We start from the raw sequence: 576,716 nt of genomic DNA, 5'->3' as shown, positions 1-576,716 counted from the left end.
TAAAGACACTGCACGTACTCGTCAGCCTGATTCACGCCTGGACTGCCGAAGCACATGATCAAACCTTTATGATCGCTCGGCGACTGCAACACAAAACAGCCGGAAGGTCAGTGGGTAGATGGTCTATTTGCGACTGCTATGCTGCAGATTTCCTCTCACAGTGCAGTAGTGAAACACAACTGCATCGATGAACGGCAAAACAACTCGTTTCGCGATGAGAACGGACTCTCTCTTACATCACTGATGGAATTTCAAAGTTACGCACCTGCCAAGAGAAGAGTGATTACTGAGGTGTGTTACGTAACCATACAGAGAACCAGCTGAAGGCATCATGGGCTAGGAATGACAGCTTAGAATGATCTTCCACATCTATTGTTTCCTGTAGAAACCCTGAATAGAGTAAGATACTCCAGTACTTCATTCAACCATACAGAGAAACAGCTGAAGGCATCATGGGCTTGGAATGACAGCTTAGAATGATCTTCCACATCTATTGTTTCCTGTAGAAACCCTGAATAGAGTAAGATACTCCAGTACTTAATTCAACCTAATTATATGCCATTAATACAATGAAAGTACTGAGTGGCACGGGAAACGATCGTGCACACATATCTCAAATTAATTATTACAGTTATCTAAGAATCCGAAAAATGTACTAAGCACTGCAATCGCGAAGGCTTGTCCTGCTTCAGATGTGTATGGATCTGTTAGTTTTGGATCTGGTCACGATCACCAGCGGTAATCCTTGACCAGTCTACATCTACATCTACATATATACTCCGCAAGCCACCCAACGGTGTGTGGCGGAGGGCACTTTACGTGCCACTGTCATTACCTCCCTTTCCTGTTCCAGTCGCGTATGGTTCGCGGGAAGAACGACTGTCTGAAAGCCTCCGTGCGCGCTCTAATCTCTCTAATTTTACATTCGTGATCTCCTCGGGAGGTATAAGTAGGGGGAAGCAATATATTCGATACCTCATCCAGAAACGCACCCTCTCGAAACCTGACGATAGGTGTGCGCAGCAGCTCTCAAGCAGATATTCCGACATGTTTACAACATTTGGTATTTAAAGACGATTGCAGGACTGCCTTGCAACTAGGATGGGCTGTAGGAGAGAGCGAAATATTTTCCCCGATTCTCTCTCCATACGTTCATGACCTTCCAATTACAATCACAAAGTCTCAACTTTTATCACATACTACTGACGGGCTGCCCTTGTTCATTAACCTCATTATTCACCGCATCTCGCCGTAAGCATTCGAGATTGGTGTGCATCTGAGTAGTTTTAGAATTCCAGAGCGGCACAAATTTTCAACTTGCCCAATATTATAAACCAATGACAACTGGCAGTTAATGTCTTTAGCTCCTTTGTGTCTTGATTGATAGTGGGTGCAGGATCGAAATGATATCTGTTCTTTTGGGCATGTTTATAATTAAGGTGAAGGCGGTCAAAGATCCCTTCAGTGCAGATGCACATCAAGCTCGAACTCTTACAGGAATGGGCGGGATGCCGCGCGAAATGAGGCTAATGAGCGGGGGAACTACATCAGTAGTGTGTGGCATAAGTCGAACATTTGGGTCTGGCGGGAGGCGTGCTAGGGTAGTCGTTGCGGCTCTGGTGGCCACTGTGTCCGAATGGTGCAGTAACCAACGCACCCGCCTAGTAAACACGAGACCTGTTTTCGAATTTCAGGCCGGCACAAATTTTCAACATGCTCCATTGATATATCATTATCCATTGACACTTAATGACTTTAATTCCTTTGCCTCTTAATAGAAAATATTTTGCCAAATAACGTAAAGTAGTTGACCCTGTAGGGCGGGATAGAAGCCAGAGAGAGAGAGAGAGAGAGAGGGGGGGGGGGGACCTGTATAATAGGCACATAAAGATTAACTCAAGTGGACCCTTGTCTCAGGTTGACCATTTTTCAAATTTCATTGCAGTAGTTTGGGGGCTCAGTGGATAAGTGACAAACTACACATCCTAAACTCCAGGGTTCAATACTCAATCAGTTGAAGGATTTTTCTCTGTTAGTTAAAGCGTCATAATCTTTGGGAATGATCTGTAGTATCTACCAAATGCCGAGAAGAAAATTGATTGAGCCCACACTACCCGCCAGGTTAGCGGAGAGCGCTAATGTGCTGCTTGCTACACTCGGGTAGGCGCGCCGGCCCCGGATCGAATTCACCCGGCGGATTACCGATGTAGGCTGGTGTGCTGGATAGCCTCTAAGTGGTTTTTAGGCGGTTTTCCACATACCCCTAGGTGAACACCTCCTCAGTTACACGACTCGGAGACATCTGAACACTTTCGCACTCTTCCATGGATTACACTAGACGCAGACAGCTAGGGTACACTAGTTCCATCCTGGGGGGTATGGGGTGGCGGCAGGAAAGGCATATGGCCACCCTTTAACATTAACCTTCCCATGTCCGTTCCTATCCATGACGACCCTGAGAAACAACGGGACAAGGCACAAGCGAAGGAAGAAGTTTTAGAGAACACATTGAAACGTAAGCCCGTGGTGTCGTGGCTATAAGCTTGTGTGGAATGCGGAAGATCGCGGGATCGAGTCTCCATCGGACCACAGATATTTTCAGGAGGAAGGAGGAAGATTGGTTTAACGTCCCGTCGACATCGAGGTCGTTAAGGACGAAGTACCAGCTCAGATTGTTGTAGGAATGGGGAAGGAAATCGGCCGTGCCCTTTCAACGGAATCATCCCGACATTTTCCTGGAGCGATTTAGGGAAATCACGGAAAACCTAAATCTCAGAAGACCGGATGCGGGTTAGAACCGTCGTCCTCCCGTAAGCGAGTCCAGTCTGATAACCACTGCGCCATCCCGTTCGGTAAATTTTCAGTCTGTCTTCAGTACAGCCGTCGCATCTCAATGATGAGAAAAGTCGCTAGGAGCGACACGCATTGTTCACATTCCTGTTTAAAGTATAGGTCCAATTTCCCTTGTTGGATACCTGTCTAGCGTCCGACTGAAAGACTTTCATCTGGCTATTGAGCCACAGAAAATCATCGTTATTAGCGCAAAGCTCAGAGAAAGGCATGGACATAGCTTCTCCAAGGCAGTAAATCATTGTCGTGTTAAAACCAACAGTCGGGAACAGCTTTACTTTATTCTTTTATTTTGTTAAGGGGTGAAATACCCTGGTGGGCAAAACGTATGGACACTGCGAAGAGACATAATACAAGGTAAGTGAGACGAACAAAAATAACATTGTTATTCAAATACAATAATTACATCAGTCCATTCGCCGAATATCGTTCCAGAAAGTCCTCCACCTGCGCTCTTCGAACCGGTCATATTGTCATTCATAAAAATGGAGTCAGGACCGAATGCACAACTCGAAATCCGCAAGGAGTACAGTGACAGAATAAGGATGAGTGTAGCGTGTTCAAAGATCTGGAGGTCAGTACTCCCATGAAAAATTTTGCCTCCCCACTCCATAAAATCTGTGTCACCAATACGACTACGTTAATCGATTATCCTGTGAGCGTTACATATTAATTTCCCGTCATATGTACGTTCATGTAGAACTAGCCCACCTCCTCTCCTGCGGGCAGTGCCTGTGGTTACGTTCACTCCTCACGCGCATGAAACAATATTGCGAGCAATACCAAACTCCTGGGCTACGCTTTTGACATTACGTCCTTCTTCCAGTTACACGACGATGCTTCTCCTTGTGGACTGGGCCATGTTGTAACGAAGACCACCATCACAGTGCCACGTAACTGCTCGCTGGTTGACAGACACTGCCTTCCGCACTTCTTCAGTTACCTCGTGTTGCAGCTGACCTCAAGTCACCTGACGTCCAGCTTTCTGCGTATGACAGGGAGATGTCTGTCATTACGCTCCCGCACTTTCATTCATTTACACAGAGTACCGAATATGTTATGTTCTTTACTCACCTTGTCCTCAAGTTTTACAAAGCAGTGTATATGTGAAACTCAGTTTATGGCAGCGCCTAGAAGTGTTGTGCAGTATCGTTACTAAATAAATTCCTCTCAGTTTTAAGATCAAGTAATCGGGATGCTTCCTCTCATTTTTCAACTATCCGACTGCGAGTACTTAAAACTAAAATGATTCGAAACACAACGTAATTCGCTAATACACTGACGGAAAAAAGTCGCAATATCAAAAAACAATTAACGTAGAGCAATCAAATTTCGGGAATACATTCCTCTAGGTAATATGTTTAAGTGTTTAACATTGTAAAAATGGCTGTGAGTACTTCTGACGTCATCAGTCCCCTAGAACTTAAAACTACTTAAACCTAACTAATCTAAGGACATCACACACATCCATGCCCGAGGCAGGATTCGAACCTGCAACGGTAGCGGTCGCGCGGTTCCAGACTCTAGCGCCTACAACCGCTCGACCACTTCGGCCGACGTTTAACATTGTAAGATCACACGTTAATGTAAACGTGAGGTAAGCCATTGGAAATGTAAAATGCTAGTACAGTAATGACCGATGTAACGGCCACAATGTTCAAAGCAAGCATGCAAATGTCAGTTTGTGGGGTGGAGTTCCATGCCTGTTACACTTGGTCGGTCAATACAGGGACGCTTAATGCTGGCTGTGGATGCCGTAAGAGTTGTCGTCCGATCATGTCCAATATGTGCTCGATGAGATACAGATCTGGTGATCGGGCAGGTCAAGGCAACATGTCGACACTCTGCAGACATGTTGGTTACAACAGTGGTATGTGGCAGAATGTTATCCTGTTGGAATGCATCCCCTAGAATTCTGTTTGTGAATGGCAGCACAACAGGCCGAATCACCACGTCAAGTACAATACTGCAGTCAGGGGGCGTGGGATAACCGCGAGAATGCTCCTGCTGTCACAGGAAGTCACACCTCAGACCATAACTCCTGGTGTAAGCCCAGGGTGTGTAGCACGTAGTTTGGTTCCACGCCTTCAATTGGCCTCCTCCTAACCAACATAAGGCGATCACTGGCACAAACAGTTTTCATCAGAAAACACAAAGGATCTACACCCTGATCTCCGACGAGGTCTCGCTTGACACCACTGAAGTCGCAAGTCGGGGTGGTTTCGGGTCAGTGGAGTGCACGGTAGAGGGCATTTGGTTCGGACCTGTCCTTAAAGTAACCGATTTGTAACACTGCGTTGTGTCGCTTTGGTGCCAACTGCTGCTCAGATTGTTGCTGCAGATGCCGTACGATACACCAGAGCCATACGTCGAACACGACGGTCTTCCCTTTAATTGTACCACGTGGCCGTCCGGAGCCCAGTCCTCCTACCATCGTGCAGTCTTGTGACCACTGCTGCCAGCAGTCATTTACAGTGGCTACATTCCTGCTAAGTCCATCCGCAATGTAGCAGAAAGAACATCCAGCTACTCGTAGCCCTAACACACGACATCGTTCAAACTCAGTGAGATGCTGATAATGGCGCCTTTGTCGCCCAAAAGGCTTTATTCACTAACATGAATTCAACCCGTCCAATCGCAGAGGTATGTCTTCCAGTCCACATGTGGCATAACAGGAAACTAGTGCTTAACAGTACTGGTTAACAGTCTGAAACGCCCCCTTTGAACAATTATACATGACTGTGCTTAAACTGACACACAATATTTTTAGCGCAACGCAATCTGACTTTCAAAAATCCCTACAAAAGAATGGCCCTGACTAACATTAACCTATACGTTTCACAAATCACTTACCTCACAAAAATCTTCGTTACTCGAACTACTACAATACAGCGAGCGCCACTACTGCCAGCTAAATAAAAGCTTCAAACTACTGAAGGCACTAACTACTGAGAGGCACAGTTAGCAAAAGAAAGATTTTGATAGAGAACAAACAATGTATTTACCTTAATATTGTTCAAAAGTCATAATATATATAGCAGTTCATGACATCCAGTGTTACAAGTTTACTGTCTCTGTCCAGATCATCCTCTCTCAAAACTCCGCCATCTCACTCCCCACATCCACCACTGCTGGCGGCTCACCTCCAACTGCGCAACGCTACGAGCTGTTAACAGCCAGCTGCCCAACACTACAATGGCAGACAACAATGCAAACTAGCCACAGACTGCACACAGCACAGCCAGTGATTTTCATACAGAGCGCTACGTGGCAGTGGCGATACCAATATAAGAACCTAAACAGCCTACTTACAAGTCTTGGTTGCAATTTTAGTTAAACTAAAATTGCAACCAAGACTGTTCTTAACCAATACTCAAAGGTAAGTAACGCTCGCGATCGTTCAGCGTATGTTTGAAGTAAACCCGATCAGCATCCTCATAGTGGAACTGATTTTTCAGATGTAGGACACGCCTACCAACTGTCGTTTATGTCGCACAACACCTTCTTACTGCTGCGGTGTTTTTTCGTCAGTGTATTTGTGTCTTCGCATAACCAGCAATATTAAAACACACTTCATGTAACACACACGGTTCATTATGGACCGATGTGATTACGACACAATCAGACTTCGTTCAATGTGCGATTAGAATATTTCACTTGAATAATTTCGTGGAGTCGTAGGTCACTCGGTCGTCATTACTTTCATTACTGAAGAGCGTCGCGGAGAGTCCGGGTAGGTTATTCCTCATGACGCGCTTTGAGATCAGATGAGGGTTTTTTCTAATCTTTTCATGGTCCACACGCTTATACGCTCTTGGCTTCGTCCGACCTGTGAAATGGATGCTTCCTGGGATCTCGAGGCACGTTTCCTGTTTGACAGAACGGAGACATCGTTTCCCGGTTGTGAAATCTAGCTCGACGTGTGAGCTAGCGAAACGCCGTCCTTGAACGTCCGGCCCCTGTCACGCTGAAAGCACAGGCCGTCCTTTCGCTGTCAACGGGGGCGGACAGAAAGTGAGGCGGGCCATTCGATATGAAAACATCAGCGGCGGACAGGGGGCCACTTTCTCGCCAGGAGGGCACAGAATGCCGCATCGCGTGCCGGCATGCGGCAGTAGCCGCCGCCTCAGGCGCCCACCTCACAGTCTCTCCCAATTACAGCGACCGGCTGACGTCAGCGGGGTTTGCGGGTCCGTCGTGTAGAGCACCTGTCAGCAAGGCCTCGAAGCGTGATTAAATGATGATGACGTGGGAGGTTCAAGGAAAGCTGCCGCTCTCAGTCTGCGAGATTAGGAAGTGTCCAGTACGCGTCTTGCAGCGGTAGAAACCTCGGGACATCGGTCACTTCAATTAGGGTCATCGACGTTGGAACTGATAATCCGTGAATGAACAGGTGCATTACCACTCCTTTCATTAAAGACTACCGAGCGAGGTGGCGCAGTGGTTAGCACACTGGACTCGCATTCGGGAGGACAACGGTTCAATCTCGTCTCCGCCCATCCTGATTTATGTTTTCCGTGATTTCCCTAAATCGTTTCAGGCAAATGCCGGGATGGTTCCTTTGAAAGGGCACGGCCGATTTCCTTCCCAATCCTTCCCTAACCCGAACTTGCGCTCTGTCTCTAATGACCTCGTTGTCGACGGGACGTTAAACACTAACCACCACCACCATTAAAGACTAATACATAATCCCTGAGCCGGCCGTTGTCACCGAGTGGTTCTAGGTGCTTCAGTCCGGAACCGCGTTGCTGCTACGGTCGCAGGTTCGAATCCTGCCTCGGGCATAGATGTGTGTGATGTCCTTAGGTTAGTTAGGATTAAGTAGTTCTAAGGCTAGGGGACTGATGACCTCAGATGATAAGTCTCATAGTGCTTAGAGCCATTTGAACCATAATTCCTGACAACACAACCAGCTAGAACCTATTTTGCTTTCACCATATAATAACGGGATGTCATATCTAACGGCCCGGGTTCGATTCCCGGCTGGGTCGGAGATTTTCTCCGCTCAGGGGTTGGGTGTTGTGTTGTCCTTATCATCATTATTTCATCCCCATCGACACGCAAGTCACCGAAGTGGCGTCAACTCGAAAGACTTGCACCCGGCAAACGGTCTACCCGACGGGAGGCCCTAGCTACACGGCATTTACATTTATTTACCATATAATAACACCGTAGTGATAAAATTTTTCCCTTTATGGATGTATCTTTTAGCCTTTTCGCTCACTCCCTTGCTCAAGCCACTCTAGTTGACGCTGACATTTGGTGTGTGAAGTGCATTGTACACGTTTTGTCATAAGTCCGTATGAAATGTATTATCATTTTTGAGGTCTTAAAGATACCGAAATAGAGAAAGCATAAGGTGGAATCCCCTATGAAAATCCAATTTACATTTCAATCTTCAGAAATATTTTATAGCACCGTATTTCCAAGGTTTCTGTTCTCTGGTTGCCTAAACTGTTTATCATAGAAGTTCCATTTCCGTACAAGGATACATCTCAAAAAATAAATAAATAAATCCTCTTTTTCAGAAAAGATTTTGTTTCTTTTAACGGACTGCTTTTTATATTCTTTCTACCCCAGCCATCGCCAATTATTTCTCCGTTTCTAGTGTCTCATTTCCTCATTTAAACCCCTCAGCATATTCCGATTCAATACGATCACAATGCACAACGCTTTTTTACTTTTGTCCATTTTTCTCTTATTACCTCTTTCAAGATACTATTTCTTTCGCGAAATTTCCTTCTGTTTCAACATTCAAATAATCTGTGGTAGTCGTCCCCTTAACAGTTTCAGAAAATTTTCATTCTCTTTGCAGCAGTGGTAGCTCCGGTTCCCATCAGGTCACCAACGTTGAGCGCCGTTGAGCTTCGTTATCACTTGAATCGATAACCGTTCGCGTCTGCCAAAAGCAGTTGGCAAGTGGGGTGCACCCTAGGAATAGCAAAAACCGTTCTGATAAAACCAATAACAATATTTTAGTTCTGAATACGCGGTATTTTTCAGTATTAGTTTCGATCCGACTATAGCAGGTGTTTTTTGTGCGTAAAAAACCGAAATATCAATTAGCCGTAGCAGCAGAGCTAAAATGTTTATCTTTCAAAAAAAAATTTTTTGACAATAAGCAGTAATTTTTATTGGTAACATTTCCACTCGTTTGAAATACTGCGTTTCTACAGAAAAAGAGGAGAGTGATCATTGCTATTTTGATGACAATGTCGACAGAAATGAGAAACACACATGGCATAAGAACTGGTACAGAACGGCTGAGACAATGATGTCCTTACTGCTGCATGTCGTTGCGTAAGGAACACGTGTACGAGCAGTGTGTAACACTTGCGCCCGCCTGGTCTATACGGGAGGTTCTCGCTGTCGTCGTCGGTCATCCATTGTATTGAAGAGTGCAACCAACCATAGTCTGGCAGTATTGTTATGTTGTGACGAAGCAATGAAGTACAATGCTTCATTTGCTTTAAAAAGACTAAAAATTTATTTAAAATAAAAAGAAGGAGGGAAACTTGTAACAGTAATAAACCAGAAACTTGACAATTCACTCACAGTATAAAAATAGAAAGTAGATGGTCTGCTGCCTTTTGTAATGCCACTTCCTCGGACGAGAAATAAAAATCAAAAATTAGCTACCAATAACCCAAAGATTTCCCCCCAAGTCCCAAATTCCCAGAAAAGTGAATAAGCGAACGAAGTTCCATTTATCACTATTATTAGGACAATAACAAGTAATTAAATCAGGGGTCTAAGACTTGACAATTTAGGAATCTACGGAAGAAAGATTAAATTTCAGTAAAATTAAAATCAAAATCATAATAAATCGCAAAATTAGCATAAATTAACATTCGCAAAGTAGAACCAACGATCCCAAAGAATACTCCGTGTGAGTACTCTTTGGGAATCGTGAGTAATGACTAAGTATAATTCACTGCATTGTCACTACGTTACCAGAGTTAGGCGAAGCAGGTCATATATTTGAATGCTCGTACATGTAGGCGCGCTTAGATTGTTTTTGAGATTGAATAATTGCGATCTATTATGACGCAGTAATACGATCTTCTGACTTCAAATAACACGGCATTAGAATTGGAACGGAGGACTTTTACCTACTAGAATAAAGTGAACTTTTAACTCGATAACTGAACTAAACATCACTTAAAAGACAGTGATTTAGGCAACGAACACTGATAGACAATTTTCATTCATAATAGCCAGTGGTTTATGGAACTTCAGTGATAGGTCCGAAGCTTATAATTTAAATCCCCGCAACACCTGGGAAAGTTTTCTTCTCAAGGCTCGGTTAGGAAGTGACTAATATTGTGCAATAAAACACCCTCTCATGCCAAGTCGTGCATTTGTGGTTTAAAATTCTATCAAATTATTGACATGAAACTCCCGAGTAATAATCACGCGCAGCGATAATATTTGACTGTAGCGCTCGGCGCTTGTGTAGAATCTTTGACTCAAATGACAAGCCCACAGTTACGATTTCTTAGATACTTGAAATTACGACCAGTTTGTAGGGAATTTGTTGTGGATGTGACTGTATTGGTTTTATCATTAATATTTCATCATTAATCAGTTAAACATCGATTACAAATGAATAATTACGATTCTTGGTGAAGTAAATATCTCAGGCACGTCGACATTTCGGTTCAGCACTGTTATTTTGTGTAACGTCGTCTTCGTAACTTGATAACGCTCTCAACACTCTACCGACTGTCGCCGAGTTTTAACCGAGGCCAAGTACAAATCAAACCAAATCATCAAGATGAAGAGGCGTTACACTTAATCTGCATGTAGGTCTTGAAAATGGACGAATTAACATGCAAAACAATGTTTTTCGACCTCAGGTTTCACCTTTTAGCACTAACTATTTGTAATGCCAAAACAGTGTTATGATCCACGATTACAACATGATTTTTGAGCAGAATTTCAAAACATTAAAATCAATAGGAGAATACTGGTGGTTTGTTGTAGTATTCAGCCACTTATCTCTTTTCTAGAAAAGCAGCGAGTGGTGGACTAACTTTTCTTTCATTCGCATATTTATTTAAATATTTTGATTCAGAGATAGCCAACATTTTTCAGTCTTTGTTCAGTTTTTATGTTTACTATAGAAAATAGTAGGAATAAAAAACTGAAAAACGGTTATTTCAGAAACCGATTATTTTAAGCGGTTTTAACAGTCAGGTTAAATTGGGGTGCAAGAAAACGATGTAACCGAAAACCGGTTGTTTCAGTAATAACCTCCATCCCTTGTGAGGCAAAATGAGGAGCTACTTCACTTAGAAGTACCGCCTCTGCCCTTGAAAATTGACAACGGCCGGTAATACATTGTGCTGATCACATGCTCCTCCATATTCGCATCCAGCGAACCCGTGGACTTAGGGTGACACAGTGGTCGGTCGGTTCCATCGGCCCTTCGATGCCTGTTCGGACGGAGATTTTAGTTTTAGTTCCTTATCTCCTTCCTTCAAAGGGCTATTAAAAGAAATCCATCCACCTGCATCCTTTGTTCTTCCTCTTCTCTACTAGTATTACTACTGCTCGTACTATCAGTACTATCATCCTTGATATCACTATTTTCGCTTTTCATTAGCAATCTATCGTTTCGCTCTCGCCGATCTCCTTTCTACTCTCCATATTTCTTGATGCCATCATTCATTTGAACAACATTTACATACAGGGCTGTAATGAAATGAAATGAGCGTATGGCATTGTTGGCCAGCAGGCCCCATGCGTGGAAGTGCGGCCGCCGTATTGCAAGTCCTTTTTAGTTGACGCCACTTCGGCGACTTGCTAGTCAATGATGATGAAATGATGATGATGAACACACAATACCCAGTTATCACGAGGCAGAGAAAATCCCTGACCCCCGGGAATCGAACCCGGGATCCCTTGCGCGGGAAGCGAGGACGCTACCGCAAGACCACGAGCCGCGGACAGGGCTGTAATGATTCACGTTACTATAACGAACTATAGGCATATTATCTCGAATCATTGAGTTCTGACTTCCACACGTTCCATCATCTCAGAGTTAGTGTTATTACTAACAATACAAACTACTGAGTTTTCTGTTTCATCAAGGCATTTTGTAACGCTGATGGGCCTGAAAATTTGATCTGTCCCAGCATAGGTCTTTATTGTGCAGAAGTTCGTTTATCACTTGGAACTCCCCATTTCTGTAATGATTTCTATTATTATCCATAAAACTCAATCGATAACTTCCTCTTCTAGGTCTCACATTTATTTGGTTAATTCGATTTTTCTGAACCCTATTCTCATGAAAACATACAGAATTTCTTTCATGAAGTGAGGTTTTTTTGGCAATTTCCTACATTTCTTACTCTAATTATGAAATCTTTAATACTATAATTGCGTTCTATTAACCCATATCTCTTACTTGGAGGCACCATTCCCATTATTATGTCTGTAGTATACACAATTTCTGTTTCCATGAAGTGAGTTTTTTTGTAATTGCCTACATTTCTTACTCTATTTAGCAAATCTTTAATACTACACTCACGCTCATAAATTAAGGATAATTGCAGAATGTGGTGCCACACAAAGTGGCGCTACATAAAACTGGCGCCAATAGCATAGGCACATAGGGAACACACACCACACAGATCTGAAAGTCCACGGTATTGGTGATAAGCTGAGAAAACCGTCCGGAAACACATGTGCTATAAAACGCCACTGTGTCCTGCGCATGTACCCCGACATCAATATGGGATATGATCACCATGCACACGTACACAGGCCGCACAACGGGTTGGCATACTCTGGATCAGGTGGTCGAGCAGCTAAAGGGATAATAGCCTCCCATTCTTACACCAGTGCCTGTCGGAGCTCCTGAAGTGTTGTAGAGGTTTGAAGACGTGCAGCGATACGTCGACCGAGAACATCCCAGATGTGCTCGATGGGTTTTAGGTGAAGAGAACAGGCACGCTATTCCATTCCCCTGATATCTTCTGTTTCAAGGTACTCCTCCACGAGGAGGAAGGTGGGAGCCACTGCACCCCTGAAAAGGCACACATACTGGTGCAAAATGACGTCCCGATACACTTGACCTGTTACAGTTCCTTTGTCAAAGACATACAGAGGTCTACATGCACCAATCATAATCCCACCCCACACCATCAGACCACAACCTCCATACAGGTCCCTTTCAAGGGGTTGGTATCTGGTTCCTGGTTCACTCCAGATGAAAACCCGACGAGAATCGCTGTTCAGACTATACCTGGACTCGTCCGTGAACATAACCTGAGACCACTGTTCCAGTGACCATGTACCGTGTTCTTGACACCAGGCTTTACGGGCTCTCCTGTGACGAGGGGTCAGTGGAATGCACCTTGCTGGTCTCTGTGCGAATAAACCATGTCTGTTCAGCCGTCTGTAGACTGTGTCTCTTTTGACAACTGTTCCAGTGGCTGCGGTAAGGTCCCGAGTAAGGCTACCTGCAGTACGCCGTGGCCGTCTGCAGGTACTGATGGTGAGATATCGGTCTTCTTGTGGTGTTTTACACTGTGGACGTCCCGTAGTGTAGCGCCTGGACACGTTTCCTGTCTGCTTGAATCGTTGCCATAATCTTGAGATCACACTTTGTGGCACACGGAGGCCCCTTGCTTCGACCTGCTTTGTTTGACCAGCCTCCAGTCGCCCTAGTATTCTATCCCTCATAACGTGATCAATATGTGTTCTTTGAGCCATTTTCAACACACAGTCAACATTAGCACGTCTGAAAACGTCAGCACGCGTATTCGCTGCACCGTACTCTGACATGCACCAACACACCTCTGCGTATGTGGACTGCTGCCAGCCCCACTGTGCGACGACTGCAGGTCAAATGCGCCGCATGGTCGTACCCCGAGGTGATTTAAGCCCGCAAACCGGCCACCAGAGCGATGTTTCACCATGTATCAGCATTATCCATAATTCATGAGCCTGAGTGTATAACTGCGTCCTATTAACCCACATTTTTTACTTGAAGGCACCATTCCCATTATTACCTCTGTAGTATACCTTTCATTCCGTGGGATATCCAAATGTTTTAATTTACAGTCAGTTTTTCATAGCACACCTGCATACTCTCCCCCGTGCCTCTAACATACCGTGATGCCTTCTTAAATGGTTCAGTTTCTTCACTTTGTTTTTCTTTTCACCGATAATGTTCATTAAATACTGCAGAAAATTCCTCGAATGACTCATCTCTATCTGGTGCATCTGTTCCCTCCAAGCAGCCACTTGCCCGTCTCAGTACATCTTTCTCTACCTTTTCTGCAATAAACGGACTCCATAACCTATTTGTAAAGGCACGTTGCGCACTACCACATTAGGATCAAAAACTATATTACGAGTATTAAAGCCATTTGCATCTCTTGCATGAATTACTGCAGATGCTCCTGAGGAACATTTGTTTGAACGGTCTTTTCTAAATTATCCCATTTATTCTCGATCTTAAAATTCCTCCCTTTCCGCGTCATTATTTCTACTATGTTTCTGGAAAATCTAATGACAATAACTTTATTTCAGCTTGCCTGCATGTACATTCAACAGCTTGGGCTTCAATGTGTTTAACAAACCACTCTCCCTTGCTATATATAACATTCCCAAATCTTCCTTATTGTATAGATACCTCACATTTAACTTCTTCGACTGTTTCCGAAGCTTCATTTTTGAACTACACAGAAGTTTTATTTACTTCCAAATGAACACCATAAATTTTATTTTCAAAGTCAGGTTCACATTCATGTTTAACTTCTTCCAAGTTTTGCTTGTTTATTCTTTTATCTAACTCTTCTATCTTTTCACTTACTTCGCTGAACATGATTTTAAATTTTGTCTGCGATTATTTTTGTGAATCATTAACAGCGTCTGTTTCTTTCTTCAGCCATCCCGCCACTTTCATTAACAGACATTCAAACATACGATCCACTTCCTGTTTTTCATTTCTTTCAGTTCCTGTTTCTGATTTAATAACTAACTTCTCTAGCATATTTTCCATAATAGGCTCTATTTCTTTCTTCCCTTCGTTTCCCCAGATCGGAAAACTAGTTACACGCTCTTACTACTCAGTCGTCATATTGCAGACCCAAAAGACACAAATAAACAAAAATGGAACTATCATGTTTTAAATTTTCAACCCAAATATTGCAATGTTTCAGTAAGACAACACTGCCAACAGTACTTTCTTTCACGACATGGCACCGTATGTAACGAAAGGAGAGACTCCCTAATATCAATTCTACGATAAATTACCGTGCTCATATAAAAGAAAAATTGTTAATGATGATAACTGACACTTATTTTAAGGCCGGCCGGTGTTGCCGAGAGGTTCTAAGCGCTACGGTCTGGAACCATATGACCGCTACGGTCGCAGGTTCGAAACCTGCCTCGGGCATGGATGTGTGTGATGTCCTTAGGTTAATTAGGTTTAAATAGTTCTGAGTTCTAGGGGACTGATGACCTCAGATGTTAAGTCCCATAGTGCTCAGAGCCATTTTTGAACTTATTTTAACAATGTCTGAAGATACAGACATCGCTGACGAGCTTGCAGCTGTAGTAAATTTACGCAATCTGTTTTCAGTTGCGAGGTCTTTCTGTATATCTGCATTAAGTATCAAACGAGTATCTGTTTGGGCCGGGCCGTAACTCGAACCCGGATTTCACTCCTTTCGCAAGCGGTCGCTGTGATAACTTCGGATATCCGAGTGAACTTCCACTGTCATGTGTCATACTGTTTGTGACCTCCATCCCTCGCGGATTTACTTGGATTCCTCTGCAAGTTTCCTAGGAGACTAACTTATTCAACGTTAGTATTGTGATAGACATATTGACTTTCGAGGCATCTAATACATATGGGGTTCGTTCACAATAAGACATGGCATTTTGAGTCGGTTCTGGAAGCATGCTCGTGCATTCGAACTGGTTAAGGTGACCGTTAGCGACAAGAAGGGAATTAAGGTTCGAGTACTAGTCTGGTCCAAAATTTCATGTGCCACCAATAGGTAATACCGTCATACCTAATACAGCTAATGTCAAAAAGACTCCGCAATGGCGAATAAAGTTCAATAATAACCACACTTTCGAACTGAAGCAGAATTTGGCCAACAAATTTTAAAAGTGGCGAAAACCTGACACATTTTCCTTAAATCTCTAATATTTAGTTTTGGGTTAATTAAAAACATAAAATTTTGACTGTTCACTGAATATTATCCTCACCTATACTGAAACAATTAATAATATTCATAAAAACCGGCAAACAAAGTTCCACAATGGCTCTGAAATACTGCAGTATAGCGAGTACTAAGATGTAATTAACTCTAGCCGCACATTTTTCAGATTTAAACTTTTTAAGTGGTCTAAATCTTTCGACAATGAAAATCCACCTACTGTTTCCTGACAGATCGTTGTCAACTGGTTTAATGGCGGACACAAAACATGCAAACGAAAAAAGTAACACTCACAAGCAACTAAATGCAACTTTACATGTAGTAAACGTTAAAGAAAACATAAAATGGAAAATTTTGTAATGCAGATGAATATATAGCGCATGTAAATGCTGCAAGAATGGAACCAATGTCAAAAGAGTACTGATGGCGATGAATTTCAGTTGCTCTGCAGTTTTTTGTCAACAAAAACATAATCACAGACCGGACCTCACAAGTGGCGGGATTTTGTATTGTAGCCCACGTCTTAACAGGTTACACAACGCAAAATACCAGAAACAAAGACCACACGCTACCAACGCCGGATGCATACTGAGCGCAGTTACGTTACGGCACAAAGATGGTGGCTTTAGCGCCCCCCCCCCCCCTCCCCACCATGATTGACCATAACGCTTGTTACGTTCTAGATAGCCCACGTACAGTGTGTCACTATGAACAAAAAATTAATAAAAAAAAATGGTTTAGCTTTTTAAATAACTGAAAAAATGAGTTGAAGTACTGGATAATTAAATTATTTGAGATGCGTAAAAACAATGAGAAGTCTTAAAAGTAACTTCAGCAAAATAATGTTGATTACTGGATGAGTCTCTCTCTCTCTCTCTCTCTCTCTCTCTCTCTCTCTCTCTCTGTCTCTCTCTCTCCTCCTCTATCTCTTTTATAACCAGCTTTCTGAACGTGATCGAACAGCCATCTCAATAGCGGTATCTCAATTACAACGACACGAACGAGAGGATAACACAATACCCAGTCCCTGAGCAGAGAAAATCCCCGACGCGACCGGGGATCATACCCAGGCCACATCCGTTAACAATCCGCCGCACTGACCGTGCAGCTACCAAGGCGGACAGATGAGTCATTCTGAAACAAATTTACTAGAGGAGAACATCCTAACAGTGATAACGTCCGATGAAGAAACACTTGTGTTAGCTGCGATAAATGACGTGTTGTCGTCACAAGTTAGCGAACCAAACCAGAAGTGTGATCCTTACTAAGAAATGGCACTGTAATTGTCCCCTTGAAAACGAACGCCTATATAGTGGTGCAGTAGTTAGAGTGTCATTTACAGCCTCCTCGTTGAATGAAGTATCTATGGTCGGCGATGTAGACCAAACGTGCAACACTCATAAAAACGCAATGTTTTACTACGTCACTGCGCGTATTAAACATTTCCCGTCACTGTTCAACAGCTATAGTTTTTATATTTCTTTCTTAGATATAAGTCGGTGGCGGATTTATGATTCACAGCATGTTCACAGTGTCGAAAATAGTGGACTTAGTAAACACTTAACGCCACTGTCCGGACATCGTAGCTCTCGAGTTACTTAGTGAATTATTAGTCCACGACAAGAAGCTGTTCGACAAATTTGTAATTCAACTTCGCAGTCCGTGGTACTCGTCTGAAACAGTCTGCGCCGTACACTAGCCGGCCTCTGTGGCAGAGCGGTTCTAGGCGCTTCAGTCCGGAACCGCGCGCCGCTGCAACGGTCACAGGTTCGAATCCTGCCTCGAGCATGGATGTGTATGATGTCCTTAGGTTAGTTAGGTTTAAGTAGTTCTAAGTCTAGGGGACTGATGACCTCAGATGTTAAGTCCCATAGTGCTTACAGCCATTTGAACCATTTTGTGCCGTACACCAAAATCACAATCTCTAAAACTGCTGCTTAACACGCATGAGCATAATCAGTCTACCCACTTCTCTGTAGACTTCTTCGTTACCATTTCATACAGTGGCCTGCAAAGCTTGTCTCTCTCTCGCAAAACATCATATTAACTTCAGTTTTACATTAATAGTCATTTTTACGCACTTAGAAATATTCTACAACATGTTAATAAATGTAAGCATATACAGAACAAAACGAAAAATAATAATTCTGTAGACTTCAGTTACAGAACTTACACAGAAAGACACACAAAACGTGCACTCTTCCAGTTCTCTTTGATGTGAAAAGAAAAGAAGAAAGAAAAATACATCAGACTACAGCAGTATCGTCAAGTCATCTCTGAGAAAATTATGGTCATCGGCTAACCTCAAAGATTTAATTTATTGTCGCTTAATCTTAGATCCCTTTATAAATTTGTCTTTGGTTTCCTCAGACCGCTTGTTCAATGTATGCACTGAGTAACATTGAGCATACCAATGGGCTACAAACTTATCTCACTCTTTCCTCAACTACTGCTTCTCTCATGATATACAGCAACTAGCCACTTTTTCACGTATTTTTATTTATGCGCATATAATATGCGTTTCGGGCTTTCACAGATACTGAGTTGCCTAAACACCTATTTGAATCTTCAGCAAGTACATCGTTAAAACAACGAAAGCAAATTGGATGCTGCAACTGCTTCTCTGCTTTGTATGTAGTAATTCCGATTTTCGTGTTTTTAGATGTGACACAAACCCTTCTAGACTTGTATCTTGCACAAAAACACACCAGTATTTGCCAAGTTGCCAACTGCTTCTCTTTCATGTTCTTCGACATTTACAACTGCTGTCGGGATTCTGTATATGTCACAGATAACTTTCGCTCCCCATATTTTACGAGCACAACCTTCAGAATACCAAAGAGTGTAGAGTGTACATTATGGGTTTCGTAATAGGAGTGAGAGAGGTGAGAAACAAATTGAGTTTTGCAACAAATTTCAGCTAGAAATAGCGAATACACTGTTAAAAAATCACAAGAAAAAGAGATATACTTGAAAATGTGTTGCGCATACGGGAAGATTCCAAATGAGTTACAGCATGCTCAATCGATCCGATATCAGATATTGGATTATAAGGCTTATCCAGAAGCAGATACGGATTCAGATCATAGTTTATTTATGATGAAGAGCAGGCTGAAGTGTAAAGAAGCGGGTTACTCACTTAATGAGCGATGATAGCATGCGTCCGAAGCTCTCCAAGTCTGTAGATGAGGCGATAATGAATACCACAGTAAGCGGAATTTTTAAACAGGACTGAACGTATCTAAAAGCGGTAATCACAGCAACTGCTCACTGAAATATAGGTGCAAAGAAGCCAACTGCGTAGAAATTTTTGGTAACGGAAGAAATACTTCAGTAGATCGACGAAAGAAGGAAGTGCAAAAATGTTCTGGGAAAGACAGAAATACGATAGTATAAGTGACTTAGGAACGAAAATAAAAGCTAAAGCGAAATGGCTTCCGGAAACATATGAAGATATCGAAAAAGGAATGCTAGTCAAAGGACAGATTCAGCATATAGAAAAGTCAAATCAATTTTCAATTAAATTAGAGTGCAACAAGGATCCCGTTGTTGTAGAGGAAAGAGCAGATAGGTGGAAACAGTAAATAGAAAGCCACTACGAGTGGAAGGAATTGTCTGATGAAGTCATAGAAGAAAAACTGTAAATCGATAAGAAAGACACAGGGAAAACAGTATTCGATACAGAGTTGAACAAAGATATAGAAGAATTGAGATTAAATATTGCGGAAGGCTTGATAAAAGTGGAAGTCTCTTCGGATTTGCTGCCAGATACTACAGTCAACATAACACGATATTTCGGCAGTCGATACGTCCGCTGTCTTCTGGAGAACGATGCTACTGTTGAGTCCAACTGAGAACTGATGCCAAAGCTGCAAAAGCGTCGTTCTACACAGACCTCCGTACGGTACGGCTACGTTTAAGAAGAAGCGTTGGGCTGTGGAATTTGGACCATCCTTCATGAAGAAGAGCGTAGATCTACGACCCTTATTCCCATGGTGGGGCATATCGTTTTGTATTAGAACAATTTTAAGGAGTTTTAACATACAGAATGTGTTCCGTCCACCTACCGATATTAGAACACTACTCGGCTCTGTCAAAGATGATTTGGGACTTAGGAAGCTTGATATATACAAAATTCCGTGTCAGTGTGGGTACACTGTTCGACTCGCACAGTTAAGGACAGGTGCGCGAAACATTGCCGTCACACGAGGCTGCAATAGCTTGAAAAATCTGCGAAAGGAGAATATTGTTTAAATGAAGGACACGGGATGAAATGTGATGAGTTTCTGATAGTTGCCAGTACTTCAGGCTTTAAAACGCTGTTTAGAAGAGGCATTTGCAATTAGGTTGGCAGATAATTTGATGAATAAAGATTAGGGAATTTCCTGTCAGCAGGACGTCCAACACCGTCTCGCATCAAAACACGTTCCTTGGTGCGTCCAGCCCAAAAGCTTGAAGACAGTCTCTGACGCCTTATATCGTTGGCTCCGGTGTTCTGGTAGGGGCTGCACTACCAGTTCAGTCTTGGGGGCGTAAGCTGTGGTGGGCGACGCATGCGCCGTGTACGGTGCAGAAGCCCATATAGAATGACGACCTGCAGCCTTCGCATCAGTTTTCTGCGCATCTGAGCAGCATCAGGGTTCCTCGTGAAGGTGGCGGACAGATCGACAGGCGAAATATCGAGTCATGTTATTTTCAGGATCCGGCAACAAACCCGAGGAAACGACCAAGATTTAATTCGCCGTGAAAGCCTATGAAGACATGTAGATAAGTTTACTTCGAATCTCCTAAATCACTGGGGAAGCGGCAATCAAATGGCTATCCTGTATTCTTCGTAGAGTCTGTGAGACTGGAATGTACCAACAGAGTATCCGAAAAATATCAATGCAATTCAAAAGAAAAGAATGACAGATAAGCAATAAAATTGTCGCACTATTAGATTAAGAGCTGATGCATTTAAATTGCTAATAATATACAGAAGAATAGAAAAGAAAATGGACAGTGTGTTAGATGACGGCGAGTTTCGCTTTAGGAACATTAGTCATCAAAGGGGCAGTTCTGACGTACACCTTCACAATAGGAGCAAGAATTGAGAAATATCTCTACACATTCATAGGATTTGTTACCTGGAAAATGCGTTGGACCATATGGAATCGTATAATACGTTCAAAATTCTCATAAATATATGTGTAAGCTTCAGGGAAAAAGTGGTAATGTACATCGCGTCGAAGAAAAATAAGAGTGGAATGCCAAAAGCGGCGTGCTATGACTAAAAACAATGTAAGAGAAAGATGCAGCCCTTATCTCCTAATGTTCAGTCTGTGCACGGAAAAAGCGATGACGGAAGTAAAAGATATGTTGAAGATTGAGAATAAAATGTAATATGAAAGGAAACGAGCTGTAAGATTCGTTGATGACATTGCTATCATCAGTAATAGTGAGGAGAAATTGCAGGACATATTGAATGGAACGGACATTCTACTGAGGGCAGAATATTATTTGAGAGTAAAACGAAGACAGGTGAATGTAGTTGAGGTAGCAGAAATGAGATCAGTAATACAATTAACATGGACATTGGAGCCTGTTGAGCGGACGAAGTCAAGGAATGCTGCTACCCGGAAATCAAAATAAACATGATGGCCGAAGCAAGGAAAAGTAATATCAGGCAGCATTCCTTCCCGAAAGATGGCTGCTAGTATCAAATACCGGCGTCAGTTTCAGGAGGAAATTTCTGAGAATGAACGGTTGGAGTAGGAACTATACGGTAGTGAATCACGGACTGTGTGGGAACTGGAGAAGAAGAGAATTGAATTGTTTAGCATGTAGTGCAATAAGCATACTGAATATTAGTCGGCTGAGTTGATAAGGTAAGGAATAAGAGGGCTGTACACAGAACTGGCGAAAATCGGAATACGTAAAGGACGTTGACAAAAAGCATGTGAAGGATGACAGGGTATGTTTTGAGACATCAGGGAATAACTTCCATGGTATTAGAGGGAGGTGTAGAGACTACAGCTGCAGAGGAAGATGGAGATTAGATGGAGACTGGAATACATCCTACAAATAAAGACTTCGGGGGGAGTGTTACTGCTAGACGAAGAAATTGTTACAGGAGGGGAGATCGTGGCGGGACATCAAACCAATCAGAAGACTGACGGCCCAATAAACTGCTTTCTCTGAATCCTTTAGTCTATCTTCTAAAATTATTCGCTTCTTCCCGCATTTCTGCGAAACCTACACTGGTATTCCAGAAAGTGTGAATCCGCACATACATCGTTCTGCTTGGTTCAACGCTGATCAGTAACTTTAATTTAGTATTATTTCTATATTTTCTTCTTCAAGAGACTGTTTCGAAACTCTTGGGCTCACTGTGAGACTTTACGTGAAAGAAGGCTCCCTAGCTTCCTTACGAAAAATCCTTCTATTGTAATTTCGCTATTTATTTACCAATAAATGGACGAACGTCATGAGCTCTTCCACTACAATGAATATTTGCAAAAAATTTCCTCTAAGTGTTCGTAGTGGTTTGTGTAAAGTTACTGCTTTTATCCGTCATAATTTGTTTGGGATTATGATGCACTTGACTCATTTGTGTTGTACTCCTTTTGTATTCTGAAGCCGATCATACACTATCTAATAAAAATTAACCGCATACCTATTAGGGGACTTACATTTGGAGCGTCTCTGTCCTTCCTCTTTCTCACGGCATGAAGTATGCTGTGGACACTTCAAATGAGATCTCTGAATGTTTATGGAACAATGGCACTTCATTCTCCCTCCAGAACCGAAAGCAGGGAAGTGGTGATATTGGATACTGGGGTCTGCAGCGATGTCGACGCTCTAACTCATCCCAAACGTGTTCCACTGGGTTTAGCGCAGAACTTAGGGCAACTCGCCCCACTTCAGGAATGTTATTGTCCACAAATCATTGCCTCACAGATGCTGCTTAATGACACGTGTCCGAACAGTTCCCTTACTGTACGAACCACACGGTACCGTAAAATCTATTTACATCCTTCCGCATCCTTTCTTAAACACAATAAGAAGACCACACCAAATCACGAAATACACTCCTGCACCTAAAAACCACCTGCTCCGTATTTCATTGTTGGTACTACACATGATGGCGGGTACGTTCTCCAGTCATTCGTCAGACCCAAGGCTTTCCATCGGATTGCAAAGGGGTACAGCCTGATCCATCACAGCAAATCACTGGTTTCCTGTCATCCAGTGTCCTTTGGAGGCACCGTTTAAAACACCTCAACCGTTGTTTAACACTACATGAATTTGTGATTTATGTGGACATGCTCGACCTTTGTAATCCATTATTCTTAACTTCTGACGCACATTCATTGCACTAGTTGGACTCCTGGTAGCACTTTCGGAATCACGATTGATTTCTTCCGTTGGTTTCATGCGTCTTTTTACAGGCACTCTCCGCAATACTCGACGGCTCCTGTCTACATCTGTTATCTATATGACTGCTCTGCAATCCACACACAAGCGTTGCAGAGAATTCATCGAAAAACATCACAACATTTCTCCACCGTTCCACTCTTGTACAGCGAGTGGGAAAAATGAACACTTAGATCTTTTTGTGTGAGCTCCTGCCAAATTTTGTAGGGCCATTGGACCTTATTACACTGATGAACAAAATCAGTTTCCTCGAGTATTTCATTGGGAAACTAAGATGTATTTGTTTCTTCATCATGGTCGGAAAAAAAATGGAAAATGTATTTATGATCTGTCAGTTTTACAATGGACAGAATTTCAGAACACTGTCATACAGTGTTTGGTACAAAGCCAAATAAAGGGGAATACAAATGTATGTGAATTTGGAGAATCCCAATTCGAAAGTGACTCAAGCAGTATGGAATTTAATAACCTGTACACAAAGTTATCTAGGCAGTTAAATCTAGACCAAATTAGAAAAGTACATGTTTTCAGAATTAGTTAATATCATGGAAAATCATGTTACTGTTCCAATTAAGAAGATACAAAATACATTATTTGGTGGAATAATATATCTTTATGTACTTTAAATGATAAGACTTTTTCAAATGCTATAAAACATAATAATATTATGTTAAGTGACTTTTCTGTATGGCAATTATAAAATTATCTTTTGAATGCAAAGGAAGAGTATTTTCACACATATGCATAACAATTCGATTCATGCTATTTCAGTGGAAAAGAATCTTTAGATATAATTAAACATTTATCATAAAATCAATTCAGAGGTGACTGAGATATCATTTATGATTTTGTATATATATTGTATAATTATTAAACAAAACAAATGAAAAACGAAATTGTATTCAGTTAATGTGTCCACCTAATAGTTTCAAACCTACATTTCCTCATTTGATAGTAAGTGCTATTATTAACAGTGGATGCTGTAACAAAAATAATAAACATTTTATTTTGAATTGACTGAATGTGCTAATAAACATTTAATATGTGTGGATGATAGTAATTTTGAACCAGGGTCATTTGAACCATTAAAATGTACTTTTAGTTGTGATCCTGCTAATATTCAAATAAAGTATGCAGGTGATTTTACTGTTGATAAAACTCCTGTATTTGTTTGTTCTAATATTCAATATTTCAAAGGAGATGTATGGGAACAAAGGATTTGTAAATATTATTGGACTAAATGGGACATAAAATTTGAAAAACTATTAAATCCATTTTCTTTGTTCAATTGGTTTACTGGATATAAACTTTTGCAAACACAATAAAAATTGTTTTATCTTATATCCTCAGTATCCAAGTACCTGTAATAAGTGATCTACTATAAACACGGTTTTTACGTTTTTTCTTTTATTTTTTGCATTAGGTACATTTAAATAATCAGAAATATGTGCAGAAGATCCAGGCATTATATCAGTACTATACATTGCATTAGAATCAAAACAAAAACCTCTAAAATTTTCTACAAACGGTTTAGTTGAAGATGTCATCCACATTTCGTCAGTATGTCTTAACATACATGTTTGAGAATTATATCTTTCATAATTAGTGCCTATTGTAATTCTATTCATCATTCTGAATTACCATTTTAGCATTCACAAACGAATTTACCTCGGTAATAATATTATTTATTATAGGGTTCATACCTAAACTAAAATTAGATACTTAAGGTGTCTGATGTATTTCATTCAATTTACTTACTTCCTGACCATTTTCAATACATTTATTATACACAAATAATGTTATATTAGTAGATACTGGTTTTCATTTTTCTCTTCTTGCATTGCAAAACCATTTTCACTTATATTTTTCATAACAGCGGAAAAATCAGGCCTATTCATTGAACCTAACATATATGTATCATCTGCCAAATTTACACCATGAGCATGACGTGCTGTTTTAATTATACCTATTTGTAGCTTACAATTCCGTGAACAATTTCTGAATTATCGACTGCATGACTTGCTATACCTTGTGAATATATTTTATTTAATAATATTGGTTCTCTTACTTCACTTTGAAAATGCCACTTTTTTGTGAACCATTATTATCAAATGGAATAATCCAGGAATTACAATTTGGCCAATTACAACTACTGTTGTACAGGATGGATAATCATTATATCTATCTTCCCTCATGATTTTAGCTAAATCTTTGTTCCCCCTTGATATCACTAATGAACATTGGCTTAGTAGAAGTCTTATTTATTTCATCTATACTGTGAGCAACAGCTAAATTTCTGCCTTTATTATAAATAATAAACGGTACATGTATTATAGATCCTGATCCTTTTAACATACTATTTGTGGAAAATGAAGCTTCTAATCGAACAGGTATTAAATCAGTAGAAATCGATTTAACATAACAATAATCTGGTAGAGTATGAAATTGAGCTTCAGATAAAAATTGACTTAATTGATTAAAATACCACTGGGCTGCATACTACTGTTGTACAGGATGGATAATCATTATATCTATCTTCCCTCATGATTTTAGCTAAATCTTTGTTCCCCCTTGATATCACTAATGAACATTGGCTTAGTAGAAGTCTTATTTATTTCATCTATACTGTGAGCAACAGCTAAATTTCTGCCTTTATTATAAATAATAAACGGTACATGTATTATAGATCCTGATCCTTTTAACATACTATTTGTGGAAAATGAAGCTTCTAATCGAACAGGTATTAAATCAGTAGAAATCGATTTAACATAACAATAATCTGGTAGAATATGAAATTGAGCTTCAGATAAAAATTGACTTAATTGATTAAAATACCACTGGGCTGCAGATGTAACATAACATTTATCATAAACATTATCTTGAGCATCTTTCACATCTTGCCAGTTATGTCCAAAAGCCCACACTTGAAATAGATGAGTATTAATAAAATCTATATCACCGTTTTTAATAGCATTTACAATTTTCGAGATAATAAAGTTTGATAATTAATCTACACTATTAGTGCCACTATCAGGACCACTATTATTATTTATAGTACAACGAAATTGTGCAGAACGTTCTTCAGCCATTTTCACTTCGTTACTTAAAGTATCTTCCCATGTTCGCTAATATTCTACCGCATCACGCCGAGGATCTTTCTCAGCTTTCCGTTTTATTCCAAAATGCTCATCTGTTTCCTCAATAGGCGGAGTATTTAATTCACCACTGTCTTATGGTTTTGAATAATATCTCGTGGTTCTTGTCGTTCGTCGTCTAAATTAGTAAACAGATCAACAACGGCGTCAAGTACTTCAACTGCAACAGTAGCGCGAGTAGCAGATGCAACAGGTCTTGCAGCATTAATTCTTCTTATTGCAGCTCAAGGTAAAGAACGAGGTGCACCTATCCTTTTATGTTTTTTCTTCAATTTAGGCATTATGTTGCCACTATTACTGCAACATCTGTCTCATAGTACCTTCCTCTTGCACCCATATTTGTTTGGGTAGTCTTGACTGATTACTTGCCAACAGCAATGATCTAGACACTTGCCTGAAAGTGCTAACCAAAACTGAGGAGTGGAGTCCACTCCCGCACCACGCACCATAGATATCTTAATCAGCGCCTAGTCCTGAATCGAAAATTTGCGCGTAATTTAGTACTACAGTATGTTGGTATGGTGAACTACATCCAAGTCTTCTCGTCTCATGGCAACGGTGACCGCAGGGAACGAAGAGGTAACCACTAAGGCCGCGGCGTGGTGAGTAATGCTGCGGTGGGAAGACATCCCGCACTGCTGAAACCATACGTGGCTCGCACTACGATTTGACCACTTGCTGTGACGTTAATGACGAACGGAAGTAATAAGGTTTCGTGAAAGAACGTTACAACGTCCTTAAAGAGAGCTATTTATTTACAGCAATATACATGAAATGAAATAAAACCCCTAGCTTAAGCCCAAGCAATAAGCGATTAATTCCATATTGACTAGTTCAGTACCACTCACTGTGAGCTCGTAAAGATTGACAGTTATGGTAACCGCAATGAAAACTTCTGAACAGTACCGGTGAGTTCCGAGCAATACTAGGGTATCAGGCCTCAAGGGAACTTAGAATGTAGCTAGGTCTTGCTCCGTGGGACATAGGTAGTGGAAGAGTCACTGTCACCCTTAGGCTAAAAGGTTTGGAGACACTTGCTCTAAAGTACTGCACAACACGTCCACTGTAATCAAAGACAAAACGGATCATTTTCTTGGAAACGATTCACGAGAAAACGACTTTCGTTGCCAGAATGAAATTTCCACTTTGCAGCGGAGTGTCCACTCTTATGAAACCTCCTGGGAGATTAAAATTGTGTACCGGACCGAGGCTCGAACTCGGGACCTTTGCCTTTCGCGGTCAAGTGCTCTACAAACTGAACTACCCAAGCACCACTCACGATTCGTCCTCACAGCTTCAATGCTGTCAGTACCTCGTCTCCTACCTTCGAAACTTCACAGAAGCTCTCCCGCGAACCTTGCAGAGCTAGCACTCCTGGAAGAAACGATATTGCGGAGACACGGCTTAGCCACAGCCTGGGGGATGTTTCCAGAATGAGCTTTTCTCTCTTCAGCGGAGTGTGCGCTGTCATGAAACCTCCTGGCAGATTAAAATTGTGTGCCGGACCGAAACTCGAACTCGGGACCTTTGCCTTTCGCGGGCAGGAGAGCTTCTGTGAAGTTTGGAAGGTAGGAGACAAGGTACTGACAGAATTGAAGCTGTGAGGACGAATCGTGAGTGGTGCTTGGGTAGTTCAGTTGGTAGAGCACCTGCCTGCGAAAGGCTAACGTCCCGAGCTCGAGGCTCAGTCCGGTACACAATTTTAATCTGCCCGGAAGTTTCACAACTTCCTTGGTTTCAGTTCATCTTGGAACTTTCAAGTAGTGGATTGCGCCTCGTCCGAATATCTCCTGTTACGATATTCTATACAGATCATACTGCTGAGCGCAGCGAGTTAGACATGAGGCTGCAACGGCAGAGGAGCTCCTCATGAGTGACACATTTTCGCTGCCAATGTTATGTGACGCTTAAGGCATATTTTCGTTATCAATGTTAAGCGACGCTTGAGGTGGATAACTCGAAACAAGTGATTTGGAGTAACGAATTACGCCATACGCTGTGACAATCCGATGAAGGGCTTAGGTTTAGTGAGTGTCTGAAGATCATTACCTAGGATGATTGAACTATAGAGGAAAACCTTTTCGTGATTGGAGCGTTATCCCGTTATAGCGCTTAAGAAGACAGTTCGGAGTCAATGATTGTTTTGTGTCAGCATAACAATACACCCTGCCATAAAGCAGCATCCTCCAGTAATGCCTTATCGACAAAAAAAAAATACTGGCTAGGACTGGTCTCCCTTGTCCCCCGATCTGCACCTAATGGAATGCATTTGGACTGTGTTAGAACGTCGACGTCGCTACATACCCCACGGTCCAAAATTACTACCTTCTTTGGGATGAGGAAGTCTGGGTCACAATTCCTCCAAAGATACTCAGGAACTTCAGTGCAAGTATCCCCAGCAGAGTTCAAGCCGCGATAGGAGAGAAGGATGGACACATTCCATAACAGCGTCCACTAAGAGATGTATGGATACTTCTGACCAGAGAGTGTACCGCTGAAACTATAGAAACAAGTGGAAAGAGGATGTGAGCAGGATGCCATAAACTACTGCTGAGATACAGACCGAGAGGAAGAAGAAATCCTGGTAGCTCCAAAACGAGATGGGCTCAACACCAACCTTTGAAGGCGGAATAAGTAGTTAGCCTAACAAAAGTTTTCAGTTGAGATTTCCTATTTTTAACAGTCCTGTTTCTTCATATGCTCACTGTAAAGCAACTATTCGGGCAACTGCTCGTCTGCTAATTTTACAATCATGAATTTTTAAATAATAGTAATGTCGTTTCCCACTTCTACCAGGCACTGACGGTTTATTAAACTGTAAAAGGCTGCCGGCCGGAGTGGTCGAGTGGTTCTAGGCGCTTCAGTTTGGACCGCGCGACCGCTACGGTCGGTGTGATGTCCTTAGGTTAGTTAGGTTTAAGTGGTTCTAAGTTCTACGGGACTGATGACCGCAGAAGTTAAGTCCCATAGTGCTCAGAGCCATTTGAACCATTTTTTTGTAAAAGGCGAGTGTCATATAGGCACAAACAGCTTGAGTGTGCAGACCTAAGTTCGGATTACCTTCGCTGCAATGAGTGGCCGAGAATCACGGCACGGCACTGTGCTACGAATCGTTCGCACTGAAGACTAAGCGGTACATTTACCTCTGTACTGTCGTGGTAACAATGGGTTCCTGATGCCCTCTACACCGGAAGCTGCGGAGATATGACTCACAGTAGACCGTCAGTCGACCGGAATGGCAACTGTGACATCGGTTTTTAATTGTCCTAAGGCAGAAAACAGCATAAAAAGCAACAATCCAATCGATTCTAGATCGTCCTGAGACCGTAAACCGCTTAATAAGCAACAACGGAATCGATTTTTAAATGTCGTGAGCCTGGTGCAAGACATGTTCATTATGTTGCCCACTGTTTTATGCCACAAACTGAAATCGAGAAACAGCATGTTCCGCAACGGAGTGTCTCAGGATTCGCGTTCAGAATGCTTTGTGCAATGCGCGCTTTCAGTTTAGCTACATCTGTAATCAAAGTACTGAAACAATATCTTTCAGATAAACTCACAGCGAGAAGTCAAACAGATTAAGAGCGGGTCATGTGGATGGCCAGGCTATATGGACGCCAGCTGATAATTCTAGCATTTCCAAAATGCCTCTGCAGCAGCTGCTTCACTGACTGTGCAATACGTAGGGGAGCGCCATCTTGCATAAAAATGGTCACACCAACATATACATGCTGTTGAACGGTTGTAATGTCTTCGGTGCGCAATACACCTTCGTAGCATTTATCAGTGTAATGGGACGGGCAGGACCCATCTAATCGAAAAAATATGGCCCTACGATAAATGATGACGTCAACCGGTACCGCACAGTCACCTTTGCAGGATGAAGCGGTACCGCTTGCTGTTCGAACAGATATCCCGATACATTCTGCAATCATGTACATTGACATGTCCTTAGAGATGGAAATGACCTTCCTCTCTCCCCATAATGTTCCGTCGCCACTCACCGCCCACTTTCATTCGAGCAAGAAATTCGAAAGCAAACGTTTGTCTCGTTTAGGTCAGCAACTCCTGAACATGGGTTATTTTGTACGGAGAGCAATGCAGAATGTGTCATAGAATGTTATGCACCGTGCTCGCATGCAAGTTCATAGTACTGGCAATTCCCTGTGCACTGAATGTTTCCATATCACAACTCCACCCCAGCTGAAATGCATTAGCCACATCATCTACTGACGTCGGATCAGTTGTTTACCTCCCTCTGCCATATTAAATTTCAAAAGAACCTGTCTTTTCGAATTTTGTGATCATATTGTCAAAACCCTCTGCAGACATTGGACCAACACATTTTTTCATGCAGATTCGTGGCCGGAACTTCTGCGGAGCTACTGGCCTCCGGTCACCATTCTTGAAAAAAGCTTAACGAGCAGCGTGCAATTCTGAATTGAGACACTCATGCTGAGCATTTCAGAAGCAAACCGAGAAGCAGCCGTGTTCCACACGTGTTATATTTTGCGTATTCTGCCGCTTCCAGCAAGATCTAATGGTGAAATTGTCGTTAATTTTGCCTTGCTTCCGTAACGTGTACCTCTTCTTAGCTAATATTCTATTCATATTTGACGTCATTCTGAGAATCGGTTCATTTTTTACAATGTTTTGAAACTGGAACTTTAATTATTAGGTGGTGCTGCAGTTCGTAGCGTTCTTGTTTTGCATGTTGGTCTTTCGGTCAGTATGGGTTTATTGGCCCGCCAGGTTAGCCGTGCGGTATAACGCACTGCTTTCCTGGTGGGAAGGCGTGCCGGTGCCCGGCACGAATCCGCCCAGCGGATTAGTGTTGTGGTCCGGTGTGCCGGCCAGTCTGTGGGTGATTTCTAAGGCGGTTTTCCATCTGCCTCGGCGAATGCGGGCTGGTTCCCCCTATTCCGCCACAGTTACACTATGTCGGCGATTGCTGCGCAAACAATGTCTCCACGTACGCGTACACCATACTTAATCTACCACGCAAACATTTCGGGTTACAGTCGTCAGGTACGGGACGTTCCCGACGGGGTCCACTGGGCGCCGAACCGCACAGTAAACCTGCTTCGGTGTGGGGCGGCGGCGGGGTGGATGGATTGCTGTGGCCTGTTGTGTGGTTGTGGACCACTGAGGCCTCTCCGTCGTTCGTTTCTAGGTCCCCGGTTCCATACCATACAATACGAAGGGTTTATTTATCTTTAAAAGGAACACACAGGCTGTACTTAAAAAATAAAACAATAAAATGGCGGCGTGTTCCTTAAATAAATATTGTACCACTGTTTCTCAGAAACATCGAAAACAGTTTATTTATCGACAGTCACTTTTTATTTATAGTTGCTACTTTAGTTTACATATTGTCATTTTTATCAATTGTAGATGGTGTGGGCAGCTGAGGACGCTAGAAAATGGAGTGCCAAGTGAGAAATCGGAACATTTCCGACATATTCTTCTGTGTGAGTTCAGTAGAGAGGTGGCAGTAGCGGAGCTACCATTAACATTTGCGTCGTATATGGGGTTAACGCTAATGGCCAGAGCACGTCAATAAAATGTATTCCTCGTTTTAAGGAGGACTGTTTTCACATTAGTGACTCTCCACGTTCAGGAAGAACTTCGGCGCTTGACGAAGATCGTTTAAACGCATGAGTCCACAAAGATCCACCTCATTGTACTCGGAAATAGTAAATATGATGAATTGCGACCATTCCGCCGTTGTGCGACACTTGTATGCAGTGGAGAAGGGTCATAAATAGGGCGTATGGGTGCCGGAAGCTCGAAGCCAAAATCACAAAAACGGCAGATGGCGACCGACCATTCTTATCCTGTGTCGTTACTGGTGACGGGAAATGGTGTCTCTACGCTAACGCCGGCCGCGGTGGTCTAGCGGTTCTAGGCGCTCAGTCCGGAACCGCGCGACTGCTACGGTCGCAGGTTCGACTCCTGCCTCGGGCATGGATGTGTGTGATGTCCTTAGGTTAGTTACGTTTAAGTAGTTCTAAGTTCTAGGGGACTGATGACCACAGATGTTAAGTCCCATAGTGCTCAGAGCCATTTGAACCATTTTTCTGCGCTAACGTAAGGAGAAGAAAGCAGTTGTTGAGGCCAAACAAAGCTGCAACTTCCCTTACAAAGACCTGCTCGCATCCATAGAAGACAGTATAATGTATCTGGTAGAACAGCGACGGTGTGGTGTACTACGAACTGCTTGCCCGAGGTGTAATCATCACTGCTGACATTTATTGCCAACAACTGAGACGTCTTGCAGACACGGTACAAGAAGAACGACCAGGAAGAGCCGATGAAACGATGCAACTCCACGATAACGCTCGCCCGCATATTGCTAGACTGACACAAAACACTACACAGGAGTCGTTCCGCACCACCCTTATTCACCCGATCTTGGGCCCACAGATTTTCACCTTTTCCGCTGTCTATCAAACAACCATCAAGGAACTTCTTTTTTAGGATGAAAATGCGCTCCGAGCGCTGCTAGATCAGTTCTTCGCTCCAATACCATGTGATTTCTACAGTCGGGGAATGAACAAGTTACTCCGACGGTGGAAGACTGTTGTAAATAGCGAAGGAGAATACAGGGTGATTCAAAAAGAATACCACAACTTTAAAAATGTGTATTTAATGAAAGAAACATAATATAACCTTCTGTTATACATCATTACAAAGAGTATTTAAAAAGGTTTTTTTTCACTCAAAAACAAGTTCAGAGATGTTCAATATGGCCCCCTCCAGACACTCGAGCAATATCAACCCGATACTCCAACTCGTTCCACACTCTCTGTAGCATATCAGGCGTAACAGTTTGGATAGCTGCTGTTATTTCTCGTTTCAAATCATCAATGGTGGCTGGGAGAGGTGGCCGAAACACCATATCCTTAACATACCCCCATAAGAAAAAATCGCAGGGGGTAAGATCAGGGCTTCTTGGAGGCCAGTGATGAAGTGCTCTGTCACGGGCTGCCTGGCGGCCAATCCATCGCCTCGGGTAGTTGACGTTCAGGTAGTTACGGACAGATAAGTGCCAATGTGGTGGCGCTCCATCCTGCTGAAATATGAATTGTTGTGCTTCTTGTTCGAGCTGAGGGAACAGCCAATTCTCTAACATCTCCAGATACTGTAGTCCAGTTACAGTAGCACCTTCGAAGAAAAAGGGACCAAAAACTTTATTGGCTGAAATGGCACAGAAAACGTTCACCTTAGGCGAGTCACGTTCATACTGAGTTGTTTCCCGCGGATTCTCAGTGCCCCATATACAGACATTGTGACGGTTGACTTTCCCGTTAGTGTGGAAAGTTGCTTCATCACTAAACACAATCTTTGAAACGAAAGATTCATCTGTTTCCATTTGAGCAAGGATAAAATCACAGAAATCGATTCTTTTAATCTTATCAGCTGCAGACAGTGCTTGAACCAATTTCAGACGATAAGGTTTCATAACTAACCTTTTTCGTAGGACTCTCCATACAGTTGATTGTGGAATTTGCAGCTCTCTGCTAGCTCTGCGAGTCGATTTTCCTGGGCTGCGAACAAATGCTTGCTGGATGCGTGCTACATTTTCATCACTCGTTCTCGGCCATCCAGAACTTTTCCCTTTGCACAAACACCCATTCTCTGTAAACTGTTTATACCTACGTTTAATACACCACCTATCAGGAGGTTTAACACCATACTTCGTTCGAAATGCACGCTGAACAACTGTCGTCGATTCACTTCTGCCGTACTCAATAACACAAAAAGCTTTCTGTTGAGCGGTCGCCATCTTAGCATCAACTGACGCTGACGCCTAGTCAACAGCGCCTCAAGCGAACAAATGTACAACTAAATGAAACTTTATAGCTCCTTTAATTCGCCGACAGATAGTGCTTAGCTCTGCCTTTTGTCGTTGCAGAGTTTTAAATTCCTAAAGTTGTGTTGGCAACTAATGTCTCTGCTATATGGATCTGTTGAGCACTATGGGACTTAACTTCTGAGGTCATCAGTCCCCTAGAACTTAGAACTACTTAAACCTAACTAACCTAAGGACACCACACACATCAGTGCCTGAGGCAGGATTCTAACCTGCGGCCGTAGCGGTTGCACGGTTCGAGACTGTAGCGCCCAGAACCGCTCAGGATCTGTTGAGTTTATTAAACTTATGAAAAACGCTACGAACTTACGCAGCAACCTAATACAATGACACTGTCGTTTTAGTGTAGGTCTTCCCAAACCTTGGAATACTCATGGATCTTCAACTTCTTCGCATTTTCCCATTCCTCTATGGGGTCTGCATTGGTATATGGTTTTTTCAGCAACAGCTGGCGGCCGGATGCCCTTCCCTGACGCCACCACTGCCCCGAGAGGCAATTTTGTACCTCATCAGTCAGCGTCTAGGGCAAAGTTCATGTCCAAGTTTGAGAACGTTCTGTAAATGTGTGCGTAGCGTGTAACTGAAGTGGATGTGCGTCTCAGTCCACTAATTACCTAGTTGGACGTGAGATAAAAACCGCATCCAGGCTGGTCGGCTCACCAGCTCTCGTAGCTAATCAGTGTCGGCCGTACATCCATCTCTCCCAAGAATTTACGAAATTATGTCTTTAATCGCCCCGAGGAGCGCGTGAATGGCATTAAGGAAAGAGACAAAATTTACATGGTACTCTCGATCACCGCAAATGTGGACAACTGAGAGATATAAACTAACGATTGGCTCCAGTAGGCACGAACTTTTGAGATGGAAAGCAGACAAGAGACTCATGAAACTCGTTAGCGAGTAGCAAATCGGTACTTTATGTCTCACTGAACACGCGTTACTCACTAACACATACAATTTGCAACCGTCTACTAACTTTCGTTTTTAGCACGCAAGCAGCAAATATAAGAAATGAAAGTTCCACCCCCCCCCCCCCCCCAACCGATATTTAAAATCTTAAGACATAGTAAACTAAGCCCTCTGTATTATTGGATAAAACTAAAAATATTCAAAAATTATTAGTATCAATGTTCTTCTCTAGATTCAGTACCTGGCATTACAGGCTTATGGTGATTTATAAGTGAAAGACGTAAGAGTAAAATGCCGACTGCAATATTTACGCCTATGCTCTTGGTAACAATAAATGTCCCGTGACACCAGACAAGCATTAAATCGACATGTAGGAATATTTCAATATTCCCCAAAGTTAATATCAGGGGGGGTCATATTACAAGCAGATAAGGCGTTAAACAGAATACCAAAGCAGTTTCCTGTAACAGCTTGAGCGTTCGTTGTTAACAGCAGGTGCCAGCCGCTGTGGCCGAGCGGTTCTAGGCGCTTCAGTCCGGAACCACGCTGCTGCTACGGTCACAGGTTCGAATCCTGCCTCGGTCACGGATGTGTGTGATGTTCGTAGGTTAGTTAGGTTTACGTAGTTCTAAGTCTAGGGGAATGATGACCTCAGCTGTTAAGTCCCATAGTGCTCAGAGTCATTTCAAGCGTTTTTTTTTCAAAAGCTAATCCGCGTTGCGGATTCGATCCGGAAGCGGTTCGTTAATGCACTCGTCTGTTTGGGCTGCTCTTGGAGATGCCTAGAAGCAACCGCGTAGTTTCAGAATTCCCAGTGTATTAGCAGCAGACAAATTAAAGATGAAGGTCGCTTAGCGACGCAGAGCGGCCTGTGAAGCACTTGACAGCGAGCTGCCGGGCGCGGACGCGGATGTAGGTCGCCGCTACCGCCACGGTAGGCCGTATTTTTCGAATATCTCCCCCGCCGGAGGGCTGCAGACGGCACAAAGCCGCTGTGAGCTGAAACGGCCGGGTCCCGAGCCCGCAGCAAATAAAGAGTCGCGCTGCGCCGCGCTCATCCGCCGACACGGAGCGGCTCCTTGCAGGGCGGGGGAATCCGCGGATGAATTGCGATCCCGGAATACAGATGCGCCTGCTGCGTCAGAGCTCTGCGCGGGATTACCGGCTCGCCGCGCCTGATAACAGCGGATTAAAGCGCGACCGGCCTGGCGCTGCCGCGATAAAGCGGTGTAGGCGGGGCTGGGGAATCCTGATCCAGCCGCGCTGCAGCTCTTACAAGTACCTGTCCGTGCCTGTTTCAGCGCTCCAAAACCTTCCGATTACCTAGCGGAATCAGGATTATTCCTGTACCCCGTAAAACACGGTTACTCTGGAAGCGCAGTCTGCTGCCTTGTTATCTTCACTGATATCTGCGTTGGTACCTCTACACAAGGAGAGAAATCAGGCTGAAAATACGAGAACTGCATCAATATTCACGTATTGTCGCCAAGAGTGTGAACGCTCCTCTGCAGGTGACAAAAGTCATGGGCTAGCGATGTGTACATATACAGACGGCGGTAGTATCGCATTCACAAAGGTATAGTGCAAGGGCGGAGTTGCCATTTGTACTCAGGTGGTCCACACGAAAAGGTTTCCGACTGATTGTGGTCGAGCGACGAGAATTACCAGAATTTGTACGCGGAATGGCATCGGAGCTAGACACATGGAACGTCCCGTTTCCGAAAACAGTGTGGGACGTACGAAGAACGTACCTGATAGAACAGTGCAGCGTTTGGCAGCAGGCGACCTTCGCGAATGTCTTTGCTAACAACACGACGCCGCCTGCAGCGTTTTTCCTGGGCTCGTGACCGTACAGCTTGAACCCTAGACGACTGGTTACATGAGTCCCGATTTCAACTGATAATACCTGTTGGCAAGGTTAAGAGTGTGATCCAAACCACACGGGGCCATAAACCCAAGTTGTCAAAAAGACACTGTGTAAGCTGGTGGTGGCTCCATAGTGGTGTGGGCTGTATTGACGTTGTATGGACTGGGTCCACAGGTCCAACTGAATCTATCATTGACTGGCAATAGATATGTGCGGCTACTTCACAGTAATGATTCTGAATGACATGAACTCGTCAAGTCCTTTGTCTACGACGCTCAAGTAATAATCACAAATTACGGTCCGGTGAGTGATAGCAGAGCTGGCCTCAAGTAACATCCCAGATGTGTTCCATAGACTTCAGATCAAAAAAATGTTCAAATGTGTGTGAAATCCTAAGGTCATCAGTCGCTAAGCTTACACACTACTTAACCTAAATTATTGTAAGGACAAGCACACAAACACCCATGCCCGAGGGAGGATTCGAACTTCCGCCGGGACCAGCCGCACAGTCCATGACCGCAGCGCCTTAAACCGCTCGGCTAATCCCGCGCGGCAAGCTTCAGATCAGGTGATTTGTTGTGAACAGGACATGAACTTAAGTTCGCTGTCAAACCACTGCAGCGCGATTTTTGCTGGCAAATGTCATCACCGCAGAGAAGATATCAAGTGTAAAGGGATACAGGTGATCCGCAACAATGTTCATGTAGTCCACAGTTGTGGAAGTCCCTTCGATTATTATCACATGTCCCACGGCAACCCTGGTGAGACCCCCAAATTTAGTATGTTTACAAAAAGGGTCACATATTGCTACTGGAGGTAGCATTAGCCAAAACTAAATGAAAAAAAGTTTTTGTACTGATACGCCCAAAAGCCATTACCTGTTGAGGTATGGGCCGATGACGATCCGCAGTCCAACGCCTGCATTTTGTGTAAAGACTAGCTGAGTACCTGGTGTTGGCAGAATGTGTATTCATGCCAACCATCTCCTCCTACCCCGGCCCTCCGCCCATCTCGTCCTCCCGCAATGCATCTCCAACTCCCCCTCTCAGTGTTCATATCCCCCTGCTCCTCTCTTTGCCCTCCTCCTTCCTTCCCTCTTTGTCAACCTCCTACTCCCACTAATCTCTCTCCATATACTTCTTTCCCCTCCCTGCGTCTCCATTTCCTCCTCCCCCACACTTCTCTGTCTCCCTATTCCAATGGGAGGTTGCCAGTTCTTACCTCCACAGTATTCCTCTTCAGATAGTAAATAGCATGTGTGCAAAGTTTGTTGAAATCTATCCATGTATTTCACACGAGTATGCACATATCACATATATTTCACATACATACAACATATTTCACGCACATTTGTATACATATTTCACCTCTATACGTAGAAAATCTCGTCCTGCAGTTTCGTTTTCAGAGAGCTCTGTGTTGATGACGTCTTATATACTGAACCATGTGTCGTACTATGCAGTAATTTTGCAGGCACATTCATTGATACATACGAATACCGTCCGTAAATATGTCGCGAGTAGAATTAGTAGTGAAAGAAGCAATAAATTTAAACGCCTTGGGTGATGCGGCAGTTTTACTGCATGAACAGCGAAAACGACTTCGGAGCCTTGCGAGACCTGCTCAAGAAAGTATTCGAAAGACGAGGTGAGGAATTTGATCTTGACGACATTTACCAACGATCAGTACTAGCACATGGACGAATTGCGTTCGACTGGAGCAAGACTTGGCCGAATGACCGAATACATACGTACTTTCCTTAATGATAAAAATAAATATTGGCCAACTTAAAATTCATAACAGTCGACTTGTGATGCAGGAGCTCCGAAGGGAGGTGGAGGAGAGGAGACTAGATGTGCTCTGTCTACAGCAGCCGCACTCCCAAGCTGGGAAAATTGCATTTGCTGCCGCTACCTGGCAAATAGTCAGCAGAGGGAATGACCCGAGAGCGGCAATCATAATTACTAACAAACTTTTGAGGGTCACTACACTTTCGCAGTTCACAACTAGCCACTGTAACATCGTGGAGCTGCAATTCCCTGTGGGAATTATCACTCTCATAAACATGTATTTACAATACGGAGACAATATAGAACAGCATACAGATCATTTAACGAGAGTAACCACGGCGTTACAGGGAAGAAAGATTGTGATAACAGCTGACATCAACGCTAAATCCCCCCTGTGGTACAGTGGCACAAGAGATGCAAACGGTGAAAAAGTAGAAGAGTTTATTGTGTCATCGCAACTTGTGGTGGCCAACAGGCCTGGCAATCCTCCCACCTACGCTGCAGGAGGAGGACAAGGAACAAATATAGACGTCACTCTCGTAACACCAAACACAGCTAATATCATTCAGCACTGGAGATTCATAGGAAACGCCACCACAAGCGACCACAATTTAATAACTTTCACCTTAGGCGAAAGAGAGTGCCGCTGGGCCATGGGGCGGGAGGTACAACTAAATTACAAAAGAACTAACTGGGAACGCCTAGTGAGGAAGTGCGACATTTCTCCGTTACCGGAAGGTGACGTCCATCAGGACATAGACGTGGACGAGAGAGCGGAGGAACTGGTGAGTGCAGTGACCAGAGCGGTGAGAGCTGCTGTACCAACTAGGAGGAAAGCCATGGCGGCCTCTCCGTCACCATGGTCTGCCGAACTAGGAGAACTGCGTCAGTCTGTCAGAAGGCTGAGGAGGCACTACCAGCGCAGTGTCGTCTGGCAGGAACGACAAAGGTGGCAGATGCTATATAGGGAGGAAAAGCGGAAGTTCCAAAAGGAACTGCGTGAGGTAAGGACGCGAAGTTGGGAAAACTACGTGCTACACCAGCTAGTTATGGTCCCCTATCAGCTGGTAAGAGAAAAACATCCGCTCTCCTATGGAGTTATCGACAGTCTGGCTCGGGGACAGGATGACGGAGTCTTGGCAGGAGACTGCGGAGGTCCTCCTCCGGTCCCTGCTGCCTGACGACAGTGCGGATGGGGAGACTGAAGGGCAGCAGCAACTGAGAAATGGACAAAGAAATACACAACAATGAGACGGCTGTGTGTAGAATATATGAGTCTGGCGATATACCATCTGACTTTCGGAAAAGCATCATCCACACAATTCCGAAGACGGCAAGAGCTGACAAGTGCGAGAATTATCGCACAATCAGCTTAACAGCTCATGCATCGAAGCTGCTTACAAGAATAATATACACAAGAATGGAAAAGAAAATTGAGAATGCGCTAGGTGACGATCAGTTTGGCTTTAGGAAATGTAAAGGGACGAGAGAGGCAATTCTGACGTTACGGCTAACAATGGAAGCAAGGCTAAAGAAAAATCAAGACACTTTCATAGGATTTGTCGACCTGGAAAAAGCGTTCGACAATATAAAATGGTGCAAGCTGTTCGAGATTCTGAAAAAAGTAGGGGTAAGCTATAGGGAGAGATGGATCATATACAATATGGACAACAACCAAGAGGGAATAATAAGAGTGGACGATCAAGAACGAAGTGCTCGTATTAAGAAGGGTGTAAGACAAGGGTGTAGCCTTTCGCCCCTACTCTTCAATCTGTACATCGAGGAAGCAATGATGGAAATAAAAGAAACCTTCAGGAGTGGAATTAAAATACAAGGTGACAGGATATCAATGATACGATTCGCTGATGACATTGCTATCCTGAGTGAAAGTTAAGAAGAATTAAATTATCTGCTGAACGGAATGAACAGTCTAATGAGTACACAGTATGGTTTGAGAGTAAATCGGAGAAAGACGAAGGTAATGAGAAGTAGTAGAAATGAGAATAGCGAGAAACTTAACATCAGGATTGATGGTCACGAAGTCAATGAAGTTAAGGAATTCTGCTACCTAGGCAGCAAAATAACCAATGACGGACGGAGCAAGGAGGACATCAAAAGCAGACTCGCTATGGCAAAAAAGGCATTTCTGGCCAAGAGAAGTCTACTAATATCAAATACCGGCCTTAATTTGAGGAAGAAATTTCTGAGGATGTACGTCTGGAGTACAGCATTGTATGGTAGTGAAACATGGACTGTGGGAAAACCGGAACAGAAGAGAATCGAAGCATTTGAGATGTGGTGCTATAGACGAATGTTGAAAATTAGGTGGACTGATAGGGTAAGGAATGAGGAGGTTCTACGCAGAATCGGAAAGGAATATGTGGAAAACACTGATAAGGAGAAGGGACAGGATGATAGGACATCTGCTAAGACATGAGGGAATGACTTCCATGGTACTAGAGGGAGCTGTAGAGGGCAAAAACTGTAGAGGAAGACAGAGATTGGAATACGTCAAGCAAATAATTGAGGACGTAGGTTGCAAGTGCTACTCTGAGATGAAGAGGTTAACACAGGAAAGGAATTCGTGGCGGGCCGCATCAAACCAGTGAGTAGACTGATGACCAAAAAAAGAGACGGCTGTCTACCCCTTCTCTGAGGAGGAGGTTGCAGCCCATATAAGATCATTACAAAGAGGATAAGCTCCTGGGCAAGACGGCATTGTGGCGGAGGTGGTGCAGTTCCTGGCGCCCCAGCTGACTGCGCCACTTACTCATCTTTACAACGAATGCCTCAGGCAAAGGAAGTTTTCGAGGAAATGGAAAACAGCAAATGTAGTTATAATAAAGAAAGGACCTGATAAGGACCCTGCAGAAGTGAAGCTATACAGGCCGATTTGCTTATTAGATCTGTTCGGAAAGATACTGGAGAAATTGCTAGCTGAAAGTTTGGCGGCACACCGAGTGTTGTGCAGGATGAGCAGCAGGCAGTTCGGCTTCAGGCCGGGATGGTCGGCATCTGATGCAATCGCCCTGGCGGCCGAGGTCTGTGGCTCGACCCCGCACAAATACGTGGTTGGCATCATGGTGGATATCAGTGGCGCCTTCGACAACCTGTGGTGGCCTTCGCTCTTCTCCTGCTTGCGGGAGAAAGAGTGTCCAGGGCCGCTATACGGTTGCCTGAGGAGCTATTCTAAGGATCGGGAGGTCTGGCTATCATCCCCTAGCGAGAGAGTTGGAAAACAACCACTAAAGGATGCCCCCAAGGATCCGTTTTAGGACCCCCCTTCTGGGACATCCACGTGGAGCCATTGCTAGGCAGTTTACAATAAAGAAGTTCTAGAGCTGATAGCCTACGTGGATGACCTCCTCCTGTTGCTCGGCGGCCGTAGCCGGGAAGACATAGAACCGAAAATTGAGAGAGCCATAGAAAAACTCCAACAATGGTGCCACATGACTAAAATGACAATCTGACCCGGCAAATCCACATACCTACTGTTAAAAGCACATCTAATCAGAAATCCAACTGTCAGAATTAACGGCTCACCAGTTCTCCGGCGACGTGAGACACGCTACCTAGGAGTCATCATTAATGAGAGGTGGAGCTTCGGGAAACACATTGACACCGTAACCCAGAGAGCTCTCTAGATATTAAACAACCTCATCTCAGTAGGTCACAAAAGATTCTATCTCCCACCACATCTTATTAAACTTTATCATAATAGCATCCTAACTTCAGTAGTGGGTTACGGCTCGGAAGTCTGGGCGCACAGGCTCACGAGGGTTGTGCCCGCCATGACACTGAGAATGGTCCAGAAACATGATATTGAGATCTGTGGGGACCTACAGAACATCTCCAGGGGGCGCCCTATTAGTCGTAATGGGGCTCTGCCCACTGGACATCAAAATAAGGGAACAAGCGGCTTGGTACTGGGCAAAAAGGGGAAATTATGAGAAGGTTGTAGACATCATGGGTGTAAGGGTGGGGGATAAAAGGTAAATAAGGAAAAGAGGAGAGGAACTTTGGCAGGTGTCTTGGGAGGTAGAAGAAGCTGGACGTAGAGATTTCCAGTTCATACCAGATGTGAGGGAGCGCTTGGATATGAAATATTTTGAGCCTACACGAGGACTGATCCATTTTCTCACTGACCATGGACCCTACCCGACATACTTATGTCGATTTGGGAAGAGGGTTACACCAGCGTGTGACTGTGGCGTGTCAGAGGGTACGCCCGACCATGTAGTTTATGAGTGCCCCCTCTTCAATGATGTTGCAACTACACTTCGAGACAGACTTCCAAACCACGACACATATCAATTACTCAGACGTGAGGACACTTTCCAAATGTTAAACACATTGGCCAACGAGGTATCACGGAAAGTTTTAACAGAATACTTGAGGGACATAAACTAAATAACAAAGACAACCAACACTGATTGCGTCAAGAGCCCTATTCCCATACCGCCTGTGCGTGGACTGGTCTACTTTCCATCATACACTCCTGGAAATTGAAATAAGAACACCGTGAATTCATTGTCCCAGGAAGGGGAAACTTTATTGACACATTCCTGGGGTCAGATACATCACATGATCACACTGACAGAACCACAGGCACATAGACACAGGCAACAGAGCATGCACAATGTCGGCACTAGTACAGTGTATATCCACCTTTCGCAGCAATGCAGGCTGCTATTCTCCCATGGAGACGATCGTAGAGATGCTGGATGTAGTCCTGTGGAACGACTTGCCATGCCATTTCCACCTGGCGCCTCAGTTGGACCAGCGTTCGTGCTGGACGTGCAGACCGCGTGAGACGACGCTTTATCCAGTCCCAATCATGCTCAATGGGGGACAGATCCGGAGATCTTGCTGGCTAGGGTAGTTGACTTACACCTTCTAGAGCACATTGGGTGGCACGGGATACATGCGGACGTGCATTGTCCTGTTGGAACAGCAAGTTCCCTTGCCGGTCTAGGAATGGTAGAACGATGGGTTCGATGACGGTTTGGATGTACCGTGCACTATTCAGTGTCCCCTCGACGATCACCAGTGGTGTACGGCCAGTGTAGGAGATCGCTCCCCACACCATGATGCCGGGTGTTGGCCCTGTGTTCCTCGGTCGTATGCAGTAATGATTGTGGTGCTCACCTGCACGGCGCCAAACACGCATACGACCATCATTGGCACCAAGGCAGAAGCGACTCTCATCGCTGAAGACGACACGTCTCCATTCGTCCCTCCATTCACGCCTGTCGCGACACCACTGGAGGCGGGCTGCACGATGTTGGGGCGTGAGCGGAAGACGGCCTAACGGTGTGCGGGACCGTAGCCCAGCTTCATGGAGACGGTTGCGAATGGTCCTCGCCGATACCCCAGGAGCAACAGTGTCCCTAATTTGCTGGGAAGTGGCGGTGCGGTCCCCTACGGCACTGCGTAGGATCCTACGGTCTTGGCGTGCATCCGTACGTCGCTGCGGTCCGGTCCCTGGTCGACGGGCACGTGCACCTTCCGCCGACCACTGGCGACAACATCGATGTACTGTGGAGACCTCACGCCCGACGTGTTGAGCAATTCGGCGGTACGTCCACCCGGCCTCCCGCATGCCCACTATATGCCCTCGCTCAAAGTCCGTCAACTGCACATACGGTTCACGTCCACGCTGTCGCGGCATGCTACCAGTGTTAAAGACTGCGATGGAGCTCCGTATGCGACGGCAAACTGGCTGACACTGACGGCGGCGGTGCACAAATGCTGCGCAGCTAGCGCCATTCGACGGCCAACACCGCGGTTCCTGGTGTGTCCGCTGTGCCGTGCGTGTGATCATTGCTTGTACAGCCCTCTCGCAGTGTCCGGAGCAAGTATGGTGGGTCTGACACACCGGTGTCAATGTGTTCTTTTTTCCATTTCCAGGAGTGTAGTTGGAAGCCGCCACGTGCAGGATTAGGGGGAGTGGGGGTCAATACTACCGACAAGGACATGCACCGGAAATGACGTAGGATAAGTTAGCTTGTAGGACATAGTTTTTAGGGAAGTTATGCTAGGGAACAGCAGCGATTCAACATTGTCGCCTGCCCAGTGCCAGGGGCACGCTCTTCGGGTTTAGCTCGATGAGCAAGGCTATCAAAAGTAGGTTTATATCTGGCACATATGTGACGCTGCAGGCGATGGGAATTAGTTATAAGAAATAGATATAAGCCGTAGATATTAGAAATTAAATGCCCATTGTATGAGACACTAACTGTAGCTCACTTGAAAATTGTAACCAGCTGCAAATTAAGTATTAGCTGTATAATTATTATGACCCACTAATGAGATAAATGGCTCTGAGCACTACGCGACTTAACTTACGAGGTCATCAGTCGCCTAGAACTTAGAACTAATTAAACCTAACTAACCTAAGGACATCACACACATACATGCCCGAGGCAGGATTCGAACCTGCGACCGTAGCGGTCGCTCGGTTCCAGACTGTAGCGCCTAGAACCGCACGGCCGCTCCGGCCGGCGAATGAGATAAGGAAGTGGGTTAATTTTGTATAATTATTATGTTTTTGCCAACAAAGATTTTTTTTAAAAAAAAGGACAAACTAATTTCCTTTCATCATTATGTGGAGCGTATTAACGGGAAGCAGTTTCGTCAAGGTTTTAAATTATATGTAAAGTTCGTTACAAGTGACTAAGTGCTCTCATTCTCAAATAATAGTTAGGTGATTCCTATTCCGACAACGCTTCTTTCCAGACAGTAAGTGTGTATCAAATTTGGCTGAAATCGATCCAGTAGTTTAGGAGAACATGTTGAACATACATAAATACATAAAGCCCTTTTCATAATATATGTGAAGGAGGTAGAATTCAAAGGAGCTGACACAGTAAATTATCACAGTACGTACATGTGAGCATATTCAAAACCTCGAGAGATAATGGAAGTTAGAGATCAGGATCGCTTTTATGTCAGCGTACGGGCGAGAATTGTCGATTAACAGATTTCATGTTCTTGACATAGTGTAGATCGGAGCAGCGACCGATACAGTTTATTAATGATGTATTTTAGTCTGTAGTCGCATATTTTTTATTTTGTCTCCTGGCTACTTGTTGCAGCACACAGAACCACCCTTTCAGAATCACCTAGCACGCAGTCGTTAGGCTTGTTTCCAAAATAGGAGTGTCAAATACACTCAGTTTTGAAATACCTGTCTGGGAAGCGAGTGTTATGCTTCCATGAAACTCTACTGAGAAAAGTTAGTGAACCTTCATTTGCGAGGCCGGCCGGTGTGGCCGAGCGGTTCTAGGCGCTTCAGTCTGGAACCACGCGACCGATACGGTCGCAAGTTCGAATCCTGCCTCGGGCATGGATGTGTGTGATGTCCTTAGGTTAGCTAGGTTTAAGTAGTTCTAAGTTCTAGGTGACTGATGACCTCAGATGTATAGTCCCATAGTGCTCAGAGCCATTTGAACCACTTTTTTCTCATTTGCGAATACAGAGAGATCGTAATGCCACCAACTAACATCACGCCTAAGGAATGCAAAGGCAAGATAAGAGAAATTGTGCTCGAATGGGGGAATGTAGATATTTGTTTTTCATTCGTTCTACATGTGAGTAGAACAGAAAGCCGGCCGAAGTGACCAAGCGGTTCTAGGCGCTACAGTCTGGAACCGCGCGACCGCTACGTTCGCACGTTCGAATCGTGCCTCGGGCATGGATGTGTCTGATGTCCTTAGGTTAGTTAGGTTTGGCTCTGAGCACTATGGGACTCGACATCTTAGGTCATAAGTCCCCCAGAACTTAGAACCACTTAAACCTAACTAACCTAAGGACATCACTCACACCCACGCCCGAGGCAGGATTCGAACCTGCGACCGTAGCAGCCTCGCGGTTCCGGACTGCAGCGCCAGAACCACACGGCCACTGCGGCCGGCTTAGTTAGGTTTAAGTAGTTCTAAGTTCTAGGGGACTGATGACCTCAGAAGTTAAGTCCCATAGTGCTCAGAGCCATTTGAACCAAGTAGAACAGAAAACAGAATGAATGGCAGTGGTACAAATATCCACCGATTTGCGCCGTATCGTGGGTGGTTGAGCATTTATGTAAATGTAAACGCAGTAGGCAAGTCTCCATCCAACTTCCTCATTCTATGATGAGGTGTGGTAGTTCAACAGCTTGTCCTCTACCTTCGGTGTCACCGCCCTTTTACCTTTTTCCGTAGATGATCACGGTAGCAACACGCCAACAGTCGATAAGTTTCCCCATTTCCGAGATGCTAACACCCAGTCGCGGGCTATAGCGATCTGCCCTTTGTCACAGTCGGTTCTGTCCGTGGATTTTCCAGTTTTCGGCCAGTATCATTGTTAGAATGATTCCTTATAGGCTTTTCTTTCGGCGTTACGTACCCGCAACTCCATCAAGTGGCTTTTAGTATTGAGCTAGGCAGCGGCCGTCATGCTTTGTCTCATCAGTGTATTTTGCATTATATTTGTCACATTCCACAATCATCTCCGCAGCATAAAGTGAATTCTATTGGCTGTAGAAAGGTGTCATACAGCAGAGGGAAAGACATTGCAGAAAGACTTGGTATGTATTTACAGTGCATTAAATGGAAATGTTATTCAGTGTGATAAATGCAAGCTAATATTCGTAAGTAGGATAAAAACACTATGATATTTGGAACAAGCGGTGAATGTCTGGAACATGTTACGTTGTATAAATATCTGGACGTGAAACTATGAAGCGATTAAAATAGACGCTAATTGGTTTCCAGGCTGACGGAAACCATTCGATTTGACGCCGCTTCGTCGCCGTTAATTTCGTTGCTTATTTTATCGAGTAGCTCCTCATTTGACAACACAAGGCAGAGAGGATGACATGTGTGGTATAAATATCCGGAGGTGAAACTACGAATATTCAAGCAATTACTACGATGAGGGAATCACTCGATTCTCAAGTATCCTTTGTAAGGTGCTTAAGGGGCTCCGGAAAGGCTCAAAATCATGAAAAGTTCAATTTTTACTTTTTTGCGTTTTCTGAATCTGCAGACTATTACCTTTTAATAGATATATAATTATTCAATTCCGAAGACTACAAATATTTTTAAATTTGTTTTGAAATGTGTCCTACATGGGCGTGACCCACTGTGGCGCTGTTAAACTGCTGTCAAATGGTGTTGTTATTAACGTCCGTGTTCATCAGGTACATTTTAGTGATGTGAGATAAAGTATTTGTTGTGGCTAAGCTGTGATGGTTCAATATATATCGCTGGTGTGATTGTCGATTGTTTCATGTTTATTTACTCTGTCGTTATCTCGAAAATATTCGTAATTAATTCTGTTTCTTGAGTCTCTGTTTTGTTGAAGTATAATAATGAGCAAAAGTAAAGTTATTAGAAATCCTCTGAAGGCTTTTAAGAAAAGGAGAAATGTTGGAAAGCCAAAGATATGTGTTATTACTGTAAACAATAAAGACGATAACCAAATGAGTGAACCTAACCTCTCAAGTACACCTGCCCATAGCAGTCAAAGTGGGAAAGAAAATACTTCACAGAAGAAGCTTGGTTCAATGAGTGAAAACTATGAATGTTTTATGGGCGAATCGGATGTGAATGAAATATTTGATATGTCGGTTCTCAAAGGAATTTTTTCAAACTGTGTAAAATGTATTCATTGTAGTGAAGTTGGTCTGGAACTCTCCATAATAAAGCACGTAGGACTTGCTAGTGAAATACAACTAAAATGTGATAAGTGTTCATACATGACCACCTTTTGGAACAGTGTTGCAGTAACTACAACTGAAGAAAATGGTAGCAAAATCTACGAACACAACAACGAGCGATGCTTGCTTTAGACAAGGAACGCCTTCGGGCTGCAGACAGGACTGTAAAGAGTCTAGAAATACAAGCAAGAGTAAACAGGAGGAGGAACAAGAGGAAGCTGGAGGAGGAGTTTGCGGAGGATGAAGATAATCCATCCTATGGACCTGGAATGCACTAAAAAGTAAATCCAATCTTTGTCGCTCGATTCCCAAAACTTTTATTTTCTCATACTAATTACATGTTTTCTAAGGATCTTCCAAACATATTTGTTTCAAACTTTCAGTAAATGTTACACAGTACCTTCTGCATAATTTAACACAGCCTTTTTCCAAAAAACTGTATATTTTTGAATATATAAATAAGAAATTGCAAAAAAATGTTGTGAATTTTCATTACAATTGAAAAAAAAATCATCTTTAATAACTGAACTAAAATTTTGTAAAACCCCTGTGTTAAGTTGTAGCCCATATTCCAATAAATAGTGTGTAAAAAGTTCAACTTCCTACCTCAAATACTTTGTGAGGAAAGATGTAATTTATAAGCGTTATTTTAACATTGCAAGTATAGGGCGTTCCGGAGCCCCTTAAAGGTGAAACAATTTGGCCCTAAAATGGAAAATGTAAGCGGCGATCGAAAAGTTTCCGTTTGAGGACGCTGCTGCAGCGTATATGCAACGTCGTGCGACTCCAGTGCAATAAGCAACGACGTGTAAAATCAAAGATTTCACGACCAGATGACATAGCTGCTGGTAAACCTTTCGGGATGTGTGGTCGTGGTCTAAGAAACTCAACTGTTTTTGACGTTTCGCCTCAGAGGCGCTCCTCAGTTCTGTCTTGCCGACTGATCGGTCGGACGTCCGAGAGCGACGTATATACTATAGGAAAGGGGGTGTGGTCGAAGTAACACGTGATGAGCAGAGATAATCCTTGCCAAAGATAAAACTTAACTATCCATTGTCCTCTTGTCAAAGATAAAATATCCAGCGAGTCTGCAGAGCTACTGTCAATATGTCGCTAAGTTTCATTGTCTCCTCTTTCCTATTAAAATTATCCTGATGCGTATAAATTTCAATGGCTTCTCTACATAGTCGTGGATAATAATTTGACGTAATAGATAAAATTTCTGTTCCAGAAAACTTCACTTCGTTGTTTCCTCACTGAAGACTATGCTCTTCTACAGCTGCTTCCTCTGTTTTTCCTAGTCGGCAAAGACTTTTGTGCTCTTTTAGCCGTGTATTTACGCTCCTCTTGGTAGTTCCAATAAGGAATTTACCAAACTTACACGAAATTTTCTTTACACCACATGTCGACAGAGGAGGGCTTTTATCCTTCACAGATTGTAATACTTGACTTATTTTCTCTGTTGGTCTAAATATCGGTGTGATATGTTTCTGTAAAATCTTAGCAATGTGATCCGTTACTTTTTTAATAGAAGTGAGAAAAGCTGTATTTTTCCGTCGTTGTGCTTCATCCTTATCCTTCGGTCTTCTGTTCCTTGGTCGCAAAATTCTCTTTACCTCTTTCCCTGAGTAGCCATCCAAGGCCTTTCTACCATGGGGCAAAAACACAAATGTGCCATCTACAAACCGATACCAGAGAGATGGTTTCTTAATTGCTTTGTCCAGAGTCGACTGTTCGAATTTCTCCGTATAGAAGTTAGGGATCACAGGAGCTAATGGGTTACCCATTCTACACTATCGAGTTGCTCATAGAATTCATCGCCCCACTGGAACTGACTCGAAGTAAGACGATGTCTTACTGATTTTCATAACGAATACTTTTCCAGGAGATTTGACTGTTCTGGTAAAGTTTATGTTGGAACTACCAAGAGGAGCGTAAATACACGGCTAAAAGGGCAGAAAAGTCTTTGCCGACTAGGAGAAATAGAGAAAGCAGCTGTAGCAGTGCATGGTCTTCAGTCAGGAGACCACGAAGTGAAGTTTTCTAAAACATAAATTTTATCTACAACGTCAAACTATTATCCACGGCTATGTAGAGGAGCCATTGAAATTTATGAGCATCAGGATAGTTTTAATAGGAGAGAGGAGGCAATGAAACTTAGCGACATATGAAAAGAAGCTATGCAGAATCGCTAGACAATTTTATCTTTGGCAAGACGACAATCGATAGTTAAGTTTTATCTTTGAAAAGGATTATCTCCGTTCATTCGACCACGCCCCCTTTCCTACAGTATATACGTCGCTCTCGGACGCCGACCGGTCGGTCGGGAAGAATCAGCGGAGGAGCGCCTCTGAGGACGTCCAGCACAGTCCTGGACGAAACGTTAGGAGCAGAAGAGTTTCCTCGTCCCCGACCTCACATCCCGAAAGATTTCCTGCAGCAACGACATGTAGCCAAGAGATTAGTGTATCATTCCTGTCTTGCAGATGTGCCTGCGGTAAATGCGAAAACATGAACTACTGCGACGTTATTATGAAATGCGATCAAACAGGAACAACGTGCTGTTATTCTTTTCGTGGTTTCAGAAGGATTAATACCGGCGGACATCCATCGGATAGTGAAGAATGTGTCTGTGTGTCGAAAACCACCGTTGTGGAATGGTGTTTCACAAGGAATGCTGTTGCTTCATGATAATACACGTCCCCGTATCGCAAATCTCGTGAAGCGGATGTTACGCCAACTCTAGTGGGAGACCTCGAGAACTCGATTTGCAGTTTTGATGTCTCCCCATGTGATTACTATGTCTTCGGGTCCTTGAAAAAAGGCCTTGAAGGGTCGACGACTACTGTCGGACGAGGGTGTGTAGAAGACGGTTAAGAACATCTTGACTCAGGAGGACAAGATGTTTTAACAAACGGGTACTTTCGACCAGTTGTGTCGGTGCGTTGATTGCCTCAATCCTCACGGCGATTTTGAATGATTGGCATGCCGAAAATGGTTCAGATGGCTCTAAGCAGTATGGGACTTAACATCTGAACTCATCAGTCCCCTAGACTCAGAACTACTTACACCTAACTAACGTAAGGACATCACTCACATCCATGCCCGAGGCAGGATTCGAACCTGCGATCGTAGCAGCAGCGCGGTTCCGGACTGAAGCGCCTAGAACCGCTCACCCACAGCGGCCGGCTACATTGGCATTCCGATTCTGGACTGTACTGACTTGGAAAGGAAACTTTTAGATAGCCCATTATACTGGGTGTCTGTCCTAAGAGCCTTCTGCCGCATTTTCCCTGGCATTTCTACAGGTATTTACAATTCCTTCTTTGCAATGTGTAGCTGGAGTCACCCCAGACAAACGCTGCTCATCACGTCTGCCATGCGACGTCCATTGTCGAGGGGAAAATTTACGTGACCATTGGATAGAGCGGTTCCAAACTAGTCACGTGCAATATTCGGCCGGCCGAGGTGGCCAAGCGGTTCTAGGCGCTACAGTCTGGGACCGCGCGACCGCTACGGTCGCAGGTTCGAATCCTGCCTCGGGCATGGATGTATGTGATGTCCTTAAGTTAGTTAGGTTTAAGTAATTCTAAGTTCTAGGGGACTGATCACCTCAGAAGTTAAGTCGCATGGTGCTCAGAGCCATTTGAACCATTTTTTTGCAATATTCGTTTTTCCGATATGTATTAACGGGAATAGAGAAACACGAAGAACGGCCAGTACTGCAGCAGCGACAGCACCGCTGTGGCCCACGCTCACTCCTACTGCCGAGCAGCAACGCTGCTCAGTTTCTGCTAGGCTTCTACTTATTCTACAGGTTGTATTCCCTCTGTTAATATTTACCGAAAAGACGAATATCGCGCTAGCCTAATTTGCCACGTTAGATCCTGCTTTAAAAAGCATTTTGTTTGTACAGGAGACAAACCAAAGCTTTCTGTCAACGCTGTAACCACCATTGCCACGGGGCGTATTTGGACGCATCTTCGATGGTCATCGGGGTGCAGTTCGAAGCCGGACACATCACTGAATGCAATTCTACTTCAGTTAATGAGATTCCAGGCCGAAGACCTATCTGGATTCCAACTCGATTGTCACCCGCCATACGGTTGACAACCGGCAGTGGCGGTCTGGGGTGCCACCTCCCATCATATTAGGATCCCTTTGGCTGCGATCCGCGGCTTATAGCACAGCGATACGTCGACGATGTTCTACGGCCCGTTCTGTTGCCCTGCATGGAGAGCCATCCTGACACATTTCAGCAAAATAATGCTCTCCCGCAGACGGCGTGAGTTTCTACTGCTTGTACTGGCGCTTACCAAATCCTACAGTCGCCAGCCCGGTCGCCGTAACTCTCCCCAGTTTAGAGCATTATGGGCAGGACCCTCCAACCAGTTAGGGATTTTGACGATCCAACGCGTCTGCTGGACACAGTTTGGCACGATATCCCTCAGGAGGACGTCCAACAACTCTGTCAATCAATGCTCAGGCGAACAGTTGTTTGAATAAGGGCCAGAGATGGACTAATGCGTTATTGACTTGCTGGTTTGTGAAGCTCTTTCTTGCCGAATGTATGAAAGATTGTCACCTGAGAAAGGCTTCACCGACTTGGTTGACTTTTTGTTTTTTTTCTATTTCTTATTGTCACAACAAGATTTGTATCACAGAAAAACTTTGGAAAATCCAACGCAAGAGTCTCAGATTAAAATTAGTTGTGGAAGATCATCACTAGTGAACGGTTAGACCGATTTGGTTGACTTTTGTTGTTGTTTTCGTAACTATAGATGGTAATGGTAGTTTTGATATGACAAAGAAAATAAAAACATTTTTTTGCGTTCACTTTGACAGCTCTGCTCTCACATGTTTTCACAACAAAAGATTAGTATAACAGATATAATCTGCATATACGCGTATAGGGAAATGTTGTTACCCAAATCTCGAAAAGTTCTTCACCGATGTAGTACAAATTTTTACAAGACACTCCAGTGAAATTCGAGCGGACATAAGCTGGGGATTTTTACACAATACTCTAACATTCGGGTGGACATAGGCAGACAGCCTATATGTTTTTGTACTTCATATAATATGTACATATATAGGTAATATGTAAAGGGGGAAGCATTGTTACCACATATCCCTACAAGTTCGTGACCAGTTTACTCCCAGTTTTTACACGGTACTCTAATAAATATTCGGAAGGACATAGACTATGTATTTTTGTAATATATTACACATACAAATATACATGGTGTTTCAAAAGTGATGGTCAATATTCAGGGATATGACAGGAATGACCTTTCGAAGCAAAAATATCAAGTAAACATGGGCTCTAAAACCCAAACCGTAAGACCTATGAGATATTCTTGATCTTCAATATTGTGAAACAAATCTTGATCTTCAATATTGTGAAACAAATCTCTTGTACTTGCTTTCCATATTTTGCGTAGTGGTAGTATGAACCAAAACAAGAAAAAAAAGTCCAGTAAACATGTGCTCTAAAATGTATATCTTAAAAGTTATGAGCACTTGTTCATTAGAAGGGTTGTGTTCCAAAGTATCGAAGATGAAAAGGTGCTCATAGCTGTTAAGGTATGCATTTTAGAGCACATGTGTACTGGTCATTTTTGTTATTGTTTTGGTCCATAGTACAACTTCCCAAAATATGAAAAGCAAAGAGCTTGCAGTAGAAGAGATTTGCTTCACAGTATCGAAGATCAGGATGTACTCATAGCTCTTAAGATATGCCTCTTAGGGACCATGTTTACCTGACTTTTTGTATAGGATGATCATTCCTGTCATAACCCTGAATATTGATCATCACTTGTAAAACAACTTGTACACTTGTGTAATATATAAAGGGAAAACCCAGTTACCAAAAATCTCGAAAAAATCTTAAAATATTTTACTTCAGATTTTTGCTCTTCATTTACTGAACATAGAGAGGGGTAGGAGGAGATGGTGACAGAGATGAAAGAAGTGGTTACACACAGAGAGGGAGGGGGAGGAGCAGATGTACAGAGAGAGCGGGAGGACCAGAAGACTGGCATAGATAGGGGGGGCAAGAAATTTAGTATGTATATGCAATTCCCATACATATTTAGCAGTTGCTATGCAGTGCCGGCCCGGCCGATGTGGCCGATCGGGTTCTAGGCGCTTCAGTCCGGAACCGCGCTGCTGCTACGGTCGCAGGTTCGAATCCTGCCTCGGAAATGGATGTGTGTGATGTCCTTAGGTTAGTTAGGTTTGTTCTAAGTCTAGGGGACTGAAGACGCCAGATGTTAAGTCCCATAGTGCTTAGAGTCGTTTGAACCATTTTTGATTTCCCAGATATCAATATGCCAATCGAGCTTGTGAACTTTTACGAATGACCCCCACTTTGACGAAGTCTAACCATGTTTCCTAGCATGAATACGCAGATCCGCCTGTCACTTCTCCCCATATACAGGACGGGCCGGGGTCAGGGATTTTCTCTGCCTCGTGATGACTGGGTGCTGTGTGCTGTCCTTAGGTTAGTTAGGTTTAAGCAGTTCTAAGTTCTAGGGGACTGATGACCATAGATGTTAAGTCCCATAGTGCTCAGAGCCATTTGAACCATTTGAACAGGACGGGCAAGTAGAAGTGGCCCGGTGAACAGAGTTCCCGAGTACAAAGAAACACAACAGAGAAAAGGAAAGACTGTAATAACAACACTATAGAGGATGTTGAAAGTGACCACCATGCATCTCTTGGCGTTCCAGGTCCCTTGTGAGAAAGTTTCTGAAGGCGGATTGGAGCTGGACAGCTGGAACTGCTGAAGTCTCATCCGAAATGTTCTGCTGCAGTTCTTGTACACTATAAGGATGAGGGTTGTTGCGATACACCTTAGACTTGAGGGCTTCCCATACAAAGTAATTGCACACTGACAGATCAGGTAACCTGGGTGTCCAGATAGTGCCGCAACCAGACTCACCTCTGCTAACAACTCTGTGTAAATGTGCTCCAAGATTCTGCCGGCTATATGGGCTGTTGCTCCATCCTGTTGGAAGTGACTGTAGAGCTTTTTCCTCCTCCGTTAATGCTGCCACATATGGTATCCACTCCTCCGGACCACTTTTATTTGCCCCACCCTGTATATTTTGAAACGGGGCAGAGGTGAACACATATGAAGAAACCTTTTATATACTACATGCTGACTTTGTCGTTTATTCGTGTTACGTTTAATTGTAGACACACATTCCGTAACGCCAAGATCTACCCTTCAGAAGTCCGTCGTGTTTTCCTATAAACACTGTATCTTGATGAAGATGTAATATACGCTACCACTTAAAGTTCCAAGGAAGCCTTTCTGCGAGAGTATAAGGAACTTGAGAAATTCTCCCGAAAAATTTGCTACGGTATTGCTAGCTATTTTAATTAAATCTCCTGTAAAGACTTCACCGTCCCCGGACGTTAATTAATGTTTGGCTTATTAAAAGAAAAATACTCTGAAGCCCGTTATCTCTGTCGGGGTTTTGTTGTCATTATAAGACGAACTTTCTAGCGATAATGAGTCCCTGGGCGAATATGCGATACGAGTCTACGAACTCTTTTATGCGAGATGAGAAATTTCTTAAGACAAGTTTTACTATTTAAACTGATCACTCCTGCTTGGTGCAAACTTTCTCATTTTCGTGTTTTCATAACTATGTTGAAAGATATCAACAAAGGAAGGTTAAAAACGTTAGAACTATTATCTACCGCAAACGGTTTTCACATTCTGTGTTGTAAATTAATCGAAGAAGTGTACAGTCAATATTTCAGAAAATAATGGAAGCTGTCTGATCCGGTTTCCACAAGATAAAATAAAATAGAAAAGGTAACAAAATAAAAATTACAGTTAGGGCGATTCTCGTGTACGACTATTGCTGTTTGTTTTTGGAACATCACCTTCGATCAGCTTTGCATAAGAAACGGTTACCCTTTCTGAGCAATCCACACATCATTTTGCACGACAATGCGCGGGCGCATACAGTGCAAGCTGTGGCTGCTCTGTTCAGTCGATGGGACTGGAAAGTACTGTACCATCCACCATACTCCCCGGACTTAAGTCCTTGTGATTCGATTCCGAAGATAAAGGAACCACTTCGTGGCATTTGCTTCAGAACTGTTCCAGAGATTCGACAGGCAGTAGACTGCTCCGTTTGCATCATCAACAGAATAGGCTCTGCTGACGGTATGCTACGCCTTCCACATCGCTGGCAACGGGCTCTACACAACGCTGGTGACTACTCTGAAGGACAGTAACAGGTTGAAACATGTAACTCCTTTGTATCGGTTGTGAATAAATAGTTGCCACTATTTAAGTTCCAACCCTCGTATTTCTTACATGCCGAACTCCACACTAACCTATCCTATGAAGGGCTATTCATCTCTCCATAGCTACTCCAAAGCAAATATACTTCAGTCATATCAAACATGTAACTCCTTTGTATCGGTTGTGAATAAATAGTTGCCACTATTTAAGTTCCAACCCTCGTATTTGTTACATGCCGAACTCCACACTAACCTATCCTATGAAGGGCTATTCATCTCTCCATAGCTACTTCAAAGCAAATATACTTCAGACATATAGTTGTACTCAAGCCTTAGGCCGTTCGAAAGTTTGTATCCCCTCTCCCCCACACATTTCCTCCACTACGAAATTACTACTTATGTCTGAGGATGTTTTCTGTCAAAAAATCGCTTGTTTAGGGCACCGATTTGATTGAGCACCTCCACAACCCTTGACTGATATACTCTTCCAGTCTTCAGCATTCTCCTTTAACACCATATTTCAAAAGCTGTCTTGTTCCCTTATTCCCTACACCTTTTTTTCTTTCCACAGCACATTCATACAAAGCTAAACCGTGGACGTATATACGGTGGTTAAGGTTAGACTTCCGCTAATTGCGAGGGCTCCAACGACAAACGAGTGATCGTTGGACAATGAAACTTTGTGGAAATATTTGTGAGGACATGCGGAAGAAAAATGACGAATAAACCATCGAAAGAAACATTTAATTTCCACATCAGTGAGTTACATTTGTAATTTGCGTACCAAGTTTAGTTTCTAGGCTACGAACGTTACGCATTGTGAGGACCTTCTGCACCCACGACAGCCTGGAACCGCACTAGAGATGGCTCTGCTGCTGCCCGAAACAGCAGTGGACCATGGAATGTTCAGATGTCGAGACAGCTCATATATTGCTTGAAGATCGCACATTTCGTTCAGCATTCGAAGCCATGGAAACAGTAACTTCTTCAATAATTTGTGGCGCAATTGGCCATTGACCTCTCCCAGCAGCAATTCCCAAATCACCAGTTAATTCGCACTTCCGAATCTTGTTCTTCAACCCGGTACAAAAACAGAAACCCTCCATATTCCTGTAATATGTCGATATTCGCGAAGAGTAGTAGCTGTTGTTTCAGTAAAACAGCTTTACGAGTAAAGCCCTGCTCACTTTGTCCAGAGCATGTTAATTGCCTGCAACTGTAATGCACACCGATTTTATGTTTCAATTCTACGTCATCGTACCAGTACCGGCGCCTAACGGCAGGTCATGACACTAACACGTCCAACAATGCAAATCCTTCAGCACACGGTTCGAACATCATTCCTAGGAATTTGGGTACTCATACGCAAACAATTTTCTGTCTACACTGGCTCAAGTAGCGAAAGTTTAATTATAATTACTCTGTTATTTCCAAAATGTCTACCGAAACATAAATTTATATCCCATGTTAATATACGTCTCTTTTTCAAAAACGTTTTCCTTGCTGCTGTCAGTTAACATTCCATACTCTCTTTCTTTATCCTGTCGTCATTTGCTTTCCCACTCAAACAACGAACATCAAAACTACTTTCAGTTTCTCATTTCTCAATTCTCCTTCATCGCGTGAATTAATTCAGCTGCTGTCTGTTAACCTTTTTCGGTTTTAGTTGCAGTTGATAACTTCTGTTCAAAACTGTCTTCATTCCGTTCTACTGGAAGCTCAGGCCTTTTGCTGTCTCTGAGAGAATAATAATGCGGCAAAGCTTTTAATTATTTATTCGGATATCCAACTTCAGCAATAATTATTATGTAATGAGTATTATCTGACTTTTCGTGTCTTACACTTACTGAAAACTGAAAAAGGTTTTCGTCAGATGAAGAAAAACCAAATGCCATCAAAACGTATGAAAAGCGCAGTAAATGCTAGACGGAACATGCACACGTTCGCGAGCAAATATGTTTCTATGGTTTTATTACACCAAACGTCTCTTTGTATGCAAGATGTTTCCAGAAGAACACTTGATAATACCGTACTAAAAAAACGTAATACCTCTGTAGGAAATATTTCTTAATTGTGTGTGTGAAATCTTACAGGACTTAACTGTTAAAGTCATAAATCCCTAAGCTTACACACTACCTAACCTAAAGTAACCTAAGGACAAACACGCACACCTATGCCCGAGGGAGGACTCGAACCTCCACCGGGACCAGCAGCACAGTCCATGACTGCAGCGCCTAAGACCGCTCGGCTAATCCCGGGCGGCATTTCTTAGTTGTCAGTACTCTTAACACAGGAAAAGCTGAATAATACTTGCTTTAAGTTTTTATTTGTTCACCACGAACATCAATTCTTTTCGTAGCTTTCTGCTTGCTCACCTACGCCGGCCGGAGTGGCCGAGCGGTTTCAGGCGCTTCAGTCTGGAACCGCGCAACCGCTAAAGTCGCAGGTTCGAATCCTGCCTCGGGCATGGATGTGTGTGTCGTCCTTAGGTTAGTTAGGTTTAAATAGTTCTAAGTTCTAGGGGACTGATGACCTCAGATGTTGAGTCCCATAGTACTCAAAGCCATTTGAACCATTTTTTTGCTCACCTTCAGTGATACATTATTGTACAGCCTCAATAATATGAAATATGTGCTACAAACCAGTGTTGCCTACTTCACATCCACTGGACCCCTTTCATGTCCTTTTAGTCTTACAGCTGCAGTGTGTTTACTGTACTAATTGTAGATAACCGTTCGTCCTCTGTATTTTATCAAAAAGATAACAGCAATAAAAACCCTTTCATCCCGAGGAGAATACAAGCGAACGCGCAATAGCGAACGAGAATTGTCCTCACTGTAAAAGCTAGGCGCGTGGGAGCAAACGGCAATCGGTCATGTATAATTCGCACCGCCTCGTGTTCACTACTTTTCTCCTGCTAGTCGGTCTTTTAGCGAACCATTAAAGGAAGTTGGTGGTCTCTTCGGCGCTGCTGTCTTGTCCCCTTTTGTTATCGCTGACTACAATGGCCTGAGCTATGGAGTGGTCGATAGAGAATGTAATGTTGCCGATAAAAGAATGCAGATATTATGTGTGCTTTCCAGATGCTTGAGATCCACGGCACAAATGCCGAAGGAAAAGAAATAACAATTGCAGAAAAATTCCCGAAACACTGGAAGGACCTGCAGAGGACGGTAGAAATACGATGAATTCCTTAGATGCTTGCATCAGATGGACACTGCTACGAATTTTGTAACTCCTTCATTAAAAATGAAAAGCACGATAAATTTCGAAATTTTAAACATTTTATTGACTGTGATCAAGCAACTGTACGCTATTTAATTACAGGACTTACAGACGGCCACTTCGGCTGCACAAAATTTTGTCAACTGACCACGGTAGCTCCTGTATTACGCTGCTCTTGGTCCTAAGCGACCTTGCAGTTGTCATTAGATTCCATATATCTGGTCGACAATAATGTTATGCTTTTACATTTTACCTTTTTTTACTTTTTATTCTGTTTGACGAGAGCACTTTTGTTCATACATTTTAAACCACGGTGTGATTACATGTATTCCATGTAACTTTTTATTCCGATGACGATTGCCCTAGTGCAGTCGAAACCGTGGTCAACTGACAGAATTTTGTGCAACTAAAGTGGCTGTATGTACGTCCTATAACACGATTAGCTTCCTTGAAAGTAAGAAAGTGTGCATAAGAGTCTATTATGCTGCTTAAAATTAAAAATATACGAAACACCTGATCATTCTAGATGCTTACGTTCAGGTTATCTGTAATTACATACCACTGTTATGTGAGAGATTTTTGATGATAAATAAAAACGGTTTACCGGGATTGCGCTAGCTGCCCTCTGACAAACTGTACAGTGAATTTTATCAAATAGCCTGTATGACAGTTCGTAGGTATATTTCACATTCTATCAATCATAATTTATTAATATTATTTTCCCTATGCGTACTTTAACAATTCTACGATGCGCTTCATTTACGCCACTGCAGACATCAAAAACTATCTGATATACAACAGCTATTGAAATACAAAGCTGTCCCTAACGCAAATTTCTCCGGTTGCTGAAAACCACGTTCTGAATGCTACCCTTTCTTCAGGTCATGATGTTCGTCGATAATTAGTGATCTCCTTTTAAATTTCTAACTCGTCTGTCATAAGAATCTAGCGAAAGGCGTCAGCCGACATACGAGTACGTGCAAAGTTTTGGACTGATGCTAAGAAAAGCTGAAGCTGCTGTTCAGTGATAAGTACACTGCCTTCAAAAATTTCGTGTTTACATAGAAACTGAGACACCAAAATTTTTCCTTTCCTGCGGCATTTTGCTTACTTCATCAAACACAGTGTGATTACCATTCAAAATAATCCTCTCTGAATATCGAAATTTGCATCGTGGTCTAACTACATAGTGTGGTATCCTGTGTGCCGGTTATTAGCGCCAAAATACAGTTATTCAGTCTTCTTCAGGTGTGCCCCAGGACAGCGTAACAGGTCCTCTGCTTTTTACGATTTACCTAAACGATCTGGTTGATGGTATTGACAGCGGCCTTAGACTGTTTGCCGATGATGCTGTAGTGTACAGGAAAGTAGTATCACATGAAAGTTGGGAACAAATCAATGAGGCTTTGCAGAAAATAAATGCGTGGTGTAATGACTAGCAGTTATCTCTCAATATCAGTAAGTGTAACCTACTGCGTATAACAAGGTGAAAATCCCCGTTAATGTACGAGTAAAAAATAAATGACCAGTCTTTGGAAGCGGTAATGTCCGTCAAGTATCTGAGTGTGACTATTCAAAATGATCTCAAATGGAATGATCAGATTACACAAGTATCGGATAAGGCAAACTCTAGATTGTGGTTTATTGGTAAAATCCTGAAGCGATGCGGTCCTTCAACAAAGGAAATAGCTTACAATACTTTAGCTCTTCCAGTCTTGGAGTATTGTTCGTATGTATGGGACCCTTACCAGTTGGGTCTGATTCAAGAGATGGAGAAGGTCCAAAGAAGAGCGGCAAGATTCGTGACTGGTGCATTTAGCCATCGCGAGAGCGTTACAAATTTCATAGAAAGTTTGAAGTGGGACACACTTGTAGATAGACGGCTCGCTAAACAGAAGGGGCTGCTCACTAAATCTCGAAATTCGATCTTTACCGAGGATGTAGAGCATATATTATTACCACCAACTTTCAAATCATGCAATGATCACGATTCAAAGATAAGAGAAATTTAGATCTCGTACTGATACGTTCAGACAGTCATTTTTCCCTCGCGCGATCCGCATGTGGAACAAAGGGGGGGGGGGGGGGGGGGGGGTCAAAGATAAGGGAAATTAGAGCTCGTTCTGATGCGTTCAGACAGTCGTTTTCCCGCGCGCGATCCGTGGTGTCACCGCCAGACACCACACTTGCTAGGTGGTAGCCTTTAAATCGGCCGTGGTCCGCTAGTATACGCCGGACCCGCGTGTCGCCACTATCAGTGATTGCAGACCGAGCGCCGCCACACGGCAGGTCTAGAGAGACTTCCTAGCACTCGCCCCAGTTGTACAGCCGACCTCGCTCGCGATGGTTCACTGACAAATTACGCTCTCATTTGCCGAGACGATATTTAGCATAGGCTTCAGCTACGTCATTTGCTACGACCTAGAAAGGCGCCATTATCATTTGCTATTTATTTTGTGATGCATGTACCGTCAGACCGATGTTCACCAATTATGGATTAAAGTTAAGTATTCCAGAAGCTACGTACCTTTTTTGCTAGTCTCTATTCCTTTAACTGTTCCAGACCTCACGCCAGCCTGCGTGAGCTTAAACGCGTGCCTTTCGGCTTCCTCTCATAGTGGCTTGGCTGTCTTGCCAAGTCACAACACGATCCGCGAGTGGAACAGGGGGGGTGGGGGTGGGGTGGGGGGGTGGGGGGGATATGACTGGCGCGAATTGTGCTCTCCGCCACACACCGCTTGGTGGCTAGCGTAGTATATATGTAGATGTGTACCGGCAGATATGTAGGTAAGCTATGTTCGTTAACTCATGCTTTCTTCCGCTCCATCTAGTGTAAACGCTGCCTCGCCGATACAATGGCGAACTGTTTGCGAATGTTCATTCATCTCTGTTCGCTTCCATTAGTTCAGGTGCAATGGGGGTCTAAAATGTGATGTCGCAACTCTGAAATAGTCCAGAAGTATCAGAACGAAGGGAAAAAATATCCTTTTCCTTCCTCCATTACGCAGAATCCAAAAACACGTGAGCCACTAGACACAATATGTGAGAGAAAGATGGCGGGTCCTCTGCGGAAGTATCGGACAATCTGTTCGCCCTGTCTCTGCTTCAACCTGAAGGGAGACGGAATTTGACAGGCTAGCTGCTCAGAAGCCGCCGGATCCACTGCATCGCATCGGCGGAGAGCGACAGGGTAGTCGGAGACCGTTCTCCGACGTTGCTGCCCGCTTCTTGACGCGCAGGCTCACCTAAACTAAAGAACTGATGCGGGCCACAGTTACTGAGACGTAAGAAAAGGGACAGATACATGAGGTTAAATATGTATATCAGTCATTTCAGAAGCACTTTTATGTTCACGAGAAGTTCAGATATGACCAGAGCCTTCAGAGTGAGTTTCGGACACTTTACTTTCTTTTTTTTCCTTCTGTTTAGTGTGACTGTTCATTATGGTGAATGTGTAAACGATCAACTCATTAATTTTAGCTCCTGCGAAAACTCAACCTCAGCACAAAGGAGACAAGTCTTATTTAATTCAACCACACTAAACACGCTGGTCAGCCAGAATATTGACTATCTACCTAATAGCCGGTATATCCACCTTTGACACGAATAACAGCGGCGACGCGTCGTGGTATGGAAGCAGTGTGGTCGCTGCAGGGAGAAGGGGGTGATGAGCCTTGACACCACATTCAATCACATTCAAGATGCGTTCGCCCGGGTTCAGATCTGGCGAGTTGGGCGGGGCGGGGGGCAGTACATCAACTGGAACTCACCACAGAGTTTCTCGAACCACTCCATCACACTCCTGGCCTCGTGACACGGCGCATTATCTTGTTGAAAAATGCCACTGCCGTCGGAAACATGATTGTCATGAAAGGGTGTGCCGGGTCTGCAACCAGTGTGCAGTACTCCTTGGCCGTCATGGTTCCTTGCACGAGTTCCCACGTGAGTGTTCCCTAGAGAACAATGGAGCCGTTGCTAACTTGTCTCTAACCTGCAGTACACATGTCAAGGAGCTGTCCCTCAGAAACTTCGTCCCTTCCATTGGCAGTATGGGAATTCATCAGACCATGCAACGCTCTACCATTGCGCCGACGTCCAGTGCCGATGGTCAAGTGCCCATTCCAGTCATAGTTGCCGATGTCGTGGTGTTAACATAGGCACACGTATGGGTCGTCGGCTGCGGAGGCCCATCTTTAGGAGTGTTCGGGGCACTGTGTGTTCACTTGTACTCTGCTCAACATTGTTGTTGTTGTGGTCTTCAGTCCAGAGACTGGTTTGATGCAGCTCTCCATGCTACTCTATCCTGTGCAAGGTTCTTCATCTTCCAGCACCTACTGCTACCTACATCCTTCTGAATCTGCTTAGTTTATTCATCTCTTGGTCTCCCTCTACGATTTTTACCCTCCATGCTGCCCTCCAATACCAAATTGGTGATCCCTTGATGCCTCAGAACATGTCCTACCAACCGATCCCTTCTTCTGGTCAAGTTGTGCCACAAACTTCTCTTCTCCCCAATCCTATTCAATACCTCCTCATTAGTTTTGTGATCTACCTATCTAATCTTCAGCATTCTTCTGCAGCACCACATTTCGAAAGCTTCTGTTCTGTTCTTGTCGAAACTATTTATCGTACACGTTTGACTTCCATAGATGGCTACACTCCATACAAATACTTTCAGAAATGACTTCTTGACACTTAAATCTATACTCGATGTTAACAAATTTCCCTTCTTCAGAAACGCTTTCCTTTCCACTGCCAGTCTACATTTTATACCCTCTCTACTTCGACGATCATAGAGTTATTTTGCTCCCCAAATAGCAAAACTCGTTTACTACTTTAAGCGTCTCATTTGCTAATCTAATTCCCGCAGCGTCACCCAATTTAATTCGACTACATTCCATTATCCTCGTTTTGCTTTTGTTGATGTTCATCTTATATCCTCCTTTCAAGACATTGTCCATTCCGTTCAGCTGCTCTTCCAGCTCCTTTGCTGTCTCTGACAGAATTACAATGTCATCGGCGAACCTCAAAGTTTTTATTTCTTCTCCGTGGATTTTAATTCCAACTACGAATTTTTCTTTTGTTTCCTTTATTGCTTGCTCAATATACACATTGAATAGTTCACCCACAATTCTCTGCCTGTCCTGTTTTACGAGTTTGCCCGCTACGACGTCCGAAATCTGTAATCAGCTGTGGCCACACAACCACGCGATGCCTCGACAATTTCACCTTGGTTTCGACACCTGTTGAAGACACTCACCACAGCACACCTCGAACGCCCGACAAGTCGTGCAGTTTCCGAATGCCCGTGCCGAATATCCGGGCCATCACAATCTGCCCACTGTCAGACTCAAATAGGTCACGCGCCTTCCTCATTCCACTCACGAACAACTAGCTCACCAACACTATATGCACCGTGCGTGTGTCTGACTAGCAGTCATTCCTCGCCACGCGGTGCAGCTCTCGCCTGGACGGGATTATATCGATAGTAGGTCGGTGGTCATAATCTTCTGGCTAATCAGTGTAGGTCTTCATCAGTATTAACAAACATAGTTTTTTTCTGCGTATGTGTGTTTTTATGATTTAAAGTTTTCTTAGCATTAGAATAACATTGGGCTAAACAAAATGAGTGAAAGTAAGGTGGTTTCCGTGGTACCGGGAATACCATTAATATTTTTTCAGATAAGCAGCGCTGTTTCAGTATTGCGTGCATCTATCTCTTCCAGAAATTTGCGAAAGTATGTCTTTAATCACCCCGAGGAGCGCTTGAATTGCATTAAGGAAAGAGAGCCGCGTGGGATTAGCTCAGCGGTCTAGGGCACTGTAATCATGGACTGTGCGGCTGGTCCCGGCGGAGGTTCGAGGCCTCCCTCGGGCATGTGTGTGTGTGTGTGTGTGTGTGTGTGTGTGTGTGTGTGTGTGTGTGTCCTTAGGATAATTTAGGTTACGTAGTGTGTAAGCTTAGGGACTAATGACCTTGGCAGTTAAGTCCCATAAGATTTCACACACATTTGAACATTTTTAAAGAAAGAGGCAAAATTTACATGGTACTCTCAATCACCGCAAATGTGGGCAACTGAGAGACATAAACTAACGATTAGCTCGACGTGGCACGAACTTTGAGATGGAAAGCAAACATGCGACTCATGAAACTCATTAGCGAGTAACAAATCGGTACTTTACGTCTCACTGAATGCGCGTTACTCACCAACACATATGATTTGCAACGGCCTACTAACTTCCGTTTTTAACACGCAAGCAGCAAATATAAGTAATGAAAGTTCCATTCCCCAACCGATATATAAAATCTTATGACGTAGTAAGCTAAGCACTCTGTATTATTGGAATAAAACTAAAACAAAATTGAAAAGTTATTAGTGTCAATGTTCTTCTCAAGATTCAATACCTGGCATTACCGGCTTATGGTGATTTATAACTGAAGGACGCAAGAGCAAAATGCTGACTGCAATATTTACGCCGATGCTGTTGGTAACAATAAATGTCTCGTGACACCAGAGAAGCATTAAATCGACATGTAGAAGTGTTTCAATACTTCCCTAAGTTAATATCAGGGGGGATTATATTACAAGCAGATAAAGCGTTAAACAGAATACCAAAACAGTTTCCTGTAACAGCTTGTGCGTTCGTAGGTAACAGCAGGAGCCGGCCGCTGTGACCGAGCGGTTCTAGGGGCTTCAGTCTGGAACCGCGCGACCGGTATGGGCGCAGGTTCGAATCCTGCCTCGGGCATGGATGTGTGTCATGTCCTTAGATTAGTTACGTTTAAGTAGTTTTAAGTTCTAGGGGACTGATGACCTCAGCTGTTAAGTTCCATAGTGCTCAGAGCCATCTGAACCATTTTACACCAGGGCAATGATTTCAATCACACACTTCTCTTAGCACTCAGCATAAAGAAAGTAACAAAGAACTGCAAATCAATTTGTTGACTGAAAGAGCTCAAGTATTTATTTTTCGAAAATTATTGTTAATTATCAGTTTAAATTTAAAAAAACGTTCTTTGTTTATATAGCTGATAGTTCCAGCAACATAGACATGTTGCAGAAATCACAGAGCTCGTGTGTGGTCTTGCATTTTCATACTGAAGGACAGAATACTCCATGCATGGACGAACTCTTCGAATTCGTACTTTCAGTTTTTCACGCAACCACATTGCGTTACACACCGCTATGTTACACTCTCTAATTCGGAGGCTTCTAGCGGCGTAAAGTTGTAGCTTGCATCAACGAAGCGGGAAAGTCGACGTTTCATACGCTTCACATATAATACCTCAAAGAATATTGAGAATAGAACAAAAATTCTTGGAAGCATTACTTTTCAGCACACCCTCGTATTAACACAAATAGCACCCTCAGATATTTTCACATGATACACTTAGCTATAATGAAACATTGTCTGAAGAAATGGTACACATGCATTTCGTCAGATGTTGACCAATCTTCAAAGTGGTGCAAAGTGCTGTAATTTGCTTTAAGCTTCCGAAAATATAAAATTGTGCCCTTTTCGAAACGTAAAAAGGTGTTATCTTTTCACTACAATATGAATGAGTCGCTACTGTAACCTCTTAACAAGTAGAAACTACTGGGTGTAGTAGACTGTAAGTATACAAAATAGAATGATCACGTTCATGTCTTACTACTGGCGCAATGATTCGTTGTCTTTCGGTGTGCCTACGCACATATTTTCCTAACTTTTGTTACATGTGTTTTACATTCTGTTTTATCTTCCTGTTCTGGGTATTTTATTGACACTCGTCTCAATCTGTTTTTGCGAGGGTGCTAAAGACCTTGCGTCGTGTGCCCATACAAACATCTCCATCCATCCATCCAGAATGATCACACACGTGTCTCCGTTCGTAAAGTAGATAGCAAATTTTGGATCATAGGATACTGGGAAAATTGAATGAGTCTACATAGGAGATTATAACGTAACACTAACAAAAAACTAGACATCCCAGAAAATTACTGTACTTAAGTGTGTCTGACCTATAGCAAGTTGAACAAAGAAGATTAATTTTAATGTTAGAAAAGTAGGTTAACACAAAAGGTCACAGGTTCATTTGACTCGGGAAAGTGCCACAGAAACGCTGAGAAACTGGACCTGGCACAGCTTCAATGCAGACGTCAACTGCCCCACTGAAGCTTACTTTCAAAGTTCCAAGAACCAGTATTGAATGTGGAATCAAGGAATGCTACAGTGTTGTCCCCGTTGGCTCCGCTAAGATAAGGTTAGACTAATGCAGCGCACACAGAGATATTACTTTGACCACACTGGCCTTGGTCCAGGTATTTTTTTGACCACACTGGCCTTGGTCCAGGTATTTCTTTGATCACACTGACCTTGGTCCAGGTATTTCTTTGACCACACTGGCCTTGATCCATAATTGAATGGAGTGGATAAAACCATAATATGTTATACAGTGGGAAGTATCCTCTACTAGGCACTCCACAGAGGTTTGATGAGTATGAATGTAAATATAGGTGGTCAACAAGAAGTGTACTACCTTTGCAAGCAAATTCAGTAGGCCCTCACACCGTGGATCAGGTTGCCGGAATGCCTTTCGAGAGACGCCCCCCCTCCCTCCCTCCCTCCCCCTCCATCTACCGGACAAGAACATTGCCGCAGTTAACACCGACGACTGATACATGATGCTAGTATTTGGAAGTGGCGAGGTACAAATTGCCTCCTAGATATGCAGCTTTACGGTAACTGAAGTTCCTAAAACCCGTGGTTTGATAAGAGGCTATGGTCTAGGTTTTCAATACCTTCGTTACACGAATTTCGATCTATAAATGAAGGAATGCAATGTGAAAAACAGTATTTTTGATTTCGTTCTAGCCAGGAACTTTCTCATAGCCAATTTAAACAAAAAGGGAGTTTTAATGTAAGATAAACCAAGGCATAACAGGAAGCATAATCCTTACCACACGTATCATGTAGCTACTCCCTATCTGTGTCTACGAATTTCACCTTATAGGTATAATTCGAGCAGTGCAAATATGTTTGCACTCTATATCCTGCAACACCTAATAAATTGGAAAGATTTGAGATTGTGTGTTATTAGCGTATCGAAGTCTCCGTCGCTGCAGCCACACGCCTTGAAGTTCGGCAACAACACGAATTTACGAACTTATGAAATTTGAATGAAGATCATAAGAGTGAAAAATAAGCTCTTAAAAATCGTAAATGACGTGAATACTGACTACGTACACGTATTATAAAAATTGGTGTGTATGTGTGTTTTATATTTCACATATCCTCCTAAGCCACTGGACCGATTTCAGCCAAACTTCGTACACACACCTCTTACTGTCAAGCAACAATCGTTATGGGGATGGGAGATATAACGTCATAAATACTGGGATGCATGAGACCTGCCACATTGTGCATGACGTTTAAATTTGTTACTTCCCTGCTACTAACTCTTTTCGCAACGCACTTTGCAGACAGCATCTACATACAAAACTATAGGCTATCATTTTACGATCCATAGTTCAAGAGATATGATGTCATAAACTATTAGTTGAGTGAAGTCTTAATACATTTATTCCTTACTGCTACGATATAGCTACAGTCGAATCAGCTTAAGGAAACCCCTGACCTTGATAGAGCTTTTGACAGCTAACAGCTACGAAGCGCAAACGGCAGCAGGCGAAAACAATGTCCCTCTATAGAGCTATGAAGCGGCGTTTTCACTTCATGAACAACTAGCTGACAAGCCTGGCATTGTCAGATTATTCATTTTATCAATTTTCTGTTAGAAATTCTCGTTGCTGAGAGATGAAGCAGATGCGCGAAGTGTGCAGAAACTGTGCGATATGTTACACTACAAACACACTTCTATTTATGGTTTCGTTTCTAACAGAAAATTGGTAAAATGAATATCCTGAAAATGCCAGGTTTGTCAACTAGTTCTTTATAAAATGATACGACATCCGATGTTTGACCTACACATGTCCTTAGACGAATCACTTGACTTTATAATACCATACATTAACAAAAGACAAGGAAAATCACCCCGTGTTCGCATTAACGCTATAAGATGAGTAATTTTTTATGGTGTATTTGAATGTGTTAATATTTGTAAAGGAAAATGATGTATTTGAAGAACTGTGATCACAGAAAAAGTTGTCAGGCAACAGTATCTTTGTCTACGATGGCAGCACTGTGGAGTCGTACAATCTTTGACAGTCAGTAGTAGAAAGCTGCGGCGTGCAGCAGGCGGGATTCGTTGAGTGTACAGTGTAACGAGTGGACGCTCTTTTCAAATTGTATGAGTTGCAGTGTCATTACGAGGAGGAATGATGACACAGAACAATTGCTGGATAGCATACGGACATAAGTAAGCTTTTGAAATGAAGAACAAGGTATTATTTGATGAGGTAAAAAGTTTATTTTAATTTTTGTAGACTTGTATTGTTCGTCAACCTTACCCTCGTCACAAGCGAGTTTTTGATAACTATTCTATTGATTGATCTACTGAGTTAATTTATGTACAACGAAAGTTATTAGATTAAATGAATTTCCATAATAGAGTCTATAATTTGTTTTTATAAGTTCCTTTCTAAATGAAATTTCAGAACTTATAAGCAAAGTCATGTGTTTCATTGGCATTTTGTATTAAGATTATGAACCCAGTTTCCCTGGACCAACTGTAGTCAGTTAGTATTTTTTAGCTGTAGCGGAGTCTTGCTGTGTTGCTGTTAGTGCCAGTACTTCATTTTGCAGGTGATATTCATAAAATGTGATCGTTTCGTTTCCTTTGCGCAATGTAGATTCTGCCAGTTTCTTTCTTCTTCTAGAGTCATACGTTAGTGCAGAGGTTTTCATGTGTTTCAGGTTACATTCTTATACAGGCTGAGGTTAAAGTTTGGTTTTTTATGCAGTTACGTTTTTTCACACAGTTCACACTGACCAGGTCGACTGAGTGTGAAATTATTGTTTTGTTTATTTATTTACTTATGAATAAGATCGGTTTTCACACAAAAGAGTCTTGACAGTCTTATGTAAGTGATGTGGCTTTGAGCTCAGTAGCAATTTAGGTTGTCAGTTCACATTCCCAGGTTTGCATTTACGATAACACGCACACACACACACACACACACACACACACACACACAAGTAAAGGCTACTTCCTTACAACGAACATGACATTATTTAGTAAGTGTAAAAGCAATGAGATAATCAACTTTCAACTCCAGACAACTGAATACGGACTGGATACTGATCCTCACGTGTTCGAAACAAACTGCGATCTCGAAAAAAGAACTAACTTTGGCCGCACTGAATACCATTGCAAAGTATGTCGCGTAAATATATTTGATGTTCCACAAAGCACAACTGTGCAATCAACCATCTCTCCATCAACCAAAATGATGTCGCTGGACATGTCCGTTTATTTATCATAAGACGAAGCGTCTTCACTAAAAAGATCGGTACGTCCTAAAAACACCAAGCGCAATAACAGAGTATTTGCTTTCTTCATTGACTGTGCTGACCTCACTAACTGTTTCTGCCCTCCAAGCGTTTATATTGGTTGGTTCGCCTCAGAATTTAGGCGACCTGGTTAGGACATGACTCTTGCATTTCGCATGCAAAGATAAGCTATTCTAGCAGACGGATAAGTGACTAATGCTCTTTGAGACAGACAAGTGTTTATCAATGTGCACGTGAATACGTTGCATGAAAGATGTCAAACAGCTGACGGCTTTCAACCTCAAGTTAATTCCGAGATATTTCTCTTGGTTAGGAATTGGCCGATTTCCTTCCCCACCTTCGGGCAGCTCAGCCTCGTGCTGCGCCTATAATGGCCTCGTTGTCGACAGAACGTTCAACACTCCTTCTCCGAAGGTGAGAAACTGTCTATAGGGGCGGCGTCAGGGATGCAGTTTTTCGACCTAGAGCGTCCCATGTTCATTCTATAGGATTTAATTGCTTAGCCACCAATGCTCTCCACTACGCATTCTTCCAAGTCTACATTTTGCAAATAAGTTGACAGACCCTCATAACTGTATCTTCTCTCATACGATTCAACATCATCTACTCAAATCTTAGTGTAAGAACTATTCTTTGCATAGTGGGCAAATTAGTGGGGCTCGCCTATCGACGACGATAAATTTCTTGATATTACGATGAAGTTAACTGCGAAGTTCTTCTCAGTAAATGAGTTTGGCATTGCAAGCTACGATAAATTCACCTATAGATTCAGCGCAGACATTGTATATTGTATTTCAAGGTGATGCCACCAGCATCGATGCAGCAGGCGACTTTTTTTATATTTTTTTATTTTTGTTTAGGGAACTTAAGTATTTCTCAAGCAGCGCGGTACAGATGGGCCCAACAACATGCCGAATGGACCACTCAGGATTGGCGTCACGTTCTCTTCACCGATGAGTGTCGCATATGTTTTCATCTAGACAATCGTCAGAGACATGTTTGGAGGCAACCCGGTCAGGCTGAACGCCTTAGACACACTGTTCAGCAAGTGCAACAAGGTGGAGGTTCCCGGCTGTTTTGTGGTGACATTATGAGGCGCCGACGTACTCCGCTAGTGGTCATGGAAGACACCGTAACGGCTGTACGATACGTGAATGCCATCCTCCGACCGACAGTGCAACGATATCGGCAGTATAATGGCGAGGCATTCGTCTTCATGGACGACAATTCGGGCCCCCATGGTGCACATCTCATTAATAACTTCCTTCAGGATAGCGACATCGCTCGACTAGAGTGGCCAGCATGTTCTCCAGACATGAACCCTATCGCCATGCCTGGGATGGACTGAAAAGGGCTGTTTATCGACGACGTGACCCACCAGCCACGCCGGATCGCCGTTGAGGAGTGGGACAATCTGCACCAGCAGTGCGTTGATGAACTTGTGGATATGAGACCTTAACTTTTCCCGGCGAACTAAATGTTCAAATAACTTACGGGTTTGCTGCCGGGTGACGTCGTCGACCACCGCCGATATTTCGACAGGAGCACACCCTGCCATTTTCAAGGCACAACTGCAAGGAGGTTGGATAAACTTCGCAGCAGTAGAGTAAGGTTGGAATGTGCATTATCGTTTTTATTGAAGTGTCGAAATCATAGTGTGGTCCCAACGTTTGCTAAGGTTGCATATTAATTCTCCTGCCGCCAATCGCATCAAGCAACGTGCTGGTTTACCTCTTGTTCGTGAAAGGATCCACTATACTCGCCGTCAATTAGATTTTGTTTCTAAGGAATCATTTCAGCTTCATTTAATGATGGCGTCTAATGTTTCTGAATTTTCTTGGTATTGTGTGGACGATGCCTCTTGGTCGCAGTCCGACTGCGAATTTCAGTCTGTAACTGCACGTCATTCGGCGAAGAATGAACATTTCCTTGGCTCAGTGTCTAATTCTAATTTTAATTCTCGACGTTCTGTGATCAATCTCACGGAGAAAACGTTTGACGACGCAACTTTGTCTGTGCTGGGGAAAGGTCTGAACTTCGCACCGACGCCTAAGGGCTTGCCAGTCGTTGATTTTATTAGTTCTATCGAACACGCTATTTATAAACTACCTTCCGCCTTCCGAGGCTGCGGAAGAGGTTCGGAGGGAAGCTTGTCGTGTGTTGACTGAGGCGCGTCCACCCAAGTGTAACATTACAGCAGCTGAGGCGGCTGCAATACGTTCACTCAGAATGGATCCTGACATTGTTATTTTACCTGCGGACAAGGGAAATGCCACGGTTTTGTTGAACAAGCACGATTACATTGAAAAGATGCAGTGTCTACTTTGTGATTCGGCGTATATCAAAATCGGTGCTGACCCTACTAAGAGTGTTGAGAGAAAGACTAATAACCTCCTGAAGAAAAGTTCTTTGTCACAGGAGACTATCAAGAGTCTTAATTCTTACTGTGCTTTACCACGTAGATTATTTGGCCTCCCTAAGGTCCATAAAGAGGCTGTCCCGTTGAAGCCTATTGTTTATGATATTGGTGCTCCGACATATCGTGTAGCTAAACATTTTGCTAGTTTGTTGAGCCCACTAGTAGGTAGGTGTGAACACCACATTAAGAACTCTGCAGATTTCTTACGTCGATTGCAGGGATTGATATTTTAGTCAGTTTTGACGTGGTTTCTCTTTTCACTCGTGTTCCTCTCTCTAATTCGTTGGAGCTAATTCGAGTTAAGTTTGGTGTCGAGTTAACAAATTAGTTTCAACATGTGCTGACTTCCATTTACTTTTTATTCAATAGTCAGTCCTACGAACAGACTGATGGACTTGCAATGAGAAGCCCGATGTCACCTGTTGTGGCCAATTTGGTTATGGAGGACTTGAGGAACGTGCATTGGAGTCAGCGACCTTGAAACCTGCGTGTTTTTTCAGATATGTAGACGAAACATTTGTTGTTTGGCCTCATGGTAGTGAGAATTTAAACCGGTTTTTGGAACATCTGAATTCAGTCCACACGAATATTCAGTTCACTATGGAAGTGGAAAAGAATGGATGCCTTCCCTTCCTTGATGTGTTGGTCAGAAGGAAGACTGATCGTACGTTGGGACATTCTGTTTATAGGAAGCCTACTCACACTGATTTGTATCTGCGAGCTGATAGTTGTCACCACCCAGCTCAGCGTGAAGGAGTACTTCGTACCTTGCTTCACAGGGCCCACGTTATCTCAGACCCTGAAAGTTTGACAGTCACCTTTCGTCAGATGGTTATAGTGAGAGGCAGATAAAACGTGCGTTGCACTATCAGCCTTCTGTGCAACGGGTGAGTGACGATAGCAACGAAGTGGTACCTAAGTCTACGGCCTTTTTGCCTTACGCAGGAAGCATTTCCAACAGGACTGGCCGTATTTTTCGGAAATATGATGTGAAATGTGTTTTTCGACCACCTAAGATTAAGACCCTGTTGGCGTCCGTAAAAGATGATCTTGGATTGCGTAAGGTTGTTGTCTATCGTATTCCTTGCAGTTGTGGCATGTCATATATTGGTCAGACAATCAGGACTGTGGGTGACCGGTGTATTGAACATTGCCCTGACACCGGTCATCCTATGGAATACAACGACACGAAGATTCAGGCTTGCACGTCCAGCTGTTGGGATAGTTTTATTAAGGAAGCTGTTGAAATCAAATTATCGAGCTACCTTATAAACAGAGATGTTGGATTTTGTTTAAATGCTGCTTGAAATCTGGTTCTGTCTCTCACATAAAAAAAACTGAGGAACAGAATTAGTGCTGTATATATGGTTCTCGGGCGAGACGTCGGATGTCATAGTGCAAACTCCACAATATTTCGTCAGCGCAACTGGCCGACATCTTCAGGTGCGACGAACACACTGCTAAAGCAGGACCAGGGCCCCCTATTTATGCCAGTTTTAGACAGGAAGTGCGCATGCGTGGAGGCGCCAAATTCGATGGCCAATAGCGACGATATCAGCTAGTAGCTGGAAGGACAGTAACGCCACCAACAGGATGAAGAACCAAATACTTCGGCGCACGCGCGGAGGCTGCCGCCGCTGCTCTGCGCTGCCATCGGCCGCCGCAGCGACCTCTGTCGGAGGCCGCAAGCGCGGAGGCTGCCGCTGTTACTCTGCGCTGCCATCGGCCGCCCCAGCGACCTCCGACGGAAGCCGCAAGCAAAACTGCGCGTCCACGTAGGCGCCTTGATTATTCTCCCGTTGTCAACAGAATATTTATGTTGCTGGCGAATCGTCGTCAGTCTCATGACCAATAGTATTCCTCTCTGCTCGAAGCGACTTCAATATGGCCAGTGCTGGATCCCAAGCTGTACTAAGCTGAAAGCCCGTGTCTCTGTTTACAAGATTCGTCGAGTTACGTATTTCCACTGCTTCCTTAATAACACTGTCCCAGTACGAACTCGTCGATGCGAGGATTTTTGTATGTTGATAATTCATAGAATGGCCTGTACTGAGACAATGCTCGGCCACTGCAGACTTTTCTGGTTGCTCCAGACGAGTGTAGCGTCGGTGTTCAGTGCATCTCTCTTCTACAGTGCGACAAGTTTGTCCGATGTACGACATGCCGCAGCTACAAGGAATCTCGTAAACACCGGGTTTTCTTAGGCCAAGGCTGTCCTTAGATGAGCCCAAGAGAGCTCTGAGTTTTGCCGGCGGACGAAAAACACATTTAACTTTATGCCTCTTCAATAATCTTCCTATTTTTGAAGAGACACCGCCGATGTATGGCAAGATGACCATTCCCCTTTGTTCTTCGCCTTCTTCCACTTCCTCACGTTGGGTATCCCGCTTCGGTTGTAAGGCACGGCGAATCTCCCGTTCGGAATATCCATTTTGTTGGAAAACGGTGCGCAGATGGAGTAGCTCATTGGATAAGCTGTCTGAGTCTGATATGGCTCGTGCTCTGTGGACCAACGTCCTCAGTACGCCACTTCGTTGCGAAGGATGGTGACAGCTGGTGGCCTGTAAGTATAAGTCCGTGTGTGTTGGTTTACGGTACACTGAGTGACCTAACGTGCCATCTTCTTTTCTCCGTACCAACACGTCCTGGAATGGAAGTTCGCCGTTTTGCTCCATCTCCATCGTGAACTTGATGTTGGGATGAAGCGAGTTAAGATGCTCAAGAAAAACATTCAGTTTGAATTAGTGCTACCTCACCTGTTGATTAATAAACACTATCGATATTTCTGATGTTGGTTATCTTGGGTTGTGTGTTGACTCTGCGGTTACTTGACTGTGTGTGGTATCTTTCTTGTTGCTCCTCTGTGAACCGAGGTATTAAATTCCCTTGCACATTGCTTCCTCCTTGCAGTTGTGCCTTGAGAATGACAGGGTGTGCTCCTGTCGAAATATCGGCGGTGATCGACGACGTCACCCGGCATCAAACCCGTAAGTTATTTGAACAACTTGTGGATAGTATGCCACGACAAATACAGGCATGCATTAATGCAAGAGGACGTACTACTGGCTATTAAAGGTACCGGTTTGTACAGTAATCTGGACCACCACCTATGGAGGTCTCACTGTATGGTGGTACAACATGGAATGTGTGGTTTTCATGAGCAATAAGAAGGGCGGAAATGATGTTTATGTTGATCTCTATTCCCAATTTCTGTACAGGTTCGGAACCGATGTGATGCAAAACTTTTTTTTTTTTTTTTTTTTTAAGTGTGTGTACGTGGGAAGGTTGGGGCTCCACCTCTAGTGGGAACTGGTCATGGTGCAAAACCCCTGCAAGATCAGTGCACACCCTCAGTTTTGCACTACAGGTGCGGCCGGCCGGTGTGGCCGTGCGGTTCTAAGCGCTTCAGTTTGGAACCGCGTGACTGCTACGGTCGCAGGTTCGAATCCTGCCTCGGGCATGGATGTGCGTGATGTCCTTAGGTTAGTTAGGTTTAAGTAGTTCTAAGTTAGGGGACTGATGACCTCAGATGTTCAGTCCCATAGTGCTCAGAGCCATTTGAACCACTACAGGTGCATGGATCGCATGTACGAGTGGAGCAGTGGCTACTTGAACTGATGCTGGCAGGCTTAAGTGCCCCGACACAAGTTTGGAACTAATTTCCACTGCGGTTGTTCGTAACAGGGAAGTTTGGTTTTATAGAGCGTAGAGATTCCGATACTCCTCTAATACCTATTTTAAAACACCGTTTTGCGGTATTTGAGCGAAGAACTGATATGCGTATACACTAATAAAGGACAGGGGAGCTTACAGGACAGTTGTGTGCTGAGGATACGCCTGCTGAAAGAATACGTTGCGTGCCAAAATTTATATAATCAAAATAGGTGCCCGTATGGATGATAAAATTCCTCATCTACTCCAACTTCCGCAATTTTCCGGATCATTCGGAGGCAATATCAAGTGATGACGTCAGTGGAAATCGTACTGTACGCACAGATCATCTGGATCCCATGATATTCAGTCTGGAATGGTGACTTTCTGAACAAAACAGGGGTCATAACACTCATTTGCAATTGATTTACAACTTCATATGGCGATTCTGCTGCAACAATTTAGGTAACTAAAGTTCTATGACGCTTAGTGACTTTTGAATGTTTGACGAAGAGGGGGAAGTTTTTCACGTTTTACATTCCAGCGGACAGTTACACACACACATCTAAAATATACATGTAATTTAGGTTAAGTACTCTTACTTAAATGTTCCCTCTTAATTGGGGATTATTTCGTCTCATGAGCATTGTACGTGTAAGAAATGGAAAACGCTGAGTGTGAATCACGTATGTATATATGTGAGTGTCTCTGCATGCGTATGTGAGCTTGTTTGTGTGTTTGTGTGTGTGTGTGTGTGTGTGTGTGTGTGTGTGTGTGTGTGTGTGTTTCCCATATTTATGAGGTACTTAATTTTTCCTGAGATTTATCTGAGTTGCAGACATGAATTTTTCTACCTTGTTACTGCACTTCTAATTTAGAGGTGTAATGACTATCACATTCGACCCGACAGGATAGTCAAGCGCGTTAACGCGCCGCTCCCGGACCGTGGGGAGGCAAGCCCGTCCCAACCCAATCCGCATCGTGGATTAACGACGACGACGGCTGGTGAGCTGGCCAGCTTAGTTGTGGTTTTTTTTTACGTTTTCCTGTGGGAAAACTATTGAAGTACTGAACTGGTCCCCAAATACCACCTTAGATAGACGCTAGGAAAGCATTTAGAAAAAGATTTCCACACTAGAGTATGAGATAATTCAAGGTGCAGACAAGTGGTGTACGCAAATCCCATCCCTGGAGAAGTGGTGGTGTCAGAAAGGACATCTGGCTATCAGTAACCACTAGGGTTGCAAAGCTCATATAATAATGACGGTCCTGCAGGATAAAAGGGAAAAGGCAAAAGAAAAGAAGATCAGAAGATAATGACTAAAACAGTTGTTTTAGAATACTGGAAGGAAAGAAATCGAACCTATTCAGCTTACTCCTTCAACAAGGAGCTTGTATGTGCTGTAATAATCCCGACGTTGATCGCCCTACACCGAAAACCAACAAGCCATTTGTTATAATAAATCAGAGTTGTTGAATGTGTTCTTTAGCAATACTTTCTCAACAAGGAAACTTTTCAACTTTAAAAATCTGTAACAGTTTCCCAGGAGACTCGTGATTGCAGCTTTCGAGAAAAAGTACTGATACAGACGGCCTAATAATATACAGAAGCAGTAGTGGTTCCACTAATAAGGTTTGTGGCAAACAGTAAGTTTAGAAACAGTCACAAAATGAGGATACACGCATCACTAGTTGGGTGCCCCACACACACATATCCTACACAAAGCATAAATGGCATAAGTACGCCGATGTGTAGTGAGGGGAGGGGGTGGGGGGGGGGGGGGGAAGTGAACGGAGAAGAAGCGGTACGCTACAGCGCTTTTCGACTGCATCCTTGACCGCCAACCTAGTGAAGGTAACCCGATTTTTTCCACTTTCTAAACACAAGAGACGGGCGCTGGTCCGTGACTGGACTATCGAAAGTGGCCAGCCCAGCTCACGCGTCCCAAACGGAGTGTGTCTGAGTGTGTGTGTGCGCTGCGGTCCGCTGTTATCCGCAGATAAGCGCCGCCCGCCGTCCGCTCTCGGCTCACACGGAGCAGACCGCCGCTGCAGATGTGGAGCGCTCTGCTTTCTCCGTCCCGCATCCTGGCAGCGCCTCCGCTGCTCTGCTCTGGTCGTGGCTTTTTCCGCCTCAGTGCTCGGCCGTGAGAGCATACATAATTGCGATCCGTTCCACTGCCAGTAGGATCTGGCACCGCCTATATGTGCAGAAAAACAGACCCAACAGGTGGATCCTCCAGCGCTGTACTTCACTGTTTGTGTCCCTGCAGTCTGAAAGTAAACTAGCCAACAACCAGACAGTCTGTTCGAATACCATCGAGTTTTACTAGGTGTGTTCCTATTGGTGGTAGTGAGCCCCTGCCTCCCATCGAATTTTGAAGTGACTAATCCAGCCAGTTATAGGAGATCGCTCCCGAACCACAGTGTATCTTGGCATTTTTCGGTTCAGCAAAGAGTGCCAAAAGCGAAGCAAATGATAAGCGGCAGACAGAAACACTAGCACAACCCGGGATCCCATCCCACAACCTTGCATCCATAGACGTCTACTTCATCACACAGCAACACTGCAATCATCAATCATAAACTACACGCATCTGTGAGTCAAACGTCCGCAAGTGGTGTATTATTTGCGCCACGCTAAAAATTGGGCAAAAGCTGTGCTAAAAGAGCTATCAAAAAAATGTGTGTGAAATCTTGTGGGACTTAACTGCTAAGGTCATCAGTCCTTAAGCTTACACACTACTTAACCTAAATTATCCTAAGGACAAACACACACACCCATGCCCGAGGGAGGATTTGAACCTCCGCCGGGACCAGCCGCACAGTCCATGACTGCAGCGCGTAGGCCGCTCGGCTAATCCCGCGCGGCAAAAGAGGTATCAACCGGACCACAAAAACAGCGAATTGGCTTCAGTAAGTACTTCATATTTACTGGATAGTAAATGGAAACGCTTAATACCAGTATTAAAAAACGCTTGTTTTATAGTTCATGTGCCATAAGACGATTAATGACAGCTACGTTACTCTCCAAATTTCGCACACGTTATCACTGAAGATTCATGCTTCCCTAAAAAAAATCATAGCGCCGTATTTTCATTGGAATTTCTTCCTGTTCTTCTTCTGTTCGTATATATTGTGCTTACGAAAAGTAAGACTCCTGAAGCTCAACTTGTTCATTTCAGCAACGTATCATTTCATCAGAGTTACTGATAGAGTTTCCAGACAATTTCTTCAGTGTCTGTGACGACCACCAGTTTGTATTTCCTTGCCCATTATTTGTTGTTAAGCCTAGTTATGTTCAGTAGCTGAAGAACAAAATACTCCGTAGGAATCTCCTTGTTCCTCTGTATTCTGTATAGGTTCTGTACAATTCCATTTTTGTCTCAGGCCTTATGGACACAGAATCTCTGCAGAATCCCCTATAAATTCCCAATAGACACCCATTTATTTCTCAATCACGTCAGCAGACTGTTCTTCCCCGTCTTTGAGGCCCTCACCGTACTCTTTCTGTCAATCAGCTCTCTTCTCTGCGTTCGGCAGTGAAATTCCTTTTGCACTCTTAATGTTGATGCCCTTACTTTTAATTTCACCGACAACTGTTTGACTTTGCTCGACCATTCCCACGATCATTTCCTTTTCGATATCTCGAGGTATCACCTACAGCCATATCGATATAGTTGCTCTGCAGGTCCCGGTTATTTAATTCCTTAGTCACTTGTACTGCTTTGCAGATATACTTTTCTGGTCATAACTGTATTTCCTTCTTTCGTCAAACAATAGAAATATTTCTCCTGTCACTTAATGTTTCTCCTGAGTTATTTCCTATGTGCCTATAAATTTCCAACAGCTCTGACGCTCATTTTTGTGGATCCACTTTTACTCAGCTGAAATAACACGCTGTGGTGCCCATTATCACAGCATTTACAGCATCAGATACCTTCAAACCCACATTATCATTCGCTGTTACCACAGTATCCCACCTCCTTCCACACTGATTCTTCCAGTCCGTTCTCCTGAACATCAAATTTCCCCTCATCATTACTAAATTCTTATCTGTATCTATATTAATATTTGATTTCCGAAACTATGAGAGACAACTTCTTCTTACATTCCAAACATCGAACCAGTAATTCATTCTATTCCGACCACTACTGTAGCATTCCAGTGCTCCATGATTGTTAGGAATTAATTTCCCTTTTCATGATATGCCAGCAATGATCTCATATATTCCCTGTCCTTTCATATTCTGCTTTTGACATCAGCATCCATAGCTGAACTGTTGTTGTTTTCTTTAGTTTGCTGTCGATTCTGATGAGAACAATCCTCCCTATTCACAACGAATCCTACTCCGTTTGTATAATTGCTCTTCTTGATGTTATCCTGTATTCAACTGATAAAAAATATCGTTGCCTTCGTCACATCTCACATCACTGAATGCGAACGGGGGACTAATCATGAATTACTTGTCAGTGCAGAGATCATTCTGACACTCTATCAACATATCCTGTGGATACTAATTGCGTATCTTCAATTCGATTTATGATTCTTTGTCTTTAGGGCGAGTTTTCCTCCCCAGGGGCAACACCTGTCCTCTCCTCAGCCCTCTCTGGCGAGGCCATTGTCAGTATAAAGGTGACTTCTTATAACGGAAGTATTCTATAGCCCTTACACGTACATTTTTAAAATCAGAATCTATAGCAGTGGCAGGGATAGAAGTTGGACGGTAGAATGCGTTGATTACGATCCAAAGTACTTAACGTTAGACGATTGTGACACAAACTTGACGAATAGGTTGCTAGGACGGGCCACCGTAAATACAACCAGAACGTCTGATTACTGTGTTCACTAGGCTGTAACGGACTATGTGGTGAATTTCCTGAGGCACACAAATAATTTTTAATGTTTATAGCTACCGATTTCGCATTGACTTCGCTTTCTAAGTGGAACTATACATAATTTGCTATGGAACTGAAAGCTGTCTTAGTAAAGGTGTTCAACGACGTAAAAAGTGTGGAAATTGACACTCTTATAACAAGATAACAGCGCTAGAAACTACTGTACAGTTCTCGTGCGCAAGAAGACTATCAGTCTGAGCTCTGCTTTCGTAGCAGTCAAACAATTCGTTCGTGAAGCTATCCACACTTGCACATAGTATACGATCGTTGGAAAAATGGATATGGTTTGTGTTAATGGCGAATGCCAAATAGCGTAGCGGCGAGGTTCTATGATAAAAATATCCTGATCGCTTCACGATCTGTCTTTGCAAACATTATTTAAGAAAATTCCAATAGACCGGAAATATGGTGAATACAAAACACCAACGGAAAACTGACAGAAACACATCTAATAATTAAACAGCTGTAACGTACAATCCTACGCCACGGCAACGCAATTTGAATGTGGGAAAAGGATCAGTCAAAGCGGTGTTCTGTGTAAATTACATTCCAACGCATTTCAGATTTTCCGAATTTCATTCCATCAACAGCTTCGTAGCACTAACTTTCAAACTCAGTAACTGTGAAGTGATACGGTACCTATACACAAAACTTTCCTAAAGGATGAATCAGCGTCTACTAACCATGGGGAAACTGATCTTCGTAATATGCACTAGTGTCCAGTTAGTTTGCTAAGGGAAGTGGATAAACAGCAGTCGGTTTGTCATCGTGCGGTACAGGCTTTTTAACAATCGCATCATTGCACCCTACTTTACTGATGCGACTCTGAATAGCCACAAGTTGGTTCAAATGGCTCTGAGAACTATGGGACTTAACATCGGACGTCATTAGTCCCCTATAACGTAGAACTACTTAAACCTAACTAACCTAAGGACATCACACACATCCATGCCCGAGGCAGTATTCTAACCTGCGACCTTAGCGGTCACGCGGCTCCAGACTGTAGCGCCTAGAACCGCTCGGCCACCCCGGCCGGCCGTAGGCTACAGGTATAGCGCAACATCTGGTACCATGCATCCCTGCTCCTATGCACTGCTGTGTTCATTTGATGTGGAGACGCCTGTACCATACAATGATGCATCGGTATGTAATATAAAGGTCACATCTCTAGTCACTCAGGGTAACAGGTAGGTTCCCGAGCGACGTGACGCAGTGGTTAGCACATTGGACTCGCCTTTCGGAGGACGACGGCTCAAACCCGCGTCTGGGGTTTTCCCTGATTTCCCTGATTCGCTTCACTCGAATTCCAGGATAGTTCCTTTGCAACGGCACGGACGATTTCCTTCCCCATCCTTCCCTAAACCAATGAGACCGATGATATCGAACTTTGGTCCCCTCCTCCAAACCAACCAAACAGGTAGGTTGACAAATATCAGTAGGATTGGGAGTGAGGGACGATGCGAGAGAACAAGTAGCAGTCACATGTGTGACAAGAGCACGGTGTCACGTTGTTCTCGCATGGTCGTTCTAATGGTAATGGCCCTCAAGCGACGCGACTGTACAGGGAGCATATTCCACACAGACTGCTGTTCGCACAGGACATTTCTACGCTGTATCGACTAGTGCAGCGGACGTCAAACTTTTTTGTTCAAGACAGTGGCGGCTTATCAGAGGAGTTATTTCATCCAAACCGCCAGCACTAGAGAGCAAGTGAAAGTGCGAAAGCTTAACCCTAATCTAAGGCGGAGAGGCACGAAGTATATGACGAGAAGGCCTGCCGCTGCCGCCGCCACTCCATTGGCGAGCTTTCCTTGCTCGGTATGTTGAGCAGTGTAAGCATAAAATGCTGTTCCTTCTGTTCCTGTGGGGAAGAAATGAAAAGGACCTTACCTACACGATTTGTCCTTGGGTGATGTGGTGGTGATATCCTGTATCTACCGCGACAAAATTATTCTCGCAGCAGGTCAGGCCGACGTGCTGTTGGCCTGAGGTGCGGTTGGTGGCCCAGCTCATGGACGAGCCGGTTATGGGCAAGCCCCGCCTTCTCGTAGAAGGACCTCGCGATTGTCCTTAATTTGTCCTTCAAGAGCGGGATGCCTGTGTCCTCGTGCAGCAGGCGAGTAGAATACTCCCTTGGAAGACGATGAGCGGTCTTCAGAGTTCCATTCTACATCCTTTGCAGCGTTGCGATGAGCCAGTCTGCGGATTTTCCCCACACCACAGCTGCGTATTCAAACAGTGGTCAGACTAGTGTCGACTGCGTGTTCAGGAGTGGGTAGAAAGAGCGAAGGCACCCTATGACTCTGCTCTCTGACGTCTCGGATATGAGGTGCCCAGGAGAGTCTTTGGTCCAGGGTAACACCTAGGTACTTCGCCGTCTTGCTCCATTGGCTAGGTGCTCCCAGGATTTCGACGAGTGGGAGATCTGGTGACAGCACTCTTCGGATAAAGAATACTGCCTAGCTATTCGCTACGTTGAATTTCAGCCACCATTTCGTTGACGACGAACACAGGGCGCCATATCCGAGTCAGAGTCTGCGTTGAATCGTGTGCTTGTTCATACTGCGAGTGTACAACGCTGTGTCATCGGCAGAGAGCCAATTCGACGCGAGCCACCCCCTGTATGTCGGCAGTGTACAGTGAGTACTGTATGGAGCCGAGCACCGACTCCTGTTGCACTCCAGCACTTATCTGTCGGTTTGTTGACGTACCATCGTCTGCTCAGACGTGGAACGTTTGCTCCATTAGGTACTATCTGAGGACTGAGTGTGACGTTGGTAACCCGAGTACAAGGAGTTTGCACACGAGATCGTCGTGCCAGATGCAATCGAACTCTCTGGACATGTTGAGGAACACTGCCCCGAGGTATTCTCTAGTTTCCAGCGCTCTCATCGCCGGCTCTGCCTGTTTCAGAAGCCGTTTCGCGTACAGCCTCTCGAAAACTTACTAGAGGGACGGGAGCAGGCTGATGGGCCGATAGATGGTGACCTGGCGTGGGTCTTTGCCAGTCTTCGGGATGGCCACAACTTTAGTGTGTTTCCTCGATGCCGGGTAGCTGCCTGTGCCAAGTATCTCGTTGAACGTGTCACCTAAATGCTGCTGTGCATCTGGTGGGACATCCGCAGTTGGTTGTTTATTCCGTCGCTGCCTCCTGCGTCCCTAGTGTTCATGAAACGAAGTCGCACCGCAACTTCTTTCTCTGCAATCGGCTCGATTACGTATTCTTCATTCCTAGCTGCTAGGAAGATCGGTAGCTGTTCGTCGACCCGAGGGCTGTATGCCTCGTCCACGTCGTCGCCCACTGACTTTAAGTTTCCGACGAATGCGTCGGCCAGCACCCTCGCTTTAGCATCTGGCTCACTGAAGTACTCATTTCCGACTTGTAGCGGTGGTACGAGCTGTCAGCGCCGCAAGAAGTTCTTCACGATTTTCTAGGAGCTGCCTTCGATTGGGTTAAGCCTGGACATTCCGTGTTCCTACGTTCTTCGACTACGTCGCATGCGGTCGACGAGGCGTTTGGTGTCGCTTTGGCGAGTGAATTGCCATTCAAGGAATAGTTGTTTGTTCTATGTGGTAATCGTCAGGATGTGTGGCGCCAACTGCCGCGAGAAGTCTCGGGGTTGACTGAGTTTGCTGCTCGTAGTATCCTTCGGTTGAGGAAAGCTGGGGCTGCATTAGCCCCGACTATGTCGGGGTTGGCCGCGCCTTCTAGAGGCCCTAGTATTTCCGCTTGGAAACGATCGCAGTCCAAGTTTCTGTAAGTTGGTCGGCGCTAATCACGTCCATCTCATAGATGACTGGAACATGGGCGGATGAGAGGACGTTCTGCGTCTCGGGGCATGTGAATGGTCCGATGCCCTTCAGGAGTGCGAAGTCGATCTCAAACGACTTAGGGAGGGGAGGAGCGTGGTGCAAAACGGCCCCAGGCAGAAAGCGCCATTTCGGTGCACAACGCGGGAAAGCCGGTGCCCACTAGCATTGGTGAGACGAGAGTTCTATTCAGGTTTTTTCACACTAAAATCTCCGCCAATGAAAAGTCGCCCTCAAGTGACAGCAGATAATTGAAATATCCTCAACATTTCGCAGCCCTGTCAGCAACTGTATGAATATTAATTTTAACTTTAATAACCAACAGCCTCAGTGGCACCGTTTACCTAGAATTTACCTAGGTTTCAGTCGGGATAGGACATCGTCAAGCTAAAACTACAAATCCATAAATTATCGCCACACTGTAAAAACTTATCTGAAACTGCCTCGTCTCCACTTCGCGACCGCGATGCGACAGCCACGAGTGCTGTACTGGAACTGACTGTAGCGTCATGAGGCCCGCCTTGGCGCCGGCTCATAAACTGTATGATAGTTACTTGTTGGGACAAGGCGCGAACTTAACTCCTGACCTTGAATTTACTAGTAAAGCGAAATAAAAGGTATAGCTGAGGAAAAGAGCGTATATGCTGCCCTGCGCAGAACGTACTTAGATCGACTGTCTTAACATTTATGAAGTATTCATTGGTCATGATATGAGGACGACATCATGTGCTTACAAGGTATGGCCTCTCTAGGAAAATTTTTGTGTTTAAGCACGAAGTTTAAGCACCTAAAAACAACTTAGGAGTGGGAAAGATAATATAAAGCCAGATTCGTCATTATTATGACTAGATCTAGAAATTTTTAAGACGTAATTGTTAAACCTTGCTTAGCTATGGTTAGAACGCATGAACATCGTATTGACTAAGCACACAAATGGTCATGATTGAACTTGTGAACAAGTCTATATCTAATCTGTAGCATCCGGCAATACAGGCCATATAAAGTAGATGGTCATTATTCAAGATTAGTATATTTGACCCGAAATGGTCTAGAATCAAGTCAGAAACTAATACACGTGCGTGATTGAACTTCTTGACGAAGTTATGGTTACGAATTGCAGAAAACACTATAGTAGCTGATAATGTGGCGGCAATGGGGCACTCAATTTGCCTTCATGGAGGTGATCCACGCACATACTGTAAAAATTGTGTGTGGACCGCTGCCACCATAACTCGGGCCTAGTGACTGAACTGTGAAAATTTACTTTCAAAATCTTTTCTTAAAGAATTTACTTCATTTACTAGCGATTCATCGAATATTAACACACTATGTGAGCGTGGAAGTAGTTGCCAAGGAGTAACTGATGGAAACAAATTAAATTTCAACCAATGGAAATTTTATTCATAAAAGCTTTTTCAAAAATAGATTTAAAATTTATAAGCAGAAAAGCACCCTCGAAATATCAAGTTACAATTTAACAAATGTGAATATTATTCCTAAGGCTTTTTCAAAATAGTTTTAAAACTATAAGCAGAAAAGCACCCTCGAAATACCAAGTTTCAATTATTTAGAGGCAGAATAAAAAACTTTTTTATTCGTTACAGTAGGGGCCTTCGGGCTGAGAAGCTTCCGCCCCCTTTCAACACGGCCGCAGTCACGGCCGCTCACAACGACCTCTGAAAAACTACACTGGTGCAAATCTGCAACACACCAGATTACTTTAAACTACTATTTTTAACAACTCACGCAAACGCATTAACTATGCACCCCGTAAGAGGAATGGAAATGGTACAAACACTCACACTAAGAACTTATTTTCCACCAAAAGCGCAATTTGTTTTTAAAATGGCTCTTACGGTGGAAGGGTGGCAACTTTATAAAAAATGACTATTTAAATAAAACCCATGAAATTCAGACTTACATAAAGTGTACAACATGCTCTGCATTACGCATATACCGCCTCGCAAGATGATAGGTAAGATAAAAACATATTTCAGGAATTCGGTCCTTACCTTAATTCTATAAGTTCGTTAACACCGAATCCGACAAACATGACAGAGGCAGCTACTAACGTATGGCAGATTGACAGGAGGGAGGGGGGGTTCACTAATCAACCCGAACCGCAGATTGCTCTAAAGTTCCCCAATTCCACAAGGGAAAAATGGACCACCCAATTCACAACAAGCACATTCCCGCGGGTGGGCAAACGAAGAATAATGGTGGGCCGACCCCAAAACAAAGCGGCTGGTGACCTCACCAAGAAAACAAGTAGAATTTAACAAGTATATGAAACAACATATCTCCAATCACTTAACTTCTAATAAACTGCGATTGCTGGCGAAGTCCTGGCGCAGCATCCCCAACCCTCTCCCGAAGCGTCCTCTACCAGCTGCTTCAACGGACGGAGGAAGGCGCGTCGATCACCCGTCGCACGGCGTCGCAGCTCGCCCCGGCCAGCCCGATGTCGTGGTTCTGGTCCTGTTGCTCTCTTGTGAACCGCGAAGCCACTACCCCTTTCTATACGGCGCGGCCTACTGGACTTACGTGGGGACCCCACATGCTGCGACGCTCAAGGCGGGCAAGTCATCTCGTGTCTCAGTGGGCGACCAACCAATCGACCAATCCAACCACCAATGACGGTTACCCGAGCAACTCGAGCAGACTGGCGGCCTAACGCGCAGACTCAGATGCAGGAACTCAGCCCCGAGCGGGCGACCACTAGCTGAGTTCTGTTACTGGTGGAGTGGCAAGACTCTCATTTTCTGGCTTACAGTTTGATGCAAACGACAGACATACTCGCACTCCGACGACATACTGACACTGACTGCACCACACTCAGCCGGCTGACCAACTGACTAGACTCGCCTCGACTGACCGACTCTCTCTCCGCCTGACCACCTTAACGTACGGCAGACCGACAGACAGGCAGACACTGACTGCCCAACACTGAGCCGGCTGACTAGACTCATACTGACAGACTGGCCGACGCAGGATCACTGACCAACTGCCGAGCTCATAGCGCCCCTTAAATGTACGTGAACAGGCTACCTTATTCCCTTTCACACCAGAGGGAGACACAAAAGCTGCGATTGCCACAGCGGCGCCACCGCCAGCAACGGAGGGCAACTGCTTTACACTATGCGCTGCGGCACGCTTTTCAAAACAGCAATTTTTACTACAGCTCAGTGACCACTGCCATTGAACTTAGGGAATGACAGCGGAATTATGTCTAAAGCTAAAGTGTGACTTAGCGAACATCGCTCCAGTCAACACACTTAAAACTATTGACCGACAGAGGTCAATTATGCTCAAAGCTAAAGTGTGACTTGGCGTACATGGCTCGGTCAACACACTTAAAATAAAACCTCCCGTATCCAATTGTTCTCCAAATCCAACAAGCCTCCAATCTGATGCCCCTTCCTATCGTCCTATCTGTCTCACATCGGTGTTCAGCAAGCTCTTGGAATCCTTCCTTATCCGGCGCATCCATCATCACCTCCACCAATACCACCTCCTCCCCAACACCCAATGTGGCTTTCGACCTTCCTTCTCTGCCGATGACCAACTCCTCCGCCTCACTCATCTCCTCTCCCTCCAGCTTAACTCCCGTCGCTAGGCCATTTTTGTCTCCCTCGACCTTGAAAAGGCCTACGACCGTGTCTGGCATCCCGGTCTCCTATTTAAACTCCAAACCTATGCCCTTCCTGTCAACTACATCTGTCTGATGGCCTCCTTCCTCTCCCGCTGCCCCTCCTATGTTACCATCCCTAATGCCAATTCCCACACCTTCTACCCCTCTCCAGGTGTGCCCCAGAGCTCTGTCCTCTCCCTTCTCCTCTACCTCCTGTACATGGCAGATATGCCCTAACACCTCCCCCCCTCCAGTACACGTCTTGCAATATGCCGATGACATCGCATTCCTCGCTCTCGCACCTACCCTCCAATGGTCCCAACGCCTTCTCCAGAATCACCTTGACGTTTTTGGCGCATGGTGTAACCAGTGGCTCCTGAAAATCAATCCTTCCAAGACCCAGGCAATCATCATAGGTCGTACCACTCACTCCTTCTGGCTCCTGGATTTCTCCCTGACTGTCTGTGCCCGTCCTGTCCACCTCACCCCCACCCTCACCTACCTTGGCCTCACCATTGATAATCACCTCACCTGGATTCCTCATCTCCGCTCCATCCAATCCAAAACCCACAACCACCTCCGACTCCTCGAACTCCTCTCTGGCCGGACATGGGGGTTGCACCCCTCTACCATCCTCCACACCTACAAATCCTCAATCTGTCCCATCCTCTATTATGCCAGTACTGCCTGGATATCTGCCCCCCCCCAAATTCTATAAGTCCCTCCAGATCCTTGAGCATCATGCACTCCACCTCACCTTCCATATACGCCTCCTGTCCCCCATGCGGATCCTCTATGACCTCATTCCACCCCCCATCTGCTCCTATTCCTCGAACATATCCACATACTCTACACCTTCCACTGCCTTGATCCCCCTCATCCCCTGGTTGCTCCTCTCCTCTCCCATCCTCGCCCCCTGCCATGCCTTCATTGTTGTGTCCCTCCTACCCTCCATCTCTACGTCCTGCATCTCCTTTCCCAAGGTGGCTTCCATCAACTGCCCGTCCCAGATGATGCCCTCTCTCCCTCCATTTATCCCTCCTATCAACTCTGATTCTCACCCCCTCCTTTCCTCTATCCTTTCCCTCGGCTCCCTCTTCCTCCCCTTTCCATCCTGTGTTTTCTCCCTGCCTAACCTCCCCATACCTCCCTTTCCCCCCCCCACCAAGTCCTTTTGTATTCTCCTCCTCTGCCTTCCCCACTCCCTGTCGAGTCTGCTCAGCATCCCCCACCTCTCTTATGGGTCCTCATCCTGCATTGGCTCCTTTCCCTCCTCCCCCCCCCCCTTCGCTTTTGCTCTCCCCCTTTTTTTATTTTCCCATCATCTGTCCAGTTTCTCCCCACCTGCTCTCGGCTGTGGTATGTCATATTTGTGCCAACTTTTTAGTGCCGTGTTTACGTGGCTGTTTAGTCTTGTGCGTCTTTCCAAAATGTTGCGAACAGAAATCATGCTGTCGCTGGGTGTGAATTTTATATCTCTTGCGAACAGAAACCAGACTGTCGCCGTGTTTTTTTTTAATTGTCTGTCTATTATTTTTCTGCTTCCTGTGTATTTTATTAGCATTATCAACCCTTTGTTTTCTGTTTTAAGTTCCACAATTTTCCGCCATTTTACCTTTAAGTCACCGATTTTATCGCCAACTTTTATTATTTATTATCTTCATGTTTTTAAAACAATTTCTGTAGGCCGAAGAACGGCGTACTAAACTGCTTCCAGTGCGCCCCCTTCAGGGGGAATCGAAACTCAATAAAGAAAAAAAATTAATGTAAATGACCGACATAGGTCAATATGTACTTAAAGTATTACTCTAAATTATGAGAGGATGACGGGAAAATGGTTAAATTATGAAGTGATTTGGCAAGCAACGCTCCAAGGATACCTTTAAACGTCATTGAATAAGATCAATTCAAACTGATCCGGCTAGTCTGAACCAAAACTTCATATCCAGTAGATTGTGGCAAGGTGACATTACCCTCTCATGATGCTTATATGGATATGAATGCCATTATTAAGTTAATAAAAAGTTGTGTATGACTAGGTGATGGCATCACTCCTATCATATACACATAGTATTGACCACAATCGGTCATACTGAAGGATTATGTGATGCACCTATATTCTGTAAAGGGGTAGTGACTTGCTGATCGTCATTCCGGTTACTACAAGTACATTCTATTGACCGACGAAATTATTATCCACTAATTAAATCAAGAGTTGAAACCGTTCTTAACTCTAGAACGTGCATACCGAATATCGGTTGACCATGTGTGTTTATGTTCAAGGTGTTCAATACGCCAAATATTAACCATTTACGCTGCTACCCTATATAATAATGAAATATTAATTAGGTAACTGAATATTCGTATATAACTAAGGTTCGCAGGAGAGCTTCTGTAAAGTTTGGAAGGTAGGAGACGAGGTACTGGCAGAAGTAAAGCTGTGAGGACGGGCCGTGAGTCTTGCTTGGGTAGCTCAGTTGGTAGAGCACTTGCCCGCGAAAGGCAAAGGTCCCGAGTTCGAGTCTCGGTCCGGCACACAGTTTTAATCTGCCAGGAAGTTTCAATAGACAACTCCATAGATGGGTCCAAAAATTTTTTACGGTGTCAAACTAATATACCTAGCTATTCAACCTACGGGAACACGTTGTTCCATATCACATATTCATCCGTACTACAGTACAAAAACGAGAAAGACCAAGGCTCGCACCCAGGACCCTTGGTACGAGAAAATAGCGCTGTGCCCACTTCCCCAAGGGGGCTTTACGCGACAGACTCTGACAGCTATGCTTTTCCTGTGCTTCGCAGGTCATGTATTACCTATTACTTACCGTTTACGCTCATTCTCCTGGACGACATCACATAGCACAAACTACATCGGAGTTCTGGTTGATACCCTGTTGATATACAACGTTTGGTACATATCTGACTGTCTGGCATCTGGAGGTTTGGTGTGAGTAGTAATAGTAGCAATAGTAGTGGTAGTCGTGATGGTGTTCGTTAGAGTCACTAGGTATGTATACATACAAAGGGGACTTTCTGATATGTCACTTGGCCTCCCCAGAATTTAGGCCCATGAAGCGGCACTGGTTCAAGAGCCAGTACTAACACTGTGGGACGGCACATTGAGCCACATGTTTACTGATATTATTAATAGGTCACTTATGTAAATTAATGTGTAATGAGCCCCAATAGACTCACTATGGTAACGGCCCATACGTTGGCGCCGGTCCACGACTGCTGATCGTTAAAACTCAGCACCATTCACAACATTTCGGTGTTTTACCTTGCTTTTTGTTACAATAACATCTTTTATTTTTTTTTACAGTTTACATTCTTACATATTAAACATTATCAGGACGTGCCATTTTATTTTATCTTTTTTACGACAGCTGATATATTTTCTTATTTATGAATTTTTGCTATATATACAGAGACAGTAACAAAAACGAAAAGATAATTAAAATTTCAGTACAATGAAATGCCTAATTTTACTGTGGTAGAAATGGCCATGTCACCACGACACACATACTCACTTTTATCAAATTCTAAGCATATCACCTCTGGCTGGAATGAGAACTGCATACAAATTTGCCACAATAGTTACAAACTGTTTTTATTTTTTTGTCTAGATTTCTTGGACACAGAGAGCACGTTTATTGTTTGTTGGTGGGCTGCTTATTCACAGGTATACTGAGTCCTTTAGGCTCATAGTCATATCCAAGAGCAAGAAGACCACTTTTTGCTCCCTCTTGAAGGTACCTTTTATCAGGTTGTCTTCTTTTGATGTAAGGATACACAAGTTGTCGCCCTAACTCCAACAGGAACTGTCGCCTCTTCTGATTTGAAGTCAGGCTTTGTGGGTGATGATACAACCATATAACCATTGCAGCGATTCCAGCAATGTCGATCATATTATAGAAGAGTGCAAGGGGCCAGCGCTTGGTGTTGTGTTTCACGCTATAGGTGCCCACAAGTTGATACAGGGTGTCAACATCCGCTTTATATTACTTCTGGCTTCTTTTCGTGGCCAACTACAGTTCGTGATGAGTGAAAAGAGGAGACAAGTATAACTGCTGATGACTTCTTTGATACATATGATACTAATCATATGGAATGAGACAATCCAAACATAGAGGAATTTACTCCTGTCGAACGATATGGCTGCATCTCCTTAGGAATTTCAATCTTGTTTTTCCTTAGAGTTTTCACCGCCAGCAATTCTCTCACTAAATGTATGCTACTGAAAAAATTGTCAGCTAGAATATTGCGGCTCCTATTGAAACATTTTGCAGTTAGATTTCTTATGACTCTGAGACCATGATTTACTTCTCTCTGTTGGCTGGTTGTTTTCCCAAGTAAATCTGTCAGTTCAGTGGAAGTGAATTTCTAGAATCGCAAGCCCACCATATTTTTATATCATATTTAGCAGGTTTGCTTTCCAGGTTTTGTCGAAATGAACATTTCCCTCTAAACCCAACAAGCTGTTCAGTTATGTCAAAGCCTGGACTGTATATGGAAGAAATCTGTGAATTGAACATTTCCCAGATGTCTCTAAATCCAGCTAATTTATCATGAATCCAACGATCTTCCCTTGTTTGGGTATTGTCAAATCAGAGAAAACGTGTGATAGCTCGAAACCTTTTTAGGCGTATTGTTGCTCTGAAAATAGGCCCGCCATGACCTTCCTTCCGCTATTCACTCACGTCTTCCCTGCCTGATCTGTAGGCTCCAGAAGGTAAAAGCAAAGCAGTGTACGCCTCTAATTCTTCCATACCTTAGGTGTAATGCTAGGATAATCTTCATTCCATTTTTGTACACTCGCCTAGCCTTACCACGAAGGACATTATTTCTGGGGTAATTACGAGCTTTAGGACTTCTTTTATTGAACTAGGGGGTACCACTTTAGGACCAGGTTTATCACGAATTATATTATGAGATGGAGCTTGGAACTTAGTTGGAGGCTCTTTGTACAACATCATTCCATTTTTTTCCGAAATAATCTTGCATAGTGTTGTCATTGTAATTCTGTCAGAGACAGCAAAGGACTTGGAAGAGCAGTTGAACGGAATGGACAGTGTCTTGAAAGGAGGATATAAGATGAACATCAACATAAGCAAAACGAGGATAATGGAATGTAGTCAAATTAAATCGGGTGATGCTGAGGGGATTAGATTAGGAAATGAGACACTTAAAGTAGTAAAGGAGTTTTGCTATTTAGGGAGTAAAATAACTGATGATGGTCGAAGTAGAGAGGATATAAAATGTAGACTGGCAATGGCAAGGAAATCGCTTCTGAAGAAGAAAAATTTGTTAACATCGAGTATAGATTTAAGTGTCACGAAGTCGTTTCTGAAAGTATTCGTATGGAGTGTAGCCATGTATGGAAGTGAAACATGGACGATAACCAGTTTGGACAAGAAGAGAATAGAAGCTTTCGAAATGTGGTGCTACAGAAGAATGCTGAAGATAAGGTGGGTAGATCACGTAACTAATGAGGAGGTATTGAATAGGATTGGGCAGAAGAGAAGTTTGTGGTACAACTTGACTGGAAGAAGGGATCGGTTGGTAGGACACGTTTTGAGGCATCAAGGGATCACAAATTTAGCATTGGAGGGCAGCGTGGAGGGTAAAAATCGTAGAGGGAGACCAAGAGATGAATACACTAAGCAGATTCAGAAGGATGTAGGTTGCAGTAGGTACTGATGAAGAAGCTTGCACAGGATAGAGTAGCATGGAGAGCTGCATCAAACCAGTCTCAGGACAACAGTGTTGTCATTACTTATAGTTACATAATCGTCACTGTGTATGACGTCATCTTCATTATCTTCCTCTTCTATTACATCACTGCCTTCCTCCTCTTCACTATCTGAGGGCATGTGTTCATCACCATTCAGGTCAAAAGTACTTGTATCATCGACATCAGCATCATTCCACATCTGAAGATGAATCTTATCAGCTTCTTCAGCCCGAAGAAGTTATCCATCAACACAAAACAAAAAATTACGAATAAGTTTTCCATCAACCCAAAACAAAAAATTAATCCCGTAATTAAATTCTAATCTAAGTTATAAGAAAATCGTTTTTCCTACAGTTCCCACAGTTTTCATACTTTTGACTTGTTTATGTTATAATGAACAGACATTCCTTACTTTTTATGAATAATATCATACATGTATGAAAAACTGTAAGATTTGAAAACAAATACTGTGCTTACCAAATAAAGCCAACCACGATCCATTTCCCTCGCTTCAATAATGCTGTCTGAAGCTTAACAACTGCGTAACCTTCATTTTTAATCAGTTCTGCCAACTTCGGCAATTTTCTGGCAACACTAAATCAGTTAAACCAGCCGAGGTCTTTGAAAACCCCAAGTTCCATTTTCGTTGATTCCTAAACTAAGTCATCATAAATTAAAGAAATAGTTAATTAATGTTATTTCTGCATAGTAGTCATTTAGATCATAACTACGAGAGAGATGTCAGGGACCATGAGCGTTGCAGAAGTGTAAGTGGTATGGGGTCTCGAAAGACACCACGCCCCAGCGGAGGATTAACTTACATTTTTCCACATTTAGAGCTAGCTGCCATTTTTCTGTACGCCGCAGCATCATCAGCAAACAGCCACAGATTGCTGCTTACCCTATCCGCTAAATCATTTATCTATACAGAAAACAATAGCGCCTATATAGAAAACAATAGCGGTCCTATCACGCTTCCCTGGGGCACTCTTGACGAGACCCTAGTCTCCGATGAACACTCGCCGTTGAGGATACACACTGGAAAATTGGAAATTCGTGGTCATGTCTTATGAGACCAGAATGCTGAGGTCATCGGTCCCTAAGCTTACACACTATTTAATCTAACTTAGACGACACACACACCCATACCCGAGGGAGGACTCGAACCTGCGACGGGGGGAGCCGGATACACACTGGGTTGTATTACTTAAGAAGTCTTCGAACTACTCACTTATCTGTGAACTTATTCCATCCGCTCGTACCTTCGTTAACAGTCTACAACAGCACATCATGTAAAATGCTTTCCGGTAATCTAGAACTACGGCATCTGCATATTGCCCTTCATCCATATTTCGCCGTATATCATGTGAGAAAAGGGCAAGTTGAGTTTCGCAAGAGCGATGCTTTCTAAAACCATGCTGATTCGTGTATATAAGCTACTTAGCCTCAAGAAAGTTTGGAATTGGAATATGTTAAAAAATTTTGCAGCAAACTGAAGTTAGTGATATTGGTCTGTAATTTTGCGGGTCTGTTCTTTTACCATTCTTATGCACTGGAGTCACATGCGCTTTTTTCCAATGACTTCTTGCGCGATGCACCAGTGTTTGTAACACAGTGCTCCTCTGTGCCGGTTGATGGTGGCTGATGGGGTGCACGTATAGATCGATATGGGTAGGTTTTTCTATAGCCACCATGGGCAAAGCATCCATTTCATCCGCGGCGGACGAGGACGACGAGGGACGACAGTGAATAGTCTTTTTGCACATAACTTCCAGATGTAGCAAACCTCTTCAAAGAGAATTTTGAGGATATGGTCTCAGACACTGGCGCCATTAAAGCCTAATTGTTTCTTTCGATAAGTTCGTCATTTGGCCCCACGGACGTGAGAAACTTTACGAGTTATTGGAACATCTCAACACCAGCAACAGCATTATCCAGTTCACCATGGAGGTAGAAAAAGACAATGCATTACCTTTCCCCGACGTCCTCGTCCGCCGCAAGCTAAGAGGAACCCTTGACCACAGCGTCTATAGAAAAACCTACTCACATCGATCAGTGCTCGAACGCCATCAGACCTCATCACCCGGCACGGAAGCAAAAGATCCGTGCATCGTGCCAGAATGATATTAGACGCTGATAACTTGCGGCATCAACTGAACTACCTACGCAACATCTTCAGATACAACGTCTATAATGCTCATCAAATAAATGCAGTGCGTTCAAACAAGATTCACCAAAAGACCCCCGACGAGGAGCAGGAAAAGAAATTTGCTTCCTTGCCTTTCTGTGGCTCCGTCTCGGCCGAGATAAGGTGTCCATTTCGTGCACGGTTGTCGGAGCAACACTGCTTGCGTACAAAATTCTCATTTCCTGCTGATAGGGTGCCAAGTAGAAGTTCTTACGATGTCGACGCTTTGTAGCGTAGTTGGATGGAGATTACGACTATGTGTTCCTATTCTCAGTTTCTTCCTCGGCACATACTGTACTAACCGTCGGATTTTGTCGGTATCGTTCTGTTAATCCACGTAGATGTGTGTGTACAGCCCTCCGCCCCTAAATTACGCTTATGACTCATGGTCAATTCGGGACACTCCGGTTCTGGATCCAGACTACTACAAATACTGGTTCTTTGAATTTGCGCAACTGGATTTAGACAGAGGTACTTAGCATTTCTTCCAGTCATTCCAATTTAAGATCGCCTAGCAATTATTTAACCCACACTTAGTTACGGTCGTTACCAGTCTATAAAAATTCTAGCAGGGCGTCCCGAAATCCGTTCGATATCTGGCATCAAGTTCAGTTGATAAGCTTGCAAAACGCTGGAGTAGAACTGTGACGTTACTGGCACCTCATTTCACTCAGCAACAGAAAATTTAATTTGGAGTGCCGGCGCCAGTAATTTGAACTGAGGATTTTTTGGTGGAGTCGAACTTGGTTGTTATCGTGAGCTGACGCCAGTTAAATCCAGTATTTAGTGAGGCAGTACTGACGAGAAACGTAGAACGCGTAATGTGGAACATTATTAAACTTCTGCTGATACGATTGTGGCAATACAAATTGTGACAACATGAATGAGGTATGCAACAATCGTCAAAATGGCATGACCTGTGCGAAATGCCTGAATATGTAAATGATTAGCACTTAAACGCATCCGCACAAATAGATACAAGCAAACCGTCTACATTCTGTTTCTAAGAAAATCTTATGCAGCGGGAAACTAACTGAGAAATCACATCTGAATACATTTACGTTTTGAGAAGATGATCTCATGCCACATATAAGAAGGAGGAACATCCACTAACACCTGTCGAATTTCGACAGTGGAAAAATCGTGGCTTATTGATACTTCAGTTTGTTACTTTTGCAAGGATCCCAAGACTGTCATGCGGATGTGGAATTGGTAGGTTCAGCAAGGCCATGTAGGTATTCGTTAGCCCCGCGCGACTGCACCCAAGTGGACAAACACATTGTTTTCTTGGTCAAGCAGGATCCTACATCCACATCATGTACCTTGACTCAGGAAATGTTTTTGTTTAGAGGCCCGTGGCGAGAAGTATCACTTGTGGTCTGTCAGCGTACAGCCTCATATTTGCTCCCGAAGCATGTCCTACTGGAAGGCGTTGGCATTATTACGTGAATGGAAGATAACAGAAAATCTTTGCTCCGCCGCGTACTGTACAGGTTCACCGTCTAACCAAAAGTATTCAATATGAAACGTGGCCACTCTTCACCATTAATACAGCCTGAACTCTACTGGCGCCACTTCCAATGTTTGTAGAGGAATGACAGCCCACTCTCCCTCAAGAACCGAAGCCAGAGAGATTAGTAATGCTGGACCCTAGGGTCTGAAGCAAAGTCGCCGTTCTAACTCATCCCAAAAGTGTCCATTGGGCTCAGGTCTGGTCTCTGAACAGACCAGTCCATTTCAGGAACGCTACTGTCGACAAACCACTGCATCACACATGCTCGTTTACGACAGGGTAGTTTGTCATGCTGATGCAATCATCATCTCCGCATCGAAGCAGTACACAATTTTCTAAAATTTGTTCATATACTTCCTCGTTCAGTGTTTCCTTAAACGCAATAATCGGACAACGTCCTAACAACTTAAAATAGCCCCATAATTTAACGCCACCTTATCCGTACTTCATTGCTGATACTCAACATTCTCCAGGCATTTGGTACACCCAGACCCTTCCATTGTGTTTCCACAGTGTACAGCCTGGTTCGTCACTTCAAGCCACTCGTTTCCAGCCGTCTACTCTCCAAAGGCGTCCCTCTTTACACCACCTCAAGCGTTGCTTAGCACTGGCAACAAAACTGTGTGGCTTATGAAGAGCTCCCCCACCACTGTACCCCGTTCTTGTTAAGTGCCCATGCACAGCTATTGCGCTAGCTAGACTTCCGGTAGCGCTTTGGAACTCACGAGTGATTCCTTCCCTGCATTTCACACGATTTTTACAGCCACCCTCCGGAGTGCTCGACGGTCCTTGTCTGTCACTAGACGAGGCATCCGTGGTATTGGTTTAGCTGTGGGTGTTCCTTCACGTTTCCACTTCACAGTCATATCACCAACAGTCGATTTAGGCAGCTTTAGAAGGGATGAAAAGTCCGAGATGGATTTGTACTCGGACTACATCCAGTGAACAGTCCACGTCTGAAGACACTGAGCTCTCTTGAACGACCCCTTCTGCTATAACAGCTTTGCTTCTCTGTTGGCTGAACAATATTCCCCACATCCTTTTACACTGGTGGGTCCGACGCCCATGACTCCTGGTGATCAGTTCCGCTGCCTGGATACTTTTGATAACATAGTGTACGTAGATGTCAACAGCGACATTCTCGCCTGTTCAGTGTAGGCCATGTACATACGCTTGTAATGGAGAAACGTGTGGCATAATTTGTGATAATGATTACACCTCAAAGGCGTAGCATCCGCTACTGAGCTTAAGCACACAAATAATCGGCAACAGCATACCTGTACCGTCTGTCAACTGTTCGTCGGAAGTCATGAATTACCCAGCGACTAAACTATAGCCTATTTGAGCCATTCTGCTAATGGTACACATTTTGAACGTCTCCAATGATGCGACGTACGCCCTGTAAAACTGTAGCGTGTAACGCAGGAACAGCGTGTTGTAGGATACATTAACATAGAAACATTTTGAATTGTTTTCGTCCTGGAGGAATTCAACCCACTAATTCTTCGCTCGACGTTTATTCAGATCAGGTTACCTTCTATTGAGAAAGTGAGTGCACTCAGCGACTGTTAATGTGATTTATAAATTATAGAGCGCAGCAATCAGTCATCCTTTTTTGTTGGTTTTATTACCCAAATCCAGATTTCGGCTAGTGCCTAGCCGTTATCAGTGCAACATTTTGTAATCTCGATGCATGTTTGTTCCCTGTTGTTCGGGCGTCAATAACAGTTCTTTGAATGCGACTTATTCAGATGTTCGGTCTAAATACACTGAAGCGCCAAAGAAGCTGATACAGGCATGCGTATTCAAATACAGAGATATGTAAACAGGCAGAAAACGGCGCTTCGGTCGGCAACACCTATGTAAGACAATAAGTGGCTGGCGCAGTTGTTTGATCGGTTACTGCTGCTACAATGGTAGGTTAAAAATGTTCAAGTGTGTGTGAATTCCTAAGGGACCAAACTGCTGAGGTCATCGGTCCCTAGACTTACACACTACTTAAACTAACTCATGCTAAGAAAAATACACACAACCATGCCCGAGGGAGGACTCGAACCCCCGGCGGGAGGGGCCGAATGACAGTTTATCAAGAGTTAAGGAGTCTGAACGAGCGGTGGGACACAGCATCTCCGAGGTAGCGATGAAGCGGGGATTTTCCCGCACAACCATTTCACACGTGTACTGTGAGTATCAAGAATCCGGTAAAACATCAAATTCCGACGTCCTTGGACCGGCAAAAGATTCTGCAAGAACGGGACCAACGACGACTGAAGAGAATCGTTCAACGCGACAGAAGTGCAACCCTTCATGCTTCAACGCTGAGTCATCAAGATGTGCCAGAGATCGAACTATCGGAACCGAAGCCCCACTCGTGTACCCTTGATGACTGTACACGACACAACACTTCACGCGTCGCCTAGGCCCGTCAACACCGACATTAGACTGTTGATTTATGGAAACATGCTGCCTGATCGGACGAGTTTCGCTTCAAATTGTATCGAGTGGTTGGACGTGTACTGGTATGGAGACAACTTTATGAATCCATGGACCATGCATGACAGCAGGGGACTGTTCAAGCTGGTGGAGGCTCTCTAATGGTGTAGGGCGTGTGCAGTTGGAGCGATGTGGGACCCCTGGTACGCCTAGAAACGACTCTGACAGGTGTCACGTAGGTAAGCGTCCTGTCTGATCAACAGCATCCATTCATAACCATTGTGCATTCCGACGGACTTGAGCAATTCCAGCAGGAGAATACGACACCCCACAAGTCCAGAATTGCTACAGAGTGACTCTAGGAGCACTGTTCTGAGTTTAAACACTTCTGCCTGCCACCAAGCTCCCCAAATATTAACATTATGGAGCACATCTGGGATGCCTTGCAACGTGCTTTCCAGAAGAGATCTCGACCCCCTCGTACTCTTACGTATTTATGGACAGCCCTGCAGGATTCATGGTGTCAATTCATTCCAGCACTACTTCAGACATTAGTCGAGCCCGTACCACGTACCGTTGCGGCACTTCTGCGTACTCGTGGGGGCCCTATACGATATTAGGCAGGCGTAGCAGTTTCTTTGGCTCTTCAGTTTACAAATAATATTAACAGCAATTTTTAACTATTTAAAATATTTTTTAGTGTAGAAAAATGGCTGCGGTTCATACTTGAACTCAAGTGTCACCTACGAAATGACACACTAGTGATGCCAATAATATTCTGTGTCGGAAGCTTCATAGCACACACATTTCGTGCATAGCAACCGTAGTTAAATAGAAATTTCTCAGGAGAAAACGAAATTTGATACTAAGTTCACGACATCGCATTACCATGAAAGGTGAACTGACTTCAGATTTCCGCCTGACACGTGAGGTCCGTAATTTGTCCGACCCGTTTACCTCTCTCCCGCATTTAGACCTCCATTTCCACACAAAGCGGTTTGCCGATGCATAATTTCCGGTAATGGCTTTCCGTACCGCTGGCAACGAAATATTTACTCGCTTACCGCCCGCTGTTCTCCGTCTAGAGTTTAACATCAGGTGGGAAACAACTGCTGGTACTGTGTACGTTACAGCACGAGTGGTAGTGACTGCTGACTGCAGTCTGTTCGAAAGCTGTTAACGATTCACAGGAACAGAACAGAAATCTCGATAAACAAAGGAGGTAAAAATCTTTCCACGCAATGTCCTAGTTTCCACTTAATTTCGTTTCTTAATTATAAAGCGCGCAAATATCGTTTATGGGCTCTGTATTGATTTCGAGAGCTGCAGCAATAGTATTACCGACTGGAATCGCTTTAAAGTCACACTGTTTCGTGGTAAAGAGCGGGATGTCCCATATACGGGCTTAGTGCCATTCAACGCTCTTTGCTATTCTGTCAGCCAGTGTGCAGTACTCCCCTGCTCACGGTCAATACTCAGCAGGTTGCGTATTTGCTTTTGTGAAATAGTAAAATGAATTATTATGGCGGTCTAGAAGGCACAGACATTGTCAGGGCGACACTGTGCTACACTAGAGACTGTTTACAAAGGTGAGAGCACACGGAATACGGTCTTAGATACGTGAATGACTCGGAAACATTTTGACAAACAGAATAGTGTGTTGTTCTGGACGGCGAGTGTTCGTTAGAGACAAGGTTAAAATCAGAAGTGCCCCAAGGACAGTGCTGTGGTGCAAGTACATAAATATTACGTCGAGCAGCGCGGGCAGCAATCTGAGATCTTTTGGTGATAACGCCATCATAATGAAATAAGGGAAATCTGAGCTCGCACAGAAAGATTTAGGTGTTCGTTCGTTCACGCGCTCTTCGAGATTGCAATAATAGAGAATTATTGCAAAGGTGGTTGATGAACCCTCTGCCAAGCACTTAAGTGTGCTTTATAGAGTATCCATGCTGATGTAGATGTATCGGAAAGTGTCGTCGATGAAAGGCTATTGAGGAAATCAAGATGTCTTGCACAAAACGTCTACACACATCAAAAGAAGTTTTGCATCACCTCGGTTCCGAGAGTTCCGGAACCTGTACAGAAAATTGGAATATAGATCAACATAGAGATCATTTCCGCCATTTTAATTCCTCATGAAAACCACACATTGCTTCTTGGACCACCATACAGTGGGACCTTCAGAGGTAGTGGTCCAGACTGCTGTACACAACGGTACCTCTAATACCCAGTAGCACGTCCTCTTGCATAGATGCTTGTATTTCTCGCGGCATACTATCCACAAGTTCATCAAGGAACTGTTGGTCCAGATTGTCCCACTCCTCAACGGCGATTCGGCGTAAATCACTGAGAGTGCTTGGTGGGACATGGCGTCCATAGACAGCCCTTTTCAACCTATCACAGGTATTTTCGATAGGGTTCTCTCTAGATGAGCGATGTCGTTATCCTGAGGGAAGTCGTTCACAAGATCTGCACGATCTACCGATATCGTTGCACTGTCGGCCGGAGGATGGCATTCATGTATCGTACAGCCTTTACGGCGCCTTCCATGACCACTAGCGGCGCACGTCGGCCCTTCATAATGCCATCCCAAAACGGCTCGGAACCTCCACCTTGTTGCACTCGCTGAACAGTGTGTCTAAGGCGTTCAGCCTGACCGGGTTGCCTCCAAACACGTCTCCGACGATTGTCTGGTTGAAGGCATATCCACACTCATCGCTGAAGAGAACGTGATGCCAATCGTTAGCGGACCATTCGGCATATTGTTGGACCCATCTGTGCCGCGCTGCATGGTGTCGTGGTTGCAAAGATGGGCCTCGCCATGGACGACGGGAGTGAAGTTGCGCATCATGCAGCCTACTGCGCACAGTTTGAGTCGTAACACGACGTCCTGTGGCTGCACGAAAAGCATTATCCAACATGGTGGCGTTGCTGTCAGGGTTCCTGCGAGCCATAATCCGTAGGTAGCGGTCATCCACTGCAGTAGTAGCCCTTGGGCGGCCTGAGGGAGGCAAGTCGTCGATAGTTCCTATCTCTCTGTATTTCATCCATTTCCGAACAACATCGCTTTGGTTCACTCCGAGACGCCTGGACACTTCCCTTGTTGAGAGCCCTCCCTGACACAGAGTAACGATGCGGACGCGAATCGATCCGCGGTATTGACCGTCTAGACATGCTTTAACTACAGACAACACGAGCCGTGTACCTCCTTCCTGGTGGAATGAGTGGAACTGATAGGCTGTTGGACCCTCTATGTCTAATAGGCGCTGCTCATGCATGGTTGTTTATATCTTTGGGCGGGTTTAGTGACATCTCTGAACAGTCAAAGGAACTGTGTCTGTGATACAATATCCACAGTCGACGTCTATCTTCAGGAGTTCTTCGAACTGAGGTGATGCAAAACTTTTTTTGGTGTGTTTATTTGGTGTTATGAATGACAGCTTGCTTTAAAAGCAGAAAAAAGGAAGTTAACGAGGAAAAATAGGAGCACCAATATTCTACTGCTCCACTTCGGTATTGAAGGTGTGCACATAAGATTATTGTAGAGTAGGCAAATGACCATCTACAATTTCATGGGAGAAACCTGGAAAAATGTTGGTCTAGCATAACTATAAAGCAGACCAGTTCTAGAGTACTGTTCGAGTGTTTCCATTTCCCATCAGAGCCAATTAAAGGAACTTGTCTAAGCCGTTCAGAGACATGTTGCTAAATTTTAATTTTTAACAGCCTCAGTTGCACTATTTGCCTAGGATTTACCAGAATAACAGTAACTACCTTCTTTCCATAGTGGACATCGTCAAGCTTGACGAGATTAATATCGAGTTGTTCGGTGAGCTGAGCTGGCAATGCTTGGAGGGAAGAAGATGGTCTACTCAACCAAAGCTATTCAAGATATTTAGATTACCATCATTTGCGACAGACTAGAGAAAGATTCTCCTGGCACCCCGTTTTTCTAGAATAATGGTCGTAACATAAACGAATGTAACTTCTTGTCCGTGGTATTGAATACTATACTGTGCTTATATACACTGGGGATATAGAATGGGAATATACACATATACATATGGTGGCAGTATTGCTTGCACAAGGTATAAAAGGGCGAAGCATTGGCGGAGCTGTAATTTGTACTCAGATAATTCATGTGGAAAGGTTTCTGACGTGATGATAGTTGGAGCCAGACGCATAAGACATTCCATTTCGGAAGTCATTAGGAATTCAGTATTCGGAGATCCGCAATGCCTAGAGCCTGCTGAAAAAAACAAACGTCAGACATTACCTCGTACCACGAACTGTGCTCTGACCGACGCCCTTCACTTAACGACCGAGAGCAGCGGCGTTTGCATAGTCAGTGTTAACAGACAAGCAACATTTCATGAATTAACCTTAGAAATTAATGTGAGACGTCCGATGAATGTATCACTTAGGACAATGTGGCGAACTCTGATGATAGTTGGCTATAGTAGCAGACGACTGATCCGAGTACCTTTGCTAAGCGCACGACATGGCACGACATGGCTCGTGATAATACCGGTAGGACCCTAGACGGCTGGAAAACCGTGGCCTGGTGAGATGAGTCCCAGTTTCAGTTGTGAGAGCTGATGGTAGGGTTGGAGTGCAGCGCAGACCCCTCGAATCTACGGACTCAAGTTGTCAAGAAGATACTGTGTAAGATGGCGGTGGCTCCATGATGGTGTGGGTTGTGTTTTCATGGAATGTAATGCGTTCTCTGTTCAACGCCACCGTTCATTGATTGGAAATGGCTATGTTCGGCTACTTGAAGACTAATTGCAGCCATTCATAGACTTCATGTCCCCAGACAACGACAGAATTTTTATGGGTGAAATGCGCCATGTCATTGGGCCACAATTGTTCGACATTGGTTTGAAAAACATTCTGGACTATTCGAGTGAATTATTTGGCCACCCAGATCACCTTATACGAATCCCATCGATCATTTATGGATCATAATACAGAGGTCAGTTCGTGCACAACACCCTGCACCGGCAACACTTTCGTAATTACTGACGGCTATAGAGGCATCATGGCACAGTATGTCTGCTGGAGACATCCAACGACCAGCTGAGTCCATGCCACGTCGAGCTGGCGCACTACATTAGACAAAAGGAGGCCCGACACGATATTATGAGGTATCCGATGGCTACTGTCACCTCAATGCATGCTCGATAACCACTGCAGAGCAACCATATCACCCGTCAGCAGCAGTTACTATATCATTTGGTGCAGTACAACCATAAGATACTCAGTAGACAATGACTGTTGACTCGGTTCCAGGACGGGACCACTGGGGACCTTAATATCAGAATAATCCAATATTTATTAGTGAGGCAATAATTTCTGAACTCATAGAAGTAGAAGTGTAACGATAGTGTTTATAATAGTACTGATGATTGCTAACAATAGCGGTTGCAGTAGTACTTATATTTGATAATGGTGTCCCGTAAGGCCTTGGTAGTGTCTTCACTAATAATGTTAGAATTGTAGTGTCCTTATAATGCTACTACGTAGGAAGCAGAAATTTTTGGTGAGTACCAATGTTTTAACATGATCTATAGGATTCTGCAGTCAGTTTCTGTTGTAACGGTTATATTTTTTTGGAAAAATAAATTAGAAGTTATTGCTGCTAACCATATCAAATGGATCTGATCAGAGAGTTTGTGGCTTGACATCATCGGTTCGTCGCTCCTGTTCTTCCTTATTTTTCCCCTCTTCAAGAAACTTCAACAATCAAGTTGCAGATCCTCGAAATGGCAAGATGACCTCAACGAAATTAACCGCCATTACCATATGATGCTGATGAGGGTAGTACATTCTGTCTTGGAATCTTTAGCCTCGTGACAATATATATTCTGTACAGAATTTCAGAGAAGCTTCTTTTGCTACTCCAACTCCATATCGGTGCCTAAGTCGGTGCAAGATAATCTTTAATGGCCATGGCTCTGTTTACAACAGGACCGTTTACTCCGTCGCCCTAATTTCACTTTCGTTTTCTTGGCTTTGCGTGGGTTTTCTGACGGAGAAAGAGTTTCAAATTCATTTATCAGAGTAGATTTCACATGTTTTTCTACGCCTGAGGTAAACTCGCAAACTCTCATCTGTCATTCCAGAGAGCTTTTCAGTGACAAAAAGTGTAGAGGCCTCCAGTCGTGATCTCTGCTACATGGTGCAGAAAGTGGTTGCAGTGGAGTGCAGCATTCCAATAAACCGCAATATCCTGCAATTATTAACTGAATTACTTTTTTGTATCAACAAAACGAGCACCAAAATTCCACTACCGTTTGAAATGTTTCCTCCGTTTCTGAAACATCTACTTCAGTTTCGGATAAATTACTAGACACAGAAATAATTAAGTAATTGAAACATCTGCTTAATAGCAAGAAAACGGAAAACGCATCAACTGTCTTGTTGTTCCTCCATATTCAACAATATTAATTACGAAAACAGTAAGAATTGAACTTTCATGAAAAAATGAGTTATATGTCATGCGTCCCAGTAAACAGAAATGAATTTCAAAGAATGTTATTGAAAGTGCAAAGGAGTTACTCTACGTACTCAACGTACCAAACCTCAGGTCCGAAATTACAAGAAATGAATATTTTAGGTGGCGCGAGGTATGACTAAGCAGTGCCTGTTATCCACGTGTCTGTAAACAACGTATTTTTCTGCTTCAACTTTGATGATGCTACCTCGAATAACTTTGTCGTGACCTCGGCAGATTTTTTCGCCCATGGGTTTGACGTATGCAACTGCCGCAAAGACCGCCGGTAACTAACTGTTAAAACCTGGCTGCCTATCTCATCGTACAACTGATATTTATATTCTGTCGTTCACGACAGGCATTGGAATAATACGTCAAAACTAATCGGAGTTGACTCGGAGTTGACTTTATAAGTTATCTCCTTCACTGACGAAATTAGTGAATTTCTGATACGTTTATGCTTGAGCATCCATTTGTTGATTACAAGTTGCTGATGACTATAATTCAGTAACGTATATCTATTGAGATTGACTTAGAACAATAACGCCGATAATATAAACTAATTACATTTCCCCTCTAGCCTGTTTGATTATACTATATTAAATAGGCGAAATGGTTGAAAAAAATTTTGAGAATTTGTAAGAGAAATGGTAATCGGAATGACTGAATGAGCATATCTGACAGTCAAAACAGACTCTGGTTAAAATAAAAGGAAGTGTGTCAACATCAAGGGTGCGTTGCGAATGCCACTGTTAAACGCAGAGGAGTGAGCAGACGTGTGGGAGGAGTGGAGTAAAGTCCTGTACGAGGACGAGGAAATGTCTGATGACGTGGTAGACGTAGTAATGGGAGTTGATGTGGAGGAAACCTGCATTCCGTGTAAGAGTCAGGGTTTAACCGAGCTTTCGAATATTTGCGATCAAATAAGGCAGAAGGGGTAGATAACATTCCTTCAGAATTTCTAAAATCATTGGGGAAAGTGGTTACCAAATCACTATTCAAGTTGGTATCCATTATCTATGACACTTGATGCATACCAACAGACTTTAAGACAGATATTAGCCACACAATCACGAAGACAGCAAGAGCAGATCAGCTTTACATCTCGTGAATCCACGTTTCTGACAAGAATAATATGCGGAAGACTAGAAAACGAAATTGAAGATGTGTTAGATGATCAGTTTGGGTATAGGCTAGGTAAGGACACCAGAGGTAAAGTTCTGACGGTTCGCTTGGCAATGGAAGCAAGACGTAAGAAAAATAGAGACGTTCAGAGGATTTATCATCCTAGAAAAATATAAAACGGTGGAAGATGTTCAAAATATTGAAAAAACTAGGAACAAACTTTAGGGAGAGACGAATAGTATACAATATTTACGAGAATCAAGAGTGACAATTAAGACATGAAGTCCAGGAACGGCTGTAAATCGTATCCAAGTAGCCGAACATAACCAATTCCCATCAATCATCGGTCACTTGGACCAGAGGATCCAGTCCATTCCTTGTAGACGCAACACACACCATTATGGAGTCATCACCAGCTTGCACAGTGCCTTGTCGACAACCCTGGTGCCTGGCTAAGCGGTGTCAGCGCCACACTCGAAAGTTACCACCACCTATTTGTAACTGAAATCGGGACTCATCTGACAATGCCACGGTTTTCCAGACATCTAGAGGCCAACTGATACGTTAAAGAGCCCAGGATAGGCGCTGCAGATGATGTCGTGATGCTATTCAAAGTCACTCGCGTCGGTCGTGTGCTGCCATAGCCCATTAACGCCAAATTTCGCCCCAGTGTGCTAACGGGAACGTTCATCGTACGTCCCACATTGATTTCTGCAGTTATTTCACGCAGCGTTGCTTGTCTGTTAGCACTGACAACTCTGCGCAAGCGTTGTTGCTGTCGGTCGTTAAGTAAAGGCAGTCGCCCACTGAGATGTTCGAGGTGAGACGTAATGCCTGAAATTTGGTGTTCTCAGCACACTCTTGACACTTAGGGTCTCCCAATACTGAATTACATAACGATTTCCGCAATGGAAATACGTCTACCTTCAACTACCATCCCCCGTTCAGAGTATAATTCCGGTCGTGACGCCATAATCACACCGGAACCTCTTCACGTGAATCACCTGAATACAAATGACAGCGCCGCCAATGCACTGTCCTTTTGTATCACGTGTACGTGACTCTACCGCAATCTGTATAAGTGCATATCGCTATACCGTGACATTTATCACTTCAGTGAAATTGTCTTGCAGTATCCCGGTGGCGAGTACACAGCTTTGCTGCCGTCATCTTCATAGCTCCACAGTTTGACACGTACCGTAGAAACGCGCGAGGAAATGACGCTGTGAGCTCGCGATAACAAATCGCTTGTGCGGACCGAGCCTTTAAGAGACAGTAAATCGATAGTCGGTAATGAAAACCTCGTAACTCCATCTGGCTGTGATAACTTCATGATTTCAGTAACCAGTAACTCTATTATCAGAGATTTGAAAGGAGAAGCATTTCTCTTATCTGTCAATAACCAGGCTTCTACCATAAAGTTACAAATGTAGCAACATTTATTATATCACTTTATATACCTTTTAAGAACCCGATCTCCTGTAAAATTTAACAAAATGGAGTTACGCGATTTTCTTTGCCTACGATCGAGATGGTCGTCATGCAGGGACGTCATCTGTTGCAGCATATGGTACGGTAGGGTAGCGAAGCATAGTGGAATGACGATCGGGCGTTTTGGAAAGATCTATCAGATCCAATAACTACACGACAGAATCCATTTGCCGTTTGAGCTCCAGAATGTAATACTTTGATAGCAAGTATAAAACAAAATATGCAGTTGTCACAGATTTGCACCGAGGGAAAAGCCACCTCAAAAACTTCCGATATTAACTCTAGTTTTAATTATCTTAGAAGTAAAAGAATTGTAAAATAATTGCAGGCAAGTTACTGAGCCGGGAACGAATGGAGACTGCACAAAGTTTGTCAAAATTCTAATTCTGAAATTCAGTGCTGTGAGCAGTCAGTCTTTCTTATGTTTGCCTGGGACACATTATGCCTCACTTGTAGTAACCTTGTGACTATACATGGTGGGGCAAATAAAAGTGCCCGAGAAGAGAGTTCCAGGGTACAAAGAAAGAAAGCAGAGAAAAGGAAATACTGCACTAACCTGACTAAAGCAGTAAGATGAAAGTGGCAACCATTCATCTCTTGGCTCTATGGGTCCTGGCCAGCAAGTTGCTGAAGACGGATCGAAGATGGACTGGTGGAATTGCTGTAGTCTCATCCAGGTTTTTCTTCTGCAGTTCTTGAAGAATATGAGGGTTATTACGATACACCTTAGACCTGATGGTTCCCCACACAAAGTAACCACATACTGACAGATCAGGTGACGTGGATGGCCAGCTACCGACGCGACCAGACTGATCTCTGCCAACAACGCTGTGATCCAAGATTCGGCCAGCTGTATGGGCTGTTTGTTGATCCATCCTGTAAGAAGTAACTGTAAAATGAAGTGCGCCTGACGGGTTGTGGTTATATACATACATTCACGTCCGATCGTGTCCACCCGAACTGGCCAGTTTTATTTGCGCCACCGTGTCATTTCATGCTGGATACCCCTAAGTTGGTTGGTACTTAAGACACAGATTAGCGACTTGAAAATAATGCCACATCAGAAATGAATATTGTAGGTGAGGGGATCATCAGTGTAAATGTATGCAACAGAGAAGTTCTACAGCGGCACTGATACATTTTCATTCAAACTGGTAGGCCAGATTTTTTACCTACTGTAGAGGTAGCTCACACCACTAAGGCAACTTTCTTCACTTCTCACTGGGCTCATCTACCATTTCCCTGTTTGCACAAACTGTGACCTGGTGGAGAGGATAACCATAAATGACGCTTGCCCGCACATATTCTGTCCCGCTGCAGCCTTACTCCAAGGCTGTGTCCTTCCTGTACTCCTTTATGTCCTCTACACTGCTGAAACATCTATACCCCCTGTCTGCTGTCTACCTCCACTAAAATTTCGACGACATAGCTTTCGAACCCCTCTCTCTACAAATCTCATGTTTCAGCTCCATGTCGACCGGTTAACTATTTACTGCAACAAATGGGCAACAAGATCACCCCTTCCATACCCCAGGTAATAATCATGGAGCGACCCACCCACTACTCCAGCCCCTATAATTTCTACCTCTCCAATTACAACAGTTCTATCCAACTAACCAATGCCCTGGATTATCCCAGAGAAACCCTCCACCGTAAACTAATGTGGAAAATCACACCATTTAATGATACAACACAAAATATGTTATAGACTCTCACTAAATCTGTGTATCATACTCCACGACTCCTAAATCTAAATCTGGACAGTCCACAGTTTGCCACTGTGTTCTGCGACTTGTAAGGTATCTCTTATTTTCGAACCACATTTTAATTCCTTATCTTCCAGCTCTACATTTTATATCGCGTCTGCAGATATCAGTACCATTCAATAAGCTCAATTAGTGATGCAGTACGCATAGCTGGAAGTAATACTTCAGTTACCATGCTGGCTGAAGTAGCTGCTGGGGCATCTGTAGATAGTGGGGATGAGGCGCTGTGGCTAGATGTGAGAAAGGCAATTACACAGGGGCACGGACCACAGCCATCCAGGCGCAAAGTTAGTGATATTGTTTAATAAATATTTACTAATAACAGCCACTTTCTCCACTGTGGATATTACGGAAAGCCTACTGGTCGTAACAATATTACGACCCAAGAACGCTGGCGTTACAATGAACAAATGAACAATATTTTAAGATTACGAAGTTGTACGAACAGCTACGATGTCTCACTACTGTAAGTACGAGATCAACACTGCGCGCCATACTCGTCAGTCGCCGATAGGATGCCTTCAGAAAAAATGGTTCAAATGGCTCTAAGCACTATGGGGCGTAACATCATCAGCCCCTAGACTTAGAACTACTTAAACCTAACTAACCTAAGGACATCACACATATCCATGCCCGCAGCAGCAGCGCGGTTCCGGATTGAAGCGCTTAGTACCGCTCGGCCAAGCGGCCGGCTAGGACACCTTCCGAACTAGTTTTCTCATCAGACGATGCTCTCAATAAATTACTATTTTTGAGTTGATGTGTGACGTTTTGTTTCATTACCATCAGATTATGGAATCTTTTTAAGCAAACGCCTCATAAGGGCATCTACGAACATTATTTCAAGTAATATAGCTTCCTGCCCCACCACTTAGAAATTACAGATATAGAGCTGCACATTAAGAGAATCTGATGGCGCTGGTACTACTTCTGTGAGGGACCTCAACTACGAGAGATTTCCGAAAAAAGAGTCATGAAGAAATCCTACACGACAACTCTCTGAGATAACCATAATCTCTGCAAATCTCGGATCGAAAAGCACAGCCAGTCATAGTGTAACCCTCTTACAGCTTACTAACTAAACAGAGACACTTTAGAAGGCTTAGTAAAGTGAGAACTGGGATTTTAAAATCCCCGTTTCACCAAAATTCTACCTCTGTCTCCAAACCCCGATAGTCATGCATGTTTCGTATCGGTCTCCGTTCCCTCGCTCCAATACTGTATGAAAATGTAAATATCCGACATTTAACACCTACTGATTTCCTATACTTGCCAGATACTTGACACTAACTACGCTATCGTCCCATCCCTATTATTAACCCTTTTTTCCGTCACCCTTGTACCAACGCATCGCCACCGGCCTTCCATCTACACGCTTTTCACATCATATCCTAAGGAATTCTTAACCGCGTCATACCTTGTCCATCCTTCCAGTGCCAACAGAAGACTCGTTCTCCTCTCCATATCAGGGCTTGCTCTGACCCCCTCCTCCAGTTTCTTCCCATCGCATTACAAGTCTTGATTCGCGGGCCTCCTTCGCAACCTCCCTACCTCTTAAAAATCACTGTCCCTCCAACAATCTTATCATCTATTTTCGCTACGTATAATTTAATCCAGTGAAGTCTTCCCTTTTTTATAACTCTATTTTCTATATTTACTCTATGTTTCACTTAAAAGTTTCAACGCATAACAAACTGTTTCAAGAATTTTGAAATATTTATGATTTTAAATCCTTTTTAGACAACTACCAGCACCGTGCCCCTTCTTCGCACGGGTAGCACTAAGTGTCTATGGCCGAACGACTTAGTCTGGTGTAACGGCCATCTCCTCTATCTATAAAAGGCAACTTCCCGACTGACTCACTCACTCAGTGACTTATCATCGCACAGCCCAATCCACTGACGATAGAAACTTAAAATTTGCAGAAGATGTTGATCTTATTCTATAGGCGTCGTTTACGAAGTGATTTTTTCGAAATTCCACTCCTCAGGTGGTCAAATAGGGGATGAAATTTTTTTGAAAATATGTCGTTATTAAGGTAAGTTTGAAATTAGACCTACGAATACTCGTATTTGGTTTCATGGTCAGAAATAAAGGGATGCGTTTTACAGAATTTTTTGAAAACTTAGCCCATAGGGATGTGAAATAGTGGGTGAAAGTTCTTACGAAAATAAATCATTATTAAAGAACTATTTAAGTACTGTTAAAGCCATATCTATGAAAGTTTTTGGCTTTTCTGTTAAAGTAAAAAAATACATGTTTAATTGTTTTTAGAAATTCAACAACTAAGGGGGTGAAATAGTAGATGAAAATTTTAAGAAAATATTTTGTTACATAGTAAAATTTTACAGCTAATTCTATGAAAACTGGCGTATCACGTCTCGGTTAGAGGTAAAGAAATACCTGTTAGGAGGTGAAAGATTTTACGGAAATATCGCCACAAGAAAACAAAAGGTATGTTCAGACCATACAGTCTACGCTAGTGACGCAGCGGACGTTAAGTTAGTAAACTACACACAGAAATCTTCCTCACGAATCAGTCTATCAGCGGAAACCGTATCAAAATACCTGGACTAGTACCTGGGATTAGCCTCCACACAGACAGGAAAACGCGGCGATGAACTTTAATTTAGTAATACGTATATTTTTACATTTACTAACGCTTTAGGTTGTAAAGCGGTACAATACCGCTACCAGCCCATACTCGTCCTGATCGTGTGAGTGAACCAAATAACAACAAAGAGAAAATGACTCCCATTGATGGTTGCAGATTCGTGCTTGGTGGTACAGCAGAACGATCAATCAGACCTCTGAAACGGTATAATAGTAGAACTAGTCAAGGTGTTATTCGAGAGCAAGAGAAGCTTGCGAAACTTAGGAAAAACTGTGTTTTCTTGTGCACTTATTACGAAGTTTTCGCGGTAAACTCATGTCGGCAATTAAAAAGAAATAAAAGGATCAGAGCCTTCAGTCCAGTCCAGAACAGCGAGCTCTCCAGTCGGAAGCGTTTGAACTTCTCCGGCCGACGGGCAGAGGCGAATCTCTCCGGAGAGGAAGCGGTGGCCCCGCTTGCAATGCACGGCGCGCCTCCACCGTGGCTAACAGGTTGTTCCGGTGCTCGTTATGTCGCCGCGGGTCACTGAACCAGCACGCGCTCCCGTCCGGAAGGAGGCGGCCGGCGCAAGGAAGCCGTGCGCGCATCCTAAACCCCAGGCCCCCTGTCCGCAGCTTTGCGATGTGCCGAGCGTTTGGTCTACACCCTCAGTCATGTGTAGGTAGGTGGTAAGTTCCTATGGTGCCAAACTGCTGAAGACATCGCTCCCTAGGCTTACTTACTACTTAATCTAACAGACTAACTTACGCTGAGGACAACACACACACCCATGCCCGTGGGAGGACTCGAACCTCCGACGGGAGGATCCCCGTGAACCCTGGCAAGGCGTCACAGACCGCACTGTCCTCAGGCATCGCTGTAGTAAAGCGAGTAGCGGATAATACTTTCTATCAATAACAAACAACCTCTGCTGTATTCCATTCTCAAATGGAGCCGCCCGGTGTGGCCGAGCGGTTCTAGGCGCTTCAGTCCGCAACCGCGCTGCTGCTACGGTCGCAGGTTCGAATCCTGTCTCGGGCATGGATGTGTGTGATGTCCTTAGATTAGTTAGGTGTAAGTAGTTCTAAGTTCTAGGGGACTGATGACCTCAGATGATAAGTTCCATAGTGCTCAGACCATTTTTCCCAAATGGACTAAGGAACAAATGGCTCTACATCTTCGCACGAGCCTAATCTTGCTGTCGTTATTCCATGGACAAGTTCGCAAAGGACTAGTAGAACTGTCTAGCCCATGTATCAGTTCTTTAAAATTATTCACCTGTTCACAGTATACATAAATAAGACACTAGATAACGCCGGAAGGTTCATAAAGCTGTTCGTGGTTGGTGCGTTGTACGAGGGGCGTTCAGTGAGTAATGCAACACTTTTTTCTGAAACCATGTTGGTTTTATTCAGGATTCCAGTACACCATATTATTCCCCACTCTTTTGCTATAAATCCGTATTTATCAACATAATCTCTGTTCAATGTGACGGCCTTACGCCTTACTGGGAGGACCCGTATGACCGCGTGCCACCACTCTACTGGTCGACATCGGAACCAATGTCTTGCTGCATCAATAGCCTCCCCATCATCCACGTATTACTTCCCACAGAATCCACCCTTCAGAGGGCCAAACAGATACACGTCGGAAGGTCCGAGATCCAGGCTATAGGGTGGATGAAGGAGAAGAGTCCAATGAAGTTTTGTGAGCTCCTCTCGGATGCGCATACTTGCGTAAGGCCTGACGTTGTCATGGACAAGGAGAACTCCGTTTGCTTTTTTGTGGCGACGAAAACGCTCAAGTCGTTTTTTTTTCAGCTCCCTGAGGATATTACGATACACTGCAGAGTTGATCGCAGGACATGAAACGGAAAACCCCCTTCATAGTCCCATAAGAACGTCGCCATGACTTTGCCGGCTAAGGCTGCGGCTTCTTTCTTTGGAAGAGAGGTGGTGTAGCGCCACTCCATGGATTGCTCCTCTGTTTCTGGTTAGAAGTGATGAACCCATCACTCATCGCCTGTGACGATATTCGACAAGAAAATGTCACTATCAGACTCATAACGAACAAGCAATGCTGCACAGATGGTCCTTCGTTGCTGTTTATGATCTTCTGTTAGGCGGCAGGCAACCAGCGGGCACACACCTTTGAATACCCCAACTGGTGGACGATTGTGTCAGCACCACCAACAGCGACGTCCAGTTGTACACTGAGGTGCTCGAATAAGAGTGTCCGCACGCTCCAATAGCCGGCCGCTGGTGGCCGAACGGTTCTAGGCGCTTCAGTCTGGAACCGCGCGACCGCTACGGTTGCAGGTTCGAATCCTGCCTCGTGCATGGATGTGTGTGATGCCCTTAGGTTAGTTAGGTTTAAGTAGTTCTAAGTTCTTGGGGACTGATGACCTCAGATGTTAAGTCCCATAGTGCTCAGAGCCATTTTGAACGCTCCAGTACTGTAGAAGCTTTACCCAACGACTACTGTGCTTCTGTTCACTACCAAGTCTCCGTAGACATTCTCCAAACATCTATGAGTATCTGCGATACTCTGGTTTTCCGCAGAAAAAAACTCAGTGACAGCTCTCGGCTTCCGGTACAAACGCCATTTTGAAGGCTACGTATAGCGTCGCCACTTATCGGATCTTCATGAAACTACACTGGCCGAATAGGGAATACTCCCACAACGAATTCCGCATTTCTTCAACGGAAATTGGGCGAGAAAAATAATGTGTTCCACTACCTATTGAACACCTCTCCTACGTAAATAACATATCAGATAACGCCGGAAGCTTCATAAAGCTGTTAGCGGAAGGTGCGTTGTATATAGTAGAGAAGTCGCAACGCCGTAAGATTGTCGAGAAATGCAAGAAGAGGTGCAGAGCAGAGACACTTGGTGAAGGTATTGACAGTTAACCCTGAAGATAACAACCTTTTGGGCATTAATAGATGGGAAGATCCATTATTGTCTCATTTTACAAATCACATCCATTAAATTCCTGAAGAAATTGCAAGCAGAGCGGAAATTAGCAAATGGGTGCTGGGTAAAGTGAAAGTAGCAGGTGCTGCTGATAGCGTTAGACAACGATTCACTGAAGGAAGAGACAGGAATAATTCAACAAAAGACGAAAGGGGTGAGTGTTGAAATAATGCAGGCAGCAGAGTATCAAACAGGTAGAAAGACAAGCCCCAGTAGAAATTCTTTGATAACACACGAGATATTAAATTTAATCGACCAAAAAAGAAAACATAAAATTGATGCAAATGAAACACACAAAAACTAAATAACAGAATCTAAACATTAAACTGATAGAAGCTGCAAAATGGCAATGTAGAAAGAGATACAGGAAATAATCTAAGCTGCAGACTCTACGACAAGGGTAGACTTGCCTATAAGAATGTTAATGAAACCATTACCAAAAAAAGGATCATCTGTATGATTATTGAAGACTCAGACTCAGACAGAAAGTCAGTACCAAGCAAACAAGGACAGGTTGCAAAGTGGAAGGAATTTATACAGCAAAGGACTATAAGAAACGAACGATTTTTGCGACAATATTATAAGAGACAAGAAGAAGACAGTGATGATACCGCGAGAAGAATTTGAAACAAGTCCCGGGGAGTAGACGAAGTGGCCTTCCCTCAGACCCATTGAGATCCTCAGGAAAAGACGAGCGTAAGAGAAATTTTCAATCTAATGGCTTTGGCTCTGAGCACTATGGGACTTAACATCTATGGTCATCAGTCCCCCAGAACTTAGAACTACTTGAACCTAAATAACCTAAGGACATCACCCGACACCCAGTCATCACGAGGCAGACAAAATCCTTGATCCCGCCGGGAATCGAACCCGGGAACCCGGACGCGGGAAGCGAGAACGCTACCGCACGACCACGAGCTGCGGACTTCCAACTTAATGTTCAAGACATATGAGACAGATATAATAACCTCAAACATCAAGAAGAATGTAATAATTACAGTTCCAAAGAAGGCACGTTCTGGTAACTGTGAATACCATACCTGCAGAATACTAAAGTGAGATATTTGTAGCTGAATAGAAATATTGATAGAAACCGAGCTCAGGATCGGTCAGTTTGAATTCCGGAGAAACGTAGGAATAAGCCACGCAATACTGACTGATAGGTAAACCTATCTATATAGTATTTGAAGACTGGAAGAGAGCTTTTGATAATGCCGATTCGAATACATTGGTATGCAGTTCCTCTGTATTGTCATGCTTCTACATAGATTTTTTTTATATTTGTACCACATCGTTAACGGCATACTTCAGAAGATTAAGCCAAATAAAATTTAAAATCACTGGAAGCTACGAATGAGTACTCCATCCGCCAAGTTTCGCCTCACAGTCGAGTCCCAGTATATGGAATAAGACGAATACTGCACGCTCAACGGCGCCAAGTTGTGTTTAGTGATAAGAACCGATTCCTTATTGGTGCAAATGGCGGCCTACCCAAGAATGAAGCATCAGCGGACGAGTTTCTGGGATGTGGACCGTACTCTGCAGATCTGACCGACGAGCTGAGAGAGTACTGGTGTAAGTTCTTAATACAGATTTTTAATACGTTAACTTTGAAAGTGTGTCGTTTTATCGTAGGTTCCTCAGAGATGCGCATCATGTCCAAGCTTTGCAGAGTATCTGAGGAGGTTTCCAATCTACTATGTGGGAATAGATTGGGTTGATACTGTATAACATTACTTATGTATCATTACAGCCACAAAGGTGCTCATTTCGAATGTTAGTATGTGTAGCTGCCCAGTGTATGAATCAGAAAGTAAGTAAATTGGCTGGTATACGATGATGTGTTTCTGTCACCCTCAAATCCTTATAGTAGTTGTCCAGAATGTCCAAAGATTTATAAGACGTTACAGGATCCTAAACTGAGAACACTGAGATAACAGAAGTAATACCCTGAAAATTTCAATTGGTACTAGTATTTAATGAACAATGTGTGTGAAGTGCGTGCTTATTTTTCATAACAAAGAACTGTCTACCGCATCGACATCGATAGCACTATTTTAAAAACAATAAATGATGGGCTGTGACATACAAATTGTGACTGGTTGCCTAAGATGGAGCGTTAACTGTTAAAAACATTCGCATCCATTGATTTAAGTGTCCACAAAGTCGAACAAATGTAAATACGTTTATTTATTATACATGTAAGTTATGCCATTTAGTGTAAATCAGAAACCATTATAGCTACTGCATAAAAATAGAAATAGCATAATTGTAGTTTACAGTCTTTGTTGTTAAATCGATTGCAGAATCTTACAGCAATAATTTACTTCAAGCTGTACATAGTAATTTGTTTATGAGAAATTAAATCACAATTACATCTAATTTCTAATTAAATGTTACACTTCTTATATATGATCTGTTCTGGTGCCAGCAAAAGCAGATGTATACACTCATGGCAACCACGGCTGAACTGACCCAGCAGTATCGTTTGTCACTAGTATCCTGACAGGCAGGTATCCTAAACTACCTTACCTAATACCCTACCAACTACCATATAATTGGTAGCATAATTTGATTTACCTTTTTTCTTGCAATGTACTTGTACATTTAGTATTGCAGTTGTAGTATGGTTTCCTATCCTGATCGCTAGCACAAAAATGTTCTTACGTATCTAGTGGAAGCACAAGAGACATGTAAACCTACATAGGGACAGTCAGATCTCCACATCTCCTACGCTTTGCTTCCTCCATGCGATGCTGTCCAAGAAAATATTTTAAAGTGATGTCTACGATTTGTAGCACATGGAACTTGAGACGTGCGTGGCTAGTGTTCATGCCATCTCTTATTTAACATCCTGTTTTTGCCATACTGCCACCTCGTTATGTTAGTTTCAATTACTTGTGTCAATGAGTTGCTGCTTTGCCTGCCCGTGAGCGGCAGCAGCAGCGTGTATCGATACAAGCCCTGCCATATTACCTTTTCTGAACTGCTGTTACTTCCCGGTCGTCGTGTGTCGACCAGTGTAGTTCGGGCCGCGCAATGAAGTGAGTTGGAAAGCGCCAGCAGTGCAGTTCGGACTTGGCAGTGTTTGAGTTGGCACGCGGCACAAGTTCAGTGGGGACGCGGCAGCAGTGAGGTCCGGACCGCCATGACTCGCCCGACGGTTGCCGACACACATGATTGGAGTGGGGACGACTTTGGTTGGTCATCGGTCGGTCGTGTTGCCGGACGACGTGTATTTGGCCGGCGATCGCTTACGGGTTGGCCGACACACACGTTTGAGTGGCAACGACCTAGCTTGGCCGTTTGGTCGGTTGCCTGATTATACAACGTGCATTTGGGTTCAAAATGGTTCAAATGGCTCTGAGCACTATGGGACTCAACATCTTAGGTCATAAGTCCCCTAGGACTTAGAACTACTTAAACCTAACTAACCTAAGGACATCACACACACCCATGCCCGAGGCAGGATTCGAACCTGCGACCGTAGCAGTCCCGCGGTTCCGGACTGCAGCGCCAGAACCGCTAGACCACCGCGGCCGGCTGCATTTGGGTCGTCCACCGTTTATGAGTTGTCTGTGATCCGTTCTGGTTGTTGTTTCAGTCTCCGCTGTTGGCATTGTTCGAATTTTGGTCCAAGTATGGAGCGGAACTGATCTTGATCACGAGTCTGTTGACTGTCTTTCGGTTGGTTTGTCGTCGGATCGTGAATGGTTGCCCCAACTGCGTGTCTCACCTAAGCGAGCGTTTGTGTTTGAATTACAGGCCGACCCTCGAACATCTGCACGCCCTTGTGTGGTTACTGCCTTTTTTTAGTTTGTTCTTGTCATTGGTACTTGTATGGCTTCTAGCCGGTTTTGTGTTTTTAATTAGAGTTGTTTTACTCTTAAGGCCTTCAGCCTAGATTAAGGTACTGTTTCGCGTAAGCCCTTTGGCATTTCAAAAAAAAAATCTATTTTTAAGTCTTCAGCCTTCAGTCCATTTGAATTTCATTTTCTTTACTTCAAACTATTGAATTTTTAAGTCTTCAGCCTTCAGCCGGTTTGACTTTCAGTTGTTTGTTCGTAAGCCCTTCAGCCTAAGTTAAAGAACTGTTTCACGTAAGGACTTTGGTATTTAAAAAAATATATTAATGTTTTGGAGTTTTAAGTGTTCGTCATTCAGCCGATTTGAATTTAACTTGTTTACTTCAGCCTAACTAAAGAACTTTTTTAAGATAAGGCTTGCCTTTTAAATTTCTGATTATGCTTGCGTTTTAAGTTATTGGCCTTTTTAAATTAAAGTGGCTTTCAGCCGATAATTAAGTCCCTAAGATTAATGCTGTGTGTTTAAAAAAAATTTTTGGGCTCTTGTAATGTTTGATCAAATAATAAAGTTGTATGTTCGCGTGTAACTGGCAGCCCCTTATTTTGGCTCCTTTCCACAATTTATTCTATCAGGTTAAGCAGGGCATTTCAGGACTGTTACATTAATTAGTTTCTTGGAGCATTCAGGGAGTACTAGACCATGGAAAAATTATCAAATTTCTTAGCACACTACAAAAGACTGCTATTAATCATTAATTATTGTTAGGGAATTAATGTTGTAATGCCATTGTCGTACGTCTTCCATGGCGTTCAAATTACTATTCGGTAACCTCTTTCACAAAACATCACTGCAGCCTACAGTCGGTTTCAGTGAATCCATGTATACGGCCACAGAATCCTTCGATAGTAATCGCTTTTCTCTTCTTAATTTTCCGTTACCTCGTATGTTCCCTCCTCCCCTCCTTGATCCTCGTATGTATTTCTACGCTTTCTTGTCGATTTCGGTCTTTCTCCCTCTATGTGTTTTGCTTGCGATGTCCTTGGGGTTCCATCTCTTAACTGTCCACGTCTCGCGGACAGATAAATTTATTACTCGTGTGATGACACTTTCTGACTTACCATATTCAACATATCTCATAATATTCTGACTAATGAACAGAGAAAATTTTCGCAACAGCTGTCACTTTAAGTAGAAGAAGTTTATGGAATTCGATAGAAACCTAGAAGGAACTGGGCCGTCAAGTCCACAGACAGGTGGACAAGTTTGTCAACAAAGCATTGTTTACGCAGCAGAATTTGAGGAAACTGTGTGATCGTGTGACGGAAAGCCCACGAATCGGCATTTGTCAACTCTCCAGTGAAATGAGCTCTTCGAAGAATACGGTGTGGAGAGGTACTGATGGGGCAGCTGCTACATCTCCCCTTCACAATTAACGACTACTAGTATTGGTGCCAAATGATTCTAAACGAGTTGTTGCGTTGTAACAATAGCATTGAGACTGGTGGGCGCCAGTCTGCACGTTTGCTATGACCTTAAGTCTGTAATGCACCCACTCTCCGAGGTCTCGTCTTCAGAGAACAATTGCCGTCACTGCTCCACCTCCCCCCCCCCCCCCTTCCGCTCCAAGATGTAAGACACGAACCCAGTTGCACTGTATCTTTCGGCCCTCAGGTAACGGACCCTCCGTGGCAATAAAACTCCTTGGTGCCCACGTGCTGTCCTCTACGGTTCAGATGTGGGAAGTGGCGCAGACTCTAACACCTTGTAAAACTAGAGATAAGAAGACAACCGCAGTTTTGCCTGACGAAGGGACGCTTGCTATAAAAGCCTTTATAACGTCTGTGTCTGGCACCCTGCTGAGAGAATTGTGGGAGCGATACAGCGCCCAGCACACTGTCAATATGGAGCCATTAGCAGCGGGGAGGGTGGGTGGGGGGGGGTTGGGGGGAAGAGGTGGCAAATGGATGTGTCGGCAGGGCACAGAACAACAATCGTTAACTGGCAGGGAGCAGTTTGACAGACGATGAAAATCTGTGCAAGAATATACTGCCTGCCTTCCACATACAAATTTTGTTGCGAGAGTAAAGAGTCATCAAGAATGGTCCGAGCCTTAGGACTTCTCACAACAGACTGAAGGAAGACGATGTGCCGCAGTGCAGCCTAGTATGCCACGAAAAATTTATTGTTCCCAAATCAAGCTATCTAGACATGATTCCACTACTATAACGAGCATCCGACTAGGTCACAGCCGTTATACTTCACATCTTTATTGGATAAAAGTTCAGCCATCACCATACTGCGAAGTCCACGCAAATGAGATTGCAGATCTCAACCATGTGATACTAGAGTGTTCATGCTATGGCAGATATCGCCGAAAGTTTCTCAGGGTCTTGATCAGAGCAGGAATTCGCCGACCTGCATCTGTGACAGACCAGTTTCGGCAGCTTTTCACAGTGGACTATGTTAATATTCCCATTTTTCGCAAGAAGCGGATATCCAGTTGTAGATCACACACACCCGATCCAGGGTTGTCCTGATGTTATACTGTGCTGAGTGTGTGAATGTCCAAAATGTGCCATAAAGTTTAACTCTAATTAATGTTATTTCTGATGCCTATGATGTAATACGATTTTGTTTACCATTTCTCTCGCTCAATGGTTAATGCCAAAGATATTGCAATAAAGTAGAAAAAAATAGACATGCCCAGAGAGACGGCTCTGGTGAACGCAAAGAGACGCCCTTGAGGGACACTTGTCGTCGGAGACAGGATAACAGGCACCACCTGGCGAGAATCGACAGGTGATACTTTGCTTCTGAAAGTCTCCCGCCTCCCCCAACGCTGGACAGCCCGCTCTAGCCGCAGCCAAAGGCAGGAGATGGGACCACCCGACCTCCAATGCGTCTTCCGCCGCGACACCATCTGTCCGATCACCGCCTGGTGAAGTGCAATAGAGCTTTTTATTCTAAGCCTGCCTATTAGTTGCGGTTGTGTCATGGCAACCACGACTGAAAACCCTAGTTACGATCATCAGAATCTTGAAACTCATAATGGGTGCGTTATTATTCTCTTTTCATGAGTACAAGTAATTTGTAAACTGTATTTGAGAACTAAAATCACTTTTGTTTACAAAAATAAATGTTTATGACACCTTCTTTACGTTCTTGCGACTGGTACTCCTAATCCTTTTACGTAATCTGCAAATTTCTCCAACATATACAATTTAAGATACTGCAATTTCTTTTATTCAGTATCCCAATTCTGCCCTTGAGTGTAGTTTAATTTATTTTTAAAAAATCGACCGCAGTAAGTTGTTGATATAAGCTTTAGAGCTTTTAATGTCAATAAAAAACTTGTTATTCATTTCATACCAATGATTCCATGCTTCTAGTTTCTGTGTTTGCAGTGCTATATCATCTGCATTATTTTGACACCAAAGAGTTGGGACACACTTTACTTTTGATGAGATCATAATTCATCTTAAACAATCTGCAACATCCTAGGCCCCTGCAACTACACTCAGCATTATGGAGACAAATGTCTTAATTGGGCAGGTAGCTTAGAAAATTTAAAAAGGGAAATGGATGGGTTGAACTTGGATTTAGTGGAGATTAGTGGAGTTCGGTGCAGAAGGAATAGAAGTTCTGGTCATGTGAGTACGTGGCTATAAATATAAAATCAAGTTGGTATGATGGTATGAACAGTGAACAGCATGGTGAATACAGTATCGTAACCAAGATAGTTACAATATGCCAAGTAACCTTGCAGATGATGAAGATAACGAAGAAATGTATGTTGAGAGGAAGGAAGTTATTCAAATAGTTAAGGGAGACGGAAATATAACTGTGATTGTGGCCTGGAATTCGATAGTGGGAAAGGGAAGAGAAGGAAAAAATTTTGGCTGATTATAGACTGGGTGGGAAAGAAGTGAAAGAAGAAGCCGCCTGGCAGAGTTCCGCAGAGAGCATAATTTAATCAACGCTGACACTTGATTTAAGGATCACGAAAGAAGTTTGTATATGTGGAAGAGACTGGGACACATCAGACCGTTTCAGATTGGTTATATAATGGTAAGACAGAGAAAAATTTCACATTTGCAGTACCCATTTTAGTTTTGTAGGAGACAGCAAAGAATTTGGCAGATCAGTTCAATGAAATAGACAACATCTTGAAAGGAGGATAAAAGATAAACATCAACAAAAGCAAAAGGGGTAATGGAGTGTAGTCAAATGAAATCAGGTGAGTTTGAGCGAATTAGATTACGAAATGAGACACTAAAAGTAGTAGATGAGTTTTATTTGAACAGCAAAATTACTGATGATGGTCAAAGCAGAGCAGATGTAAAATATAAAGTGGCAATGGCTACAAAGGCCATTCTGAAGAAAAGAAATTTGTTACCATTGAATATAGATTTAAGTGTTAGGAAGTCATTTCTGAAGGTATTTGTCTGGAGTGTAGCAATGTTGGAAGTGAAAAATTGACGGCAGATAGTTTAAACAAGAAGAGAAATGAGACTTTTGAATTGTGGCGCTACAGAAGAATGGTGAAGAAGAGATGGGTGCATTGAGTAACAACCTGACTAAAAGAAGGGATCGGTTCATAGGACACATCCTCAGACGTCAGCGGATCAGCATGACATATTGACATGGTCGAACAGTTGTAGGGAGGGTGGGCGTGCTTCGGTGGAGGGTGGCATGTTGGGGTGAGTTAGAAGCCATTCAAAGGCATGGTAATGCATTTATTATTCCAACAGTTTGTCTTACAAGCTCAGGTCCACATTTGACAGCACGGGAAGGTAGGCCTCAACCCACAGACCGGCAGTGAAACGTTGTAGTAGATCATAGGCGGCTGATACACACAGCACTGCCCAGTCATGGCGCGACCTTCGTAATATTTCTGGCTTTGAAGCCATCCTATTAAGCTGCAAGAAGCTCTCTTTATAGCAGTTGGGAAGGCAGCAGTTGCGATATGACCTGATTTGGTGTGGGCTGCCGATGACAGATGCTTTGTTCGGTACGGGTATCGTGAGAAAAACCGCCTAAATTGTGGTCTTTCTCCGCGATTGGCTGCTGCGTTCGGAAGCTAGGCGCCAAAATGGTAATCTTCTATTACTAATATTAGACAAGCCAAACAGCGTACTTGAACGTCATATTTAAAGCATCTCTCAATAGCGAGCCATCATTCCATTATTTCAGAGTGAGGCGTAGCGTCGCATACCGATCCTGCCTTGGAGGCGGTTTAGTGGGAGATGTGTCTCAGAGCTGGATAGTGACAGATGGTGACGCGAGACTGCACGCGCACGTAGTATATGTATCAGCCGATAGAGGACAATATTGAGTAGGGGGACTGTGATTTTAGTTTCGATTGTTCCCACTAGAGGGCACTAAAGTTATAGAATGTTTTTCATAAACTGTTCTAGTATTTTCATGAAGTGTTATTATGTCTTTTTGTGTATGTAAAATGTTTTAAATGTGTTTAATCAGCATGAATGATGCGTGAGTGTGGTTTAAGGTTAATATGAAGATAATTGTTTAACGAGTTATGTAGTAGGATTTAGTGAGGGAACATTTCGAAGAAGTATGGATATGGACAAAGGGGATTTTTGTAGATAGATTTGTAAAGTAAGTTTATCGTAAAGGGAAAGTTAATTCACGTATAAATAACAATAGTAAATAAATTTATGCATAAGCAAAACTTCAGAATATTATATAATTACGTCGGTAAAAAGTGCAGTCTTTAGGTTTACTATTTTGCGATTGGTTATTGATGAAAAGCGCGAACTGACACGAGAGAATGTTGTTCTGCTCTTGGTGGTTGAGTAAACCAACCAATGGTAAAGCAATATTCTTCGCGCGCCTTTTTCTGCTGGTATAGAAGGAAAGGAGTGGGAGCCTAGCCATGAAACAGTTCGAACGTGTGTAGCAGTAATTCCAATGGAAACGATACGTTGCCGGATCTAGCAGTGTTTCATACATCAAAAGTGTGGTAAAGTGACGGCATAATTACTCCGATGGGCGTGTAGAAATTTCGGAATCTTTAAGTGAATTTTGTGACGAGAAAAGACATATATGCCGCGTGGCGAATATTGAGCAGGTCGTTGGCTAAAAACTGTGACTGCATTTGATACCGATAGACTTAATATTTGGCGAGCATTCTCAATCAAAAACAATCAGTATTTTTGTAGCTATTACGTTTCCGGGAAATGCAGCACCATAAACTTGCTAACGTGAGTGAAAGGGATTGTGAGTGACTTAGCTAAGACTAGCACGGGCTTGGCAGTGATACTTGTTCACCTAAGTTTCAGAATATATTAATTAAGGACAAAATTTCCAACCTTTCATTTCGTGTGAAAACTTTCTCCCGAAACGTAGATTTAGTGATTTTCATTGCAGCCTGGTTCACGTCGAAATACAGTAGGTTTCGCTCGGCTTCCCTACTGATGATCTGCTGAGACAATGTTCACAGGTAGGTGCAGGTCCGTCGTGAAGGGACGGAAAGAACCGCGCCGCCGCAACAGTATTAATCACCAGCAGAATAAGAAACAACTGCGAAATGAAAAGGCAGAAGAAGCACTTCGGTGATATTCGGATCGCGCCTAACTTGAATGGCGTCCGAAGTAGTTGGGCTGTAAGATCAGAGCTCGTTCGGCAGTCTCGGAGGACGGACATGTTGTCCGCCGTGGTATCAATTAAAACTTGGTTAGCAATGTCTAGTGCGTAAGATAGATCTTGTTTGGCAGTGTTGGAAGACAGACACATAGTTGAGAACAGTGTGATACTAATGCAGTTCATTAATTTGTTGAAGAATAGAAATTATAAGTAGCCTGTTTGTATGTTGGCAGCGCTATAGAATGTGTTAATATCACTGATAGCGCTCTGCGCCCTCGGCAAAAGATACTGTGGTTAGGTAGTGGATAGGGAAGTATTGACCAACCTTGCCACAAACTGACATCCGGCACCTGCGCAACACAATGCATACAAGTTTGCATCTTTTCATTCAATATTCTGACGGTTACACCGGTTATTCATCTGATCTTGCAATGTTACTCACTTTTATTCCTTCAGTATACATGTATCTCTCTCTCTCTCTCTCTCTAATATATATATATATATATATATATATATATATATATATATATATATATATACTCTGTTTCTCATATGCAATTAATAATAATAATAATAAAATGGTTTCTTGTGGACAGATGGACACAAAATACAGCATGAAAAGACGAGAGTCTTGGCTCATGCAATTAACAGAGTTGAAGGTAGTTTCATATTTCTTTAGTTTCATATTTCTTGGAGTTGTATTATTGTTGGGATTTCATGCAGTTCAGGGCCATTCTTATGTGTTAATTATTGGAAGTCATGTTGTCAATTTATAGTAGTCAGAATGCGTTGGGCTTGTATACTGTGTGTAACAAATATATAGGTTAAGTGTGAGTTGTCTTTGTCAGGGAAAATTAACAAAAATAATTAAAGAGGTAGTTTAAAGTCATTTGTTACTCTAAAAAGGAACCGTACAGTTCCTCATTTTCTGCTAATAAAAAGCGAATGGTATCCCATAGAAACAAACTGATTGGAAATTAATCATTTCTAAAACAACAGTTCATCGCTAAGAGTTTCATACAGCCTCAAGATCATGGATTCACGACCTACATGCTGTTTTCTGCGCAGGGGACAACAGCTACAGAAGACTGCAGGTTGGTGAGCTTCGGCTAGAACTTAAGCATTCCACTCAAGGAAGTGAAAGCAGATAGGCGCCTCATGTGCACTGCAATCTTTTAACAAATGAGATCAGTGACACGTCATCTGTGGTAACACAGAGGAGGTATGGAGACGAGAAATATTGTTTAGGTAAGGGATTTATCATTCACTTCTCCCTCACTCCCTCTTTTAAATTTGCCATACATTGCATAATCAGCATCCCTGTCCTGTGGCCAGCTACGTCAGCGCTGATGCAGCAGGCTTACATGGCCCATTTACGACTGGCGGAGGAGGACCTCATTGCCACCCCTGACCCGTGGCGACTGGACTCCCTGGTTGGTGATCCTGTCAGGATACAGTGAAGCAGTGCGACCGACCTCAAGGCAGAAGCGGACTCTGTGATGAATGCTGATTCAATGACACACTCACCCAATGACCTGACAGGTCGGACGACCAGTTTTTATATGTGCCTACGTGGGTTTTCTGTGGTTTTGCTGCTGCAATTGTCACATTCATTACGAGTTGGAGTGTCCTTGGTTTCAGTAACTAGCTGAGCACTAATCAGCAGCCAGGTAGCAGCGCTCAGTGTGTACCATGGTGCAATGCTATGGCAGTGTATTGGTGCAAGTGCCCCTGTGTATGGTGTACAGCCTTCTAGCCCAGGCACATGCTATTACATAATGCACACAAGAATTCATAGCTAGTTCTACCTATCTGGAGATACCACCTCTCATGTCATGTTGGATTACATCTCAACAGTGGTGCTTTCACAGAACAAGTGACTGCTCAAGTACCCTTCTTACATTCACCGTCAAACTTCTACAGAACACAGAGGCAACCAGAAGTCTTCTGCATATAACGATAGTATTTTCTGCCATGATGTGGTGTTTATCTAGCACTGTGTTCAAATTCTTCATTATTTCTGATACAGTACCGAAAAATGCACAAGAACAATTGGGGGAGGGGAGGGGGCAACTGCTTGCAAAAAGTCAGAATTAATTCACTTATGATGAGATACCAAAATTAAATCCAATTTCTTCGTTATAAGTTAAGGTTGAATAGTTTGCACTCACCTGACCCAAGAAGACATGTTATTCATTCTGGACATTGGCAGCATTGATGAGGTCTGCCAATCATGTAAAGATGGAGTTTATCAGAGAAGGAGCAACTGATAAGATAGCACTGATGTCAAAAGAGAATATCTGCCAAAGAGTTAAGGGACTCCTGAGAGAAATTTCTCGCATGGTGAGGCTGCATTCAAACATACAATAAGCAACTGTCTGGTGTCTGGTTCTCAAGTAGTTTTCAAACAATTTCTTTCTTAAAAGAATTCAGTTCTCAAACTTTACTGACCAATATTTGTAAGCTGATGGTATCAGGGGAAAAGTTACTGGACGATGGATGTTTCAGAATTTACACCTCTTTGAATTTAAAAAAATTGCAGCCAGATAGCCATATACGTTACTTTGCTTAACATTTTACATTTTTGCATATTCATTTATAGATTTCACTCTTATACTGCCCAGTTCTATGTGATATCGTTCACAAGCTTCGTTACACAGTTCACACACACACATGTTGTGGTTGGGTTGTGATACGTTTTATTTTTGCAAATTAGATGATGAAAGCTGTGAACAAATAATCTAGTTACGACACGTCGCAGTTCAAATTTTGGTGCTGTCCGTGAGCGGTTCGTCATTGTTTCAGTGCCATAGAGACGGCCGGTGTGGCCGTGCGGTTCTAGGCGCTTCAGTCTGGAACCGCGTGACCGCTACAGTCGCAGGTTCGAATCCTGCCTCGAGCATGGATGTGTGTGATGTCCTTAGGTTAGTTACATTTAAGTAGTTCTAAGTTCTAGGGGACTGATGACCACAGATATTAAGTCCCATAGTGCTCAGAGCCAATCAGTGCCGTAGAACTCCGGCCATACTTTTTCTCGTTTATCCTCCATGACCTTCAGTTGATTTCTGGAAGGCCTGGTGTGACATCGCAATCGAAATTTGATGTCTTCAGTTAGGAATGTCTCTCTCGCTAGCAGGTACACTAGACTAGATCTTGTTGTCTTTGAGACACCTAGTGCTCTTTTTAGATAAGTCGGTTTTACCTTTTCTACTGTATCTAGATTTTTTCTGTCAAGTGGTCCCATATAATTTCCATCCCATAGGCCAAGGTTGGCAAGATATTTGGGTTCAATAATTTCTTGGCCGTTTCTAGATTGAGAAGGCGGATGTTTTTCATGTCCTGTATTGCTGTTATTACATGGGCTGCACGTTCTGTTGTACGTTTTGTGAAGCATTTGGCTGCTGGTTGCAATGTCACCACTAGGTGTTTGAAGTCTCATGAGATTTTTATTTTTTGTCCTCTGATGTTGATTTCCGCATTCTTGGGTGTTTTGCCTCCTTTTCTGAAAATCGCCATTTCTATCTTTGTTATGATTATGTGTACCCTGTCTTCTATGCACCATTTATCTATTTTCTCAATGATTTTCTGCACCTTCTGTATATCTGTTTATCCTACAGCTATGTCGTCAGTGTATGCATATATTGAAAGGTATGTGTTAAGGTCTGATCAGGGTGGATCCAGAAAATATAGTCGATAGTTGCGAACCGCAAGATGGAATCTTTGAATAGGAAGATCTTTGATGGTTAAGAGAGCCAGGCATGCACAGCTAGGTGCCCAGAGGAAGCAGACGTGTAGTGACAGCTTTAAGGTAGGATTTGCACTACACAGTTTTCACGTTGCACACAGAGCAAACTTTAGCACGTTAATGGGAGAGGCTATAAAATGATTTCAAAATGGTTTTTGTTAGGTAATGTTCAGAGTTAGGATTTGTATATCCAACTTTTGATGCAGTAAGCGTTTAGTAAAAATTTTTTGTAAGAGTGATTAGTGCTACAAAAATGTCGGAAATCGTAGTTTTGTATATGACTTAAATTTTTAATAATGTATACAGGGTGGTCCATTGATCGTCACCAGGCCAAATATCTCACGAAATAAGTGTCAAAGGAGAAAACTGCAAAGAACAAAAAATGTCTAGCTTGAAAGGGGAAACCAGATGGTGCTATGGTTAGACCGCTAGATGGCGCTGCCATAGGTCAATCGGATATCAACTGCGTTTTTTTAACAGGAACCCCCATTTTTTATTACACATTCGTGTAGCACGTAAATAAATATGAATGTTTTAGTTGGACCACTTTTTTGCTTTGTGATAGGTGGCGCTGTAATAATCACAAACATACGGCTCACAATTTTAGATGAACAGTCGGTAACAGGTAGGTTCTTTAAATTAAAATACAGAATGTAGGTATGTTTCAACATTTTATTTCGATTGTTCCAATGTGATACATGAACCTTTGTGAACTTATCATTTCTGAGAGAACATGCCGTTATAGTGTGATTACCAGTACATACCACTTTAATGCAATAAATGCTCAGAATGATGTCCACCAACATCTATGCATTTGGCAATTCCTCTCAACAGCGAGTAGTTCGCCTTCCGTAATGTTCGCACATGCATTGACAATGCGGTGACGCATATTGTCAGGCGTTGCCGGTGGATCACGATAGCAAATATCCATCAACTTTCCCCACAGAAAGATATCTGGGGACGTCAGATCCGGTGAACGTGCTGGCCATGGTATAGTTCTTCGATGACCAATCCACCTGTCATGAAATATGCTATTCAATAATACTTCAACCGCACGTGAACTATGTGCCAGACATCCATCATGTTGGAAGTGCATCACACATAGGTAGAACATCACGTAGGAAATCAGTATACATTGCACCATTCAGATTGCCATCGATAAAATGGGGGCCAATTATCCTTCCTTCCATAATGACGCACCATACATTAATCAATCAAGGTCGCTGATGTTCCACTTGTGGCAGCCATCGTGGCTTTTCCGTTGCCCAATAGTGCATATTATGCCGGCTTATGTTACCACTGTTGGTGAATGATGCTTTGTCGCTAAACAGAATGCGTGCAAAAAATCTGTCATCGTCGCGTAATTTCTCTTGTTCCCAGTGGCAGAACTGTACATGATGTTCAAAGTCGTCGCCATGCAATTCCTGGCGCATAGAAATATGGTACGGGTGCAATCGGTGTTGATGTAGCATTCTCAACACCGACGTTTTTGAGATTCCCGATTCTCGCGCAATTTGTCTGCTACTGATGTGCGGATTAGCCACGACAGCAGCTAAACCACCTACTAGGGCATCATCATTTGTTGCAGGTCGTGGTTGACGTATCACATGTGGCTGAACACTTCCTGTGTGGCTGAACACTTCCTGTTTCCTTAACTAACGTAACTATCCGGCGAACGGTCCGGACGCTTGGATGATGTCGTCCAGGATACCGAGCAGCATACAGAGCACACGCCCGTTGCGCATTTTGATCACAATAGCCATTCGTCAACACGATATCTACCTTTTCCGCAATTGGTAAACGGTCTATTTTAACAAAGGTAATGTATCACGAAGCAAATACCGTCCGCACTGGCGGAATGTTACGTGATACCACGTACTTTTACGTTTGTGACTATTACTGCGCCATCTGTCACAAAGCAAAAAAAGGCTCCAACTAAAACATTCATATTTCTTTACGTACTACACGAATATGAAATCAAAAGTGGGGGTTCCTATTTAAAAAAAAAACGCAGTTGATATGCCTTTGACCTACGGCAGTGCCATCTAGTGGGCCAACCATAGCGCCATCTGGTTTCCACCTTCAAGCTGAACGAGTTTCGAGCTTTGTAGTTTTTTCAGTTGATGTTTATTTCGTAAGATATTTGGCCCAGTCACTATCAATGGACAACCCAATATATGTTGAGATCAACATTGTGTTTAAATCTACGAGCCTGAATCATAATCCACATCATCTGCTTGTATGGAATATGTAAATGAGTAGTAAAGTTACCCACCAAATGAAAGAACGTAATGAAAATGAGGCGTCTATACAATATATATGAGCAGTTCATTGTTTGAAATCGTTTTTGGTATAACTAAAGTTATTAGAGCAAAGTTATTTCAAATAAATGATTTTATGCCATTGCATAACTGTTTTATTCAAGTTAAGATATAATTTCACTAAGCAAAGATCAGGGCGATCTTAATGCCATTGCATAAACAACATTATTCTCTGAAACTTGATTGCTGCGTCAAATACATGTTTCATTACTAGCAAAATGGAGGAGTGCAAGAAACAAGTTCCCAGACACAGTCAGATGCAGGTTTGCTGGGTAATTATTTGGACAAATTGTATCTTTGATACTTCCACTAATTAAAAAAAGAAACAATATTCGTTAGATACTTTCACTTTTAAAGACAATTTTGGACATGATACTTTCAATATGTACACATCATCTCCATTTGACACCTCTTTCAGAGCAGCAAATGAGGATATTTAATGTTAGCAGAAAATCACCACTCATATAGACAAACAACACATAATATAAAAGTAAATACACAGTGAGGGTAAGGATAGCTGAATTCGACAAAAAAATCTGTCTTAGTAAAATTACTAAAAACACAAACAGGATGAACAGGGTTTAGCTCTACTTCTTTCGACTATGAATCTAGTCCCTCGACAACCACAGTATCTCTTCTGTGATTCTTTAAAATTTACAAATTAAAAATGAAGATCGAACACTCCACTGCAGACTGGATAACTCATTCTGGAGTTTATAAGTGTTTCACCCAATATATAATAAATGAGATGTATAGCAATATAAGTGAAAACAAAAAACCCACCATGTTGACCTCCACATGCTAAATGTCCGTAGCACCATTTTAGCAGTCGCACAAGTACAGGAATAAAGCTGAAATGACACGAGTCTGCATTGTTGCTAAATTTATTCACGAAGGTGCATCCCTTGGTGGCCTCCCCACGACCCCTACTTTTAACCCATCCCCCAATTAGCTACCCCTCCACACTTCTCCACCCCTCCCCCCAATTCCCCTCCCCTCTCTAGTAGTACAATGGTGGGACAAAGACTGAGCTTCCAGGGAGGAAGGATGTAAGGTAATTAATTATTTATTTTTGGTGGCTAATGTATTCACATGATGAGCTTTTGGCGTTTGACAGCAAGAGGATTCAAAAGTGTATTATCTTTAAGCATACAGCTAAGGACTGGAGCCATAATTTACACAAGGAAAGAAGGGGGACATTGAGGCTGAGTGTAGGGGGAATACCTCTCAGCAAATAATGGTGATGCAGAAGTATAGGCTGGGGATGCATTTAGTATCTCTTAGAGACTACTGCCTGTGCCTGAGCTGTTCAAGTTTTTTGAAATGGCCAGTCGGTCCACAGTGCAGGAGACAACTTCATCCGATTCCACTACCCCAGACTGAATAAATCGGAGGTGCTCGCTTTGATATATGGAGCGTGACTGAGGACGCTTGAAACGGGTTTTATTTCTCTTTCCGATAATGTGTGTGCACATGTTCAGCTTCCTATGTGCCCTAGTCCACAGTTCTGCTCAAAATTGACCAGGAACTGCCCTACAGCCACTGTCTGTAGAATTGCCACCTACTGATCTACAAATGTATAGCTGCTGAGGGTCTTGTACACATATACATGGTATCAAGGGATAGGACAGCAAACTATAACTGAAGTATAGTAAGAATAGCTTCCTACCAATCTACAAATGCACAGCTGCTAACAAAAGCAGGATGTTTCTGTAGGTTGTGACTTACTTTTCCGAAATCGCCAAAATAGCATATCACTTGTTCTAATTTATATGTTTGTCTTCCTCTTGGGAAAAATTACCCAGAATCTACTGAAGCATCCTACTATAGATATATAAAATCGCTAAATTTGCCTGTTTCTCTCATTCTTATGTTTCCCTATTACTAAGAAAATCGAGTTTAAGGAAAAAGGGAAACGAATCCAACTTTTTGTTCATTGATAGCCATGAAATTGTTGTCAACTGGCGATTGTACATGCTTTTTGAGACAACACTTGACTGTACTTCTACAGCATTCACATGTAACTTTAATTTTCTGATATTTCGATACACATTCTTTACTTATATTATCATACTTTCTGATATCTCTATACACATTCTAGACATATATTATGATACCCATCTATTAGACATTTATCTTTATGAAATTGTTCAGTATGTTACTTTATCCGTTCACTGACTACACTCCACTAACTGAAGGTGGTTGTTCGTTTACAGAATATATATATAAACAGAAAAATAAAATTTTTAAACCAGATATTCCAGATTTTGAAGTTTTTTAACTAAGGTTTTAAGTTTCTTCATTCCTTTATATCTCAGTTTAATACTATCATCTTCATAAAATTGAAAATCCCAAGCAGTAATTAATTCATAATATCTGTCTGGCAAATTAATTTTAAATATTTTAATGACCTACATACAAATTTTCTCTCCACATTTAATTTTATAATATTCACATCCTGTAAAATAATATGTTTCATTTACTTCCAGCTCACTAGATTTTTTGTACAATCTTTAATTGCTAGCATTGTTGAGCATCTTGAGTGGAGCCTCTATTTATACAGAATACATTTTAAATAAGATCTTATTGTTCATTCTATATAAATTGGCAAATAAGAAAACACAAACAAAAAACCTTTAAGGGTGTATACAGTTGAGGACATAGTAGAAATGATGCACAATAGACTTACTTAAAGTATGTATCTTCATAAAAATCTCCACTCTATATGTTATAGGTATGACTCCCCATATCTCGATAATACAAAACAATATTTTCACCATATTTTGGTTTCATAACTCTGTAGTGAAAATCATACATGAGCTCTTTAGATAAATGATGTATTCTTAAACACACACACACACACACAGATGGTATATTAAATGTTATTTTTGTCTTATTCATATGGATGACAAAAAGATTTTCATTAAATATAGTTCTTCCTTTACAGTTTGGTTTTACTAGAATTTTATCATACTTTTCTTCATCTGAAACTAATCTCATATCTACTCTGTTTCTTATGTTCTCCTTCATCTTGCCATACACAGAATTATTAACCTATAGAAATATTTTTCAAAATCATTTTTAACTATCATTCTCATTACTGTGTTCAAGTCTATATAATTTGACTGATTAAATTTTATATATTTTTTGATATTCATTCCTGCAAACAGATACTGTTTAAGATTTCTACATTGAACTGCAAAATTACATTTATCATTCACAGTAGTTAACAACTTATATCCTCTAGTTCCAGCTTCACCTTTATTTTTGGGAGCTAATGGTATATATTTTTGCAGTTGATATTTCTCTAGGATATTCTAGATATACTTGAAATACATACCCAATTTTGGATGTGTCTGAAATTTTGCTTATTTTTTTAGAATTAAATGTGTTTTGTTCATCCCATTTGAAACCTCCATAAGGTAAATATTGGCTCATAGCATAACCATTTAATTAAATGTATCTGAATATGATAAATAATTTGATATGTTTTTTATATCAGAATCTTTAATATATTTATCACTTGCTTCTATTCCTTTCTCATCTATAAAGACCATATTGTAATCATGTAACAATTCTAGTGGTAATTCAGTCATTTTAGCACTGCATCCCAAGATAAAGCAAAGGCTGTAAAATATCAATATTAAACCAAATTGTGTAGTTTTTGCACGATTTTCTAAAGTTTTCAAACCCATTGGCTAATAACGAATCATCAGTTTTAAGATATAAATCATGACATTCATCAAAATTTTTGATATGAAATTTTTTGTGAAATAATTTAGCTCGTTTATAATCTACACCACTTATTTCACAGACATTCAGTTTACTATAAAATTTTTCTTTTGCTGGAAGCTGTCTCTCTTCAAACTTCCTCCAAAAATCTTATAGATACACACCTTTTCTGATCGCCACATTGAGTAAATCTTCACAGAAAATTTTCCTAAATGTGTTATTTGATTCTCTTTTTTTTCAAATTTGGTGAAATTTCGTCAGGTGGATGCGCCATAAATTTAAAATCTTCAAATTTTCTATCATAATGCCAAAACTAATCCTTCTCTCTTGAATGCTGGGTAACCAATATATTTATTCTTGTCAGAAATGAGTTATTTACAAACAAATGAGTATCATATCCAGATAAATTATGTAAATAAATTGGTAGAAAACTTATTACATGAGCGATTTATATGTTTTCTATTACATGACCATCATGATGAACATCATTTTTTATGTAATGGCATATACATAATGAAAATCTTTTAGATCATTTATGTCTTGACTATTCTTCAGATGTTAATGGTCTAATTTTGTCAATTTGAGTATAAACTCTTCCAATTTCTTCTTCCTCCTTTTTATACATTTGATAACTTTTATAAGCATTTGGTAATCTGTGTACAACAGGATCCTTATAGTGTCTTTAATATAATTAATACAGCAACAGAAAACGATAAGTACATATTTTTGATATTTCATTGCACATGAAGATTCTGGGTTTGGTTGGCAATTATTCATCTTTAATACTAAACAATGAAAGTGCAATGCAAGAACTGGATTTTTTTGAAAGCTGGTAGGTTCTAAAACTCAATAATGAGCCTTTTGCTTGTAATTACACATTTGATAGTATGATAACTAAACAATTTGGTATTTGATCATCTAATTTTACTTTACTGTTAAAATTTAATTTTTCTTCTTCCTGTTTTGTAATTTGACACAAAACAAGACTAGATAGATTTTTTATCCATCAGCATTTTAAATTAATCCCATTCTTAAAACAAATATTTCCATGTTATTTTCTTTTAAATTTTTTTTTTTAATGGAGACACTTGATATTTTGTATCAAATGAACACACATTAATAGATATATTAGTTTTATTCTCAATTTTTATACTATCACCCACTACAGGAAATCCAAATTTTCGAATTTCTGATAATTCCAAGACCAAAATTTTTATGTTCTGTGACTCTTTCCACATTTGTACTTACAATGCATATTTTATAGCACACAAAAACATTTTTGGTCATTATTTTTTATTTTTATACATGCTTTCATATTTTTTACTTTTCTGGTAATTTGATGTGTGACGTTCTCTCAATGGCACATATCTATAAACTGCTACTTTCAAACCAATCATTCTATTTAATGTTAAGCCTGAACCCCATATCTAAAAACTTAAGATTTTTGATAAAGTATTTTGTTTACCAATCCTACTTTTTAAAATTATGTGTCTATTCTTTGTTATCCTATCTGCCTGGAACTTAAATTCCCCAATATTTCTATTTTCTGCATTCTGTACTCACAAAATAGTATAAAAGGTACTCTCAACACACAATGTATTTGTAAAATATCTTTCACGATCTTCATAATTTTTGGCTTCAATGCATTCAAGACGAAATTTGAGTAAACAACCTTAGATTGTTTTTCTAATTTATAATTTATAATCTCTTTGCATTTGGTTTATGAATTAGGTAATCTTTAACTGCTATTCTACTTTTTGTATTGGTAGAAATGGATATATCTCTATATATGGTTTGTCCTGATCAGTTTTGAAGATTTCATCATCAAAAAAAAGGTAGGTAGCTTTTTCAATAGATTTCAACCTCAATGTCTATTAATAAATATAATCAGACCAGTTTTAATTTATTTACTATGCATTCTCAAATACTTTCCTATACATAAGTCGTGAATCTGAGGAATCATAAACTAATCCATTTTAGTCTCTTATTTAATATTTAAAAAATTTTGTTAATGGTGTTTTAAAAAAGGCTCTTGAGACTTCTTACTTTTTAAATAACTTCAGTCAATTTTTTATATTTATTTCCATGATTGTCTTTACACAACTGATTTGAGGAAAAACTGTCTAAATCATTAATTTATTTTTGTGTGTTTGATCATTCTCAGTCTGTTCCTCATCAATTTTTATCAACAACAATGCTTTCAAATGATCTTCACTTGCAATTCATTTCAAGAAATTTTTATAACATAATATATACAGAAGGAGTTCTTTAGTATTGTAAAGTCTTATATGATAATCATTTATACATTGCCTACACATTGTTCTGTAATCATCAGTTATGTATTTCTGTGAAGTAAAATGATCAATTGATTTTTCAACTCCACAGTATTTACACATTTTAGATTTGATAGATCCTATTTATATACAAAAAATTTTAATAAGGACAAGTAAAATTTTCTAGTTTCTTGTAATATATCTTTTAAAATGGGTATTACCTCTGCAAATACTGATAAATCAATTGTACGTGCTCTAACTACTTTTTTGCCTATTCATTATATTTATAGAAATTATCATACTTCTAAAACTATGACAGTCTGTTAATGCACCTAAACACAGAATTGAAATTCTCTAGTTGTTATTTCACTTGACTAATATTCACTCATATTTACCCATCGAATTCTGCATAGTAATTAAAGAATAAGAGTGTCCTTGTTAAATAAAAAAATTTTATGTGATCCCACACTAGATATTAATTTAAGATAGGAATTTTAATGAATGAAAATACATCATGAATATGATGCCAGCAAAAATGATTTAACTTAACTGATACACTCCATCTGTTTCTCGTAATTCTTGTTGGAAGAATTTTAACCAATTAGTTATTAGCTTTTTTTCATGTCTTTATCTACCTGCACGCACCTGTGATAAAAAATGTATAAAATTATATATGGAAATAATAAGCAATCGAAATTTATAAACTGATATCGTGATTCTACGTTTTCATACGGAGTTGTGGTACAAATGAAGTAGTTTTTCACCATATAACTTTTGATTATTGCTCTATTAACATCTTTGTGCTGAAGACCTAATCTGTGACCACTTTCAAGAGCCAAAATTTAAGACAGATTTGTTTGATTATATGGTGTATTTTCATCAGTTTCCAAGTATCTAATCCGATCTTCATATTAATGTATATGTACTGGATCATTATTCATGTCTGAGAAAAAATGCACAACATAATGCATTACTTTTGCATCTAGATCCTCTAAATATTGATGACCTGATGTAACATTGATATGAATTCTTCATTTACCTATAGTTAAAATAGCAGGACTATTGGTGTCACAAACAAACCTAATATCAGTATATTTAGTCATAAAAGAAATACTGCCTCTGTTACCACTAACAATTTCTTATTTTCCCCTTTATAATTCCATTTTATATGATTTACTCCATTTATATTTACTAGTATGATAGTTAACAAATGGATCTTTACACCACATCTAGGTCTGTTCACAACATTAAAATATCTTCGCTTAATTCACCAGTTATCTCAAGATTGTCTGTAAAATGAAATAACGTTAATGCATCACCTAATGCATCATCATGCACCTCAGTAAGTTTCGTATCATCCTGAATATCTAAATAACGATAATCATTTAAATATTTTATTCTGTTTTCTGTAACTACTATTTTCACAAACAATAGTAATAGTACCTTCGTTTATATAAATTAAAAATATTATAAGATGTAATTCAAGCAGTTGATGAATCTAAAGGAAAGCCGTGTAATAAAAATTATACTTTTAGTATATGCAGCTGATAGCATCATAAATGAATAAATTTGAATTTATTCAGAAGAACAGTGGGATTGTTTATAACAACTAACAAGTGCTTGTAACTCTTGATGTAACAAATAGTCCTTGGTTTAAAGCTTATGATGTAGCTGACATTTTATAATATGAAAATCCTAAAAAAAAGCTGTTCATGACCAGGTCAGAGACAAACATCAGATTAAGTAAGAAAATTTAAAGAAGAACGAATTGTTCCTCCATTAAATAAGCATCCACACCCTACTTCTCTCAACGAATCTGGATATCATTTGAAAATTTAAACCCCTCAATTTCAAGGTATTGAAAGAAAGTTAAAAAATGAGTTATATTTATCGATGAATCTATAAAAAAATATATTTGTAGTAAAATGGTGTTCTATTAAATGAAGTCAGTAGCAGATGTCAACATCGAGCTGCCATACAATGGTAAACAAGAATTTGTTAGTACTCATGAAAAGAATAATCCTTGGTTTAAAGCTAAAGATAATGCTGAAATTTTAAAAAGCAGAAATGTCTAAATCCCATGCTGAAACATGCAGATGATGAAGAGACGGTATATTCTGTTGATCTTAAATGAGTCCACAATTTAAAGACCCCTCAAAATTAACAATGCTGCACAACATTTATCAGTTCATCTGGTTTATAATTTTCTAATTTTAAAATCATAAAAACAAAAAGCAAAAATATTCAAAACATTAATTACACCTCATGGTTTACCCTAAATTTGTAAACATGGAGAATATAAGTTTAAAGAAAGAATAGTCACATGGAAAATTTAAATAGAATTGAAGATGATGGACTTAATATTAGATATAACAAATAGAATATGTAATAAAGTAAGTTGACAATACTTCAGAAATATTAAAAGAGAGAAACCGAGACATATATAATTGCCTCATGTTTTTTCTCAAAGAATCGATGATTTAAAATCAACTTTCAGTCTTATTTATTTATGAATATAATTATTCTGTAATTATCTCACAACAAAGAAGTCTACAAAAGCAATGAAACACTATTTAAGGTCTACATCTAGATATTGAAGAAATGTTGAGTCTTAACTATGATCGAAATTCAACCATTTTCGTTATTTTAATAAGATTTGTACATACTGGACAAGAAGAACATTCTGTTAACCATTTGTCAACATATTCTCCTGAAACACTTGATTACAGTTTGTTTTGATGAACTGAAAATTTTGATTGGTCAATTATATACAACACTCGCTGCCCTCAGACTGCTCCACTGTTCCATAAGGTAATAGTGTACTTTGTTTGAAAATTCCGATAATTTTTTATGTTTTAAAATAAATAAATACTGATAATTTTCATGTTTTAAAATATATTTCCAATGAATTTCATTTTGAAAATGTCATAAAATCTTCAGGCAAATATCGATAATCTGCTACATTACAACTATATTTTATCTTGAAATTCTCTTATGGAGTTTTCAGTTAACATACAGCATTTTGATACATCATTCCATTTTAATTTATCTTGATATTTCTTATGGGGTTTTCAGTTATGTTATATTTTTCTTCATTTATGTAGCCAGTTTACTCTATCCTGAAATTCCTTAATGTAATCTTAAGATAATTTTTGAGTACATGGTATGTAACTCCATTCACATGCCGGCCGAAGTGGCCGCGCGGTTCTGGCGCTGCAGTGTGGAACCGCAAGACCGCTACGGTCGCAGGTTCGAATCCTGCCTCGGGCATCGATGTGTGTGATGTCCTTAGGTTAGTTAGGTTTAACTAGTTCTCAGTTCTAGGGGACTAATGACCTCAGCAGTTGAGTCCCATAGTGCTCAGAGCCATTTTTTTCCATTCACATACATTAAATGGATTTATCTTTTTGATACAATCAGTAACTAAATCTCTGTATGTGTCATTTTTTTATACAATTCATATAACATCTCAAAATTTAAACTTTCACACAAAAGATAAGTCATTTGGGTCAGTTGTAGTTTTTTAGCATTTAGTTCTACTATTACATCATTGTTGTTATTGTTAGTTTTTATTGTTAATAAGATTAATAAGTTGTTGTGTTCTTAGTTTCGAATATCCTGAATTCCTAGTTGATTTGCTTTATCTTTGAGCTCTTGTACAGTACAATTGAACAGATCATTATCAATGGTGCAACCATTGCAGCAATGATCATCAAATTGCAGCTATTCATTTTAGAATATCTTTTATATCTTAGTTCTTTTTCATTTAGCTTTAATGGCTTGTACACTCTCCATTTACAGGATTTAATTTTTAATAAGGAAACAGTTATTTTAAGCTGATATTAAGGAGTTGTGAATGCAAGTTCCTTCCAGGAAATCATAACTTGGATAACTAAACAAACTGAATGGATGTTTACTAGATTCTTTAAATAATTTCAATCTAGAATGCGCTGAAATAAAATATGATTCATTCACTTGATAATTTTTTAGCTATTAAATTTTATTTCTTTATAAATGGAGTCAGTGACAATTACATCTAATGCTTCTTTCTATTCAGAAGCATCTATGATGGATTTATTAATTACAACAACTATCACCTAAATTTTGGTACTCAGTTCAGGGACTCCACTATTTGAAGAGAAAAATTTAATCATTACTGACAATATTATTGATTTTATTTACGATATTCCAGGGTCTAAAAATTTAGCTGTTGCATTTTTTAAATGGAAAGCAAAATATGTTTGATTTTGAAGACATAACAATATTCCTGAAGCTGAAATAATAATCCACTATCATTAGAATTAGAATTAGAACAAAATTAAATTGAAACTTTAACACCAAATAATTTTTTTAAAAAATGGATACTATTAACATTTGATACCTTTAAGGTATTAGTAATAATATTCAATACAAAACAATGTAAGCAAGTAAAAAACATATTTCATTGTAGAAAAATATAAAATCATTCCATAAAATATAAAGCAGGATATAAATTAATTCAGTCTCAAATAATTACTGACCAACAACCAATAGAACTTTTAACAAATTCAAAATACAAGAACAAAAACCTAATTTACAATGAACTATTATAAGTACTCAGAGTTCAATCAAAATTATATTCATAAGGTAAATGTGCTATACATAATTCTATATATATAAGTAGCAAATTAGAGGACAAAAATTATTAATGTATGAACTCAGGAATATTTCAGTTATAAGCTTGTTGTGATTATTGTTGAAAAATATTTAGACGTACATAAAGAAAATTAAAAGAAAGAAATGTACTGAATGTACTTTCATGACCTATTATACTATATCAGCCTTTTTTGTGAAGATACAAACAAAAATGTTGATTTAATAAATTATCATGTAAGCACAGTATACAGTAATATTTTAACTAAACCACCTGTAGTATTTGATCCAATTGCTACTGAATATGGATCTGTGATACAAATAAAGAGTGGAAGCAAAATGCATAAAATAACACTTACTGTGTTAGATAATTTGTTTAGACATAAGCTAGCAGCAGTTATTTCAAAAATCTAGTTAGAATATCCAGATAAATTTAATGTGGTTAAGGAAACATTAAAGGAACTTCTGGAATCAAAAGTGTATCAAATAAAAGAAAGATAAATGAAAAGAGACACAGGACATTTTAAAAGCAATTGATTCACAAACTAATTTTAAATATTGGTAATCTGTTTTTTAAAGTTTCAAGTAACATAAATACACTCCTGGAAATTGAAATAAGAACACCGTGAATTCATTGTCCCAGGAAGGGGAAACTTTATTGACACATTCCAGGGGTCAGATACATCACATGATCACACTGACAGACCCACAGGCACATAGACACAGGCAACAGAGCATGCACAATGTCGGCACTAGTACAGTGTATATCCACCTTTCGCAGCAATGCAGGCTGCTATTCTCCCATGGAGACGATCGTAGAGATGCTGGATGTAGTCCTGTGGAACGGCTTGCCATGCCATTTCCACCTGGCGCCTCAGTTGGACCAGCGTTCGTGCTGGACGTGCAGACCGCGTGAGACGACGCTTCATCCAGTCCCAAACATGCTCAATGGGGGACAGATCCGGAGATCTTGCTGGCCAGGGTAGTTGACGTACACCTTCTAGAGCACGTTGGGTGGCACGGGATACATGCGGACGTGCATTGTCCTGTTGGAACAGCAAGTTCCCTTGCCGGTCTAGGAATGGTAGAACGATGGGTTCGATGACGGTTTGGATGTACCGTGCACTATTCAGTGTCCCCTCGACGATCACCAGTGGTGTATGGCCAGTGTAGGAGATCGCTCCCCACACCATGATGCCGGGTGTTGGCCCTGTGTGCCTCGGTCGTATGCAGTCCTGATTGTGGCGCTCACCTGCACGGCGCCAAACACGCATACGACCATCATTGGCACCAAGGCAGAAGCGACTCTCATCGCTGAAGACGACACGTCTCCATTCGTCCCTCCATTCACGCCTGTCGCGACACCACTGGAGGCGGGCTGCAAGATGTTGGGGCGTGAGCGGAAGACGGCCTAACGGTGTGCGGAACCGTAGCCCAGCTTCATGGAGACGGTTGCGAATGGTCCTCGCCGATACCCCAGGAGCAACAGTGTCCCTAATTTGCTGGTAAGTGGCGGTGCGGTCCCCTACGGCACTGCGTAGGATCCTACGGTCTTGGCGTGCATCCGTGCGTTGCTGCGGTCCAGTCCCAGGTCGACGGGCACGTGCACCTTCCGCCGACCACTGGCGACAACATCGATGTACTGTGGAGACCTCACGCCCCACGTGTTGAGCAATTCGGCGGTACGTCCACCCGGCCTCCCGCATGCCCACTATACGCCCTCGCTCAAAGTCTGTCAACTGCACATACGGTTCACGTCCACACTGTCACGGCATGCTACCAGTGTTGAAGACTGCGATGGAGCTCCGTATGCCACGGCAAACTGGCTGACACTGACGGCGGCGGTGCACAAATGCTGCGCAGCTAGCGCCATTCGACGGCCAACACCGCGGTTCCTGGTGTGTCCGCTGTGCCGTGCGTGTGATCATTGCTTGTACAGCCCTCTCGCAGTGTCCAGAGCAAGTATGGTGGGTCTGACACACCGGTGTCAATGTGTTCTTTTTTCCATTTCCAGGAGTGTATTTCTTCTCCATTTAGATCATATAAATGGGTGACACTTCCATTAGTTACCTGATCAATAAATGAATATATATATAGCCATCTTCATCATCAAGATAACACTCACATAGAAAATATACAAGTGTAATTTTCTCATTTATAGTGAACACATATTTATAGGTAAATATGTTATAGCTTTTCCTCACTCATCAGTAATTTGACTTCTGAGGTAAAATGACAGTAATTCACTATTACCTTCAAATGTGCAACCAAACACTGAAATATTAATGAGACAAAATGACAGGATATATAGTGAATTAATCATTGGTCAACTACCAACAACTTGTAGTGTGAACTCAAATAAAGCTTTTATAAACATATCTTAAAAAAGTGTCTTGATTCAAGGTGTTTCATATGTCACATAACCACTTAAACAAAAAATAATTTTCCTTACAAAATTTTTTTCCATTAAATGGCAGCTTTGCCAAGTACATCCACTACAGAAGTACCATTAACGAATATATTTCAGAATAACAACAGAATTATTAATAACAATAAAGAAGGGCTTGTAATAGTTGATGAAGGCAATAATCCTTGGATAAAAGCCAAGGATGTGTGTGATATATTTAGGAATATAAAAATAATAAGAATGTTATGAGAGACAATGTATTTGAAAAATACAATAATTAATATTAATATACAAATACAAATGGGGGTATTTCACACCCCATACACTATATCTATCAACAAACACTACTTATTAACAAAGTTTTATTATACTCACTTATATTTGGATACAAAATGACCATAGCTACAGATTTTAAAGACTGAGTAGAGGAGGAAGTATTGCCTGCATTTCGAAAGCATGGTGTATTCAAACTACAATCAACAACTGAAACAAATAGAAGATTTACAAACTGCTAAGGAAATTGCTATATGTGTGCTGAAGAGGGGAAGAGAAGAATTTCAAAACTTAAAAAGACGAGACAAAGTGCTTGTAGCATAAATAAGAGAAATGCATGTTGTACCAACCAAAAAGATTGATGTGAGAAATGTTTGTTATTCTATGTTAGATATAGTATTTGAATATGATTACTATGTGACTAGATGTCAAAGAAGAAAGCTTCAAAAAATGTTAAATGTACTTGTAACCACACATCCAAAATGTGAAGAAGTAATATGAATAGAATATAATAAAACTCAATCAACTAGTACTACAAAATGAAAAAAGAATTGAACTAGAATAATAATTTCACTGAAATTATTTTTCCTTAGTTATTGGATACACCAAATAATAGCTTTCACAAAATGTAAGAAATATTTTACAAAATAATTTTATTTTTATTTACCAGACTACTATGTGCATTATCAAACCCCTAGCATTTAACTTATACTTTGCCTCCTTTCTTTCTCAAAACTATTTCAGTGAGATATATGTAAGGTTGAATAGTTTTTTTGTAACTCATGTTCATAAAAATTCCTTTCTCTTTTTTCTCTGATCAATGCCTTGTTTTGGAATGATAACACATCCAATTTCAAACATTTCTGTTGATCAATTAGCTGTGTACCCATTTTCAAAAATTCGTTTTTTGCTGCTAATTCTAGTTTTATCACCCACATTATGTCTTGCATCAGCTGAAGCATACTTCTGTATGAACTGGGTTTATCATTAGATGGAGCAGCAGCTGCATTATAATTCTTTTCAATATTAACTTCTATTTTTCATTTTTATTGTTGAATGTTTTGTGTTGTTTTCATCACCTAGTTGCAAAACAATATCAGCATCACCAGAAGCGGACTTTGGACTGTATCCTACCCACTTATGATTTTCCTGAAGAACAAATCTCTTCCACATTTTCTGTTTAAGCGTTCTGTTAAATATTTCTACAAAGACACTTTTAAATCAGTAAAAACTGAGTAATGATCAACACAATTTTTATTATTTCTTGAAATTCTTTATTATAGAAGCTTTTGCCGATGTCTGATTGTAAATTTCTTGAAGTTCTCTCTCTGAATATTTTTCCAAAAGCATCCACTACATTCTTCACTTTTTTATCTTTAATTGAAATAACCCAAGCAAATTTATACTAAAATCTATAAAAGTCAAAATATTTATAGCCTTTCTTTAGTTATGATATTCCTTTCAAGTTGCCAAAGTCCACTTTTACTGCATTAGTCGCCATAAATCATTTATACCAAACGAAATTACGTTTCTTCTTTTAAAATTTTCTCTCAGTGACTTATTAATTCATTACTAATTTTTCACAAAACTTCACTCCATCAACTACAATTTTTTGACAGATTTACTTGTTTTAGTTTACCACACTCTGCAACAATCTTCAGTCCTGCGTCTAGCATTTTCAGTTGTTACTCTGTGAGGTTTGTGTGTTTCAGTAAATTTTCTCCACTGCAAGCATCAAACATGATAATTCATTTACATAGATTAAAAACTTATTCATTATTGTCCATCCTTAGATTCTAAAATCAGTTCCCCAAACATGAGTAATTCACGTGAAAAAGATACAGATTTAGGAGATTGATTTACAGATATATATATTTTATCTTTTATTTTCATTTCAAGTAATGGTTTATTTAACTGAATGTAACATAAAATTCATTGACATTATATTTTTTTATCTATTTGTGAAATCAAGAGGTAGACCACTATCTATATTGACTCCAAATAAGGTAACTCTCTTGATGTGATTCTTCAGTTTCTCCCGGCGTATTTGTTGCAAGAACAGTCCACGGGTTCGCAATGGGCAGCCCACTCTCGCTGGTGGTCGCGAATTTGTACATGGAGTACTTCGAGGAGGAAGCCTTGGCCTCATATAATTGGAAACCTACTTCTTTCTTGCATTATGTCGATGATACGTTCGTCATCTGGAGCCATGGTAGGGACAAGCTCCTGGATTTCCTCACACCCCTAAACTCCGTACATCCAAACATCAAATTCACTATGGAGACCGAAGCATAAGGAAGATTACCATTCCTGGACGTCATGGTCAACAGAAGAGCTGATGGTACCCTGAGCTAAGGTGTGCACAGAAAGAAAACGCACACTGACATGTACCTGCTTGCAGACAGCTGCCAGTACCCTTCTCAGAGGAATGGAACACTAAAAACACTAGTACACAGGGCGCACAGCATCTCAGACGTAGAGAATCTGCCCCAGGAATTCGAACACCTCAAAACCATGTTCCGAAAAAACGGGTACTCGGAATGGCAGATTAGACGCGCTCTCCGTCCCACCACCACAGCACAACATGTGGAGACGGATGAAGTCACGGAAGAAGAGGTAGCCACTGCCTTTATTCCGTACAATGGCGCACTATCGGGGAAAATCGGTCGTGTATTAAAGAAACACCGACTTAAAACTGTCTTCTGCCCGCCCAATAAAACACGGTCATTACTGGGAAGTGTGAAAGATGACCTCGGTTTGTGGAAGGCCGGCATATGCCAAATTCACTGTGAGTGTGGGAAGACTTATATCGGACAAACAGTACACACCATCGAAGATCGTTGCCGAGAATATCAAAGGCACACTCGACGGAAATATCCAAATAGGTCGGCGGTAGCAGAGCACTGTTTGTCCCAGAAACACGAGATAGATTATGAGCGTACCAAGATCCTGGCTCAGACCCCTAAATATTAGGACAGCATTATAAGGGAGACTATCGAAATTCGCACGAGGGAAGATCTTATCAGTCGAGATTGCGGCTACAATCTCAGCAAGGCTTGGGACCCAGCATTGAGTGTAATTAAGAAGACTCTCAGCAAGAAGTAAGAACTGGCAACCAGGGCGGACGTAGCAAGCACATCCACGCTATGACAGATTCCGACGCCAACGTCTTCGTGACCGCTGGCGCGTGGGCGCGGACGGCGAAGAGAGCGGCCCGCGGGGGGAGGGGATTTAAATCCCTGGCCGCCCTCAGAAGCTCAGTTCATCAGCCCACCTGACGATGGTGACATGTCTGATAGCCGAAATATTGTGCCTGTTGGACACTATGAACCGGCACGTGGACTGTTCGAGCAACTCTCTTGACGTTTCCATCATTCTCAAACGTGTATTTCAGCCCGTTGGACACTATGAACCAGCATGTGGACTGTTCGAGCAACTCTCCTGACGTTTCCATCATTCTCAAACGTGTATTTCAATATTTCATCCTCAGTATCAAAATTAAAACTTTAGTTCATGTTTGTCACACATCTGCCTTTGAAAAATAATCTGGAAAGCTTTTCGAGTGTAATTTTTTGTGAAGTGATTTGTTGGATTACTCTATGGATAGTTATTCAGTTCTGTTAGAATAGTTGTATAATCAGGTTATTTTCATAAATATTGTCTGGTAGCTGTACCATAGCCACCCATTAAAATGTTTAAATCTACTAACCTTCTACCTTTAAAATCAATGTAATTTAAGTTACTTTAATAATGGAAAGTAATTTCATATGAAGCTGTGTGATTGAAATTTATTTTGGGTCAATTATTTTCTCTAATTCATTTAAGTTTATTTTTCATTGTTCATACCACCTTCATGCTGTATCTTATTTCCAAAACTGTCAATTTATTAAATTCAAAATTCTGTTAAACTTGTAAATATCTGACAAAAGTCTTAAACAGAAGCAAGTGAGGACCTATTACTTCATTAAAATTTTGTAACACCAGTCCCTTATAGAGCAATTCACCCAAAATTAAATATTTAACCAATTCTTCAGGAACATTTCTACCAAATGAATCAAATATCGTTTTTTTATCTTTATTCTCATAATAACAAATCCATTGTGTGCCAACATTGTCTGAAACATCAAAATTTACTATTCCAGATTCATATTCTGTAGAATGATTAGGTAATTCATCAATATATACACACCAAAGAAGTATTCTTTAATTGTTTAATGAGTTTCCCTATACCAAAATCACTTAATGCTTTAGGGAATGTATCCAGCACCAGCTTTCTTCTCCACTACTTGGTTATGTTCTGTCTGTTTTTCCAATTGTTCATCATTTTTCGTCTTATTTAGGACTCCATTTTCAGTAGGTGCAAACCCACCTGCTAGTAAATCAATAGCAGCTTAACATGCTAATGCATCCAATAACAATGGAAGAAATCCTATTTCACATTGTGTTAATCCAGAACATTTCTTGCTTTTAGTTATATATCAAATAACCTCTTTCACAACAGGTATGCCTAATCTTATGATTATAATACCATCTGTATTTTAACCTCTTTTTCTCTTTTGAGCATCAGTTGCAATTATCAGTACTACATAAATGTTCATTACTAAGTTTAATGTTAAATGATTTTGGTTTATTTTTGCCACTAGATAGGAAACTGCAATCAATGCTCAAGTGATTCATTTACACGGATAAAAACGTTATAAACATAAATATTTTTAGGTAGCATTGAAATGGTGCTATTGAAATTTGTAATATTGTTGGATACCACAGTCTTACTGCTTGCCAGATTTTCATAATCCACATCCATTTTCATCAACATCAATGCCCATACCTCATTTTCATTTTCCATACTTTGTTCCTCTTACTGCTGTTGCTGCTAATTTTAAAACAAGTGATGCATTTTTAGCATGCATTCTCTCTTTTGCAGCTAACTGAAGTACTGTACTGCTTCATGGCATTTTTGTAAATCTTTACTATCTCAATATAATATATTGTTTTGCAACCCTTTTCTAGGGGATTTACGCCGTTATAGTCACGTGGTAATTGTTCTTCTAACTTGGTTCGAAAACCCCAGTATGAGAAGCCTGGCAGATACATTTTGAATGGTAGTGTTTACCAAGCCTTCCATATTTTTCACTTTTTCAAAATTTATATGCTAAGTTATTCAAATAGCTAACCAAATACAGAACTCATTTTGGATTATTAATAATGAAATAACCAAATGTGTTTCTTAACATCTGTGTTACGTCAAATTTTCCATTGGTAATTGTATTTCAAGCTAATTCTTCTCCATGGATTACTGCAAATCTATCAAATAATTCTCCCACATCATTAATCCAAACACATTCAATTGGTTTTCCTGCACATTTCATTACTAAACCTTCTCCCACTTTTTCAGTTAAAGCATCTGTATCTATTTAATTTAATCTTGGAAAATAGACATCAACAGTTTCTTTTATCGAAGGTTAATATTTTTTACTTCTACTTGATTTTAATTTACATGGATTATTATCAGAATATAATGTTCCTGAATTGTATAGCACATCCACATAATTTGATAAATCAACAGGACCAAATTTTTCATTCATATTAGCTATAGTAATACATTTTTTTGTTAAGAAATTCATTTAATCCATGTTTGCCATCATATTCTTTTCCACCAATTGTTAATTTATCTCCACTGAATCCAATAAATTTAAATGTGCTAACAGGTCATAATCCAAAATTTTATCTGCACTCTTGTTAATATACATTAACGTTCTTTCACTTATATTTATTCTTTTGACAGCAGCCTGAACTTTATCTTTAAATTTTGTTCTACTTTTAGTCTTTTCTTCGCATTTATTCATTTCATCTTGTAATTCTGATTCACTTGATGTATTGTCATACTTAGCAGGATGATCATCAGACCATTCATACTTTGAAATTCCATATCCTGGTAAATTTCTGTTTTAATTCTCACTAACTTGTTCAATAGCTTTCAGAACATATTATCTAATCATTTAATTACTGATTTTACATCCTCAATTGCATCAGTAACAGGCTGATTTAGTTTTTTATATTTTTCATATTTCGTTCATCGGTGCTTCTTCCATTTTTCAAATTCTTCTTTCAATTATTTAACTTTTTCTATTTCATTTAGCTTTTTATTTCAAAAACATTTAATACTGATAAAAAGTTACTGAAATACTTTTAATGTCTAATATGTTTAAAATGTTGTACAAAATTTTATTTTGACTTTTCAATTTTAGTTCATTAGATGTCCTATTCATGTCTACTGAAAAGAATCCAAACTATTCCTCACTCCAAAATTTACTACAATATTTCTTAAAATTATCGAAACTTACACTCACATGAACCCTCTATTGTGACAGGTAATGTGCAATGTCCGGTCTTCTTCATGTACAGCTTATAACATTGATGTCTCGGTAGAGTGCATTTTTTTGGAGATTAAAGTTGTCACTCCTACTCAGATAGATGTCAAGAAATAACAAGGACATTCTGTGGTTATCAGTAGTTACCACAGTAAAATAGCAGAAGCTTTCGATTCTTGTAGGGTGTGTAATCGATTTTATACACAACAGGCATTTATAAGAGATGTGTGGTAGGTTAGTAAATGTATCAGATGTATTGTTTTAGAGCTCTGACCTTACAAGTTTGCTAATCCACCACCACAAACAGCATCACACACCAAGTTCATAGAGTTACTGAGCTGGATGTTATAAAATGACGAGGAAGGACAGGATGCGAATTTTAGAGTCATGTCTAGTGTAAAAATGACTTTTTCTTATTACTTGATAGTAGATAGCATGAATGCTAACATTCTGTACTGCTATTTGTGAATCTGAAATGTATGTTATACCAACATGCATCTCAATTTATTTACAGAACTCTCAGTGACACCATTTTGAGTGCTCAGGGGCCAGGAGAGTGCATGGGCTATGGGAGGCTGTTGGAAACAGCCAGCGGCAGTGGACGTGGGGGGCCATTCTCGCCAGTGTATTGAACAGTGACCCCACGCAGCGAGCCCAGCGGACGCTGATGATGGCGCAGACCCCTCTGATGAGTACAGCACCTGGATCTGCCTCTTCTTACCTTAACACGTAGCCAAGGGCTGCAGTATGCTGTTGCCTTCTCCTTCCGGAGAGTCGTCCATTATAGAGTCAAATATTTCGCTATTGCTACAGGGGTTCGCATTTCCTACAAATACGTTCAATTTCTACAGGCCTGAGACAGTATATTATTATCAGCCCCACACCGACCAAAGCAGAGCATCATCAGCGGATGGATCCCTTTGTGTACCATCAGCAAGGGGTTAGAACAGCCCTGGGAAAGCAGAACCACTACCTATGGGAGGGTCCAGCTGCAGACCAGAAACAGTATATCATTGTCAATCCAATACCGATCTAAGCAAAGCACCTGTAGTGGATGGACCTCTTTGTGTACCAGTAGTGGCTGGTTTGAAAGAGCCTGGAAAACCAGTGCCCATACCTACGGGAGCAGGAGAGGGAGGGAGGATGGGAGGTGAGAGGGGAGGTAAGACTGGTTCTACGTTGCTTAGTCTATATCCATACATCGAGGTGAATATACTGCACTGTGCTGGTTGAAGGTATTTTTTTCGTTAGTTTGTCTGCTGTTCTTACAGTATTTCGACTACTTTATAAGAAGATAACATCTCTTTCCTCCTAAGACACACTGGCACCACGCAACAAAAACCACATCTATCTATCCTGGATTGTTTGCACAGGATTTGTTATGGTGTTATTGTTTTTTGCTACTGGCAATATGATATTGGCAAAGTCTTCTGCTCACAATGGTATGTGCAACTTGCTAGCTGAAGGTACGTTTAAGGACTGTTGGATGGTGTCAAGTGATTATTTTTCAGCGCATTTAACGCAATATTCAGTGGTCTTGGTCAATATTCACTGTAGCAAGCGTAAGTTCATACCCCAAGAGCGATATTCGACATATTTTGCTGGAGATTTCATTGATGTTAGTACTATATCCACTGTTTGCACTGTTCCCATTGCAATATTTCTCTTAAAACATACGATTACACCCATCACACAATCTGTCGTGTGGTCTATCAGTAAAATGTTCGTTGTAGCAATCATAAGCTTCGCAACTGGAGAATACACAATAGTAGTACTTTACGCAACATATGAGTGTTCATGTTTATTCAGGTACTTTTTTTAAATAAATGGGCTGATATTACAGCCGTTGAGCTTATAAGAATGGCAACACTTTAAGCAGATACACAGTGCTTCTCTCCACAAGGAGGAAGTGCTCAGTGTAAAATTCCTACACTGTCTGTTCCTCTGCCAACTGCATAGCAGGAATCTTATCGTTCCATAGTATATGAAAAACACACACACACACAAACACACACACGCGCGCGTAAGCACACACACACAAAGCAGTTATTAGCTACAGTACAGTGCCGAGTCCGAAACCTCTACCAGGCCGCCTCAGACAGTTCACCTAAAAAAGTAAAATAAACACAAGCAATGACACGTTATACCCATATAGAGGCTTGTAAGTGCGGACACTGCTCACACCCTGTTGGGATAAGAACGGGTAGATTGGCACATAGTGAGACGACTAGTATACAGATCTGTGTTTATCTCATTTAAGCTGGACGTACTCGTACTATTTCACTGTTTGTCCTGAGACTGATTTTACTTCGGCGAGGAACATTTTCGGACAGTGCTGGCACAAACAGAATATTTTAAAGCACGTCGCTATTGACTATTCTGTACTTTGCCCGTGACAGTTACTGAAGTATTTCCCTATCGTTCCCTGGGGCCCAGTGATTCGGAGAAATATGTTTAACAGCTTGCAGGAAGCGTGCTGCTGTTGAGTTTTTTGTCTATATGTGACTGATTTCTGTACACTGGAAACGGTATATCACTGTCAGCATATGGATATCTTTGTGTACCATCAGTGACAGGCTACAACAGGCGTAGAAAACCGGTCTCCATAGCTGTGGGGGGTGGGGAATGAGAGGAAGGAAGGAAGGGAGGTAAGACAGTTTCTAAGCTGCATAGTCTGTATCCAAACGTCGAAACCAACACATGTCCAGCTGCGTCCACTCTCTCCTGATGAGGTCTTTTGGGGTCAGCTTTTGTGGTAGTTTTGTTATTACAGTGATTTTTCTCAATTCCTAGTGCGTGTGTTACATTATGATCCATTGTTTACGAGTGGTGTTTTTTTCACGACGATTTTGATGCGTAATTAATGCAGTGAAGCATTTTCTGTCATTTTTGGTAGCGTGTACTGGCCTTCCCACATTTCAGTATAGTTTTCTGTCCCATCACTTCCTACCATTTATCTATGTACAAGCCCTCAGCAGCTATACATTTGTAGATTGGCAGGAGGCAGTTCACACTGCAATGGCTATAAGACAGTTCCCCGCCAATTTCGAGTGGTGTTGTGGATTAGGGCACACAGCAAGGTGAACATACACACACACACACACACACACACACACACACACACACACACACACACACACGCACGCACGATCGTAAATCAGAACAAACACCGTTTCAAGTATTCTCAGTCGAGCTCCATACACCAATGTGAACACCTATGGTTCATTCAGTCTGGGGTAGTGGAATAGGACGAAGTTGTCTACTGCAGTGTGGATTGACTCGCCACTTCAAACAACAGAACAGCTTCAGCAGAGGCAGTGATCTTTATGAGTTTCAGAATGCATCCTCAATCCGTGCTGCAGAATCACCACTATTTCCTGAAAAGTATTCCCCCTATGCTCGTGCGTTATCACCTACTTCCATTACTCATGTGGGAGGCTATGGGTGCAGTCCTCAGCTGTATGGTTATAGGTAACGCACGTATTAAATTACTGTCTGTCCAATACCAACATCTCGTCAATTGAACACATTTCAGTTGATTGGCGTCAATTGAATGTAAATAAATAAATACCTTACATCCTTCCTCCCCAGCAGCTCATCACAGACTGAGTCTTTTTCACGCCAATTTTAAACAGTTATGTTTATTTAAATTTGAAGCAACAAGACTGTAGTGTAATTGTCAGTTCAGTTTCTACACCAAAGTTAAGAAAATTTTTCCAGCAGGATAATACACAACAAAATAAATGAACAAATTCCCAAGACAATACCTTGCGTCCTTCCTCTCCAGCATCTCAGCATAGTCTGCGTCTTTTCCTGCCAGTTCACAAGTGGGGGGGGGGGGGGGGGGAAGGTTGAAATAGGGAATGGGACATGAAGTGGGGGTGGGGTGAAGAGTGGGGTCGGTGAAATCATCAGTACCACATCGCCACATCTATCATCCACGGAAAGGAGGTGGGGGGACCACTTCGGGAAAGCCTCCATCTTGAATAAATTTGATAACAATGCAGACTGACTGCACTTCGGCTTTATTCTCCAAGTTGCACAAACAGAGGAAACCGGTCGCCCTGAAGAGCTGTACTGAAATAAGCAATAGAAAAAATGTGGAACTTATCCAGAACGAATAGACTTTATTATTTCCGGGATTGTGTGCATGATATTTTTACGAAAGTTTGCTGGTATGTCTCCAGTCTCATAAATTCTGTGTGAAAACTTGAATAGTTTTTGGTTTTACTTTCACTATGATTTTAGAATCACCGAAGGATTTTTATCAACGCCTTATTTGACTGTATGTCTTCAAAATCTCTCGATTCCCTACATCTTTCAAATATATTCCCATTTCATCTTCTGTACGTCAGCAGATAATTCCTCCCCACGTTTAATAGTGGCTATAATCTATACCAGTAGCCAGGACGTTCAGATATTGTAGTCAAAACACTACTCACAGACTACAACGCATACAGATAATCATTTTTCCATCGCTAAATATGTGAATGGAATATAGCAACATTGTTCTCCACCATGTCGTGTCCGGTGGCTTGCAAATTAAATTTGTAGATGTAGATGCACAATAATTTATTGATGCAAAAAGTGGTTCAGAAAGGCAAAGATACCGCGAAAGTATGAGAAGTGTAACTGGAAATTAATGGTTTATACCAGAAATAAGGGTACACAGAAAGAAAGTGAAGGAAGACAGAACAGTGAACGTCACTGACAGCATGTAGATAAATGAAAAGTTAGGTTAAAGTTAGACTTAAAATTCGGCAAAAATCGTCAGCATAAACCAACATTATCCTGGATGTCGTTAAAAGTGGGACATGTTCGGATGGTTTGCTCTTCAAACAAAGGAAAATAATAGGCAATAAATTAGCTTAATAATAAGAAACGTACGTTTTGAGGTAACAACAAAAGGCCTCAAACAGGTGTCAGTACGAATCATACAATGAAGGCTTTCACGACCGGATGTTTCAGCTGCCGAGAATTCGTCTGGGTTGTATGGGCGTGGTCCATGGAACTCTTCTATCAGTCAGTACGGCGTTCTCATGAACCAGTCTCTTCATGTCAGTCTGACAGCTTCTGAGAGCCTTCCATTAGCAGGGGACAGTACGTCTCGTACATATTCAGTCACAATACATTATCTTGGTAGTTCTGCTCGTGTCTGTGCTGACTGTCGACAATGAAAGCGTATAGTGCGTGAGCAAACGCCTTTTGTCGTTTATTCGTTCAGGCGTAGCGTACTTAACGCCGTTGTGCTTCCTACACTCGCAGCTAATATCGCGCCTCGTGAAGGTTTTCGCCAGGCGCTAAACAGCATCACGCCAATTCATTCCAATTGTTCTATTAGACTACGTTTCCTTGAGAATACTTTACTAGGTACTCAACAAGTAGGTCCCAAACTGTTGGAGATAAAAGTAATGTCAAGACTACCTCAGAAGAATTTTGTAGGCAGTTTGTGTTCACGATATATATAAATGAGCTAATGGATAACGTTGAAAGATCTTATTTTCCCTCGTCCTCGCAGCTTGGTAGATGTCATAGACATTGCAGCAACAGTATTGAACCAGAAAACTGCTACAACTGTTGTTGTTTTATTGCTATAGACTGTACAGAAGTAATAGCACTATTTTAGCTGTATGGCCATCTTCAGGCTCTCTGCAGGCAAATACCTTTTGTTAACAGTTCAAAAATTAAAACTAATAATAATTTTGTTTGATTCTTTGTTGGTACTTACATCTATAGTGGACCGTCGCGTTGTCGCTGTCTTATAATCCTATTTCTGCATAACGATCTTCATTTTTAGCCTATTTTTTTAACAAAGCGCATTTGCCTGCAGATAGCACGAAGAGGGCCATAGAGTTGAAATAGCCCTGTTGGTATTGTATATCCACAACAATAAAATATGAATTATAGCAGAATTCTGGGTCAATACTATCATTATAATGTTGGAAATTCTGGTAGACTGTCAGTAGATGATACTTTTGTATTTATACACAAGAAACTCACAAAGCCAGAAAATTGCGAATAAACACAGGAAAACCTGCAAAGAATATGCACTTGGAGCAAGGACTGCAGTTGTACATTAAATAGAAAAATCTGAGGTACTGCAGGTAAATAGGTGGAAAAACATTAATTTTCCTAGTACAGTTTTCGCAATATACTATTGTAAACAGTAACAGTCATAAAACAGAGTCCATTAAACGCCGGGACGATAGACTTTGTGACGACTAAGCCAAACCATCTGTAGGAAACTGTAGCACTGAGAGTTCTTATTCGACAGATTCGACGGTACTGTTCTCCAGTCTGCCACCTTTACCAGTCACTGTGAATAGAGGAGATAAAAAGATCATAACATGACATCCAAGTTTCTTTAGGCGTTCGTTTAGTAATAGCGAGAAAGTCACAAACAGGTTCATACAACTGTGGTAAACGCTGCAGGAGCAGCGTCAAACATTATTTTTAAAATTCCGAGACGGCGTGTTCCAAGAACAGTCAACAACATAATTACATTCATCTCGCCAAACGACAGTGACGGGAAATACGAGCTCACGTGAAGGCTTACCTGCAACCTTTCTCTCTGCGTACCAAGAAAGTGAGAAAATCATACAAGTAGCTGATTATTTTTTAACAGCCATATCGGCTGAAACTGCTATGTTCTATTGTGGGTTAGGATTACTCTGTAAACGTCTTTTTCCGTGAGGCTTATGTCTTACGACTAATTTGATGCAGTTCACCACGATTTGCTCTCCTGTGACAAGCGATTCATCTAAGCGCAGCACTTTGAAAGCCTACTGACGTTTTGGGGTATTATGCTGAATGTCCAAACAAAATTTTTAACCATGTGTTATCCTAACTTTCAGTCAGTTCTCAAGCATGTTTCCCTGGATAGGATAGGATGTGTGACTGCTGCGTACGGACGCAGGAGGAGATGGCCACTGTTCAAGAACAACTGAACGTGTTGATGGCCGCGGTCAGCCCAGGCTGCTGCCTCGGAGTGTAGCGGCAGTGGGGAGTCTGGTGCGTCGCATGGTACACCCCAGGTGTTACATGCTTCACCCACGGTCCCTGCTGTCGAGACATCTTCGCGGCTACCGGGTGCAGTTGGGCCACCCTCTCCCCAAGGGGAGTGGCGGGTTCAGCGGCGTTCGCGGCGCACGAGGCGGAGGGTAAATGTGGACGTTGACCGTGTGGCATCGCCCGCTCTGCCTGTGAGTGGACATGTGGCTGCTCCTTCAGCAAGGTCCGAACAGGCACACGGAGGGGAGGGGTTTATTAGTTATTGGGAGCTCCAACGTTAAGCGGTTGATGGAGCCCCTTAGGGATATAGTGGAAAGGTCGGGGAAGAAGGCCAGTGTTCACTCTGTCTGCTTGCCGGGGGGTCTCATCCGAGATGTGGAGGAGGCCCTGCCGGCGGCGATAGAGAGCACTGGGTGCACCCGACTGCAAATCGTTGCTCATGTCGGCCCCAATGACTCCTGCCGTCTGGGTTCAGAGGTCATCCTCAGTTCGTACAGGCGGGAAGCATCGCTCGCGGGATGGAATCTGAGTTAACTATTTGTAGTATCGCTCCCGTCAGGGTGGCCCGTGGTCTAGGGGCAGCGTCTTTGATTCATAATCAAAACGTCTTCGGTCCCAGGTTCGATCCCTGCCACTACCTAAATTTTAATAAATGATCAGCATTGGCGGCCGAAGACTTCCGGCATAAGAAGTCAGCCTCATTCTGCCACCGGCCTTGTCAAAGAGGGCGGAGGAGCGGATAGAGGTTCAGGGCACTCTCTTGTCCTACGGGTGGGAAATTGCCCCTAAAGGCGGAAGAATCAGCAATGATCAACGACATGAGGATGCAGAAGGCAATGGAAACCACTGCATTAAAGACACGTAACGTGTATCCACAGGACATGTGGCCTGTAATTGAAGAAGTGTCATGATGATCTCTCCATTGGCAAAAGATTCCAGAATAGTCCCCCATTCGGATCTCTGGGAGGGGACTGCCAAGGGGGAGGTTACCATGAGAAAAAGATTGAATAATCAACGAAAGGATAACGTTCTACGAGTCGGGGCGTGGAATGTCAGAAGCTTGACCGTGGTAGGGAAACTAGAAAATCTGAAAAGGGAAATGCAAAGGCTCAATCTAGATATAGTAGGGGTCAGTGAAATGAAGTGGAAGGAAGACAAGGATTTCTGGTCAGATGAGTATCGGGTAATATCAACAGCAGCAGAAAATGGTATAACAGGTGTAGGATTCGTTATGAATAGGAAGGTAGGGCAGAGGGTGTGTTACTGTGAACAGTTCAGTGACCGGGTTGTTCTAATCAGAATCGACAGCAGACCAACACCGACAACGATAGTTCAGGTATACATGCCGACGTCGCAAGCTGAAGATGAACAGATAGAGAAAGTGTATGAGGATATTGAAAGGGTAATGCAGTATGTAAAGGGGGACGAAAATCTAATAGTCATGCGCGACTGGAATGCAGTTGTAGGGGAAGGAATAGAAGAAAAGGTTACAGGAGAATATGGGCTTGGGACTAGGAATGAAAGAGAAGAAAGACTAATTGAGTTCTGTAACAAGTTTCAGCTAGTAATATCGAATACCCTGTTCAAGAATCACAAGAGGAGGAGGTATACTTGAAAAAGACCGGGATATACGGGAAGATTTCAATTGGATTACATCATGGTCAGACAGAGATTCCGAAATCAGATACTGGATTGTCAGGCGTACCCAGGAGCAAATATAGACTCAGATCACAATATACACTCCTGGAAATGGAAAAAGGAACACATTGACACCGGTGTGTCAGACCCACCATACTTGCTCCGGACACTGCGAGAGGGCTGTACAAGCAATGATCACACGCACGGCACAGCGGACACACCAGGAACCACGGTGTTGGCCGTCGAATGGCGCTAGCTGCGCAGCATTTGTGCACCGCCGCCGTCAGTGTCAGCCAGTTTGCCGTGGCATACGGAGCTCCATCGCAGTCTTTAACACTGGTAGCATGCCGCGACAGCGTGGACGTGAACCGTATGTGCAGTTGACGGACTTTGAGCGAGGGCGTATAGTGGGCATGCGGGAGGCCGGGTGGACGTACCGCCGAATTGCTCAACACGTGGGGCGTGAGGTCTCCACAGTACATCGATGTTGTCGCCAGTGGTCGGCGGAAGGTGCACGTGCCCGTCGACCTGGGACCGGACCGCAGCGACGCACGGATGCACGCCAAGACCGTAGGATCCTACGCAGTGCCGTAGGGAACCGCACCGCCACTTCCCAGCAAATTAGGGACACTGTTGCTCCTGGGGTATCGGCGAGGACCATTCGCAACCGTCTCCATGAAGCTGGGCTACGGTCCCGCACAACGTTAGGCCGTCTTCCGCTCACGCCCCAACATCGTGCAGCCCGCCTCCAGTGGTGTCGCGACAGGCGTGAATGGAGGGAATGGAGACGTGTCGTCTTCAGCGATGAGAGTCGCTTCTGCCTTGGTGCCAATGATGGTCGTATGCGTGTTTGGCGCCGTGCAGGTGAGCGCCACAATCAGGACTGCATACGACCGAGGCACACAGGGCCAACACCCGGCATCATGGTGTGGGGAGCGATCTCCTACACTGGCCGTACACCACTGGTGATCGTCGAGGGGACACTGAATAGTGCACGGTACATCCAAACCGTCATCGAACCCATCGTTCTACCATTCCTAGACCGGCAACGGAACTTGCTGTTCCAACAGGACAATGCACGTCCGCATGTATCCTGTGCCACCCAACGTGCTCTAGAAGGTGTAATTCAACTACCCTGGCCAGCAAGATCTCCGGATCTGTCCCCCATTGAGCATGTTTGGGACTGGATGAAGCGTCGTCTCACGCGGTCTGCACGTCCAGCACGAACGCTGGTCCAACTGAGGCGCCAGGTGGAAATGGCATGGCAAGCCGTTCCACAGGACTACATCCAGCATCTCTACGATCGTCTCCATGGGAGAATAGCAGCCTGCATTGCTGCGAAAGGTGGATATACACTGTACTAGTGCCGACATTGTGCATGCTCTGTTACCTGTGTCTATGTGCCTGTGGTTCTGTCAGTGTGATCATGTGATGTATCTGACCCCAGGAATGTGTCAATAAAGTTTCCCCTTCCTGGGACAATGAATTCACGGTGTTCTTATTTCAATTTCCAGGAGTGTAGTAGTGATGAAGAATAGGCTGAAGTTCAAGGCATTAGTCAGGAAGAATCAATACGCAAAGAAATGGGATACGGAAGTACTAAGGAATGACGAGATACGTTTGAAGTTCTCTAACGCTATAGCTACAGCAATAAGGAATAGCGCAGTAGGCAGTACAGTTGAAGAGGAATGGACATCTCTAAAAAGGGCCATCACAGAAGTTGGGAAGGAAAACATAGGTACAAAGAAAGTAGCTGCGAAGAAACCATGGGTAACAGAAGAAATACTTCAGTTGATTGATGAAAGGAGGAAGTACAAACATGTTCCGGGAAAATCAGGAATACAGAAATACAAGTCGCTGAGGAATGAAATAAATAGGAAGTGCGGGGAAGCTAAGACGAAATGGCTGCAGGAAAAATGTGAAGACATCGAAAAAGATATGATTGTTGGAAGGACAGACTCAGCATACAGGAAAGTCAAAACAACCTTTGGTGACATTAAAAAAAGCAACGTTGGTAACATTAAGAGTGCAACGGGAATTCCACTGTTAAAAGCAGAGGAGAGAGCAGATAGGTGGAAAGAATACATTGAAAGCCTCTATCAGGGTGAAGATTTGTCTGATGTGATAGAAGAAGAAACAGGAGTCGATTTCGAAGAGATAGGTGATCCAGTATTAGAATCGGAATTTAAAAGAGCTTTGGAGGACTTACGGCCAAATAAGGCAGAAGGGATAGATAACATTCCATCAGAATTTCTAAAATCATTGGGGGAAGTGGCAACAAAACGACTATTCAAGTTGGTGTGTAGAACATATGAGTCTGGCGTCATACCATCTGACTTTCGGAAAAGCATCATCCACACAATTCCGAAGACGGCAAGAGCCGACAAGTGCGAGAACTATCGCACAATCAGCTTAACAGCTCATGCATCGAAGCTGCTTAAAAGAATAATATACAGAAGAATGGAAAAGAAAATTGAGAATGCGCTAGGTGACGATCAGTTTGGCTTTAGGAAAAGTAAAGGGACGAGAGAGGCAATTCTGACGTTACGGCTAATAACGGAAGAAAGGCTAAAGGAAAATCAAGACACTTTCATAGGATTTGTCGACCTGGAAAAGGCGTTCGACAGTATAAAATGGTGCAAGCTGTTCAAGATTCTGAAAAAAGTAGGGGTAAGCTATAGGAAGAGACGGGTCATATACAACATGTACAACAACCAAGAGGGAATAATAAGAGTGGACGATCAAGAACGAAGTGCTCGTATTAGGAAGGGTGTAAGACAAGGCTGTAGCCTTTCGCCCCTACTCTTCAATCTGTACATCAAGGAAGCAATGATGGAAATAAAAGAAAGGTTCAGGAGTGGAATTAAAATACAAGGTGAAAGAATATCAATGATACGATTCGCTGATGACATTGCTATCCTGAGTGAAAGTGAAGAACAATTAAATGATCTGCTGAACGGAATGAACAGTCTAATGAGTACACAGTATGGTTTGAGAGTAAATCGGAGAAAGACGAAGGTAATGAGAAGTAGTAGAAATGAGAACAGCGAGAAACTTAACATCAGGATTGATGGTCACGAAGTCAATGAAGTTAAGGAATTCTGCTACCTAGGCAGTAAAATAACCAATGACGGACGGAGCAAGGAGGACATCAAAAGCAGACTCGCTATGGCAAAAAAGGCATTTCTGGCCAAGAGAAGTCTACTAATATCAAATACCGGCCTTAATTTGAGGAAGAAATTTCTGAGGATGTACGTCTGGAGTACAGCATTGTATGGTAGTGAAACATGGACTGTGGAAAAACCGGAACAGAAGAGAATCGAAGCATCGAAATGTGGTGCTATAGACGAATGTTGAAAATTAGGTGGACTGATAAGGTAAGGAATGAGGAGGTTCTACGCAGAATCGGAGAGGAAAGGAATATGTGGAAAACACTGATAAGGAGAAGGGACAGGACGATAGGACATCTGCTAAGACATGAGGGAGTGACTTCCATGGTACTAGAGGGAGCAGTAGAGGGCAAAAACTGTAGAGGAAGACAGAGATTGGAATACGTCAAGCAAATAATTGAGGACGTAGGTTGCAAGTGCTACGCTGATATGAAGAGGTTAGCACAGGAAAGGAATTCGTGGCGGGCCGCATCAAACCAGTCAATAGACTGATGACAAAAAAAAAAAAGTATCGGTCCCAGAACAGATCGCGGTCCTCTGGTTTGGAGCCGAGTAGAAGGATTAAACTAGAGGTTCAGACGATTCTGCGGAGATCTGGGGTGCAAATTTCTCGACCTCCGCTATCGGGTGGAGAATAAGTCAGGCGTGCACTACACGCCGGAAGCGGCTACAAGGGTAGCGGAGTACGTGTGGAGTGCACATGTGGGTATTTTAGGTTAGAGAATTCCCTCCCTAGGCTCGACAAGACGCCTCCTGAGACGCGGCAAGGTAGGAGTAGGCAAAATGCAACAGGGAATAACAATATTAATGTGCTAGTAGTAAACTGCAGGAGCGTCTATAGAAAGGTACCAGAACTGTTCTCATTAATAAACGGTCACAATGAGCATATAGTACTAGGGACAGAAAGTTGGCTGAAACCAGACGTAAACAGTAATGAAATCCTAAACTCGGATTGGAATGTTTACCGCAGAGACAGGCTGGACAGTGAAGAGGGAGGTGTGTTTATAGCGATAAGAAGTACAATAGTATCGAAGGAAATTGACGGAGATCCGAAACGTGAAATAATTTGGGTGAAGGTCACGGTTAAAGCAGGCTCAGACATGGTAATTGGATGTCTCTATAGGCCCCCTGGCTCAGCAGCTGTTGTGGCTGAGAACCTGAAGGATAATTTGGGAAATATTTCGAGTAGATTTCCCCACCATGTTATTGTTCTGGGTGGAGATTTTAATTTGCCGGATATAGACTGGGAGACTCAAACGTTCATAACGGCTGACAGGGACAAAGAATCTAGTGAAAATTTTTTAAGTGCTTCATCTGAAAACCATCTTGAGCAGTTAAACAGAGAACCGACTCGTGGCGATAACATATTAGACCTCCTGGTGACAAACAGACCCGAACTATTTGAAACAGTTAACGCAGAACAGGGAATCAGCGATCATAAAGCGGTTACTGCATCGATGATTTCAGCCGTAAATAGAGATATTAAGAAAGGTAGGAAGATTTTTCTGTTTAGCAAAAGTGACAAAAAGCAGATTTCAGAGTACCTGATGGCTCAACACAAAAGTTTTGTCTCAAGTACAGATAGTGTTGAGGATCAGTGGACAAAGTTCAAAACCATCGTACAATATGCGTTAGATGAGTATGTGCCAAGCAAGATCGTAAGAGATGGAAAAGAGCCACCGTGGTACAACAACCGAGTTAGAAAACTGCTGCGGAAGCAAAGGGAACTTCACAGCAAACATGAACTTAGCCAAAGCCTTGCAGACAAACAAAAATTACGCGAAGCGAAATGTAGTGTGAGGAGGACTATGCGAGAGGCGTTCAATGAATTCGAAAGTAAAGTTCTATGTACTGACTTGGCAGAAAATCCCAAGAAATTTTGGTCTTATGTCAAAGCGGTAGGTGGATCAAAACAAAATGACCAGACACTCTGTGATCAAAATGGTACTGAAACAGAGGATGACAGACTAAAGGCCGAAATACTAAATGTCTTTTTCCGCTGTTTCACAGAGGAAGACTGCACTGTAGTTCCTTCTCTAGATTGTCGCACAGATGACAAAATGGTAGATATCGAAATAGACGACAGAGGGGTAGAGAAACAATTAAAATCGCTCAAAAGGGGAAAGGCCGCTGGACCTGATGGGATACCAGTTCGATTTTACACAGAGTACGCGAGGGAACTTGCCCTCCTTCTTGCAGCGGTGTACCGTATGTCTCTAGAAGAGCGTAGCGTTCCAAAGGATTTGAAAAGGGCACAGGTCATCCCCGTTTTCAAGAAGTGACGTCAAACAGATGTGCAGAATTATAGACCTATATCTCTAACGTCGATCAGTTGTAGAATTTTGGAACACGTATTATGTTCGAGTATAATGACTTTTCTGGAGACTAGAAATCTACTCTGCAGGAATCAGCATGGGTTTCGAAAAAGACGATCGTGTGAAACCCAGCTCGCGCTATTCGTCCACGAGACTCAGACACGGGTTCCCAGGTAGATGCCGTGTTTCTTGACTTCCACAAAGCGTTCGATACAGTTCCCCACAGTCGTTTAATGAACAAAGTAAGAGCATATGGACTATCAGACCAATTGTGTGATTGGATTGAAGAGTTCCTAGATAACAGAACGCAACATGTCATTCTCAATGGAGAGAAGTCTTCCGAAGTAAGAGTGATTTCAGGTGTGCTGCAGGGGAGTGTCGTAGGACCGTTGTTGTTCACAATATACATAAATGACCGTTGTGGATGACATCGGAAGTTCACTGAGGCTTTTTGCGGATGATGCTGTGGTATATCGAGAGGTTGTAACTATGGAAAATTGTACTGGAATGCACGATGATCTGCAGCGAATTGACGCATGGTGCAGGGAATGGCAATTGAATCTCAATGTCGACAAGTGTAATGTGCTGCGAATATATAGAAAGATAGATCCCTTATCATTTAGCTACAAAATAGCAGGTCAGCAACGGGAAGCAGTTAATTCCATAAATTATCTGGGAGCACGCATTAGGAGTGATTTAAAATGGAATGATCATATAACGTTAATCGTTCGTAAAGCAGATGCCAGACTGAGATTCATTGGAAGAATCCTAAGGAATTGCAATCCGAAAACAAAGGAAGTGGGTTACAGTACGCTTGTCCGCCCACTGCTTGAATACTGCTCAGCAGTGCGGGATCCGTACCAGATAGGGTTGATAGAAGAGATAGAGAAGATCCAACGGAGAGCAGCGCGCTTCGTTACAGGATCATTTAGTAATCAAATGGTTCAAATGGCTCTGAGCACTATGCGACTTAACATCTCAGGTCATCAGTCCCCTAGAACTTAGAACTACTTAAACCTAACTAACCTAAGGACATCACATACATCCATGCCCGAGGCAGGATTCGAACCTGCGACCGTAGCAGTCCCGCGGTTCCGGACTGAAGCGCCTAGAACCGCACGGCTACCGCGACCGGCATTTAGTAATCGCGAAAGCGTTACGGAGATGATAGATAAACTCCAGTGGAAGACTCTGCAGGAGAGACGCTCAGTAGCTCGGTACGGGTTTTCGTTGAAGTTTCGAGAACATACCTTCACCGAAGAGTCAAGCAACATATTGCTCCCTCCTACGTATATCTCGCGAAGAGACCATGAGGATAAAATCAGAGAGATTAGAGCCCACACAGAAGCATACCGACAATCCTTCTTTCCACGAACAATACGAGACTGGAATAGAAGGGAGAACCGATAGAGGTACTCAAGGTACCCTCCTCCACACACCGTCAGGTGGCTTGCGGAGTATGGATGTAGATGCAGATGTAGATGTAACGCAGTCTCACTCGGAAGTTTTAATGACGACGTCAGTGTTTTCGCTAGCGCAGCGGGGAAATTTATTGAAATGTTTCAGAATTCAGCAGAGTAATAAATTTTAATCTTCAACGAAAAGATGTGTAATGATTCTCATCTCCTAGACGAAACTCGTGCAAGACAATATATTTGCCATCTGTACGATCTGAAATTAAGCACCCAGGACAAGAACTTCCAGTTACTAACAATGAAGAAGGGACGTCGTTATTCCGAACTGCGCGGATCAGCAAACTGCACCACGTCAACTTCCCTGGCAGCTCATTGTTACAGAAGACGGAGAAAACTAGTCGAAGTATCAACCAAGTACACGAAACAGCAAGTTGAAAGCGAAGGTCTCAATGATCCGTCGACGATCCGGTACCAGAGTGTAGCCACCACAACAAAGCCGACCAGTGTCCCTATGTTGCGACCACGTTGACTAAAACTGTCGAGCGAGGTGGCTCAGTGGATAGACACTGGACTCGCGATCGGGAGGACGACGGTTCAATCCCGCGTCCGGCCATCCTGATTTAGGTTTTCCGTGATTTCCCTAAATCGCTCCAGGCAAATGCCGGTATGGTTCCTTTCAAAGGGCACGGCCGACTTCCTTCCCCGTCCTTCCCTAATCCGATGAGACCGATGACCTCGCTGTCTGGTCTCCTTCCCCGAAACAACCAACCAACCAACTAAAACTGTAATTTTCGCAGCGGCCAGCTGGTGGGCCCCGTAGTCCAAAGTCCCTGAGATCCGCGAGACTTCCCATGTACGGCTACGCACATATAAATGCTGCACAAGCCATGCTGTTCTGCATGTCAAAGTCACAATATTTTGGAAGGTAACAGAAACCTAACAGAGAGGCACGCTTGCGAGCTTGTGAAATAGGTAGCCGACGCGTTACAGCCTACACCAAATATCCTCGATTATTTGTTGGATATACACAAATCAAAAAAAGTTTCGCATCACACCGGTTCCCAGAACACCTGAAGACAGACGTTGACTGTGGATATTGTATCACAGACACAGACCCTTTGACTGTTCAGAAATGTCATTAAACCCGCCCAAAGACGTAAACAACCACGAATGAGCAGCGCCTATTAGACGGAGGGGGTCCCACAGCCGATCAGTTCCAGTCGTTCCACCAGGAAGGAGGTACACGGCTCTGCAGTTCAACAATGCCTAGACGGTCAATACCGCGGTACAATCACGTCCGCATTGTTACTTTGTAAAAGGAAGAGCTCTCAACAAGAAAGGTGTCAAAGCGTCTCATAGTGAACCAAAGCGATGTTGTTCGGACATGCAGGTCATACAGAGAGACAGGAACTGTCGATGACATGCTTCGCTCAGGCCGCCCATGGGCGATTACTGCAGCGGATGAACGCTACCTACGGATTATGGCACAGAAGAACGCTGACACCAACTCCACCATGTTGAATAATGCTTTTCGTGCAGCCACAGGAAGTCATGCTACGACTGAAACTGTGCGCAATAGGCCGCATGATGTGCAACTTCACTTCCGACGTCCATGGCGAGGTCCATCTATGCAACCACGACACCATACAGCGGGGTACAGATGGGCCGATGTGCGGCTGGTCCCGGAGGAGGTTCGAGTCCTCCCTCGGGTATGGGTGTGTGTGTTTATCCTTAGGATAATTTAGGTTAAGTAGTGTGTAAGCTTAGGGACTGGTGACGTTCGCAGTTAAGTCCCATAGGTTTTTACACACACACAGATGGGCCGAACAACATGCTGAATGCAACACTCAGGATTGGCATCACCTTCTTTTCACCGATTAGTGTCGCATATGCCTTCAACGAGACAATTGTAGGAAACATGTTTCGAGGCACACCGGTCAGGCAGAACGCCTTAAACACAGTGTCCAACGAGCGCAGCAAGGTGCAGGTTCCCTGTTGTTTTGGGGTGGCATTGTGTGGCGCCGACGTACGCCGCTGGTGGTCTTGGAAGGCGCCTTAACGGCTGTAAGATACGCAAATGCCATCCTCCAGCCGATAGTGCAACCACATCGGCAGCATATTGGCGGGGAATTCGTCTTCATGGACGACAATTCGCGTCCCCATCGTGCTCAACTTGTGAAAGACTTTCTTCAGGGCCGGCCGCTGTGGCCGAGCGGGTCTCGACGCTTTAGTGCTTAACTGCGCTGCTGCTACGGTCGCAGGTTCGAATCCTGCCTCGGGCATGTATGTGTAATGTCCTTAGGTTCGTTAAGTTTAAGTAGTTCTAAGTCTAGGGGACTTAGGACTTCAGATGTTAAGTCCCATAGTGCTCAGAGCCATTTGAACCACTTTTTTAACTTCCTTCAGGATAACGAAATTGCTCGATAGAGTGGGCACCATGTTCTCGAGGCATGATCCCTATAGAACATGCCTGGGGTAGACTGAAAAGGGCTGTTTACGGACGACGTGATCCACCACCCACTTTGAGGGAAAAGAGGACGTGCTACTGTGTATTAGAGTTACCAGTACAGCAATCTGGACTACCCCTCTGAAGGTCTCGCTGGTTGGTAATACAATGCAATGTGTGGTTTACATGAGCAATAAAAAGGGCGGAAATGATGTTTATGTTGATCTCTATTCCAATTTTCTGTACAGGTTCCGGAACTCTCGAAACAGAGAGGACGTAAAACTTTTCTCGATATGTGTAAAATGGAACGAGCATGGTACGGAAGGTGAATGGTTGACTTCGATTTACTGGGAGAATTTTAGGAAAGAGTGGTTCACCATCGGACTGAAGGGAGATAACGAAGCAATTTAGAGGTGGGCAGCTATATTTGTTCCCGGTAGGTTCGAACAGGACATAAGTGTTACGGAGATGCTTCGGGAACTCAAATGGGAATCCCTGGAGGGAAGGCGACGTTCTTTTCGTCAAACACAATTCAGAAAATTTAAAGAACCCGCGTTTGAAGCTGGTTGTCGAACGTTTCTACTGCCATCAACATACATTGCGCGTGAGGACCACGAACATAAGATACAAGAAATAAGGGCACATACGGAGGCATATAGATAGTCGTTCTTCCATCGCTCTATTTGCGAGTGGAACAGAGAATGAAGTGACAAATAGTGGTACAGGGTACCCTCCACCACGCACCGGACTGTAGTTTGCGTAGTATCTAGGTAGATGAAGATGTAGCTGCAGAAAACGTGCCTTGTTGCTGCACTACGATTTTTTCCATTTTGAGTGTGTCGCGTATCTCCCGGAGGTATGGCAAAGACAAAATTAGACTAACTGCTCCACGCACGGAAGCGTTTAAGCTGTCATTATTTCCGCTTTCGGTACGCAGTTGCAACGGGAAGTAACTCTGATTCGAGGTGTGTTTTTTAACTAAGAACAGTTTTGAAATAAAAACTAAACATGTAGACTATTGTTAGCAATTTTATTTTTACGACATATACTGTACTTGAATCTACTTTTCGGCGTAATTCCCACCAATATTAAGGCACTTATCGTATGATACAACCAGCCTTGAATACTATTCCCGTAGAAATCTGCCGCCTGAGCGTAACTTCCGACAATTGCAACGTCTATCTTCAGGAGTTCTGGGGACTGGGGTGATGCAAAACTTTTTTTATGTGTGGATTTTAGTTACTTCTTGCCAAACTTAGTTTCTTGTTTCTAAAACACTGAATTTTAATTTTGTAGTGTAATTATTTACTACTGCATTCAGCAGATGGGCCTGTAATCAATGAAGCAATGATCTTTAAAAAATAACGAGTTCAGTACTCTCTCTTCTACTATTTGTCCACATCATCGTGAACCTGGGGCTCCCTAGCTCTAGATCGGCAGAAGTATGTCAGCTTCGGCCTCCTAATACCTTGTGTCCGCATGCTGCTAACATTGCCTGTCGAACAATACAGTAGTCGTGAGTATCATAGATATTACGAAGTGATTCTCGTTTCGCGCCGTGCCTAGCCGGTAAGCACATCATCACTTTGTGACGAAAGCTCGCTTGTTTCCCTCGTGCCGCCTGTCTCACCGCGGCTGGCCATGTGCTGGCAGTCGGTGTGTATGGATGATTCCTTCTCTCCCTGCACCTTCACCATGAGAATTTGTTCAGGACGTCGTGGGCAAACTGTATCTGAAGCAACGAGGTTGTGGTCGTGAACCTCTAATGATACGCCACTTGTGTGGAAAAATGTTCTTGATTCGTTACTGTTTTCAATAAAACTACTTCGCCACACTAGTGAAAGAAATAAAAATCGCACTGTTGGGAAAAAGATCCCGAGGGAGTTGGTTCAGCCACCTAATCGGAAAGATTTTCTTTCAGGGTCCACTATGAGCCATTTCCTCGTGGTTTGCAATAATTGTGAATGTATATTTGAGTGTATGTGCCGGGAAAGGATGTGAGTTATGTGTGGTATGAAGATGAGTGAAAGGAAGGAAATATCCGGTTATGACACCTAGCCTACTCCTCTCGAATACCACCAAATGGTTCACAGAGTTTGACGTCTCCAAATGACCGACGGATCGCCATCAAAAGTTCACATACCCTCCTAGCTCAGAGAGGTTTAGGGGTTTCGATATTGACACAGACGCCAGAACGAAGTCTGGTGGTATGGATCTTTGCACTAATACTTCTTCTCTCCTTGCTTAGCACTGTTGGTATTTCTTCCATCACCAGGGTTGGAATCTGTCACTTCCGAGTCGAGCATCACCACACAGACATCTGTTAACTAATACCTCAGCTAAAGAGGCGGGTAGCACCCTTATGAAAATTCTCTGCAAATCTACGTTAAAATGAAGTATAATCGTTGTTGAGGCAACCAGAGTGTCCCTGATTGTCTTCTCGGTAAGGTGATAATAACAATATCAGTGTTTATAACAAAGGAATTCTTCACACCGCTTAAGGTAGGCTCTAACACCTCTATCAATTTTCCACACATAGAATCCAGTAGGAGGAAGAGTTCAATCAGACACTAAATAATAAGACAGCGTTTGTGGGAGATTGAGCTGAAAGTGGTCATTAGGCTTGAGGTCAGAATGTCTCCAAGTGATCATATAAAACCTGGAGGGGGTTTTGCGTCAATTCGCAAATGTCCTCAATTCCTTTTAATTGGCTAATCATTTCCCCCATTGTTTAACATATGTGAGCCATCTGTGGTTACTTTCTATCTACGACCTTCCCTCAGCATATATTTAACGAGCTGAGTCCTATTTTTAGAATTTCCAGCTACGATCATGCTCACTCATACACCCGCTATAGTTTTTTTACCCGTGTGACCAATATACACTGTCGGGAAAAATGTAACACTCTCTATGACAAGATCTTTTTACTGTCAAGTGAGCCGGCCGAAGTGGCCGTGCGGTTAAAGGCGCTGCAGTCTGGAACCGCAAGACCGCTACGGTCGCAGGTTCGAATCCTGCCTCGGGCATGGATGTTTGTGATGTCCTTAGGTTAGTTAGGTTTAACTAGTTCTAAGTTCTAGGGGACTAATGACCTCAGCAGTTGAGTCCCATAGTGCTCAGAGCCATTTGAACCACTGTCAAGTGATGTGGCGCTTAGTTCATCACTGTAGGAGCATATGATAACAAATTCAGACCAAATGAAACACACACGTCACAGTAAAGGGTCCTCAAACAGTCCCATCAATACACAGTGATATTCCCATCTGGCAGCAATGGCGACAACGCTGGGTTTATTCTCACAAGGGAACAATGATAAAGGTACCGAATTGTATCCTGCAATAGACTGTCTCATGCATATTGCACCTTTTGTTGCAGTTCGGCAATTACCTATGAAGGCTCTGGAGGACAAGTACTTTGCTGCTTCACCATGTCCCATACGTGTTCAGCTGGCCAGAGATCTGAAGATCCTGCTAGACAGGACGGCTGCTGAACACCACGAGGAGAACGTCGCGTCGCAGTAGTCGTACGTGGACGTGCACTGTCCTGCTGGAAAGCACATAACTTTCCTGTCGCAGAAATGGCAGTAACGCGATGATAACAGCTTGTGCAGTGTAGCGGTCACTGATTACTTTACCCTGCAGAAGCATCAAATGTGACCGCTAGTTGTAACTGATAGCACTCCACAGCATCAAGTATGGCGTGGCACCTGTGGATCGTAGTCAAATGCACTCCGGAAATGACCGTTCAAAAGTTCTACTCCGTTCACATATACGTCCAACACTCGCATACTGATAGAATCTACTCTCATCACTGGCGATGACAGAACCCCATTCGGTTCTCCACTAGAATTTTTCACGACACCACAGTAGCCGTGGTAGGCGGTGTCACGGTGCTAGCGGTAGCATGGACAGAGGCATACGTAATCTTAATGTTGATGTTCCCAATGCTCCCTGGTGATACAGCAGGTGCAGCACGTACCCGGATTTCTTCCCCCGTCCAGAACCTGGTCTACGGCTGCGAGAATGTTCCACGGATCATTGCGGAAAGCAGCTACACGACACCGATACACTTCGTCCAAAATGAGCAACAATCCGACGATACGTCCATCCGGCTTCCTGGATGCCTATAATGCGAACTCTTCGAATGGCTGAAGCTGTTCAAACGGACCACGTACTCGTCGGCGCGGCACGTTTGTGCCCTGGAATGGCTGTTGCAAACACTCTTCGCTTCTAAACTCAACACAGTTACTGCCTGGGAGAGGGTGCCCAGACAGTCTTCCAGGGCGACATCTGATTACCTATGATAGTGAAAAATAAATCACTAACGCTACAACACCTCCATATGCACATATGTTACCACTGAACACAGTCCTTGAGGGAGTTTCATTTTTCTTCGGCAGCGTAAAATTTGCTAGGGTCGACAACAGTGATTTTGTATACTCCGTTCTTAGTCTACTTACTTTTGACTATCTTATTGTATGACTTTCCTAAGCATGGGTTAATACACCACCTGATGGAATAAAATCAAAAGTCAGTTTATGAGACATAATAAAATTTTCAGACTATGCTCCCTTCGTTCCCTTTCGGAAGAACAAGCTCCCATATTCAGGCACATATCACCGCAATAATGAAAATATCACAAGGAATAAAAGCGCAAATAAGTTCGTAAACCCTAGTAAAAATTTCAAACTAAATTGGCTTGATTTACTTCCTTTGGGAAACTAACATTTTTCAGAAGGAGAAGCTTTATCTTCAGAGCCACACTATGACAAGTATCAGAATATCTCTACGATTACAAGCACAAATCAAGTCGTAAGAGCTTTTTTGAGGTTAGTAGACGCGGAAAACTGAGTGTGACAGTTTTACTACTTTTTACATGTTGATTTGTGCATTTATTCGTTGAGTTGTTCTGATTCTTGTCGTTTTATATGTTGGAGATGCAAGCTCATCATGTCGACGCGCGCCAGTTATAATGTCGCCAGATATTACTGTGACTGAGGGTATAAATGAGCTTCACGTGAATTCTTCTCTTAAAACACTTCTTTTTATTAAAATGGGACAACTACTCTTCGAGGACGCTCTTACGAAGCGGGGAGAAATAACTTTCACAGCTTATTGAATTAGGATCGGACTAGAAGCGCCTCTGGTTGAAATATTTCTGGCTTAGTCACCAATCATATTAGGCTCCAAGAAGCTGTTCCTAGAGCAGTAGAGATGCAAGAAGTAGAGTTGTGGCGATTCGTGAATGAGTCGTTCATTTGAACGACTCTAAATAAAGAATAGTAAGAATCGAATCGTGATACGGACGAATCGTCGTTCAAAAGAATCGTAAGAACGATTGCGTGTTTCCAAGTCGTGACGATTCCAAGTTTCAACGATTCATCGATTCTTAGTTCGCTATGCTTCGAAGGCAACTTCCGATCATGCCGAGTCGTGCCGAATAATTACGACCGCCAGATGCTTCTGCCACTACTATTTATGTGAGAAGACGACATACTTCTGAAGTGTAGGATACACACGTATACAGCGACATTACTTCACTGCTAATTTGCTAATTCTGTTAGTTCCACCAGTGCTGCCACTAAATGGCTGTCGCACTAGACCAATATTACAGAGCCTATATAGAGAGAATATAGGCTCTCTAACCAATACCTTTCTTGGTGGATTGCCGTGTAATACCGTCTTTAAACAAAAGCTTTTTAATCAATAATTTCAAGTTCGAGTTTTCGAATGTTTTCGTGTTCAGATTCATATTAAATTTTAGTGAAGTAATGTCGCTGTATACGATTGAATCCTACTGTTCAGAAGTATGTCGTCTTCTCACGTAAATAGTAGTGACAGCGGCACGTTCTCAGACAAATTAAAAGCAAAATACCTATACTTTGTATTTAGAAGAAATGAAAGTTAAGCTAAATCTGCTGTGTGGGAGGGCTGTCAGCTGCGTTATGAATTACAAGGGTGATGTGGACTTGGAAAGACATCTTAGCACACAAAAACGTAGGATGATATGAGCCAGACCACGTCTGCCTCACTGCTAGATTTTGTTACTAAAAAACAGACGTCTGTAGTTAGATACGTTCAAGCCACACAACCAAACTGGCGTACCACGTAATTCTGCACCACCTTTCGCACAAATCGACTCCCCTTTCCTGGTATACTGAAATAAAACAATAGATGCAATCAAATCAAACGTGACCTTTCATCAATTAAGGCATTACACGTATAAATCGAGAATCACACTTTTAACGTCATATGCATGTTTACTCATAAATAAATTATTTCTGGCATATCTTATCATGACACAGTTCGATTCTAACCCCATTGACAATTTCAGACATGTCCTGCCATCTGTGAGTAAGATGTAGAACTTTTTGCATTCCGTAAGAATTGTGCCATCGCAGACTAGAATGAATCGTGAACGAATCGTAGGAATCGATTCGCAATGTGAGATTGAATCGTAGGAATCGAAACTGGAAAAAGAATCGTGTTGCCCAACTCTAGCAAGAAGTATATAGAAGACGAAATGTGGTGTGAGGTACCTGTGACAGATGTTAGGTTCGGTACCATTCCCGTGAGAAAGACCGCCTGCATAATGCTACTGCTCTGTGATTGGCTGCCGTGTTCGGAGCAAGGGCGCCAAAACGTTAAAGTATAGTTATTATTATTAGTTAAACTACTCATTGGAATTACTTCACTTTTTAATATAAATATCCTCCAACAGCTGACTATCAATCAGTCATTTTAGAATTATTAAAAACAATTTGAATCAAAAACAAAAGACTGACGAAATTGCAGACGAAGCACTTCGGAAGCGTTCGGGTCACGCCTTTTCTGGTATGGCGCGCGAAGTGTTTCGGGTTGTTCGTCAGTATGGATTAGGCAGTCGAGAAGTACAGACATGTTGTCTGTCGTAGGATGTGTTTCCAATTTTTATTTAAGTTCTGTTCGTCACTCTGGGTTAGGCAGTCGAGATGTACAGTCATGCTGTCTGTGGCAGGAAGTGTTTGCTAATATTCGGTATTGAAAGATTCCCTCCAGTAGCCATGAGGCACAGACACGGGCCACAAATAATGTAAAGATACATTTTCGTAAACATTGTGTATTCCACACAGTGCAGTGGAAACAACTAGGCGCCTCAAGTGTACTGGATGCACAGAACAAATGTGCTCAGTGATATGTCATCTGTAGTAATGCAGAGGAGGTAAAGGAGGATGACTGTTATTAACACCAACGATCAATCCATTCTTCCTTTCTTGCCGTATGGTGACTGCCGGTGGCGCTAAAAGGAAAACTGACGACAGAAGAATGAACGTAAATTGCCTCGGGAACGGAAAGCTGATGCTTGAGCCCGCAGTACGCTGTAACTACACGCCAAACAGCTCACGGAAATCAGCTCGAGTGCTACTGTAGACCTCTAATATCGCCCCGCATAAAGCTGAGGTGGCCGAAGCTCACACAACCTGCCGGCAACCTCCGCAGTCCTGTCCGGTAATAACGCAACTCGGTCGGCAGTTTATAGAGGGAGGACCGGACGCGGTCCTGTGACGGGTTACGCAAGTGCAATCAAAGACGCGCGGCCCCCGTGCGCCGCGCGGCCGCGTATTACGTTTCGCGGGCAGCGGCCGATCGGCTGGCCGGCCCCGGGCGAAATCTCCCCACCGCCGCATCCAGCGCGCGGGAGCAGCGGTGGCGGCAGCGGCCAACGCCCACCGCGCTACCTGGAGAGAGCCGCCACCTCCGGCCACCGGCCACCGTTCGCCAGACTCCGCCGGCCGCAGTATCGCCGCACGCTCCACGCCGAACAGCAGCCGCGCGATGCCTCCGGACTCCAAGGTGAGTCACCACGTGTTTACCAACTACCTGAGCTTCCGCGGACCCTCCAAGGCCAGCCGCTGTGGTGCGCACGGCAGAGGGCACTCGCCGTTGGACCACATATTATTGTTACTTGCCATTCAGTTCGCTTATGCAGCGCCGAAAGAATAACTGTTTAAATGTCTCTGTCCTGCTGTAATTAGCCTACACCTATCTTCCTTGTCGGTACGGAAGGCATACTTCAGAGGAGCTGGTATATTCATATACTTCATACTGGCCCTTGAAGCTATGAAAGTAGGCTCAAACCGTCTACCAGTTCATCATTTGCATAACGCTCTGCAGTGACTCAAACAAAATTTTGCTGATTCGTGCCATTATTCCGTGTGTTTCTTCAAAACACATTGTCGGACTTCCTTAATACGGCCACGAAGACTGGATGTCGTCCTGCTTACTTGTCTTCGCATAGGCCGTAGCCATCTGACGCGTGACTTCTTGCCCCGGCGATAAGACCCTCCAATGTATGGTGCTTGCACAGCACAGATAGCTCTGCATCACTTTTTACTATACTGCGTTTTATTTTCGGGCCAGAGTGCATCGGCAGGTTTGTCGGCGGGTCTGCACTGTATTTTAAATTTCATGATTTTGTGATCGGTACAAACTTGTTTCCAAAAATTTTACTCAGACGTTCTCAAATTAGTGACAAAGTGACTGGCTCATCAATGTTTCTTCTTTTTTTTGAAAGTGGTCAGCCAGTGACATATCCTTAGGACTTTGTTTCAGTTGCTCTGTATTCATCCCTGCTGTAGTATGTTTCACAATTTCCCCCTTGTTTTACCGCGTGTGATACGGAGTGATTGTGTGGGTCATCGCGAATGAGGTAGGTGTGAGGATGGTTGGTTGACTCGGAAGAGGGGACCAAACAGCGAGGTCGTCGGTCCCATCGGATTAGGAAAGGATGGGGAAAGAGGTCGGCTGTGTACTTTCAAGGGAATAAGCCGAGCATTTACCTAAAGCGATTTAGGGAAATCGCTGGAAACCCAAATCAGTATGGTCGGACGCCGATTTGAAACGTCGTCCTCCCGAATATGAGTCCAGTGCGTTAACCACTATGCCCAGTAGGAGTGCGTGACTGACTGACTGAGGCGGTATGACAACTTCTTTAGCCCTTTCACCCGCATTCGTTTCCTCTAATATTTGTAAGGACAACGATAACCTCGCCGTTGAGCGCCCAAAAAATAACAGCAGAAACATGTTTGGTACGGGTCCCAAACTCTTGAACAGTCTTCTCCGATGGAAAGCTCAAGTGTTTCGTAAGCTCTCTGATTTGCAGACTGCCTGCACTTTTCCAACATCATAAGCAGGAACTTCAGAAAGTACGTTACACATTTCGTTCCAAGCTGAGACTACTGTGCAACAATGTCGACGCGTTGTCAGAACCGAGTACCTGCTCCGGTTTTTCCCTGCAGAGACGGTTCTGTTGCGGTACGGATAACAGGAGCATCACACCGTGGGAGTGGGACGGGGCGAGAACTGGAAACATACTCCATCGTCGATGTATGCGAAATAGTACGATTATTGCGGGCGGAACGTCTAAAATTCACAAAGATTCGCCATGATATTATGGTGGTATATAGACTAAACGCAGTGTCACGAGAAACAGGACCAACAATTTGAACGAGGGCGCAAAGACATGGGTGAACATGAACGGCAAGGAAGGATCAACTTGCACTATGCGATTTCCTTCTTTTCGGGAATCTAAAAGCACATTGGGGAGGAAAACTTTCTTACTACGATGAGGACGTTCACACAGTAAACCCAGAATGCCTTCATGACCAAGAAGTGGATTCCTGACATAGAGCAACGGCGCAGTTGGTGGAAAAGTCTGAGAAATGTTTACAGAGACTTCTTGACTGTCTTGAAAAATAGAGTCATATATTTGTCTCGCTTTAAAATGAAGTGAAACATACAATAAAAGTTACTTAGCCTGTCGCAATACTCAATAACTTGCTTTCTGAAGTCCCCTCGTGCCAATGAACCGACTAGTTATCTTTTTAGTGTCTGATTTCGTATTCTCACGAATTGTTATACCTAGGGATATTTTATAAGTTGAGTGATTCCAGATTTGTTTGAACGATGTTATGATCGTAGGATACTACGTATCTACGATTTCCGAAGTCCACTGTTTTACATGGCTCAATATTTAAAGTAGTTGGCATGTTTTCGAAAACTTCGAAATATTATGAAGCTGTGACTGGATATTTGTCTGGCTTTTTCAGGCAGTGAATGTACTACTGACCTCCGCAATAGACGCTACGATGTCTGTACTTCCATAGTCACTCCTGTACATAGATTTACGTGCACCTCTATGGTCGACTAGCTGTCATGCAGTGTTGCGCTTCGTACTTATTCGCGGATTTCACACCTAATATGAAGTGTCGTGATCTTTGTCTATAACCCACAACTAATTTTGTTGTAACAGTCGCTATGTGAGACGTATTTCGGAGAAAGTGATATTTCGTGAGACGTAAAACAAACTGATACGTATTAGGAACTTTTAATTCTAGCACAATGACGGAAATGAGATGGGTGCTCCTAAATACTGCGAATCACTAATGTCAGGCAAAAAAAGGCACTTGTATATGAATTTGGGCTTTCGAATCGTGACGTGCTAATACTATCAGTAACCACTGATGATACAAGAAGTATATAGGTACACCAGTTTCAATATATCTGTCCACTTTTAGGTTTTTCTAGAGGGAGAGGGCGAAAAAAGTGGCAGACGTGATTTTCTAACTATAATCGAGCGACGCAGTCCATACAAAGGTGACAAACACTTGTGAAGGTAGGCTTTCTCGGTAAATTTCACTTAGGAATTCTTCTCCAGATATTAGCCGAGTAAGCTGGTCAATGTGCAGCGACGCTTCACTATGTTTCTTACTTGCTATCTTCTGGCGAAGATAGGAAGACTCTGCAAGATAATGTGAAGTAAGAAACATGCCTAAAGGTCACTGCACATCGGTGAATATACTCGACTGAAATCTCGAGAAGAATTCATCGCTAATAAAGAGATTGCCATCAAATATAAATTGCAATCGTTCTAAGAACTGTGCACTTCTTTTCATTAAAATAATTTTGCGTATACGTCAAGCGACAGTACTTCATCTTATCATCTTAAAATCAAGTTCTGCATAAGAAACTCAAAACTAAATGAATAGAGATTATAGAATGAAAACAACTATGGAGCCTTCACGCAGCGAATAATACATTGCCGAGTATATGTGCGGATGATTGTATAAATACAGTCGCTGTCATTTTTACAGAAGCTTATATTAACGAGGGAAGATACCAAAGTCTTGGATTTACGTACTTCGAACAATTCGTAAATCATGTGAGTAGTTCCCAATGAAGCAATCAACAGCTACAGCTGTTGATTACTCATTAACGGTAAGAAACTTTTGTACAGTAGTTCCCAGATTCTTCAGGCACCACAGTAGAGACACGGAAAATCTAATAAGTGTTGGCGGTCGCCCCGGCCGGTGCCGTTGCTCCGAATGATTTTCGTCTTGTTTTGACTGCTACGCGATTCTTCCATAAGGCCGACTGTAAACGGCATCTGGAAAATAATAGTAAATTACTGTTCAGAATGTTGATACCAGTAGGCTGTTATCTTTAACAGACAAACCTTTTCAATCCACTAATATAGATAAGACTCAGACCACCAAAGTTAACCACCATCGGGCTTGGCTAGCATTTGGATGGGTGACCATCCGTGTCTGCCCAGCGCTGTTGGCAAGTGGGTGTACTCAGACCACGTGAGGAGCTACTTGACTGAGAAGTACCGCCTCCGCTCAAGAAAAACTGACAACTGTCGGGCGGGCGGTGTGCTGATCACGTGAGCCTCCATATCCGCATACACTGATGCCTATCGACGGGGGATGACACGGTGGTCGGTCGGTACCTATGGGCCTTCCAAAGCCTGTTCAGACGGAGTTCAGTTTTTTAGTTTAATATCGATCAGGAATACTACAGAACCAACCAGCCAGAGCTTCACACGTTTTATCCGACCGCTGCTGACCTTTTCCGACATGGGAACGAGTCGAGGTTATAATAATGTCTGATTCTAGTGATTCAAATTTTTCTGAAGATCCCAGGTGGATGCTGGAATGACTTTCCCAATTGCATCACGATTATTTCAACAGTGACCTCCTTCCTCTGAAAGAGTCTTGCGTGCACCTGCAGATGTAAGAAGACTGAGCTGTGAAAGCAATTATCCTAGCATTCTGTCAATACGTAAAACTGTTACGAATTTTCTCGCATGAAATTCCATATCACAACCGTGGCGTGGAAGAGTACAGGAATGAACGTGGAGCCGATGCAGCGTATAATTCTATCTCGCTATTAACCAAGTAAAGGGTTTAAAATAAGAGAGAAACAGTGTCCTAACATAATCCCTTTTCTCTGATACGTCTGCAAAGAAGCTTCCGTTTAAGCAGTTAATTAATTTACCATTGAAATAATCCTTCCAGCATTACGTGAAAGCCAACAGAGGTATTTCGTTTCTACTTCACCGTTTTTACGCTTTGAACTATTACTTCAATTTTGTAGCTGGACAGAAACAATACTCCGAAAGTATTTTAGTCGGAACGGCACAGTATTCTTAATTACCCACATTCAGCAAACAAAGGAGATATACTGCATTCGTGAGGTCACACCATGGCTAAAGCATACTTTGTAGCTTTTCTGTTCATGTTTAATAATTATAAGTGAACACTGCAAAATGGCTCTGAGCGCTATGGGACTTAACTTCTGAGGTCATCAGTCCCCTAGAACTTAGAACTACTTAAACCTAACTAACCTAACGACATCACACACATCCATGCCCGAGGCATGGTTCGAACCTGTGACCAGAGTGGTCACTCGGTTCCAGACTGAAGCGCCTAGAACCGCTCGGCTACACGGGCCGGCGGTCTCCCTGCTTCGGAATGGAAATGATAACGATACCGAAATCTAAGAATATTGGAAATGGAGGTACTCTGCACCTAGCATTTATTCAGTGTACATCTCTGGCGCTATACGGTTGTTACGACTACCGGTATTTGAAACTCTGATATGGAATTTTTATTGCTCGTATTTCCAGACAGCTGAACAGCGTTCAGAGTGCTAAATGTCAAGGGAGAATTAGTGACACTAAAAAGACCATCTACATACACAGTGTGCTGTATACGGTTACATAATTTATTTACTCATTCGATGTACCATCTTTGTAACAGCTGCTAGCTGTATATGTACATAGAATGCTGTTGGAGAAACTGTACCTGTTGAGGCACTAGCATTATGTAAGTTTTAGAAATGTTATTCGTTGCTGTTGTAAATTACTATCAATTTTTATTCGTGCTTTTGATCGATTTTAAAGGGTAACATAAACAATATTTTAAATACAATAACACCTGTCAGCGTAGTACTTGCAGAGAAGACTTATTAAACAGACTGTGATTACTACTGACTAACTCTTTTAAGACCCATGTCTCCATAATGAGACATTTCTATTAGTGTAGCGAGAGGCACTAAAATCAGATCAAAAGAAAGTAAGAACATGCAGTTACGCCAAGCATTACAACTTAAATTTCACTCTTTTGTCGTATGTCTTTCGGCTATTGTGAATCCAGAAATATTCCTATACTGTTCTCGTACTTTTATCTCGTGGTATGTGCAACAACGATGCTACTCACAAGGGAACCTCCCCATCGCACCCCCCTCAGATTTAGTTATAAGTTGGCACAGTGGATAGGCCTTGAAAAACTGAACACAGATCAATCGAGAAAACAGGAAGAAGTTGTGTGGAACTATGAAAAAATAAGCAAATTATGCAAACTGAGTAGACCACGCGCAAGTTACGCAACATCGAGGACAATGTGAGCTCAGGAGCGCTTTGGTTCAGTCGTTAGCGTCAGCAGCTGCGGAACGAGAGGTCCTTGGTTAAAATCTTCCCTCGAGTGAAAAGTTTATTTTCTTTATTTTCGCAAAGTTATAATCTGTCTGTTCGTTCATTGACGTCTCTGTTCACTGTAATAAGTTTAGTGTCTGTGTTTTGCGACCACACCGCAAAACCGTGCGATTAGTAGACGAAAGGACGTGCCTCTCCAATGGGAACCGAAAACATTTGATCGAAAGGTCATAGGTCAAACGATTCCTCAACAGGAAAACACGTCTGATATATTGTATACGACACTGGTGACGGCATGTGCGTCACATGACAGGAATATGTTGTCGACCCACATAACTTGTACACTTGGCGAATGGGTAAAAACATTCTTCTACCTTGCCCGATTTAGGTTTTCTCGTGGATGTGATAATCACTCCCAAAAAAAAGTGATGAAAACATAAGAATTTGTCACATAAACTGCAACAAATGAATGCAACAGTTTCACAGTCGCACAGTTTTCTCTGTGCTCTGTCAAAACATGTTTTTAACGTTTTCAAATTTTTCCGTGTGTAGACCGTCAAATCCTGCGTATGTCCAAGCAAATCTGAACATGTCTTGGAATTTTGGAGAGCGAAGTTGATTATGTGTGAGTGCTTGAACTTTGATAATTGTCTGAAAATAAAAAAAATAATCTTATCGCTCGAGGGAAGACTTGAACCAAAAACCTCTCGTTCCGCAGTTGGTCACGCTAACCACGGGACCACGGTGCTCCTCGGCTCACAATCTCCTTGATGTTGCATATCTTCCGCATGGACTACTCAGTTTGCATATTTTGTTTATTTTTTTCATAGTCCCACATAACTTCTTCCTGTTTTCTCGATTGATGTGTGTTCAGTTTTTCAAGGCCTAAGCACTGTGCCAACTTATAACTAAACCTGAGGGGGGTGCGATGGGGAGGTTCCCTTGTCAGTAACCTGGTTCAGATGTTCCGGTATCACACTATTCTTTTTTTTTTTTCATCTTCCTTTTTCCTGCAGCACACCTTTTCAGCGGCAGTCCAATATGATACGGTCATTTTTGAAAGGACATATTTCCAAAACCTAAATTTTTCAGGAACGAAGGAAAACTGTCTGCGGGTGAGTATGTGGAATACAAGATGGACTTTCGAATAATTAAAGAACAGAACGAAATGGATATTTTGCCATTACTGCAGTTGCTAAGTTTCGCAGTGTCTTTGGAAAAAAAGTCCATATTATCGGAAGAAGGTCCTTTTCTTGAAGAAATAATCATTTGTATGGTCAAGCTGGTTTCTCATTGCTGTTTTAACTATTTTTTTAAACAAACGTTCAGGTCATACAAAGTGGTTTCATTGATGATGATGGTTATCACTGAATGTCTTGTATTTTGATCCTCTTAATAGGCACTGGTCCAGTTGAAGCCTCTTCTAAATTAAAGATAACAGACATTTCCGGAAATAAAAGATAGAATGTATGCTTCGGTAGCCCTCCCATGTATTCAGAAGCCACAAGACTCGTCTGCAAGTTCTTTAAAAATGCATGAAGAAACATAACTAAAAACTTGACTTTCTAGCTTTTTGGAACGTGTCTATCTTGTGATTCGCTCGACAGATCCCCCTTTCCTGTCTTAAGTTAGCCATCACTAAGAGATGTTGTAGATAGCTCCAGCTTTATTAGCTTAATGTAGGATTTAAGATTTTTTTTCAACCGTATATACTCTATCAGCTCATCTGGTTACCCATTTCACCTTGGAAAATTTTCTGTTACATACATTATACGAATGGCCAGGAACGGAAAAAACTGTTCCACTTCATCAAAACATTTGTTATCGACCAAAAAAATAGTTCAAATGACTCTGAGCACTATGGGACTTAACTTCTGAGGTCATCAGTCCCCCTAGGACTTAGAACTACTTAAACCTAACTAACCAAAGGACATCACAAACATCCATGCCGGATGTAGGATTCGAACCTGCAACCGTAGCAGTCGCGCGGTTCCGGACTGAAGCGCCGGCTACCCACCAAAGATACACACGTTCGAATCATACAGTGATTCTTAGTTTCCCCGTGCAACAGTCGGTAAACAAACGTAGCTCTGAAATTTTCTGTCACATATTTTTTTTATAATCCCTTCATGGTATTCATGCATTACGGACTCCTTATTTGTCCCATTATGGATACAAAATACATTTACCCATAGATGCTGAAGTTAAGTACATCCTGTGTAGACAGTTTTGCTAGCGGTAAGTTTTGCATGAAGTCAAAACAAATAGCAAGAGGTCAATCACTATGTTTGCATTCTTCCTCAGTAATTTTCATGCTCTTGGAGGACTTACTGCTCGACATATATTTACAACAAACTCTGCAGCAGCTACTTCCCTAGCAGTATTGTTCAACATAGGGTTTTTCAGTTTTAATTCGACTTTTTCGCATTTCATACAAGTTTCAGCTAATGGTGAGTCGAATGACAGACTGAAATGTATCCTGAAATATTTTGTATAGTACTTGTGTGGAATGCCAGAACTGGAATGTTTTGTTTGAAACAAGTCGTACAATGCATGAGTTGTGAGCCTGGTATCCAAATATCTAAATACACATGAGGAGTGCACAGGAAATTAGGTGATCATCTATGAGTTTCCTACTTGCAGGTGCCAGAGCACGGTTCTTGTTAACAATTCCCCACATATCTTGTTGATTCGCCTTCTGAATCATTAATGACTGAAGTTTACTCTTTTCACTGCTACACCAAACAGAGATACGGAAACTGTACGACACACTTTACGTCGTTCAGTGTTTCATCGCACAAAAAGCTCACAGGAATACATCTATGAGTATTTCCTAGTACACTCATCCCCCGCGGCTGTTCCTCTTCCACAATATTGGTTTTGCAACAAGAAAATCAATTATGAATGCGTCTTTTCATTTCTTCTGTTAAATTCTTGGAGCTTTTCGAAACAGTTGTTACAGGTACTAGAAGGAAACAAAACGAATAAAACATTACCTTGTCACCATATTTTCATGTACAATATGCACCAATAAAAGTAGTAATATATTTTGATACAGCTGTGAATTTTTCATACCGACCTGCATCGATGACCCGTTGTTATCTATGCAACATGTTTTCCTTGACGGGTAGTACACACATGGCTTTTCACTCTTGCTTTTTTTATAACATTCTATTACTAATTTCCTACTTTACATTGTCCTTTCTCTCTTTTCTTGGCACTTCCACTGCGCTCCAACTCAGTATTTGACGCCATTTCACATCTCACAAGACATTTTCAGAAATAACAACAATTGAACAAGGAAATGCGAAACGTAACGCATAGGTGCATTAAGTATTCGATAAATAGCATGCGAAGATCATCACCGTCAAAATCACTAAAGCCCTTTCAAAAATAACGGAGCTCGAACAAAGTCGCGAAACCATGTTTACTATTTGTGGAATAAAGCCCTTTTCATGCGGAAAGAAATATCTACATGTATAGAAACTGGTACCGTTCTTAGCTCATTTTGTGAAAATTTGGAGTAATAACAATAATAATAATAATAACAATAATAATAATAGTGGCCACGTATACCAACTTAACCGTGTATATAGACTTTTATACATTCTGGGAATCGAGGATCTCGACTATTTCTGTCTGTTATCGACATTGATACTGGCAGGACGTCGATCCTAGGGATTCCAATACTATCGAAATGTTGTAACTTCGAGTTTGAAGTACGATATAATAACAAATCAATTGTTTTCTGCCTCTTTTCATCTCTTTCTGCTGTGTAAGCTTTCTACCTGACAAATTTCATGATTCTACGCCAAGGGGAAGTACCGCATGTTTTGAAGAGTGAGTTTACGAGTATCAAAATATGTTACATAAATTGCCGTATCTCCAGAATGCACTGACTTCAAAGCTTCAAAATTGCGTAGCTCCAGAATGCACGGACTTCAAAGCTTCAGATTTTTACATCGTCAAGGCACCGTAGACCTTAATACGTGACATAAAACGGTTTTTACAGTCGAACAGAGAGTCGGATGGACAACAAAGCGGATCCTATTATGGTTCAGTTTTCACCGATTTAGGAACGGAATCGTAAGGAGTGTATTATTGCGGAATATACCACTAATCCGTCCGCTCTTCCGATAAGGCTTTGCGTATTGCCCAAGTACTTCATTGAGCAACTTCATTTAAACACCCTGTACTTAACGTGTCGTCTGTATTTCATTGCGCGATGTGACGCAGTGGTAAAATATTCCATTCGTATTCGGCAGTTGGGCGGTTAAAATCATCGTCCGTCCATGCGAATTTAGCTTGCCCGAAATTTTCCTAAATCGAATTCCGTTGCTTTTAAAGGGCACAGCCCATTCCTTTTCCATCCTACCCTAATCCGAGCTTGTGATCCATTTCTAATGATCTAGCAGTCAACGAGACGTTAAACTACAATCTTCAAACAAAAAAAACAAAAACAAAAAAAAATGGTTCAAATGGCTCTGAGCACTGTGGGACTTAACAGCTGTGGTCATCAGTCCCCTAGAACTTAGAACTACTTAAACCTAACTAACCTAAGGACATCACACACATCCATGCCCGAGGCAGGATTCGAACCTGCGACCGTAGCGGCCGCGCGGTTCCAGACTGAAGCGCCTAGAACCGCTCCGACACTCCGGCCGGCAAACTACAATCTTCCTTCATCTCTCAATTTACCGCGGTAACCACTCCACTTCCGTACAAAGGAAGCTGTAAGCTTCCAGGAACTTTCAATATAAAGTAAATATTTGATGGTTCTTCGAGGAAACTTTTTTTTCTCTTCTCCCCGCGTCATTCCACTTCTGATGTGGGCAATCACTGGAGGATTTATTACTGAATTTAATAAGGACAGCAAACTGAGTAGAGGGAGGCAGGAGGCGACTGGAAAGTGAGATTTCCAGTGGATTCCCGGTTCGTGGAACCGAGGCGCGTCCACGGCCGTGGTGAGCGCGCGGCCAAGGACAAGTCGGCTGCCGGAGCCAGCTACTGCCTCTGCCACCGCCACTGCCAATGCCAGCCGGCGGGTCCGCGCGCAGAGCAGTGCAGTAGGTCAGGTGCGCTCGCCAAATACAGCGTGCGGCCGCTGCGCCGATCGCCGGCGCACACCACGACTACGTCGGGCGCAGCTTAAAACCGTCTCTTCTAACTGTAACTGTTGTAAATGTCACAGTAAGGCCAGAATCTAGTTACACAATAACGTGGAACACTGACTCACAAATTTAGAAATTAGTATTCAGTGTTGCTCTGTTAGCCGCATCAAGCAGAATGTACACAAACCAAAACAAGTATTGCATCACTCCGGTTCCCAGAACTCCTGAAGACAGACGTTGATTGTGGATATTGTATCACAGACACAGCCCCTTTCACTGTTCAGGGATGTCACTAAACCCGCCCAAAGATGTAAACAACCGTTGCTCAGCAGCGCCTATTAGACGGAGCAGGTCCGGTAACTGATCAGTTCCAGTCATTCCACCAGTAAGGAGGTACACGGTTCGTGTTGTCTGTGGTTCAACCATGCCTAGACGGTCAATACCGCGGTTCGATCGCTTCCGCGTTGTAACTTTGTGCCAGGAAGGGTTTTCAACAAGGGTAGTGTCTAGGAATCTCGGAGTGAACCAAAGCGATGTTGTTCGGACATGTAGGAGATACAGAAAGACAGGAAGTATCGATGACATGGCTCGCTCTGGCCGCCCAAGGCCTTCTACTGCAATGGATGACGGCTACCTATGGATTATGGCTTGGAGGAACACTGTCAGCAACGCCATCATGTTGAATGATGCTTTTCGTCCAGCCACAGGACATCGTGTTACGACTCAAACTGTACGCAATAGGCTGCATGATAAGCAACGCCACGTGCATGGTCAGGTCCATGTTTGCAACCACGACACCATGCAGCGCGGCACAGATGGGCCCAACAATATGCCGAATGGTCCGCTAACGATTGGCATCACGTTCTCTTCAGCGATGAGTGTGGATATGCCTTCAACCAGACAATCGTCGGAGACGTGTTTGGAGGCAACCCGGTCAGGCTGAACGCCTTAGAGACACTGTTCAGCGAGTGCAACAAGGTGGAGGTTCCCATCCGTTTTGGGATGGCATTATGAGGGGCCGACGTGCGCCGCTAGTGGACATGGAAGGCGCCGTAAAGGCTGTACGATACGTGAATGCCATCCTCCGGCCGACAGTGCAACGATATCGGTGCAGATCTTGTGAACGACTTCCCTCAGGATAACGACATCGCTCATCTAGAGAGAACCCTATCGAAAATACCTGGGATAGGTTGAAAAGGGCTGTCTATGGACGCCATGTCCCACCAAGCACTCTGAGTGATTTGCGCCGAATCGCCGTTGAGGAGTGGGACAATCTGGACCAACAGTGCCTTGATGAACTTGTGGATAGTACGCCACGAGAAATACAAGCATCTATGCAAGAGGACGTGCTACTGGGTATTAGAGATACCGGTGTGTACAGCAGTCTGGACCACTTCCTCTGAAGGTCCCATTGTATGGTGGTCCAAGAAGCAATGTGTGGTTTTCATGCAGCGCGGTACCAATGGGCCCGACAACATGCCGAATGCACCGCTCAGGACTGGTATCACGTTCTCTTCACCTATGAGTGTCGCATACGTCTTCAACCAGACAATCGTCGGAGACGTGTTTCTTGGCATCCTCGTCAGGCTGAACGCCTTAGACACAGTGTACAGTGAGTGCAGCAAGGTTCAGGTTCCCCGCTGTTTTGAGGTGGCTTTGTGGGGGGACGACGTACGCCGCTGGTGGTCGTGGAAGGCGCCCTAACAGCCGTACAATACGCGAATGGCATCCTCCCACCGATAGTGCAACCATATCAGCAGCATATTGGCGAGGCATTCGTCTTCATCGACGACAATTCGCGCGCCCATCGTGCCCTATTTTGTAAATGACTTATTTCAGGGTAACGACATCGCTCGAGTAGAGTTGCCAGCATGTTCTCCAGACATGAACCCTATCGAACATCCTGAGATAAATTGAAAATGGCTGTTTATGGACGACGTGACCCACCAACCACTCTGAGGTATCTACGCTGAATCGCCGTTGGGGAGTGGGACAATTTGGACAAAAGTGTCTTGATGAACTTGTGGATAGTGTGCCACGATGAATACAGGCATGCATCAATGCAAGACAACGTGCTACTGGGTATTAGAGGTACCAGTGTGTACAGCAGTCTGGACCACCACCTCTGATGGTCTCGCTGTATGGTGATACAACATGCAATGTGTGGTTTTCATGACCAATAGAAAGGGCAGAAATGATGTTTCTATTGATCTCTATTCCAATGTTCTGTACAGGTTTCGGAACTCTCTGAACCGAGGTGATGCTAAACTTTTTTCGATGTGTGTAAAATGGAACGAGCATGTGATAACTGTGATAGGGAAGGCGAATGGTTCACTTCGATTTATTGGGAAAATTTTGGAAAATAGTGGTTTACCTGTGAGGGAGACCGCACGTAGGGCCCTAGTGCGGCCTATTCTTGAGTACTGCTCCAGTGTTTTGTGTCCGTACCAGATCAGACTGAAGGGAGATAGCGAAGCAATTCAGAGGCAGGCTGCTAGATTTGTTACCGGTAGGTTTGAACAGGACATAGGTGTTACGGAGATGCCTCGGGAACTGAAATGGGAATCCCTGGAGGGAATGCGAGGTTCTTTTCGGCAAACACAATTCAGAAAATTTAAAGAACCGGCATTTGAAGCTGATTGCCGAACGTTTCTACCAACATCAACATAGATTGTGTGTGAGGACCACGAACATAAGATACAAGAAATTGGGGCACATTCGGAGGCATAAAGACAGTCGCTTTTCTCTCGCTCTATTTGCGAGTGGAACAGAGAAGGTAAGTGACAAGTAGTCGTACAGAGTACCCTCTGCCACGCACCGGGCGGTGGCTTGCGGAGTATCTAGGTAGATGAATATGTAGATGCAGAAGACGTGCCTTGTTGCTGCACTACGATTCTCTCCATTTTGGGTGTGTCGCGATCTCCCGTAGGTATAGCAAAGACAAAATTAGACTAACTGCTCCACGCACGTTTAAGCAGTATTATATCCCCTTTCGGTACGCAATTGGAGCGGGAAGTAACTCCAATACGAGGTATGTTTTTTTAAGTAAGAATGGTTTTGAAATAAAAACTAAACACGTAGACTATTGTTAGCAATTTTATTTTTACGATAAATACTGTATTTTAAACTACTTTTCTACATAATTCTCACCAATATTAAGGCACTTATCGTATGGTATGACCATCCTTGAATGCTATTCCCTTAGTAATCTGCCGCCTGAGCGTAACTTTCGATAATTTAAACTTTATGTAGCAATTGCATAAAGAACACTTCTTGACACTTCAGGAAACTGGTTACATAACGTCTAAATCGTAAAGCATCTGTTCTCTCTCACTTTTTTAACAACTTGCTGCACCAAATCATCACCACCCAGTGAAGGTCACCCATTTAGTTCCACATCAAGCGTTTAGAAGCTCTCACCCATTTCCGTGTCATCCGATCGTACAGAAGTGTTAAAAAGGGTGATTTATGCAATTGTTACAGAACGTTTAACTTGTCGATGTTATTATCAGGCGGCAGATTTCTACGAGGGTGGTATTTATAGCTGGTTGTACGATACGGTAAGTGCCTTAATACTGGTGGCAACTGTGTAGATAAGCAGATTAGAGTATAGGCTTGCATGCAAAACTAAACTTGCTAAGAAAAGTCTACTTGTTTCATTTTTATTCCAAAAAAGGATGCAGTTCACACTGGTTTCCAGAGTAGGTAATTACATCTAGTGTAGTTGACACATTTCATCAGTATCAGCTCACAATCAGTCTCATTGCTTACAGAACCTTCCTTTCCGGTGGTCTCTGCTCTGCCTGTAGCTGGGCCCATTATTCGTGGGCAGTCAGACAGCCACGATTGCAGTTTAATTCTTAGTTATTTCCATCTTTCTTCCCCACGAAAGAAAAGTCGTGTGCCTTATCTGTCATTGAATGACTTTCTTCTCTATCTCTCTCTCTCTCTCTCTCTCTCTCTCTCTCTCTCTCTCTCTCTCTCTCTCTCTCTCTGTATGTGTGTGTGTGTGTGTGTGTGTGTGTGTAAGTCCATTCTTATTATAATGAATTATTTACTGGATTTCTAGGACGAAGAGGGAAAACAGTCCGGTATTGGTAAGGAAGGAAACGAAACAGCACGTAAAATCACTGTCAGTTTGGCTAGTGCGGCACACAGACAACTGTCTTTCAACGCGCGCATTCGAAGCGAGTTTCACATCCAAATCTTGCTCTATTGAAAAGCTACAAAAACAGATCTATTTCTGTAAACGTTAACAGCGTCAGGAACAAAACGACGAGAACTTCATTACTATCGCAGTAAATTTATCTCCGTATTTGGATTGCCCCTTCAATTACTGAGACCTGCACTTTTTTCGTCGTTCAGTACTTTTATTTTCCACTTTTCTACACATGAAATCAGTATGCCTCTGAAACAGGAATGTAGCTGCCACCAACTTGCCGCGAGAGAGGAGTGAAAATGTTAAAGAAATAGGTCGTACAAAGAAACGGCAAGGAACTTAAATGGACTACACAGTAATTTATAATGAGTAGATATCGATGAAACGTCGTACGTCGGGTGGAGGTATATTTTTCTCTGTCACTGTTGCTACACAGTTTCAGCATGTATAGTACATGAGTTAGCTGCCAAAATTTGGATGCATCGTGTTCACAGTTTCAGTTTTTATTGTTCGTACCACCAAGTCAGATGTTCGATTAAAAGCGTGAAACCACAACGTGCGGATACGCCGAACCAAATGCGAGCCACGGTGTAAGCAGTGCTTTATAAACTCACTCGTACTCGCTGGTGCTACAGGTGATGTCAGGGGAAACAAACATCTTAAGCAGTCGTATTATTTTAGCTCGTAGTCTTCTCGAAAAATCCTCACTCATACCACCTCCTTAGTGAGAAATGCTTCATTTACAGTGTCATAGTGTCAACGAGCGACTGGTCAGTGCTTATATTATTATAACTAACGAGAAACAAAACGTATCGAAATTTTAAGCGAAGATGTTTCTGTGCAAATACGTATGTATTCCTATTGCACTGCAGCATCCGACTTCAGTATCCAGTTGAATTTACGAGTCTTTGCTTCACGCTATGAAAACAATAGTTTCGAGCTGTATCCTGTTCAAAGGGTTGTAACAAGAAAACCAGCCCTCTTAAACAATGATTGATGGTCGCAATGAATGAACCACAGTAAATACAGTGCTTAAAAACACTTTATTCAGTTTCCCTAAATAAATTGAGAAGGAAGACAGGCAATTATAGTATCAAATTCCCCGCGCCACACACCAGGAACTGGGTTTCATAGTGAACTGGGTTTCGTAGTCTAGATATGGATACTAACGTACACGTGCGCGCTATGCTGGCTGTAAGAAATTAAGGCAACGGTATCAGATTTACATAAAAGTACATCATTGATTGCAGAAAACCAACCAGAAGTGCAATGCAACAACTCAGAAAGAAGTATTGTCCTCTAAATTTCATATCTTGCTACTGCTCCTTTGTCGAAGGAGAGTAAATATTTCTTTCTAGTGAAGTAGGTTAGGTCTCATAAAGCAATTTAAGTCCGGAAATCTAGGAAAGTTGTTCAGTTGGCAAACATTTCAAGAGGGGTTGCATGCGAAACAATTCGAATAGTGATCTCGTCTACTCTGGGTGCAAAACATCTAAAAATCCTGCTACGTATGATTAACGTCTGCTTCGCAATTTATTACTTTAGGTAGTCATCCCTTTTCATTTTATGCCTGCACCGTTTATCGTCTTATTTCAAGTTTGTGTCTAAAAAGCAAGCGAACTAAAGAAATCTCTTTAGTTACAGTTGATGCACTCTTAACAAAAAGTCAGGAACACCACGACATTCCTCCACACGTAAAAGTTTTTATCGCCACAGTTAAATTAATCTCTTCTGCAGTTAAAATCTGAATTTTTATGAAGCACGCCACATTTTCGAGAACTTCTTAAGTCGAAGGCGGGAATATTAGTGCTCACTTCTCATCGACGCTAAGGTCATTAGAGACGTAACATAATCTTTGACTGGAAGAAGGATGAGGAAGAGCAGCTGTTCCAAAGAAACCGTGTGGACGGTCGCTTCAATATCTGTACGGAAGTCGTGGACAGCATTAGCATCAACGAACGATTGCTAAAACTAGTGTGTGGTGGAGTGCACACGCAGGTATAGCCCCTCCCCCGCCACCCCCCCCACCCCAATATGCGCCGTTCCCCCCCACTCCAACGAACACAAATATATGCACAGAAAATAGTCCTACTTCAATAGCAATAAATACCATCATATGAAGATAAAGAAAATATAGACGTAATTTTCCGTACCACAAACGGAGAAATGTCAAACTTGCCGAAAACAAAAGAAAATATTCCACACGATCCATTTTGTAACCTGACGTTTCTTTGTTAAAAAAGGAAGATTATAGTTCAGCTTCTCGTCGACAACGAGGACTTAATAATAGAAAACAAGTTCGGATTACGGAAGGATGGAAGAAAGAAAACATCACTGCATTTGCCTGGAGCATTTAGGGAAATAGCAAAAAACATAAAACTGGATTTCCGGACGAAGATTTGAAACTTCGTTGTTGAAGCACAAAAATAAATATTATGGATAATCAGCTAACAGTTACCTGGATGTAGAGTTGGCACAACAATTATACCTATTAATTCAAATTTAGCCAGCACAGAAAATAGGATATAAGTAGCTCACATTCAAAAGTGTTGAAAATACATCATGCTTCTAGCCTCGAAAAAAATAAGAAAATATGGTATAAAGACTACAAAATACATTAGAGCCAGGATAGAGTAAAATTAGCTAAATGACAAACAAGTAGCATGAAATTTGCTTTACATCTTTAGTTAACGGTGAACCGTTAACGGTGATGATCCGTTAACGGTATCATCCATGTAAAGACGGACTTCCGCACTTGCTGGTTTAAGGGGAGTTGGAACGCCCTATCCCGACAATCTTAAAATCAGTGACTTGGCTTCCCTGTATTTCCGGAACCACTGTAGCCATTGACATGAAACTTTTAAGGGACACTAAACTGTATGTTCTGAGTCTACTGAACTGCACTAACTGTATTTCACCCACTGCTTTCGGAAATACAATTTTTTAATTACACTGTTAAAATTTTATGTACTTTTTTTGTTCGTTATGCTAAATAATTTTAATTATACATAACATTGTGTTCTTTTTTTTAGTTCAGTAGACTCAGAATATGTATGTTATAACTCTCTGAAAATTTGAATACTCTACTCGAAGTGGTTTCTGCCACTTAGGGAAAATGTAATAGAAAATGTAAATTTTCAGGAACGGCTTCCAAAGTTTCGTAAGAGTGTAATTCACTTAATATATGCTTAATTTTTTACTTTTAGTCACTCAGAAGCACCCTGCACGATCTCTATATCATCCTCTTGATCTTTTTCCAAGTTTTTCTCTTCTCTTCCTCTTTCTGGACCCCTTAGTGGCCAAGTGTGCTGCATACTCTGCTTTCTCAATGCGAATCGTATACATCCGTTCAAGTTCTCTGATGCAGTTTGCTCCAGGCTTCCCATATGCTGTAGCACGTTCACCCTACCAGTGTTTCCATCATTAAAAGTAATAACAGCATCACTGACTCCCCCGCCCCCCCCCCCCCCACTTTAGTGTCTTCATTCCAACAAAAACAATTTTTGGTAAGCGAGTCCATTTAAGATTATTGAACGACTCATTGAGATTTTGAGTCTGACCATGCAGACACTTCCTCAGTAATTCAGGATTTACCAGGTCTCAGGTTTTATGATATCCACGACCGCTGCTGGGATGGAATGTTTATGGCTGAATGAACTGTTTGAGTACTGGGCATTGCGGTAATTGCACCATGAAGCAGGTCCAGGTGGACACAGGTGGTGTACTGGTTTTTCATCAGTTTGTGGAAGAAGGTATCCCATACTGCCTGCTTCATTTTCAACAAATCCTCAGTATTATTTCTAATGGCCACCCGCTAATACTGCTGTAGTTCATTAATCATTTTGTCTGTCAGCCTGCCTTTTATGGTTTTACCATCAGAAAGTTTGTCTCTCAAACTTCGTTTTAACTTCCTCAACCTGCCATCCTCTTCTGGACATGACCAACACATTCCAGTCTTGTGATAATCTTGTCACCACAAGGCTGAGCGGATTCTACACTGTTCTATGCTTTTGATTCTCCATCGCCTAAGAACTTAGTGTAACACACTCCCCCCTCGTTCACTGATCGACTAAAAATTTCAATAGCTACAGAGGCCTACATACCACTACTTGTTCCTTCATAATTTCTGTCACAGATATGCCCTTCTTCGTTCCCTGATTTACATTTATAACAATGTTTGCTTGAAATCTGGAAATCGGTTAACTTTCCAGTATCTACACTGGTCACCACTGCAACAGAATTCTTAGAACCGCTGCCGCGCTTCTGCCAAGTGCTATCAAAAGCTACTGGTATGTCAGCCATTCCATCATTTACTTCAACAGCTTCGTTTGCAGCACTCCTCATTGACTCACATGCAACTGATTCCATAGCAGCTCGAATAAATCTTGCATACTTGTGCTGCAGTGTGTCCTTTGCCAATAGCTTTCAATCCATAATACCACCTAATATTTACTTCAAAATAATTATCTTTACAGTTACCAGAATTTGCAAATGAATGGGTATATTTACAACTGGCAAAATTAATGATAAGTTTCCTGGCTAGTCCATTAGATACCTCACTGTCTTCATGTAAACTAACTGGCCCTCAACATATTTTACAACACACACATTCACCTAATACCCTTGTTAGGATGTGTAAATCTATCAGAATGCAACATAACCTACCATTTACATCACTTTCGTTTTGAAGAAACTGTGTATCACAACGTTTTATTTCAATCTTCGAAGCACGAAGGGATGTTTCTCTAGATACTGACGAGTTTGCCCGTATTTCATTATCTTTAACTTCAGACGCCACATGTTGAACACAATGTTCCCCTTTATTCGAAAATCTATTACCATGATACTCATATTTCTTAAAAACACTTTGTTTTGCCGTCATACTTTACTTTTTAAGAGATTTACCAATCTATTCACCACTTTTCCTCGAAAAACGTTAGCACTTCGACAAGCAACGCGTGTTTATATTATGAGATGATACGATATTGTTTTTGACAGCGCTACTAATACAAACACGTAATTTAATCTTTATAACAAGCAATCCACAGCCTCATATATAACAAATTACCGATTTTATTAAATCCTGAAGTAATGCACGTAAAAATTTTAACATTTTCAAACCCGTGTAGATCATATTTTAAAAAATAAAATAAAATACCCGTGTGAGTTTTTAACTGGTATATATATCGTTTTATTCGAAAAATTGCAAATTTTATAATGAGATAAAAATCCGAAAATGTGCAAGAAAACTTTTTTCCGTTGTAACTCCCCTTAAGCCTAGTTTTCGCGGAGAAACATTTGAACGTAAGTATTGTGCAAATAACGCATGTAGGTTTCCATGAGTTTTTGGGTAGGTGATAAACACGGAACGCTAGAAGCATGGGAAGATTTACATTCAATACAGATAAAATAAACACAGTTAATGCTGGTAAATTATTTAATGAAGAAGTGCACAGTGGCATTAGTGTGTACAATTTCTTATAGGAGATAGTACTGGCCAAAACTAGAAAAAACTCTCATAAACATACAGCCAGATAAAAATTCTTGGTGAATTACGTGCACTTTACTTTTGTAGAGAACGGTCAGTATTCACTGGTGTAGCTTGTCTGCCTCTGACGTTCATTGTTCATTTCCTGTTGTTTGAGGAATGAACGTCAAGAGGAAAATAATCCACCCACCGAGCTCTGACTCTCTACAAAATTAAAATGGCCCATATGTCAAAACGTATTTGTGTCTGGACATTCGTTCATGGCATTATTTTTCTAGTTTTGGTCAGCGCTATTTCCTGTAAGAGCATGGGACTTCTTTTAAGACTCCGTATAAGATTGGACATTAAGTCAGTAATGTCAATATAAAAGGAAGAGCCACCGAAATTTCGAGATGTTCGCCTTCACTGATTTGACACCAATGACCACGGGCCGGCCGGAGTGGCCGTGCGGTTCTAGGCGCTACAGTCTGGAGCCGAGCGACCGCTACGGTCGCAGGTTCAAATCCTGCCTCGGGCATGGATGTGTGTGATGTCCTTAGGTTAGTTAGGTTTAATTAGTTCTAAGTTCTAGGCGACTGATGACCTCCGAAGTTAAGTCGCATAGTGCTCGGAGCCATTTGAATTTGAATGACCACGGTGTTCGCAATAAACGCCGAACGCCTCTTGAGTACAAATGTGTCGGTACTTGAAGTTTCACGTTACACAGAGTCGGATAAAAGAAGAGAAAGAAAATAGAGCAGTCGCTTGTGCAGGCGAAAGCATTAGACGTTTTACTGAGGGTCGCCGACGTGTAACTGCCGGCGCTGTGCGGAATCTGTTTGCAGCTGTTGCCGCGCTATTAGGTCGCGACGCCGCTCCCCTCCGATAGTGTTTACGTCAGTCAGCTTATCCGGCGCAGTAAAGGCAGTCGTTTACAGCGCAGTTTGGAAGCAAACACCGACCCTAGGCAGTCGCGAGCGGCAATCCTGCAGCCGACAGCCCTTCGCACTGCGTTCGCACTCGAGCGTGAGCTCTCTTTGCGTTCCCTCGCGTGACCGACTCTGGGCGTAATGTGTATCCGCCGCGGGAGAAAGGGCGCAGAAGTGTGTCAGGGATAGGGTCGCTCCGGTACTTTCACACCCCGCCTTTCGGTCGTCCAGCGATTGCCGTCACGGCTTTAGCTGTGGAGTATGGGTGAATCTGGTTTTCGGTGCCGCGATAATCCCAACAGTCTCTAACAGTTTCTTTAGAGTACTGAGTATTGAGTTTTATGGGTCTTCATTGTAAAGGAACGTCAGCGCCAAAAAAAAAAAAAAAAAGAAAAGGCACCCATAAGACACGGCCGTATGCCAGCGTAACTTCGTATACGTACGCACCATCTGCTTGTACGGACATTACTCTAATTGCAGTTCTCTGTGGCAAGTAGAATGCTCACGAGCGTGCTTTAATGTTGTTTGTTTCGTATTGTTACCAGGCCCCTTAACTTAGCCGCCTGCACGTCTGACTGCCCTGCAGAAAGTTCGGATTCGATTCCCGGCCGCGTCAGAGATTTTCTCCGCTGGGGGCCAGGAGTTGTGTTGCCCCCATCATCACCGACACGTAAGTCACCCTGTGTGACCTCAACTGGACAGACTTGCAACTTCCCTGGTGCAGACTTCTGGTCTTTTAGTGAATGGTGGAAGGAGTTATTCGCAGGGACAGGCCTATATATGAAAATGTAAGAGAGATTGTCAATCAATAGGAATGCAGTTGCTATGTTTAAAAGAAGAGGATAGCTGTGGGACAAAAATTAAGAACTGCATCACATCATACAAAGGTCGATGACCCGCATTACTTAAAAGATACGGTAAATTTTTTTCATCTGTAAAGAAGACCGCTTACAAAACACTAATACGACCTATTCTTGAGTACTGCTATCAGGTCGGATTGAGGGAGGACATAGAAGCAATTCAGAGGCGGGCTGCTAGATTTGTTACTGGTAGGTTTGATCATCACGCGAGTGTTACGGAAATGCTTCAGGAACTCGGGTGGGAGTCTCCAGAGGAAAGGAGGCGTTATTTTCGTGAATCGCTACTGAGGAAATGGAGAGAACCAGCATTTGAGGCTGACTGCAGTACAATTTTAGTGCCGCCAACTTATATTTCGCGAAAAGACCACAAGGATAAGATAAGAGATATTAGGGCCCGTACAGAGGCATATAGGCAGTCATTTTTCCCTCGTTCTGTTTGGGTGTGGAACAAGGAGAGAAGGTGCTAGTTGTGGTACGGGGTACCCTCCGCCACGCACCGTATGGCGGATTGCGGAGTATGTATGTAGATGTAGATGAATGTCATACGATCATTTCATTTCAGCATGTATTAGGGGCGTGATCAGCGCTGATGAGTGGTCACTGTGAAGGAGGTGGAGATTCCACGTAATCGTATGGGACAGCTTTCTTAGCACCTCACAGAGTTTGAAAGAGTTCTCACTGGGGGTAGCTAATCAACGGGCTCGTCGAATCAAGAAGTATCTAGATTTGGGGAGCATTCGGATGTGACAATGGTCCGATGATGGACTGTATGGCAACGTAAGCTGACGCGCGAAGTGTGTTTACTGAGTACGGCTGAAGATGGACTGACCGAGTAATAAATTAAGACGTCTAGCAAAATCCAACGAGAAAAATAGCTAACGTAGAACAGACAGATTGACTGTGTATATTTCGATGTGAGTCTATCTGAAAAATGTTCTTTTAATGAATGGTGGAAGGAGTTATTCGCAGGGACAGCCCTACATACGAAAATGTAAGAGAGATCGTCAATAAATAGGGACGCAGTTGTTATGTTTAAAAGAAGAGGATAGCTGTGGGACGAAAATTAAGAACTGCATCAAATCATACAAAGGCTGATGACCAGCACTACTTAAAAGATACGGTAAATTTCTTTTACCCTCGATTATCAGTTTCGCGATTGGTATATTGATAAGATTATCCGATAGTTCCTCCAGTGTCTGTTTTTGGATGTATGAAAAATAAATCTAAGGCAACAGTATGACAATGATGGTTCACTGTTCACTGTTAACAACACTGAATTCTGTACAATACTGCATCCTTATCCTTTGTGTTGTCGGATGTAAGAACAATGACAACGCATTGAATAACTACAGCTGCTGGAGAAACATATTATTACATGCTCATCTTAACTCTTAGCACCCACCAGAAGCAAAGCAATATCTTAAACAGCAAATCGGGAATCTGACTATTCTTCTAGTGCTGCAAGAACAACACGAAGAACACAAGTAAAGGAGCAAAAGTTCCTATCTTTCTGATGAAGTTCCTAATTGAGAAGTGCTACAAGAAAATGTATTTTACACTTACTGCAAAAGAATCTCGCACATACATTTTCAGATGCATATTGACGCGAACTCTTAAACACGGTGTGTGATTTCCTGTTCGTCACAATCACATTCTGTGTTGTAATATTCGCGGATACAGTTAATTTGTCGGATTCCGTACTCTAGAATTTCAAACACTTTCTGAGACAGATCTGTACAGATACTAATAAAACAAATATACACATCAAAAAAAGTTTTGTATCACCTCGGTTACGAGAATTCGGGAACCTCTACAGAAGACTGGAATAGAGGTCAAGATAAACATCATTTTCCTGGTTTTTATTCCTCATCAAAAACCACATATTGCATGTTGTACCAACCACATTTATGTACACACCAGTACCCTTAATATTCAGCAGCAAGTCCTCTTGCATTGATGTATTCCTGTATTTGTCGTGGCATACTATCCACAAGTTCATCAACCCCTTTTCAATCTATCCCAGGTATGTTCGATAGTGTTCATGTCTGGAGAACATGGTGGCCACTCTAGTCCGAGTGATGTCGTTATCTTGAAGGAAATCATTCACAAGATGTGCACGATGGGGGCGTGAATGTCGTCCGTGAAGACGAATTCCTCGCCAGTACGCTGCCGATATGGTTGCACTATAGGTCGGAGGATGGCATATGGCATTCACGTATCATACAGCCTTTGCGGTGCCTTCCATGACCACCAACGGCGTACGTCGGCTCACATAATGCCCCCCCTCCCCCCCCTTCCCCCCTCCCCCCTTCCCCCCCTCCCCCTCCCCCCCCAGAAAACAGCAGGGAACGTCCACCTTGCTGCAGTCGCTGGATAGTGTGTCTTAGGTGTTCAGCGTGACGGGGTTGCCTCCAAACAAGTCTCAACACAGCACAAATGGAAAATATCCTTCTTATGAGCTCTAATAAAGGCCGCTGTATCTCGCATATAGCTTGCTGATGCTAATACCATATGTAGCCTCGTACTTTATTCATTTCCTGTATTTGTCTTACTATACACGTCCTATTAATATCATTTAAAATACAAATCAATCAGTATTTCTGTGTAAAGCAGAGTGCTAGGGAATAGCAGAATCATGACGAAACGAAGTTTTATGGCTCACTAGTAAATCAGTTTATTTTTGTAATCCAAATAGATCTAGAAATTATACTCCTTTCCAACACTCCTAAAATCTTAATATACTCAGGCCTACGTGATACAATCGTAAATATTATGCTGTAAGCCTTATGTATTTAATACTGCACAGTTTTCAACGCTTGCAATAATTTTCCAATAAACTACAGATTCATCTTGTTGCCATTTCCTAGATGTTGAATAATACAAATCCAGTCCACCTGTTCTACAACGAACTGTTGCACTGATGGCTATTTCGTCCAAAATTTCTGAAATTTTTCATTGCGTTGAAGTTGTACTCAACGCAGCTCCTTTTTTTCAGTTATTGTCGTCTCCTTACTTAAACTTTTCCTCCATTCATCACTATTTGCCCAAAACACTGTTTTTTTCCTTAGGACAAATCGCGCTCACAAATAATATACTAGTAGGAGACAATGTGACTGCAGTATTCGAACATGAAAAGATTTTCAAATACTGCTACAAGACACTAAATTGGTTGACTACTAAATTATTTATTTAGCGACATGTTTCGAGATGATACCCCATCATGAGGCTATAATGGCATTACAAAAACACCTAACATAAAGGTATACAGATATAAAAGTTACTTTACATGACTGCTGTGTTCGTCCTGTGCAGAGACAGGATAACCTGGTAAGAGGAGATGTCACTTCTTTCTCTCTCTCTCTCTCTCTCTCTCTCTCTCTCTCTCTCACACACACACACACACACACACACACACACACGTGCGAGCGCGCGCGGTCTCTACAGTATGATCATAGCATTCATGTAAAGAAACTTTAATATCCATATACACATATGTTAAATGTTGTTGCAATGGCACTATAGCCTCATGATGATACATCACCTCGAGACATGCAGCTAAATAAATAATTTTGTAGTGCACAAATTTTGTGTCTGATAATTATATTTGAAAACCTTTCCATCTTTTTGAAACCTTCACATTCTGCTAATGATCAATACGGATGCAAACTATCTAATATGATATACTAGAGAGGCAGAGTAGCAATAAGTGCAATCTGTAACAAAATCATTATCATGAGACGTAGATTTTGTCATTCTTTCCATCATCCAAGATTCTTAACTAAGTATAATATAGTTCTCGTCATGATACTGTACCAGTTGCCTACAACGTGTCAAGCGAAGTCTCTTTAATCACACACTATGCACGAGATCACCTCATCTGAAAATGAAAGAAGAAAACGCTCCTTCAATGGGTCAATGAAGATAAAAATAAAACCGCTATAGAAGTTTGACAATGCCTACACATCACTGCGGCCGTGCCTCTCACAAACAGGTTGGGCAAATGCCTGACAGATTTGGGAGACAGCGCCGCGTCCAACTCCGAAATCACCTGTCAGCCGTCAGCCAAAAGCGCCAGGAAATGGGCCCAGTTTCAAAGGGGAGTGGCGGCCATTAGCGGTGAATCCTTCTCTTTTAAAGCTCCGGAACGCAGGTAGAGGTCCAAAATATTGACAGGGAAGGGTTCGGCCGACGAACAGCGTCGCCACAAAGAGACTCAAGCCTATCGGGGATCTCCTTTGTCCGACACTTTGTTGGCTGCCTGTTATGTATTATCACTCGAGAGAGAAAAAAGAAAGCGTTCATTGTGTTTATTGTGTCACGGTTTACTGCAGCTTCTGCATGTAACTCACGTCATCACTGCGCAAGTTACCATGAAATCCGAGTTCGGCGTGACGCGTATGCCGCCCAGTGAAATCTACATAACTGTAAAAGCTCCCCAACGTCCTTTAGATTCTTGACGGTCTTGGCCCATATTCGTCACAAGTAAGTTCTTCAAAGCTATGTGGAATGTAACAAAGTGCCGGCCGGAGTGGCCGTGCGGTTCTAGGTGCTACAGTCTGGAACCGAGCGACCGCTACTGTCGCAGGTTCAAATCCTGCCTCGGGCATGGATGTGTGTGATGTCCTTTGGTTAGTTAGGTTTAATTAGTTCTAAGTTCTAGGCGACTGATGACCTCAGAAGTTAAGTCGCATAGTGCTCAGAGCCATTTGAACCATTTTTTTGTAACAGGGTAATCCGCGGTCCTCACGCAAGTTATTATGAACACGAGGCATTATGCCAAGATCTTGTTTACATGGTACAGTTACAACTATCTATACCAGATCAGGTAGCACATGACTGTTATCCGTTGCCTGAAGATATATCAGATGTTCCTCAGGGTAACACAGCTCTGCAGAAGGACTTGACTGAGTTGGAGCAATCGTATTCGCGTTGAGTGGGGTCCAAATTTCTGTCCTTTTGTAATGATTTTTTTAATGTAGGTTTTCCGTGGCATTCCCTGTGCTATTTCTCTGACTCTGATAAACTCGATGTCGCCGGTAAAATGCATCCAGGATTTCCAAACTTTCCTTTCGTTTCTTTACAACTCAAACGATTTTTTGTGTGGTAACACGGTTAACAGAGTTTTCATATGCGGTAATTCTTTGTGCAGAAAAAAGCCGTGTTACCAAAAGGATTAGGAGTACCCTGAAAACGAGATCCTCAAAATATAATCCCACGTATGACTGATTGAGTGATCTTGCATACTGGCTGGAAAAGACATGTCACCATCCAAACCAGCATGCTTAGTAAATTAATCTTCTGTTAAACGACTTCTTCACTCCAAGGTTACAAACCAAATGATTCAAATGGCTCTGAGCACTATGGGACTTAACATCTGAGGTCATCAGTCCCCTAGAAATTAGAATTACTTAAACATAACCAACCTAAGGACTTCACACACATCCATGCCCGAGGCGGGATTCGAACCTGCGACCGTAGCGGTCGCGCGGTTCCAGACTGAAGCGCCTAGAATCGCTCGGCCACAGCAGCCGGCTGATACCAACCATATCTTATTATTTCCACACAGTAAGTGACAAAATCTCAGTGACCACAATGTTTCAAATAAGAGGATCACTTTCAACTTGAATGTTGAAGAACTAAAGAACTTATTCCAGATTATATCTTTCCCTCTCTAGCGGATTGTGCGCTAATTTGGAACTTTCTGGTAGATTAAACATGTGTGCTGGATCAGGACTAAAACACGGAACCTGGCCTTTGAGGTAAATGTTCTTACCTACTGAGTTACGCAGGCAAGATACAAATCTTCCTTCTAGCTGTATCTCTCCCCTTATGTGAAGGTTCGGTTATCGAGTCCCGGTCCGGCAAACAGTTTCAGTCTTCCGGGAAGACACACAATATTTTAAAATCTGTAGAGGTAAGATAAAACGACTCTGTACACATTTAAAACTAGTGCGAACGTTGTAAACAGATAAATGCTCTGTGCGGCAAAAATAATAGTGAAGAAAAAGAAAATGGGTAGATAGTAATTGCATTTGCTGTTTACATTTACGCGTCTAACAGCTGCTAGTCTAATGAGTATTGGAAACACCTTGGTGAGGGAACAGTTCGAGAAGGAGTCGAAAATAAATTAAAAAAATAAATAATGGTCGGCAGACTTAGCAATTCAACAAATCTGAGGTTTCAGTTCTTGTTCAAATTTGTAAACGTCTGAGTTAATGTGAAGTATAAAACTATTACATACGTTCGGCTACTAATATCTGACGGGTATGAAGAATGAGGCTGTACTGCCTCGTTTGGGGGAATACGGTTCAGAATTTCCCTTTAGGCACGGGTATTTGTTTCACATGCGCGTTTCCTGTGGTGCTGTGTGTCTTCAAATAGAGAGAACTGATATTCAAGAGAGGGGTTGGCTAAATGCCTAAACAACGACAAACACAAAAACAAAAGAAAATGAAAATTGATGCAAACTTTTTATCACGTGGTTTTTTTTTGTTTTTTTTTTTTTTACAGGTAACTTGGTTTTATGACAACATTCGTATCGACAGCACAAAACGGCTGAAACTGACGACGATATCCAAGCCGACGTTCATTAAGAAAACTCAATTGTATTCAAATGTCGTAACACTCCGTAAGCTTACATTTCTCAAACAATTTAATAGTTTCGAAGGAGAGAAATGACGAAGCACACATTTTTTTAACATTCCTTTTGGTCGACTTAGGGAGCCAAAAATAACATGAAAGCCTACGTTTTTCTAACACACCACTGTGATGAAAGTTACTTGGAACAGTGATTGAATTGTTGTCCCAAGCTCTATAACGATGAGACCATAAAGACAGGTGGACATAAATGAATATAAGAAAATGATTATAAATTCGCCTTAATGTGACCACATTACGTAACAGCGTAAAAGAGCAAGACAACCTACATGTTAAGAGTTTATGATTACGCTTTTCAGTGTTCTAAACTCGATATGAAGGATCTTCTCATTAGACCATCCAGTATATTGTTCACCCACTGGTTATTATGGTAATGGTTTGGTCATTACGCCAGAAAAAAAAACACGAAACAGTAAAATGGAAGTTTTGTTTGCGTGAGCTAAAATCTTTAGTATTGAAACACAACGTGCTAAATTCTTACGATAAACTGACACTGATTTCTGTTTATTGCACTTTTTATAGTATTAGTCTGCGACTTCATGAACCTTAATGATCTATTACACTTTTCGAAGATTGCTCACAGAATTCAGTTTGTTTCTGGTTCGTTTGCGATGGAAACCCGCTGTATGAATAAATACTTTAGTATGTTATGGATCGTTACTTTATTCAGTCCTTCGTGACGCTAAGCTGGGAATTTCTACCAAATACGAGAACACTGTAAACTCCTTTTCTTTCCTCCAAATTTCGACGCAATCGGATTTTTCGAAGGGAAACATCTTACAAAAAGATGACGCCGGAAAAATGGCAAAACAATATGCATATGTCCGCAATGTGCCTGCAGCTAACTGTTACACAAAATTTCTAACCTCTGATGACAAGGATCCACTGTTTTTTTTTTAAGTCGATACAATGCAAACTCTTCATGTTTCTGCAGAATAAATTGAAAGTGGTGTATTTGTCTAACAGGAAAAAACACAGTCTTCTGCAGTTCACTTGTCTATCATGGTTACAAACTACATCTACATTTCCATCTACGTACATACTCCGCAATCCATCGAATGGTGTATGGTGAAGCATACTATGTATCACTGCTGGTCGTTAACTTCCCTATTCCACTTGCAAACGATTGTCTATATGCTTCCAGGATTCCCCATTAAGTTCACGGAGCATCTCCGTAACACTCGCGTGTTTACCGAACTTACAGGTAACAAATCAAGCAGCCTCTGAATTCCTTCGATGTCTCCCGTTAATCCGACCTAGTGTGGATCCCAAACAATCGAACAGTACTCAAGAATGTGTAGCACAAGAGTGCTACGCGCGGTCTCCTTTGCAGATCAGCTACACTTTCCCAAAATTCTCCCAATAAATCGAAGTCTAATCGTCTTCCCCGCCTCCATTCTTACGTGATCGTTCCGTTTCATAACGCTTTGCAACCTCACGCCTAGCTGTTTAATCGATGTGACTGTCTCAAGCAACACACCTCTAGTACGGTATTCGAATATTAAAGGATTGTTTTTCCAACTCATTTGCGTTATGTCACACGTTTCTACAGTTAGAGGAAGCTGCCATTCATGTCATGAAATTTCTGTCTGTCATCTTCTGTCCTTCTACAGTCACTCACCGACGATTCCTTCCTGTCAGCAAACAGTAGTAGATTGCGACTCACCCTGTCGGCCACATCAGTTAAGCATACAGGGTGAATCTCTTAAAACTTGCACCGCAAATATTGCGGAAATGGAAAGTACTATTTCGTGTTGTTTACACAGAATGAATTGGTGGTCTGGGGCTCGTATTGTTAGCCGATCAACAGATTGTAATAACGCGTAGAAAGTGTATTTTTTGTGCAAACATACATTTTTAATGGAACAATGCCTACTGACATTAGCAAACTAAAAGTAGGGAAAATTATACTGTCAGGGGCATTTGTTGCAGGATTCTCGTGCGTGCCTTTTACGAGCGTATTTTGAAAAGTTCCCACATAGACACCGTACACTAGTAATGAGGATTCTGACCAGTGACGAGACAACTGACGATCACAGGCTGAGTTCAAAATGATCACCGGCAGCGGCAATACACGCTTGCAGTCTGGTAAGGAACGATTGCTGCACTCATGCTTGCGTTTCAGCGAAGATGTCTCAGCAGGCTGCAGTAACACGTCGTTGCATATCATCGAATGTATTTGGCATATCCTTGTAGACAGCGACTTTCAGCTCTTCCTACAGGAGAAGTCTAGAGGCGTCAAATACAGGGAACGGGCCTGCCAAGGTACAGGTCTTCCGCATTAATCCAGCGACTTGGAAACAATTCGTGAAGACATGCTGTAGAACACTATGGACTGGAAAGCCATCATCTTGGTACCACATGTTCCTCCTAGTTTCCAGAGGAAAGTGTTCTAGCGTCCATTGAAGATGTTCTGTTAAGAGTTCGCGATACTTGCGCTCGTTGTGTTCCATCTCTAAAAAACGGGCCTATGGGCTGATGCTTCATTATGTCACACCACAGTTTTACAGCCCAAGGACGCTGACGTCTATCTGACGAAGCCGAAGAGGACTGTCAACAGACCAGTATCGCGTGTTTTGGCGGTTTACCTGGCCATGATTGGTAAATGTGGCTTCATCATTAAACAAGATACATTATATATCTGGAGAATCTTCTCTTAATGTCCTTGTATAGAAGTTAACGCGATTCTCATAATCATTTCATGCAACTTTTGGTAGTTAGGGATGTGATAGAGATGGAACCTATGTCGATGGAGACTTGCCTGACTCGTGATACTTCCTCGTGCGTTTGTGCGGACGCTAATATGCGGAGGAACTGCAACAGCAGCAAGGACAATGATTTCCGCCTCTTCTGTCGTCACTTGCTTCCTTCTGTTAAGTTGTGTAGGTGTTATAGAATCACTTTTACTATGCTGGTTGAAGATGTTGTAAAAAAAAAATCATTTGCGGGATGATTGACGTCTACTGAGATTTCTTGGTGCATCTTGTTCAGGCAATAATGAAGTGTATTCTTCCTACACTCTCCATTCACTATGAATATGTCAGGCTTTTCTGCATTGGTAAATCCAATCGTCCACTCACGACCTACTGCTTGGACTGTCACGCACTAACTCACTACCAAGTCGCAATGCACACAAGTAACACATAAGCACTTTGTAAGCAAAAAAATGGTTCAAATGGCTCTGTGCACTATGGGACTCAACTGCTGTGGTTATCAGTCCCCTAGAACTTAGAACTACTTAAACCTAACTAACCTAAGGACATCACACACATCCATGCCCGAGGCAGGATTCGAACCTGCGACCGTAGCAGTCGCACGGTTCCGGACTGCGCGCCTAGAACCGCGAGACCACCGCTGCCGGCCTTTGTAAGCAAACATAACAACATCGTACCTAACAATTACGCAGTTGAATGGCACAAACAAGTGCCGGTGTGGAAACTTTTCAAGATACCATATCTCGCACTGGAATCCTGCCGGCCGCGCGGGGTTAGCCGAGCGGTCTCAGGCGCTGCAGTCGTGGACTGTGCGGCTGGTCCCGGCTGAAGTTCGAGTCTTCCCTCGGGCATGGGTGTGTGTGTTTGCCCTTAGGATAATTTAGGTTAAGTAGTGTGTAAGCTTAGGGACTGATGATCTTAGCAGTTAAGTCTCATAAGATTTCACACACACATTTGAATCCTGCCGCAAACCCCACTGGAATCCTAATTTAGCACACTTTTAGTCTCTCAACGTGAATAGGCATTGTTCCATTTAAAAAAGTGTATTTTTGCAACAAAAACACTTCCAAAGTATTATTACAACCCGTTTATTGGTTAAAAATACGAGCCCTTGACTACCAATCTATTCTGCGAAAACCGCACGTCAAAAGCGCTTTCCTTTTCCGCAATATAAACGGTGAAAGTGTTATGTGATTCGCCCAGTATGTAGAGAATAAGAGTGGTCAAATCAAGCGTCTCTAGGCACTGTGTCCGATCAACAATGGCCTTCAAGGACAACGCACTTGGTTCTATTATTTAAGAATCTTCTGAGCCACTCACATATTTGGGAACCTATTCCGTACGCAGCGGACCAACGTGTGAAACGTTTGCCGAAAATCTACGGATACAGAACGTGCCTTTTGCCCTTAATCCACGGCTCGCAGGATACCGTGCCGGAAAAGGGCAAGCTGAGTTTCAAACGGGCGATGCTTTCTAAAGCCGAGGTGATTTGTGGGCAGAAGCTTTCCTGTCACAAGGAAATTTATTATATTCGAACTTAGAATACATTCAAGAATCCTGCAGCATACCGATGTTAAAGATATGCGTCTGTAATTTAGCAGGTCCGTTCTTTTACCCTTCCTATACGCGGGGGTCGGTTGCGTTTTCTTCCATTTGCGCAGGACTTTTCGTTGGGCGAGAGATTCGTGATAAATGCAAGGTACGTAAGTGGTCAATACCGTAGAGCACTCTGTTACAGAGTAGAGTACTCTGTTACAGAGATTCGAAGTGGGATTCCATTCGGACCTGGCTACGTATTTGTTTTCAGCTCCTTCAGTTACTTCTCTACACCTGGGATGCTTGTTACTATGTCCTTCATACGGGAGTCAGTACGACAGTGTGTTTGTACGATCCTGCTGCGTGAATAATTTCTTAAACCCGAGATTTAAAACTTCGGCTTTCGGCTTTCCTTTTGCTGTCTTCTATTGCCGCACTGCGCCAGTCAGCGAGTGAGTGAAAAGAAGCCTTTGACTCGCTTATCGGTTTAACTTAGTATCGGCATTTTTTTAGGTTGGCGGCAAGAGCTTTAGAAAAGTTATGACGGCGGTAGTAGTAGACTTCGCGCATTCATTTTTTATACTCTCATGATTGTCTACTAAAACTTTTACCTGTTGACATTTCAATTTTACTTTATTTTATTTCATTTTTTTCTTTTCCTTTCTTTTTTTTTTGCCTAGAATGCAGAAATTATTCGAACAGTTATTATTAGATATTTTCAGCTCTTAATCCACTTACTTGAAACATGCTTCTCTAGAGCGCGATTTATAGTCAGTTTAAACTTTGCCCATAATTCTTCTATGTCCATCGTACTGGAAATGTCCATTCATTGTCTAAATAAAATGCTAAAAACTGCTTATTTGCTCTTTCCATCATAAATACTATTCTAGTCTTGTTTGTACATTTATTAACTTCGGTAATCATCGTCGTTACGATGAGTTCCATAATCACCAATCCCTGACTCTATACTGTTGCTGTCGACCACGTCAATCCCGTTAGAAGCTGCAAGATCTACTATGCAGTTGTTTTACCTTTGTTTAGGTTTTCGTCTCTTGATATTATCGCCCTGCCAGTTTGGTTCGTCACAGAAAATCGTGTTTTAGTGCCTCTCTAAAGATTTTTAATATATCGTAGTACAAATTCTTATCTTTGGTGTTCTATGGTATCACGTCTATGCAGTTCACACATCAGCTACGTTAACAACATAGAAGAACAGATCTCCGTGAGCAAACATTTTTGTTTCCCGCAGATTAAACACGCCGGTCTGTCACAGGGTGACTGGACTGTAAGCAAAATAAATATTCTAGAACCACACAAAATTTTTGTCTCGTTTGTGGTTAATGGAACGATTCGTGAAGCGGCGACAGAATATTTTAATATCGTATTCGAATTAAAATAATTAAAAGCGGGTAATTTATAAAAACAGAGAAATTAATTCCGCACGTATCAGAGGCACAAATGAAATTCTGTTTCATAGCCCTTGGCGGAACACTGCATTAAGCGATGTTTTTAGACTAGCCTTTTTTTTTGCCCAAACGAATTCCATTTACATGAACCTTCCGTTGCTTTTTTAGTAATCCACTCAGCAGAAGTTTGTACTTACTGCGTGCTACAGTGGTTGTCAAAACCACACGAGTTTCGCCATTTATTGTTTGTGTTACACATTGATTCCGCTGCAGATTTTATAGAGGTGCAAAACGTAATCGACGTACTTAGCAGTGTTCATTCTCCGAAAGTGAATTTGCTACATACTCCACACGTACCACTGCCAAGCAGCGTTTACCATCCTCTTTCACCCTCTTAGTGGAAGCGAGGAGCATGATTAAAATTAAAGATTGGAGGGGACTGTATAACTCTGTCTATGTAAGAGTCGACTACAGATCCAATTCAACAGATACGGAGTATCGCACATCACAACCGCCTAAAGTGTAGGAATGCCGTCCTTATCCATGACCACTCAACCGCCGTCAACAATTCTCGGTGTTGTCACAGACGTGTTCGACTGGATAGAGGAAGCTCCACGCGAGAAACTTCAAATCCCAGTTGTACTAAAACAATACTGGAGGTAATGAGTGGCACTGTGTCTTCCTGGAAATTTACGTCACCTTAGAATGCGCTAGGTGACGATCAGTTTGGCTTTAGGAAAAGTAAAGGGACGAGAGAGGCAATTCTGACGTTACGGCTAATAATGGAAGCAAGGCTAAAGAAAAATCAAGACACTTTCATAGGATATGTCGACCTGAAAAAAGCGTTCGACAATATAAAATGGTGCAAGCTGCTCGAGATTCTGAAAAAAGGAGGGGTAAGCTATAGGGAGAGACGGGTCATATGTAATATGTACAACAACCAAGAGGGAATAATAAGAGTGGACGATCAAGAACGAAGTGCTCGTATTAAGAAGGGTGTAAGACAAGGCTGTAGCCGTCGCCCCTACTCTTCAATCTGTACATCAAGGAAGCAATGATGGAAATAAAAGAAAGGTTCAGGAGTGGAATTAAAATACAAGGTGAAAGGATATCAATGATACGATTCGCTGATGACATTGCTATCCTGAGTGAAAGTGAAGAAGAATTAAATGATCTGCTGAACGGAATGAACAGTCTAATGAGTATACAGTATGGTTTGAGAGTAAATCGGAGAAAGACGAAGGTAATGAGAAGTAGTAGAAATGAGAACAGCGATAAACTTAACATCAGGATTGATGGTCACGAAGTCAATGAAGTTAAGGAATTCTGCTACCTAGGCAGTAAAATAACCAATGACGGACGGAGCAAGGAGGACATCAAAAGCAGACTCGCTATGGCAAAAAAGGCATTTCTGGCCAAGAGAAGTCTACTAATATCAAATACCGGCCTTAATTTGAGGAAGAAATTTCTGAGGATGTACGTCTAGAGTACAGCATTGTATGGTAGTGAAACATGGACTGTGGGAAAACCGGAACAGAAGAGAATCGAAGCATTTGAGATGTGGTGCTATAGACGAATGTTGAAAATTAGGTGGACTGATAGGGTAAGGAATGAGGAGGTTCTACGCAGAATCGGAGAGGAAAGGAATATGTGGAAAACACTGATAAGGAGAAGGGACAGGATGATAGGACATCTGCTAAGACATGAGGGAATGACTTCCATGGTACTAGACGGAGCTGTAGAGGGCAAAAACTGTGGCGGGCCGCATCAAACCAGCTAGTAGACTGATGACCAAAAAAAAGGACTGAACAAAGGCACGCTCTTAATCGGACTGTATCGCTTTTCGCTGAGGAATATATTGTGCAAACGTGCCGCTTATCCACTGCCTTGTCTTAAAACGAGCACCTCTACTATTCCAATTCACTTACCTAATCAGGTTTTGCCTCACTCTTGATCACAGTGACGATCCACCAAGCATGATTAAGATCGAGGACAGGAGGAGGCAGTGTAACTCGAGTCACATAATAGTCGATTACAGACTCAAAAACATCTGTCAGAAACTTTAGTTATCCATTCTCGACATCAAACCATTGAAAAAGTTCATATCAACATGGGTCCAAATATCCTTCGTTTGGCAGGTATGAAAGGATCTAGTATTCATGGCTCACAAATGAAATTTTCACTAAACATATTAACACGTGCGAAGGTATTTATTATTCATGGCACGAAAATGAGAGATTTACATTTACAAAAACTGCTCGAAGTGACCTCCCCCTGCTTCCACGCATTCCGTGAACCTGCGCTCCAATTTTTGCCGTACGTTGTGTTCCATGACTGGTCCAGTTCACGTTAGATACGCTCCCACAAAACAACGTCATTGGGTACAGGAGTTAAATACCAAGGACTTTAAATGTACCCAAAAGAAAAAAATCCATTGGATTCAAATCTGGCAATCGAGCAGTGAACAAGACACATTCGTTGGATGACGTCTAGATGCACAACACTACAGTGAAGCAAGCGACTCGTGCCTGAGAAACTGTAAATACGTTTGTCACGTACAACCGCTCGCTCGACGAAAGATGAGTACCCAAAGATTCGAAAGTTGCACAGGTCACACCAATATTCAACAAAAGCAATAGAAGGAATCCACTAAATTACAAGCCCATATAATTAACGTCGTTATGCAGCAGGATTTTGGAACATACAGTGAGTTCGAACATTACGAATTACTTCGAAGAGAACGGTCAGTTGACACACAGTCAACACGGATTTAGAAAACATCATTCTCGTGGGACTCAACTAGATATTTATTCACACGAAGTGTTTAGTGCTGTTGACGAGAGATTTCAAATTGATTCCGAATTTCTATATTTCCAGAGGGCTTCTGACACCGTAGCTCATAAGCTGCTTGTAATCTAATTGTGTTCTAATGGAATATCGTCTCAGTTACGCGACTGGGTTCGTGATTTCCTGTCAGGGAGGTCACAATAGTAGCTGACGAAAAGTCTTCCAATAAAACAGAAGCTGTTTCTGGTTTTCCCCAGCGTAGTATTACACGCCGTTGCTGTTCCTTATATCAACGATTTAGGAGATAATTTCAGTAGCTGTCTTAGACTGTTTGCAGATGATGCTGTCTTTTATCGTCTAGTAAAGTCATTAGAAGATCAAAACAAATTGTAAACATTTAAAAAATATATCTGTATGGTCAGAAAATTGACAGTCGACCCTAAAAAATGAAAAATGTGAGGCCATCCACGTCAGTGCTAAATGGAATCCGTTGGACTTTGATTACACGACATATCAATCAAATCTAGGGGCCGTAAATTCAACTAAATACTTAGGAATTACAATTACGAACAACTTAAGTTGGGAGGAACTCGCAGAAAATGTTGTGGGAAAGGTGAACCAAAGACTGCGTTTTATTGCCAGAACGCTTAGAACATGCAACAGATCTACTAAAGAGACCGCGTACACTACGCTTGTCCGTCCTCTTCTGGAATATTGCAGCGCGGTGTGGGATCCTCGCCAGATAGGATTAACGTAGTACTTCGGGAAAGTTCAAAGAAGAGCAGAACATTTTGTATTATCGAGAAGTAGGGGATAGAGTGTCACTGACATGATACAGGATTTGGATTGGACATCATTAAAACAAAAGCGTATTTCATTGCGGCGGAATGTTCTGACGAAATTTCAGTCAATAACTTTCTCCTCTGAGTGCGAAAATATTTTGTTTACGCAGACTTACACAGAGAGAAACGATCATTATAATAAAATGAGGAAAATCAGAGCTCGCACGGAAAGATATATGTGGTCGTTTCTTCCGCGCGCTGTTCGAGACTGTATAATAGAATTATTGTGAAGGTTGTTGGATGAATCCTCTGCCAGCCACTTAAGTGTGATTTGCAGAGTATCCATGCAGAAGTAGATGCAGAAGATGTTGTGAAACAATTAGGAGCCAGTGAGATGATCATTTATCATCCGCCCCACACGTGGAAGCTGAAACCCCGTTGATAACTGTCTTGTCAAACTTGATGAGGGATTTCACAAGCCCAGACATGACTGTTAAGATAGCTCAAGGTCCCACCAAGGGTGAAACCAGCCTCATCAGTAAATAAGGTACATGCTACAACTTCAGAATTAGAGCACACTGGTCTAAGAAGCGTTGACGAAAAATTATTCTTGGCTGAAAGTCTGCCTCATTTAATCCTTGCACCAGTTGAAGCTGATACAGCTACAGGAGACTTTCATGCGGAACGTCCCACACCGTCTTGTGATTAACGCTTTCCCATCTTGAAATTCTCCTTGTACTAGTAGATGGGGTTTCATCCACGGTACGATGAACTCAGGCTCAGGCGTTCCTAAATCACATGGCCTCCCACCACCTTCAAATATCTTCTCAAACGAGCCTCTCTCTCGCAAACGTTCGTACAGTCGTACAAAGGCACAACGTACAAAGGCATAAGGTAACTAACTGCCAGGGTGACTTCCTGCATAAAGTTGACGTGCTGGATCCGCATTCCCATATGGTAGGCCGTACATGTAACTCATACTCGTCATTTCAGACAGTGAATACATCTTTTGTTCTTTGGGCCCCGCAGTGCATGTAATATCGCTGACCCGCTGCCATCCAAACTGTCAGAAAAGTAGCACATATGCAAAACAAGTAATAACCGACATACATATACCTGCGAGAAAGTAATAATTCTAAAACAGACAGGACATGACAGCAACGATGTTACATGTAAGAGCCCCTGACGATGGCAGTTTGCCAAAATAAGCTCGCTGCGAATGACATAAAATATAAACAATTTACATAGCAGTGTAGCTGGCTGTTATTCATAATAAACTGAATACATCGTTGTGATGTTTTGTGATGGAGTTACTGAAAAACAGAACAAACGAGTCAGACTAAAGAAAACAAATGCAATGACCACCCGTAAACAAAAAAGTCCGTGAAAATGGCCACTGGGAGGAAATTACACGACCAGGAGTCACTTCAGGGATTCCTTCCGCATCTTCCTAATGAAAGATTTCCAGACCCACGTGTATATGAAATTTTGTAATGTTTCGATGTCAAGAATAAACCCCTAAAGTTCCCCACAGACTTTTCACACTCCTATACGCACTTATACACTTACACACAGTTACAAGAAGGTCCACACGTTTAAAAAATTAAAAATCACTTAACACGCTAGCAGAAGTTATGTTACTGTAGAAAACCACTGGTTAAAAGACCAACAGACAGCGCTCAGCCAATGAGGAAACACCACATGCAAGAAATCATGGATCATAGAAATCAGACGCAAAAACATGAAGGCGCTCGCGAGAGGTTCTGCCTATTTATTTATTTATTTATCAATGCATATAAATAAAAACGTAAACGTTCATTTGTTCAAAACCCTAAATCTCCGAAAGTTCTGCACCGATTGCTTCGAAATTTTGACACAAAAATAAGCACGTGTTTTTATATACTTATTGTTTACAATATTCATAATATATAAATAGCTAGGTAATATATAAAGGGGAAACGTCACTACCAAATACCCTCGAAAAGTTCTTGATCGATTTGCTTTATTAATTTATCCGTTTTGGTTGGAGAATACCACAACTGTTTTCGTAATTTCACTGTAGATAATAGTGCAACCATCCACAAGTTTTCTTGAAATGATTTTATCATACCATTACCAGTTCGGGATTTAGTCCATCGTCATGTGTTAGCGTTGATTTCTTGCAATTTTTACATTTGTGTCTTCCTGAAAAGCCCTCCTTTACACAAGTTTGATTTTCTTTTACAAGCGACAGTGATCAATACAGAGTTCAGTTTATTGATCAGTATAGATCATTAGTAATGATTCATTACACAAAAATACATAGGTAACAAGTATAGAACTATAGCTACACAAACACAAATGAGACCACATCGGAACATGCTGGACAATGGGAAGCAGATCTAGGTGGCAAAATGGGGGAACGATGACTTCGATGAATTTTACCGCATGTCTGCTCTGCCATTGTATGGCGAAATTCTCGCGATCGCCAAGCGAACAGAACGGAAAACGAGAATGAGAGACATTGCTAAGCTCGGTTCTAGGTATTGACCATTCAGCTGAACGATAGAAGGGCCGGTGAAAGCCTATAGCCAATACTCCGTAGCGAATGACGCGGCAGCTGCTGCTCGTTACACAAAGATCTCACAGAATGGGGAACTGCGGCGGCTGCCAGGCCTTTTAAAAGCTGACCGACGCCACACTCTGGTATAGCTACGACTTCAATAAATAGTGCCGTTTTCAACCGGCTCTGCGTGCGAGCTACTAGTGCTTGCCTGCTGGGACACAGAAACTGGCCACGTCCTTCTTGCCGCAGAGATTCTCCACTCCGCTACAGTCTCATCCGTCGAAACGGCAGGTTTTACTGTATTCCTAGGTGCCTCAGGAACAAGAAACTGCTCCTTCCGAACTTGACCGTTTTAAACGGTCTCCGCGAATTTGAACAAATTATCAACTACTCTCATAATAGCGACAGCCGAAATCTGTTTCCGAATTTCTGTTCCTCCACACGCCAGGAATTATTACTAGTGGGTGTTCCAAAAAGTGTTTGTTAGCCGCGCGTGCCGTATGCCGCAGTGACTGTACCGAAATGAAACTCAGTGAAATACAAAGTAATAATTTATTGAATATTCATTTTTTCTTACAAATTTTTACATTAAATGTTGAAAGTGTCCCCTCTGCTGTTGAATACACAATTCAATTCGTCTAATCATGTTTCCAAACACAAGCTGTAACATTTCTTCTGTAACAGAAGCATTGAAAGTGGATATTGCAGTTTTCAGTTCAACGATAGATTTTGGACGGTTTTTATAGACTGTCGCTTTCGCTACACCCCAGAAGAAAAAGTCAAGTGGTGTTAGGTCAGGCGATCGTGGAGGCCAAAGTCCCTGTGAAATTATGCGATCACCAACAACATCAGCAAGCAGTGACATTGAAACGCGAACTGTATGTGCGGTTGCACCATCTTGTTGAAAATAACCGTTCAGTATTTCACTTAACACAAGTTCTCCTATGAATGGGTGCAGAATATCACTGCAGTATCGTTGTGCGTTTATTGTTTCGTTGAAAAATATGGGACCCAAAATACGACGTCTAGAAACTGTAATCCAAACTTCTATTTTCACAGAATGATGTGGTTCCTCATGAATACACAATGGATTTGCACTACTCCACATACGAGAATTTTGCGAGTTCATGTACCCGGATAAATGAAACCACACCTCATCAGTAAAAAAAGTTTCATTAAGAATATCCCTCCCATTTTGTTGAACGAAATTTTTGAACCATTAACAATAATGCAGTCTCTTGCCATGATCAGTATTTTTCAGTTCTTGCACGACTGTCACTTTGTAGGGGAAAAGTTCTAATTTCTTCCTTACAGCTGTGTGGGCCGTTCCGACACTAACATCGATTTCCTGGACGAGTTTTCTTACTGACTTGTTCGGACTCATGGACATTTTATGGGACAAAACGCTAGGACGACCACTTCTCGGTGCATATGTCACTGAACCCGCGCTGCGAAGTTTGTTAATCAAATCTCGCACAGTATCGCAATGTGGGAGTGTTGTCTCCGGGAAAACTGAATTAAATGATTGACCAACTGAAACTGTGTATTTACCGCCAGCTTTAAATACGTGTTCGACTAAAAACCCTTCTTCTTCAATGGTTAGCATTTTAACAGTGACAAAAACTGAGCAAACGGACAAAGGAACTAAATTTAAACGTCCACGTCAACACGTAACGACACACACCAACGATACTACTGACGCTGGCTGAGATAAACGAAACAGTGGAATGTTGGGAGAGTCCACTTGAAGGGAAGCAACCCAGGCAGGCGAACAATCACACGGCACGCGCGGCTAACAATCATACGGCACTGCGGAGAGACTTTTTCAACACCCCTTATAAATCTTCTTTCTTCTCTGAAATTTCTTTAACGTCTAGATTCGCGATAAGTACTTCGAAATGAAACAGGTGTGTAAATTACGAATACACCAGCCGGTTTTTCATAATGAAATTGCCCTGAATCTGTCAGCTGATCTACTACCTATTGATTTCTATCCGAGTCATCGTTTGTTTTCGGCCTTTTACAGCCGCCCGCTAGCGGGACACAGCACGTGTCGTTCTTGGGAGGGTTCGCAAGACGTCGTTTTGCAGCTCGACTGTTTTACCGAAGGCCCGGCACGCCAACCAGCTCTGTTTATCAATAAGAGCATTCTCTGCCCAACGCAGCATTAAGAGAAGACACCATATCGCATTGCTATTTGCTTACAAAAAGTACTTTATTCAGCACCACTGCTCTGATACTGCTACATAAAGTACCCTCCTGCCACTAAAAATGCTCCTGAAAGAAGGTTAACAAACAATGAAATTTTACTTTTTGTGTGTATTTAGCACTGTAGTAAGAAATGATGATTAAATCAGCAGGTGATGTGGAATGTACACGTGGTGCAAATCAGCTCTCAGAAGTGCCGTCTTTCGCGGTAGCAATGGCTCTAACCAGGATGGGCATCGAGTAGAGCTGGGCATACACAACAGAAAAGGGTGTGACATTCCCTGCTGGTTCAGTTCTATGACCGAGTTAATCAATCGTAAAGGCCGGTGAGTGGTGATATGACGGTATTTTGGCAATCCAAGAGCAGTTATTTTGCAAGTATGGTGGATCTGCAGAATGTGTTGACCACACTGACGGACACCTCCAGCCTTGAAACTGTATGCAGAACTAGGACTCAACTGAAAATGCAAAGTCGCACCAGTCCAGAGTCCAGGACTGTCGCTGAGTGCACCATTTTCGGTGCGACTCTCTGCCTGCTGGCACATCAAGGAAAACAGCAAAAGCGGTCGTTGTACCGACGTTTCGTCGCGGTGTCCGCGTGGATGGCTTGTCTCCCTGCAAACAAGCTCACGTCGTGACTTTAAGATACATGACGTGGCTGTACGATCCTCCACAGATTTGTAAACTTCACTCAGTTCAGAAAAAGCACACCACCTTGAACGACTATATATAGGACGCCCATAATCACAACACATATACATTACTATCTTCTGCAAAAATGATTAGCATTTGAATCATGTCGGCCCGTGGATTCAAGGTCGACATCGATATCGTGACACAACACCAGCCGCCGGTGTAAACCTAAGGTAATGATGAATCATTGTGCCTTGAGCAAGCGTGCAGGATGCCTCGCAGAAGCGTGCGCGAACCGCACCGTGAAATTAGTGAGACTGAAAGATGGGGCCATTATTGGCAAGAGAGAATGTTATGCATCCATCCGGGAAATTGCTGCTCGTGTCAGACGAAGTGTTTCGGTAGGTGTACGCACCTCTGGTTCCCACGTACATTTGTTGATGATGTATAGATCCGACAGACTATGATGTCCCCATCGTTTCCACCATCGCACAAATAAGTAGACGTAACAAGGTTGGATATTAAAAACACTTTATTGCGTCTCAGTACACAGCACAATACTCGCCAACTGCGAGTACTATGCTAAACAATCATCAATGAGGTACCTACGAGCGGTAGCCCTCTGAGACGTCCGACCAATGAGGTGCCTAGCAGCGGTAGCCCTCTGAGACGTCCGACATGTGACATCCGGCAGCGGCCGAGTCTCGAACCAGTCTCAATAGCTCCCAGCACTGCGGATGGGGCAACAGTGGAACAAAAAAAATGTTTACCTGCCGGCGGAAACTCGGCCCGCACAATGGTGGCCAGGCTACCCTTAGATTTCCAACATTTCACACTGGGGGCAGACCAGACTGGACAGCATCACTGTCCAGCTTCAGAATGTCGCCAGATGGGCATTGTGAGCCCAAACAGTAGGGCAACGGGTGTGCGCAGAATAGTTCACGGAATGCCGTAGAACACGACAAGATGGGCCAGGTAGCATTACCCAGACAAGCCCCCGAGATATTAACGAACGTGCAGAAACATGCTAGATGGCAATGGTGTATGGAGCGACGTCACTGGGGACAGGAATGGAATCAGATAGTGTTTTCGGACGAATCCAGGTTCTGTTTGTTTGGAAATGATGGTCACATTTGGTTCGTCGCAGACAGGAGGAGCCGCATCACCATGATTGCATTCAGATGACATACAACGCCAATTCGAGGCCTTATCGTGTGGGGTGCTATTGGGCACAACCACAATTCACAGCTGGTGCGTGTCCAGCACACTATGACCAGTGTGATCTTCCTGAATGACATCCTGCGACCCGTAGCCATACCATTTCTGCACAACACCCAGAAGCTATTTTTCAGCAAGATAATGCGTGATCACATGTTGCTACATGAACACGTGTCTTCTTGGTGTCACAGGGTGTCAGCATTTTGCCCTGGCCCGCCAGATCACCGTACTTACCGTCAATGAAAAATATGTGCGATGTGGTGAAACCACAGATGCAGTGCTGTGACGCAATACCAACTACCACAGTTGAACATTGGAACAAGGAGAATGCAGTATGGATGGCTGCACCATAGGACGCCATTCGCGCCTTATACGCGTCGATGCTATCACGCATGGGACAAGTTATCAGGGCCCATGGTGGACACTGTCCCTACTAGGCAACAGGACACATCAGCATGTGTCCTGGTGATTGAAATGCTAATAATTTCTCCAGAACATACTAATGTACACGTCATGTGAATATGAACGTCCTATCTCTAGTCGTTCTACGTCTAGTCTGTTTCTGAACATGAGTGTATACGCCTGTCCTCTCGAGAGCTAGTCTCGTGGGTCACTGAGATTCTGTATAGCGTTTGAGTGTGTCCCTACTTCACCCATCTACACCGTATTTACATGACTGTCACTGGATCCCAACCAACACAAGCAGACATGCAGTGGAAAGATAAATCGCCACTCGATAGACTACTATGCTGCCTCTGTCGAACTGCAACGTGGGGTAGCAGATACTTCTCGTCTTTACAAGAGCCATAACATGATCGTCTCAGCAACAACTAGCAGTCAAATGCTAGTTCTGAGCAACAGATCTGCTGTGTACTCTTTCCCTATAAACAAAATGTAGATGGTGTTACATCTATCAACTTCGTGCGGTTGCGCTGAAACACTAATCATTCGAATACCAAAGCATATTGTACTCTTAATGTCAGTTGATGTTTGTTGCATGCTGCTTTCATGACGTTGCAGTTCTAGTAGTCAGGACCGTACTTATTTTTACCAAACAGTTTGATGGAACATTCTTTATGTTACCGAGGCTGTGGTTCGATATGCACGGTCCTCGAGTTCCTTACGCCAATAGTACAACAGTCTGTTGGTTGTCAATAGACGTTAAATTGTTGTTAACATCACATCTTGTTGAGTGAGAGGATTTACACGTGGAGGGAAATTCACAGATGGCCTCGTCAAATAAGTGACTCCACCGGATCTCCTAGTCATTAAGGTTATGAATACAGGGCTGACGTTTCGTTTCTGTCTTTAGTACTAGTGGCTGCTGTTCTTGAGAGTTGGCAAACCTTCAGTATCTGAGTGATATGTTGAAGAAAATTTATCCGTAAAATAGAGAATAAGACGCACAACTTGGAAATTCAAAAAACAAAGTAACAAAGCAAGGTTTTTCGAGAAGTGATACGTAGTGCTGGGTCAAAAGTTAAGATGGATATGTAGACGTTATCTAGTGATATTTAAGTAGAAATAACGTATTTCCGTGGAGAGTGGATGTCTGTCACTGTTTTCAACGGAATTTTTAAAAACTGTATTGTGTCAAACACGTAGAGACTACATACACCCGCAGGTGAGAGGTGAACCGTTTTTATTTCACAACAGTTCCGGTCTTGCAAACCATATTCAGGGACAAAAAATCACCACAGTATACAGGCTTACATTGTGATTTACAGACTTGATTATCAAATAAGTGGGCCTTTAAGGAACTTTTGAATCAGACTGACTTGATTGTCTTGTTTGTAATAAAAATGTCAGCATTTGTACATTGTGGTGATGTTTATGTGCCTTAAGATGGTCTGAAAGACTGACACTGAGTAGAAAAAGGCATACGCCTGTCAACTGCTGATGTATCTATCATAATGAGTTCCGTCCATTACTTATCAGCTATGGACCACCACTCAGAAAAATACCCGTAGAGGTAAATAGTATTGTAACTGTATGACCTTTACTGTAGATCCACTGCCACATGACCATCGTGCAGAAAAACTCAGATCATGTGAAACTCGGCAAAACAAAAGGGCGAGCTAGATAAAGCAACATACACTGAACTTCCAAAGAAACTGGTATACAAATGCGTATTCAAATATATGTAAACAGGCGGCATAAGGCGATGCGGTAGGTGACGCTTATACAAGACAACAAGTATCTGGTCCAGTTGATAGATTACTGCTGCTACAATGGCAGGTTATCAAGATTTAAGTGAGTCTGGACGTGGTGTTATAGTCGACGAACGAGCGATGGGATACAGCATCTCCGAAGGAGCGATGAAGTGGGGATTTTCCCGTACGACCATTTCACGGGTCTACAGTGAGTATCAGGGATCCGGTAAAACATCACATCTCCGACATCGCAGCAGCCGGAAAAAGATGGTGCAGGAAGGGGACCACCGACGACTGAAAAGAACCCTTCAGCGTGACAGAAGAGCAACCCTTCCGCAAACTACTGCAGATTTCAGTGCTAGATCATCAACAAGTGTAAGCGTGCGAACCATTCAACGAAACATCATCGATACAGGCTTTTGAAGTCAAAGGCCCACTCGTGTACTCTTGATGACTGCATGACACAAAGCTTTACGTCTAGCCTGGGCCGGTCAACACCGACATTGGACAGTTGATGACTGGAAACACGTTGCCTGGTCGGACGAGTCTCCTTTCAAGTTGTATCGAACGGATGGACATTTACGAGTATACAGACAACAGTATGAATCCATGGACCCTGCATATCAGCAGGGGAGTGCTCAAGCTGGTAGAGGCTCTGTACTGCTGCTGGGCGTGTGCAGTTGGAGTGATATGGGACCCGTGATAGTCTAGAAACGATTCACATACGTAAGCATCCTATCTGACCACATTTATTTATTCATGTCCATTTTGCATTCCGCCGGATTTCGGCAATTCCAGGAGGACAATGCGACACTCCACAAGTCCAGAAGTGCTACAGAGTGACTCCAGGAACACTCTACTGAGTTTAAAAACTTCCGCTGGCTACCAATCTCCCCAAACATGAACATTATTGAGCATATCTGGGACGCCTTGTAACGTGCTGTTCAAAAGAGAACTCCACCCCTCGTCCTCTTACGTATTTATGGACAGCCCTGCAGGATTCATGGTTTCAGTTCCCTCCAGCACTACGTCAGACATTAGTCGAGTCCATGCCACCTCGTGTTGCGGCACTTCTGCCCGCTCGCGAGTGCCCTACGCGAAATTAGGCAGGTGTACAAGCTTCTTTGGCTCTTCACTGTGTTATATAATCGGTAGAAACGAACAAAAGTGCGAGACATGTCGTCAGAGGTCTCTCAGTTGTGCACAGAAAGTTGGACTTCATTGACTTGAGATCAACGTGACTATAGAGTCAAATGGGTCTGGTCCCGCAACACTGGGAAAGTGATGGAACTGGGAAACACTGTGAGTGTCAGTCAGCGAGCAGTTACGGTCACTGTAGTGGTGTTCTTCATTACATAGCCTGGAGACAACATTTAGGGAAGAGTCATGAGGAAACTGGAAGATGGACGAAGAGTGACGAGGCTAACGAATGAGTTTGGTATTGCCCTCAGCATTGTTTCACGTGCAACGACAGCGTACCGAAGCAGAAGCGCTGCTGCCAGAAGGAGAGAAGGTGGTCGAACACGTTCAATTACAGCCGCAGATCACCGCTACATTGTGTAATAGGCAAGGAGGAACCTACATCATACAGCGGTTGCATTTGCAACCACATTTAACAGGACTACAAGGCACGCAGTCTCAAGCTCCACAGTGGCACTGCCCGGCGACCAGAGCGTTGTGTTCCGGTCACACCCGCGCATAGGCGGCACTGTTTACGATGGTGCCAAGAAGACAAGGACTGTTGCAACGAGGAATGGGATCACGTGCTCTTCTCGGATGAGAGGATATTCAATCTGAATATTGATCCTACACGTATGGCGAGGGGTGGGAACACGGTATGTGCGCAGGAACAATATCGGACATTATCGTTTTAGCGGTCCATGTATTATAGTGGGGGAGGGACAACGTTGCATGGGCGTACTGACCTCCTAATCTTTTGAACTGAGACATTCTGTTCCTTCAGCATGTGTGTCTTTACAGTGTCGCATTCGGCCATGATATCACTTTTATGGGCGACAATGCGCAGCGTCCCCGAGCTCTTAGAACATAAAGATATCCCACGAATGGACTGGGCTGCCCGCTGCACCTACTTAAATACCATTGTTCACGTTCGTGACGCGTTGGACATGCGTACTGCAGCGCGTCCAGATGCGCCAACGACCGTCCGACAGTTCTCAACTGCGCTCGTGGAGGAATGGAGCGCCCACAGCAAGATCTCTTTACCAACGCTGTATCCATCATGCATGTACGTTGCGGAGTGAACACTGCTGTCCGTGGTGATCGGACACCCTGCCAAGAGCTTTGCCCCGACAATGCGCAGCGTCACCGAGCTCTTAGAACATAAAGATATCCCACGAATGGACTGGGCTGCCCGCTGCACCTACTTAAATACCATTGTTCACGTTCGTGACGCGTTGGACATGCGTACTGCAGCGCGTCCAGATGCGCCAACGACCGTCCGACAGTTCTCAACTGCGCTCGTGGAGGAATGGAGCGCCCACAGCAAGATCTCTTTACCAACGCTGTATCCATCATGCATGTACGTTGCGGAGTGAACACTGCTGTCCGTGGTGATCGGACACCCTACCAAGAGCTTTGCCCCGACAATGCGCAGCGTCACCGAGCTCTTAGAACATAAAGATATCCCACGAATGGACTGGGCTGCCCGCTGCACCTACTTAAATACCATTGTTCACGTTCGTGACGCGTTGGACATGCGCACTGCACCGCGTCCAGATGCGCCAACGACCGTCCGACAGTTCTCAACTGCGCTCGTGGAGAAATGGAGCGCCCACAGCAAGATCTCCTTTACCATCGCTGAATCCATCATGCATGTACATTGCAGAGTGTACACTGCAGTCCGTGGTGATCGGACACCCTGCCAAGAACTATGCCCCGCACTGTTTAATGTCAAGCGGACTTCCATAAAACTCGGCGACTTCACTACAATTTTAGTCTTTGAATAAACATGTGGTCTCACTGCGAATTTCTTTCAGTTAGCTTCCGTGCTACTGTGCTATACTACAGCAGTTCTTTCTATGTATGGGCCAACTTTCGTCGAGTTGGCAGTGACATATGCTGCGAAAGCTGCTTTCGTCCTTACGTTCTGCAACGCCTGTGTAGCTGTGGCGTCAGCCATGCTACCGATAGCTTCTTGAATGGAAAGAAATTTCTTCAGTAGCCAAGATCGCTAAATATTTATTATTTCACAATGCCTGGTTTCTACAGAAACTTTCTGTCAGCATCAGTTCTTCGGAAATTTAAAGTACATACAAAGCAACCACACAGCGGGAACGCAATCGACTCATAGTACAGCGTAAGCACACTGGTGAGTGGATTGTGTTATCGCTATGTGATTGATGTGTATGCCGTTCAAATTTTCTAATTTCAGAAGATGACACCAAGCTTCCATTGAAACCAGACGTCGTGAAATAAACAATATTTAGCGATCTCGGCTTCGGAAGAAATTTCTTTCCATTAAATCGACAGACCGCCACCATCACATAAACATGTGTAATATATAGTTCTTTTTTTAAATTTTCACTGTAATATTAGCTCTGCATTTGCATTCTGAAGAGCACCAAAATACGGTAAAAAGAACGTTTCATTGAAAAAACATTTCTTCAGGATCCAGAAAAATAAAAAAAAGAGTTACGTGCGCTAACCATTCAAGAGAACACTCGCCCTTATACCAACTACCATACGCTGAAATCGTCATTTCGGCATTTGGGTGTACATAAGAACTATGCTGAATACCGACTTTTCTGGGAAATGGAGCTAAGGAACGGGAACATTATGTAAGTAGGCTGTTTACGTTTTCTTACTGGCAACGTTACATAGCGCTCTGTAGGAAAATCACTGGCTGTGCTGTGTGCAGTCTGTGGCTAGTTTGCATTGTTGTCTGCCATTGTAGTGTTGGGCAGCGGCAGCTGGATGTGAACAGGTTGGAGGTGAGCCGCCAGCAGTGGTGGATGTGGGGAGAGAGATGGCGGAGTTTTGAAATTTGTAAGACTGAATGTCATGAACTGCTATATATATTGACTATTAAGGTAAATACATTGTTTGTTCTCTATCAAAATCTTTAATTTGCTAACTATGCCTATCGGTAGTTAGTGCCTTCAGTAGTTTGAATTTTTTATTTAGCTGGCAGTAGTGGCGCTCGCTGTATTGCAGTAGTGCAGTAGTGCGAGTAACGAAGATTTTTGGTGAGGTAAGTGATTTGTGAAAGGTATAGGTTAATGTTAGTCAGGGCCATTCTTTTGTAGAGATTTTTGAAAGTCAGATTGCGTTGCGCTAAAAAAATATTGTGTGTCAGTTTAAGCACAGTCCTGTATAATTGTTCAAAGGGGACGTTGTATAATTGTTCAAAGGGGACGTTTCAATTATTAACGATGTGTCAAAAACAATTCAGCAATTCTCTCCGTCGAAAAGAACATCAACTTTTGTTCCTGAGACTAAAACGTCTCTTCGTAAAATGTTAGCGACTTGCATGAAGAAACGCCCGAGACATATTCTACTCATTATCCACCAACAATCAAGAGAGTTTGGTCCACGGCTGACATGTTGGCTGTTTTACAAAGCACTGTGGCAACCGGCAATTTATTACGTACACTGTGTGATCAAAAGTATATGGACACCGCAAAAACAGATGTTTTTCATATTAAGCGCATTGTGCTGCGACCCACTGCCAGGTACTCCATATCAGCGACCTCAGTGCTCATTAGACATCTTGAGAGAGCAGAATGGGGCGCTCCGTGGAACGGGACTTTGAACGTGGTCAGGTGACTGGGTGTCACTTGTATCATGCCTCTGTACGCGTGATTTCTACACCATAAACATTCCTATGTCAACTGTTTCCGATGGAAACGTGAAGGGACACGTACAGCACAAGAACGTACAGATCGACCTCGTCTGTCGACTGCCAGAGACCGCCGACAGTTGAAGAGGGTCGTAATGTATAATAGGCAGACATCTATCCAGACCGTCACACAGGAATTCCAGACTGCATCACGATCCACTGCAAGTACTATGACAGTTACGTGGGAGGAGAGAAAACTTGGATTTCGTGGTCGAGCAGCTGCTCATAAGCCACACATCATGCCAGTAAATGCCAAAGGACGATTCGCTTGGTTTAAGAAGCGTAAACGTTGGACAATTGAACGTGGCGATCCGATGGCAGCGTGTGGGTATGGCGAATGCCCGGTGAACGTCATCTGCCAGCGTGTGTAGTGCCAACAGTAAAATTTGGAAGCGATGGTGTTATGGTGTGGTCGTGTTTTTCTTGGAGGGGCCTTGCACCTCTTGTTGTTTTGCGTGACACTATCACAGAACAGGCCTACATTGATGCTTTAAGCACCTTCTTGCTTCCCACTGCTGAAGAGCAATTCGGGAATGGCGATTGCATCTTTCAACACGATCGAGCACCTGTTCGCAACGCAGGGGCTGTGGTGGATTGGTTACACGACAGTGACATGCCTGTAATGGAGTGGTCTGCACAGTATCCTGACCAGAATCCTACAGAACTTCTTTGGGATGTTTAAGAACGCCGACTTTGTGCCAGGCCTCACCGACCGACATCGATACCTCTCCTCAGTGCAGCACTTCGTGAAGAATGGGCTGCCATTCCCCAAGAAACCTTCCAGCACCTGATTGAACGTATGCCTGCGAGAGTGGAAGCTATCATCAAGGCTATGGGTAGGCCAACACCATAGTGAATTTCAGCATTACCGATGGAGGGCGCCACGAACTTGTAAATCATTTTCAGCCAGGCGTCCGGATACTTTTGATCTGATAGTGTATTAATGTGATAGATGACTGCCTTCTTTCAGGTAGTATCAAAGTAGTCCTACGGGTTAAAGGAACTATCGCACGCCTAACTATTGTCGTCATTCACCGATGACGACTGTGATGCGAAACGGTTTCGCCGTAACCGGGCGCCCCGGCCGCCTGGAGAGAAAGTTGTCCAGTAGGTGTCCGTTCCTCATCCCAGGATCACCTGCCGGAAGCCGGAGTCGCCGACACCTGCACCCAGCATCACTACACACCCACTATGCACCACTGCCTACACTACACAGCCACGGCAGTAGTGAAAGAGGTGCAAATCCCTTGAATGAAATGTGAAAGTGTTTTACGGAGAGAGTAGCAATACACACACCTGTTGCTACAGTTAGACACATACTGTGCTGGCTGTCGAGACCGAACCGTGACAAATTTGCACATTGTATCGATGCCGTTGTTCTGGTACAATGAGCAATCTATGCACATACCAAACTCGTTACCAAAGACGTCTCAGGTCCATACACAAATGAGCCATAAAATTATCACCATTGCTAGCTGCTGGTGGAGGAGGAGGAGGAGTAGATTAGTATTTAACGTCCCGTCGACAACGAGGTCACTAGGGACGGAGCACAAGCTCGGGTTTCAAAGGAACCATCCCGGCATTTGCCTGAAATGATTTCGAAAATCATTAGAGGCATCATTTAGTACCGTATAATTCCGCGCCTGGATTTTATAGCCACCCGGATTCGGTTAGGAAGTAAGACCAGGTGAGTGCAGATACGTCGCATCCGAGTTAAGGCAGACGCTGAGGATTTGAACGCGCCATTCCACCAAATAGCGGAGATGCTGATTTTGGCGTTTTACTCGCTGTATATTGAGCAAGCAGTAAAGAAAACAAAAGAAAATTTTTAGTAGAAATTACAATCTATGGAGAAGAAATAAAAACTCGAAGGTTTGGCGATGACACTGTAATTCTGTCAGAGGCAGCGAAGGACTTGGAAGAGCAGCTGAACGGAATAGACAGTGTCTTGAAAGAAGGATATAAGATGAACATCAACAAAAGCAAAACCAGGATAATGGAATACAGTCGAATTAAATCAGGTGATGCTGCGGGAATTAGATTAGGAAACGAGACAAAGTAGTAGATGAGATTTCCTGTTTGAAGAGCAAAATAACTGATGATGTCTCGAAGTGCAGAGGATATAAAATGTAGACTGGCAACGGCAAGGAAAGCGTTTCTGAAGAAGAGAAATTTGTTAACATCGAGTAGAGATTTAAGTGACAGGAAGTCGTTTCTGAAAGTACTAGTTTGGAGTGTAGCCATGTATGGGAGTGAAACATGGACGATAAATAGTTTAGACAAGAAGAGAACAGAAGCTTTCGAAATGTGGCGCTACAGAAAAATGTTGAAAATTAGATGGGTAGATCACGTAACTAATGAGGAGGTACTGAAAAGAACTGGGGAGAAGAGGAATTTGTGACACAACTTGACTATAATAAGGGATCGGTTGGTAGGACGCTTTCTGAGACATCAAGGGATAACCAAATTAATATTGGAGGGCAGCATGGAGGGTAAAAATCGTAGAGGGAGACCAAGAGATGAATACACTAAACAGATTCAGAAGGATGTAGGTTGCAGTCGGTACTGGGAGATGAAGAAGATTGCACAGGATAGAGTAGCATGGAGAGCTACATCAAACCAGTCTCCGGACTGAAGACCACAACGACAACCTGCTGTTCCACCAGGTCTCAGAGATTATCTATAGCTTCCCAAGTCAAGTGAGTTTGCCGGCAAGTCGTCGTGTAGCGCGGTGGAGGCGTGTTCAGTAAACCGGTAATATATTCTTCCAGCCCGATGGACTTCGCTGTTGTCGTCTTGAAATGTAGCAGTATTCATGGCCTTTTGCAAGATGACCTACTCCAAATGTTCACTGCATGCAGTTTCCGTCGCAATGTTCTCTGACTCACAGGTTGCGATGTACCTTCTTTTATTGCCTACAAAATTGCTGTCGGGTTTGGAAACGATCTTCATCCATAATTTTTGCGCAATCATTTGGTGCCACGTACCTCCGCAAACTCATAAAGGACTTCATGAATCTATGTCACGCAGAACCGTCGCTGGATTGTGTTCCAAACTTGGACCAACACGCTCTTAAGGAGGTGGTCATGTTTCTGCTTATCAATGTAAATACAAGGGACACATTCAGGGCACAGTTTACACGATTCACACCGATGACGCATACGAATACGGACGCTGAAGTTAACAAGCTCTTTTTTGCCTTTGCAGAACATATCATGACGAAAATGGCATCGTAAAAGAGTAGGGGAGGCCGAGGTAGGTTGACAAGCGAGGTAAAACCACCGGTTAATTACGCAATGTTCATACTTCTAGATACCACCATCGTACAGATACTACCAACGCTCCTCACGATGAGAAACTAAAAACCCCAAGTCGAAACTTCTGCCGCCAGTTCAGTTTGTTATTGGTAATTATCGTATATTCGAACTTTATCAATCACCTTGAAGAAAATGACTTGTTGATACATAACCAACAGGGATTCAGAAAATATCGTTCTTGTGCAACACAGCTAGCTCTTTATTCCCATGAAGTAATGAGTGCTGTCGACAAGGGATCTCAGATCGATTCCATATTCCCTGATTTCCAGAAGGCTTTTGATACCGTTCCTCACAAGCGACTATTAATCAAATTGAGTGCATATGGAGTATCGTCTTAGTTGTGTGACTGGATTCGTTGGTTCAAATGGCTCTGAGCACTATGGGACTTAACATCTGAGGTCATCAGTCCCCTAGAACTTAGAACTACTTAAACCTAACTAACCTAAGGACATCACACACATCCATGCCCGAGGCAGGATTCGATCCTGCGGTCGTAGCGGTCGCGCGGTTCCAGACTGTAGCGCCTAGAACCGCTCGGCCGCACCGGCCGGCGACTGGATTCGTGATTTCCTCTCAGAAAGGTTACAGTTCATAGTGATAGACGGTAAATCATCGAGCAGAAGAGAAGTGGTAGTGTCATAGGCCCCTCGCTGTTCCTGATTTACATAAATGATCTAGGTGATAATCTGAGCAGCTCCCTTAGATTGTTTGCAGATGATGCTGTAATTTACCTTCTAGTAAAATCATCAGACAATCAATTCCAATTACAAAATAATCTAGAGAGAATTTCTGTATGGTGCGGAAAGTGGCAATTGGCACTAAACAAAGAAAAGTGCGAAGTCATCCACATGGGTACTAAAAAAAATCCAATAAATTTTTGGTATACGATAAATCGCACAAATCTAAGGGCTGTCAAATTCTACTAAATACCTAGAAATTACAATTACGAGCAACTTAAACTGGAAAGACCACATAGATAACACTGTGGGGAGGGCGCAAGAAAGACTTCACTTTCTTGGCAGAAAACTCAGAAGATGCGACAAACCCACTAAAGAGACAGCGTACATTACACTTGTCCGTCCTCTGCTGGAATATTGCTGCGCGATGTGGGATCCTTACCAGGTACGATTGACGGAGAACATCGAAAAAGTACAAAGAATGGCAGCCCGTTTCGTGTTATCGAGCAATAGGGGTGAGAGTGTCACTGATATGATACGCGATTTGGGCTGGCAGTCACTGAAACACAAGCGGTTTTCTTTGCGGCGAGACCTATTTACGAAATTTCAATCACCAACTTTCTCTTCTAAATGCGAAAATATTTTGTCGACATGTAGGGAGAAATTATCATCATAATAAAATAAGAGAAATCAGAGCTCGAACGGAAAGATTTAGGTGTTCCTTTTTCCCACGCGCCATTCGAGAGTTGAATGGTTCGATGAACTCTCTGCCAGGTACTTAAGTGTGAATTTCAGAGTAACCATGTATATGTAGATGCAGATGTAGTTAACGCGTTATAATCTTCGAGACATTCTTCATAATACCTTGAGCAATAACGGGTAAGATATTTGGTTATTCTTGATCGACCTTTAAGTTGACCTTGTCTCTAGTGAACATCACTTTTCAACGGCAAAAACGACATATCGTTTTCTTGTTACTGGTAGTGCTTGCCGAAACTGAAAATACTTCCGCTCAGGCTGCAGCGGCTAAAACACAACCAACATAAACCAACAAAATGAAGGAGCAGGACCTAAGAAATGTTGCTTCTATTAAGTGAAAACGTTGCCGAAGTATTTCGATTTTAAACCATAGCGTAAAGAAACGCAGTGAAAGTTTTTTTTAATAATCTCACGTCTATAATCTGTGTTGGAGATTTAGGTTAGATTAGCTTCAGTTTTCGTTCCATAGACTCAAAAACTGAGATGATTCTCGTGGGTGTGGAACAAGTCAGGAAGTATAACATAAAAAACATAAAACATTTGAATATGTTCTCTGATAATTTGTCAGAAGATTGTCAAAGTGTGTGGATACGTTACAGTAAACTGGAGCTGCTAATATTTACAGAATTAATACACTGTCAGAATGAAACATAGTTATCCACGTTTAATAACTTCATCATACACGAAATACCTGATCAAGTGTTGGCAAAACTGAAATGTAACAGAGATTTTTACTTAAGCTGGCCTAATAGTCCCTGTTAAGATATTCATCTACAGAGTAGGCTGTCGCTGAATATCGTCTATCACATACTGAATCCATTTTTGTGCGGACAGCAGATTGCAGATCATGATATCCGACGCATCCTTTTCATCCTGTCACTTCCCTCATTTCTTTCCATGCATTATATGCTTTCACTTTAAGTCTAAGGACATGGTCAAATGCACGAAGTCGGGCATGGGCAGGTGTCCAAGCTTTGTGATGAGGTTGGCGAAGCCGTTTGTTGGATGCCTTAGAGTGATGAAATCCAGTGAAACTTCAACTTAGCTTCATAACGTAGTGGCTAAATCAATTTCTGCATTATGTTCACAAGATGAACGTTGCTGTCCCTCTGCATTACTAGAGCGTTGAGATTACTTGCATAGATAATTTATGGCCTCTTAATAAAGCCCAGTTCAGTTAAAACTAGAAACTGATTCTCTCTATAGATGTTAAAATGCCCATAATGTGCCGTAACGAATAATAAGCCTATTTAACAGTGGCGCTGTTGAAATACGATGAAGTTCAAAATACATTCAAACACATGGCATAAATAAAGTCATAGCAAAAATGGCATAAAAATAATTATTTTAAGAGCATTTATTTGGTAAGCAATTTGTACGTCTGCTTTCATTTGACTCAAGCTCCAGAAGTGAAGTGTTTCGCTTTAGTCCGTAGACTGGAATTACAGAGATGAAAAACCATCCTTGGGTTATTTTAGTGGGTCGTCACCTACCACGTACCATTTTCCTCCTATCTGTTTTGCCACAAAGCTCTTGTAGTTGATGTCCCTTGCAAAAGCAGTTTCAGAACCATCAGAGTCTCTGCAAAGCGCAATTCTGTATGTTTTATTTTCTGAATGATGAAATCGGGAATAATGTTCTTTGATGCTCTTATGATGTGTTTATTTTCGAAAACACCGTTATCTGAAATGTAACTATTCATCACTGGTGTTACGACAAAACTAAATCGAAAGCCATGATATCGGACACTGGCGACTGTGGTGTGCGATCTAGATCTTGTACTTACAATCGTGAAACATCGTATTTGTTCGTACAACTTCGTTTGCTTAAACATTGTTCATCTGTTCATTGAAATGACGGCTTTATTGTGTCGTAATATTGTTACACTACTGGCCATTAAGACTGGTACACCACGAAGATGACGTGCTACAGAAGCGAAATTTAACCGACAGGAAGAAGATGCTGTGATATGCAAATGATTAGCTTTTCAGAGCATTCACACAAGGTTGCCGCCGGTGGCCACACCTACAACGTGCTTACATGAGGAAAGTTTCCAACCGATTTATCATACACAAACAGCAGTTGACCGGCGTTGCCTGGTGAAACGTTGTTGTGATGCCTCGTGTAAGGAGGAGAAATGCGTACCATCACCTTTCCGACTTTGATAAAAGTCGGATTGCAGCCTATCGCGATTGCGGTTTATCGTATCGCGACATTGCTGCTCTCGTTGGTCGAGATCCAATGACTGTTAGCAGAATTCGTAATCGGTGTGTTCATGAGGGTAATACGGAACGCCGTGCTGGATCCCAAAGGCCTCGTGTCACTAGCAGTCGAGATGACCGGCATCTTATCCGCATGGCTGTAATGGATCGTGCAGCCACGTCTCGATCCATGAGTCAACAGACGGGGACGTTTGCAAGACAACAACCATCTGCACGAACAGTTCGATGACGTTTGCAGCAGCATGGGCTATCAGCTCGGAGACCATGGCTGCGGTTAATCTTGACGCTGCATCACAGACAGGAGCGTCTGCGATGGTGTACTCAACGACGAACCTGGGTGCACCAATGGCAATACGTCATTTTTTCGGATGAATCCAGGTTCTGTTTACAGCATCGTGATGGTCGCATCCGTGTTTGGCGACATCGCGGTGAACGCACATTGGAAGCGTGTATTCGTCATCGCCATACTGGCGTATCACCCGGCGTGATGGTATGGGGTGCCATTGGTTACACGTCTCGGTCACCTCTTGTTCGCATTGACGGCACTTTGAACAATGGACGTTACATTGCAGATGTGTTACGACTCGTGGCTCCACCCTTCATTCGATTCCTGCGAAACCCTACATTTCAGCAGGGTAATACACGACCGCATGTTGCAGGTCCCGTACGGGTCTTTCTGGATACAGAAAATGTTCGACTGCTGCCCTGGCCAGCACGTTCTCCAGATCTCTCACCAATTGGAAACGTCTGATCGATGGTGGCCGAGCAACTGACTCGTTACAATACACGTCACTATTCTTGATGAACTGTGGTATAGTGTTTAAGCCGCATGGGCAGCTGTACCTGTACACGCCATCCAAGCTCTGTTTGACTCAATGCCCAGGCGCATCAAGGCTGTTATTACGGCCAGAGGTGGTTGTTCAGGGTACTGATTTCTCAGGATCTATGCACTCAAATTGCGTGAAAATCTAATCACATGTCAGTTCTAGTATAAAATATTTGCCCAATGAATACCCGTTTATCATCAGCATTTCTTCTTGGTGTAGCAATGTTAATGGCCACTAGTGTATAAGAAACTGTTTATTACCAGTAGGCTTCTTCCAATATCTGTAGTGGCTATCTTACTTTTGTTAGTAAATATTTACTACACAAAATTAATTGCTTCGCGGAAGAGTGGCTGCGGTATCGTGCGCTGGTGTAACTAACTGTTTCACAGCTAGCCTCCTTCAGCACCACATCCTACCTTCTACCAGCGACGCCAGACGGTCCAGCCGTTACTTCAGCTAGCGTGGGAGCCGTATCTCACTCCCTGTTAGTCGTTCTGCATAATGCTGCTGATATCTGCATATTCGATATGGAATATAAATCTGGAAAATTATGAAATAATTTTGAAAATAAAGTGGTATTTGCAGTTAATGTCAGCTAAAGTATGCTTAAAGCTTTGAAAATACGCTTTTTTTTTTTTTTTTTTTTTCGACAGTTCAGTGTACGTATCAACAAAAGGGAATCAAAGCTTCTTTTGTGTGACTCATGAATGAATGAAGGCAGTTATTACTGTTGTCAACATGTGGTTCAACTTCAGCAACACCTTCATGTGATGAAGTATTGCTCATAATAAATATTGACTTACTGCAACTCTGTATTCCATAAGATTATTCTCTTGTAAAGCTTACCTAGAAGTTTGTGCAGTTCAACTCTCCGACAGTGGACAAGTTACGTGAATTAGCACATTAACGCAAATATTTTTCGAAGCGGTTCCCTTCCTGCTCATTTAAAACGCTTGTGAAAATTCGTGAAAACACAGGCTCACATAAATCGTAAGATCCTGAGACTCCTCTGCTACCAGAAGATAACGTCTAGAAAGTCGAAATCCAAACGCCGATCATAGACCAGGTGGATACTGTAGACGACTGTTCGTAGGCCTTGGGTCACTCCAAAGAAGTTCGTCAACAGCTCGCCCTGCTCTCACGAGTATGGAAGGAAGAATGAAAACAAAAATTCTCTCTCTCTCTCTCTCTTTCCCTCACAAACACACACACACACACACACACACACACACACACACACACACACACAATACACATAAACACACACAAATTTTTTATTAAAATTTAAAACAGTTCAGATTCTGCGATTCCGATAAAGATTCTCGGAAAGTTTCCTTTGGTGGTAAGGCAAATGCTAGTACTTCTAAATTGCGAACCTCTCTGCCCCAGTAAGAGTTCGCCTGGTAACTGGATGAAGAGAATTACGACTATATAATAGGTCAAGTACTTACGGCAAGAAATACGTTGGAGCAGGAGTTGAAAATCATATGGCCTTTGTCAGTTGTGTTCTTACGCAATTAGTCAATAATATGCATAATACTTTAAATCATATTAAAGTACATAAATTTACGATGTAAACAAATTTCGAACGTAAGAGAAACATTTTTCTGGTAAAAACGATATTAAAGCTAAACGTAACAACCGGTGTGTTGCAGCAACAAAACAAGTTACGCAAGTGGATACAAGGAATTGTGAGCCACAAGGCAAAACCTTGATTTTTTATGCTACCATCACTGTCCCTGCCTTTCCGATATTTTGGCGCCGTAGAATCACGCGATCCTTTCTCCTTCGTCCTGCTGTCAGCCTTGTGACGTTTAATCCATCTGCATTCCTGCAAACTGAATAACTGGAAACAAATGGAACTTCGCAAAGGTCATGCGATGCTAGAATTTCTCCAGTTCTCTTCTAAAACACATTACTTGCATTCGTCTGATAAATTTAACAGCTTTCCGCTCTTTGTCCTGGTTCGTTTTCGTGTGAAAGCAGTAGTTAAAACAAATTTGTTTGCTTGCTTTCGTGCACGATGAATCTGTCTCTCTTTAGCGATATGTTACATTGTTATTTTATATATATATATAATGATTATTGCTTTCGTAATATTTCTGATATCCACTAATCTCACTTTTACAACGTATTCTGAGAATGATGCGTATTTGCAATTATTTTTCGGCAAATGTAAGATACATTTCCGAATTAAATCCAGTCGTAAGTATACTAGAGATAACTTAAATAAATATGAACAGTTAGGAAACGAATGATGAGGAAACAGCGACAATAGTTTGTGTGTGATGGGTGTAGTGAAAATTAATACTGCCGATACCGCTGTGCTTTCGAATAATTGTTGTAAATTTTGGGAAATGTTGAGGTTGGATGGCCGTAGAATGAGCTTATCAGAAGTGACCTGTGTACGCATTAATTGTATGCCAATTAACCTGCTGGCAACACTTAGGGGAAATGGTCCAAATACGGGGTACCGCTGTCTTTAAAGGGTATACTGCCAATGTTGTTGAACATTTCAAATAGAGTACACCTTAAAGGAATTCTAAGACATGTAAGCTTTCCAACAGTGAGGTTAAGAGAAGCAGGGTCGAAGGAAAGGTTGAAAGAAATAGCTTAATCAGAGAGGACTGCAATTTCGTCGTTTACCTTTGTAGGATCTAAATATGGGCTACCTCGAAATTGCTATGAAACAGCTATAAAAAGAACGCAAAGGTGTCAAGAATCAATGTTATTTTTAAGACGGCGTTACCAGCAGTGGTAAAGCTAAACATACACACGTAAGATAACATGAATTCAGAACAATATAAGTATTTATGGATCAAAATACAGAAAATCACAAAACAATATTTAATGAAACCAAAAGGGTCTATTTGCCATATGACTGTATACCCACATATTATACTCAAAACATTTGAACCAAAGTTCTCCTCTTGAGTCCTCAGAAAAGAGACCCTCGCAAAAAATGTAACTTGCATACTCATCATCTGGCTATTCTCCTATAGGTATTTGCAGGTCACTGTCGTCAGACACAACCCGTTGTACGGCTGCACCATCGTCCTCCGAATCTGTGGATTTTTGTCTCACTTTTGAAGGTCATCCCTTGTGTTTGCCAGTGGAGTGTGGGTTTTCTCTTCACAGTCCCCACTGCTTCCTCTTACCCTTCCTGATAACAGACAGTTCCAAAGAAACAAACAATTCTTGAGGCTGTGGTGCTCCAGTAACGGCACACAAAAGTCAGGGCTTACGACCACGATTTGTTGCCATTTTCCTGATCTCGAAAGGGCTCACTTGATCTGACGTTCCTGGAAGAGCCTAAGAAGTGGCAGGAGTGGAAGTCGAACGTTATGCTGATGCAATTACTTTAGGCTCGATCTCGGCGGTTGTTATAGAATTGCACGTCTTCTCTGATTCGGTTGCGGAAACTAGAAAATCAGTATCAGAAAAAATGCATTTGCTCAGAAGGAATTTTCCAGTTGTTCTGAATTCGTTCACTGCAATCTTCTAGTCTGGATTTTGAGATATGCATTTTCAAACAGCTCCATTGTGTCATATGGTGCGAAAGGACAACGGGAGGATCGAATCTCTGTCTAAGTTGCTCTCTACAATAAACCTCCAGTGGGACAGTGTATATCTTATCCAGAGGATGAACATTATGAGCGGAATGAGGAGGAAGAGAGATGATCGTCGCATGGTTTTTTCTAGAAATATAATAATGCCAATGCGCCGTATGTGGGTACAATATCCGTCTAAAATCAGTAGAACTGGTGACATTTCTTTCGTGCCGACTTCTGCAATGATATGAGCAAGCTAACTCGAACCTGATTACTTTGCACGAACTAAATGGGTGAGACCTGCCTATCGAAACCGAGGGAGACCCTTTCATTAGGACGTGGGTCTCCTTCGTACGTGGGAAAATGACCGTAGGAGGAGACAACTGCCCAGCTATACTCATGCAGGCAATAACTGTCGCTGTAGAACCTCTCTTCGTGAAAGTCAGAGCAGCTCTTTGATTATTACCCTTTCTCCCGAGGACATATGGGTTTCTGTTCCGTAAAACTGAAAGCCCTGTTCCGTCCACGTTGAATATTCTTTCTGCAGTGAATTTGTGCTACAAAAGATTAAGGAAGACATGGCTATTTTCTTTCACGAAGCCTAGTGCTGTTGCAAACCGTTTTCCACAAGGTTTGTGAAATGATAAAGAATCTTTGTGTCGATTCCAAAAAAAAAAAAAAAAAAAAAAAATCCAGGCAGGCTCCGCCAGCGTCATTTGACTTGGAATGAGATTGCAGACCATTTCTAATCGAAAGTAAAAATGCCGCCCGTCTCAAATTTGCTCCAGTATTCACGCGGAATTTTTGTTCCACGATAATTAGCTATTTAGCTAGATGTTCTTCTAATAATGCATTTCTCCTTAGTTTAGTACGAGACACTGCAGCTGGAGTTATTTCATGTTTTTTACTTAAGATGTGGAGCATCGAGCAAGGTACATTATACGTCATTGCTGCTTTCAGGATCCCAATTCTCTTACATTTCTCCATTCCCTCTTCATTGTAGCACGTTCTTTTATTCTTTCCAACCTACTTTGGCTTTTCTCTGGATCTCCTGACACAACGGATGTCATAAATCCATCGTTTTGCATCAGGTGTGTCACAATAAGGTGAAACTATGAGCTGGCCCGTATTTAGACCCGCTTGTGTAGTCCATGTTTAGACTACCAGCGTAATAACTCTTATAGTGGTGGTAGCTCACTGCCAAATTGCCGCGCGGGGTAGCCTTGGGGTCTCAGGCGCGTTGTCACGGTTCGCGCGGCTGCCCCCATCGAAGGTTCGAGTCCTGCCTCGGGGATGGGTGTCTGTGTTGTTCTTTGCGTAAATTAGTTTAAGTTAGTTTAAGTAGTGTGTAAGCTTAGGGATCAATGACGTCAGTAGTTTGGTCCCATAGAACTTACCACAAATTTCCAATTACTGCCAAATTACGTTATGCAATAAATAACAAATGCTAAACGAACTACGGAATATACGTAACAAGATGCTCTTAGTGAAAAGTGACTTGTTGTAACAGTCAATGGTAAATAAAATAAAATGAAATGAACATAACTACAAAATGTTTCAAGGCACTGGAAACAGCAAAATGACGCATTCTATATTACTGCATCCAAATCCTTCGCCTGCAAGCGATCACTGCTCATTTCGCTCGGTGCATACCTCTCTAACACTTTAACACTGCCGCCGCTAGTCTGCAGCACCTGTATGCCCTTAGACAACAACTAGCCCATATTTAGACCCTACTAATTGTTTGGACCATTTCCTCTAGTATTTGATGCGTTCGATCTCTGTGGCAATCAGCAGATCAAATTTTTAAGAGAGACAGAAAATTTTTTAGTCCATTTTACTGTCGCGTTAAAGTCCAAAATAATCGCAAGGGCAGATATGAATATAGCCGTTTCCAACTTGACACTTTTATCTAAATAGAAATGAAATGGAATTAACTGAAAATTTTAGTCTGTTGACTTTGAATTATAATACAAAGAAAAGGAACACATTTCGGAAAATCTGCGCTATTATTGTGCGTTGGTTGGAAGTAAGGCAACAGACTCACTTCTGTGTGGAACATAAACCGCGGCTGCACGATCGTGTGGTTTTGCGTGGAAATGAATGAGGTACATTAGAAGCGTCCCGTACCCTGCACCCTGATGTGACAGCGTGTCTTACGTGTCTCAGTGATATGGACGCCTGAAACGTTGATGGGGTTTACGTCCGTGGGCAACCCAGACTAACGGACGCTTACTAAAGAGGGATAGGAACCTCTTCGGTGGTTGCAGGGACAACAGCCTGAGAGAATTACTGATCTTGCCTTGCAACATTAGCCAAGATTGACTTTGTATGTTAGTACAACGGCTGAAATCAAAGATAAACTACAGCTGCCACATATACCGAATAGATGTATCTTTACAGTGTGGTTTGATGACGATGGCATCTACCGGAGTGTGTAACAGTCCCCTACTTGGGTGAGGGCATAGAACTGAAAGCTCTGAGTCGAAATAAGGCGCTTGGAGTAAATGACATTCATCTAGAATTATTAAGATAACCACAGTACAGTTGCTAGGGGTTTTAGGATGTATGGGACAAGCAAAGTACTGACAGACTTCAAGATGTGCGTAATAACTCGATTACCAAAGAAGGTAAGACCTGACAAGTGTGAATTTTACGAAACAGTCACTTAAATAACTTGTATTAATAAAATATTGAAACAGATTATGTACTGAATGAAGAAACGACTTACACATCCACGCTGAAGGAAGATCAGTATAAGTTCTGGAGAAATCCAGGACTACCCTTCGACCTATCATGTTAGATACGTTGAATCAACAGTTATAGCATTGCTGTGTTCAGAAGAAAACTGACAGGAATATGCTCTCTGGAATTCTTAAGTTATCAGGGATGAAATACAGGAAGCGAAAGGTTATCTCAACTTGTATGACGTGAATAGCAGGCCACAATTCAGAAGGAAGTGTGGCTATGCCCTAATTTATCCCCATATTATTCAATCTACATATTTATGTAAAAAGAAATAAAGAAAAGAAAAGCGAAATTTTGAAATCGCGGTAGTGCTCTGGAGAAGAAATAATAATTTCCAGGTTTCTGTGTACATAATTATGTCACAGAAGCCAAACAACTTCGAAGATTAATTGAATGGAGTGAATAGTATCTTGAAAGGGATGATAAGATGAACATCAACAAAGTAAAACAAGGATAATGGTGTGTAGTCGAATTAGTTCAGTTTATACAGAGGATACCAGATTAGCAAATGAGATGCAAGTAGATGAGTTCTACTAAGTGGGCAACAAAGCAACTGACAACGCAGAAACCAACAGGATATAAAATATAGACTGCCTATATTGAGTAAAGCATTCATAGAAAACAGAAATGTATTAACACAGAAAACGCACTTGGATGAAGAAGACTTTTCTGAAAGTATTTGTTTGAACTGAAGTGAGACGTTGTCAATAATCACTACAAGAAGGGATTAGATTCCCCTGAGAAGATGTTTTACACAAGAAAACTGAGGATTAGGTAACTACTGAAGAAGTATTGAAATGAATTCGGATAAAATGAGCTGTATGGAACAACTTGCTTAAAAGAAGAAAAATAAGTAGAGATTGATCCGACAAATCCTGCGGCATCGAGGAATAATTAATCTGGTAATAAGGCATGTTTCGGGATGGGATGTTAAAATTATAGAGGAGAATGATGGCTTGAGTACAATAAGCAATTTTAAATGCATGTCGTATGCAATAATTATTCAGAGATGAAGAGGCTTGCACAGGGTAAATTAGTGTAGAGAGCTACATCAAACCAGTCTTCGGACTGAAGACGACAATTTCAACAAAGCAGATAGTTAATAACAAACAGGGTGTATTACACTGGAATGAAGAGGATGGACGTAAGCGACAGGAAAGGAGAACTGCTGATGACGTAACAACTGAAGAAATCAAGTAGTCTTCCAAAGAGTATAGTAGCAGATGAACACCGAATCACTAAAGTTCTAAGGTTTTTATATCTCACGAAGTATGGTAAACATTTTATTCCAGCTTGGATCGACAGTAATGATCCTTTTGAAAGAACTAATATTTTCTTCATAGGATGTTGACCCCTAGAAACAGCGAGACCACTTCGACCAGTTTGTCATTACCATGTGTCTCCACATGTACCAGCACACAAGCATGCCACAATGACTGATTACACATCGTGTCAGGGATATAGATGCAGACACGTAAATAGTCACATTAGTAGAGTAAATTGTATACAGTATTTACGATCAGTGTTCCTGCAATAAATGGGATTGCTGAGTGTGACCCTTAATACACGTGAAAAACAGAGAAATTCTAATGTACCCATCGAAATACGAATTTCAGTCAATTTTCGTATTTCTGAACTGCATCAATTCATCGACTTCCAGTTTTTGTCCACTGACTACAAACATGCTTTTTAAAAAAGTCTATAAAATCATTGGTGAAATATTCTGAAATTTTCGATAATACTTCTTACTTCGTTACCAGCAGTAATTTCTGGGCCACGGAAAGTAGCATCAAGGCAAGAGAAAGGGATCAAGTAGGTAAAAAGACGAGGGCTAATAGAAATCCTTGGGTAACAGAAGAAATATTGAATTTAATTGATGAAAGGAGAAAATATAAAAATGCAGTAAATGAAGCAGGCAAAATGGAATACAAACGTCTCAAAAATGAGATCGACAGAAAGTGCAAAATGGCTAAGCAGGGATGGCTAGAGGACAAATGTAAGGATGTAGAGGCTTGTCTCACTAGGGGTAAGATAGATATTGCCTACAGAAAAATTAAAGAGACCTTTGGAAAGAAGAGAACCACTTGTATGAATATCAAGAGCTCAGATGGCAACCCAGTTCTAAGCAAAGAAGGGAAGGCAGAAAGGTGGAAGGAGTATATAGAGGGTTTATACAAGGGCGATATACTTGAGGACAATATCATGGAAACGGAAGAGCATGTAGATGAAGATGAAATGGGAGATAAGATACTGCGTGAAGAGTTTGACAGAACACTGAAAGACCTCAGTCAAAACAAGGCCCCGGGAGTAGACAACATTCCATTAGAACTACTGACGGCCTTAGGAGAGCCAGTCCTGACAAAACTCTACCATCTGGTGAGCAAGATGTATGAGACAGGCGAAATACCCACAGACTTCAAGAAGAATATAATAATTCCAATACCAAAGAAAGCAGGTGTTGACAGATGTGAAAATTACCGAACTATCAGTTTAATAAGTCACAGCTGCAAAATACTAACGCGAATTCTTTATAGACGAATGGAAAAACTGGTAGAAGCGGACCTTGGGGAAGATCAGTTTGGATTCCGTAGAAATGTTGGAACACGTGAGGCAATACTAACCTTACGACTTATCTTAGAAGAAAGATTAAGAAAAGGCAAACCTACGTTTCTAGCATTTGTAGACTTAGAGAAAGCTTTTGACAACGTTAACTGGAATACTCTCTTTCAAATTCTGAAGGTGGCAGGGGTAAAATACAGGGAGCGAAAGGCTATTTACAATTTGTACAGAAACCAGATGGCAGTTATGAGAGTCGAGGGACATGAAAGGGAAGCAGTGGTTGGGAAAGGAGTGAGACAGGGTTGTAGCCTCTCCCCGATGTTATTCAATCTGTATATTGAGCAAGCAGTAAAGGAAACAAAAGAAAAATTCGGAGTAGGTATTAAAATTCATGGAGAAGAAGTAAAAACTTTGAGGTTCGCCGATGACATTGTAATTCTGTCAGAGACAGCAAAGGACTTGGAAGAGCTGTTGAACGGAATGGACAGTGTCTTGAAAGGAGGATATAAGATGAACATCAACAAAAGCAAAACGAGGGTAATGGAATGTAGTCAAATTAAATCGGGTGATGCTGAGGGGATTAGATTAGGAAATGAGACACTTAAAGTAGTAAAGGAGTTTTGCTATTTAGGGAGTAAAATAACTGCTGATGGTCGAAGCAGAGAGGATATAAAATGTAGACTGGCAATGGCAAGGAAATCGTTTCTGAAGAAGAGAAATTTGTTAACATCGAGTATAGATTTAAGTGTCAGGAAGTCGTTTCTGAAAGTATTTGTATGGAGTGTAGCCATGTATGGAAGTGAAACATGGACGATAACCAGTTTGGACAAGAAGAGAATAGAAGCTTTCGAAATGTGGTGCTACAGAAGAATGCTGAAGATAAGGTGGGTAGATCACGTAACTAATGAGGAGGTATTGAATAGGATTGGGGAGAAGAGAAGTTTGTGGCACAACTTGACTAGAAGAAGGGATCGGTTGGTAGGACATGTTTTGAGGCATCAAGGGATCACAAATTTAGCATTGGAGGGCAGCGTGGAGGGTAAAAATCGTAGAGGGAGACCAAGAGATGAATACACTAAGCAGATTCAGAAGGATGTAGGTTGCAGTAGGTACTGGGAGATGAAGAAGCTTGCACAGGATAGAGTAGCATGGAGAGCTGCATCAAGGCAGTCTCAGGACTGAAGACCACAACAACAACAACAATCTTGGAATCCTTCATTTTTTTCTCTGAACATTATAATCTCGCTACTTGGATGTCACTGCCAATATTTCCCTTGCGCCCCTTGATTTCCCTTGTCTTCATGTCTCCAATATCGGTCTGAATGTCTGTTCGTGAATATGCTTCTAGCTCGGCATCTGAGCTACAAGAGTGGTCTGAAAGATCCCTGTCATTGAGTTGTACAGAATTGTTATAATCCTTGTCACAAAATTTCACGATATCCAAATGTGCAAAAAATTAAATTTTTTAGTGAAATGAGCTATCTGAGATGTAAAAAATTTCAGTTTTTTTGTTAAATACATTAGCAATAACTGACTTTCAAAATCGAAATGTGATCAGGAAACAATATTAAATGTATTTTAATTGAAAATCGAAACTTACACAGTGCAAGAAAACTCCTATCTCACTTTCGTCTACAGTTACGATAGTGTCAAATGACGACACACAGATGTTATATATATATATATATATATATATATATATATATATATATATATATATATATATATATATATATATATATATGGATCGCAATGTATGGAAAAGACGTCCTCCCTATTACTTTCCCTACTACATTGGCTCACTATCTTCATCTTTAAAAATTCAGTTTAAGCTTCTAACTTGCGAATGTCATCAGCAAACGGAAATTGCAAGAAATGTTATATAGCAGCACGCCGACGTTTTGCTATACACTGCACAGCACGATACACATTACACCAATGCGCTGCTGCATCATAGTAGACAAAAACGCCCCACGTAGCTGACGGCAACTACGTTGCTGACGCCTACCACAAACGTGACGAAATGAAATCACTGTGTTTCTACCCCATAATCAATGAAACATGATTGTGTCTGCTACCGAAAGCCACACTGAGGTGTTGATTAATAAGTCACAGTTCGCGGGAAGTAGTTAACATTATTGTAAGTCAAACTTACGTTCCGCTGAGAAAGGCGAGTGAGCTGCACCAATTTCACGCCCAGACACCGCTAAACTGTTTCCTCTTGGCCGGTAATGTGTTAACTTTCTTGTACCTCTTATGGCCCAAAGACCTGTTCACCCATCTGATTACTGATATATCCGGAAAATCAAGTTTCTCATTGTACTCTTTGTCAAATGTAAATTAAAATTTAGGTCATAAGGTGTACATGAAGCTACACACACTGAACGACACCTGTAGAATCTTCGTATATCCATATTTAAACTGGATGAAGGTGGGACACAGCTGGTATAACTTTTATTAAGAATGAAATTCCTTCAGCTGTACTTAAGATTTTATATTTACTTCGCTACTAGTTTCGACGTTGCGTCAACGCCATCTTCAGGCCCCTACACTTTGATGAAATCAGTTGTGTGTGGCTCAGTCTAGAAGTCCGCCGTGAGACCAACACGTGCTCCACATGGATAGCGGCCAGTTACTGCCTGAAGATGGCGTTGACCCAACGTCGAAACTAGTAGCGAAGTAAACATAAAATCTTTCCGGGCGGGAAAGAGCGCCTGGTCCCCGGCACGAATCCGCCCGGCGGATTTGTGTCGAGGTCCGGTGAACCGGCCAGTCTGTGGATGGGTTTTAGGCGGTTTTCCATCTTCCTCGGCGAATGCGGGCTGGTTCCCGTTAATCCGCTTCAGTTACACTATGTCGGCGATTGCTACGCAAACAAGTTATCCACGTACGCGTACTCTACCACGCAAACATAGGGGTTACACTCGTCTAGTGTGAGACGTTCCCTGCGGGATCCACCGGGGGCCGGACCGCACAATAACCCTGGGTTCGGTGTGGGGCGGCGGAGGAGTGAAGTGGACTGCAGGAGTTCAAAAATGGTTCAAATGGCTCTGAGCACTATGGGACTTAATATTTGAGGTCATCAGTCCCCTAGAACTTAGAACTACTTACACCTAACTAACCTAAGGACAACACACACATCCATGCCCGAGGCAGGATTCGAACCTGCGGTCGTAGAGGTCCGCGGCTCCAGACTGTAGCGCCTAGAACCGCGGGAGTCGTCGTGGGGTTGTGGACCACTGCGGCTGCGACGGGGACGGAGCCTCTCCGTCGTTTCTAGGTCCCCGGTTCACATACAATACAATACAAGTATAAAATCTTAAGTACAGCTGGAGGAGTTTCATTTTTAATATAAATACAAAAAAACACCTCTACAAGGAATCTGATCATCACCTAAGAGAGAAAAGAGGTGTCATCAAAATCTTGGTAGACAAGGATAATGAAATCTGCGAGACCACTTTTTTACAATATGTGATGAATAACATACGATCAGCTTCCAAAAAAATGTTCACTCCAGTAAGGAGGTGCATCGACCACTCCATCCAAGATGGGAGACAGCCAGGGTTAATGACGAACAACGGCCGCCATCTGAGAAAATTTTCCTGTCGTTTATTAACCAGTTTACGGATCACACTGACCAGATTACGGATCACACTGTGACAGTTTTGGTCAAGTACTGAAACGATCTCTAAATACTCCAAAAAAATAAAATATTGATTAAGAACGGCAAAAGATGAACGACATCCAGTAGCGATACCTGAGGTATACCAAATTCCCTTTAGTTCTGGACTACAAAGTAACTGTTAACACCTGTGTAGACGAATACAATAGGCACTGACGTCTGGAACATACTGACAAATCGGCCATAGCTGAACATGTCTCCGAGATGGAAAAGACGAAATCAACCTCAGTGAGCTGGGCGTTTTAGCAAAGATAACATATTATCATGTGGCAATTATAGACGCCGTAGTAATTTAAAGACTGAAATGATTTCAGTAGAAAACAAGAAGGTATTAAGTTGGATAAAGTAAGGATATCGACCTTACGTCAAGAGACGGACTATGGCACCAGTCGCAGATAATCACACGAGACGAAAGGTGGTGCCCTCTATACAGCTGCATAAATTCTTGGGCTCCTCGACCTCACGATGCAGTTCAGTTGCCGTTTTACGTTAGAAGTCTCCTACATTCGGAGACGAAGTATCGGGGAATAATTTTTAATGTTAGCACAGTCACTCAGCCTGGAACCTTTAACTGCAGTAAACACCGGCCGTAAAAGCCTCGTGTGAATGATTCCGAACTGATACGTCTGTCTGTTTGGTGAGGAAGAAAGACGTTTAGGAGCTTTTTCTTTCTGCCAAAAGCAACAACTCATTTCTGCCCCTGCTGGGGCATCACGATTCTTATTTTTGGATGTTTACAGCTTTTGTATACAGAAAGCTCTTTTGTCATGTAGAATGTCTGTTACCACGTCTTCCTTGAATCTTGCTTCTTCACCTATTATTAACAGCAGTGCCGAAATCCCACCACGATCTAGATGATAAATTTGCATGAAAAGTGATCGTATACACTTAACCGAGTGCATTTGTTTCGATATGTTTCTTTCATTACTATAGTACATAGTGTTAATTTTATTCGTAGTTGGTAAATTTGGTAAATTTCCCTTAAAATGTGCACAGAATTGTAAGCAAATTTTCCAACACAATATGGGGGTTTTAAAAAGTGTTAGAGACATTTATATCTTTTTATGTTCTTTTCGGACCTTTTGACATTTTGTTTCATGTCGTATCACATACTTATTCGATGAAACATGTGGTGCTACATTTTCATTAATTTTGCATATGGCTCAGTTGCCCCAAATTGTGGCTTCAGAATTACCTCACCCTGTGCTTTGTTCATTAACGTCCTCTTATTCTTTTAACCTCTTTTTTCAGAAGATGGTTTGTATGATTGGTTGCGACAGTGCTGTATCTTAGGGAGCCTTCCTGTTCTAAGGCCACCATTGTCTATTGTATTGTTAGCCGTTGGCAGAAATGTGGCGTTTCTGTAGGCAGTCTTTCACTGGTTGTCTTCCGTATGTGGTTCAATCATTCATTTTGTCATATTTTCTTCAGAGTTACAGGTGATTGTCCATGCATGTGTGCTAACCCTTCTTGTCACACTTAAAATTAAACTGGAAATAATTGTTTCCCAGTTTCGCTGTTTTTTTCTTTCTTACCCGTAATAACCTACTGATCATTTCCACATCGGTAGATGTTTAAATATTTGGTTTACTAAAACTTCTATCGAAAACTTCTATCGTTTATCTTCAGCCTTGGTTCTTCTGAATGGCCCGACTGGGCAGCAGGCAGTTCCTATATTGTAATAAACATGTACTACATGGTTTAACAACATCCATTATCTCAGAAAATGGATACACCGGTTAACTTGTATTGGAATACCATGAAGGACAATACTTTGTTCCGGGTACAGGTATTATGAGGTACTTTGTATGTTGATCTTTTGCAGACATATCAGGGTAAATAAAATTATTCGCAACAGTTCCATAATAGGAAAATATGAGTGATGAATTAACTTATAGCACTGTTTCTTTCTTTATTGCTGATGATAATAATGAATTTTCTGTATGTATTTTTGGTCTCTATTTCAGGTACGTTTAACACGCAAGTATAGCTCCTCTCCTCCTTTATGTACTCTCTAAACCTCCGCTACCGTACTGTATGATGCGACTTACATCGAATACTCGTATTTCAAATAGGTATTCTCTTTAGCACCATCTTTACACCATAAGCTGCATAGCTTAGTTCATGTATAACAGGTCATTCACAACAAACGTGGCATCATTTGTGTTTCCTGCTCACATTAAACACTGTGCACTAGAAGCACGACAGATGGGGGACTACTACCGAAACATTCCTTTAGGAACGATTCGTGAACACCAGCTGCAGTTCTCGGTAGCAGCGGAATTCAATACTTGTGTTGAGTTCCGTTTATTTCATTAATTATATCTGCGTCCGTTCCAGCTCCCCATTTAATTACTGTTCCACTAACTTCACAAGAACTTTGCTAATGACCCAGAAGACGATATCGATGCAACTGAAGTTGCCGTTTCGCCAGCACACACCGGGCACGCAGACGTAAATTCATTTGGAATAAAGGAGTGCGCATTAGCGGAGTAGGTTGTCCTCTTTACACAATTTCCTTCCTTTCCGTGGCAAAATGAATTGCTCAGCAAATTATGCTACAACTCTTCTTTTTAACCAATCTAATATCAGTTAATTCACTTTAAACATGAAACGTTTCTAGGAAATTTGTCTGTGCCTTTGCAGTGATAGTGGACATGGAGATATCAAACACTCTCTGTTGTTCTAGAAACATCATATATGATAACTGAAACACGTGTCTGACGAGGTGTATGTTGCAGCTACAGTATTATAGTTAGCGAGATAAGATAGGCATGTACCTTATGACGGTGGTTACACTGGCAAGATTTCTATATGCGTTCCCCTAGGAAAGCCCCTAAAATTCAGTTCAGCGTCAAGTTCTTTATTATTCGCGATCTTTCTTCTTTAAAAATCATTTTTCACTGTTCACTTCATTTTCAAATTAAATTATGTCATGAAAACTTAAGATGATAAGCGAGATTTTAATGCAAAAAGGTACACAAACAAACGAACAGCTGTTCACTGGGAAACTTTGGGATTCATATCACAAATAAAAGATGACATACATAAATAAAATTTGCTGAGAGCATTTTTTCTCTTAATTTGACGTTCTAGAAGAAATCAAATAATAAATCGACTTAACTACGACCAAATGGGACTAAAAATGAGGTTGACTACATTTATCAAACAACAAAGAAATTGTGCAGGAGGCGAAGGTTGTGAACCAGTTTCGAATTGCCAGCGATCATATTCTCGTATCGTGAATAGTAAAAGTACAATAGACAGAAAGCTAAGGTGAAAAAAATTCATCAGACAGGAGGTCAGAGGCTTAACTTACGAGAATTAATACAGATGTAACAGAAAGAGCCTAAGAATGTAGTTATGTAACTAGCAGAAGACGTATGATAACAGAACGAAAACCTCAAGTCAAAAGAGGCAGTAATTAAATTAAAGAGAAAGATCCCAAGAAAAAAGCGATAGATTATGAGAGGATCAGACAGGACAATAACTAACAAAAGAGAGGAAATTCTACAAACGTTGCAAGATTTCTTGCAACGTTCGTATACGTAAGAAAATGAATGCACACAGATAATAATAAAAATAACTACAGGGTATCAATGATTCAATGCGACCATGACTGATATTATGAACATCATTGTTTCGCTCTGCACTTAGTTCGTATTGGATCGTTAGAGTCCAGTTTTCATTCGGGATCGTACGACTTACTGCATCTGGGTTCATTATCTTCCCTTAGAGTAGTGTGGCAAATTTGTCTGCGTATCGTTTAGTTGATTGTCATGAAGGCATTTCCAATTACGTTTTTAGATTTTCGTTATTATCGATGGTTGTGAAAATTAACATACGTCCAGACAGATCGTTCTGCTGCGTCCATAGTTGCGCGAGATGGCGAGAACACTATAAATATTAAGCAATGAATAAAACACATTTATTTGCACTGTGTAAAGGATAAACAGTGAAATACATATCTTTTGATCACTTGATTTTCTGCTCCACACTGTCTCCAATACAAGCAGCTGCTGGTCGTTAAATATACAACCAGTTGCTAGGTGTTACAATTTTTGGAGCGTCGTGCTATGTCGTTTATACTATCAGTGCGATTTTTCCGAGATCTGGGGTGAAGCTCCGTGTGTAGTGTCTTAAAAAGATGTGCGGAGGGTTACATTTTCATGCTGTGAGTCGAAAAGAAGGCGGAGTCCTCTGCTGGCGTCCGTAGCACCGCACATAAGATCTAGGACTTTTGATAGTGTTAAAAATACCGGTGATCCGCTGTTTCGACATCTAAAAACATATCATTATCGGCTCTCGATATATCAAATAAAGTATCGATATACAAACGGAAAAATTTCGACCTACAGGTCTATAGAAATATCGGCTGGACATTGTAAATGTATCGCCGGTCTTAGAGCTGTATATTTAAATATTGATCTGTTATTAGATATTCTGTACGTCAATAAGTTAGCAGCCTGTTTATCCCCCCTCAAAGGAAAACAATGCACGTTCACGCTTGGCGATAACCACTTAGCTGACAATGGTAACTGCATGTAAGAGGCACAATAAAAGCGTCTCATAGGTCCGTCGTTTGTTTTCGTTCACATATCGGATTTGTTCGGAACACTTCATGTCGACATCCCGTTTTTTCATTTCTGCAAACGCCAGCGACCTAGCAGTTGTAGTGTCAAAATTTTGTGATGAAGTTTAACGTTGCAGTTTCTTTTGATAGTGCCGAGCGCCGATTCTGTCTGCATTTCGCCTCACACATCTCCGCCTGCCGCAAAGATCAATCTTGTCATTTAGAACACACTCTTTTATTCAAATTTTGTCAGTTGGATTTTGTTCATCATTTTCAGCAACTGTTTTCGTTTGCCGGGTGGCAGAATGATGAGAGATTTCCCAGCAAAATCGACGTCTTGTTTCAGGTGCAAATTCCTCGGAATTAAAATAGTAATACACTGAAGCGCAAAAAAAGAAAAACTGGTTTAGGCGTGAGTATTCAAATACAGAGATATGTAAAGAGGCAGAATACTGCGCTGCGGGCGGCAACGGCTATATAAGACAACAAGTGTCTGGCGCATTTATTGGATCGGTTACTGCTGCTAGAATGGCAGGTTATCAAGGTTGAAGTGAGTTTGAACCTGGCGTTAAGGTCGGTGCACGGGCGATGGGACACAGCATTTCCAAGGTAGCGATGATTTTCTCGTGCAACCATTATTTCACGAGTGTACCGTGAATGTCAGGAATCGGGTAAAACATCAAATCTCCGACATCGCTGCGGACGGAAAAAAATGTTGCAAGGACGGGACCAAGGACGACTGAAGAGAATCGTTCAATGTGACACAAGTGCAACTTTTCCGCAAATTGCTGCAGATTTCAATGCTAGGCCATCAACAAGTGTCAGCGTGCCAACCATTACTCGTGTATCCTTGATGACTGCACGACACAAAACTTTACGCCTCGCCTGGGCCCGACAACACCGACATTGGACTGTTTATGACTGGGAACATGTTGCCTGGTCGGACGAGTCTCGTTTCAAATTGTATCTAGTGGATGGATGTGTACGGGTATGGAGATAACCTCATGAGTCCATGGACTCTACATTTAAGCAGGGGACTGTTCAAGCTGGTGGAGACCCTGTAATGGTGTGGGGCGTGTGCAGTTGAAATGACGTGAGACCTTGATACGTCTAGATACGACTCTGACAGGTGACACATACGTAAGTATCCTGTGTTGATCACCTGCATCCATTCATATCCATTGTGCATTCCGACGGACTGGGCAACTCCAGTTGGACAATGCGACACCCCACACGTTCAGAGTTGTTACAGAGTGGCTCAAGGAACACTCTTCTGAGTTTAAACACTTCCGCAGGCCACTGAAATCCCCAGACATGAACATTATTGAACATATCTGAGATACCTTTGTAAGAGGTATAGTGTAACCACCCCACACGAATTTTTAAATTAAATAACTATGATTTGGTTAATTATTCTAATTTTTGTGTGACGTCAGAACAAAATTGGTTCCCATTTATAATCTCCGTGCAGAAATGCATTCACATTTAATGTACCCACAAAATTCTTTTCTCATTTAATGTAAGCTCGAAACAGAAAATTTCCTAAATCTCGTAATAATAAAAAAATAAATTCAGTAACCTGGTAAATTGTTGGACGACAGCAGTGCTGCGTCATGGCCCTGTAAGATCATTCTGAATAAAAATGCAAAAATTCTTACCTCAATAAAAACGGCGAATATATCTGCTCTTACGTAAAAATTTTCCGGCACAGCTCTGTGCAATGCTGGCCTATACATTTGTGATTTGTGAAAGGAAGCAACTGATTTTTCTTACGGACAGTCCTGCAGAATCATGGTGTCAATTTACTCCAGCACTACTTCAGACATTAGTCAAGTCCATGGCACGTCGTGTTGCGGCACTTCTGCGTGCTCGCGGGGGCCCTACACGGTATAAGGCAGGTGTGCCAGTTTCTTTGGCTTCATAGGTTATAAGCTTCGACAGACAAGCCTGGAAAAACCGTCAAAATATCGAATTTTCAAGTCTGTAACTGCCCACGGTTTGTCTTTAAATGAACATTTAAATCATATTTAAGGTTGTTACGTCTTACAAGCAGATAAAACTATAACGAAACATTACTGATTCTAGACTGAAACACTCTGTGGTATCGTTCGCTAATCGCGGCGCCGCACGAAAGTCAGCAGTGCACATCGATACCTTCGTGAAGTCTCGCTGCAATCCGCAACGACGAATGACCGAGGCTTGAAGATGACACGCTCCTCTCTCGGCACTGCAGCGCACTCACACGGAGGTCAGTATAGAGCCGAACATGGAAGCAATTTGGCCCAGTTTGTGACCTCAGCTGAAGCAGTCAGTATCCTCGAGTAGGACTGAAGAGTTATTGAAGTCTTTGATGAAAATGCACTTTCGAAAATGCTGAACATTGTTCTCTAAGAGAACAGTTTGTTAATTAGTGCATCAAGTGTTGCTTTAATAGTCAATTACAGTTATAAATCATCAAAACCCCTGTCGCAAGGGGTTGTATCAAGATTTTTATCATTCATATAATGAACTAATATTTCATAGATGAAATGAGCCATCTCCTAGAGCAGTCAAAGAACACACAGTTATGGCCGGACGATTGTAGCTTCGTCTGGTCATGAAACACTGCATAAGAACCTGTCGAATACAGGCTGGAGTGGAACAATGGGGACACATTGCCGTGCTGTGTCGCAGATAACCTAGTCTGCCGCGCAGCGGAGGACAGCTTGCTTTCAGGAAGTGAGCTATGGCGCCTGGAGTGTACTAGGGGAACGCACGACACGGCAAGGGTTGACATAGCGGGCGCGCAGAACAATGCCCGCGTTCACGCGTCACACGCGGCAGCCCGTTTGACGATGGGCGGTCTTGTGGCGTGCTGACAAATTAACTCATCGTGACACGCTAGCCAGCTGGTGCACGGCGTCAATCACTCATCACTGCCGCCGACAGCGCAGCGCTGACGTCAGAACTTTCTTTAATGCATGCGCCAGGTTATGTGGCGCAAGGAGATCAGGTACCAGAAGCACTAAATGAAAATTAAATCTGGACATTTCTCAATGCGTGCCGTAGAAACACTGTAACTGAATTGCGGCGCTCAAAGATTGAAAATATGTCTACTACCTTACTTCCGACAGTTAAGGCCGGTATTACACTATCTAATTTCTTTGTCAAATATCTTTGTCAAAAGTCTTTGTCAAAAATATTTGATGGTGTAATAAGAACTTTGTCAAATGTCGTCCAATACTTGATCAAATCTAGGACCTCGCTGTAGATTTGATCAAAGAAATCGCTTGTCTTCTGTTCACTGCAATGTGACATGTTACCACATGGAGCGCTAGCATCGCTGCAGCGTTCTGTCGTCTGTAGTGTTTTATAAACATTGCCGGTAAATACAATTGGTGTGTGCCGATAACTACAAAATTAATAGAGATGTATGAAGCTGACGAGGCGCTTTACAACGTGAGGCACCCTGAATACAAAAATAGATTAAGAAGATTGGAGACCTGACCTGACCTAACCTAACCTAACATAACCCTCTCCTGTAGCAAGGAATCGGTGTGTTACAGTGAGCCTGTCTTCAGAAGATGTAGCAGTTCTTAAGTGAATATTGTGCTTTATGATACGAGGATACGCTTCACTGAGCACATACAGAAATGTATGCTCATCCATTCTTAAGTAATTGATGTACGACTTGACGTCTTCCACTGTAAGCTCACGTAACAAGTGTCGTTGAATGATTTTATCGTGTCGTCGTAAAACCCGCGGCTTCAGCCAGATTATATTAGTTTTTTGTTCCTCGTAGATGTGGAATATGTCAATTTCTTTCAGCTGAAATAACAATACTAATAGTTTGAATAAATACAATACATCACTTGTTTCTATTAAAATTTTCGTCAATGGAGTAGAAGGAGTTGGCCACTAGTGAGTCTTTCAGGCTCATTTTATACTGATCTTTATTTGTAACTAAATTTTTTATGTTCGCTGGCAAATTATTGAAGATGAGAGCTCCTGAGTAGTGGACCCCTTTTTGAACTAAAGTAAGTGCTTTTAAATCCTTGTGCAGATCATTTTTGTTCCTGGTATTGTATGTATGAACTGAGTTGTTTGTTGGAAAAAGAGATATATTATTTAGGACAAATTTCATTAAGGAGTAAATATACTGAGAGGCAGTAGTTAGTATACCATTTCTTTGAAGAAGTTTCTGCAGGACGTCCGTGAATTTACTCCACAAATAATACGTGTTACACGCTTTTGGACTCTGAAAACTTTTGTTTGACTTGAAGATTTACCCCAAAAATTATACCATATGACATTATGGAATGAAAGTAGGCAAAGTATGCAAGCTGTTTCATTTTTATGTTGCCTATGTCTGCTAGCACTTGAATTGCAAATACAGATTTGTTAAGTCATTTCTGCAGTTCTGTGGTGTGCTCCTCCCAACTGAATTTATTATCAAGTTGTAATCCCAGGAATTTAAGACTGCCAACCTCGTATGTATGGTTCCTTTTTTCCCCCCCACTTCTTTTCTGCATGTGCACACAATGCAATTGCGGTAAGTGCAACTGCTGCGGTTAATAACAAGTTGTTGTCAGCCATCTTGAACTTTGACGAATAATTTGATGATAGTGTAATACCCCTTCTAGCGCTACGTCAAAGATCTTTGTCAAATATATTTGACGGAATATTTGATCACATCTTTGATCAAATCTTTGACAAAGAAATTTGATAGTCTAATACCGGCCTAAGAAATGGGCAACAGAATTTAAACTAGGCCCCCCTGTGACTGTGCGTAAATGGTCAATGCAAATGATGTACCAAAACTTAGGCGCACAAGAAAAAAATCGAAAAATGATCTCTACTCTACGGGATGAGACACGACTGTTTATGTATTAAGTAGGTAACTTCATACAATACAAGTAAAAAAATACGGTACATTTGAAATGAACAATTTTGCCTTTGTGAATGACGGACGTCGTATTTGTTCAGTGTGGATCAACGTAATTCCGACTTTGGAGGCCATCATCAGTCTATAATAGTCCCCTAATAACCTTGTAAGCCTGACATTTCATTTATAAATATGTTGTTTTACCAAGCAGCTAAGTAGAAATCGTTTAACCAATTGGATTTCTCCATCCAAGCTGGCTATGGCCAGTGTTTTCTGAGACAGAAAAGGAATTTTCCTTCTCAGTTACCTTGCCAAGCGTACAACTGAAAAACACATCTGGTAGATCAAATAGATCGACAAATACCAGAAAGAAGACTTTCTCTTGAAAACTAAACTCCACCAAAACAGACCACGAAGGCCCAACGGTGCTGACCGGCCACCGTGTCATCCTCAGCCCACAGGCGCCACTGGATGCGGATATGGAGGGGCATGTGGTCAGCACACCGCTCTCCCGGCCGTATGTCAGTTTACGAGACCGGAGCCGCTACTTCTCAATCAAGTAGTTCCTCAGTTTGCCTCACGAGGGCTTAGTGAACCCCGCTTGCCAGCAGCGCTCGGCAGACCGGATTGTCACCCATCCAAGTGCTAGCCCAGCCCGACAGCGCTTAACTTCGGTGATCTGACGGGAACCGGTGTTACCACTGCGGCAAGGGCGTTGGCTTTATCTCTTTTTAGGACAGTGCAACTACCCACCTGCTTCGGTAATCGGAAAACTAAGCGATCTTAAGTGCCAAGGGATAGATCCACTTGCTCACCAGATTTGCAAGATTATCATCTTCCGTCTATTCTACCGTTTCAGAAAGAATTAAACCTTAAGATAGTAATGAGCCTGTTGCATCAGCAGACGGCTATTAGCATGTCTTTCAGATTAGAGCTTCGGATATCGGATATACACAGTGTAAAACGTCGGACGATGTGCCTGGACCTAGAGACTTTCCTGCCAGTATCTGACACGCTATTAGTCACACGTTAAACAAATCGGTAAACTGCACAAGGGCAGAAACGTACATGTGCACTCTAGCTGAAAGTAAGGAACTTTTTATTGGATTGTGTAATCGAGGGCCACTGTGTGGTTATTAGTTGTGTTGGATGTTATCTATATGATTTAAGGAAACGCTATCTCATTGTGAACATTACTTGTGAATAAACAAACACCGTAACACAGCAAAATATTGCCGCGCTCCCTGCTACGTCGTTACGGAGTGCATCCTCTCCCCCCACCACTTCGCCAGATCGCAGCGGACAAACTGCGGACTAATTGGGCAGGAACCCAGCAAGATTTATTGCTCTGACATATCACGCGGATCATTTCCAAACACCACAAATTGTTACAATCTAGCATGGCCACCACGCTGCCAATCTAAAAAAACCTATGCAAATTATCTAAAGGAGCTCATAAAACCAACCCTAATATGAATAAATTGATTACAGTTTTAAATGGTTTCAACGGCGGAATATCTGAACCTGAAAGAGAATTTCGTCGAAAAACAAGAGTATTATTGACCTAACAACAGAGTCTCACTTCCAGGCAGGAATATCTTCTCGTTGCCCTCGTATGTGGTCGATGCACAGTTTGTCCGGTCATGTTTCTACGAGTTTCTAAAGAGTTAAGTGTTTTATCGTGAGTATGCACAGATTTTTCGAACCATCAGTTTAATGAGACGTGACCGTAAAACACTGTCATGAAATTTCTATAAAATAGTGGAATTGCTGTTGCAAGGCAATGTGGGGCAAGCTCAGTTCGGGTTCCACTTAAATGTAGGTCACGCGAGGCGGTAATGAGCCTACGAATTTTCATGAAAGTAAGTCCTCATTTAAAGCTTACTTAGATTTATAAAAAGTTTTTAACGATATTGGCCGTAATACACTCTTTGGAACTCCTAAGCAGTCAGGGATGAAGCAGAAGAAATTACAGATTATCTACAACTTGTGCGTAACTCAGGCTCCAGTTCTAATCTCCGGGGAGATGGTAGTTGAGACTGAGGTGAGACGGTTCTGTTGCGTAACCCTCATGTTATTAAACCTGTACACTGACTTCGGTGAAATTGGGCAAAAGGATTACATTTCAGGGAGAACAGATAAAATCTTTTAAGTTTGTCGGTGACATTGCAATTCTCTCAGAGACAGTAAATGAGTTGGAAGGTGAGCTGAACGAAATGAACGTTGAAAAGAGTTTATAAGATAAACATAAATAAAGTTAAGGAAACGAATTAAGTCATGTTATGCTGAGGGAATCAGATAAGGGTATGAGAACATGAAAGTAGTAGATAGATTTTACTATTTGCCCAATGAGATTATTGGCGATGGAAGAAGTACAGGGAATATAAGTTATCGATTGACAGTATCAAGAAAAACTTTCCTGAAAAAGAGATGTTGTTAATCAGTGAACACAGGTTCAATGTTGCTGATGTTGTAACTCATGAACATCATGTGTTTTTACGTCAAATTTGAGCAGGCGTAGATCCCGGGTATTGTTCTGCGGCAAGTCACATTTTGCTATCTCCCCCAGTCCCTCGACCATGCATACTATCTTAATAACAATAAAATATATCAAAGTTTTCCTATAATAATAACAATAATAATATTTTTAGATGAATGCTTAGTGCATTGCTTTAACATAACTGCCAAGAAACTGCAATTCAGAGAATTACATAATTTGCATACCATTCGATCCAGAAACTGAAACCCACATATGTCAAGCATTTGTTTTGAGAACTATGATGCAATAAACGTTTAGAAATATGACAACTTCTTAACTTACAAAACATAAAACCAGAGTGTGCATTTACTTTTACTCATATTTCACGAAGTTCTACAATAGCGAACACAGGTGTGCAGTCTATGACTAAGCAAATGTGCGAATGGGAGAAATACTATTACTTGCAGTCGTTTCTTTTTTGTTTGTCGTAGTGTAGGGTTTTTCCCTTTCTGTCACGCACAGTGATCTCTATACTATCTGGATGTTGAACTTCTGTTGTCTGATTGTATCAGCCATAAACGCTCATATTTCGCTTCTTGCCAAACTACAACGTGGCTGCTAGGAAGTGCCACTAGACCACGAAAAGAAAATACTTTTCCATTCCGCTCCCACATCATCCTATTACATCACCTGTTGACATAAAGTTCAAATCAAGAAACCAGTCAGCAATTCTTTGTCACGTACATACGTATGTAAATTTGTTTGCCAAACTACAACATGGCGGACGGTGCAAAGCACATGAATCTTCAGACACGCTCCAGCCCTATGGTCCGAGACTTCTATAGCCAGATTGTATCGAGATTACTGATCACGCCTTTCTGAATTCTTGTGTTTTACTGGCTCACGGAGAGTGTCTGATTTGTTGATGGCAGCAGGGAGTTCGCAATGCTTAGTCTGTCACCACTATGAGGTTTCCTGCTTTCATATTCGTTGGATTTGCTTGGATTCGCCAGCTTAGAACCAAACCTCCTGCAAAAAGCCGGTTATCTCAGCAAGAGCCCGAGGCTCCGCAAAACTGTCTCTCTGTAGAAAAGTCACTCTGCACAGGTGTTTCAACCCCGGCAGCGGGTGCAGTCAGCCGCTGAAGGTGGATCTTCATCTGCGGCTGGAATATTTTGTGCAACCAGTAATACTGCAGCTTATGTTAATAAACATGGGTAATAATTTTCTAGTATCCATTCCATTTTCGCAACAGGAATCAGTGGTACGTCGCACCCACACACTGGTCATTATCTCGCAAATGGGTTGTTTGCGGAACCTTCTTTACGCTCGCATTGCGAACCATTGTGAAAATCAGAAATGTTTTATTTGCAATCATTTAGCTACATCTTCCATGTACGTCTCTATAGTCGCCACTTTGACGTAGCGTGGAACCGATTTACAAAACCATTGTCACACAAGGTAGCAGCCTGTGATTTCTGCCCATCCTTACACTGGTCTGAAGCTCGTTGTCTTTTTCAAAATACTCTCCTCGTAGTCAGGAGTTCACGTGAGCTAGGAGATGAAAATGAGAGGCTGATCAAACGGCTGCCATCGGAAAGACCGCAGTAGTGTCTTCATTGCCCCTACAGTATATGGTCAAAAATTGTCGTGAAGAAGGAAACGCATGACAGTTACGTTACGTGGGCTGTATGAAATCAGGCCGAACCCATCAGCAGGACTTCACATTTGTTGGGAGATAATATTTTCTAACTATCTTTACGTGGTCATTGTGCGCTCAGATTTGAAAAGTGCAATGTGACGCTATAGGGAGTATGCAAGACACACTGACAAGGGCAACTCCCCATCGCACACCCACACATTTAGTAATAAGATGGTCCAGTAGATAGCCCATCAAAAACTGAACACAGATCTAACATGGAAACAGAAAGAAGGTGTACTGAACCGCGAAAAAAAAGCAAAATATAATCTGTGAACGGTCCAATCTTAACAAGTGCAAAATCGAGAGAGTGCAAATAGATGTGGCGTTGTGGTTAAGTGGTCAGTTCAGTTTGCGCAGCCGTGAGCAGTGGACGTCCGCTATTGTGGAGTTCGAGCGCGTTTTGTTTACTTCTCGCTGCGGTTTCGTGTATTGAGTTCCTCTTACGTAAATGAAAACTTTATATGGGTTGATCTTCACCTGGAACCGCAGGATGTCACTCGCATTCATTTTTCCATCACTAGGAACACTGTGTACGTCAAGATGCGCAACGAAGAACTATGTACCGAAATTGTGATCCACCACGCGCGGGCCGGCCGCTGTGGCCGAGCGGTTCTAGGGGCTTCAGTCCGGAACGGCGCTGCTGCTGCGGTCGCAGGTTCGAATCCTGCCTCGGGCATGGATGTGTGTGATGTCCTTAGGTTAGTTAGGGTTAAGTAGTTCTGGGACTGATGACCTCAGATGTTAAGTCCCATAGTGCTTAGAGCCATTTGAACCATTTGAACTACGTGCGAAACTTCAAGTTTAACCACCCTGACGGACCCATAGGTGATGTAATGATTGACCACGCGGATTTCGGCCTGTGTACAATGTGGGTTTTCTAACTCCCGTTGGAGGTACCGCCGGACGTCGTCATGTCGGCTCTTAAGCCTTATGGCAATGTACTCAGTCATCTGCCCGAAAAATGGAAAACCTTTGAGACTCAACGGCGTCCGTCAAGTGAAAACTGAACTGGTTAAGCGTGTGCCGTCTAACTTGGTTATAGGAGGATGTAGGGCCATCATTATGTATGACAGACAGCCTCGTACCTGCGCTGGCTGTGGCTAGGAAGGGCACGTCCGCCAAAACTGCCTCCAGCACCGGATTGTAAAGACACCTTTCAAACTGAGCGAGGTGGCGCAATGGTTATCACATTGGACTCGCATTCGGGAGGACGAGGGTTCAATCCCGCGTCCGGCCATCCTTATTTAGGTTTTCTGTGATTTCCCTAAATCGCTCCAGGCAAATACCGGGATGGTTCCTTTGAAAGGGCACGGCCGACTTCCTTCCCCATCCTTCCCTAATCAAATGAGACCGATGGCCTCAGTGTTTGGTCTCTTCCCCAAGACAACCCAACCCCACCCAACCAACACCTTTCAACGAAGCCTTCCCCACAGACCTTCCCGTCACCTATACCGGGGTCACAACACCAACTGCTGACCTTCTGTACGACCCATTGAACCCGTCGCAGGTGATGCCTATTGCCGTGGACACTAATCCGACACTTGTTACGTCACTGCAACCAGAGACACTGTTGGACACCTGTCCCGTACTGCTGACTGTGACAGGGGCATAAATCTGAAGCCTAGCGTTGCAGCAATTTCTGCCTTGCTTCCATCCGGATAGGTGGCGATGGACAACCGCTCCCATTCCGACACAGAACAGCACGTACATAAACAAAAGGCCCTGCGGAAGCGGGACTGCCTTCGGATGGTTATCTTCAAAGAATGTAGCCATAAGATGATGACATGTTCGATGACGTAAAGTCCTCAGATACGCAGATGTCGGAGGATAACATTCCGCCCCCTCACCCCACGACAGCTCCACGCCGTAGTGACGCGGAGGCGCCCCACCCCCTCCCACTCCCCTCCGGAAGCGTCATGGGTGATGTCTCTCCTGCTGTGCCAACTCCACCTACGTGCTCAGCGGACGACCCGTCGCGGGACACCACATCTGTACTGACGAGCTCCTGGGCTGATGGAAGTGTCGGGACAGCTGCGACGCAGTAATTGAGAATGCGGTGGATGCTGCGGCTGGTCCACCCCTGATGGCCGCCGCCGGAGAGGACGCCACCTTCCCGACGGACGTGGTGACCCAACGATACCGACTGGCAACTCTCAACATCAAGAACGTCTGTGCGCACCATAAACTTACGACGTTATAAGATAGCCTGAATGCGTCGGATATAGACGTCGTCCTCCAGGATGTCTATATCGAGGATTTTGCTCACGTCTCACAGGTTTCTGCCACAGCCAGTGGCGTGGCATTCCTTCACCGTGATGGCCTAACTGCCGAAGACGTCGCTTTCTCCCTGACGTGAGAGGCAACCGTTCACTCTTCATGAAGTCAGAATCATTAATATCTCTGCGCCCTCCGGATCGGGACGACACCGTGAGCGGTTCACTTTCTTTGCAGATGCGGTCGCGCCCCTCTTTATGGGACGCCAGGATGCCCTAATCCTTGGCGGGGATTTTAACTCCACCCAGGTGCCAAACTACGTTCTATGTCCGGCGCTCTCCATCATCATAACCAGCCTTCGACTTGTGGAAACGTGGGAATATGTACATGGCGTTAGGGCAGGTTTCGCACACTATACCAGCCATATAGAAAGTGTCTATCTCTTGAGCACCATTGTTCGGGGCACACAGGTCACTGAAATACAGCCCGTTGCTTCTTCCGCCCATGCAGCCTACACTACTGGCCATTAAAATTGCTACACCACGAAGAGGACGTGCTACAGACGTGAAATTTAACCGACAGGAAGAAGATGCTATCATATGCAAATAATTAACTTTTCAGAGCATTCACACAAGGTTGGCGCCGGTGGCGAAACCTACAACGTGCTGACATGAGCAAAGTTTCCAACCGATTTCTCATACACAGAGAGCAGTTGACCGGCATTGCCTGGAGAAACGTTGTTGTGATGCATCGTGTAAGGAGGAGAAATGCGTACCATCACGTTTCCGACTTTGATAAAGGTCGGATTGTAGCCTATCGCGATTGCGGTTTATCGTATCGCGACATTGCTGCTCACGTTGGTCGAGATCCAATGACTGTTAGCAGAATATGGAATCCGTGGGTTCAGGAGGGTAATACGGAACGCCGTGCTGGATCACAACGGCCTCGTTTTTCACTAGCAGTCGAGATGACAGGCATCTTATCCGCATGGCTGTAACGGATCGTGCAGCCACGTCTCGATCCCTGAGTCAACAGACGGGGACGTTTGCAAGACAACAACCATCTGAACGAACGGTTCGACGACGTTTGCAGCAGCATGAATTACCAGCTCGGAGACCGTGGCTGCGATTACCCTTGACGCTGCATCACAGACAGGAGCGCCTGCGATGGTGTAAACGAGGAAACTGGGTGTGCGAATGGCAAAACGTCATTTTTTCGGATGAATCCAAGTTCTGTTTAAGAGCATCATTATGGTCGCATCCGGGTTTGGCGACAGCGCGGTGAAGGTACATTGGAAGCGTGTATTCTTCATCGCCATACTGTCGTATCACCCGGCGTGATGGTATGGGGTGCCATTGGTTACACGTCTCGGTCACCTCTTGTTCGCATTGACGGCACTTTGAACAGTGGACGTTACGTTTCAGATGTGTTACGACCCGTGGCTCTACCTTTCATTCGATCCCTGCGAAACCCTACATTTCAGCAAGATAATGCACGATCGCATGTTGCAGGTCCTGCACGGGTCTTTCTGGATACAGAAAATGTTCGACTGCTGCCCTGGCCAGCACATTCTCCAGATCTCTCACCAACAGAAAACGTCTGGTCAATGGTGGCCGAGCAACTGGCTCGTCACATTACACCAGTCACTACTCTTGATGAACTGTGGTATCTTGTTGAAGCTGCATGGGCAGCTGTACCTGTACACGCCATCCAAGCTCTGTTTGACTCTATGTCCAAGCGTATCAAGGCCGTTATTACGGCCAGAGGTGGTTGTTCTGGGTACTGATTTCTCGGGATCTATGCACCCAAATTGCGTGAACATGTAATCACATGTCAGTTCTAGTATAATATATTTGTCCTATGAATACCTGTTTATCATCTGCATTTCTTCTTGGTGTAGCAATTTTTATTGTCAGTAGTGTACATATGCAGTCACCTTGCGCCGCCACATGGTATGGAGTGGACCCCTGAAAATTGAACATGTCACACCTATATTCGCCTAAATGAAAATAGCTAGTGGAGGCAACGTGGGCGTCTTTTGCCCGATGGCGAGTGGCTTGCCAGACCGCACACTCATGGTAGTTGATTAGTGCACCAAAGGAAGGCACTCTTAGAAAGGCATTGATTGGTCACGGCAGGGAGATCGCCGCCTGGAGGTGGCACTTGCTAGATTTTTACTACCGCATTCTGCGTGATTGTTCCGGAATGCTGCACTCACCTGCCCGTCAGCAAGCAATGAACCGCGCAAAAGCGCGGATCACTGCACCCACGAGTCAGCACCTCGAAGGGACGATTGTTCATGTTCGTATAGTGGAGAGAATGGAACACGAAGGACCATCTATGTATCACATCATCGTGACGTCTCGTAGAAATAAAAACAACAAATAAGCGCGTGTGAGCCGGCCGCGGTGGTCTAGCGGTTCTAGGCGCGCAGTCCGGAACCGCGCGACTGCTACGGTCGCGGGTTCGAATCCTGCCTCGGGCATGGATGTGTGTGATGTCCTTAGGTTAGTTAGGTTTAAGTAGTTCTAAGTTCTAGGGGACTGATGACCACAGCTGTTAAGTCCCATAGTGCTCAGAGCCAGCCAAGCGCGTGTGAACTATGTTACAACTTCAAAAACGTTAAAAGCGTATGTTTTGATAGCGCACTGAGAAACTGTGATCTTGTGAAACCGTTACGTTCATTTGTTGCAGCTTAGAGGCAAACTATTATGTTTTCATCATTTCCTTGGGAGTGATCACATTCACGTTCATACGAACATCTAAATCTGGGCAGGAGGTATATCTCACTCACTTATTTACCAGGCGTAAAAAGTAGGTGCGTCGATAACACATTCGTATCATATGACACACGTACTGTCACTAATGCCGTGTATGACACAGCAGACGTGTTTTCCGGTGAAGGATTCGGTTGACATGTGGCCTTGTCATCAAAATTTTGTGGTTCGCATTCGAAAGCCGCTTCCTTTCGGCTGCTAATAGAGTGGTTGTGCAGAGCCAATCGTCATGGTAGGCACCCTAAGGTCCCTACATTAACTACCTTACACCTCTCTCTTGCATACGGACGTTACACCACGACACATACACAAATTTAAATACAGCCACAATTTAAATACAGCAAACAGCGGAAAAAAGAAATTGTCGCGTGGGTGGTTTGAACACGGCTAACCCATATTGCAGTCAAATACCTTACTTCCTTAACCAAGACGCCGTTGTATTTCGATCTGCTCTGTATTGCACATCTTGTCCTTAGACCATTCACTGTTTTTATTTCGCTTTTTTTTTCACAGTTCAGTACACTCTCTTCCTGTTTTCATGCTTCATCTGTGGTCAGTTTTTGATGGGCTCTCTTACCACTAAATCTGAGGAGGTTGTGATGGGGAGTTTCCCTTGTAAGCAACACTCCTGCACAGAGATTCACCATATTTTCACTGCAGTTTTAATTTCGCGACAGATCCGATGTTGAAAACACAACGGTCCTCGTATTGTCGCATACTTTCACTTGTGTAAGTTTTCGTTATTAATTATGATACACTTTGTGTATGAAAAGACTTGCGCGGTGTAGACGAGTATAGAAAGTTGCATCAGACCTGTCTTTCGACCGTTGAGTTCAACAACGGAGACGGACAGCTGCCGATGGAAGAGCCATGCAGCAGCTTTCTACAGGCGAGCGTCCACTCTGCGCAGGACCGAGTTGCAGTGCAGTGCGGCTGCGGGGCGGCCCCTGGCGGTCCGCTATCCCAGCGCTCGCCGCCTGCTCGCTGCTCCGGTTTCACTCTCGGCGCCGGCAGCTGTGAGAGCGGTCGTTAGATGGGGCCGGCAGCTGGCTGGTCCACTCCGCGGTCCGACTGGGCACCCGGCGTCCCCAGGCCTTTGTGTTACGTCGCAGTGGCGAACCGCTTTCCTCGCCCGCGGCCGCCAAAGAAACTGCGAGTCGTCACAGGCCCGGTGCCATTCCTCAGTAATGGGAAAGTGATCCAGATGGACCACCTATACTTTACGGCGACGTGTGCGTAACGGAGACGTGTAATATCTCATTACGAACGGCGCCGCTTTCACAGAGCTCTCTTCTCTCTCTCACTCTGACACTGCGTACGTAGCTGTGAGACAGAGAAATAAAGCAGCGGAAGAGAGAAAGGTGACAGTTTCATGTCTCGTCGATACCGAGGTCATTAGACACGTACCACTTCCTCAGCAGTATAGGCTATTTAGCAAGGCGAAAAGAGAAGCAAGAGTGGTACCTGTCACCGTTGCCTGGAGGATCGACAGTCCAAGGAAAGCGTTTTGTTACACTGCACACAATGAGCCCTTTCTTCGTGGTGCGTGAGAGATCTGACTTTAGCGTACTTGGTGAGTGTGGACCACTGTAATCGATATGCAGTGTCATTCATAAGTACCCCTGGGGTTACAGAAGGCGACTACACGAAAACTACAACATAGACAGAAAATAGACGCGTATCAGTGGATAGATCATCTCTCCACGTTTTTAACGCACATTATTAATGCTTAACACGGGATCAGTTTGTTATGAGGCAAACGTCAATATGTTGCTGAAATCGCCGACACGAATTTCTCTGGCGTCCACAGCCATTTCCTAGCATCCTGACAACTGGAGAGGTCACCGCTCTGCCATCCAGTCCACCGTAGGCGACCGGGACCACCGGGGCGCCTACACTACTTGGAAATCTGTTCACTGTGTTGCCTACTTGCAGTTAATTCGATGCGACGGTGTGGAGCAGATTATTTAACTACACGTGTTGCCACCCCCGCACCAGTCTAATCACACCATAGCGTGCATTAGAATCGAAACATTTGCTATCTATTCACTGATATACGTGGTTTTTCTGAATGTCTTGTTTTCGAGCAGTCGTCGTCTGCAACCCTGGAGAATGTCCCTGGGTGTCCCAAGAGAAATGTTCAGTATTCAGGGTTACGACACGACCATTCGAAGCAAAAATGTCTACTAGACATGGGCTGTAAAATGAACACCTTAAGAGCTATGAACACTTGTTCAGCAGAAGAAATTTCTGAAAGCCCTTGAGGTATTCACTTCAGAGTCCGTGTTTATTGGAGTTTTTTTTGTTTTAGTCCGTACTTCTACCAATCAAAATATGGAAAGCAAAGAACTTGCAGAAGAAGAGATTTGTATCACAGTATTGAAGACGCACAAGCGCTGATAGCTCTTAAGGTATGCATTTTAGAGGCCACAATTACTGTATTTTCTTGCTTCGAATGATGTTATGTATCACATCCCAGAATACTAACCATTCCCGCTGGGGCACCCTGTATAGTGTGGTGTTACGTCGTGTGATGATCGGACCAGGAAGAGACACCCGTTGCTGGCACATAGCCTTCCTTCTCCTTTCGAATAGGCCAAAGCGGACCTACGAGCTTTTTAATGTCCCTATTCGTCAGATGGATCACCATCATCGGACGGAAACAAACTCCAAAATTCAGAAAGGTTCGAGAAAGCGTCCGGTAATAAACCTTAGAGAATTCCACAAGTCGCTCTTCGGGCAAGAGATGGTTCATATTGCCAACTGAGTCTTCTGCACTCTGGAGAACGACGTTGCGTGTGAGAATTTTTATTCTTGTTTTAATTCTTCGTTTGAATCGGCACGCTCTAACTTTCATATGTTTGTGAGTACGTTGCGGAATGTGTAGTGTCCTACGCTCGGATAATTAGCGTCAGTTCTGGTTCAGTTTTAAAAACCAACAATAATGACAGAGAAAAACAAGTATCCGTCCAGGACAAAATCGTCAAGTGGTGAACTGGGGAAACAGTTGCACTTATTGAAGTCTGTTTCGTACAAAGACTAAATGATATCAGCTTCGTAAATTCTTCTGAATAAAAATACTTGCAATTAAAAGCTCGCTACTGTTGTATTCACCAAGCGCACTTGGCGTCAAACCTGCAAATGTTACAGGAAGACCTGACACCCACATATAGTTGCTCTTATGAGATGGTTTGCTAGCTCGTAGGAGCTACAGAAGAGCAACAGCTGTGCCAAAAATAGACGGCAACACGGATTCACAACAGTTTATAATGTTTTATTGATAGAAGTTTTGCAATGCTTAAATGGAGATGAAGATTGTGCGTGGCAGTATAGTTCAATGTTCATTTGCACTGATCTGTCTTTAAACATTGGTATAAATCCAGTACACAATGGCTAACACCACCTGTGTACTGCCAGCTTAACCATTCTGGCGATGACTGCAGATGAGTCTTGGGAGACTTGCTTAGACACTCTCCTGATACTAACAATTGTCTGACGACTTGTCTTGACGTGCTGGCATGCCCTGCTGAGTGGAGCAGTCTATCCGCTTATACTGACTTCTGGCAGGTGGATGTTCATTAGGGAACTAGGTATTTGTGTGACCTAAGGTAGATGCATACCGTACGCCTTCTGTACATCCTCTCTGGACTCTCTAACTGTAACTATGTTTCGTCTGAGTCGTAGGCAGCTTGGCGCCTATATCACACCATCGAAACAACTGTCACAATGAGTTCTTGGTAATGCTATTTTCGTATTTCTGCGTAAATCTTTCAAAAATATAAGACGCTTTGAGGATTCGACGCTGCTTTCGATTTATCCAGAGTCCAACGTGCTATCCGCTGAGCCACGGAAATCATCACTAACATTTGTGATAGTAGATAATCTAGATATACGTTACGGAGCCATTTGGAAAATTTCTACAGTTCCTTAGCTTTGAACGAGTGAAATGATGTTGCAGGGTTGCCTCTCTAAATGGGTGAAGCATAACCCCATCAACTTTCGGAAAGTTTAAACTATCAGAGTTCCTTTCTACTGTTACTAAAAAGTTGTAAATGCTTTTTACACCACTAAATAGCTAAACTGTTTGCAAAAAAACTACGTAAAAGCCTAGCAGCTTCGGCTAACAGTCCTATAATACATGTGTAGCTTCGTCTTACTCCGTGACGTCACCATTGCTTCAGCCAGTAACAGAGCGTTTTCGATCATGTGAAACTATCTTGCGTGAAAATAAGAGATATTTTGAAGACTATTAACCGTAAATGGTATCTGAATGTTTTAATCACTCAGAATAACAATAATCCGAACAATATTTTTAACACAAGAAAGTAGCCTGTTCTGGAGAACACAGCAGTTATTGTACAAGGTGTAGCGGGTGTAAGCGCAGGTGTTCTTATATGTCGTATATTAATATGTACACATATCAGTGTGATCATAGTTTTTTCTCTGCGTCGAACAGTCTTCCCGTGAACACGTCACATAATTTACTGCCTGATGTTTTCTGCGTGGTCGTAAAAGCACAACTAAGTGGTCTACCCTGTCAGTATAGACTACCCATTTTGCGGCACACATCCACAGCTCGACACCTGACCTGCTGCCCGGGAGAAAATAAGCGTTAATAGCGTGCTCTTGCCATATTTACTTGGAGGTACTACCCAACCTAAAAATATACTAATCGCAATAGATATAATTATTAGTGTACAAATCACGTAAATACTGATGCAATGCTGTTAAGTACATCGTTCTCAGTCACAAACAGAAATACCTGCGTGTATAGCAGTTATACCCTGAACGTAAGGGGCAATCAAAAAGTTTCGTTTTGAGGGGATGCTGCAGCGTGTATGCAATGCAGATTCAGAAGTTGTGCCAACTCAAGTGGGAGATACTTGAGCACCCGCCCTGTAATCCTGATCTCTGCCCATGTGATTACTACGCCTTCGTTATCTTCAAAAAAGGTCTTGAAACGTTGACGATTACTTTAGGAAGAGGATGTGCAGCAGACAGTTGCAGGACACGTTGTTTTACCAAAATGGTGCGTCGGTGGGATGATTGCCTCGATGCTCACGGCGATTTTACCTGATTGGCATACCGATTATGGGCTTTACGGCCTTCGAAAGGACACTTTTTGATCGTCCCTTATACTTTCGTTTCTTTAAACACTTTTAAAACAACCTTTTGTCAGAAAGGGAATTAATAAAATACCTGCCGTTAATTTCGGAATAAAAATGAAATAGTATTCTTTAGCTTGACAATGCTGTCCTACAATTTGGGTTACTGATACGTTGCTGAGAGTGACATAGAGAAAGTTACAGGTCTGCTGTTACCAGCAGAGTTTGTGTACTGTTGGTGAGAGCAGTATGGGCAAGTTGCAGAGTTCGTATGTTGGGCAGGTAAGTTACAGAGTTCGTGTGAGCAACCATCAACAGCTTCACATTCCATCACTTCAGGTAACCTTCCAAAGAGGTTTGGAATTTAATTCACTACAATGGCGCAAAAGTTTAACGATTTTAACGTTACTACTTCTCCTCTGTGCCTTGCAGGCCAAATAATGATGATGAAAGTTTCTTCCGCCATCAGGATTCGAGTGAGCTACCCCCAAGGTGATCACCCACCTCGGCTACAAAAACGGACATTTAGTAATGAAACTGCCGTGCACTTGCTTATGGATCATCTCGACATTTGCCTGAAAGTGATGTAGTTCATGTATCTTTTATTTACTAGTTTCATGACCATCTCCAGCATGTTTTCCTACTTTTTCTGAACTTTTTTGTGCTATGTATGTTGAAGAAAATACTTCCATCAATTCGCATATGTCGTGACTTTTCATAAAAAATCACCTCGGCTGGTTTTCTGGAAAACATATTTGATAGAATTTTTTCTAGTTTGCTAATTTACATACACGTTTCAGTCCTGTTATGAAACCCAGAATGGATTTCTCTTTAGTTTACTGGAAGCGTTAAGCACAAAGGCTTGCTGAAAAGAGATGCCTCCGAATTTTTTATGTGAAAATTCTTAATGCTTTTTAAACAAAACAAATGTTAACATTTTGCATCTTTATTCTTCATGTCTACATATTTATTTCTCAGCATAGTCACCCTGGCGGCGAACACATTCCTCCTTGTCTTTCCTGTCGCAACCACAACCTCATCTCTGCTTGCACCGCTATTATCAAAGTGGTCGTCGAAGGTGTTTTTGGAAACAGATGAAAATCAGATGAGGCCAGGTCGGGACTGTACGAAGGATGTTCGATGACAGTGGACCCGTAGCATCGAATTATTGCAGATGTCGCATCGCAGCGATCGTGTTTGGTTTGGCATTGTTAAGCTGAGCCGGCCGGACTGGCCGTGCGGTTCTAGGCGCTACAGTCTGGAAGCGCGCCACCGCTGCGGTCGCAGGTTCGAATCCTGTCTCGGGCATGGATGTGTGTAATGTCCTTAGGTTAGTTAGGTTTAATTAGTTCTAAGTTCTAGGCGACTGATGACCTTAGAAGTTAAGTCGCATAGTGCTCAGACCCATTTGAACAATTTTTTTGCTAAGCTGAAGGAGACGTTTCATCTGTGGATGCACTCTTCGGATACGGAAGTCGATTACAACACGCAGTGATTCACCCACAGTTGCCGGCCGGTATGGCCGAGCGGTTCTAGGCGCTTCAGTCTGGAAGCGCGCCACCGCTGCGGTCGCAGGTTCGAATCCTGTCTCGGGCATGGATGAGTGTGATGTCCTTAGGTTAGTTATGTTTAAGTAGTTCTAAGTTCTAGGGGACTCATGAACTCAGACGTTAAGTCTCATAGTGCTCAGAGCCACTTTTACCCACAGATGTGGTTATTTGTTACACACCGCCGTTTAACACACTACAACCTGGTGCCCTCTGGCCGCAGAGGTCTGCAAATCTGTAGACGTCGAGAATAAAGAAGTAGAATGTTAATGAACTTTTATTTTTAAATATTTAAGTGTTTTCACATCAGAAGTTCGGAGGCATTACTTCTCAGCACTCGATCATAATATTGGACAAACAGCTACATATGGTGTCTAATGGTCACCAGTTCCACTGACAGATTTACTGAACATATACATCAACGGAGCACTTGGTTGCTCGTATTGCTAAAGAAGGCAGGCACCACGCGTGCAACCAGCTGTAATAAACCTACACCTATATCTACACACATACTTCACAAGCCACTGTACGGTGCATGACGTCGGGCACCACAAACCAGTAACAGTCATTACCCTTCCCGTTCCATTCGCAGATAGAGCGAGGGAAAAACGACCGTCTATAAATTGCTTACGAGCCATATCTCATCTTCGTAGCTCTTAAGCAGAATGCCGGCCGTGGTGGCCGAGCGGTTCTAGGTGCTTCAGTCCGGAACCGCGCGACTGCTACGGTCGCAGGTTCGAATCCTGCCTCGGGCGTGGATGTGTGTGTGATGTGCTTAGGTTAGTTAAGTTTAAGTAGTTCTAAGTTCTAGGGGACTGATGACCTCAGATGTTAAGTCCCATAGTGCTCAGAGCCATTTGAGCCATTTTTCTTCAGCAGAATAGACGTTGGCGGCAGTGGAATCGTTCTGCAGTCAGCCTCAAATGCTGACCCTCTAAATTTCCTCAGTAGAGTCTCGCGAAAAGAGCGTCGTCTTCCCCCTTTGAGCTCACGAAGCATTTCCGTACGTAGGGGATTAGACAGTATAAGTCTTACAATGGGAGGGGAACAAAGATGTGTTTAATGTGTGACTAGGACTTGCCTCCCCGTAATCTCCGGTCATCTAGCTACGTTCACATATTCAAACAGTTTTATCGCTATCTCTGAACCATACACGAGTTTCTACATTTCGTTCTTCTTTTCTCCATTTCATCATCTTACTATGACAGTGTCGTAGCATGCTGTACCAACTCTAAAAATTTTAGCGTTATAGGAGGACAGTCCGCCCTCATAGCTGAGTGGGCAGCAGAGATTCACGGTACTGTCAAGGATTTTTTTTTTTTTTTTGGCGGGAGAACTGGTACGAGGTGCACTGAGCCTCGTGATACCGATTCAGGACAGCTTCATTGAGAACTATCGGTTCCGCTGACTGATACGTTGACAAAACGGCCGGAAGAGTGGTGTGCTGATCATATGCCCCTCTTTACCGCATCCGCATGACGGCACAAAGCAGAAGATGACACGGCGGCCGGTAGACATCCGTTGGTCCTTCACGGCCTGGACGAGAGCTGGTTTATAAGACAACAACACGAGTTATTATTATATGTAATTTTAACGATTTCTGGAGTACAATATCTAAAAGTTTAAATACACTGATACGAGTTACCGTTTTTATGTTCCCACTATGTTGCTAAGAAGATTACGTATCCATTACCATGTAGACGTACTTGTTTGGACATCGAGTGGAACTGTCTATCATCGATCAGAAACTGTTTTCGAATTCGCTATTTTTTTAAATGTATCTTTTGATGCTGTTATATGACATCATTCTCAAATATCGCTGCTCTAATCTCTTCGATTCACGTTTAACGTGAACATCGGACAGAGTGCTGCTATAATACACTGAAGCGCCGAAGAAACTGGATATAGGCATGCGCATTCAAATACAGAGATACGTAAACAGGCAGAATACCGCGCTGTGGTCCGCAACGCCTGTATAAGACAAGTGTCTGGCGCAGATGTTGGATCGGTTACTGCTGCTACAATAGCAGGTTATCAAGATTTATTTGAGTTCGACGTGGCCTTATAGTCGACGCACGAGCGATAGGATACAGCATCTCAGAGGTAGCGATGAAATGGGGATTTTCCCGTACGACCATTTCATGAGTGTACCGTGAATATCAGGAATCCGGTAAAACATCAAATCTCCGACATCGCTGCATCCGGAAAAAGACCTCGCAAGAACGCTAGCAACGACTACTGAAGAGAATGGTTCAATGTGACAGAAGTGCAACGCTTCCGCAAATCGCAGCAGATTTCATTGCTGGGCCATCAAGTGACAGCGTGCGAACCATTCAATGACACATCATCGATATTGCATTGTGCATTCGGAGACGAAGGCCGACTCGTGTACCCTTGATGACTGCACGACACAAAGCTTTACAAATATTTACTTTTAAAAACAGTCTTGATCACGATTTATATATTAAGGTGACCGGTTTCGACCACAGCTGTTGTCATCTTCGGGCCATTGAGTAGGAACCTCTTTCTGCTGAAGAATCACTAGAATCAGTAGTGATTCCCCAGCAGAAAGAGGTTCCTACTCAATGGTCTGAAGATGACCACAGCAGTGGTCGAAACCGGTCACCTTAATAAATAAAACGTAACCAAGACTGTTTTTAAATAGTAAATATTTGTAACCCATTGATCACTGTCACTCCCATAATGTATTCAAAAGTAATACAAAGCTAACGCCTCACCTGAGCCCGTCAACACCGACAATGGACTGTTGATGACTGGAAACATGTTGCTTGGCCGCAAGAGTTTCGTTTCAAATTGTATCGAGCGGATGGAAGTGTACGGGTATGAAGACAACCTCATTAATCCGTGGACATTGCATGTCACAGGGGACTGTTCAAGTTGGTGGAGGCTCTATAATTATATGGGGCATATGCAGTTGGAGTGATATGGGATCCCTGATAGTCTAGATACGACTCTGACAGGTGATACATACGTAAGCTTCATGTCTGATCACCTGCATCCATTCATGTCCATTGTGCATTCACACGGACTTGGGAATTACAGCAGTACACTGAGACACCCCACACGTCCAGAATTACTAGAGAGTGGCTCCACAACGCTTTTCTCAGTTTAAACGCCTTGCAACGTGTTGTTCAGAAGAGATCTCCACCCCCCTCGTAGTCTTACGGATTTATGGAAAGTCCTGCAGGGTTCATGGTATCAGTACCTTCCAGCACTTCTTCAGACATTAGTCGAGTCCATACCACGTCGTATTGCGGTACTACTGCGTGCTCGCCGGGCTCTACACGATTTTCGGCTGGTGTACCAGATTCTTTGGCTCTTCAGTGCATGTAACCATGGCTCACCGCGAAAATAAATGCCTCTTGGTTGGTTTGCAGGCACCTGACACGATAAGAAAAGTAGAAAGGCTAAGATGCTAATATAGGTACACGTGTTTCGCAGCACGCCGTCCATCACATATCGTTGAACATGGTGTCCCGCAGGAGACGACACCTATGGCTCCGCAGTTGCACTCAACCACATCGCCAGTTACAATTGTACTGGGCAAAGGATCATTTAGATTCGATCATGTATCAATGAAAACGTGTCGCCTTATGAGATGAATCGCGTTTCTTGTTACACCAGGTCGGTGGCCGTCATCTAGGCAAACAGCCAGGTGTGGGGAATATTATAGTATGGGGGACATTCACCTGGGCTCCCATAGGACCTGTGGTAGTAATCGACACCACCATGACAGCTGTGGACTACGCCTGCGCCTCTTCACGCCTGATGTCGTCCCCGACGGCGATGGCATCTTCCAACATCCTATAGCGCTGTAGTGGTTTGATAGTGAACTCACGTTGATGTCTTGGCCACCAAATTTGCCTGATCTGAACCACATGGAATTCATCTGAGACTCTTTCGAGCACCTGCACCCCGCCAGCAAACCGGTTGGTAAATTGCCAGCATTACAAGGTCTCTGAGAAGACATCTGGTGCTACGTAGTTCCACAAACGTACCAAGGGTTGTCGAATCCGTGGCACAGATAACTGCTCCTGTACTAAATTCCAGAGGTAGATTAACACTGTATCAGGTAGTTGACAATACTGTTTTGGCTCCCCAAGAGACCGATATCTTGCTCTCCAGCTACTACTCCGTATTCTGTAGATGCGTGTGGGCACATTCACATTACAAAGCTTGTCTCAGAAACAACGCAAGAGACCGAGGTAAGGAACCAATGGGTGAAACTATGCATGCAGCATTTGTAATCCTTGGACAAGTGCGTATTAGAGCCCCCAAATTACTGTAGGCTTGACACGTGAAAAACAATATCTGTATTCTGCGCCATGAAGGCTTCAACTGGTTGTTTACTTATCGGGCGGTGATACAGTACAGAACTCAGAATAAATAAATCAGGTAAGGGAGACTCCGAATCACGTAAGTAGGAAAGCAGTTAAGTACGGATTTACACATTTCTTGAAAAACGAGAGAAAAAGACTCCCGATAGAACTATATAGCATTCAGAAAAGTTGATGGAAAAATGGATCTGAAGAAATATCCTGACTTACTTGGAAATTAAAGAGACTCAAATAGTAAGGAGAATTAGGTATCAGACCGTAATGTGTCATGGGCAGAACCGTTTTGGATGAATCAGATGTTTTCGACGTAAAATAGGACGTTTCCTTCCGTAATAACTGCACTAATGGAAAAGAAAACACACACACACACGACTGTAAGAAGCAGCAAACCAATGCAACATGCGTAGAATACGAATACGTTTCTTCAGGCTATGGAGATTTGCTATGAGATCCATAGCCTAAATCAGTTACATTTATAACACCCCTGATCGTTTGGAATTTTTCACATAAATTCTTCACTACTCGCTTTCTTCTTTGAATAACCCCTTCGGTCACACACCTTTCTTAACAGTTTTAAATCATTTCGTTACTACCACAACCGCTTACTCACAGTCCAAGTGTAGTACATCAAATTGTTCTGCTGTTCATCAGTAAAGGAGGACCACCTCTTCGCTTTCAGTGGCCGACACATAATAGGATGTCCTCTCTCTCTCTCTCTCTCTCTCTCTCTCTCTCTCTCTTTCTCTCTCTCTCTTTCTTTCTTTCTCCCCCCCCCCCCCCCACCCCTCCCCACCCACCCACTACCCGCGGAGAAAGTTCCTTGTGACTTGAGCTCTTCCGCAAGAGACCAACCAAGACAACGGCCCGAGCTATCTCCCTCTTCTCTCCAGAATTAATCTCGGCCCGCTCACTCCTATACAACAAGGTGGACCCTCGGGGTCACCCGCAGGAAATTAGGCCTCTGAAAGTATCGGTTTTCCACGAATGAAGCCCGTAAAAAATATTCTGGTGACGGCAAGAACATACAGGGTTTCTCGGCCACAGTTGTTCCAGTTGGTGGTAGGACGAGTGCCGTGTACTTCCACTGAACCTTTCTATAACATAAACCTGTACATGGATTCATTTCCTTTTACAAAGACGGAAAAGTTATTATTTTTGAGATACGTATCTGAGGAACAATACCTGCCACTCCGATATGACTCATAACCGCAACATAATGTCAGCTTTCTACAATTTTCGCTTGTTACTTTTATATTTTATGAAAACAATCGAAAGAAAGAGAGTTACTTTAAATTTGAAACGTCGAAAGGAGTTCGTAATATTTTAATTTGAGAATATCGTGTTTGCAATGACGCTCAGATATCTGTCCCTGCTGCCAGCTATTTGAAATCAGTCATATGATAGGCTTGGAAGAAGTGGAGAGGTTAACATGTGAGACACGCTTTTATTCTTGACCAAAAATGCATGGGAATGCTTGCTTTACTAAGGAGCTGCACTCTAAGAAAAAAAGACGCACCACGAAGGAACTGTCCGAATGGAACGGAAATCGTTGTATGTTATGTAAATGTGTAAACAATTTCAGAAAAATTGCATGATTTCTTCAAGAGCATGAGCTTCACAAATTGAGCATTTTAATAATGCGTTGGTCCACCTCTGGCCCTTATGCAAGCAGTTATTTGGCTTGGCATTAATTGACACAGTTATTGGATGCCCTCTAGAGGGATATCGTACCAGATTCTGTCCAGTTGGTGCGTTAGATCGTCAAAATCCAGGGATGGTTGGAGGGCCTTGCCCATAATGCTCCGAACGTTCTCAACTGGTGAGAGATTCAGTGATTTATTGGCCAAGGCATAGTTTGGCAAGGACGAAGACACTCAATAAAAGCCGCGCGGGATTAGCCGAGCGGTCTCAGGCGCTGCAGTCATGGACTGCGCGGCTGGTCCCGGCGGAGGTTCGAGACCTCTCTCGGGCATGGGTGTGTGTGTTTGTTCTTAGGATAATTTAGGTTAAGTAGTGTGTAAGCTTAGGGACTGATGACCTTAGCAGTTAAGTCCCATAAGATTTCACACACATTTGAACATTTTTGAACACTCAATAAAAACTCTTGCCGTGTGAGGGCAGGCATTATCTTTCTGAAATTAAGCCCACGGTAGCTTGCCATGAATTACAACGAAACGGGGCGTAGAACATCGTCGACGGACGGCTGTGTAGTAAGGATACTGCGAATTACAACCAAAGGGGTCTTGCTGTGAAATGAAATGTTACCCCAGGCCATCACGCCTGGCATTCAGGCCGTATTGCGGGCAACAGGTTGGTATCCCATCGCCGTCCGGGGCCTTTCCAGACACAACTTTGCTGGTCATCGGGGCTCATTTAGAGGCGGGTCTTATGACTGAAGACAATTCTATGCTAGTCAGTGGGATTCCAAATCGAATGTTCCCAACACGACTGCAAACGGGCCTGTTGCTGTACAGAGGTCAAAGGCGCAAGGAGAGCCGTGAGCTCAGCTGCAGTTCTGTGAGCCGCCTATTAATGGTCCTTGTGGTCTCTGAAGCAACAGTTGCACGTCGGATCGATGACAATGTTGAATCCGGGGTCCTGAGGGCCTCTCTGACGTTTGCTCTGTCCTCTCGTTCTGCTCTCACTCTCGGTCAACCACTTCCTTCTTGACTCTGTGTTCGGCCGTGGTTAATCCATTCCTACCAAGATGGTCGAGTAGTGGCACCGCTCTTATTCAAATGTCTCCAACCGGCTTCTTTGAGGCCAACTACGCGTTCTCTCCCAAATAGTGACATCTGCATATATCGTTCACGCGCCTGTCTGCGAGGCATAGTTACTGTCCAACTGAAAACAAGGAATGGGATTCGCAATGACTGTGTCCTGGTATCGACACGTCTCCTGTTTACTACACTTTCCAGGTGTGCGGTGAAATTGCGCTGCAGAGTGACACATTTATCAATCGGTAGCAAAAGTTCACAGTTTTGCATTTTCCATCGATACCCGTATTAATATCAATTTGCGAACAATTTTCATAACACCTTCGTGGTGCATCTTTTTCTTCTCCCCCTTCTTCTTCCTCTTAGAGTGTATTTCTCCTAGTGTGTTACTTTCACACTGTCGCCTAATGAACAAAACACTAGCTTGCAGAATATCACCAGCTTTGTAACTGGTTTAAAGATTTCGTACCAAACAAACGCAGCATGCCATTCTTAACAGAGAGGAATATACATACGTAACTTCTGCAGTACCAACCATCACTTTTCACTATCTGTATAAATGACTTAGTAGTTGACGTAGGAAGCTCCACAAGAATATTCGCGGATGATGCTCATGTATAAAGAGAAGTCGCAACGCTGGAAAACTGAAGTGAAATGCAAGGAAAATCTGTAGGGAATCGAGACTTGGTGCAGAGATTGGCGTTTGACCCTAAACATAAACGAATGACACGTATCGCTCCCAAACACTCGGAAACACCCACTAATCTACGACTACATGATTTGCCACACAACCATTGCTGGCAGTCACATCCATTAATGATCTGAGAGTATGTTTACGGAGCGGTTTAAAGTGGAACGACCACGTAAAACAAATCGCACCTTAAGATGCCAGAGATTCACTGGAAGAGCCCTCAGCAAGCATGGTCCATCTACGTTGGAGATAGCTTGTAGAATCCTTGTTCGACCGATACTTCAACATTCCACGCCAGTTCGGGACCCCTACCAGATAGGATTGATAGAGGAAATAGAAAAGAACTAAAGAAGTGCAGCTCATTTCGTCACAGCTTCATTCACTGAACGCGAATGGATCACGGACATGTTCAGCCAGGCTTTAAACGAGAGGCGCTTTGCACGACGGTATCGTTTACTGTTAAAATCTCCAAGAATTTACATTCATGGAAAAGTCAACGTGCGAATATTTCGCGAAAAGGCTGTGAAAGTAAAACGAGAGAGAATGAAGCTCACGCGGTGACTTACCAACTATCTTTCACCCCATGCACCATTCGCGACTGAATGGGTAAGGGCGAAAGCGACAGTGGTATGCAAAATACCCTCCAGGTGGAGGGGGAAATGTAGATATTCTCTATTTTCACTTTAAACATGTCCGTACTCTGACAATTGTTTTGGCAGTTGCGATCAACTCACCAGCAGTGAAAGAGAGTTCGTTGCAAAGGTGCTCTTCGGCGCTGCTGTAAACTGTTTGAAGTCAGACAATAAAGAAGTGATACTGCTGCTGCAGGATTGTGATCTTACCAAACAGGTTAAGGTAGTAGTGGTCATCTTCAAAGTATGACCCATCTGAGTTCGTACGTCTATATTACTTTGTTCCTCTCACACCCCGAAAGGTTTCCGCTCGGATTTTCTGTGTGAGCTGCACATGAGGTCCACTGTTTTTACTGCTTTTTGATTAGAGAGCAAAAACATGTCCGTAGTCACATGGTCACCTACTATCAGTAAATTTATTCACTTCGGCGAAACATGTTACACCGTAAGACTACATTTCAGAGTCGAAAATGAGTTGAGCACTCATTAGCTACGACAAATAGGTTTTTACCTAAGCGAGAATTTCGTTTTCTGAGACATTCCTTGTCTATCACAAAATGAAAATAACAATAGGCTCAGATATATTCGATATGAAACAGAGATTCACCGATAAATCGTTCTTTCCACGCCCTATTCGCAAATGGAGAACGTAAGATTGGTGGGGGCGGGAGGGGGTGCCGAGGAAGGGGAGGGGGAGGTAGAGGAGGTGCAAAGGAAAGAAAAACATAACACTGACTGATACACGACGTATAGGTAGTAACACACCGTAATATGACTTGCGAAGTATAAATGCAGGAAAAGAATTTAGATGCAAGACAACATCTACTTTTTAAATGCACATTGAAGGAAGGGGCATTTTTGCTTTTACAGAATGCAAAGTGTGCAATCTTACTGACTGTCCCGTTCTAAATGTCTACATAAGTGAAGGTTTGAAAACAGCTATTTTTCCTCGACTTACAACGAAGGCTTGAAGCTGCCATAATCGAAAGTAGACACTCTCTGAGGACAGGATACAGTGTGAACCCGAACTTCATCAATAAAATTTTGAAAATTGTTGAGGGATATTGCTTGAGTCGAAAGAATGTGATCGTTGTTGTTCAGTTCAGATTAACAATGTATGGAGCCAAATTTCCTTTAACATTATTTGTTTCAAGTTAGTAACGTAGACAACATCCCTTGTCACAAGTAAACATTTAAGAGATTATGTCATCCACTCACGTGGTTTCACGCAATTCCAGGAGTGCAGATAATATTATGTTTATTAAATATGAGTAGTTTCTGTATTTGTAAGATTTTTGGGAAGGTGTCAAATGTTCAGCCCTCAAAAAATATTAAAACTGTCCTGATTTCAGCTGTTAACGACGTATGTCCTAATATTTTACCCTAAAATCATTTAATAATGCATCACGGTGTATCACATTTCGCCCAGCTCGTGTAGCAGAACATTTATATAATGTACATCATTGTCACTCTGTAATGATTAATGTACGTCCCAGTTTCTCGCTTGTCACATTAACTGAAAATATTCATATCATGGGGAATATTTATGTAAAATATAAACAACAAAATTGTTTCTCACTCATTGCTTTTATTTCTTGACATTGTCCCTAAAGCACGGGAACCATTTTATCAATTTACAATGATTGCATCTAGACTGTGAAACTCTAATTTTTGTGATAATGTCTCTGTACAAATTTGGCACATGTGCATAAATGGCATAAATGCCATAAATGGCAAAATGGCAAAATTACAACGAGTGATATATCAGATATTGTTTCACGAAATTAGTACAAATGAACGAATGTAGACTGAAATTAATACTCTTCTATATTGACCAAAAAATCGAAAATCTTTCAGATATTCTCATTAATGGCAGGAAAACGGAGACTTCAGAGCAATACGATAAATATCACATAGTAATTAAAGTATAAGCTTCAAGAACGAGCAGACAAATGGCATGAACTGACCAGTACGGTTTCCACACTTGTTCGCAGACTCTGCTGCTCTTCGCGGTCTGTTTGGTGGCAGCACTGGCCAAACCTCCACCTGGATACGTGAAGAAGCCGGACCAAGATGAGGTAAGTGATTCTCATCTGAGCCGCGAACGTTTCCAGAACGACTATAGATGATAAGATCCTCACAGTGAGGAAAATGTTACTGAATTTATTTTAGTAGTTCACTTCATGTCCTTGAGAAGTGACATAGCGATTTCAGATGTACTCCCCTCACCATGGATCAGAGCAGTACCTTACTGACTAAACGATCCTGTAGCAAATCAGTTATCTACTGACTGTAATGTCATTTACTTCTGACACGTTACTCATCCTGATAACTGATTTTCTTTGTAGGCGGGCAATTTTATGGTTGAAACCCATGAGCTAGTGATGATTGGTTGGTTGACTTCTGGCGAAATATAGCCTTGAAATGTCCCAGCTTCTATAACATTTGTCGAAAGCCAGATTCCTAACTATGGTTTCGAACTCAATGTATCAAAATTTGGGTTAGATGCGATTCTTTTCGCCTTCTGATCTTTGCTGATTGGTCCATTCCAAACTGTCGTTTGAGTCACTGCTACCACTTTTTCCTCACGGTCCTTTAATTGTTTAGGTGTTATTGTTCAGAGTGAAACTGAGTCATTTTTTGCAGTCCGTTTTTGACGTTAGATTTTTCCAAGGCACAAGAAGAATTTGTTGTGAGCAACAGATCTTTCAGGTCAGGGCACCTCAATCTTTCTCGTCAGCGATCCATTTTGCACAGCCACAATTTTCGCGACTGTTGTAAATTAATTAACGTTAAGAGTGTATAGAAACATTCAGTATACTGATTTCCCAGAGCCGTTTCCAACACGAACAGCACCCTAATGTTTCTCTTTGCTGAAATCCTGATCGAGTATACCCTTTCGTGCGAACAATGTTTGAGAAGAAACGTTTAACCTAGGTAAATATGTCTTTAAGAAACGAAGTTAAAACAGTGGAGCCGGCCGGAGTGGCCGAGCGGTTCAAGGCACTACAGTCTGGAACCGCGCGACCGCTACGGTCGCAGGTTCGAATCCTGCCTCGGGTATGGATGTGTGTGATGTCTTTAGGTTAGTTAGGTTCAAGTAGTTCTATGTTCCAGGGGGCTGATAATCTCAGAAGTTAAGTCCCATTTTGTTCAGTGCCATTTGAACCATAAAACAGTGGATTAAGACGCCAACAGGGATGTGAACAAAAAGACGGACGTAAATTGAAAAAGTGCACTATTCATTAAATCAGCAATTACAGTCTGAATACAACAAAGGATATTTTACTGAATGGCAGAAAACATGAATTTATTTTTAATGCGATGGATGTGACTGCTTATTGAAACATAACGGCAAAAGTACTGTCACTGTAAAACCAACAGTACTCAAATTCTGCCTTAACACAAAGTCGAAAAGTGTTCAAGTTTTCGGTTGAGAATTTAAGATTGTGATTCGAATGACACGACATTTTTGCAAATTTTTCCCACGTTCTTAGCACTAGATGTTCCCATGTTCCATTCCAATGGCCAAATGATTCCAATTTAAGGTAACTGATTAATTTTTAGAGTCATATAAAGTATTTATGAAAAATATGGCGCTAACAGGACAAATGATCTACAATGTCGTATTTAACTAAACCAAAATTTAAGTTATTATCAGCAATAAAGAAAGTCGCCTGCTCATGAAAATATTTCGAAAGTACTGTTTCACATCTTTTGCTTCAAAATGTTTAAATTTCAAAATATTGTCAGTGTAAAATAACTCTTATTCTCCAGTGGAGAGCTTCAGGAGTCGGACGAAACATGGACTCACCAAACGTCTATTACGTTACCATTCCTAATACGGTGTAGGAAACCCGTTGGCATTCAAAACAGCTTCCAGTCGTCTCAGAATGGATAAATATAGGTCCTGTAGGGTTTACAAGGAAATCTTTACCTTTTTTTCCTGAAAAATAGTGTCACGTTCAGGTAACGAAGATGGAGATGGACAACGATCACGCTCTATTCTTTCCTAGGAAGATCACAATAATTGAACAACAATGAGATCTGGTGACTGTGGCGGTCGAGGGAGATTTGGAAATTTATCCTCGCGCTCACAAAAGCAGTCCTGGACGATGCGAGCTCTGAGAATAGGGCCCCGTCGACTTGGAAAACAGCATCACCAATGGGGAAAACCTCTGTTCCATGGATGGACCTGATCAGCCAAAGTGGTCGCATAATACTTGTACCCAAGGAGCCCACAGAGTAAAATAAGATTCATCCGATCAAATGACATTCTTTCATTGCCCAGTGGTCCAGGTTTATGGCTTCACCACGTTTCCATGTTATGGGCATTTGCATCACTGACGAGTGATTTTGGAATTCCGGCTTGCCTTGCAGTTCCCTGCTTATGGAGCTCCCTTAGTGTTATTTAGGTGCTGACAGTGTTCGCAAGTGCGACATTCAGTTCTGACATGACTTTTGCAGATGTCGTCTTCCTATTCTTTGTCACAGTCCTCTTCAATGACCGTCTGTCACGACCATTGAACACAGACTTCCGTCCACTTTGTGACTTAGAGGATAATGTTTTTTCCGGTTTCCCTGTATGAGATATAAATCTTTGATATGATGCCTCTTGAAACACCAAACATTTCGGCTACCTTCATTACGGAAGAACCTACGATACGAGCACCAACGGCTTTCCCTCTTCCGAATTCACTTAGCTACGACGTAATCCACTCATAAACACACAGAACATTGTTCCGAACACGGCTGACAGTTACTACATGTTGACGACATTTCACAAGTTCCGCTCGTCGTCAAATACAACATCACAGCCTTCAGGATTGGCTAGCATCAGCATTTATGTTCAAGCATGCATGTCTCGTGGTGTTTTCATAGTTTTGTCCAGCTCCTGTATAACAGCTCTTGGGTCTCTCAAATACACTGAAGAGCTAGTGAAACTGGAGGGAACTGACACCATGAATCCTGCAGGGCTATCCATAAATCTGTACGACTGGGTGGAGATCTTTTCTGAATAGCACGCGCTACGGTCGCAGGTTCGAATCCTGCCTCGGGCATGGATGTGTGTGATGTCCTTAGGTTAGTTAGGTTTAAGTAGCTCTAAGTTCTAGGGGACTGATGACCTCATAAGTTAAGTCCCATAGTGCTGAGAGCCATTTGAACCATTTTTTTTTTTTTTAATAGCACGTTGCAAGGCATCCCAGATATGCCCAATAATGTTCATGTCTGCGGAGTTTGGCGAACAGCGGAAATTTTTAAACTCAGAAGAGTGTTCCTAGAGCCACTCTATAGCAATACTGGACCTATGAGGTGTCGCGTTGTCCTGCTGGAGTTGCTCAAGTCCGTCGGAATGCAACATGGACGCGAATGGATAGAGATGACCAGACAAGAAGCTTATGTACGTGTCGTATCTCGTATCTAGACGTATCAGGGGTCCCATATCACTCCAACTGCACACATCCCACACCATTACAGAGCCTCCACCAGCCTGCATATTCCCCTGCTGACAAGCAGGGTCCATGGAATCATAATGTTGACTCCATACCCGTACACGTTCTTCAGTCTTCGGTGGACTCGTTCTTGCGGGATCTTTCCCCGGCCGCTGAGATTTCAGAGATTTGATGTTTTACCGGATTCGTGATATTCACGCTACACTCATGAAACGGTCGTATGGGGAAATCCGCACTTAATCGCTACCTCCGATATGCTGTGTCCATCGCTCGTGCGCCGACCATAAAGCCACGTTCAAACTCACTTAAATCTTGATAACATGCCATTGTAACAGCAGTAACCGATCTAACAACTGTGCCAGACTGCCGACCACAGCGCCGTATTCTGCCTGTTTACATATTTCCGTATTTGAATACGCATGCCTGTACCAGTTGCTTTGGCGCTTCTGTGTACTCGTATATCTCACAGATTGCATATTTACGCAGAATTTATGCTGTTGAAGAAATGGATACACTTCTGATTATTATGGATGAAAAGTAGTCATCGAACTTAAGTATGCAGTAAAAATGTGCTAGATATCAGTCCAATGTCATTTCATAAGTTTGCGAAGAGACGAGTTTCGAGAAAGGAAATGTTAATTAGATTGCTAACTTCAATTGCATTTTGTAATACAGCACTTAGATTTTCAGGAATTTTCTTAAGTACTAGATGTCCTTAAAGACTCATGCAATGAATGAAATTATTCTTAGTAGAACCACTGCTTGCAGATTTAACTTTAACCTGTGACCCAGTTTTTGTTTCCGGAATTGTGTTGCATCATCGGTACACACGCCAATTCCATTTTTTTCCAACCCCATTTCACTGATTAATTCTTTCATTTTTAATGAAGCCCCGCTCGACCAAATCGTGCCCGATGACCAGAAAACAGTAAGTTTTCGAATACAGTTACAGTATAACAGTACTTGCCACAGGACTGCACTATAGTCCGAGAAAACATATCGTGCTTTACTTCGTATAGTACCCTACCTCTACGACTGCGAGTACTTCCACAGCTGCCGACCGGAGTGGCCGAGCGGTTCTAGGCGCTTCAGTCTGGAACCGCGGGACCGCTACGGTCGCAGGTTCGAATACTGTCTCGGGCATGGATGTGTGTGATGTCCTTAGGTTAGTTATGTTTAAGTAGCTGTAAGTTCTAGGGGACTGATGACCTTAGATGTTAAGTCCCATAGTGCTCAGAGCCATTTGAACCAACTTCCGCAGCTTCTTTACCTGTGCTCGTGCTTTGCTGTATAGCGGTATCTGCGCATGCACTCACACCTATCGCTCTTGCGTCACCGGAAAGAGCAGCTGGGCAGTTAGCGTGCAGCAGGGATCAGGGATCGGGTGTCTCAGAGATTGCCTCTGGTCACGGCGTGGGAGGGTGGTGGGTGGAGAGGGGGAGGGGAGGGCGGTGTGGTTTACAGACACAACGGGGGACGGGGGTGCCGGTCCGCAGCTGAGGCGATACCCGATCGCAGCTACCGACATCCGACACGGCGAAACCCGCCACCGCCACCGAGTTGGCCGCCTGTAAACAATCCATCAGCGCTGACAACAAGCACGCCCAATTTTCCTCTTGTCCGTCATTTTTTTAACTCTCACGGCTCCCTTACCGACCGCTTGTTTCTCTTGTACATTTCGTCAGTGTTCACCGCTTTGAATACTAACCCCTCAAAGTCCAGTCGGATAGCTCAAATTTCCTGACCACCAGATCTCGAAAATATTTCATTTGATAATAGATACTATTTTCAGCATAGACACTTTTTTCTGCTCGCACATCTACGGAAACAAGACGGCTTTGATCAAAAGAAAGCATTGAGTGGAGAAAGAATGATACAGCCTATGCATATCGAGGGGATGTTTACTTGTTTCTCCACCAGTACAAAAAAAAAAAAAAACAAGGCTCTGAGCACTAAGGGACTTAACAGCTATGGTCATCAGTCGCCTAGAACTTAGAACTACTTAAACCTAACTAACCTAAGGACATCACACAACACCCAATCATCACGAGGCAGAGAAAATCCCTGACCCCGCCGGGAATCGAACCCGGGAATCTCCACCAGTACAGGTAAGCCGTCCGGAACCGCGCTGCTGCTATGGTCGCAGGTTCGAATCCTGCCTCGGGCATGGATGTGTGTGATGTCCTTAGGTTAGTTAGGTTTACGTAGTTCTAAGTCTAGGGGACTGATGACCTCAGATGTTAAGTCCCATAGTGCTCAGAGCCATTTGAACAGGTAAGCCACGGATGCTCTCGCATCGTAACGACCAGCAGTTATGATATAAGCAACACACGTAAGTAAAAAGGACTCACCAAAGCGAATTACAGAGACGTTCATGTTTAAACACACTGTATACATTATTGATTTCTCAGCTGACTCACACAACACAACCACATTTCGCTACGCTTCAGCTGAGCCGGTAGTAAAATATCGCGTTAAGTTAGTCGCAATAGAAAGCAGAGGAATTTAACACAAAATGTTCAGATTTGTTTAGTATACTTCTCGTTGTCCTATTACTTAAAATTAACATCGTTAAAGAATCAATAGAATGAGAAGCAGTAGCCAGAATATCCCATTTTTTGAATCGGCATTGGCGTGCTGTTCTTGAATTTACCGCAAAAATGAGTCTTACTACATCCTTTTGCACTCCAGAAACTTTTTCTCGGTTTGTGGAGTTACGCGAAAGAACGGTACCGTATGACACAGTAGCGTAAAAGAAAGCAGAGTCAGCCAGTTCTTCAGTGTATTCATATGTCCACCGTTACTCATTAAAAAAAAACGATGTAGTTGTGCAGTTGAAATTTATTGCGACTAGATCTCGCTTCATCCTCCCGTAAAATCATGGTTAGATGTTGGTCATTTCCCTTAAAACCATGATCAAATGTTGATCGCCATAACAGAAGTAGGCCTAATAATTATAGGAAAAGCAGCGTAGTGAATGCATTGTCGTAGCCAGGAGAAAGACAAAACCAACGTCAATACCCCTTACGGTAGTAAAAGTTTATATATCGATTAGCTCAGCAGGTGATGAGGAGACTGAAAGAATGTGTGATGAGGTAAAAGAAATTATTCCGATCGCTACAGGAGACGAGAATTTAATAGTAATGGATTAGAAGGAATAAAGGTAGGAAAACATTGACTGGGGCAGGGGAATGAAGGGGAAGCCGCCTGGTGTAATTCAGCACAGAGCACAATTTAATCATTCCTAATAGTTATAAATCATAAAAGAAGGTTGTATCCGTGAAAAAGGCCGGGAGTCACAGGATAGTTTTAAGATTCATTACATAACATTATAACAGATATTTCGAAACCAGATTTCAAACTGCGAACCATTTCGAGGGGCAGATGTAGCCTCTGACCATACTTCACTCGTTATGAATTGCAGATTAGAACTGGAGAAAGTGCAGGAAGGCAGGAATTTAATGAGATCTGAATAAATTGAAACAATCAGTAGTTGTGAAAAGTTTCAGAGGGAGCAAATCGACAAAAGGAGAAAATATTAAAATGCAGCAAATAAATCAAACAAAAGGGAATTAAAAAACGAGTCTTACTGTGAAAGTGCAAAGCGGCAGTAGAGGAGATATGTAAACATACAAGAGCCTTACGTGGCTAGTAGAAGGAATGAAGAATGAAGAGGGGGGACAACGCTTCAGCACAGTAAGGAGGTGCACATGGTTGTAGACTGCAGTAGTTGCGCAAAGATGAAGAAGCTAGCACGGGACAGGATAGCATGGAGAGCTGCATCAAACCAGTCTTTGTACTGAACATACAACAACAGCAACATAACACTCACCATATTCAGAATATTCAGAGCATTCGTAACAAGTGTCCCATAATCGTAGAGGAGACAGCCAGCACTGGTCAAAATAGAAAAAAAATTCCAGTAAATAACGGATGGATATAATTAAAGTTTCCCTATTTAACACGTTACAACACGGAAACCAATTATAGTACAGGGACCAAACTCGGTACATTAATGCCAACGACACGGGGAAGAGAAATAATGCAGAATCAATTCAATTGAAACACTTCTAATGTACTGCTACAGGATATCATACCATTACATACCGTTACCATTACTGTTCCAAAAGGGGTTCAGTGTAGTGCCTATCAGTGTCTTGAAGATTCTGAAAGCGAAGGATTGCGTTCCACACAGAAGAACGGAGCACGCCTGTAGGTATGCTGGCTACGTCCTTTGATATGCTGCGCTTCGGATCAGCGCATGTGTAAATGTTCCCCTGGTAAACACTGTCCCTCAGGTAGCCCCACAACCCGAAATCACAGGAAGTGATCGTCCCAGCCAAGCATTTGGAAACGATCGGCTGATAATTCGACTGCGCCCAAATGTGTTTCGGAGAAGCAGGTGAACTTCACGAGCGTTGTGCTCTGTGGCCCCATCTTGCATGAAAACTGTTGAATTCAATGCGTCTGTCTCCTCCAGAAGGGGTATGACATACTGGCGAAGCATATCGCAGTAAGGCTGGCCAGACACACTGCACGTCTTTAGTACTTGAGCGACAACATGTCAAAAAAATGGGCCAATGATGAACATAGCCGTGAAGCTACACTATATGGTGGCACGTTCACCATACAGAGGAACTTTATGCACAATGACTGGAGGTGAAGATCCCCACATTTGGCAGTTCTGTGTCTTCACCTCGACCATCAGAGAAAAATGAGCTTCGTCTGTCCATAGGATGATCCAGGGCCAGCCCTCGGCAACTTCAACACCTGCGAGAAAGTGGAGAGTGAAGTCAAAAAGTCGTTGTGCGTCCTGTGATGCAAGCTGCTGTGCGATATGGATCTTGTACGGAAACCATTTGAGAATGGTTCGAAGCACCTTCCGTACTGTGGACCACGAGATGTTCAACTGTTGTGACACAGCACGCACACTGCCTGACAATCGGGAACTGCGCGCAGCGACGTCCGCCATAGCAACATTGATTTCATCAACCACCTGTGGTGCAACCGCTCTTTAGCCTCTTACCGGAGCGACGACCAGTTCTCCAGTTAATTCGAACTTCTTCATCATTCTCCGCACAGCAGGTGGAGCAAGAGGACCCTCCCGTAATCCTATAAGCCGGCAATATTCTCGAAGAGCAGCTGCAGCATTACTGTTGTTTTGATAATAGGGCTTCTGCTCCTTTTGTCCAAGCTCATGTTGACGCGTCAACAAGTGCATTATGACTGTTCAGGTGTGTGAGACTATGAATCACGATGACCGATCACGGCACCTGGTGGCCACAGTTGGAACTAGACGGTGGCGCTGTGACTCATGGAAATCATGCACCCGTTAACAAATGCTACCAAGATTGGAACTCGCGTACGGTAATTAGTTTCCGTGTTATAACGTGTTAAATAGGGAAAGTTTAATTATAACCGCCCGGTATATGTTCGAAAATTAAAACGTTTTAAGATATGGGCCATTTTACTTGTTATGAGAACAGTTAGTAGTCAGTGCTGTAAGCTGTCATGCTCTTTGTGTTCATTGTTCATTTCTTATTGGTTGTGTTTCTCTCTGTAGTTAGTCCTCTGACCGTGACCCTGTTGATACAGACAGCACCTAACAACTGCCTCCTACTTTAGCTTTTCCGTATGTACCGTTTGTAGTCGGAACAACACTAATGATTCAGTGGCATATGAACACATGTCAAGATCTCGCCGGGAAAGCCTGAAGAGTTACACTGAAATGGTGTTTTTTAATTTCTGGTATGGTATTCTGCTACGGTTTAACGGGTTGGGTAAATCGACAGGCATTTGTCATACACTCTGAAAGACAGGAAAAAAGTTGAAGAGGATGCTCTAGTCGTACTACTTGTCTGTAATTGATTATATGCATTTAAAAATCCTCAACATTTCGCGGCCCTGTCAGCAACTGTATAAATATTAATTTTAATTTTAATAATCAACAGCCTCAGTTGCACCGTTTACCTAGGATTTACCTAGGTTTAAGTCGGGATAACCCAACCTTCTTCAGAATAACAGTAACTACCGTTTGTCCATAGTGGACATAGTTTTAGCTTGACGATGTCCACTATGGACAAACGGTAGTTACTGTTATTCTGAAGAAGGGTTATCCCGACTGAAACCTAGGTAAATTCTAGGTAAACGGTGCAACTGAGGCTGTTGATTATTAAAATTAAGATTATATGTATTCTGGAGCTAAGCTAATACGAAGAATTAACTGGAAAATTAAACTCTTTTGTGAATGCTGTGACTATTCCGAAAACACGACTTTTAATCGTTGTCGTGTAAATTCGGATTTTCGAAAGCACACGGTTTAAAAGTCAAAGTTTTGAGAAGGAATCCGAAACAGAAAACAGTCAAATTACAAATGAGTATGAGTTCATACATTTTAAGCGGAAGGGTGCAACAAGGAATGGCTTGTAAAATTACGGTCGTCAGTCCGAGACAGACATCACCTATTTTGAAAAATATAATTACTGTGTAAATGTAGACTTTGAATAAACTACAAATTTTTCACTTTCTAGTAAGCAGTCACAATATTTTTCAGTAATAAACCTCTTTTTTTACCCTGCTCAAGTTTTTGTTTTTGGTGTAGCAATGAAAAGAAACTTAATAAATCATCGACGCGTAATAACAGGTACTGTTTGAATCTGAGGACTGATTTTGGAATAACTACTTTAATCATTCAAGCGCCATTTAGAAATAAATTAATCGAACAGAGCTTGTATCTAATACTCAACAGTATGACACTTAATCTCAATGAAACATTCGGAACAGGAACTCGTTTTAAGACGTATTCAACAGATAATTCACTGCCAACAAAACATGTAAGATTATTATATCAATGATATGGATTTAAGGACTAGCCCATGCATTACAATACTAAACCACTACCTTTTCTAGAGGCGGTTAATTCAAGAGGTGGTCCGTCGTTATCGTCGGCTGAACCATGAGCGTACTTCCAGTACTTAAATAGCTGACACATAGTTTTTCCGAGTACCTGCAGTACGTCATGTAGCTCACCTTTCCTTTTCAGTCCTCCAACACTTGGAACCATTCATTATCCGAGCCTTTTCCACAATTTGAAGCACCTGTCATGCTTCACTTCCGCGACGCGCTGTTAGGCTCGACGGTTCTTGTATCACTCCACGGATGTACCACACACGACTCCCACGGACCCTTCTCATGCGCTCTCTACCTCTTCTTTTCAGATACTTCTGCCGCCGTACCGCAGAGGGACTCCTCTTCATCTTCTCCTTCTCTATTGTAAGGTTTCTGCTTATAAATGGACCAGTAATACACTGATGAGCCAAAACATTATGACCATTCCCACCGGGAGGTTTTACGCAGCCTGGTGTCACTGAGAGCACGTCACGCGGTAAGAGAAGTACAGGGCTATTACAAATGATTGAAGCGATTTCATAAATTCACTGTAGCTCCATTCATTGACATATGATCACGACACACTACAGATACGTAGAAAAACTCAAAGTTTTGTTCGGCTGAAGCCGCACCTCAGGTTTCTGCCGCTGGAGCGCTCGAGAGCGCAGTGAGACAAAACGGCGACAGGAGCCGAGAAAGCGTATGTCGTGCTTGAAATGCACTCACATCAGTCAGTCATAACAGTGCAACGACACTTCAGGACGAAGTTCAACAAAGATCCACCAACTGCTAACTCCATTCGGCGATGGTACGCGCAGTTTAAAGCTTCTGGATGCCTCTGTAAGGGGAAATCAACGGGTCGGCCTGCAGTGAGCGAAGAAACGGTTGAACGCGTGCGGGCAAGCTTCACGCGTAGCCCGCGGAAGTCAACGAATAAAGCAAGCAGGGAGCTAAACGTACCACAGGATGGTGCTCCACCGCACTTCCATCATGATGTTCGGCATTTCTTCAACAGGAGATTGGAAAACCGATGGATCGGTCGTGGTGGAGATCATGATCAGCAATTCATGTCATGGCCTCCACGCTCTCCCGACTTAACCCCATGCGATTTCTTTCTGTGGGGTTATGTGAAAGATTCAGTGTTTAAACCTCCTCTACCAAGAAACGTGACAGAACTGCGAGCTCGCATCAACGATGCTTTCGAACTCATTGATGGGGACATGCTGCGCCGAGTGTGGGAGGAACTTGATTATCGGCTTGATGTCTGCCGAATCACTAAAGGGGCACATGTCGAACATTTGTGAATGCCTAAAAAAACTTTTTGAGTTTTTGTATGTGTGTGCAAAGCATTGTGAAAATATCTCAAATAATAAAGTTATTGTAGAGCTGTGAAATCGCTTCAATCATTTGTAATAACCCTGTATATGGGTGGAGCAGAGGCGGATGGTAAATCATTTCAGCGACGGTAGGTAGCGCAAGTGTGGAAATCCGCAGACTTAAGCCACTCGGACAAAGCCAGATTGTTGTGGCCCTGTGCCTGAGAGCGAGCATCTCGGAATAGGCGAACATGGTCGGCTGTTCGTGTGCTACTGTCGTCAGCACCTATGGAAAGTGGTTGAAGAATGTTGAAACCACGAGTAGGCGATAAGAAGGTGGACGTCCATACCTCATCACAGAAGATAGGGATCGGAGGCTTGCCGCTCTCTAAAGTAGCATAGGAAGTGATGTGATGAGAGAGTACAGTGCTGGCGAAGGCATAAGCGTTTTGGAGCACACCGTTCATCTCACGGTGTTGAACATGGTGTTATGCATCAGAGGACCCCTGCGTGTTCAGTTGTTGACCCAGCACCACTTGTGGTTAGCACACTGGACTCGCATTCGGGAGGACGACGGTTCAATCCCGTCTCCAGCCATCCTGATTTAGGTTTTCCGTGATTTCCCTAAATCGTTTCAGGCAAATGCTGGGATGGTTCCTTTGAAAGGGCACGGCCGATTTCCTTCCCAATCCTTCCCTAACCCGAGCTTGAGCTCCGTCTCTAATGACCTCGTTGTCGACGGGACGTTAAACACTAACCACCACCACCACCAGCACCACTTTCAACTATGATTACGGTGGGCATGGGTTCATCGAGATTGGACAGCGGATCAGTGGAATCGTGCCCTCTGGTCGGATGAATCCTGTATATTGTTAAATCAAGTTCTTGGTCGTCTTCCAGGCGAACGGCTCCTCGAAACATGCAACGCGCCACGGACGCAGGCTGGTGGGAACAGAATTATTTTATGGGGGACATTCACCTGGGCTTCCATGATGGGATATGCTGTAGTAATCGAAGGTACCATGACAGCCGTCGACTACGCGAACGTTATTAGGGACCAGCTGTAAACCCTTATGCTTCATGTATTCCCCAACAGCGATGTCATCTTCCAGCAGGATAATTGTGGGTGTCACAACGCCGGAATCTTGCTGCAATAGTTTGAGGAGCGTGATATAGAACTCGCGTTGGTGTCTTGGCGATCAAAGTTGGCTTATCTCGATCCGATTAAACCCAACAGGGACGCTGTCGGGCACCAGCTCCGCGCCCAGAAACCAAACGCCCGCAAACTACGGGAAGTGTGTGACCTTGCGTAGGCACCTGGAATCCTATGAAGTACTTGTTGAATCCACGGTATGCCACGAAGATGACGTGCTACAGACGCGAAATTTAACCGACAGGAAGAGGATGCTGTGATATGCAAATGATTGGCTTTTCAGAGCATTCACACAAGGTTGGCGCCGGTGGCGACACCTACAACGTGCTGACATGAGGAACGTTTCAACCGATTTCTCATACACAATCAGCAGTTGACCGGCGTTGCCTGGTGAAACGTTGTTGTTACGCCTCGTGTAAGGAGGAGAAATGCATACCATCACGTTTCCGACTTTGATAAAGGTCGGATTGTAGCCTATCGCTATTGCGGTGTATCGTATCGCGATATTGCTGCTTGCGTTGGTCGAGATCCAATGACTGTTAGTAGAATATGGAATCGGTGGGTTCAGGAGTCTAATACGGACGCCGTGCTGGATCCCAACGGCCTCGTATCACTAGCAGTCGAGATGACAGGCATCTTATCCGCATGGCTGTAACGGATCGTGCAGCCACGTCTCGATCCCTGAGTCAACAGATGGGGACGTTTGCTAGACAACAATGGTGAACCTGGGTGCACGGATGGCAAAACGTCATTTTTTCGGATGAATCCAGGTTCTGTTTACAGCATCATGATGGTCGCATCCGTGTTTGTCGACATCGTGGCGAACGCACATTGGAAGCGTGTATTCGTCATCGCCATACTGGCGTATCACCCGGCATGATCGTATGAGGTGCCATTGGTAACACGTCTCTGTCATCTCTCGTTCGCATTGACGGCACTTTGAATAGTGGACGTTACATTTCAGATATGTTACGACCCGTGGCTCTACCCTTCATTCGATCCCTGCGAAACCCTACATTTCAGCAGGATAATGCACGACCGCATGTTGCAGGTCCTGTACGGGCCTTTCTGGATACAGAAAATGTTCGACTGCTGCCCTGGCCAGCACATTCTCCAGATCTCTCACCAAATGAAAATGTCTGGTCAATGGTGGCCGAGCAACTGGCTCGTCACAATGCGTCAGTCACTACTCTTGATGAACTGTGGTATGGTGTTGAAGCTACGTGGGCAGCTATACCTGTACACGCCATCCAAGCTCTGATTGACTCAATGCACAGGCTCAATAGTGTATCCCTACTTACAACACATTTCACAACACCCATATATAAATTCAAAAAGCTACTGAATAGAAAAATTCGCTTTCAAAATAGCACAAATCAGTGATCTGTAAACAGTTACTTAGTTAACAGATAGAAGACAGCAGTTATTCATGTTGTTCGGCTTACCACTGCGCAGCTGTCAGTAGAAAGAATGCGTCATAAGGTGGAATGGCTCTTCGACCAGCTGAAACGTCTCGATGCGCGTCTATGAAGGCCAGGCCCGCCCCCACTACGTCGGAGAGTCTTCGTGTTTCTTTGGAGAGACGCCGTTCTCCAGAGAGCCCTGCAAAACCGCCACCGCGCAAGCGTTATCGGCCGTCGCTTTACTTTTACGAGACAAAGCTCTCAGACACCGCAAAGAGAAGCTTCTCGGCCCGATCCCCGAGCAGCCCGCCAGCATCGCTCTTTTGCAAAAGTTACTAGGAACGTTTTGCGTCGTGGGACTGCAGACGGAACAGGCACAGCCTGCTTTTGTGTACAGTTACACCCAAAAGTGACAGTAGTGTAGCCAAAGAGATCGACTCTCTTCTTTACAACTTTTGTGGGACGTGTTCGTGTTAGAAATAAAATGCCGCAACGGCAGAGAGAAAACCGGTTGTCGATTCACTGGGTCAGCGGAAAAAAGTACCGTGCCACAACAGCGTCCTTTGAGTTATTCCGTGTTATACATTTGGTTAAAATCAAAGACAATAATATATTTACTATAGGCGAGAGCAATTTATACAGTACATACCGCTCTCTAGCGGTACGCACAGGAACTATTTATTACCGGCACATGTTGAACTAGCAAAACACGACAGATTACATGTCCAGAATATTTCTTCCTATACTGAGGGTTAGCACTTTCTTCCGCCGCCTCTTTCAACTTTGTCGTTACGAATTTGGTCCAGGGCTGACACTAAACCACTGTTCTGAAAGGGAAGTAACTAGAGAAGATTGTTCTCGAAGATTTATCGTATTTTGGTGGTTGGGAGAAATGCTGTGATGTAGATATAGCTTCAAGGATACGGGCCGCTCACGATAACATTCACGAACGTATGTTAGTGGAAAAAGTAATAAACAAACTGCACCAATCAAGGCGCTATTGTGTCTGCATACTATGAAAGGAACCTGACTGGTATGCCATCTGGACCGGAAGACTTGATTTGTGTTGTTTCGCAACACCTAAGATATCTACTTTTATGTCACTGATACTAACACCTGTTCTGGTTTCGAATTCTGGAATATTTACTTCATCTTCTTTCGTGAAGGAATCACGGAAACCTGTATTTAGTAACACCGCTTTAGTGGCACCATCATCGGTATCATTTCCATCGCTATCGCGCAGTGATGGTATTAACATAAAAATAAATATATAATTGTATTAAATGCTTGGTCCAGACACATTAATGCGACCACCACCTCATGCAGGAACCACTCACAGACTGCAGGTGGCACAGCGCAAGCAATGGAGAATATGCAAAGCGTGTCGGTGGGACGTGGAAAGGAGTGCAGTCATTGTCGTAATGCGGAAACGAAGCGGCTTTCGAGGCAAGTGTGGAAGCATTTCCGAAATGGCCAAGTTTGTAAACTGTTCGCGTGCCGGCGTGATTAAAGTATAAGGTGCATGGCAAAGTGGTGCTATCCAAAACCGACACCGAGGCAGCTGTGTTCCACCGAGGGTCGTAGATGACGCGCAGTTGTTGTGCAACTGACCACCCAGATGAACCAAGGGACTAGAAACTGTTTCTGTTCAGTGATGTTCAGAGAACTTTGCTGCGCATGGGCCACCGTAGCAGGCGCCTTGTTCATGCACCCATGCTGACTGCCGTTCATCGGCGATGAAGGCTGGAATTCTCACTCCAGCGCCCAAATGGACGTCCATTGAGTGGCGACGGGTAGTCTTTTCAGATGAATCAGTGTTATGCTCCATCGGAGAGATGGCCATTGGCATGTACGGCGTGAAACGTCTGAAAGCAAACGACCTAGAACAGTTATGATCTGGGGAATGTTTTCGTGGCATTCCCTGTGTGATCTCGTCATTATGTAAGGCACAGTGGGTCAAAATAAGTCTGCATCTATCTTGACGACCATGTCCAGCCCTACACGCAGTCAGTTTTTCCTCGGCACGATGGCATCTACCAGCAGGACAATGCAACGTGTCACATAGCTCGCAGAGTAATTTTGTGGTTTGAAGTGCACCAGGATGAATTTATCGTACTCCTTTGGCCACCAAAACCCCCGGATTTAAACCCAATTGAAAATCTATTGAACCACCTCAATCAGGTTATACGCACTACGGATCCCCAACCGAGAAACCTAGCGCAGATGGTCACAGCACTGGAGTCAGCATGTCTTCGTATCCCTGTCGGTACCTTACACAACCTGCGTGGCTCCCTTCCTGCCGTCTAGCAGCGATTCGTGCTGCAAAAGGTGGTTATTCAGCCTTTTGGTCAGTCGGTTGATTTTAGGGGAGGGGACCAAATAGCGAGGTCATCGGCCGTATCGGATTAGGGAAAGATGGGGAAGGATGTCGGCCGTGCCAGTATTAGCCTGAAGCGATTTAGGGATATCACGGAAAACCTAACTCAGGATGGCCGCACGCGGGTTTGAACCGTCGTCCTCGCGAATGCCAGTCCAGTGTACTGAGCAATGTGCCACCTCGCTCAGTCAGGCTTCTGAGAAGTGGTCACATCAGTGTGATAGGTCTGTGTAAAATACAACTTGTGAGAATTTTCTTAAAATAATTAAGGAATACAAAGTCTGTATGTTATTGTGTATGGCATAATAAATGAAAAGAATTTCACTCTCTTATCGTTTCTAAGAGTTATCATCATCATCATCATCATCATCATCATTTAAGACTGATTATGCCTTTCAGCGTTCAGTCTGGAGCATAGTCCACCTTATAAAATTCCTCCATCATCCTCTATTCAGTGCTAACACTGGTGCCTCTTCTGATGTTAAGCCTATTACTTCAAAATCATTCTTAACCGAATCCAGGTACCTTCTCCTTGGTCTACCCCGACTCCTCCTACCCTCCATTTCTGAACCCATGAGTCTCTTGGGTAACCTTGCTTCTCCCATGCGTGTAACATGATCCCACCATCTAAGCCTGTTCGCCCTGACTGCTACATCTATAGAGTTCATTCCCTGTTTTTCTTTGATTTCCTCATTGTGGACACCCTCCTGCCATTGTTCCCATCTACTATTACCTGCAGTCATCCTAGCGACTTTCATATCCGCCTCCTCTGATGTTAAGCCTGTTGTTGTTGTTGTGGTCTTCAGTCCTGTGACTGGTTTGATGCTGCTCTCCATGCTACTCTATCCTGCGCAAACTTCTTCATCTCCCAGTACCTACTGCAACCTACATCCTTCTGAATCTGCTTAGTGTATTCATCTCTTGGTCTCCCTCTACGATTTTTACCCTCCACGCTGCCCTCCAATGCTAAATTTGTGAATTACTTCAAAATCATTCTTAACCGAATCCAGGTACCTTCTCCTTGGTCTACCCCAACTCCTCCTACCCTCTACTTCTGAACCCATGAGTCTCTTGGGTAACCTTGCTTCTCCCATGCGTGTAACATGACCCCACCATCTAAGCCTGTTCGCCCTGACTGCTACATCTATAGAGTTCATTCCCAGTTTTTCTTTGATTTCCTCATTGTGGACACCCTCCTGCCATTGTTCCCATCTACTAGTACCTGCAATCATCCTAGCTACTTTCATATCCGTAACCTCAACCTTGTTGATAAGGTAACCTGAATCCACCCAGCTTTCGCTCCCGTACAACAAAGTTGGTCGAAAGATTGAACGGTGCACAGATAGCTTAGTCTTGGTACTGACTTCCTTCTTGCAGAAGAGAGTAGATCGTAGCTGAGCGCTCACTGCATTAGCTTTGCTACACCTCGCTTCCAGTTCTTTCACTATGATGCCATCCTGTGAGAATATGCATCCTAAGTACTTGAAACCATCCACCTGTTCTAACTTTGTTCCTCCTATTTGGCACTCAATCCGTTTATATTTCTTTCCCACTGACATTACTTTCGTTTTGGAGATGCTAATCTTCATACCAAAGTCCTTATATTTCTGATCTAGCTCTGAAATATTACTTTGCAAACTTTCAATCGAATCTGCCACCACAACTAATTCATCCGCATATGCGAGACTGTCTATTTTGTGTTCACATATCTTAATCTCACCCAGCCAATCTACTGTTTTCAACATATGATCCATAAATAATACGAACAACAGTGGAGACAGGTTGCAGCCTTGTCTTACCCCTGAAACTACTCTGAACCATGAACTCAATTTACCGTCAACTCTAACTGCTAATGATATTTGATCGGAGATTTCCGAATTTTGCCAGTTGAGATCTCTTAGCTCTGATTGTTGCCAGTGTTACGAGTGGAACAGGGAAATGTATCTATGCTTTATAGATCTAGAAAAGGCATATGACCAAGTTCCTAGGATTATCTATGTAAAGACCTTTAATTGGTTGCAAAAGTTTGCCTCCTATTCCATAATCTCGTAGAACACACAATAACTTCCTCCTAGGAACTTGGTCATATGCCTTTTCTAGATCTATAAAGCATAGATACATTTCCCTGTTCCACTCGTAACACTGGCAACAATCAGAGCTAAGAGTTCTCAACTGGCAAAAATCGGAAACCTCCGATCAAATAGCATTATATGCTTCGCACCCTCTCGTGAACCTTTGAGATAGGAGGAGCGAGAAGTCCATTGGTGAACACGATCGATCTGTGTAGGTGTCAGTTGTGTGAACCAAGCGCATTGCGGACACATAAATAATGTTAACGATGTACGTATGTTCAGTGTAAGTCGTTTCTTTATGATGCTGCTTGGGAGGAATGAAACTGTGACTACAACGTATAGTCGAGGGTCAGGCTGCTTCTCGTGGTAGAAGACAGAAGCAATGGCGGGTAGGAGAACTCACGTACGTCTCCTGGCTAATCCTCAAACAGTCTTTGTTCCTATATCTTGTTTTTGCTCATTTTTGCACCCTCTCTGTGCCTGCGCCCCTGGAGCGGCCCGTTTCGCCTGCCCCTCTGTAAGGCCATGTCAAGTACACTGTTTCCGAGTAAAATAACCACGTTAAATGGATTTAGAGACTGCTTTGCTTTTACTCTGCTGTACTGGCGAAACATTAAAATATGCTGCATCGCAGCGATACTCCAGCGGAGCACTTACGGCTATGCTGATCCGCTCGTTTGAAAATTTAAAACGCAGGAAGGAAGTGTGGCAACATTTTCATCGCTCGCACAGTCCTCGCGCCGGTGTTATTCGCCGCGGCACACAATCCCTGCGATGATTACGCTTCGAAACCTGTTGTCGAGTGACTACAGCCACCACTCTGAAAATGCGCCTGGGGATTATTAATACCGCGATAGCGAATACATTACGGTTTTTTTGTTTTGTTTTTTGCTGTTTTACGTAGTTTTTTCGCTCGGTGTTGTTCCCAGAGCAGCTACAGCGCTTCCCGTACGCGCGAGGCTGCACCCGCTTGACGCAAATCCGCCGCGACTGGAGTGCCCATAACGCAAATGTTGGCGTTACGGCAGGCCAGCGGCGCGCGAGGGCTCGTAAATGTTTGCGCGGACCGGCACAGATTCCGGACAGCGGGTTTAATCGAATTACACGCGATACGTGGAAGCGGCGCGCGGAGACCCATTACGCGTCGCTGGAGCGCATTCCAGCAGTCAGCCAATAAGAGCGCTCAATTTGTGGACAATACTGTGCGCACTGGTCCGACAGCCGCCCTCGCGACGGACCGCGCACCTTCGACACCTCGCGCCCACCTGCACCTCTGTCCGCGATTTTTATAACCTGCGATACGCACGAATTGCATAGCCCAAGGTCGAAAAGAGCTTTCGAAATGATGGCGGTGTATTCCATGCAATGCAAAGACATGTATGTAACAGGCATCACGTACCCTCATAAGTAACACTGAACAATTAATATAAAAATGCTTTTACGTGATTCTAAATATATACAGGTCGGACCACAACTGGTCCGAGGACGGGGCTCACAACCCGAACCACACGCCACTGTTAAGCACTAATGAAGGACTGGGTCCCTTACTTCGATTGCACATAATTCATTAAGGTCAATCCAACACATTTATTTCAAATAACCTACATGAAGTTACCTTTGAATCTGTCTGACATCAAACAGGAATAAAAAAAACATTTTCAATATCAGCTAATTTAGTGCGTGAAGCGCGTGTTAAGCCAATAACCAGATAAACTAAACAGTTCTCCGTAATTCAAAAGAAAGAGAAAAACAAAATTGAAGCAATAAACCCCACTGACAAATATCCAAAAACCTTACAATACTACTCAAAAGAATACACTGAAGTGGGAAGCAGTCATTCACCTGACAGAACACTTCAAAATTCATCAGTAACACAGCTGCGTGCCCGAGGAAACTGCAAGACATTAAATACACTTCATTTGACGAATAACAAATACTCATTAACATTACGCCACTCCTGTTTGAACAGTGTCCCAAAGGAACAGGTGCTTATTCTGAAAGAACATTTTTTTATGTTGTTGTTGTTGTTGTGGTCTTCAGTCCTGAGACTGGTTTGATGCAGCTCTCCATGCTACTCTATCCTGTGCAAGCTTCATCATCCTCCAGTACTTACTGCAACCTTCATCCTTCTGAATCTGCTTAGTGTGTTCCCTCTACAATTTTTACCCTCCACACTGCCCTCCAATGCTAAATTTGTGATCCCCTGATGCCTCAGAACATGTTCTACCAACCGGTCCCTTCTTCTTGTCAAGTTGTGCCACAAACTCCTCTTCTCCCCAATTCTACTCAATACCTCCTCATTAGTTATGCGATCTACCCATCCAATCTTCAGCATTCTTCTCTAGCACCACATTTCGAAAGCTTCTATTCTCTTCTTTTCCAAACTATTTATCGTCCATGTTTCACTTCCATACATGGCTACACTCCATACAAATACTTTCAGAAACGACTTCCTGACACTTAAATCTATACTCGATGTTAACAAATTTCTCTTTTTCAGAATCGCTTTCCTTGCCATTGCTAGTCTACATTTGATATCCTCTCTACTTCGACCATCATCAGTTATTTTGCTCCCCAAATAGCAAAACTCCTTTACTACTTCAAGTGTGTCATTTCCTAATCTAATTCCCTCAGCACCACCCGACTTAATTCGACTACATTCCATTATCCTCGTTTTGCTTTTGTTGATGTTCACCTTATACCCTCCTTTCAAGACACTGTCCATTCCGTTCAACTGCTCTTCCAAGTCCTTTGCTGTCTCTGACAGAATTACAATGTCATCGGCGAACCTCAAAGTTTTTATTTCTTCTCCATGGATTTTAATACCTACTCCGAATTTTTCTTTTGTTTCCTTCACTGCTTGCTCAATATACAGATTGAATAACATCGGGGAGAGACTACAACCCTGTCTCACTCCATTCCCAACCACTGCTTCCCTTTCGTGCCCCTCGACTCTTATAACTGCCATCTGGTTCCTGTACAAATTGTAAATAGCCTTTCGCACTCTGTATTTTACCCCTGCCACCTTCAGAATTTGAAAGAGAGTATTCCAGTCAACATTGTCAAAAGCTTTCTCTAAGTCTACAAATGCTAGAGACGTAGGTTTACCCTTCCTTAATCTAGCTTCTAAGATAAGTCGTAGGGTCAGTATTGCCTCACGTGTTTCAACATTTCTACAGAATCCAAACTCATCTTCCCCGAGGTCGGCTTCTACTAGTCTTTCCACTCGTCTGTAAAGAATTCGCGTTAGTATTTTGCAGCTGTGACTTATTAAACTGATAGTTCGGCAATTTTCACATCTGTCAACACCTGCTTTCTTTGGGATTGGTATTATTATATTCTTCTTGAAGTCTGAGGGCATTTCGCCTGTTTCATACATCTTGCTCACCAGATGGTAGAGTTTTGTCAGGACTGGCTCTCCCAAGGCCGTCAGTAGTTCTAATGGAATGTTGTCTACTCCTGGGGCCTTGTTTCGACTTAGCTCTTTTAGAGCTCTGTCAAACTCATCACGCAGTATCGTATCTCCCATTTCATCTTCATTTACATCCTCTTCTATTTCTATAATATTGTCCTCAAGTACATCGCCCTTATATAGACCCTCTATATACTCCTTCCACCTTTCCGCTTTCCCTTCTTTGCTTAGAACTGGGTTTCCATCTGAGCTCTTGATATTCATACAAGTGGCTCTCTTTTCTCCAAAGGTCTCTTGCACTTTCCTGTAGGCAGTATCTATTTTGCCCCTAGTGAGATAAGGCTCTACATCCTTACATTTGTCCTCTAGCCATCCCTGCTTAGCCATTTTGCACTTCCTGTTGATCTCATTTTTGAGACGTTTGTATTCTTTTCTGCCTGTTTCATTTACCGCATTTTTATATTTTCTCCTTTCATCAATTAAATTCAATATTTCTTCCGTTACCCAAGGATTTCTACTAGCCCTCGTCTTTTTACCTACTTGATCCTCTGCTGCCTTCACTACTTCATCCCTCAGAGCTACCCATTCTTCCTCTACTGTATTTCTTTCCCCCATTCCTGTCAATTGCTCCCTTATGATCTCCCTGAAACTCTGTACAACCTCTGGTTCTTTCAGTTAATCCAGGTCCCATCTCCTTAAATTCCCACCTTTTTGCAGTTTCTTCAGTTTTAATCTACAGTTCATAGCCAATAGATTGTGGTCAGAGTCCACATCTGCTCCTGGAAATGTCTTACAATTTAAAACCTGGTTCCTAAATCTCTGTCTTACCATTATATAATATATTTGATACCTACTAGTATCTCCAGGATTCTTCCATGTATACAACCTTCTTTCATGATTCTTGATCCAAGTGTTAGCTATGATTAAGTTATGCTCTGTGCAAAATTCTACCAGGTGGCTTCCTCTTTCATTTCTTAACCCCAATCCATATTCACCTACTATGTTTCCTTCTCTCCCTTTTCCTACTCTCGAATTCCAGTCACCCATGACTATTAAATTTTCATCTCCCTTCACTACCTGAATGATTTCTTTTATCTCATCATACATTTCATCAATTTATTCATTTTTATATATGTTTAAATTACAGCCTTAAGGAATTCCAAAAGATGTCCAATCCCTCTCTAGCCGGAGGCTGAGCCAGAAACACAGAATGCCACAAAAACACAGTTTTGCTGTGACATCTTACAGGACACCCGGAAGCAGTAACAGACAAGGGGTCGGCCCCCACAAATAACACAGGCTAAGAGTCAGGCTGGGAGCACATCCTACGAGAACTTGTTCACACTTTGCTCACCTCAGACTGTAGACATTCCGGCCGAACATCCGCTTGCGGTGGCTGCCAGGAGGACGAAGCAACCAACAGGCCCACGCCGTGCTTCTCACGCAGGCACCTCAATTTGTACAAACATCTAGGCCAACACCAACTCCGGACTCACCCTCTCACTCCGAGGCTTCGCAGAGTTTATATGAAATGCCTTTCAGGGAACCTGTAACCGCCGCAGGAGTTTCACGAATAGCGAACAGCCCCAGCGTAACAGACATCACACATGTGCCTCCCCCGAGCCCCAACTCCGCCAATCTCACCGGCCGCCGCAAACCGGCTGCCTCTCGCCGTCCCGCGCGCCCCAGCCGAAAACCAAAGATGCTCATGCCCGGGGACGCGCCAGAGATAACAAGCCGATCGCTGATGATCGACCAGCGATATGGCTCCACAACTCCACCGACAAACTCTGAGCAGTGGTAGTATGGACCAAAATAAGAAGGATAGACAGCTAACATGGGCTCTAAAATGCATATCTTAATAGCTATGACCACTTGTTCATCGCTGATATTTTGAGACACTTCTTTTCTACTGTTCCGCTGCAAGTTCTTTGCTTCCCATATTCTGAGAGAGGGTAGTATAGCAAATAAGAAAAAAAGAAAGAAAGATATGTAGTAAACAAGTTAGTCTTTGTTATGAGTGAACAGATACAGTTTCGAAAATCATCTTGATTATTCGTAAGAAATTTTGGATTATCTCAGAGAAAACGTAAATGCTTGCCTATCACATGAGAGCGATGGAGTAACAAGGTCTCAGAGCCACTGGTGTGGCAGTTTGTTGGGACACTAATTTCTATTCGAAGCTTTGAAAAGAAACGGAAAATGAAGTATAAGCCAATGATAGACAAGTAATTACTATCAAATAGACAAGAGCTTTCATTAAATTATTCTTTCTGGATGATCCATTCAGTTGTTTTATTAATGATAGTTAATTCATATGATTCTGATATTATATAATATGTCCATCAGACGTGCTTGCGGCAATGCTGCTCCAACGACTCATTGAAATAGCACAGAAAAAGTGATCCATAACGCCACCACACTGATATTCAGTTGTGTTGTAGGAAACACACTGGCAGTTCCTGTGAGCACCCATATGAATCCCATACTTAGTAGTATTCCCTAATAAATACTTCATTCAGATATTACGAAAAATAGTGCCATAGACCACTAATGTCTCTGTTATGTTTACATTCTGTAATAAGCAGACGGCCGGCCGCGGTGGCCGAGCGGTTCTAGGCGTTCAGTCCGGAACCGTGCGACTTCTACGGTCGCAGGTTCGAATCCTGCCTCGGGCATGGATGTGTGTGATGTTCTTAGGTTAGTTAGGTTTAAATAGTTCTAAGTTCTAGGGGACTGATGACCACAACAGTTAAGTCCCATAGTGCTCAGAGCCATTTGAACCATTTAATAAGCAGACGGTAGTCCGTTGGTTGAGTTTATAACGGTAGATTAGAATTTATAGTTCCATGTAATGCCTCTACAGTGGATAACTTAGAGTGTAAGAGAAAAAAAAAAAGAAACAGAAAAACAAAAACAGAAAACAACGACCAAGGTAGAAGCCAGACTGGATTTAGAAAGGGCAGATCTCGCTCAGAACGGATTTTTAACCTGAAGTCCATAATTTGCCACAGACGTACGAACTCTAAAGATATAGTTGTAACATATATAGATTTTGAAAAGGCATTTGACTCGGTTGATAGGGAAACACTAGATAAAGAGATAATAGAATCTGGCATCAAATCTAAATTAGCAAACTTTATTCGCGAAACGCTCACAGGCCGCAAATAAAAAGTAAAGTTTCGGGGCGAAATACCGAAGGCATTCAACATAAAATCAAGCGTAAGGCGAGGTGATGGTCTGTCTCCGCTCCTCTTTAATTGTGTACTAGAGACAATAGTGTCCGCCTCCTGTAGCTGAGTGGTCGGCGTGACAGAATGTCAATCCTAAGGGCCCGAGTTCGATTCCCGGCTGGATCGGAGATTTTCTCCGCTCAGGGACTGGGCGTTGTGTTGTCTTGATCATCATCATTTCAGCCCCATCGCCGAAGTGGCGTCAACTCGAAAGACTTGCACCCGGCGAACGGCGCACGAGAGAAAATAGTAAGACAATGGAAACAAAAACTAAAAGAACAGAAGCTATCATCAACCAGACTGGGAACTAAAAACAAAGGTACTGAAAGTCACTGTTTAGCATTCGCGGATGATTTTGCTATACTTTCTGCAAACCTAAGAAATGCTGGCATACAAATCATTCTCTTAGAAGAAAAAGCCAACAAAGCAGGTTTAAGAATATCTGTAGAAAAGAAAACAAAATTTACGACAAAAATAAAAAAATGCTCCGGAACCCCTAGCAACAGGCATTGGGCATATAAAGAGGGTAAGTAAATTTAAATATTTGGGAGAAATTATCCAAGAAAATGGCTTAGAAAAATTCGCCGTAGAAGAAACAGTACATAAAATGGAGAGAGTTTATGGAATAGCTAGGAATGTCTACAACGTAAAGTGCCCTCCGCCACACACCGTTGGTGGCTTGCGGAGTATCAATGTAGATGTAGAACGAAAAGTGTCTGTCGAAAAATTCTCTTCCTTACTTCTTTCTAAATATTTAATTTCGTTTTGTTTATTAATATTTCACTTGATTTTGTATTAGTTATAAGTTTTTCTAATGCTGCACAAAAAAGATATCAAATGGATGCAAACAAATAGAGCCCGCCTCCACGTGGCGGGACACGGGCAACGGTGTGAGTGGGGACGGGTGTTACTTTGTCACTACGGGCCCGGACCCAGTCACAACGGCTAAGTGGCAACATACGACCCACCATAAGAAATTAGACGGTGGGTCATAAAACATAAGCAGCTAGTGAAAAAAAAAGTGTCGAAAAATTTGAAGATACAGCTCTACAGCACAGTAGTAAGACCAGAATGTCTTTATGCAAGTGAATGTTTAGTACAGAGCCACAAATTACACAAAGCTGAAATCCTAGAAAGGAAAATCATTCGAAAAATACCTGGGCCGCCATAAAACACAGAGGTATGGAAATTAAGAAGCAATGAAAAAGTTTATCGCAACATAGAAAACACTTATGCAGAATGAACAGCAACAGTTTAACCAAACATATTTTTAAATATCTTTGGGACAAAAAGTCAACAATAGCCTGAATTCAAAAAGTTAGGAAAGATTTGGAAAATGAAATGAAATGATCGTATGGTATAGTTGGCCGGAAGGCCCCATGCGGGAAGTTCGGCCGCCGGATTGCAAGTTCTTTTTAGTTGACTCCACTTCGGCGACTTGCGTGTGAAACAACATAAGTGAAGAAGATGCAACAGAAAGCGAGATTTTCAAGAGGAAAGTGTTAAAAATGGAAAGATTCCAAGGCAGGGGGGAGAAGAAGACGGGGTCAAAAGGATCCGAGGAGAGAAAAAAATACATAGTGAAAAGATAAAGAATACGGAGGAAAAATAAAGAACAACAAAGAAGGAAGCATTGAAATTGATGCGTGGTCCTTAGATGAACCAAACGAAGAAAGGAAGAAGAGGAAAGAAGAAGGAATTATCAGAATGGGGCGGAAATCGTTAGATGTTGTGTACATGTACTGAAAATAAATTATTACAATTTCAGGAAAACAAGATGATTTAGTCAGGAGGAACAGCTTCACAAATTGAGCAAGTCAGTAACGCGTTGGTCCACGTGTGGCCCTTATGCAAGCAGTTATTCGGTTTGTCATTGATTGATATAGTTGTTGGATGCCCTCCTGAGGGATATTGTGCCAAATTTTGTCCAGTTGGTGCCTTAAATCGTCAAACTCCCGAGCTGGTTGGAGGACTCTGCCCATAATACTCCAAGCTTTCTCAGTTGGGGAGAAACTCTCGCCATGTGTTAGCGGGCATTATCATGCTGATATATAAGCCCAGTTTGGCTTGCATGAAGTACAACAAAATGGGGCTTAGAATATCGACTTACCTCTGTGCTGTAAGGATTCCGCGGATGACGATAAAAGGGGTCCCACTATGAAGAGAAATGGCACCTAGACTATCACCCCTTGGTTGTCCGGGAGTATGGAGGGTGACAGTTAGGTTGGTATCCCACCACTGCCGAGGGGGTCTCCAGACACGTCTTCGGACTGGAAACTCATTGACTGGAGTAGAATTGTCTTTAGTGATGATTCCAGCTTCAAAAATAGTTCAAATGGCTCTAAGCACTATGGGAATTAACATCTGAGGTCGTCAGTCCCCTAGACTTAGAACTACTTGAACCAAAGTAACCTAAGCACATCACATTCATCCATGCCCGAGGCAGGATTCGAGCCTGTGACCGTAGCAGCAGCGCGGTTCCGGACTGAAGTGCCTAGAACCGCTCGGTCACAGCGGCCGGCATTCCAGATTTGAAATGAGCCCCAATAACCAGCGAAGATACGTCTGGAGGCGGCCCAGACAGCGGTGGCATACCGTCCAATCGCTGTACCCTTAGACCACAGCAGTACGTCGACGACATTCGACGCCCCGTTTTGTTGCCCTTCATGCCAAGCCATCCTGGGCTTACATTTCAGTAAGATAATGTCCGCCGCACACAGCGAGTGTTTTACAGCTTGTCTTCGTGCTTGCCAAGCCCTACCTTGGCCAGAAAGGTCGCCTCATCTCTCGTCAATTGAGACCATCCAGAGCATTAGCTCGGGGTTATGGCGATCTAATGTGCCAATTGGATAGAATTTGGCATGATATTCTTCAGAAGAACATCCAACAATTATAACAATCAGTGCCAAGCCGAATAAGTGCTTGCATAACGACCAGAGGTGGATCAACGCGTTAATGACTTGCCCGGTTTGCGAAGCTCTTTCTTTCTTTAGAATAAACTGTTCAATATTTCTGAAATTGTAATCATTTGTCTCTATATGTATAGCACATCTCCCGACTGCCGCTTCATTCGAATAATTCGAATAATTGCTGCGTGACGCCTCGCCTTTTTTTGTCGTAAAGTGAATTAATCGAAAATTATTCAATGGTAACTCAGGTTCCTAAATTTCACTAAATCAAATCTGAGAAAAAAATTAGTAAGGAAGATTAAGTTTAATCGTTCAGTCTACGAGGAAGTCATTAGGACGACGAAGAAAATCTGCTGTGTCCTTTCCGAAAGAACCTCAGCGAATTAAAGCAACCATGCAAAAGTTAAATCAGGAATTAGAAACACCGTCCTTCCGAATACAAGTCCACATCTTACCCATGCACCATGTCGTTCGGTAAAGCAACAGCAATCTGAGATTGTGAAAGTGGGTGTAGATAACAATTCTTCTCTCAAACAGTCCGCATGTGGAATATGCATTGGGCAGAACGATTCTGGTGCACAGTACCTCCTCAAATGTTCAAATGTATGTGAATTCCTGAGGGACCAAATTGCTGAGGTCATCGGTCCCTAGATTTACACACTACTGAAACTAACTTAAACTGACATATGCTAAGAACGACACACACACCCATACCCGAGGGAGGACTCGAACCTCCGGCGGGAAGGGCCGCGCAGTCCGTGACATGGCGCCTCGAACCGCGCGGCCCCTCCACGTGGCACAGTACCTCCTCCGCATTAGACCACGCAGTATCTTGCTCAAAACAAAAATAAATAAAAACAAAAACAACTGAAAACCTATTAGCTTTGGGACTACGAACTGTTCTTTCCTTTGCTCTTCCCCGAAGCCGTCGATATAAGCCACATGAGAGCTCCCTGGCGTCTTCCGATGGACACGATCTTGTCCGTGCAGAACTGCGCAGGAAGCGCCAGCAGCAACCTGGCAGTAGCGGGCGGCTGGCGGCTGGGGCTCGATTTCTCGGCCGCTGCTCCGCTAAGCTGAGCCGAATGTGGGGCGGCCGTCCGCAGCAAGGTCACTCGCTGCCCCTCTCTCCAGCTCTGCCGCATCCGGCATTCTTCCGCTCGCCACGCCCCGCCCCTCTCACCACCGCTCTCAGTGACTTGCAGCCCCAGCGAACCTTCCTGCGCGCTAGTCTCGCTCTACACTTCGCAAACTAACTGCGACCACCCACTAGTATTTTGACCACCTGCTACAGCCAGCATACCGTTTGCAGCGTGTTGTGACCACCACTTAGTGTGAATTGTGCACACCAACCCCTTCAAAAATATTTTTTTTTGCAATGCATGTATGGCTACGAAGGTCCGTTCGCCGTGATTAAACGGGAGCAAGAACACATGTGCTTCTAAGAACATGTGTTGGCCGGGATCAAACGCAACAAGAAATGAAAGAAAAAAACTTATGAAACAAAACCAAAATACTTTTACTGTGAAACAGATAATAACCCATTACAACAATTAAGACAATCTGTTCTAAGGTGCATATGTTTGCAAGTTCGTGAAATCCGAGACATGCTTCAACTTTTGTAGTCTTGTCTTCTTCGGTTGCGTATAATATAAAGGTAAATTGATAATTTTTACTTTTGGACCGTCAACTACAGCTGAATGAAACATAATTTTCGTGCCATACGCGTTTCGCCTTTATTCTCTGCAAAGCGTCTTCAGTGGCTTGGAATATGTATATGTTTTTACTATTTAGTTTATATTTTGGGGCAACGTAGCTATAGGTTATAAACAGTTGTGGAGATTGGTTTTTTAATGTAGTAATATTTTAAATTCTACATACAAGTAACATAGACGATTTTCTACGTGTTATGTTTCTGTTCCATTTTTGGTGCTGTCCCCCCTCTTATAAATGCCACTCGGGATTTCTGTTTTCCAAATTTCGCAACACTAGGAACTGAACACTTGTTTTGATGCAATGTTTTGGTTTGTGTTGCCGACTGTCGGACGTTATTGTCAAAGATCGAATGTTACTGCCAAATTTCTAGTGTATTTTTTAAGATATCTGTGACCTGTTTGTGTATGCATGTGTGTGTATGTGTGTGTGTGTGTGTGTGTGTGTGTGTGGGTGTGTGTGTGTGACCAAAAGGCGAAGGGAGATGCATATTTTTTTTTTTTTATGGCTTCATATGTGAGTGGGATGATTTCCATATCATTTCTTTTGTTTATTAAGTGCAGTAGGAAGCCTGTGCTGATGTGATAAACGAACAAACACACATCAGTACAGACTCCCTATTTCAGTTAATAGAAGAAAAGAAATGATAAGATAAAAATCATCCCTCTCGCCCACACGCAGCCACAAACCGCCACCCCCCTGTCTCTTTCTCTGTCTCTGAGTGTGTGCGTGTCTGTGTGTGTGTGTGTGTGTGTGTGTGTGTGTGTGTGTGTGTGTGTGCGTGTCTACATACTATTACACATACACACACAGACACTCCACACACATGCATACACAAACAGATCACAGATATCTCAAAAATTACATTAGAAATATGGCAGTAACATTCAATCTTTGGCAATAACGTCCGACTGTCGGAAACACAAACCAAAACACTGCATCAAAACAAGTGTTCAGTTCCTAGTGCTGTGAAATGTGGAAGAACCCCAGTGGCAATTAAAAGAAAAGGAGCAGCACCAAAAATGGAACAAAAACATAACACGTAAAAAATCATCCACGCAACCTGTAAGTAGAATTTAAAATACTACAACGTCATAGAAAAACCAACTGACAGAACTGTTTGTAAACTGTAGGTACATTGCCCCAAATATAAACTAAATGGTAAATATATGTACATATTCCAGGCCACTGAAGATGCCTTTCAGAGAATAAAGGCGAGACGCGTATGGCACGAAAATTATGTTTCATTCAGTTGTGGTTGGACGGTCGAAAAGCAAACATTATCAATATACCGTAATCGAAACATGCTGCTGTGCAACATTCATTAGAACGAATTTAGCATGCTAGGATTCTATAAATGTTGGACAAAAATATGCAAACACTGTGAGAAATGCATGCTTGAACATAAATGCAGATGGTAGCCAAAGCCTGCAGGTTGCGCTATTGTATTTGATAATGAAGCGCACGTGTCCGTACTTCTATAACCAAAGTCGCCGAAGTGTTCGGTGCTCCATGAGGCGTCGTATCGAAGATTTATACCGCATGCAAGGAAAGTGTATGTTGAGTCATCGTGGCAGGCAGTCATTAAAGATGACTGTGACGAAAAATAAAGAAGACAACAGCTGCTAAAGTCACTGCACAGCTCAATGTCGCACTCGCAAGCCATGCCAGCACCAAAACAATATTAAGGGACCTCCATAAGTAGGGAATTGGAGGACGAGCTGTAATTGCAACCCACACATCAGTAATGGAAAAGCCCGTAACAGGGAAACGTGGTGCCGAAGCCATAAAACCTTGACTAAGAAGCAATGGAACAAAGTCTTTGGTCGGATGACTCTTGTTGTCAACTGTTTCCAACTTATGGCCGAGTTTATGTCCCAAGAGTGAATTACTGCGAGGGTTCTGTGATCATTTGGGCAGTCATATTGTGCAATTCCATGGTCCCTATGCTTAGTCTCCAAGCTTGCGTTACTACCAAGGATTAGGTGACCATTTTGGTTGATCAGGTCCATTTCATGGTACGCTGTTCGTTCCTAAATGGTTATGCTGTGTTTGAAGAAAACATTACTCGTAATTCTGTCATTAGTAGCACAAATGGCAAAATATCGCCTAATGTAGTAACGTGGGTAATAATTATGAAAACCAGTTCAAAAATGGTTCAAATGGCTCTGAGCACTATGAGACTTAACTTCTGAGGTCATCAGTCCCCTAGAACTTAGAACTACTTAAACCTAACTAACCTAAGGACATCACACACATCCATGCCCGAGGCGGGATTCGAACCCGCGACCGTAGCGGTCGCGCGGTTCCAGACTGTAACGCCTAGAACCGCTCTGCCACCACGGCCGGCGAAAACCAGTTGCGACACAGAATGATGGAGAGGGTTTTGTGGAGAACGAAAGGGGTGTGTAATGACTTTCTATAGATCGTTCGTTTCTAAAAGATTTTGTCAGTGGGCTACTTGATTTCTTCCGAGTCGACTACGCCCTGTATACTCTTTCTGCCCTTTCGTTCAAAATCCAAGTAAGACCTTGTCATACTATAATAACGGAGCCCGGATTCAATGCATAATTAAATCTTAAAATATGCATCCACTCATGTACAATCAAATGAGCAAACATGCACAATTAAAGGAAAAACAGAATATCAGGTTTCCATATTTTGCTGTGATGCATTTTATTTTATTTCAAAACAGTGTACCACAACCTGTTTTTCCAAAGTCCACACCGACTTATGGTAGCTCTGCATGTTGAGCTGATGAGTTACGGCAAATCCGTAGGTTCAAGAGGCGAGGTGGTTGGAATCCATCCGCAGACAAGCTTGATAATGGTTTTCTGTGGTTTCTTTTCCTGGTTTCGATATGGGCAAATGCTCTCTTACCTGACAGAATTCAATTCCCTTAAAGAAGCAGCCTCTCTGCTTAAATGAAAGGAGCTGCACCAAAGGCAGGCCAAACACCTTTTTGGAGATTTCCTACACTAAAAGCCACACGCTAAGTAAATAATAATCCAAATTCTTCTGATTTTATCTGAGGGACATTCTTTAATGCAAAAAATGATCTTTCTTAATTCCAAGAAATGACAGATGCACTCTTAAATGAGGAAGTTTGGGGAAGTATAAGGCTCAATAATTCAAGACTCATTGCATTTTCGCCACCAGAAATAGTTCTAGATTCTCTGTCGAACAGAACAGTGTCAAATCACTTAATCCAATAATACTGTCGCTAATAATGACGGTGTCCCATGTAATTCACGCTCATTCATTCCTGATGACATACTGGTTCAAATCCAAACTGAAGGCCTTGGATGGTGAAGGGAGACTGGAGCATGACTGCTTCGTACTGGTTTGCCAAAATACAACTCACAACTAACGACATTATATCTCTGCTTGGTGAGAACTCCGAGATCATTGTCGAATAAAATGGTTTAACTTTCTTTTTGGAAATTCCATATTTTATGCATAGAAACTCAAAAAATGAACTATTATACACAATAGCGTAGTATTATGCACTATTGGTAGAAAAAGGTGATTAATATGGAGGATTTAAGTCACATAAAATACAAAAACCAAAATAAACAATTTTTACTTCCTATAAGGTCAAAATATGCAAACATGCACGGAAAAAATAAGGTTATATTTTATTGTTAGGTCATGAAATGAAAAACACCATAGTTTGAGAAGTGTAACCTACACACACAAAAACATCAATTTGCGCGGAGATCCTGGCTTTAATAATAACTATAACGAAAGTGAGTTTGATTGCAGGTTACGCTGTAAATATGTTAATTTTTTATTTTTATTTTGGGTCAAATGACTTATGAATTTTGAGTACTAATTTTGCAATTCTAAAAAATAAACGAGAAAATCAATGGCTGACTCCATAGCGAAAACTACAGAAGGAAGAATGATTTCGCATGATATTTGGAAAATTGTCAACCTTAACTAAGCAAATGTTTAAATCTGTTATCGAGGTCCCTAGACAGGTAAAGAAACAATCTGAAAGAGACAACCATTCACTCGATATGTCCTGAGCTCTATTATAGAAGAGCAGTATTTTTGGCAACAATAGACGGGCTCATTGAAAATCTGGAGAAGAAATTTTATCAAAACAAGATTTTTTTATCTTCGGTTGAAATAATGTTGCCCATTAACTGCCAAACGGAGAATTTCGATATGCTATCGTAATTGAAAGGTTACTATAAGAATAGCGTATCTCAAACCGAGCTTGAAGCAGAGTACACACTATGGTGTGAGATCTTACCAAGAAAAATCTCACGTCCCTGCTAAATTTATATTGGTTTCTGGTTCTTGTGATAAGAACTCCATTCCAAACATACGATATCTTTTGCGTGTGCTTGCGTCCCTACCAGTATCAACGCGTGAAGATGAGAGCTCATTTTCCACATCAAAATGAGAGAAGACTTACTTGCGGAACAAAACGTGCGATGAAAGGTTGACCGGACTAGCCTTAATGTCGGTACACCATCCTCTTCCTCTTACAGCAGAAGATGTCTTAAATGTTATGGCGAGAGAAGCGAGACTAAGACTTTTACTATAGTTATGAAATAAAGTTCTGGGGTATTTATCAGAGTATAAAATCAAACCGGATTTTATTTAAGACAATTAGTGACCAATTGCAAATACAGCAGAAATATTTTTAAATAATTAATTATCTAGGAATTCAATCGTTCATATAAAAGAAATGGTCGTTTCGTTGATAGACGAATCTAACGTTCAATGATTTCGTATAACATGTTTACTGTAAAGAAATAATATTTTAATTTCGTTGGCTGGCCGGTGTGGCCGTGCGGTTCTAGGCGCTTCAGTCTCGAACCACGTGACGGTTATGGTCGCAGGTTCGAATCCTGCCTCGGGCATGGGTGTGTGTGATGTCCTTAGGTTAGTTAGGTTTAAGTAGTTCTAAGTTCTAGGGGACTGGTGACCACAGATGTTAAGTTCCGTAGTGCTCAGAGCTATTTGAACCATTTTTTAAATTTCGTTGTGAAAAATTAACGTACACTAGTCCGCCTGGACGATAAACAGCTTGGACAAGAAGAGAATAGAAGCTTTTGAAATGTGGTGCTACAGAAGAATGCTGAAGATTAGATGGGTACATCAGATAACTACTGAAGAGGTATTGAACAGAATTGGGAAGAAGAGGAGTTTGTGGCAAAACTTAACATGAAGAAGGCACCGGTTGGTAGGACATGTTCTGAGGCATGAAGGGATCAGAAATTTAGCATTGGAATTCAGCATGGAGGGTAAAAACCCTATAGGGAGACCAAGAGATGAATACACTAAGCAGATTCAGAAGGATGTAGGTTGCAGTAAGTACTGGGAGATGAAGAAGCTTGCACAGAATATAGTAGCATGGAGAGCTGCATCAAACCAGTCTCAGGACTGAAGACCACAACAACAACAGTCCGCCTGCTTAGCTGGGTTATCACCACGTGCTCGCCTCTCATGCATGCGGGCCCGGGTTCGATACCCGGCCGGGTTGGAGATTTTCTCCACTAGGGGACTGGGTGTCGTGTTGTCCTCATCATAATTTCATCCTCATCACCGGCGCGCAAGTCACCCAATGTAGCGTCGAATGAAGTAAGACTTGCACTCGGCGACTGTACTCCCCGGATGGGGCCTCGCAGCCACAACGGTGCCATACGCTCATTTAATTTTTCATTAAAATACACTTCATGACAAAAGAAACGACGCAGTACGAAGAAATAATCCGAATGGGGTGGAAATCTATAGATGTGTATAAACAGACAAACAAATTATAATTTCAGAAAAATTAGATGATTTATTCAAGAGAAACAGCTTTACAGGCTGAGCAAGGCAGTAACGAGTTGGTCCAACTCCGGTCCTTAAACGTGCAGTTGTTCGTCTTGGCATTTATTAATAGAGTCGTGGGATGTCCTCCTGAGGGATATCGTGCCAAATTCTGTCCAATTGGCGCGTTAGATCGACAAAACTCCGAGATGGTTGGAGGGCCTTGTTCATGATACACCGAAAGTTCTCAATTGGGGACAGAACCGGCGAACTAGCTGGCCAAGGTAGGGTTTGGCAAGCGCGAAGACAAACGGTAGAAACTCTCGCCATGGGCGGGTGAATATTATCTTACTGAAATGTAATCCCAGGACGGTTCGTCACAAAAGGCAACAAAACAGGGCGTTGAACATCGTCTACGTAATGCTGTGCTGTAAGGGTTCCGAAGATGACAACAAAAGGGCTCTCGCTATCGAAAGAAGTGGCGCACCAGACCATCACTCCTGGATGTCGGGCCATATAGCGTGAAATAGCCAGGCTGGTACCCCACCGCTGTCCAGGACGTCCCCAGACGCTTCTTCGGCCTGGAATCCCATTGACTGGAGTGCAGTTGTCTTCAGTGAAGAGTCCCGCTTCGAATTGTTCCCCCACGACCAGCAATAACGGCCGCGAAACCCCAGACAGCGGTGGGATAGCAATCTGGCTGTCGCCCGCCATAAGGCCCGACTTTCAGGAGTGATGATCTGGGGTGCCATTTCTTTTCATAGCAGGGCCCCTTTGGTTGTCATCCGCGGCACAGCATTACCTCGATGGTATTCCACGCCCTGTTTTGTAATTAACACGTAAATTGTTTTCAGAATAAATTTAACTTATTAAGGTTCTCTTTAACAAATCGAACCCTCCCTTAGACAAAATCCTGCCCACGTCCTCGCGGCGGGGGAGGGGGTCTAAGTTGACCGACCGTTGTTTATTGTCTGAGGAGGCGGGGTGCTGCCGCTCCCTACAGTCACTTCTACAATGTTTACAACGTGATCGGTATTTTGCCATGTTCTATTCTGCGCTTTTTTGAGGGCAGCGCTTCACTGATTTTGGTTTATGCCATTCCCATAGCCGTAATTGTTATTTATGTGTGGGTGTTTATTCCCGCCGGCCGCTGTGGCCGAGCGGTTCTAGGCGATACAGTCTGGAACCACGCGACCGCTACGGTCGCAGGTTCGAATCCTGAATCCGGCATGGATGTGTGTGATGTCCTTAGGTTAGTTCGGATTAAGTAGTTCTACGTTCTAGGGGACTGATGTCCTCAGATGTTAAGTCCCATAGTGCTCAGAGCCATTTGAACCATTTTTTCATTCCCGTTCCTATACCTTTGTCTATTATCGTCGGGACAGCGCCAATTATTGCAACCATTATGTTTACTTCTTGATGATGAGCCACGGTACCCAGAACTGTTATTCCTCTATTGGAAACGGTTACCTCACGATTTCCAAATCCTCCAACACCATTATATACTTGCGGCGGCGCGTATGGATGCCCACCGCACTACGCGTTGCCGTGTTGATTACTGCTATTATCGCCGTAGTTGTTGTTGTTGTTGTTGTTGCTGCTGATGTTATCGTTACCACGATTATAAAATCCTTCATTTTTCCGTGGACCCTACTGGTTTCCATTATGTTCATTTGAGTTTTGACTTCAAAAATGGTTCAAATGGCTCTGAGCACTATGGGACTCAACTGCTGTGGTCATCAGTCCCCTAGAACTTAGAACTACTTAAACCTAACTAACCTAAGGACATCACACACATCCATGCCCGAAGCAGGATTCGAACCTGCGACCGTAGCAGTCGCACGGTTCCGGACTGCGCGCCTAGAGCCGCGAGACCACCGCGGCCGGCAGTTTTGACTTCTCTCATAAATGAGATCGGTCGAATTCATGACCGTGAGAACGTATTCTTGATCATAAGTTAACACAGCTACCAGTTACTCCCGAATGTCTTTCCTGAATTCTCTACGACGACTGTTTCCCTAGGAAGACCTGTTCATGTTACCGAGCGAGGTGGCGCAGTGGTTAGCACACTGGACTCGCATTCGGGAGGACGACGGTTCAATCCCGTCTCCGGCCATCCTGATTTAGGTTTTCCGTGATTTCCCTAAATCGTTTCAGGCAAATGCCGGGATGGTTCCTTTGAAAGGGCACGGCCGATTTCCTTCCCAATCCTTCCCTAACCCTAGCTTGCGCTCCGTCTCTAATGACCTCGTTGTCGACGGGACGTTAAACACTAACCACCACCACCACCACCTGTTCATGTTCTTCATACATTTGACTGTACTCTGCCTCTTCGGCTGCCCACGGTCGCGCGTCACCTTGTATGAAACTGACAACGAACTGAACCTTTTGCACTTCGGACCAGTGCCGAGATAAATCACTTCTAAATGTTCTCACAAAGACGGCGGAGCGTGTTGTCTTGGATTCTTGAGAGAAGACTGGGAATTGCCTATGTTTTATTAGACCCAAGTCTATGATGACTGACGACAGGCCAGGCATTACGTCACCAGATTGCGAGCTGCATATGGTAACACTGTCACTTACGTTTGATTGTTGGCAAACCTTTCTCCTTCGCTTTTATCGTAATCTGACTTTGGCGAAATAATGTTCGCGTGACAACGATCATTTATAACCTCTTGAACAGTATCAACATCAGTGTTTTGTTCCCGTAAGCACTTTTCAACCAGGGTAGAATCACTGTCAAAAGCGCCGGCCTCAGCTCTCTGATTTAATCTTTTTACATTCTTATAGATACATTCGTACTCGGTTTTAATCTTGCGCGAGTTTTTGTACGTCATCCGGTAAATTTTCGCATGCAGACTTCATTTCAGATTCGTGTGTTTGAAATGTTGTTACCACTTAAGCTAAGCTTTCATGTGGGCTCTGTAAACTACCGTGCACCGTTGTAAATTCATCGACCTGACGTCCACTTAGACTTTGATCTTCACTCATAATAGAGAGATTTTTTTACTTTCTGATTGTATCAAATTTACTAGTTGCACCTGTCAAGTGTGTACATATTAGTACGCAAATTTTCGAAGTCTTTGGAAAGTGTCGTGACTTTTTGGTGTTAAGGTACTGAGAGTTTGATCTGAATTGCAAAGACCACTGGACACGTTTTGTGATATTTGCACTCAATTCTGTACGTATTCATTTGTATTAATTTCTGTGAGCATTGTTCTATATCTGATACGTGCGAATGGTGAATGTCTAATGCGCGTGTAGCCTGAGTATGTGTGTGTCCGTTCCATTCACTCAGTATCGAGCTCGGAAAATTTCCTACGTCTGTTGCATCGTTTCTGTCCAACTTGTTTTCGAAAAGAGACATTAGTAGAAACTGCTATTAATTTTCTCATTGACACTTTTGATTCTATTTTTACTGTCAAACTGTAATTGAATTATTGAAACACAACAGAAACTCAATAGTTGTGGAAAATTTCGGTCGTGGTATACGTTCGCGAAGAGACGGCTTCTCGTTACTGTCATTGCTACGTATGTGAAAATATTTAATACTGCAATGAAAAGTAAGCTCTACCATAAATACTGTTATTTGTGAAAAGGTTATAAGCAGGGTGGGTATCAGGATATTGTGGAGAAATTACTTTTGCGTGCTATGAACCCTGGAATATTCTTGATCCTACCTTTGATTGGCAAACTTCTGTTCATATTCCGTAAATGTTATTGTATTCTATTTTCCCTACTGAACCCTGGAATATTCTTGATTCTACCTTTGGTTGGCAAACTTCTGTTCATATTCCGTAAATGTTATTGTATTCTATTTTCCCTAGTGAACCCTCGAATATTTTTGATCCTACCTTTGGTTGGCAAACTTCTGTTCATATTCCGTAAAGTTCAGAAAAAACTTTTTTCGGTTTCCATAACTTTATTCCCCATTTGCTGGTACCGTTCCCTTTTCTCATTCTATCCTCATTGTCGAATATGTGGAACAAAGGCAGAATAAAATAATATTTCTACAATCACTGTTCCAATTACAATTTTTTTACTTACGATCTAATGAATGTGGGATCCGGTCTCTTTTCGGTTCGCAGCGTATTTTATTCTATTTTTCCTACTGACTGGGTAATGTATTATAGTTTTTGAAGTGGAAATGTTTTATGAAGTTTAACTATAAAGCCATAAATGGAAGTTGACGAAATGCTTATGCGGCGGCTGCCGAACAGACACAATCAAACATATCTGAAATAAATATTCTAGGAAATTTAATAGTAAATGTCCTTATTGTAATTTCATCTTAGTAGGAAACTTTACCTCTTCTTTCTGTTGCGATGGTCATCTTGAATACAGTCGCTGTAGAAACTGCTAATTGTTGACCGTACAACTTGCTAACTGTTGACCGTGTCGCCCAATGAAAGGAACTCCTATTTAGATGGGGTGAGATGAACTATTTGTCAAATAAATAGACAGGTACTCTACTTTACTTGACGATATTTGTGTTAACCCAAAATCCAACATTATCAACAAAACTGTTACAACTACTTGACGATATTTCTGTCCACCCAAAATCCATCAGTATTAACAAAACTGTTAAGTAGAAGGAGGGGTAGTGTGTTCACGTACTCTTTTCATCAAGACACACCACAGATTCCTCTCTTTCTGTCGACTTAAAAAAAATAACAGTCACATCTTTCTCATCTAACAGCATCTCTGCTACAGCGCATCGCTTCCTTTTTTTGTCTTACGTATACCTCTTTGGAAACATCTAGCAAGTGCCGTTATTCTGTGGAACATTATAAAAAGTACAAGAGCTATGTCCAGCATAATGCGGAAATGCACTGCAGACGAGAGAGAACAGATTGGAAGCCGTGAAATGTGCCGAGTTTTATCTAAATTAACTATCATTATTGACTGCGTCAAACTTCGATAATGATATTCACTGCGACAACAGGATCAAACTGTGTTGTTACCTGTAATAGTATTCACTGTGCACATCAGTTATTGTATTGATATGACTGTTAAAATCCAAGGACAATGATTCAAGTGCTGTGTTAATTGTTCGTTTGCCACGCGTGAATTTATGTATCGCTTCAGTGTTACGTTACTGCACTCGAACAATGTCACCATTTATCTGCACGTAAATTATAATGAGACTATCTGACCATAAACCTTAGATTATTCATCATCTAAGTGCAAGTAAAGTATCTGAACTGGTGTAGACTACATCACTGACAATATCTTGCTTTCGAAAGCCACTTTTAAGCCAGGATCGGCGGTTGCGCAGCTACCGACGGCAGACGTGTACAGGTAAATAAAGTTATGTTACATGCTTTGTTCTCAGTGTGCTAAGTACGCCAAATGATAGATTAAAGTCATACGTTATTGCGTCCACAAGCTTTCTGAAAAAAATGTTTCCCTTCGTTTTATTCTACTACCACCACAAGTAACAACATTTGTATTCCGCCTATTGGAGATTTTCGGCTTCACTCATTCGTGAACATCGCTAAACGCCAGAGCAATTGGTTTCCCGCAACGGGACCGCACCGCTGGTGGTCGTCTTTCTTTCCTACGGCGGAACGGCAGTCTTACAAAACTGCCCCGTGAGAGAAAAATTGAGAAAGAAGGAAAGAGCGTCTGGGCAAGTGTGCAGCGCAAATAGTGAGATAATGGACTTCCCGGAATTTCCTCAGTTAAGTTTCCTGCGAACCAATAAGTTTCAACCCCGTACCTCGTTAAATATGCAGAACAAAAGACGAAAAATTCTTAATGAGTTCTGTATCCGATTTATAAACGAAATGCGGCAAAATTTGAGACTTTTACATCTGCTAAGTGCTGAACTGGAGCGTAATGGGACAAATTTAAAAATAATTCTACAGTATAGAGAGACGCCCATTACTCGTTTCGTCACAACGGAAATCGGGGCAACGAAAATGAGAAACTCCGAGTGGTGCTTTGACAGCAGTATTTCAGGTAATTTAATATCTCAAGTAGGTCTGGAGTTTTTATAGGCTGTAAAACGATTACTGCAATTTAAATAACTATCATTCTTTCTCGTCTTTCTTTCACCTTTGTGCATTGCTGAATATCGTAGAAAACGACAGTTTCATTTAGTATTTTTCTTACCGTATTTAGAAAAATACTAAATGAAACTCGTTTTCTACGATATTCAGCAAAATAATTAACAATGCCGTGTTAGTGCGTTCGATAAAGAGTGGAAGTTGTCATATTCATGGCGCTGGGGCGGGTGGGGAAGACTGCGGTGTAGGGGGGGGGGGGGGGGGGGGTTAGTGGGGGGAAGGAGATTTTGCTAGAGAAATTTTTCTAGTGTTTTTTATGGTTTTCCAACAATGCATTATGCATTGCTATCGAAACAATACGCCAAGACCTACATGAGAACTTGTTATGATTTGAAGAATGTGGTACATCTAAATTAAGAATGCCGATGTAAATGTGAGAAGTAGAAGTCTATATAAGTTGTGTGTTCTTGAGTATTGAAGTCACTTGTGTTAATTATCTGAAATTTTATGCTCGTATAATTAAATAATATTCAATATGACCACGTTAGGAAGTGAAGCTAATAAAACTTTACAGTGCATATTTCTATTCATAAACCATTCAGGGGCACACCAAGGGGGTGGAGAGATAGGCCACCTCCAAGGGTAGCTGGCACATTCTAGACGAAAAAAAAAGACGGTTTAACAATTGCTTGGGAAGGGTATGTGAGTTCTCCTATCACTTACGTTCCTATTTTGTGCCTGCGACAGTAAACGCACGCTGTTGACACAGTGTCTCTTCTTAGGAGTAGTACCATACAGAAACGACTATTATAACCGAATACTAAATAGACGCCTATAACTAACATGGTTTATGTGGCAACAGTTCACTCATATTCAACACTGGAGTTTGTGTTTTTGTTTCGCTATGGTATTGTGGCATCTCAAATGTCGGCTACCCATAGCAGAAGTTAATGTGATATTTGGAATAAAACGTCAATTTTTTTTCTGATTTCTGCTGTCTGAGGACAGGAGGGAGACGCGCCGGTGGAGAAAACAAGCGAAACAGCAAGACCTGAGATAGCTTTACTCGGTCGAATACTTTTCATATTCAATAAGAGCGATGTATGTTAATAAATTTTTCCTCAGTGGCTTTTGTGTTAGCAGTGCCATAGTGAATAAATTGTCTGTCCAGTAGCTTGTATTTATGGATTCCATTTTGAACATAATTAATGAAAGATTCTGTAAAGACGCCTGCTCATCTTTGAATTATCTCAGCGCACAGCAATTACAGCTATACAGTTAATTTTGGTGTACCTGTATCAACTAATTATATTACTATTCCTATGTTTTTTTCTATAGGCCAAACACACAACGTCACAACCAAACGTGCAGAGTGTGCGAGACAAAGCAGAATGTACTGATCAGTCGATACTAAATCTGACTGAAGAAATTAGAGCAAATCTGACTGAAGACATTAGAATACACTAATTTAGAGCACACGTAATTGCCAAAGACTACTTAAAGTCCTTGGCATGTTAAATTAGTACCCAGTTAAAGCACTTTCAGTGGAAGACATTACCTAATATTCTAATTTGGGAATAAGCACTTGGAAATTTGTGGTAATGTCTTATGTGACCAAACTGTTGAGGTCATCTGTCTCTAAGCTTACACACTACTTAATCTAACTTAAACTAACTTACGCTAAGGACAACACACACACCCATGCCAGAGGGAGGACTCGAACGTCCGACGGGGGAAACCGCACGGATCGTGACTAGGCGCCCTTACAAACACCAACTCCAAAGTAAAATTCAGAGGATAACTATCTGAGCCGTTTACGATTAAAACAGGGTTAAGACAAGAAGATGGTCTATCACCACTGATCTTCAACTGTGCTCTTGAATACTTTATGAGAAAATGATACAAAGAGAATCCTAAAAACATAACAGTTGGAACCAAGAAAGATGATATAAACCTAAATTGTTTGGTATTCGCAGATGACTTGGCATTACTAGCTACTAATGTACGAGAAGATAGAAATCGAATAATGATCCTGCAAAATACAGCGCAAAAGGTATGACTTCAGATATCTTTCGAAAAGGCCGAGATGATGGTAACAGATCAGCTGGTAATAGACCTCGTAGCAATAGACAACAGAAAAATTAAAACAGTGAAGCAATTTAAATATCTTGTAGAAATTATAACACACAACTGCTTGACAAGAAAGAACCAATAAAAGGATAAAAGCTTAAAACCTAACCTGGTCTACATACAATAAGAAATGTCTACCAATTCAAACAAAATTAAAACACTAAAAGATGATGGTCCAGCCAGAGGTAACATACGCGAGCGAGACTCTTTTTAAAGTTTCTCAGAGAAACAGAGTCGACAAAATACTAAAGGTAGAGAGAAGAATAGCTAGAACATGCATAAATCAAAAATGCCAGAAGGAAGGACAATGGCGGATAGTGCCGAATGAAGTAGTGTACAGGGAACTGGGGCCCATCACAGATACTATACGTAAAAAGAGAATTCCTTTCTTTGGCCACATAATGAGGACGCCAGAAACCAGATTAGCAAGAAATATCGTGCAGAAACTGTGAAATCTGAAGCAGCAAGTAGGATGGATCAAGGAAATTAAAGAGGATATGGGAGAACTAGATATAGGACCTAACCCTGGATGATCCGCAAAACAAGAAGAAAAATCACAAGAAACAGAATGACAAGAAAACAAGACTTAAACCAAAAGTAGACAAACGACACGCCATGAAAAGGGTATTTACAGATGAGGAAAGACAGGAAAGATCAGAACGAATGAAAAGATACTGGGTAGTTAAGAAAGAACGAAACATGCGCTTACTGAAGAAGAGGACCAGGAAATGATTGACTACAGTGATCCAATGAGGCCGTAAAAGCAAATAATAATCATTCAAAATTATTCTGTCAAGACTTCTACGAAATTATTTCCAAGAAAAATGACGTTCCTGATAAGGCGGTTTTAAATGAAAAATATCAATACTTAGGTTCAGATAATTGTTATTTGGTTATAAGTCTCTTCATCAATCCGAAGTACAAGCGTAGGCTTCCTATTCTGTTCACGTTTGTCTTTGTTGTTTCCAGGCCTTCTCTAGTTGTGAGGAGCTGTAGACAGTTATTTAATTAAACCCCATCTTTATAAGCCACGAACCTAACCAGCTAGAAAATAGGAAGTACACAATAATACTGTTCAAATTCCGCGTATTACTCGTTAGAGCGGCCGGCGAATGGGCGAATGTACCAATGCACAGACAAATTTAAATGCGTGAGTAAAACTGCATCAGTTCACAGTGAGACACAGTAAAACAAAGCAGCAAACAATGAGAACGGTGGACAGGCGCATGCCTGATGCATGCGTCTGCCCACCTGCGCTTGCGTACATTCTCTTGTGCGCAATCAGACGCATGCGCCCCGTTGACTCTTCGTGCAACGGCCGTATGCACGTACTGCGCACAGAAACTTGCAAACGTGTAAACGCACTTGGTACACATACAGGCTCGACGCTCCCTCTGATACTTGTGCGCCATACGGTCACTCACTACGATATGTAATGAATGTAAAGAGTATCGTTTGTATTGGTTTGTAGAATGGTTTTTATAGAAGTGCAGTAAACTGCAGAAATTACAGAAATAAGACATCATATTAATTTTGTCATTCTTTAGGTTTCCTAAGGATCGTGACAGGCGTGAAATAGCACATTACAAGATTGTTTCGTTACCATTCTCTTTCAACCTACGTACATTTAACGAGGATTAACGTCTATTTTTAAGGGAAAGAAAAGGTTAGCAAACAGTAGTGGAGGAGACCCTCCACGGGGCGATGTATTTCTACACAATAACGTGGAATTTAACGCTACACTTTGAATCGAACCAGTATATGATGTAAAACAGAAACTGTAGACTCGTATGGAATACAGTAACTACGTTATTTAACGTAGCAAATAAGACACCGCAGCTGTCGCTGAAGAAAGAACTGTTATACAGGCTTAAAACAAAATTCAAAAGCCGTAAAACTGTTTCCCGAATCGGAAAAAAATACAATTCTACAACTGTTGTTACATCACAGCCAGGAAAAGAGCACCAAACGTCGGAATATTCAATACAGGCGCCTTCTGAGCATGAAGTAACCAGTTTAAATATAATTATTCGCTTGTTCGAAAAGTGGGTGAACCGTAAGAATGCGAGACTGATTAAGATTTCGTTCCACATTATTACGTGACAAGACAAGTGACTATCATAATAAGGATAACACAGAAACAAACCCCAAGAAATCAAGTGAAGAATTACGAGCTTATTTCTTTTCAAAGATCCGTGTACTTAGAAAAGGGTCATTTTGTCTGTTGATTTATTAGGATTGTATTTGATGTATTTCTGTTACTAGCTTGTTTCTCCCTCTACAGTTGTTCTCGCCCTTTTCTTGGCGTTCGATACGCAATCACTAAAACCCATTTATATAATAAGTACGCTTACGTTAACTATAACGTAAGTGATGTATTATTACGAAGTTTGAATCTTATTTCTACCTTAAATTTGAGGAACTCACCCAATAATAAGGCGAAACATGTATTTACGGGAAGGGAGCCCTAATGACTGCCAGGAAGAACAAAACATCAGATGGTGTGTCGATAATTTTTACACCTGTAAGTGCTTGTATATACTTCTTAAGCGTGAAGTACTTATGTCATATCGGTACCATTCACCGGTTTTTGCTCTGTTTGCAATTATTTCGCGATCACTCATGTTCCTTGATATTTAACTATCGCCCGGGACATAAAAACATACTGTTTCGTTAATTATGCACAAAAATAAATAAAAACAAACGTTGTTCTTAGGGACTATAGACGACAGATTTGCCTCCGCTAGACGCACTATGATGTATCGCTCAGACTGTCAGATCGTAACAGCTTTCACAGTTGTAAGCGTCACGGCTGCGGTAGATCTTTGAAACAAAAAAGAGACGGCGCTAGTTGCAGTTCCGTTATTAGTAACAATGACTGTTACTGATTATTAATTTCCCTCCATGTTAAGAGAAGTGTCTGCACTCAGCACACGTGTAAACATCGCAGTAATTACAGATTGCAAGCGTCCTACTTCACTGCTAAGGGCACTGATTGCACTGCAATGTGCGTTTCTGCTCTTACCTCTATTTGGGGACGCCACACACGCTTAGGTCGTCTCGCGCCTTGAACCTGAGTCCTGAATTCTTCACGTCACCCGTTCCGAAGATTCGACATCATGTTACATGTAACATTATACCGCACCATAATACATGGAAGCTCCTTTATTCCAGTCATAGATAAGTACTCATTTTAAAGATATTGCAATATAGAGATGAATCACAGAGTATATATTTCGAATCCTTAGCAGATGTAGCGTATGAGGAGGAGTCGGGAAATCAGTGGAGATGTTAGCGTTTTCTTCAATAATAAAGAGTCCCTTCATATTTCTGATAGAACCCGCGGGGGTCGAATCACTGACGAACTGCGACGACACTATTTAACAAAATGAAAAGATAGTACTATCCTTACTTTAATATGTGAAGGTAAGATTTTTTTTATTTATTAAAGCCTAAAAATTCTTGTTTTGGAATTGTTATCTAAGAAACATAATTACCACTATCCAAGACATTAAAACAATCCATCGTCATCGCATCTTATGATCTCTTTTCACATAGCAAGGAAACATTTTCAGAAAATGGGAAGAGCAGGGAGCGCTTCTTGATTTTTACCATAGCTCGAATTACCGGCATGAAGAACTAAAATTTGCCCGTTGGCGCTGACTTCAGCATACTGTCCCTAATTTTTTTTTAATTGTATAACACTCTAAATGTAAAATGTATCGTATTAAAGAAATGCAGAACTCTGGCTGTGACAAAGCTTCGCAACACACTGCATAATTCTGCGACAAAACAGTGAAATATAGCGGCACGCCGTTTCGTGCGAGGACACAAAACAAATGATTTTTTGGCGAATCTTTTTGCGGATGTAAATCAAGTAGCAGCTTCGACGATACTGAGGGCGGAAATTCGTAGGGAAGCACAGGAGACCATAGTGGAACACAACATGTAAATGGAATTATTCTGACAATATGTAGTATATAAAATGTTTTAATAAAACAGTGCTACGTCAAATGTATTCTTCAAATGATGGAAAACTTTAGTCAGTGACCTATTTTTCCCGTGCTTTGAAAATACTGCACCATCATCCGCAAATAATCCTAAACATTGCAATTACTCTGAGTCGAAAACTGCTAATGGTTAATTTTCCCCAAAAGGTAGGCAGCGTAGTGCGGGGGGTACTGTAGCCAGAACCAGTTTGTCAAAAAAGTTCGTTGCGAAACGCACAGACCATAGTGGATACGTAAACAGAACTCCTTCCTTTCACATGAAACTACAGATGCTATTGCAGCCGAACGGCGTGGCCGCCCGTTCTCAGGCGCCATGCCACGGATTGCGTGGCCCCTCCCGCCGGAGGTTCGAGTCGTCCCTCGGGCATGACTGTGTGTGTATTGTTCTTAGCATAAGTTAGTTAAATTAGTGTGTAAGTCTAGGGACCGATGATCTCAGCAGTGTGGTCCCTTAGGAATTCAAACATACACTCCTGGAAATGGAAAAAAGAACACATTGACACCGGTGTGTCAGACCCACCATACTTGCTCCGGACACTGCGAGAGGGCTGTACAAGCAATGATCACACGCACGGCACAGCGGACACACCAGGAACCGCGGTGTCGGCCGTCGAATGGCGCTAGCTGCGCAGCATTTGTGCACCGCCGCCGTCAGTGTCAGCCAGTTTGTCGTGGCATACGGAGCTCCATCGCATTCTTTAACACTGGTAGCATGCCGCGACAGCGTGGACGTGAACCGTATGTGCAGTTGACGGACTTTGAGCGAGGGCGTATAGTGGGCATGCGGGAGGCCGGGTGGACGTACCGCCGAATTGCTCAACACGTGGGGCGTGAGGTCTCCACAGTACATCGATGTTGTCGCCAGTGGTCGGCGGAAGGTGCACGTCCCCGTCGACCTGGGACCGGACCGCAGCGACGCACGGATGCACGCCAAGACCGTAGGATCCTACGCAGTGCCGTAGGGGACCGCACCGCCACTTCCCAGCAAATTAGGGACACTGTTGCTCCTGGGGTATCGGCGAGGACCATTCGCAACCGTCTCCATGAAGCTGGCCTGCGGTCCCGCACACCGTTAGGCCGTCTTCCGCTCACGCCCTAACATCGTGCAGCCCGCCTCCAGTGGTGTCGCGACAGGCGTGAATGGAGGGACGAATGGAGACGTGTCGTCTTCAGCGATGAGAGTCGCTTCTACCTTGGTGCCAATGATGGTCGTATGCGTGTTTGGCGCCGTGCAGGTGAGCGCCACAATCAGCACCGCATACGACCGAGGCACACAGGGCCAACACCCGGCATCATGGTGTGGGGAGCGATCTCCTACACTGGCCGTACACCACTGGTGATCGTCGAGGGGACACTGAATAGTGCACGGTACATCCAAACCGTCATCGAACCCATCGTTCTACCATTCCTAGACCGGCAAGGGAACTTGCTGTTCCAACAGGACAATTCACGTCCGCATGTATCCCGTGCCACCCAACGTGCTCTAGAAGGTGTAAGTCAACTACTCCTGGCCAGCAAGATCTCCGGATCTGTCTCCCATTGAGCATGTTTGGGACTGGATGAAGCGTCGTCTCACGCGGTCTGCACGTCCAGCACGAATGCTGGTCCAACTGAGGCGCCAGGTGGAAATGGCATGGCAAGCCGTTCCACAGGACTACATCCAGAATCTCTACGATCGTCTCCATGGGAGAATAGAGGCCTGCATTGCTGCGAAAGGTGGATATACACTGTACTAGTCCCGACATTGTGCATGCTCTGTTGCCTGTGTCTATGTGCCTGTGGTTCTGTCAGTGTGATCATGTGATGTATCTGACCCCAGGAATCTGTCAATAAAGTTTCCCCTTCCTGGGACAATGAATTCACGGTATTCTTATTTCAATTTCCAGGAGTGTATTTTGAAGATGCTATTAGCCGGCCGGTGTGGCCGTGCGGTTCTAGGCGCTTCAGTCTGGAACCGCGAGACCGCTACGGTCGCAGGTTCGAATCCTGCCTCGGGCATGGATGTGTGTGATGTCCTTAGGTTAGTTAGGTTTAAGTAGTTCTAAGTTCTAGGGGACTGATAACCACAGATGTTAAGTCTCATAGTGCTCAGAGCCATTTGAACCATTTTTTTTGAAGATGCTATTGCAAAACAGAGACATCTAGTGATACACTGAGGTACTTCTACGAATGTCGTGCATTGTAAAAGTCACTATGTAGCGCCCAGATGAACAGTGCTGCGTGACTGTAGGGGAGTGTGACACGTGGTTTTCTTTTATAGGGACCTTTTGAGGTGGTCATTGATAGTGCAAATAAACATACCTTAAGTTATTCTAACGTAAATTGGACTTTGTACCACTCCTGAGTGGTTTCGAAATGAAACCCCTGGAGCAATATGTGCTTTTCGTGTGAGGTTATTACGTTTTAGGCCAATTTTTGCATGTTACTTAGGATTATAATTTGCTTTAGGCATTATGGGTTTATGGAAGGTTTGATATGTGGGAATTTGTCTAGAAAAATGCGGAATTGTACTAAAATACACTGACGAAAAACAAACCACAACACCAAGAAGGAGTTGGGCGGCACAAACGAAAGTTGGTAGGCGTGTTTATACATCTGAAATATCATGTCTATTGATATTACGCACCAGTCGCGTAAGAGTGATGCTTGTAGCGCCACAATTAATATGCAAATCAGGTTTTGCTTTAAATATATGCTGTAACGGTTGTGACCGTTAGTTACCTCTGAGACCGGTCGTGGTGGGTTGATGTCACTCTGAAAGGAACCTAATTGGTATACAGAGTGGACCACAAGACTTGCTATTAAGCTGGCCGCGGTGGCCGAGTGGTTCTAGGCGCTTCAGTCCGGAACCGCGCGACCGCTACGGTCGCAGGTTCGAATCCTGCCTCGGGCATGGATGTGTGTGATGTCCTTAGGTTAGTTAGGTTTAAGTAGTTCTAAGTTCTCGGGGACTGATGACCTCAGATGTTAAGTCCCACAGTGCTCAGAGCCATTTGAACCATGTTTTGAACTTGCTTTTATTAAGCGATTTAAGTTGCTTCGTTACTCCGAGGATGTCTACTTCTACGTTACTCATGTTGGCACCTGTTCTTAATTCCAGTACTGGAATATTTACGTCGTCTTCTCACGTGAATTTCGGAAGGCTGTGTTTAGTAACTCTGCTTTGGTAACACCGTCTTCGATAGAATCTCCATTGCTACCGCTCAGAGAAGACATTGATTGTGTCTTGCCGCTAACATACTTCCAATACGACCAGAACCTCTTTGGGTTTTTTTCCAGGTTTAGAGACAAAGTTTCGTTGTGGAAACTATTGTAAACAGCCCGCATTAAAGGCCGAGCTAAATTTCGAGCTTCTGTAAAAGATCGCCAATCTTCAAGATTTTGCGTCTGTTTAAATTTGGCATGTTTTTTTCGTTGTTTCTCCGACAGTGTTCTCACCCATTTTGTGCACCAAGGAGGATCAGCTCCGTCGTTCGTTAATTTTTTGGTATAAATCTCTCAACTGCTGCCGGTACACTTTCTTTGAATTCAAACCACATCTGGTCTACATTTATGTTATTAATTTGCAGTGAGTGGAGATTGTTTCTCAGGAAGGAGTCAAGTGAATTTTTATCTGCTTTTTTGAATAGGTATATTTTTCGCTTATTTTTGGATGATTTTTAGGGTTACAGATTCAGTCTCGCTAAGACAACCCTGTGTTAACTAATCCCTGTATCCTTTTTGATGCCCGTTATTAAATCAGAATTATTTGTTGCTAAGAGGTCAAGTGTGTTTTCCCAACCGTTGACTATTCGCGTAGGCTCATGAACTAACTGTTGGAAATAATTTTCAGAGAATGCGTTTATTACAATTTCGGATGATGTTTAATGCGTACCCTCGGCCTTAAACGTGTATTTTCGCCAACATATGGAGGGCAAATTAAAATCACCACGAACTATTAATGGTATGAGTCGGGTACGTGTTTGATATCAAACTCAAGTTTTCTTTGAACCTTTCAGCAACTGTATCATCTGAATTGGGGGAATGATAAAAGGATCCAATTAGATTTTATCCCGATTGCCAAGAATGCCCTCTGCCCATACTCACAGGAATTATATACTATTTCGTGGCAAGGTATACTACTTCTAACAGGCTACGAGATACTGAGATATTGCAGAAAGACTTGGCAGGAATGTAGCCATTGTACATAACTGCTGCCGGATGTGGTCACAAGAATATAAGGGTGGAAGATTACAGGGTTCTGGACGGCCACGTGGCACTACCAAGAGGGAAGACCATCGTGTTCGGCGTATGGCGCGATGCATTGTGCTGCTGAAACTTCTTTATTTAAATGAGTGTGTCTGTACTTATATGGCAGGATGACTGAGAAGGTGAAACTTCTCAGTAAAATATTTGCTTAAAGTGCTGAGTTAAATTGAATGCATGTGTCACTTTCCTAGTCTTTATCCGTACAACACTGACCTATTGAATTTACCCTGGCAAACAGAACTCAAACTTTTTGTATTCATTAATTACTCTTAATATACAACGGTAACGCGATCTGTCTGCTCAAAAAAATTACAACCTGACTTCAAATAATTAATTCAAAAGAATGACCCTGACTAAAAAGAAATCTTAACAACAACCTATACATTCCATTAAGCACTTACCCCGCAAAATCTTCATTACGCGAACTATTGCAATACAGCGAGTGTCGATACTGCCATATAAATAAAAGATTCTAATTACTAAAGCCACTAACTACTAATAGGCATCTGGTTAGCAAAGGAAACATTTGGTGCAAATCAAATACTGTATCTTTTACCTTAATAATGTGGCATCCAGTTCAAACATGAATGTAAATCGTCATTGACATCTAGTACAAAGGTATATAATCATGAATAATATTCAATCTCCAAGTCGAGCATGTACAGATCGTTAATATACGCTAACGCTTCGGAACTCTACCTTCCATCTGTGGTAACTTCTGACATCTAACATCCATCACTGATGGCTGTTCACCTCCAACTGCCAAACAATACTTCCATCACTGCTGGCGACTAACATCCAACTGCCCAACACTATTGGCAATTACCTTCCAACGAGTCCAACCAGCCACAGAGTCTCTTACAAAGAAAGCGCAGTCAGAGATCCAATGCAAAGCGCTACACAGCGCTGCCACCATAGAAGCAGCCCACTTACACTGCATATGTGGCAGCAATTTGAACAGCAGTTGGCACCACAGCAACGCAGCGAATTGCTACAAATAGGTTACTTCAAGGTCAGCTCCGAGCCAGACGACCTGCTGCGTGCTTTCTACTAACCATAAACCACCGCCATTTGCGACTTCAGTGGTGTCAAGCGAGAGCTCATTGGAGGGCAGGGTGGAGGTCTGTTGTGTTTGCTGATGAAAGCTGGCTCTGCCTCGGTGTCAGTATTGACCATATTTTTGGGTATTGTAGAAGGACGCTAACTGAGGGCCTATAACCAAACTGTCCGCGTGCTAGACACACTAGATTTATTATACCGTGATTTATGGTCTTGGGTGTGATTTTGTATGACAGCAGCAGCACTCGCGTGGTTATGCCACGCAACCTGACTGCTAATGTGTACGTCAGTCTGAAGATTCGACCTGTTGTGCTGCCATTCGTGAAACGCATTCCAGGGGGTGTTTTCCAACAGGATAACGCTCGCCCACATACATTGTTGTAACCCAGCATCCTCTACAGAGTGTCGACATGTTGCCTTGGCCTGCTCGGTTACCAGATCTGTCCCCATTCGAGCACATATGGGCCAGCATCAGGCAAGAAATCCAACGTAATCCACAACCATTATTAACTGTTCCTGGATTGACCGACCGTGTGCAACAGGTATGAAACTCAATCCCACGAACTGACATGCGGCACCTGCTGTAAAACACGGTGCATGCGGGTTTGCGTGCTTTAACTCACCATTCTGGCGGTTATGTCACTTACTAATGTACCAGCATTTTATTGGTCAGAAGGAGGCCAGTTTAGGACCTGTTCCCAATTTATCTGCGTGCTAAACACAAATAACCTGTACCCTGAGTTCTGTTCTAGGGTGCTATTTCGTACGACAGCAGGATCACTCTCGTGGTTATGCCACGCACTCTGACTGCAAAATTGTATGTCAGTCTGGTGATTCGACATGTTGTGCTGCCGTTCGTGAACAGCATTGCAGGGAGTGTTTTCCAACAGGATAACGCTCGCCCACACACGCTGTTGTCACCCAACAAGCTCTACAGAGTATGGACATGTTGCCTTGGCCTGCTCGACATCAGGTCTGTCTCCGGTGAAGCACGTATGGGACATCGGACGACAACACCAGCGTCACCCGCAGAGAGCGTTAACAATTTCTAGAATGAAATTTTCACTCTACAGCGGAGTGTGCGCTGATATGAAACTTCTTGGCAGATTAAAACTGTGTGCCGGACGGAGACTCGAACTCGGGACTTTTGCCTTTCGCGGGCAAGTGCTCTACCGACTGAGCTACCCAAGCACGACTCACGCCCCGTCCTCACAGCTTTAATTCCGCCAGGTTCGCAGGAGAGCTTCTGTGAAGTTTGGAAGGTAGGAGACGAGGTGCTGGCGGAATTAAAGCTGTGAGGACGGGGCGTGAGTCGTGCTTGGGTAGCTCAGTCGGTAGAGCACTTGCCCGCGAAAGGGAAAGGTCCCGAGTTTTAGTCTCGGTCTAGCACACAGTTTTAATCTGCCAGGAAGTTTCAGTGTTATCACTTTCTTTATTGACCGACCATGTGTTATAGGCATGGAGCTCCATCCCACAAACTGCCATCCGGCACGTCTACACGTTTGTATTGTTGCTTTCAACATTTTGGCGGTTACAGTGGTTATTAATGTACTAGCATTTCATATTTGCAAAGGCATATCCCCCCCCTCATATTAGCCTGTGACTTACAGTGTTAGTCACTTAAATATCTTACCTAGACAAATGCATTCTTGAAATGTCATTGCTGCACATTAATTATCTCTTAGTGTTGCGTTATTTGTGTCAGTGTATACATTATGTAATGATGGGTGGTTGAAAACTTTATGTCACATCGCTTCCAAACTGAAGCTACAACTGTAAAACCATTGATTGTTTGCTTTTTGCCAATTTCTTTTTGAATTTGTTGCTTACTGCGACGATAAAGATCGATTTCGTGAAAAATTTAAAAAATCAAATTCTGTTTACGTTGTTGGCGCTCAAACGGTTAAGAATATTTGCGAAACTTCAAAAAGTAAGCATCCAATATGAAGGCTTGTTGGAAGATGTTGAAAAATCGGGGCCAGTTAAAGGGCAGTGGTAGTAAATAATACAAGAATAGAAGCACATACCTCAGTGATTTAGAAACCTACAGTTCCAGCATGTGGTAAGGCGTCCCTTTACTTGGCGACTTCCTGGCGTGCCATGTTTTAACTTTTTCGATACCACAATCAATACGTTCGGAAAGTCAAAAGTCATCTCGGAAATTTTATGTACTCTACCATTTTTAATGCCCAAACTCGGAATAGCCGCGCGGGATTAGCCGAGCGGTCTTAGGCGCTGCAGTCATGGACTGCGCGGCTGGTCCCGGCGGAGCTTCAAGTCCTCCCTCGGGCATGGGTGTGTGTGTGTGTTTGTCCTTAGGATAATTTTAGTTATGTGGTGTGTAATCTTAGGGACTGATGACCTTAGCAGTTAAGTCCCATAAGATTTCACACACACACGCAAACTCGGAATATTTGGCGTCCCGCGTTAAGGCCCATTACACACTTGTCGGACGGCCGTTGTCAATATTACAGCGTGAACAATGACGTGGTTTAAGATTTAACGCGGAACGGTCATGAGACACCTAAAAATCAGGACGACTCTTGAAAATCGCGACATCTGGCGATACTGGTGGATCCCGTTTAGTGCGGGGCCCGTATCATGTGCTGCACGGATAAACCGCCTCCGGTGTCTCAGCATATCTGCGAAAAATGTTTCGTACTGACAATATTTTCATATTTTAGGTCCTTCACTTCTACTGTCACTTCTGGGTCACCTAGCACCGCAGCGCACAGTAGAATTACTAGAGCGGCTAGACACGGATGTTCCTGTGAGTGTACTTTTTGACCGATGTCCATCGCGGCAGCTGCAGTGCAATAGAGCGAGCGGAGAAGAAACACCGGGCAAGAAGAAGAAAAGGAGCACACAGGAGGCTGACAGCCGAGTGCACTTAAGGCCGTCCGGTACACACCGAGTGAGCCGGCAAAAGAAACCTCTGCATAAAGTGTACCAGGAAGGACGGCCGCGGGAAGGAAGTGCGCTGCCCGCCGAGATGGCTGCCAGACAACAATAGGAGCGAGCGGCGATTGTTGAGGAGAGTAGCGGCCGGCTTATCTCGGGCGGCTTTCCTCGGAAAAGGGGAGCGGCGCCGTGGGACCGGCAGAGGCGGCCCAACCAACCGCCGGAGGTCGCTTATTGCGGCAGCGGTGGAGGGGAGGGGCCAGCTTAGGTTAGACTCTGCCCGCTCCAGTTAATAACCGGCCATCGCGCTCTCGTTACGCCGGCCAGCTAACATCAGCGGAAGTCAACAGCCGTGGGAAAAGAAAATAATAATTGCCCTCACCAGCACTGAGCCTGAAGTCTTCCGGTAAGTATGGTCCCTTTCACTGTAACGAAACTAACTGCTGGAGAACAATTACTTTCCGGAATCTGGGCCTTAGTAAAGCTCTTCCGGGACGCTGTTATTGACGCTATCTGATCAAAACTATCCAAGCACTCAGTAGTAGACATTATTATACGGTGTGTGTAGAGTTCACCTTTATGACGGTTTGAACTCTGCCAGAGGCACTTTCAGTGAGGTGTCTGAATGTGTGTGAAGGAACAGCAGTCCATACAGCCTCAAGAGTCGAAACCAGAGAAGGTAGTGATGATATAAAGGAGATAGGAAAAATAATGTGAACACCTGTACTTACTTCGGAATGGTTGGACCTCCATTTGCCCCTAATACAGCTGCTATTCTTCTTGGAATACTGTCCTATAATAACTGTATGTCTCAAAAGTGAGATCGACAGCAAGTGCAAAATGGCTAAGCTGGGATGGCTAGAGGACAAATGTAAGAATGTATAGGCGCATATCACTAGAGGCGAGATAGATACTGCCTACAGGAAAATTAAAGAGACCTTTGGAGAAAAGAGAACCACTTGCATGAATATCAAGCGCTCAGATGGAAACCCAGTTCTAAGCAAAGAAGGGAAAGCAGAAAGGTGGAAGGAGTATATAGAGGGCCTTTACAAGGCCGATGTTCTTGAGGACAATGTTATAGAAATGGAAGAGAATGTAGATGAAGATGAAATAGGAGATATGATACTGCGTGAAGAGATTAACAGAGTACTGAAAGACCGAAGTCGAAACAAGGCCCCGGGAGTAGACAACATTCCATTAGAACTACAGACAGCCTTGGGAGAGCCAGGCCTAACAAAACTCTACCATCTGGTGAGCAAGATGTATGAGATAGGCGAAATACCCTCAGACTTCAAGAAGAATATAATAATTCCAATCCCAAAGAAAGCAGGTGTTGACAGATGTGAAAATTACCGAACTATCAGTTTAATAAGCCACGAATGCAAAATACTAATACGAATTCTTTACAGAAGAATGGAAAAACTGGTAGAAGTCGACCTCGGCGAAGATTAGTTTGGATTCCGTAGAAATGTTGGAACACGAGAGGCAATACTGACCCTACAACTTATGAAACTTCCTGGCAGATTAAAACTGTGTGCCCGACCGAGACTCGAACTCGGGGCCTTTGCCTTTCGCGGGCAAGTGCTCTACAATCTGAGCTACCGAAGCACGACTCACGCCCGGTCCTCACAGCTTTACTTCTTGCAGTATCTCGTCTCCTACCTTCAAAACTAGTTTGTTTGGAAGGTAGGAGACGAGATACTGGCAGAAATAAAGCTGTGAGGACCGGGCGCGAGTCGTCCTTCGGTAGCTCAGATGGTAGAGCACTTGCCCGCGAAACCCAAAGGTCCCGAGTTCGAGTCTCGGTCGGGTACACAGTTTTAATCTGCCAGGAAGTTTCATATCAGCGCACACTCCGCTGCAGAGTGAAAATCTCATTCTCACCTACAACTTATCTTAGAAAATATATGAAGGAAAGGCAAACCTGCGTTTCTCGCATTTGTAGACTTGGAGAAAGCTTTTGACAATTTTGACTGGAATACTCTCTTTCAAATTCTGAAGGTGCCAGGGGTAAAATACAGGGAGCGAAAGGCTATTTACAATTTGTATACAAATCAGATGGCAGTTATAAGAGTCGAGGGGCATGAAAGAGAAGCAATGTTTGGGAAGGGAGTGAGACAGGGTTGTAGCCTCTCCCTGATGTTATTCAATCTGTTTATTGAGCAAGCAGTAAAGGAAACAAAAGAAAAAATCGGAGCAGGTATTAAAATCCATGGAGAAGAAATAAAAACTTTGAGGTTCGCCGATTACATTGTAATTCTGTCAGAGACAGCAAAGGACCTGTAAGAGCAGCTGAACGGAATGGACAGTGTCTTAAAAGGCGGATGTAAGATGAACATCAACAAAAGCAAAACGGGGATAATGGACTATAGTCGAATTAAATCGGGTGATGCTGCGAGAATTAAATTAGGAAATGAAACACTAAAAGTAGTAAATGAGTTTTTCTATTTGGGGGGCGAAATAACCGATGATGGTCGAAGTTGAGAGGATGTAAAATGCAGACTGGCAATGGCAAGGAAAGCGTTTCTGAAGAAGAGAAATTTGTTAACATCGAGTATAGATATGTCAGGAAGTCGTTTCTGAAAGTATTTGTATGGAGTGTACCCATGTATGGAAGTGAAACGTGGAGGATCAATAGTTTAGACAAGAATAGAATAGAAGCTTTCGCAATATCGTGCTACAGAAGAATGCTGAAGATTAGATGGGTATATCACATAACTAAAGAGGAGGTATTGAATAGAATTGGAGAGAAGATAAATTTGTGGCACATCTTGACTAGAAGAAGGGATCGGTTGGTAGGGTATATTTTGAGGCATCAATGGATCACCAATTTAGTATTGGAGGGCAGCGTGGAGGGTAAAAATCGTAAAGGGAGGCCCAGAGATGAATACACTAAACAGATTCAGAAGGATGTAGGTTGCAGTAAGTACTGGGAGACGAAGAAGCTTGCACAGGATAGAGTAGCATGGAGAGCTGCATCAAACTAGTCTCTGGACTGAAGACCACAAGAACAACAATGATTGTATAGTCTTCAGTGGGACTTTATGCCGCTCTTCGATCAGAACCTCTTCTAGCTCCTGTAATGAAGAGGGAGGCGGAAATCTGCTCCGGAGTCTGCGCTCCAATACCGCCCACAAGGGTTCGATGATGTTCGAGCCCGGAGACTGCGCTCGCCAGGAAAAACGCTGCCGTTCAGTTGCATGCTCCTCATACCACGGTCGTATTGCGCTGCCTGCGTGATTAGGTGCATTATCATCCTGAAATATGGCGTTATTGTTGGGAAACAAGATTTTAATCATGGCGTGCATCTGATCACCTAAAATGTTTACATAATCGTTGGCTGTAACACGGCCTTTTTAGAGTAATGATGGGACCAGCAGAATACCATGATATGGCATCTCACACCATCACACTTCCACCTCCATGCTTAATTATCTGTTAGAATCAAGCCGTCCGGGATATGTGCTCCTTGAGCCGTGGCGCTCGTTACTGGCGCGCCAGTCTCTTGGATGTCCATTATCGATCGTTCGATGTTTCTTATCTTTGGTTGCCTTGTTGCTTTCCGCATTCGCGGGCGAGTGGCAGTTGACGTTTGCTCGGTCCACCTACTGAGACGCCGCGAGGTACGAGGTGGGAAGCAACCACGTATATGAGGAGTTGGTTGTACGCGGTCTGCCGGTTCATGATGGAGGATATGTGTTGGCTGCCTGCCTGTCTGGTCTCCTGATTTTTCTCGCCGTGCCTTGCGACCGCCTAGCTTGGGTTGCTGCCTGGTGTACCCTACACGAGCCATACCAGATGTCCAGCGGAAGTTAAGCAGCATCGTGTTTCCTTTAAAGAAAAGGAGCAAATGTCTAATACTTTTGTAACCAATTTTGGTGGCCTCTTAAGTGTGGCTTTAGCGTTTACACTGCCTTTGGGGAGAGCTAATTCACATAAATTTGAATAGTTGGGGTTCCCTGTCCTTTATAATCTTTTGAGGGTTTTATTTGAATTTTCTCTTTGGGGTTCCTTCCTTGTGCTTGGTTAAATGTTTACTTGTAGAGCGGGAAGGATCTAATAATTGCAGGTTCGTTTCCAATTCATCGGAAGTTCCCTTCTGATTACCAACGAAACGACACCTCCGTGCAAATTTCCAGTTAGAGTATACATATATAATGAAATTCCTTACACACATTTGATGTAAATGCTCTGTATATATTTTCTTGAGTAGCATACAATATATTTTCAATCTCTTTCTTCCAGTAATCTCGATAGCATCCTGGTTAAAACTCGGAGAAGGTGTTTGATGTTACTGCCGCTTTCGGCATTCGTCTTTTCAACTAAGTGTTGTCATCCCTTCGAGCGACCTGGTGTCACCCCTCGTTAATTAATGCTGGTTTATGTGTGCTTGATTTTGAATTGGCCACTTGAATTAATATTTTGGAGTGCAATATAGCACTAAGGCAACCTCATTGTATACCACCTTGTGCCCCGGTCTAGCACCTTAATTTTCAGTGGCACGAGTTAGCTCCAATACCGGTTTTACTGATGTGCTCCCTTCAAAATCTTGTCTTGTATAAGTTTGGCCCATGTGTGTCTGGGAACACAGAGATGAGCTTTAGTGTGACTTCAGTGCTAGTCAGATAATGGAATCTTCATTTTGGCTTGGCTTCCACTGAAGAGTTTGAGTGGAGCGTAGTGTGTTTGATTTGTTATTCCTTTAATTACTGAAAGTTTGTTTACTTAATGAGGAGCAAGACATTTAAAGACTGTTGGTATTAGCTCCCCTAGTTGCTGGGTGTTGCTAATTCGTTCCAAATTGCCTACTACTTATTCAGTGGCAAATGCCGGGATGGTTCCTTTCAAAGGGCACGGCCGGCTTCCTTCCCCGTCCTTCCCTAATCCGATGAGACCGGTGACCTCGCTGTCTGGTCTCCCTCCCCAGACAACCCAACCCAACTTATTCAGTGGCAAGGCTGTTGAGTAGTTGGTTACTGTGAGTACAAATTCACGCTATTTATTTGTTGCCGAAATTGTTAAAGTGTCTGTGTCGTGATTCCATTAGTAACTACGTGTTTGAGCTAAACTGATATAAACCTTACATTGCTCTCCTTAAAATTTGTTGCCAGCAGAAACCCTTAAGAGAACTAAGTTTTGTCACTGCTTATGTTAACCTTTTTGGGAGCAATATTTCATGTAGTTAAATTTCATCTTAAAATGTGTATTTTTCTGATGTAATAAACGAGTGACAAAAGAGAAAAGCAAAGGGACCCGGTCCCTCCTGTTGTGTCTGGTTTGTATCATGTATCACTCCTGACACCGTGTTTTACGCCTCTTTGCGTTGGTTTTCTTTACTATTGGTCTCTGTTATGGAGTTCTCGGCGGACAGTGCCGATATATAGGGGGTCTCGAAGATGACTATTGAGTTCTGCAGTCACTTTAGCCACCGTAAGTTTTGTGTTGTTTTGACACAATTCGTGTTAGCGTACGACAGTCTCTGCCATTTAATTTTGGTTTGCGCCCACTATTACGTTTACACGATGATGTATTTCCATGTTTTGTGAAGTCTGTCATGACTGTTGAAACAATTGCTCTTCAAACACTCAATAATTTGGCTTTCTTAGTTACTGATGCTCCAGCTATTCGAGCCCTCACATTCTGCCCTCTCTCGAACTCTGTTAGATCTTTCTTTGCACGTCGAACTCGGGCTGTGAATGCAAATACGAAGTGTGCACTACTCGTAAACAATCTGCACTGATGCCTAGTCCGTATTGAAAACGCACTGTCCAGCGCGACACGTACCTTACCTGTGTTGTTGACCCTCAAACACAACCCTCCTCTGTTCACATTATTTTGCCTATTTCCAGGAGTAAAGTCGACGTTCTAACACATCCCAGAGGTGTTCCATTGGGTTCGGGTCGGGATTCTGCGCAGGCCAGTCTATTTCTGGAATGCTGTTGTCTACCCCGTTTCACAGACACCACCCGGCCCCTATGGCCGAGAGGTTCTACGCGCTTCATTCTGGAACCACGATGCTGCTAAGGTGGCAGGTTCCGATCCTGCCTCGGGTATAGCTGTGTGTGATGCCCTTAGGTTAGCTATGTTTAAGTAGTTCTAAGTCTAGGGGCCTGATGACCTCAGCTGTTAAGTCCCATAGTGCTTAGAGCCATTTGAACCATTTGGACAGACACCGCTTTACGACAGGACACTTTGTCGTTCTGATACAAACAATCATCGTCTCCGAACTGCACCTCCACTTTACGCAGTGTACAATGTGATGTGCGTTTTCTTAAGCGCGGTAAGGGGGACCAAGCTCTAATCGCGAGAAACACTGCCATATTGTAACACCACCTGCGCCGTTCTTCGCTTTCGGCGCAACACATGATGGCACGTAGCGTTCTTCAGACAAACACCAAATCAAAATGTTTCCTTCAGATTGCCTTGAGGTGTAACGTAATCATCATTTCAAATCATTCGTTTCCAGTCATCCACTGTCCAGTGTGTCGCTCTGTACACCACCTCAAGCGCTGTTTTGGACTGACCACAAAATGTGTGGCTTATGAGGAGCCGACCTACCGTTGCACCTCATTCTTTTTAACTCCCGACGCGGAGACATTGTGCTTGTTGGACTGCTGATAGCATTTCACGAGTGATTTCCTCGGCCGATTTAATGTGATTTATGATACGCATCCTCCGCAATGCTCGGCAGTCCCTGTCCGTAAGTGAAATGCCTGGGCTAGCGGGCCAGAGTGGGTTAGGTTGTGGAAAGGGGCCAAAATAGGTTGCTGTCAGTTGCACTCAACATACACCTTTATTTATCAACACGCAATATTACAACAAGGATGTAAAACACTCAAAACTTTAATCGACCTCCTTTGATTAACTTTAGATCGGCTGAAGGCCACATTCAAAATCCACGACACAATGCCTAAGCAAAACTGAAATACAAGGCTCTTCTGGAGGTTTCAACCGAGAATATTTTCTAAATCTTCAATGTAATCGGCTGAAGGTCTTAGCAATTTAATTTTAATGGAACTAGGCTGGAGGTCGCATATTAAGCAATAAGAGGAGTTTCAGTCAAAAGGCAGAAGGCCTTATCTTAAAAACATTTCATATAAAATAAAGAATAACGGTTTCATGCTTAGGGCAACACATCGACACAAAAACATTAATTCAGGATGTATAAAATCTCGGCTGAAGGGCACACATCAACAAAATAACTAAAACTCAAACAAGGAGGTTACTATGTGACAGACACGGAGCGGCGCTCAGAAGTTTCAAAGGGTCGGCCTGGAATTGTAACACTAACGCCCGTTTAGGCGAGACAGGCAGCCTGACCAACAAAATCGGAAGGCAGCTGAACCGACAGACAGCCGGCAAACAAACCAACCACCCGGCCCCGGCCACCAGACCAAAAACACCACAACAAAAACGCCAGCAAGGCGACGAGCAACACTCGTGTCCAAACATTGGTGTGTCAATAAGCCAAAGCACAACAACTACCGACACACATGAACATCGCAACGGCTGCGGAACCACATGCCGCGGCGGACAGCATCAACATGGCAAGGAAACACTCACTCGCCGCTCAGCCGCAACCGACCAGCCGGCCACTGCAGCACGCGGGCAGAACCACAGCATCCAAAGCACTGCTCAGTCGCTCTGACACAGGACACACAGCGCTCGACGAAACACTGACACAAGAAACTCGAACACTCGCTAAACGAATCACTGATGAACAACCAGAACAATCACCGGCGGACACACACACAAAAACGAAAGACGGTCGGCGACGAAACACACGTCGTCCGACCAGACAACCTGCGAACAACCAAACAAGGTCGCCGCCATTCAAACCATGTGTGTCAGCAACGGTCGGGCGAGTCTTGACTATCCGCAGCTCACTGCAGCTCCAACCCGACTCAGCCAGATGTCCGTCCGGAACTGGGAGACACGGCGATCCGTGCACACTGGGTCGGACCCAATCATGCAGAGGTACGAGGTGCATTCAAGTTCTAAGGCCTCCGATTTTTTTTCTCCGAACTGGACTGAGATAGAAACATGCGCATTGTTTTAAAATGAGGCCGCGTTCATTGTCAATACGTCCCAGAGATAGCAGCACCGTACGGCAGATGGAGTTTTACCGCCAGCGGCGAGAATGAGAACTGTTTTAAATATTTAAAATGGCGACGTTTTCCTTACTTGAACAGCGTGCAGTCATTCGTTTTCTGAATTTGCGTGGTGTGAAACCAATTGAAATTCATCGACAGTTGAAGGAGACATATGGTGATGGAGTTATGGATGTGTCGAAATTGCGTTAGTGGGTGCGACAGTTTAATGAAGGCAGAACATCGTGTGACAACAAACCGAAACAACCTCGGGCTCTCACAAGCCGGTCTGACGACATGATCGAGAAAGTGGAGATAATTGTCTTGGGGGATCGCCGAATGACTGTTGAACAGATCGCCTCCAGAGTTGGCATTTCTGTCGGTTCTGTGCACACAATCCTGCATGACGACCTGAAAATGCGAAAAGTGTCATCCAGGTGGGTGCAACGAATGCTGACGGACGACCACACGGCTGCCCGTGTGGAATGTTGCCAAGAAATGTTGACGCGCAACGACAGCACGAATGGGACTTTCTTTTCGTCGGTTGTGACAATAGATGAGACGTGGATGCCATTTTTCAATTCAGAAACAAAGCGCCAGTCAGCTCAATGGAAGCAAACAGATTCACCGCCACCAAAAAAATTTCGGGTAACCGCCAGTGCTGAAAAAATGATGGTGTCCATGTTCTGGGACAGCGAGGGCGTAATCCTTACCCATTGCCTTCCAAAGGGCACTACGGTAACAGGTGCATCCTACGAAAATATTTTGAAGAACAAATTCCTTCCTGCACTGCAACAAAAACGTCCGGGAAGGGCTGCGCGTGTGCTGTTTCACCAAGACAACGCACCCGCACATCTAGCTAACGTTACGCAACAGTTTCTTCGTGATAAGAACTTTGAAGTGATTCCTCATGCTCCCTACTCACCTGACCTGGCTCCTAGCGACTTTTGGCTTTTTCCAACAATGAAAGACACTCTCCGTGGCCGCACATTCACCAGCCGTGCTGCTATTGCCTCAGCGATTTTCCAGTGGTCAAAACAGACTCCTAAAAAAGCCTTCGCCGCTGCCATGGAATCATGGCGTCAGCGTTGTGAAAAATGTGTACGTCTGCAGGGCGATTACGTCGAGAAGTAACGCCAGTTTCATCGATTTCGGGTGAGTAATTAATTAGAAAAAAAATCGGAGGCCTTAGAACTTGAATGCACCTCGTAACTCTTGCCCATTGGCCATGATGTCTCCGCACAAAAAGGAACCGAGCCATCCATCAAGATGGCCCAGTGACGAGGCCCAGAAACGGTCAAAAGACCGAACACACGTCGCCCAATCAGGCGACCAACTGAACGACCGACCAACGGTCGATACCGCTGCCATCTCCGTCCATCGGACAGTTTATCCTGTGTCGCGAGCGGTGGGGGAGTGCTGGGTGTACGCGCCTCCCTGGCGCTCCGTCCCCGACTGCTGCACTTCTGCCGCGCTCCAACTCAACGACTGCCAGGTCCGATCTGCCTCACGACACACGACAACCGGGAGTAATAGCCGTCCAGCAAAGATAATACGGCAGGGAAAATATCGATACGCGCTGCTGCTGCCACTCACGGGCAGGCAAGACAGCAACTCAGTGACACCAGTAATTGAAATTAAAATGATGAGGCGGCCGTACGATAAAAACAAGATGTTAAATAATAGATGCCACGAACATGAGCCACGCACGGCTCAGTAAGTACACGAAATCTGCCTGATTTCTGTCCATCTATGACTCCTCTATTGCGTTTCCACTTCACAATCGCCTCACTAACAGTAGGCTTGGACAATCTTAGAAGAGTTCTAATGTACGCTGATAGATTTGTTACTCAGGTGATATCCAACGACCACTCCACGTTGGAAGCCACTGAGCTCTCCTGAGATATATATACTGCTGTTACTGCTTCTCTACTGAAATGCGATACTCTCCGCCTCCTTTTATCCTGTCAGATCCACCTCTCGTGACATCTATCGGTCACCTCCGCGTTACGGGTGTCCAGATACTTGGGATCAGATAATGTACAAACTGGATAGCTGTAACAGCAGTAGACTGTGTAAGAAGTTTGCTTGGCGAAGTTAGTCGTGATAACATTTCCAGGGTCTAATTTCCTTCCAATCGCCACCACATCATTTCGTTCCACTGAACCGTGTGCGTTGCCAACTTCCAAGTAATGAATTACCGAGCAGCCGGTACAATCTATATGCTATACAGCCATACTCTGCGAACACTGTGATCTTTATAACAGAAGGTACTTCCCACTGCACCACATTAATGTGACCACCGCTTCTGTTCGACGTCAACGTACAATAACCACTCACAGACGGAGGTGACACCGCTAACAGCGGAGGAAGTACAATGCTTGTCGGGGACGCGGAACACGAAGCAGTCGTTGTCGTAATGCGGAAACGGAGTGATTTGTCTGGCGGCTAAGAGGGCATGATGACTGGTTCTCAGGACAAAGAGTGGAAGCGTTTCTGAGACAGCTCTGTTTGCAAACTTTTCCCGTGTCGCCGTGGTTAAAGAATACCGTGCGAGGCAAAATGGCTCTATCTGGTGCACCATGGACCATACATGAATGGGGTGAACGATGACTGCGTAGATGTGCGCGGGCGAACAGAGGTCCAAGTGTTGAGCAACTGACCGCCCAGATGAACTAAGGGGCTGCCAACAGTCTCTCCTCAACGGCCGTCCAGGGAACGTTTATGCGTGTGGCCTTCCATAGCAGGCTCCTTTTCAGATTATTCACGTTTTATACTCCATCGAACGTATGGCCGTTGGCGTGTACGGCGAGTAACGTCTGAATCCAAACACACTGTAACAATCGTCGGAATGGTCCTGGCCGATGGATAGAGCCTTATGATCTGGGGACTGTTTTCGTGGCATTACCCTGGGTGATCTTGTCATTCTGGAAGGCACAATGGATCAGCATCTTTCGGAATCATCTCGACCATTACATGAAGTTTGTTTTGTCTCGAAATGATGGCATCTATCAGCAGAACTATGCGACGTGTAACACAGCTTCTAAGAGCACCAGGATGTGTTTACTGCTCTAATTTATACCCAACTGAGAATCTATGGTAGTAATCTGATCGGACTACTCGCGCCATGGATTCTTAGTCGAGTAATCTAGTGCTGCTGGCAGCGGCACCGGAGTCGGCATGGCTCCACATCCCTGCCTGTACCTTCATGACTCTCTAGCCGTACATCTCGCAACGGTTCTCGCTACAAGAGGCTTTTGGCAGGTGGTAACATTAATATGACTTGACAGTGTGTATCAGTTTCTTCTTGTTTCGTTTGCAGATGGAGTGATGGGATATCACTCCATGAATGCCTCCCTGTTCAGCCTGATTTTGTCTTCGTGATGCCTATTGTAGCAGTGCGAAGGACCTGTAGTATCTTCCTACGTTCTTTAGTTATATCGCTTATTGAAATTTCGTAAGTAATCTTTCATTGAACAGTTACCATTTATGTTCAAGCCATCTGTGCAGGTGATGTTGTCCAGCACGTTCGTGATGCTCAAAGCAACTTGTGACAATCCGTGCTACCTTGATAGTCCTGTTCGGTATTCCAGGATGAGGTGCACGGTTTTATTTATTTGTTTAGTCAAATTCCTTTTGTGTACTTATGTCTGCCACGTGATTTACCTACAACTGAGCCTGTGTAATCACTCCATTTCTGAAATATAGTGAATAATAAGTAAACGGAACAGTTTAAGTTTCGTTTTTTTTGTGACATGTGTTTCTTGCATGTAACACTATCTTTCTAACATTGCCGAAAATACTATTAGGAATCCATACACATACACACACTTTTTCAAATGATGCAAGGCATCGAGTTCACCAGCGGTGAACCTGCAGTGCCTGGAGTATATACAATGAAAATATACAGTTTCTTTGGCTCCACAGTGTAAAGAAACTGGAATACCTCCTTAATATCGTATACGGCCCCCCGCGAACACGCAGAAGTGCCGCAACACGACGCAGCATGGACTCTACTAATGTCTGAAGTAGTGCCGGAGGGAACTGACTCCATAAATCCTACAGGGCTGTTCATAAGTCCATAAGAGTACGAGGGGGTGGAGATCTCTTCTGAACAGCAAGTTGCAAGGATCTCAGATATGTTCAATAATGTTCATGTCTGGGAAGTTTGGTTGCCAGCGGAAGTGTTTAAAATCGGAAGAGTGCTCCTACAAACACTCTGTAACAATAATGAACGTGTGGGGTGTCGCATTGTCCTACTGGAATTACCGAAGTCCGGCGGAATGCACAATGGGCACGAATCGATGCAGGTGACCGGAAAGGATGCTTACGCACGTGTCACCTGTCAGAGTCATATCTGGACTTATCAGGGGTTCCATATCACCCCAACTGCACACGCCCCACACAATTAGTACAGATCCTCCACCAGCTTGAACAGTACCCTGCTGAAATGCAGGGTCCATGGATTCATGAGGTTGTCTCCATACCCGTACACGTCCATCCGTTCGATACAATTTGAAACGAGACTCGCCCCACCAGGCAACATGTTTCCAGTCATCAACAGTCCAATGTCGGTGTTGACGGGCCCAGGCGAGGCGTAAAGCTTTGTGTCGTGTAGTCATCAAGGGTACACGAGTGGGCATTCTGCTCAGAAAGCCCATATTGATTATGTTTCATTGACTGGTTCGCCCGCTGGCACTTTTTGATGGCCTAGCATTGAAATCTGCGGCAGTTTGCGGAAGGATTGCACTTCTGTCATGTTGAAGGGTTCTCTTCAGTCGTCGTTGGTCCCTTTCTTGCTGGATCTTTTTCCAGCCGCAGCGACGTCGGAGATTTGATGATTCCTAATATTCGCGGTATGCTCGTGAAATGTTCGTACGGTAAAATCCTCACATCATCGGTACCTCGGAAATGGTGCGTGCCATCGCTCGCGCGTTCAAACTCACTTAAATCTTGATCATCTGCCATTGTAGCAGCAGTAACCGATCTAACAGCCGCGCCATACACTTGTGTTATACAGGCGTTACCGACCGCAGCGCCGTATTCTGCCTGTTTACGTATCTCTGCATTTGAATACACATGCAAAGACCAGTTTCTTTGGCGCTTCAGTGTAGTTCAGACCGGAGATGGTGCTGAAATGCTTTGAGAGTGTTCTTTGTACTAAGCTTGAAGTCACTTGTTTAGGTTCCTGTGAACATTTATCAGGATGTTATATTAACAGTAAAATTTTACTCTTTCTTCTACATCTTCATGCCGGCCGGAGTGGCCGAGCGGTTCTAGGCGCTACAGCTGGAACCGCGCGAAGCTACGGTCGCAGTTTCGAATCCTGCCTCGGGCATGGATGTGTGTGATGTCCTTAGGTAAGTTAGGTTTAAGTAGTTCTACGTTCTAGGGGACTGAGGACGTTAGCTGTTAATTCCCATAGTGCTCAGAGCCATTTGAACCATTTTCTACATCTTCATGAATAGTGCGCTATGGAAACTTTCACCTTTCAACAACAGGGGCTTACGCATACGCTCCTGGGTTAACGAACACTGAGGCTCCGTATCGCTCTTCTACAGGCCACAAAATCAACCAGAATATGTCCGGGACTTTTGTGGGGAGAATTAAATGTCAGGTAGGTAATATTAAGGGGATCGTAGTAATCATCGGAAGTGACCAACGGTCAAAATGAAACCACATTTAGCAATAAGTTGCAATACTTCCGAGTACTTAAGTTAAGCTGAATTACTAGCGTGTGTACTATAAGTAGGAAATATTTAACTCTGACTGTTCACTACGCACTGGAAATACCACATTTTCTTTGTTATTTAACGGCTTTGATCAACACGTGGCCATCGCACTGAATATGAATGGCGCACACATTATAAATCCTGGGTATCATGACAACATACTATTCGAAGGAAAAGGCCACCAATCTTTTTCTTTTCATTATCTTATTTATTCCGATAAATTCTATAACCTAAACACACAAATTCTATCTCCTACAACAATAACACATGAGAAATTCCGCCCAGTGGGCATGGCTTTACATTGGTGATTCTCTATCTTATGGTCTCGTAATTATTTAACGCTACAGTGCGCTTTCTGGATAGGATGGTGGATCTTTTGCTATATCTCACACTTCGACTCTCACAACCATCATCACGAAACTTTCCTCCAGACCAAGCGGTACAAAAGGAACATGCATAACGGACTACCTCTGAAACTACCTTGCTACTCTCCCATGCAAACCACACATACTTAAATTACATGACATACACCACACTGCAACATGGAATACAACACAAGGAATAGTCACAACATTATCACTTTCAGCTTTCCCACTTCAATTAGTATTTATCCCAGTTTCACACGACACTGCCCCACTTCGTAATTTTTCTTTCCTACTAGGAACTCTGGAGGATATATGCACGTCTTCCTGTGCAATGCAAGCCAAGTGGCGTTGCTGAATAGACGGCTGACCCACCTTGCTTCTCTCTCAGAGTATTATAGTTTGAATCAAGCGTCACATGGAAACATAACATGCATAGTAATATTAAGAACATATTCATCACACACGCGAGTCCTCAACTGATACCATGGACGACTACATCTCTTTATCCTTTGTCTCATACACAGATTGGGAGTCACACAGTATTCACCACACGGAAGTACTCGTCTCTAATTTCAAGTCCTGCACAAGCCATTTCTTAAATATTTCCTACTTATAGTACACACGCCAGTAATTCAGCTTAACTTTTTTAAGCACTCGGAAGTATTTCAACTTATTGCTACACGTGGTTTCATTGTGACCGTTGGTCACTTTCGAAGGTTACTACGATCCCCTTAATATTACCTGCCTGACATTTAATTCTCCCCACAAAAGTTCCTGAAATAGAGAAATTGTTATTCCAAACTACTCTTAATTATTTCACATGCATACCATGTCTCCGCTCTTTTGTCTTTATGGAGTACGCCTAAGACAGGTCTTGCCAACACTAGATCCAGCGGCAGAGTGCTGAAACATGGCCGTTCTTCGGGTCATCTCGCACCTCCGTCGAGGTGGGGGAAGACCATGCTACCCATTGGTAAGCCACATTTCAGGCGCTCAAAGCTCCGGTAAATTTCATCTCTTTGGTTCCACCAAAGGTGACCAAAAGATCGTCTCAAAGATGATCATATATTCACATTCACTATCTGCGGTTAGCAGACGACCATACGTTCATTCATTTCACAGATCTCACCAAACAGGACGTAGGGATTTATTTTGTGGGAGTGCACATGTGATCAATTTAATAAATAAATTGTCATTCTTTCCCACACTGGTATCCGGCTTCGCCGTATTAATTGAAATTGAGTTATTATTAGAAAAAATATGTTGTACTGACAAGAATAACGAAGAATGTTGTACCTTATTTTCAATGTCGGGCGGTACTGTACCCTTTCAACACTTCCCTAAAAAACTACTGGAATCCACTTAAGATTTGTCGTGCTGTATCTAAATCACCTTCAAAGCAAGGAATTGTAGTTATACGCATTCCTCTCTGTTTTCTACTGCATCCATCGACTTTTGGTAATTCCGAGATTCAACATGCTATTATTATCTCCTTTGGCGGTCCCTGCGTGTTTCGCAGAAAATATATCGTCAGAATTTACTAGATTCTACTTAGTGTAGTGCTTCCTACTTAAATGCTACCTGCTTAGCTTTCCTGGTTTTTGCCTTCACTAAAGGCCTCTATAATGAGGCAAGTTTTTCGCAAGACAACTTGTTTTTTACGAAAAAAGTGACTCATCATGCGTAAACTATGAGGCGTCAAATGTCCCGACATCAGAGTGCTGTTATCAATTCGACATCAACTGACGGACACAATCGCAACACCAAAAAATAACTAATGTGGAGTAATGAAATTTCGGGAATGTATTTTTCTAGGTAACACGTTCAAATGACTGACATCGCAAGATAAGCCACTGAAAATCAGAAATTCTGGTACATTAATAATCGATGTAACAGCCAGAATGTTGAGTGCAAGCATGCAAACGTGTACCGGTGCCGTATGTCAGATTGTGGGTTGGAGTTCTACGCCTGTTCCACTTGATCGGTTAATACAGAGACGGTTAATTCTGTTTATGGATGAAGATGGTGTTGTCGACCGATAACGTCCCATATTTGCTCGAATGGACACAGATCTGTCTTATTTCAGTCGACGCCACTTTGGGCGACTTGCGCTCCAGTGATGAGGATCAATTGTTGTAATATTGCACTATACACGTGTCCACTACACTCACATACACTTTACAAATACACATATGACACGATTCTCACGTATTCTCAGGGTCGCGCAGAGGAAGGACACCCTATGCGAAGGCGGCTGAACTCAACCCGTGGGATACACCATAGTGCCACACTACATTCATCATAACATTCGTGCGTGGGAACTAGCTTCATCTCTGTTACTCTCGTTTTCTTCCATGACCAAGTGAATGAAGGAAATTGCTGAAAACACAAAAGTATTCCACAACATTCCACAACATGACCGAGAACTTCCTTTGGAGAAATACAGGAGCCGCCCACTTATTTTAGCTTCAGTTATCCCAAGACGCGTTTCGGGTATGACTCGGGCTGTTGATAAAATATGATCGATGACTTTTGCAATAAATATCGATATACATCGGCGATATTTTTTCATCTTTATATCGATATCGAAATGGCAGTATCGGGTGCCGATAAATTTACTTGAAATTATATTTTTTCGCAGATTTTGGTAAATATTTGAAATTGTTCGTTTGAAACTGTTGTAGAATGTAAATTTACTTTCACTGTGTGAAGGAATCTTACAACTTTTTGAGCTTTCGTCACGTCCAGTCTTTCTCTCTGACTGTGTGAGACAAGTATAAGTGGCACATATGAGGTCCGATAGCGCTGGGGTGTGGCGGTGTGAATGGAATAACAAGATTTCCGATGTGGAGAAATAGCACACCAGAAGTGTTAAAAATCAATTTTTACCGCAACCAGTGTGCCAATTTTTCACATCTGCATTCTTCAATAACAGTTGCTGAAAATGATGAACAAAAATCTAAATCACAGCATCGGTCTCGGAGGTGGGTGGGGACGTATGTAGGGAAATGTTGACAAAATCGGCGCTCGGTGCTACCAATAGAAACTGCAAGGTTCAACTTCACCATGGAATTTTGACACTGCCTTTGCTGGGTCTGCTGGCGTTTGCATTAATTTAAAAAAACGGGGAAGTCGACATCAAGTGTTTCGTACGAAACCGAACGACGGACCTATTGGTCACCTTTTATTGTGACACTTGCATGTTGTTACCAATGCTAGCAAGCTAAGCTTGAACATGCATTGTTTCCAAAAATGGTTGAAATGGCTCTGAACACTATGGGACTTAACTTCTGAGGTCATCGGTCCCCTAGAACTTAGAACTACTTAAACCAAACCAACCTAAGGACATCACACACATCCATGTCCGAGGCTGGATTCCAACCTGCGACCGTAGCGGTGGCGCGGTTCCGGACTGTAGCGCCTAGAACCGCTCGGTCACAACGGCTAGCTGCATTGTTTTGCTTTCAATTCTTGCCCTAGGAGGGATAACCAGGCTGCTAGCTTGTTGATCTACAGAATATCTAATAACAAATCTATATTTAAATATGCAGCTCGAAAAACGGCGGCCCGGTCGTTGTGGCCGAGCGGTTCTAGGCGCTTCAGTCCGGAACCGCGCTGCTGCAGCGGTCGCAGGTTCGAATCCTGCCTCGGGCATGGATGTGTGTGATGTCCTTAGGTTAGTTAGATTTAAGTAGTTCTCAGTCTAGGGGACTGATGACCTCAGATGTTACGTCCCATAGTGCTTAGAGCCATTTGAACCGTTTGAAAAATGGCGGTACATTTTCAATGTGCAGCCGATATTTTTATAGGCCCGTACGTCGATATTTTTGTCGTATATCCTTTTTCTCGATATATTGAGGGCCGATACTATTTTTTAAATATCGATGTATATGTTTCCCATTGTTTTTAAAAATATCAGCAGCCCTAGAATTGACTCATATTCAGTCAAAGTAATATGCTTATAACCTCGTCAATAAAACGTTTTTATCGACTGGATTTTGAACGCCACAGCTCCCCTGTGCAAAATAAGAGAATCATTTAGCTACGACGTAAATTAATATTGTTACTTGGTAGGTAAAATAGCAGATGATAACTGCAGCGTCAAGTATACTGAAACATGAGCAAACAAGCCTTCAAAAACTTCCACGATATAGAAACAAAACAGTAATTCCTCAAGACATTATTTTAATGTAAAGTTGTAAAATATCAAATGAATATACGTATTACGGCAACTGGAGAAGGGTGGAAATCCGAAACGAGTTCTGGAGGAAATAAAGCTACATAAAAAGTGGCTAGTTGTTGTCTCTCATAAAGTATAGTAGAGCGTCGATTATCCGAAGTAATTGGGGGACATGCGTGTTCGGAAAACTGGTTTATTCGGATAATCGAACTGTACATGTTTATGTTCACCTCTTCACGCAGCAGCACACAAGTGGTCGTAACAGAGAACAGAAGGTGACTGCACCGTAAGAAGCTCTTCTTGGGGGTGCGCAATCCTTCAAACTGCGCGGAGCGGCAAGCCTCAACTCTATGCTGGCGCAGCTGTTGCTGTGAATAGCTTTGATACTGCCGCTACTTCTACTGCCAGTGCCAAGCCGACAGAAGTGTGCTGATTGTTGAAACACGGCGACTGGCGGCTTGGCCTGTCAGCAAGCCACTTGTGATGGCCCCATTAGAAGCAATGTTCCGCCAGTGGTGGCGCAGTGCGGCGACTACTGTGGGAAACTTGGTTTGGGAGTGAGGGGGATGATAGACGGTAGGGTGGGAGAGTAACTGGTGCGAGCGAGTACACAGTTCGGTTAAGCTGTCGTTCGGTTGACCGACGTTCGGATAATCGACGCTCTACTGTGATTAAATCTAAAGCAATGGAAGTAAACCACCATTAAGAAAGAGAAATTAACGAGAGCTTTCTGTTCGAATGAGATACGACTGTATGATTTATCTTCTCTGGTGCTGTGAACGGAGACAGGATGGGCAGGTAGGTACTAGGTAGCGAGGAGAGCGAGTTTCCTTGCGAGGTTGACGTCAGTAACACAGGCGCCGCGGACAGATACGCGGGTGTACAGAAGAAAAGCCCAGTGGTCGCAGAAGGCGGCACCCGCTTCCGCAGCAGGGCCTCGCAAAGCCGGTCTTATTTATCTGGATCGTGAAGCGAGGAGCGTGCCGGCTAGGAGACCACTCTGGCGGAAGGAAGCCCGGGGCTTACGGGCGCCCACAGGATTACGCGGGTAAGAATCAGATCTGGGCCGGCGGAATGTTTGCCCGGGACTAAGTGGATACCACGGCCGGCGGGGAGGGGCTACCGTGCTGCCGTGTCGGCCAGCGGCCTTTACTGGGCCTTCTTCTAACAGCGGGCTCTGCTCGATAACGTACCAGAGACAACCGCACTTGCCTTCCTATTTAGCCAACGTGACGTGCTCCGTAGTAAGAGATTGTGACAGCTGTGCGAAGCGACACTTGTGTGCAGATGGGATGTGTTGACATTGCTGTGTAGCCCACGACACGTCAGGAAGTTTTCTGCTTTCACATTCGTTGCTTACGCCAACTTGAAACTGTCCCAGTCTAATCTAGACCTCGGGACATCGGTCAGTCATATGACATTTGTTGATAGAACCAGGAATCATCGTAAAATAAATGAGTCGGAGTCCATTGCTGCATGGTTTAAAGTTGAAGGAGTTTGTACAAAAACTAAATTTTCTGCTGAAATGTGCGATAATCACTACGTATTGTTAAAACTCTCCACACCTGCAACACTACCACAGTAGCGCACAACTGCAAAAATGGTTCAAATGGCTCTGAGCACTATGGGACTTGACTTCTGAGGTCATCAGTCCTCTAGAACTTAGAACTACTTAAACCTAACTAACCTAAGGACGTCACACACATCCATGCCCGAGGCAGGATTCGAACCTGCGACCGTAGCGGGCGCGCGATTACAGACTGTAGCGCCTAGAACCGCTCGGCGACAACGGCTGGCCAGCCGTTTTTCGAGCTGCATATTTAAGAATAGATTTGTTATTAGATATTCTGTACATCAACAAGCTAGTAGCCTGCTTATCCCCCCATTAGGACAAGAATTGAAAGGAAAACGATGCATGTTCACCCTCTGCTTGCTACCATTGGCAAGAGCATGCAAGTGTCACAATAACAGGTGGCCAATGGGTCCGTCGTTCGGTTTTGTCACGTAACATATTTGTGCGAAACACTTCCTGTCGACTCCCCTAATTTTTCATTGGTGCAAACGCCAGCGACTCAGCAAATGCATTGTCAAAATTGCGTGGTGAAGTTAAACCTTGCAGTTTCTGTTGGTCAACATTTCCCTTCATACGTCCCCAGCCACCTCCGAGACCGATGCTGTAATTTAGATTTTTGTTCATCATTTTCAGCAACTGTTTTTGAAGAACGCCGATGTGAAAACATAGCATACTGGTTGCGGTAAAAATTGTTTTTTAACGCTTCCGGTTTGCTATTTCTCCTAGGCGGTGAGTCCGGCACCGCGCGACTGCTACGGTCGCAGGTTCGAATCTTGCCTCGGGCATGGATGTGTGTGATGTCCTTAGGTTAGTTAGGTTTAAGTAGTTCTTAGTTCTAGGGGACTGATGACCACAGATGTTAAGTCCCATAGTGCTCAGAGCCATTTGAACAATTTTTTTGCTATTTCTCCACATCGGAAATCTGTTATTCCATTCACACCGCCTCAGTCCAGTGCAATTTGACTTAATATATGCCACTTATACTTATTTGCCTCACACAGTCAGAGAGAAAGAATGGACGTGACGATGGCTCAAAATGTTGTAAGATTCATTCACACAGTGAAAGTAAATTTATATACCCTACAACAGTTTCAAACGAACAATTTTAAATAGTTACCAAAAACTGCGAAAGAATACAATTTAAAATAAAATTATGGGCACCCAATAATACCATTTCGATATCGATATCACAATGAAAAAATATCGCGTACGTATATCGATATTTTTTGCAAAACTTATCGATCATATTTTATCGACGGCCCTAGTCATACCCGAAACACGTCTTGGCATAATTGTTGTTGTGGTCTTCAGTCCTGAGACTGGTTTGATGCAGCTCTCCATGCTACTCTATCCTGTGCAAGTTTCTTCATCTCCCAGTACCTACTGCAACCTACATCCTTCTGAATCTGCTTAGTGTATTCATCTCTTGGTCTCCCTCTACGATTTTTACCCTCCACGCTGCCCTCCAATGCTAAATTTGTGTTGGCATAATTAAGGCTAAAATAAGTGGGCAGCTCCTGTATTTCTCCAGACAAAGGAAGTCCTCGGTCAACTTGATGTGTCATGTTGTGACATAATGTTTTGTTTTTAGCAGTTTCCTTCAGACTCTTAGTCGCGGAAGAAAAAGAGAGTAACAGAGATGAAGCTAGTTCCCACGTATGAATGTTGTGATGAATGTAGTTTTGCATTATGGGGTATTCTACGGGTTGAGTTTAGCCACCTTCGGATGGGTGTCCTTCCTTTGCGCGTCACTGAGGATACGTAAGAATCGTGTCATATGTGTATGTGTAAAGTGTATTTGAGTGTAGTGGACACGTGTATAGTGCAATATTACAATTCATCCTCATCACTGGAGCACATGTCGCCCAATAATCAAAAAACGATATATGCCTTTTTTACATATCTTACTTGTATCTATAACTCTGAGTAGAATTATACTGCTCAAATCAATACTGCAAAAAATTATGAGACAAACTATAAAATAAATTATTTATTAAGAACGCTACAAGTGCCATACCAGAAAATGACTGGTTGTAAGTGCTGCTAAGAAAGTTTTTGTCCAGGTGTCGTTGGCACGGAGACACTACGTTTTATTCCAGACAATACAAGTACAGCAATACGGCAGCATTGCTCTAACTACTAGCACTGTAGACAACAAAAGTAATTTCTCATTTATTTTAAAATTTTGCAAGAGAATAACAAAAGAAATTAAATTGTAAAAATAACTCTCAGTACAGGCTTCTGTTTCTCAGATGGCTCCATTCTTGACATCAGATATTACGAAGTTTAACCTAGAACTCACTATGCTTCTGATGTAAAAATGGCAACAACGTCAACAAGTGTTTCTGTTTTGCAACTGATAAACATGGGTGGTTTTTCGGATGAAGTTCGACATAAAATACGCCAGCCTCATCTTTCGTCTACAGTGACATTTCTTTCCATTCTTCTGTTCCAAGCCAGAATTTTTAAAAGCTGTTTTAGATGCGTTGATTTTAAGACATAAGTGATCAAACTGCATCTGGATATCTTACTCTCCTGCATCGGCAATGATGTTTCATCAGCATCATGAAAACCAAAGACGTCAGTTGCGTGCATTGTAATTACAAGGAACGGGTTCGTAGCTGTAGAAGACTCATCAAGCTTGTGTAAATCTTCCTTAGTAAAGCCTTGGTTCCCTTTTTTCGTTCATGTATGATTGTAAAACCTCTCGCAGCTCAAAAAGCTGTACCTACACACCAAACACTTGCGTGTCATCTCATCAATCGAAATAAGGCTAAATGGAGGAGACCTCGAGGCGTCGCACTGGGAATTCTAGTGGGAAGAGCTATTTGACACAAATAACACGTGTCATCTATTGATGAATGTTTAACGCAATTTCCTCATGATCTGACACTTGGAACAAGCCAAAGGACATGCAACAAATTGCCGAGAACAGAACAGCGTTGAAAACCCCTTTTGTTCATAACTGGTGCTTAGAACATTTGATGTTTCCGCTCTTCAGCTGTCAGTTTTATACACCCTAACAAGAAAAAAAAAGAAGAAAAAAGAAGACGAACCACGAATGAGTTTTCCGAGTTGGACGGAAATAGGTAGATGTGTTGTACACGTTCAGACAAACAAATGAGTGCAATTTCAAAACAAAAAATGACTGATTTACTTAAGAGAGAAGACATCAGGAATTGAACAAGTCCATAACGCGCTGCTCCACGTCTGATCCTTATGACAGGTTCAAATGGCTCTGAGCACTATGGGACTTAACTTCTGAGATCATCAGTCCCCTAGAACTTAGAACTACTTAAACCTAACTAACCTAAGGACACCACACACATCCATGCCCGAGGCGGGATTCGAACCTGCGACCGTAGCGGTCGCGCGGTTTCAGACTGTAGCGCCTAGAACCGCTCGGCCACTCTGGCCGGCGATCCTTATGAAAGCAGTTATTCGGCTTGGCAATGATAGACATAGTTGTTGGACGTTATTCTGAGGGACTTCTTTCCAAGTGGCGTCGTCAGAATCCCGAGATGGTTGGAGATCCCTGCCCATAATGCTCCGGACGTTCTCTTCTCAACTGGGGAGTGATCTGGCGATCTTACTGGCTAAGGCAATGTTTGGCAAGGACGAAGACAAGCAGCATAAACTCTCTTCATGTGCGGGTGGACATTATCTTGCTGAAATGTAAGCTTAGGACGGCGTGCAACGAACAGCAACAAAACGGGGCGTAGAATACCATCGACATACCGCTTTGCTGAAAGGGTGTCACTAATGAATACCAAAGAGGTCCTGCTATGAAAATAATTGGCACTCCAGGATGTCATTCGTGACTGACGAGCCGTATGGCGGGCGAGAGTCAGGTTGGTATCCCATTGCCGCCTGGGCCGTCACCAGACACATCTTCGGCCTGGAATACCGTTGACTGGAGTAGAAGTGTCTTCGAACTGAGCACTGATGACCAGCGTAGACGTGTCTAGAGACGTCCCGGATACCTGTGGGATATCAATCTGACTGTCGCCCGCCATACGGCCCGAAACCAGGGGTCAGGCTGGTAGTGCAACGCTGTCCAGGGTCTTCAGAGAGTTCCTCGGCCTGGAATCTCATTGATTGAAGTAGTCTTCAGTGATGAGTGCCGCTTCGAACTGAGTCCCGATGACCAAGGAGGTTCAAAATGGCTCTGAGCACTATGGGACTTAACATCTATGGTCATCAGTCCCCTAGAACTTAGAACTACTTAAACCTAACGAACCTAAGGACAGCACACAACAACCAGGCATCACGAGGCAGAGAAAATCCCTGACCCCGCCGGGAATCGAACCCGGGAACCCGGGCGTGGGAAGCGAGAACGCTACCGCACGACCACGAGATGCGGGCGACCAAGGAGGACTTGTCGCCCGCCATAAGGACCGAAAGCCAGGAATGATGGTCAGGGGTGGCATTCCATTTCATAGTAGGATCTCTTTGGTTGACATCCGCGGCACTCTTACAGCACAGCAGTATGTCAACGATATTATACACCCTGTTTTGTTGCCCTTCATGGCAAGCCATCCTGGACTTACATTTCAGCGGGATGATGTCTGCCCGCACACGACGAGAATTTCTACTGCTTGGCTGCGTGCTTGTCAAAGCCTACCTTGGCCAGCAACGTCGCCGGATCTCTCTCCAATTGAAAACGTTCTGAGCATTATGGGCAGGACGCTCCAGCCATCTCTGGATTTTGGAGGTCTAACGCGTCAGTTGGACAGAATTTGCACGATATCCGCGAGGAAGACACCCAATAACTCTAGCAATGAATGCAAGCCGATTAACTGCTTGCTTAAGTGACCGAGGTGGACCAAAGCGTTATTGAGTTGTGGTGTGGCGATTGCACGCTCTAACCTTGTATACCAGTAACACAACCAGTTTTTAGTTGCAACACTTCTGTATTGATTACACATACACATGAATTCATCAGCAATAATAATCAATTAACAACATTTGCATATCAAGGCCCTATCTATAATTAATATTTACAATATTAACGTTCACACTTGTGACAACGGTCCCTTTACGTGCCGGTAACAACAACCAAACTAATAGTTGAAATAGATAACCAAATGTTTACAATGTCGGCTATCGCCGTTCTCACTCAGTTTTACACTTACTGAAAAGGTAAAATTAATTTGATGCTATCTGACCTGAAGGGTACTATTAATTGTTCTGTTCACACTTAGCATTCTACTACACTCAACGTCCGGAAGATTCTAGACTTTATGCAAGCTTAACGCAAAACGTCAATTTGATGAACATGTGATGGACGCGAGCAAAAGTTAATCTATTACGATTTCACAAACACACGATCCAAAGGGTGAACTTATACTCAACTCTGGGCAGTAGGAAATCTTCTGCCTAAAACAAGGCTCTCGTTGAATGGAATAGAGAAATCGCGCGTTAACGGGGTCCGGACGGCCCTGGGTTCAAATCCTGAGATTTCAGTCACACTGCAAGCTTGCGGGGCGAGGTTTGCTCGTGTCGACCACTATACACGTTGCTTAAAACAGGAAAACATGAGCGGTAGACACTCTGCAGTATATACAAGTTACACAAATATACATGTACAAAAGCAATGCCTTAGTATAAACATATTACAAGTTAACCAGTGAACAGAATTAAGGAGCTATTTCCTTTGAGCCAAAAAAATAAAATAAAATAAATCTAGATACTACGTGAAAAGATGTGCCAGTCCACGCCCCATGACTTAAGGTCCACCTTACAAGATAATCTGTCTTTGCTCAATGGCTGACACCACATAAATCAAACGTGCAGTACCTAACGTGACAATCAACCTTCAGATAGGTATTTGAAATTTGCAATAGAAAGCTAATGTCACTTCAATAGGTCGCTAATGCAATAAGCACGGCCCCTATGGCCACAGACCAAAATACACACGGCCTCTGTCCCACCATAAAACACAATGTGACCTATATTTATCATGGCCACTTGCCTTCCATACAGACAAGAAATTATTAAGAAACAGTATCTACCACTAATTCGTAAAATCAGAAAATTCTAAATCTATAACTAAATTAAAAAACGACGTTCAAGTGAACCAGGTAGCTTCAGCGCGCCACTAAGCACACCCAAACTCGCAAATGCGAGGCGCTATTTCTAGCCACTTTAGTAACATAATTTCATGGTCGTTCCAGAACTGCCTCGCCACAACTGCGGTGAATGTTTTGCTGGCCACTAGCACGAGCAACTGCAACGGTCAACAGTCCTTAAGTACACAATAATATTCACTATATAGTCAAGGAGAAACCCACCACGAAAGCTTGGCGATTGATTTTTACTTCTTCATGTCAAATTCACACGCCATCTATCCACATAGCTCTCGAGGTATTAGCAAATCCTGGTCGCCACTGGCCAACCGTGTCAATACAACTTTAATACTTTCCGGCAGCGGTCCATGCTTTTTCGTTGCTCCAACTCAACTGGTCTTCACGGTAGACGGCCGTGCCACGTGACATGGTGTCGCCAACTCCACACAACGACAACATCGAAAGCACGTCACGTCACAGACTGACTCGGCTCATGCGCGAACCCACTCTCCTCGACTTGCGCACGCGCGCCACCATAAATAGCCTGCCTCAGAGACGCAAAGAGAACGAGACACAGGAACAACGATCAGAGATGGAAGTAAGAATCGATATCGCCTGGCGCCTGAAACCCACCGGCTCAGTCAGCTCAATTTGTAAAGTTCTTTCACTTGAATAAATCTTCCAGTTTTTCTGAAATTGTAATCAACTGTCTGTACATGTATATCTACCGATTTTCGTCCAATTCGGATAATTCCTTCGTGAGATTTTTCTTGTCGTAGAGTGTACATTTGTGTTACGTGTTGAATTCACGTAGCATTTATTCCATTTCCTTTTCTGGATGTCGTAATGCAGTAGTTACAGATGTCTTACGGTACACAACTCCGTTTAAGAAGTTATTTTACGGTACAGTTCCTTTGAAAGGGCGTGTCGATTTCCTTTGCCATCCTTTCCACAGTCAGAACTCGTGCTCCATCCCTAATGACCTCGTCATCGACGGGACGTTAAATCCAACATTCATTCCTTCGGCGGGCAGGAAGTGGAGCTTAGCACCACACAGAGACTGCCTTTCCTCCGCCTAATGACGGAGGAGCCTCCGGACGTCGGATCGTTATACGCCTCCGGGGGCGGCAAGAGGACGGGGACGCGACACCTGGCGGCGCTCCACTGGCGCAGGCCCTCCGCCTCCATCTCCCTCCCTCCCCACCCCCGGGCTCACGCTCCAGTCGTTCCTCCGGTCCCGGCCTGGGCGGCTGCCAGCGCCGCCGGCATTGTCGATACTGTGACCGTCTGCTGGTGGAAGAGTTACCGCGGCCAGCCGGAAGTGCCAGCGAGAAGGACAGGAATGCGCGCCGACACCCTGCCGACCAGACAGAGCGACTGGCGGAGCTGCGAGGAGCCGCACAGTCCCATCATACGCAGCGCGCATAGGGGACGCCTCTGACGTGACGTCATCGGTCGTATACACTGACGTGGAAAAGAGGCGCCGTGGTCTGAATTGGAAGTTGACACTTTGACATCGAACCCGCCAATTCCACGTGTAAGAGATTCGTCTAAACTTTGAAGTGCCCGAGTCGCGTGTAATCGAACTTTTTAATGTTTTCATAGCACGGAAAGGATATCTATTTTAACTACGAAAATAGCAATAACTACTTGAACTACTGGCCATTAAAATTGCTACACCACGAAGATGACGTGCTACAGACGCGAAATTTAACCGAAAGGAAGAAGATGCTGTGATATGCAAATGATTAGCTTTTCAGAGCATTCACACAAGGGTGGCACCTATAACGTGCCGACATGAGGAAAGTTTCCAAGCCATTTTTCATACACAAACAGCGGTTGAACGGCGTTGCCTGGTGAAACGTTGTTGTGATGCCTTGTAAGGAGGAGAAATGCGTACCATCACGCTTCCGGCTTTGATAAAGGTCGGATTGTAGCCTATCGCGGTTGCGGTGTATCGTATCGCGACATTGCTGCTCGCGTTGTTCGAGATCCAATGACTGTTAGCAGAATATCGAATCGTTGGGTTCAAGAGGGTAATACGGAACGCCGTGCTGAAGCCCAATGGCCTCGTATCAATAGCAGTTGAGATGACAGGCATCTTATCCACATGGCTGTAAAGAATCGTGCAGCCACGTCTCGATCCCTGAGTCAACAGATGGGGACGTTTGCAAGACAACAACCATCTGCACGAACAGTTCGACGACGTTTGCAGCAGCATGGACTATCAGCTCGATGACCATGGCTGCGGGTACCCTTGATGCTGCATCACAGACAGGAGCGCCTGCGATGGTGTAGTCAACGACGAACCTGGCTGCACGAATGGCAAAACGTCATTTTTTCGGATGACTCCAGATTCTGTTTACAGCATCGTGATGGTCGCATCCGTGTTTGGCGACATCGCGGTGAACGCACATTGGAAGCGTGTTTTCGTCATCGCCATACTGGTGTATCACCCGGCGTGATGGTATGGGGTGCCATTCGTTACACGTCTCGGTCACCTCTTGTTCGCATTGACGGCACTTTGAACAGTGGACGTTACATTTCAGATGTGTTACGACCCTTGGCTCTACCCTTCATTCGATCCCTGCGAAACCCTACATTTCAGCAGGAATATGCACGACCGCATGTTGCAGGTCCTGTACTGGCCTTTCTGCATGCAGAAAATGTTCGACTGCTGCCCTGGCCAGCACAATCTCCAGATCTCTCACCAACTGAAAACGTCTGGTCAATGGTGGCCGAGCAACTGGCTCGTCACAATACGCCAGTCACTACTCTTGATGAACTGTGATATCCTGTTGAAGCTGCATGGGCAGCTGTACCTGAACACGCCATCCAAGCTCCGTTTGAGTCAATGCCCGGGCGTATCAAGGCCGTTATTACGGCCAGAGGTGGTTGTTCTGGGTACTGATTTATCAGGATCTATACACCTAAATTGCGTGAAAATGTAATCACATGTCAGTTCTAGTATAATATATTTGTCCAATGAATACCCGTTTATCATCTGCATTTCTTCTTGGTGTAGCAGTTTTAATGGCCAGTAGTGTATTTCTATTTCAACTACGAGAATAGCAATCACTGTCTAATATAACAGCTATGTCAGCTTTTAAAAACACACACAGCAAAAAATGTTTTGTATCACCTCGGGTCCGAGAACCTGTACTGAAAACTGGAATAAAGATCAACATAAACATCATTTCCGCCTTTTTTATTGCTCATGAACACCATACCCTCAGAGGTGGTGGTCCAGATTGGTGTAGACACCGGTACCTCTAATACTCTGTAGCACATCCTCTTCCATTCATGCATGCCTGTATTCGTCGTGGCATATTATCCACAAGTTCATCAAGGCACTGTTAGTCCAGATTGTCCCATTCCTCAACGGCGATTCGACGTAGATCCCTCAGAGTGGTTGGTGGGTCACGTCGTCCATAAACAGTCATTTTCAATCTATCCCAGGCATGTTCGATAAGGTTTATGTCTGGAGAACGTGCTGGCCACTCTAGTCGAGCGATGTCGTTATCCTGAAGGACGTCATTCACAAGATGTGTACGATAGGGGCGCGAATTGTCGTCCATGAAGACAAATGCCTCGCCACCATGCTGCCGATATGGTTGCACTATCGGTCGGAGGATGGCATTCACGTATCATACAGCCGTTACGGCGCCTTTCACGACCACCAGCGGCGTACGTCGGCCCCACATAATGCCATCCCAAAGCACCAGGGAACCTCCACCTTGCTGCAGACGCTGGACAGTGTGTCTAAGGCGTTCAGCACCTAGAAGTTTAACTTTTAATTTTACCAGGATTTGGTATTATTTCACACATTGTATGTCAAGAAAGAGGAAAAACGGGATCATTTGGAACGTTAGGTATAATCAAGGCTGGCCTCCAAACACGTCTCTGACGATTGTTTGGTTGAAGGCATATGCGACACTAATCAGTGAAGAGAACGTGATGCCAATCCTGAGCGGTCCATTCAGCATGTTGTTGGACCCATCTGTACCGCGCTGCATGATGTCGTGGTTGCAAAGATGGTCCTCGCCATGGGCGTTGGCAGTGAAGTTGCGCATCATGCAGCCTATTGCGCACAGTTTGAGTCGCAACACGACCTCCTGTGGCTGCACGAAAAGCAGTATTCAACATGGTGGCGTTGCTGTCAGGTTTCCTGCGAGCTATAATCCGTAGGTAGCGGTCATCCACTGCAGTAGTAGCCCTGAGCGGCGTGAGCGAGGCATGTCATCGACAGTTTCTGTCTCTCTGTGTCTCCTCCATGTCCGAATAACATCGCATTGGTTCACTGCGAGACCCCTGGGCACTTCCCTTTTTGAGAGCCCTTCCTGGCACAAAGTAACAATGTGGACGCGATCGAAACGCGGTATTGTCCGTCTAGGCTAGGTTGAACTACAGAAAACACGAGCCGTGTACCTCCTTCCTGGTGGAACGACTGCAACTGATTGGCTGTTGGACTCCTCCCGCTGATGCATGGTTGTTTACATCTTTGGGTGGGTTTAGTGACATCTCTGAACAGCCAAAGGGACTGTGTCTGTGATACAATATCCACAGTCGATACTTATCTTCAGGAGTTCTGGGAACGGGTTTGATGGAAAACTTTTGTAATATGTGTATTTAATACGGTTCAGAATAATACACTCCAGAAAAAAACAGAGCACCCTGGAGTACTTCACACAGGTCGCTTTTGTCACAGGACATGTACATTATAATGTTCTGTAGAAATGATTAGCACTTGAACCATGTTGGCAAGCGGGTCCAAGGTCAACACCGATATCGTGGCGCAACACCACCTCCTGGTAGAATGTGCCTGCGGTTCTCGTTGTCGCCATAAACCGAAGGTAATGGATCTGTGTGAGTTGAGCAGACGTGATGGATGCCTCGCAAACATATCCACGAACAATACCGTCAAATCAGTGAGTTTGAAAGAGGGCGCATTTTTGGCACTAGAAAATATGATGCTTCCATCCAAGAAATTGCTGCTCGTGTTTCTCGGCACTGCAACGGGTGTGTGTCGAATGGTTCACGGAAGGCCTTAAAACACGACGAGATGAGTCACGTCGCATCACCGAGACCGCACTCCATGAAGATCGGCACATCATCCTAATGGCATTGAAGCACATATGTGCCTACTATGAGAGGTGACAGTCCGTCGCCGTATATTACAGCATGGGTTACGTGAGTGTCGCCCACTTCTCTTCCTACCTTTGACGAATGTGCAAAAACATACGAGACGGCACTGCCGTACGGAACAACGTCACTAAGGACGGGAATGATATCAGACAGTGTTTTCGTGTGGATCCAGGTTCTGTGAATGAGATCCTGCACGCCTTAGCCAAATCCTTTCTGCACAACATCCCAGACGCCATTTTTCAGCAAGACAATGCACGACCATATATTGCTGCACGATCACGTGCGTTCTTGACGTCATAGAACATCAGCCTTTTGCCCTGGCCCGTCATATCACCTGATTACCATCAGTCGCATATATGTGCGGTATGGTGAAACGACAGATGTACCGCTTTGACCCAATGCCAACCACCAGAAGTGAAGTTTGGAGCCAGGTGAATGCAGCATGGTCGGCTACACCACGGGACACCGTTCGCACATTATACGCGACGATGCCATCACGCATGGAACAAGTTATCAGGGCCCATGGAGACCTTGAGCCTACTAAGCAACATGACGCACTAATGCACGTGTCATGTGAATATAAACGTAATACCTCTAGTCATTCAAGGTGTTCTGTCTTTTCGTGAACATGAGTGTATATAAAATTTATAGAAAGTCGCATTTCGACGACTACGGTGCTACGTAAAAGACTTCGCTGTTGAGTCCCTTCTAAGGTTGAGAGCGCACTGAGTGGAACTGTATGTACTACTGCACAACGGCGCAGCACGACGTTGCCGTCTTTAGTATACCGAATTTGAGCTGTAGCGGCGCGACAGCACGTAGCACATTTTGTATGCAAATCGTTCGGCAACCTCGGAGCAAAATGGCCGAAAGTGACATGAAAAGAATAGAGATACGAGGATCGTTTCACGGTCAGATTTCGCAACACAGCTGCAAACAGAATTCACCCTGGAGTGTATATCTTTTCCCCTGGAGTTTTTAAATATTGACAGTTAATTGTAGGAAATGGTGAGTGATACAGATTCTTTTGTCACCCGGGAATTTAGCATACTAAACACGACAGAAACAAGCCATTTTCCTGTTTAAAAATTGTGGAACAGTTTATTTAAAAATGTGTTACTATAAAACTACTAGCTGCTTTTGAAGTTGGAAACTTGAAACTCTTCTTGTCTTCCGTCCTAGAATCCGCACTCATACAGATCGCAATGAGCCGTGTGAGAGACGTAGAACGACGTACTGCCACACAGACTGTCTCGGAACCCTTTATTGGCGGTCCCGACTTCATTCTCCGCTCTGCTACGTATACTTCGGCCTATTCACGACTCATTTAGGAGGATTAGGGACGACCGGTGCATCCTCTCCAAAGAGGACAGAAACTTCCTTCTACTGCATATCGGAAACAGCGCTTGGGATTCACAATAGATGCAGGACAGGCACACACGATCGGACATAAACTTGCAGGACACATGAACTAAGCTCAAACATTATATGAGTTCGTGAAAATATTCGAATGCAAAGTGTCATTATAATATTTTGATGGTCTTACCTTAGGACAAATTAGCTGGTAAGGTAATTCTCTTTAACGATAAGGACGAGTAGAAATGATGTAGTGCAAAAAGAAAATGTTAGGTCGAATTTTATCTCTACAACTTATCAGTAACAGATGTGTTTCTGTCTGCAGACGGCGGTCGTCTTCCCTTAGCAGCTGGAGACAGCTTATGAGAATCTGAATCTTGACTAATGGCTTATAGCGACTGGTTTGTCTCCATTTCACTATATAGAATATAAAGCAAAGATAAATCAAATTATAAAAGTCTACCTTAGTTTACGCGTTATTTTGGACACTGATATATCCTAAGTTGTCCTCAGAAGTGAAAGAGATTAAGAGGAGCAAAGGTTAACGAACGAAGGAAAAAATAGACAGAAAAGAAGTGCGTGAGCTTGAAACGCAAATAAAATACAGCAAGTGGCCAGCAGAAGATGAAATGAGCGAGCAGGGGAAGGCGATTTCCTGGTTGTGGGAGACTGTTTGCTTGCTACAGAACTAACCTCGTTAGCAGATGGAATTGCCAACTTGGTTGCTATATTGCGAGGCGCTCTCTCATCAAGTTAAAAGCTATGCGTAACGTCAACAGCTTCCCCAGTTTCCCCCAGCCAGTAACGGCCTAAATCGCTGGCACAGTTTCTTGCCCCAACGCTGAAGCATTGCGCGTACAGTCTTTACAGTCTGCGTCTGAAACTGGAATTCACACTTCATTACTGCGTTGTGAAATTAGAAAGTGCAGACGTAACTGAAACATTGCTTACAACGGAGACTTATCTCTGCAAGGACCTCCGTGACAACTCTGTCAGACAGAAGTGGTGCTGAAACAAGAAACTGACATCATATGAATGAACAGAAAGGTTTGCTCTCGGTCTGACGAGTTTGAGGTGATTATCTTGTGATTTTCATTGAGCCAATTCAGGAAACTGGAGGGTCTATCCCTCGCGAAACGGCACGTCCGATTTCTATACACATCTTAATGCAATTGAACCACTGTTCCATAATCTCATAATTTCCTTATCAATAAAACATTAATCTCGAATATTATGACATTCCTTTCGCAGTACAGCATGTCCATGATTAAAGTTTCACAGTCAAAACGCTGTAGAAAGACAACCACTGCTCAGAATGACGTCAGATTTCAACAGAATGCTATTGACGCACGGGGGAACATCACGGAAAAATAAGGAAAATTTTACCTGTAGATGGCGCTCTAGGAGTCTCAACGTAAATGGGGTCGCCTAAAGATAACAGATGAATCGCAATACGACTGCTGTGGTTCGAGTTGCAACATACTATCCAATGTGCATGACTGCTCAAGTTTGGCAGTTAACAGTTGTGACACTGTTAGGTAACCCCATCCACCACGGCAAGATCGTACCACACCGGAAGGGGTAAAATCAGTTTTCAACTGTTCTGAGGCCAAAGACTGCATAAAAAGCAAAATGACGTTGGTTTTTAATTGTCCTGGGGCCAAAAATCACACAAAATGCCAAATAAATCGGTTTTCAAAAGTCCTGCGGCCAAAACACGCCTAAAAAGCTCTCTAATTGTCGTGAGACTAGTGCAAGACATGTTCAATTTGCTATCCACCGTTTTCTGCCGCAAGTTGAAATCGAGAAACAGCATGTTACACAACAGATCGGGGTGTCTCGGGGGTTACATTCAGAATGCGTTGCGTAATGCGTTTCTATAGTTCAGTGACGTTCGCAATTGGAGCAGTGAACGCAATAGCTTTCAGATAACAGCCAGAATCACACGGATTGAGATCAGATGATCTGGACAGACAGGCTTAGGGAAATGGCGACTGATGATTCTAACATTTCCGAAGTGCCTCTGCAGCAGCAACTTTATTGGATGTGCAACGTGCAGAGGAGGGCCACCTTGGATAAAAATGATCCTAGCCACACATTCACGCTGTTGAAGGGTTGGAATGACTTTGGTGTGCAAAAATACTCTCGTGGTGTTTACTAGTGACGGTCCCGGTTATAGGATCCACAGGACTCACCTCCTGGAAAAAATACGGTCCAACGATAAACGATATCGTCAACCCGCACCGCAAAGTCACCTCTGCGGAATTAAGTGGTACTGGTTGAGGTGCGTATGGATTTTGCGTTGCTCCTATTACGCAATTCTGCGTATTGATATGTTCCTGGAGATGGAAATGGGCTTCGTCTGTTCAGAGAATGTTGCGTGACCATTCGTTGTCCGCAGGCATGTCCAACGTTCGGGCAGTTCCCCGTGCACTGCATGTTTGCACACCACCGCTCGACGTCTCCTGCAATGCTGTGGCCGCATCTTCGACAGACGTCGGGTCAACTGCTTTCCTCCCTCTGGCACATTACACTTTAATAGAATCTGCATTTTCGAATTTTGTGATCGTTATCCCCAGACTCTTAGCTGACGTTACCCCAAAGCCTTTTTCCGTACCCTTGAGTGTCTGGAACTTCTGCAGGGCTGCCGTCTCACAGTCCACTAGCTGATGCAACCCTCCTGCTAGGATTCTGTCATTTCCTGGTGCTTTCTTATTCTTTAACTTGATTATTGCCAGTCTCACAGCCTCCTGCGCAAATGGAATCACAGCCATGTTATTCACATGCTGCTCTAGTAATTCAGAGCGAAGACACTGATGATACACTGTGTCTTCAATCGTTGTATCATCAGGCAACAAACAGAAGTAGGTATTTCACTGATGTCTACCAGTCTGTCGTTATCTTGCTTTCGGGTCGTATCAGGGATGATAATACAGTCAGAGGTCGAGCCTTGCTTGTTGTAAGTACGTACGAAAAAACATAAACATCTGCTACCATTTGGTCCTTAATGTACTTCTCTCATTTTGCTACTCTTGTCTGGTGTAATAGTTCTCTGTAATGTTGTCGAGTGTTCCATGGGACTTGCCGGCCGCGGTGGTCTCGCGGTTCTAGGCGCGCAGTCCGGAACCGTGCGACTGCTACGGTCGCAGCTTCGAATCCTGCCTCGGGCATGGATGTGTGTGATGTCCTTAGGTTAGTTAGGTTTAAGTAGTTCTAAGTTCTAGGGGACTGATGACCACAGCAGTTGAGTCCCATTGTGCTCAGAGCCATTTGAACCATTTTTTTGTTCCATGGGACTGGGATAGCCTTATTTTGTGCCCTCTGCAACGGTCGCACCAATTCGTCCGCCCCGGCGTTAACATCAAATTCGCTTCCTTGCACTGGCTGTGTCTTGAATTCTGACTTTAAAAGTTCCCAGTTCGCTTCGCGTGGATTGTATAGTCGCTCGGGCTGGATGTTAGCGTCTAAGTCATTATCTGCGATTGTGAGTGAGACTATGATCACAGACCTTCCAGTTGGTCACTGGCTTCCGAATTTGTAAGGGTTATGTCTATATACGTTTTGCCGCATCTGCGCTATTTTAGAAAGTAGGTGAGTTGAAAGACTTGTTTATAACATGAAGTTCAAGTTCGTGTTTAGCGTCCTGAGGGCAGAGTCCTCTTTGATGCGTTGCTCTGCTGTACCACAACGGTGAGTTCGCGTTTTCGTCCATTACCAAAATGTGTCCGTCGTGTCGTCCCAGTATTTCTGCTGTTTTCTAGTGTATATGTGGTTGTATCTGCTGACTGTAGAGAAAATTTTGATTAGTTATGTACAGTTTTCTAAGGCTGTCATTATTTCTGTTGCCACCGCTTGTTCGTGACAGAGTTGATGCAGCATTGTCACTGTTTTATCTTTGTCTGGCACCACATTGGATGATGATCTGATGTTATGATCTGTGCTGTAACTGGCATGTTGGGTAATGCCCCGTTCCTGGAGTATGGTTCCTATATACATAGTACGTATAGGTTCAACTCCTCTAACACTTTCTTCCGAGTTCACCATGTATGTACCGCATTTATCTGTCCGATTTTTGTCATTTGTCTCTGTTCCATTGCCGTTGAAGTGCCACTTGATTGTAAGTGAATGTTGTGGGAACCTAGTGAACACATAACTATGGGGCCAGTCCAACATATATATAATTCGGCCGTGTGTCATCTCTAATTGCCTGCACAGATGCTCAATATCAAGTATCTTCTGACTCTTCTTAAAAACGAGATCAAATAGAGACTTCCTTTGTGTTTGTAGGCACGTTGTTGACACTGACCTGAATATGGACAACTTCCTCCATGACAGGACAGTATATGTTACAGCCTTTTGGATGAACGTGCCTAAGCAGGTGTTTATTGCTATGAACGTGCCTAAGCAGGTGTTTATTGCTATAGTTAACACACGCATATCCTCCAATTTGGATAGTTCCATTGTATGTTCACACATATCGTAAACAGGTCGCGGGTCTGTCCATAAAATTCTTCCATGTCATATCCATCACTGTATCATTTTCGTTACTTCCTCTGTCGTCTCTGGTTTCTATGATCTGTATATTTTCGTAACTTTTCTCTATTAGCTCTTGCGTGCTATCACACTCCGCCACTACACCGCGTTGCGTGCCGCCACACCTTTATTTGTCGCGTTTTCAACATTTTCTGAATTTGAGAGTACCGTATTTCTTCTTTAACTCTTCCTTGTCTAGACATGCTGTCCGTTCTTTGTTTGTCTTTCTTCTTAGCCACTTTCAGAAACTCCGCTCCTTCTCTCCATTATTCTTATTATTAGTCTTTTTTTTTGACCACCTCGTTATCGTCCTTGTCTATATGGCCAGTCACGTTTTCTGTTTGTGTCGCTGTGTCTCTTGTGATTCTGCCATTCAGAACAGTTCGGCTCTTTCTGCATCTCGCTTTCTTTTCGATGAAGGTTTCCATTTCTTACAAATATGGCAGGTAATTTTATAATCCGTTTGGTCAGTGGGCTCTGGTTTAATAGTTTTCTTCATAAACATTGTTCCATCTTCTTGGATCACCTACCTGATATTTGCTGCGTTTGTATTTACTCTGTGGTTTCCTGTGATGCTCGCCAGCGTATTACAGAATGGTTCAGAATCCATATTAGGTTCTTTGAATTTTCCGCTCCAAGAACATCTGCTACGTCGCATAGTCTTCACCCCGTTGGCTGAATGATTTCTTCCTTTTCGCACATGGAATGCACACTGGAGCTTGCGTGCTATTTTTACAGCTCTCTTTTAGACGGCCACACTCTCTACAGTGGGAGCATGTCGGTTGGTTTTCCTTACAGTACTCTGCAATTTGCCCATAGTCGTGGCAGTTAGCATTCGGTGACTGCAACGCAATCCTTCACAGTGGTTGATCGAAATCCAATTTAAGTTTCAGACGATATTAGAGTTTGATACGTCTGATTTTTTTTCTAAAATCATAGTAACCTTACCAGACCTACTAGTTTATCTTAACGCCCAGTGTCCTGGATTGCAAGACAGTGAGGAGTAACACAGGTCACCTTGAGTGTAGGTTTTAGGCGTTTTCCACGCTCGTTTGTACAAATTATGAGCTGGTCCCCAATCGCCACTCAGAAAATACGATGCAGAAACATTTAAAAAATCTGATAACACACTGATAAATGTTTCCGTGGGGTCAGCCGAAGAGCATTTAGCGACTTTCAGCAAACTTTACACACAAATTCAAACCTTTTTTAAACTTCTTCTCGTTTACATAATTCACGTCAAATATACAGCACATTAACTCATTTGTAAAGTAATCAGAAGTCTGAAAATGTTTTGTACATGAGAGTTCGATTCATTATAGAAACGGTTAACTGATACAAAATAAAATAAATTTGCCAAGCCTTTACGAAAAGATAAATCCTAGGAAAGGTGGAATAGTGTAGAAATATTATCACATAAAATGATCTCCTTTCCTCGTAATTTTCTGCTATCATTGTTGGCCAAAATGTCAACATAGGTATTTCGATTCATTATAGAAACGGTTAACTGATACAAAATAAAATAAATTTGCCAAGCCTTTACGAAAAGATAAATCCTAGGAAAGGTGGAATATTGTAGAAATATTATCACATAAAATGATCTCCTTTCCTCGTAATTTTCTGCTATCATTGTTGGCCAAAATGTCAACATAGGTATTTCACACGAAAATTATTAGGTCCCATAAGGAAACATCACAAATTTGACCCTATATTCAAGAAGAGAAAAGCGCACTTGCGGGATAACAGCCCCAGAAATTAACTCCTTGCGAAAAATTTGGGCCATAAATCTGATAGTACGTAATTATGACGTTTTCAATGTACAACTTTTAAACATCACATGCACCGGTTATTTACCACCGGCTTCGGCCCACTGCAGTCGCTTAATGCCCGAGCGCGAATTACTGTACAGCGAAGTGAGTGAAAGATTTGTGAATTACTGTTTTGACATTAGTAATATGTTTTATTCATATTGTCAAGGTGAAGCAACATCTAACCTATGGTTGGTATCAGAGATCCCCTTGCTTTGAATATTGTTACGGTGCGATTCACAAATGCAGTGAAAATGAACGAAATGAGTTAGTGTGTCATTCAAAAAGCAACATAGTGCTATTTAATTACTAACGTTGGCGCCGGCCGCGGTGGTCTAGCGGTTCAGGCGCCCAGTCCGGAACCGCGCGACTGCTACGGTCGCAGGTTCGAATCCTGCCTCGGGCATGGATGTGTGTGATGTCCTTAGGTTAGTTAGGTTTAAGTAGTTGTAAATTCTAGGCGACTGATGACCACAGATGTTAAGTCCCATAGTGCTCAGAGCCTTTTGAACTAACGTTGCTGTTATCCGTTATTTTCTTTTCTTTTGTCTTATTTTTTTAAATTGCTGGCACTTTTGGAGTGAAGTATAGTTGCAGGAGATACTCTATTCATCAATGTGACTGGCATCATTGAAATGCAAATCGAAAATCGTTAACTTCATTTCACAATAATTCAGCATTTGTTTACATTTATTCATTTTGATGTTAGTCCTATATACAGTTACAGAATATCAATACGAGAAAACTGTTAAAATAATATTGCACTTATATGTATGGAGCGTAGCTATTAACAAACAACTGGTGCGGTCGAAAGTTCAAAACATCTACTCTGAGAAGGTCATACATAGCTGTGTACTATCAGAGTTGCGGCTCAAATTGTAGCTGGTGCTAATATCTTGCAAGTGGACTTCTTTTTCCTTAAAATATGTCCGCCTGCTTAGTTGAGTGACAACTTGCTTGCCTCCCATACAGCGGGCCCTGGTTCGTTTCCCGGACGGGTTGAAGATATTTTCCGCTCGTGGACTGGGTATTGTGTTGTCCTCGTCGTCATTTCATCCTCATCACCGGCACGCGAGTCACCCATTGTGGCGTCGACTGAAATAAGACTCGCATTCGGCGGACGAACTTCCCCGGATGGGGCCTCCCGACCAGCAATGCCATACGATCATTTCATTTCATTTCCTTAAAATACGAGATCAGCTTAGTGATGTTTCCTTGCAGCGAATTTTTAGTACGGTTTTATTATTTTGCTCTACATCTGATATAAGTAAAACAGTACGGTCTATAATTTTTGTCCTCCTCTTGAAGTACCGGATAATTTTTGATTTTAGCGTATTTAATTGCTTGTGAATAATGTTACATAGAGAATTTCTTACAGTTCGAGTACTAAGGAAGGAGTACTGAGGTGTACTTAACAGCTACGACTAGACATTACTTCTTTCATTACAGATATAAATATCGTTAAGTTGTTATTCTCATCTGCAAGATAAGCAGCGTACTACACCAAATGAGTTGGATTACCTGCAGATATTAACAATAACGATTAGAGAGCACTCATATCCATCCGTGAAGACGAAAGACGTGAAACGTGATTACTTACTATTAACACAAAATTCATTGACGACATTAACCTTTACCCTGGTAAATAATGATGTGGTAACCTTATGGTTTTCATCTTGATCTTACGTCGAAGAAGCTCAGAATAACTCTTCAGAATGTAGTTAATTCTTTACAGGGCGATACTCTTGTCTCAGTACGTACGTTTCCAATCAACAAAGCGACCACAGTGTGAATATGGCACTCGACGGAGTCAAAATTTTCAGCACATATTTCCAGTCTATGATGTCATAAGATTCAGCTTTGCTTGCATTATCATTGGGCACGACTAGACGTATCGCAGGTTATCGACAAACGACTCTCGCAGAAAGGGACTGCTCCTCAGACGGTGGCATCGTTTCGAAAATTTGTTGATACCTGCGACCAGTGCAGGGAGCCAGCAAGTTGACCTGGCTCGATACAGGCCTTGGCATTCGCTGACTCCACACCAGGTACCTACGCTTTTTCGCTCTTGGCGGACGGTAAAGGCACAGTGCCACGAGAAAGCGAGATCGCCATCGCCCCCCCCCCCCCCCCCCCCGGTAAGTCCCCTGTATTGGCACCTGACCTGAGGAGCCCGAATCTGCTTTACGCGGATTTCGACGATTAGCAGCAGCGGTTATTCAACCTGTCTCGCCTACATTGTGGAACTTTTATGGTATACCTGTAACTCCACAAACGGTATCGGGCTCCGTAATTGTGGTCGCTGAGCCGGCCGAAGTGGCCGTGCGGTTAAAGGCGCTGCAGTCTGGAACTGCAAGACCGCTACGGTCGCAGGTTCGAATCCTGCCTCGGGCATGGATGTTTGTGATGTCCTTAGGTTAGTTCGGTTTAACTAGTTCTAAGTTCTACGGGACTAATGACCTCAGCAGTTGAGTCCCATAGTGCTCAGAGCCATTTTTTGTGGTCGCTGACGCACGCTTGTCCAGAAACCTCACTAATTTATGTACATCTAAACCTACATGGCATGCACAAAAATTTAGAAACACGAGAAACGCAAAACACGGCCATGCTTAGTACGGTGTAGGAAAACCGCTGCCATTCAAAATACACTACTGGCCATTAAAACAGCTACACCACGAAGATGACGTGCTACAGACGCGAAATTTAAGCGACAGGAGGAAGATGCTGTGAGATGCAAATGATTAGCTTTCCAGAGCATTCACACAAGGTTGACGCCAGTGGCGACACCTACAACGTACTGACATGAGGAAAGTTTCCAACCGATTTCTCATACACAAACAGTAGTTGACCGGCGTTGCCTGGTGAAACGTTGTTGTGATGCCTCGTGTAAGGAGGATAAATGCGTACCATCACGTTTCAGACTGTGATAAAGGTCGGATTGTAGTCTATCGTGATTGCGGTTTACCGTATCGCGACATTGCTGCTCGCGTTGGTCGACATCCAATGACTGTTAGCAGAATATCGAATCGGTGGGTTTAGGAGGGTAATACGGAACGCCGTGCTGGATCCCAACTGCCTCTTATCACTAGCAATCGAGATGACAGGCATCTTATCCACATGGCTGTAACGGATCGCGCAGCCACGTCTCGATCCCTGAGTCAACAGATGGGGACGTTTCCAAGACAACAATCATCTGCACGAACAGTTCGACGACGTTTGCAGCAGCATGGACTATCAGCTCGAAGACCATGGCTGCGGTTACCCTTAACGCTGCATCACAGACAGGAGCGCCTGCGATGGTGTAGTCAACGACGAACCTGGGCGCACGAATGGCTAAACGTAATTTTTTCGGATGAATCCAGGTTCTGTTTACAGCATCATGATGGTCGCATCCGTGTTTGGCTACATCGCGGTGAACGCACACTGGAAGCGTGTATTCGTCGTTGCCATACTGGCGTAACACCCGACTTGATGGTATGGGGTGCTATTGGTTACACGTCACCTCTTGTTCGCATTGACGGCACTTTGAACAGTGGACGTTACATTTCAGATGTGTTACGACCCGTGGCTCTACTCTTCATTCGATCCCTGCGAAACCGGACATTTCAGCAGGATAATACACCAACGCATGTTGCAGGTCCTGTACGTGCCTTTCTGGATACAGAAAATGTTCGACTGCTGCCCTGGCCAGCACATTCTCCAGATCTCTCACCAATTTAAAACGTCTGGTCAATGGTGGCCGAGCAACTGGCTCTTCAAAATACGCCAGTCACTACTCTTAATGAACTGTGGTATCGTGTTGAAGCTATACCTGTACACGCCATGCAAGCTCTATTTGACTCAATGCCCATGCGTATCAGGACCGTTATTACGGTCAGAGGTGGTTGTTCTGCGTGCTGATTTCTCAGGATCTATACACCCAAATTGCGTGAAAATTTAATCACGTGTCAGTTCTAGTATAATATATTTGTCCGATGAATACCCGATTGTCATCTGCATTTCTTTTTGGTGTAGCAATTTTAATGTGCAGTAGTGTATCTTCCAGTCGTCTCGGAATTGATATATACAGGCCTCGTATGTTTCTCACGGGAATATTATACCATTCTTCTAGCAAAACAGTGGCAACTTCAGGTATCGGTGATGGAGGTGGATGCGGATCACACACTTTTCTCTCCAAAATACGCAGAAAATCTCCCTATTGTTGAGATCTGGTGACTATGGTGGCCAGAGGAGATTCGAAAGTTCGTCCTCGTACTCGTCCCGAACGATGCGAGCTGTGTGAACAGGGGACGTGTCGTCTTGGAACATAGCTACATTACTGGGGAACAAACGTTATGCCATGGAAGAGTCCTAATAAGCCGAAATTGTCACATAGTACTTGGCAGTAATGCCATCTAGCAAAGTACTCATGGGGTCCATGTAATATCATGATATGGTTGTCCAAAACATTTCCGAACGACAGCCATATTTCACTTTTGGAACGTAAACTTGCCCAGAAGCTGGAAACAGTTTGCAACAAAGGTCATCCGACCAAATGACTTTCTCCCATTAGTCCACTGCCCAGGGGCCGGCTGGAGTGGCTGAGCGGTTCTAGGCGCTACAATCTGGAACCACGCGACCGCTACGGTCGCAGGTTCGAATGCTGCCTCGGGCATGGATGTGTGCGATGTCCTTAGGTTAGTTTGATTTAAGTACTGTAGTTGTAAGTTCTAGGGGACTGATAACCTCAGAAGTTAAGTCCCATAGTGCTCAGAGCCATTTGACCCATTTTTCACTGTCCAGGCTTTATGGCCTCGGCACGGCGTTTTGCTGTCACGGTCATTTGCATCACTGATGTGCGGCTTTTGGAATTCCAGCTGGCCCTGCGAATCCCAGTTTATGGAGTTCCCTTGGAGTTGTCATCTTTCTGACATTGAGTTCTGCAGAGGCTTTTTCGGCTGTCGTCCTCTTATTTATTGTCACAGTCCTCTTCAGTGGCCGTCTGCCACGATTACTCCACGTTGTGACTTAGCGAACGGTATTTCCACTTTGCCTGTACGCGGCATAAATCTTCGACGTGGTGCGTCTTGAAACACCAAACAGACAGGCTACCTTGGATATGGAAGAATCTGCCGTATGAGCACCAACAATATGCACGCTTTCGAATTCATTTAGCTCCGATATAACGCTCTCACAAACACAGAACACGATTCTAACCACGACTCACGTATACAACGTACTGAGGATATTGCACACGTGCCACACATGTTCAGATACAACAGCACAACCTGCAGCATATGCATTTATATTCAAGTATCCATTTATGGCAGTCTTTCCATATTTTTGTTCAACCGCTTTACATCCAAATTCCGCCAAACACTGTGAAGTACGTAGCGGAGTGTACCATCTAATTCCCCGCATGTCAGGGTACCTTCCAGTTCCATTTGCGTATGCAACGAGGGAAGAATTACTACGTAAACCTCACTGTAATTAACAATTAATCTAATCTTTCTTCGCGTTCTCTACGGCACTGTAGGATATTACTCACATTACAGTGGTTCTTGAAAAAATTTTAAGAAAGAATCTGTGTTCAGTCGTCTGCCACTTCACGTTTTTCATCGTTTCCGTGACACTCTTCTATGGGTCAAACCTGTGACTATTCGTGCTGCCATTCTCCGTCTACATTTAGCATCCCCAGCTTCGTCCTATTTTGTACGGGTCCCATACACTTGAGTAATATTCCCGGATGGCTCGCACAAGTGTTTAGTATACATTCAATTTCCCACGTTAATGCTATAGATACAGGTCCCATACACTTGAACAGCATTCTAGGTTGTGTCGAACAGGTGATTCGTAAGTAGTTCCCTTACTAGACTGATTCTGTTTTCCAGTAGGCTTCCAATGAACCGAAGTGTACCACACGAATTATCTACGACTGAGTTTATGTGGTCATTCCCTTTCATGTCCCTACCAATTGTTACACCAGTTAAGTGATTTCAGTTGTGATTGACTGGTATCTTAGCCATTCGATACAAGGTTTTGAGATATGCACAAGTTTCCTTTTCTATACATTTATAGCAAGCTCTTCTGCCTTTTCACCGTCAAGGGCTGACTGAATAACTATGCTGCTTCTTCACACGGTACTTCATTATACTCACTTACATCATCTGAAAAAAACTAAGATTGCTTATAGTGTCTTCTAGGTCATTGATGTAAATGTAAATGTCGTGTGGCACTGTTGACTGGCCTACCGCATGGGGTGGGTTTAGTCGCCTTTCGGAAAGGGTGTTCTCTCTCTGCGCACATTGGCCTCTTTACTTGTGGATATGTCAGAGTTGTGTTGTATGTGTAAGTGAGTGTAAGGATTACGTGTACAGTGTAATGTTATCTTAGGCCATAATATACGGCTCGAACAGCAAGGGTCCCAACACACATGCATGTGGCACACCTGAGGTTACTTTTACATCTGTTGATGACTCTGGAAGTAAAATAACATGCTTCGTCCTCCTAACAAAGATTTTCTCAATCCAGTCACAAATTTGGTTTGATACCGCAAGAAATCGTACCTTCGTTAACAAGCGTTGATGTGCGACTGGGACATAAAATCAGTGGAGGCAAGCCGAATGGAGGATTTGTGTTTCTAGATAGAGTTCTGGAAGTGTGCAATGCGTAGGTAAAACCAATCGCGCGTGAGACTCTAAGGAGATCTACTGCAGCGTGTACAATGTCCCATAGAAGGAATTAAGTCTAGGCTCTTAGCTACTTGTTACATACCTCACAGTAACGTAGTAAGAGAGATCGTAGGGAAATATAAATAGGAATCTGATGAAGATAGGTGACATTGTTCTCTTGAAACCCCGTTGCGTAAATTTAAAGAACCAGTGCCCAGTACAACTCTGCAACATTCTACGACTTCCATCAGTCAGTTCCCTTCTGCTCTGCGCCTTGAGTTTAGCCTCTTCGGTGCCATAGCAATAAACACACTAACATGAAAACGAAATACGAACTTTTATTGCCTTAGAGACACAATAAACGAGATAAAATGTTAAAAAATTTCTCATTGTGGCCGGAAGGACCTAACAGGGGTCAAAAAATGGTTCAAATCGCTCTGAGCACTATGGGACTTAACATCGATGCTCATCAGTCCCCTAGAACTTAGAACTACTTAAACCTAACTAACCTAAGGACATCACACACATCCATGCCCGAGGCAGGATTCGAACCTGCGACCGTAGCAGTCGCGCGGCTCCGGACTGAGCGCCTAGAACCGCTAGACTACCGCGGCCGGCACCTAACAGGGAGTATCGCGTATGATAACTTAGGGTCTTCCTTTATCCAATTGTTATACATATGCACGTCAATTACAACTGTGCGTGAAATGTGCCGAAGCAATTTCTGTCATCGTTAAAACAAAAATGGCTCTGAGCATTATGGGACTCAACTGCTGAGGTCATTAGTCCCCTAGAACTTAGAACTAGTTAAACCTAACTAACCTAAGGACATCACAAACATCCATGCCCGAGGCAGGATTCGAACCTGCGACCGTAGCGGTCTTGCGGTTCCAGACTGCAGCGCCTTTAACCGCACGGCCACTTCGGCCGGCGTTAAAACAAACGAACACTTTACACGACATACATCGAACAAATGTCTGTGAGTTGCAGTCTTAGAGTCGGCACTTTTATCTGCTTTTTGACATATTTTCAGGCGAAAACTTTTAAATTGTTTTCTTGCAGCTACATGTGGTATTAGTGCCACTGTCCTGTGTTTTGATGTTCCTGCAGCTTCTATTTCAATAGTCCCTTTGTCTGAGTAGCTCTCAGCTGGGGAATCAATTTCTGAGTGTAGAAGATGTTCTGGCGCATCCACTCTGAACCGGTGTTAGTTCATAACATCTTTGGTTCTGGAGCCCACTGCTGACATATCTTCACCTACTGTCAATCCGAGATTTGGATGCCAACCGCAGTGCTTTACGTGGAATCAATTACTTTTCGGTACTTTCAGCCTACATACCCGTTTCGTTACCGATGTTTCTAATGGAAGCATGTGTGGTGGTGTTGGATTTTGAGGTGGATGGTTCGAATCCTGATGGTGGATGAAATTTTCACCACTAGTATTTAAACGCCAAAGGGAGGGAGGTACATGCTCCGGATTTCCTGCAGACACAGTTCTGCTGCGGTACAGATAACAGGCACATCGCAGTGTGCGATTATGAAGTGTCCATAATGGTACGTCAAGTATAATTCCGAACGGACGCAAACTGTAATCTCCAAATATTGCACAGTAGGTTCCTGAATAGACCACTTCCTACAAAAAAGATATGTCAGCATGAAAAAGCACGATGGACTTCAGCAAATAACGTCAGCGCTGACTTTCCAGAGCACAACTGGAGGCAACTTGCTTTCCTCCCATCTTGTGAAGATGTCCCGTAGCCGTCGCCCCGATTGGCCTCTTCTCAGTGCCATAAAAACTGAATTTGTGGAAAATTAGGATGGTATTTGATTTTTAATTTCTATTTATAAAACCATAAAATTATGAAAATATCTTCTGAGAGCCCGTCTTCTATCGTTATTCATGGTAAAGTTTAATGCCGCCTCCGGCCATCCTGATTTAGGTTTTCCGTGATTTCCCTAAATCGCTGCAGGCAAATGCCGGGATGGTTCCTTTTAAAGGGCACGGCCGACTTCCTTCCCCATTCTTCCATAATCCGATGAGACCGATGACCTCGCTGTCTGGTCTCCTCCCCCAAAACAACCCAACCCATGGCAAAGTTTCCGGATGATAATTATTTCTAGAGCACCGCAGAAATCAAATAAAGAGCTCCACATGAGAATACGACAAGCTCCCACGAGGCAATTTTAATAAATCATTCAGTCTTAACGCGAGATCACACTTTACCCACCGATTCATGTACTGCCTCCATCGAAAACGATCACAGATGCGTAATGAGCTGTCTTAACAGTTTGGCGCCCGCCTTTCAGGTCGAGCCTATGATTGTTCCGTAGTTTTCACCAGTGACTATCATATTTGACTAAAATTTTTGCTTAATTTTTACGCCTGGTTTCAAAATTTTGAAATTAGTATTAACAAGCTACCAGTGCAGGCATCGTCAGTAACACGGTTGGAGATGTCTTTTAACATTTAAACGGTTTATGTAAATGATGACAGCTCTGCTCCTTCGCGCCATGCCTAGCAGGTGAATGCCTGCCGTCTGTATAGGTTCCAGCACGATACGGCTCTCTCTCACCCCACAGCCATCACGCTCTGGGACTACCTGCTGCGTGACGTGGTATGTACGCTTCTCACTTCCTTACAGCGACATCAATCTTTCTGTACTGAATGTTAAAAGGAGCGGTAAAAATGCAAAGAAATGTAGGGGGAGATGCGGCATGAACGCTACACAACGAAAATGGCCGTTGGACTAGAATCAATGTTGTGTATAAAATTCGAAACACTCTCCAGAGTGTGCCGTTAAGTGAATGCAGTTGACACTGATGATGGAGATCCACTCCTCGGATGGGGACGCTAAGCTCGCGGGCCCTCAGTACAAGGCTTCACCGTATCCCTTTTCCCATAATCATACAAAGTAAACATGAGAGCACACTATACTCACAGGCATTTCATCCACCCACAGCAGAACAACTCCTTCTTGATGTTGCAGTTTTTTTCCCGTCAGTGTTTCTCAACGTAGTCACCCTGGCGAGGATCACATTTCTGCCAACGAGAGAGCAGTTTGTTGAAACCGTCACAGTAGAAATTTTGACGGAGCCACAGCCTCACTTCTGCTTGCAATTCTTCGTGAGTATCGGAAAAGTTCTCGAAGATGCTCGTTAAGTTTTGGAAACTGATGAAAATAAAGTCGGGACTGTATGGAGGATGATCGATGACAGTGAACTAAAGATTCAGATTTCTGCAGGTACAAGAGCGCTCGTGAGTCGTCTGGCATTGTCATGCTGAAGCAGACAGTGCTCCATGTGTGGACGAACTCTCCGAATTCGAAACTCGATTACAGCACGCAGTTTCTCACGCAACGGTGTTGTTAAGTTACACACCGTCGTGTCACAAACTGTGGGATAGGGTTGCAAATATGTAGACTTCAAGAATCAAGATATAGAATGTTAATAACGTTATGTTTTATTTGAAAATGCTTTAAGCATTTTCACGTACATATTTTGGAGACATTACTTTTCAGCTCCTTTGAACAGCAGCATTTGAACATTCAAGGATATGAGACGTCACTTACCTGCGCGTTTAATTGCAACGTCACAGTAAGTAAGCACATCGTGAAACAGGTGCGACAAATTTTCTGTGAAAATCGTGGCTCGCAGCGAGTGCGGGGGAATAAAATCACGCGGACGGAGGTACTGGACTAACTCAGGCGGCAAACCGACCGTGCACACTTTCAGTGCCGCGGCCGGGCTTTCAGCTACATCAATCGCCGCGTGCGCTCGCTCCCGGTTGCCGAATTCGATACAGCTCATTACGGCGAGCTGCGCTCCCAGGCCGCCTGGTTTACGCTGACGTGCCGAGTTTACGAGCCGGTGGGCTGTCGCTTCCGACACGCCTCCAACGCTCCGCAGATGGAATAGTTACCGGGCGTGGTGAGCGTAATAATGAAACTGTCCATACGATACCGTCACCGTAAAATGCGTTCAGAGCATGAGATGTTTTTGGACTAGGACTTTTCGTTAGGATAAACAGCTACACTCACAAAAGGAAGGCCTCAGATACGCCCAACCGATTCGGCTCGTATTTGGCAGGTCGCTTGTGTACAATCTAAAATGAAAGACTCTAAGATATTTTGGTACTGTATCTCTCCATCTCTCAGGAAAACCACTTCTAAACTTTATGACGCGCCGTCGATTCACAACTGACTGGATCAATAGATAATGGAAAATCGAGCACTTTTCATCATACACTCAGGTGACGAAAGTCATGGAACAGCCATATCCCCTCGTACAGATGGCGGTAGTACACAAAGTGTAAAAGGGCAGTGTACTGGCGGTGCTGTTTTTGCGACGTGATTGTGGTCGCACGACGGGAGTTAACAGACTTAGAGTACGAAGTGGTAGTTGTAGCTATACGCTTGGGACTTTCCATTTCGGAAGTCGTTAGGAAATTCAGTATTCCGAGATGCAAAGTGTCGAGAGTGTTCCGTGAATATCAGATTTCAAGCATTACCTCTCAGCACGGACAACGCAGTGGCCGACGGCCTTCACTTAACGACCGAGAGCAGTGGCGTTCGCGCAGAGTTGTCGGTGCTACCAGACAAGCCACGAAATAACCGCAGAAATCAATGTGGGACGCACGACGAACGTATCCATTAGAACAGTGCGACGAAATTTGGCGTTAATGGGCCGTGGCAGGAGACTGCATCGCCTACTGCAGGCGACCTTATCGGTTGGAGCCTAAGCGACTGGAGACCCGTGGCCTGGTCAGATGAGTCCCGATTTCAATTGGTAAGAGCTGATGGTAGGGTTCGAGCGTCACGCAGACCCCACGAAGCGATGCACCCAGTTGTGGTTCAAATGCCTCTGACCACTATGGGACTTTACTTCTGAGGTCGTCAGCCCCCTAGAACTTAGAACTACTTGAACCTAATTAACCTAAGGACGTCACACACATCCATGCCTGAGGCAGGATTCAAAACTGCGACCGTAGCGTTCGCGCGGTTCCAGACTGTAGGGTGATATGGACAGATAGATGGGGCAGAGGAGACTTTCTGAGGGGGAACGACAACATGCACAGGGAGAGCGGAGTAAATGGATAGAGAGAGACGGGAGAAGCAGATGGACAGAGACTGGAGGCGGAGGAGATGCACAGAGAGAGGTGGGAGGACGAGATGGACAGACAGGGGGCGAGGACGAAATGGACAAGGAGGGTGGGGAGGAGGAGATAGACTACTAGAAGACTGGTATAAGTACTCACCCAGGCAACGCCAGGTGCTGAGCAAGCTGTTTTCGTAAAAAGAAGCTTAAAACCTTAATTCCGTACTAATCGTTTAAGGAATTTATTTGTCTACCTTGTAGCTTTTCTTACCTTATTGATTCTTCTATTCCTACAATTTAGGATATGGAAAAAAGACAAATAGAAAACTGCAGAAATCGTTTGGTAATTCAACACAGTTCCTCTGCTCTCGACGTATGACGACGAAAAATGCTCGCTTTGCAACTATCTATCGGTTCCATTGATTATAAGGGTGATGTTTAGCTAAAATATCTTAGAATCCTTCGTTTTAGGTTGTGCACAAGTGACCTGCCAAATGCGAGCCGCATCTGTTGGCCGTGTCTGAGGCCTTCCCCTTGTCAGTAACAGACAACACAAAAAAATCGGACTGTTTCAAGTGCAACAGTGTGCCTATTTTCATGACGAGGTATTCTGTTACTGACCCTTAGCACTACTAATGTAAAATGTAACAAGGCACAGACTGTAGTGGTTGTAGGACCACCACGATCTCGTTTCCTTTAGGAAAGGCTTCGAAGCAAGCGATATATTTGTGTAATTGATCACCGATGTCCATCTTGGAGCATTGGAAATGGATACTTGCAGCATTCCTCACCAATACAATTAATTCGTATGATGGCGTATACTTCACGTCTTAGCCACTAAATTTTGGAGGCGGCAAACTCCAGACTGTTTTGTGAACAAGCTGTTACTAGTACTCTCTGCCTGATCACTGACAATAAAAATACAAAATTAAATTGGAGACTAAAGGTTTTCCGCAGCGTTCCGTGGTTGCCATTAAAATTGCAGGAGCGTGAAAGTGGCTTGCAGCAAGTGTCAAATTGGCGTGAAGTGTACTGCATGCATGGAAATGTAAGTGATCAGCTTTGTTGTGCAACCATATAGCGCAGGTAGGAGTAACGCCATTTAAATTCTGTATTCTGGGTGTTTCACAATTACTTTCTCATGATTGTGCAGGACTGCAGTGGAGACTTAGCAGATGCAGTTTTGAGAAGGAACCTATGTCAGGAAGTGTACCGTTTGGATACAAAATAAGTTTGAAATTCGGATCACTTTGGATTCTCCCGCTTCACAATACGGTATGTAATGATACAGTAACGGACGCTAGAAACTGGTACTTCCGCAATAGCAGAGTCGACTGTGGTGCTCCACGGAAGCGCAACACGGTTTGTAGCCGTGTGCTCGAATGCGCGTGTAGCAGATTCACTGCGTGAAACAAACAGCAGCTTCGCGACACTTAGCAGTTCTTGTACAGTGGAGGTGAGAGATCATCGTCCCGCTGAGTGCATATCGTGAAGCGGGACATTTGAAAGTGATCCAGTCTTCAAACTAATTTCAGAATGAAACGGTTCATTTCCGGACATACGTTGAACGCCATCCCAAAGGAGCAGTTTCACGTCGGTTTCATATGGTTGTATAAACGTTCTCTGGGCTGTACTCAGGTGGGGTAGGCTGTGTAGAATATCTGCAGCATTATGAGCACCATGTTAACGTTTTTCCGTTTTTTATTAATCCAGTCTCGAAACTTAATTCGACATCTTCAGTACCTTAAGGTACTAGTTGTGCTAATTCTTCACAACTGTATGTACAGGGTGTTTCGAAGCCTTTGTATCAAATGTTCGGGGTGATAGATGACGTCATGGGTAAGAACTTTAGAGAAGAATAAGGTTTCCCGACACGTCCCGACGACGTTAAGCGTCCCTCGGTATTCACCGACACTGGGACGACGAAGTTTCGCCGAATTAGCAGGGTCTACTAACCAAGTGTCCAATAAATTCGTAAAGTTATTTTCAACACGGAGTGCTTAAGAATGAGTGTCTCTAAGTGGAGAAACATATTTTACGGGCAAACCAGGGAGTTTCATTTTGTTGGTGTTACGCTCTCTTATACGGAGCAGATGACTGGATGCTAGGCAACGCGCAAGGCGCATACACGTTGCATGAGGTCTAAGCTCTGTCACGTCTAAGGGCAATAACCAATACAAGAGGATACCCAGTGTCACCAGGAAACATCAATGAACATTTTGTGTCAAACAGAAGTTGCTCCCAATGATGTGCTCTATCACCCTCAGATCTTTGTTGCATAGACTTTGAAACACCTTGTACATATAATGTATAACATTTTTGTACTATTTACTTTTAAAAAAATTACATGTTTATATGAACTACAGGAATGTGTGGCGTTTGTTCTTTCCAACACATCCGAAAGAGCAGACACCACACATCAGGTAATTGATTCACCTCGATGGACAATAAATCATCAAGCTTCAGAGCAGATGCATATTTGCTTTCGACCGTGAGCGGGAATCTAAAATTAGCGAACATAGAGGACATGGACGCGGTCTGTGGATAGGTGGAGCTACGTCTGGATGCGAGTCGGTCGGGTAGTCTGCCGAGACAGGCGGCGCACATGCGATAAACACCGTGTTTTGGTGTCGCAGTGGTCAATGCGACTCTCTAGTAAGCAGAAGAGCCCGGGTTCCAGTCGCAGTCGGGCACACATTTTCACTCGTCACCAACAATTCCTCATGAATTCCCGATGCAGCCGATATTATTAGTTCTCCCTCTTTATCCCCCCCCCCTCCACCTTTAATTTACATAAAATTATGTGCTTGACACCAAGAGACCTTCCTTAAGCTTACAGTGTTAATTCGTGTGTATCGGTTACATAGAGTGTGTTGCAATAAGTATTTCGCTATCCAATGTTTCTTATACATACTTATGAATGTGCAGATGACCTGAAGGTGGTCGCTAAACCAAAGGTACGAGGACTGTATATTTTTTTCCCAACCTCTTATCGATCGCGAACTGGAAATCATAGTGAAAATCAAAAATGTTTTGTTGCAGTATTTTATCGCACCTTCCTGCTAGTTATCTAGCTAGTCACCATTCCGACATTGGTATTTGTCATTACGTCATAGAAGGGAGCTGTTTGTGATTTTCGAAAATTCCTTGCGGCGGCCTACAGCTCGTTGTCTTTTGTCAGCATAGGCAGCGATTCATGTGAGGGAAGAGACGAAAATCAGAGGAAGCCAAGTCCTCGCTGTATGATGGGTGATCAAACATTTACCATTCAAAACGCTGCAAATGGGTCTTCGTTGCAGCAGTAGCGTGCGTCTGAGAGTTGTCACGAAGAAGGAAACACCATGACAATTACGTTATGTGGGGTTGCATAAAATGGGGCGAAACCGCTCAGCAGGCACTACACGTTTGTGGGAGACTCTATTTTTCTAGGGGTCTTTACTTCTGACACCACTTGTAATAGGATGACCGGAGCGGGTGGCGTGGTCGGGGTTGTAGGGCGTGGCTGGGTAGAAGAAGGTGGCTGTTTTTAGCAGTCTTCCTCTTTATTGTTGGTTCTTGCAATACGTTTTCTGGTAGCTCAGCCCCACCGCTCGTGTCGTGGTGTAGACGTGCTGATGCGCGCAGCCCGGGGAGCGCGACGCCGTGCTCGGTCAGCGGCTGCACAGGTGGTAGGATGTCAGCAGCACAAAGCCCGGCCTAGTTCGCCTCCTGCAGACGCTGTGGCTCGTGACGACACCGGGAGTCGCCGGTGCAGCAGCGGGCAACTCCCTCCGCCGGCCGGTCCTCGGCGACAGCGTCACTGATGACGATGACGATTACAGTGACCGACCGCCCAATCGGTCGAACCGATGCCGACGCCCACTTCTGATGCCCTTAAACAGTGCAGACCGCTGCTGAATCCGCCGGTTACGCGGCGCCGTGTTTATTACAATGTTCTCGATGAGTTGGCTAACGGAACCGCGCCACACGCGACCCGTGCCTGCGTAATTCTGCTAATGCTGCGTTCTGGCTGTTAATTGCTGCCACCCACGTACACACAAACCGTCTCTCGTTGCAAAACTGTGTCACCTGCATAATGCGCCAGCCAGCCTTCGTCCGCCATCTGCCATGAGGCTGGCGCATCACTCACTGAAACACACTAAATCACAATTTCGCACCATATTTCCTAAACATAACCCTTTGTCCTCTACATCACTGTCTCTGAGAACTGACAAGTGCGACGTGATGCGATAGACGGGCATACTAGAGATGCAGCACAAAGCATCTGCGCCAATTGTTACTGGATTTTCACTGTGGTTCTGATTTCGCGACCGATTGGAGGTCGAAAAACAATATCTAGTTATCTGGATATAAATATGTGCCACGTCTTCACTGTTGTGTCCCCCCTACCCTCCATCTCTACACCCTTCATCTCCTTTCCGAAGGTGGCTTCCATCAACTCCCCCTCCCGGATGATGCCCTCTCTCCCTCCATTTATCCCTCCTATCAACTCTGATCCTCACTCCCCCTCCTTATCCCGGGCTCCATCTCCCCCCCCCCCTTCCATCCTCTTTTTTCCCCACTTACCCTCTCTCTGCCCCCCTTCTCTCCCCCGAGTCCTTTTGCATTTCCCCCCTCTGCCTTTTCCTATTCCCTCTCGCATCTGCTCTGCCCCTCTCCCCCCTTATGAGTTCTCCCCTCCTTTGGTTCCCCCCACTTTTCGTTTTTTCCTCTCCTCCCGACTTGTTCTCCCCCTCATCTGTCCAGGTCCCCCCCCTCCCCCACCCCATCTGCCCTTGGCTAGGGAGTGTCATCTTTGTGCCGACATTTTCGTGCAGTGTTTTACAGTGAGCGTTCAGTGTTGTGTGTCTTTTGGGAAGTGTTGCGAACAGACATCATACTGTCGTTATCTCTTGCAAACAGAAACCAGACTGTCGCCATGTTTTTTAATTGTGTGTCTACTATGTTACTTGTCTGATTCCTGTGTATTTTATTAGCATTGCCAGCCCCTTTGCTTTATGTTTTAACTTTCCACAATTTTCCGCCGTTTTACAATTTAAGTCACCGTCTTATCGCCTGCTTTTATTGTTTCTTTTCTTCTTACGTTTTTTGAAAGTCTGTAGGCTGTAGAGCAGCGTACTAAGCTGCTGCCAGCCCGCCCTCTTCGGGGGAAATCGAAATTCAATAAAGGAAAAAAAATATGTGTTACAACAGCTATCGATATTACCACGACGTCGTTATTAGATTGTAATCTAGTAGTTATTCTTACTGTAGAGTTCCTGGTGACTGGACATACGCTGTAGCTTACACGGTTGCTGGACTGCGTACACTCTGAAGTGCACGTGTGGTGTGTCGTGCTGTTCCAGCACCCGCCGCGCTACGAGTTCGGCTACGAGGTGCGCGACGAGCAGGGCGCGCGCCAGGGCCACGAGGAGGCGCGCGACGGCGAGCACGCGGCCGGCCGCTACTTCGTCGCGCTGCCCGACGGCAGCACGCAGACCGTCAGCTACACCGCCGACGACTGGGGCTTCCACCCGCTCGTCTCCTACTCGCGTTCCTCACAGACCTCCGCCAGCAGCGCCCGCATCGCGCTCGGCGAGGAGGCCGTCGCCGCGCTGCACGGCAAGGTGGGTACATCCGTCCAGCACCTCGTCTGTAAACTCATTATGTGGACTATAGGCTCACTACGTGGACCGAAACTCACACTCCGTAACGGCAGTATTCCTTGATTTCCACTAATTTGACCCCTTACTCGGGAGAAGATACCTTGCAGCCTCACATCACTGAGCCAGACTGACGTTCCTCAGGGTTTAGTTCTAGGGCCAATTCTAGATATTGAAAGCATACTTTAATATCAATAGTCCTTACATTTCTTTTCATAAGTGCATGTATTTGCAGTTTTCTTATCTAATTTTTGTTTATGTATTGTTATTTAATTTTATTTTTCCTAGATGTAGGGTCTGTTTCATTTATTACCATAGGCAACAGGCTCCTTATAAACTAGCATTTTCGATTTAGAAATTACTGGCTGAAGATGCTTCGTGACACTCTCCAGTTTTTAAATAGGTTGCTAAAAATGAAAAAAAAATGAGGTGCAACGTTTAACTTATTTGTGGATTTACCATTCAAATCTGTACGTTATGAGTTTCGTCACAAAATTAATCTACCAGGTTTTGATATTTTATATCGTCTCTTGCAGAGCCACGTTCATTTTTTCGTATTCATGTAGTTAGTAGAATAAGCTACTGACACATTATCTACGTCTACATATTACTCCGAAAGCCACCTAACGGTGCGTGGCGGAGGGTACTGCTGGTACCACTAACTGATCGTTTCCGGTCATACACTGTCGCACAACCTCAAGTGTCGCTTACCGTCGACTACAGATACGTGTGGCTCATGACGTGCTGCTCGACCACTGCACCCTTTCCTTTTAACATTCTACGCACAATCATGTTGCTAGCCGAACTGCTGGTGGCACTCGGAACTCACTAATGATTCCTTCCGCTGGTTTCATGCTTTTTCTTGCACCCACCCCCGCAATGGTCGATGGTTTCTGTCCGTCACTACTCGGGGTATTCCTCTTCATTATTAAGTTTTGGTTGTTTCCTCACATTTACACTCTACAGTCACATCACCAACAATTACCAATAGCTTGAATGGATCTGCTACTCAAATGACATCCAATGACTAGTCCACGTTCGAGGACACTGAACTTTCCTGACCGACCCACTATGCTGTGACTGCTTCTCTACTGACAGTACAATACTCCCCATCTCCTTTTATACCGGCAGGTCCGCATCGCGTGACATCTAGTCGGAAATTTCTCATTACATAAGGCTGTCTGGATAGTTCTCATTAGGTAGTGTAAGACGCCATGCGATATAATCAAGCTTTCGCTTTTCATTGCCAGAGACGTTGGAGTGTAATTTTGCCGTACATAAAGCAGTATTTATGTTGTGGTTGGCAGGAGAGCCAACACCGTGTTAGTAGAGGAAGCCGAAAGGCACGCGTTTTAGCTCACGCAGGCTGGCGTGAGGTCTGGAACAGGACAAGGAAATTAGAATTTAGAAAAAACGGACGTAGCTGGTGGAATACTTAACTTTAATCCATTAATGGTGAACGTCGCTCTTGACGTTACATGATTCACGGTATCAATAGTAGTCCGCAGCTCGTGGTCGTGCGGTAGCGTTCTCGCTTCCCGCGCCCGGGTTCCCGGGTTCGATTCCCGGCGGGGTCAGGGATTTTCTCTGCCCAGTGATGACTGGGTGTACTGTTGTGATGTCCTTAGGTTAGTTAGGTTTAAGTGGTTCTAAGTTCTAGGGGACTGATGACCATAGATGTTAAGTCCCATAGTGCTCAGAGTTATTAGAACAATTAGAACCATTAGTATCAATAGTAACTGGTAATGGCGCCTTGCTAGGTCGTAGCAATTGACGTAGCTGAAGGCTATGCTAACTATCGTCTCGGCAAATGGTTCAAATGGCTCTGAGCAGTATGCGACTTAACTTCTGAGGTCATCAGTCGCCTAGAACTTAGAACTAATTAAACCTAACTAACCTAAGGACATCACACACATCCATGCCCGAGGCAGGATTCGAACCTGCGACCGCAGCGGTCACGCGGTTCCAGACTGAAGCGCCTTTAATCGCACGGCCACACCGGCCGGCTCGTCTCGGCAAACGAGAGCGTATTTTGTCAGTGAACCATGGCTAGCAACGTCGGCTGTACAACTGGGGCGAGTGCTAGGAAGTCTCTCTAGACCTGCCGTGTGGCGGCGCTCGGTCTGCAATCAGTGATAGTGGTGACACGCGGGTCCGACGTATACTAACGGACCGCGGCCGATTTAAAGGCTACCACCTAGCAAGTGTGGTGTCTGGCGGTGACACCGATGCTCGCCACCACCCGGCCGCTGCCCGCCGCACGGCCACGCCAACTCCGAACTTAGAACACTTTCAGGGCGCCACAGCTCGGCCGTTACCTCACAGCACTCTCTTACACCCTGAATTCTTATAAATATTCAAAACACTTCTGGGTAGTTTACTGACCTGTAATTGTCTACATTATCTCCTTTTCCCTCTGTGTAAAACTATTTTACTATCAAGTATTTCAGTTTCTTTGTAAACTGACACTGCATGAAAAACATGTTTTACGGGGGGGATTTAATACAGAAATAATGAAATATTCGTAAGTCTGCTTGATGTTTCTTAGCATAACATATCACTTTATTGGCTGGAGCGATTTGCGTATCTTACTATACAGCTACAGTCATACATAACTTATTATCTCTCGAAAATAATTTTTTTGTTTGCGAAAGACATTTTTTCAAACAATGTAATTGGAATTTACACATGAAAGAACATTTTATTGAAATTCATGGTCTCTTTCTCTGTGTCATACGTTCTACATGTGCATATTCTTACATAGTGTGTCCGTGATGATGTCACTAACTTTCAGGGACGCTGGAGAAAAGTAAATGTATCAATTTGAAGTAAGGGATCCTCGTCTAGGAATGATCGAGGCTGAAGTTATAAGCGGAAGTCGTTCTGGTATCTCTGACAGTGGAATATGTGTAAGGGTACTGTTGTTGCTAAGACAGTAGGGTAAGCAACTTTCAGACATGGTATTATTGGAGCAAAGCAAGAAAAAATATCTAGTAAATATGAGCTGTCTGCCTGGTTACCTGTGCGGTCTAACGCATGGCTTTCCGGGCGGGAACGAGCGCCTGGTTCCTGGCACGAATCCGCCCGGTGGATTTGTGTCGAGGTCCGGTGAGCCAGCCAGTCTGTGGGTGGTTTTTAGGCGGTTTTCCATCTGCTTCGGCGAATTCGGTCTGGTTCCCCTTATTCTGCCTCAGCTACACTATGTCGGCGATTGCTGCGCAAACAAGTTCTCCACATAAGCTTACACCATCATTACTCTACCACTCAAACATAGGGGCTACACTCGTCTGTTGTGAGATGTTCCCTGGGGGGGGGGGGGGGGGGCACCAATGGCCGAACCGCACATTAACCCTGAAAGTGTGGTTTGGTGTGGGGTGGCGAAGTGGACTGCGGTAGTTGTCGTGGGGTTGTGGACCACTGCAGCTGCGGCGGGAACGGAGCCTCTGGCTCTAAAAATGGCTCTGAGCACTATGGGACTTAACATCTGTGGTCATCAGTCCCCTAGAACTTAGAACTACTTAAACCTAACTAACCTAAGGACATCACACACATCCATGCCCGAGGCAGGATTCGAACCTGCGACCGTAGCAGCCACGCGGTTCCGGACTGAGCGCCTAGAACCGCTAGACCACCGCGGCCGGCAACGGAGCCTCTCTGTCGTTTCTAGGCCCCCAGTTAACATACAATAAAATACAAATATGAGCTCCAAAATCCATTCCTTAACAATAATGAGCGTTTGTTTATCTTCGGCACTGTGAAACACATCTCTACTGCTGAACAAGTGCGCATAGCTCTTATGATATACATTTTGGAGCATATTTGTTGGACATATTTTTCCTTTTTTGTTTCATACTACTTCCTCCAAATTTATGGAAACCAAAGAGCTTGCAGTAGAAGAGAACGAAGATGAAAGACTGTTCATGCATAGGTATGATTTACAGAGCCCATGTTTGCTTGACATTATTGTCTTGCTTTTTTCCATACTGCGGCCTCTTAAAGTTGCCTACCCTACTATCTTAGCGCCAACAGTACTGGAACTTGTATTTCACTGTCGGAGGCATCAGAACGTTTTTCGCTGGTAACTTTTGACTCGGATGTTTTCGGACCATGGTCCCTGAACCCAAATTGATACATATACCATTCTCCATCGTTCCTGAAAATTTGTAACAGCGTTACAGAATCACCTTGTGTACATTTAGTCAGTTGAATTAATTCACTCATAATTTCTCTGCTATAGACGACATGGTAAATTGTGGCAACGTCCACTAACGATAATGATCCTCTCTTCTGTCCACAGCAATTAGGGAAAAAACTGAAACTTCCGAGTTCCAAAGTAGCTGTCCAGCCGCAGGCGACAGTAGGAGCTACTGTGGTGCAACCAGTCGTCCCAGTTTCTCCAGCAGTGACCGTAGTTACTCCCGCTCCTGTGACGCAGGCGACGCCAGTAGCAGCTGTGGTGTTGCCCGCCAACCAGCAGCAAGAGCAGGTGGTGGCTGTCTCTGCCGGAGGGTCCGCAGCGTCGGCCTACCAGCAGCAGAACGCCGTCTACCAGCAGCAGGGGGCTGCCTACCAACAGGCTGGGGTTGGAGTCTCCTCGGCCTTCCAGAGACAGGGCGCCGCCATCACTGTACCTGTAGCGGCCCAGATCAACGCGCTGGCCCAGGAAGGCTCGTCTGGAGCTGAATCCGTTCAGGTAGCAGGCCTGCAGCAGCAGCAGTACTTAGTCGCACCAGCTGCCCAGCAAGTACTTGTTTCCACAGCAGACCAACCGTCGCAGGCGGTTGTCTCAGAAAGCATCACAGGAAGACGACCCACTTACGTACCAGGAATACAGCGAATCAGAACGCAGCCGACGTTGTACCAGTCTGTAGCCTCTGGTGCCGGAGGTTCGCAGCAGCAAGCCTACACTGGGATATCGAATGCAGGACTGAACTCATATTCTTACCAAGATGCGGCCGTGCAGGGCGTCAGTGTGAAATCCAGTGGTGCATCCGGCTACCAGTCTGCTGCCACAGGAGGAACGACAGTACTGACTACAACACCGTCACCTCTGTTGATACAGACCACACCTGGTCCATATGCGCAAACAGAAAATTCACTAGTTACCACCACTGGAGTACCAATTTTATCCGCTCAGCAAGAGCAACAAGGATCAGGTGTTGACACAGTGTCGACACTCATTGTCCCTTCACAGGCTCCACAGTTCGCTCAAGTTGTAGCCGCGCAAGCGCAGGAAGTAACTGGAGCACAAAGTGTAGGCTATCAAGCAGTGAACAATTACCAGGCTACAGCTGGTGGAGTTGAATATAATTCTGTGAACAGTCTTCCTACGCCTCAGGCTTTAATTTCACCTTACGATAATAGAGGTGGCGCTCAGATTTCGTCTTACGTTGCTGACGCAAATGCGGCGTTGTTATATGGCTCAAGGAAAGCGGTCCGGTTGCCAAACGTGGGAAGCACCCTATCGACTGCTCAAGCCTCAGTTTCTTATAATGAGGGCAGCAACCAAGTGGTCGAATACAACGCTGTAACACCCGCAAGCGTCAGAACGTCATTGAGACCCATTGTCGTGGCTGACTTCCAAGAGAGTCAGCAGAATATCGCTACAGTCACACCGTCCCCATTAGGTGTTTCATATTCGAGCACACCATCTACCCCGATAGTGGTGCCCGATTTCAGCTCTTCCGCAGCAGGTTCAGCGTCTTCTGGCTCGTACTCTGGTTATTCAGAGCAAGAAACTCATGTCAGTACCCAGCGGCCCATAATTGTCGAGTCCAGCACCACTTCAGGATTGTACACCGCCAGCCCAACTGCAAGTTCTTTGGACGTCGTGACCATCACACCGAGGCCCGAAGTGCTGCCAGTTCCTTCTGCCCTGGGATCGTCGAGCCAGAAGCTCAGTAAATATGCAGTACAGGGACGCTTGTCGTCTTCCCAGTCAAGATTTGGAGCTAAACTTAGAAGACCTTACTACTCAACAACGCCAGCTCCCCCACAGGTGACGGAGAAAGTTGAAGAGGAATCCTCGAATGTGGTAATATCTCAGAATTCAATACCAGCAGAGTACAATTATGACCAAAATCAAGGATTTCGCCTTCAAACATCTCTGCCTACCATTTCTTCCACGCCTGCTCCAGTAATTTACAGTGAACAGTCCAGCGAGGAGGAATCTAACGTCCAAATAAACGTTAACCAAGTTGACAACGGAGTGCAGGTACAACAGGATCAGCAACAGCTCCTCTTGGAAGCGGTCAATGGACTGCAGTACGATATTGGCAAGTTACAGGAGCAGGCGGTTGTTAAGACGAGAGAAGAGGAGGAACTCCTTCGGCAAGAGAAGCTGAGAGCTCAACATCAGGTACAGCTGATTAAGCAAGCTCTGGCCGAAACTGACGCCAAGTTGAAGGAACAGTCGTTGAAAGAGGCGCAGTTGCGAGCGCAGATACAGGCCGAGAAACAGGCCATCCAGAGTCAGCAGTCGTTGTCTTACAGCGCGGGATCAGTCGCTCAGGGGCAGTACCAACCAGGGGTCAACCGGATACCAAGGCCAGAGTTGGTCGCTGAGACTGTAGTACAATCTTCCTACAACACGCAAGCCGGTGGTGCCACTGTAGAGAATTTCCCTCCTGTCAAGTACGTTATACAGAGCAATGCAGAAGAACTGCAGCCGATCGACGCCTACCAGAATGGGAAAGTCCTCCAGCCGAGCCTGAGGGTGACGCCACTCCAGCCGGCGCTCGTGAACCCCATCGGGCCGGGCGGACTGTACCTGGTGTACGGAGGGAGGGTCCAACCGGTGGGCAGGCTGCCCGTGTTGTACAGCCAGCAGAGCTACGTGGACGCGAACCTGCTCAAGGCGCAGCAGCAACAGCAGCAGCAGACCTCTCTCAACTTCTTGGCCGACTTGCAGAAACAGGTGCAGGCTCAGTACCGGCAGGGGCTGGTGGTCGACGCCGGCGCCGGTGCGGCGCTGCCCGCGGTGAAGCAGCAGCTGACCTCGGGGCTGGTGGAGGCCCGGGTCCGCCAGCACGAGGCCGGCTCCAGCTCCATCCGGCAGCTGCTGGAAGGCGAGAAGGAGAGCGCGGACAAGCACTCGGCCGACGACGACCGGCCACGCATCACCATCGAGCAGACCAAGTACGTCGAGGTGCAGAGGCCGCTGCCGCTGCCGCAGCCGACCGCACTCCCTGTGCCTTACCCTTTGCCGCATCCATTACAGGTTAGTATTGCCCGAATAAACCCTTCCCAAACCCAAAGTCCGTACAGAAAAGTCATGCGATATGAACAAGTCATTAATGACAGGTAATATCCTCCTACTTAACAAGTAAGATACTTAACATTAATTTAGCCATCATCTGTAGAGCTATTTGATACACATTGGCTGTTGGGCGTACACCAAGTGTATAGTGTGATGTTAAGAAGAATTCCTCTGACAGTTGGTGAAACTCTAGCTTTAATGATACACCAACTGTTTAGCGGCCTACCTTCATTGTAAAGACTAACACACAATGTCGCAAATTTGTTGATTATTAAAATGAATAAAGGTAGTCTAAAAAGTATACTCACAGTGTTAAAAGGTTACAGATGTATCCATCGCTCCTAATAAACATATACACTACTGGCCATTAAAATTGCTACACCAAGAAAATATGCAGACGATAAACGGGCAAATATATTATACTGGAACTGACATGTGATTACATTTTCCCGCAATTTGTGTGCATAGATCCTGAGAACTCAGTACCCAGAACAACCACCTCTGGCCGTAATAACGGCCTTGATACGCCTGGGAATTGAGTCAAACAGAGCCTGGATGGCGTGTACAGGTACAGTTGCCCATGCAGCTTCAACACGATACCACAGTTCATCAAGGGTAATGACTGGCGTATTGTGACGAGTCAGTTGCCCGACCACCATTGACCAGACGTTTTCAATTGGTAAGAGATCTGGAGAATGTGCTGGCCAGGGCAGCAGTCGAACATCTTCTGTACCCAGAAATGCCCGCACAGGACCTGCAACATGCGGTCGTGCATTATCCTGCTGAAATGTAGGGTTTCGCAGGGATCAAATGAAGGGTAGAGACACGGGTCGTAACACATCTGAAATGAAACGTCCACTGTGCAAAGTGCCGTCAATGCGAACAAGAGGTGACCGACACGAGTAACCAATAGCACCCCATACCATCAGGCCGGGTGATACGCCACTATGGCGATGACGAATACGCTCTTCCAATCTGCGTTCACCGCTATGTCGCCAAACACGGATGCGACCATCATGATGCTGTAAACGGAACCTGGATTCATCCGAAAAAATGACGTTTTGCCATTCGTGCACCCAGGTTCGTCGTTGAGTACACAATCGCAGGCGCTCCTGTCTCTGATGCAGCGTCAAGGGTAACCGCAGCCATGGTCTTCGAGCTGATAGTCCATGCTGTTGCAAACGTCGTCGAACTATTCGTGCAGATGGTTGTTGTCTTGCAAACGTCTCTATCTGTTGACTCAGGGATCGAGACGTGTCTGCCCGATCCGTTATAGCCATGCGGAGAAGATGCCTGTCATCTCGACTGCTAGTAATACGAGGCCGTTGGGATCCGGCACTGTATTCCGTATTACCCTCCTGAACCCACCGATTCCATATTCTGCTAACAGTCATTGGATCTCGACCAACGCGAGCAGCAATGTCGCGATACGATAAACCGCAATCGTGATAGGCTACAGTCCTACCTTTATCAAAGCCGGAAACGTGATGGTAAGCTTTTCTCCTTCTCGGAAGAGGCATCAAAACAACGTTTCACCAGGCAACGCCGGTCAACTGCTGTTTGTGTATGAGAAATCGGTTGGGAACTTTCGTCATGTCAGTACGTTGTAGGTGTCACCACCGGCGTCAACCTTGTGTGAATGCTTTGGAGAGCTACTCATTTGCATGTCACAGCATCTTCTTCCTGTCGGTTAAATTTCGCGTCTGTAGCTCGTCATCTTCGTGGTGTAGCAATTTTAATGGCCAGTAGTGTAGTAGGTTACTGGAACAAATAGCTTTTTGAGTAACTCTTTGTCTAAATATATATGTTATTCTGATTGATTCAACATTTACATTACATTCGCGAAAGAATGGTGACGAAGACGTGATCTATTAATTTCGTTAAAATTGCTGGTGGGTGTATCATGCAGCTATAGACCCTTCTTTTAAGATTTACCTACATCTAAAAGAGGCGTTATCCCAATATAATTTTTATTTTCTTTTAGATTTTTGTATTGTGAGCACGGCTTTTTCAGATGTTGGTAAATCGTAAAGCCCGGTTCTCCAACTACATGATCCACCCCTAACCAATGATAACGAAATTCATGGCTCACATACTTCTAACATTTCGTTTGATAACGAAATGTACATAATATCACTGAACAATATATGTTTACTAGTAGCGATGGGTACACTTATGGCCGTTTAGCATTTTGAGTATACAGTATTTCATATATTACATTTATTCAGTTTACTAATCCACAAATTTGCGATAGTGAATAATACTGTTTAACATATAGGATGCACCTCCTGATGTAGTTCTAGACTACCAAACTGGTTGCGTGTCATTAAAACAAAAATTTTACTAGCTGTCCGCCGACTGCTTCTTGACATCATGTCCTTCAACAGTTGCGGATGACCGGAATAAAAAATACTTAATATCCGTAGAGATTACCCTTCAGCCCTACAATCACTTTCATGGAGCTAAATCCACACTCCCCTGGAACTAACTGGATTACATTTTAGGGAAGAGAAAGATGTCACAGTTGCCTAGAATAACCCGCAACCTTCGCAGTTCCTTCAGTATACACTATAATTAACATGATTACATGTGGTTAATTTGTGGGAAAGGCATCGACCATGAAGGAAATCGACCAAACGATATGGAAAAGTGTACGACTAATCATCAATATGGCAAGTGAAAACTTTTTCCTAATAAATACTGAGAGCAGATTCACATAATTATTATATTACTTAGTCGATGATATTCCGTCAGAACTGATGATAGCCTTGGGAGAGCCAGCCATGACAAAACTTTTCCATCTGGTGAGCAAAATGTATGAGACAGTTAAAATACCCTCAGATTTCAAGAAGAATATAATAATTCCAATTCCAAAGAAAGCAGGTGTTGACAGTTGTGAAAATTAACGAACTATCAGTCTAGTAAGTCACAGCTGCAAATTACTAACGCGAATTCTTTACAGTCGAATTGAAAAACTGTTAGAAGCCGACCTCGGGGAAGATCAGTTTGAATTCCGTCGAAACGTTGGAACACACGGAGCAATAATGACCCTACGACTTATCTTAGAAGGTATGTAAAGAAAAGACAAATCTACGCTTCTAACATTTGTAGACTTAGAAAAAGCTTTTGACAATGTTGACTAGAACACTCTCTTTCAAATTCGGGAGGTGGCACGGTTAAAATACAGGGAGCGAAAGGCTATTTAAAATTCGTACAGAAACCAAATGGCAGTTATGAGAGTCGAGGGGCACGAAGTGATTGAGAAGGTAGTGAGACAGGGTTGTAGCCTATCCCCGATGTTATTCAGCCTGTATACTGAGCAAGCAGTAAAGGAAATAAAAGAAAAATTTGGAGCAGGAATCAAAATCCATGAAGAATAAATAAAAACGTTGAGGTTTGTTGACGACATTGTAATTCTGTCAATCAAAGGACTTGGGAGAGCAGTTAAAGCGAATGGACAGTGTCTTGTTCATACTCAAAACTTAAGAATTCCTTACGTGGACTGGAAATCGGCGAAGAGAGTAACGTATGGAATAAAAACTGACAAAAACAAGAGGCAGGATGGTACGAAATCAGGAAATAACTTCCATTTTTCAGGAGCGACCTGTAGAGGATAAAAACTGTAGGTGAAGACAGAGATTGCAGTACATCCAACAAATAGCTAAGGACACAGGGTGCCAGGAAGTGCAACTCTGAGATTAAGAGGTTGGTACAAGAGGGGAATTCGTGGCGAGCCTCATCGAACGAGTCATAATACTGATGATTAAGAAAAAAAAAGCTGAAGGGAACACAGTAGTACACTCTACAATAATGATCTGCTGCAGTATTTGATGGACAAACTTTTCCAACTACTTAATATTCACTCTTAATCTTACTTCACTTAAACATCATTGACTTCAAAGCAACATTGGAATACAACAGCCAAGTCAACGCATAAAATTATCAGCAGCACATAAAAGTACTTAGTACAGTTAAATAAAAAGTAAAATTTCCTATGATGTGCCATTTCACTGGTTTCTGGTCTCTTAAATGTAGATTTTAGAAGTTAATCGTTATTGTTGTAGCTAAAAATGTATTTAATGACTTTAATTAATTAGCAACTGTATGAATTTCAACTCGAGGAAAATTTAATTTTACTTGATGGCAAAGTTTTTATTTTACATTAATAAAATTTTTCATTCATAACGTTACAGTAGGAACACAGGAGAATAGGACATGGGTCCTGTTCCAGGTAAGAATGTCGAATATGGCATTGAAATTAAAATTCCCAGAAAGGTGATCTTCTCCAAAACACTCAAAACTGTTTTAAAAACCTAAGAGTCTGACGTGTTTGATCTAACATTTATTGATGCTGCAGGTTCGAAGTAGAAGCACGGCGACAACAATTATAACGTCTCGTCTCTAGATGCAGTACCCTTCCTTATTTATTCTGAAACCTCATTACAAGTCTTCAGTGTACTGTAGCCGTTGGAGCCTGCAGTGTCTCTTGCAGCCGCAAGAAATTGCTGCACAGATTTTCGCTACGCCAGAGCCACTCACATTAGTATCCTTACTTATTCGCAACTGCACATCTTCCTACGGTTCGCTGTTATCAGATATCGTTAACACTCCAAAGAGATTCTTTTAATCACTCAGACGTTTTCAGTGATTCGATATGATATACAGGGCGATTCAAAAAGAATACCACAACTTTAGGAATTTAAAACTTTGCAACGACAAAAGGCAGAGCTAAGCACTATCTGTCGGCGAATTAAGGGAGCTATAAAGTTTCATTTAGTTGTACGTTTGTTCGCTTGAGGCGCTGTTGACTAGGCGTCAGCGTCAGTTGATGCTAAGATGGCGACCGCTCAACAGAAAGCTTTTTGTGTTATTGAGTACAGCAGAAGTGAATCGACGACAGTTGTTCAGCGTGCATTTCGAACGAAGTATGGTGTTAAACCTCCTGATAGGTGGTGTATTAAACGTTGGTATAAACAGTTTACAGAGAATGGGTGTTTGTGCAAAGGGAAAAGTTCTGGACGGCCGAGAACGAGTGATGAAAATGTAGCACGCATCCAGCAAGCATTTGTTCGCAGCCCTGGAAAATCGACTGGCAGATCTAGCAGAGAGCTGCAAATTCCACAATCAACTGTATGGAGAGTCCTACGAAAAAGGTTAGTTATGAAACCTTATCGTCTGAAATTGGTTCAAGCATTGTCTGCAGCTGATAAGATTAAAAGAATCGATTTCTGTGATTTTATCCTTGCTCAAATGGAAACAGATGAATCTTTCGTTTCAAAGATTGTGTTTAGTGATGAAGCAACTTTCCACACTAACGGGAAGTCAACCGTCACAATGTCTGTATATGGGGCACTGAGAATCCGCGGGAAACAACTCAGTATGAACGTGACTCGCCTAAGGTGAACGTTTTCTGTGCCATTTCAGCCAATAAAGTTTTTGGTCCCTTTTTCTTCGAAGGTGCTACTGTAACTGGACTACAGTATCTGGAGATGTTAGGGAATTGGCTGTTCCCTCAGCTCGAACAAGAAGCACAACAATTCAGCAGGATGGAGCGCCACCACACTGGCACTTATCTGTCCGTAACTACCTGAACGTCAACTACCCGAGACGATGGAACCGCCGCCAGGCAGCCCGTGACAGAGCACTTCATCACTGGCCTCCAAGAAGCCCTGATCTTACCCCCTGCGATTTTTTCTTATGGGGGTATGTTAAGGATATGGTGTTTCGGCCACCTCTCCCAGCCACCATTGATGATTTGAAACGAGAAATAACAGCAGCTATCCAAACTCTTACGCCTGATATGCTACAGAGAGTGTGGAACGAGTATTGGGTTGATATTGCTCGAGTGTCTAGAGGGGGCCATATTGAACATCTCTGAACTTGTTTTTGAGTGAAAAAAAACCTTTTTAAATACTCTTTGTAATGATGTACAACAGAAGGTTATATTATGTTTCTCTCATTAAATACACATTTTTAAAGTTGTGGTATTCTTTTTGAATCACCCTGTACAGTGCATAACATTGCCAGTGTTTCCTCTACACAAAAGTTACAAAATTGTGTTTTAGACAATATTCGGTTATAACGAATTCATTTCTCATGTTTAGTTTATAAAGATTACATAGCACTGAAACTGACCATAAAATAAAAAAGAATCCCTTTCGTGAAAAGGCATGAAATTAAATATATCAATATTAACGTAGTCTTATAGTGTTACAGACTATGCTGCACTGTCACAAATCGGAAAGTTTTTTACATCAGACCGACATTGCCGTGTTACATCTACATCTACATCTATACTCCGCGAGCCACCTTACGGTGTGTGGCGGAGGGTACTTATTGTACCACTATCTGATCCCCCCTTCCCTGTTCCATTCACGAATTGTGCGTGGGAAGAACGACTGCTTGTAAGTCTCCGTATTTGCTCTAATTTCTCGGATCTTTTCGTTGTGATCATTACGCGAGATATATGTGGGCGGTAGTAATATGTTGCCCATCTCTTCCCGGAATGTGCTCTCTCGTAATTTCGATAATAAACCTCTCCGTATTGCGTAACGCCTTTCTTGAAGTGTCCGCCACTGGAGCTTGTTCAGCATCTCCGTAACGCTCTCGCACTGACTAAATGTCCCCATGACGAATCGCGCTGCTTCTCGCTGGATCATGTCTGAGAAGATGAGACATGATGAGAAGAGTTTCTCAGACATGGAAAGAGATCAAAGACGTACATTTCTTTTGATTTACGTACATTACACTTAATGGAGGGATACCTGTCCACAAAACAGGCACACGCACACACACACACACACACACACACACACACACACACACACACACACACACACAACAAGAAGAACTTCAAAAAACAACGAAAAACTGAACTGCATACGGACAGCACAATAAATGCAAATAAGAAGACAAAAACGCACAGTTGCAGTTGGAAACACAACGGATAGTAAACACACAGCGTAAATACGCGTTTTTAAAAATGCACTAACGAAAATACGAAATGCATATGTGAGATATCTCGCGAATGTTAACATCACGAAATCATGCACAGTATAGAGAAACCAAACACAATTTTATGGTGACACGAATGTGAAAAGGATCGAGCGAAACTGCATATCGAACCCTTGAAATCTTCGCGTTAAGTTTTGATCCTGAAAATAACCAAAAAACTGTAATGTACAAATACGTTAAGAACTATTTGATCAGATATCTAATTATAATGTAATAAGAAACAAGATATCTAAAATACGTCACAGAAAATATTTCCAAAATAAAGGAAGCGAATAGCTGGTCGAAGCTCAGAGTGTTGCATTTGTAATTTAAATTCTCATCGAGAAGCATTCACTGAGTTTAGTTTATAGTCAACAATGTCCAATGACGATGTGTTGAAAGCCACTGACAATATGACTTGATTGAAAGTAGACTGCGAGTGCCGACATTGTGAAATTTCATTTCTTGTTTCAGGTGCCGCTTCAGCAACTGTTGCCACTTCCACCGTTGACACACCTCCCGTACAGGGAGTACCAGACGCTGTTTCCGACCAGGGCAGGCGCTCCTAAGGCCATCAACTTCGGCCTGGCGGAGCTGTACCACGGTCACGCTGACTTTAGGGGAGAGAGGTGAGAAAGCGAGATGAAAGCCTAAAGCAGTCGTCTGAGACTAGTTCTTTGCAATATTGCATTACGTGGAGAATAATTTTACCAGGACTGAGTACTTTCAAACAATTAATTTATTGTCCTTCGAAACCACAAAATACACTACCGGAAAAAACTTAGTATACACTTTCACTCAAGATTTATTGTTACAACACTGCATATGGAGTAGATGAAATTACATTTACAGATCAGTAGCACAAGCTGTTGTGAGGAACCAGGTATCGACCAATGCTGAAACACCCATATTAGTATGTGGTGTAGTCTCCATTGGAGGCTTATAAAGGCGATGACTCTGGCATCCAGTGTATTGTACAGATGGCGAATACTGTCCTAGGACACGTTATGGCACGCCTGCTCGACCTGTTCACTTAGATTTGTAAGAGTTTTTGGTTGACGAGTCACACGAATCACTTCTCGTTCCATCACCTCCAAAACGTGCTCAGTTGGAGACAATTCTGGAGATCGTGCTGGTCAGGGAAGTTGCTGCGCGTCTTTGGAAAGCACGTTGAGTTTCACAGGCAATGTGTGGGCGAGTATTATCCTGATGGAACAATACATCTCTGACCTGAATGACATTTTCACTCTGCAGCGGAGTGTGCGCTGATATGAAACTTCCTGGCAGATTAAAACTGTGTGCCGGGCCGAGACTCGAACTCGGGACCTTTGCCTTTCGCGGACAAGTGCTCTACCAACTGAGCTACCAAAGCACGACTGACGCCCCGTCCTCACGGCTACTTCTGCCAGTACCTCGTCTCCTACCATCCAAACTACAGAAGCTCTCCTGCGAACCTTGCAGAACTAGTGTAAGTAGGCTGTTTAGGTTTTTTTATTGGTAACGCCACCTCTGTATGAAAATCACTGGCTGTGCTGTGTGCAGTCTGTGGCTGCTTTGCATTGTTGTAATACTCGCCATTGTAGTGTTGGGCAGCGGCAGCTGGATGTGAACAGCGCGTAGCATTGCGCAGTTGGAGGTGAGCCGCCAGCAGTGGTGGATGTGGGGAGAGAGATGGCGGAGTTTTGAAATTTGTCATGAACTGCTATATTTATATATGATGATATCAAGGTAAATACATTGTTTGTTCTCTATTAATATCTTTCATTTGCTAACTATCCCTATCAGTAGTTAGTGCCTTCCATAGTCTGAATCTTTTATTTAGCTGGCAGTCGTGGCGCTCGCTGTATTGCAGTAGCTTGAGCAGCGAAGATTTTTGTGAGGTAAGTGATTTGTGAAGGGTATAGTTTAATGTTAGTCAGGGCCATTCTTTTGTAGGGAATTTTGAAAGTCAGATTGCGTTGCGCTAACAAAATATTGTGTGTCAGTTTAAGCACAGTCGTGTATAACTGTTGAAAGGGGACGTTTCACTAGCACTCCTGAAAGAAAGGATATTGCGGAGACATGACTTAGGCACGGCCTGGGGGATGTTTCCAGAATGAGATTTTCACTCTGCAGCGGTGTGTGTGCTGATATGAAACTTCCTGCAAGGTTCGCAGGAGAGCTTCTGTAAAGTTTGGAAGGTAGGAGACGAGGTACTGGCAGAAATACAGCTGTGAGGACGGGGCGTGAGTCGTGCTTGGGTAGCTCAGTTGGTAGAGCAGTTGCCCGCGAAAGGCAAAGGTCCCGAGTTCGAGTCTCGGCCCGGCACACAGTTTTAATCTGCCAGAAAGTTTCATCTCTGACCTGTTGCAAGAAAAAGAAATTTGTCCGCAGCTCGTGGTCGTGCGGTAGAGTTCTTCCTTCCCGCGCCTGGGTTCCCGGGTTCGATTCCCGGCGGGGTCAGGGATTTTCTCTGCCTCGTGATGACTGGGTGTTGTGTGCTGTCCTTAGGTTAGTTAAGTTTAAGTAGTTCTAAGTCCTAGGGGACTGATGACCATAGATGTTAAGTACCATAGTGCTCAGAACAATTTTCTGTTGCAAGAACGTTGAAAGAACGGGTCTAACAAACATCTTGCATGTGCCTCGACCTCAACATCCTCTCCAGAAACACCAGAGGTGGACGGAAGGTGTAGCTGATCCCAGCCCACTCCATAAGACCTGGGGTGTGGCCAGTGTGTCTTCGACGAATGCACTCCACGAGACAGCCCTCACCAAGTCTACGCCTTGCCCGCAAATCACCACTACTTTCCTGCCGCAGAATCTGTCTTCAGCGCTGAAGACCGCAGCTCGCCACTCCAAGTGATACTCTGACGGCAGCAGTCGAGCCGTGAACATCGATGCTGTAGCGTGACGGGCTAGAGGGGTGCGTGCCCAAGTGCCACTCCCAATAGCCGGTTCGCAACAGTTGACATGTCTGGTCCCACATGTCTGTGCTGTGGTAGCTGTACGATCTACCACTGCTGCCCTTACAATACGACGATCCTGGTAAGCGTCTGCGATGCGTGGACGTTCAGAACCTCATCTACAGATGTGAGAATGTTCTCGTTATCACTGATCGTTGCACAACTTACGCAGCACGTCCAACTTGTTTGGCAGTTCTCCGAAAGGACCATCCCATCAGTTCGGCCACAATTTGACCCCTTTCAAGCTTACTCAGGTGGCTGTAGGAAGCACGAATGCATTTCCATGCTTACTTCACACTCTGCACCACACTAAGTCTTCCACCTTTGTTATTCCATACTAAAGACATAGATGACTCCCTGGTAGCTATGCCAATACGCCGTCTTTTGGCGGACTAGGTTGAAATTGTAGGCAGTACGTCTACTATTCCCCAGGTGGCATATACCGTCATCATATCAAAATCGACGCCGTCTTTCCAGGTGCACTATTTTTTTTTCGGCAATGTAGACACAAAAACGTAACCTATCCGTTATGGAAGTGGTTGAAATATCAGATGCATTGTATTGATATTGCAACGCCGCAATAAATGGTTATTAAAAAAATACTTCCAGTCTTCTTTCTAAAAGTATTATAAAGCGACTGGTTGCAGCATCAACACGATGTATCCATTACGTTACAAGTGTGAAAGGCCGGCTCCGGCGTTTCAGTTGCTCAAAGCTGTCGGGACTCGTTACAATATACACTACGTGATCAAAAGTATCCGGACACCCAATAATACATACGTTTTTCATAGTAGGTGCATTTTACTGCCACCTACTGCCAGGTACTCCATATCAGTGACCTCACTACTCATCAGACATCGTGAGAGAGCAGAATGGGGGGCTCCGTGGAAGTCATGGACGTGGTCCGGTGATTGGGTGTCACTTGTGTCATACGTCTGTACGCGAGATTTCCACACTCTTAAACACCCCTATCTCCACTGTTTCTGATGTGATAGTGAAGCGGAAACGTGAAGGAACTCGTACAGCACAAAAGCGTACAGTCCGACATCGTCTGTCGACTGACAGGGACCGCCAACAGTTGAAGAGGGTAGTAATGTGTAATAGGCAGACATCTAACCAGACCATCACACAGGAATTCCAAACTGCATCAGGATCCACTGCAAGTACTATGACAGTTAGGCGGGAGGTGAGAAAACGTGGATTTCGTGGTCGGATGGCTGCTCATAAGCCGCACATGACGCCAGTAAATGCCAAATGACGCCTCGCTTGGTCTAGGGAGCGTAAAAGTTGGACGATTGAACAGTGTACAAACGTTATGTGAAGTGATGAATCACGGTACACAATGTGGCGATCCCATGGTAGGGTGTGGGTATGAAGAATGCCCGGTGAACGTCATCTGCTAGCGTGTGTAGTGCCAGCGGTAAAATTCGGAGGCGGTGGTGTTATGGTGTGGTCGTGTTTTTCATGGAGGCGTTGAGGGGGCTCTCACCCTTTGTTGTTTTGCGTGGCACTATCACAGCACAGGCCTACTAAGCACCCTCTTGCTTCCCACTGTTGAAGAGCAATTCGAGGATAGCGATTGTATCTTTCAACACGATCGAACACCCATTCATAACGCATGACAATAACATCCCTGTATTGAACTGGCCTGCACAGAGTCCTGATCTGAATCTTTTGGGGTGTCTTGGAACGCCTTCTTCGTGCCAGACCTCACCGACCGATTTTGATATCTGTCGTCAGTACAGCGCTCCGTGAAGAATGGGCTGCCATTCCCCAAGAAACCTTCCGGCATCTGACTGAACGTATGCCTGAGCAAGTGGAAGCTGTCATCAAGGCTTAAGGTCGACCAACACCACGTTGAATTCCAGCATTACCGATGGAGGGCTCCACGGATACTTTTGATATCATAGTGTATGCAGTATACAGGGATAAGTGCAATCATACTGCACTCTCTGCCATCGAAACCATGCGCTGCAGCGCTTAATATATGCGTAGTTTCACACATATAGGATGGGTCGGGACTAAAAGCAAACCTGGTATTTAGGTCAGCAGCATAATTTCGATATTCCATGCCGAATGCCAGCTCTACTTCCGGTTTGCATTATTAACCCATGCTCTAAGTCTGACGTCTAGTGATCTGCTGGGAGGCACACAACTTCATGTAGCAATAATTTCAACCGAAGACACTAGAAGAATACAACATACCAATACTGCCAGAGCTGACCACTTCTTTCATTGCGTCGCGGTGAAGAAACATAAAATTATGTCGTTTCGGTGTGGATGAGGCAGTCAGTGTAACACTTAAACCAACGTTCGCAGTTATTTCTTGGATAGTCACTGCCTTGCCTACAAGTTTACACCCTCTTCAGCTCCATGCAGCACCAAGAGCAATCTCTTGATGTCTCAGCACATGTTATGTCATCCTGTCCCTCCTTATAGCCAGTGTTTTCCATACATTCCTCTCCTCACTGATTCTGGAGAGAAATCATTCCCTTATTAAATTGCTTCATTTTGGCTTTCTACAGGGTGGAACAGTGATCGTGACCGGGCCAAATATCTCACGAAATAAGCGTCAAACGAAAAAACTACAAAGAACCAAACTTATCTAGCTTGAAGGAGGAAACCAGATGGCGCTGTGGTTGGCCCGCTATATGGCACTGCCATAGGTCAAACGGATACCAACTGTGCTTTTATAAATAGGAACCTCCATTTTTTATTACATATTCGTGTAGTACGAAAAGAAATATGAATGTTTTAGTTGGACCACTTTTTTCGCTTTGTGATAAATGGCGCTGTAATAGAAACATATGGCTCACAATTTTAGACGAACAGTTGGTAACAGGTAGGTTTTTTAAATTAAAATACAGAACGTAGGCACGTTTGAACATTTTATTTCAGTTGCTCCAATGTGATACATGTACCTTTGTGAACTTATCATTTCTGAGAACGCATGCTGTTACAGCGTGATTACCTGTAAATACCACATTAATGCAATAAATGCTCAAAATGATGTCTGTCAACCTCAGTACATTTGGCGATACGTGTAACGACATTCCTCTCAACAGCGAGTAGTTCGCCTTCTGTAATGTTCGCACATGCATTGACAATGCGCTGACGCATGTTGTCAGACGTTGTCAGTGAATCATGATAGCAAATATCCTTCAACTTTCCCCACAGAAAGATATCCGGAGACGTCAGATCCGGTGAACGTGCGGGCCATGGTATGGTGCTTCGACGACCAATCCACCTGTCATGAAACATGCTTTTCAATACCGCTTCAACCGCAAGCGAGCTATGTGCCAGACATCCATCATATTACATCGCCATTCTGTCATGCAGCGAAACATCTTGTAGAAACATCGGTAGAACATTACGTAGGAAATCAGCATACATTGCACCACATTGCCATCGATAAAATGGGGGCCAATTATCCTTCGTCCCATAATGTCGCACCATACATTAACCCGCCAAGGTCGCTGATGTTCCACTTGTCGCAGACATCGTGGATTTTCCGTTGCCCAATAGTGCATATTACGCCGGTTTACGTTAGCGCTGTTGGTGAACGACACTTCGTCGCTAAATAGAACGCGTGCAAAAAATCTGTCATCGTACCGTAATTTCTCTTGTGCACAATGGCTGAACTGTACACGACGTTCAAAGTCGTCGCCATGCAATTCCTGGTGCTTAGAAATATGGTACGGGTGCAATCGATGTTGATGTAGCATTCTCAACACCGACGTCTTTTAGATTCCCGATTGTAGCGCAGTTTGTCTGCTACTGATGTGCGGTTTAGCCGCAACAGGAACTAAAACACCTACTTGTGCATCATCATTTGCTGCAGGTCGTGGTTGACGTTTCACATGTGGCTGAACACTTCCTGTTTCCTTAAATAACGTAACTATCCGGCGAACGGTCCGGACACTTGGATGATGTCGTCCGGGATACCGAGGAGCATACATAGCACACGCCCGTTGGGCATATTGATCACAATAGCCATACATCAACACAATATAGACCTTTTCCGCAGTTGGTAAACGGTCTATTTTAACAACGGTAATGGATCACGAAGGAAATACCGGCCTCACTGGCGGAACGTTACGTGATACCACGTGCTTATGCGTTTGTGACCATTACAGCGCCATCTATCACAAAGCGAAAAAAGTGGTGCAACTAAAACATTCATATTTCTTTACGTACTACACGAATATGTAATAAAAAATGGGGGTTCCTATTTTAAAAAAAACGCAGTTGACATCCGTTTGACCTATGGAAGCGCCATCTAGCGGGCCAACCATAGCGCCATCTGCTTTCTCCCTTCAAGCTAGACGAGTTTTGTTCTTTGTAGTTTTTTCGTTTGATGCTTATTTCGTGAGATATTTGGGCTGGTCACTATCAATGGGCCACCCTGTATATCCGCAACTGCTACTAAATATCATGTATTTCAAACAGTTGTAGTTGCCGCAGTGCCTGTTCGTTCGGACATACATGCATGTGTGATGCAAAATTGCATCCTCATTCGGGAGAACACAGACACTGCAATGTCATACAAAACTTTCTAACGAAGCTACTGCCAGGTCCCGGCTCCATTGTAACTGCTTTTGTTCCGAGAGCGACCTCTTAAGTTTACGTATAAGTACTTGAATTTCAAAAGCAATAAATTTTTGAACAGATTATTAACAGAAGAGGCAATTAAATGACCTGTCCTGTCACGGTCACCAAAATAACTGTTTAACTGTAAGATACAGGGTGTCCGATAAGTCTTTCACTGATTACATAATTTGATAACTCAGGTTAGAAGTATGGTACAAATATGAAACTGGTGTCTAATTGTTTACAAACTATCAAAGTTTTTTTCACACAACAGTGAACTTCCACATGAGCAGCCTTGGTAGCACGTAGCACATCTAGGCGATATTCAATTTCCGTCCACACATTAGCCAACATCACTGGAGGGATCGATTCAACGACTGTGATTATCCGTTGCCGCAGGGTTTCAAGATCTGGTACACGTGTTTGGTAGACCTCGTCCTTGACATAACCCCATAAAAAGAAGCCTAATAGGGTTATGTCAGGAGAGCGTGGAGGCCAAACTGTTGGTCCATCACGACCAATCCATCGCCCAGGAAAGGTCATATCGAGATAGGCACGGACGTCCAAACCCCGATGAGGCAGTGCACCGTCTTGCTGAAACAAGACATCGGGGTGATACTGAAGCAGCTGAGGAACAGCATACAGTTGCAACATGTCCAGATACACTGCAGATCTGATGGTAGCCTCAGCGAAGAAGAATGGCCCGATAATTCGATCGTACAATAGGGCGCACCAAACTTTCATCTTTGGACTGCCTCTGGTGCACTCCATGACCTCGCCAGGAGGGTTGTGAACCCCAAGTGCACACATTATGGCGATTCACTACTCCACTGACAAAAAAAGGTCGCTTCGTCGGGAAAGGCAATTCGTCTGAGATGACCATCATCGTCCTCAATACGTGATACATTTCGACATCAAAGTCATATCGACGTGCACAGTCACTGGGCAACAAGGCCTGAACGATTTGCACTTTGTATGCACGAAACAATAAACGTTTGTGTAAAATGTCATGGAGAGAGCTTTTTGCCGTCTGTAATTCACGTGAGGCCCTGAGCACCTATTTCGTCGGACTTCGCAGAAAAGACTGCCTTACTGCTTCCACCCTGTCTGCTGAGGTTCTTAGTCGACCAGACCTCGGAAGGTCAGCAACCGATCCTGTGTTCTTGAACTTCTCCTACTAGGCTTTAATGTTCTTGACGTCAGGTGGATTCCTTCCAAATATTATCTGCAAGTGTCTCTGCACTGTGGTTTGTGATCGTGTCTCATGGTACCACAGGACACACTGTGCCTTCTCCTGATCGGTTAACATGGCTTCTTAGGCACTGCACCTCATCCACTACTTACGTACTGCGAACCTAAAACAGAAATAAGACTTTGATAGTTGTAAGCAATTCGATACATGTTTCGTATTTGTATCTTACTTCTAGCCTGAGTTATCAATTTATGTAATCAGGGAAAGTCTTTTCAGACACCCTTTATGTCTGAACTGCCATGAAAAAAGGAAAACTAGGCACGCAGAGCGGGCTGTTCGCTTCCCGCAGGTACGGCGTGCCGCGGCAGCGCCTGCGGCCCGCCCCCAACTACTACTCGGCGCGCGGTCCCGCCCCCGGCCAGAAGTCCGGCCGCCGGAGGCCACCGGCCTACCAGCGCGGCCAGCTGCGTAAGCTGTGCATCGAGTACGGCGGCTTCAAGCCTCCCATCGTGCCCTCGCAGCAGATCGACGACGACGACGCGCTCGACGTGGCCGCGTCGTCCGCTGCCGCCGCCGCCGCCGCAGCCGCCTCCGGCGCCAAGGAGTGACCTGGCGGGGTCTGCAGCTGAGGGGCGGCGCGGGCCGCCGCGACAGACCGACTGACCAATCGCGGAAACCGTCACCGCCGTGGCTGCCAGTCGTGCAGTGTTTCGGCTGCAGCGTGAGAGACACGCTACATACCGCTGGTTCACACTAGCCAGTTCATTAAATCCAGTCGCCTGTGACTCAGTGGCCAAATGTTCCCCAACACACTTATTTATCCCAGTGGCTCGGCGAAATTATTTGTTTAACTTTCGATTCAGAAATTATCATGCGTGTGCTTCCCTCCGTTAAACAGGATGGGCAAAATATAGCTGAGGTGCAAAATATTTCGTGTACCATACGATAGGCAACCAAACTTACTTATATCATCCACTTACTGAGTGGATGATATAGTTTGGGTTGCCTACCTTAAGGTGCATAAAATGTTTTCTGGTCCAGTTTTTCTTTCTCCCCCGCCCCCCATCTGTAATCAAGTGCCATCCTGTCTGGTGATATTTTCTTGACACATGTTGCAGTGTAAGATAACCTTTTTGATATCTTTCATTATTTGATTATAGTTTTGACTTTGTCCTACCGATCGTTACCTACAACTGTAAATCGTCGTTATCACTGAAATTCATTTCTTTTCGTTGGGATGGCTAAACAGGAAAGTGGTTATTTATTGCTCCAAACAGCTTACTCTATACTCATCACATGCAATGAATATATGGATGGTAAATATACATAAATAACGTGCCAGGTGAGGATACAGTCTCTTCACGCATTGTACAAGTGGAGACTACAATATGAAGGGCTTATTTCAATAATCGTACAAGTCCATTACCTCCACTTTTCTGTCGATAATGCTTCTGACATTAATGGTCCAAACAAACAGAAAGAAAGGTTCATCTCTAGCAAGAAGCCATATGCGTGAATATTTCTGGTATCTCAACTGCAGGTTTTTCAGCGCTCATTTAACTTTAGGACTCTGTACCTCAGAATGAACAAAAATGGACTTGTGCCGCTACTGAAAAAAGCCCTTCATATTTACACTTACACCAACTCACCGAATGACCAGACTTGGTCAGGTAGGAGCACATTCTAAGTTTTCTAAGTCCACCAGTAACTCCTCTACATTCAGGTCTTCCCTAACAGTTATCTCTCTCGCATTTATGGATCGGCAATCACGGATTGTTGTAATGGAGACATGCCATTTGAGTTTGTCACTATTTACGTGCAACACGATTCTTGTGGTTTGTGTGTTGCTCAGCGTAAATATCCCACTACATTCTCAACTGCTTAGTAGCAAAATCAATGAGAACATTAAAATATCGTGGGAAGGAGACTGGAATGAATTACTGGCCACTGGATTAAATTACTAGATTACTGTGAACCAGCCTATTGTACCAGCTCCCCTTTAGTTTCTCATAGGAAATCTGGTTGTTGGAGCAACAATTTGCAACCAACAGACGGTATGACGAATTTTTTTACCACAGCGGTATTTAATTATTAGCAAGGCATAATCAGAACATTTTCTAACCTCTTTAGATACATCGTTTTCAACTAAATTACAGCATTTCAGACCAGGTAAAAGTTCCTTTTAGTTACCCATATTTATCGACATTTCTGGGTACTGTGACATATTCCAAGTCTTTTTCATAACACATTAACTTCATTTAATATTACAAAGACGTTTTTTTCTATAGCATCATACTACATAGAGTGGTCTTGAGAATTAAATGTCATTCAGTCAGTTACACCATTTCTGAAACATGTAACTTGACTGTGGTCTGTGTAGGAGCAAATTAATGCGAAGCAGACTGTAGCAAACACTTATTTAGAAAATTATGTCGCTTTTGATTTCCTTCTCATTCGGGGATCATCTTTATGCTGGCACGAATTTAACATCTTCTGAATATTTAGTGTTTCTATTCCTTATCTATTATATTATCTGGGAAGTAATAGTCATCACCCTCAGAGCAATGATTTCACTAAAATTAAGCATTCCTAATTGGAACAATTTCGTCTTCAGTAAGTAATTTTCATTCATCAACGGCTGTGAAAGCCTTGCCTGTAACAGCATCAGATGACAAGACAGTGCTCTGCAAAGTTCTTCAAAACCCACAAATGCATGCCTGAAGCTGACTTATGAAATTCAAAACCAAACACAACCATTAAATGTACTTTTTCTGGGATGTGAATAATGGTTGTGATGAATATCTAGATTCTCCTTTTACATAAATGAATTATCGTTTATCTATCATGGTTTAAAGTACTGATACCTGCCATTAATAGACGGGAATAAAATGAACATCAATGAAACACTTTCATTGAAAGTATGGTGTTCCGTGCATTCTGTAGTAATATCTGCTTGATGTGTCTTTTTCTCTTTTTTTCCCTGCAATGTCTGTAACTTACTATCCCAAATTCTGAAAAATGAGTCAACCATTGTTTTCACAACTCCTAGTCTTCTTGTTTGTATAGTAGTAAGATTCAATTTGCAATCGGGGAACCTTTCATCACATGTTACATAATCTTTTCATTTATCATTATTTTAAATATTTTTCATCATGTGTAACGTAAGCATAGGCAGCGTATGTTAAGTTCGGACGATGCACATAACGTAGGAGGACATTCAAATGTGTAGGTGGGGACAGTATATTTAAGGTTGAGAGGTGATACTTGTACCTGTAACTACCTGTAAATAAGTTATTTTTACTCTGTCATAGTATTAATACTTCACTGGAATTTGTACAACAATATAAACTAATCATTTTTACTTTTTTTACTCACATAATCGTTTTTTAATTCTGTTAACAAAACAGAACTCATGTGTATAGAGAAGTTGTACTATTTTTATAATAAAGATCTGATGTTTTTCGTATGTATGTTGTGCTATATTTTCACAAGATATCTATATACATTCCCCACTTAGGAAGTTTGAAAACACATCTTTGTGAACAACATAGTACACATTTATGAAAACTCAACATCGCAGCAGTTCTGAAGAAAAAAATATATATCATCACACAGGGAATTGACTGAGTATTAGCACGCGAGACAGCAGGTACGTTATTTACATTTATTTATGACTCTCTTTTCGCGAGAAAAGTGTGGAAAAACAGAGGGAGCCTGCTCTTGAATCCACTTTATTCGAGTTAAACTTCTCTTAAGTGTTTATCCAATTACGAAACTTTTTTTTACATGCTGGGTGCGACAACAGTATCATACAAAGTCGACAACATTTAAAAAAGTATATTCGCAATGGGGTTGGTGCGAGTAAACACATTAATTTGCCAACTCAGTGTCGAGATTTATTTGCCGCTGCTGCAACAGACCATTAAGTTGATAAACGCTCCCTGTTAAGGAGGAAGAGCAGTGTGTCTCCATAATACATTGACTGTTATGCATAACCTACTCTATGCACTGCCTGTCTTATTCACTGAAGTGTTTTATCGTCGACACTTTTTATTACAGAACTTTTTTAACGACTACAGCAATCTTATCTTTCTTTCCGTAGACAGAAATTGAGTATTGGCAGTTGTAACGCAGCAGGATTTGCAGACTGTTTTTAATTAAGATCTATGCTGTTTAAACGTACTACAGACGTCATAATAACAACGTCCATCATAGAACTTATTTAAATTGTTTTCTTGTTATATGAAAAAATAATGTTGTTTTGATTTATCAAGGAATTTACCAGACGACTAATGTATGTGACTCTTTTTCTGTTTGTATTACAAATAACGATAGCATAATTGCATACTTTTATTTTCGTCTAAGCTCACTTGTTTGCGGTCTTGAAATGGTGTGTCGTATTAAGCCTAGCGCAAATGTTAGCTTTCCATAGGAGACAACATACCAATTAAACATCAAGAAGGAAAGAGTGAGACAGCGTCAAAATTGGACAGAGATGTGTGGTTGCAATGCAAAATGTTTGTGCCCGGCACTCAAACGTCCTCTCTCTCACAAACATATCTGCTAAAATTGCCGCTATGAAATATTAAATATCTGAATATAAACAACTAAAAACAAAAAAAGAATTTCAGTTAATGAAATAATTTATAAAATAATGATTTCTTTTATAGAGCACTCAACTCTAGAACAATGTCTGATTATACTATGGTTAAATAAACATATCTTAAATTCGGTGCAAACTACGAGTAACTGTTACATTTATATGCAAGGTACATCTTTAACAACATCATCAGATACTCCACTGCAATTCACTTCATTTTTAGAGTTCTCCACTCTGCTTAAAATCCTTTGATACTCTGAAACAAAAAGCAAATGATTACTAAGAAGGCATTTTTATAGAAAGTTGAAACAGCTTTGAAACAAACTGCCTCTTTAGCACACACTTTAAAGAACTGGAAGAATGTGCTGATGATTCATTAGTAATGAAACATTTCTCTCTGAATGTGTTGTTTCCTTAGAGATTGCCTCCGTGAAGCCTCTCTGCCTTTCGTAGATGTTAGTACACTAACTCCAATTGTCATGATGAAAGGAATTTCATCGCTGATTTTTACAAGTTTATAAAAAAGCGAACAAAGGGACTAATGAAGACCTATGCTATTACGAGTAAATTCACACAGACAGTATAGATAGCCTGATAAACTGTGGGATATTATTATTATCATTATTATTTACTACCTGTGCTTGGCATGTGTTGAAATGCCTCTTTTTCTTTCTTAGTATGTGTAGTCATACGAAGGAGACACATTTACATATAGAAAATAAATAAAAGACTATGATTTTTATGCGTTAAATTAAATTTGAAAAGTTTATTCGAGTGCTTTAGGATGCACCGTATTTTTTGTCTTTCTATACTCTGTAAAGCCAAATAAATTTTCGGCTGTGCTACTCTTCATGCAAATAAGAGAGAGACTGCGCTCCATACTGTTACTCCAAATCAAATAATTACAGGTACGCAGTACCAACGTATCGTCTTCGGATGTTTCTACATGTCGCCCCTTCTCGTCCACCTGCAGCAGTGGTAGGTATAAGTTACTCCGACAGTACTTTTGCGCGAATGTGTCCTACACCAAATTTTTTTGAAATTTCTCTAGGTGTTTCTGAACTATGCTTTGTGGAACCTCTTCTTCAGCCGTAGTGGTTATCTTATTGTCACAGTAAATGTTGCCAGATACCAAGTAACACGTGTGCGAATTTGGTAGAAGTTCATGCAGGCGTTACTGAAGTACACTCATATATCTTTGCACCTCCACCCCCTACCCACAAGTGTAGGGTAAAATGTCATGGTAACTGTCACCAATAAGTCTAGCGATCAAGAAAACTGTTAATTTAATATTAATGTGGGTTGTTATGTAATATTTTTACATGACACATCTTTGAGCCCTAGTCCCACCTTCCCACCTGTAGGAGTGGCAAGGTATATTATCCCACAACATTTTTATCCAAAAATTGTCCGAAATCGCTCGAGACGATACTGAGTTAACCTTTCATGTCAGCCACTTTGCATCCCTATCCTTACGGCTGGTAGGTAGTCCTTTTCACCACAGAAAGTTTCGCAGTCACATACGCAAGTCGCAAATGTTTCATTGTTATAGGATGAATGTTGCAGGAACGCAAGGCAAATAAACAAATAAATATTCACTTTTATATGTAAAATATATAACAGTAAACACTGCAAATGTGATTATTTGCTCCATTTCGTATTTTATCACCAGTGAGACGCTTCTGTTATTCTTGAAAATAAATCCCAAACACTTGTTTGATCCTTTGATAGTACTACCGGTTTCACAACGTTAGAGCTACGCCTTCACGTACATATAAATAAAGAAGAACAGTACATGAAGGATTTAGAAATTATAAACATTTTTAGAAATGGCAAGAATCTAGAGAGAAGAAAATATAAAGTGATACATAATATGTAGCTCACAAAACCAATTGCAAATTTAGTGGACAACTTAATTATTTTCAGATCATTTACATGTAAAAGCTGAGCGTATTGGATATCCCATCATTCACAGTAAAGTTATAATAAATTCTTCGAAATAGTGATGAGAGTCAAAATTTGAAATAAGTGGAATGAAGAAGAGGAGCATAAAATCAGGTCAGCTCGAAAAATAATAATAAAATTGTAAAATCAGCAAAGGGACCTTTAGGTGAATAGCGATACTAAACAAAAGTCGCGATCAAAACGCAGGATGTAGTGGAAAGAACTGGTTCCTTCAGAAAGTTGAGGTGAGAATACGAAGATATGGCATAATAGCTGTTATTATACTTTATTGATATCATGTGTAGCGGTTCGTGTCAGGCGAGAGTAAAAGACACGAGGCTGAAGAAGATATTATTTGAAGCGTACTCGCACGCTACTCACTGCAAACTAAGAGAGCTTTTGTTGTATGTCAACTGTTGTGAAAAGATGGAGTCTAGCTTCTGATCTTAATGAGTATGGAAGAATGTATTACGGCTTAAGAGAGAAGGCATTTTTGCGAGACCGCCATCTTTAATTGAAAGGCATTTTCTGATTTTGTGCGAGAATAATAAGCCAATAAACCAGTTTCTAAACAGCATAAACAAGGTGTGTATTGTGTAAATTATTGCCCATCTTATAGTTTCACATTTTCAAATACTTGTGCATGCCTAGGAGACATTTCTTTGGGTTGTGGAAGCTCGAACCTCGAATAGTGCAGCCGCGCGCAGTGGTCGCTCGGTCAGAGGCGGCTCCTCCCGCCGGAGGTTCGAGTCCTCCCTCGGGCATGTGTGTGAGTGATGTCCTTAGCGTTAAGTTAAGTCTAGGGACCGATAACCTCAGCGGTTTGGTCCCTAAGTAATTCACACATTTAGAATAGTACAGCTTACAGTCAACGTGCAGCAGCAGATCTCTAGTCTACCATGCACAATCCCCTGAACATAAACGTCATCTAGTGACATCTGTTTGATTATTTATTCATTTCAAAGACCTTAAGTCTTTTCTTAAAGAGACTGAATATTGAAGAACTAATTCCTTGTATCAGTAATAATAATAATAATAATAATAATAATAATAATAATAATTAAATGAAAGCAGTAATTAAATGTTTAATATTAATAATAATAATGTAAGCAGTTCGTAGAGGTTACGTTTTGTCACTGAAAGGAAATTTTCAGCACAGATCTCCATACAATAACTGGGTTCAGGGTGAAATAATGACTCCTCTCATGATCATTCCATCTCAGTAAAGTTTTAACAATTTACCTATCACGTGAGAGGGAATTACATGTGATATGCTAACAGTCAGCCAAGGTGCGAGAAATGCAAAACTCAGGTATGCCCATACATCACCCAACAATAGAAACAGGCCAGCTGCCCCATGGAAAAACTTGTGTGGCCCTGAAACAGACCAGCTGCCCCGTGGAAAATCTTGTGTGATCCTGGTGTAGACAAAGTAAAGGTTGTAGCTGACGAACTGGACCAGTACTTCACATTACCTACAACCATAACTGAACCACAAACGAAACAGAGACTCAGTGATTACTTCAGGGGGTAAACGACTGTAGGCACGAATAATTCTATGTTCAGCATGTTATTTGCAACATCATCAAAAACCCCATCATGTGTATCAGTTCACCAACTACTGGACGCGATGGCATCACGGTCAAAATGTTAAAGCTTATTGTTGACCCACTACTGCCAACTATAACAGATATTTTCAATCACACCATAACCCTTACCTCTGGAAACAGGACATATAAGCAGTAACCTCAAATGGACGCTGCCACAGCACCCTCTAACAAACTACCTAACTACAAACAATGTACTAGATGAATACCAATCAGGCTTACGTAAACACCAAAGCGCAACATCTGTCTTAATAAAGATAACAGATGACCTGTAGCTTGTCATGGAAGCACAAGAGGCGACTATCACATGCTTCTTATACTTTAGCAAAGGCTTTGACAATGTCGATTTCGACACTTTACTTCCCAGACTTAGAAGCCTAAATTCCTCGCCAAGTGCAATGTGATGGTTTGTCTCATACCTGACGTCTCGCCAGCAATGCATCATATCCGGCACCATTAATTCACAATGGAGGCAGATAGCATCAGGTGGCCCGCAGGGTTCGGTATAAGGTCCTATACTCTTTTCATTCTATGTCCATCATGTGTCATCAGTTTTGTCTTACTGCTTAGACCACATGCAAGTTGGTGACCTTCAGTTGTATCTGAGTCAAAAACCAATAAAACTGAAGACAAGTATCGAGGATCTCAATACCGACTTGCGAGCACTGATAAAATGGCCGCTGAATATTGGGTTGAAGCTCAGCCCAACGTTACCAATTGGTCACTCTAGATTCATCAGCCCGAAATATCGGAAGACATCTTTAACCTGAATGGGACAAATATCAACTTCACTCCTTGAGCAAAGAATCTAGGAGGAATAATAGTAAAAATTTGCATTGGAATGAACACATAACTGCAATGTGCAAGAAGGCAGCAGCATCTCATAATGCCCTACAAAAAATAAAAAGCTCTTCCCTCTTGACCTTTAAAACAAATTTGTACAAACACTTATAGCACCAGTTATTGATTACAGCGATGTTATTATGTGAGGCCCTTCTCAGGAAAGCTCACGGCTAGTTATGAATGCCTATGCATGTCACATTTCTAATGTTCGACTCTTTGATCAGTTTTCAGCATCGTATGCACAGTTATCTTGACTGCGTGGTGCACAGGGATTTCCATACCCACTGTCTTCTCTACTGTCTTATCAATGAACACTGTCCCTCATAACTCTCTTCGACCTCAATGCTCTTATTTGAACAATGTGGGAGGAACACCCACTCCCATCATAGCAAAATCCTTTCTGTCTGCTCTATCAATCAACTACTTTTTCAACGGCCTTCTCAGTAGCTGGAACCTGGCTCTTGAATAATGTTTCGGATTACTTAGAGTACTGAACAACATTTCCTGCTTAATTCTTTCCAACCTGATCTTCCTCGTTTTCTAGTATTTTTAGTCAGAGCAGCCTCTTTATATTTTCTTTCCCCAGAACTCACAATATGAGAAAACATCTATTTTGTACACCTATAACTTTTTTCTTATATCAGCCATCATCATTATTTTTATTTTTATTGTCATTACTATTATTATTGTTGTCATTATTAGTGACAGCAGCTGCATAGTGCAAGTGCTGTCAGTATTAACTTCATTACTTCATAGGCAGTATAATTTACTTACACTGCCACTTCAGATATCATTCTAACTCTAGTTGGCATATTAAAATCGGTATATCTTAGGTAACCATCATGCAAAAAAAAGGTACTGTATGAGTGAAATCCAGGTCGGATGTGACTGCCTGACTTCCTATTCAGACCAGGATAAATAAATAAATAAACATAAAATAAATCAAGCACTACAGCAAAAATTGCTAAGTGATGGTAGAGATGGATAGTACTGAAAAAAATCTCTCTTTCTGTCCACTACTATTGTCAGATTCAATAACATCCAAGTTCGGTCCATCTTAATATTAACAGGCAATAAGTGCGTTGGAAAAGTTTTAGCTTCCATCCCTCGAGAAAAGGTCTTGAGCTTGTGACTTATTAATCTTGATTACATCGTTGTAAAGCTGACTGTAAGTCAACTCATGTAGAATTTTCACTTTCTTTCGAAGTGCAACCATATGCCAAGGTGCTGTGTAGCTGTCTCGCACTAATGTGTAACTTTGGATGCGTCAGATTCACACATGCTTAATTCAGTTCTCTGTTTTCTCCACAGGTGGTTTCACAAAGTGATCAATAGCTCTTTTCATATCAATGACTTGCTTCCCTTGCAGATGCTTAAAATGCTCCCACTCTTCTTGATTCTGTTTCTGACGTGAAATGAAGGGTAAATCCTGATCGTTAGGCAAAAAGAATGAGGGGACAAGGCTATACTTACGTAGGGCTGAAATTTTTTTATTCTGAATATCTCTTCCATCTGAAACGAAAACAAAATCTCCTCTCAAATCTTGCCTATTTTCGAAATGCGTTTCATCACTGGCAAGGTCGTAAGTGCTAAAAGTGTAACATCAGAGTTAACTCGCATAAAATATTGCCTTATTTGTTAGTTGAGGTATGTAGACGAACGATACTATTGTCTCTAAGTCATGTCACACGTTGTGAACCAAGCGCCGTTTTACATCATAAAAAGCTTCCACTTTTTATTAAGTGAACTTCTTTCTCCACACTGTTGCGTACAGCACTGCTCATCCCCATTCCACAATTACATATTTCCTTACCCATAATTTCTCTATTGCTCTCATCGTATGATAACGGTTTTCCAACAAAACTGATGAGCTGATAGAGTGTCTTTCACATACTAAACTATGAATAAATTCATGAGCTAAGTTTATGATTATAATTCACAAAAATTGGGTATATTGTTCGTCAGGCGAAGAAGAGACGAGGAATTTACGAGGGTTGTCCATAAAGTAAGTTCCCATTGGTTGCAAAATGGGTACAACAGTGAAAACCCAATGAAGCTCTGCACAGATGGGTAGAGTCTCTAGTATGACCACCGATCGCATCAAGACGCTCTTTTCAGTTGTGAGCGGACTGTGAGCGAGTAAAACTGCCTAGAACAACGATGTCTCCCGCCAAGAAGGAGAGCCCGCTGAGAGGCTTCGCCTTAATGAATGCAGCCCACCTAACACAACTGCCACGCACTTCCTTCTTCATGGCAATTCTCAGCCGTACCCTGCAGGGGCAGTGAAGACGCTCCTGTAGCATTTTCGATGGGAAGTGTTCGATCACCCACAACACAGTCCTAATTGGCTCGTCCTGGGTATCATCTCTGTTCACATGAAACGCTGGATAAGAAGAAAACACTTGGGCGCAAGCTACGCACTATAGACCAGCGTAGAGAATTATTGGAAAGCACAGGCGGCTGCCTTCTATGACGATGGTGTTGGAAATTTGGTATAACGCTCCGTTAAATGTCTGAGTCGGAGCGGCGACTATGTAGAGAAGTATCTTGAAAGTGTAGCTAACTCTTCCGAATAAAATGTTTCTGATATTCACTGTAGTTTTCATTTAGCGACCGATCGGAACTTACTTTCTGGACAACCCTCGTATCAACACAGAGCGTAAGTAACTTCAGTAAGCATCACGCTTCACGGCTTGGTCAGTTTTACTACAACCACTTCTGATCATTATGAATGGGGTGCATGTGGTTAGCGATAACAATGATAAAACTGTGTCAGATGACAGGGAGCCACATGAATGTCTCACAAAGCATATAATTGTCAAAAGCGGGCTGCATAGGACATTGGTGCAAGTTTCGAGCTGATGTTCTTCTGGAACACAACGTGCCTCCATGATAGTCCACTGACACTTAAACTACAATTTACCGTTGTTGACACTACTCCAGACGCAACTAATTATTTAATTGACCGAACGAAGTTGTATGAGGGTGGCCTGCCAAGTGTGGTAAACTTTCTAAAGCGATATAACTGCTAGTAGACATGCATATTGTAACGATTTTGTTCAAATAGAAGCAACGAGCAATCTTCTGTTTTGGTAGTGCGATGGAATTCGGTCGATCAAATATTGACTGCGACCACTCGAAGTTTTCCTAATCGCTTATTTCAGAAGGTGGGATCCTTTGTGCATCATTACCAAAATTTTCGTGTGGTAAAAGTTCTGATGTAACATAAAAGGCACTTTTGGATTCCACATAAAACTGCTTGAATTTGTCTGCTGTTTACACATCGACTTTTCTATCTCTATGTATTTTATCAACTTTATTCGCGCGATTCTGGTTTTCGTACTTGGTTTCTCTTTTATAAACTATCCGCAGCATTAAGAACATATACTTACTGCAAGTCAGAACCACCATTTATTGGTAATGCTGTAACATATTTTTGTCTGGCTGGGGGGGGGGGGGGGGGGGAGGTTTTCCATCAACTAATCTTGAGAATCCTAATAGGAGAACACTGCCCACTCTACATTTTGGCATTTCCCTTCAAAATCACTCTGAAATAACTGCAGTCGATCTACCAGGCCGAAATATGTCGCTACTGGTTAATGTTTCATCCAAATGACATATTCTGCTTAATATTAATTAGATTAAACTTTGATACATATACACCTATACCATAAAGAGACGCTTTGCTCTGAACAAATCCCAGTCCAGACCGCTTAATTATTCCAATCTCTGCGTTTCCTTAAAGTTTTTACACTCCAGAGTTCCTTCTTGGACCCGGTGTCATAACACATGTCCTATCATCCTCTCCCTTCTTCTTGTCAGTGTTTTCCATATGTTCCTTTCTTCGCAGATTCTGCAGAGAACCTCCTCATTCCTTATCTTATTAGCTCATCTAATTTCCAATAGTCAAGTGTAGCACCACCTCTCAAATGTGTCGATTTTTTTCGCTTCCTGTTTTCTCACATTCCATGATGCACTACCATACAATGCCGTGTTCCAAACAGGACATTCTCATAAATTTCCACCTCAAATTAAGACCTTTGACTGACAGCAATAGATATCTCTTGGACAGGAATGCCATCTTTTCTTATCCTACTCTGCTTTTTATGCCTTCCTTGCTTGGTCCTGCTTGGATTTTTTGCTTCGAAGGTAGCAGAATTCTTTAACTTTGTCTACTTCATGACCACCAATTTTGATTTTAAGTTTCACGCTATTCTCATTTCTTAGCTTTCTCTTTTTCCGGTTTACCCTCAGGTCATATTATGTACTCATTAGATTGTTCATTCCATTCAATAGACCCTGTAATTCTTCTTCATATTCAATGACGATAGCTATGTCATCTGCAATTATCATCATTGATATTATTTTACCCTGAATTTTAATACCACTCTTAAACCTTTTCCTTTATTTTCGTCTTTGCTTCTTCGATGTATAGATCGAACAGAAGGGACAAAAGACTGTTGCACTGACTTATCTTCGTTTTAATTCCAGCATCTCGTTCTCGGTTTTCCAGTCTTATTTTTCCTCTCTTGGATCTTGTGCATATTGTGTATCACCTATCTTTTTCTGTGGCTTACTCCAGTTTTTCTCAGAATTTCAATCATCTTGCATCATTTCACACTGTCAAACGCTTTTTCCTCGTCGACAGATCCTAAGAGTGTCTTGATTTTTCTTCAGTCGATCTTCTTTTATGAGGAGCAAGTCTTTGATGCCTTCACCTTTCCTAAAGCCAAACTTATCGTCTCCTAACAGATCCTCATTTTTTTTTATTTGTCATGTGTATATTATTCGTGTCAGCAACTTGGATGCATGAAATGTTAAGCTGACTCAGTAATAGTTTTGCACCACCTGCCCTTGCTATCTTCGGAATTGTATGGCTGATATTTTTACGAAAGGCTGATGGTACTTCGCCAGTCCCATAGATCCTAGACACCACTTGAATCATCGTTCGCTTCTTTTTTCCCCCAGTGATTTTAGAAATTCAGATGGAATGGTATCTGTCCCTTCTGCTTTAATTGATCTCGAGTTTCCCCAATGTCTTTTAAATTCTGACTCTAATATTGGATCTCCTGTGTCAGTGTTTATAAAATCGAATAAAATTTGCAAAGAACCTGGCAGTATGAGACCACTTTTCGGTATAACATTGCTCTCTCTCTCTGCCTTGATGCATACACTGATTCGGTTGACTTGGGTGTCACATCCTGAGCCAAGCTGTCCCACAACTGTTTTGACATTCTGGACACTGGCACTGGGACGGAGTTGACGTCACAGGTGGTCCCAAATGAGATCTATCGGGGACAGATGTGGGAATACTGCTGTCCACGGGAATACCTGAACGTCACATCTACATCTACATCTACATTTATACTCCGCAAGCCACCCAACGGTGTGTGGCGGAGGGCACGCGGTTATTTCATAGAGACGAGCCTTGCCCTGTTTAAAAATGGCAGCAAGATAGTGGAGCATGCAAGTTAACACAGAAAGTATTAAGTGCGTGCCGTACCGTTGGGCAGACAGCCGTGTCCTACAGTCATATCAGACGGTTTCTCACAACATGACGCCGGAATTAACATGCTATGCATCCCCAAAACAATGGAAATGTGCGAGGCCTGTCCAGGCAGCTCCCTCATTCGCCAATGATAGTCATCGGGGGTAGTGCAGAATCGCGATTCATCGCTGAACACAATGCAACATTATCTTCAGCGTTCCATGCTCCCAATCCAAATGTAGTCGTTTGTGTTGTCGTTTTAACGGCGGCCTGTGCATGGGATGTTAGTCGCTAGTCCAGCTGCTTCTAATTTCCGACCACTGGTGCGGGAAGACAGAGAATGTTGCAGGGATTCCACTGACTGTTCTCGGAGGCAGGCGCAGATGTGAAGTGGTTAGGCTGTTCGGGCTGTGCTTGGAGTACAGTAAGCCGACTCTCCCTCGTAGTGTTCAGACGCGCTCGACCGGAACCTGATGGCGGATACGTCCATACGGTACTACATCAGGCCACTGTCAGATACGAATGCCGCGTAAAACGACAAGCTGGCCAAATGGAGACATATAATGAGGCCCATTTCAAACTCCTGTCAGGTGCAGACAACGCTGGCTCACCGTGCAGACAACGCTGGCTCACACGATTACGCAAACGTCCGTGTCTTTCAAAATTATCGGTCAAGACCTGACCCTGTTCACACCCGTGGTATACCCTACCAAGCCTGGTAACAAAACTAAAGATGACCATCATAACACTCTCTGGTAGCCTTTCTACAAGTTAAGTAAAATAGCAACTAGAATCATTTACGTGCCTTCCACTGTTGCCTACGCGTACGTCTTCTGCATGCTTCCACATTCCGTTTAGTTTTCATTTAGAGATTATTTATAGTGACTTTGTTTTTGTACGTTTTTAGCCCCTCTATCCCTACGTCAGACGAGTTCAATCAATATATTAATAACAAGATTTGCATTCAAACAGAACCGACAAACTCTGAAGATTTATAAACTATGTGATTCACTTATTCATACTGAAAACTGGCTTTCAGTGTTACTGGAAACGGCAGAAATATTAATTTGGTTCATAAGATACCTTGCCATTATGAGGCAGAGCGTCTTTAACGCCATAGGAATGACGTCACAAATCATCATAATGAACGAAACGGCCTCAGCTAAAAATAGGCACGACACGAAAGCATCATAACCACTGTAAGATTATAAGTGTGTCTGTCAAACGAAAGTATAATTATTTGTTAGAACCAATATCCGAAGATAAACCAGAAGATATAAAGAAATAATGCCAAAACACAGAAGCCCAGGAGTAGAAGGTATCCCCTATGAATTTTGTAAAACTTTCTGGTCAGTCATCAAGGAAGAGTTAACGGAAGTAGTGAGAGAGTAACAAGAGTGCGGGCACTTATATTCTGACAAAGCACCTGGAATAATTGTACTGATTCCCAAGAAAAAGAAACCACAAAGAATAACGGATTTCAGTCCGATACCATTCTTATACGCAGACTCAAAAATCATTCCTCATGTTATAGCGGGAAGATTAAAACAAACATCTCAAGACATCCCTGTGGCGTAACAGATTGTAGCGTATCTGGGAAAGCATAACAGATGGAATTTGTTTCTTAAGGAACGCGACCTTCTATACAATGCAGCATAACGTACAAACATTGGGGCTACTGAAAATCGATTTAGAAAAACGCTGATTGTGAATAGTGTGGTGGCAACATTGATTACACCATGTGAAAGTAGAAAAATGCCTTTTTGCTGCTAAGGCATAAATAAACTCAACTTAAAACCACATCTAACATTATATCAAGCAGTGGAGGAACCAGCAATTATAATTTATTCTTCTTAGGTCTTCAACCATCAGGTTGGTTAGCACCAGTTCGCAGCCACAAGATAAATATAAACAGATCAGGTGGAGTTATGAATTTGGTAACTTTCTAAGGACTTCATTTTTATAAACAAAACAACAAGGAATAGGTAGGTGTCAGCAGCAATCTCACTCACTAGTGGCCGGCCGCTGTGGCCGAGCGGTTCTAGGCTACGGTCGCAGGTTCGAATCCAGCCTCGGACATGGATGTGTGTGATGTCCTTAGACTAGTTAGGTTTAAGTAGTTCTAAGTCTAGGGGACTGATGACCTCAGATATTAAGTCCCATAGTGCTCAGAGCCATTTGAACCACTCACTAGTGCTCCATGTTACAGGCTGCTTAGATTCGGGAAACGACGAGGATCTACCAGCAATAAAGCACATTTATCGAAGACTAGATATTAGCTGTGGCAGTGCTTGCATACAAGTAGCTTCGTTATGATGAGTGATCGTGGGTAAGTAAGCTACTGTACTTGCAATTACAACAGCTGCCCTTATGTGACTGCTTGTTTCGGTAAGCATAGGTCGTGATGTGCTCCCCGCTCTACCCTCTCTACTCATGCTATTTAAGCACTTATACATGCACTTTATGCAACAAATAGTGTGCAGGTATGGATTACACACAGTGAAGATTGTATAACCATTGCATTCATTATTGTGGTATATTGAACGTTATCACTTCTGGACCGTCTAGTTACAACTGAATAAAACGCAATTTTCGTGCCATACGCGTTTCGTCTTTGTTCTCTGAAAGCATCTTAAGGCACATTTTTGATTATACTATTTAGTTTACGTTTTGGGACGATGTATATACGAAGTTATGAACAGTTCTTGTGGCTGGCTTTTCTATGGTGTAGCAATAATTTAAAACTCTGCTTAGAAGTTCCGTGGATGTTGTTCTACACGTTGTGTTTCCGTTCCATTTTCGCCTTGTTCTGCTTCTTATAACTGCCTTCGGTAATTTTGTTTTTGAGACTTCATAGCATTAGGAAATGTTTTGGTTTGTGTTGCCGATTACCGATATTATTGCCAAAGACCGAATGTTATGGCCGGCGATTGAATGATATCTGTGATGTGTGTGTGTGTGTGTGTGTGTGTGTGTGTGTGTGTGTTTTTATATGTGTGTGTGTGTGTGTGTGTGTGTGTGTGTGTGTGTGTGTGGGCGTGTAGGTGCGCATTTGTGAACTGCTATTTCCTTTGGTATGGTTTTGTGATAGTATGTGTACATTTTGAGGTGTTTGAATATATATACATACACAGGGTAAGGCAGCTACGTTATAACACCTCTTGTATCTCCCCAACCGTAATAGATACAAAGATGCAGTTTGGACAGTGAATTGCAGGGACAGGGCTGCTTTAATGCATCACATTTAATGTTTGTACTATTTTTTTTATTACAGAGATATGAAACTATCTATTTTTTTTAAATGGAACCCTATGTTAAATTTTAGCGCAACATGATGGGCTTAAAAAGACGGTTTCAAGTGTGTGTATATCATAATATTTAGGCGAATAGCTTTTGAGACACAGATATGCTCTCGCATCGCGTTCGTCCTTTGAAGCGGCGTTGTCCAATGCGACCTTCCATGTTGACCATTGAGGAACTTAACAGGGAGGTCCATTGATCGTGACCGGGCCAAATATCTCACGAAATAAGAGTCAAACGAAAAAACTACAAAGTACGAAACTTGTCTACCTTGAAGGGGAACCAGATGGCGCTATGGTTGGCCCGCTAGATGGCGCTGCCATAGGTCAAACGGATATCAACTGCGTTTTTTTTTTAAATATGAACCCCCATTTTTATTACATATTCGTGTAGTACGTAAAGAAATATAAATGGTTTAGTTGGACCACTTTTTCGCTTTGTGATAGATGACGCTGTAATAGTCACAAAGATATGGATCACAATTATAGACGAACAGTTGGTAACAGGAAGGTTTTTAAAATTAAAATACAGAACGTAGGTGCGTTTGAACGTTTCTTTCGGTTGCTCCTTTATGAACTTATCATTTCTGAGAACGCATACTGTTACAGCGTGATTACCTGTAAATACCACATTAATGCAATAAATGCTCAAAATGATGTCCATCAACCTCAAGGCATTTGGCGATACGTGTAACGAGATTCCTCTCAACAGCGAATAGTTCCCCTTCCGCAATGTTCGCACATGCATTTACAATGCGCTGATGCATGTTGTCCGTGTGTCACGATAGCAAATATCCTTCAACTTTTCCCACAGAAAGTAATCCGGAGACGTCAGATCCGGTGAACGTGCGGGTCATGGTGTGGTGCTTCGACGACCAATCCACTTGTTATGAAATATGCTACTTAGTACCGTTTCAACCGCACGCGAGCTATGTGCCGGACATCCATCATGTGGGAAGTACATCGACATTTTGTCATGCAGTGAAACATCTTGTAGTAACATCGGTAGAACACTACGTAGGAAATCAGCATACATTGCACCATTTAGATTGCCATCGATAAAATGGGGCCCAATTATCCTTCGTCCCATAATGCCGCACCATACAGTAACCCGTCAAGGTCGTTGATGTTCCACTTGTCGCAGCCATCGTGGATTTTCCGTTGCCCAATAGTGCATTTTATGCCGGTTGGTGAATGACGCTTAGTCTCTAAATAGAACGCGTGCAAAAAATCTGTCATCGTCCAGTAATTTCTCTTGTGCCCAGTGGCAGAACTGCACACGACGTTCAAAGTCGTCGCCATGCAATTCCTGGTGCATAGAAATATGGTACGGTTGCAATCGATGTTGATGTAGCATTCTCAACACCGACGTTTTTGAGATTCCCGATTCTCGTGCAATTTGTCTGCTACTAATTTGCGGATTAGCCGCGACAGCAGCTAAATTCTGTACTGATATGTGTTTGCTCATTTAACACACGTTTAGTTTCAGCAATGGTTTACCGGATGTGGAAGTTTTCTTTCAGTTATATAAGGTATTTATCATGGTTGCTTATTCTGATTATTTTCATATCTTGTTCCATGTTTGTAGGATGATGGCTACGTGTTTTAAATGCTCTGAAAATGTTGAATGGTTTGTTTCGTATTTCCAAGACCGATGTGTCCTTTAAACTATGTTCTAAAATTCCTACAAGCCATACCTATGTATTGCATCACAGCTTTGACATTCAAGTATGTATATTCCTGATGACTGGAATTTGTCTGCCTTGGTTGTTGTTTGGCTTAAGTTTGACTTGAGGGTTTGCACAGTTTATATGCTATTTGGAAGCCCTGTTTCTTTAGTGTGTTTGCTCTCTGTGTGTTAATTTATGCTTCTTTTCAGTTTGAGAATGAATAATACCTGCAAAGTGAGGTACGGCCCATAGCATCCCCAATATCAGGAACATTTTTATCGCTCATTTAGAAAATCAGATATTTGAAAAGATAACCACTGATGAAAGATCTAAAATCATATATTAGTACAGATGTGTGAATGAAATACAAGAACTCCATTCTGAAATCAACAAAACACATCGAAGTATAAAAATGAGACTTGAAAAATGGAAAGAAAATGAAATAAATTTTCTTGACATAACAATAATAAAAGAAAACAGCAAAATTCATTTAATATTTTCAGAAAACCAACAGCCACAGACACATTAATACATTCCACAACTAATCATCCTCACAACCAGAAGCTTGGAGCAGTAAGACCTGTGTTGTACAGATTAAACAGCATTCTGCTCAATAAGAGGAGCTATGAAAAAGAAATGAGTACAATCATATAAATGGTTAGGAACAATGTGTATGGCAGACATGTAGTAGACAGACTCAATCAAAAAATAAAATCACAAATACAAAACAAACGTAGCATACTCAACTTTTCCGGAATTCAAGAAAACTCTCTAGCTGTAAACTCACAAACACACACAGTACGCATACACAATGACAAAATCACAAAGAAAATAAGCAGATGGTACGCTATGACTTATAAACAAAAATTAGCAAAGAGTTGAGATTATACTAAAGAAACAGGACCTGCAACTAGCATATAAAACTGTGCAAACCCTACAGTCAAACTTAAGCCAACGAAAAAACAAGAGGGACAAATTGCAGGAATCAGGAACATACAAACTTAAACTTCAAAGCTGAGATGTAATGTATGTAGGCATGGCATGCAAGAGTTTTAAAACACAGTACAAAGGTCACATAAGGAGTTGGAGGTGTAAAACAAACCATTCCACGTTTGTAGAGCACTTGAAACACCACAGCCAGCATCCTACAAACATGGAACAAGGTATGGAATTGATCAGAACAAACAACCATGACAAATATCTTATACAAATGCAGGAAATCATCCACATCCAGAAAGACATTGCTGGAAACGAACACGTGATAAATAAGCAAACACACATCAACACAGACTCTCTACTACACTTAATAAAAGAAATGATAAGATAAAAATCATACTACTTTCACACGTAGCCACATTAAAGAAATATATATCTTCTCTCTCTCTTTCCCTGTCTCTCTCTCTCTCTCACCCTCCTTTAATCACACACATATGCACATACGAACAAAATTCCATCTCTCCTCCATACACACATAGATATACTTTAAAAAATCTACACATACCATCACATAAACATATCAAAGACAATAACTGTTCACACACGCATGCACACACTCACACACACACACACATACACACACACACACACACACAACACACACACGCGGGCGCGCGCGCATGCACAAACTTATCACAGATACCACAAAGTTACACTCAATAGTTGGCAATAACATTCGATCTTTGACAATAACATTCGACAGTCGGCAACACAAACTAAAACATAGCTTCAAAACAAGTGTTCAGATCCTAGTGCTGTGAAATCTCAAAAACTAAATTTCAAATGGCTGTTATAACAAGAAGTACGGCGCCGCAACTGGAACAGAAACACAAGAACAACATCCATAGAACCTCTAAGTAGAATATTGAGTTATTACTACGTCATAGAAAAACCCACCAGAATTGTTTATAACCTATACAGTATATACACCGTCCCAAAACGTAAACTAAACAGTATAAATAAAAATACGTACATATTCCAGTCCACTGAAGATGCCTTGAAAATTGTGTTTCATTCAGTTGTAATTAGGGGGTTCAAAACTAAAAATTATCATTATACGGTAATATTACACGCAACTGTGGAAGACAGGGCTGCAAAAGTTGAAAATTGAATTCATTACTTTGAATAGTATTACACAGCACACATCAATCAATACAATACTTTCACAAATATGATACAGTTCAAAAGTCAAAGAGTAACAGCTTTACAAAGTAAAGTAGCTTATGTTACTCCTCGGGTTTTCAAGGTAGCTTCATGCCAAATTTCACCGAAATAAATATTGGCACTCATATTTCACCTTTATCTGTAAGTGGTTTCATTCTGCAATTTCATTTTTATGCTACTCAATATTTATGACTTCGCGTATCCTGTAAAATATGTCGTGCAATGGTATAATTTTGCAATCTTGCAATATAATTTTAACAATCAGTGGTATATGTGAACACAGACTGCAAAATGTGTGGCAAACACAGTTAACGGTAAAGACCATTAAATTGAACGCCATGGCTGACGCTACAGTGTTACGGCATGAACAGCAGTAATGGAGTAAGGAATAAAGATTTTTCCTTTCATCATTTTGTGGGATATGTGAGCGATAAAAGTTTCGTAAAGTTTGAAATCATGTATAAAGTTAGTTGCAAGTGTTCTCATTTTCATCTATTGGCTCAATAAAATTTGGGTATATACATGGAGTGGTCTACACTTATTTCTCACCTCCAGGGCCACTGCTTGCATAGATTGATGGTTCTTACCCCCACCCCTACACTTTACAGAAAATAATTGATTTGTGTACCAAACCGGTCCAGTGGTTTCGGATGTGGAAAATACACACATACAGTCATTTTTGTAATATAAGGGACGTTAAAAAAAACGAATCGGAGACATAATTACAGAAACTGGTACCTGTGTGTTAGAAGTATTGACCCTGGCTTTTGAGATATTGTCCCACTGTGACACGAGGAGGTGAATGGCTGTCTCATAAAATTCCCGGGGCTGCGATGTTAACCAGTTCTGCACGTACAGCTGGACATCGTCCGAGGTGAATCGTTTGCCCCTCAGAGCCTTTTTAAGGGGACCAAAAATGGCGTAATCAGAGGGAGAGAGGTCCGGACTGTATGGGAGGTGGCAGAGAACCTCTCATTTGAATTTCTGCAGGAGTGCCGCGACTGTGTTGGCCGTATAGGGCTTTCCATTGTCGTGGAGCAGAATGATCCCACGGGTGAGATTGCCTGGTCGTTTTGATTTGATCGCTTGGCGAAGGTTTTCGAGTAACGCTGGGCATTCACTGTTGTCCCATGTTGCAGGAAGTGAATTCGAAGGGGGCCATCTAGGTCAAAGAAGAACGTCAGCATAACCTTACCGATTCACCTCGGACGACGACGTCCAGCTGTAAGCGCGGAACTGGTTAACATCGCAGCCCTGACAACTTTATGAGACAGCCATTTACCGCCTTGTGTCACAGTGGGACAAGTGTCTCTACAGCCAGGGTCAATACTTCTACCATACAGGTACTGTTTATGTAATTATGCTTCCGGCTCGTTTCTTTTTGAACGCCCCTTATACATATGGGTATTTCTTTTCATGATCTGATTTTGATGAGATAAAGCCGTTACGGTATCCAATGCTGTGATCAAGTTACCTGCGAAAACACCATGAAAATTCGTCTAGTTGTTTTGGGTAAGAGTGTTCAAACCGATAGACACGACAGTTATACAGTTTTATTATTATTACAGGCGAAGGGCTTGGAGGCGGCTGCATATTCAGTAGAGTTAAGTTCAATGAGATCCTGATCTAGTTCTCAACAAATTTTAGTATTGTATGAACGAATTAAAAATTGAACGTATAGGCTACGCAAAAGTGGAGAAGTCTAGACTCTCGATATACCGATCGTCTAAAGAAACTATAGATAAAATGTTGTCGAAGGAAATCATCTGATTAAAATTCGCAAATACGAGATGGTAGAGATCTCATATTAGTAGGCATCTCATAGCAATAAGCGCCTTCGGCACCTCGTGTCGTGAATCCAAGAAAACTCTCTAGAAACGGCGCTTCAAAAGCGCATCTAGAATATCTGATGGGAATTCCGAAGGATTTTTGACGTCTTTGCGTACCTGTAGATAAACACGTATCAGCGACAGCATATCAGAGGAAAGACGAATGTATACTTCGGTGGATAAAGACGGTGAGTGATCACAAATACAATACGAAATTTATTTTGTCGGCGAAGAAAATGATGATTTTTCCTTATTTGGAACTTACGTCAGATTATAATGACGGGCTGTGTGGTTAAGGTTAATACTACAACTGCTTCTAAATACGCAACGGTTTACGAAATCACTTGCTACAGAAGCCATAAAAAATTAGGAGCTGCTAAGGGCTCTTACAGGACACAGCGCGTTGTTATGGCAAAAGTGAAAAATCTGAACTTCTCATTCAGTCTTGTTCCCACATTGTATCCTCTGCTATTTTCTCCATTTCATAACCTCAAAAATGGAGGAATCTGTACATTATGTCCAGTGGTGATAACTTTGAGAATCAAATTTTTGCTTTTGCAGTAAGTACTACTTCCACACGAAATTTATCAGTCCTCTCTCGTGCATATGGTTCGTGTTACTAAGTAACGGCTCTTTTGCTTTTATTTTTCTCACTTGAGTAGCAAACGTCATTTTTAGTAAGGCTGCAGTACAGAATCTCCCAAGTACCGTAATCTAGCCGGCTCATACATCTACAAGTGTAAAATAACCACAAACAGTCTTAGGATCGAAATGGAAAAAATATTTTGCCCTCACTAACGCTGTAGCATAATTGAAACACACATAATTCGAAATAGTGTTGGAAAAGAGATGACGCAATTATATTGACGCAGCTTCTACAACCGCCGTAGTTCCAAAACATGAAAAGCAGATCATGAAGCAGCAGTGGAAATGGCATATTCAGTAGCCTTTCGTATCAGAAAACACGCTCCACATTCATGTGCATACATACGTCAATACCTGATAAACAGATATGAATAAGCCACGATATTGCACTGTGGCTATATTAATTACTGTCAGACAATTTCAATAAATCTACTTCGGTTTACTGCAGCTACAAAACTGTTTCATTATAGGCTTTCCGTCGGGAATGTACTGGTGACTATTCTTAAATATTTGAACCGACGATATTAATTATGCTTCTGTTTAAACAAATAGTTCTGTACAAAGCGACGGAGCCATCAAGTGGGACAACACGAACCAATCGTAATGAACTGAGATATTTTATAAAATTCCCCACGTGACTGTGGGGGGGGGGGGGGGGTATTTACTAAAGGTAGTTAGCGGCCATGACAGCCACTGCTAACAGGTAACGACGCTGTAGATGATTCAGCCAAACATTTTCTTTCTTGGCAAATAATTTCAAAGCTGAGCCAGTCCAACATTGTCTGGGGTCTTAAACTCGATGCCTATTGCAGTCCTTCAAGCAAACTAGCTACAAAGGTGTTAATTGCTTTGGTCGTTGGAGCGACACTCCTCCACAGGGTCGTCTGAGCCTCATGTTTGTGGGTTCCACTCGGTTCCAAAACAGGACTGTGGTCTGTTCTGGGAACGGTGCCGCATCCATCCCGCGCTGGAGGCTAACTATATTCACTAATGCACCCAGTTGCTTGTAAGTATTGAGGATCGATTCTAAACGAAGGCGACAAGCGTCATTCTTACCGACTGCGAACCTCAATCTGCAGACGGGTGCACCCAGAGTGGCCAGTCGCTAACGATAGAGCCTCCTCCACATCTTTCCGTAAAAATAAACAGAGCTGACACTCTTTCTTTCCCTATATTCCCGCTATTTCCCTAAGCAGCTCCTATTTCCCTAAGAGACTCCTTCAACCGCCTAATATTGGAGCTTCCAGTGACAAACAAACCCACCCTCTGCACTTGTCCAGTCTCTTCAGGCAGATGGCCACAGTCACTAAAGACGAGGCCGTGGTGGCACAGAAGTGCTCTCAGCAGTAGGCAGTACTTCACACTTGTTGTTAAGGCATAAGGGGGCAACTGCGCGTGCGGCCAGAACCCACATTAGCTTTCTGGCCTTTCTTGCCTTGGCCACTGATAACCAGTGACGGTCAGAAAGGTGTCGACAGACATATGATCTCAGAAGACGCTATGAGGTTCAGAGGTGCCAAATTTATTCGTCTGAAGTTCCACAACACAATCGCATCCAGACAACAACAACAAAAAAATGGTTCAAATGGCTCTGAGCACTATGGGACTTAACATCGTAGCTCATCAGTCCCCTACATCTTAGAACTACTTGAACCTAACTAACCTAAGGACAGCACACAACACCCAGCCATCACGAGGCAGAGAAAATCCCTGACCCCGCCGGGAATCGAACCCGGGAAACCGGGCGTGGGAATCCAAACAACCGCTTAACCCTAGAGCACCAATGGTAATCTATTGGATGGACTCATTTCCCTTCAGTAAGTCCCCCTCTTGTTGCGGAGTGACGGGTCCGCCGTCCTCGCTGTAGTGCCTGAGGAGTCGAGTTGACTCTGTGGTTCAAATGTCTCTGAGCACCATGGAGCTTAACTTCTAAGGTCATCAGTCCCCTAGAACTTAGAACTACTTAAAACAAACCAACCTAACGACATCACACACATCCATGCCCTGGGCAAGATTCGAACCTGCGACCGTGGCGGTCGCGCGGTTCCAGACTGAAGCGCCTAGAACCGCTCGGCCACTCCGGCCGGCTCTGTGGTTCCGTCGGTGGAATTGACCTTCGGCGCTCTTCCATCAGGTAAACTTTTTGTCGTCCCGAAGTTTCAGCGTCGAATCAACGAAGGTATAGGTGCTCACGTAAATGTTGATTCGTCGAAACGATTAACTTGTGGTACTGACGAACACAGTGGCCTCGTTGATTCGACGAACGTTCAGTAATGAGCTACCAATTTGCAGTAGTACCTGATTGGTTGTTTCTTGAAAAGAACGCTTTGATTTCAAGTGGGTTGTGGTGCCTACTCCATAAATTTCATTTTCTATTTCGGTCCTGACGAATTATGCAACACTGAGATATCGATGCAGTGGAATCATACCTTGACATATCATCATCTGACAATTCTGAAGAAGACTACAATGTCGAAGGAGAAGAAGACATCGCGTCCGATGACACTATCCACTCCGATCAGTCTGGGATGAAGAAACACTCGACGCAACGATGACACAAAAAAAAAAAAAATGGTTCAAATGGCTCTGAGCACAATGGGACTTAACATCTATGGTCACCAGTCCCCTAGAACTTAGAACTACTTAAACCTAACTAACCTAAGGACATCACACAACACCCAGTCATCACGAGGCAGAGAAAATCCCTGACCCCGCCGGGAATCGAACCCGGGACCCCGGGCGTGGGAAGCGAGAACGCTACCACACAACCACGAGCTGCGGACAACGAAGACACAAACTGAGAGGTAAGCGTCTGCTGGGAAAAACAAGAACAACCAAAAACAGTCAACTATTCGTCCCAAACATACTGAAAGCGCCTGAAAAATGTGCAGAACACAAGTAACGAGAATGGTTCAAGGGAGAAGAGTCCCTCAGCTACTTCCCAGTCGTTAGCCCCAATTTTGTCCTCTGGAGACAACTTCCAATACGTCTTGGTGTCATACAAACGCGAGATAATGTCTAAGACAGAAATGATCGGGAACGGCACGTCGCGGCTGAATTTTATGTTTTAGCTTGCAGATGCTTTGTCGTAGGAATGGCTCACTGAAAGAAAAGATATTGTAGGGCAACATCGGCAAGTAAAGCAGAGAATAGAAAACGTGTTGAGGTTACAAACATCTTTGAACGGTGTGCGAAACAAAGGGAAGAGTAACTCCACCCCTTCTCCAGCAATTCCAGGTGAAAGAACCGCGTCCCAACCCAGTCCTCTCAACCTACAAAATGCCGCATTTGCAAAGAATGCAAAGCTGAGAAGAATGACGAAAAGCAATTGTGTAATGTTTGGTGCATGAAAGAACCAGAGGTTGTAGGGAGATTCAGGGAGAGCATTGGGGAACGATTGACAAGAATGGGGGAAAGAAATACAGTAGAAAAAGAATGGGCAGCTTTGAGAGACGAAATAGTGAAGATAGCAGAGGAGCAAGTAGGTAAAAAGACGAAGGCTGATAGAAATCCTTGGGTAACAGAAGAGATATTGAATTTAATTTATGAAAGGAGAAAATACAAAAATGCAGTAAATGAAGCAGGCAAAAAGGAATACAAGCGTCTCAAAAATGAGGTCGACAGGAAGTGCAACATGGCTAAGCAGGGATGGCTAGAGGACAAATGCTAGGATGTTGAGGCACATATCACTAGGGGTAAGATAGATATGCCTACAGGAAAATTAAAGAGACCTTTGGAGAAAAGAGAACCACTTGTATGAATATCAAGAGCTCAGATGGAAACCCAGTTCTAAACAAAGAAGGGAAAGCAGAAAGGTGGAAGCAGTATATAGAGGGTCTATACAAGGGCGGTGTTCTTGAGGACAATATTATGGAAATGGAAGAGGAGGTAAAAGAAGAAGAGGTGGGAGATACAATACTGCGTGAAGAGTTTGACAGAGCACTGAAAGACCTAAGTCGAAACAAGGTCCCGGGAGTAGACAATATTCCATTAGAACTACTGATACCCTTGGGAGAGCCAGACCTGACAAAACTTTACCATCTGGTGAGCAAGATGTATGAGACAGGCGAAATACCCTCAGACTTCAAGAAGAATATAATAATTCCAATCCCAAAGAAATCAGGTCTTGGCAGATGTGAAAATTATCGAACTATCAGTTTAATAAGCCACGCTGCAAAATACTTACACGAATTGTTTACAGACGGATGGAAAAACTGATAGGAGCCGACCTCGGGGAAGATCAGTTTGGATTCCGTAGAAATATTGGAACACGTGAGGCAATACTGACCCTACGACTTATCTTAGAAGCCAGATTAAGGAAGGGCAAACCTACGTCTCTTGCATTTGTAGACTTAGAGAAAGCTTTTGACAATGTTGACTGGAATATTCTCTTTCAAATTCTGAAGGTGGCAGGGGTAAAATACAGGGAGCGTAAGGCTATTTACAATTTGTACAGAAACCAGATGGCAGTTATAGGAATCCAGGGGCATGTAAGGGAACCATTGGTTGGGAAGGGAGTGAGACAGGGCTGTAGCCTATCCTCGACGTTATTCAATCTGTCTATTGAGCAAGCAGTAAAGGAAACAAAAAAAAATTCGGAGTTGGAATTAAAATCCATGGAGATGAAAAAAAAAACTTTGAGGTTCGATGATGACATTGTAATTCTGTCAGAGACAGCGAAGGACCTCGGAGAGCAGCTGAACGGAATGGACAGTGTCTTGAAAGGAAGATATAAGATGAACATCAACAAAAGAAAAACGGGGATAATGGAATGTAGTCGAGTTAAATAGGGTGATGCTGCGGGAATTAGATTAGGAAATGAGACATTTAAAGTAGTCGAGGAGTTTTGCTATTTGGGGAGCAAGATAACTGATTATGGTCGAAGTAGAGAGGATATAAAAGGTAGACTGGCAATGACGAGGAAAGCGTTTCTGAAGAAGAGAAATTTGTTAACATTGAGTATAGATTTAAGTGTCAGGAAGTCGTTTCTGGAAGTATTTGTATGGAGTGTAGCCTTTTATGGAAGTGAAAGATGGACGATAAATAGTTTAGACAAGAAGACAATAGAAGCTTTCGAAATGTGGTTCTACAGAAGAATGCTGAAGATTATATGGGTAGATTACGTAACTAATGAGGAGGTATTGAATAGAATTGGAGAGAAGAGAAATTTGTGGCACAACGTGACTAGAAGAATGCATCGGTTGGTAGTGCATATTCTGAGGCATCAAGGGATCACCAATTTAGTATTGGAGGGCAGCGTGGAGGGTAAAAATCGTAGAGGGAGACCAAGAGATGAATACACTAAACAGATTCAGAAGGATGTAGGCTGCGGTAGGTACTGGGAGATGAAGAAGCTTGCACAGGATAGAGTAACATGGAGAGCTGCATCAAACCAGTCTCTGGACTGAAGACCACAACAACAACGACAGGTTGATGGATAACTTAGTAGTGTTTCTGTTTTGCATGTTGGTATTCCGGTTGTTTAGGCTTTATTTATCGGTTGTCATTTTTATTTGCGTTTCGGTTTACGTAGTGTCATCTTCTCATCTGGAGATAGTTAGTGGAGCTGTGGACGCTAGAAAATAGAGTGCCAAGTGGAGAAATTGGAAGATCTGCGACATACTACTGTGGTTGAGTTTAGAAGAGAGATGACAGCTTCGAAGGCAATCTGAATTATTTGCGCTGTGTGTGGGAGGACAAAGCTACTGGACTGTCGCATCCTGGCTCAAGTGGTGCCTTCCACAAATTTCGTCTAGGTATTGCCTGCGTGGCGCAATCAAGTAAGTTATTACTTCGATATAACACTTTTTATTGAGCTGTTAGACATAAGTGAGGTTATAGAGAATTACAGAAGGTGAGATGTCAGATCTACTACCGTTTGCTATACCGTCAGTCAGTCAGCTACCGAAATAAGTCAGGGATGAGTGTTCTTAGCCACGTGCGTTCTGCTTACTACTGGCCCCCGAACCTGTTTCAGTATTACTATATGGCCATGACTTTGCCGTACAGGAAACAAATCGTCAGTTATAATTTGGTCCTGTTATTTAATGAAATGCTGTAAGAGGCAGAGACAGGCATTCTCTGTTCTATACTGTTCCAAGAAATGTACAGAAACTAATTATCTCGCAGTTGTTATGTGTACTCAGAGTCATTCCACCAGCTTCACCTGGCTCAAAAAACGAAGTCTTCCTCTGTTACTACGGCGGCGTTGCCACTCCGTACGCAGAAAGCTCCGCACGACAACTGATTAGCGAACCTCCACTCTGCTGGTAATGGCCCCTTTTATATCCGTCATAAATGATCTGGTTGCAGACAGCCCTCCCATGTGACCTCGATAGTGTCCACTAAGAAGTTTTCCATTAAGTGCATTGTTGCTGTATTATCCAGTTGGACTCTCTCTTTGGGATAATTCCACCTACATGTGAGAGCCTTTGTGTCAGATTAATTCTGTTGACGTGAGTTGTGTGTGTCTGTGGAATATTTCCTCCGTCCTAATTGACCTTACACTCTCAGTATCTTGGTACCTGCCTTGGTGACTGTATGCTGGCTGGTTGCCTAAGTGATAAGTGGCTTCCAGTTTAAATTGGCGTTATCTTCTCCAGATGTCCTGTTAGCTGCCCTGCTTCTCACGTACTACTGTGAGGCAAGGCACGTATACAGTTATCAAGTAATTCTGTTTTTTATCTGACTGTTAATTAAATTTTTAAATTGTTGAGTCATGACACCTCCTCACACGGTTACGTCAGTGGACACTGTTCAAGGTACCGTTAATACAAAACTGATTTTTAGAAAGTTTCAATGTATTTTATGAAAGAGAAACATCTTATTCTGTAAGACATTTTAACGTCTGCTCTTTGTTACCTCTCTGTCACCCGTCCATCTTGGCTGTCTTTCGTAGATGACCACACCGTCATCTCTTTCCATTGTTCTTATTGGTATCCTATTTATTTATAGAGTTGGCACGACTGTTGTCGTAACAGAAATTGAACGACGGCAATTCCTTCTCCACCTTCATCAAATAGCGTTTGCACAAATATTTACAACAATTACATTTTCTACAGTTTAAAAATACAATAATAAAAACAGTCAAAATTATGCTTAAGTGAGTGGCAATGCAATAGAGTTGGACATTTAGGATCTTTAGAGGCGAGTGAGTACGTAATATTTTGAGTAGGAATCCAAGTCCGGAAACGTACCGTCCTATGATAGTTTCAATTCAAATGTTAAACTCATCACTTCTGCTTGAGGAATTGAATTAGGCGTGACGCAATACAGTTATTAAGTAACAATTCGAAAGCAAACTTAACGAAACACCTTTTTATTACAAAGTACATTTGTTTGTATTAACACTGAAACATTAGTTGTTTACATTATTCCAGAGTGAGAAAGAACCTATGATACCGTACGTGCAGAACAGTACTAATGCATTACAACAGCGGCTCGACATGGCGACCACCAACTTTCTTACCAAAAAAAAAAAAAAAAAATGGCTCTGAGCACTATGGGACTCAACTGCTGAGGTCATAAGTCCCCTAGAACTTAGAACTACTTAAACCTAACTAACCTAAGGACATCACACACATCCATGCCCGAGGCAGGATTCGAACCTGCGACCGTGCGCGCGGTTCCAGACTGTAGCGCCTAGAACCGCTCGGCCACTCCGGCCGGCCTTTGTTACAGACATTGTACCTACGAAGTATGCTCTGGTACACATTATCCATATCAGCTGGCCGCAGCGTCGAGAACTCGTGCCAGCAGACGTTCCTCGCTCTCTAAAGGTATCTCATAAATCAAACTTTGCATACGACCCCACAAAAAGTAGTCCATAGTAGTTAAATCGCTGCGGTCACACGCTTGGACCACCTCCATCTTTCACCATATCGTCTGTTGAGATGTCTCCAAAGCGCACGTAAGAAGTGAGGTGGTATACCATCACGTTGAGACATTTCGTGATGAATCATCAGTGACACGGGTTTTAAGAACGGGCCCAATACGTTTTGTAGGATGATCAAATATGCAGACCAGTAAGGCTGGGTGGAAAGAGGTATGGCCAGTCACGTGACATTCAGAATACCTGCCCACACATGAATACCAAACCGGTGCTGAAATCCTTAAACATGCAGGGCACGAGGGTTTTCGTCTATCCGGGTAATGCTGTTTCGCGAATTCAGAACACGATCCCTAGTGAACTTACATTAATCTGTGAACAGAACTCGACTTGGAAACAGGGATGTGTCGACGCAGCGGTGCAAGAACAACGTGCAGTAGGCAACGCGTTGTGGAAAATCGGCTGTACCCATACCGTGTACTCTATGTAAGTGGGCGGGATGTATTTGTTGCCGATCAAAACGTCCCAGACGATACGGTGACTAACTAACACCTAACGGACACGTAATTGTTCGAGTACTCGTTGACGGGTTCTCTTCAACACGATGCAGTACATCCTCTACACATTCATGCGTGGAGCATTGCCGTAGAACACAACAGTCCTACATCCTCAGTGTGAACGTAGGTTATTTCTCGGAGCCGCTGCGTAACTTGGACAAAAAGTTTCTGCGATGGGGTGCTACATTGAGGAAAACGTTCGTGATACAGCCGACTAGCAGGTCTTCCGTTGCCTCGAGCATCGCCATACACAAAGAGCATGTCTGTATATTCCGAACACATGTAGTGTACCATTTTTTATCGTATCGGAGACGCACAGGCATTGAACAGATCTAGCATCACGGCAGGGTTACGCGATGTCAGGTGGTCATCTGACGCAGAATACGTAATCTTGTCTACCATACTGCATGCCAGAACAAAAAACTCTGAGAGTTTTCTCGTCCCCCTCCCCCCTACCCCCCTCCCCACCAGGAGACGTGGACACGCATAACATCTGAACTGAGCCCGCCGTAGAACGGAAACGGTATTTTTCCGGACATGGGTTCCTACTCAAAATATTATATACTCACTCCCCTCTACAAGTCTACATGTTCGTAACGGGAATTTCCGAACACTCTGTATGAAGAACTGATAACTATACATCTTTACCACCGTAATGTCTTTGAAAATATTGTTTCCGTTTCTCAAGCGAAGTTGGGCCACGCTTTGAAAATTTTTATCGTGTGAGGTGCCATTAAACATAGAATGGTGGGGTTTAAGACGTTTCCCTGTGAAATGAACAGCGCTCACATACTGCGCGTTCAGAAATCTGTTAATTTTAAAATATATGACAACAGAAGCCGAATTAATGACACATAATTATCCAGCCACTATATTTCCACCACATTTCACGTTTTACTAACTTGAAAACGATTTCATGAATATTTTGACACAGGTCATAACAACTAAATCTCTTGCAAATTTTACCGAAATTTGAACAAAAAACTTTCTGTCTATCCTAGTGCAGCAGACCAGTAACGAATACGAATCGAGGTCTCGGCAAGGAAACAAGAAAACCTGTAACAATCATCTCAAGATGGATTTGTAAGAAATCCGAAACTGGGTGTGGTATGATTCAAATAAACCTTCTGAAGACGTACTTGTGACTGGTTGTTATTTGAAATCATAAACTGAATACGTAAGGTCTTTAGGGCTATGTCTGCTCTACCATCATCAACGTCATTTCTTCGTAAAACTCTGCGGTTGTGTGCAAACGTTGTTTGAATGTTAACAAATATAAAGGCTGTAAGCACGACTCGCTGAAGAAACTATACCGCGTAAAAGACAGTTGTATTTCTTTAGGTAGTACAACATCTGTGCCACACTTTTTGTTGAGTTTGTACGCTTGCAAACTAACAAATCGTGTGTCACGTTACACGATCGTTGTTTCATCATCCGTCTTCAGCCTGTTATCTAATAATACCTCATTTACGAGTCTTCAGTAATTGCTGACCACAATATTGTCTATTCATATATGGTTCTGTTTCTTCAACCATTTGAACTTCTTTAGTCTTTAAGACACCCATAAACAAGGAAACTTGTTTGCCAAATTCGCCCTTATCTAGATGCGAATTTGTCAAACAATCCCGTACAAGTTCAAAAATTTCTTTCAGTTTAACCTCACGCTGAAGCAGTCGCTGTTAATGTTCTACATCTACATCTACATGTATACTCTGCAAATCACATTTAAGTGCCTGGCAGAGGGTTCATCGAACCACCTTTGCAATTCTCTAATAGTCTATTCCAATCTCGTATAGCGCGCGGGAAGAACGAACACCTATATCTTTCCGTACGAGCTCTGATTTCCCTTATTTTATCGTGGTGATCGTTTTTCCCTATGTAGGTCGGTGTCAACAACATATTTTCGCATTCGGAGGAGAAAGTTGGTGATTGGAATTTCGTGAGAAGATTGCGTCGCAACGAAAAACGCCTTTCTTTTAGTGACGTCCAACTCAAATCCTGTATCATTTCTGAGACACTCTCTCCCATATTTCGTGATAATACAAAACGTGCTGCCCTTCTTTGAACCCTTTCGATGTACTCCGTCAGTCCTATCTGGTAAGGATCCCGCACCACGCAGCAGTATTCTAAAAGAGGACGGACAAGCGTAGTGTAGGCAGTCTCCTTAGTAGATCTGTTACATTTTCTAAGTGTCCTGCCAATAAAACGCAGTCTTTGGTTAGCCTTCCCCACAACATTTTCTGTGTGTTCCTTACAAATTAAGTTGTTCGTAATTGTAATATCTACGTATTTAGTTAAATTCACGGCTTTTGGATTAGACAGATTTGTCGTGTAACTGAAGTTTAACGAATTCATTTTAGCACTTATGTAGGTGATCACACTTTTCGTTATTTTGGGACAACTGCCAATTTTCGCACCATTCATATATGTTTTCTAAATCGTTTTGCAATTTGTTTTGGTCTTCTGATGACTTTATTAGTCGATAAACCACAACGTCATCTGCAAAGGGCCTATAACACTACCTTGGGGAACGCCAGAAATCACTTCTGTTGTACTCGATGACTTTCCGTCGATTACTACGAACTGTGACCTCTCTGACAGGAAATCACAAATCCAGTCACATAACTGAGACCATATACCACAAGCACGCAATTTCATTCACTACAAGCCGCTTGTGTGGTACATTGGCAATAGCCTTCCGGAAATCCAGAAATACAGAATCGATCTGAAATCCCTTGTCAATAGCACTCAACACTTCATATGAATAAAGAGGTAGTTGTGTTTCACAGGAACGATGTTTTCTAAACCTATAGCACTCAACACTTCATATGAATAAAGAGGTAGTTGTGTTACACAGTAACGATGTTTTCTAAACCCATGTTGACAGTGTGTCAATAGACAGTTTTCTTTGAGGTAATTAATAATGTTTGAACACAATATATGTTCCAAAATCGTGCTGCATATCGACGTTAAAGATATGGGCCTGTAATTCAGTGTATTACTCCTACTACCTTTCTTCAATATTGGTGTGGCCTGTGTAACTTTTCAGTCTTTGGGTACGGATCTTTCGTCGAGCGAACGGTTGTTTATGATTGTTAAGTATGGAGCTAATGCATCAGCATACTCCGAAAGGAACCTAATTGGTATACAGTCTGGACCACAAGACTTGCTTTTATTAAGCGATTTAAGTTGCTTCACTAGTCCGAGGATATTTACTTCTACGTTACTCATGTTGGCAGTTGTTCTCGATTCGAATTCTGGAATATTTACTTCGTCTTGTTTTGTGAAGGCATTTCGGAAGGCTGTGTTTAGTAACACGGCTTTGGCAGCACTGTCTTCGATAGTATCTTCATTGCTATCGCGCAGAGAAGGCATTGATTGTTTCTTGCCGCTAACATACTTGACATAGGACCAGAATCTCTTTGGATTTTCTGTCAAGATTCGAGACAAAGTTTCGTTGTGGAAACTGTTGTAAGCATCTCGCGTTAAAGTCCACGCTAAATTTCGAGCTTCTGTAAAAGATCGCCAATCTTGGGGGATTTTGCGTCTGTTTAAATTTGGCATGTTTGTTTCGCTGTTTCTACAACAGCGTTGTAACCCGTTTTGTGTACCAAGGAGGATCAGCTCTGTCGTTTGTTAATTTATTTGATATAAATCTCTGAATTGCTGCCGATACTATTTCTTTGAATTCAAACTACATCTGGTCTACATTTATGTTATTAATTTGGAATAAGTTGAGGTTGTCTCTCAGGAAGGAGTCAAGTGAATTTTTATCCGCTTTTTTGAATAGGTATATTTTTAGCTTATTTTTGGAGTATTTGGGGGTTACAATATTCAATCTCGCTACGATAACTCTGTGTTCACTCATCCCTGTATCGGTTTTGATGCTCGTTATTAACTCGGGATTATTTGTTGCTAAGAGGTCAAGTGTGTTTTCACAACCGTTTACTATTCGCGTGGGCTCATGAAGTAACTGTTCGAAATAATTTTCAGAGAATGCGTTTAGCAAAATTACGGATGATATTTCATGCATACCTCCGGAATTAAACATGTATTTTCCCCAACATATCGAGGGTAAATTAAAATCACCACCAACTATTAGCGTATGAGTCGGGTACGTGTTTGAAATCAAACTCAAGTTTTCTTTGAACCTTTCAGCATCTGTATCATCTGAATTGGGAGGTCGGTAAAAGTATCCTATTATTATTTCATTCCGGTTTCCAACAATGACCTCTGCCCATAATAACTCACAGGAAGTATCTACACTCCTGGAAATTGAAATAAGAACACCGTGAATTCATTGTCCCAGGAAGGGGAAACTTCATTGACACATTCCTGGGGTCAGATACATCACATGACCACACTGACAGAACCACAGGCACATAGACACAGGCAACAGAGCATGCACAATGTCGGCACTAGTACAGTGTATATCCACCTTTCGCAGCAATGCAGGCTGCTATTCTCCCATGGAGACGATCGTAGAGATGCTGGATGTAGTACTGTGGAACGGCTTGCCATGCCATTTCCACCTGGCGCCTCAGTTGGACCAGCGTTCGTGCTGGACGTCCAGACCGCGTGAGACGACGCTTCATCCAGTCCCAAACATGCTCAATGGGGGACAGATCCGGAGATCTTGCTGGCCAGGGTAGTTGACTTACACCTTCTAGAGCACGTTGGGTGGCACGGGATACATGCGGACGTGCATTGTCCTGTTGGAACAGCAAGTTCCCTTGCCGGTCTAGGAATGGTAGAACGATGGGTTCGATGACGGTTTGGATGTACCGTGCACTATTCAGTGTCCCCTCGACGATCACCAGTGGTGTACGGCCAGTGTAGGAGATCGCTCCCCACACCATGATGCCGGGTGTTGGCCCTGTGTGCCTCGGTCGTATGCAGTCCTGATTGTGGCGCTCACCTGCACGGCGCCAAACACGCATACGACTATCATTGGCACCAAGGCAGAAGCGACTCTCATCGCTGAAGACGACACGTCTCCATTCGTCCCTCCATTCACGCCTGTCGCGACACCACTGGAGGCGGGCTGCACGATGTTGGGGCGTGAGTGGAAGACGGCCTAACGCCGCTTTCACACTATACGGTTTTGACCGTACGGCAAAAAGCCGTACGGCTGTAGGTGTGAAGAAATGTATGGCGCCTTTCACATTATACGGCGACGGCAAAATGCCGCTGCCGTGCCGTGCTGCAGCCGTGTCTTGCCACTACAACAGACGGTCGCCGTACGGCAAGTTCGACAACAGTGGCCTACGTGACTAAGTGCATGCTTTCACACTGGACGGTTTTGAGCCGTACGGCGTCGACTAGTTCGTTGTAGTGTCGTTTTATTCATTTGTGTTTATTCTTGTTTACTGAAAAGTGTAGAAGAATGGATGAAATTGATACTGAACTTTTGATAACCTTGGTGGAAGTAAGACCTGTTCTGTGGGACAAAACTCTAGATGCGTATAGAGATCGTATTGCTACAAAGAATGCTTGGCGGGAAGTTTGCGTAGCACTGAAGCAAGATTTTGATGAGATGGAAGACAAAGATAAAAATGCGTTTGGTAAGTATTTATTTAATATATTAATATTACATTTAATACGTTTTAAACAGTTTTTATTTAACGTTATAAATTTTATTCTAAAAGTAAATCGTTTGTTTATAAGTAAATTACTGCTACCAGTCACGTTTTTTTTGTTTTGTTTATATTTTGCACGACGCGTTTCGGGAAATAATTCCCATCCTTAAGTGCGTTTTTCTCTAAGTTTTCATCATGTGTGGTGTCTTTTTATGTGTCAGGTCTTGCATTCTGTTTTCTTTACTGTAATTTATAAGAGAAACACGCACAAGACCTCACAAATAAAAAAACACTACACATAATGAAAACTTAGAGAAAAAAACGCACTTGAAGATCGGAATTATTTCCCGAAACGCGTCGTACAAAATATAAACAAAACGATTAAAAACGTGAGTGGTAGCAGTAATTTATTTATAAAGAAAACTATTTACTATACAGTCGCAGGCTTTCACAAACAATCTACAAAAAGGAAAAGGCTTGTTAATTTATATCTTTGACATCTGCCATGACACGCTTCCAGCATTTGTCATAAAATATTTACAAAGAGTGTTCCTTATGGCGTTGGCTGTCAGTCCTCCTCTTATGTTGGCATCTTGGGCTAAGTCTTCCAAACCAGTGAAGGATGTGGTGTCTTCAATTATAAATCCATCTCTCTGACGTACAAAATTGTGTAAAACAATGCAAGCTTTAACCATTTTTACTGCAAAATCTGGATGAACATTTAAAGGTCGGTGAAACAACCGCCACTTATTGGTGAGGATGCCAAAAGCACATTCCACATACCTCCTTGCTCTGCACAAACGGTAATTAAATACACGTTTCTCAACTGTCAAGTTTGTTCCCCCAAAAGGCCGGAGCAAATGCGTGTGTAGGCCAAATGCTGCGTCTCCCACGAAGAAGTAGGGTACTTTTGGACCTTCCGTACCAGGCAGACATTGGACGTCTGGAAATTCCAGGGAATTACTTTCTATTGACTTCCATAAACTGGACCGTCTGAACACTGAAGAGTCACAGTCTTTGCCATAACTTCCTACGTCGACATAAATGAACCTGTAGTTGGAATCCGCTACAGCCATCAGAACCACAGAAAAGTATTCTTTGTAATTGAAGTACATTGATCCGCTATTAAATGGGGCAGTAAGACGGATATGTTTTCCATCCACCGCTCCTAAGCAGTGGGGGAAATTAGCAGTACGTTCAAATCCAGCCGCTATTGATTCCCATACCTCTTTGGTCGGTCTTTGTATACATTCTTCCCGCAGTGATGACCAAATTGCTGTGCATACATCATTAACCACTTTACTTGCTGTAGAAATCCCAATTCTGTACTGGAAATGTAAGTCAGTGAAGGAACAACCGCTTGCCAGATACCTGAACAAAACGAAAAAAAATCAGTGACATTTAGTTTGCAGTGGACATTTTTTGTTACAGTTTTGCTTTTTTCTATACAAAATTAAAATGTTTTCATACAGTTTTGTTTTCTTTTGATGTAGGTATAGAAGTAATACGGAGGTGGACCAATCTACGAGACTCCTTTGTGAAGTCAAACATAAAAATTCAAGCTGCGAAAAAAAGTGGCTCAGCAGCAAAGAAAATGAAAAAGTATGTATATTCTGATCAGCTGCAGTTTCTAAAAAAGCTGTATGATGCTCGAGAGACGGAGGACAGTTTTCAATCGGAACGCACCGCCAGACTGGAAGAAGATATAGAAACGCAGGGCTCCGTCGAAAATACTGAGAATGTTTCTGGGCCATTTGATACAGCACCCACACAACAAACATCCAAAAGCGAGTGCCATACAAACAGAAAACATAGAAAACCTGATGCAATCGAAATGAAAATATTACGAGCTCTGGAAGAAGACAAACCTTGCAGCAAAATGTCATTTTTACTTAGTCTGAAGCCTCATCTGGAAAAATTTGATGAACAGGATTATCTTCAGTTTCAGATGGGAGTCCTCAAAGTTATAGAAAATATATATGAAAGGAGAAATATATTGACAGCTCAACCTCCTCCATTTACCCATTACACACCTCCCATGCCCTATAATAATAGATTTCAAGCTTATTCTTATTCACCTATGGAAAATGCTGCTCCAATATCCTCTTACCATACGCATCAGATTCGTCCTCCTCCAGCTGCACCAAACCCAACTACTTTTCTCGAACAACCATTACAGACTTCTCAAGGTCGCAGTTCTTATCAACGAATTAATAAAGTGCCACCACCATACCCTTCGCCTTCCACAAGTAGCCATGAAGGCCCACCATCAACAACGCAGTTCTACAACGTTTTTGCAGAGAGCCTGTCGCCACAAAGTGACAGTACAGTCAGTCCTGCTACAAACTCTTTGGTTTCAACTGCTGATATTGATATTGACTTTTCTACTTCATAATCTGAGCGTAATAAAAATGTAAAACACAAATAAATAAGTAAATAAACAGAACTAGTTTTTATGTATTAAATTACCTTAACGTGATAGCCAGCATTTGAACAGGTTGGATGCAATTGCGGAATTGTGTGTTTTGTCGTTGTAACACATCCTTTAGTTTTCTATGTAATTCGTCAAACGAGGTAATAGACATTCGGAAATAGTTAAAGAATTTATTTCCGTCGTTCCTCAAATCTTCAAAGAGTGTATAAAATAAACCCACTTCGTCTCTTCTCTGGTTAATGGGGTGTACCCACAAAAGACGACCTTTTCTTTTGCGGCGACGATGAAGCAACCACAAAGCAACAACTCGTTTACGGTTCATCTTGATACACACATTAAGCAAACTGAATAGACACCAACAACTGGTCACGTCAAAAAGCCGTGTAATGTGAAAGCAACACAGGCACGGCTAAAACTCGTACGGCTTTTTGCCGTACGGTCAAAACCGTATAGTGTGAAAGCGGCGTAACGGTGTGCGGGACCGTAGCCCAGCTTCATGGAGACGGTTGCGAATGGTCCTCGCCGATACCCCAGGAGCAACAGTGTCCCTAATTTGCTGGGAAGTGGCGGTGCGGTCCCCTACGGCACTGCGTAGGATCCTACGGTCTTGGCGTGCATCCGTGCGTCGCTGCGGTCCGGTCCCAGGTCGACGGGCACGTGCACCTTCCGCCGACCACTGGCGACAACATCGATGTACTGTGGAGACCTCACGCCCCACGTGTTGAGCAATTCGGCGGTACATCTACCCGGCCTCCCGCATGCCCACTATACGCCCTCGCTCAAAGTCCGTCAACTGCACATACGGTTCACGTCCACGCTGTCGCGGCATGCTACCAGTGTTAAAGACTGCGATGGAGCTCCGTATACCACGGCAAACTGGCTGCCACTGACGGCGGCGGTGCACAAATGCTGCGCAGCTAGCGCCATTCGACGGCCAACACCGCGGTTCCTGGTGTGTCCGCTGTGCCGTGCGTGTGATCATTGCTTGTACAGCCCTCTCGCAGTGTCCGGAGCAAGTATGGTGGGTCTGACACACCGGTGTCAATGTGTTCTTTTTTCCATTTCCAGGAGTGTACTTCAATTTCGCGACAAGTTCAACTACTAACAGCAACAAACGCGTTACCGCCAACCGTGTTCAGCCTATCCTTTTGGAAAACCGTTAGGCTCTTCGCAAAACTTTCGGCTGAGCTTATCCCTGACTTTAGCCAGCTTTCAGTGCCTATAACTATTTGAGCATCAGTGCTTTCTATTACGCTTGGAGCTCTGGTACTTTCCAAACACAGCTACGGCATTTTACAACTGTTGTACCAATGGTTCCTATATCTACGTCCTTCCTGTGTTCAGCCTGTACCCTTGTGACTGAAGCCCTTCTTCGCGAGTATTTGGACAGTAATGAGAATGGCCACAAGTGCAGACAAAGCGTTTTTGGCACTGACTTTGGCGCTATATAGAAAGCAAAACCAGAAGAAAAAAACAAGACGCTGATCCACAGAATGGCTTAAAATGAGAGAGAGATTTACCCATGAAAATCTGCGAAAGGATATACTACTCTCGGAATTCGATAGTCATAAACTTCCTTCGACTGGGTTGTGAAACTTTTAACAACTTGTTAAATTCAACGGACAACAAGAAACTTGTTTATCAAATTCGCTCTGATCTAGCCACGGATGTGTCAAGTAAGCTAGTACACTTACTAACAAAGCATGTCAATTTAACCTTACTTTTGAGGAGGACGCTTTCCGTGCACACTGTATTTTTCCGCCAGTGGGGGTGGCTACAAATAATGATAAAGCATTTATAACATTGCCTTTGGCACTGTGTTTAAAGAAGAAAAAGAAAATAAGATAAGAGTCAACGAAATGGTTAAAATGAGACAGAAATATACACCTAACAACATGCTAAAGGAAATGTTACACAGAGAACCTGACGATTACATCGAATTTCAGCGGATCGACGGTGAGTCTGTTAATAACTTGTTTAGAGTTACTTCGCCCTCACACTGCGACAATTTATTCTATTCTACATGGTCCTCTAATGACAGTTAATTTAAATGCCACAACAAGGGAACTTACAGCCAACATCGTCCGCTCAATCGTAGTTTCCGTAGTTGCGGCAACTCAGTACATAGTGACTGCAATAAAACCATTTCTCACTACACATATGGGGCAAAACATCGACATAAACAACGTCCGTCATCTTGTCAAATTTTCCGCCAGTAAAAATTTCTAGCAAACAAGTCATATTAGCTCTACGTCTGACAATCATGTTAAACAGCACTTTGCACAGTCATGTATTTGGCAAACATAGTAAAGTTTGATATACTCTTTGATCGTGAATTGCTACTTTGAGACTCCTTAACCTTTAAATACAGATTGTACGCAAATGCTGTGTTCGATAAATGATCTTGATCGACGGCAGAACAAAGACTTGTCCATATTTTAAAATTACCTCTGCTTCTCTATCCATTCGATTAGGGGGACTGCTCTAGTAAGTCCAAGTCCAGATCATTACTGTATTCTCCTTTAGTTGACCTTCGCCATGCGTAGCAGAGTTGGGTTGGTGGGAGGATGTGTCGTCGAGAGTGACACTGTATACGGGCTGTGCTTGCAATTGTATTTGAGTTAGACAAGCAAGAGATGGTACCCCGTGACATGGCGAAATTTTATACGGTATGTGTCCTGAATATTAAGCACAAGAGCCACACAATTAATTAGATTAGGAGCGTTAAGTTGTACTTCCTTTAGTACCGTCACTGTGAAATGTAATGCGAAGTATGTCTCTTGTAGCATGCAGGATGATGCAATTATTGCCCCCGGGTTTGTAAGCAAACTCCACGCACTCGTTAGCAGTAAAAGCTTCGGGGCCCTTCCGAGAGATGGCGACAGTGACGATGTATTTCAAGTCTGGAGAAAGCGCTGCCAGTATCAACTTACTTCTGCTGGACTGTCGCCCTGCTCCTTCAGCTTAGGGGGATATAATACGGGGGTTATTGTCTCACGAGAATTTTCCTATGAAAGAATCAGTTTCCCATCTAACTGTTAGTCTCTCCATGCTATTTGATTTTGACAAAGCTAATTCCCAGCAAAGACAACTTATCAGCATGAATTTGGTTGTAACTAAAGTACAAACAACCAGTGCATGTAATTCTTGTGAGTACTTAACATAGCGATTAATTATCACTAGCCTTCCTTTCTTGTAGATGTAGACCGTTTTATGTGCATATCTTTTTATGAAACATTGTAAACTAATCATCCATAGTAGTAGACTTTAACTGAACAGTGTTCTCTTAAAGTATGTTAGTCCACACTTTTACCTATTTAACTTTTGGTATGTTGCTCAATATCCATTCTTAAACAACAGAAAAATACAATCATTCCACTGCTCTCCTCTCTGGAAGATGGCAATCATAAAAACTTCAAAAGGAGAGCAGTTGTTTCTGCTATTCGATTAGGCGAATTTGGTGGCCAAGTTATTAATGTGAGTTCACGTAGACCACAGCTCTTAGTGCCTCCTATTGCTCTAACATGTCCCATGGAAGCATAAGTGACTGTCGCCTGGAAATGCCGGTTATCGGTGAAACTACTTGTTTTCGGTTAGACGACGGTTTTCATCTCCAGTTTAATCTGACTATTGGAACCGATTAAAACAAGCGGTTTCGGAAGTAACCAATTTTCAGTTTTTTGTTGCTATTTTTTCCAACAATAAACTTAGATATCGCACACTTTAGTGTTATATGTTTCGAGATTCACAGAATCTAACATCAAATCTACATCTACGTGATTACTCTGCTATTCACAATTAAGTGCCTGACAGAGGGTTCAATGAACCACTTTCATGCTGTCTCTCTATCGATCCACTCTCGAACGGCTCGCGGGAAAAACGAGCACTTAAATTTTTCCGTGGGAGCCCTGATTTCTCTTATTTTATCGTGATGATCATTTCTCCCTATGTCGGTGGGTGCCAACAGAATGTTTTCGCAATCGGAGGAGAAAACTGGTGATTGAAATTTCATGAGAAGAACCCGTCGCAACGAACAACGCCTTTGTTTTAATGATTGCCACTCCAATTCACGTGTCATTTCTGTGACACTATCTCCCCGATTTCGCGACAATACAAAACGAGCTGCCCTTGTTTGTAAATAAAAGAAAACTTTGTCTGTCCACCGTTCACTGCTTTTTCCGAAGATTCATGAGGAATCTAATACTACAAAAATCCTCCAATATTCTCCAGTCGATTCTAATTTTTTAAATCTCTGCTAAAAAATCACAGTGCAATCGAGGATCATCCCAGTATTTGGGAACATGGACAGTCAGTGCTAAAGGGTGAACGCTGAAGTTGGAGAACTTCGTGTTACTTTCTCCTTTTCTGGGATATGCAATCAGATGGAGGCATATTATACAGATACAGGTAGCAGTTCAGCTATTTTCTATTTTTGTTATAATTTATAGACTATGAGTACATTGTTGTGCGTTTAATTAGTTACTGCAGCCGTAACTTCCTTTCTCTTTTTCAATTTTATAGAAGTGGTAGACAAATAATAAGTCTTTGCATAAAATTTGTGACGATCTTTTTATTTAACTATTTCGAATTGAAAATCCGTTTCTTACTCCGGTATATATCTTTACTTTCTAATGAGAATTTTAATAAAATTGATTTTTTAGCTGACAAAACTGAAAACGCTCTTTAAAAAATTCAAATGACCAATTTGGGAAAAGTATAACATTTACCAGGAACAATTACATGACAGTCGAATATTTATTGCGCAATTAGTTCATAAATGCTAGCTCTATAACGTGTTGGTCTGTAAGTTGACACATTTTATCAGAAACAATATCAGACAACATTAACGTTTCAGAAACGACAGAACGCCCTACAAAACTCGATTTTTAAGAGAAGTTTTATCTAAACCCAGAAGTTTTAGCGCCGCTGCTACGTCCAACAATTGATACACCGGATTCATATCTGGTCACCAGCACAGAAGAAAACTACCTGTTGTAACTGAGACCAGACAAATACTGAAAAATACCGCTTATCAGAATTAAGATATAGGTATTGGTTTGGCCGGTCAGTTTTTCTCATCCCTACTGTCGCTCATATCATAACAGTGTGTCCACGAGCCGGGTCTGTGGTGCGGTGCATGGTTCGAGCAGCCGCCCGCCTGTATGACAGGGTATCTAGGGTCGGCCATTGACCTGATGTAACTAGAAACACGATTCACCCGATCACGCGATACGTTTCCGTTGATACACAGACCAATCGTAACTGACAGTACAGGACGTACGCAGGAACACATAGCGGCTGTCTGCTGCGCGATTCAACAAAGTGCGCGGAATTTTGTGCCCCGGAACACTTGTCGTTAGATCTTCGACAGATCTGTCCCTATTCTGCTTTACTGTGTGGACGAGCCTCCTAACACCATGATCTGTGATTAGGCGTGGAAATGCGACACCTCGCCCTTGTGATTTCACCGTCCTTCAGCCAGTTTCCATAGATAACGAAATACCAGACTTTTCCGAGATTCTCGTTGCCAGGCGCCGGACCGTGGCAAAATATGCCTGCTGCCAAAGTGGCTTACGTCAGTAGATTTTACAAATTTGTGGCCTGCAGCGTCGCCAGAGTGATCATCCTGACCCTTCTTCTTGTTAGTGTTTTTTGTGTGTTCCTTTTTTTCGCCGATTCTGCAGAGAACCTACAGTCCACGTGATTTTCAACATTCTTCTGTAGCAGAACTTCTCAAACGCTTCGATTTCTCTCCAGTTCTAGTTTTCAAAATGTTCTTGACTCACTACTATTAAATTCTATGCCCTAAAATTATATTCTCAGAAATCCGTTCTTCAAATTAAGACCTAAGTTTGTCACCAGTACACTTTCCTTGGCCAGAAATGCCATTCTGCGTGTGCTAGTCTGCTTTTTATGTCCTCCTTTCTTCGTCCGTCGTGGATTATTTTTATTCCAAGGTGTCAAAGTTCCGCAAATACTGATGGTAAGTTTCTCGCTATCCTCATTCCTGCTACTTCTCATTACTTTGGTCTTTTCTCAGTTTACTTTCACTCCATGTTCTGTATTCATCAGATTATTAATTTCATTCAACGGATCCTGGAATTCCCTTCACTTTCACTGACGGTACCAACATCTTCAACCTTTCTTTTATTTTCGGCATTGCTTCTTCGGTGTACAGATTGAACAGAAGAGGCGAAAGTCTGTCTTAACCCCGTTTTAATCGGAGGACTTCGTTTTTGGCCTTCCAGTCGTATTGTTCCGTCTTGGTCCTTGTACATACTGTAAATCACCCGTCTTTCTCCTTAGCTTACTCTTATTTTACTCAGAATGTCGAACATCTTACACCATTTCACACTGTTGAAAGCTTTTCTACATCAACAAATCCTATAAGGGTATCTTGAGTTTTCTTCAGTCTTGCTTCCATTGTCAAGCGCAGAGAGAACTGTCTGTCTCGAGCGTTTACCTTTCCTAAAGTGAGACGCAGCCGTCCAACAGGTCCTCAGTTTTCTTTCCCATTTTTCTCTATAACGTCTGAAAAAAAGAAAAAAAGGGAAAAAAGAAAGAAAAGCGATGCACCATGAAGGAGTTCTGCGAATTGGTCACAATTTTCTATTCAAACAGATATCGACGGAAAACTTTGGCGGCTGATGCAGTCCAGTTTCAGCGTGCAGCTGGCAAGGATGGCGATACCAGGGCATTTGCGTATTTTGTTCCGTGTACTCGGTTGAACAGGAACTATACCACTGTCAGAATTTGAGACAGGACCTGTAGTTTGGATCAATGAAGCCGGTTGGAGTTATCGGCGAATCGCTCGACATTTGTATAGGAGCGATGTTACTATTCGACCATGGTGGCAAGAATGAGTAAACTATGGCCGAACACAGTGTCAATAAGGAAGCGATCGACATAGAGAAATGACAAAGTGAGGACCGTGCAACCGCAAGAGAGGTATTTTCATCGATTCGACGTGCAACTAGTGCTTGAGTGGCCACAAGAACCATTAATAGCGACCCTCTGAAAGAGGGTTGAACTCACGGCGCCACCTTGGGCCGACTACCACCGACGTCTGTACACCGACAAGCCCATCTGCAGTGATGTCGGGCACATTTGGCCTGGAGTCTCATTGACTGGAATAGAACTGTTTTCAGTGATGAGCCCGCTTCGAAGTGAGCCTCGATGATCAGCGTAGACATGTGAGGAGACGCCCCGGATATTGGTGGGATACCAAACTGACTGTCACCCGCCATACAGACGGACAACCAGGAGTGATGGTCTGGTGGGCCATTTTATTTCGTAGCAGACCTCCTCTGGTTGTCATCCGCGGCACCCTTACAGTATATCGGTACGTCGACCATATTCTACGCTCTGTTGTCCGCCCCTGGTAGCTGAGTGGCCAGCGCGACAGAATGTCATACCTAACGTCCCGGGTTCGATTCCCGGCTGGGGCGGAGATTTTCTCCGCTCAGGGACTGAGTATTGTGATGTCGTTATCATCATCATTTCATCCTCCCTTCTGCTTTATTTGACCCCAAGTCGTCCAGAGCTCTTACAAGTTCTGACTCTAATGCTAGATCCCCCACATTTTTCTTATCGACTCTAGTTTCTTCTTCTACCATCGGACAAGTCACCGACGTGGCGTCACCTCGAAAGTATTGCACCAGGTGAACGGGCTACCCGACGGGAGGCCCTAGCCACACGGCATTTCCATTTTACGCTCTATTTTATTGCACTTCGTGGAAAGACATCCTGGACTTACATTTCAGCAAGATAATGTCCGTCCACACACGCCGACAGTTTTACCGCTTGTCTTCGTGCTTGCCAAACCCTACCTTGGCCAGCAAGATCGCTTGCATAAGGACCACAGGTGAATCTACCCGTTTTTGACTTGCTCATTTTGTGAAGCTCTTTCTCTTGAAATGATCATCCAATTTTTCTGAATTTGTAACCATTTGTTTGTATGCTCATGTACGTGACATTCACCCATTCCCATCCCATTAGGATACTTCCTTCATCGTGCGTTGTCCTTTTTTTGTCTTTGAGTTTATTACTTTTGTAAGCATCTTGAGATGAGGTATTGCGCTGACTGTGTGAATCTGCACTTGCTACCTTCGGAATAATATGTTCGAGATTTTTTCCGAAAGTCTGATGGTTTGTCACAAGTTTCATATATTCTGTACACCAACTCTAATAGTCGTTTGGTTGTCATTCTCCCAACGATTTTAGAAATTATGGTGGAAGGTTATCTGTCCCTTCTGCTTTATTTGATCCCGAGTCTTCCAGAGCTATTACAAGTTCTGACTCTAATGCTAGATCCCCTATATTTTCCCTATCTCTAGTTTCTTCTTCTACCATCAGACAAGTCCTCTCCCTTCAGCGAATTCTTTCCATCTACGTCTCTTGTCTGTACGTTTAACAGTGAGATTCCCATTGCACTCTTAGTATTACCACTCTTGCTTCTAATTTCACTGAAGGTTGTTCTGTAAGCTGAGTCAGTCCTTCCAACGATCGTTTCTTTTTCTGTTCCTTCACATTTCGCTTGCAGCCATTTCACAGTGGCTGCCCCGTGATTCCTATTTATTTCATTCCTGAGTGGTTTATATTGCTATATTCCTGTCTTTTCCTGAACGTTTTTGTATTCCCTCCTTTCGTCTATCATTTGTGCTATTTCTTATGTCATACAAGGTTTCTTCCTTGTACCTTCCTCTGACTGTCCAGCATCAGGGGTTGCTCATTTTTAGTTTTCCTCCTCTTAAGCTACACTCCCTGCTGTATATTCCTTATTGCAGTATGCCCGTCCTTGACGAAGCTTAAACGTGTACCATCATTCTTTAGTGCTTCAGGATCTCACTTCCTTCCAAACTGATCCTACATCTACATCTACATTTATACTCTGCAAGCCACCCAACGGTGTGTGGCGGAGGGCACTTTACGTGCCACTGTCATTACCTCCCTTTCCTGTTCCAGTCGCGTATGGTTCGCGGGAAGAACGACTGTCTGAAAGCCTCCGTGCGCGCTCTAATCTCTCTAATTTTACATTCGTGATCTCCTCGGGAGGTATAAGTAGGGGGAAGCAATATATTCGATACCTCATCCAGAAACGCACCTTCTCGAAACCTGGCGAGCAATCTACACCGCGATGCAGAGCGCCTCTCTTGCAGAGTCTGCCACTTGAGTTTATTAAACATCTCCGTAACGCTATCACGGTTACCAAATAACCCTGTGACGAAACGCGCCGCTCTTCTTTGGATCTTCTCTATCTCCTCCGTCAAACCGATCTGGTACGGATCCCACACTGATGAGCAATACTCAAGTATAGGTCGAACGAGTGTTTTGTAAGCCACCTCCTTTGCTGATGGACCACATTTTCCAAGCACTCTCCCAATGAACCTCAACCTGGTACCCGCCTTACCAACAATTAATTTTATATGATCATTCCACTTCAAATCGCTCCGCACGCATACTCCCAGATATTTTACAGAAGTAACTGCTACCAGTGTTTGTTCCGCTATCATATAATCATACAATAAAGGATCCATCTTTCTATGTATTCGCAATACATTACATTTGTCTATGTTAAGGGACAGTTGCCACTCCCTGCACCAAGTGCCTATTCGCTGCAGATCTTCCTGCATTTCGCTACAATTTTCTAATGCTGCAACTTCTCTGTATACTACAGCATCATCCGCGAAAAGCCGCATGGAACTTCCGTAGGATTCTCTGAAACATCGTTCTGCTCTTCTTCATTGCTACATTTTGATCTAAGTCTGTATCTGCTCCTGGCTGTGATTTACAATCCAATATCTGATTTCAAATAATGGCTCTGAGCACTATGGGACTTAACATCTATGGTCATCAGTCCCCTAGAACTTAGAACTACTTGAACCTAACTAACCTAAGGAGATTACACACATCCATGCCCGAGGCAGGATTCGAACCTGCGACCGTAGCAGTCGCGCGGCTCCGGACTGAGCGCCTAGAACCGCTAGACCACCGCGGCCGGCAATATCTGATTTCCGTATTTCTGTCTGACCTTAATGTACTCCAGCGGAATCTTCCCATGACTCCAAGTCTTATTCACGTATACCTTCTCCTCTTCTTGAACAGAGGATTCCTCATTACCATCTGAAATTTATTGCAGAAAACTAGTCTTTCTCCTCTCTCATTTCTACTGCCTAGCCCGCATTCTCGAATAACTTTTTCTTCTATTTCTTCATTTACAACCGCGTTGCAATCCCCCGTAATTAGTAGAATTTCATCTCCCTTTGCATACTGAATTCCCCGTTCAGTATCCTCTCTGTCTCTTCATCTTCTCTTTGCGACGTCGGCATGTATACCTGAACTATCGTAGTCAGGATTGGTTTGCTGATCTGTATGATGAGAACAACCTTATCACTTAACTATTCAGAGCAGCTCACTCTCTATCCTATTTTCCTATTCATAACGATTACTACTCCCATCATACCATTTTCTGCTGATGTTGATATTTCATTATGTTCGCCTGACCACATATTCTTATCTTCTTTCCATTTCACTTCACTGACTCTCACTAAATCTAGATTAGGCCTTTGCGTTCCCCTTTTCAGATTTTCTATCTTCGCCACTGTGTTAAAACGACAGTACTCCATGCTCCATTTCATATAATGTTAACACTTCGATGGTTATTCCAACTTTTTCTCATGGTCATCTCTCTCTTGGCATTCCCCTCCCGGAGACCGGAATACGTGATTAATCCCTAATGTTTCCTAATGGAGTGATTACATGACTCTTCTTCAGTGATAGGCCACATGTCCTAGGAAACACTATATGAGTCTTTAATGAGGTAGTTTACTGACTCTTCTGGATCCTCATGCCGTTGATCATTGCTGATTTTTTGGGGAAGTTACCCACCCAAGAAGCAAGAGTGTGCCCTGAAGCTCTGTCTGCTTCCCCGTAGAGTTTGACAAGCCCGTTAGTAGAACGAGAGTGACTTGTTATGCCAGAAGTCTTTGACCGCAAATTCTGATAATTTTTATTCAGAATTTAAGCTGTGGCTGGGTGACCCGTGTCGTTTTGATTGCTCTGCCCAGCAAGTGTACATATAATACTTTAGTTTCTACGCCGTTTCCAACCTGCATGATCAGGTTCTTCTCCTCTAACACTTGATAAGGCAATATCCAGGTACAAGTCAACACCTGCTGGTTTTAATCCACCCTGCGTATTTTATTTATCCGGTACGCAAAGCACTCTCCTATCCGCCATCTTGGTAGGCGCCGGCTGGGAAACCAGTAGCTCACCACGTGAGACTTCTTTGTTTCAATAAATAAGTTTCAGTAATAACAGACTCCTAATTCAAAACGTTTTTTTTTTTTCAAATAAGAAGCATCCTTACTGATGTACGAGGGGCGTTCAGAAAGTAAGCTCCGATTCGTCGCGAAATGGAAACGACTATGAAAATCCGATAAAGCTTTGCACAGATGTGTTGCGTAGTGTCTCTAGTATAACCCCAGTTAGCATCACGTCGCTCTTCTCATTTCTGAGCTCGCAGTGAGTGCGTAAAGATGTCTAGAAAATAGTGTCTGGCGCCAAGTACGAGGGCCTGGTGAGAAATTTCGCCTGAAACTATGCAGCTGACATTACATAACTGTCGTGCTGTTTCGTCTTCACGACAATTCTCAGCCGCATTCTGCAGGGGCAATGAAGATGCCCCTGTATCGTTTTCAAATGGAAATGTTAGATTACCCACAATACAGTCCGCAATTGTCTCCCCCTGAGTTTCATCTCTGGTCACATGAACCGCTGTCTTTGAAGACAACATTTTGACACAGACAACGAGGTGTAGGCCAGCGTGGAGAATTGGCGGAAAGCACTGGCGGCTGCCTTCTATGATGAGGCTATTGAAAAGTTGGTACAACGCTATGACAAAAGTCTAAGTCAGAACGGCGACTATGTAGAGAAGTAGCTGAAAGGTGTAGCTAATTGTTACAAGTAAAACATTTCTGATGTTTACTGTGGTTTCAATTTGGCAATCAATCGGAGCTTACTTTCTGAACAGGCCTCGTATTTAGGAAACGAAATGTTCAATATATGAAATTTTACTTCAGATATATCAGTGCGTCGACATCACTCTGATGATTTATTGACTCCCTCTATTTTCTTAACATACACAACCAAGAAACCGTTTTTTTTCTTTAAATATTGATTAATTTCTGAAGAAGACGGTCAAATACTGAACAGCCAAAGAAACTGGTACGCCTGCCTAATATCGTGTAGGGCCCCCGCGAGCACGCAGAAGTGCCGCAACACGACGTGGCATGGACTCGATTAATGTCTGAAGTAGTGCTGGAGGGAACTGGCACCATGAATCCGGCAGCGCTGTCCATAAATCTGTAACAGTACGATGGAGTGGAGATCTGACCGGAACAGGACGTCGCAAGGCCTCCCAGATATGCTCAATAATGTTCATGTCTGGAGAGTTTGGTCGCCACCGGAAGTCTTTAAACACAGGAGAGTGTTCCTAGAGCCACTCTATAGCAATTCCGGACGTGTGGGGTGTTGCATTATCCTGCCGGAATTTCCCAAGTCTGTCGGAATGCACAATGCACATGAATGGATGCAGGCGATCAGACATGATACTTACGTGCGTGTCACCAGTCAGAGTTGTACACAGACGTATCAGGGGTGCCACATCGCTCCAATTGCACACACCCCACACCATTACAGAGGCTCCACCAGCTTGAACAGTCCCCTGCTGACATGCAGCGTCCATGGATTATGACGTTGCCTTCATACCTGTACACGTCCATTCGATCCATACAATTTGAAACGAGACTCGTCCGACCAGGCTATATGTTTTCAGTCATCAACAGTCGATTATCTGTGTTGACGAGCCCAGACGAAGCGTAAGGTTTTGTGTCGTGCAGTCATCAAGGGTATACGAGTGGGCCTTCGGCTCCGAAAGCCCATATGCTTCGTTGAATGGTTGGCAAGCTGACACTGATGGCCCAGCATTGAAATCTGCGGCAATTCGCGGAAGGGCTCAAATGGCTCTGAGCACTATGGGACTAAACATCTGAGGTCATCAGTCCCCTAGAACTTAGAACTGCTTAAACCTAACTAACCTAAGGACATCACACACATCCACGCCCGAGGCAGGATTCGAGCCTGCGACCGTAGGGGTCTCGCGATTCGAGAGTGAAGCGTCTAGAGCCGCTCGGCCACTGCGGCCGGCTTGCGGAAGGGTCACGTCACGTTGAACGATTCTCTTCAGTCGTCGTTGGTCCCGTTCTTGCAGGATCTTTTTCCGGCCGCAGCGATGTCGGAGATTTGATGTTTTACCGGATTCCTGAAATTCACGGTACACTCGTGAAATGGTCATACGGTAAAATCCTCACTTCATCGCTACCTCGGAGATGCTATGTCCTATCGCTCGTTGCGCCGACTATAACACCACTCTGAAAGTAACTCAAATCTTGATAACCTGCCATTGTAGCAGCAGTAACCGATTTAACAACTGCACCAGACACTTGATGCCTTATGTAGGCGTTGCCGACCGCAGCGCCGTATTTTGCCTGTTTACATATCTCTGTATTTGAATACGCATGCCTATACCTGTTTCTTTGGCGCTACAGTGTATTTCAGTACTGACGGCAATGACGCAAGAAGGTTTTTATTCGTGTGATGCAACAGAAAGAATGTTTCCATCTTGGCCGCTGTAAACAATTTTACTGTACCTGAAGATGACTAGATGATTGAAGCTTGTTGAAAAAACGGGATTCTTTTATGGGCAGGTCTTGGCGGCTCTGGGATACGACTTTCATCAAATACTTACGAGCTGTGAGTACCACCTACAAAAAATAGTTTGCTGAATGCAGTTTTCCTATGTTCGTAGCACCAAATGTATCAATTTACGAGTTCCTAAAACCACCGGAAGCAGCTCAGTTTTTTTTTCTCCCCCTCTCGTGAGTGGAAAAACGCTGAGTACTTCATCAGCAATATTTTCAGCGTCAATTTCTGTCCGTAAAATATGTTCTGAAAGCAACGTTTCATGGCAAATAAGTTTTAGTGAGCAGCGATTCTGTATCTGTTTAACGTTCCGAGAACATACACGTTACCTGACGGCTGCACGCAGAGATCTCATTCACTATGTATTTATTTTGCTATATTGACCATAAAAACGTATGTATCCGTTCCCATTTTTAATACTGAGCTGAACCCGCGGCATTTAATCTCTACGATAATGCCTCCTATCAGTCTGTGGCAGAGCATGATATTACTATCACGCTAGTAAAATTCTACGATTTTCAACACGAACGGTCGTCAAAGGTAGGCCAATACACAACACTCGCGTATCGCTATATGCGCCCATCTGGCTCATATAAGCGGAATATCCAAATATCACTGGAGCGCAATTGCGTGGACAGCATTTCATTACATAAGCCCTCCGCGGTTATAACCACTTCAAAACAAATATTGAACAACAAACACACAACACCCTGTTTGCTTCCAGAGCCGACATATCGGTACGATACCGTTAGATGTGTGCATTCCGTTCTCTGACGATTAAATTTTACTTTAAATTGGATATTAGACGCGATGTCGCTGCTTTTTTTTCCAATAGCTGAAACGACCTCACTATGATATCTCATGGCGGCAGGTAGCGATTTCATTTCACAGGAGCGCAAACAATCTTTCGACGGGGAGTACGAAATAATTTATTTCTATGATTCATAGAACGCTAAGAGTTATTTCAAAACTGCAAAATGTTTAGTCTGAGTGATTCCGCAAAGGTATATATGAAAGGAAAAGTGCCGCTTTACACAAATAATGGACAAACTGAAACCAGTCGTCGTTGTATCTGGAAATGAACAAATATGCGATGAGAAATCTTTTTGTGGGATAGCGTTAACTATTCCGTTACCATATAGAATAGTGGTTACAAATTTTCCTGAGATCATTACCCTCGAGTGCAGTCAGTTGTTAGCCAGTGTCCCCGCCCCCTCTCCCTCACCTTTGTCAACAATGACGCCTAATTACACATTAAAATGAAAAAGAATTTTCTTTGGACACTTCCATTTTCAAAATGACGAGAGATAAATATTTACCTTTTATGGTTGCTTTTATTAAACTACCAACTAATGATTCAGTGAGACAATTTTACTGTTTATTTGTAAGCACCTTCTTTAACAGAATGAGGACTCGATTCTGAATGCATCACGGGTGCTACTTGCAACTCCCCCTCGGAGAAGAAAGCAATCCACACTGAGGGCATACATTTGTTACAGAACATGCTTCCTTTGCACCACTTCTCTTCCTAGCGACACTTGCTTCACCCACACTTGGCACTCCATTTAATACAATAATAATTTCATGTGACTCAAGGGATGGAGCGTCTTTCAATTTGGCACCACTTCGGCGGCTTGCCTGTCCCTAACTCACCCCAGTTGTACAACAGGGTAAAGCGCGCCAACATTTTAACTTCGAATCCGAAGCACGTATCATCTCTGGCGATTCTTTACATCGTTAAAGGCTAGGTTAAAATGCAGACTGAAAAATTCGTGATCTGATCGTATTCGATGATGCAACCCCTCCGTTTCCAGGCGTGCGCGTTACCAGTTGATCACCAGGCCCAACAATCAACTAACTAAAAATGTGTGCACTACACTGAGGCCTAATGTTTGATTGGTTGACTGCTGGACTGTTACTTCTGGTCTAGTAGAAATTGGAAGACTTCAGGATGGCAATGTTGAAACGCCCTGCTAAACCCGCAGGACAGGACAGGTAGTTGAAACTGTAGAAAGGGGCCAAAATGAGCTTCTCGAACACATATAACTTTATTTATTTGACCGAACATTACAGTACAAATTCCTGTACTTAGCTATCGGCTGAATATCCCTCACTATCTCATGCCTTTCATTAAAAAAAAAAAAAAAAAAAAAAAAAAAAAAGGCTAAAAGCCACTAACTCAAAATTCAGACGTCAGATGCAGAAGAGAATATTCAGAGGGCAGAAGGCTTCACATTAAGTAAATTCTACAATTTGGCTGAAGGCCCAAATTCTAACACTTGACAAGCAAGGAATTTTAATTTTAAAGCGGCTGAAGCCCCATGACTTAAAACATTACTAAAAACAATTCAACTTTAATTCAAAACTATTGGTTTTGTGCCATGCAAGTATACACAGCAGAAAATAAGAAAAGGCAGTGCAGCTAACGGCGCTCAGAAGTTTCGGGGGTCGGTCAGCACTTGAAATACTGACGATCATTTAGGTGAGACAGTTAGTCGGCCCAACCATTCTTGATCCGGCGACAACCTAACCAACAAACAGTCAACAGATCCACCAACAAGGTAACTTGTGCTCCACTCGACCAGCACACAACCGGGAGTTCAATACGAAACGTAAAAGGCATGGACGCCCACAACCAAGCATACATTAAGCTGTCAAACTACACGCCATGCTGGACAGCTATAACACGGTGAGGAAAGGACACTGCCTGAATTTACGTCAACGGCCATGGCAGGTAACCGGAACGTTAACGGCCACAAGGTCGAAAATTTCGCTGGTGCACTTCAATTGCAAATAACCAAATACAGTTGGACTCTACCGGATGGTAGCTAAACCTTCGCCAACTCGAGCACACACATTGTTGCTCGTGGGAATGTCCCAATAGTCAACAACGAGAACCAGACGGCACAATGTGAACAGTCTTGACTTGCTGATAAATTAAATCCAAACTCAACTTTCGTGTCCAGGGTCGGTGAGCCATGGACCTCATAGCAATGGGAACAGCACCACACACTCCGACACTGTGTAGAGACAGTCAGCAGGCCCGGCCAGACTACGCCGCACGGAGATTTCCTCGCTGCTCCACGCCAACCGACCGACTGCTCACACACAGCACAGCCGGAAACTATAAGCACCGGACCAAAGATAGTACAAGGTGCGAATATCGATACACACCGCTGCTGCCTCTCACAGAGAGAGCGAACAACAGCACAATCGCAATAACTGTGGGAAACCAAACACAGAACAGGAACTAAGGTTTAGCGCCCGGGTTCCCGGGTTCGATTCCCGGCGGGGTCAGGGATTTTCTCTGCCTCGTGATGATTGGGTGTTGTGTGCTGCCCTTAGGTTAGTTAGGTTTAAGTAGTTCTACGTTCTAGGGGACTGATGACCATAGATGTTAAGTCCCATAGTGCTCAGAGCCATTTGAACTAAGGTTTAAACCAATGCATAACATGAGCCCAACATGGGTCAAATGTTTTGTGTCTTATCACTGTCACTAATGATTATAATAACAATTATACAGTTTAGGCTCTACAACACTATAGTAGCCATTACATATTTACTGTTGTGTTTTGCTGTCAATTAGTTTGTTTATTGTTGTGAAGTGAAGAATGAAGCAATTTATGGTCTACTGCTGGGACTACCTACAATTCGGAGAAGGCATTTTCATGGGATATTCAAATGTATGTGATGTATAAATACGTCTCAGTTTTAATGTCATAGACTTGTAGTGGGTGGTCACTGTGAGTGATGTTCATACATTTGTTTCACTAGCTCTAACCTCCACTATACTGTGTAGCGTATTACTGCTGGTATTTTAAAAATTATGTAACTATTGCTAGTATATGTAAACTGTATTATAGTTTCTCTAAATAATAATAATAGTAAAGGTTATTTAAAAGTAATTAAGCTTCCTGACCGAAATAAAAACTGAACACTTTCGTTTTTACCCGACAGAGAATTACATTTTACATCTCGGGGGAATTACCCCAGGTTGGCAAACACTGGTATAGAAAGACAAATACACACCACATAGATTTTTAAAGACAAATACCTTATTTTCCCATAGAGCAAAATATCATGTTGGTTAGCCACGCCTACATCGGCAATTTTCTGTTGTAATCGTATCATTTGGCTAACTACGACTTTAAATTATTGTTAATCATTTACTTGAAATACATCACTTAAGTGGTTTTTCTCACTAACATAAACGCTAGATGACACGCGAAACGACGCTTGCTTGATTAAAGTCTGTGATCGAGTTTGTTTCTGTTCCTACAAGTATTTTAATATAATTAGTCGACATGTGAGGTATAGTAATGTGTTTATGGAGTGCTGTGTCTACTTCTACACGTTTTTCCTGTGTATTCATTCTTTGCGATGTATTGCCCTTTCTGATGCACTGGCAACACAAAAAAAGGTTCAAATGGCTCTGAGCACTTAACATCTGAGGTCATCAGTCCCCTAGAACTTAGAACTACTTAAACCTAACCAACCTAAGGACATCACACACATCCATGCCCGAGGCTGGATTCGAACCTGCGACCGTAGAGGCGCGCGGTTCCAGGCTGAAGCGACTGGCAAGACAATGAAATCGTATTCTACATAGAAAAGTTAAAAAATTCCACGGAATTATACTGCAGTTGCTTCCGCTTGGTTTCTGTTTCCACCGAATGACGAGGTTCCTTAGTAGACAGTTGTTTCTTTTGTTCATGATACGCAAACGGATTTAATAATTCGCCTGTGGCAGTTTTAACGCCAGTAGAATGCTTAACTTTAACAGTCTTTCCTGAATTGCTATTTTGTTGATACGTTCCTTTGTACAGTATGATGAAACATTCACACACCCCTCTTTCAGCCAGACCATGTACCTTAGGAGGTGTATGCATGACGAAATGAGATTCACAAGGCGCCCGGCATCCAAACAATTAAGTTGAATGAGGCATCGTACATTGAGTTACAGATCACCATAGCAACTGAGTGAAGTGGCACAGTGGTTAGCACACCGGACTCCCATTCGAAAGGGCGACGGTTCAAACACGCGTCCAGACAACCTGATTTAAGTTTTCCGTGATTTCCCTAAATCGCTTCAGCTAAATGATGCCGGTATGGTTCCTTTTAAAGGATACGACCGACTTTCTTCCCCATCTTTCCCTCTTCCGATGCGACCTATTACCTCGCTGTTTGGTCCCCTCCCGAAAATTAGCCAACCAACCAACCATCCTAGTAAATATACCCGGTCGAAAACTAGTCTCATTAGCATACCACTTAGCGGTTCTGCAGCCTAAGAGACGATTCTGGGCAGAATCTGATGCAAACTGATGCGGTTACTTGCAACTGAAAATCTGAATCTTCTTAACTGTTAACACTATGATGAGAATTCCAACTGTATTTATGCCAAAGATTGCGCACAGTATTGAACTTCTTTTTTAAACTTTTCATTCTCTATGCACTTCGAGGGTCAACAACTTTCTTTTTTCCGATGAATACTTGACTAGTAGCCCAGGAAAAATAGCCTGAAAAATGTCCCCGCTGGCCAATAAACGCGCAAGCTGGAAATAATTCTAAGCGATGGTAGGCATCCCAAATAAGAGCTAAATGAGTTTCCGACGGTTTCTGGCTTGTCCTAAACTTCTGAGGGCCGAAAAACCACGACATTTTTGGACTTTTTCAGTTTTTCACTTGAAAGCCGAAAACGATACAGCCTACAGAAAATTTCCAAAGTACCAACATGAAAGATCGTAAAATTTTGTGTAGAATGACCCACGTTAAAGATAAACTCGGTTCCGCCGTTTAGCCACAATTGATTGTCAAACGTCAGCTTTTATTCCAAATTGGTGGAAAAGTGGAGTTACGCTCATGATCCAACGCCTGTAACTCATAAATGACTACTCCAAATGAAAACCTGAAAGCTGTAGAAAAAAAAAAATTGCGAAAAAGCGCTATTAAATTTTAAAACTCACTCACTTCATAACAAGGTATTCGTTTGGCTAATTTACTGCTAAGAATCTTTTGTGAAGCCAAATTATTTTTGAGCCACATATCATTTTTGTGAATAAAATAAAATAAACGCGCAATGGCCATTAAAACGACAAAACGAGCGGAAAAAGAAGAATTACTTCATCGTGTGTGTATATTATTGTAGGAGGAATCCATGATTAAATTTGTGGGTATGCAGAGTGTGAAATTTACTAGATTCCGATTAAAATTACTTTATGATCGACGTGTCAGCGAGTCGAGTGGTAGGGACCAGCCACCAGCAAATCATAATTCTTTCTCGAGCGCCACTCTTTTGCTTGTTTCATAGGTACATGTACCACCTTGTGGAGTCAGGCTGGTTATGCGCCAGCGACACTACCCCCCCCCCCCCCCCTCTGCAGTGTGTCAATGACGAATTAATTTTTATCGGAGTGTACACCCAGATGTCACAAGTGGCAACAACAACGGGTCCAAACCGAAATCAGAAATGATAGTTTTATTGCTTCACATCAAGCGATAGGTCCATATGACGGTGACGAACGTAATCTGGCAATATTCGTTCTCCACGGAGGTTCAACACACTTGTCTACCATGACGATTCTGCATTCAGTAGCGGAACTCGACCGAAAAGACGACGTCGTTGCGCACCTGCGGCCTGTGTTGTTGGGCGACCACGGTCCGTCTTGCTGCAAACCAGAGTTTCCACTCTCAAGGTACGTAACGTAGCAGCACGACCCTACAGAATCGAAGGGGCAATACGTCGCCCCTATCGAGAGCAGTTCGTATGCGGTGATGAAGGACTCACCGTTTACTGCCCTGAAACATCAACCACACACAACACGCGTGTTTGGGCCCGTCGAGGTGCTCCATGCCGTTCAGTGTGTTCCCCTCAACGCATCGATTACACATTCACCTACATCCACATCTACAGGTGTAAGTGGAAACATACTCCACAAGCCACCGTGTGGTACATGGTAGAGGGTACCCTGTATCACTACTAGTTATTTACTTTCCCGTTCCACTCGCAAACACAACGAACGAGAAACTACTCCCCAAGGACCTCCGTACGAGCTCTAATTTCTCACATTCTGCCTTTGTGATCCTTACGCGAACTGTACGGTGGTGGAAATATAACCGTTCTGCAGTCGGCCTCAGATGCCTGTTCTCGAAATTTCTGCAACAGTGCCTCGGAAACAGAGAGTCGTCTTCCCTCCAGGGATTCCCATTTGAGTTCACGAAGCATTTCCGTAATACCTGCCTGTTAATAGAAACTACCTGTAACAAATCTAGCGGCCTGCCTCAGAATTGCTACCATGTCTCTTTCAATCGGACTTGCTGGGAATCGAAAACTCTCGAGCAGTACTCTAGACTGGGTCGCACTATTGCTGTGTACGTCTTTATTGATGAAGTAGACGTTCTCAGAATTATCGCAATAAAACGAAATCGAGCAATCGACATACCCACTGCGAACCTGACGTGCACATCCCATTTATATCACTTTACGCCCAGATTTTAATCGAAATGATTCTGTCAAGCAGCACCCTACTAATATTGTATTCGTACAGTAAAGAATTACTTTTCCCGCTCATCAGTATTAACTTGCGTTTTTCTACTTTTACAGCAAGCTGCCATTCATCATAGTACCTGGAAATTCTGTCTAAGTCATCTTGTACATGTTGATGGTGTTGGGACAGCAACCAGCCACAAATTTACTTTCATATCATTTATTCAAAGGGTACCGTTACCGGTTTCGAATCGTTGTGATTCATCCTCAGATGGTTTACACGCTTTCTTTATGACATGTGGTGTGTTTTTTACAGATTAATTGTCCTAAAATATAAATAATACATAATTATAAACACACCACACACAGATGGTTGCGTTACAGATTTTCGTTGTATGTGACTTACGTGAATGTCCGTTTGGAGTGTTTGTTTTCACAACATTCGTCCAACAGATGTGAATACATTTCCACTGAATTCTTATTGTAGCACACGTAAATTGTTTTCTCACTGAACACTTTAGATTTGTCACTGAGAAGATTTCTACCACACACCACATGTTTTGATACATACAAAGAGCTTACAAGGCTATGGGTATCAAAGATGCTTTGATATATCGTAACATTTGACGATGATGTCCTATGTTTGGAAAGGATCATATATTCATTTACGCAACTGTAATGCCTTCTACACTTGTACAGAGATATTGATTTTTTTAATATTTGCTGAAGAAAACCATTCAGTGGGAAATACTGAGGAAATTTAAAAATTTTACATCTAGCAGAAAAAGGAGCCACTACAGTTGCGTAAATGAATATATGATCCTTTCCAAACATATGACATCATCGTCAAATGTTACGATATATCATAGCATCTTTGATATTCAGACGCTTGTAAGCGGTTTGTATGTATCAAAACATGTGGTGTGTGGTAGAAATCTTCTCAGTGACAAACCTAAAGTGTTCAGTGAGAAAACAATTTACGTGTGCTACAATAAGAATGCAGTGGAAATGTATTCACATCTGTTGGACGAATGTTATGAAAACAAACACTCCAAACGGACATTTCACGTAAGTTGAAACTTCCCCTTTGAACAATTTATACATGACTGTGCTTAAACTGACATAAAATATTTTTAGCGCAACGCAATCTGACTATCAAAGATCCCTACAAAAGAATGGCCCTGACTAACATTAACCTATACCTTTCACAAATCACTTACCTCACAAAAATCTTCGCTACTGCAATACAGCGAGCGCCACTACTGCCAGCTAAATAAAAGATTCAAACTATGGAAGGCACTAACTACTGATAGGGATAGTTAGCAAATGAAAGATATTAATAGAGAACAAACAATGTATTTACCTTGATATCATCATATATAAATATAGCAGTTCATGACAAATTCCAAAACTCCGCCATCTCTCTCCCCACATCCACCACTGCTGGCGGCTCACCTCCAACTGCGCAACGCTACGCGCTGTTCACAGCCAGCTGCCTAACACTACAATGGCGAGTATTACAACAATGCAAAGCAGCCACAGACTGCACACAGCATAGCCAGTGATTTTCATACAGAGGTGGCGTTACCAATAAAAAAACCTAAACAGCCTACTTACATAGCCCCCATGCTCCCCACAAAAAATTTTACAAATTTTTTTTGGGCACTGGCCAATACAAATTTGTTAAAATTTTTTTTTCACAATTACAATAACAAAGAAATCAGATGCACACACTTATTGATCAATGTTGGTCAAAAGCTAAAATTTTCTCACAGTCCATAAAGATAGTCCTGATCATTGATCACACTAAAATTGTCGTGTTTTTCTCAAAGTCTGAGCAGTAAAAGACAATGCACACAGACGTAGTGGATTTCCATGCAGTCTTGAAGAAGTAGTGTTGTCCTTCCAACGGAAAGACCGTGCTGACTCGACATGCAGACAGGTAATGGGCCACAACAGAGTAAACCCACAGCAGAGTCAGTCGACGTTTTGAAGAATATTGGTAGTTAGGTCATCACAGAGCAGACCCACTGTAGTCCTGGTAGAGATTACGGTACTGGTGGGCCACCAGAGGTGCAGACCCACTGCAGTCCTTGTAGAAATAATGGTATTGATGGGGCATCAAAGATGTAGACCCACTGTAGTCCTTGTAGAGATAATGGTACTGGTGGGTCATCAAAGATGCAGACCCACTGTAGTCCTTGTAGAGATAATGGTACTGGTGGGTCATCAAAGATGCAGACCCACTGTAGTCCTTGGAGAGATAGCCAGCAGCCATCTGTTGTGACTGTGCAGGTGCACAATCACCATTGAAGAGTCTTGCGGATAATATAGCAAGTCCATAAACCACCACTTGTGCACTCACAAAGTTTTTGAAATTGTCCTTAGAACCAGCAATGCTGTTATCCAGTCCCTTGCTGAGTTATTAACACACGTGCAAACACTAACAGTCCCTACTTCTCACATATTGTCCATATACTATGACCAACAGAAATGTGTGCAGTGAAATGGAACTTACAAGTTAATAATATGATGAACTGGTGTCAATTACAATTTTATAACATAAGAATACAATTACAAAGGTACAAAATACATCATTAAAGAACATAACAATACAGATAACATTTGTACTAACGAACTTTACAAAAGAATCGAAATAACATATACATCAGTGTTACAGGAATTATGACATAAGTGAATATATAAAACAATGAGAATAGTTTTCGAAACATTAATTTCACACATGAGCATTAAATCAGAACAGAATAAATAATGTCTAAACATCTTTACAAAGAAAATAACATAGTATTTGAAAAATTCTACAACATAAATCTTATTAGCTAAACACATAAAGACAGGAAAAAGACAAATACACAAGGGTACATATACACATACCAGAATAACACAGGAGAAAAGGACAGGGTTTGTTTTCAGTGTAACATTTGGTACTGCAGTATTTTGCGAACAAAACCTTTTTTGTTCTTGGAGATCTCCCTTCGTTCATCATTATTCCCAAAAAGTCCTATCTGTACCTCTTTTCTGTATTCTAACCATATTTCTTTCAAAATAAATATGACTCATTGTACAATACTCATTTAGGCCCAAATCGTTTTCATATAACTTTCAAAGCATTATTTCCCTATTCTCCATAGTTAGGTTCTTATATAGTCTACCCCCTCATAAGCTAACTTAAATCTACTGAGCTCAGATATTAGCAGCAGAGTCACATGCAACGAAAATCTGTAACGCAACCATCTGTGTGTGGCGTGTTTATAATTATGTATTATTTATATTTTAGGACAATTAATCTGTAAAAAACACACCACATGTTATAAGGGAAGCGTGTAAACCGTCTGAGGATGAATCACAACGATTAGTAACCGGTAACGTTACCCTTTGAATAAAGGACCTGAAAGTAAATTTGTGGCTGGATGCTGTCCCAACACCATCAACATTTGTCTTCAAACAACAGCCACGGTCTCCATCATGTCATCATATGACAAAATTGCATCTTGTACATTCCTGCAATCACCCAGCGACGACCCCTTCACCGTACAACACTGCTTCATCACCAAACAACCGTAAATTGCTGCTCACTACGTCTGTGAAATATTTATGTGTAAAGAGAATAAGAGCGATCCTATCACACTTCCACGGGGTATTCCTCACGATGCACTATCTCTGACGAACACTCGCCGCCAAGGACAACGTACTGCGATCTATTACTTAAAAAGTATTGGGGTGACTCACATATCTGAGAACCCACCCCGTATGCTCGGACTTTCGTCATGAGTCTGCATGGGGCACTATCTGAAGCACTTGCGGGAAGTCTATGAATAAGGAGTATAAGGTTAAAATCTTCTGGGTTGTAAGGCCGCGTCATATTTCCTCCAAAATAATCGACGTTTCGACCCCTCTGCCAGGCTCTTCTTCAGGATCTTCCGGTGTCCACTATTGCTAGAACGCTGTCAGAGACTAGTGTCGCGTTCTCTTATAAAGGGGAGTTTTCCCGAGTTTGTGCTGGAGAAGTGGGAGTATTGGTTGAAATTCTTGTGGCTGCCATTGGTGGGCCATCATCATAGGTTAATTATTCCTGCACTTGTACAGAAGAAGGTGCGTTATTGGTTAAATTCTTGTGGATACTATTAGTGGCCCATCGTCATTGGATAGAAAGGCACTATTCCACTCATACGCTGGAGAAAGGTTATTTGTTGGAATTCCTCCTACTGCTACTGGTTGGCCGTCATCATTGACTACATGCGAAACGGACAGAGCTGGAGAGAGGGAATGTTTACCCAAAATATTTATGTCCGCCGAGGTGGCTCGCAGCTCGTTGTTTCTGTCGCTCGCACGCCGCGGCCGTATATTCACTTCCTTGATGGCGGGGAGCCACGATGTTGGAAGCCTATAGCCGTCCACTCTGTTGAAATTACATGCATTCTTGGAAATTCCAACCGCTTCTCTGATGTTTCTTCTATAAATGTTTGTTTCCTTGGCCAGCACACGTACGTTATTAAAATCGATGTCAGAGCCACAGGTCTCATGATGTTCCGCTACTGCCGATTTTACACTTTGATATAGCCGAGCCGGCCGATGTGACCTAAGCGGTTCTAGGCGCTTCAGTCTGGAACCGTGCGACCGCTACAGTGTGTCATGTCCTTAGGTTTATGTAGTTCTGAATTCTAGGGGACTGATGACCTCAGATGTTAAGTCCCATAGTGCTCAGAGCCATTTGAACCACTTCTGTTTCTTTTTGTCATAGCCGCGTGAGCGGTTCCTGTTCTTTAATGCATTCTTTAACAGTTCTTCCCATTTCACCTATATACACTTTGCCGCAGCCACATGCCACTTGATAGACCACTGCACTGTGTAGGCAATCAGGTGCATCCGTTTTTTGTCGAAAAAAATCTTTTACTTCGTTTTGACTAAAGAAAGATGTCTGGATACCATTTTTCTTTAGAATTCTGCTTATGCGGTCAATGACCCCTGAAACGAACGGTAACCTAACGGAGTGAGAAGGCGGTTCTTCGTCATTATTATTAGCGTGGTTAATATACCGCCTAAAAGCTCTATCGAATGAACAACTATCATAGCCATTTGTCTTCATTGTCCTCTTTAAAAACTTCAACTCCAACTCCAAGCTGTCGTCATCGTTGATACGGAAGGCGCGTGAAGACAGAGTGTTGAGCACTGTTTGGTTCTGGGCTGGGTGGTGGTGCGATGAGGCATCGCGAGAACGACGCGAACATCCGGCTGGATTCCCGAATATCCAAGATGACAACAGATCGCCGGGAAAGCATGAAGAATTACATCTAAATACCTGTTGGTGTTACTCAGCTTTCTATACACTCCGTGACCTAAAGTGTTATCAGATCTTCTGTATACCAACACGTCTAGGAGCGGGAGACCGACCTCACTCTCAACCCCAGTGTAAATTTGACTTTGGGGTGAATTCCATTTAAGAAACTGTGGAATTCATGAAGTTCTTCATTGGTGTGGGGCCATATAACAGATGTATCGTCCACATAGTAGAGCCAACAAGAAGGCTTAAGAGGAGCTCAGCTTAATGCCTGTTGCTCAAAATGTTCCACAAAAACGTCAGCTGCAACTGGGGAAATGGTTGAGCCCATAGGAAGGCCGACAGCTTATTTATGGAATTCACCATTGTATTTAAAATAGCACGAACGGAGACACAATTCAGTCAAGTCACAGATACCTAGAGCAAATTTCTCCCTTATGACCTCCATTGTTCTGTCACTGGGACGTTAGTAAATAACGATCTCACAGCGAAGCTAACAAGAATTTCACCTGAAGATAATTTCAGTGTGCGTAAAATTTCTAAAAAATGTTTCGAATCTTTGACGAAAATACTCCTTTTATCAACTACATGTCTCAATTAACCAGTTAAATGACGTGCTAAAAAAATAAGTCGGTGAGTTAATCCCATTCACAAGCCTTAAAGGAACCGATTCTTTGATGACGGACAACCAATAACAGTAGGAGCAATTTCAGTCATTAGACCTTCTCCAGAATAAGTGTGAAATAGTGCCTTTATATCCAATGACGAAGGAGCACCAAAAATATCCACAAGAGCTTAGCCGATAACGCCCTTTCTTCTGTATAAGTACAGGAATATTAGCATATGACGATGGCCCACCAATGCTAGCCACAATAATTTTAATCAGTACTCCCACTTCTCCAGCACAAACGTGGTAAAACTCCCCTTTATAAGAGAACGCGACACTAGTCTCTGACACTGTTCTGGCAATAGTGGAAAGATTCTAGCAGAGGGGTCTAAACGTCGATTGTTTTAGACGAAATATAACGCGGCCTAACAACCCAGAAGATTTTAACTTTAATGAGAACGGCCACGAGAGCCTGTAAGCTTATATAATGTGGATATGCCTGTTGCTCTCCATCCATTGTTTGTAGGATATCGTCTGAGAAACGGTAAAATTGAGTGTCGAACTAGTGATACTTTCTAAATCCGTGCTGTTTTGTGGAGAGAAGCTCTTCTGTATCACTGTACCCGAACTCAGAATATGTCCATGTTTTGTACAGTAAAACGATTTTAGGGATATTGGTCTGTAATTATGAGGGTCCGTTCTTTTGCCTTTCTTATACACACACGTTACCTGCGCTTGTTTCCAGTCGCTTGCGACTTTGCGTTGAGAGAGAGAGTCGCAATAAATACAAGCTATGTAAGGCGCAGAGTATTCTCTATAAATACGAACTGGGACACCTTCCGGACCTGTCTACTTATTTGTTTTAAACGTTTTCAGCTGCTTCTCTACGCCCCGGATACCTTTTCGCATGAGAGCCGTGGGAGACCAAGAAACGTATCAGTATCGCACAACGATCAGCTGCCGTCTCCATGGGGTTTCTCTCTTACACGAGGCATAACACGATCTTTCCGCAAACAAACAACATGCAAATGTGATCGTTGAATGAGAAACCCACTGCGTAACGTTTCGTCATCGAAGAATGTAGGTTACATTCTTAAGTAATAAAACCCAGTACGTTGTCCTCGATGGTAAGTGTTCATCGGAGGTGAGGGTATCATCTGGAGTGCCCCAGGGAAGTGTGATAGGTCCGCTGTTGTTTTCTATCGACATTGATGACCTTTTGAATATGATGGATAGCAATGTGCGGCTGTTTGCTGATGATGCTGTGGTGTACAAGACTGACTGTAGGAGGATACGAGATGACTTGGACAGGATTTGTGACTGGTGTACAGAAAGGCAGCTAACTCTAAATATAGATGAATGTAAATTAATGCAGATGAATAGGAAAAAGAATCCTGTAACGTTTGAATACTCCATTAGTAGCGTAGCGCTTGACACAGTCACGTCGATTAAATATTTGGGCGTAACATTGCAGAGCGATATGAAGTGGGACAAGCATGTAATGGCAGTTGTGGGGAAGACGGATAGTCGTCTTCGGTTCATTGGTAGAATTTTGGGAAGGTGTGGTTCATCCGTAAAGGAGACCGCTTATAAAACACTAATACGACCTATTCTTGAGTACTGCTCAAGCGTTTGGGATCCCTATCAGGTCGGATTGAGGGAGGACATAGAGGCAATTCAGAGGCGGGCTGCTAGATTTGTTACTGGTAGGTTTGATCAACACGCGAGTGTTACGGAAGTGATTCAGGAACTCGGGTGGGAGTCTCTGGAGGAAAGGAGGCGTTCAAATGGCTCTGAGCACTATGGGACTTTACAGCTGTGGTCATCAGTCCCCTAGAACTTAGAACTACTTAAACCTAACTAACCTAAGTACATCACATACATCCATGCCCGAGGCAGGATTCGAACCTGCGACCGTAGCAGTCGTGCGGTTCCGGACTGCGCGCCTAGAACCGCGAGACCACCGCGGCCGGCAAAGGAGGCGTTCTTTTCGTGAATCGCTACTGAGGAAATTTAGAGAACCAGCATTTGAGGCTGACTGAAGTACAATTTTACTGCCGCCAACTTATGTCACAGAAAGACCACAAAGATAAGAGAGATTAGGGCTCGTACAGAGGCATATAGCCGGCCGTAGTGGGCGTGCGGTTAGAGGCGCTGCAGTCTGGAACCGCACGACCGCTACGGTCGCAGGTTCGAATCCTGCCTCGGGCATGGATGTTTGTGATGTCCTTAGGTTAGTTAGGTTTAACTAGTTCTAAGTTCTAGGGCACTAATGACCTCAGCAGTTGAGTCCCATAGTGCTCAGAGGCATTTTTACAGGCATATAGGCAGTCATTTTTCGTTCTGTTTGGGAGTGGAACAAGGAGAAAAGATGCTAGTTGTGGTACGAAGTTCCCTCAGCCACGCACCGTATGGTGGTGGTGGTGGTGGTGGTTAGTGTTTAACGTCCCGTCGACAACGAGGTCATTAGAGACGGAGCGCAAGGTCGTGTTAGGGAAGGATTGGGAAGGAAATCGGCCGTGCCCTTTCAAAGGAACCATCCGCACCGTATGGTGGATTGCGGAGTATGTATGTAGATGTAGATGTACATTACTCCTGTTTACGAGTACTTTGGGTTGTTGCGCTGGTGTGCTAATCATTTCCACGTGCAAGCGTCGTTAATTTCTTAACCAGCCGCGAGTCATGCGCCACCCATTTGCGACGAGTAAACATAGGTCAGGCGGCTGACTGTTCCTGTGTACCGTAGGTCGCAGAAAAGACAACGAGCACACTCACCCGAAAGCATAACACAGCTACTGAGAGGCCAGACCTTGTGCACCGATCTGAGGCCTCTGTGCATCCGAAAAACCTCTTTTTTTTCGAGCCATCAGTCTTCTGACTGGTTTAAAGCGGCCCTCCACGAATTCTTGCCCTGTGCTAACTTCTTCATCTCAGAGTAGCACGTGCAACCCACGTCCTCAATTATTTGCTGGATGTATTCCAAATTCCGTCTTCCTCTACAGTTTTTATCCTTTACAGCTTCCTGTAGTATCATGGAATTTATGGCCTTATATCTTAACATCCTGTACCTCGTACATATCAGTGTTTTTCATACATTCGCTTCCTCGCCGTTTCTCCGGATAACCTCCCATTCCTTACCCTATCACTCCACTTAATTTTCAACATTCTCATGTAGCACTACATTTAGAATTCTTCGATTCTCTTCTTTCTCGGTTTCCCTACGGTCCATGTCTCACTACCGTACAATGCTACGTTTCAAACGCACATTCTCACAAATATATTTCTGAGATTAAGGCCTATGTTCGATGCTAGTAGGCTTCTCTTGGCCACGAATACCCCTTTTGCCGGTGCTAGTCTACTTTTGATGCTCTCCTTCCTCCGTCCCTCACTGGTCATTTTTCTGCCTAGATAGCAGAATTCCTTAATTCATCCACTTAGTGACCATCAATCCTGATGTACAGTTTCTCGCTGTTCTCATTTCTTCTATTTCTCATTACTTTCGTCTTTCTTCGATTTACTCGCAATCCGTAATCCGTACTCATTAGACTGTTCATTCCATTCAGCAGATCATGTAATTCTTCTTCACTTCCACCGAGGATAGCAATGTTATCAGCGCATCTTATAATTGATACCCTTTCGCCTTCAATTTTAATTCCTCTCCCCAGACTTCCTTTTTTTTCGTCATTGCTTCTCCGATGTATAGATTTAATAGCATTCTACATCTACATCTACATCCATACTCCGCAAGCCACCTGACGGTGTGTGGCGGAGGGTACCTTGAGTATTGAGCATTGACGAAAGACTAGTTCACTAACACCCTTTTTAATCCGAGTTTATTGTTCCCTCTTGGTTCTACCACCTACTGTATTGTGTGTTACCCGTTTTTCCTTATAGCTTACCCCTATTTCTCTCAGAATTTTGAACATCTTGCCCCATTCTGCATTGCCGAAGGCTTTTTCCAGGTCGACAAATCCTATGAATCTGTCTTGATTTCTCTTTAATAGTGCTTCTATTGTCATCCGCAAAGTCAGAGCTGCCTCTCTGGTGCCTTTACCTTTCCTAAAGGCAAACTGACCTTCATGTAACACATCTTCAATTTTCATTTCCATTCTTCTGTATAATTTTCTTGTCAGCAACTTGGATGAATGAGTTGTTAAGCTGATTGTGCGATAATTCTCGCCTTGTCATCTCTTGCTATCTTCGGAATTGTGTAGCTGATATTTTTCCGAAAGTCTGTATATCGCCAGACTCATACATTCCACACACCAACGAGAATAGTAATTTTGTTGCCTATTCCCCCGGATGATTTAAGACATTGTGATGGAATGTTATCTGTCTCTTTTGCCTTATTCGATCTTAAGTCTTCCAAAGTTCTCTTAAATTCTGGTTGTAATACTAGACCCCCATCTCCTCTATACCGACTCCTGTTCCTGCTTCTATCACGTCATGAGACTTCGCTACGATGATACACTGTACTACCTCACTAAGGATGTATATAATTAGAAATCAGTATCCCTAAATGCTAAACTTAAATGCTACAGTGGTTCTTGCAGAAGCACTTTATGCAACATAGCGTTTAAAGGGCAAACACCAAACACAAGACATGATAGTAGTGGACTTTATACAGATACTAGTCTTTTCCCTGTGGTTTAAGTAGCGTATGCGTTCGACACACATATTGCACACATCTCCTCCTTCCCCCTCTCTGTGAGCACCCTTCCTCCCTCCGTCTCTCTGTCCACTTCATTCTTCCCCCAAGTCCTTCTGTCCATGTCTTCCTCCCCTCTTCCTTTTTGCACCTGTCCACTACCCCTCTACACGTTCCATCTCCCTCCTCTATCTCCACCTCCTACTGCATCTCTCTGTCCATTGTCTGCTCTTCCTTCCCTCTATACATCCATTCCTACACGCCTCTCTATCCATCTTGTCTGCCCTTCGCTGTCTATCTTCTCGTTCTCCACTCTGTCCATCTCCTTCTTCCTCCACTTCTGTCCACGTTATCTTTCCCCCTGGCCACATTTGTAGCCCTGGAAGACATGGCGATACTATCTGCTCACCACACCTGTCACGCTAGGCGGTTTAAATTTCAGGGGCTGGAAAAATTTATTTGTTCATATGTCTGCTTCTATGGGAACTAGGACGTTCCATCTCCCAAAGAGCTGATTTTCGTGGGTCAAGTAGTATGCATACCAAACTTGGTTGAAATTGGTGCAGAGGTATGAGAGAAGATGCTGGACATACACACATACTTTTATATGTTATAGCAAGTCTAGATGTCCAGAAGTCGAGTAGCTTCTACAGCATATAATTATCATTAGAACAGTTTCAGAAAAGCACTTTAATAACAGAAACTTCACTTTAGAAGACATCCATGTCTATATGTGGGACGATACAATCTCAAAACTTGCTCAGTAGCAAACTGTTCTTTAAACTGGACAAGAATACTGCTGTTGTCGCAACTGTCATATGTGCGAGGCTGCAGGCAGTCAAGTAATATTTAGGGAATTGATTTAAAAAGTTATTTAAAAAGTCTTGGTCAAGTCTTTGCAAGTTTCCTTCCAGAGGTACTACATGTCACAAACTGCCTGCCTTTTAGAACCGAGGCAGTTCTCTTTGGATAAAGCGACTACACGAGACCCCTTCTGCGCTCCGCTGAAGTTGCTAACAAATTCATGCCATCAATGTAGCCAACAGCGTTTGTCAGAGGCAGGTCACATGTTTGGACGTTGGAGGTTGCTGGAGAGCAGAATACAGTCACTTCTCTCTCCTGTGATCGAGATCTCGAATAAAACAGAGGCCTTTCTTTGGAGGCAGAGCCTCTGTCTATCTGCCCGATGAGAGACCACCAGCAGACCTTAGTGTGAACCGTCTAAAATGGTTCAAATGGCTCTGAGCACAATGGGACTTTACTGCTGTGGTCATCAGTCCCCTACAACTTAGAACTACTTAAACCTAACTAGCCTAAGGACATCACACAACCCATGCCTGAGGCAGGATTCGAACCTGTGACCGTTGCGGTCGCGCGGTTCCAGACTGTAGCGCCTAGACCCGCTTGGTCACTCAGGCCGGCCGTGAATCGTCTCCCCTGCCCTTGCCCGTATGGTTTAGTTCGTTCTACCTCCTAGACTAGCTACGCCTGGTAACTTCCTATTGCTATAGCTATTGAACTGGGCCGTCACAGGTCGGTCGCATTGTCGTCCTGGAGGAAGTTCCAGTCAGCGTGTGATTGGCTCATCTCTTCTCTTTCGTTCCCGACTGGGGTGTCGGCGCTGACTTCACGCCGCAACACTCTTTATTTGACTCAAATTCTTGTTCTATCGCTTAACGTCAACTCTGTGCTCCTACTCATGAGTCACAACCACTCGATCGCCTGTATATCTTGTTCTTGTGCTAAATAACAGTTATTCACAAGGAGGTTCTCAGTCAAACATGACAGCTGAATATCATTTAGCTCTGTACTTAGGTACTCTGTTCTGAATAACGACACTAGCTTCCTTCTGGATGAGAACTGCGATGAGGCTGTCATCAGAGCGGAGCTGAGCGATGTTGCGTTCTTATGTAAGTATCAGTGCCGACCGGTGTGGCCGTGCGGTTCTAGGGGCTTCAGTATGGAACCGCGCGACCGCTACGGTCGTAGGTTCGAATCCTGCCTCGGGTGTGGACGTGTGTGATGTCCTTAGGTTAGTTAGGTTTAAGTAGTTCTAAGTTCTAGGGGACTGATGACCTGAGATGCTAAGTCCCATAGTGCTCAGAGCCATTTGAAACATTTGACAGTGGCGCGGAGAACTTCCTTGGGCGTGTTTCGCAGCTTACGCCTCATTGATGCCGCCAGCGATGCTCCGATAGCAAGGAGTATCTTTGTGGTGCCGATAGCATGCGTCAGCGCAACGCCGATCCACTGCACCATGTGAAAGATGCTAACTAATATGACCTAGCTTGCACTCATCCTGAATCTCTCTCCCAGAAAAAGTCCCAAGTGACTGGAAAAAAGCGCAGGTGACTCCAGTATACAAGAAAGGTAAACTAAAGGACCTGAAAAATCGCAGACCAGTATCCCTAACTGCTGTCTGCTGCAGAATCCTTGAACATAATCTCAGTTCGAATGTAATGAACTTTGTTTGAGAAACTTACATCGACGAATCAGCATGCTTTTAGAAAGTATTATTCATCCGCAACTCAGCTTGCCCTTTTCTCACATGTTAAAATGAGAAGTATGGATGAAGGGCAACAGGCAGATTCCATATTTCTAGATTTCCGGAAAGCATTTGACGCAATGCCCCATTGCAGGCTTTTCACGAAGGCACGAGCATATCGACTAAGTCCACAGATATGTGAATGACTAGAAGAGTCCTTAAATAATAGAACCCAGTTAGTTGTCCTGGACGGCAAGTGTTCAGCAGAGACTAGGGTATTCTCAAGAGCTCCCAGGAAAGTGTGACAGGACCACTCTTCTTCTCTATATACATAAATGATTTGGCTATTACGGTGGGCAACAATTTCCGGTTGTTTGCTGATGAAGCCGTAGTGTACGGTAAGGTGCCAAAGTTGAGTGACTGTAGGAAGATACAAGACGACTTAGATAAAATTTATAATTGGTGTGAAGAATGACACCTAGCCCTAAAAGCAGAAAAACGTAAGTTTATGCGGATGAGGAGGAAAATCAGACGTGTAATGTTCGGATACAGTATTATTAGTGTCCTACTTTACACAGTCAAGTAGTTTAAATATCTGGCCTTAACGTTGCAAACCGATGTGACGTGGAACGAATATGTGAAAACTGTGGTAGGGACTTCGGTTTATTGGGAGAATTTTAAGAAAGAGTGGTTCACCTGTAAAGCAGGCCGCATATAGGACGCTGGTGCGACCTTTTCTTGAGTGCTGCTCGAGTAATTGGGATCCGTACAAGGCCGGACTGAAGGAAGACCTCGTAGCAATTCAGAGGCGAACGGCTAGATTTGTCACCGATAGGTTCTAAAAACGCGTAAATGTTGCGGAGATGCTTTGGTAACTCAGATGGAAATCACTGGAGGGAACGCGATGTCCTTTTCGAGAAACACTATTGAGGAAGTTTAGGGAACCGGCATTTGAAGCTGACTGATTTTACTATCGCCAACGTACAAAGCGCGTAAGGACCGCGAAGATAAGATACGACAAATTTTGGCTCATTAGGAGGCCCACGGTCTCTTTGCGAGTGGAACAGCAAAGGAAATCGCATGTAGCGGTGCAGGGTAACCTCCGCCATGTACTCTACGGTGCTTTGCGCAGTATCTACACTACTGGCCATTAAAACTGCTGCACCAAGAAGAAATTCAGATGATAAACGGGTATTCATTGAACAAATACATTATAGTAGAACTGACATGTGATTACATTTTCATGCAATTTGGGTGCATAGATCCTGAGAAACCAGTATCCAGAACAACCAGCTCTGTCCGTAATAACAGCCTTGATACGTCTGGGCATTGAGTCAAACAGAGCTTGGATGGCGTGTACAGCTACAGGTGCCCATACAGTTTCAACACGATACCACAGTTCATCAAGAGTAGTGACTGGCGTATTGTGATGAGCCAGTTGCTCGGCCACCATTGACCAGACGTTTTCAATTGGTGAGAGATCTGGAGATTGTGCTGGCCAGGGCAGCAGTCGAACATTTTCTGTGTCCAGAAAGCCCATGCAGGACCTGAAACATGCGGTCGTGCGTTATCCTCCTGAAATGTAGGGTTTCGCAGGGATCAAATGAAAGGTAGAGCCACGGGTCGTAACACATCTGAAACGTAGCGTCCACTGTTCAAAGTGCCGTCAATGCGAACAAGAGGTGACCGAGAAGTGTAACCAATCACGCCGGGTGATACGCCGGTATGGCGATGACGAATACACGCTTCCAACGTGCTTTCACCACGATCTCGCCAAACACGGATGCGACCATCATGATGCTGTAAACAGAACATGGATTTATCCGAAAAAACGGCGTTTTGCCATTCGTGCACACAGGTTCGTCGTTGAGTACACCATCGCAACCGCTCCTGTCTGTGATGCAGCGTCAAGGGTAACCGCAGCCATGGTCTCCGAGCTGATAGTCCATGCTGCTGCAAACGTCGTCGAACAGTTCGTGCAGATGGTTGTTGTCTTGCAAACGTCCCCATCTGCTTACTCAGGGATCGAAATGTGGCTGCACGATCCGTTACAGCCATGTGGATAAGATGCCTGTCATCTCGACTGCTAGTGATACGAGGTCGTTGGGATTCAGCACGGCGTTCCGTATTACCCTCCTGAACCCACCGATTCCATATTCTGCTAACAGTCATTGGATTTAAACCAACGCGAGCAGCAATGTCGCGATAAGATAAACTAGCGTTCTCGCTTCCCACGCCCGGGTTCCCGAGTTCGATTCCCGGCGGGGTCAGGGATTTTCTCTGCCTCGTGATGGCTGGGTGTTGTGTGATGTCCTTAGGTTAGTTAGGTTTAAGTAGTTCTAAGTTCTAGGGGACTGATGACCATAGATGTTAAGTCCCATAGTGCTCAGAGCCATTTGAACCATTTGATAAGATAAACCGCAACCGCGATAGGCTACAATCCGATCTTTATCAAAGTCGGAAACGTGATGGTACGCATTTCTCGTCCTTACACGAGGCATCACAACAACGTTTGACCAGGCAACGCCGGTCAACTTCTATTTGGTGTATGAGAAATCGGTTGGAAACTCTCCTCATGCCAGGACGTTGTAGGTGCCGCCACCGGCGCCAACCTTGTGTGAATGCTCTGAAAAGCTAATCATTTGCATATCACAGCATCTTCTTCCCGTCGGTTAAGTTTCGCGTCTGTGGCACGTCATCTTCCTAGTGTAGCAATTTTAATGGCCAGTGTATGTAAATCTAGATGTAGACGTTTCTTGCAGTCCACCTTCACGGTGTAGCGCCTTTCATGGTCGGCAGTGTACATGCGCTGTAGGACCGGAAACGACACTTGTCGCGGTAGTACCGTAAGGTTGCAGCGATACCACACGGCGGAGCCTGTACGCTCTCTGCCGGGTCGCGGCATCCGAATCGATCTGGCGCGTGCACAGATCAGCGTTTCCCATACCGGAGCCGGAGCACGTCGCGGCCGCCCCGCAGACCCATAATTCCGAATTTCCTGGCGGAGCGGCGACTTTTATAGTGCGTAAATATTTATGCGAGTGGACGAAAGGAGCGGCCCACGGCGGCGCTGGCCGGCTTCCGCGTCCGCGAAAGGCAAAAGTGGGACGCGGGCGGCCACGCCTCCAGCCGTCTGCATCGCCAGCGCCTGGACGCGCCGTATCCAATATGCTGCGACAATATCGGCGCAAATGGAGTGGCAGCGCGGCCGGGCCTTTCGTTCGATTTCAGCGGCGTAAACCCTCCTCCCACCTCTCGTCCTTCTACTACTCAGCACCAGTTCCCACCCCTTTGATCCACCCCCGCCTCCCCCTCTCTCCGACCCTCTGATCCAGGCGGGCACAGCCGACTGCGTCGGCCCCTGAGGCGATGATAAGCGCTGCTGCCGATGCCGCCTCCTATGCGACGACCTGGTGCCACAGCTCTCCGCGGCGCGGATATTAAAATATTTTCCAATTCATATTTCGCCGAAGAGGCAATATCTGCTTTCTTTCTATAAATGCAGCGCTCTCTAAAGCGTAATGACGCAGCAATCGGAATGGAAACGGGTCAGTTGGTAAGGGTGTAGGAAATTTGGCGAAGAATAAGTCTCTTGGGCGAGGAACTGTGTCAGTATTGTCGCTTCCTTCGCCACTATGCTGCAAACCGGAGCTTTTGAAACGTGTCACAGTTAGTCTCTGGTGCTCCTAGATTCATCAGCTGTATAACGTACGACGGATGTAACTTATATTCCTGGGTCGTTCGGTCCCATTCTTGTTGTATTCTTAAAGGGATCTCTGGCCCGAAAAAAGCACCTTCTTTGAGAATTTTTTTCTCGGCATCTGTTACAGATATCAGTGTCAAATTTGGTCAAAATGTTTATTTATATTTACTCTACAGACAGGAATTTTTGCGACCGGAAATGTCGAAGAGCAAAGGCGGAAGTGCCGTCGGAACGAAACAAAATTACGATGTAGACCACCACACACGGAATGTCACAGGTCAGACGGCTGGTCTGAAATCAAAACTGAGTTGACGTTAGCGACGTATATACGGTTCTTTAGGAGTTGTACCTCGCTTAGGTTATTTAGACTATAGGAAAGAAAATGGTGGCCATTTGGAAAAAATAGGGTTTTTTTTCATCAATTTTTCGACTTAGTCGTTCAAGTAAAAATATTTATCGTTGATGGATCGGAATAAAAATGGTACAACTCCTAGACAATTTACTTAGCTTCGTCGGAAAGAAAGACTCATACCAATCAGTTCAATAGATTTGCAGTTACCATACCGCGCGAGAAAAACGCGAGTGAAATTTTAACTACATATAAATGCAATGTTATGCAACTTACGTTCAATCTGCTATTCCGGGTCCATAAACTAGTGCTTCCTCTTCCTCATAGAGGGCGTTCTGCTCGATCCGGGCCATCCTGCGCTACTCCAGAACCGCTCGTACGGCCGGTGACAAGCGGTTTTCGGCAGCTTGAATCAGGTGGTTGTCCGAACGTTGGCGAACTGCGTCGAATCGAGTCCCACTGTGCCGGCCGTTGTGGCCGATCGGTTCTAGGCGCTACAGTCTGGAACCGCGCTGCTTCTACGGTCGCAGATTCGAATCCTGCCTCGGGCATGGACGTGTGTGCTGTCAGGTTAGTTAGGTTTAAGTAGTTCTAAGTCTAGGAGACTGATGACCTCAGATGTTAAGTCCCATACTGCTTAGAGCTATTTGAAGCATTTTTTGAGTCCCAGTGTGACGTCCATCGTTGTCATGGTCTTCATAATTGCTGAATACTATTCGTTTAAGCTGCTCACTGCCAGGAAACTCGCAGTCTCCACAGTCTTCGCACCAGAATGCAAATGCTTGGGGGCTAACTTCCAAACACATGCGTTCAAACTTTCATTCGAAGTGTGTTTCCTCCCAAGCACCGGTACAATAACTCGTCCTCCGAAAGGGACCTCCTAGGTCGGATGAATCACTTTTTGATCTTCTTTGTAGAGCGGCTGATCGTGTTGATATTCATCCAGATGTCCGGTAGCCTCTGCAATGCGCCACTTGCACCAACTAGTTTCCCCAGTCGGACAATTTTGGTGTTGTGGGTGGTCATCCGTCGAACACTTGTGGAAATACGTTGCCTAAATTTGCCTTCTTCATCTGTTACACCGAACTGGAATGTCGTCAGATTGCCAAGCCGTAGTACGTCGTAAGCTCCTTGATCACTTTATCACTTTTAGTCATGGCCAAGCACATGGAATAATTTTTCGAGGCTACAAAGTCGAAATTCCCGAAAAAAAATGGGTGCGTGAAAAACACCGATTTCAGTCAGGTGCATTTTCTTTGTTCAACCGCGAATAACAAACATTTCCGTTCCGTATTCGGAAAACCGTTTCAGAGGTGGTATCTAAACACTTTGATAGATCCAAAAATGTATTTTTAAAATAATCGATTTTTTGAACCAAAAGATAGTAAACCTCCCCTTAAACGGTATGGGGCGACAAACTTCTGCTTTGACCGGTCTACGCAGTACCTGAAAATCGTTTGGAATTGCGAACATGGACTCTTCGAGCTGCAGTACGTGACATACTCTGAAACGTGTTCTTGTTGACACGCTCGCTATATTTCTGTTTTGTCCATGTCAGTCGTATCAGTAGTTATCATGGGCCACAGAATCATCAAATTGTAGTACGGAAAAATGCGTTCGGTAGGATCACTGTCTCCGTAAGACCCAGGCATAAATCTTAGCTCTGCGATGCAGACGGTTCTAGGCCAGTGGTAGATCCCGGAAATTCTTGTGCTGAGGCAGACCGCTCTGTCGGGCGTCGAAGTGAATCAGAAGCAACGTCACTTGAGATATTATTAGCAATCGTTCCACGCTGTGGCGCCTCATAGATATACATTCTGGGCGTCTACAAAATTTTAAATTCAGATAAATATGAGAGTGCGAAATTAATAGCATCTGCTGTATAACAGTTATGCTCATCAATATATTTATACAACTTCAGCGCCTGTGAGTAATAATAATAATAATAAGAAGAAGAAGAAGAAGAAGAATATGCATAACTTGTCTGAAAAAGGGAAGAATTTTATTGTGGAATTTTGTTGTTTTGTACATAATTAAGTATACTTTATGCCAAGAACGAAATACTGTTTAAGTTCTCTACTTTTCGCTTGTCAGTTTTGTGTAAATTGGAGTTTTCTTGATTTTTCTTCGGACAAATGCGCAAGATCGCTAATTCATGTATTATTAACGAATTAACTTCTGCGATGAAAAATCAGGCATTCTTACGTTGCACCCACAAAACGACTTATGCTTATTATACACTTCTTTGTTAAGTGTTCGTTTGTAGTCATGCTAATTTGATTTCCTCACCTTCCCAGACAATGATTCCTGTCTGGTTTGCCCTAGTTTCTTTGCGGCTAACTTTTCCCGATAATTTTCTTTTCTGTTAGCGCTTAACAAAGGTTCAACAAAGTTCAAGATGACACTCCACATGAAAGCTGATTCCTGCACACCAGACAATCTACTCCAAAGACAAACTGCCGTTTGCAGAAATGATCAAATTTAAGTAGTACCATCCACCAACAAGGTGACTTGACTAGAATACAAATGAGGTGCTGAGAGCCATAAGGGCCAAAAGCACACCGTCTCCGACCCCTACCCCCTCCCTCTGTTTAAGTGAATACCGGACAAACCAGTGAGACAGCGTTTCTTGAATGTTCAAATATATGTACAATGCCAGCCTACAGTACAGATAAACCATAGGATCAACAGATGTCAGAAGCACGAATAAATCTAGTCTCACAATCGAAGATGATGTGCTTTATGGTTCTCAGCGCCTCAAATTGATTACTTTATGATAAAAAATGTGCCATATCTTATTCAGAATCCCATAAATCAGGTTCTACTCTCAGTATAACATATACTGATGTCCAATCTAATTCTAGTGTATAATGTGTGAATTCGCATATCTGTGGAGTGTGCTACCACCATGCGGGATTTATGGCGAAGGTAGATAGAAGTCTGTTGCAAATGTTCTACCACCTAGTCACATAGACGTAAACTAGTAGCTGAGTGGTAGTAGTTGTGCACACCGCGTACTGGAAATGCCGTGTGGCGAGGGCCTCCCGTCGGCTAGACCGTTCGCCTGGTGCAAGTCTTTCGCGTTGGCGCCATTTCGGCGACTTGCGTGTCTGTGGGGCTGAAATCATGATGATAAGGACAACACAACACCCAGTCACTGAGCGGAGAAAATCTCCGACCCAGCCGCGAATCGAACCCGGGCCGTTAGGGTATGACATTCCGTCGCGCTGACCACTCAGCTACCAGGGGCGGACACCGCGTACTGTTTATCAAATCCGTATGTATTTGGCCAGTGAGGCAGTTACGTCACTCCAGCTGCGCAAGCGCAGAATCTCCTTAAAACGTGCACCAGCGAAGGTGTGCTCAGAATCCTGATGCCAAGTTTCACAGCGCGGTAGATTTAGTGCCGTGTATTTCAGATTACCGTATCTACATTACGTTTAACAGCATTCAAAGAAAAATAACCAAGAAATTCGCAAGGTGTCAAAAGTTATGGTGTTCATGTGCTCCTGTACTCTTACACAGCAGCTGCCATTGGTTCCAAAATCGTCTTTCATTCTCTCTGGATCATGTTCTGTCCAAAAAAGCATATTAGAGAACGGCTACGGCTACCGAAAATTGGTTGTCTTTTGTCGTGCGATAGTTCTATTTTGCCTAAAGAATATCTTACGTGAATACTGATATGTGTATAACGATACACTTAACAACGCTCACCGCTAACTTCGGCTTTTGCATACCACCTCCATCCACTGGTAACACTTAGTAACTGTAGTCTATTCACCGAGAGCTGGGACGAAAACGAAACAGTTTCACATGACCGACCACAACCTGCATTGAATGTTTACGTGGTAGGTATGGGTGTGACACGTACGTAAGCATCCTGTCTAATCACCTGCATCCATTCACGTCCATTAAGCTTTCCAGCAGGACAATGTGACACAAAATATGTCCTGAATTGCTACAGAGAGCCTCCAGGAACACTCGTATTAGTTTAAAGACTTCTGCGAGCCACAAAACTCCCCAAACAAGAACATTACTGAACATATATTGGATGCCCTGCAACGTTCTGTTCAGAAGAGATCTCCAGCCCCTCGTACTCTTACGGATTTATGGACAGCCCTGAAGGATTCATGATGTCAATTTCCTCCAATGCTACTGCAGACATTAGTCGAGTCCATGCCACATTGTGATGTGGCACTTGTGTGCTCGCGGGGCCCAACGCAATATTAGGCAAGTGTACCAGTTTCTTTGGCTCTTGAGCGCAGTTCTTTGACTTACGACTTGGATGTTCTGTTTCTTTCTTTTTTTAACAAACCCAAATAATTCGACGGTGTTTAATTTGCAGTGGCATGAAGGAATTTGAGTTGCTTTTCCCGCATTCTTAGCCATTTCGTCTACTGCGTGTTTGTTGTGTGCTACTCTGAGTTTTTAAATAATATATAGTAGTTCTTTCCTCAACATACAGTCTTCAAAAGCTATATTTCTAGTTTGCAGCCATTCTGATACATCTCGCTTATTGGAATTCATATAAGGAATTTCTTTTTTTCTACAAGAATTGCGTTTTCCTGAATCCGAAGAAATCACTCTTCAAATCTATCGATGCATATCTCTTCACGATAATCTCCACTCCCTTTGGATTCGAAAATCTACAAACATTTTTCAACGAAACCTCCGTTTCTCCCAGCTTGTATGAAAATCAGGCGTTTTCCTGTAGCTAGTGGGTCTTTGTTTCCGATGGATAATCCGGACAACGCTCGTATTATGGATTTTATGGTGTCATCTTCCCAGATACTGCAACTGTGTCTCGTCCAAACAGTAAGTGGACTTCCTTCATCTCTCAACAATTTAATGGTTCGCAGATAACGCCACCTCCATAAAATGATGGCACCCCTGTCTGTTAGCATGCTACCGCGTTCACGCCAAACATATTTACAATTCATTTCTTTTAATAATTCATAAAAAGAGGTTTCCAAACATTGCCTAAATTTGGATCTTTGTTAACGGCAATTCATTACGAAAAAAAGGTTTATGTATTTTCCTCCGTATCGCATTTCTGTCGAAGTCATCAACACATTCTGAGAGCTGCTGTCGTGATTTTTCTTTGTTGGGGATTTCAAAATGTGTGTATGGCCATGATTACACTTATCAAACGATACATTTACCAATGACTAACACCTGTAGATGCAACCGTTTTCAGAACAATATCGGGCAACTGAGTGCTCTGGATACAACAGCTCCGTTTTGTACACTAAGAATCCCGATTTCTTCTTTGTTAACGTTTTGGGTTCACTCAGAACTGACTTGTACCCTTTGAGGACTGCATTATGAGTTTACTGACGCATGATGCTAACGGGAAAAAATGCAGTTAGATGAGCACAGAAACAGTGAAAGCTGAATGTAATTACAACCACTTGTACGTACCCTGATAATCAATAACTTGTGTGTCAAAGGTATTTTAAGGTGAACTTTACAGTCAGGTTCTAAAATCACCGCTGTATAACTACACATACTAACTGTGGTGTCGCCACCAGACACCACACTTGCTAGGTGGTAGCCTTTAAATCGGCCGCGGTCCATTAGTATACGTCGGACCCGCATGTCGCCACTGTCAGTGATTGCAGACAGAGCGCCACCACACGGCAGGTCTAGAGAGACGTCCTAGCACTCGCCCCAGTTGTACAGCCGACTTTGCTAGCGAAGCTACACTGACAAATACGCTCTCATTTGCCGAGACGATAGTTAGCATAGCATTCAGCTCCGTCATTTGCTACGACCTAGCAAGGCGCCATTACCAGTTTATATTGAGATTGTTATTAATATATCAACAAGAGCGATGTTCTCCAATTATGGATTAAAGTTAAGTATTACATCAACTACGTACTTTATTTGCTACTATAAATTCCCTTAACTGTTCCAGACCTCTCGCCAGTCTGCGTGAGCTTAACGCGTGCCTTTCGGCATCCTCGCATAGTGACTTGGCTGTCTTGCCAAGTCACAACATTAACGATCTTATGCCTGCAACGGCTGTGGCCACACGACCCTGCCTTCTTCACCCCTCGACGGCAGTGCTATAGTCACGCGCTCTTGTGTGTTTACATGTAGTCTCTCGTTTCGATGAATGGAGTATACGTGTATTTCATTGTCCTCTGAGTATTAGATAGTGCTGGTTTCCGTATGCAAGTGCCAACTGTTGATGATTATCAGAAACACACGAAGGAAAAAAATCGCAACACCTAAAAATAGTAAATGTAGAGCAATGAAATATCGGAAATACATTTGTACAGAAACCAGATGGCAGTTATAAGAGTCGAGGGACATGAAAGGGAAGCAGTGGTTGGGAAGGGAGTGAGACAGGGTTGTAGCCTCTCTCCGATGTTGTTCAATCTGTATATTGAGCAAGCAGTAAAGGAAACAAAAGAAAAATTCGGAGTAGGTATTAAAATCCATGGAGAAGAAATAAAAACTTTGAGGTTCGCCGATGACATTGTAATTCTGTCAGAGACAGCAAAGGACTTGGAAGAGCAGTTGAATGGAATGGACAGTGTCTTGAAAGGAGGATATAAGATGAACATCAACAAAAGCAAAACGAGGATAATGGAATGTAGTCGAATTAAGTCGGGTGATGCTGAGAGAATTAGATTAGGAAATGAGACACTTAATGTAGTAAAGGAGTTTTGCTATTTGGGGAGCAAAATAACTGATGATGGTCGAAGTAGAGAGGATATAAAATGTAGACTGGCAACGGCAAGGAAAGCGTTTCTGAAGAAGAGAAATTTGTTAACATCGAGTATAGATTTAAGTGTCAGGAAGTTGTTTCTGAAAGTATTTGTATGCCGTGTAGCCATGTATGGAAGTGAAACATGGACGATAAATAGTTTGGACAAGAAGAGAATAGCAACTTTCGAAATGTGGTGCTACAGAAGAATGTTATAGATTAGATGGGTAGATCACATAACTAATGAGGAAGTATTGAATAGGATTGGGGAGATGAGAAGTTTGTGGCACAACTTGACCAGAAGAAGGGATCGGTTGGTAGGACATGTTCTGAGGCATCAAGGGATCACCAATTTAGTATTGGAGGGCAGCGTGGATGGTAAAAATCGTAGAGGGAGACCAAGAGATGAGTACACTAAACAGATACAGGAGGATGTAGGTTGCAGTAGGTACTGGGAGATGAAGAAGCTTGCACAGGATAGAGTAGCATGGAGAGCTGCATCAAACCAGTCTCAGGACTGAGGACCACAACAACAACAACAACAACATTTGCCTTTGTTATATATTTAAGTGATTAGCTTATAAGATCACATGTTAATGTAAGCACGAGATAAACCATTGCTAATGTGAAACGCTGGTACATTAATAACCTATGTAACCGCCCGAATGTTGAACGCAACCATGCAAATGTGCACGCATTGTGCTGTACATGTGCCGGATGTCAGTTTGTGGGATGGAGTCCCATGCCTGTTGCACTTGGTCGGTCAATATCGGGTTGTGGATGGAGCTGCAGTCGTCGTCCGATGAAGTCTCATACGTGCTCGACTGGAGACAGATCTGGTGATCGGGCAGGCCAATGCATCGAGTCGACACTCTGTAGAGCTTGCTGGGTTTCAACAGCGCTATGTGGGCGAGCATTACCCTGATACGAAACACCCGCTGGAATGCTCTTCATGAATGGCAGCACAGCCGGTCGAATCACCAGACTGACGTACAATTTTGCAGTCAGAGTGCGTATTATTACCACGACGGTGCTCTTGCTGTCGTACGAAATTGCACCCCAGACCGTAACTCCAGGTGTGGGTCCAGTGTGTCTAGCATGCAGACGGGTTGTTTGCAGACCCTCAATTGGACTACATCTCTCTAACACGTAGCCATCACTGGCATCGAAGCAGAAAGAGCTTTCATCAGAAAACACAACAGATCTCCATCCTGCCTCCAACTTGACACTGCTGAAGTCGCAAACGGCGGTGGTTTGGGGTCAGTGGAATGCACGCTGCAGGGCGTCTGGCTCGGTGCTGTCCTTGAAGTAGCTGATTTGTAACAGTTCGTTGCGTCACTGTGCTCCCAACTGCTGCTCAGATTTCTGTAGCAGATGCAATACAGTTTCGTGAATACCTCTGCCACAAATCATGTACAGTGGCTATATTCCTGTCACGTCTTTCTGTAACATCGTGGAAGGAACATCCAGCTTTTCAAAGCCCTGTTACACGACCTTGTTCAAACTCAGTGAGGTGCTAATAATGGCCTCCTTGTTGCCTTAAAGGCATGCTTGAATAACACCAATTCACCACGTCCAATATCCGAGATGCAGCATGTTTTTAGAACAAACCTGATTTTAATCCTCATAATGGCACCACTACCACCACTCTTATGAGACTGGCGCGAAATTTGTATGGACACAATTCTTCAGATATAGAAACACGATTATCAACTTTCTTTTTTGTGGCACAGCTCGTTCTTGATGTTGTGTTTTTTTTTTTCCTTCAGCGTATTTGTCGAGAAATGTGTAAATGCCTAATGCATACTCTGATAGTTTCGTTTTGCATTTAATTCATACTGAACACTCTTAAATTGTTTTTTATATTCATTAAAATTTAATGATTAGAGAGTGTAGAGATAATAAAGGAAAAACATTTGAAAAAAAGTTGATGTTTCTTTGGACAGTAGTACAATTGGGACGATGGTTTGTAAGTAGATCTTGGTACACGAATGACATTCGAGAAAATGGAGGAAGTCGACCAGCGAGGAGAATCCTGCTACCCTGTTGACTGAGTGGAGTGAGAAATTCTGATCCAGTTGCACTGACCGACACACGCACGCACACACACACACACGCGCGCGCGCGCGCGCACACACAGCCGGCCGGAGTGGCCGAGCGGCTCTAGGAGCTACAGTCTGGAACCGCGCAACAGCTACGGTCGCAGATTCGAATCCTGCCTCGGGCATGGATGTGCGTGTTGTCCTTAGGTGAGTTAGGTTTAAGTAGTTCTAAGTCCTAGGGAACTATGACCTCTGAAGTTAAGTCCCATATTGCTCAGAGCAATTTGAACCATTTGAACACACACACACACACACAGTACAAATTTCGTGGAAAGATAGTTCCAGATTGCTCTCAGGTTGTAGAGAGTTTCCTACAACTGACGGTGCAAATTCATGCTGTTGGCTTGACGCATTGGCAAGAAAGACGTAGCCAGATGTATGAATTAACTCGCGACGAGTAACAAACGGAAATGTTGCAAATGTGGATGAAAAGAGTTGAGCAATAGTTATTCTAAATGGTAGAAGCAAGTAATATAGTGATCTCAAGATACGATTCAGCTTGAATTCTGTTATGCGGTTATTGGTCAGTAAAAGCGTATTGCAAGTAGTAATTTGAGTGTAAAGCCGAAGTCTATCTTTCAGTTCTATGATTCTTTGCAATAATAATGTATTTAATGCGCAGTGTGCATTTTAGTGAGTTCATTTCCATTCATAATGATGGCTTCACTGTTTTTCATTGTAACATTCCACAGTTAATTACACCTGCTTTGAAGCATATTAAATCAATAAAGCATGTTATCCAATGACAGGAGATAACTGACGATTACTAAGCTGAAGTAAGGCTTACCTCAAAGCATGTCATATGTATGTAATGAAGCGCAACTGTGCAATAAAATGTAATTGTATGATTTACAAAGTGATGGGAATTCAAGCTGTGATAAAATCAGTAAAAGCTAATACTATTTCCATATCTGTTTTAACACGATGTAACGTTTTCGCAATAAACAGTATATTTATGTGGAATATTTATCTATTTTTGTAGCATCAGTTATTATTACTGGCACAAACCTCTATAAATGTTATATTTGCTTCTCATTATTGTATTACCGACTGGTGATCGCATATATTGCACCTTCTGTGCAGTGTGATACCCTTACAGTCAGTATCTTGCTTGTATTACTATTATGGTAAATGTAACTTAATGTCTAGATGTGTGCGATATTGGAATATATACGGCCGTATGTAGGCAGTGTCTGAGTTTACACTGTGAATGACTTTTGCATAATCCTCTCAGGATACCAGCTTGTCTAAAGTTTTCAAACATTGAAGATCTCCTTTCCTCCCTTTCCCATTATACAATTTCATAAAAAAAGGGAGTACACCTGGAAAGACTACGTCGATTTTGATCCGATAGCAGAATATGCCACCTGGGGAATAATAGATGTACTAACACTGTTTTCAGCGTCGTCCGCCAACCGATAGCGGAGTGGCATAGCTGCCAGAGCGCCATCTGTCTGCCCTTTACTAGGGAATGCTCACAGCCGGAAGACTCAGTGTGGTACAAACGTGTGAAACAACCAAGCAACCATGCCACTTAGAAGCACCTTTGCTTCCTACAACCAGCTGATCGAGTTTTTGAAACGAGTCAGTTGTGACCTTCCAAGTGGTGGGATGGTCCTTTTGAAGAATTTCCACACAAGTTGGACGTGTTGCATCAGTTGTGCAACGATGTTGGTATCAGTGATTTCGTGAACATTCATTCTCACACTCGTAGACGAGGTTCTGGAAGTCCACGTAGCAGAGACGCCGGCCAGGATCGTCGTATTGTAACGGCAACAGTTGCTGATCGTACAGCTACCACGCCACAAATTAGATGGCTTGTGAGCCCAGATATGTCAACACGAACTGCTGTAAACCGATTATTAGCAGGGGAACTAGTGGCAAGCACACCTCTAGCCCGACTTCCACTCACACTGCGGCATCGATGTGCGCGGCTTGATTTGTACCCTCAGGGGATCACTTGAAAGACGGAACGGCGCGACGTGGTCTTCAGCGATGAAAGCAGATTCTTTCTGCACGCAACTGACGGTCATTTGCGCGTACGAGGTAGGCCTGATGAGCACTATCTCTCAGAGTGCATTTGTCCAAGACGCACTGGCCACACCGATGGCATTATGGCCTCCCGTTCACTTTTGTGTTCATAAATGGTTCAAATGGCTCTGAGCACTATGGGACATAACATCTGAGGTCATCAGTCCCTAAGACTTTTTTTTTGTCATCAGTCTACTGACTGGTTTGATGCGGCCCGCCACGAATTCCTTTCCTGTGCTAACCTCTTCATCTCAGAGTAGCACTTGCAACCTACGTCCTCAATTATTTGCTTGACGTATTCCAATCTCTGTCTTCCTCTACAGTTTTTGCCCTCTACAGCTCCCTCTAGTACCATGGAAGTCATTCCCTCATGTCTTAGCAGATGTCCTATCATCCTGTCCCTTCTCCTTATCAGTGTTTTCCACATATTCCTTTCCTCTCCGATTCTGCGTACAACCTCCTCATTCCTTACCTTATCAGTCCACCTAATTTTCAACATTCGTCAATAGCACCACATCTCAAATGCTTCGAATCTCTTCTGTTCGCCGGCCGGTGTGGCCGTGCGGTTAAAGGCGCTTCAGTCTGGAACCGCGTGACCGCTACGGTCGCAGGTTCGAATCCTGCCTCGGGCATGGATGTGCGTGATGTCCTTAGGTTAGTTAGGTTTAATTAGTTCTAAGTTCTAGGCGACTGATGACCTCAGAAGTTAAGTCGCATAGTGCTCAGAGCCATTTGAACCATTCTCTTCTGTTCCGGTTTTCCCACAGTCCATGTTTCACTACCATACAATGCTGTACTCCAGACGTACATCCTCAGAAATTTCTTCCTCAAATTAAGGCCGGTATTTGATATTAGTAGACTTCTCTTGGCCAGAAAAGCCTTTCTTGCCATAGCGAGTCTGCTTTTGATGTCCTCCTTGCTCCGTCCGTCATTGGTTATTTTACTGCCTAGGTAGCAGAATTCCTTAACTTCATTGACTTCGTGACCATCAATCCTGATGTTAAGTTTCTCGCTGTTCTCATTTCCCCAAGACTTGGAACTACTTAAACCTATTTAACCTAAGGACATCACACACATCCATGCCGACTAATGTCTGAAGTAGTGATGGAGGAAACTGACACCATGAATCCTGCAGGGCTGTCCGTAAACCCGTAAGAGTACGAGCGAGTGGAGATCTCTTTTGAACAGCACGTTGCAAGGCATCCCAGATATGCTCAATACTCTTGATGTCTTGGTAGTTTGGTGGCCAACGGAGTCGTTTAAACTCGGAAGAGTGTTGCTGGAGCCACTCTGTAGCAATTATGGACGTGAAGGGGGTTGGGGCGGGTGTCGCGTTGTCCCTACTGGAATTTTCCAAGTCGAGCAGAATGCACAATGGGCATGAATGGATGCAGGTGATCAGACAGGATGCTTATGTACGTGTCAACTGTCAAAGTCGTATCAGGGGTCCCATATCACTTCAACTGCACGCCTCCACCAGCTAGAACAGTCCCCTGCTGACGTACAGGTTCCATGGATTCATGAGGTTGTCTCCACAACCGTACACATCCATCCGCACACTAGAAACGATACTCATCAGACCAGGTGACATGTTTCCAGTCATCAACAGTTCAATGTCGGGGTTGACGAGCCCAGGCGAGGCGTAAACACTGTTTCGTGCAATCACCAAGGTTACACGAGTGGGCCTACGGCTCCGAAAGCCCATATCGATGGTGTTTGGTCGAATTGTTCTCACACTGACACTTGTTGATGGCCCAGCATCGAAATCTGCAGAAATTTGCAGAAGGGCTGCACTTCTGTCACGTTGAACTATTCTCCTCAGTCGTCGTCGGTCCCGTTCTTGCAGGATTTTTTCCGGCCGCAGCGATGTCGGAGACCTGATGTTTTACCGGATTCCTGATATTCACGGTACATTCGTGAAACGATTGTACAGGAAAATCCCCACTTCATCGCTACCTTGGAGATGCTGTATCCCATCGCTCGTGCGCCGACTATAACACCACGTTCAAACTCACTTAAATCTTGATAACCTGCCATTGTAGCAGCAGTAAACTGCGCCATACACTTGCTGTTTTATACAGGCGTTGCCGATCGTAGCGCCGTATTCTGCCTGTTTGCATATCTCTGTATTTGAATACGCATGCCTAGACCAATTTCTTTGTCGCTTGAGTGTAATAAGCAATGGTGAATGATGTGAATCCCATCCCGTCCAGTCCTTCCATTTAATTTCCTGTTTGTCTGCTGGTGGTTTGAGGAGTACTAACTTTTTTCCGATAGTGCAGATTAAGCCAGGATTTAATTATCTGATCTTTGAATAACTGCACTGTGTCAGTACGAAGTGTTTGACGTGTTTGCGGGGTCTCCTGCAACGTCGCCAACCCTCAACGCAGCACCGCTATGCGGGTCATCGCTGCAACTCCGCAGGGACACCCGCCGAAGTTAGCCGAACTACGCCTGACCTGCGGGATGCAGGCTAGTTCAAAGGCCTGGTCAAGAGCAGTTGCGGTCGCCACTTCTACGGACTTTTTGGTGCATCCGCCACCTCATTTTGCTTAGCCAATCTGCATCGCTAGACCAATAGCTAACTGGTAGTCATCCACCACGCGGGTATAACTGCCCTCGCCCAGGGAGCAGGGGGCAGATCCGTCAGCAGAAGCAGAAGATCGCCAGCACCACGCCGCCGCCCACACTTGACATCGCCTTTGGCACCGGGACCACCAGGCATCCCAACCAGCAGCGCCGGTTGTGGACTCCATGACTGGGTCTCTTTGCAGTTTTCATGAGAAGGGACTTTAATTGTCTGCCTGTTGTTGATGTCTAAGAAGATAGTCGTTTGTAAGAGAACTTTTCAGGGGATAGTCTCACGTAGAGATTTATTTATGTTGTTTTCCAAGAGTTTTAAGTTGTCTGAAGCCATTCGTACAATTTCCAAGAAGCACTTTCCATATTTGCTTTGAAGAGCTAACGGGTCACAGAACTTACATTTGTGAACATAAACTGATTGTGTAGTAAACTGATTTGTGAGACTGTAATCACTGACTTCACTGTAAAAGTGCCCCAAGCATTCAGACTGCACGATTTGTAGATAAAGTGAATGATTATTACAGACAACGTATTTCTCTGTCAGCCGATAGTCCGCGGTCTATGCAATACTATTTCTAATTAAGAAAACAAACAGGGCGTACTGCGTGTGTCACGCTATACCGTACAGGGGATGGAAGAAATCTGTTTTATGCAGAAGTGCCTGAGTTTCAGGCATACTTTAAAAGTTGTCCATTCATCAGGTAAAAATGAATAAAATCATTCACAAGCGTCGCGACGCCTTATTTGCACGAGTAACTGTCTAGTTCACAGATAATTGTACAGTATTGTTACACAAACTGTGAATACTCATATGGCCACTAATTTGAAGCGTTCGCAGATGCTCGACCGCGCGGCAAGACCACCAAACTTGGTGTGAGCTTTGCGTTTCTTCAGCTTAGCAGGGGCGCCTGTTCTGTCTCACCCACCAATCGGAAGCCAAAAAAAGGGCACGCTTTCTTATAAGGTGATGCAAAGTGTGTGTTGATGCGACCTTGAGTTACTTCTTTCCATCAGCGGTAAACAAGAAAACGTTACAAGGCTTCTCACACTGTAAGAGAATCACTTTACGTCAACCTTACTTTTTTTTTCCAACAAGACACTGCCTACAAGCTGCAGATTAAACAAGCCTACACCGGAAACTTGCAAACTCCTAAATTAATGTATGGCGCTAATTAACCGTGAACGTCATATGTCCGCACAGCTATTGCTGCCGTTCTATTAAATTACTTTTTTAACTCTCCTCTACGCTGAGGGCCTGATAAAATTTGAAAACGTACAATGCTATTTCGTGGCCACATATGTTATTTATAAAGGTCTCTTCCTTCCATTGCTTTTCATTCTTTTCTTATGGCTGTAATCAGCTGTTCAAATAACAATGAAAAATGTATGAAATCTATGAACTGCTTTGATGATATTACTTTTTCACTTGCGTATTTTTATTGCCTGTTTCATAGGGATAAGTAACCAGGACTATGGAATGGAAAGATTTTGAATTTTCAGTTCTGAGAGAGCGTACGTATCACATGTTCTGTGGTATACTGGGAAAGTACTACATGTCCATTGCTGTATAAAAGTAAAACAGTAACTATTTCCATAGCAAAAGATATTCTACGTTAATTACATCTGCATATACATCATTACTCTGCAATCCACAATCAAGTGGCTGGCAGAGCGTTCATGGAACCACCTTCAACCTATCGCTCTACCGTTCCACTCTCGAACAGCTTGCGGGAAAAACGAACGCTTAAATCCTTTTATGCGAGCTCTGATTTATCTTATTTTATTATGATGATCATTCTTCTATATTTAGATGGGCACTAACAAAACATTTTCACACTCTAAGAAGAAAATTAGTGACTGAAATTTCATAAAAAGACACCGCCGCAACGAAGATTGCCAACACAATTCACGTATCCTATTTCATATTTTGCGACAGTACAAAACAACCTGCCTTTCTTTGAACTTTTTCGATGTCCTCCGTCGATCCTATCTGATGCATACCCCACACCGCACAGAAGTACTCCAGAAGTGGACGTAAAAACGTAGTTTAGGCAGTTTCTTTAGTATACCTGTGCATTTTCCCAGTGTTCATTCAGTAAACCGTAGGCTTTGGTTTCCTTTACCACAACATTATCTATGCAATCGTTCCAACTTAAGTTATTAGTAATTGTAATCTCTAAGTATATAGTTGAATTTACAGCCTTTAGATTTGTGTGATTTATCGTGTAACCGAAAAGTGGGAGATTACTTGTGGTATGACTCCACACTTTTCATTATTTAGAGTTGATTGCCACTTTTCGCACCACACAGACATCCTGTATAAATCACTTCGAACCATTTAGACATCTTGTCTAAATGATTTTGGAATTATTTTTGATCATCTGGTGAATTCACAAGACGATAATGCCAGCGTCAGCTACAATGGAACAATGCTGCTTACGCTACTGGCCCTTAAAATTGCTACACCACGAAGATGACGTTTTACAGACGCGAAATATAATTTACAGGAAGAAGATGCTGTGATATGCAAATGATTACCTTTTCAGAGCATTCACACAAGGTTGGCGCCGGTGGTGACACCTACAACGTGCTGACATGAGGAAAGTTTCCAACCGATTTCTCGTACACAAATAACAGTTGACCGTCGTTGCCTCGTGAAACGTTGTTGTGATGCCTCGTGTAAGGAGGCGAAATGCGTACCATCACGTTTCCGACTTCGATAAAGGTCGTATTGTAGCCTATCGCGATTGCGGTTTATCGTATCGCGACATTGCTGCTCACTTTGGTCGAGGTCCAATGACTGTTAGCAGAATATGGAATCGGTGGGTTCAGGAGGGTAATACGGAAGGCCGTGCTGGATCCCAACGGCCTCTTATCACTAGCAGTCGAGATGACAGGCATCTTATCCGCATGGATGTAACGGATCGTGCAGCCACGTCTCGATCCCTTAGTCAACAGATGGGGACATTTGCAAGACAACAACCATCTGCACGAATAGTTCGACGACGTTTGCAGCCGCATGGACTATCAGCTCGGAGACCATGGCTGCGGTTACCCTTGACGCTGCATCACAGACAGGAGCACCTGCGATGGTGTACTCAACGACGAACCTGGGTACACGAATGGCAAAATGTCATTTTCTCGGATGAATCTAAGTTCTGTTTACAGCATCATGATGGTCGTATGCGTGTTGGGTGATTTCGCGGTGAACGCACATTGGAAGCGTGTATTCGTCATCGCCATACTGGCGTATCACTCGTCGTGATGGTATGGGGTGCCATTGGTTACACGTCTCGGGCACCTCTTGTTCGCATTGACGGCACCTTGAACAGTGGACGTTACATTTCAGATGTGTTACGACCCGTGGCTCTACCCTTCATTCGACCCCTGCGAAACCCTACATGTCAGCAGGATAATGCACGACCGCATGTTGCAGGTCCTGTACCGGCCTTTCTGGATACAGAAGATATTAGACTGCTGCCCTGGCCAGCACATTCTCCAGATCTCTCATAAATTGAAAATGTCTGGTCAATGGTGGCCGAGCAACTGGCTCGTCACAATACGACAGTCACTAATGTTGATGAACTGTGGTATTGTGTTGAAGCTGCATGGGTAGCTGTACCTGTACACGCCATCCAAGCTGTGTTTGACTCAATGCCCAGGCATATCAAGGCCGTTATTATCATCAGAGGTGGTTTTCCTGGGTACTGATTTCTCACGATCTATGCACTCAAATTGCGTGAAAATGTCATCACGTCTCAGTTCTACTATAATATATTTGTCCAATGAATACCCGTTTATCATCTGCATTTCCTCCTGGTGTAGCAATTGTAATGACCAGTAGTGTATATTGTCTCCTAAATAGTCTCCAAGTAGCCTAACATAACCATTTCCAGTCAATGATTCGGTTTGACCAGAGGACCCAGTCCATTACATGTGGCCACAGCCCACAGCCTTCTCGAACCATTAGCGGCTGGCACAATGCCTTGTTGACAACATTAGTCCCCGTCGAATGTAAAATGAAACACCTTTCACCTCCCTAATTTCCAAACTGTTATTTTATTGGGCAACCAGTTTCGGCGATATATTATGCCATCTTCAGGACCCCTGACCCACGTGTAGGAAGATTCCAACCTCGGTTCTGGTCAAAATAAGAGCCAGCATTCAAAGACTGCTATCCGTAGACATTTGCTTGATACAGCGCTCACTTCAAACATTATCTGCCAACTGTTACACAAACTCTCAAAACAAACCATTCAAAGATAAATTCGATACGAACACCCGAGGTCCCCCAACCATATCTGAAAAGGTAGACATACAGCAATCTTGGTCCTTGGCTTCGTAGGATCAGCGCCAAACTCAGACGCTACCACCAGCTATTACGAACTGAAGTCGGGACTCATCTGATGTGGCCACAGTGTTCCAGTCGTCTAGAGTACAACTGATATGGTAAAGAGCCCAGGATAGGTGCTGCAGGGATGTCGTAGTGTTAGTCAAACGCAGTCGCGCTAGTCGTCTGCTGCTGTACTCCATTAACGCCAAATTTCGGGTTCATCAGTGTATGTTCTTCGGTGCATTAACGTAACTAAATAAATGCCCTGTTTCAAAGTTCAGCTAGTACAGATATTCTAGACACTGAGTCAGATGTCTCTCAAGATGTGCTAATCTGAGGCCGCGCGAAATGGCCGGGCGGCTAGAGGCGCCATGTCACGGACTGCGCGGCCCCTCCCGCCGGAGGTTCGAGGCCTCCCTCGGGCATGTGTGTGTGTGTGTGTGTGTGTGTGTGTGTGTGTGTGTGTGTTTTGTTCTAAGCATAAGTTAGTTTAAGTAGTGCGTAAGTATAGGGATCGATCGTCTCAACAGTTTGGTCCCATAGGAATTGACACACACACACTAATCTGAGATTAAACAGTAATTCCTTGGTCCGTACAGAAATCCTCCACTTCAGACAAATGGAGCAAATGCGTTGGTTATTTTTGCATTGTATGTGATCCGTGGTACGTCTTAAGGGGCTTAAGGAAGTGCCGTTTAATTTTCCAGAGAAAACCCGGAAAGCCGGCCTGAGTGGCCGAGCGGTTCTAGGCGCTACAGTATGGAACCGCGCGACCGCTACGGTCGCAGGTTCGAATCCTGCCTGAGCATAGATGTGAGCGCTGTCTCTAGGTTAGTTAGGTTTAAGTAGTTCTAAGTTCTAGGGGACTGATGAGCTCAGCAGTTAAGTCCCATAGTGCTCAGAGCCATTTGAACCGTTTTGAAAACCAGGAAAACGTCGTTTTAGATTACCAAATGAGCCATGTATTCCGAGAATGCTATGCACAGCTGATGGCTGAAATTTGTACGATATATTCCTAAGGTCTCGATCTCGAACAGCCTTGAGCTCTTAATATTCGGTGTGAGGTGAAAAGAAAGTTTATGAAGTGACGTAACACACAGAAGTATGGTGTAAAGTGTCTTCGTTATCGATAAAAGTGTTGTGGGAACCCCATGTTGTAGTACTGAAGCATATACTAAATTTTTTTGCACGTAAAATCCGATCTGACATGTAAAATAATTAGTTTTGCGTTATTTCATTTCGAGTAAGTAAACCATCGACATTTTACTGGTCAATAAACTTTTTTTCATGTAAGTGTCACGCCTTGCTGTAGCAGGGAAAAGAAGCGAACCGGTGGAGAAATTCTGCTACTGGAGGGTAAAAAACGGTAGTAGTAATGGGCGTATGAAAGTTCTACCTCAATTGCGGCCACCGTCCTCTTAAGTAAAAAATCCAGCTAGTTGCTGTAGCCTGGTTTAATGACCAGTATGTAAACACTTGGGTGCATGTTTTGTTTATGTAACACATAATGGAAGGGCAATAACTGTCAAGATATCATCATAACTTATAGCCAAGGTGGCGCGAAGGATTCATGCTTACCTAGGTGCTCAGATGGTTTTAGTGTAAAGTGATAATTGATAAGTGTCACTTTCAGTTATGGTAATATATGACCCCATTGTGCTGCTATTGGTCATTCCCCCCACCACCACCACCACCTCCACTGCTCCTTAACGTCATCCAGCACCATGAGACTGTCGTTCTTACACTGTACGTCGCTCCAGCAGCAGTAGCAGGACCGTCAGTTAATTCAGGTGATACCGCAAATTTCCACCATAGTTCAGCATCCAGAGGCAACTTTGTGAATGTTCAGCACCCATGCCATTTTCTGCAACATATATCACTGTTTTCGATTTCGCGGTAATTTTTTGCGATGTTTTTTTAAGAAGACACACATTTCATTGCTATTTTACACATTTCGGACACTTTTTAAGAACATACACCTAAATATGGGCTTCTTGACTATTTTTGACGATTTTTTAAGGAGGTGCACTTAAACATGCATTTAGTGTTTAATTTCACCGCACGTACACATTGATTTCGTGTATATTTTTTATACTGATTTCTTATGAAAACACATATGGGTTTATAAATACCACCAACACACATTTCGAGCAGGCATCTCAACGTATGACGCGATTTATAGTTTTGGAGTAATTTCACCGATTTTTCGAGAAGGCCCACTATGAATGTATTAAAAAACACACGGCTGCTATGTACGGTTTTAAAGATGTTTGTTCCTAGTATTCCACAAGAAGCTACTTTTCTGAGGAAGCTACACTTGAAAATATTCGTCAAATAATCACCGCATAGCGGTAATCTAACGAATAACATGGATATTTACCGTTACCCAAATTTATTCATTAACAAAATATGCATCAGGCCTACAATTCACTTAAACGACCTTTCCCCCGCACGTTTTGTGTATAAATGACTGGCAGGTCTCCCTAACACTATATGATGATACAGGACTTGTAAAAAAAGAAAAAAACGGCAGGAACGCTTCTACGGAGAGATGTACACACACTCGCAAAGCCTGCACTAGGCTGGCAGAGCACACCTGTGCACGTCAGCATGCGCCTAGCGGATAGATGTCACTTCCAGCTAGCGTCGTTGCTCTGCATTTTAGAGATGCAAACTGCCATATGCAGATAACTTCCACGGTTACATCTGAACGAACACCATACAATGTAGTCTCCCGAGTGCACCGAAAGGGTACTGTCATGGAGCGCGGAACGATCCATCTCGTGGTCTCAGGCAATGCTCACGTCTGTAGTAAGAGAGATCTAAGAGAACCGCCCCTTCACCGCTGGACGCCAGCGTAGCTGAGCGCCTGTGACAGCGGGCTCTTTCAACAGCCCCCCCCTCCACCCCCCCTACATCCCACCCCAACAACCATCTATCGGTATCCCGCCGCCCCCTTCCCCTCTCTGAGACACTTTCCTACAGAGGCCATTAGGAAAGTTTCGTTAAACGAACTGCAGGTGGAATTACGAAACTCGTTCAAACATAGTGCGAATTTGCGATGTACAGTATATATTCTGTAGCCTCTCTGACTGGGAAGAATCCAGGCACTTAGTAGTGGACATTAATACGAGATTCGTCTACTGGTAAAATCTCACATCGTATTTGAAAACAGAAGCGTGGCACGCAAGTTTGAGAGGTGTGCATGGTATTTGCAAAGCACTGTAAGTGCTTTTTTTTTCTAGGTATTGTAGCGTGATACCTTCTGTAAATGAACAGTACCCTATCGAGACTGCTTACATGTATTGTGGTCTAAATACACAGAAACGGAGACGAAATAATGCGATTACAGCACGTGGAAGGGCAGGCAAAGTCTGTTTTATTCCCACAACACTTGGAAGATATAACAGACCCATGCCAAACATGATTGCCATACACCACGCTTGTTCACGTCTTCTCTCGACTATTTCCGTGCGGTACACAATCTACCAGGTGAATTTGATGGATGATATCTAAAAATCTTTTTCAAAGAAGGGTGGATCATTTCTGCATTTTTGCGAAAAAGATGAGAGGCTCTCAAGGATGACACTCTTTCCCCACGTAAGCTGGCATACCATTCAGGGAACGATTTGCTTGATTGCACTGACTTAACTCAGTGAATAGAAAGATAAGAGATTTGGCACATATTTGTAAACGAATTTAGCAACCTCTGAGTAGATGGGACCGCAATATGCTGACGAAATCTACCCGTGCACCCATAAGTCTATCCTGTCAAAAATACCCGAACACCAGTTAGTGCAATCAAGCAAATCGTTCCCTGAATGGTATGCCAGCTTACGTGGGGAAAGAGTGTCATCCTTGAGAGTCTCTCATCCACTTCGCGAAAATGCAAAAATGATCCAACCTTAAATGAAACAAAAAGTTCACTGTTACCAGTCACCGTTTTATTTATTTCCACGACGCGTTTCGAAGGTTTAAACCTCCATCATCGGGTGGATTTACATTAGTAAGTATTACATTTGTGTGTGTGTTGTGTTACGATTTTTGGAGGACCTTGTGGCACAGCCTAGTGGAGAAACGAAACGCTATTTCAGAATATGGTTTAGGATTACTTTGGACGAAAAATTAAACTGATATCTAATGGTAAACTTTAAATAAGTAAACTACAGTACCTTCAGTGATCACAGGTTCCTTTTGCTGTCGTAACACATCACATGTATACTGCCACATTTGTAAACAAATATGGTGTCTGGAATCAGCTGGGTGCAAGGTTCGTATAGCAGAAGTGAAGACATAATCGCAACGTGCAAAGAATATACATCATAACAATATTATTACAGAATAATTGCTTTAAGCATTTAGCGGTGTTTGTTTTGAGGTGTCAAATATATGTGTGTGTACTTCAGGTGGTATATAAATCCAATTCTGACAAGTTAAAACAGCAAACATTCGTAATCGTTTATACAATCAGGTGAAATGTTAAAATGGCTTAAACTTCATACTTATTGATAACAATTAGGTGAAATGTTACGGACTATAATTACAATGATCATATTGGCTACAACAGTAAAACCATACTTACATTACACTCTTTGATTGGGTTAATAAATAGATGTGAAGTGAGGGGCTGGAGGCAGAAGGAGAGGTAGAGAGAGAGAGACAAAATGTGTGTGTGCGTGTGTGTGTTGTGTGTGTGTGTGTGTGTGTGTGTGAGTGAAAGGGAGAGGGAGAGAGAGAGAGAGAGAGAGGGAGGGAGAGAGAAAAGAGTGATTGTATGAGAGGAAACATTTACATGGCAAGGAGTCTTAAGATTGCATGTTGCATATATTAGCTGCCTAAAGGTTGGGGTAATACGTTGGTTAATGCTATAACATACGCAGATAGATATACATTTGTGCCAGTAGTTGATGTACATACAGTTTTAAGCTGACAAGGGGTACAAGCTGTTGGTGTGATGAATTATCTGTGAATGAGGTCAATCTCTTGTAGTCTTGGCAGCTGCCAATATTTATGGTAAATATTAGGTGTGTGTGTGTGTGTGTGTGTGTGTGTGTGTGTGTGTGTGTGTGTGTATTTTTATGAGTGTAGACAGTTGCTGAAAATGGAGATGATACTATTGTAAATATTGTGATTTTTGTCATTTAAGATAGATTCTGGTTGTTTCAACCTTCTTTGAAAAAGATTTTTAGATGTCATCCATCAATCTTACCTGGTAGACTGTGTACCGCGCGGAAATAGTCGAGAGAAGAGGTGAACAAGCGTGGTGTACGGCAATCATGTTTGGTATGGGTATGCTGTATCTCCCAAGTGTGTGTTACAAAATATACATTCCTAACTATGTTGTCCTGATTATGGGATGTATATCTCGAAAGGTGTAGTTTTCGATGTATCATTTGTTAATTGTGAGAACATGTGGTGACCAAATAAGCTTAGCTGCTATATCAGTACCGTAATCGAACAGTAATGGATTTCTCCTCAGTAAGTTACAGCATGTTCACAGTCAACTACCAGTCACTGCACTTCCTTATGGCAGCTGATGTTACTTGTGAAGGTGTAGAGAATATCTGGATCTATACGCACAAAAAACTCGAGGAAGAATGTTGTTTCTCGTTGCATGATTTGAACCTACTTTAAAGTGCTTACAGATATGTTTCTGGTTTAGCACAGTCAATATGATGCTCCAAAACATAGGGAAAAACAGGATTGTTCCCCTCATTACTGCACCGACACTGCCATTACGGCGACTTGAATTCCCGCGCAACTTCGTTGGCACTTGATGCGGCGCGACGCCGGTAGCGGTGCGACTGTGGCGCGCGTCTGCTGTGAGCCGCTCCTTGCGTGGATACATCGCGACCTGTGTCTTTGGTGATCCAGCTGTCCATCTGCGAGGCTCGGTGAGTGGGCTCGCCTTCCTGCAGCAGGCCGCCCGTCGCACCGCCCTGTTAACATTCTGGTCGGTAACTGTGTCAGCTATTGAACTTTATTTTTTTTCGGGTGGTTAAGAAGGACTTCCTGCTGGTAGTGGAACCTGTTTGGCACTGCTGAAAGACGTATTTTATGTATTTTAGCGGGAATTGGGTGTGGTTGTTGTACCAGTGTTACTTAACGCAAGCAACTTTTTTCTTTTGGTAAACATACACGTAGTGTGAGCTGCATCGGGTATATAACTTTTGTGGCAGTCTTGTTCATGAATGGAGTGTTGAATTTTTCGTGATTTAAGGTGGTGCATTCTCAAAACCATTTGTCTGTGTACTTGTTGGGCCTTTCAACTCATTCACTTGTACTTTCAACTGACACAAGTCACTGGGATCAACTAAAATGGTGTATTATTTATTGTGTCAAGTATTATATTAACTACTTTCTTACTGGTCATCTTGGACTTTCAAAATGTTTGCTGTTTTCAAAATTGTAATATACACTACTGGCCATTAAAATTGCTACACCAAGAAGAAATGCAGATGATAAACGGGTATTCATTGGACAAATATGTTTTACTAGAACTGACATGTGATTACATTACCACGCAATTTGGGTAAATAGATCCTGAGAAATCAGTACCCAGAACAACCGCCTCTGGCCGTAAAAACGGAGTTGATACACCTGGGCATTGAGTCAAACAGAGCTTGGATAGCGTGTACAGCTACAGCTGCCCATGCAGCTTCAACACGATACCACAGTTCATTAAGAGTAGTGACTGGCGTATTGTGACGAGCCAGTTGCTCAGCCACCATTGACCAGACGTTTTCAGTTGGTGAAAGATCTGGAGAATGTGCTGGCCAGGGCAGCAGTCGAACATTTTCTGTACCCAGAAAGGCCCGTACAGGACCTGCAACATGCGGCCGTGCATTATCCTGCTAAAATGTAGAGTTTCGCGGGGATCGAATGAAGAGTAGAACCACGGGTCGTAACACATCTGAAATGTAACGTCCACTGTTCAAAGTGCAGTCAATGCGAACAAGAGGGGACCGAGATGTGTAACCAACGGCACACCATACCATCACGCAGGGTGATACGCCAGTATAGCGATGACGAATACACGCTTTCAATGTGCGTTCACCGCGATGTCGCCAAACACGGATTTGACCATCATGATGCTGTAAACAGAACCTGGATTCATCCGAAAAAATGACGTTTTGCCATTCGTGCACCCAGGTTCGTCGTTGAGTACACCATCGCAGGCGCTCCTGTCTGTGATGCAGCGTCTAGGATAACCGCAGCCATGGTCTCCGAGCTGATAGTCCATGCTGCTGCAAACGTCGTCGAACTGTTCGTGCAGATGGTTGTTGTCTTGCAAATGTCCCCATCTGTTGACTCAGGGATCGAGACATGGCTGCACGATCCGTTACAGCCATGCGGATAAGACGCCTGTCATCTCGACTGCTAGTGATACGAGACCGTTGGGAACCAGCAAGGAGTTTCGTATTACGTTCCTATACCCACCGATTCCGCCGGCCGGTGTGGCCGTGCGGTTCTAGGCGCTTCAGTCTGGAACCGCTTGACAGCTACGGTCGCAGGTTCGAAGTCTGCCTTGGGCATGGATGTGTGTGATGTCCTTAGGTCAGTTAGGTTGACAACACAGGGGGAGAGGTTAAATATGAAAATTAGTTTTCAGTAGTAGTACGGTGTGCACATGCTACGGCTTGAATTGAAATTAATATTTTTGTGCTACACAAGGATTTGAATCCAGAAAAGCCTTTCGTGCAGATCTAGTGGAGTTTGTAGACTTGTGGAAAACAACGATATGATCCAAGTATGTCGTTCGAAGAGGATAAAAAAAATTGTTCAAATGGCTATGAGCACTGTGGGACTTAACATCTGAGGTCATCAGTCCCCTAGACGTAGAACTACTTAAACCGAACTAACCTAAGAACGTCACACACAGATATGCCCGAGGCAGGATTCGAATTTGGGACTGTAGCAGCAGCGCGGTTGCGGATTGAAGTACCTAGAGCCACTAGGCCACAGCAGCCGGACCAAGAGGATCAAATACTGCGAAATAGGAGATTCGAATTCGAATCCCATCGCAGCTACGTAATTTTCAGTGTCTCACGTTTAAATAAAATAGGAGTCCTGTGACCTTAAATGACCACTTGTCCATTAAATATAAAGAAATTTTTAGTGTCAGAAAGTTTACTGCTGACAGAGGTTCTGATTTGCAACGTCCCCTTGGAAAAATTATAAATGACTGTGCTGATAAACCTCTTATATTATTTGATTTTCAAACAGCTGAGCAAAACTGAACGTACTCAGACATTCACTAAAGTGACACACAATATTTTTAGCGCAACGCAATCTGACTTTCAGTAATCCCTACAAAAGAATGGCCCTGACTAACAATAACCTATACCTTTCATGAATCACTTACCCCACAAAAATCTTCGTTACTCAAACTACTGCAATACAGCGAGCGCCAATACTTCCAGCTAAATAAAAGATTCTAACTACTGAAGGCACTAACTACTGATAGCCATAGTTAGCAAATGAAAGATTTTGATAGAGAACAAACAATGTATTTACCTTAATAGTATTCAATAGTCATAATATATATATCAGTTCATGACATCCAGTCTTACAAATTTACTGTCTCTGTCCAGATCATCCGCTCTCAAACCTCCGCCATCTCACTCCCCACAACCACCACAGCTGGCGGCTCACCTCCAACTGCGCAACGCTACGCGCTGTTAACAGCCAACTGCCCAACACTACAATAGCAAATTGCAACAATGCAAACCAACCACAGCCTTCACACAGCACAGTCAGAGATCCTCATATAGAGCGCTACATGGCGTTACCAACATAAAAACCTAAACAGCCTACTTACACCTTTTCCGACTTTCGCCTTTGTTACGGCTCAACTTGAACCACTTCCGCTCCAGTTGGTAGCGAAAGAGTATGTTGTTTAAACCTGTGTTTTGGCAAGTGTGGCAGGCAGCTTGCACTAAGCGCTGCCGAATCTCTGTCGCCTCGCGCGCACTATCATAAACAATAAGCGACAAAACAGGAAAGTATTACAGAGTACTTGTCAAGTAAACAGGTTCCCAGACGTGGTACCGCACTGACACACAACCCTCTCCCTTTCTTAATACGGTAGTAGATAGTTCCCAATCTGTTTTCAGAGCCGTAGACTGATATTTAAGTAATATGGGTTGAAAACGGCGCGAAACTATAAAGGATGAGAGAGCAAACTGCATCTGGTTGTTTCGAAAAGGAAAATCTTTCAAGAAATCGGAGATTCTTTGTATGGTGGTATTTGCAGTGAATGAGCTGCACGGCATGAAAGCAGACGTGTGCCGCTTGATCCCATGACTACATCGAGCTATGTTTTCTTTAAAGCCGGCCGGTGTGGCCGTGCGGTTCTAGGCGCTACAGTCTGGAGCCGCGTGACCGCTACGGTCGCAGGTTCGAATCCTGCCTCGGGCATGGATGTGTGTGATGTCCTTAGGTTAGTTAGGTTTAAGTAGTTCTAAGTTCTAGGGGACTGATGACCACAGATGTTAAGTCCCATAGTGCTCAGAGCCATTTTTTTTTTCTTAAAAAGAGCCACGCTTAGCTCCAAGTTTCTAATGTACGAGTAAAAGCACGTAAAGACGCAACTGGTTTGCTCGTATGGAATGCCATTTAGAAGAGCAATTCAGTATCAGTACCCGTTGGGTACCGAATACCAATACACTGAAGACTATTACATACAGGTTTTATTGGAACAAAACGTACGAAAACCAGTCACTATGCGGTCGTATTGCTGTTTTATCCGAAATGGGAAAACGATAGGTACTTAGAAAAGTCAACAAAATTCGAAACTAAGCGCTCCAAAACCTACTACGGCAGTTCAGATGCATACAGGAAAGTATGTTTCAACACAGACTGTAAAAAATGTGGTTTATGGAGCTGGGTATGGAGGCTGAGCAGCGAGGAGAAAACCATGCATCAGCAAAATCAACAAAAGGAAGCGATTTGCATTTGGAAGAGGTCATAAATTCGATGGGTTTGATTTCTCGAAGAAGACTGTATTTCGTTACGAGAATCCATTTGTGCCTTTTAAGTCAAACAGGCGAGTAACAGTATGGAGAAAATAGAATTGTGGACTTGAGGGAAATACAACAGCCTATCTCGAAGATAGAAATAAAAAGTTTCAGTTAAACATTGAGGAGGTTCGCTACTTATCTGGAGCTTCATGAGTGCAAATGACGTGGAGGATTTGTGTTTGATTGACGGAACTATGGACCACAAGGTGTACATAAACGTTCTAAAAAGCGTATATCCAGAAGTGTGAATTTCTGTAGATATTGTAACACAGTACTTATCGAGAACATACAGCTCTAGATGCAAGGCTGTGACACACTCGGCTGAATGCCGACACCACCGCAATCTCCAGGTATTAATTCAATAAAGAATTTGTCGAATTTACTCTACAAAAATATGAAGAATCATCAGATATCCAACAGGCATAACGTAAAGAACTCTCTAGTACAGGAATTGCTTAAAAGTAAAGCGTAATTAACAGAATCTTGGTGAAATCGATGCCAAGGAGAATGCAAGAGACTATAAAGAGGGAAGGAGAGTGAACTAAGTACGAAACATACCATTCTATGTTCAGAGTGTCCTTTTCAGTGTTAGAGAGAATTACTTATTTTGCATCCTAAATTGTCTGTCTTTTCTTTTGAGTGTTTGTAAACAGAAATATGTGTTTCTTTACAGCATTTCGTTATCAATGAGAATAAACGAGTCTGTCCCTACTGTACTTATTTTGACAATCTTCCAGTATTTGTACACAGTTACACATAAAATCATGTATTGGACGAATACTTTGTTGTACAGCTAGGAGGCGGCGCACCGTTCCCCTACTGTCAGTAGTTTGCGCCAGAATCGTCCTCTCTCTCTCTCTCTCTCTCTCTCTCTCTAAACAGTGTTGAAAGCTACCATCGACTGCGAAAGCGTTCGCATGGGCGCTCATGCGGCCAAACACACACACACACAAACACACACACACACACACACACATACGCGCGCGCGCGCGCGCGCACACACACACACATACAAACGATGCTTAGCTGCTTACACGTATGGGCCACCAGGGAATCGCTGATACTGAAAGATAATGAATAAACAGTTTCCATGGATTCTCGGGTGTTTCTTATTGACTTCGGTGTTTCTCGAGAGAGAGGTGCACAGGTGTTTCCCAAGATTTCTTTAAGTCAGTCTTTCAGTCGGTTTTCTGCTACCTTCAAGCTTTTCCTGTTTTAATGCTGATGTTTCAGTCTCTACATAACTACACGTTCCTAGCGAAATGATGTCAGACAGCTTAGAAGTGTCATGGATGTGAAAACGACGCACGTACTTCACTAATGGCACGTGAATATAACATAACAGAGCTGAAACTGAGAGGGAGGAAAGTTGAAGTATTAGAATTAGCTACGTGCGTAATCTGGGCCAACGTGAAGTTGTTTGGTAGTAATTAATGACTCGACATAGCTCTGCGTTTTTAAAAGCAAGAGGAGTCAAAGGAAATTCGTTACGGGTGCATCGGGAGAGCGCAACATCTAACGTTATAAAATAAAAATTAAAGTTTTTAATGTAAAACGTCTTTAGCCTTTCAGAGTTCGCTACATCCTCAAAGGCTATGAACTGCCACACATCAGTGAATGTGCAATTTTAGTCTGTCTTGCAAAATACTTGATACTGAATGGAATTGAGTGCGAAAACCACAGCACGAGCCATGTAATAACGGGCATAATGAACTTCATCTTGTATCTAAGACTCGTAAAACAAAATATTATAGCAACTGTCATGGCGGAACCCAGTATTTTCTTGTAATTTATGAGTAATCTGAACGCCTGGAAAATCGTAAATGATATAAACGTCAAGGTGAATGGAAGAATCAGATTTAAACACTTTTACATAAAAAATAACGCTGTGCAAATCATTCAACAAAATCTGTTCTAAAGAAAGTTCTTACGAAGTTTCGTATCTGTCGTAGCTTGTATGTGGTGGAGCAGCTTCGCTAGAAGCAGGGACTGCGAGTGAGGTTTCAAAACACCGTCCCCCGTCCCTTGCACCCCACAACGTCGCGACGGAAATTTCCGCGTTCCAGGGCGGGGTCCGCAGCTGAGACGAATGCGCGCTGCAGGAATGTGGCTGCAAGTGCAGTGATATCGTCTTCACTGGACAGAACGCGGTGCTCTAAAAACATTTTCACGAATGACACTACGTGAGTACTGTAGCTATTATTGATTGCAGAAAGTTCGACTGACGTTAGGTTAGTTAAGTTTAAATAGTCCTAAGTTCTAGAGGACTCATGACCTAAGAAGTTAACTCCCATAGTGCTCAGAGCCATTTGAACCATCTTCTTCGTGATCACCAATTATGATGCTAAATTTCTCACTGTTCCCATTTCTACTTCTTCTCATTACTTTCGTCTTTCTTCGATTTACTCTCAATCTATATTCTGTACTCATTAGATTGTTCATTGCGTTCAACAGCTCCTGTACTTTTTCTTTACTTTCACTGAGGATAGCAGTGTCATCAGAGAATCTGTGAAGTGCGGGGGCTAGCAGTGTATTTAACACTAAATTCTTCTAGAAACTTCATATGGAAATGATGCCCTAAGCCCATCTTTTCTAACTCCAACTTTTGCTGTTGTACATGGATTAAAAAGAAACGCTAAATGATTGCAATTGACCCTGCAAGTGGAGTAGAAAAGAGTTTGGCACCTGCAATAATTAAATTTGATAGAAATTAGTTTCATAAAGGAAAGTTTCACTAACGTATTGAGAAATGAAAGGGTTGCTCTAGCGATCAACAGAATGAAAGTTTTCTCCAAAATAACAATTTGATTTATTATGACTAAACTCAAAATAATAAACAAAACACATGAAACATTTACAGTACCTCAAATTGGATACTCAAATAAATGCAGTGAAGGTGAAGATGTCCATAAACTAGATTGTGACATTTATGACCAAGTGGTATGTGGAGCCAATTCCTTGCAACTCACATCTTAAGAAAAACACCCAGCCAACCCAACATTAATTCCTGCTTCAGTAGTGAGAACTCAATGAACACCCAGGACAGAACCACGTTAGAAAATACGGGAACAGGCGCGCTCTGCTGAGCTCTGATTGTCACACAGCTAAATTCCCTAATCTGCCAGTGCTGCGGACATACATTACCAAGCTGTCTTCTTAACTGCAAGGACACGATCTGGCATACCGGAGGCGATGGCTGGTTGCTTTGGCGTCTCGTCGTGGTGATGATAATATCGCGATTATAGCCCGAAACAAATTATCCTGGTGTGGTTGTTCCAGACTAAAGACTTCCTAGCAACACAAATGCGCCTCTGAGGGAGACGAAGAAGGCTCGCTACACAATCACTGATGGTACAGTGACTGATTTTAACAAGCGAAGTCACAAAATAACTCCGATACAGTTAACTTTAGCCAAAAGTGCTCAAGACGGACAACATGGGCTGCTTGTACGCAGAACGCTCAATTGCCAACTGTAATCGGAAAGTTACGTTGAAGTCGAAACTTCAGCAACTTCGTCAAACAGTTACAATTAAATAAAAGTATATTAGACAGCCAACGGAAGGCAGAGTGTCCAGAGCAGCGAGAGCTCAGTCTTGTAACCTACTCCGACCGAAAGGCTATAAACGACTCTCTCAAGAGTACCCATACAAGCCGAACACAGAACATTCCTGCCCCCACGACAGTGTCCGTGGTTAAAACGTGCCAATCAGCAACTCGCAAACCGGCGGAAAATTCCACTCTATTGCCGAAGCACTACTATTCTACCAATGGAGATATTTGGTGCCAATTTCTGCGCCGATTCTGCTACGTCACGGAGCTATCCCCAGAGCAATCCGATCACAGATATGATTTTGCAGAAAACGCGGGAATTTGTCCTCCAAGACTGCAAGACTGCCTGGGAACACAAGTCATTCCCACGCCTTTCTGGTAGCCTGTCAGAAAGTGTTTTCACTAAGTTTCTGCGGATTAACGGAATCTTTAGTCCCAGCCTCTCCTTCATGCCCCTGTGGGTGTGTCACCCCCGATCTTATGACAATGTCGGCGTCTGAAAGCATCCACTCGACTCCTTCACACCCGTCGGCATAACCCTTTGAAGATCAGCAGATCCCACCTGTCACTGGGCCACCCGGGTGACGAGAGATGCTGCGTGGGAAGTCTGTGTGTGAAGCAATAGCAACATTTAACCACATGCAATTAGAGAGGAAAATATTCATAACTTCTGAGTTCTCAATACTAGCCGTGTAATGACAATACTCGGCCATACTTCCCCAAATCGAATTACTCAGAGTAAAATATAAATATGAGAGAGGGGAAGGCACTGTGTGCATCTAAAGGCATGCCACCTCTCAAATCTTGTCACTGAAATCCCTTTACCCTGAATTTTAACCGCTCTCTTGAACCTTTCTTTTATTTCCATCGTTGCTTCTTTGACGTTTAGATTGAACAGTATGGGAGAAAGACTACATCCCTATCTTACTCCCTTTTTAATACGTGGACTTCATTCTTCGTCTCCCAGTCTTATTCTCATGAGTCTCGTACATATTCTAAATCTCTGGGCTTTCTCTGTAGCTCACTCCTATTGTTCTCAGAATTTTGAACTTCCTGCATCATTTCACACTATCGACCGCTTTTTGTAGAGCGATAATTCGAATGTGTCTATCTTAATTTTCTTCAGTCTTGCTTACATTATCAAGTGCCAAGTTAGAACTTCCTCTCTGGTGCCTTCATCTTTCCTAAGATAGAACTTATAGTCATCTAACAAATTATCAACTTTCATTTCCATTCTTCTCATGCTAGTCTTGTCAGCGACATGGGTGCATGAGCTGTTAAGTTGATTGTGCGATCATTCTCGCACTTTTCGGCTCTTGTAGTCTTGGGAACTGTGTTGCTGATGTTTGTCCTTCAATCTGATGGTATGTCGCCAGACTCATATATCCTACACGCGAATGTGAATAAGCATTTTGCTGCCAGCACCCCAAATGATTTTACAAACTCCGATAGAATGTTTTCTGTCCACTCTGCCTTCTTTGATCTAAAATGTTCCATCGCGCTTCCAAATTCTGATTCTAATTATGGATCCCCTTTCTTTTCCATGTCATCTCCCGTTTCTTCGACTATCACGTCATCGGACAAGTCCTCCCGTCACAGAGGCCCTCGATGTATTCTTTCCATGTATCCGCTCCCTCCTCTGCATTTAACATTGGAATTTCCAATCCACTCTTAATGTTACCACAGTCACTTTATAATGTGCTGATTCAGTCCTTACAACAATAATTTCTTCTTCGATATCTTCACATTTCTCATGTAGCCATTTCCCCTTCGCTTCCCTGCACTTCCCGTTTCTTACATTCCTAAGTGACTTGTACTTCTGTATTCCTAAATTTGCCTGTACCTTTTTGTACCTCCTTCTTTTTTCCTTCAATTGAAGTATTTCTTCTGCTACCCATGGTTTCTTCGCAGTTACCTTTCTTGTATCGTACGTGTTTCTCTCTAACTTCTGTGATTGTCCTTTTTAGTGATATCTTTTCCTCTTCAACAGATCTGCTTACTGAAACGTTCATTACTGCAGAATTTGGTCCCTTCCTCCCTCTTTAAACCAACCAACCATTATGGCAGTATCTATAGCCTCAGAGAACTTCAAGCGTATCTCTTCACTTCTTAGTACCTCCGTATTCCACTTCTCTGCGCATTGAGTCGGTTAAATTTCAGTCTACTCTTCATCATTATTAAATTGTGTCCATATCTGCCCCTGGGTAATTCTTACAATCCGATATCTCATTTCTGAATCTCTGTCTGACCATGATGTAATCTGACTGAACTCTTTCTGTATCTTCCGGCCTTTTCCAAATGTTACTCTTCCTCTTGCTATTCTTGAATAGAGTATTCGCCACTGCCAACTAGAATTTATTGCAGAACTCAATTAGTCTTTCTCCTCTCTCGTTCCTAGTACAAAGCCCATATTCTTCCATAACTCTTTCTTCTTCCTCTTCCCTTACAACCGCATTACAATCCCCCATGACTATTATATTAGGTTTTCAACTCACTTTGAGTACTGAATTACCCGTTCAGTATCCTCATATACTTTCTCAACCTCTTCATCTTCTGCTTGCGAGGTGGACATGGGTATCTTAACTGTTGTTGTGGGTGTTGGTTTGCGCTTAGTTTACAAATTAAACAAGGTGAAGAAAATCTTCCTCTCTGTTAACTGGGCAACTATCTGACACGGAATTATGCTAGTCCCATGTCAGTGATTGTTAAGATGCTTCTAGCTGTCCTAGCCTCGATCGAAGCCATTTCGAAATTTTGACTATTCCAACGAATTTCTTAGTTCACGAGGTACCACTGCAGAGTATGAAGTTAGCAGGTAATTCGATTATTATAGTCATTAGTCCTATTATTTTCTTCATTCCACTACTAGCACACAAATGCTTGGAGGAAGCGCTAATGCTTTTTGGCCAGTTTCACAGGCTGTTGCGTAAAATCAGGAAATTATTTTACTCCTTTCAGTGTTGAATGCAATACTTCTCAAGTTGCCATCAGATAGCTCCAACTATTCGTTGATTACATAAAAAATAACTGATGAAGAGTTTAGAATACTTCTCAAGTTGATTAAGACACCTCTAACTGCTCGTAGATTACATTAAAAATAAATTAGCTGATGAATACTTTACTTGATAATAGAAATCGCGTTACTTGGGTTTAGCAACTAGACTTGTGAAATGCTAAAACTGGCGTTAAATGCCAATTTAAAAGGTAGAGGATATTAATGTTCCTGTTAAACAAAAAACGGTTCAAACGGCTCTGAGCACTATGGGACTTAACATCTTAGGTCATCAGTCCCCTAGAACTTAGAACTACTTAAACCTAACTAACCTAAGGACATCACACACATCCATGCCCGAGGCAGGATTCGAACCTGCGACCGTAGCAGTCGCGCGGTTCCGGACTGACGCGCCTAGAACCGCTCGGCCACCGTGGCCGGCTCCTGTTAAACATCACGCTCTTTCTTTCCAGATGACATGGTCGACATTACCTACTTCAAGCGGTATAAGGGAAAAAAATATTGCAAAACATCAACTGTTTTCGTTGCAGTAAACTCAAATTTTACATTTTACGTGGTGGAAGTGCACATTTCTGCGGAATTTGTTTAAATTTACCATCCGCTTCAACAGTGTAGAAAAATACTGCGTAATGGCAAAACTTACATCTGACTCAGTGGTGTTTTACTTAGTCGCCAGTACGAAATTGTAACTCTGTGGAGCACTATTGTCAGTAATCTGCTGTAGCGATGATTATTAGCCAATGCTCTTTCTCACCGAAAAATGCGCAGTTGACTTATTGGTCTCCATGACTATACTGTAACAATATTTTCGTATGCAACCAGTGCATACGGATTTGAGAACTGGCTCTGCATCAGTTCAGGTCCCAGATAGTGCAACACCATACAGACACCGGCAGTGTGCTCGTACTGTCAACTGCATTGTTCGTTTCACTTTATTTTATAATCACCAAAATAAAATGACTTGACCTCCCAACATGAGAGATTTCATTTCGATCCTCCTTTCCCTGTGAAAGACTTTTTCTTGTCAATCAGTTTTTTCCCATCTAACCAGCGAATTGCGGCAAAATGGGGTCTGTAACCGATTCGCAATCCGCTATTTAGTACCGTTAATTAGTTTTTTTTTAACATTGTATTTGACGAAAAAATTTAGTATCCTCTTAAAAGCTTCACAAGTTTACCGAATAAGAAAAGCTCATTGTTGAGTTGCAAAAGATTTTTAAAAACAACATCTGCATATTCTGGACAAGGTCTGCCTTTTCATCTGATAGCACTGCATAAATGTTATGCCTTACGCATATCAAAAGGTGTGTGTTCCTGTAGCTGCGGAAATCATGAGGCGAAACCCAGTTTAACGCTTAAGTGTACGGTACTGATAAAAATACGAAACGATTGTCAACCGAAGGCTGACTTCATGTTATTTATAACACGAAAGCTAGTGGAGACTGCTTGTCCTTACCTTCCTCCAACGAGCATCGAAAACCAACAGAAATGTATACAATACTGTGAATACTTTGAACGATACAGTTTGTAACACCGGAAATGCATATCCTCCTACTTCCATCTATTGTACTATAAATTTTTTTCCTTATTTTGTTTCCTGAAGATATGACATTTCGGTGCCTTTATATATTGTAATTGTTTTACAATTTGTATATATGTATATTTATGCATTTATGTCGATGTATAATTAGTTTATTTGTAAATATTATTTGTATTTTTTCGCTGGGTCTTGCGTAGGGAAAACTATGCTATCGAACGATTACATCGATAGGTCGTGTGGAGAACCAAAGTAGTTAGGATCGTTCGTAGTGTGAACTCTGCCGCGTGGAGCACGGGCAGAGAGAGTCTGGCTGGAGTAGGGTGGTGGAGCAGGTGTGTTGAGTGACGCTCCCGCGAGTTGCCGCGCTTTCGGCGTTTGGCAGCATGTAATTGCGCTCGACTTGCTATGATAGTTTCTGACACGGTGTCGCGGACGGGAAGCATTAGCTGGCGCACATCAAGAGCCCGTTTCGCCTGGTGACCATGTCGAGAAGAAGGTACGCCCACATCCAGCTTCTGCAACAGCGACGGCCGACAATGAGTGACTGTCGCCACCTCCTCGATGGACGATTTCAAACCTTCAATCAACCAACAAGGAAGACTGGAAGCACGTAAAGTTTTAGAACTGTATGGCAGACCTCAGCTTTTCAAACTGTTTCAAAATTACAGCAACGTAGCATGAACCTATGTTGCTCATTGTCCCAATTGCATTACCAAGCAGGGTCCCTTCCTTTTCCGGAATGATCCCGAGTCTCGCTCAAATTCAAACGCCAGCATTAAAGTAATATCATTCCATTTCACTGCTTTAATTTCAAAGTTCAGTTAAAGTGTTCATAGCTGGCAACAGTATTTAGATTACACAAGCACAAATTAAGAGTGCGAGTTTTGTTATCATATTTTAGCTTACCTGTGACTGCAGCTCAGCTTGGTATGTACTAAATTTTACTATTGTTAATTGTTCAGAATCATTTAATTCAATTTCAAAGTTAAATCTCTCATTTCTAAATTGCGTAGATTCAAATAGCTTTTGAAATGATTGTTGAGGTAGCCCAAGACTAACCTTATTTTATTGAATTTCGTAGTAGTGCAGAAACAAAGTTCACTATTAATTTCAGTCACTAAATTAACTTTCAATTTTCTGGTTTTATTAATTCTTTTTAGCGAAATTTATTACTTCTGACAAACATTCAGTTTTCACACAACACGCGTCAACCTTCAGTTGTCACGCTTTTAGTGCTAAATATATGTGTATTAATCTTTCATTTTCAGTTATTGTAGTAGTTGTCCATGGGACTGGCGACCGTAATTTTCCCCACGTCTCAAATATCTAATTAACGTCAATTAATTGTTAATGTAACGACCGCACATTTACTTTCTTTATTAACTTTACCCCTTTCCAAAATTAATTTCCACCAATTTCATTTGCATTTTTCCTTTCATTTAGATATAACCCTTTCCTCCCTCTTTACCGACAAATTAACTTCGGTGACGATTTGCGAGGTGCCGGGGCTAACAGTGTATTTAACACTAAATTCTTCTAGAATCTACATATGTAAATGATGCTCTAAGCCCCCCCTATTCTAACTCCGACTTTTGCTGCTGCACATGGATTAAAAAGATACTCGAACTGACTGTAATCAACCCTGCAAGTGGAGTAGAAAAGAGTTTGGCACCTGCAATAATTTAATTTGATAAATAAGTTAAATAAAGGAAGGTTTCATTAACGTAGTGAGAAATGATAGGGTTGCTCTACCAATTAACAGAATGAAAGTTCTGTCCAAAATAACAATATGATTTATTAAGACTAAACACAAAATAATAAACACAAACACATGAAACATTTACAATACATCAAATTGGCTCAAATTGGATACTCAAACAAACGCTGTGAAGGTGAAGTTGTCCCTAAACTAGATTGTGACGTTTATGACGAAGTGGTATGTGGAGCCAATTCCTTGCCACTCAAATCTTAAGAGAGACACACCGCTAACCCAACATTAATGGCTGCTACATTAGCGAGAACTCAGACAATGAACGCCCAAGATAGAACAAAGTTAGAAAAGACGAACAGGCGCGCTCTGCTGAGCTCTGATTATCGCCTAGCAAAAATGCCTGCTTTGCCGGTGCTGCGGACGTACATTACCAAGCTGTCTTCTTAGCTGCAAGGACACGATCTGGCGTACTGGAAGCGATGGCTGGTTGCTTCGACGTCCCGTCGTGGTGATAATATCGCGAGTATAGCCCGAAACAAATTATCCTGGCCTGGTTGTTCCAGACTAAAGACTTCCTAGCAATACAAATGTGCCTTTGAGGGAGACGAAGAAGGCTCGCCACACAATCACTGACGATACAGTGATTGATTTTAACAAGCGAAGTCACCCAGTAACTCTGATACAGTCAACATTAGCCAAAACTGCTCAAGACAGACAACATAGGCCTCTTGTACACAGAACGCTCAATTGCCAACTGTACTCGGAAAGTTACATTGAAGTCGAAACTTCAGCAACTTCGTCAAACAGTTACAATTAAATAAAAGTATATTAGACAGCCAACGGAAGGCAGGCTGACCCGCACAGCGAGAGCTCAGTCTTGTAACCTACTTCGACCGAAAGGCGAGAGCCAACTACTCCTGAGCACCCATACAGGCCGGACACAGAACATTCCCGCCCCCAAGACAGTGGCCGTGGTTAAACGTTCCAATCAGCAACTCGAAAACCGGCGGAAAATTCCACTCCATTGCCGGAGCACTACCATTCGACTAATGGAGATTCTTGGCGCCAATTTCTGCGCTGATTTTGCTACATCACGGAGTTATGCCCTGAGCAAGCCAATCACAGTTACTATTTTGCAGAAAGCGCGGTAATTTTCCCGCCACAACTGCCTGAGTACACAAGTCATTCCCACGCCTCGCTGGTAGCCCGCCAGAAAGTGTTTTCGCTAAGTTTCTGCGAAGTAACGGAACCTCTAGCCCAGCCGCTACTTCAGGCCCCTCAGGGCGTGTTTTTTGACAAAGTCGGCGTCTGGAAAGCATTCACTCGACTCCCTCACACCCGTCGGCTTACCCTTTCAAAATCAGCAGAGCCCGCCTGTCACCGGACCACCCGGGTGACGAGAGACGCTGCGTGGGAAGTCCGCGTGTGAAGGAATAGCAACTTTCCACCGCATGCAATTAGAGAGGAGAATCTTAAGATAGAAATATGGAGGGGGCTCATGCCACCTCTCAGATTGCTGTTCCCAAATTTCCATTAGGTGCACGCAGTTTAATTTTTCACTGTTATTAAGGTCGATAAGTGAGGGGGAGGTTACAAGTTGAGGTGGTCGTCCCATATTAATAGTTAATTGTTAACAACGAATCATAATGTGTAGAAGTTACAGGATTCGATCTCGATGACGATAGACACAGTCTTAGTTCTTTACCCTCTACGCTATCCTTACAATTGCGTACAGTGTTATTGAAAACTTCTGTCGTAGTATGTGAGGTAACATATTGGACTAAATCATACGGTTGCTGGAACAACACGACCTGGTTCACTACCTGAATTTAAATTTTACTTTTGACCTTTGGAAACGTCTTCATTATTACTAATTTGTGATGTCTACACTGAGGTAACGAAAGTCATGGGGTAGTGATACACACGTATACAAATGGCTGTAGTATCAATTCACGTACACAAGATAAAACAGGGCAGTGCATTGATGGAGCTGTGATTTGTACTCAGGTGATTCACGTGAAAAGGTTTTCGATGTGATTATGGTCACACGACTGGAACTAACAGACTTTGAGCGCGAAACTGTAGTTGGAGCTAGACGCATGGGACATGCCGCTTTGGAAATAGTTGGGGAATTCAATATTCCGAGATCTATAATGTCAAGAGTCTGCCGAGATTACCAGGTTTGAGATGTTATCCTTCACCGCGGACAACGCAGCGGCCGACGGCGCTCAATTAACGACCGAGAGCAGCAGCGTTTGTGCAGAGTTGTCACCGTTGACAGACAAACAACGCCGCTTCAAATAACCGTAGAAATCAGTGTGGGACGCACGACGAACGTAGTCGTTAGGACAGGGACGGGGAAATTTAGTGGTAATGGGCTACTGCAGCAGACGACCGACGCGAGCGCCTTTGCTGAGAGCATGACATCGCCTCCAAGATCTAATTGAAGTCCACCTGTCCATAGTTGCTGGTACCGTGTGCGTCAAGATGAATTAACGACGTAGCGTGCGACAGTGTGCTACAGGAGGCCAAACGTGGACTAAGTCTCTGTCTTTTCGACGGCAACGTAGGGCCCGTTACCGTCGATCACCGGGGTCTCGGAGTACGAACGATACGGATATTCGAACAGCCGATCGAACCCCCTGCGGACGCCGTCCTGGAACAAGTCGACGAAAAATGGACAATTCCGAACCTGTTCCGTCTTAAAAAGCAGCGGGAAGGTTTGTATCGACCTTCAGAGTCACATATCCTCCTATCATGGAATCGAAGCCTGCCGTGCCATCATAAAGTAAGACGTTCCGCCCCGCACCTGTTCCAGTTGCTGAAAGGAGGGCCATTTGCGGCCTGAATGTGTCAAAAGACGTCTCCTGCAGGTTCCGTAGTCATAAACATCAGTGCCACACACGCTTACCGCCCTATCAGTAACTTAGGCGACGGCCCTCACCACGCCTACGGACTTCGCTCAGCCCGTCACATGATCTCTCCGATCGGCGCCTCCCTTCAGACGGCGCAGTCGCTCCGCCCGACGGCGTGGCTGCCACACGGACTCTCGAGATGGTTGCCAAGAAGACGGGTACCTCTCCAAAACATAAACTCGACTCCTTCATTGTACCAACCGAGGCTTTCAAACCTGGTCGACGCTCCTCCTTGCCGTCGTCCGACAATGAGGAACACGTGTGTAAACAACGCTCGCCGCGTCAGTACAAACAAAGGGTCCTCCAGACACTCCTACACAAGGGAATGTAGAAGCCGTCCAACCAGCCGGCAGTCCCATGCAGATGTCGGCGGACGTCACTAGCGATGTCAACACGTTTTTCCGGATGGGCAACCTGTGGAGACCGCCACAAAAGTAGTACTGACCGATGGGCAGGTTGAGACGCTTGTGTCCCTGCCAACATCTCGTGATCACTTGCATCAAGACGAAGCTGGCACAGACATCGTACACACCGTTTGCAAGGCCGCGTCAGATGACGACGTGGAGGACCAAATGTCTCCCCTACGGAAGTGTCGCCCCCTCCCCCCCCCTCCCCCCCCCCCCCCCCCCACGATGATGTGTTACAAGGCGCTCCTTGCTGCCCGCCAGCAATGGCAGATGCGCTTGCACAACTACTAGCACATATGGATCGGTTCACCACACTCAACATCAATATGATCGGCACCACACCAAAGCTGTAACTCCTTTGCGATTTGCTTCGGGCCTCTGACGTCGACGTCGCCCTTTTTTAGCAAGTTCATGTTGCCACGTTACCAGGAGTTTATGACTATAGTTCATACACGTCTGTAGGCGATCACTCGGGGGGTGGAGTAGCCTTTTCCATACGTGAAGAGATCACAGTGACAGACATGACACTCTTCCCTTCCAGATGGGGCATGGCTGTGACCATCATCGACATGCACGTCGTCAACATCTGTTCCCTACCTGGCTCCACGAATCGACGGCAGTAGTTCTTTACAGACAACGTTGCCTCCCTGTTTTCCGGACGCTATGATCACTTTGTTGTGGGCGGTGATTTCACCTACATCCTCCACTTAAAGGACTAGAAACCTGGTTTTTAGCCCGACTTTGCCTACGTTGGTAGACGACTTTCATCTCACGTTTGATGTTTGGGAGAAGATTCATGACGACGCCCCTGGTTATACCCATTATACATCACATTCTGCTAGCAGACGACTGGTTCTACATCTCTCTCCACCTTGGAAACGTAACCTCCCAAGCAGAGAAATAGTCTGTTGGGTTTTCGGACCATTTAGCCATCATCTGCGCAATCACTCCACCATCTCTGTCGGTTTGGTGCAGCAAAGGGTCCTGGAAGCGTAACACACTCTTAGTTGGTGACTCACACTGCCTACAACGTATTCCATAACATGACCGCCCTGCAAAAGGCATGTCTACGTTGCCTGGTGGCTCAAGAGTGTGAAACCTGCAATCACAGAGATCACGAGCATCTGATCGAGACACAGCCAACTTTCACTACACTGTCCTACACGTGGTGCCCCAATAACCTGATGTCCATAGCGAACGTCACCGTACTGAAGCCTGTCTCCCCACTCTCTAACGCAACAAATTGTATGGTGTCAAGGTATGTTCGCGATGAAAGGGCTTTCTACATGAGGAATCGGCGTCCACGGTGCACGCTGCATCTGATCATCGTCGTCCACATGGCCTTTGCGTCTCTGCCCTCACCACCTCTGGTGATACTTCCCACACAATCCAAGTGGCAGTGGTGTCTGACTTCGCCGACCACTACTGCCAATTTTACAACGATCTGACGACGACGCAAATTCCTGAGGATGTATGCCCCACTCCTGAACGGACCCTCATCATTGCAGAGTCGACACCGATAATCTCTGCGATCCCGTGGATGAAGTGGTGGAAGCGAATGATAAGGGGATGAAGAACAAATCGCCGGGACCATATGGTCTTGCGGTGGAGTTCTTCCCTTCTGGTGGAATTCTACCAAGTGTCACCTTCAGGAACTCTTTACTCGTCCTTCCTGATACCAACCAAAATTGTTAGTGGCGTTCTTTTACCGGTTCCTAAGCCATCAGGAGGAACAAATATCTTCACATACTGTCCACTTACATTAATGAAAACCTATCATAAAATCTACGCTCACCTCTTAACAGCGTGCCTACACATAGTCTTATCTACTGTTCTTTCACTGGGACAGACTGCACGTGGTTATGAGGATACCCCTCAAATGGCTCTGGCGGAATGTCGTGATCTCGTTGCGATAGCTATGGGCTGTCGGCTATGTGTGGAACTGGTCTCCATCGATTTGAGTGTCTTCGATCACGTTCGACAACTATTCCTCCTCATAGTTGTGATACATAAGGGTTATAGCCAGTCTTTCTGGACGCCAATCGCCAGTTAGTGTTTCCTGTTGTTTCCAAGGTGCAGGTCAATGGGAGACTTGTTGGACCGATTCGTATACGCCACTGTGCACGTCGGGCGTGGACTCCCCATCGGTACCACCCGAAGTTACTTAGGCACCGAGTCTACAGGCTCCACACACCCCACTGTGGCACTGGCGTACCTGTGGATCCATATGGCATCATGTTCGCTGTCATGTCCGTCGTAGCTTGAACCAACTACAACGTGTGTCCTATGCAAACATATATGTGGTCTCTAAACTGATACATTTTGCCCAGATCTTCCCGATACCATTACTTCTTGGTCATCAACTTCAACTGCCATTCGGATAATTTGTATCAGCTGGGGCACATCATGACAGTACCCTTTTTGTGCACTTAGGTAACACTGCACTGTTTGGTGATTGTTAAAACAAAGACGTGGCAATTATTTGCACACATAAGTGTGAGATCTTCTACATGAGTACTAAAAGGAATCTATTAAACTTCGGTTACACGATAAATCAGTCAAATCTAAAGGCCGTAAATTCAACTAAATTCTTTGAAATTACAGTTACGATCACCTTAAATTGGAAAAGAAAAACACATAGAAAATGTTGTGGTGAAGCGAACCAAAGACTGCTTTTTATTGGAAGTACACTTAGAGGCTGCAGCAGGTCTACTAAAGAGATTGCCTACACTACGCTTGTCCGTCCTGCGTGATGTGGGATCCTTACCAGACAGGATTAACGGAGCACATCGGAAAAGTTCAGAGAAGGGCACCACGTTTTATATTAAGGAGAAATTGGGGAGAGAGTGTCAAGGACATGATACAGGATTCGGAGTGTAAATCATTAAAAGAAAGGTCTATTTTCGTAAAGGTGAGATCTTCTCATGAAATTTCAATCACCAACTTCCTACTCCGAATGCGAAAATATTTTGAGGACGCCGACCTACATAGGGAGGAATGATTACCATAATTAACGAAGTGAAATAAGAGCTTGCACGGAAAGATATAGATGTCCGTTTTCCTCCGTGCTGTTTGAGGGTGGAGTAACAAAGAATTAGTGTGAAGGTGATTCGATGAACGCTCTGCCAGGCAGTTGAGTTTGTTTTGCAGAATAGCCATGTAGATGTAGATGCCAGTGTGCGTCCCTAAAATTCAAACCAACGCAGTGAGCTGGAAGTGACATCTATCCGCTAGGCGCATGTTAACACGCACAGGTGTGCTCTCCCGGTGTAGGGCAGATTTTGCGAGTGTGTATACATTTCTCTGTAGAAGCATTCCAGCCGTTGATTTTTTCTGAACGTCTAGTATAATAATGTAGTGTGAGGGTGACCTGACAGTGCCGTCCTACATAAGAAGTGCGGTAGATAGTTCGTCCACCGGAAACGTAAGCCTGGGATGTATACGATGTGGCGATTGTCAGACCGATGTTTTTATGTGTATCTTCCTTTTAAAGAAAAGGTAGCTACACTATTGGCCATTAAAATTACTACACCACGAAGATGACATGCCACAGACGTGAAATTTAACCGACAGGAAGAAGATGCTGTGATATGCAAATGATTAGTTTTTCAGAGCATTCACACAAGGTTGGCGCCGGTGGCGACACCTGCAACGTGCTGACATGAGAAAAGTTTCCAACCGATTTCTCATACACAAACAGCAGTTGACCGGCGTTGACTGGTGAAACGTTGTTGTAATGCCTCGTGTAAGGAGGAGAAATGCGTACCATAACGTTTCCGCCTTTGATAAAGGTCGGAATTTAGCCAATCGCGATTGCGGTTTATCGTATCGCGACATTGGTGCTCGCATTGGTCGATATCGAATGACTGTTAGCAGAATATGGAATCGGTGGGTTCAGGAGGGTAATACGGAACGCCGTGCTGGAGCCCAACGGCCTCGTATCACTAGCAGTCGAGATGACAGGCATCTTATCCGCATGGCTGTAAAGCATCGTGCAGCTACGTTTCGATCCCTGAGTCAACAGATGGGGACGTTTGCAAGACAACAACAGTTCGACGACGTTTGCAGCAGCATCACAGACAGGAGCGTCTGCGATGGTGTGCTCAGCGACGAACCTGGCTGCACGAATGGCAAAACGTCATTTTTTCTGATGAATCCAGGTTCTATTTACAGCATCATGATGGTCGCATCCGTGTTTGGCGACATCGCGGTGAACGCACGTTGGAAGCGTATATTCGTCATCGCCATACTGGCGTATCACCCGGCGTCATGGTATGGGGTGCAACTTTTTATACGTCTCGGTCACCTCTTGTTCGCATTGATGGCACTTTGAACAGTGGACGTTACATTTCTGACGTGTTACGACCCGTGGCTCTACCCTTCATTCGATCCCTGCGAAACCCTACATTTCAGCAGGATAATGCACGAACGCATGTTGCGGTCCAGTACGGGCCTTTTTGGACACAGAAAATGTTCGACTGCTGCCCTGGCCAGCACGTTCTCCAGATCTCTCACCAATTGAAAACGTCTGGTCAATGGTGGCCGAGCAACTCGCTCGTCACAATATGCCAGTCACTACTCTTGATGAACTGTGGTATTGTGTTGAAGCTGCATGGGCAGTTGTGCCTGTACACGCCATCCAAGTTCTGTTTGACTCAATGCCCAGGCGCATCATGGCCGTTAATACGGCCAGAGGTGGTTGTTCTGGGTACTTATTTCTCAGAATCTATGCACCCAAATTGCGTGAAAATGTAATCACATGTCAGTTCTAGTATAATGTATTTGTCCAATGAATACCCGTTTATCGTCTGCATTTCTTCTTGGTGTAGCAATTTTAATGGCCAGTAGTGTAATTGTGGACTAAAGGAAAAACATTCTTAAAACCGTACATAGCAGCAGTGTGCTTGCTGAAGGTGCATTACGTATATTATTTATGGATTAACAGCAAACTATTTGCATGTGTCTCCTAGAAAAATCGGTAAAATCCTCCTAAAACTTCAAATAGCGTTATACATTTAGGGGCCTGCACGAAATCAATGCTGGTGGTATTTGCAAACCATTTTACGTGGGTCTTCGTAATAAACCAGTATAAGAAATATCCACGAAACCAATATTTATATGCGTCATCTTGGTATGCGAACATATAGCGCTTTTTTATGATGAGATAGAACGAGGCAGTGGCACTGGGAGAGAGACTGAAAAGTAATAAATACCGGAAGATAGTAGACAGTGGTTGTGGTATAGAAAGATCGAAAGAGACAACGGAACTATGAGATAAACAGGGGGCACATTGGTACTGGAACACAGTTGACCAGTGGCAGCCATTGATAATGAGAGACTGAGTCTATAACAACGAGGAGAGAGAGCAGTGGGAACTAATGAATCAGATAGACGCAATAAGAGAAAGCAAGTGCGAGACAGTTACAGAGAGAAAAAACAGTAGCATTATGGCAGAGCGCAAGAGACAGGAGATGGTAATAGTTACACTCCTGGAAATGGAAAAAAGAACACATTGACACCGGTGTGTCAGACCCACCATACTTGCTCCGGACACTGCGAGAGGGCTGTACAAGCAATGATCACACGCACGGCACAGCGGACACACCAGGAACCGTGGTGTTGGCCGTCGAATGGCGCTAGCTGCGCAGCATTTGTGCACCGCCGCCGTCAGTGTCAGCCAGTTTGCCGTGGCATACGGAGCTCCATCGCAGTCTTTATCACTGGTAGCATGCCGCGACAGCGTGGACGTGAACCGTATGTGCAGTTGACGTACTTTGAGCGAGGGCGTATAGTGGGCATGCGGGAGGCCGGGTGGACGTACCGCCGAATTGCTCAACGCGTGGGGCGTGAGGTCTCCACAGTACATCGATGTTGTCGCCAGTGGTCGGCGGAAGGTGCACGTGCCCGTCGACCTGGGACCGGACCGCAGCGACGCACGGATGCACGCCAAGACCGTAGGATCCTACGCAGTGCCGTAGGGGACCGCACCGCCACTTCCCAGCAAATTAGGGACACTGTTGCTCCTGGGGTATCGGCGAGGACCATTCGCAACCTTCTCCATGAAGCTGGGCTACGGTCCCGCACACCGTTAGGCCGTCTTCCGCTCACGCCCCAACATCGTGCAGCCCGCCTCCAGTGGTGTCGCGACAGGCGTGAATGGAGGGACGAATGGAGACGTGTCGTCTTCAGCGATGAGAGTCGCTTCTGCCTTGGTGCCAATGATGGTCGTATGCGTGTTTGGCGCCGTGCAGGTGAGCGCCACAATCAGGACTGCATACGACCGAGGCACACAGGGCCAACACCCGGCATCATGGTGTGGGGAGCGATCTCCTACACTGGCCGTACACCACTGGTGATCGTCGAGGGGACACTGAATAGTGCACGGTACATCCAAACCGTCATCGAACCCACCGTTCTACCATTCCTAGACCGGCAAGGGAACTTGCTGTTCCAACAGGACAATGCACGTCCGCATGTATCCCGTGCCACCCAACTTGCTCTAGAAGGTGTAAGTCAACTACCCTGGCCAGCAAGATCTCCGGATCTGTCCCCCATTGAGCATGTTTGGGACTGGATGAAGCGTCGTCTCACGCGGTCTGCACGTCCAGCACGAACGCTGGTCCAACTGAGGCGCCAGGTGGAAAAGCGTGGCAAGCCGTTCCACAGGACTACATCCAGCATCTCTACGATCGTCTCCATGGGAGAATAGCAGCCTGCATTGCTGCGAAAGGTGGATATACACTGTACTAGTGCCGACATTGTGCATGCTCTGTTGCCTGTGTCTATGTGCCTGTGGTTCTGTCAGTGTGATCATGTGATGTATCTGACCCCAGGAATGTGTCAATAAAGTTTCCCCTTCCTGGGACAATGAATTCACGGTGTTCTTATTTCAATTTCCAGGAGTGTAGATAGGAGCAAAGAGATAATGATAATGAAGAGGGCTGAATGAGTGAGTGAGGGTGGACAAGTGGGAATGAATGGGTATGAGAGAGTTACGACGTTTGACTAATGGGTATGTGCGAACCACAGCTATAGGAGCGTATGGGTGTGAGAGGTGATTTGCATGTTAAAAAGAGCGCGAATTGTTCCCATGTCAAAATTCTTGGGAACATTTTTAAAGGTGCTGAGGCGGGTAGAATGAGAAAGATGGCACCCCACTTTTCAGTGAGTGTTTTAAAACAGGAGCATATCAGATTTTTTAATGGTCGAACAGTAGTATTGTAGTTGGTCGTGTATTGCACTAAACACGTAACGGAGCAAGTTATTACGAGTTGTCACCATGCATTGAAGCGTAGCTTGCCGTCAAGCCGGGTGGAGAGCAGATGTTGGTTCCGATGCTGGAGCAGCCGAGGCTGGCTAAAGGTCGAGCGATCTGTGTTCTTGAGTAACGCTGCGTGCAATAAGTTACACACATTGTACATGAAGCTGAAGTAGTAGTACTGTTAAATATTAATCGCTCTTTTTCACACTTAGTATACCAAATTCTATGGATAACACAAACATACTGTTAACATTTTAGATCAATAACTTCAATACTTTTGGAGGTATAAATTTTTACCTAAAACTCATAACAGCTGTGTTGGCATTGTGAAACTGAGTTAGGTGCTGTAATGTATTCATCTATAGTATCAACTGCAGAACTACAACCAAGAGAATAGATTCACATAATCTAATTTTCTTTAGTTTCATTACCACAGATTTCTGACGTAATGAAAATACTTTGGAAAATTATTATTTCATCATGTTTTGGTTGTGAGTGTTTTGGAGAGACTGAGAGAGTGAATGGAGGCCGTACGTAAAGTGAGAATATCATATTTTAGTAAAACTATGCAAACGCATTCTGCAGAAAGTTGTTGCGCAACAGGGAAATTTGTGCTGTATGTGCAAGTGAGCTTGATTTTCTGAAAGATAGCCATAAGGGGCGTTCAGCATTAAATTTATTAGTAATTTATTTTATGGAAGGGAATCGTATTTTGTTTTCATTAAATTTTATTTAGTTTCGGAATTACGAAATTTATAGTCTAAGTTACTAGTGGGAATCTGATTGTCTGACATCAGAAATACCGTGAGTAAAGAAGTGCTCGAGATGATGTGATTGGCTGCTTTACGTATCAGCCAGCAGGAATTCAGCATTTTCCCCCGCGTTTGAGCAGGGTTTTGTACCTCAGATCTAGGTGTCGAGATAGTCGCTCGGGAGCCGTCTTCTGGTAAACATGTATGTTAAAACACGCTGATCAAATTTGCACCAAAATGAAGCGGTTGGCGTTGTTACTTAGGAAATGGGGATGATGGGTACACTTAGGATGGAAGGTCAAGGCCCCTGTAATGTCACTCCTTAAACAAGAACTACCAAATTCATTGTTTATTCAAAACATGTAAGAGACAATCAACGTGGGCATCTTTTTATAAAATATTACAGAGCAGATAACAATCACCAACAGACTTCAAGAGATGACCCACAGAGATTTCAAATAAATTACAGTATTTTGTGGCGGCGTTCGTAGCGACAAGCAATTCGCTGTAGAAACGGCTTACAAGTCACCGCCACACTTTTAAGAGCGGGCCGAGCGGTCCGCTGGAACAGTGAACAGAAATATGAAAACCCAAACACTCTGATTAAATAAAAGTCGGTACTTATCTTTATTAACGAAGATACACAGACACAGTAGTGAACTCCGTGTCTACAGAAAATCTGTCTAGTTCGAGTCGGAGCGGCTAGGTCAGCGTCGGCTGACGACAAACAACAACTCTGCTGCGATGAACACACAACTGACTAGCAAGTACACAATTCGGTGGCGAGTATACAACCGAGCGGCGAATACAGAACTGTCCTAGCGCTCGCGACTCCAGCGCTTAAGAAGCCAGAAGCCAGCGGTGGCGCGCGCAGACTTGCGGCGATTTCCTGTCTCGCTGGCGCTGCTTATGCGGACGGCGTCCGGACTTTGATGCTGCCAACCTTTTGGCAGCGGGCTCGGGTGGCATTACTGGCTAGGATATAACACAGTATGAAGCTTATTTAAAAAAAAAGGCACAAATTTTTTTAAAAAAATTATACAATATGAAGGTAATTTACCAAAAGCATCAGTTCGTTTAGAACCCCCCAAAACCCAACTAGCACAACACATGACTATAATAACAATTCATATTCAACGAATTTAAAATCCCTTTTTTTAAAGAAAACACAAACAGCACATGAAATAGGTTATATTTATCAGACGGGCAATGACCCCAGGCTGCCCTGGGAATGGGTGACTTGACTTAAATGCCGGAAACAGCCGACCAGCCGTCCAAACAACACCGAAGCGTCGCGGCCCAACCGGGAGTCAGTTCCCATTAGACGGCACGTCACAGCTACTGTGCACCGAAGCGGGACGTGGCGCCACACCCACGCACCCCAACTCGCAGAAACTGAAACACAAGCAGACCGCAGAAGACATGGCAAACACCATCCAAACATCAATCAATATACGTTAATAAATCAATAAAATACACAAAACAATTACTGTTGAGTGAGTGCATTCAATAAGTGCACGTATATAATGAAGTAAATATAAATGAGTAGCTTTACCATACACAAGAGACAATCAGTAATATTGTATAGTTGATGTCGGGATATTAAATATGGACTTGATATCCATTTTCCTTATTTTAAAGACAATAAACCAACTAAAAGGAAATTTTTTACATTTTCTTCAAACGATGCATGCAAGAAACCCGAACTCTCGATACTTTAACTTTCAGCTGCTACCCAAAGACTGGAGGTATGTGGCTTTTGCGTGGTAGGTATTTAGTCGCCCTTTCGTCAACATTGTTTTTGTCGGCTAAACCAGTATCTGCCATTGCGGAGTGGAGGGACAGACAAGCTGAAGCCCATCCAGGTAGGTGGACACATCCTTTAAAGGATAGTGAGAGATCAACCCGCCCCACCGCCATTTTGTTACTTTGTCTGATTAACCTTTTTCTTTATATCAGCTGTGTCCTTCCTTCCCAAAAACCTCTGATTTATACTACACGCTTTAAAACTTATTTTCGCCCACAATTTTTGTCCCCTGTCACTACTTACTATCGATTCACGAGTAAAGATTTTTGCTCATTGTCTCTTCTTACATTTGGCACTTCATTTTCTGTCTGCATCTACGTCTACATTTTGCACGCCACCTTACTGTGCGTGGTGCAGGATGCATTGTGTTCAACTGTCACTTCCGCCTTTTCCTGTCCAAGTCTCGAATGGTTGACAGGAAGAACGATCATTGGTAGGGCTCTGTGTAAGTTCGGAGCTCTCTAATTTTTACCGCCATCGTGTTTTCGTGAGACGTACGTAGCAGGAAGCAACGTATTAGTTTACACTTCTAATAAGGTATGCTCAGTGATGCATAAAGCCTCTCCTGCAGCGTCTGCCACTGTAGTTGGCAGAGCATCACTGCGACGCTTTCGTGTTTACTAAGTGAACCTGCAACGCAACAGACTGTTCTTCTTCGGATCTTCTTCAGTTCCTGTATCAATTCTGCGTGGTACGAATTTCAGAAAGACGATCTACGGTATATCCAATATTGGTCAAACGAGGGTTTTGTAAGGTACCTCCTTTGTGGATGGACTACTTTTCCTGATGATTCCACCAACGACGCTGTCTGTCACGTGCCTTACGTGCAGTTACACTACTGGCCATTAAAATTGCTACACCAAGAAGAAATGCAGATGATAAACAGGTATTCATTGGACAAATATATTATACTAGAATTCACGTGTGTTTACATTTTCACGCAATTTGGGTGCATAGATCCTGAGAAATCACTACCCAGAACAAACACCTCGAGCCGTAATAATGGCCTTGATACGCCTGGGCAGTGAGTCAAACAGAGCTTGGATGGCTTGTACAGGTACAGCTGCCAATGCACCTTCAACACGATACCACGGTTCATCAAGAGAAGTGACTGGTGTATTGTGACGAGCCAGTTGCTTGGCCACCATTGACCAGACGATTTCAATTGGTGAGAGATCTGGAGAACGTGCTGGCCAGGGCAGCAGTCGAACATTTTCTGTATCCAGAAAGGCCCGTACAGAACCTGCAACATGCGGTCGTGAATTAGCCAGCTGAAATGTAGGGTTTCGCAGGGATCGAATGAAGGGTAGAGCCACGTGTCGTAGCACATCTGAAATGTAGCGTCAACTGTTCAAAGTGCCGTCATTGCGAACAAGAGCTGACCGATACGTGTAACCGATGGCACCCCATACCGTGACGCCGGGTGATACGCCAGTATGGCGATGACGAATACACGCTTTCAATGTGCGTTCACCCCGATGTCGCCAAAAACGGATGCGACCATCGTGATGCTGTAAACAGAACCTGGATTCATCCGAAAGAACAACGTTTGCCATTCGTGCACCCAGATTCGTCGTTGAGTACACCATCGCAGGCGCTCCTGTCCGTGATGCAGCGTCAAGGGTAACCGTAGCCATGGTCTCCGAGCTGATAGTCCATGCTGCTGCATACGTCGCCGAACTGTTTGTGCAGATGGTTGTTGTCTTGCAAACGTCCCTATCTGTTGACTCAGGGATCGAGACCTGGCGGCACCATCCGTTACAGCCATGCAGATAAGATGCCTGTCATCTCGACTGCTAGTGATAAGAGGCCGTAGGGATCCAGCACGGCCTTCCGTATTACCCTCCTGAACCCACCGATTCCATATTCTGCTAACAGTCATTGGATATCGACCAACGTGAGCAGCAATGTCACGATACGATAAACCGCAATCGCGATAGGCTACAATCCGACCTTCATCAAAGTCGGAAACGTGATGGTACGCACTTCTCCTCCTTACACTAGGCATCATAACAACGTTTCACCAGGCAACGCCTGTCAGCTGCTGTTTGTGTATGAGAAGGAAACTTTCATGTCAGCACGTTGTATGTGTCGCCACCTGCGGCAACCTTTTGTGAATGCTCTGAAAAGCTAATCATTTGCATATCACAGCATCTTCTTCCTGTCGGTTAAATTTCGCGTCTGTAGCACGTCATCTTGCAATGGCCAGTAGTGTAGTTTAATGCACTCGTCCACTTTATATCGCTCTCTACACATACTCTAAGATATTTCATGGACTTGACTGCTTCCAGGAATTTTTCTGCAGTCACTTGGTCGCAATTTAGTGGATCTTTAAGCCTATTTATGTGCAGCAAGTTACATTTGCTTAAGTATTTGGTGATGATAAGCTACATTTTTCCTAAAAACGCTTTTTCACTTCTTACTGTGTTTCCATGATGACCCAAAAGTCCGTTAACATTTGAAAATTCAATACTTCACGGAATAATATAGGTAGAGAAATAAAAATTGACACACATGCTTGAAATAACATAGGGTTTCAATGAACTCAAAAAGTGGACAAAATGAAGAACATATCGCGCTTCATATGATACAAGAGCAATAATTAGCAAATATTAGCAATAATTAACAAATATTAGCAAATATTTTAAGTGAATATGATGTTTTTTATAACAAATGTTCATATTCATCAGCACCTGTAGTTAACGGTAATGTTGTGAACAGCATTGCACAGCATGTCAGAAGGTATGGTGAGAAACTGCCGTCGGATGTCCTGCTTAGAAGTTTCATCATGCAGGTGTTAATCGGCCATGCTACGGATGATGCGAATCTGCACCTCTCACCCTCATGCCACGTGCCTGGCGTGTTGCTGTCTAGCGCCATCTGTTGTCCGGCTTTTGCACTAGTTTTGGTTTCAAAAAAACCCCGTGTCATTTCAGGTATGTGTCTCAAATTTTACTTGCATAGCTATATTACACGGTGAATTAGTGGATTCGCAGAATGTAATGGACTTTTGGCTCATCCTGTAATTCTTGTAAGAGTCCCTGAAAAGCTTCAATGTCGTCTTTGCAACGTCCTGCCAAAATAATATGTCGTAAATGTTCAGGTAATTTGATTAAGCAAATGCGGATGAGTTCTGAGGGGCTGTATGGGTTTGACAGGTACTGATTCTTGTGCAACATGTCTTCAAAATATTTCACAAGACCGGAAAATTCAGATTGTTCGAAATGTATCATCATTATGACGCTATGTTTTACTCGGTCTTGTGTAGCTTGAGACCAATATGCTGAAAGGAAGGCATGATAAAATTCTCCTGCACTATGGCAATCGTGATGACCGATCGCATTCTTACAGCTAGTTCATTCTCTAAATAGCCACACATAAATTCCAATCTGTGCTCTAATGACCAGTTGGGAGGAAAACAATGAGAGAATTGATGAAGTCACGCTTGTGGATGACTGTCGTTGTCGGAATTCTTAAATGTTTTGAATTTACGTGTAGTAATAAACAGCTTATAGTCAAAATCATCATGTCGGCGAGTCGCATATCGGTCATTGTTACTTCATTTCGGCGGTTCCATCTCAAAATTCGGTGTACCTTGTCAATTTATTTCACAATTTCCGCAGTACCCCGTGTTACTATTTTGTGGCTGTTCCGTATTTCCATGTCCCTCTTCCCGTATTGGAGCGTGAGTTTCCTCTGAAATACGTAATTCTTGTATTACCTGTGTCAGCTGATCTTGTACTTCCCGGATTTCTCTTTGATGCTGCGTATTAATTTGATTCTGATTTTGTTTGAATTTCCTAATTTGTCCGTACTCTTATGTGTCATTAAAGACTACCGGTCTTGTGTCATTCAGATTATCATCTACCTTCGTAGATAAATTATTTAGCTGATACGAAAGTTCAACTACTTTCTCTGATAATTAACTAATTTCCTCCATGTGTCTTTCTGAACCAATTTTCTGAGTATCTACTGTGTCCGTTACGTTTTCCTGAGTTTTTGCAAGTTGCATAACCGAATCTGTAGATGCAACTGAATCAATTTTAGCTTGCAAGGTCTCATGATTTCCATTAACAATAGTTCGCAGTTCTTTTGTGGCTGCTTCGTGATTCTGTAATGCATTTTCATGCCGCGAAAAAATAGGTTGAAAATGCTCACAAATTTGTGTTTTTACGTCATTACAGACTTTTTGACATTTCGATTCATTGTTATCTAACTCAGTAGTTAAATCTTCACGTGTTTGTTCAAGCGTGGTGTCTAACTTCCAAAGATTTTGTTCCATTGTGTCTATCTTTTGAAGCTTTTGCTGTGTTTGTCTCTGATTTTGTTCCATTGTGTCTAACTTTTGAAGATTTTGTCCCATTTGTTTCTGATTTTGTTCAAGTGTTGTGTCTAACTTTTGTAGCCTTTGTCCCATTTGTTGCATTAACTGTAATAACAATGCACTGGTGTCTGAAACATGTTCCTCAGTGATATTCGGCAGTGCATTTGAACCGGCAATATTCGCATTTTGAAAAGCAGAAAATGTGTCTTGACTTATTTGAGAAAACGCTGAGGACCCAAAACCTGAATCTACAGTATTTGCGAGGTTGTGTCCTGCCATTTCGGATTCCTGAGGCGAGCTGTTGTCGATCGATAATGCTTCCCTGTTCACTAATTGTTCCACTGTCTACAGCATTATTTGCAGCCCGCTCCATTTCCCTATGCACAATGGCCAAATTACTACTTTGAACATTAGCTAATTCATTACACGGTGGCGCTGACGCACTGCTTTCGTCTTCACTGTCATTTCTCAGTTTACTTTGGAGCCTAGTATTACGTTTTTCACACGCCATTATTGTCACGATATTTCACACGATAACACAGAAAAGCACAATTCGAAGAGCAAAATAAGAAAACACATTACTATAGCATTGAAAATAATATCTAGTTAATTGCAGGCGCAGCTGCGAAATACTTGGTGTAAATCTACATGCATGCCACAACTGTTTCACTGTACAACAGTGAAAAACTACGACTACAAAGGAAATTCTCTCTATAATTACGCGCTAGCAATAAACAATAGCTACACTAATTACAAACACTACAAGAAAAAATCAGAAGATTCCAGTGAGGTATCCTCGGCTAAGGGTCGACATATGAAACGTCCCCTTAGAAAAATTAATGAATTACTGTGCTGATAAACCTCTTACATTATTTGATTTTCAAACAGCTGAGCAATACTGAACATACTCTGACATTACTCTCTTTACTTATTCTGATCAACACTAAACTGACACACAATATTTTTAGCGCAACGCAATCTGACTTTCAAAAATCCCTACAAAAGTATGGCCCTGACTAACATTAACCTACACGTTTCACAAATCACTTACCTCACAAAAATCTTCGTTGCTCGAACTACTGCAATACAGCGAGCGCCACTACTGCCAGCTAAATAAAAGATTTAAACTACTGAAGGCACTAACTACTGATAGGCATAGTTAGCAAATGAAAGATTTTGATAGAGAACAAACAATGTATTTACCTTAATAGTGTTCAAAACTGATAATATAGATATCAGTCCATGATATCCAATATTACAAATTTACTCTTTCTGATGGACAAACGTCCAGATCGTCCGCTCTCAAAATCCGCCATCTCACTCCCCACATCCACCACTGCTGGCGGCTCATCTCCAACTGCGCAACGCTAGGCGCTGTTAACATCCAGCTGCCCAACACTACAATAGCGAACAACAATGCAAACCAGCCACAGACTGTGCACAGCACAGCCAGTGTTTTTCATACAGAGCGCTACGTGGCATTACCAAAATAAAAACCTAAACAGCCTACTTACACTCTCTCCCTCAATTTATCCCTCTTATCAACTATGATCCACACGTCCCCCTCCCTTCCTGTGTCCTTTTCCCAGGCTCCCTCTTCCCCCCTTTTTCATCGTGTTTTTTCCCTGCCTACCCTCTCTCTGCCTCCCTTCTCCCCCAAATACTTTTTGCTCTCCCCTCCACTGCCTTTCCCACTCCTTCTCGCGTCTGCCCTGTCCCCACTTTTCTATGCCCCCTCTCGGTTGGGGTCCTCCCCCCCCCCCCCCCCCCCGCAACTGCTGCCGTCACACCTGTATAGTGCTGTATTAAGTGAGTGCGTCCCTGTCAGTGTTGCGAACAGCCACCATAGTGTCGCTAGTTGTGTTTTTTTATCTCGTGCGAACAGAAACCAGACTGTCGCCTCGTTTTTTTTGTGCCTGTCTACTTACTGTGTGTCTTCATCCCCATCGTCACCGCAGTGATTTTATATCTTAAATTCCACAACTTTCTGCCATTTTACAGTTTTTTATAACGTCACCGTTTTCTCGCCTTTTTTCTTGTTTGTTTATATTATCATTATGTTTTTTAACTTTTCTGTAGGCTGTAGAGCAGCATATTATGCTGCTGCCAGCCCCCCCCCCCTCCCTCCCAGAAATGCAATAAAGGAAAAAAAACAAAATATAGCATTCTATATTGTTGTAACGTTGCTCAAGTAACAAACGTATATTGGAACTGCCATTACTATTTAATTCAGTTTTTAAACGGCAGTGTCCAGGTACTCGCTGTTTTGCGTTTCAAACTTAACCAATGCAAGAAAACAACAAATATTGGAGGAAACACAATCAATTGACTCAAAAACGGTTGAAATGGCTCTGAGCACTATGGGACTTTACATCTGAGGTCATAGTCCCCTAGAACTTGGAACTACTTAAACCTAACTAACCTAAGGACGTCACACACATCCATGCCCGAGGCAGGATTCGAACCTGCTGTCAGGCGGTTCCAGACTGAAGCGCCTAGATCCGCTCGGCCACAACGGCCAGCTCAATTGACTCACTAGAAGACCAACAGCGAGATAGATGGCTGTATCAGGAATGAGGTAGTGAACGATAAGTACGAGCAAGACTGTGATAGTATCACACAATAACATGAAAAAATGGAAGGCAAACTTAGACACTGGAGGCGAACGTAGAGAAAGTAAACCGAGGATACGTGTTGTCTGCCTGTTGCATGGTTGGATCGCTTGAGACGGCCTTGCGTTCACCTGCCGTGGTACCCCTGATGAGAATGCTGTCGGCGGCGTGGAATCCGTGTTGTGGGCGAGCAAGGAGGTAGTTGACGCATCACATTTCGTAGAGGGTACCAGCGGTAGAATAATCATCAGCGTTGGTAAATTTCGGCTCTAGCTGTCTACAACTGATGTATTTTACTCGACCAGCTACGTAGTTTTTGCATCGACTTCAACGCAGGCAGAAAAGTGCTTGATTTTGTATTACACTTTTCAAAGTGAAAGCTGGTGGGCCAATTGATACGGTAACAACGTTGAAGCGAGAACTCCGGTCGTACGATTGACCAAGCCCAGGCTGGGGCAGACTCTGTCGCTATTCAAGTGGAATCCACTTCCAGGACTACAAAATACTCGTGACGTACGCACATGTCGCTAATTGGCTCAGAGCGCACAGTTAAAGGGAGCGAACAGGAGTAACGCACGCAGCTCTCAATAGCTGCTAATGGATGGCCACCACAATAACGTCAGACCACTGGATCAATTGCTTCATAATGTTATCACAGTGTATGCCATCGGGATACGTTAACAGCCCATAGAGTAGTCAACCTGGCCATTAGCGGAAGCACCCCTTTGATAGTGGAACTAGGAAGCCACTGACGGAACAAAAAGGGAATTACGTCCGTCGCAAACACTGTAATCAAGTTTATATCCAACGTACTTTCATCAGAAGGCCATACCAGTTTCGAGATTTAGGAACTTCTCATTGCATGTGAATCCCTTTGTAACGCACCGTTTCCGACCCTTGAAGAAATTGCTTGCGTTTTAATTGTCTGACCTAATTGAGAGTTGTGGGACATATTTAACATTCATTATTACCGCTAGCACAGAGATGTTTCCTGTGATTGGTCATGGCCCGAGCGAATAATTTCTGGCCATTTCAGGCAGATACGTCTTTCATTGCATCTTAGTGATAGGTAGGTTTCTCGAAGACGAATATAGTTGACTTTAAGAAAGGTTTCCAGTGTAGGCTGAACGTTACTGAGTGGACGTAAGCGTTATATGCGTTCCCATCACGCCTGTGGAAAACGTTCAAGCTTTTATGAGGTAAATGATAAGAGAATCCTGCTAAGTACTAGGTGGTTATACAATGAGGTGAAAATATCATGTGATAGTGACATGCACATATGCAGATGGTGGTAGTATAGCCTGCAGAAGACGTAAAAGGGCAGCGCATTTATTTGTACTCAGGCGATTCAAGTGAAAAGGTTTCCGACGTGATTATCGCCCAACGCTGGAATAAACAGACTCAATGCGGAGTGGTACGAGTTGCATTCAAGTTCTAAGGCCTCCGATTTTTTTCTCCGGACTGGAAAGAGATAGAAACAGGCGCATTGTTTTAAAATGAAGCCGCGTTCATTGTCAATACGTCCTAGAGATGGCAGCACCGTACGGCAGATGGAATTTTACCGCCAGCGGCGAGAATGAGAACTGTTTTAAATACCTAAAATGACGACGTTTTCCTTACTTGAACAGCGTGCAATCATTCGTTTTCTGAATTTGCATGGTGTGAAACCAATTGAAATTCATCGACAGTTGAAGGAGACATGTGGTGACGGAGTTATGGATGTGTCGAAAGTGCGTTCGTGGGTGCGACAGTTTAATGAAGGCAGAACATCGTGTGACAACAAACCGAAACAACCTAGGGCCCGCACAAACCGGTCTGACGACATGATCGAGAAAGTGGAGAGAATTGTTTTGGGGGATCGCCGAATGACTGTTGAACAGATCGCCTCCAGAGTTGGCATTTCTGTGGGTTCTGTGCACACAATCCTGCATGACGACCTGAAAATGCGAAAAGTGTCATCCAGGTGGGTGCCACGAATGCTGACGGACGCCCACATGGCTGCCCGTGTGGCATGTTGCCAAGCAATGTTGACGCGCAACGACAGCACGAATGGGACTTTCTTTTCGTCGGTTGTGACAATGGATGAGACGTGGATGCCATTTTTCAATCCAGAAACAAAGCGCCAGTCAGCTCAATGGAAGCACACAGATTCACCGCCTCCAAAAAAATTTCGGGTAACTGCCAGTGCTGAAAAAATGATGGTGTCCATGTTCTGGGGCAGCGAGGGCGTAATCCTTACCCATTGCGTTCCAAAGGGCACTACGGTAACAGGTGCATCCTACGAAAATGTTTTGAAGAACAAATTCCTTCCTGCACTGCAACAAAAACGTCCGGGAAGGGCTGCGCGTGTGCTGTTTCACCAAGACAACGCACCCGCACATCGAGCTAACGTTACGCAACAGTTTCTTCGTGATAATAACTTTGAAGTGATTCCTCATGCTCCCTACTCACCTGACCTGGCTCCTAGTGACTTTTGGCTTTTTCCAACAATGAAAGACACTCTCCGTGGCCGCACATTCACCAGCCGTGCTGCTATTGCCTCAGCGATGTTCCAGTGGTCAAAACAGACTCCTAAAGAAGCCTTCGCCGCTGCCATGGATTCATGGCGTCAGCGTTGTGAAAAATGTGTACGTCTGCAGGGCGATTACGTCGAGAAGTAACGCCAGTTTCATCGATTTCGGGTGAGTAGTTAATTAGAAAAAAAAATCACAGGCCTTAGAACTTGAATGCACCTCGTACTTGCAGCTAGACGCATGGGACATCCCACTTCGGAAATCGTTAGGGAATTAAATATTCCGAGATACACAGTGTCAAGAGTGTGCACAGAATTCCAAATTTCAGGCATTACCTCTCTGCACGGACAACGCAATGGTCGACGGCTTTCTCTTAATGTCCGAGAACAGCGGCGTTTGCGTAGATTTGGCAGTGCTAACAGACAAGCAGGACTACCTGAAATAACAACAGAAATAATTGTGGGACGTACGACGAACGTATCCGATACGACAGTGAAGTGAAATTTGACGTTAATGGGCCATGGCAGCAGCACGATATTGCCTGCAGCGCCTCTCCTTGGCTCGTAACCATATTGGTTGGACCCTAGACGTCTGGAAGACCGTGGTCTGGTTAGATGAGTCCCGATTCCAATTGGTAAGAACTGATGGTAAGATTTGAGTGTGGCGCAGACCCTGCAAAGCTATAGACCCAAATTGTCAACAAGCCACTGTGCAAGCTGGTGGTGGCTCCAAAACGTTATGGTCTGTGTTTACAAGGCATGAACTATGTTCTCCGGTTCAACTGAGCCTAGAAATAGTTACATTCGGCTACTTGGGGACCATTAGCAGCCTTTCATGGGACTTCTGTGGATGACAAGTGCTCGCGATTGGTCTGAAGAACATTCTGGATAATTCTAGCGAAGGACTTGTGCACCCAGATCGCCCGACATGAATCCTATCGAACATTTATGGGGCATAATCGAGAGGTCAGTTCGTGTACAAAATGATGCACCGGCTCCACTTTCGCAATTATAGACGGCTATAGAGGCAGCATAGGTCAATATTTCTGCAGGAAACTTCGAACGACTTGTTGCGTTCATGTCACGTTCTGCACGTGCTGCACAATGCCGATTAAAATGAGGTCCTGCACGACATTAGGAGGTTCCCATGACTCTTATCACCTCAGCGTAATTGAAGTGCAGCTGATCACAGTGGCCCAGTGTGGGCTGTAATTATAGAATGGCGGCGAAACTTGGTAGATATTGTAATGCATTAATGTGGAACCGATTTACGCTGAATAAAAAATTGTTCCAGTTTCTGCCACCATGTGAAAATTTGGCGCTGTGGATGCCAGAAAAACGTATAGCAATGTTTCCATATATAATGGATCAGGAACGGAACAAGGGCAGAAGAGGTCATACAAGTGAGAAAGACATAATGTTGATGTTATTATTAATCTCCGCTTTGAGAATATGTTCAATATGAGCACCGGAGACGTCGACGAGATGATGCACAACGTCGCATTTGCACCTTGTGGCCAAAACTGGAATTAACTTTTCTCCGGCATAAATCGGTTCCGCATAGAATATCTACCAAGTTTCACTGTCATATGTAAGAAGAATCCAAATAAGAATCAACTTGAAGGTACATTGCTGGGGCAAAGAATACATCTTTGATATAAGTTGTAAGTAGGCTGTTTAGGTTTTTATGCTGGTAACGCCACGTAGCGCTCTGTATGAAAATCACTGACTGTGCTGTGTGCATTCTGTGGCTGGTTTGCATTGTTGGAATATTTGCTATTTTAGTGTCGGGCAGCTGGACGTGAACAGCGCGTAGCGTTGCGCAGTTGGAGGTGAGCCGCCAGCAGTGGTGGATGTGGGGAGAGAGATGGCAGAATTTTGAGAGCGGACGATATGGATGTGTGTCCATCAGAAAGAGTAAATGACTTTTGAACATTATTAAGGTAAATACATTGTTTGTTCTCTATCAAAATCTTTCATTTCCTAACTGTGCCTATCAGTAGTTAGTACATTCAGTAGTTAAAATCTTTTATTCAGCTGGCAGTATTGGCGCACACTGTACTGCAGTAGTTCGAGTAACGAAGATTTTTGTGAGGTAAGTGATTCATAAAATGCATAGGTTATTGTTACTCAGGGCCATTCTTTCGTAGGGATTATTGAAAGTCAGACTGCGTTGCGCTAAAAAAATATTGTGTGTCAGTTTAGTGTTGATCAGAATAAGTAAAGAGAGAAATGTCTGAGTACGTTCAGTTCTGCTCAGCTTGTTGAAAATCAAATAACGTAAGAGGTCTATCAGCAGAGACATTTATAAATTTTTCTAAGGGGATGTTTCAAAGTGCTGCTCTTCCACGACTGTGAATTGGAAGAAAACAACTTTGGGAAGCAGGTGGAGTTATTTCCATTCCTACTCGTCCCATGTTTTCGTCAGGCAGCAGCTCGGGAAGAATGGAATAATCAGTTTACTGCAAAAGAATTTCTGTGAAGCACTGGTGTCTCAATTGAAGGAAACATTGCCCCTGCGTGCAAGCTTTCAGATCGCCACTGCTAGAGTAAAACAAGCAAGAGCTTCCTGTGCGACGGTACCTTCCCAGGCCTTTGGACTTTGGATTGTCTACTGACCTAGGTTTATAATGGTAGTAGCCACATGTCAACGGAAATATGAGGTAATATACTGAGAGAATGAAACATGTCGGATCAAAATTATAAATATGGTGAGAGGACCCTAACCGCGTAGTTTTAGATAAGAAGCTGATAGTTCCCTTTTGTTGAGATGAAGGACTTGCAGCACTTCAGCGGCAAATACAGTTCTGCTGGAGCCTCTTAAATACACCTGTTTTCTGTTGTACAGTGGGAGCCCACCAACCAGCTGCTATTCAATTCCTAAGTTGTGTATTGTGCACTAAAGATCTCATGAAAGCCGTTCAGAAAACAATTCGTAGGAGACAGATCCGCTGCTGGCAGTGGGACAGGGACCACGTTAACACACAACGTCAGAGTATCTATTGTATTGGTCCTCACGAACACGTGTCCTTCGGTTTTCAATATTTCTGGGTTTACTAGGCGACCCTATGCTTAAATGTACAAAGAAAAAGTATGTTACACACTATGATTAGACCTTACAGTCATAAGATCGACTTGTGGTGTTTTACTGGCCTACACTGATTTACTATATCGTCAGATATGAGCGTTTTCCTTACTTAACCCAGCTGGACAGATAGAAAGGGTAACATCTGTTTCTCTCAAATAAAGAACTGAAATTATTCTAGTGACTCCATGATCGCATTTACTTTCACTCTTTTAATATACTGCCGGAAAAAAATTAGTACACCCGTTTAGACGCTTCCAGTTCACTCAAGATGTTGCAACAGAGCATATAGAGTACAGATCAACAGCACAATTGGTTCTGAGATAGATGATATCGACCCATGCTGAAACAGTAATATGTGGTGTGAGCTCCACAGGGGCAATGCAGGCGCTGACTCCAGCACCCAGTCGATCGTACAGGTGACGAGGAATGTCCAGGGATACGTTATGCCACGCCTGCTCGACCTGTTCACGTAGTGCTCTAGGAGTTGTTGGCTGACGAGTAGCACGAGTCACTTCTCATCCCATCATATCCCAAACGTGCTCGACTGGAGATGTCTGGAGGTCTTAATGGCCAGGGAAGTTGCTGCACGTCTTGCAGAGGACATTGAGTTTCACAGGCAGTGTGTGGGTGGGCATTACCCTGAGAGAACAACACATCACCTTCCTGTTGAAGGTACAGCAAAATAACGGGTCTGTTCTGCATTTACCGAGTACTGCTTAGCGTACCATCCAAAAACACTAAAGGTGAACTGGAGTTGTACCTTAACGCATCCCAGACCACAATGCCTTGCTTGGAGCCAAGTTATCATGGATGAATGCTCTCTGAGAGAGCGCTCACCAGGTCTACAGGTCTACAATGTACGTGCAACCGACCATCACTTGCGTGCAGGTAGAATCTGCTTTCATCAGTGAAGACCATGGCACGCCACTCCATGTGATCCCCTGACGACACCAGTCGAGCTGTGCATGTTGATGCTGTGGCGTGAGTGGGATACGAGGTAGAGCTGTGCGTCCCCGTAGTCCCACTGGTAATAATTGGTTCACAACAGTTCGTATTGACATGTCTAGGACCACAAGCCCTCTTATTTGTCCTGTGGGACCTGTACGATCTGCCACTGCTCCCCTTGTAATACCATGATCCTGGCTATCGTCTATGCCGTGTGGACGTCCAGAACCTCGTCTACGGGTGAGAATGTTCATGTGACCACTGATACCAACACTGTGGCACAACTGACGCAGTACGTCCACCTTGTGTGGCAATTCTCCGAAAAGACTATCCCACCACTCGGAAGGCCAAAATTTGACCGCTTTGAAACTCGCTCACTTCGTTGTGGGAAGCATGTGTGCGCCTCCATGGCATCGTTTCTTGCTTGTTTTACACGTTTGCACCACACTGAGTCTTTTGGCTGTGAGGATTCCCTATCAAACAGTAGCCATAGATAGCTCTCTGGTAAGTATTCCACTACACTTCCTGTTAGTGGACGACGCTGAAACCTTTATCAGAACTTCTACTACCCCCAGAAGGATCAAAATCGATGTCACCTTCTCAGGTGTGCTAACTTTTTTTTCCAGCAGTGTACGTCTATTAGAAGCCTAGATCTCTGGAGAGGAATGGGTAAAAAAATTTCTGTGTCAACAGTCGGCAAACCGCAGAGTGTAGTTATGACTTACTCCTAGAGTTTATCCAACGTAGCCCTCCATGTATAAATACACTTACGAACAGGTTACAGATTTAACATATTCAGATACAGTATTGTGTGCCTGCAGGAAGATCCTATTCTTTCCATTAGTCCAGGAATTGCTGCAACCTGGGTAGTTCATAACCAGGCTACGGAATAAGTGCTGAATTCTCAGGGCAGGGAAAATTAGTGTCTGACTATCCATGAATTGGTCAAGAGATTCATATCAAAGAAAAATAACAGATATCATGAAGTGTCTAGATTGGGCTCAAGGATTCTAAGTCAGACTCCAGTTTGGTGTGTGTTCGTCTTAAACGAAAGCACTGTGACTGAAATTCTATTGCGTTACAAGTATTTTTAGTACTTTGCTTCACTTCTGTAAGAAAATCTTGTTGTGTAGTGGGGAAGTTGTTCTGGAGCTATTGAAATACTCATATTAATTTCTTTACAGGGTCGCCATTGGGATACATCCCAGTATAAGATCATTATCTGAAAACAAATTTACAGTTGTTGTATAAGTACTCATTAAATAATCAAGCATTATAATAAGAAACAATGGAGTGAAACATTAGAAATGAAGTTTAACATGCTCTTACACTGAACGACTGACGTATCAGCCGTTTGACCTATTAAAATTATCAGTGTAGCAAGTGTATGAATGTAACCATAAATCTGTGTACAAAACGATCAACTCCGACTGCAAATATTTTTAAGTCAGAGGCTATAGATCAAGCTTTCGTCCACTTTCATCCAGATCAACGAGCGAAGGGGTCGTTCCCGCCGCTCGAAATGAATGACACTTCGGATTTTTGCACTTATACTCATATACATAATATAAATTAAATCATTATTGGAGAACAAATAAAAAAATAAGACTGGGATTGGTTACCTTCTCTCTCCCTCGTCTAGCCAAAGATGGAGCAGTCATGTAGGATGCACTCCTTGTCATTCAAGTATTAACATTTCACAATTTAATCAGATGTCTTGACTGATTTATATATGGGTTATCCATAAGAACCTCTGTAGTTTCAGAAAACGGCTGCACGGAAACAAGACATACTGAAGTGGAGAGAACATCTGTCCAAGTTTCGATTCACAATGCGCGCCGTGGAGTAGTTGCAGTAAGGGCCAGGTACGTCAGAACATTTACACAATTCATCCGCTCCGACCTGTTGTATGGAATTAGTTGTCGCTTACAGACAGGCATCCAGTGAGCAGCTATCTCAAGTGGGCTGCCGTCGTGCATTGGCTGGCAACTACCAGCAGCGACTGCAGCGGACTGCGGACACGTATTGACTGACGTTCGCTGCGTCGCAGACAGTGCCCATACTGACCACATGGAATTTGAGGCAAAAGCTTTGAGAGCTAACCTATCCACCGATAAGTGTCTGTTCTCTATATGACTTGTAGTTTTCACGCACTTGTCTTTTGAAATCATGGAGTTACTTGTGAATAATCCCGTAATACATCCACAAATCACAGTGTATGAGTTATATCCCTAATAAAGTTATTTAACATAAACAATTATTACAAAAATTTCTCACATTCATACAATACAACCAAAGAATCAATAATAATATTCCTGTTTTCGATATGGCTCCCACTCTACACAGTAAGAAATTATTCAGAAGTGAAGGAAGGTTGGATGGGTCATACACACGATGTCTCTAGTGTTCCGGAACATATTTGCAATTTCGTTTTTGCTATGAGTAAGTGGTGTCATCGCAGGAAAATACTGCTCATCAAGTCTTCCATGCGACTTCCAGTGACAACAGGAAGAATCGATTTGTTTTCCCTTATAGACAAAATGACTTTAAATGCGGAACTTTACGTGGTTATTCGATAGAGCGATCCTAGATTAGTCTAGTGCGATATTCGCAGCGCATCTCAGTCGCTAGCGGAGTACTGGTTATTTTCCATGTTTTACTATCCCTGTTAACACATATCGAAAACATGAATATAACAGTAGACTAATCTCGTATCCCTCTATCTCGAATGGGCACGTAAAATTCCGCTTTAAAAGTAATTTTTTTGTAACAGGAAACCGACGCTTTCAGGCGACCATGGACGTCGCATGAAAGATGTGACGAGCAGTATTCGTTAGGCTGACTCCAGTTACATAGTGAAAAAACGCAATTGCAAATAACAGCCGAAACACGGAAAATGACCCTGACCCTTTATGTATAAATATTGTAGCAGCACAAGCTTAGTAGCCCCGTTGTGTAATGGTTATGATACTAAACTGTTGCATGGGGGGGGGGTGTTCATGAGTGCAAAGGTCACCTGGACTGTACAATTTTAATTTCTATATTCGGTTCGAGTACATTCTAGAATTATCCACAAATGTCTAGAGTCATTGTGCTGGAATGTTCTGTAGCTGTATACAGGGTGGTCCATTGATAGTGACCGGGCCAAATATCTCACGAAATAAGCATCAAACGAAAAAACTGCAAAGAACGAAACTCGCCTAGCTTGAAGGGGGAAACCAAATGGCGCTGTGGTTCGCCCGCTAGATGGCGCTGCCATAGGTCAAAAGGATACAATTGCGTTTTTTTAAAAATAGGAACCCCTATTTTTATTACATATTCGTGTAGTACGTAAAGGAATATGAATGTTTTAGTTGCATCACTTTTTTCGCTTTGTTATAGATGGCGCTGTAATAGTCACAAACGTGTACGTTCGTGGTATCACGTAATATTCCACCAGTGCGGACGGTATTTGCTTTGTGATACATTACCCGTGTTAAAATCGACCGTTTGCCAATTGCAGAAAAGGTCGATATCGTGTTGATGTATGGCTATTGTGATCAAAATGCCCAACGGGAGTGTGCTATGTATCCTGCTCGGTATCCTGGACGACATCATCTAAGTGTCCGGACCGTTCGCCGGATAGTGTTCAGGAAGTGATCAGCCACATGTGAAACGTCAACTACGACCTGCAACAAATGATGATGCCCGAGTGGGTGTTTTAGCTGCTGTCGCGGCTAATCCGCATATCAGTAGCAGACAAATTGCGCGAGAATCGGGAATCTCAAAAATGTCTGTGTTGAGAATGCTACATCAACATCGATAGCACCCGTACCATATTTATATGCACAAGGAATTGTATGGCGACGACTTTGAACGTCGTGTACAGTTCTGCCACTGGGCGCAAGAGAAAGTACGGGACGATGGCAGATTTTTTGCACGCGTTCAATTTAGCGACAAAGCGTCATTCACCAACAGTGGTAACGTAAACCGGCATAATATGCACAATTGGGCAACGGAAAATCCACAATGGCTGCGACAAGTAGAACATCAGCGACCTTGACGGGTTAATGTATGATGCGGCATTATGGGAGGGAGGATAATTGGCCCCCATTTTATCGATGGCAGTCTAAATGGTGCAATGTATGCTGATTTCCTACGTAATGTTCTGCCGACGTTACTACAAGATATTTCACTGTATGACAGAATGGCGATGTACTTCCAACGTGGTGGATGTCCGGCACATAGCTCGAGTGCGATTGAAGCGGTATTGAATAGCATATTTCATGACAGGTGGATTGGTCGTCGAAGCACATACCATGGCCCGCACATTCACCGGACCTGACGTCCCTGAATTTCTTTCTGTGGGAAGCGTTGAAGGATATTTGCTATTTGCGTGATCCGCCGACAACGCCTGACAACATGCGTCAGCGCGTTGTTAATGCGCGTTCGAACGTTACGGAAGGCGAACTACTCGCTGTTGAGAGGAATGTCGTTACACGTACTGCCAAATGCATTGAGGTTGACGGGCATCATTTTGAGAATTTATTGCATTAATGTCGTATTTAAAGGTAATTACGCTGTAACAGCATGCGTTCTCAGAAATGATAAGTTCACGAAGGTACATGTATCACATTGGAACAACCGAAATAAAATGTTCAAACGTACCTACGTTCTGTATTTTAATTTAAAAAACCTACCTCTTACCAACTGTTCGTCTAAAATTGTGAGCCATATGTTTGTGACTGTTACAACGCCATCTATCACAAAGCGAAAACAGTTGTCCAACTAAAACATTCATATTTCTTTACGTACTACACGAATACGTAATAAGAAATGGGGGTTCATATTTTTAAAAAACGCAGTTGATAACCCTTTGACCTATGGCAGCGCCATCTAGTGGGCCAACCGCAGCGCCATCTGGTTTCCCCTTATAGCTAGACAAGTTTCATTCTTCGTAGTTTTTTCGTTTGACGCTTATTTCGTGAGATATTTGGCCCGGTCATGATCAATGGACCACCCTGTATATACTGTATGTGTTCTGGTCGGAGGCAGTTCGCTCCGAGCTGTTGTATGTGCAAGTGCTGAATAAACCTTCGTTAAGTAAAATTAATGTTCGTCATTCATATCATTACACCTTCTTCTACGTGACATTATTCTGGTGGAGGCGCTGGGTTTTGGAACTTGTGATAGCGCGCATTATTGACGACACAGTCGCTCCCATGTGGCCACGACAGAACCGCCGTGTACGTGGCGAGAAACCCGAGTTCGAGCCATATTCAACAGATCGTAATCTATCGGAGACAGAAGAAGAGGAAGACGTTACGATAACAGCAACTGTGTGCCACCACGTGAGACATCCCTTCGGGTTCTCTGGTGACGATGGCCAAGATCCAAACAAGTGGCTGAAGGTGTATTAGCGTATGGCCAAATTTAACAGATGGGATGACACGGTGTGTTTGGCTAACGTATTTTTCTACTTGGAGGGCACTGCCAAGCAATGGTATGAAAACAACGAGGAGAAGTTCACAAGCTGTGAAGTATTACCCTCGGAACTGCTCAAGTATTCCGGCGACACACAACGACAGTAGTGCAAGGCTGAAGATAAATTAAGCGCAGGGCACAGCGTCCAGGAGAAACTACAGCACCCTGTATTCAAGATGTCTTGAAGCTGTGTAAAATAGTGGATCCTAGAATGAAGAAGGAAGATAAGGTTGCACATCTCATGAAGGGTGTTGCTGAGGACAAGTATCAAGCCCTACTCCTGAAGGAGGTTTCGACAGCATAAAACTTCATGAAATGGTGTCAGTATATCGAGACAATGCATCAAAGAAGAATTACGTGCAAGAAGTTTGAACGGCTTCCTAACGTCGTATCGATGTCTGTGATGGAGGAAGCCACTGATTTCGCAATTGATCTTCGTCAGATAGTGAGAGAGGGGGTTCAGAAGGCACTTGGATTGCACGGCGAGCAAAAAACCGAGACGCTTCAAGAAGTCATAAGGGAGGAAGTGGAACAGACATTGAACCCAATCTCTCGTCCTTCATTTCCCTTTAAAACGGTGATAAAGTTGAGACCCAGGCGGAGTTACGTTCTTACAGTGTCGCATGAGGAACCTGTTTGGGCATCAAGGAAGACTGACGTCTGGAGCACCCAGGATAACCAAGCAGTATGTTTCCACTGCGGACGACCGCGACATGTGGTGCGCTATTGTCGAGAAAGGCGGCGGATGTTTGATGACGCCCGCACCAGAAGACGAGCAGTATTCGTTAGGCTGACTCCAGCTACATAGTGAAAAAACGCAATTGCAAATAACAGCCGAAACACGGAAAATGACCCTGACCCTTTACATGTAAATATTGTCGCAGCACAAGCTTAGTAGCCCCGTGGTGTAGTGGTTATGATACTAAACTGTTGCATGGGGGGGGGGGGGGAGGGGGGGGGGTGTTCATGAGTGCAAAGGTCACCTGGACTGTACAATTTTAATTTCTATATTCGGTTCGAGTACATTCTAGAATTATCCACAAATGTCTAGAGTCATTGTGCTGGAATGTTCTGTAGCTGTATACAGGGTGGTCCATTGATAGTGACCGGGCCAAATATCTCACGAAATAAGCATCAAACGAAAAACATAACAAGAAGATGAGGGTGCAGGACAACGTAGGTCACCATTGCCGCAAGCTAGCAGCTGGAGAGGACGTTCCCCAACACGCCGATCAAGGTCTCCATCGTCGTTTAGAAGGTCTAGCCGATCACCTAGCCATCGCAATCTGGAAAACTAAAGGGTGCGACCTACTATGGAGAAAAATCCTCCGCCGTCGATCACTACAAAAATGATAGGAAATCACGCCGATATCCTCATGGATGGCCGACCAGCCCAAGCTCTTGTGGATTCTGGAGCATATATTCAGTCACTTAAGAGAAGTACCGTTGCCAGTTGCAGAGAACCGTATTCGTCGACAGCACAATATCTCTGCTGAATGTGGCTAATGGGAAATATGTAAAACCTATAGGAAGATGTACCATTCGTGTGGGTATAAGTGGCCATACGCAGCCCTTAGAATTCATCGTCTTACAAGAGTGTAGTCATGACGTCATTCTAGGACGGGACTTTTTGAAAGCTTCTCAGGCAATTATAGATTGTGGTCGCTCGAAGGTTATGCAAGACGAGATGAGATACTGTGGACAGGAAGATGTGCATCCGAGTGTGTGGAGACTATGTGTGCTGGATGAAGTGATAATCTCTGCAGTCAGCGCTAGAAAGGTAACCGTCACGTGCCACCTCATGCATCAACCCATGGATCTTGTAGTGGAGGCATACTACTGAAAAATAACTTGGTCATCCCAGCCACTATCGTCTCGTTTAAGAACGGATCCGGTGGATTGTGGATAGTTAACTGTCGCCGAGAACCACAGATCCTTCCAAGACGCATGTTTCTAGCAAACGCTGAGCCGTTAATTGAAGAACAGCTGAGCGTCATAGAAACCTCCAATGTCGAGTCTGTGGGCGAAATTAGCGCTACCACTGCGAGAGAAGATCTTATAGCTCGACTATTACCAGATCTCACTAAGGAACAACAGAAGAAGTTACTTTCCATTCTTCAAGAGTTCTCTGGAAGCTTGAGTCCGCAGGTGTAGAGCAAATTAGACAAATTGACGGTGAAGCACCGGATTAGCACTGGAGACCATCAACCAATAAGCCAGAGAGCATACTGTGTGTCAACTACGGAACGTCGAATAATTCGCAACGAGGTAGAGAAAATGATAAAGAATGACATCATTCAGTCTTCACAGAGCCCATGTTCGTCACCAGTGGTCCTCGTGAGGAAGAAGGATAAAAGTTGGCGGTGTTGATTACAGGAAGCTTAATAAGATAACTAGAAAGGACGTTTACCCTCTTCCACGAATTGACGATACACTAGATTGTCTGAAGGGGGCTATGTTCTTCTCAGCCATGGACATGTTCTCGGGATACTGGCAAATCGAAGCAGATGAGGCTGATCGTGAGGAAACTGCATTCATCACCCATGAGGGCGTGTATGAGTTTAAGATAATGCCGTTTGGTCAGTGTAATGCACCATCAACTTTTGAACGGATGATGGATAATCTTCTACGTCACCTGAAGTGCACGATGTGTTTTCGTTATTTAGATGACATTATAGTGTTCTCATAGACATTTGATGAACATATAAAAAGACTGAGGGCCGTTCTTAAGTGTCTCCAACAAGGCGGTCTGAAACTTAATCCAAGAAAGTGTCTTTTTGGGGCAAAAGAAATCAAAATATTTGGACACCTTGTGTCAAACGAAGGTGTGCGGCCAGACCCAGAAAAGGTGAGATCTATAACAGAATTTCCTATTCCTAAAAGTATTAGAGATGTGAGAAGCTTCCTCGGATTATGTGCTTATTACCGTCGTTTTATCAAAGAATTTCGTATTAAAGCCAGGCCACTCCAAGAGTTATTAAAAGCCGTTGCTAAATTTATCTGGGGTGGTGCGCAACAAGAGTCTTTCGATGTGCTGCGAAAAGCTCTGTAGACTGACCCTGTACTTGGTCTATATGACGAGAGAGCACCTACAGAGCTACACAAAGATGCCAGTGGGTATGGGATAGGTGCTGTTCTGGTGCAAATTTTGGATGGAAAAGAGAAGGTTATAGCCTATGCTTCTAGGACACTTACAGAAGCCGAGAGAAACTACTCAACTACAGAAAATGTCTTGCTGTGATCTGGGTCATGTGCAAATTTCGACAGTATCTCTATGGAAGGCCATTCGCAGTAGTTACAGACCATCATTCACTTTGTTGGTTGACAGGTCTTAAGGATCGAACAAGACGACTCGCCAGGTGGGCACTACGTCTTCAAAAATATGACATTACCTAAGTGTAAAAAAAGTGGAACAAAACAATAAGATGCCGTTTCTCTCTCAATAAACCCTGTAAAAGACCATCAAGACTTTGATGAAGATAGTGACTGTCTCGCTGCACTCCTGGATCTCTCTGCTGAGCAGAAGAAGGACGCCAAGATATCTCATATTATGCTTGCCTTAAATCGGTCAGAGGATGTGAAAGGACAATTTAAGGTAATTAATCGATTACTTTGCAAGAAAAACTTTGATCCGTTCGAAAAGAATGTGATCCCTAAACACATGCACCTAGACGTTCTACAGAAATTCCATGACACACCTGAGGTCGGACATTTAGGATTTATTAAGACCTACGATAGAATCCGCAGAGATTTTTCTGGCCAGGTTTATTTAGGAGTGCCCGTCACTATGTGTCGCACTGTAGAGAGGGCCAGAAGAGAAAGGCAGTGCCTCAGAAACCACCTGGTCGACTCATACCAATTCCACCAGCCGAAACGCCTTTCCAGCGTGGTGAGATTGACCTCCTCGAACGATTTCCAACGTCTGCTAGTGGTAATAGACGAATTTTGTTTGCACTGATTATCTGACACGCTATGCCATTACAAAAGCCGTGAAAACAACCGAAGCATCCGAGATAACCAAATTCATCGTGAAAGACATTGTATTAAAACACGGTGCCCCAAGGACGTTAATTACGGATCGAGGGAAAGTTAGAAATAAACCGTCGGTGCAACATTGCTCAACACATGACGACTGCCTACCATGCGCAAACCAACGGGCCTACTGAACGCCTTAATAAGACCTTGTCCGACATGTTATCAATGTTCGTCAAGGTTGAGGAGAGCAACTGGGATGTGGTGCTACCTTTCGTGACGTTTGCCTACAACACCGACAAACAAGACACCACAAGATTTACGCCATTTTTCCTGGTGCATGAGTGTGAGGCGACTACGACGATGGACATTGTGTTTCCGTTACATCCTAATGACGTGGACGACGACTACATCGGCCAGGTGTTAACCAGAGCTTAGGAAGCTCGGCAGTTAGCTCGACTGCGCACGCTGCAGGCTCAAGAAAACGATCGTCGAAGGTATGACGCGAGCCAGCGCCCCGTTGTCTACCAGCCTGGTGACCTCGTATTGTGGAAGCTCCTCAGGCGCTACTTTGGACCTTATGAGGTTGTCTGATGTTACTTATGAAG

At 43.2% G+C, this 576,716-nt stretch overlaps 3 protein-coding genes and 1 non-coding gene across 4 annotated transcripts in view; 3 read left to right on the top strand and 1 right to left on the bottom strand.

Moving 5' to 3' along the window:
• LOC126484694 (uncharacterized) overlaps positions 1 to 96,039 on the bottom strand; it is a 153,086-nt gene extending 57,047 nt beyond the window's left edge. Inside the window, exon 1 of the mRNA XM_050108290.1 lies at positions 95,883 to 96,039. Within this exon, the coding sequence (XP_049964247.1) occupies positions 95,883 to 96,039 (157 nt within the window). The remainder of the gene's footprint in view (positions 1 to 95,882) is intronic.
• Positions 96,040 to 180,346: 84,307 nt separating this feature from the next.
• LOC126484381 (uncharacterized) lies at positions 180,347 to 427,082 on the top strand. The gene is made up of 6 exons (XM_050107869.1): positions 180,347 to 180,418; positions 288,360 to 288,443; positions 400,362 to 400,622; positions 404,956 to 407,877; positions 415,384 to 415,538; positions 423,983 to 427,082. Exons 1-6 carry the CDS (start codon positions 180,401 to 180,403, stop codon positions 424,239 to 424,241), a joined length of 3,699 nt encoding a protein of 1,232 aa, XP_049963826.1. The 5' UTR covers positions 180,347 to 180,400; the 3' UTR covers positions 424,242 to 427,082.
• Trnas-cga (transfer RNA serine (anticodon CGA)) lies at positions 417,143 to 417,217 on the top strand. The gene has a single exon. It is a non-coding gene; the product is annotated as a tRNA-Ser (tRNA).
• Positions 427,083 to 461,489: 34,407 nt separating the features above from the next.
• LOC126484693 (uncharacterized) lies at positions 461,490 to 464,077 on the top strand. Its single transcript, XM_050108289.1, has 2 exons — positions 461,490 to 461,667; positions 463,176 to 464,077. The coding sequence occupies exons 1-2, from the start codon at positions 461,490 to 461,492 to the stop codon at positions 464,075 to 464,077; spliced, it is 1,080 nt and encodes a 359-aa protein (XP_049964246.1).
• Positions 464,078 to 576,716: the final 112,639 nt, after the last annotated feature.

Source organism: Schistocerca serialis, chromosome 6 (genome assembly GCF_023864345.2).
Source record: "Schistocerca serialis cubense isolate TAMUIC-IGC-003099 chromosome 6, iqSchSeri2.2, whole genome shotgun sequence".
NCBI lineage: Eukaryota > Metazoa > Arthropoda > Insecta > Orthoptera > Acrididae > Schistocerca > Schistocerca serialis.
This window is presented reverse-complemented; position numbering and strand designations above follow the sequence as displayed.

What these genes read in the sequence shown, in the direction of transcription:
- LOC126484381 (XM_050107869.1), top strand. An exon ending in TCGCCGCGCTGCACGGCAAG is followed by an intron (nt 400,623 to 404,955) that starts GTGGGTACATCC and finishes TTCTGTCCACAG; the next exon opens with CAATTAGGGAAAAAACTGAA. An exon ending in CTTTGCCGCATCCATTACAG is followed by an intron (nt 407,878 to 415,383) that starts GTTAGTATTGCC and finishes TTCTTGTTTCAG; the next exon opens with GTGCCGCTTCAGCAACTGTT.
- LOC126484693 (XM_050108289.1), top strand. Translation starts at nt 461,490, where the DNA reads ATGGATGAAATTGATACTGAACTTTTGATAACCTTGGTGGAAGTAAGA. An exon ending in CAAAGATAAAAATGCGTTTG is followed by an intron (nt 461,668 to 463,175) that starts GTAAGTATTTAT and finishes CTTTTGATGTAG; the next exon opens with GTATAGAAGTAATACGGAGG.